The sequence below is a fragment of the Trachypithecus francoisi genome, unplaced genomic scaffold, assembly GCF_009764315.1.
Source record: "Trachypithecus francoisi isolate TF-2019V2 unplaced genomic scaffold, Tfra_2.0 Lachesis_group16, whole genome shotgun sequence".
Taxonomy (NCBI): domain Eukaryota; kingdom Metazoa; phylum Chordata; class Mammalia; order Primates; family Cercopithecidae; genus Trachypithecus; species Trachypithecus francoisi.
The window spans coordinates 63470250-64046965 of NW_022681461.1; the positions used below are offsets into that span (position 1 = coordinate 63470250).

A 576716-nucleotide genomic window follows, 5' to 3' on the forward strand; every position below is an offset into this window, starting at 1 on the left:
AGAAGGGAATCCGGACTTATTGTTTCACAGACACAAAGTTTCAGTTTGGGAAGATAAAAGAGTTCCGGAGACCCATAGTGGTGCTGGTTGTACAACAATGTGAGTGTACAGAATGCCACTGAAATGTACACTAAAATGGCAAATTTTGTTATGTATATTTTACCACAACAAAAAAAGTGATAGAAGAAAAAGCAATCAGGCTGGACTTGGTGGCTCACGCTTGTAATCTCAGCACTTTGGGAGGTTGAGGCAGGTGGATCATCTGAGGTCAGGAGTGCGAGACCAGCCTGGCTAAGATGGTGAGACCCCATCTCAACTAAAAATACAAAAATTAGCTGGGCATGGTGGCCGGCTCCTGCAATCCCAGCTACTCAGGAGGCTGAGGCTGGAGAATCCCTTGAACTCGAGAGGCAGAGGCTGCAGTGAGCAGAGATCGCACCATTGCATCCCAGCCTGGGCGACGAGAGTGAAACTCTGTAACAACAACAACAACAACAACAACAAACAAAAAACAACAACAACAAAAGAAAGAAAGAAAGAAAGAAAGAAAAGAAAGAAAGAAAGAAAGAAAGAAAGAAAAAGAAAGAAAGAAAGAAAGAAAGAAAAGAGAAAGCAGTCAGGTTGGACGCGGTGGTTCCGCTTGTAATCCTAGCACTTTGGGAGGCCGAGGCTGGCGGATCACCCGAGGTCAGGAGTTTGAGAACAGCCTGGGCAACATGGCAAAACTACGTTTCTGCGAGAAACACAAAACCTAGCCCGGCATGGTGGTGCGTTCGTGTAGTCCCAGCTACTCGAGGAGGTTGGGGTGGAAGGATCGCTTGAGCTCTGGAAGTTGAGGCTGCTGCAGTGAGCCGAAATCGCGCCACTGCACTCCAGCCTGGGCGACAGAGCGAGACCCTGTCTAAAAAAAGAAAGAAAGAAAGAAAGAAAGAAAGAAAGAAAGAAAAGAAAACGAAAAAATCGTTAATATCCTTAACTCGAGTGGGAATCTGTAGGGGGCTTACCCAAGCCCATGGCTTCCCCATCCCATCGGGAGCTCCCTGAGAACAGGGAAAAGTGTCTCCCCTCTTATCTGCGGGCGCTCAAAGGACCAGCAGAGGGTTTCTTCAGTGGATCACTCTCTGCTCACCTAGGGCCTGGGCTGGTCACATCCATCGCACTGAGGAGGTTCCCATTCATCGCACTGAGAAGGGTCCCATTGGGGGGCTCCTTCTCCGTCCTATTGAGAGTTATACCAGCGATTGGCGGGGACTGAGCCTCCTGCTTGAGGTAGCTGTTTTTACTCCCAGTCCCCAGGCTCAGGAGCCCCATGCGCACTCAATCTGCTCTCCCGCTTCTCCTCGCCACTCCGAGTTCTGCGGCCCAGAAGTCCAGCTCATCCGCGGGGTGGGCGGGTCCTGGCGGCTGTTTGCCCTCTTCCAACATGGCGGCCGCTGCCTCTGTGACTGGCAGGGTCACGTGGGCAGCCTCGCCTATGAGGTCGCCGGGGCTCTGCCGGCGATTGTCCCTTCCCGGACACCGTCTCGAGGCGGTGACTGCTGCTGTCAACCCGAGCCTGAGCGATCATGGCAACGGGCTCGGGCGGGGACAGTGTGGCAGCTGCGGCAGCGGCGGCAGTTTGGTGGCGGGCTGGGGCGGCGGAGCGGCGGCGGCGGCACTGGCACTGGCGCCAGCCCTGAGCGCCATGCGGCGGGGCAGCTCCGAGAGCGAGCTGGCGGCCCGGTGGGAGGCGGAGGCGGTGGCTGCGGCCAAAGCGGCGGCCAAAGCTGAGGCCGAGGCCACAGCGGAGACGGTGGCGGAACAGGTCCGCGTGGACGCAGGCGCGGCCGGGGAACCGGAGCGCAAGGCAGGGGAGGAGCAGCCCAAGGCCCCGGCCCCGGCCCCGGCGCAGCCCAACGCGGCTGAGGAGGGGGACACCCAGGTGCTTCAGCGGCCGCCGCCCACGCTGCCCCCGTCCAAGCCGAAGCCGGTGCAGGGCCTCTGCCCGCACGTGAAGTCCCGGGGCAAGGGCCGAAGCTGCAAGCGGAGCTCAGGCCACGGTCCCGGCGAGAACGGCTCCCAGCGTCCGGTCACCGTGGACAGCTCCAAGGCCAGGACCTCCTTGGATGCCCTGAAGATCAGCATCCGCCAGCTCAAGTGGAAGGAGGTGAGGCCCGGCCCGGCCGCGTAGGCACAGTGGGGTGGACAGGACAACCTCGGATGTCTCGGCACGGCCCAGGTCAGGTGGGCGGGCGAGGCTGAGCTCCTGCGGTGCACCACGCTCGGGCCTGCTTGTCAGCCGCAAACCGCTCATCCTTCAAGGCCTACCCCCCAAAATCACTTCCTCCAAGAGGGCTCCCCGGACCCCTCCAGGTCACGTTAGCCACTCACTCCTCTGGCTCCCGTGCAGCTCTTTATATGTCTCAGCCATCAGCATTTGCCTCTGCTTGTAGATAATGTGTATGTCTGTCTCCTCCACCAGCTTGTAAGCCCCTGGGGCCTCGGACCTGCTCTCTCACTTCTTCATTGAAGTTATATTTGTTTAGCACTTGCTGTGTGACTCTTGGGCAGAGGAACAGTTTTTATTTTGGAGGCAGACAGGCCTAGGGTCTCACTACACTCTGCTACTTAGCTGTGTGACCTTGAGTAAGTGGCTTCACCTCTTCAGCCTATTACCTTCTCTGTAAAGTGAGGCCAATTTTACTTATCTCATCATCTTGTTAGCATTAGAAGACTCACTGCTTAAGTGTTTTATAGCACAAGTCTGCAATAAATGGTAACTTATGTTACCACTCTCTCCTTTCTCTCTTCTTCCACCATCATCACCACCACCAGCACTACCACTGTCATCATCGTCAGTGTAGGCACCGTATTTTATATTCCAGGCTTGGCATACAGCAGGTGTCAGTAAGCGGTAAATCAAAGGGTGAATGAAAACATGAGTTATCATCCCTGAGCCCATTTTAGACTGGCAGGGGATGGGATGAAGCACCAGTGACTATAGAGGTGTCTATTGCAGTTGGCTGAGTGGATAAAGCCATTTGACTTTATTTGCAGCATATAGGGTATTTAATGTGCTTTCAGGAGTGTCAGGAGTTTGGTTAAGGATAGCTGAGTGTGGACACAGCAAGTGGTGACAGGGATCTGCTGCAGGTAACAGAGGACTCCGGTACTTAGTCCTGTGCCTTGGCTATGGTAATGGTTTGGTATGGTAATGGTTTCATTAAGTTGGAACATACAGAGAGATGGCCGCAGAAAGGATTGATGTAGTCAGAGGGTTGATGTCCCAGTAGGAAAAAGTGCATTTGGTTTGGAGGGAAGTCAAGGATCAGGCAGAACCACCTTCCATATGGACAGGGGTTAGCCACTGGGGAAGTCTGACTCCAAGTGTCTGGGCCCCCAGCCTTGGGGCTTGGGATTCAGAGGGGAAATTTCATGCTGGGGAAACGGGAAAAACAAGGGCAGGCTCTCAGTTCTAAAGTATCTTGGTTTCTAGGCAGGGTCCCAAGTCCAGGCCAGAGATATGAGGGCTAGAAAAGGTACAACTGGACAACTTCTCAGTGCCGTGGTCTTAATGAAGGGAGAATCCAGCAAATAAAACCAGGCTATGGAGTCAGGCTAGGCAGATTGGCCCAAGTGGGGCCTCCACTTAGCTTATCCCTGTGTGAGAGAGAGACATGAAGCAGGCCAGATCTTGTTTGCTAGGAGAGATGGGGCCAGATGGACTCATACATCCCGGCCCAGGTTCATTCACTCATTCTGTAAATGTCCACTGTGGAGGTGTCAAGTTCTTTGCTGGGACCTGGGAATCAAACATATTTAAGGTGTGACCCTTGCGCCCAAGGACTTTACAGTTCAATAGGGAATAAAACACAAGTAAAGGAATAATTGTGGTCATTAGAGGGCCATTGCTGCTGCATCCTGAAATGCTCCTTTTTCATTTATTTGCATGGCTTACTCTTGTCAGTTCTTTAGGTGATACCTTTCCCATCAGTCTCCAGACCTTGGTATTTTTTTTTTTCCATAGTACTAAACTTTACCTGGCATTATATTATGTATTGCTGTTTATTGTCTGTTTCCCTCACTAGAATGTAAGCTCCATGAGGGCAGGGGCTTTGTTTTGTTTATTGCTGTACCCGCAGGTGCTTGGCACATAGAAGTTGCTCAATAAATATTTGTTGAATGAATGAATACATTATGTGATGAGTGTTTCTGTGTGAAAGTAGAAATGCTGCAGGAGGTAGAGAGGGGCACCCAGGAAGGGCTTTCTGGAGGAGATGAACCAGAGCTGAGTCCTGAGTGCTGAAGATGAACTGGAGTTATTTAGGGGCCATAGACTTTAGATCTCTGGTTGCAGGAGTGGTGTGGGCAAAGCAGAGGACCTTTCAGGACTTTCAGTATGGCTGGATCATAGTGTGGGAGGTGGAATGGTGAGAGATGGGGCTACAGAAATGAGCAGGGATCAGATCATGTGCCTTGCGATGAGATTTGGACCTGTTTGGGGGAGGAAGGCTATGTGAGCCATTAACAGAATTTTAACGTTCTTCCATTTATCAGGGCAAGTCAGTTAAACCCTTCAGGCCTCAGTTTGCTTATCTGTAAAGTAGGGGCGGGCAGAGCTAGTTCAGTGGTTTCCAGTCTCTCTACTTTGGTAGCTGCATAATGGTGACGTTGATCTACGTGAGACTGTTGCACTGGTCAACCCCAGGGGGTAGGCTTTTTCCAGGGCACTACCTGTAACTGCTTCTTCCACCTCTAACCCTTCCTTTTTTTCCCACTCAGAGAGCACATATAGGTGGCATAGAGGTGGAGATGTTGATTCTAGTATATTTTTTTTTTTTTTTTTTTTTTTTGAGACGGAGTCTTGCAGTCGCCCAGGCTGGAGTGCAGTGGCCGGATCTCAGCTCACTGCAAGCTCCGCCTTCCGGGTTCACGCCATTCTCCTGCCTCAGCCTCCCGAGTAGCTGGGACTACAGGCGCCCGCCAACTCGCCCGGCTAGTTTTTTTTTCTATTTTTTAGTAGAGACGGGGTTTCGCCGTGTTAGCCAGGATGGTCTCGATCTCCTGACCTTGCGATCCACCCATCTCGGCCTCCCAAAGTGCTGGGATTACAGGCTTGAGCCACCGTGCCCGGCCTATTGATTCTAGTATATTTTAAAACATAATTCACTGAGTGTGGTGGCTCATGCCTATAATTCCAGCTACTTGGGAGGCTGAGGTGGGAGGATCACTTGAGTCCAGGAGCTCAAGGATGCAGTGAGCCATGATTGTGCCACTGAATGACAGAGCAAGACCCTGTCTCTAAAAAGAAAACTGAAAATTAAAAAAGCATAATTCACTTGCAACAATTAGCCTACTGTTAGGCTTGTGATTATTATTATCACCCTTCCTCATTAGTGCATGAAGTACTGAGGGCAGGGGTGGTATCTGACTTATGTCCCTAATGTACAGCACATTCTAGGTGCTCAATAAATATTCATCGAATGAATTATGGAATATTTGCAACAGAGCTTACATCACATCTCGACACCCTAGAGTGTGGAGGTTGAAAAGTGCCAGAGTAGCTAAACTTTAAAGTTACTTCCTGCTTTAAACTATGATTATAGTATTCTTAGTACCTCCTACAAAGTTGACTGCGTGAAAAGTAACATATATATATATATATATCCCTGGTACTAACAAAGTGCAAATACATGACCTTTCCTCTGCCTGCCTTTCCCCATCTGTTATAAGGTGATATTGGATGAGATCATCTTGAACTCCCAGCGCTGACATTCTAGGAGCAAGAACTCCTACTGGGGGCTGTGGTGCAAGGGTGTGAGCAACAGTACCTCTTGCATGCCATGCAGTGTTGCTGTGGGGTTGGAGAGTACTCAGGTGGCTGGCTTTGGTGGGAGTGGATGGGTAGCCCAGGTAAGAAATAAGAATACCAACCAGAATGAAAGCTGTCTCCTTTTATGGGTGCGTAGTGGAGGGCTATATATCACTGTCCACTTCAGCAGTGTAGGACTGAGCCAGCATGTGAATTAGGAAGTTTGCTCAGTGGCATGGCACACAATCTCCCTTCCTTTTTCACTTTTTTTTTTTTTTTTTTTAGACAGGGTGTCCTTCTGTCACCCAGGCTGGAGTGCAGTGGTGCGATCTTGGCTCACTGCAATCTCACTGCAACCTCCGCCTCCCAGGTTCAAGCAGTTCTCCTGCCTCAGCCTCCAGAGTAGCTGAGATTACAGGCACATGTCACCATTCCTGGCTGATTTTTGTATTTTTAATAGAATGGGGTTTCACCATGATGGCCAGACTGGTCTTGAACTCCTGACCTCAAGTGATCCACCTGCCTCGGCCTCTCAAAGTGCTGGGATTACAGGCATGAGCCACCACCCTGGCTCTTTTTTCACTTTTCTTTATTCCACATATATTTAACAACAACAACAACAACAACATGATAATAAATCTTTATCTAGCTCTTACTCTGTTCCAGGTGCGTTTTAAGTGCGCTACATATATACAATTATTTGATTCTCTCAACAACTCAGTAAAGTAAGTGCCTTATTGTGTCCATTCTACAGATGAAAAAATTGAAGTACACAGAGGTTAACTTACTCGAGGCCACACAGCTAGCAAGGGACAGAGCTAGCATTTGAAATAGGCATTCCATTTGAAACCAGGCTTCAATTCTGTGCTCTCTATTGGTAAACACTGGGCTGGCGGTCGCAGATGTAGATGTGAACAGGATACACTCCTTGACCTCCAGGAGCTCCTGGTGTAGGAGGAAGGATAAATGCAAACAGACAGTTACAGTTTGGTCTGGGAGGTGAGTGAGTCAAGGACGTTCCATACAGAGTAGAAACAACAAGGCAGGCAGTATGGACCAGGTTTTATATGCAGGATGGGGTGATGGCAGCTTAGGGAGCATGTGGGGGAGTAGAGAGCGATGAAGAAGGAGCCAGATCACAGAGCATGTTGAAGGCCATGCCAAGAAGCTTGCGCTTCTGACTGAATTTGATCACAGATTGCTTGCCATATATAGACCCAGTCTCCCTTGCCTACTCTCCTTCAGTCCCAAGTGAACCATGCCAGCCCTCAGATGATTCAGTTTGCAGTCATACCCGTTCTGGCCAGGTCTAATTTAACTGTGTCCACAATGTTAAATTTGTTTCTGAAGGGGAAGAATCACAGATGTTAGCTCTGTAAACTTATAGACAAGACTGGGGTTACTCTCAAGTAGCAAAATCATGTCTACAGAGTCATCAATGAAGTTGCACCATGAAAGAAAGGCATGATTTCTGGTTCATAGCAGATGCTCAATGTTTATGGATTTGTATGGTCTTCTTCCTGTCCTGTGAAGACTCCCCATCCCCCGTGGATTCTTCTGTCATTTTGCTACCCTGGTTAAAAAACAGCTTAGAGGAAAGACACCATAGAGAGTAGATGCCACGTTTGTTGCCAGCTGCCCTCCGTGGAGATGTAGGTATGTACACACTGTGCGTATGTATGCAGTGGTGCCATGGTCGCCAGCTAATGTGAATGAGGTCTCTGAGGGATTTCACAGCAGGACCTTTGTTGATGATGGTTTGAATAAGCCCCTGTCCTGAGATCTGTTTCAGTATAAAGTCTTTGTTTCAGAGACTCCAAATCAGGCATTGTTCCCTGAAATTTATCCAGCCTTTCTTTAGAACAAGTATACACTTACTATATCATCCTACTTACAATTTGTATAATATTAGTTACTGTTTATTAAATATGGGTTATGTACAAGGCATTGTACTGTTTTATGCTCATGAAAAATTGTATTGAGAGGCTGAGGCATGAGAATTGCTTGAACCCGGGAGGTGAAGGTTGCAGTGAGCTGAGATTGCGCCACTGCACTTCAGCCGGGGTGACAGAGTGAGACTGTGTCTCAAAAAAAAAAATTGTACTGAGTATTTACTATGCATTATTTAATCCTTGCAACAACCCTCTAAAATAGACTGCATTATCATCTTCAACTTACAGATGAGGGAACTGAGGCTTAGAGAGGGGCTGGTACAGGGCCAGCACATGGCCACATGATAACCAGTGGCAGAGCCATCCAGGGCCTGAACTTGTAGCCAGTTTTCAATCATATACCTTCTTCTTTGCTAATCCTTTGCTAAAAACCATTGGGCAAGGAGTTATTCTATTATCATCAGTATCATCATTACTATTCTTAAGTAACAACAGAAGAAACTGAGGTGGGCACAGCAAGTAAATGAGAAAGCCAGGGTTCAAACAATAGTCTTTTTTTGTTCCATAACCCACTTTCAAGTGTTTTATGATTCTCCACTTCTTAACCTTCCCATTCCTCATTTGACCATAACTCAAGTGACCTTGGAGTTGGTCAGAATCAGGAGAGCAATAATGCAAATAGGACTTAAAATAAAACACACTGAAATATATCCTGCCTGGCAGAGGGAGCATTTGGTGCCTGCGCCTTCCAAATCCTGTCTTGCTGCTGCCCACAGGGGAGATGTGATTCCTGTGCCATTTGACTAGCCGGGTTGCCTTCCTCCTCTGTGGAATGTGAGGCTGCTATTTGAATCTTTCTGTCTCAGATTCCTTCTGGAAGAAGGTAGAGTATAAAATGAAATATTGGGTAGCCTAATCTTTCCTCCATTTCTATTTTCAATGATCACCATTGCGGCTTACTGCCCATTTTTTAAAAAATAGCACCATATTTAAAAACACTGTATGCCCTACTCCATCAGATGTTCTCCTTTCACAGATATGTTATTTTAATGTCTAATCTATTGGAATTTTTCCTTTGCAATTAAACTTGTCATAACGTAAAAATCACAATTCACTACCACTGTTATTTGAACAATACAATCCAGGTAATAGCTTCATGAATCCATACCAACTCCTTAAACAATCCTTTAAAAGACAATAAATTCAAGGGGCTCACATTCAAGCTCTATAACTCCTATAAATTAAAATCATGTTCGTGTGTTTTTAAGCAGGTATTGTAATGGTTAGGCTGTTTTCTGTGTTATGAAACATACAGTATTTGTGCCACAATTTTGGTAGTATTTTGGATGGTTTTGTATCAGCAGAAGTTTAAGGCAAAAATTCAATCATACGTTTTATTTTTTATTTAAATCTGTTCTTGAACATATTGTGAAAGTAATCGACCACTGTTTAAATGCCTTCTCTCAAGGGGAAGTGTTGTGTTTTGTAGTTGGCATGGGCTTTGAAATCAGACAGATGTGGGTTAAAATTCTTGCCTCTGATTGCTTGTGTGACTAAACTCTGTACTAAATACAGAACCTCTCTGAGACTCAGTTTCTTCAGTTGTAGCAATGGGCTAGTGCTATCTATCTCACATAATTTTTGTGAGAGTAAATGAAGGAATGTATGTAAATGTCCTTAACCCAATGCTTGGCACACTGTAGGTATTCAGTTAGTGTTGATTCTTTTCTTTCTATCATGTAATTGCAGGCATTGGTTATTTGATCTATTTTTTCTTAAACGGGGGGAAGATTAAATATAAAATGTAGTCCATATATGTAGGTTACTGGTTAGTCAGAGCAGGTATGACCAGCTAATCTGACTCATCTAATAGATATTTTGAAATCTACTTTGTGCCAGGCTGTATTTGGGATCTTGGGGATACAGCAGATGACACAGCCACTCACAGATGGCTGCAGTGTAAGGGACAGTTGCATTTTGGGTGAATGTCAACTTGATATAGTGTAGGTTTAAGATGTTAAAAATAACACTGATTTCATGTTTTTGTTCTTTTTAAATCAATTATACTTTTAAAGTTTCCTGAGTCTAACTGAATGTTTTTAAGTCTCCATTCTGGACCTGGTGCCTATCTCATACTTTGGTTTTTGTTTGTTTGTTTGTTTGAGATGGAATCTTGCTCTGTTGCCCAGGTTGGAGTGCAGTGGGGCGATCTCGGCTCACTGCAACCTCTGCCTCCTGGGTTCAAGCGATTCTCCTGCCTCAGCCTCCTGAGTAGCTGGGACTACAGGCGCCTGCCACCATGCCCGGCTAATTTTTGTATTTTTGGTAGAGATGGGGTTTCACTATGTTGGCCAGGCTGGTCTTGAACTCCTGACCTCAGATGATCTGCCCGCCTTGGCCTCCCAAAATGGTGGGATTACAGGTGTGAGCCACCTTGCCTGGCCTGTCTCATACCTTGGTATGTTAATTATATTCATCACCACGGGAAACTCATTTTAGCCGTTGGAGTGACATCAGTATCTTGACTTTGGGTTTCACAGGGAAAACAGATGTTATTCTACATGAACGTACCCACCAGCTATGTGGAAAAGATATACATTTCCTGGGTCACATAGTGGCTCTGTGCCCCTGACAAGTTGCTTTACCTCATCTCTAAGACTGAGTGTGAAATACTAGCTAGCTGTTGTGAGGATGAAGTCAGAACATCTTGAAAGTGCCTGGCACTTTAAAGTAAGAATACATGTTGGTATGGCTTTCCCTCTGGTGAATCTCTATGACATCTTAATTAAATTTTGTAACAGAAAAATGGGTGGTGTGAACAGGCAGATCAGCTTGCCATCCTCTAATTAGGTTTGAACCCCTCCTTTCCTTGTGGTTGCTCCTCTAAAGCCGAGTCATGTCCCTGAGATTCCTCCACAGAGGTTATTGTTTTGCTGGAGAGAATGATTAGCTTTCTCTATTCCAGGTGGACTTGGATCTCTCCTTCCTCCTCATATCAAATTGTGCATTGCCAGCTGTTGCCACTGCCATTTGCATACATGTTTGTTTCCCTAGGTGTTTCTGAACCATTATCTAGTAATTTTTATAAATGCTTTATAAGTCATAGCAGGCATTTCTGGTGGCTTCCTTCCCTCTCCCACATGCTTCTTTGTCATCTGAATAAAACCTTCGCACCCTTAATGAAGCTGGGAGAATAGGCAGTTTATCTCCTATGTAGTCTTCCCTGGGTATAGCTTTGCTTTTCAAATAAGTTCCTCAGTACATCTGCCTAGAACTCTGATGAAGGCCAGTTTTCCTATTTTGTTCCTTATACTCACTGGGAGATTCTGTTTCTCATTGTGTCAGAACTGTGGGTTATTGGAATTTTAAAAAGCAACAGTGGACCATTTTTTTGGACATCTTAGATTATGTATAAATAACTTTATTCCAATTCCAGAAACAATATGTGCTTATAAAAATTTATACAGTTCCCAAGCATATAAAATAAAAACTGAAGCAAACCACCTACCCCATCCTCCTCCCTTTCCCTCTTTCCCTCTAATGCTATTTCTGAGAGGTGACACCAGAATCCCAATATGTATCTTTACAGACTTTTTTCTTTTTTTTCGAGATGGAATCTTGCTCTGTTGCCTAGGCTGGAGTGCAGTGACGCAATCTTGGCTCACTGCAACCTCTGCCTCCCGGGTTCAAGCAATTTTTCTGCCTCAGTCTCCCAAGTAGCTGGGATTACAGGCACATGCCACTACACCTGGCTAATTTTTGTATTTTTAGTAGAGACAGGGTTTCACCATGTTAACCAGGCTGGTCTCGAACGCCTGACCTTGTGATCTGCATGTCTTGGCCTCTCAAAGTGCTGAGATTACAGGTGTGAGCCACTGTGCCTGGCCCAGATTTTTTTTCTTATTCTTGTATGCATCAGGATGGCTATATTGTGCTATAGTAAAAACCACAAAATAGCAGTGGCTTAATACAACCAAAGTTTATTTCTTGCCCATGCTATGGGTTCAATGGGGGCTGGTGGTGTTGGGGAGCAGGGGTCTCTCATCATCTTGGTTATTGAGATCGTGGTCTCCCATTATGACACCTGCTTCCATGAGTCACTGAGGGACGGAAGAGCATGTGGTAGTGAATTTGCACTGGTTTTTAAAACGTCTACCCAGAAGTGATGCATCACTTCGGCTCACATTTGATTCGCTGAAGCAAGTTACATGGCCGTGGCTAACCTCAGAGGGATGGGGAATGCGTGGTCCCACCATGAGGGTGTAAAGAGGAGAATCAGGCTATTTGGTAAACTATGCTAATTACCACCATGATATCATATGTAGAGATACAAATATGCTTTATATAAATATAAATATACACATATTTTTTCTTTCTAGAGAGGGTCTTGCTCCGTCACCCAGGCTGGAGTATAGTGGCGCAATCTTGGCTCACTGCAACCTCTGCCTCCTGGGCTCAAACTATCCTCCCACATCAGTTCCCCTTGCCCCCCAGGAGCTGGGACTACAGGTGCACACCATGCCCAGCTAATTTTTTATATTTTTTATATTTTTATAATGTAGAGACAGCATTGTGCTATGTTGCCCAAGCTAGTCTCCTGGGCTCAAGTGATTATCCTGCCTCGGCCTCCCAAGGTGCTGGGATTACAGGTGTGAGCCACTGTACCTAGCAGATATTTCATTTTTTAAAATGCTGCAGTGATACCATGTATATAGTGTTTGTCAACTGCTTTTTTATCAGTACCTCATATACATCTTTCTCTGTTAATATACATAGATTCATTTCATTTTAACAACCTAATAGTCAATTTTATGGATGTACCACAATTTATTGATGGATGTTGTTTCTGTGTGTTTTCTTTGCTATTACAAAGAGTGGTGCAATAAACATCACTCTTCAGACAATTTTTTTTTTTTTTTGAGATGGAGTCTCACTCTGTCACCCAGGCTGGAGTGCAGTGGCATTATCTTGGCTCACTGCAACCTCTGCCTCCCAGATTCAAGCGATTCTCATGCCTCAGCCTCCAGAGTAGCTGGGATTACAGGCGTGTGCCACTACGTCTAGCTAATTTTTGTATTTTTAGTAAAGACGGGGTTTCACCATGTTGGCTAAGCTGCTCTTGAACTCTTGACCTCAAGTGATCTGCTTCCCTTGGCCTCCCAAAGTGTTGGGATTCCAGGTGTGAGCCACTGCACCTGGCCTTTTCAGACATTTTAAGTATGTATATGTGCAAATACTTCTGGAGAATAAATTCCTAGGAATTGTTGGGTCAAAGGGCATATGTACTTTATGTTTTGACTGTTACTATCAAATTGCCCTCAGCAGGGTTTGAGACTGCGTGTTTTTGCATATCTGCTTCAATACTCTATACTATTCATCTTGTGTATCTTTGTCAGACTGACAAGTAAGAATGTGTTCTTTTAATTTACATTTCTCCGATTGTCAACAAGGTTAAACTTAGTTGCATAAGTTAGTTTGTCATTTGTCTTACTTCATCTATGAAATGACTGAATCTATTTTTTGTTCATTTTATCTTTTGGGTTGTTTTGTTTGTGTTTTTTCTTATTGGTTTGTAAATATTACGGTTACTTTTTATCTCATATGCATTGTAAATATTTCCCACTATTGGTTATTTAAATGTCTACCAAATAATCATTTGCCTTGCATGATCTACATTACAAGTAAAAAATTTCTTCTTCTCATTCACTAAAAACAGTCCTTAATTACTTTTGACTTGTTAGCTTCAGAAGGCAGAAGAAACACGTAATTCTACCTTCAGGTGCTATGAAATACCTAGTGAATTAAGAGGTTGTGTGGAGAGCCTTAGAGTTTTACATGTCCCTGGAACTGGATATTTTGTATGAAAGTTTCACATAGATTTATCTAACATGACTTTGACTTTGTGTAGTAAGTATGGTAGATTTCATTATTTCTGTTGTACAGATGTCCCTGCGTCTATAGATTTGGGTTTGAATCCCCACCACGTATTAGTTCTGTCACATGGGGCATCATGGTACTTAGGGGGTTGTTCCATGTTAATCATATATGTGACATGTATGGTGATGTCAGTACGCAATCAGTGTTTGTTCTCTTTCAACTCTTCCACCCTTCAGAGGTGTCAAGAGGCGCACAGCTTAGATCTAGAGGCTGGCTCTCCTGGCTTGTAGGCCAGGTCTTATTCTAGTGGACTGTATTGCTCCTCTGAAGAGAGTGTGAGTTCCTGGCCCCTTTAGAAATAAGACCATCAGAAGTTAGTGTTTACATAAGTCCTTCAGTGCAGGACTGGGCTTTGAGCCTGGATGTTAGTTTTATTTAAAAAGCACATTTCTCACTTATATAAATAATCCTTGTACATTACTTAAAAATTTGGAAAAAAATATTTTTAAAACATTTATAGTCCTATAATTGAGACGCAATGACTGCTTTCATGTTGAAGCATTTCTTTCCATTATTTCTTCTGGGCATATATATTTTTTGTTTTACAAATCTGATACAATTTTATTATATCATTAACATTAATGCCCACGTTATAATTTAAACACTTTTCGTTGCCATACAACTTTTTATCAGTGTCATTTTAATTGCTGTAAAATATTTAATTCAGTGGGATGTATTTCATTATTTACTTTCCTGGCATTAAATGTTTAGATTGAACCCTTTATTAAAAATTATTCAAGAATGTGCTTCCTTCCTATATTTCATATTATTTTCTTTTTCTTTTTTTTGTCTTTAGAGACAAGGTTTCACTCTGTTGCCGAGGCTGGAGTACAGCGGCATGAACATAGCTCATTGCATCCTTGAACTCCTGGCCTCAAGTGATCCTTCCATCCCAGCCTCCAAACTAGCTAGGACTAAAGGTGTGCACCCCCATGTCCAGCTAATTTATGTACTTTTTTTTTTTTTTGTAGAGATTGGTTCTCCATATGTTGCCCAGGCTGGTCTTGAACTCTTGGCCTTAATGATCCTCTGTCTTCAGCCTCCCAGATTGCTAGGATAACAGGTGTGCATCACTGCACCCAGCATATGTGGTATTATTTTCTTAAGATAACTTTCCAAAAATGAAATAATTAGACCACAGGGAATATGCATTTTAAGGCTTTTGGAATATATGGCCAAATTGCTTTTCAAAATAGTTTTAGCAATTTATGCTCAACTCTGTGAGGGTTCCTATAAATACTTACTTTTGAAGAATATAATGACAAATACTGGAGAAGAGAGTGAAACAAACGAATCTTCTCCAACCTGTGGGTCCTGTCTTCCCCAAATACTTAATTCTAATAATCAGTGCATAGTTCAAAGCAGGGCATTTTGCTATGGCTATTTTGGTGTGGCCACTAGGCCTAATTTGAAACAGCCATATCAAAATGTAAACTCACTCTTTTTAATTTTCAAATAATGTATTCAGTAGACATGCTTGGCTTTCTCTTTATCCTTGACCTTCTTTTTTTATTTTTTAAATAAATAAAAAGAGGTGGTATCTCACTATGTTGCCCAGGCTAGTCGTGAGTGCCTAGCCTCAAGTGATCCTTCCACCTCGGCCTCCCAAAGTGCTGGGATTCTAGGCATGAGCCACTGCACCTGGCTCATCCTTGACCTTCTCATTACTTCTAGCTCCTTATGTCATCCCTGATTTTCTACCCAGAGATAAAGCTTAAGTGTTTCACATACTTTGGAAGTTTTATTGCTAAAAGTTTTGATAGGTGATTCCTTCCTTCCTTCCTTCCCTCCCTCCCTCCCTCCCTCCCTTCCTCCCTTCCTTCCTTCCTTCCTTCCTTTTTTTTTTTGAGACAGAGTCTCGCTCTGTCACCCAGGCTGGAGTGCAGTGGCGTGATCTCTGCTCACTGCAACCTCCGCCTCTCGGATTCATGCTATTCTCCTCCCTCAGCCTCCTGAGTAGCTGGGACCACAGGCGCCTGCCACCACACCTGGCTAATTTTTTGTGTTTTTAGTAGAGATAGGGTTTCACTGTGTCAGCAAGGATGGTCTTGATCTCCTGACCTTGTGATCCGCCTGCCTTGGCCTCCCAAAGTGCTGGGATTACAGGCGTGAGCCACTGCACCCAGCCAGTTTTGATAGGTGATTTCTTAGGTTTTTGTCAAAATGTCTCTGGTGTTAAAGAAAAAGAGGGGGAAGGGGTTATATTAAGAGCTGCATTAAAATGTCATTGCCATCATTAGCTATTAGGGAAATGAAAATCAAAACCACAGTGAAATACCACTTCATACCTATTGGGTTATTTATAATAAATAAGACAGATAGTACATGTTGGCGTGGAAGTGGAGAAATTGGAACCCTCATACACTCTTGGTGGGACTGTAAAATGGTGCAGCCATTTTGAAAAAGTTTGGCAGTTCCTCAAATGTTAAACATCCTAGCAGTTCACTCCTGATATATACCCAAGAGAAACCCATGAGAAACGAAAACATATGGGCACGTAACAACTTGTACACTAATGTTCATAGTAGCATTATTCACAATAGCCAGAAAGTGGAAACAATCTAAATGTCCATCAATTGGTGGATAAATAAAATGTGGTATATCCAAGCAGCGGAATATTATTCAGCCATAACGAGGAATGAAGTACTGACACATCCTACAACTTGGATGAACCTTGGAAACATTATCCTAAGTTAAAGAAGCCAGGCACAAAGACCACATATTGTGTGATTTCATTTGTATGAAGTATTCAGAACAGGGAAATCTGTAGAGACAGAAAATAAATTAGTGGTTGCCTAGAGCTAGAGGTGGGAGAGAAGTTTGGTGGGGGAGGCGGGGAGTGGTTGCTAGTGGCTACAAGGTTTCTTTTTGGGGTGATAAAAATGTTCTAAAATTGATTGTAGTGTTGGTGGCACAACTATGAGTATATTAAAAACCATTAAATTGTACACTTTAAATGGGTCGATTGTATGGTATGTGAAAGATATTTCAATAAAGCTGTTAAAAATGCCATATGCTTATCCAGTTCTCATCATTGAACAGTACTTGTTTCCTAGGTAGTAATTGGCAGTATGCATTAGGGACTGAAGTTCTGTGCCGCCTGTTAATTTTGCATTGCAAATATTGCCCATTACAGGTACACTGGCTCCTTGGATACCTGTAGCTACTGCAATCCTGTTCTGGTTGCATAAGGTAGTATGCAACATGGTTGAAGCTGTAACAGCACTCTAAACTTTCTTCATAAGAATGAGTTTTGCTTTTTTCGGGGAAATTTTGAATATTTTCCTGAAGAACAAAGTTCAGACTCCTAATGAAGGCTCCATATGATGCTTTTCACAACCCAAGATGCATTATATCATGGTGGTTGAGAGCATGAGCTTTAGACTGATAGGGGTTTGAAACAACTCACTGTGTAACTTTTGGCATATTGTACTCTGAGACTCAGTTTCTTTATCTGTAAAATGGGCATAATACAACCATACTTCATGGAATTATTTATTGCCAGCATAAAAAGCTATAATCATGTAAAGTGCCAGGTACATAATGAAGACTCAGTTGAATATTTAAAAAAATTAACACTCGGCCGGGCGCGGTGGCCCAAGCCTGTAATCCCAGCACTTTGGGAGGCCGAGACGGGCGGATCACGAGGTCAGGAGATCGAGACCATCCTGGCTAATACGGTGAAACCCCGTCTCTACTAAAATACAAAAAACTAGCCGGCGAGGTGGCGGGCGCCTGTAGTCCCAGCTACTTGGGAGGCTGAGGCAGGAGAATGGCGGAAACCCAGGAGGCGGAGCTTGCAGTGAGCTGAGATCTGGCCACTGCACTCCAGTCCGGGCGACAGAGCGAGACTCCGCCTCAAAAAAAAAAAAAAAAAAAAAAAAAAAAATTAACACTCGGCTCCAACCTTCTCTAGGCTTATTTCTCATATTTCCTGCCTTGAACTTTATGCCCTACTGACACCACACTGCATGTGGTTTGCTTGAGCCTTCATGCTGTGCTATTCCTCTTGACCTTTGTTCATGTTTTTCCTTCTCTGAATGCTCCCTTCCTTTGTTTGGCTACCTTTTACATATCCTTCAAGAATTAAGTTTTAGCTCATCTTTTCCATAAATCTTCCCTGACTCCCACACACATGCCCCAGGCTAGGCTTAGTCCCCTTCCTTGAGTCATTTAGAATATTTTATATGTATCTCAATTTGATTAGTTTTTTCAAAGAAGCAACTTTTGACTTTATTGATCATCTCCATTGTATCTTTTTTTCTATTTCATGGCTTGCTGCCCTTTATTACTTCTTCTCTTCTACTTTTTGAGGTTTGTTTCGTTGTTCTTTCTCCAACATTAAGTTGACTGCTTTGCTAATAAAAGCACTCAAGACTACAAATTTGCCTCTAACTACTGCTTTAGCTACACCTACGAGTTTTATTATGCAGTATTTAAAAAATCACTTTGTAGTCCTATGCATTTTACAATTTCATGAAGATTTCTTCCTTGACCCATAGGTTATTTAGATTTGTGTTTCAAAAACATTTCCAAGCACATAAGTTTATTTCTACTTATCTTTTTGTTATTAATTTCTAACTTAATTTCATTGTGGTTAGAGGATGTTCTTTCTTTCCTTCCTCCCTCCTCCCACCCTTTTTTTTTTTGCTTTATGGCCTAACACATGGTCAGTTTTTGCAAATGATGTTCCATGTATGCTTGAAAACAATGTGCATTCTCTAGTTATTGAAAGCAATATTTTACATATGTATGTTAAATTAACTTGTGAATTGCATTATATAAATTTTATAGCCCTGATTTTTGTCCAACATTTTACATATGTGTGTTAGATTAACTTGTGAATTTTATTATATAAATTTTATAGCCCTGATTTTTATCTGACCTATTAAGAGTTATGTTAAAAATTTCTTCGGTAATTGTGGATTTCATATCTTTTGTAATCAATTTTTTTTCTCGTTCATTTTCTCCCTGCACTAGTCTGGAAGTTACATATTCTATTTTTGTTCTTCTGTTGATTACCCTAGAAAATTTAATGTGTGTGTATAATTTCACAAAGCCTGAGGTTAGTGTCTTTATTCTCTTTTAACAACACAAGGATCTTTAGTATGCTTTTTCATTTTGGCCACATCACTTCTGACATATATGCGTTTGTTGTCCAATATTTTAGTCCTATCTTATTTTATTCTTTTTTGGACTTCACAAATTAGACATTATGGGTATTTTATATAGTCTCAGTGTCCTTTTGATTTACCCATATTTGCCATTTTCTTTGTTTGCTCTTCTATTTTGCAACCCAGACCTACTTTCTGGGATCATTTCCTTTCTCTTAAAAGTAATTTTTTAAAAAGTTCCTTTAGTGAGATACTATGTTGTAATAAACTCAGTTTTTATTTGTCCAAAATTACCTTCATTTCCTCCTCATTCTTGAAAAATAGTGTTGCTGTGCATACTATTCTAAGTTGATAGTTATAGAGTTTCAGTGCTTTGAAAATATGCCACTGGTTTTTCATTTCCACTTTTGCTGTTGAGAAGTCAGTTGTCAGTCTGATTTTTTCTTCTGCTAGTAAAATGTCTCTTTCTGGCTGCTTTTAAAATCCCTTTGTCTTAGATGTCTTCGCGGTCAGACATTTCTAGGTGAGGATTTCTTTTGACTTATTCTTCTTGGGATTTGTTGGGATTCTTGTCTCTGAGGTTTGGTATCTTATCAATTATGGAAATACTGTCTCTCATCTACTCTTTCTCTTCTCTCTTTGGAATTCTGATTTAGATGTTAAGCTTTTTTTTGATGGTAATCTTATGTTCTTTGGAACTTTACTTGCTGATCATTCTTTGAGGCTTAGGTTTCAAGTTAGAATCTTCCTTTTATACAGATGCCTCAGGGGGCTCTACTACCCATAACACTTAAACCTACATTTTTTGGTGTTAGACTTTTTTTTGGTTATAGGTGTAGGATGAATTCTAACTCCATAGTTGGATAGGAATGTATCATGGTTAGACATTCTGAGCAGAGACTTATTCCTTTTATTTCCCCTTTCCTGAGGCAAGGCCAAAGTAGAGAAGGTTTTCTTCCAGTTTCACCCACTGAGGATGTGGCTTTTCAGAGGGCCTGGCTTGGTATGGGAGTTTCCAGTCTGATTCTTGCCTTGCCAGCAGACACTCAGGGGCCAGACCACATGCAGAGGCCAGACCACTGCCAACATGTACAGAGAGAAAGATAACTACACTTTTAAAAAGACCACTCTGGTTGCCTTATGGAGAATGGGTTACAGAGGGCTTGAAGAGTGGAGGCAGAGAGGCAAGTTAGGATGCTATTATAAACCTCAGGAGAGAGGTGTTGCCCCCGGGACAGACAGAATGGTGGTGGATGGGGAAGGTTATTGATTAAGATGGTCTGTCTCTTACCATAGACCGTAATATACACAGCCTCAGGGTGAGTATCATCACAAAGATGTCTTTTTCATTTCTGAGTCCTTCCAATGCCTGACACAGAGAAGGCATTCACAGATGCTGATTGAATTGAACTGTGGAATCAATAATGGTTCTGGAGCTGGGTTTTTTTTTTTTTTTTTCCTACCTTCTAAATGACTATTTTCCTTAAAGGGAAATGACATGAAGGGATTCCAGGCAGTGAACTCATGCCTGTCTCTGGCATTGCGAAGCCCAAGCCAGAAATAGAGAGCCAGCTGTTTGTAAGCCCAAAAGCCTTAGGTTTTGGAAGGGTTTACTTTCCATGATAACATAGCTTTCTTTAGCCTGTGCACTTGTTCCTTACTTAAGGAGTCTCAGGCTCTGCTTAAGATTACTTACACAAAACCTTACCATCTTACTGGATTTGTATTAGAAATTACTAAACTTTATGACTCTCTAGGCAGGTTGCAAAGATGTTCCTCTAATGATACATTACAGCTATGAAAACTTCTTCCTCCTAAGGCGTTCTTTTTGGAAAAAATGCTCTGTGTTTAGAGAATGAAGGGAGAGGCAAGTGGTTCCTGCTGTGTGACCATTTAATAAGCTTTAGCTGGTCACTAAGAACTGTTGTTCTAAGAATGTATGCAACATTTTTCCATTAAATGTACAGAGGTATTTCTAGAAGGTATGGTAAAATAAAGCATATATATGCAATTTTAAGTTTTGAGGCCTGGAAGTTCTTTATTATTCATCCAACAAATATGTGTTGAATGTCTACTGTGGCCCAAGGCCTGTGCAAGGCATGGGTGATCATTATCAGACACTATCCCTGTCATCCCTACTCTCCCATCATGTTCTTTTGTGTGAATTAGGAAAAGGCACCCATTCTAAGGAAAGAATATTAAATTCATCAATATGGTACTTACATATCAATAGCAAATTTGTTACAATGGATTATTAATGATAAATGAACATTAGTTATTAAATAATATTTATATAGTATAATGAAGTATTGTTGATTTCAACTTGAAATTCAGAAATATTCTGGCACAGTAAGCAAACAGCAGATTATTGAATTACAATATGAATGTGAATCTTCCAATTTAATCAGTACATTGATACCAATGAGGGATTTAAAAAAAAATTTAAAGGGACTCATCAATCATCTATCAGATGTCAAAGCAGATCCCTATTTAGAAACACAAACTGTTTTAGATATGATTAGATCAACAAGGTCTTTTTTTTTTTTTTAGAGACGAGGGTCTCTTGCTATCTTGCCCAGGCTGGAGGGCAGTGGCACAATATCAAATTCTTGGACTCAAACCATCCTCCTACCTCAGCCTTCCAAGTAGTTGGGACTAGGCACATGCCAACAAACCCAGCTTTTTGTTTTTGTAGAGACGAAAGTCTTATTGTATTGCTCAGGTTGCTCAAACTCCTGGCCTCAAGAAATCCTCCTGCCTCAGCCTCCCAAAGTGCTGGGATTATAGGTGTGAGCCACCATGCCCAGCACATGGTCTCTTGATTATTGAATTTGCTAAAGGGGAACAAGACATACTGGCTTATTAAAATAAGATACATCTGCCATTGCCAGAAAATTCTTGTCATAAATAAAAAAATGACCCAAATATAAAATCATCTGATGTTAGTTTACAAAGCCAAAGTATTTCTCAATTCCCAGTTTAAATCAACAAGTACCTTCGTGATGACAGTGTGTATTATACAATAACTTATATTTGTTATCATGAATAATCCTTTTGTTATACGGTTTATAATTATAAAAATATTCCAAATGTTAAAGATGTTTACCTGTGAACAGCATCATGGCACTTTGTTTTGTTTTTTTTTTTTAATTGAGATGGAGCCTCACTCTGTCACCCAGGCTATAGTGCAGTGGCACGATCTCGGCTCACTGCAACCTCCGACTCCCAGGTTCAAGCAATTCTCCTGCCTCAGCTTCCCAACTTGCTCGTTTTATAGGTGCATACCACCACACTTGGCTAATTTTTTGTATATTTGGTAAAGATGGGATCTCACCATGCTGGCCAAGCTGGTCTCAAACTCCTGACCTCAAATGATCCACCTGCCTCAGCCTCCCAAAGTGCCGGGATTACAGGTGTAAGCCTCTGCACCTGGCCAGCATCATGGCACTCTTGTTCGTGACTTAAAAAGCCACACATGGTGGCCTTGGATGCCCTGTGCTGGGGGAAGCAGATGTAGCTGATGAGTCCACTGTGGGCTGCCAAGAGCCCTATTGGAAGTATATACAACTATGGTGGGTGACAGAGGAAGGTAAGATGAGGTCAGCCTGGAGGTAGAGAAAGGATTGTGTGAATGAGAGGCTTCTAGGCGAGTAAGGTCCATGGCCTTTTTGACATATTTTGGCTATAAGTAGCCTTTACACCTTCTTTCCTGGTTCTGGCTACTTTCTGGATACATGAGATAGCTGTGTTCCAGATTGGTGAGGTGTTTCTATCTTTAGATAGACTATCTGATCTTCTTTCTGCCTGCCCACAACTTCCTCTGTCTTCAGGTCTCAGCTTAAATCTCACTTTCTCTAAGAAGCCTTCCGGGCTCCTTCCTTCCTCACCTTGGGTCGATGCTCTTGTTTTGTGCTCCCTCAGACCCCATCATAGCATGAATCAACTTTATTGTGGTTATTGCTTGTTTGATTTTCTTTCTTTCTCACCGGATTTTATTTTATTTTATTTCATTTTCTGAGATGGAGTCTCACTTTGTTGTCCAGGCTGGAGTGCAGTGGCGCAATCTTGGCTCACTGCAACAACTCGCTCCCAGGTTCAAGCGATTCTCGTACCTCAGCCTCCTGAGTAGCTGGGATTACAGGTGCATGCCACCATGCCTGGATAATTTTTTGTACTGTAGTAGAGATGGGGTTTCACCATGTTGCTCAGGGTGGACTCAAACTCCTGATCTCAAGTGATCTACCTATCTCAGCTTCTCAAAGTGCTGGGATTACAGGTGTGAGCCACCACCCTGGGCCACCCACCAGATTTTAAATTCAACTAGTGCAAGGGCCACATCTGTCTTGTTCATTATTATTATTATTGGATCCTCATACTGCACAGTGCTGATATACGATATAATCAGATTTTGATAAATATTGGCTGAAGTAATTTTCTCATTCATTCCTTAAACATTTTCTAAGCCCTTACTTTGTGCCATGGACCCTGCCAAGCACTGGGCAAACAAAGAAATGAAACCCTGTGTGTCCTTTCCCCGGAGAGCTCCCTCTCTGCTTATTACCATCCGGTGTTACAGGGAAGGAGGAGGGGAGGGGCGGCTGGCTTAGGTTCAGGGTCAGAGAGGTTCTCCTCTAGGAGGGGCCTCTGAGCTAGATCTGAGGGATGAGGGGTGAGCAAGGTAGCAGGGGGCAGAGGCTCAGCATGGATGGTGGCATGGTGGCAAGCAAGTACACTGGGTGTTTAGGAGACTGCAAACTTTTTTTTTTTTTTTGAGACAGAGTCTTGCTCTGTCGTCCAGGCTGGAGTGCAGTGGCATGATCTCGGCTCACTGAAACCTCCACCTCCCGGGTTCAAGCAATTCTCCTGCTTCAGCCTCCCGAGTAGCTGGGATTACAGGTGTGCGCCATCATACCCTGCTAATTTTTGTATTTTTAGTAGAGACGAGGTTTCACCATGTTGACCAGGCTGGTCTCGAACACCTGACCTTAAATGATCCACCCCCCCCCCCCCCTCAGCCTCCCAAAGTGCTGGGATTACAGGTGTGAGCCACGGCACCTGGCTGACTGCTAACATTTTACTCCGGCTGGATCACAGGATGTAGGAGGAGAGTGAAGGGAGTGGATCAGAGAGGTATGCAGGAGCCAAGTCATACAGAACTGAGCTGCAAGCGGAGAACTCTAGGGACCCATTGGAAGGTGTCTGTTTTCAACTTTTAGAGACTGGGTTTTGCTATATTGCCCAGGCTGGCCTCGAACTCTTGGGCTCAAGTGATCCTCCTGCCTCAGCTTTCTGAGTGGCTGGGATTATAGGTGCACACCATCATGCAGGCCTGCACTGGGAGGTTTTAAACAGGGGTGTGTGTGTGTGTATGTGTGTGTGTGTGTGTGTGTGTGAAAAATCTGATTTGTATATTAGAAAGACTCCTCTGGCTATGGTGTGGAGTATATTTAGGGGTTGTGGTGGTGAGCTGGAAGTGGGGACGCCCTCCTTGAGGGCAGATAGCATTGCTTCCTCCTCAGTCTCTAACATCTGGCTAGTGGCTGGTGCCCAGTAAGCACTGAAGTGATGCTGTGTGATGGAGTCAATCTGCAGAGACAGCAAGGTAGGACTCAAAAGTCCTCATTGCAGAATGGCAGCAGAATCACTGCTGTCACTTTGAGTGTCCCGCAACCCTCTGAGTGAGTAGGGGAATAGCATTAGTTCTACTTTTCAGGCCAGGTAACTGAGTCCTGGCCTGATCAGAGGACATGTACCTGGTCACACAGTCTTTGTGGGTGGCAGGTCAAGCACATTCTCCTCTGTCCTGTGCTGCACCCAGAAACTGGGCTGGGGGGTAGCAGCAGTGCTGGGGAGAGTGAGGCTTGCTGGTGTCTCTCCTCTCTAGGGACCACCCTCCTCCTTTCTGATGAGGGAGGGGCCCAAAGAGGCATCTCCAGGCTTCCAGCCACAGAAGCCCATCTCACATGTCCCCTCCAGGCAATGGTGCTCCCTTTCTTGCATCTCCTTCCAGGCAGAGAGAGACGGAGACCCAGGGGGCAGCTGAAAGCTGTCTTCACCAAAGCAGCGGGGAGAGATTTGTGTGTGGCTCGCATTCTCATCGCCTGGGTATCACGCTGCTATTTAATAAAGGCCTCATTGCTTGAAGGGCCATTAAGTAACCAATGATATATTTCAACCTCACTGAGGAGGAAGAACGCAGAGTTAAATCAAATTCAGACTGTGTGGAAATAAAATCCTAAAGAGACTATTCATATGCACGCCCTCTGCGAAGGGGAAGGGAATAAGCCATGGGGTCCACTCTAAGCCAGGCACTGGATAGTTGCGTTTGCATTAGTTTTCTTGCTTAAAACATTCCAGCAATGCTGGTGAGCAGAGACTGTGCTGTTGGTTTTGTAGGTGAGGAAATGGAGTGTCTGAGACACCAGCCAGTTATAGGTAGAACTATCCTCTTAGCCCTTGGTCTCTGATCACACGGTGCCTGCTCCTCCCATGATGCCATGCTGTCCTCCTGGGGAGCATGTCTTCTCCATGGTTGCTTTGTGTACCAAGGCTGAATGGTAAGGAGGTCAGCAGCCTGTGCCCATGTAGACCATATGCTGCCTAAAGGTAGGAACCCCTCTGTCTGCCCCCACACCCTGGCATGATGTTGCACACACAGCTGGATGAAGGCTGGTAGGTTCTTCCTGCACTGAGGAGGGGAGTGCTGGCCTTTGCCACCCTCTCATCCCATTCCTTTTGTCTGTCGTTCCGTCTCCTTCACTCCTCTGTCCCCTCAGAGACACTTGTCCAGCCCTACTGGAAGATTGTTTTGAGTCCATCCCGAGACCTTTGCTGGGTAGTAATGAGCAGGCAGATGAATCAGGTTGTGATTCTTCCTTGGGGTGTCACATTTAAAAGGAGACTCTGGATGACAACTTTGTCTGCAAGGGCCAAGGGGACAAGGTACCTTAGGTGGGATGAGGGCCGTGGAGGTGATGTTCTCACATTCAGTTTTTACTCATGTCCTGGAAAAGCACCTCAAGCCCTCCCTAGCTGGCCTCACCCCTGCCAGGCTTGCCGCTGCCCCCACCCCCTGTTGTGCTGTGGCCTAATAGCCCGAGGTAGTTGTGCCACCAACCTTTGCTCACACAGAGCTCTTGGCCTGGAATCGCTTTTGTTACCCTGACTCCCTGCTGGCTGAATCGGAGCCCCTTTCAAGATCCAGCTCAGTTATGAGCTCCATCCTGAAGCCTCACCTGCCCTGCGAAGGAGCCACTTCTTCCTGTCTTGTCAGAGCCCTTGGTGTGTGTCCCTCCCTCTGTAGGTTGCTTTTCATGGGGGTAATGATTTGCTTAAGAGCCGTGTCTCTCACTGAACCCTAAGACGTTTGAGGACAGAGATAGTGTTCTGGTGTGTGTGTGATTCTCTATGCCTGGCCTACAGTAGGTGCTCAGGAAGGGACTGTGACCCAGGAGAATGTGAGAATGTATAAGGTGGGGCCTTCGATGCCATGATGAGCAGGAGCAAGTCCAGTCCTATTACTCTCCTCTCTCTGTCCTTTGGCCTCCTTCCAGGAAAGGCGGCTTTTGTGTGGGGGTCATGCTGCTGGGTCTTCTCCGGGGCTGTCCAGCAGGGGTTTTCACCTACCCTCACCTGGGAGAGTGACCAGACCCTCCTCCCCCAGAGTCCCATCCCTTCCGGCCTTTCTTTTGTTGTTGTTGTTGTTTTGAGATGGAGTCTTGTCTCACTCTGTTGCCCAGGCTGGAGTGCAGTGGCGCGATCCTGCTCACTACAACCTCCACCGCCTGGGTTCAAGCAACTCTCCTACCTCAGCTTCCTGAGTAGGTGGGACTACAGGCATGCTCTACCATGCCCGGCTAATTTTTGTATTTTTAGTAGAGATGAAGTTTTGCCATGTTGGCCAGGCTAGTCTCAAACTCCTGACCTCAGGTGATCTGCCTGCCTCAGCCTCCCAAAGTGTTAGGATTACAGGTGTGAGCCACCGCGCCCAGCCCCTTCCAGCCTTTGTTGTCTTCTGTCCTGAACCTCTGGCTGACTAGCAGTGAACAAATGAAAACTGGCCACACTTCCTTTGCTTTGAAATGTCTCTGGCCTAGCCTGAGGAGGTAGGGCTTAAGTACTTGGGGAGTCTCCCACTGCACCGGTAGCGACCATCCTACTCATTTCTGTATTCCCAGCCCCTTGGAACAGTGCCTGACTCACAGGAGTTGCTCAATGATGATTTGTTGAACACAAAGGGATTTTACATTTCTTGGTCTCTGTTTTCTTTGTTCACTGTGTGTATTCACTTGAGTAGGATAAACAGTTGTAAAGAGTAGGCCCAAATATGTAAGGTCTCAACATCTGGAAGTCTATTTCTTACTCTTGGGATATACGCCACTTTTACCTTGGCAGGGTCATCATTCAGGGGCCCAAGATTCATTCATCTGTGGCTCTGTCCTTCCCTGGGGCTTCTGCATCACCCACACCCAGGCAGCAAAAGGGGACAAAGCATGGAGGAGCACCTACAGGAGGTTTTTATAAGTGATCCCAGGAAGTGGTGCATGTCACTTCTGTCCCCATCCCACTGGCTGGAACCCAGGCACCTGGTCACACCCAAGTGCCAGAGAGACTGGGAAATGTAGCCCAGTGTTGTGTCCAGGAATAAGAGGAAATGGATTTCAGTGAACACCCCCCCATTATCTGCCACAGTGCAGTGTAGAAAAAGTGCAGGATTTGGAGTCGGCCAGAATCACCTTCAAATCCAGGCTCTGCTTCTTACTAGCTGAGTGCATTTGGGTGAGTGATTTAACTTCTTTGAGCCTTAGTTTCCTCAGCTGAGTGATGGGGGATAATAACCCCCACCTTAGAGGAGGATTGAGAGATAATGTCGGGACAGTCCCAATGGTATATAATCGGTATCCAACAATGTAACTATTACTATTAATACTATATGGATTTTTATCTTTATTATTACTGTATATCCCAGTTTTATTGATTAACAATTTAATAACATGCACATGATAACAAATTTACATAGTAGAACAGTACATCCCACCTATAGTTCCCTTCCTCAAAGGCAAACCACCTTGAGCAGTTTTCTTGGTATGTTTCCAGAGATATACATATCTAGGTATATATTGTATAAATAGCCCTTTTTATATACCTAATGTTTTAATATAATCCACTCGATTCTGCACCTTTTACATAATTTAGTAATTTAACTGAGCTATTGTTTTGTATCATTATATATTGATTTACTGCATCCTCTTTCATGGCTACCTTATATTCTGTAATACAAATGTACCATCATTTACTTAATTAATGCCCTATTGATACACCCTTGGCTACTTACAGGGTGTTACCACTGTATGTAAAGCTGCAATGACCATATCCTTGCATATACATTTTTGTGTACTTGTGTAAGACTATCTGTAGGATAAAATCTAGGAATGACACCATGCATTTAATTCTCTTCAAAACTAAGGTTTAAAATTTGGAATGTTTTCACTCTGGTAACTGTTGTGGAGTGAAAGAATTAGGACTTGAGATTTGGCTTGTCATAAGAAGTGGGAAATTAAGTACATTGTTTACATTTAAAACTTTTTGCTCAGGGTGAGCATGGTGGCTCACACCTGTAATCTCAGCACTTTGGGAGGCAGAGGCAGATGGATCATGTGAGGTCAGGAGTTCGAGACCAGCCTGACCAACATGGTGAAACCCTATCTCTACTAAAAATACAAAAATTAGCAGGACATAGTGGCGGGCGCCTGTAGTTCCAGCTACCCAGGAGACTGAGGCAGGAGATCTTGGCTGCAGTGAGCCGAGATCACGCCATTGCACTCCAGCCTGGGTGACAGAATGAGACTCTGTCTCAAATAAATTAATAAATATAACATCTTTTGCTCACATAGACTTTTGTATCCTCATGGTGCCTTGGATTCAGATTCTGCAGCAGTAATATTGGCAGATTTATAAACCAATGCAAACCTACTCTTAGTGAGTTTATCTTCCCACATGAATGTCTACCAGCTTTCCAAAGCCCACACCTGTCAAAGAAGTCAGATTCACCGTAATACAAACAAAGTGCATCTTTTGTTTTTGTTTTGAGTGGTAGAGAAGCAAACACATTTGGGGACTTTTCTGTGTTAGGGAGTTTTTATAGGTTATTTTATTAATTCTTGCAAATCCTTTGAGGTGCAATTATTATTCCTGTTTTCCATACAAAGAAAGGGATAGGTTCACAAAGGTTGAGTGACTTGCCCAAGGCATGCAGAACCAGGATTTGAACTCAAGTCTTGATATCATTATGATATGGTCCGGCTCTGTGTCCCCACCCAAATCTCATCTTCAATTGTAATCCCCATAGTCCCCATGTGTCAAGGGAGAGACCAGGTGAAGGTAACTGAATCATGGTGGAAGTTTCTCCCATGCTGTTCTCATGATAGTGAGTGAATTCTCATGAGATCTGATGGTTTTATAAGGGCTCTTCCCCTTTCGCTCGGTACTTCTCCTTCCTGCCGCCTTGTGAAGAAGGTGCCTTGCTTCCCCTTCCGTCATGATTTTAAGTTTCCTGAGGCCTCCCCAGCCATGCTGAACTGTGAGTCAAACCTCTTTCCTTTGTAAATTACTCAGTCTGGGGCAGTTCTTGATAGCAGTATGAAAACAGACCATGCTACTCTGGATTTAATTAGGGGATTCAGCAGAACATTCCTGGATATCAAATAAGTTTTACCTACTGTGTAGATATTTGCTGATTTGCAGTGCTTCTGAGAGATTATGTGGCCTCTCTAAGCTTAGTGGAGAAAGGGAGTCATGTCTGCTATGGTCCCAAGCTTGGTTTTTTTTTTTTTTTTTTTTTAATTTTTTTTTTATTATACTTTAAGTTCTAGGGTACATGTGCATAACGTTTATATCATGTATAACTCCCCAATGCAATCCCTCCCTCCTCCCCCTCCCCCTGATAGGCCCCAGTGTGTGATGTTCCCCTTCCCGAGTCCAAGTGATCTCATTGTTCAGTTCCCACCTATGAGTAAGAACATGCGGTGTTTGGTTTCTCTTCTTGTGATAGTTTGCTAAGAATGATGGTTTCCAGCTGCATCCATGTCCCTACAAAGGACGCAAACTCATCCTTTTTATGGCTGCATAGTATTCCATGGTGTATATGTGCCACATTTTCTTAATCCAGTCTGTCACAGATGGACATTTGGGTTGATTCCAAGTCTTTGCTATTGTGAATAGTGCCGCAATAAACATACGTGTGCATGTGTCTTTGTAGTAGAGTAATTTATAATCCTTTGGGTATATACCCAGTAGTGGGATGGCTGGGTCATATGGTACATCTAGTTCTAGATCCTTGAGGAATCGCCATACTGTTTTCCATAATGGTTGAACTAGTTTACAATCTCACCAACAGTGTAAAAGTGTTCCTGTTTCTCCACATCCTCTCCAACATCTATTGTTTCCTGACTTCTTAATGATTGCCATTCTAACTGGTGTGAGATGGTATCTCATTGTGGTTTTGATTTGCATTTCTCTGATGGCGAGTGATGACGAGCATTTTTTCATGTGTCTGTTGGCTGTATGGATGTCTTCTTTTGAGAAATGTCTGTTCATATCCTTTCCCCACTTTTTGATGGGGTTGTTTGTTTTTTTCTTGTATATTTGTTTGAGTTCTTTGTAGATTCTGGATATTAGCCCTTGTCAGATGAGTAGGTTGCAAAACTTTTCTCCCATTCTGTAGGTTGCCTGTTCACTCTGATGGTAGTTTCTTTTGCTGTGCAAAAGCTCTTTAGTTTAATTAGATCCCATGTGTCAATTTTTCTTTTGCTGCCGTTGCTTTTGGTGTTTTAGACATGAAGTCCTTGCCCATGCCTATGTCCTGAATGGTACTACCTAGATTTTCTTCTAGGGTTTTTATGGTATTAGGTCTAACATTTAAGTCTCTAATCCATCTTGAATTAATTTTCGTATAAGGGGTAAGGAAAGGATCCAGTTTCAGCTTTCTGCTTATGGCTAGCCAATTTTCCCAGCACCATTTATTAAATAGGGAATCCTTTCCCCATTTCCTGTTTTTGTCAGGTTTGTCAAAGATCAGATGGCTGTAGATGTGTGGTATTATTTCTGAGGACTCTGTTCTGTTCCATTGGTCTATTTCTCTGTTGTGGTACCAGTACCATGCTGTTTTGGTTACTGTAGCCTTGTAGTATAGTTTGAAGTCAGGTAGCGTGACGCCTCCAGCTTTGTCCTTTTGACCTAGGATTGTCTTGGCAATGCGGGCTCTTTTTTGGTTCCATATGAACTTTAAAGCAGTTTTTTCCAATTCTGTGAAGAAACTCATTGGTAGCTTGATGGGGATGGCATTGAATCTATAAATAACCTTGGGCAGTATGGCCATTTTCACGATATTGATTCTTCCTATCCATGAGCATGGTATGTTCTTCCATTTGTTTGTGTCCTCTTTGATTTCACTGAGCAGTGGTTTGTAGTTCTCCTTGAAGAGTTCCTTTACATCCCTTGTAAGCTGGATTCCTAGGTATTTGATTCTCTTTGAAGCAATTGTGAATGGAAGTTGATTCCTGATTTGGCTCTCTGCTTGTCTGTTACTGGTGTATAAGAATGCTTGTGATTTTTGCACATTAATTTTGTATCCTGAGACTTTGCTGAAGTTGCTTATCAGCTTAAGGAGATTTTGGGCTGAGACGATGGGGTTTTCTAAATATACAATCATGTCATCTGCAAACAGGGACAATTTGACTTCTTCTTTTCCTAACTGGATGCCTTGATTTCTTTCTCTTGCCTGATTGCCCTAGCCAGAACTTCCAACACTATGTTGAATAGGAGTGGTGAGAGAGGGCATCCCTGTCTTGTGCCAGTTTTCAAAGGGAATTTTTCCAGTTTTTGCCCATTCAGTATGATATTAGCTGTGGGTTGGTCGTAAATAGCTCTTATTATTTTGAGGTACGTTCCATCAATACCGAATTTATTGAGCGTTTTTAGCATAAAGGGCTGTTGAATTTTGTCAAAAGCCTTTTCTGCATCTATTGAGATAATCATGTGGTTCTTGTCTTTGGTTCTGTTTATATGCTGGATTACGTTTATTGATTTGCGAATGTTGAACCAGCCTTGCATCCCAGGGATGAAGCCCACTTGATCATGGTGGATAAGCTTTTTGATGTGCTGCTGAATCCGGTTTGCCAGTATTTTATTGAGAATTTTTGCATCGATGTTCATCAGGGATATTGGTCTAAAATTCTCTTTTTTGTTGTGTCTCTGCCAGGCTTTGGTATCAGGATGATGTTGGCCTCATAAAATGAGTTAGGGAGGATTCCCTCTTTTTCTATTGATTGGAATAGTTTCAGAAGGAATGGTACCAGCTCCTCCTTGTACCTCTGGTAGAATTCAGCTGTGAATCCATCTGGTCCTGGACTTTTTTTGGTTGGTAGGCTATTAATTGTTGCCTCAATTTCAGAGCCTGCTATTGGTCTATTCAGGGATTCAACTTCTTCCTGGTTCAGTCTTGGGAGAGTGTAAGTGTCCAGGAAATTATCCATTTCTTCTAGATTTTCTAGTTGATTTGCGTAGAGGCATTTATAGTATTCTCTGATGGTAGTTTGTATTTCTGTGGGGTCAGTGGTGATATCCCCTTTATCATTTTTTATTGCGTCTATTTGATTCCTCTCTCTTTTCTTCTTTATTAGTCTTGCTAGCGGTCTGTCAATTTTGTTGATCTTTTCAAAAAACCAACTCCTGGATTCATTGATTTTTTGGAGGGTTTTTGTGACTCTATCTCCTTCAGTTCTGCTCTGATCTTAGTTATTCTTGCCTTCTGCTAGCTTTTGAATGTGTTTGCTCTTGCCTCTCTAGTTCTTTTAATTGTGATGTTAGAGTGTCAATTTTAGATCTTTCCTGCTTTCTCTTGTGGGCATTTAGTGCTATAAATTTCCCTCTACACACTGCTTTAAATGTGTCCCAGAGATTCTGGTATGTTGTATCTTTGTTCTCATTGGTTTCAAAGAACATCTTTATTTCTGCTTTCATTTCGTTATGTACCCAGTAGTCATTCAGGAGCAGGTTGTTCAGTTCCATGTAGTTGAGCGGTTTTGATTGAGTTTCTTAGTCCTGAGTTCTAGTTTGATTGCACTGTGGTCTGAGAGACAGTTTGTTATAATTTCTGTTCTTGTACATTTGCTGAGGAGTGCTTTACTTCCAATTATGTGGTCAATTTTGGAATAAGTGTCATGTGGTGCTGAGAAGAATGTATATTCTGTTGATTTGGGGTGGAGAGTTCTATAGATGTCTATTAGGTCCGCTTGGTGCAGAGATGAGTTCAATTCCTGGATATCCTTGTTAACTTTCTGTCTCGTTGATCTGTCTAATGTTGACAGTGGAGTGTTGAAATCTCCCATTATTATTGTATGGGAGTCTAAGTCTCTTTGTAGGTCTCTAAGGACTTGCTTTATGAATCTGGGTGCTCCTGTATTGGGTGCATATATATTTAGGAGAGTTAGCTCTTCCTGTTGAATTGATCCCTTACCATTATGTAATGGCCTTGTTTGTCTCTTTTGATCTTTGATGGTTTAAAGTCTGTTTTATCAGAGACTAGGATTGCAACCCCTGCTTTTTTTTGTTCTCCATTTGCTTGGTAGATCTTCCTCCATCCCTTTATTTTGAGCCTATGTATGTCTCTGCATGTGAGATGGGTCTCCTGAATACAGCAGACTGATGGGTCTTGACTCTTGATCCAGTTTGCCAGTCTGTGTCTTTTAATTGGAGCATTTAGTCCATTGACATTTAAGGTTAATATTGTTATGTGTGAACTTGATCCTGTCATTATGATATTAACTGGTTATTTTGCTCATTAGTTGATGCAGTTTCTTCCTAGCCTCGATGGTCTTTACATTTTGGCATGTTTTTGCAATGGCTGGTACCGGTTGTTCCTTTCCATGTTTAGGGCTTCCTTCAGGGTCTCTTGTAAGGCAGGCCTGGTGGTGACAAAATCTCTAAGCATTTGCTTATCTGTAAAGGATTTTATTTCTCCTTCACTGATGAAACTTAGTTTGGCTGGATATGAAATTCTGGGTTGAAAATTCTTTTCTTTAAGAACGTTGAATATTGGCCCCCACTCTCTTCTGGCTTGTAGAGTTTCTGCCGAGAGATCTGCTGTTAGTCTGATGGGCTTCCCTTTGTGGGTAACCCGACCTTTCTCTCTGGCTGCCCTTAAGATTTTTTCCTTCATTTCAACGTTGGTGAATCTGGCAATTATGTGTCTTGGAGTTGCTCTTCTGGAGGAGTATCTTTGTGGCGTTCTCTGTATTTCCTGAATTTGAATGTTGGCCTGCCCTACTAGGTTGGGGAAGTTCTCCTGGATGATATCCTGAAGAGTGTTTTCCAACTTGGTTCCATTTTCCCCCTCACTTTCAGGCACCCCAATCAGACGTAGATTTGGTCTTTTTACATAATCCCATACTTCTTGCAGGCTTTGTTCATTTCTTTTTCTTCTTTTTTTTTTGGTTTCTCTTCTCGCTTCATTTCATTCATTTGATCCTCAATCGCTGATACTCTTTCTTCTAGTTGATCGAGTCGGTTACTGAAGCTTGTGCATTTGTCACGTATTTCTCGTGTCATGGTTTTCATCTCTGTCATTTCGTTTATGATCTTCTCTGCATTAATTAGTCTAGCTGTCAATTCTTCCACTCTTTTTTCAAGATTTTTAGTTTCTTTGCACTGGGTACGTAATTCCTCCTTTAGCTCTGAGAAGTTTGATGGGCTGAAGCCTTCTTCTCTCATCTCGTCAAAGTCATTCTCTGACCAGCTTTGATCCGTTGCTGGCGATGGGCTGCGCTCCTTTGCAGGGGGAGATGCGCTCTTATTTTTTGAATTTCCAGCTTTTCTGCCCTGCTTCTTCCCCATCTTTGTGGTTTTATCTGTCTCTGGTCTTTGATGATGGTTACGTACTGATGGGGTTTTTGTATAGGTGTCCTTCCTGTTTGGTAGTTTTCCGTCTGACAGTCAGAAGGACTGTCTGTTGGTCTGTTGGAGATTGCTTGAGGTCCACTCCAGACCCTGTTTGCCTGGGTATCAGCAGCAGAGGTTGCCGAAGATAGAATATTGCTGAACAGCGAGTGTACCTGTCTGATTCTTCCTTTGGAAGTTTCCTCTCAGGGATGACTCCACCCTGTGAGGTGTGGGGTGTCAGACTGCCCCTAGTGGGGGATGTCTCCCAGCTAGGCTACTCAGGGGTCAGGGACCCACCTGAGCAGGCAGTCTGTCCGTTCTCGGATCTCAACCTCCGCGTTGGGAGATCCACGGCTCTCCCCAAAGCTGTCAGACAGAGTCGTTCGCCTCTGCACCGGCCCCCACTGCTTCCGGTATTGGACCTCAGCTGTGGGCTGTCCCCAGAGGTGGAGTCTACAGAGACAGGCAGGTTTCCTTGAGCTGCTGTGAGCTCCACCCAGTTGGAGCTTCCCAGCGGCTTTGTTTACCTACTTAAGCCTCAGCAATGGCGGGCGCCCCTCCCCCAGCCTCGCTGCTGCCTTGCGGATAGATCGCCGCAGACTGCTGTGTTAGCAGTGAGGGAGGCTCCGTGAGCGTGGGACCCTCCCGGCCAGGTGTGGGATATATTCTCCTGGTGTGCCTGTTTCCTTAAAGCGCAGTATTGGGGTGGGAGTTACCCGATTTTCCAGGTGTTGTGTGTCTCAGTTCCCCTGGCTAGGAAAACGGATTTCCTTCCCCCTTGCGCTTCCAGGCGAGGCGATGCCTCGCCCTGCTTCAGCTCACGCTGGTCAGGCTGCAGCAGCTGACCAGCACCGATTGTCCGGCACTCCCTAGAGAGATGACCCCAGTACCTCAGTTGAAAATGCAGAAATCACCGGTCTTCTGTGTCACTCGCGCTGGGAGTTGGAGACTGGAGCTGTTCCTATTCGGCCATCTTGCTCCGCCCCCCACCAAGCTTGGTTTTTAACATGCTTAGTCCTAAAGTCATGGATCCAGCAATTCCCCGGTGACTAGTCCTATCTTTATGGTCAGCTCTGCTGGTTTCCATCTTTCCATGGTCTCCAACCCTTAGTTCTAAGGCAAGATTGCTGTCTCTATGACCCTGGACTCTGGCTCGTGATTTTTTTTTTGTCCTTCCTTGTTGTCTCCCACCCCACCCCCTGCACCTTTAATCAAAATTCTCTTCTTGTATCTTCTGTCTCTTAGTAAAGGGAAATCTTTTAAAGCACTGTTTAAATTGGATGACATTATTATTACTAAGGTGACCTACAAACCGTACCACCGCCACCACCACCACTACCACTACCACCGCCACCACCACCACACCACCGCCACCGCCGCCACCGCCGCCACCGCCGCCACCACCACTACCACTACCACCGCCACCACCACCACCGCCACCACCACCGCTCTGCTCCCCAGTCCACCAGCCTTTGAACTGGTGTCACTTCAATCTGTAGTCTTAAAGACCTCAACATTTTGGAACCTGGATTCAGTTCTCACAGCTCCCAGGAAATCTATTATCTAAGAACAAAATTAGCACATTAACACTCCCCCTCCTTCTAGTCCACCCCCATTTAAGAACGTCCTATCCAGAGAACCAAACTGTAATTCAATCCACTCTACACTGGGAAGGGCCTGTTTTTCTACAATATATCTTAGAATCAGTACTTTGTGCCTGTGAATGTCTCTTTTTAAGATTTAATATGTGTTTATTAACTGCTGATTGCATATCAGTACAGTCCCTCTCTTGCTGGGCTGTAAATTCACTCTTGTTTTATTATTCATTAACAAGCATTTGTTAATGACCTGATAGTGTCAGGCCACCCTCTCCATTGTCTCACCCATTCCTCAGAATAAGTCTACGATGGAGGTCATCATTAGCCCCATGTGCAGTTGGGGAAAATGCAGCTTAGAGAGGTTCATTAACTTATCTATGTTTGTCTAGTAAGTGGTAGATCTGGGATTTGAACCCAGGTTTTTTGGATTCTAAATCCGTAACCTCTGCCAGCTGAAAGCCAAGGCTTGTAGTTTCTTATTATCTTGCTGCTTCCGTGAGTCTATTCAAGTCCTTAATTAGTGATGACTTGAAATTAATAGTGTGTTACTGAGCCTCCTGGTGTGGGAATCAGTTTTGTTTTGACAGAAAGTCATATAACGTATACTAAGAAGACATTACTTAATCCAGAAAGAGAGACTGTAAAAGCCCATAGGAAATCCCGAAGAAAGGAGGGGCAGCATTTTTATTTGAGTGGCTGGCTGATTGATCTCTAGAGGTTTTTATTTTTTACCCATTCCTTTTCTTCTTGCAAGGCTAAATTACTTTGACGAACTCTACCCAGTTCTTAAAATTGGCCAGGAGACTGCAGTTAAGTAAACTATTGTTTTGGGTTTTAGGTTTCCTGAAGCCATAACTTAGCATCTCCCAAACTTGTCAGATCCTAAGAATCACCTGGGGCATTTGTTAAAATTTGATTTCCCAGTAGGGGTGGGACCTAGGGACTATTTTTTTATTTTTTAGCAAACCCTCTTAGGCAATTCTTCTGATCAACTAGTTTGGGAGACACTGAGTGTCACCACTGGGAATTTGGTCCCCTTTGTGGACCATCATCTTTAGAATTGAAGCACCGAGGCTCACATTATATTACAGTGGAGGGAACATGAATTCTGGAGTCAGAAAGCACAGGTCTCAGAACCCCAAGCTGCCCCCTTATAAATTGGGTTAATCTTGGACACATAACTGAGTGTTCTAATCTTAAGACCTCTGTGTGCCATTTCCTCTGCCTAGAAAGAAAAATTTGTTCTCCTTTCTCTCCCCACCTCTTCCCTCCTCCTTTGTCTTCTTACTCTTCAGCTTTTGGGAAAGCATTCCTTGATTCCTCCCAAGCTGGGTCACTCATAATTATTTTTGTAATGAGTTCTTGTGTCTATCATCCCCCACTAGACTCTAAGCTCCACAAAAGCAGAAACCGTGGCTCTAATGTTTATTATTGCACACCCAACACCTAGCACAGTGTAATGTGAATGATTCAGAGTCTAATTTGTATCATCTATAAAATGGATAAATGCTATTGGTCAACAGGGGTATAGGGAGATTACATGACTCAGCGTGAGAGCAACCGTTACACAATAGGCATCTAATAAATGGTAGTTTTTGCCTTCTTTTGAGGAACTCATTTATGATTATTATGCTGAATAGAATAGATTATAACCAAGGCTTTAAGGGTCTTTACTTGACCCACTATCCTAAAAAACTTCCAATATTCTTAACATTTTAGAATTTAGCTTTCTTTTCCTCCCCGCCTCAAGTCAAAGTAATGTTTTTCACTGTCTTTTAACTTTGTTCTGGTGACCCATTTTGAGGTCTTTAATAATTTTACTTGATTTCCTGTGGATAGCATATCTTTAAGATTTCTTTATTCAGTTTGGTGCTGAGAAGGAAAATGATATAATGGTAGATTAAACTTAATATTTTAAAAAGATTATGGATGGCAGAATGGATTTCAAAGATAGCTTTATGGAATCTCTTTTCCTGGAATTCTTTAGAAGACAATAAGAACATTGATGTGTGAATAGTCTCTCTAATCCATTATGAAATCCAGGCTGATATTAAGTGAACTAAATTCATAATTTTCTTGTTTCCTAACACTTAGGAATATCTTTCAGATATATGACTGCCTTTTAAATTTAAAGGGTATGAGAAAGACTTGCTGTTAATAGATTCTTCCTTCTGTACATTGGCAAAGGAGGCTGCCCCATTGCTAGGGTGACCAGCTGTCCTGGTTTGCCCAGGCCTGAGGGGGTTCCTAAGACACTGGACTTCAGTTTTAAAACCAGGACAGTCCTGGGCAAACTGGGATGAATTGATTGGCCATCCTATTCTTGGAGAAAGAATTGGAGCAACAGTGAGTTAAGCATTAGCATGCTTTTCTGTTGTTTTATGAAAAAAACAGGAACCATAAGAAGTTAAAATTGCCTTTAAGAAATTCTGTGAAAGTTTTTGAAAATCAATTTTGCTTTTAAAGCCACTAAACGAAATACAGGTGATCTTAAATAAATGTAATGGCTTTTGTACCATTTTTGAACTCAATGATAGTGATTTCAAAATAAATAGTATTGTATTTTAAAATGCAATCCTATCTTTTCTGTACCTGAATGGCTGCAGCTAGTGACCTGTTTTCTAGCATTGATGTCATTTTCACTGATATGTTTCGAATGGTTCATGTTTGAAGTATTTTCTTCCAGTTAAAAATCAACAATAGATCTGATGTTATCATATATGGATCTTAAAATAGGTCGACTTTGAAGTAAGGGTCTTAACTCACATTAAGTTGTATATTATTTAAATCTCACAAGGTAAAATTTAAAATTATTTTAATATGTATTTATGCCTATTTTATTCCCCAAAATTATGTAAAATGGCTTTCAAAAAGACACACATTATTATACGTTTTTGGTTTCTTAACATTCAGGTAAAAAACTTAGGGCAAAGGAGCAATTAAGATGATATAATAAGATAAACTCAGGCCAGGTGCCATGGCCGAAGCTTGTTATCCCACCACTTTGGGAGGTCAAGGTGAGAGCATCTCTTGAGCCCAGGAGTTCAAAACCAGCCTGGGCAAGATAGCAGGATTCTGTCTCTAAAAAAACAAACAAAATTAGCCAGGCGTGGTGGCATGTATTAGGGAGGCTCAGGTGGGAGGATTGCTTGAGCTTGGGAGGTCAAGGCTACAGCAAACAGTAATGGAGCCACTGCACTCCAGCATGACTGTTAGAGTGAGACTCCATCTCTTAAAAAAAAAAATCTGAGGAAAGTTAATATCTAGAAATGCATAATATATCATGCCTGTAATCCCAGCACTTTGGGAGGCTGAGGCAGGTGGATCACCTGTGGTCAGGAGTTTGAAACCAGCCTGGCCAAGATGGTGAAACCCCATCTCTACCGAAATTACAAAAATTAGCCAGGCGTGGTGGTGGGTGCCTATAAACCCACCTACTTGGGAGGCTGAGGCAGGAGAATTGCTTGAACCCAGGAAATGGAGGTTGCAGTGAGCCAAGATCATGCCACTGCACTGCACTCCAGCCTGGGTGATAGAGCAAGACTCCGTCTCAAAAAAAAAAAAAAAAAAAAAAAGCATAATATAAAGGTCTTGCAGTTTTTATAATGGGACACAGATTTGGTTTGGAGCTTTCTGGTTACCAAGGAAAGACAGAAGTGTACCAAGTGGTAAGTCATATCTATCAGATCAAATAGAAGATGTTGAAGAGAAGCTTGGCTTTTCCTAGCACTGACACTGGGAGAAACTCCCCCAGAGGGCTTCATAAAGGAGCCCCTGCGTGATGTGGTGAATAGCGTCCTCCAACAGCCTCCTCTAATCAGTGCAGTGTCACAGTTTTGTATGAGATCGAGCCCCTCAGTGCACTCTGAGGTATAACAACAAAGTGCCCATGAGATTGGCTACTATATTTAATACATTGGGATGTTCCTGGGATGTGCCCTATTGGGCTGTGCCTCAGAGTCCCCTGGTGAGCATTTTAACATTCAGATTCCTAGTTCCCTGACAGGATTACCTGACAGAGAACCACCTATTTAGAATTTTCAAAAGAAATTCAAAGAGGAAACCCAAATGTCTAATAAACGCTTGAAAAAAATAATTTGGCCAGATGTGGTGGCTCACACCTGTAATCCCAGCACTTTGGGAGGCCTAGGCGGGCGGATCACGAGGTCAGGAGTTCAAGACCAGCCTGGCTAACATGGTGAAACCCCGTATCTACTAAAAATACAAAAATTAGCTGGACGTGGTGGTGGGTGCCTGTAGTCCCAGCTACTCAGGAGGCTGAGGCAAGAGAATCGCTTGAACCCAGGAGGCAGAGGTTGCAGTGAGCCAAGATTGCGCCACTGCACTCCAGCCTGGGCGGCAGAGTGAGACTCCATCTCAAAAAAAGAAAAAAAAAAAAAAGGAAAAAAAAATTTAGTCTCACTAGTCTAATCATGCAAATTAAATGCAAGAAATGCATCTAAGAAATGCAAATTAAAATAACAATGAGATACTATTTCACATTCATCAAAGATTGGCAAAAATACTTAGCAATATTTAGTGGTGTTAAAAATATATCTACTCTTCGACCCCAAAAATTCCACTTCTAGAGAAATTGTTGTCCATGTGCTCAATGAGATACAATAAGGATGCTTATTGCAGTATTCTGTGTAATGGAAACATTGGAAAGCACTGAAGTTCCATCACTAGTGGGATGCATGCATCAATTTATGTATAGGGGTTGAATTGTGCCCCCCTGACAAAAAAAAGATATGTCCAAGCCCTAACCGGTATCTGTGAATATGACCTTATTTGGAAATAGTCTTTGTGGATGTAATTAAGGATCTTGGGGTGAGTTGATCCTCGTTTTAGGGTGGGTCCTAAATCCAATGACAAGTGTCTTTATAAGAGACAGAAAAGGAGAAGACAGACATATGGAGAGGAGGGTCATGTGAAGACGGTGGCAGGGATTGGAGTGATGTATGAACAAGGCAAGCGATGCCAAGGGTTGCTGGCATCCACCAGAAGCCAGGAAGAGGCATGGAGTGGATCCTCCCTTGGAGTCTTCAGAGGAAGTCAACCCTGCTGACATCTTGATCCTGGATGTCTGATCTTCAGAGCTGTGAGAGAATAACTTTCTGTTTTAAGCCACCAAGTTCATGGTAATTTGTTATGGCAGGCTTAGGAAACTAATACACTGATCTTCTCCCACACCCCAGGGATACCTGGAAGAGGGCATAGTTATACAGTTCTTCTTCAACAAGAAAATGGACCCATGGAGCTAATAATCTCCCACAGTAGTTGAAACAGTCTTGCTCTGATGTGAGGCTGAAAGAGCCGTTGGAGACCATGTAGTCCAACTTCTCCCCCCATTTTCCAGATGAGGATACCCAGAAAGAGGAAGTGGTTTGCCCGAGACCTGGAACTAATGGGTTTGAATCCAACCGGCAAAACTTGGATTCAAACCAAGATCTGATTCCTGTGTTCTTCCCACTTCAGTCAAGGCGCTGGCACTAGCTTGTGTCTGGTCCTTTCGGATCTATGTGGCAGCATGGACCAGAGGAAGGAGCTCATGTGTTGGAACTGGAAGGCTTGAGTTAATGTCTTGTCTTTCCCATCCTCTACCAGCATGGCAGGGAGCAGGTTATGTAACTTCTCTAATCCTTATATTCCTCTTCTGAGCAGTGAAGCTAACCTTTTCTCCTAGAGCACTGGGATTTCTGGATGGTGAGGCACATATAAGATACTACTTGTGAAAAGGTATTTATTACATTGTGAATCACTATACAAATAATAGCTATCATCATTGTCATCTAGTCTAGCCTCAGATCAAGAAAGTGAAAACTCAGCAAGTGTGGTGGGAAGAATTCTAAGGTGACCTTGAATGATACTCTCCCTTGTATAATCCTCTTCCCTTTGAGTGTGGGTGGACCCTATGTCTATGATGAGACATCGCCCCTGTGACCATGTTACATTGTAGGGCAAAAGGGAGATATCCCTGGGGCTGATCTAATCAGGCCAGCCCTTTAAAGGAAAAGAGTTTTCTCTGGCTGGTTGCAGAAGAGGAAGTCTGAGAGATGCATTCCAGCCAGTCAGGAAGAAAGCAGATACCCATATTATCAATTACCTATGGGGGTCACTATGACAAGGAGCCATGGGGCAGTCTCTAGTTGCTGAGTGTGGTCCCTGGCTGACAGCTAGAAGGAAAATAAGGTTCTCAGTCCCTCTGCTGCAAGGAGATGAATTCCACCAACAACCAGTGAGCACAGATGATGACCCTGAGCCCAGATGAGTGTCATAACCCTGGCAAAACCTTAATTTGAACCTGGGGATAACTGGAGCAGGGAACAGAGAAACCAGTTACACCATGGTGGATTCCTGACCTAAAGGACTGTGAACTAATAAATAGGTGTCTTCAGGCACCACGTTTGTATTAATTTTTTTGTGCAGCAATATAAAGCTAATACAGGTTACACATTTTTTTTTTCTGGATCACAGAGCATTAAGTGCACATGTGTACATGTCTGTGTATCCCTCTAAGAAACTTCGAGTTTCTCTAGGGCTAGAGCTGTATCTCATTCATCTCTAGAGTCATTTTGGCTGGGTTTGTTCCTGGCTCTGCCACTTATGAGTTGAAAACTGAGGCAAGTTACTTTACGTCTCTGTGCCTCAGTTTCCTCATCTGTTAAATGGGTATGATGATAGCACTTACCTCTAGGGTTGTTAGGAGTTTTAAGTAACTTAATACATTGAAAGTGCTTAGAGCCATGCCTGGCACATGGTAAATGCTCAGCAAACATGGCGATAGTGGTTTTATTTTATATCCCAGCCCTTAGCCCAGTAGCTAGCACGTGATAGGCATTCGATTAATGTTTGTCAAGTGGATGAATTAGTTAATTACGACTAGAATCTCAGTTTCCTGAGTCTTAATCCCACAATGTTTCTTTTAATCATTATTTGCAACAGGATACAGGCTTTTCCAAAGCTAAGTTGACTGGCTCGGTTTCTTCAAGGTGCACCAAGAAAGCATCAGATTTATCACAGCATGGAAATGCAGAGGTGTTTAAGCTGGTCCCAGAGTGCTTAAGGACCTGCATGCTGTGGATGCTGACTGAAAGCCGTACGTGGCCTATCTCTGCCTTAATAGACCATGCCAGCTGATCAGGGTGACACACACTTAATGCAATTGCCTCATTATCTGGTCATCAGGGAAATGCCAGCTGTCATTACCAACTGAGCTGGGCCATCAATCAGTTTGTTCTGAGTTCATTAAGTAAATTAAAAGGTATTGCTTAAATACTTAATAGAGGAATAACAGCTCTCATCTCAAGGAGCCAGTGAAAGCACTGGATTTGGCCACAGCTGTTAGCTGTGTTGAGCTGTGAAAAATGAGATTTGGAACTTATAGCTCAACATCAGAAACAAAAGGAGGCTCCAAAATTTGATAAAGATGCCCATACGTGCTAGCCCCCTCTCCCATCACTTTTGGGCAGTTATTGCTGATGATACCTTTTAAAATTCTAAACAGCAGAGTGGACTCTCTCTTGCAGCCGGGAGCTGGCCCATCCCTCTTGAAACTGGACCACACTGTGGTCATATATTTCCTTTCCCCTGTGGTGAAGTGGACATGAACATTATTGTTAAATCCTTGCCTGGAGGAATGAAGGACCAAATCTGAACATGACCACTGTAGGCTTGAGCAGTTTCACATTAAAATTGGTCCTGAGGCTTATGGATTCTGGCTCCACTGAGCTCCCTGTCTGTTGCAAAGCCCTGTGGGCAGGCTTTCCTTCCTCCACATGGAGCTACATGCCATTAATTCCTCTAGCATCTGTTTCGTGCCTACTCCCTCCCAGGCACTGGGCTAGGCACCATGAAGGTGTTCCTGCCTCGAGGAAACTTATGATCCTGCTCCTCACGATCCTGTGCCCACACCACCTTCCTGGCTTCTAGACTTGGCAAATTCCACCTCACCTTTGACGTTTCTTCCAAACCACATTTTTCCTTCCAGCAGAATAACTCATGCTTCTGCTTCATGCTCCTGTAGCCCTTTGGCCCTCATCTCCTAGAGCCTGGGTGAATTTGCATTATCATTTGTTTACAAGTCCATCCTGAAGACAGGGACTGAGCCTTACTCTTTTCTGAACCCCCCAAGTGCCTGACATTGAGTTGATACATAATAAAGTTTGCTTGAATGAAAGACTAAGTTCGTAAAAGGGCATAACTATTCTTATGTAAGGTGTGTAGGAGGGTGGAGGTGGGGATGGAGCCAGAGAATAAATGTGGTTTTTAAATATCTCTTTTACCACCAGAGGGAGAGGTGTGTTTATAAATATCTCTTCATGTGAGCCTTTAGGTTCTGTGGTCTCAAGGCCAAAGAGAAGCTCAGGGCCTTTCCAAGTGACTTCTCAAATTTTTAAGATGTTTTTACTTCAATTAAAAGTAGATATGATTGGCCGGGCGCAGTGGCCAGCACATCTGTAATCCCAGCACTTTGGGAGGCTGAGGCAGGCAGATCACTTGAGGCCAGGAGTTCACTGCAACATGGTGAAACCCTGTCTCTACCAAAAATATGAAAATTAGCCAGGTGAGGTGGTGGGTGCCTGTAATCCCAGCTACTCACTAGGAAGGCTGAGGCAGGAAAATTGCTTGAATCCAGGAGCCAGAGGTTGCAGTGAGCTGAGATTGTGCCAGTGTACTCCAGCATGGGTGACAGAGCGAGATTCAGTAAAAAAAAAAAAAAAAAAAAAGAAAGAGTGGATTTGAGCTTGAATTGTGTCACCTTACAGTAGATCACTTTCTGTTTTTCCCTGGAATACTTTGTCATTCATTGTTCTTTCTTACTGGAGGTTTAGGAGTGGTAGTGGGAATTTATTCACAGATTCAAATCTATAGGCAGTAAAATGCCATCCTCCCTGAACACCTTTAATACAATAGTGGGGTTTAATGCAATATTTGTTCTTGGCGCCCACTATCTAGGGCAGCTGAAGGAAGTCTCCTTCCCTTCCCACCTCTGGCCTTTGCTTTTTCTCAGTAATCACTCCAAGAACACATCCACCCATTCAGCACTTCTTTCCTCTATGATTCCTCTATGAAGCAGGCACGTGCCCTTCTTGCCTTGGGTTTTCTCTACTCCCATTCCTGAATTTCCAATTCCTGTGGGATACCTCCGTTTGATGTCCTGTTGTCCCCTCTAGCTCAGTTCTTCTAAAAGTTAATTTTTTCTTCCGTTTATACTCCCATTCCCAACACTATTGCATTAGCGGTTCTGTTGGGCACTGATATCAGGAGGTGAGGCTTCACATAGGCATAGGCGCCCAGGTGGAAGATGCAGTGCTTTGAGTGGGAATGCTGTGGCAGTCTGTTCAGCACTCTGGAGAGCTCCTAGGTGGGGCCAGGTCCCTTCTCCCAAGAATGGGCCTGGGAACTCAGTACACACCCCATCATCACCGCAGTTCTATGATAGTTAGGGAACCTCGTCCATTTCTTCTAGGCTCAGTTCTGTGGGACCTAAGGATTTAATGGGGCTGGGTTCTAGTCCTTGTTCTACGACTTACTGGATGCAGTACCAGAGGGTTAAATAAATCGGTATTTAATTGCTCTGAGTTTAGGTTTTTCACATAGGTAAAGTGAAAATAATACATGCACCTATTTCATAGTGTTGTTGTGAGGGTGAACTGAGATAGCACGTGTAATATACACAGCACATAAATAGTAGCCACCGTTTTCATTATTATGGAAATTATCAGTACAATATTAATTTTTACTACTATGTGATTGTATGACTTGAGGCTCTTGTGGCAGTGGCACATCTCTGGGAGTTTCCAGCTGGCTTTTGGGATCAGGAGGAGCAAATGAATTTGGAGTGGGGCAGAGCTCATTCACCTTTAGTTAGTCCTCTAGGAGACCTCTTCTGTCTCCCTTGGGTACATTATTTTGGCAGCACTGGATACATCGTGCTCAGCACAAGTCATTGTTGATTGCTGGAAAAGAAGAGCAGCCCCTTGTAGATTTGCAGAGTGGGAAATATCCTGCATGTGGCAAATGGGGAAATAGGCTTGAAGAGGTCTGTGAATGCCTGAGGCAGCCCCACGAGCCAGTGGCCACACACAGGACCAGCTCCTTGGGCTCCTGGCTGCTCTCTGCTCAGTCTTTGCCCATGCAGTTTGCTTCCTCCCTCCCCAGTCTTTTGGTAACTTCCCTTTTATTCATCAAGGGTCAGTTCAAATGGCTTCTACCTCTCCGAGATTTGGTTGCTCCTTCTGTGAAATGGGGATATGATGGCTATTTAAAAGGTGGTGTGGAGCTCTGAATGGAAATTTGACAGCATAGGTAAAAAGCTTGGCTTAGATGGTGACTGCAGGCATTATTTGTCTGACTTGTCCACTGGTTCATTCATCCTCCTATGTTGCCCTGTGATGATTAATACTGAGTGTCAACTTGATTGGATTGAAGGGTGCAAAGTATTGATTCTGGGTGTGTCTGTGAATGTGTCACCAAAGGAGATTAACATTTGAGTCAGTGGGCTGGAAAAGGCAGACCAACCCTTAATCTGGGTGGGCACCATCTAATCAGCTGCCAGCACAGCTAGAATATAAAGCAGGCAGAAAGATGTGAAAAGCCTGGACTGGCTTAGCCTCCCAGTCCACATCTTTCTCCCATGCTGGATACTTCCTGCCTTTGTTTTTTTTTTTTTTTTTTTTTGAGACAGAGTCTTGCTCTGTGCCCCAGGCTGGAGTGCAGTGGCGCGATCTTGGCTCACCGCAAGCTCCGCCCCCCTGGGTTCACATCATTCTCCTGCCTCAGCCTCCCGAGTAGCTGGGACTACAGGTGCCCGCCACCATGCCCGGCTAATTTTCTTGTATTTTTAGTAGAAACGGGGTTTCGCCATGTTAGCCAGGATGGTCTCGATCTCCTGACCTCATGATCCGCCCGCCTCGGCCTCCCGAAGTGCTGGGATTACAGGCTTGAGCCACCGCGCCCGGCAACTTGCTTCCTGCCTTTGAACATCGGATTCCAAGTTCTTCAGCTTTGGGACTTGGACTGGCTTCCTTGCTCTTCAGCTTGCAGGTAGACTATTATGGGACCTTGTGATCGTGTGAGTTAATACTTAATAAACTCCCCTTTATATATGTGTATCTATCCTATTAGTCCTGTCTTTCTAGAGAACCCTGACTAATACATCCCCCCTTCAGCTTTGCCTCTCACCACTAACCCTCTGCTCCTATGTGTGGAATTTCTGAGCATCCCCGGAGCATACTACCTGGCTCAAAGGCATGGCTTGCTTATGTGTTGGATAAATGAATTTATGGACCGGCAACACCACGGTGCCTTTTGACCAATGCTCTGGTGGGACTTGTTATTGGGGAAAGTACTGAATTGGACTGGGTTCCTGGGTAACTGGGGAAAAGCCGCCCAAGAAGAGTCAGGTGTGACTTTGGATAAAGTTGTCTGATATCCTGGGTGAGAGGTAAGTGTTGCTGAAATGGAAACCTGATTTGCATTGTTTCCGTTTCAGTTAATAAACCATTTAAAGTTTTGATGTGGAAGAGTCTAGGTAATTTGAGGCCTAGTGGTAAATTGATATAATTTACCAACTGTGAGGAAGTAGAGAACTGGGAGATTACTGTTGATAATTTACAGGGTATAATGGAGTTAATTTATAATTTATAATTGATATTGGAGCTCTTTTCCATGGACTGAATTATGATGGAATGGAGTGAGAGTCATTTAAAGAGATTATTTTGTTGTTTGTGTCACCCTCATGAATTGGAAAGTAGAAAAAGAACACAGAGCTAAATTGGTATCTAATCTTTTCAGAGCTATTTGCTAAATAAACTGGAATTTTAATTAAAACTGTAAGCCAAGAGGTAATTGCTTTAGAAGTTTGTGAAGTTTTTTCTTTTTCTCTTGCCTAATAATATAATTACTACTAATAAAGATTCTTTATGGGTGGGAAATTAGACAGCAGAATAAATAACTGGAGGAGATTGCTATGGTACGCTGAAATTATGAAAGGGGCAAGGTTATCTTCCCTTCCTACTAATGGGGATTTTTCCTCCCCATTGTTAAATTGTTTGGTAATAATTTTGATCTCATTAAAAGTATTGCAATCACAAACAGAAGCAAGGTGGACGATGGGCCTCACTGTGGCTCTTCCAGCTTTCATTCATATGAATCAATGATAATGAATGGATTTAATAAAAAATACAACATGCTTTGGTGATTAACTCAGTGAAGGATGAATGGCACACTTACCCAGGGTATCATATTTGCAATAATGAAGAAGAAGTGAACAGGAAAAGGAAACTTCATAGATCACAAGAATTGCTACTTTCCAGTAAAAGGTTGTTAATTACTTATCCTCTTGCTATATTTATTGGCTCTATTAGAGGATGAGTAATTATTGTGTTCCTGGGAAACCCACTGGAGCCAGACGGCGCCTTTATTACATTGGAAGGCTCTTCAGGGTGCTAGTTATCTGTGTGGGAGCTCTCCCTTCAGATTCCCGAATGACTAGGAACCTGGCGGAGGTGAGACAGGAATGTAGCCCACGAGCAGAAGGGAAGGGGCCTGTGAAGTGTGTGAACTGTCAGAGCAGTCCTTGCACATGGAGCCATGACTGCCCTTACTTCCCCACACCTGCCCCCAGCCCTGTTCCCTGCACATACTTTTTTCTGGCCCCCGTCACAACCCATGCTCCCTCCCCTTTCTCCCAGCCTAGGTCGGCTTCCTCATGGTCTTGGCTGCTCTCAGTCTTTCTCCACTCCTCATCCTCTCTCCATCCTCCCCTGGTCTGACATAGCCCTGCTTGGGCACTGGGCACTTTGCACATAGCCCTGATTGGGCACTTCCTCCGCCTGCAGAGTCAAGCTGCAGCTCCACAGCTTGCCCTGTGAGCCCACTGTGATCTGTGTGGGCTGCGTGGACCTCTCCAGCTTTGGCTGTTCCCTTGTCCCCCCAGGCTCCAGGCACGTGGGACATCTCTGCTATCCCAGACTCCCTCATTCATATGCACTGATCCCTCTGCCTGATTTCCCTTCGTCTCTTCCTTTGCGAAGGCCTACTTTATGCCCCACTCCAGTGGCCCCTCCTTGGTTAAGCTTTTTCTCATTTAGACCAGAAGCCACTGCCCCTCCCTCTGGGCTCTCACACCGCACTTTGGCATGTGGAATGCATTTGCAGATCTGTCCACACATCTGCCTCTACCCCGACCTGGCTCCTGGATCCCTGGTGGACCAGAGCCATGCTTCATGGACTGTTTTTCCTGAGGTGGGTTTGTGGAGGGCCAGCTTCTGCTTTCTCTGCCAACGGGCATGTCTGGGGACACTTCCTCTCTGCCTTTCTCACCAAGGGACTTAATTAGATGAACAATCCAGGAGGCTTGCTCTCAATATTCTCTAATTGGACTAATTTGGCTCCTACTGTCTACCAGGCCGTTCACAAACAGACTTTCACCTATGCAGTTGTTTTCATCTTTACAACATCCCCTGTGAGGGAGGCTCTGCTACTCATCTTTCTCAGACGATGAAACCAAGGCCCTTAATAGTTGGCAGGGCTGAGATTTGAATGCAAGTCCCTGATTTGAATCCAAGTCCCTGAACTCAAGGGAAGGAGCCTTTCTGCACGTGTCGGCTTTCTCCAGAGGTTACATGCCTACCCATGAAGACCCATGAGGCTTTAATACCATGATTGTACCATGTGCACATTGTACCATGTGCACTTTGCTAGTCCTGCAAAACACCCCCATCTCCTAGCTCTTTTGGGTAGCAGAAAGATGGATGAAGGAGGAGTTTTTAAAAATCTTATCAGTCAGTAAGTATGAGGTGAAAAATGATAAGAAAGAATGGAAGAGAAGAAGGAAACCAGCATTTTTTGAACACCTAGTATGCATCAAGCATTGTGTGCCAGGCCCTGTGCTAGGTGGTTCAAACATATTATTAATCCTTGTAATAACCCAATCAAGTTGATGTTACTGTTCCCGTCGAGGAAACAGGCTTGGAGTTGCTCCCACAGGGAGGCTTCCCCACCAGCCCCTTCCAAAGACACTGCAGCTGGGAAGCTGTCTGGTCCCTCACCGGCATGAGGAAACCTTTTCTCACCAGCCCCATTTTCTGTAGGCAAGAGTGAGCCTGGAATTTTCCTGAGCCCCTCAGTTGGGGTAGAATTTCTCCTCTGTCTGGGGAGCAATGCTGTTCACTGTGATGTGAGCAGCAAGGCAGAGAAATGAGCGGGCCTCCCTCTTTCAGCCTGAAAGGGACATGCCTTCTTTGGATGTGCTCACATTTGGCAGATAGAACTGTGTTCCATCTGGTCACACCCTTCAGGATTTCATCAATTTCCACCAGTATTTTCTTTCTTTCTTTCTTTCTTTCTTTTTTTTTTTTTTTTTTTTGAGGCGGAGTTTCACTCTTGTTGCCCAGGCTGGAGTGCAATGGCACGATCTCGGCTCACCGCAACCTCCGCCTCCCAGATTCAAGCAATTCTCCTGCCTCAGCCTCCCTAGTAGCTGGGATTATAGGCATGTGCCACCAGGCCCAGCTAATTTTGTATTTTTAGTAAAGACGGGGTTTCTCCATGTTGGTCAGCCTGGTCTCAAACTCCCAACCTCAGGTGATCCCCCCGCCTCGGCCTCCCAAAGTGCTGGGATTACAGGCATGAGCCACTGCACCCGGCCTTCCACCAGTATTTTCTTAGTCGGCTTGTTTTCTTGATTGAGGAAGAGTGATAGATTTTTTGTGTTTTTTTGGTCCACTCTTGAAGGGCAGTTGCTTAGTCCTTTCTTTGTCTTAGTTGGCCTCTTCTGGACTTTTCTGTGCTATGTTTTTTCTTTTACAATTTTTATTGTTATGGATTCTTTCTAATTTGGTCTTGAGGTCTCTCTGTTGAGTGTGGCCACAAGCCCAGATAGCCAGTCTCTAGGAGAGCCCTGACCAAGGGGATGGTTAGGTTTGGGTGTGTGTTAGATGAGACAACATGATAAGGAGGTGAAACGGAAGAAATTTATTACTCAGAGGATCCAGAGAGGTTAGGGGCATTGACTGGGGACCATCTGGAAGTCTGGAGGGGACAGAGAGCGCAACCAGTGAATGGGAAGTGAGAGTGAGTGAGTGAGCAAGAGAGAGAGACACACAGAGAGAGAGAGAGAGAAAGAGAAGAGAGACAGAGAGACTCTAGTGTTGGTGATTAGGTTTTGTTGTGGTCAGCAGCTGTGGGTGCGCTGGGTTTTGGGTCCGAAGGATGAGCAACAAACAGACAGTATCACCAACAACGACATGGAAAGGAAAGTTTTAACTAGGCCAAAGGCGATGTGGTATGACTGTGTTTCAAATAACTTATGCCAGGCCACAAAATGAATGCCAAGGCAGAAACTGCAGGGTATATTAAAGAAATTTATGACATCTTCTTTGAAGTGTTTGTCACAACTCTCTGCTCTATGTGCTCATTCCATCCATCCATCCATCCATCCATCCATTCATCCATTCCCCTTAGTCGAATTGAAGGAGTGCAATCTTTGGAGATAAACCAACATGGCTTCAAATTCTGGGTTTGTCACTTATTAGCAATGCGATTATATTTCTTTTTTTTTTTTTTTTTTTTTTTGAGGCAGAGTCTCGCTCTGTTGCCCGGACTGGAGTGCGGTGGCGGGATCTCAGCTCACTGCAAGCTCCGCCTCCCGGGTTTACGCCATTCTCCTGCCTCAGCCTCCTGAAGAGCTGGGACTACAGGCGCCCGCCACCTCGCCCGGCTAGTTTTTGTATTTTTTTTAGTAGAGACGGGGTTTCACCGTGTTAGCCAGGATGGTCTAGATCTCCTGACCTCGTGATCTGCCCGTCTTGGCCTCCCAAAGTGCTGGGATTACAGGCTTGAGCCACCGCGCCCGGTCGCGATTATATTTCTTTATCTGCAAAATGGAGGCATTTATGTAAGATACCAGGCACATTGTTAAGTACTCAATAGTAATTATTATATTCATTATATTATAAGGATATATTTATCTTAAATTCCTTCATTCTCAGAACGTGTTCTATCTCTGGGATCTTGCTCTAAAACTGAAATGGTGCATTCATTATCTATTGTGATGTAACAAATTTCCCCAAAACTTAGCAGCTTAAAACAGAAACATCCATGATCTTACACCTTTCTGAGGGTTAGGAATCTGAATGTGACTTATCTGGGTGGTTCTAGCTTAGGCTTTTTCATGAGGCTACAATCAAGCTGTTGGGCAGGGCCGCAGACCCTGAGTACTTGACTGGGGCTGACGGATCCACTTCCAAGCTCACCCACATGGCTGATGGCAGGTGACTTTGATTGCTTACCACATGGGCATCTCCCTAGGCATTCCCAAAGCAAGGGGGAGTGGGGAGACTAAGGCAGATGCCATAGTCTTTTTATAAAAAATATCCTAAATATCAGAAGCGATGGCTTATCACTTCTGCTATATGCCATTGGTCATCTAGACCAAGCCTGTGACAATGTGGGAGAGGACACACAGGAAATGAATTCCAGGAGGCAGGGATCACTGGGGACCATCTTTGAGGCTGCAGACCACAGGTAGGGGAGAGGGTAGAAAGAAGAATAAAATGTCTCTCCCCTGAAGCATCCTGTCAGGTGAGGGAGGCAGTCGTGTAAACATAAATGCCCCGTGGGGCAGTGACTATATTACTGGCACCAACAGAATGCCAGGGGAACATTGGAGAGAACTCTGTTAACCTGCCTGAAGGCATCATGGAAGGTTTCCCAAGTGCAGGCACACCGCAGTGTCCTTACTCAAGAGCTGTCCTAATGACACGCGATATTTGGTTGGCGTCTTTTTAAATTGAAGTTACTTGTTGAGGTGATTTCCTTGGACGTTAAAAATAATAACCTGTCTCATGTAACAGCAATGTACTGTTTACAGAGTGCTTTCCCATGTGTTATCACAGTCCACATAACAGCCCTGGGAGGTGGACAGGTTTCATTACTATTGTTTTTCTCAGTTGTGGCTGAGCTGCGGAAGCTTAAAAGGGCAAAGTCACTGTCAGAGTCTCTAAACAGGGTGTGGTGGGTTGGGCTTGAGCCGGGGTCTTGCTGGTCCATGCTTGGTGCTTTAGCCACCTCACCTTCCCTGTGTTTCCTTTGAGTACTTTGGACCCCTCATCTTAGAGCAACCATTTGGACCATTTCCCCACTACAGATGCATTGCCCGCAGACTTGCTCATATCAAAGCTTATTTGCCACCTTTATCCTCAGTCACTTGAAATGCTTTCTGTTCATAGAGAAGCTTTATGAAGAAAATCATTCACAAAGTACAGAAATGTGAACTGTGCTTTCATCAGCATTCACTGTGAAATTTCATTTTGCAAAATCCCCAGGGGGATTTGAACTTTCTATTTGGGCCATTAGAAGAGGGACCCGAACATCATCAATTCCTTAAACACAGATTTGCTCAAAGAACATTTAACAGATTCAGTTCTCATTTGAATGTGACTATTTTGCAAGTTTGTTTTTAGTTCTTTTGGTAAAGTGGGAAAAGATTTCGGGTCCATCCAAGTGTATACTCTGGGGGAGGAACTTTCTTTGTGACAAAGATGGTAGCATGTAGGGTGAAGGTAGGTTAGTTACAGTTATTCATCTGTGACTAGTAAATAAGACTATAGCAATCTCCAAAAAGACATCTTCAGTGCTGAAGTGCATGGGCCTTGAAACTGCGCACACCTGGATTTGATCCTGCCTCTGTCCTTACTATAATACCTCTGTGACCTTGGGAAAGTTATTTACTCTTCTAGCGCTTGGTGCCCTCATTTGCAAATAGGGTTAATAGTAGCACCTATATCATAACCTTTATCATAGGGTTAATAGCACCTTTATCATGTTTGTGGATTAAATAAGGTCATACATGTAAAGTGTTTAACACATAGACATAGGAATAAGCATTACCTAAATGCTAATGTTAGTGGTGATGATGATGACATGTATTTGAGTGACTGCTCTTTGTGAGTTCATTCATTCATGAAACATTACTGCAGGCATTGCTAACACTGGTATCTGAGAACAACTAGGGGCTGTAGGGAGTCTTTGAATCTCCTAAGCTCACGTGGAATGTTTTGTGCATGTGTGTGCTTTTTTTTTTTTTTTTTCTGGCACAAATCTCAAAGGGATTTATGACCTCAGAAAGGTTAAAAACAAAGCCTACAGGGTGCTGAAGACTTGGTGTTAGGGATACACTGATGAGCATGGGGCTCTCCTTGTGCTTAAAGAGTTTGCAAAGAGGCCAGGCGGACAGATGTGCAGACAAGATGTTGCAAAATGACCTGTGATGGGTGTAGTGACAGAGGTCACAAAGAGAGCTGAGAGATCATCATCATGGAGGGGGAGTGGATGGGCAAGCCCAGTCAGAAGATCCCAGGCGGAAGGAATGCCATGAAGAAATCCAGGCCACCAAACAATAAAGTGCTGTATCCTTAAAGGGTCGAAGGCAGTCACAGTGGCAGTGCAAGTGCCCAAGAGTTAAGTGACCCAACTTGAGGTGGGCAGGTTGGCAGAGGGGAGTCTGTGAAGTGTCTTTCAGATGAGGCTTGAGGCTTAGCCTTGATCCTGTGGTCGGTCCCTGGGGAGGCATTGAAGCGTTGTAAGCAAAGGAGCGATATGGTCAGAGCTGTGTTTAAAAATAAAAATCTGGGCTGGGCTCAGTGCCTCACATCTATAATCCCAGCACTTTGGAAAGCCAAGACGGGAAAACTGCTTGAGGCCAGGAGTTTGAGACCAGCCTGGGCAACACGGCGCAACTCTGACTCTACAAAAAGTAAAAGATATAGTCAGGTGCTGTGCCATGTGCTTATAGTTCCAGCTACTAGGGAGGCTGAGGCAGGAGGATCACTTGAGGCTGGGAGTTTGAAGCTGCAGTGAGCTATGATCACACCACTGCACTCCAGCCTGTCTGACAGAGTGAGACCCCATCTCTGAAAAAAATAAAAATAAAAATAATGAAAATAAAAGTCTCTCATCCTGCTGTGTGTCAGGTAGACTAAAGAGGAGACCGTGGAGGAAGGGAGGTAGGGGAGGAGGCTGGTGAGAGATGAGACCCTGAACTAAGGCAGAGGCAGTGGGGATTCAGGAAGGAGAGAAAATTAAAAATAAGCTAGGAGATCAACCAGAGGGCTTGCTGCCCAGTGGATGTTGAGGAGGGAGAAGGTGACATGGGTGATTCTCAGGATTATGGCTTCTAATTTTCCTGTGGGCCTGGGACCTGCCAGATACCTGGTTACACTCCACTGGAGACCTGAGACAAGCATATCAAATTGTTCCTAGCCCTGGAAATGCATAGTGTTAATGAGGGAGATAAGGATTACACATGAAATAACTAAATAACAGCACAGGCACATCCTAAGCATGGTGAGAGAATCAGGAAGGTAATGGTGTGAACTGGAGTGGTTCCAAAGCTCTCTGTGGCGTTATATCAAATGAGCAGTTTTTAATGTTCATCTTGTCTGACCTCTCAGCTTCCCACCACTCCTTTAGTCTTGAAACACTTTTCCCTTGCTTTTACAACACGTAGTCTCTCTCTCTGTGGTCTCTCTTTCCTGGTTGGCTCGCTGGGTTCATTCTTTTCTGGGGACAGGGGCGGGTGGCGGGGGTGGTGGGGGCGTGCTCCAGCACAGGGTGCAGCCCTACCTGAAATGCCCCCTGCTGAAGTCTCATCTCCACCACTTCCCTCTTGTCCTCTCTGCTGCAGCCACCCTGACCCTCCTTCAGGCTTTGCATTGTGTCAATGACAGTCCTACTTCTCTGCTTTTACACATTTATTTTCTGTCTGAACGCCCTTCCTCTCTCATCTCCTAGTCAACTCCCATTCTTCCTTCCAATCTCAGCTCAAATTGTCCATCCTCAGGAAAAGGTTGGCCATTTGATTTATTGACCAAACTGGGATACATTTGAAAGTGCAAGGGGTGTTATAAACAATAACACCAGGACAACAGGCATACGCTGGAAGCTTCCTGGACAAATGGACACCCCTGACATGGGATGACCTTCTCAGGCTCCCCAGATGTGATTGGGTCCCCCTGTGCCCTCCTTGCTCTCTGGTATTCCTTCCACAGCCCCTACCATGGTTTATAGTGATAACTTTGAGCACCATCTGGCTCATCGCCTTCTCCCCAGTGGACTGTATACTCCACGAAGGCAGACATGTCCTGTTGTGTTGTTGGCTCCTGAGACCCTTTGCTGCATAGGAGGTACTTAATCAACACCTAATGAGTACCTGAATCAATGATGGAACTCAGATTGTATTGTTCTGTGGCATGTACTAGGCACTTCCATTTCCATATCTTGGTTGGTTCTCCTCGCTATCTTCCCACGTTTCCTCATCTCCATCTCCTGAGGATAGAGGCTTGATTACGATCTCACAGTGAGTGCCAGAGACAAGTCTAGGACGACTCTCAGGTCTTCTGATCCCAAATCCAGTGCTTTTTCCAAAAGTGTCTGAGGAAGAGAAAAGGAAAGATGTCTACCAGATTTAGAACCCAGGTAACTGCGAGGATGGTCAGGATGGAAAAAGATGGAGAATGGGGATCTGAGAACCATTTGTCAGTTTTCAATGCTCCATGACAATCTGAACAGCATTCTATGCTGCAGACAGCTCAGAGTAGAGCCACAAATGGCCCCTCAGCCGCAGAGGGTGTATTAGTCTGTTCTTGCTATAAAGAGGTACCTGAGACTGGGTCATTGATAAGGAAAAGAGGTTTAATTGGCTCGTGGTTCACAGGTTGTACAGGAAGAATGGCTGGGGAGGCCTCAGAAACTTACACTCATGGCAGAAGGCAAAGAGGAAGGAGGCATCTTACGTGGAGAGAAAGGGGGAGGTGCTACACACTTTTAAACAACCAGATCTTGTGAGAATTCACTGTCACGAGAACTGCAAGAGGGAAGTCTGTCCCCATGAACTAATCACCTCCCACCACGCTTCTTCTCCAACACTGGGGATTGCAAGTCGACATGAAATGTGGGCAGGGACACAAATTCAAACTGTATCAGGGGGCTTAAGCAGATGGTGTTTTGTTTTTATTGTGGTAAAACATACATGATATAAAATTTACCATTTTAACCATTTTTAGGTGTACAGTTCAGTGGCTTTAAGTATAATCACATTGCTGTCCAACCATCACTGTCATGCATCTCCAGAACTTTCTCATCTTCCCAAACTGAAACTCTGTACCCATTAAACACTAACTCCCTATTTCTGTTCCCTTCAGCCCCTGGCAACCACCATCCTACTTTCTGCCTCTATGAATTTGACCACTCTAGGTGCCTCAGATAAGTAGAATCTTATGATATTTGTCTTTTTGTGTCTGGCTCATTCACTTAGCATCACATCTTCAAGGTACATCCATGTTGTAGCAGAATTTCCTTCTTTTATGAGGCTGGATAATTCTCTATTGTATTTATATACCATATTGTGTTTGTTTCTTCATCCACTAATGGACACACCTGGGCTTTTTCTATATTTTGGCTATTGTGAATAATGCGCCTATGATTGTTGTATATAAATATCTGTTTGAGTTTCTGCTTTCATTTCTTTTCCTTTTTTTGAGATGGAGCCTCATTCTGTCACCCAAGCTGGAGTGCAGTGGTATGATCTCGGCTCACTGCAAACTCTGCCTCCTGGGTTCAAATGATTCTCTTGCCTCAGCCTCCCAAGTAACTGGGATTACAGGCGCACCACAACGCCCGGCTAATTTTTGTATTTGTAGTAGAGACGGGGTTTCGCCGTGTTGGCCAGGCTGATCTTGAACCCCCGACCTCACGTGATCTGTCCACCTCAGCCTCCCAAAGTGCTGGGATTACAGGGGTGAGGAACTGCACCCAGCCTGCTTTCATTTCTTTTGGGGGATACACCCAGAACTGGAATTGCTAGATCAATCAGCCAGTAATTTTTTTTTAACTACAGCAGCTTTCTATATTCTTAATGCACAAGGGTTCCAATTTCTCTGTATACTTGTCAACGCTTATTTCCCATTTTTTTTCTTTTTTAGATAGGATCTCTCTTTATCATCTAGGCTGGAGAGCAGTGGTGCAATCATAGTTCTCTATAGCCTCAAACACCTGGGCTCAAGCAATCCTCCCACTTCAGCCTCCCGAGTAGTTGGGACTACAGGCATGCCACCATGCCCAGCTAATTTTTTGGGTATTTTGTTGCTGTTGTTTGTTAGATGGGGGCCCTGCTATGTTGCTCAGGCTAGTCTTGAATTCCTCCCATTTCAGCCTCCCAATGTGCTGTGATTACAGGTGTGTGCCGCCTCACCCAGCCTGTTTTTGATAATAGTTATCCTAATGGGTATGAAGCAGTTTCTTATGATTTTGATTTGCAATTTTTAAAATAATGATGTTAAATATGTTTTCATCTGCTCATTGCCATTAGTATATCTTAGGAGAAATGTCTATTCAGGACTTTTGTCCATTTTGTAAGTGTTTTTTCATTGTTTGAGTTGTAGGAGTTTAAAAATATATTCTGAATATTGATCATTCTGAATATGATCAAATATATGATTTTCACATATTTTCTGCCATTCTGTGGGTTACCTTTTCACTCTGTTCATAGTGTTTTTTGATGCAAAAAAGTTTTTAATTTTAATCTTTGATTTACCTATTTTGTTTTTTGTTGGCTGTGCTTACGTTGTCGTATCCAAGAAATCATTGCCAAATTCAGTGTTATGAAGCTTTTCTCCTATATTTTCTGTATTTCTAGTGTTATGAAGCTTTTCTCCTATATCTTCTGTATTTCTGGTGTTAAGCTTTTCTCCTATATTTTCTGTATTCTAGTGTTAATGAAGCTTTTCTCCTGTATTTTCAATATTTCTAGTGCTATGAAGCTTTTCTCCTATATTTTCTATATTTCTAGTGTTATGAAGTTTTTCTCCTATATTTTCTATATTTCTAGTGTTAATGAAGCTTTTCTCCTATATTTTCAATATTTCTAGTGTTATGAAGCTTTTCTCCTATATTTTCTATATTTCTAGTGTTATGAAGGTTTTCTCCTATATTTTCTTCTAGAGGATTTAATAGTTTTGGCTCATATGTTTAGGCCTTTGATCTGTTTTGGGTTAATTTTTGTATACAGTATAAGGTAAAGGTCCAACTTCATTCCTTTTGCATGTGGATATTCAGTTTTCCCAGCACCGCTTGTTGAAAAGACTGCCCTTTCCCTATTGAATAGTCTTGTCATCCTTGTTGAGAATCATTTGATCACACCTGAGAGACTTTATTTCTGAGCTATCCTATCCCACTGGGCCTCTATATCTGTCTTTATGCCAGTACCACATTGATCTTTTTTTCATTTGTTTTTGTTTTCATTTTTAAAGCATTTTTGGTTCACACAGCAAAATTGAGCATACGGTGCAGAGATTTTCCATATACCTTTTCCCCCACCTGCATTCACAGCCTCCCCCACCATCAAAATCCTGAATCAGAGTGGTGTATTTTTTACAACTGATGGAACTACATTGACATGTCATCATCACCCAAAGTCCATAGTTTACATTACTGTTCACTCTTGGTGCTATTCTATGGGTTTTGAAAAATGTATAATGACATGTATCTGCCATTGTAGTATCATACAGAGTATTTTCACTACTCTAAAATCCTTTGTACTTCATCTATTCATCTTTTCCTCCCGTCTGGCCCCTGGCATATACTGATCTTTTTACTGTCTGTAGTTTTGCCTTTTCCAAAATGTAATTTAGTTGGAATCATACAGCATGTAGCTTTTTCAGATTGGCTTATTCCATTTAGTAATATGCATTTAAGATTCCTCCATATCTTTTGTGGCTTGACAACTCATTTCTTTTTAGCACTGAAAAATATTTCATTGTTTGGATATACTGTAGTTTATTTATCCACTCACCTACAGAAGGACTCACCTACTGAAGGATGTCTCAGCTGCTTCCAAGTTTTGGCAGTTATGAATACAGCTGCTATAAACATTCATGTGCAGATTTTTGTGTGGATATAAGTTTTTCAACCCATTTGGGTAAATACCAAGGATAACTAATTGCTGGATTATATAATAAGAGTATGTTTCATTTTGTAAGAAACGCCAAATTGCCTTCTAAAGTGGCTTTACCATTTTGCATTTCCACCAGAAAGGAATGAGGGTTCCTGTTGCTCGACGTCCTTGCCAGCATTTGTTGTTTCAGTGTTTTGGACTTTGGCCATTCTAATAGGTGTCTGGTGGTATCTCATTGTTATTGTATACACTATTTGATTACCATAACTTTGCTACAGGTTTTGACATCAGGAAATGTGAGACCTTCAGGCTGGGCGCAGTGGCTCATGCCTTTAATCCCAGCACTTGGGGAGGCCGAGGCAGGTGGATGACCTGAGGTCAGGAGTTCGAGACCAGCCTGGCCAACATGGTGAAACCCAGCCTCTACTAAAAATACAAAAAATAGCTGGGTGTGCTGGTGGGTTCCTGTAATCCCAGCCACTCGGGGGCTGAGGCGGAAGAATCGCTTGATCTGGGAGGCAGAGGTTGCAGTGAGCTGAGATTGCGCCACTACACTCCAGCCTGGGTGACAGAAGACTCTGTCTCAAAAAAAAAAAAAAAAAAAAAAGGAAGTGTGAGAACTCTACTTGGTTCTTTTTTTTTTTCGAGATTGTTTTGGCTATTTGGGGTCCCTTGTAGTTCCATATGAATTGTAGGGTGGATTTTTTTATTTTGAAAAAAAGTTATTGGGATTTTGATAGAGATTGCATTGCATCTGTAGATCATTTTGGGTGGTATTGACATCTTAACAATATTAACTCTTCCAGTCTATGAGCATACGATATCTTTCTATTTATTTGTATTAATATCTTCTTTAATTTCTTTTACAAATATTTTATAGTTTTCAGTGTACAAGTCTTTCACCTTTTTGGTTAATTCCTAAGTATTTTATTCTTTTTGATGCTATTATACATGGAATTCTGTAAAAAATATCCTTTTTGGATTGTTCATTATCATGTATGAAGACACAGTTGATTTTTATGTGTTGATTTTGTATCCTGCAACTTTGCTGAATTTGTTTATTACTTTTAATATTTTTCTGTGGAATCATTAGAGTTTTCTACATATGGGATCATGTCATCAACGTACAGATAATTTTGCTTTTTGTTTTCTAATGTGGATACCTTTTATTTCTTTCTCTTGCCTATTCTGGCTAGAATTTATAATACTATGTTGATGTTAAATAGAAGTGGGCATCTTTATCTTACTCCTGATCATGGAGGAAAAACTTTAAAGCTTTTAGTATTTTACCATTGAGTATAATGTTAGCTGTGTAAGCGGTAAGCGGGCAGTTTTTAAAGGAGCTTAAAAAGAAGTAGGATTATGAAATACTAGGACTTATTTAAAATTATGTCCCCCATATTTCTAGCACATAGTCTGACATATAATAATTACTGAGTGAATGGACATGTTTTTAAAAATGGTGGTTTGTCAAAACCGAATGAGCTAAAGGTGACTCTAAATGGAGGATCTGTTTGGTGTTTATGAGGGTGGTAAGGATTGAAGAGTGATGAAAAAGGAGATAAGAGTCATTGGGTTGCCCGCTGACAGAGTGTTGGTTCCTCATGGTGGGCAACAAAGCCACTTTACCCTTTGCTTGAGTAACCTGCTTAATTCTGGTTATTTTCTCCTTCTCTATATTAGCACTTAACAACTAGAAGAAAATAACATATGTTGTATTTCTTTGTATTTGTGAGTACTGAATTAATAACTTACAGCCTATTGCATAAAAAGAAAATGAGCAAAATGCTATAAATTATAGATGGAAGGTGTTAATATGAGTAGAGTGTACAACATATGCCTCACTGTGCACAGCTTTGAAAGAATGTGACTGATTTAAGTGACTTGAGTCTGGCTTCATTTCAATGTGGAATGGATGGAAAGCATTGAGTCACCACCATTTCATTAGTAAGGCTATGTTCTTCCATCGGACCTTGGGTCCCCAACTTGAAGTAGGTAAAAATTCTGATTACCTGTAGTCCTAGAATGGGAAAATAAAAAGATTTTTATTTAATGTGTTAGCATTCCTATTCGCGTGCACTCTTAACAAGCAAATTCTGAATATGAACTAACATGGCCTCCCTTTTCTCCTTTAACAAGGTAATCTGAGTTACAGATTTAAAAAATAGGTTCATTAAATGCAGAGCTTGTTGATAACTTTGAGAAGCAGCAGGATGTAGTGGAAAGAACAGGCACTTTTGTCTCCGTGAGAGATTTTCTGGCTGCAAATAATTGAAACTCTATAGCTTGTGCCAACAGGATTTTAGAAGACCAAAAAGGTATTCTCAGAATACAAGGCTGTCTTACAGGCTCATGCGGGTCTGAGGCCATTCAGTCTGTGTTTCTAGGATTATGTGGTCTCAACTCTGCCTTCCCTCCCATTCCTGCTCCTTTCTTGTCTCTCAGCAGACTGGCTGTCTCTGCTCCTGTGCACATAGCCAAGCACAGCTGCCCTGCCCTGGCTTTTTATCCCTGCCAGTTCAAGGGCCAGCAGAGGCTGCCTGGCATCTCTGATTTCCAGATTCCTAGAAGAGAGAATCTGGTTATCTCATCTTGAGTCAGATGACCACTCCTTTGTGGTCATTTGTTTATTTATTAATTCAGGAAGTCTTTATGAGTTTCAGGAACTGTTTTAGGCATTGGCATTCATCTTACCTTCATGGAGAGAGAGAGAGAGAGAGAGAGACAGACTGTGTGTGTGTGTGTGTTTGTGTGTGTGTGTGTGAGAGAGAGAGACAGAGAGACTGTGTGTGTGTGTGTGGTGTGTGTGAGAGAGAGAGAGAGAGAGGGGAAGAGGGACTCTGAAAGCTTATTCTTTTGGGCTCGGTTAAGGGTTGTAATTTTCAGAGGAAGGGACGTATGGGCTTGGAATTTGGATAGACCCAGACTCAAATCCTGGTTCTTCCCCTTACCAGCTCTGTGTGGCCCTTGGGCATGTTAAATTACCTCTGTCAGCCCCAAGTTTTGAATCAGCAAAATGGGAGTAATCCTTTATAGGGTAGTTATAAGGATTAAGGTGAAATGGTGCCAGGAGTGTAGTATTTGCTACATGTAATCAGAGCTCTACCACTTGGAACAAGTTTTTAAACCTGTCTGAATCTGTTTCCTCATCTGTAAAATGGGAAAGAATATCACTTACCTCATATGCGTATTAGAAGGATTAAACCATAGTAAGTGCACCAGGGTGCCGGGAATTTGTACGTAACGGATACTCAGTGTGGTCACTGCTCTTCTTATTCTTATTGTGAGTCACATTTTTTCTCTTCTAGTTCCCATTTGGCCGGCGCTTGCCTTGTGATATCTACTGGCACGGAGTTTCATTTCACGACAATGACATATTCTCCGGTCAAGTGAACAAGTTTCCAGGTATTTGCTGTTATTGTTGACATTTAAAAATGTTTCTAGGGCCAAATCTCAGGTACACTTTTCTACAAAAACATGACAGTTATTTTTGAGATCAAACTTGGGGACTCTTAATTGGGAATTGCTGTGTTCACTAGCCATTAAGGATTTAAGGATTGGAGACAGACTTTTAAAGGTTCAAAGGCAGGCTTTCTTGGTCTAATTCTACTGGTGGAAGAACATGGTTTCCACTTTTTGGGTTATACATATAATGTGGGGTTCTAATGAGAGGAATATATTCTGAAAATGAAAAAATAATAGAACATTTCACTCTTGCAGGAAACAAAAGTACCAAAATTCTAGGCATATGTCATTGAAATGGGGTATCAGCTTCCCTTTTCTTTAAGTATTATATTTGGAGGTATCATTTTTAAAACCAAATATACAGTCTCCATACTAAGTACTACAGGCTGCAGACAGCCTCTGCCTTTTGCCTAATGACATTATCTCAGCAAGACATCCTACAAGGAGAAATCTTAGTGCTAGAAAGGCATCATAGCCAGCACTAAGATATCCTCCCTCACTCCACTACCAACCTCCCAATACAACTTTTTTGTTTTGCATTTTAATCTCTACCACTTTTTTGAGATGGAGTCTCGCTCTATCGCCCAGGCTGGAGAGCGGTGGCATGATCTTGGCTCACTGCAACCTCGGCCTCCCAGGTTCAAGCAATTCTCCTGCCTCAGCCTCCCGAGTAGCTGGGATTATAGGCCTGCACCACCACACCCGGCTAATTTTGTATTTTTAGTAGAGACAGGGTTTTGCTATGTCATGTTGGCCAGGCTGGTCTCAAACTCCTGACCTCAAGTGATCCACCTGCCTCAGCCTCCCAAAGTGCTGGGATTACAAGCGTGAGCCACTCTACCGGGTCCCTTCATTATTTTTGATGGCTGAATGAAGAGGATATTTAAGATGGTAGGACAGCTTAGGGAGAAGGAGCACTGGATTAAGCTGGGTATGATGCAGTCAAAGGGCCTTCCACTTATTTTTTTAAATGTTAATATATTCCACAGACTATATTATAATGTCATAATAAATAATTTCTAAAAAGAACATCACCCAGAATCCCATGTCTCATTTAACAAAATAGCGATGTGAATATTTCTATATTTCCTCCCAAACCTGAAGCATGTTTACTCATCCTTTTTGCATGGTTGCAGTCCTAGTGTAGCAGCCTAAATATAAGGTGTTTTCTCTTAGTATTTTATCAATTTTACCTATTTTAAAGGGAGAATTAGTTTACTCTTTCCTTGACGTTCTATCCCACGTCTTTAAGAAAACACAGTGCAGAAAACACAATAGCCGTACGTTATACACTGGGTGGTAGTTATGCCACATCCACTAGGGGTTTTCACCTAAGCATGCAGTCTTACAAGTTCACTATCACAGACCACACTTGGCTCAGATTCACTTAGAAGGATATAGGGCAGGAAACACAGCTTGCTGGCCAGTCAGTGTCAAGCATTTCTCTTCAGTGGACTGTTTGCAGGAGTTCCAGGGACTAGTCTCTGGCTCCTCAAGTGAAAGCTCAGGTGCAAATGGACTAGATCCACATTGGCGGATATGAGTCTTTCTTGGCTTAGATGCCCCACAGGAGCCAGTATCTCTTAGAACTGCTCCATAGTATGGCTTCTAAGTTCCCAGCAAGGGTCATATTAAGTTATAAGAATCATCGCACTCAGAAAAGCTTGGAGCTATGGCTTTCTACTAGATATTTATGCAATTTACCAAATCAGGGATCATTTTAACCATATGCTTTGTGCCTAGTAATTCAGCTAACATTCTGCCTTCATTATTTTCTAGGGGAACCGAGATAGAAAGTTAACCCAAGGTCAAATTTATCCTTAGAGAAGGAGAAAGGGTTTTGTTACAGAACAAGAATGATTGTTGCAGCCAGAGTTCTTGCCCAACAGTTTAATGGGATAGCTATTATTTTTTGCGTCTTGCTGCTCAGAGATGGATGCTTTGTGATGCCATTTAAAGGACTTATTAGGATGTTGGAGGAATACAGTTTGGAAGAGAAAACGCTTTAAATGAGGACAGAGTTCCTAAGACATGAATCATCAAATGAGGCTTCATTTACATTTTCCCCATTTTCTCATGCCTCACCTAGTGTCTGAGATTAGGAAAGAAGTAGCTATAGATCTACATTCGGAATACAAATTGGAAATATAGAATGAAGTACCCCCCAAGGATTAGTTTCATTAAAGGTGCTAGAATGATATTCATTCCAAAGAAGCAAGTTTGCCCCATCCCGTATTCCACATGTCAGTGATTGGAACATAGACTTTTCCACTTTACTAACAGAAATTAATTAGTTCTAATGACAAAGCAGGCTCTTGAACCTGTAGGCAGAGGAACAGTGCTGCCATACCCTCTGCCCTGTGAAAGGTAGTAATCCTCAGCAGAGGGGTGATTCCAGAACAGTCTGTCCTCTGATACCAGTTTGTGTCCAAGCTTATCTTCTGTCTCTCATATATCCCATAACTCTAAAATGCACTTTCTATGCCTTGTATATTACTTAGGGTAAGTTCTAGTGGATATCCCAGGCAAGTATAAACACTGTATGTGCTGGGTCAACTGAGAATGGATATATACACATGGAAGTGATTAATTTTCTTTGTGTCAGCACATTGGATTTTAGTCACTTTTCTATGGGTAATTTCCTGGTTCAAAATACATTATTATATTTTGGCTGATGAATTAAGACTTTCTATGAAAATAATCTGATTTAGAAACGTCTAAAGAAAGTAGATTATTAGATATGTCTACTTTCTTTAGACGTATCTAAATCAGACATGTCAGATTAGACATATCAGATTTAGCTCTAAGAAAGTCCAAAACTGTCCATTCTCAGCTTCTGAGCAGGTCTTTTGCTGAGTTTCAGGGTCTGAGATGTATGGCATCACATGGCAGGTGGTATCTGAGAGCCCACCTGAGAAGGGGGCTTTCTGCTGGAGAGGAAGGGAGCTTCAGTGAGGAACATGTGGGGACAGCCATCTATCAAGTATTGGTCTGGGCTCTGGAGCTACAAAGACACAGAGAAAGGCATGTAAAGAGAGAAGAAAAATGCAGCCTAAGGGCTATGCTGGAGGAAGCTGGAATGCTGTGGAGGTCTGGAGCAAGGGCAGGCAACCTAACCCAGATTTTCCCTCGGAGCAGCAGGGTGAGAGATCCTGGAGAAGAGGACTGGCGTGGAAACTGAGCCTCCAGGATGGATGGGCCCGATCCCCATGCCAAACAAGGGAGCAGAGTTGGTGCAAAGACAGAATGCCTTGAGCATATTGTTCATTCAGCAAAGGGCAAGGGGCTCACCATGGTTAGAGGGCATCAGGTGAGCGGGGTAGGGGAGGGGTGATGAGCAGGAACCCAAGTATAGCATTGTTAGAGACTGAAAGTCATGGGGAGCCACTGAGGAATTTTTAAGCCAGACAGTGACACGGGTCAGCTTGCATGTTAGCAAGATCAGCCAGAGGGACACATTAGAAATGGGTGAGACGGCTGAGAGAAGAAACAGAGATGTAGCTAAGAGTCTGCTACAACATCCACCCAAGAGATGAATGAATCAGTGGCAATGGGAATAGAATAGGATGGATCTGAAAGTATTTATTTGTTGTTTGGTGGTTCTGATGTGTTTTTGCCAAGAGTTATTGTTATAAATAATATTTTGGTTGAATAGTGCTCCAAGTATAGCTCAGTTTTGATTTGTTTTGTTTTATGTTAACTGGGTTAAGCAGGGCTGCATGGGCAGACCTGAGATTGAACTGTTATGCTCTCAGTTAACTTGAATGGGATGAGACCCACCAGGCCTTGAGACTCCAGCGTAGCAGACGGAAGCACCAGGCCTGCCTCAGAAGGAGGGGCAGGAGGTAAGCCCTTGGTGTCAGAAACTCCCACCTGAATTAGGAAGTTTTCCCAATTGATAGGGGAACTGCCCTCATAGGGACATCTAGGGAGAGACCTTATTGAGAAACCTAGGTAGACAGTCAACCTCAAAAGGAGCTGTTAGGTAGCAGGACCCCAGACACTGGGCTAAAGTCACCGACAGGAGGAATCCAGCCCTTGCGGAGTGGGCTTGAGGGGAACAGAGGAGAGGCTAGAGAGAGGAGGGGCATTGGAGAGAACAAAGAAAAGGCCTCAACTCTGTGCATTGCTAAGGCAGCCGCTCAGGCTCCAAGAGCAAAAGATAAGGTCACCAACATTTGGAGACTAGCAATAGAGCACCGGAAAAATGGGTAAAATTCTTCTTATTTGATTGGAATACAAAGTCTAGGTCAGACTTTTAGCAGAAGGGAGCTGGGGGTTAGACCTAGAGCTTCTATCTCAGATCGGAATTGGTCCTAGAGCCCAGGGAGGGGACATAAGTGACAAGGGGTCAGGTGCTGCAACTGCTTAGGGAAACGGGACAGGGCCTGGAGCCAGTAGGGCCTGAAGTCAGCAGAGCTGGCTATGACCTCCCTTCTCACAGATTTTCTCTGGGAACATGTGTCCTGGATCAGCTAGAAACCCTGCTGTGCTTGTCAGGATCATAATGAGAGAAAATGCCACTCCCACACCTGTCTCTGAGCCACCTCCAGAGGTGGAGATGCCAGCAGCTTCCATGTGGGTTCTAGTGAGGGGCCAGAAACTGCCTGGTGGCACTGGATAGTAGCACAGCTTAGATATGGAGGAGCAAAGGTTTGGTGCTAAGTGGAATGAGAGAGGTCTACACCAGTGCCTTCTGGAGACAGGCATTCAGGCAGGGTCTGAGTGAAGCTGCCTCCGGCCTGCAGGCAGGAAGTGCCTGGCTTCCAGGGGTGCTTCTTAAGTTGGCCATTTTCAGTAGAAAACTGCCTGGAGACACAAAGGTAAACTTGGAAACACCTATTAGCTGGTGTGGGGCCTGATGATGCACATTACAGAAGGAGCCATTGCTGATATTAAATGAATATTGACTGAATTTGCTGGACATAGCTTTTCACAAAACTTTTCTGGAGCACCCAGACTGCCCTCATGTACACACAGCCCTCTGGGTTATGTGAGCCCTTCTGACCTGCTGAGGGATTTTGGAAAGAGAACCTTCCCCCAGCACAACGACTTTAAAGTGCAGAAAATACCACAACAATATTTGGTCAGGAGGCATCCTCTACGTGGAGTAAGGTGCTGTATTACAGTTAGTTATGAAGGCTTTCAGTTCAATACGGTAACTAAAATGTAAGTCAACCTCAAGCAAAAGGATTCCAAAAAAGTTGAAGTTTTGCTTTGTTTACTTTGTGGTCAGCTCTTGTGTTTATAATGCAATTATTCTAATTTTGTGGGGGAATAAAAGGAAATAGCTGTGATTTTCCAGACTCCCTTCTTGGGAAGCTCAGAACAGTGTCCTCAGTGAGTTTTCTTGACTATTGAACAATTCATGTTAGAGAACAGTTTATTAGTGCTTTTTAAGCTCCTTTATTTCTTACTTAATCCTTCCCTATATCCTTCTAAACAACAACTAAGACCTGGACACTGACATCTTGAAGCTGGGATCTTTAGATTTATTGCACTTTTTAATATGCTGACGGAAGCAAGAAGGTGGTTCTTAAAACTTTCCTTCCCAGATGTTTACCCTTTACTTTCTGAACGTGGGAATTTAGAGGAACCTCATTCATTCTGACTGCCCATTTGGAATGTGTGATAATTTGGGCATGCCAAGCTGACATGGAACTTTGTATTTTCTATTAAAAATAATTTTGCTAAGCACATTTCTGGTGTCAGTAATGGAACTGTTTGGTCTCTTTCAGGGTAAAGGACATTTTTAGCCTCCATTTTTGGCAGTGATATTTGTCTTAAGAAATAAACATGATAGCCGGGTGTGGTGGGCACGTGTGTAATCCCAGCACTTTGGGAGACTGAGGCAGGTGGATCACCTGAGGTCAGGAGTTTGAGACCAACCTGGCCAACATGGTGAAACCCCTTCTCTACTAAAAATACAAAAATTTGCTGGGCGTGGTGGCATGCACCTGTAATCCCAGCTACTCAGGAGGCTGAGGCAGGAGAATTGCTTGAAGAACCCAGGAGGCAGAGGTTGCAGTGAGCAGAGATCGTGCCATTGCACTCCAGCCTAGGCAACAAGAGCGAAACTCTGCCTAAAAAGAAAAAGAAAAAGAAATAAGGATGATGCCGGGCATAGTGGCTTACGCCTGTAATTCCAGGGCTTTGGGAGGCCAAGGCGTGTGGATGGCTTGAGCCTAGAAGTTCAAGACTAGACTGGGCAATAGTGAGACCCTGTCTCTACAAAAACAAAAGCAATACAAAAATTAGCCAGGCCTGGTGGCACACACCTGTAGTCCCAGCTACTTGGGAGGCTGAAGTGGGAGGATCACTTGAGCCTGGGAGGCAGAGGTTGCAGTGAGCTGAGATCATGCCACTGCACTTCAGCCTGGGCATTAGAGCAAGACTGTGTTTCCAAAAAAGAAAAAGAAAAAGAAAATGAAAAAAAAGAAAAAAGAATGAAACATGCTAAAATTGATAATAATTTTTACCTATTTGCTTAAAATTTGCTATAATATATAGTACTCAGTTTCTTCTCTTGTCAGAGTTACTAGTGATGTTACACGAAAAAAAAATCCACCATTCTTTTCATGTTTTATAACAGTGAGACATTTTAATTCCCTCTGGGCAAATTAATGAGATAGGATCAATGTCAGTGTTAGTCCTTATAACTGAGGAACTCCTACAGATTGCATCTTTTCCCTTAAAGTATAAATCATGGTATTCTTTTTATTTCCTGTCCTTCATTCAAGGAGACAGATTTTATGCTGAAAGATGTGTGTTTTCCTATTTCATGCCTTTAATACTCATGAAACAGTAAAAGAAAGAAACTTAATTAAGCCTCTCATAATGTAACTGGAGTCCACTAGATAATATTCTCTAGGTGCAAGATGGAAGGAATCCCAGAAGCATTGTAAGGTGGCCCCAGATTAAAGAAGGTATTAAATTTTAAGTGCAAGATATAAATAGTTCCCTATTCATTACCTAAGGGGATGACAAAGAATAAACTAGGTGAAAACTCATTCCTTCAAACTGATGCTTCATTTTTATAAAGAGAAAAGAGCACCCATCCATTACCTCAGGTTTTTCGTTAACTCAGTAGTTCTTTCCAAACCATGAGTCACCGCTGTGGGAAACAACTCAGACCTTTTCTAAAAATCGTGCCTGAAAAAGAGAATATGTCGGGTGGGTGGTTTTAAAAGTCCCAAATAATGGCTGTTTTATAGCTAGTAGCCCACTGTTGTTAAAACCTCACAGCGTCTCTTCTCCCCAGGCATGACGGAGATGGTGCGTAAAATTACTCTGAGCAGAGCAGTGAGAACCATGCAGAATCTCTTTCCTGAGGAGTACAACTTCTACCCTCGCTCATGGATTCTGCCTGACGAGTTCCAGCTCTTTGTTGCTCAGGTAGATGGCACTCCGTCCCCATGACCCCTGAATTATATTATGGTTGCAACTGTGTCCTGGGTCCTGTGTGCTGGGAGCTGGGGCAGGGGGTCCCAGGAAGCTGAGACTAAGGGAGCGTCTTAACAGTACACAGTAGGTGTTGGCAGCTATTAAAACAGCTTGCAGAGTTGAACGAATAGGGTGACAGGTAGGTAAATTGAAGAAACTGGTCTTGACACAAGGAGACAGATATCAGAGCTGGATCATGGTGTCAGGATGCTGGAGAGCCAGGGAGCTGGAGCCAGAGCAGGAGGTTGGGCCCCCAAGTAGAATGGGGCCACTGGGGGAATCCTAGAGCCGTGGCTTCCCCAGCTTCCTGTGGCCTGAGATGTGGGAGGTCAGGCTCTGTTTAAAGGCCAGGGAGCAGGTCTGACAAACTCATGGGGAACCTTTTAAGTGTTTTGCTTTAAACTTGTTCCAGAATCACTTGTCAAGTGACCCATTCCATCTCGAAGCACTATGTTTGTGCATGTAATACCCTGGAGCCCTCACCACTGATTGTGAAGTGGAATCAGTAGGGAAGTGGAACTCAGAACTGCCATTTTTGTTAGCCTTTTGACAGTTTCATTTAGGATCCTTTGAAAGCCTTTGTGTGCAAGTTTCACAGTCTGGTCCATAACTCTGGGGTAACTATACAACCAATGCCTGTCTAATTGTGATAAGGCTAACACCATTTACAGGTCCTGCTATGTTCCAGGCTTTGTGCTAGAAGTTTAACATATTTTACTTATTTTTATTTTTATTTTTGTGTTTTTGAGATGGAGTGTTGCTGTGTTGCCAGAGTGCAGTGGTGCGATCTTGGCTTACTGTAGCCTCTGCCTCCTGGTTCAAGCCATTCTCCTGCCTCAGCCTTCTGAGTAGCTGGGACTACAGGCGTGTGCCACCACACCGGCTACTTTTTTTTTTTTTTGTATTTTTAGTAGAGATGGTGTTTCACCACATTGGCCAGGCTGGTCTCGAACTCCTGACCTCAAGTGATCCACCCGCCTTGGCCTCCCAAAGTGTTGGGATTACAGGCATGAGCCACCACGCCCAGCCCACATTATTTCTTTTAATCTTCACAGCAATCTTGTGAGGCTGGTTTTATTATTATCCCTATTTTATGGATGAGGAAACTGAGGCTTTGAAAAATTTAGCAACTTGCTTGAGAAATAGGATTTAAAACCTAGAGCTATTTCCAAGTCATATGCTTTCTATAGTCTATTTTATTGCCTCTGTATTGTTTTGGTTTTAATATTGAATTATAAAACTTGTAATAAAATTATACTTTACTAAACACAAAAACAGCTCGAAGTGATAATTTTTAAAGGACGTTTTCTGTGAGATGGTGGTCACATGAGTTTATATACATTGCTTAAAATTCATGGAACTATTAACGTAAAATGGGTGCATTTTATTATATGCAAACTATGCTTCAATAAAGTTAATTTTAAAAGATAACTCTCAGCTATTCCTCATAATTACCCCCCAATGTCTGTCTTCTGTGGCTCTGCTCATGCTGTTGTTGCTATGTGGAATACCTTTCCTTCCCATCTTTACAGCTCTGCATCCAACTACAGTCATTAGTCACTTGACGGGCACACATTCTGAGAAAAGTGTCATTGGGTGATTTCATCATTGTGCCAACACCATAGAGTGCACTTACACAAACCTAGATGGTGTAGGCTCTTACACATCCAGGCTATCCAGTATAGCCTATTGCTCCTAGGATACACCTGTATAGCATGGTACCGTACTTAATACTGGTAAGTCTTTTTTGTATCTAAACATAGAAAGGGGAAAATACTGTATAAAAGTTAAAAAATGGTACACCTATGTAGTACACTTCCCATGAATGGAGCTTACAGGACTAGAAGTTTCTCTGGGTGAGTCTGTGAAGGGATGGTAAGGGAATGTGAAGGCCTAGGACATTATACTACTGTAGACTTCAGAAACACTGTACACTTAGGCTACACTAAATCTATTTTTAAAAAATTTTCTTCGATAAGAAATTAGCCTTAGCTTACTGTAACTTTTTACTTTCTAAGCTTTTTAATTTTTAAAAACCTTTTAGACTCTTTTGTAATAACACAGCTTAAAACACAAACATACTGTACAGTTATACAAAAAAATTTTCTTTTTATTCTTATTCCATAAGCATTTTTCTATGTTTAACTTTTGAAATTATTTTTACTTTTAAAATTTTTTGTTAAAAAACCAAGACACAAACACATACATTTGCCTAGGCCTACACAGGGTCAGGATCATCAATATCACTGTCTTCCACCTCCACATCTTATCCCACTGGAAGGTCTTCAAGGGTCAGTAACATGCATGGGGCTGTCATCTCCTATGATAACAGTGCTTTCTTCTGGAATACCTCCTGAAGAACCTGCCTGAGGCTATCCTACAGTCAACTTTTTTTTTTTTTAGAAGTAGAAGGAGTACACTCTAAAATAACAATAAAAAGTATACTATAGTAAATACAGAAGCCAATAACATAGTAGTTTATTATCAAGTATTATGTACTGTGTATAATTGTATTATACTACACTTTTATACAACTGGCAGCGCAGTAGGTTTGTTGACACCTGCAGCACCACAAATATGAGTAATGTGCCGTGCTACAAATCTAAGATCACTGATTTTTAAATCTTAAAGCAAATTTCCTTCTAGGCACTGCTATGGATACATCTCAGGAATTTTTGTGTATTACATTTTCATTATAATTCAGTTGAAAATATTATCTAATTTCTCTTGGGATTTCTCCTCTGCCCATGGGTTATATAGAAATGTGTTGTTTACTTTTTAAGTCATTTGGGGACTTTCCAAGTATTTTTTGTATTGATTTCTAATTTAATTTTGTTGACAGTAGAGAGTATATTCTGTATTATCTCAGTCTCTTTAAATTTATTGAGAGTTTTCTTATGGCTTATATATTGTCCATCTTGATGAGTGTTTCATGGCACTTGGAAATAATACGTATTCTGGGGTTGTTGATGTAGCATCTTGTAAGTGTCAATTAGGTCAAGTTGCTATTGGTGGTATTCACATCTCTTTTACTGCTTTACTACTTACTTGTTCTATCAGTTACTAAGTTAGTGTTGACATTTCCAGCTTTAATTTTGGATTGTCTGCTTTTCCTTTTAGTTCTGTCAGTGTTTTCTTCATGCGTTTTGAAGCTCCATTATTAGCTTGATGATTTGACTCCTTTATCAGTAACTTGTCCTGAAGTCTATTTTGTTTGATATTAATTTAGCACCTCTAGTTTTCTTTGGCTTAGTATTTGCGTGGTATATCTTTTACCATTATTTTACTTTTAACCTATCTGCATTTTTAAAGAGTGCTTCTTGTTGACAGCATGAAATTGGTGTGGTCTTTTATTCAGTTTGACAGTCTCTGCCTTTTGATTTGTGTGTTTAGTCTAGTTAATCTTAATATGTAATGCTAACTTGGATTCAAGTCTGTCGTCTTACTATATCTTTTCTATTTATTCTGTTGGACTAATTCAATATTTTTAGTATTTTATTTTATCTCTTTTTTAGGCTTCTTAGCTATACATCTTTTCAAAATCTTTTTGGTTTTCATCCTAGCCCTGGTATCTAGGGTTTACAATGCATCTTTAACTTACCACATTAGCCTTTGAGTATTACATACTTCAAGTAAAATATTAGCACCTTACAGCAGTATAGTTCCATTCCCGCCCTCATCCTTTGTGCTATCGTCATCTGTTTTACTTCTAACAGTGTTATAAACCACACAATACATTGTTATTATTTTTGCTCTGAAAAGTCAATTATCCTATAAGGAAACTAAAAAATGGGTACATTTGTCTTTTATACTCACTCATGTATTTACTATTTCCCCGCATTCTTCATTCCTTTGAATGGGTCTGGGATTCCATTTGGTATTATTTTCCTTTGGCCTCAATAATTTGCTTCAACACATTTCTTGCAGTGCAGGTCTGCTGGTGACAAATTCCCTCAGCTTTCATTTGTCTGAAAATGTCTTTATTTTGCCTTCAGTTTTTAAACTGCTTTGAAATAATTTAAAACTTAACAAAAAAGTTGCAAAAATAGGACAGAGAGAGACCCCAAATTCTTCATCTAACTTCTTTTAATGTTAACATCTTACGCAGTAACTGAAACTGGGAAATTAACATTGATATAGTATGAAATAACCTACACTCTTCATTTGCATTTTGCCTGTTGTCCTGCTAATGTCCTTTTTCTGGTATAGGATTCACTCCATGATCCCTCATTGTATTTAGTTTTCATTTCTCCCCAGTCTTCTCTAGGTTGTAACAGTTCCCTGGTCTTTGTCTTTTGTGACCTTGACTCTTTTGAAGAATACTGGTGATATAGTTTGGATCTGTGTCCCCACCCAAATCTCATGTTGAATTGTAATTCCCCAGTGTTGGAGGTGGGGCCTGGTAGGAGGTGATTGGATCATGAGGACAGATTTCCCCCCTTGGTGTTGCGTAATGATAGAGTTCTCATGACATCTGGTTGTTTAAAAGTGTGTAGCACCTCCCTCCTCTCTTTCTTGCTCCTGCTCCAGCCACCTAAGACTTGCCTGCTTTCCCTTTGCCTTCTGCCACGATTGAGAGTTTCCTGAGGCCTCCCCAGAAGCCAAGCAGGTGCCAGCATCATGCTTCCTGTACAGCCTGTGGAACTGTGAGCCAATTAAACCTCTTTTCTTTATAAATTACCCAGTCTTAGGTATTTCTTTATAGCAGTGTGAGAATAGTCTAATACAACTGGCTAGTTGTCTGTTTTTTTTGTTGTTGTTGTTTGTTTTTAGAACGAACTTACATTTGGATTTGTCTGGTTTTTCTCATGTTAGATTCAGTTTAGAAATTTTTGGCAAGAACACCATGAAAGTGATGTTGTTAGGTACATGATGTCAAGATGTCTTATCCCTGGTGATGTTAACTTTGATCACTTAAAGTACTGTCTGCTAGATTTCTCCACTATAAAGTTACTATTTTTCCCTTTTTAATTAGTGTCTAGTAAGGAGATATTTTGAGACTCTGCAGAGAGCCTAGTTGTCTTATACTTTTTAACAGACAGCTTTGTTGAGATATAATTGACATAGAATAAACTACAGATATTTAGAATGGCTTTTCGTATTTGTAAAAAGCCATGAAATCATCGCCACAATCAAGATAATGAACATATGCATCACGCTGAAATGTTTCCTTGTGTCCCCTGGTAATCCTTCCATCCTTCCCTTCTTTTATTTATTTATTTATTTTTTTGAGACGGAGTCTTGCTCTGTCGCCCAGGCTGGAGTGCGGTGGCATGATCTTGGCTCACTACAACCTCCACCTCCCAGGTTCAAGCGATTCTCCTGCCTCAGCTTCCTGAGTAGCAGAGATTACAGGTATGTGCCACCATGCCCAGCTAATTTTTGTATTTTTATTAGAGACGGGGTTTCACCATGTTGGCCAGGCTGTTCTCGAACTCCTGACCTCAAGTGATCCGCCTGCCTCGGGCTCCCAAATGGTTGGGATTATAGACGTGAGCCACAGTGCCCAGCCCCTCCTTCCCTTCTTCCCTCTTTTCCTCTTCTCCTATCATCAGGCAACAGTGGATCCACTTTCTGTCAAGATAACTTTGCACTTTGTAGAATTTTATGTAAATGGAATTATATAACAAGCACTCCTTTTTGGGGGGAGGTCTGGCTTCTTTCAGTTATTTTGAGATTCATCCATATTTGTAGTATGTATCAATACTTCATTGCCGAGGAGTATTCTAGTGAATGTTTATACCACAGTTTGCTTAGACCTTCACCTGCTGCTGGACATTTGGGTTGATTCCAGTTTTCTGGCTGTGACAAATACACTATGCACACCTGTGTGTAAGTCTTTGCATGGACATGTTTTCATTCCTCTTGGGTGAATGCTTAAAAATGGAATTGCTGGCCGGGTGCGGTGGCTCAAGCCTGTAATCCCAGCACTTTGGGAGGCCGAGACGGGCGGATCACGAGGTCAGGAGATCAAGACCATCCTGGCTAACATGGTGAAACCCCGTCTCTACTAAAAATACAAAAAATTACCGGGCGAGGTGGCGGGCGCCTGTAGTCCCAGCTACTCGGGAGGCTGAGGCAGGAGAATGGCGTGAACCCGGGAGGCGGAGCTTGCAGTGAGCTGAGATCCGGCCACTGCACTCCAGCCCGGGCGACAGAGCGAGACGCCATCTCAAAAAAAAAATAAAAATAGGGGCGGAGCAAGATGGCCGAATAGGAACAGCTCCAGTCTCCAACTCCCAGCGCGAGTGACACAGAAGACTGGTGATTTCTGCATTTTCAACTGAGGTACTGGGGTCATCTCTCTAGGGAGTGCCGGACAATCGGTGCGGGTCAGCTGCTGCAGCCTGACCAGCGTGAGCTGAAGCAGGGCGAGGCATCGCCTCACCTGGAAGCGCAAGGGGGAAGGGAATCCCTTTTCCTAGCCAGGGGAACTGAGACACTCAACACCTGGAAAATCGGGTAACTCCCACCCCAATACTGCGCTTTAAGGAAACAGGCACACCAGGAGAATATCCCACACCTGGCCGGGAGGGTCACCGCCCACGGAGCCTCCCTCACTGCTAACACAGCCGTCTGCGGCGATCTATCCGCAAGGCAGCAGCGAGGCTGGGGGAGGGGCGCCCGCCATTGCTGAGGCTTAAGTAGTAAACAAAGCCGCTGGGAAGCTCGAACTGGGTGGAGCTCACAGCAGCTCAAGGAAGCCTGCCTGTCTCTGTAGACTCTACCTCTGTGGACAGCGCACAGCTGCAGTCCATTAGGGGAAAGGGGGGGGCGGTGCAGACGCGAACGACTCTGTCTGACAGCTTTGGGGAGAGCCGTGGATCTCCTAACGCGGAGGTTGAGATCTGAGAATGGACAGACTGCCTGCTCAGGTGGGTCCCTGACCCCTGAGTAGCCTAGCTGGGAGACATCCCCCACTAGGGGCAGTCTGACACCCCACACCTCACAGAGTGGCGTCACCCCGAGAGGAAACTTCCAAAGAAAGAATCAGACAGGTACACTTGCTGTTCAGCAATATTCTATCTTCGGCAACCTCTGCTGCTGATACCCAGGCAAACAGGGTCTGGAGTGGACCTCAAGCAATTTCCAACAGACCAACAGACAGTCCTTCTGACTGTCAGACGGAAAACTATCAAACAGGAAGGACACCTATACCAAAACCCCATCAGTACGTCACCATCATCAAAGTCCAGAGACAGATAAAACCACAAAGATGGGGAAGAAGCAGCAGGCAGAAAAGCTGGAAATTCAAAAAATAAGAGCGCATCTCCCCCTGCAAAGGAGCGCAGCCCATCGCCAGCAACGGATCAAAGCTGGTCAGAGAATGACTTTGACGAGATGAGAGAAGAAGGCTTCAGTCCATCAAACCTCTCAGAGCTAAAGGAGGAATTACGTACCCAGTGCAAAGAAACTAAAAATCTTGAAAAAAAAGTGGAAGAATTGACAGCTAGACTAATTAATGCAGAGAAGATCATAAACGAAATGACAGAGATGAAAACCATGACACGAGAATACGTGACAAATGCACAAGCTTCAGTAACCGACTCGATCAACTGGAAGAAAGAGTATCAGCGATTGAGGATCAAATGAATGAAATGAAGCGAGAAGAGAAAACCAAAAGAAAAAAAGAAGAAAAAGAAATGAACAAAGCCTGCAAGAAGTATGGGATTATGTAAAAAGACCAAATCTACGTCTGATTGGGGTGCCTGAAAGTGAGGGGGAAAATGGAACCAAGTTGGAAAACACTCTTCAGGATATCATCCAGGAGAACTCCCCAACCTAGTAGGGCAGGCCAACATTCAAATTCAGGAAATACAGAGAACGCCACAAAGATACTCCTCCAGAAGAGCAACTCCAAGACACATCATTGCCAGATTCACCAAAGTTGAAATGAAGGAAAAAATCTTAAGGGCAGCCAGAGAGAAGGTCGGGTTACCCACAAAGGGAAGCCCATCAGAATAACAGCAGACCTCTCGGCAGAAACTCTACAAGCCAGAAGAGAGTGGGGGCCAATATTCAACGTTCTTAAAGAAAAGAATTTTCAACCCAGAATTTCATATCCAGCCAAACTAAGCTTCATCAGTGAAGGAGAAATAAAATCCTTTACAGATAAGCAAATGCTTAGAGATTTTGTCACCACCAGGCCTGCCTTACAAGAGACCCTGAAGGAAGCCCTAAACATGGAAGGAACAACCGGTACCAGCCATTGCAAAAACATGCCAAAATGTAAAGACCATGGAGGCTAGGAAGAAACTGCATCAACTAACGAGCAAAATAACCAGTATATATCATAATGACAGGATCAAGTTCACACATAACAATATTAACCTTAAATGTTAATGGACTAAATGCTCCAATTAAAAGACACAGACTGGCAAACTGGATCAAGAGTCAAGACCCATCAGTCTGCTGTATTCAGGAGACCCACTCACATGCAGAGACATACATAGGCTCAAAATAAAGGGATGGAGGAAGATCTACCAAGCAAATGGAGAACAAAAAAAAGCAGGGGTTGCAATCCTAGTCTCTGATAAAACAGACTTTAAACCATCAAAGATCAAAAGAGACAAAGAAGGCCATTACATCATGGTAAAGGGATCAATTCAACAGGAAGAGCTAACTCTCCTAAATATATATGCCCCAATACAGGAGCACCCAGATTCATAAAGCAAGTCCTTAGAGACCTACAAAGAGACTTAGACTCCCATACAATAATAATGGGAGACTTCAACACTCCACTGTCAACATTAGACAGATCAACGAGACAGAAAGTTAACAAGGATATCCAGGAATTGAACTCATCTCTGCACCAAGCGGACCTAATAGACATCTATAGAACTCTCCACCCCAAAGCAACAGAATATACATTCTTCTCAGCACCACATCGCACTTATTCCAAAATTGACCACATAATTGGAAGTAAAGCACTCCTCAGCAAATGTACAAGAACAGAAATTATAACAAACTGTCTCTCAGACCACAGTGCAATCAAACTAGAACTCAGGACTAAGAAACTCAATCAAAACCGCTCAACTACATGGAAACTGAACAACCTGCTCCTGAATGACTACTGGGTACATAACGAAATGAAAGCAGAAATAAAGATGTTCTTTGAAACCAATGAGAACAAAGATACAACATACCAGAATCTCTGGGACACATTTAAAGCAGTGTGTAGAGGGAAATTTATAGCACTAAATGCCCACAAGAGAAAGCAGGAGAGATCTAAAATTGACACTCTAACATCACAATTAAAAGAACTAGAGAGGCAACAGCAAACACATTCAAAAGCTAGCAGAAGGCAAGAAATAACTAAGATCAGAGCAGAACTGAAGGAGATAGAGACACAAAAACCCTCCAAAAAATCAATGAATCCAGGAGTTGGTTTTTTGAAAAATAACAAAATTGACAGACAGCTAGCTAGACTAATAAAGAAGAAAAGAGAGAGGAGTCAAATAGACGCAATAAAAAATGATAAAGGGGATATCACCACCGACCCCACAGAAATACAAACAACCATCAGAGAATACTATAAATGCCTCTATGCAAATCAACTAGAAAATCTAGAAGAAATGGATAATTTTCTGGACACTTACACTCTCCCAAGACTAAACCAGGAAGAAGTTGAATCCCTGAATAGACCAATAGCAGGCTCTGAAATTGAGGCAACAATTAATAGCCTACCCACCAAAAAAAGTCCAGGACCAGATGGATTCACAGCTGAATTCTACCAGAGGTACAAGGAGGAGCTGGTACCATTCCTTCTGAAACTATTTCAATCAATAGAAAAAGAGGAATCCTCCCTAACTCTTTTTATGAGGCCAACATCATCCTGATACCAAAGCCTGGCAGAGACACAACAAAAAAAGAGAATTTTAGACCAATATCCCTGATGAACATCGATGCAAAAATCCTCAATAAAATACTGGCAAACCGGATTCAGCAGCACATCAAAAAGCTTATCCACCATGATCAAGTGGGCTTCATCCCTGGGATGCAAGGCTGGTTCAACATTCGCAAATCAATAAACGTAATCCAGCATATAAACAGAACCAAAGACAAGAACCACATAATTATCTCAATAGATGCAGAAAAGGCTTTTGACAAAATTCAACAGCCCTTTATGCTAAAAACGCTCAATAAATTTGGTATTGATGGAACGTACCTCAAAATAATAAGAGCTATTTATGACAAACCACAGCTAATATCATACTGAATGGGCAAAAACTGGAAAAATTCCCTTTGAAAACTGGCACAAGACAGGGATACCCTCTCTCACCACTCCTATTCAACATAGTGTTGGAAGTTCTGGCTAGGGCAATCAGGCAAGAGAAAGAAATCAAGGGTATCCAGTTAGGAAAAGAAGAAGTCAAATTGTCCCTGTTTGCAGATGACATGATTGTATATTTAGAAAACCCCATCGTCTCAGCCCAAAATCTCCTTAAGCTGATAAGCAACTTCAGCAAAGTCTCAGGATACAAAATTAATGTGCAAAAATCACAAGCATTCTTATACACCAGTAACAGACAAGCAGAGAGCCAAATCAGGAATGAACTTCCATTCACAATTGCTTCAAAGAGAATCAAATACCTAGGAATCCAGCTTACAAGGGATGTAAAGGACCTCTTCAAGGAGAACTACAAACCACTGCTCAGTGAAATCAAAGAGGACACAAATGGAAGAACATACCATGCTCATGGATAGGAAGAATCAATATCGTGAAAATGGCCATTACTGCCCAAGATGATTTATAGATTCAATGCCATCCCCATCAAGCTACCAATGACTTTCTTCACAGAATTGGAAAAAACTGCTTTAAAGTTCATATGGAACCAAAAAAGAGCCCTCATTGCCAAGACAATCCTAGGTCAAAAGGACAAAGCTGGAGGCGTCACGCTACCTGACTTCAAACTATACTACAAGGCTACAGTAACCAAAACAGCATGGTACTGGTACCACAACAGAGATATAGACCAATGGAACAGAACAGAGAGTCCTCAGAAATAATACCACACATCTACAGCCATCTGATCTTTGACAAACCTGAGAGAAACAAGAAATGGGGAAAGGATTCCCTATTTAATAAATGGTGCTGGGAAAATTGGCTAGCCATAAGTAGAAAGCTGAAACTGGATCCTTTCCTTACCCCTTATACGAAAATTAATTCAAGATGGATTAGAGACTTAAATGTTAGACCTAATACCATAAAAACCCTAGAAGAAAATCTAGGTAGTACCATTCAGGACATAGGCATGGGCAAGGACTTCATGTCTAAAACACCAAAAGCAACGGCAGCAAAAGCAAAAATTGACACATGGGATCTAATTAAACTAAAGAGCTTTTGCACAGCTAAAGAAACTACCATCAGAGTGAACAGGCAACCTACAGAATGGGAAAAATTTTTGCAACCTACTCATCTGACAAAGGGCTAATATCCAGAATCTACAAAGAACTCAAACAAATATACAAGAAAAAAACAAACAACCCCATCAAAAAGTGGGCAAAGGATATGAACAGACATTTCTCAAAAGAAGACATCCATACAGCCAACAGACACATGAAAAAATGCTCATCATCACTGGCCATCAGAGAAATGCAAATCAAAACACAATGTGATACCATCTCACACCAGTTAGAATGGCAATCATTAAGAAGTCAGGAAACAACAGGTGTTGGAGAGGATGTGGAGAAATAGGAACACTTTTACACTGTTGGTGGGATTGTAAACTAGTTCAACCATTATGGAAAACAGTATGGCGATTCCTCAAGGATCTAGAACTAGATGTACCATATGACAGCCATCCCACTACTGGGTATATACCCAAAGGATTATAAATTACTCTACTACAAAGACACATGCACACGTATGTTTATTGCGGCACTATTCACAATAGCAAAGACTTGGAATCAACCCAAATGTCCATCTGTGACAGACTGGATTAAGAAAATGTGGCACATATACACCATGGAATACTATGCAGCCATAAAAAAGGATGAGTTTGCGTCCTTTGTAGGGACATGGATGCAGCTGGAAACCATCATTCTTAGCAAACTATCATAAGAAGAGAAAACCAAACACCGCATGTTCTCACTCATAGGTGGGAACTGAACAATGAGATCACTTGGACTCGGGAAGGGGAACATCACACACTGGGGCCTATCATGGGGAGGGGGGAGGAGGGAGGGATTGCATTGGGGAGTTATACATGATATAAACGTCATGCACATGTACCCTAGAACTTAAAGTATAATAAAAAAAAAAAATAAAATAAAATAAAAATAAAAAATAAAAAAATAAAAATAGAATTGCTGGATCATACAGTAGGTGTACATTTAATTTTAAAGAAAGTATTTATTGTCTTCCAAAGTAGTTGTGTCATTTTATAGTCCCGTCCACAATGTATGAACATTCCAGTTCCTCCATATCTTTGCCAGAATTTGGTAATGGTCAGTCTATTTATTTATTTACTTAAGACAGGGTCTCGCTCTGTCACCCAGGATGGAGTGCAGTGACCTGATTACAGCTCACTGCAACCTCCGTCTCCCAGGCTCAAGCGATCTTCCCAAGTAGGTGGAACTACAGGCACAGGCCACCACACCTGGCTAATTTTTGTATGTTTTTTAAAGACCGGATTTCACCATGTTGCCCAGGCTGGTCTTGAACTCCTGAGCTCAAGTGATCTGCCTGCCTTGGCCTGCAAAAGTGCTGGGATTACAGGCATGAGCCGTTGCTCCTGGCTCTCACCGAGTGGGGCCAGTGGTCAGTCTTTTTAATTTTAGCCATTCTAATAGGTATGTAGTGGCCTGTCATCAGTTGTATTTTGCACTTCCTAAAGACTAAAGACTTCCTAAGCCTTCTTTTCATGTGCTTGTTTGCCATCCAGATATATTTTTTGATGAAATATCTGTACACATTTTGCCTATTTTTTTAAATTGGATTGTTTATTTTTATTATTGAGCTTTGAGAGTTTTTATATATTTTGAATACAGGTGTTTATGAGATACACCAATTGTAAATATTTCCTTCCAGTCTGTGCCTTGTCTTTTTTATTTTTTAATTTTTAATATTTGTGTCTACATAGTAGGTACATATACTTATGGGGTACGTGAGATGTCTTCTCATTCCCTTCTTATCTTTTGAAGAGCAAGTTTTCAATTTCAACAAAGTCCAATTTATCAGTTTTTTCTTTTATAGATCATGCTTTTTGTGTCATATATAGGAATTTGTATCTAATCCAAGCTCAAAAGATGTTCTCCTATGTTTTTGTCTAAAAGTTCTACAGTTTTACCTTTCAAATTTAGTCTGTGATTCATTTTGAGTTAATTTTTGTCTGTGGTGTAAGGTATGGACTGAAGTTCACTTTTTTGCATATGAATATCCAGTTGTTCCAGAAACATTTGATCAAAACACTAATCTTTCTCTTCCAAATTGCGTTTTCACCAGTGTCAAAAACAGTTATCCAAATATGTTTAGGTATATTTCTGAATTCTCTATTCTATGTCATTGATTTATTTGTCTCTCTTTCTGCCAAAACCTCACTGTTTTGATATAGCTTTATAATAAGCCTTGAAATCAGGTAATGTAAGCTCTCCAACTTTGTTCATCTTTTTCAAAGTTGTTTTGGCTATTGTAGTCCTTTGATCAGCCATATGAAATATAGAATCAGCTTGTCATTGTCTATAAAAAAGCCCACTGGGATTTTGAATGGAATTGTGTTGAATCTATGTATCACTTTGAGTAGAATCAACATCTTAACAATGAGTCTTCTGACCCATCGACATAGTGTATCTTTCCTTTTTTTTTTTTTTTTTTTGAGACGGAGTCTCACTGTCTCCCAGGCTATAGTGCAGTGGCGCAATCTTGGCTCACTGCCACCTCCACCTCCCAGGTTCCAGCGATTCTCCCGCCTCAGCCTCTGGAGTAGCTGGGACTACAGGCGCCCGCCACCACGCCCGGCTAATTTTTTGTATTTTTAGTAGAGATGAGGTTTCACCATGTTGGTCAGGATGGTCTCGATCTCCTGACCTCATGATCCGCCCGCCTCAGCCTCCCAAAGTGCTGGGATTACAGGCGTGAGCCACCATGTCCGACCTCTACTTAACTTTTTGAACATATGGAATACATTATTATCACTCCCTTAATGTCACTGTCTCCTAATTCTAACTCTGTCCATTCTGAGTTGGTTTTGATTTTTCTCTTCATTGTGGCCCATATCACGATGTTTTTTTCATGTCTGGTAGTTTTACACTGGGTAACAGATATAGTGAATCTTACCTTATTTGGATGTTGGATATTTCTGTATTCCTGCACATATTCTTGAACTTTGTTGTAGGATCCAGTTAAGTTACTCGGAAATAGATTTCAGGTCTATTTCAAGATTTTCAAGATTTGTTAGGCAGGACTGGAGTGGTACTCAGTCTAAGGCTTACTATTCCTCACTACTCAAGCAAGAATCTTATGCGTGCTCTACCCAGTGCTCCATGAATCATGATGTTTTCTAGTCTGGCTGGTGAGAAAGACACTACTCCTGGCTCTGTGTGGACACCAGGCACTGCTACCTCTGCTTTTTTGGGGGTGTTTTTCAGGTAGTTTGGCCTTGGATAGTTTCCTCACATGCATGCTGATCTGTACCCAGCAAAACATTTAAGGGAGACACTCCAGAGTTCTCTGTACAAAAGTGTCCTTCCCAATACTCTGTCCTGAGAACTCTGGCTATCTCAGTCTTCCCTGACTCACAGTTCCATTTTCTCAACTCAGAGCGTCCACTGGGCTTCACCAAGGTCCTACTGCCCCCACATTCTGCACTGCAGCCTGGAATCTTTCTTAATAAGTAATCTGGGGCAATCCTAGGGTTCACATCATTCAATTCCTGTCTCTCAGGAATCACTGTCCTTTGTTGCCTCATATCCAGGTCTTCAAAACTGTTGTTTAACATATTTTGTCTACTTTTTGGTTGCTTGAGCGATGTGGGGCAAGAGTCAATCAAGTTTCTGTTATTACAGTTTGGCTGAAAGTGGAAGTTCTCTAAAAGAATGAATACATAACAATAACAATAGCAACATTTGCTGAGTGTTTTTATCTAGATTACTGTTTTGGGAAGTTTGGGCTGCTATAATGGAATATCATACACTGGATGACTTAAATAACAAACATTTCTTTTTCACAGTTTCGGAGACTGGAAATCCAAGATCAGCATACCAGCATGGTTGGGTTCTGGTGAGGGCCCTCTTCCTGGTTTATAGCTGGTCACCTTCTCATTGTATGCCTGCCTGGTAGAGAGAAAGAGGACTAGCTGCCTTCCTCCTCTTATAAGGAGACTAGTCCCATCCTGTGGGGTTCACCTCCGTGCTCTAATTACCCTCCAAAGAGCCTATCTCTTAAAACCATCCCCTGGGGGGTTAGGGTTTCAATATGTGAACTCAGAGGTGGGGAGGGAACACAAGCATATAGTCCATAACAATTACCTAATATAAAATTCTTCTGTTATTCATAGGAGAGGAAACTGAGGTACAGAGTGGTTAAGTCATTTGGCCGGGGTAACAGTTTGGAAGACTGGCTGCAGTGCCAATACTTTTCCCTTCTGTGTAATAATGTGGGAGGATATTTGAATAGATGTGTGTATAAGGTACAGAAATGTTCCAGAGAAAAGGAGTAAAACTTTGCTGGTGATGGGGAGCAGGGATGGACAGGGCTGAGGGCAAATGGAATAGAGGGAGAGAGAAAGCTTCCTGGTAGAGGTGACACCGGACCTGATTTTGTATAATGAGTTTAACTGGCAGACCAGCCACAGAAGAGCATTCTACCTAGAAACAATAGCTTGTGCAAAGGTATGAAGTCATGAAATAGTATTGCATTTTGGAATGATGAGCAGTTTGGAGTCACTAAAGTTTAAGAGAAAAGGATTTAGGGCAGGCATGGTGGCTCACACCTTGTATTAGTTCATTTTCATGCTGCTGATAAAGACATACCTGGGACTGGGTAATTTATGAAGAAGAAGAGGTTTAATGGACTCACAGTTCCACATGGCTGGGGAGGCCTCACAATCATGGCAGAAGGCAAAAAGCACGTCTTGACAGGCAAGAGAGAATATGAGAACCCAGTGAAAAGGGAAACCCCTTATAAAACAGTCAGATCTTGTGAGACTTCTTCACTACCACGAGAACAGTATGGGAGAAACCGGCCCCATGATTCAATTATCTCCCACTGGGGCCCTCCCACAACACATGGGAATTATGGGAGCTATAATTCAAGATAAGATTTGGGTGGGGACACAGCCAAACCGTATCATGCCTGTAATCCCAGCGCTCTGGGAGGCTGAGGCGGGCAGATTGCTTGAGTCCAGGAGTTCGAGACCAGCCTGGGCAACATGACGAAACCCTGTCTCTACTAAAAATATGAACGATTTACAGGTATGGTGGTGTGTGTCTATAGTCCCACCTACTCGGGAGGCTGAGGTGGGAGAATCACCTGAGCCTGGGAGGTCGAGGCTACAGTGGGCCAAGATTATGCCACTGCATTCTAGTCTGGGCAAACAGTGAGACCTTGTCTCAAAAAAATAATAAAAATAAATGAAAAAGATCTGGCCCTAGATGAGGTGTGAGAAGGACAGGGTGGATCACAGAGGGTCTTGAATGCCAGGGTAAAGCACTTATCAAGGGAAAGCCATGCAGGGGTTTTAAGTGGAGAGGCGGGAGGTATATTATCAGGTTTTAGTATTAGAAAGGCGGTCTGTTGAAGAGGATAGCGTAGATTGGGAGGGAAGAGAAATGAGACCTGTTAGAAAGGCTGTTCTATTCATCTAGGCAGAAGAGATGCTTAAGGTTGTATGGAGACACTCAGGCAGGAATCTTAGGCAGAGAAGGATCAGAGGTAAGGAATATTTGGAAGTTGGCATCAATGGGATTTGTAGACTGATAGAACTGAGAGTAAGGAAGAAGGCAGACTTGGTGCTTTCAGGAGTCTGCTGAGTCACTAATTGCCGAGATGGGAAACCCAAGAGGAGGACGGGGTTAGTGGAGAAGAAGGAAAGTTAATTCCTTGGAGATGGCAAGTGTTTGTTGCTCAAGTATTGATGCCTGATTTTAGCTGTTCAGGGAGACTCTTTCCTCAGCAGTAAAACAGGGAGGCTGAGTTAGGTAACTGCTCTGGTCTTCCCGCTTTAGTGTTCTAAGCCCTGAAGTTTCAAAGCCCATTTGATTGATGCTGAAAGTCCTCAGGACTGGATAGTTCTCTAATATGAAGGAGGATTTCTTTGTCCACATAATGGAATCAATTTAAAAACTGCTGGTTTAGGGCCTAGTACATACAGAATAAGACTCTAAAAACCCCACAGTAGTCGTTTGCTGGAGCTCCCTGACACCGTCATCTGTTCCTTACAGGATCTTGGTTCCCTCTCCTCGACTCAGTCCCATTTCTTCACCTCTTGAATGTGAAAGCGATTCTAGCCTTAGAGCAAGTGAGCATCCAGTGAGTCTGTGATGATGAAATGCAAGGAATACAGGGTCTCCTGCTTCTGAAGCAAAGCATCACATTTTATCACGTGATGATGAAATGCTTTATTAGCTGCAAACCTGATTTTTTAAGAATGTGGCAATTAGCCAGGCATGGTGGCGGGTGCCTGTAGTCCCAGCTACTCGGGAGGCTGAGGCAGGAGAATGGCGTGAACCCGGGAGGCAGAGCTTGTAGTGAGCCGAGATCGCGCCACCGCACTCCAGCCTGGGCGACAGAGGGAGACTCCGTCTCAAAAAAAAAAAATTAAATTAAGAAAAAGAATGTGGCATTGTTATTTTAGTAGCTCCTTTGTTTTAATACAATGCATTGAAAGTAAAAATTCAAATAATATAGGCATGTGTAAAGTAAAAAGTGGAAAAAAGTCCCCACTCTTCAGAAATTGCTTTTGTTTAGTGTGTATCCTTTCAACCTTTTCCTGTGTATAAACAAATATAGCTATAACACACAGAGCTGTTTTTTCTTTAAAAATGCTTTTTTTCTAGGCTGGGCACGGTGGCTCACACCTGTAATCCCAGCACTTTGGGAGGCCAAGGCGGGCGGATCACGAGGTCAGGAGATTGAGACCATCCTGGCTAACATGGTGAAACCCCGTCTCTACTAAAAATACAAAAAAAAAAAAAAAAAAAAAACCCAGGCATGGTGGCGGGCACCTGTAGTCCCAGCTACTCGGGAGGCTGCGGCAGGACAATGGCGTGAACCCGGGAGGTGGAGCTTGCAGTGAGCTGAGATTGCGCCACAGCACTCCAGCCTGGGCGACACAGCGAGACTCCGTCTCAAAAAAATAAAATAAAATAAAATAAAAAAATAAATAAAATGCTTTTTTTCTTTAAAAACATGGGATTATACTATCCATTCTTTTCTTTAGCCTTCATTTTCTCCCATTGAATGTGCACAGGACATCTTGCCATGCCAGTGCTGCATAGATGCATTATGACTTTAAAAATCATCACCCTATTGGCTGGGCGTGGTGGCTCACACCTGTAATCCCAGCACTTTGGAAGGCCAAGACAGGCAGATCACGAGGTCAGGAGTTCGAGACCAGCCTAGCCAACATGGTGGAACTTCTTCTCTACTAAAAATACAAAAATTAGCCAGGGGTGGTGGCGGGCATCCGTAATCCCAGCTACCTGGGAGGCTGAGGCAGGAGGATCCCTTGAAACAGGAAAGCAGAGGTTGCAGTGAGCCGAGATCACACCTCTGCACTCCAGTCTGGGCAAACAAGAGCAAAACTCCATCTCAAAAAAAAAAAAAAAAAAAGCCTCACCTGTTGTTGATGAACATTTAGATATTCTTATATTTTTTGGTTCAACAAACGATGCTGAAGGGAATATCCTCACATAGGTATCTTTATACACCTGTGCCAGCATCTCCTTTGGATAGATATCTCAAAGTGGAATTGACATACTAAATAATATAATGCATTGACATTTTTGACAGGTGAAAGCCAAACAGAGGATTTTATTAGAGGTAGTGCACTTAATCCTGAGGGTAAAACAGTGTCCTGACAGTGCCTCGGAAGTGAGGTCTCAGAGGTGTGTGTGTGCAGGGGCTTTGCTTTGTGATTCCTGGCAACAACAGGAGGAAATGTGAGTTTCTGTAAAACAACTGAAAACCTGACACTTTGTAGGTTATTTCTTACATTAATTAGGATTAAGTTTATTTCATTAAAGAAAGAGGAAGACCCACATTACCCTGCTCTTCATTTGCAAAACTGGTACTCAAATGTGATCAGCAGGTGGCACCAGGCAGAAGCGAGTGGGATTCTCAGTGAAAATTTTTGTGAAGAGTTGACGCGGATGCAGGCTTTCTTTCCAATTTTAGCAGATGGCCAATAAAAAAATTCCTTAGAGTTTATTTTGCATATGGTCTTCCATCTGGGTATTTGAGAAAAGTACAGTTTTGTTATCAAAACAGTATTTATTATGGTGAAAGAGTTTGTATTTCTCAGAAGAATTTTTCACTGAATATAGCCAAAAACCTGTTCAATAATGTTTTGCAGTTTCTTGGAGGGAAGCAGCAAGCATGAGATTCTTCCATTTTCCTCTCCGGTTACCACCCCAAGTTAGCGTTTATTGATTCAACTCCTCAAGACTGAATGAAGTGCATTATTTGCAAAAACCCCCAGAGAACAATGTCCTCCACTGGGTTTAGGAACCAGGAAAATGTGGCATTATAAGTAGGTCAGAGTCAAGGCAGAAAGAAAACTTGCAGTGTGAAGTGTATATTCTTCGTCCTGATTCCACATGTATCGAATAACCTTCCAGTAAATCGATTACTCGCATCATTTTTCTTCCTGTAGACAATGTGCTGATTTGACTGACTTTGGGTATCCCAATGGCTTATCAAGAAGATGCAGTTTAAACTCCTGCACATGCCTTATAGAGCCCTTGCCAACCTCGGCAGCTACACTTGTCCCCATTTCTGAACTCTTCCTCCTGGGTCCTTCCATAGTCAACCTTTTATTAGATATTCAATGGCATCAAGACCTCACTTACCTCTGACTGCCTTTCTTTTTGCCTGGAGCACCCGTCTTCTTTCTTTTCACCCCACTCCCACTTCCAGGCTGCTGCTTTTTACCTGACAATTTTGTTAACTTTTCAGATTCCTGCTTAGCTTTAACTTTCTCTATAAAGCCTGCTCTGCCCCCGACGTCTGGAGCAAGTTCTCAACAGCACCTTGTTGTTTTTCTTTTCATGGTACTTATGCTAGTTACACTGTCTAGTGACTACCTGTTTAATTACCTTTCCCTCCTACTGTAAGTTCCACAAGGGCAGTGACCAGATGGGTCTCATTCATCATTACCTCTCCAGCACCTGTCACAGTGCCTGGCATACAGTAGGAACTCAAATATATTTGCCAAATTGAGTTGCAAATTAATATGCATATGCTGTGGTTTACTTTTTTTTTTGTCTCTTGTGAGTTTAGTCACCAAAGGTTAGCCTCTTTGAGGCCAGGGGTATCTGCAGGACCCAGCCTGTCACTTCACAAGAGAGTGGGCCAGGCTTGGAGCATGAAAAACTTACCAAAGTGATGCCGTCCAGTGGGAACGCCGGGTGGTCACCAGCCAGCCTTTCTCTGGTGATGACCCAACCTTCAGCCCCACACATTGCCCTCACACATCTGCAGCAAGCCTGGGGAGTGACATGGAGAATGCAGTGTCTCCTGCTTCTGAAGCACGGCATCCCTGGAGGCCGATGCAGTGGCCTTGGGTTCTGGTGTATAACTAGTAAAAGAGTAAAGACAGAAGTGAAGGGACTCCAGCTGTCAGAAGAAGGCAGATGATTCAAAGTGGTTGGCAGGGACTCCGCAGGAGCCATGGTTTCACCTCCCCATCTGCTTCCAGTGTTGTTTCCTTTGTTGCCAAAAATAGAACTTCACCTCCCGCTTGGATGTATCATGCTGCTCTTGTGCCCCTTGCTTAACAGTTCAATGTGTTAACTGGGAAAACAATTATCATCTGAAACTCAGGATGCTGCTCCTCTCTGGAAAGTATATTTTCCTTTCTGGAAAACATACTTAGATCCTATTGATCAGGAAGTCCTTTTAAACAGCCCAAGTGATGACTGGCATCTGTGTTGTGCTTGCAGTTTACAAAGTGATTTTTATATACATGACCTCTTTTATCTTCACTCCATTTGGGAAGGTATCATGATCTCCAATTTACAAATGAGGAAATAAAGGATCAGAATCACAGGTGCTTGCTCCCGGTTATACAACTGCTGGTGTACTCAGATATTCTTACGTGGTTTAGTGCAATCATTTCCTAAGGCCTACTAAGTGCCAAGTGCTATGGATACAAAATAAGTTAGAAATCCCCTTGCCCTCAGGATTTCTGGTAGAGGAGGGTGATCTTTCATTCATTCAGTTCATTCGGTGCCTGTGTTTATATGCATTTATAGGCTCTACATCCCATCATCTTTCCACTATATCATGTTCTTATTCATCATCTTATAGATGAGGAAGCTGAGATTCAGAGGGTTGAGTAACTTGTCCACAGTCCCATGGACTATAGGTTCATGTAGCCGGGACTAAGACCCACATCTTCTGACTCTGTCACAATTTCCTTTACTATGAACAAATATTTACTAAGTGCCCTCTATATGTCCAGCGCTGGCAGACTGGGGAGACAGACAAAACATATAGTCTCAGCTTCCAATGAAGCATCCTGCTTAGCAGAGGAGACGGATGGTCCAAGCTGGGATGTAATTAAACACAGGCACTATGGAAACCAGCATAACATGGAGTGGGGAAGGTGGGAAGGTGGAGAAGTCAGGAAAAGTTCCCATGAAGTCATTTCAAGTGAAATGGAACACTGAACTGGAGTCAGGAGACCTAGGTTCAAGTCTTTTTATTTTATTTAATTTTTGTTGTTTTGAGACAGTCTTGCTGTGTCTCCCAGGCTGGAGTGCAGTGGTGTGATCTTGGTGCACTGCAACCTCTGCCTCCCGGGTTCAAGCAATTCTTCTGCCTCAGCCTCCTGAGTAGCTGAGATTACAGGCCTGCGCCACCATGCCCAGCCGATTTTTGTATTTTTAGTAGAGACAGGGTTTTGCCATATTGGCCAGGCTGGTCTTGAACTCCTGGCCTTAAGTGATCTGCCTGCCTCTGCCTCCCAAAGTACTGGGATTACAGGCCTGAGCCACATGCCTGGCCATAGGTTCAAGTCATGACTCCACCTCTTCACTGACTGTGAGACCCTGGCCAAGTCATCTAGCCTTCCCCCACCTGCCAAGGCTTCTTCAGTGCCTCTTCTGCAAAAGGAGGAGATTGTAGATTTTCGCTAAGATCCCTTTCTTCTAATTGTTTGTGATTCTGTGGGTTTGGCTTTCCTGGACTTTCATAAAACTCTTCACTGGAGTTAAAATTCTGCACAAATTTCTGCTGCCAAGGTTTCAGTTAGAGCTCAAAGGGCTTTATGTAATCCATCACCTTCTTGCTAATGCTGGGGTCAGTGTAGTCTGGGGCTCAGCATCACAGCCAGTAATGAAGGCTACAGTACAGCTGCCTCTGTGGGGCTGGCTGTGGCAACCCCCAGGCAATGGCAATTCCTTTACCTCTGCTCCACCCCCCAGGTGAGGCACTGAAGCTGTATCTGCACATTCCTTGCCCAGTATCCCTGTGGTGTGATTGGTTGAGACTAGCAGATATTGGCTAAGCCAAGGCATCCTTCCTGTTGGCTCCTTCTGAAGGCCATTCAGAAAGATTCATATCTATGAAGGTTCTCACACTTCTTGGCTGTTGCCCTTGCCCCCATTTCTTCTGCTGGGAGACCCTTCCTGCTCTTCTCCACTGCACAAACCTTTGCTACGTATCCTTTTTCAGAGGTGATGTCTCCAAATCTGTGAAGGCCCTTTCTGATACTTCCTCCCCTACTCCACCTCCTATACCCCTGCTGCCTTGACTGTGGGACAGTTGACCACTCTGTCCTCTGATCCCAATCCTGTACTCTCTCAATTATAGGACCCTAAAATACACTATTTGCAGTGTTCCAGGCTGAGAGACAGTGAGGCAAGGGTTTGGGGTCAGAAATCCTCTCAATCCTAGGTTGAAATCCTTTCTTCATTACTTCCTAAGTGTATCCCTTGGTAAGTTAATTACTCCGAGCCTCAGTTTCCTCATCTGTAGCATCAGAGGTTTGCTAGGAGAATCACACTGTATCCCCTCACTAAGTGAACATTTACTTATCTTCTTTCCCTGTTAAACGGGGTCCCTTGAGGAACTAGAATCTGGTCAGATTTATTTCTGCTCCCTAGTGCCCAACAAAAGGGGACCTTCAGGTGTATGTGTGAAATGAATGAATATTAAAAAAGGATTTGCAGTTTCAAATGGAAATCGAAGATGGAGCTAAGAATTGTCAGACAAAGCATTCTGGGTCTTTCTGGCTTTTTGAAAATGTGGAAATGAATGTATTTTAATTTTTAATAAAAATATGATCTTGAGATGAATTATCTCATTATGTGATGATAGATCACTTAGGAGAAGAAACGAGCTAAGACTTCTTTTTGACTGAAATTGTGTCCCTGTTTGGCTTAACTTGGTGTGTGTGTGTGTGAGTGTATTTCTTCCCCCTGCCGGAGACGGTCCTGTGCAATAACACTTCTAATGCTAGGAGCTTATTGTTTAATTTTCTAAACTTCAATTTGCTCCCAAATACATTTAATGCCTCAAATCACAACTATTACAAATTTGCTAGCTTGCTGTACTGATTTACTATGTGGAATTTTGAGATGAATATGATCATTAGAGGGCCACGGCTTTAATGTACTTTTTTTTCTCTCTCTCTAATGACAAGCTTTTAAAAAGAAAAAGTAGGAGAAGTAAACATTTTTCTGGGAGAGACTATTTTAAAGGTCAAGAAAACCTTGCTTCCCGAAAGGAAGTTAAAGGTCATCTTTCATTCCTCAGTTTTTGTCCTTTCATTTCATTTTGCAAAAGTTCTTAGTGATGTCGCTTGAGTCACTTAACTTGAGATGTCTAATTTTCTACGAGAAAATAGTAGAGCCAGTCTTGACTTCAAGTGCCATGCCCAAGCTTAGGTAGTCCTCTCTGGGTACTTAGCAGGTACTAAGAACCGTTAGGTGACAGATCTTGCTTTGAATCATATTTTTATGACACTGAAAGCCATATTTTTAACTATCCTGTAAACTGCAACTCTGATTTTGAGGACATTTTGACAGATTTCAGTTCTACAGAGAATTATCTTGGAAATAACATATTAAATGTAAACAGATGTGATATGGAATATTCAAATACCCATGGAAAGCTGTCCCTCCATTGGATACGTTTGTGAATACAGCTAACAATACTCTATGTGAATGCTGGTTTTTATAGCAGCGTAACTAAAGGTTAGATGTCCATCCACGTGCAGAGGATGGCAAATTTCCTGTAAAAGCCAGAGAGTAACTCTTCAGTTTTGTGGGTCATAGAGTCTCTGTCATAATTACTCAGCTCTGCTGTTGGAGTGTGAAAGCAGACATAGATCATCCATACGTAAATGAGAAAACTTTCTTTACAAAACAGGCACTAGTATACTTGAACCATGCTCCAAAGTTTGCCCGCCCCTGAGATAGAGGGCTAAAATCATCTCACTTCATTGAGGAGGCTCTAAAAGGGTGCTACAATTGCAGCAAGAAAAAATAGATGTATTTTCATTTTAAGCAATACCTGAATCTCATTTTTATGAAGGGAGAGAGCCGACATAGTTTTCATTTTCACTTAATACAACTTTCATTGCGTGTCAGTTGTATTAAATGATGATTAAGAAGAAAGGGACTTATGTTAATTGATAAAGATAATTTGTAAGGAAGAATGTCTGAACTGTCAGATTAACTAAACATTAGAAGGCACTTCAGAGGCAGTATTAGTACATGAAATAATGTTAAGAAAAATATAGTAAAGCTCAATACTAGTACACCTATACAGGTTTAATGACCACCTGCGATACAGTTTATCTTGGAGAAATACAAAGGCAAAGAGGAAAGTGGAAAAAAAGAAATATTAGAGAATTAAATTATTTAGTTTATGGGAAATTATATGATTATTTATTAAAATTACTTATATATAGTAGCCATCTCTAGAGATAGCAAAGAAGAAAATAGATCAGCCTTTATGGACTGGATTTAGATTTTGAACTATCTGAAATCATGGAATGGATTCATATAACCTCTTGAAATTAATACATCTCTATTATTCTATAGTTTTATGAAGCAGACACTAAAATGACTATATATATGTGTGTATACAAAGTCATATATATTTTAACCTTTTATTTAAAGTCATATATATACACACAATATTCATTCTTCTCTGGATAGTATATAGTATTATATATGTGTATATATATGTTCTTTGTGTATATCTACTTATATATAGTGTTTATATAGTAAATGTGTTTACACATTATGGTATATGTAGTACATACATATATAATATGTCTACACATGTATACTATACAGAGAATAGAGAACAATAAGTAATGTACAGATAAATATTTATGCATCATTCATTTTATTAAATTTTCACATCAAAAAAGTTGGTGAAGTTAACAGTGAGTAGATATTAACAATTTTTAAAATTTTAATAAATTTGCATTTTTATTGTTTACTTAATAAAATTATCATTTTATTATGTTAAAATAAATATTTAATTGACAAATAAAAATGTATGTATATATCATGTACGACGTGTTGTTTTGAAATATGTGTACATTATGGAATGGCTAAATTGAGCTAATTAACATGCAGATTACCTCACATATATATCATTTTTGTTTATGGTGAGAACACTTAATATCTACTCTCTTAGTAGCAATTTTCAAGAATACAGGCTGGGCGCGGTGGCTCAAGCCTGTAATCCCAGCACTTTGGGAGGCCGAGACGGGTGGATCATGAGGTCAGGAGATCGAGACCATCCTGGCTAACACGGTGAAACCCCGTCTCTAATAAAAAATACAAAAATCTAGCCGGGCGAGGTGGCGGGCGCCTGTAGTCCCAGCTACTCGGGAGGCTGAGGCAGGACAATGGCGGAGGCAGGAGAATGGCGAAAACCCGGGAGGCAGAGCTTGCAGTGAGCTGAGATCCGGCCACTGCACTCCCGCCCAGGCGACAGAGCGAGACTCCGTCTCAAAAAAAAAAAAAAAAAAAGAATACAATACATCGTTATTAACTATACTCACCATGTTGTAAAATAGATCTCTTGAACTTATTCCTGTAATCTAACTGAAATTTTGTATCCTTTGACAAATAGCTCCCCAATGGCCCATAGCTCCCCAATGGCCCCGACACCTCTAGGCCCTGGTAACCGTAATTCTGTTCTCTACTTCTATGTGTTCAACTTGTTTAGATTTCACAGATAAGTGAGATCATGCAGCGTTTGTCTTCCTGTGCCTGGCTTATTTCACTTAACGTCCTTCAGATTCATCCATGTTGTTGCAAATTACAGGATTTCCTTCTTTCTTAGGGCTGAACTATATTCCATCGTGTAAACATGCCACATTTTCTTGATTCATTCACCCGCGATGGACACAGGTTGATTCCATATCTTGGCTATTGCAAATCATGCTGCAATAAGCATGGAGTGTGGATCTCTCTTCGACATATTGGTTTCATTTCCTTTGGATAAAAACCCAGTAGGATTTCTGCATCATGATGGGTAGTTCTATTTTTAATTTTTTGTTTTCCATAATGGCTGTACTAATTTACATTCCCACCAACAGTGTGCAAAGGTTCCCTTTTCACCACATCATCTCCAACATGGTGTCTTTTTGATAATAGCTGTTCCAACAGGTGTGAAGTGACAGCTCATTGGGTTATTAATTTGCAGTTCTCTGATGATTAGTGGTTCTGAGCATTTTTTCATATCCCATTGGCCATTTGTATGTTTTCTTTTGACAAGTGTCTATTCAGATCCTTTACCCATTCTTTAATAGGGTTGTTTGTTTTCTTACTACTAAGTTGAATATCTTATATATTTTGGATATTAACCCTTTATCAGATGTCTGGTTTGCAAATATTTTCTCCCATTCCATAGGTTGTCTCTTTATTTGGTCGACTGTTTCCTATTCAGATTTTGACAATTATCCTAATGATGTATAGCAAAAGAAAGTCCCGGATCGTGCATCACATTTGGTCATTGTGTCTTTTTAGTCTCCTTCAATCTGGAAGAATTTCTTAGTCTCTCTTTGTGTTTCATGACATTGGCATTTTTGATGAGCACAGGCTATTTAGTACACTGCCCCTCAATTTGGGTTTGTCTGGGGTTTCCTCATTATTAGATCCAGGATACACATTTCTGGCAGGAGTACCACAGAAGCAACATTGTGTTTTTCTCATGGGTATCATATCTGGAGGCACATGATATCCATGTGTCTTATTACTGGTAATGTCAACTTTAATCATTTGGCTAAGGTGGTGTCTGCCAGATTTTCATGGAAAAGTTGCTATTTTCCCCTTTCTAATTAGTAGGTATCTTGTGGGAAGATACTTTAAGACCACGTAATGTCCTGTTACTCCTCAGACTTTCACCCCCAAGTCTTCACCTCTGCTAACGATTCTTGCCTGAATCAGTTATTATTGTGATGTGGCCAAATAGTGATTATCTACCTCCATCCTCCCTTCTGCATTTGTTCATTTCTTAGCTGAGTTTCTACTGCAAGGGAGAGCTTTGCCTTCTGATTTTCTGAACTATCTATGTATATGTGCATGCCTGTTAGTGTACATTCATGGATTCTTATTTTGTTCTGTGGGTTATAATATTTTACCATCATTATCTATTTTGATCCTCAAATTTATTTGAGATTTGACCATGGAGGCCTGAATCCTCCCCTCCCCCCCTTTTTTTTTTGAGACGGAGTTTTACTCTTGTTGCCCAGACTGTAGTGCAGCAGCATGATCCCAGCTCACTGCAACCTCTGCCTCCTGGGTTCAAGTGATTCTCCTGCTGTCAGCCACCACGCCTGGCTATATTTTTTGAATTTTTAGTAGAGACAGGGTCATTTTCTGAGCACCCTTTTACTTCTGCCACAAGAAGATGTTCCAGGCTTTTCTTATATTTTTCCTGCCCTGCCCTGGAGTCAGCTAATTCTCCAAGAAAGCCTGGTTTCTTTTCATGGGTGCCAGGTGTGCGTATTGCTACAGGGGTGTCATTCCAGTTCCCTCTCCCCTACTTTTAATCCAAATTATCCGTGATGTTGTGTTTAGTATCCTGAAATTAAATATAAGCAACCTATACATGTAGTTAAAATAAAAACAACCCCACCCTAAATGCTTGCTAAAGCAGAAAAATAAGGAAAAGTTCTTTTTTTGAGAGAGCATCTCACTCTGCCACCCAGGCTAGAGTGCAATGGCTCGATCTTGGCTCACTGCAGCCTCCACCTCCCAGGTTCAAGCAACTCTCATGCCTTAGCCTCCCAAGTAGCTGGAATTACAGGCATGTGCCACCATGCCTGACTAATTTTTGTATTTTTAGTAAAGATGAGGTTTCATCATGATGGCCAGGCTGGTCTTGAACCTCCTGGCCTCAATAATCTGCCCGCCGTGGCCTCCCAAAGTGCTGGGATTACAGGTGTTAGCCACCACATGTGGCCAGAAAAACTCTTTATAATGAAATACTATACAATTCAATAAGTAAATACTTTGGCACGTTATACTCTATGACATAACGAAGTGGTCAGATGCTACCACTACCTTTAATGAATAAGTTTAGATACAAGAAAAGTGAGACAATATTTGATTAGTTATTATAGTCTCTTTAATATTTCTTCATATTTAACATTTTAAACTATTTTCCTATATAATCACTGGGTGTTGTATGAGTGACTTAAATACCGTCAGCCACAATATCATTAGTGATATGTTTCTGAAATATCAACTAGACTAAAAAAAAATCCAGAAAAAAAGCAAAGTGTAATTTCTCTCTTTACATGATTCTTTTTTTCAGATAGAGTCTTACTCTGTTACCCAGGCTGGAGAGCGCAGTGGTGCGATCTTAGCTCACTGCACTCTCTGCCTCCTGGGATCAAGCAATTCTCCTGCTTCAGTCTCCCGAATTGTTGGGATTACAGGCACCCGCCACCACGCCCGGCTAATTTTTGTATTTCAGTAGAGACGGGGTTTCACCATGTTGGCGAGGCTGGTCTCGAATTCCTGACCTCAAGTGATCCACCCGCCTTGGCCTCCTAAAGTGCTGGGATTACAGGCGTGAGCCACCGTGCCTGGCCCTTATTTACATGATTTTTTTTTTTTTTTTTGAGACGGTGTCTTGCTCTGTTGCCCAGGCTGGAGTGCAGTGGCCGGATCTCAGCTCACTGCAAGCTCTGCCTCCCGGGTTCCCGCCATTCTCCTGTCTCAGCCTCCCGAGTAGCTGGGACTACAGGCGCCCGCCACCTCGCCCGGCTAGGTTTTTGTATTTTTTATTAGAGACGGGGTTTCACCGTGTTAGCCAGGATGGTCTCGATCTCCTGACCTCGTGATCCGCCCGTCTCAGCCTCCCAAGATTCTTATATTCTTGGAATATTATGATACTCAGTTTGAACCCTGTAAAAACACTTTATATGTAACAGGGAGTTGGAGTCTAGGCTGTCTTCATGTTATATACAGATAGATTATTCACCCTTGTTAAGGTGTGGCAGAACTGCCCAGCTCATGGCTGTCTGTGTGGCACTCCAGGCCTCTGCCCAGTAATACCTTCCATGCATTGTGACAATGAAAAACACCCCTGGAAATTTCCAAAACCCTCCCTAGGTGGCAGTACCAGCCTCGCTGAGTTACATGAATGGATCCTTATGGAGTAGAAGTGTTCTCATCTCTCTTCCTTAAAAAACACGCTGTTATGTTGCTGGAGGGCATTTGATTTTTGACACAGTCCAGAATTATGTTTAACGCTATGGGTTTGCCTGATTCCCACTTTACTTTCTGAATCAGAATGGACCTGGTCTGTCTCCCTGCCTGGCTGGGGAAATGGCCTGAGTTCATCGCCAGGGTAGCTAGAACTTGCGTGCAGAGAGGGCACCAGCAGGAAGGTTTGTGACCTCTCAGCACAATGCCACCCTGCAGGCAACCTTATCATAACCCTTGTTCTTCAGAGAGTGTGTAGGATCTTGGAAGCCCTAAGCAGAATTCTCAATGGGGTTATCATACGGATGCCTCCATTGTACAGGTAAGGAAACTGAGACCCAGAGAGGGAAAGAGACTTGGCTGAATCACATAGCAAGTCAGACACTAATTAGGCTTTGAGTTGAAGTCAGTACCAACAAATAACTGAATCTTAGGGGTTGGAAAGGACCTGAGAGACCATCCAGGCCACTGCCCCGCTGGATGAATCCCCTCCACACCCAGACAGATGGTCAGGCTCCAGCCTGTACTTGATCATCTTCAGAAATGGGCAGTTTACTATTTCTCAGTGTACTTTGTCACATGATGGGACTGCTCTAACTTTTAAAATATTCCTGGCCGGGCACAGTGGCTCAAGCCTGTAATCCCAGCACTTTGGGAGGCTGAAACGGGCGGATCACAAGGTCAGGAGATCGAGACCGTCCTGGCTAACACGGTGAAAGCCCGTCTCTACTAAAAAATACAAAAAACTAGCTGGGCGAGGTGGCCAGCGCCTGTAGTCCCAGCTACTCGGGAGGCTGAGGCATGAGAATGGCGTGAACCCGAAAGGCGGAACTTGCAGTGAGCTGAGATCCGGCCACTGCACTCCAGTTTGGGCGACAGAGCGAGACTCCGTCTCAAAAAAAATAAATAAATAAAAATAAAAATAAAATAAAATAAAATATTCCTGAGTTGACACATTTCTCTCTGTGTCTCATCCTCCTTTCCATCCTCTCTGGGTGCAGTTTGGCCCTCTTGATCCCATGGGACATGTATGTTACCTATACCCCCTATGACAACCCTTTAGAAATGCCAAAATTGTATCCATGTCTCCTGGGCTTTTTTCAGTCTCTGGCATTCTACTTGGCACTGAGATTATTGTGATGAACCAACCAGATGTGGTTCTTGTCTTTTTGGAGCTTTTATTACAGTAGGAAGACAAAGACTACACAAGTGTGAGCAGGTGTACTGAGGCTCACTGCCCCATGGCCTCCACCAATGTGGTGTCATGGGCCCTGGGGCTGGCCAAACTGCGTTTGATTCCATCCATGGTGACATGCGTGGCCTCGCAGTACTGCTTTCAGTCTATCAAACTCAAATAATCACGATCTCATAAGGGTGTTGGAAAGATGAGCAAGAGAGAGTATTAATAAGAATGCTGTATTGGGAGACCGAGGTGGGTGGATCACCTGAGATCAGGAGCTCGAGACCAGCCTGACCAACATGGTGAAACACTGTCTCTACTAAAAAAATACAAAATTAGCTGGGCATGGTGGTGCATGCCTGTAATCCCAGCTACTTGGGAGGCTGAGGCAGGAGAAGTGCTTGAACTTGGGAGGCGTAGGTTGAAGTGAGATGAGATTGCACCATTGCACTCTGTTACCCAGGCTGGAGAGTGCAGTGGTGCGATCTCAGCTCACTGCAGCCTCTGCCTCCTGGGATCAAGCAGTTCTCCTGCTTCAGTCTCCCGAGTTGTTGGGATTACAGGCACCTGCCACCATGCCCAGCTAATTTTCGTATTTTCAGTAGAGACAGGGTTTCACCATATTGGCCTGGCTGGTCTCGAAATACTGTACAATGCCAGGCACTCCAGCCTAGACAATAAGAGTGAAACCCAGTCTCAAAAAAAAAAAAAAAAAAAAAAAAATGCTGTAAAGCGTTCAGCATCCTGATGCTCAATGCACATTAGTTTCTTTCTCTTTCTTTTTCCTTCCCCCAGTCTGACATGTTTGGAGCATCTTCCAGAAAGGGCTTAAAGCTCAGAACAAAATGATTTATCAGAGGAAAATCAGCCAGATTTATCTCTGCTGCTCTTGAATTTCACCCTTTGGTTAGATAACCATGAGGTACTTTATATTTTTATTTTATTAATTTTTTGAGACAGAGTCTCACTCTGTCACCCAGGCTAGAGTGCAATGGCGTGGTCCCAGCTCACTGCAACCTCCGCCTCCCGGGTTCAAGTAATTCTGCCGCCTCAGCCTCCAGAGTAGTTGGGACTACAGGTGTGTGCCACCACACCCGGCTGATTTTTGTATTTTTATATTTTTAGTAGAGACAGGGTTTCACTATGTTGGCCAGGCTGGTCTCAAACTCCTGACCTCATTATCCACCTGCCTTGGCCTCCCAAAGTGCTGGGATTACAGGTGTGAGCCACCAGGGCTGGCCAGGATACTTTAAACATTGTACAGGCAAAACACAAAAAAGGAATGTATGCAGCCAGGCCCGGTGGCTCACACCTCTAATCCCAGCACTTTGGGAGGTTGAGGTGGGTGGATCACGAGGTCAGGAGTTCGAGACCAGCCTGACCAGCATAGTGAAACCCCATCTCTACTAAAAATACAAAAATGTTAGCCAGGCATGGTGGCGGGTGTCTGTAATCTCAGCTACTCAGGAGGCTGAGGAAGGAGAATCGCTTGAACCTGGGAGGCAGAGGTTGCAGTGAGCTGAGATTGCACCACTACACTACAGCCTGGGTGACAGTGCGAGACTCCATCTCAAAAAAAAAAAAAAAAAAAAGGAACATATGCATATTTTGATTAAAGTTGAAGGCAAAAAAGTAAAAGATCTCACAGATTAATTGCTAAAGTGTTATAATATATATTGACTAATGTCACCATTGACTAACATTGCCATATCACCATATCTTATATATTGACATTGTAATCAGTCCACATTATTCATCTGAATATGTATGAGTGCCTATTGGTGTTCCCCAAGTACATTATGATTTTAAAAGCAATCCCTGACCATGCAAGTCTGGGAAGTGCTGGACCAGAGAGGTTTTATGATCATCTCTATGTGACAGATGAAGCTGATGCTGTCAAGTAACACATGCCTTGCTATTTCTTATACATATTTCTTCTGTGGCTGTTTAGCTCATGGTATTCTATCTTGACATCCTGAAACAGCTGTCCTGTTCAGACTGTAGCATAGCTGTTCTGTCTTTGTGGGTCATAGGTGAGGTTACCCTAAGCAGGGTGGACTTTCCAATGTCCAGTGAGTTGGCAGGGACATTCGACAGACTGGGGATCTCCTTTTTTTTTTTAAGACAGAGTCTTGCTCTGTCACCAGGCTGGAGTGCGGTGGTGCACTCTTGGCTCACTGCAACCTCCACCTCGCGGGTTCAAGAGATTCTCCTGCCTCAGCCTCCCAAGTAGCTGGGACTACAGGCGTGCACCACCATGCCCAGCTAATTTTTGTATTTTTAGTAGAGATGGGGTTTCACCATGTTGGCCAGGATGGTCTCGATCTCTTGACCTCGTGATCCACCCATCTCAGCCTCCCAAAGTGCTGGGATTACAGGCGTGAGCCACCACACCCAGCCACTGGGGATCTCTCTCTCTCTCTCTTTTTTTTTTTTATTATACTTTAAGTTCTAGGGTACATGTGCACAATGTGCAGGTTTGTTATATATGTATACTTGTGCCATGTTGGTGTGCTGCACCCATTAACTCGTCAGCACCCATCAAATTTACGTCAGGTATAACTCCCAATGCAATCCCTCCCTCCTCCCCCCTCCCCATAATAGGCCCCGGTGTGTGATGTTCCCCTTCCCGAGTCCAAGTGATCTCATTGTTCAATTCCTACCTATGAGTGAGAACATGCGGTGTTTGGTTTTCTGTTCTTGCGATAATTTGCTGAGAATGATGGTTTCAGCTGCATCCATGTCCCTAGAAAGGACATAAACTCATCCTTTTTTATGGCTGCATAGTATTCCATGGTGTATATGTGCCACATTTTCCTAATCCGGTCTGTCACTGATGGACATTTGGGTTGATGCTGAGCCTCCAGGGAATCTGGATGTTTTCCCAGGGGATGGGAAAACATTGCCTCTGCCATCTAAGGGCAAACTAAAGAACTCTGTCATGCTGAGGTGAGAGTATCTTGTAAACACAATTATCAGTGCTCTTCTCTGTGTTTATTTCCCTTCTCCTCTCCTTGAGTCATCAATAAAGTCTCAAAAGCTATGTCTATGGCTGCGGGGGCCTAAGGAAAGAGTTGGAGCCCAGGTGTTGTCCAGAGCATTAAAGGGCATCAAAACTTCCCTCCCTGTCCTAAGACCATTGTGGCTATGGTAGCCGCTAGCGAGATATCCCCAAAGGGAAAGTAAATTTGGGAGAGCAGTTGGGGCATCTGCTTCCCCAAAGAGAGGCTGCTGTCAGTGTCCCTCTCTGATTTATTAAGGAAGCAGAGAGGTTTCCTTTCAAATGACCACCCAGGTGAAGTGACAGACTGGAGATCAGGAAGCGGGTGCCGGCCTAACATTTCCTGGGAGCCCATGAGAGGGAGCTTAGCCCAAGGTCCTGTTGTCCCGTGGCTACCTGATGCCATTGAAATGAAAGTGGGGGAAACAGGCAGTGTTGATTTAAGGAATCCTGGCTTCTGTAGCGGCCCCCCAGTGGCACAGTAGGAGTTCCTTTGTACAAATCAGCTCAACTTGGCTTCCAACCATCACGCTCATTTAGAACACCCTGGAGTTTGAGGGTGATCACAGGCATGAACAAGTAATTCCTTACATGTCAACACCTTCATGCTTCTCCTTGAAATTTAAACCAGCAGTTGAAATCCAGAGGCTTGCAGGAGATCCGGTTCCCACTCTCATGGTATAAATGATCAGGCTGAGTGTCCCGTTCCTGGGTGGGCACTTGGCCGCCCCAACCAGGCTCTCTGAGTGGCTGCGTGTGTGTTTAAAACTATCCTCTTGGTTGTGTCAGTTTCTCGCCAGTTCTCTTTAGAGGTCAGAGCTGTTGCCCAGAAGCACCAGCTCTGTACTGCTGTCTCCGTCCACCCTGGGCTTGTGAACCTGATCCAAGTACAGGCTGTGCTGCTGGGACTCAGGGCGAGTGTCCATCTTGGCGGCCTTGACCCCTGAAGTAGGCTTAGCTTCCTTGTCCCACCCCCTGCTTTTTGGCTTACCACCTCCTGTGTGACCTGCAGGTCACCTGGCTTCGCTCAGTCTCGGATCCTTATTTGTAACATTATTAAGAACAGTGTTGCAGCTAGATGCAGTGGCTCATGCCTGTAATCCCAGCACTTTGGAAGGCCAAGGTGGGTGGATCACCTGAGGTCAGAAGTTCGAGATCAACCTGTCCAACATGGGGAAACCCTGTCTCTACCACAAATACAAAAATTGACCAGATGTGTTGGCGCGCTCCTGTAATCCCAGCTACTCAGGAGGCTGAGGCAGGAGAATCACTTGAACCTGGGAGGCCGCAGTTGCAGTGAGCCGAGATCGCACCATTGCACTCCAGCCTGGGTGACAGAGTGAGACTCGGTCTCAAGAAAACAAAAAACAGCGTTTCACACTCATACACACAAACAAGATACTGAAGAACAAAACAAAACCTAAAAAAGAAAAAAATATATATATCAGTAGATTTCTCATGGCTTAGCTGTGGAGATCAAGTGAAATAACTATTGTAAGGCGCCTCATAGGTGCTCATAAATGGTAGTTGTTACTGTTATGTATTATTATTAATAACATTTTAAAGTGTTACCAGAAAGGGTTCCTGATCCAGACTCCAAGAGAGGGTTCTTGTATCTCGTGCAAGAAAGAATTCAGGGCAAGTCCGTAAAGTGGAAGCAAGTTTATTAAGAAAGTAGACAAATAAAAGAATGGCTACTCCATAGAACAGCCCCAAAGGCAGCTGGTTGCCCATTTTATGGTTCTTGATTACATGCTAAACAAAGGGTAGATTATTCGTGCCTCCCCTTTTTAGACCATATAGTGTAACTTCCTGACGTTGCCATGGTATTTGTAAACTGTCGTGGCATGGTGGGAGTGTCGCAGTGAGGAGGACCAGAGATCACTCTTGTTGCCATCTTGATTTTAGTGGGTTTCAGCTGGCTTCTTGACAGCAAGCTGTTTTATCAGAAAGGTCTTTTTTTTTTTTTTTTTGAGACTGAGTCTCGCTCTGTTGCCCAGGCTGGGGTGCAGTGGTGCGATCTCGGCTCACTGCAAGCTCTGCCTCCCGGGTTCACGCCATTCTCCTGCCTCAGCCTCCTGAGTAGCTGGGACTACCACGTCCGGCTAATTTTTTTGTATTTTTAGCAGAGACGGGATTTCACCATGTTAGCCAGGATGGTCCCGATCTCCTGACCTCGTGATCCACCTGCCTCAGCCTCCCAAAGTGCTGGGATTACAGGCGTGAGCCACTGTGCCCAGTCATCACCAAGGTCTTTATGACCTGTATCTGTGCTGACCTCCTGTCTCATCCTGTGACTTAGAATGCCTCACCTTCTGGGAATGCAACAAAGTAGGTTTTAGCCTCGTTCTACCCAGATCCTATTTAAGATGGAGTTGCTCTGGTTCAAACGCCTCTGATAAAAGTATTAAGATGTGTTAATACTCTAAGTAATGTATTTAGGGCTGTGAGCATTCCTCTAGGAACTGATATACGGACCTGAAGATGATATGATTTACCAGAAAAAGTGTGGCCTTTGGAAATTTGAACACGCACCCATGTTCAGATCCTGGCTCCCCAGGGTATAAAATGTGTGATTGGGGAAATAAATTACCCTGTAAATCTCACTTTCCTTGCCTGCGATGGGAGGGCAGGTTGGTAATAATAATAGTATTAGGTTGAATCACATGCAAATGTGTGTGTGCGTGTGTGTGTAGCTGGGTTTGACTTATAAAAATTTCATGTGGCTCACTCTTTAATCCCTATCTCACAGGGTTGCTTATTAGAATGGAAAATAATGTATGGGAAGTGCCCAGCACAGAGCTTTTACTGCAGTCAGGTCACCTAGGAAGCTATTGCAGCAATTCAGGTGAGAAATGCTGAGACGATTAAGGGACTGTAAGACGTGTTCAGATACAGAAATGTCAATTTGGTGATTGGGTGGGGGTGAGTGATGAGGGAGAAGGTGATCTCAGATCTCTAGCTTGGGAGTACGGATGGATGGTGGTAATGTTTACTGTTAGAGGGAACACAGGAGGGGTAGAGTTGAGAGAAAAGACAATGAGCTTAGTTTTGGATGTGTCAAATTTGACATATCTAATTGTATGAGTCTGGAGCCTAAGAGAGGTACGCTCCAGAGATAGAGAGTGGGGAGTTATCTGCTTTTGAGGTATACTTTAACTGAAGTCCAGGAAGTGATTGGCATCACCCAGGATTAGCGTTTCAAGAAATGTCACCTGTGATCCTGGATACAACATGACAGCATTAAACCAAATGAGACAGAGGCGGGTTCGCATAAGCATTTGCTGAGTCCGCCTCCATTAAGGCTCTTCCAGTGCTAGCTGGGGACATAGTGGGCAAGAGAATCGACGGATGAGGGAAGTACTGCCCCTGCCTTCAAGGAGTAAGCAGCGTAGTTAACTCTGCCACTTTTTTGTAGGGTCTTGGAATATGGAGAGAAACCTCTAGTTACAAAGCCTAGAAATGAAAATTCTGGGTCAGGTACAATGGCTCATGCCCATAATCCCAGCACTTTGGGAGGGTGAGGCAGGAGGACTGCTTGAGCCCAGGAGTTTGAGACCAGCCTGGGCAACATAGCAAGACCCCGTCTCTGCAAAAACAGTAGACAAACAAATACATAAGTCAATGAAAATGCTATTACCTGTCTTGTAGGATTAGATCTCATGTATACATATTGACGTGCCTAGTGCACTGCCTAGCACTGATCAATACTGCAATTGCTCAATACTGCTAGTTTAGCCAAAAGAGCACTGGAAGGGAGGGCACCTTGTTTGAGTGTTGCAAAATAAGACATTGATATTCTTGCATTAAAAAAAATTTAGGCTGGGCGCAGTGGCTCACATCTGTAATCCCAGCACTTTGGGAGGTTGAGGCGGGTGGATCACTTGAGGTCAGGAGTTTGAGACCAGCCTGACCAACATAGTGAAACCCCATCTCTACTGAAATACAAAAATTAGCCGGGTGTGGTGGCGGGTGCCTGTAATCCCAGCTACTTGGGAGGCTGAGGCACGAGAATCGCTTGAACCCGGGAGGCAGAGGTTGCGGTGAGCCAAGATTGCGCTATTGCACTCCAGCCTGGGTGACAGAGCGAGATTTTGTCTCAAAAAGTAAATAAATAAATAAATAAATAATAAAAAGTTTAGTGTGTAAATTATGGTGGACCGCAAGGGACATAGGACTGTGGTGTGGGGAAGGAGGAAAAGCTGGGCCCAGTGATCTGAAGCGCCTGTGACTATAACCAGTCGTATACACTTGGAAGTGAGCTGAAGATTATTTAGCTAGTTCATTAGCAGGAAATCCTCACTATTGGAAAAACGATTTTAGCTGCAAGGGGAGCTTACTCAGCAGCGGAGTGTTATGTTCCAGGCGGGCTCAGCTGTGATGCCTTCCGGGCTCTCAGTAGGAGACTTGGGGAAGGAGAATGAGGCTGTGGGCCAGGGAGATGAGGCAGGCTGTGGGCTGGACTCTGATGGGGTGGCCCCCAGGAGTTGGGAAATGAGAGGCTGACACCCAGGTGGACCCAGGAAACAGCCAAGTCTCAGGAGACGGGTCCCAGCCACCCATGGGCGAGCACTGGAGGAGAGGATAGGCAGACACTGAGACTCTGGCCAAGTAGGTTGGGATGAGCCTCACCTAGGAATCTGATCACTTAGGAGGATGATCAGGAAACCAAGGCAGCCTAATACAGATAAAATGAAATGCTAAAAATAGTACTGTGAGAGGGAGTAAGTAGCTTGACCAAGGTCCTACAGCTAGGAAGGGGCTGAGCTGAGATCTGAACCCAGGGCAGCCTGCCTCCGAAGCCCACGTCCTCTCTGCAGCTGCTGCTCGCAGACATCCAGTACGTGGACTCGGAGGAGGTAAAGGGGAGCTGCAGTCTGAGGACCCCCATGTGCGCCAGGGTCACCCAGGGCCCTTAGGAAGCTAGGCTTTAGGCCAAGCAAGCTGGGCTTAGAACCCACGTGGTAGGGGAATTAGGTGGGACTGGACAGAGGCTGGCTGGAACTGCACTGTGGGGAAGGAGCGGGGAGGCCAGGCAGGGCTAACTCACCAGGCTGTGTCCTCACTCCCCTCAGCTCCAGCAGTTAGGGGCAGGGTGTGAGAAGGGACCCGAGAGGAAGATAGACAGTCTCATAGTGTGACTGGGACCTTCCTATTAAACAGGTTTCAGTGCCCCAGGCGTGTTCTAGGGAGGTTTTTGGTTGCTCACAGAAGGCTGCTGTTCTCCAAAAGCAGGGTCCGTTAAGTTGCACTGGCAGCAGGCTGGCATTGGGGTAAAGCAGGTGGAGAGGCTGTTCCTTGCCCCTTGAGTTTTCTGAGCAGAAGCACCAGCTGCCTTGAGCAGCCATGTGATGCTGTGTCCACCTCCACAGTGAACTTGAGAACATCTTCAAGGAAAGGGCAGTGTGGCCTGGAACTGACCTAGCTAGATGACTGTAGATTTCTCACTGGACGCTCTGGGCCTCCATTTCCTCATTCTCCATAGAGTGGAGAGTTGGCGATTACATAAAGTAATATCTTTGCAGAGCATCAAAATTTATAATAGCAGCAAACAAATGTATTCAGAACAAGAATGAGAGAGAGTACTTACTCCAAGTTTTCTTCTGAAAGATTTCTTCAGATGCCTGAATTAATTATGATAGAATCAGCTTAGGGTTGGATATCAGAAGATTTAATGTATTATTTAGGTTGGTGCAAAAGAAATCGTGGTTTGCACCTACTTTCAATGGCAAAACTTCTATTACTTTTGCACCAACCTAATAGTTCTGGTTCTGCTACTAGCTGTGTGGCCTTGGGCAAGTCTCCTTGCCCCTTGGCCTCAGTTTCTTTGTTTATAGTGTGTGTGTGTGTGCTCGCATGTGTGTACTCGTGTATGCATGTGTGTGCATATGTGTGTGTCTCTGTGTGTGTGTAGTGATGATTCCTTCCTGGGCCTCAAAGGGCTGGTCATGAAAATATGGGGAAGCTCAGTATGGAGAAGGACTTTGGGAAGGAAAAGATGTTTGTATAGAGGGTTGCAGGCCAGGAAATGATTCTTAGAGGGAACTTCCCAAGGGACCATAGATGATGGGCGGGGCTTTACAGGCAAAGAAGGGGCAGGAGGCCGGTGGAGGTCCAGGGAAAGCCGGTGTAAAGGCATCGAGGTGAGAGAGAGGACAGGAGGGAAGGGCAGGAAGCAAGACTGCCAGGGTGCGTTGGTGCTGTCTGCCAAGAAAGGGAGGATCATCCAAGCCATGTGAGGAGTGCACGCAAGGGGTCAGCCCCAACTCCTTGGGGTTAATTGATGCCATCGCTCCAGTAAACTCAGGGTAATCATCAGTGATAAGCCGAACAGGGTTGCTTTCTTTGCTGCTTAGATTTTCTTAACTGGAACTCTTCAAAAGCCAGGGAGTGGTGAAAATGTTTGACCGCACAGTGGCAGGCACTACTTCTCATGGGCCCGTGGTTTCCGCACTCACCACGGAGCTGAGAGGTCTGTTCGGATACCTGTGCTCCGGTTCAAGGTATGCCCCATCTGAGTTTAGAGTCTGAGTCTCATCTCTGTCAGACAGCAGCTCTTATTCTTTCTAAGCCTGGAAGGGTTGTGGTATCAGAATTAATCATCTGTAGGAGATAACGGACAACCTGGCCTGGTTCCGATGAACAGTAAAGGGCTTATGGAATATTATAAAGTCCTAAATTAGCTCTGTCTGGAGTCATGCAAATAATACTCATTTGATGAAGTGAATTCCTCCTCTCCTTGTGCCCACTTTCCTTCAATAAGACCTGCTCCTCTCCCTGTAGTCCCTAAATCTGTACCATCACCCCTCCCCAAATTGCTAAAGCCCCAAACCGTGAGCTCACCCATGACCCTTTCGTCTCTCCCTTTTCACATCCATCCAGTCACCATGTGCCCTGATTCTACCTCTTCTCTCAGCTCCCTATTTCAACCCCACTGTCCCTGCCCCAGCGCAGGCCTCCAGAATTTTGATAGCCTCGGGACCTTCCTAAAGCTGGCTTTATTCCTTCCAAACTATCTTCTTTCTGGGTGCTCTGGCGATGTGTGGATGCATGTACCTCATCAGTTGAAACTCCATCCTTCGCCTGCAGATCGAGTATAAATGCAAGATGTTTTGGGATCTGTTCTGCCCATTCCAGCCTCTGGCTCCCAGGTGCCCTCTTCTTCCTCTCCATCCTATCTCTGCGTAATCTGGCCCATTGTGAGGGCCTCGGCCATCCTCAGGGGCCTGATGACCCCAGATCGCTCTCCCAAGCTCCAGATACATTTCCCAGGGACCACAAACCTCTCCAGGTGTGCACCCTCCAGGGTCCTCTGCCCAGCTGATCATCTTCCCACTGCCTCCCCCAGCCTTTCCTCCTCCCCTTGTATTCCCTGTGACTACCTAGACATAGAGGAATTATCCTTTATGTTCCTGTCTCCCTCTCCCATTCACCCAGTTTTGTTGATTTTAGCTCCAAAATATTTCCCAAACCTCTCTCCTTCCCTCTGACTCCACTGCAGCCTCAGTTTGCGCTTTTCTTCTCTGCCCCAGACCATCCACCCACTTGGGTACATTTTCTATGTGGTAGCCTGAGGCATCTTCACGTAGTACACATCTAATTAAGTTGCTTTCTTCTCAAAACCTTTCAGGGAGTCCCCATCATTTTAGGACATTGCTCAAACTCCCTAAACCAACATTCGAGGGCCTTCCCTATGAGGCCTTACCTCCTAGCCAGGCCCGATCTTCCTCCATCCCCTTTCTTCTCATACATCCTTCATTTATTCTGGCATGGGCTCTGGAATCTGCCTGCCTGGGTTCAAATCCTGGCTTTGTGACCTATTGGCTGTGTAATCTTTGACAAGTTACTTGACATCTCTGGGCCTCCCTCTCCCTATCTGTAAAATAGGATTGTCATGAGGATTAAGTGAGATAATACCTCCAAAGTGCTTAGAACAGTGCCTGACCCATAGGAAGCCCTCAGCAAGTGTATGCTAATGCTATTACTATTATTGGCGGTGGTAGTGGTATCTGGCCCCTGCCTATCTCACTAGTGGGATTTCCATTGCACACCCCCTCCACCTCCTTTGTTCTCCAGCCATCAGAATTATCTGCAGTTTCCCCGAAGTGTCCTGCCTGTTCCTGCATTCATAACCCCCCACTGAAGCAGCACATCATCTGCCCGAGTCCTTCCTTTCTGCCTCACTGCTCTTTCTCCCATTCTGCCCCAACAGGCCATTCTTGCCCTTTCCATCTGGCCCTAGGTAACCTCACTGCAGACTGCCTTCCATCTTAACTGGACTCAGAAATTGCCTTGAACATTGAGGTAGGAATTTGCCCTGGCTCATGTCCCTGAGGCTGGCAGGGGCTGGCCCTGCCTCCTGTCTGGCATGCACTGTGTGACATTGATTTTGTCTACCAGAGGCTTGTTTTTGCCTGAGATCTGTAGCGTGTGCCTGTGACATCAAAGGTCTGAGTTGCTAAGATTGAATGCAAATCCACCTGAGTAACAAAGGAGTGCCCTAACTGGTTTTGACTTCCCCGGTATTGCAGACACAGTATTTCTTCAGAAATTGGCCTCTTACCTGCCCCTCATTGCTAATAATGTTTTGTGGCTTGATATTCTAGTTGCTGAATTTCTCCCTCCAAACATTTTAGCTTGCTTCCTCCAAATGCCCTGCTGATTTCCTCAAATGCCTCATAAATCTCAGATCCAAATCTCCTCTTATAGATCATCGCAATTTACTGATCCAAACAGCACATTGGGAACTCTCTGGCGTGATGAATGCCACTTGTGTGTTTATAACGCAGCCTTCAACTGTGGTGATGTCAAGATAAATCACGGTTCAGCACTTGCTTGCTGGCGGAAGCCAGGGACCTTAGTCTGACCCCTTTATTTTATAGGTGACTACAACAAAGCCCAGAAAGTTAGGTGACTTTCTTGAGGTCACACAGTCAGAAACAATTGAAAATCTAACATCCAGATTTTTTTGTTTTTCACTGTAGTACTATTTCTAACTTACCAAAAGCTGTGGCTTAAAAAAATTAAAAATTAATTTTAAAATTTTGGTAAAGTATACCCAAGATTTACCAGATTAACCATTTTTAAATGTATATGGTATGTACGTTAAGTGTACAGTGGCATTAAGTACATTCACATTTTTGTGCAGCCATCATCCATCTCCAGAACTTTTTTCATGTTGCAAAACTGAAACTCTATACCCATTAATCATTAACTCTCCATTCTCTCCCACCCCAGCCCTGGAAAACACCATTGTAATTTCTGCCTCTGTGAATATGACTGCTCTAGGTACCTCATATAAGTGCACTCTTACAGTATTTTTCTTTTTGAGTCTAGTTGATTTCACTTAGCATAGTAACCTCAGGATACATCCATTTTGTTCCATGTGTGAGTTTCATTTGTAGTGGTGTTTCTTTAAGACCATTTTAATATCTTAGTGGAGTATTACTGCTCAGTCGTGTTGGAATTTTGAACGGGGTGACTTTCCCAGTAGCGTTTTCTAAATGTCCACTAGGGGGCAGTAAAAACCACATAAATTTTTCAATAGGCCAGAGGAGTGCCAGGCAATTAGGCCACTACCTCCTCTGTGTATCTCTTTCAGCCATCCGTGTATACAGTTACAAGGCAATAGATTTCAGGTCCAACAGCGGGTTTAGATAAAACTAGAGATACCATCAGTTGTAGCATAAGTGCAAGTCTTCCTCACACTCCAGCCAACACCAGTGCAGAATACTTCTTTCAATATGTTGGTTTCAGGTGGTATTTTTATTTAATTCACTTAATCCAGTGATTCTCAGGCAGAGTGCTTGTCAGAATCACCTGCGGTGATTTTTCCAAAATACACATGCCCAGGTCTCATCTCAGATTGATTAAGTCAGAATTGCTGAGGCCGGGGCCCAGGTATATCGATGAGATTTTCATTCTGGTCCATGACTTCTTTTTAAGAGCCAACGTGTTACTTTTTAACTTTAATAGCTGCTGGGAAAGGGTCATTCTTGAATAAACCTCAGAGGAGAGCGAATATGAATTCTGAAAAATGTTTCTCTTTTTACGGTAGCAGTGGTGGAAGGGTCTGGTGGCTATGGGAACCACGTTCTGAACAATTGTGAGGGTTTCCTATAGATCACACCTGGGCTTTAACCAGCAAGGAACCCAGACAGAATATGTGAAACTGGGGCAGTCTGGCCAACTTAGGATCTACAGATATAGTTCCTGGATGGCCATACTCAGGGCCAAAATCTTTTAGGGTGAGGCCACAGCACAGACCTCAGTACTGTCTGATACATTAGGAGGATCTTTCCTACAGTAAGAAGAGGAACAAGAGATCTTCAGTTTTATCTTAGAGGTAAAACTTGAGGTGGGGTCAGGAGACCTCAGTTCTCATCCTGACCATATGAGTTGTGGGACCCAAGGGAAGTCATGTCACCACTCTGAGCCTCAGTTTCCCCCTTGACTTTTGAGAGTACTGGGTGATGTTGATCTCTGAGGATTCTTCTAGTTCTAAAAAATTCAATGATTCTATGAGTATTAATAATCTTGATTTGTATGGCACTATTCTGGCAAAGAGCAGAAGAAGTATTCAGGAATCCAATGAGTGACGGAGACTATTGACCAGGTAGTTTAATTTATTTAAGGCATACACATGGAATTCAAAGGAGAAAATATTGCTCTGGATAATATATTGAACTGTTAGTGTCTTTGGCATAGCAAAAGCTTTCCAGAGGGAAAAATTTCCTATCAGTGCAAACTTGACATTTTTCACTTCCTGATCCATAACTACCATTTGTCCAGCACACTTATATTTACTGTAAAGGGTCAAGTGTACGAATGCTTTGGTTGAATATTAAATAACTACATAAACGTCAGGGTCACAGTTGCAAGAAAGCCTCAGTGGAAGGCCCTGGGAGGCTTGCATTGATCTCTTGTGAAGTTCCATTCTCGGATCCTGCTGACAAGGGGAAACAATTGATGTGGACCATTGTTAAGGCTTTAAGTGTTTCTCCATTGTTAAAGATCTTTTACAAGCCTGGAAAAACTGATAGTGCCCAAGGAATTGGCAAAAGCTTCATTTAGAAATATAGGCTGGCCAAAGAGATAAGCACAAGCCAGAGTGCAGATGTCCTGGGTTGGGCTTACACAGCAAAGGCGGAGGGCTGAAAGGAGTCCCTCAGTGGGGCACCCACCAACTCAGCCTGCCAGGCACTCCCCTCAGATTTCAGAGGGGAACTTTCACACCAGAAGCTGCAGAGAGCGTGGCTCCTCTTTCAAATCCACCCTTACATTTCCTCCAGCTTCTCTCTGCTTGTGAAAACCTCCTCTCCTGCCATTTTAGTCCATCCACTCTCCATAGCTGCAGGAAGCACCTCACTAGCATCCGGGGTAATGGAGCGAGGATGAATTATGCAGATCCACAGGTCCAGACCGACTATCTGGACCGGTCTAGTGCCCGGACAGTTAATTATGTGAGTGTTCCACTGACCTGGAGCTGGGAGGAGAGCAGACACTGTGGACGACGGGATCTGGTTTCAAAAAGATCTCAACAGACGGAAGGATTGGTCAGGTCTACTAGATGAGCTTTAGAAGGGATGTAAACGTAAAACAAACATTTCCTGTGCACTAGCTCAGCTCCGTGTTTGGTATTGCACTTGGCCCTTTGTACGTTTTAGTTTATTTCTCCTTACATGACCCAGTGAAGGTAGATGTCTATATCCCCATTTTTAAAGTGAGGAAACCAAGACATGGTAGGATAGAGGAAGGTCCAAGGGCTTCAGTCATCAATCTAGATTCCGATCCCAATTCTGCCCCTGAGTTAGCTGGCAAGTCACTTCATCTTCTAAAAAGAGTGACAGCCAGGCTTTGAACTTTTTTTTTTTTTTTTTTTTTTGAGACAGAGTCTTGCTCTGTCGCCCAGGCTGGAGTGCAGTGGCCGGATCTCAGCTCACTGCAAGCTCCGCCTCCTGGGTTTATGCCATTCTCCTGCCTCAGCCTCCTGAGTAGCTGGGACTACAGGCGCCCACCACCTCGCCGGGCTAGTTTTTTGTATTTTTTTTAGTAGAGATGGGGTTTCACCGTGTTCACCAGGATGGTCTCGATCTCCTGACCTCATGATCCGCCCATCTCAGCCTCCCAAAGTGCTGGGATTACAGGCTTGAGCCACCATGCCCAGCCTGAACTGTCTTTTATTTCTCAGGTTCGAGATGCTTAGTCTCTTGCATTTATGAATGCATTTAATCCTCAAAACAACCTTACTCCTACTTCACAGATGGAAATGGTGTAGATAACTTAAGTCACTTGTCCAAGGCTGCAGGGTAAGGAGCAGGGCCAGTGTCTGAGCCCAGGCCATCTGACTCCAACACCCATGGCCTTAGCATCTGCTGTGCCCTCTCTGTTCCCGACATAAAAAGGCACAACCATATTTTCTGTGAGGGTTAGATGAGCTAATTAGGTAATCACCTGATATAGTGCCTGGCATTTCACAGGTGCTCATAAATAATATTAGCTCACCATCATTATCATTCTCAGCCCTATTTTTAGTCATATGACCTGTTCAAAGTGTAGCTAATAACGTGGCAAAGCAGGATTTGAACCCAGGTCTTGTGACTGCCAATCCACTACACTCGCCACCTCGCTCTGGAGCACAAGACTGGGGACAATCCTGATGTCACTATCTCAGTACCTTGTGCAGTGTAGTCTCCACGGAAGATGCTCAGTCCCTGCTCAGATCAGCAGGGATCATCTTGTCACTCATTCACCACACATTTGCTAAGGCCCCGCTCTGTGTTAGGGATCCAGAGGGAAAAGAATATAATGTCTGCCATCCTTTTCTCCCCCTCCAGGTTCGAATGGTGAAAGACGATGACCCCTCCTGGAAGCCCACTTTTATCGTGAAACCTGATGGTGGTTGTCAGGGTGACGGAATCTACCTCATTAAAGACCCCAGTGACATCCGCCTGGCAGGGACCCTCCAGAGCAGGCCGGCGGTGGTCCAGGAGTACATCTGCAAACCTCTCCTTATCGACAAGCTCAAGTTTGATATTCGTCTGTATGTCTTACTCAAGTCCTTAGACCCCTTAGAGATTTATATAGCCAAAGACGGACTCTCTAGGTTTTGTACTGAGCCATATCAGGAGCCCACCTCCAAAAACCTGCACCACATCTTTATGCACTTAACCAACTATTCACTGAACATCCACAGCGGCAACTTCATCCATTCGGACAGTGCTAGCACCGGCAGCAAAAGGACTTTTTCCAGCATCCTTTGTAGACTGTCTTCCAAAGGCGTTGACATCAAGAAGGTCTGGTCTGACATCATCTCCCTGGTGATTAAGACGGTCATCGCGCTGACTCCAGAGCTCAAAGTCTTCTACCAGTCAGACATCCCCACGGGGAGGCCGGGCCCCACGTGCTTCCAGGTAACCACTGCCAGTTCCCAGCCTGCGTTTCCAGCCTTAACCGGCCTCAAGAGGGCTCTCTGGCTTCGTGTGGGATGAGTGATCGGGTTGGGATGGCCAGAGGAGGGGACAGGGTTGGTGGTGCTGTGGGCTTGGGTGTTAAACCTGGGCCCAACTTCCAGCTTTCTGTTTGCTCGCCGTGTGATTTGGGGCAAGCTACTTCCTTTCTGTTACCTGTAAAATGAAATGAAGAATACCTACCTTAAAAGAATTAAATGAGATAACGTATGTAAAGCAGAGTTTTACATCCATTCATTTACTCATTCATTCATTCACTTGCTTATTCAACAGCTTTTGCCATACGCTTAGAAGGGGTCCGGCATTGTCCTGGGTTCTATTGAGACAGTAAGTCAGGGCCCTGCTTGCTGATGCATAGAGTCTGTTGTGAGAGACGTATAATTTAAAAAGCAGTTATTATGAAGGGTTGTAAGTGCTAGAGTAGAAAAGGAAACATCTGAGGTGCTGAGATAGTGAGGCCACGTAACATTCTCTGGGCGGGAGTGGCGTGGTCAGAGAAGGCTTCCCAGAAGACATAGCTGTCGAACTGGAACCTGGAGCGAGAGTTAGATGAAGCAGGAGAAACTGGGTAGGGGTGGGGGAGGCAAAGGGTTCCAGGTAGAAACGTGCTGAAGCCAGAGAGGTGAGTGGGAAGCAGGAGGCACTGGAAGAGGTTGAGTATGGTTGCCGGGTGGGGTTTAAGGCAGAGATGTAGGGAGAGATGAGGAAAGGTGAGGTGGGAGAGGAAGGTAGGGGCTGTGTCGAGAGCCTTGATATTGCCGGGGGTGGAGGGTGCAGTCCTTGGAGAATTTTAAGCAGGGGAGGATGCACTCAGATTTGCATGTTACAAAGAACAGTGTGTCTACAGGGTAAAGAACACACTGAGACAAGACCAGAAGTTGGGAGGTCCCTAGGAGACAGTTGCTTTCACACAAGCAGGAGAGGACACTGGTTTGGACTGGGAAGGTTGTGGTGCAGATAGGGGGAATAGACAGATCTGGGTGACAGGGAAGGAACTAGAGGGGCTCAGTTTGGTGACTGGATGAGGCTGGAGAGAGAGGAGAGAGGGTGGCAGTGAGGGCAGGGAGGAAACGAGGCTGATGTACAGGTGGCTTGGGTACTTGCATGGATGGATAGAGGCCCCTGAAAGAGGACCGGGCTGTTGGGGGAAGGTTGGGAGTTGGACTTAAAGTGCCTATGCGACATCCAAGTGGAGAGATTGAGGGAACAATTGGATATTTGGAGCTTGGAGTTCAGGAGACAGAGGTCTGGGTTGGGGACAGAGATGGGAACTCATCAGCAAATGGTGACCAAAGAGGGTGATGAGAGGACTGAGAAGACACCTGTGGGCATCATCATTTCACTAAGGGACAGGCAGGGGAGGGGGAGGGAGCCAGGAAAGGAGGCCAAGAAGCAGCGTCTTGAGATAGAATAAATATCAGGAGGGAAGGAGCCCGAGTGGCAAGGAGGAGGTGCTCGGGGAAGCAGGCAGGGATAGCACGTCAAATGCTGCTGAGATGCTGGGCAAGACCAGCCCTGAAACTGTCCACTCCACTCATAAGGAGTTGACTGGAGAATTGTCTTCAGCAGAGTGATGGAGCCAGGGCCAGAGTCTGGTGGACTCAGCCAGAGTGTGGGAGGGAAGGAAATGAGGAATGAGGCTGAAACATTCTTACAGGCCATTCAGCTGTGACAGTGCGGGGTGGGCAGACATGGTGTCCATACACTCCATAGGTACACACTTTCCTGCCCCCAGATCAATCAGTGAGGGGAGGAGAAGAGAAGAGGAGGAACCTCTGGCACCCTCTCCATCTAATCCTTAAAGTCATTTTGTAGCACTCGATATATATGAAAAAAGAATACATGGAACATACTTGTAAGCCATGAAGCCAAACAACAAAATGATTATCTCAAACCCTCCTCCCAACCCAAGATCTCCAACCAGTGTGTTTCACCCCCATACCATGTCCCTGCCCAGCTCTGGGATAGACATTACCCTGAATTTTATGTTTATTATTTCCTTGCTTTTGAAAATACTTTTATTAGGTGTGAATGTATCCCTAAACAATATATTGTTTTGTTTTGCTTGTTTTTGAGTTTTATAAAAATGCTATTATAAAGTATGGAGTCTTCTGCAACATTCTTTTCCACTACACATAAGGTTTCAAAGGTCCACCCATGCTGGTGGGGGTCGTGGATACTGTCTCATCTGCACTGTTGTAGATTCCATTGTGAATATGCACAATTTATTATCAGTTCTTCTGTTGAGGAACATTTGGGTTATTTCCAGTCTACAGCAGGCAGGTGACAGGTCTCTTGGGACAAGAAGTGAGAAGGGAGGGAGTGGGGCAGTGTCTCTAGTGGTTGGGGCATTCGTTCAACAACAGAAGAGGAGGCTGGTCCCAAAGTGCAGCCCCAAACCCACAGAGGACACCCCAGGGGCTGGGCGCCAGTCAGCAGGATTTCCAGGCAGGCTAGAGGGGAATTTTTGGAGGGGAATTCAGGCCATGATCAGTACCAGGAAGGGGTAATTGCCATCCAGAAATTTGTCCCGAGAAACTGGACCCCTGGCCTTTGGTTCCCAGGGAGAATGGACAGCTCAGCCATCAGGTAGGAGGCTTAAAACATTAGAAAGGAGAAAAGGGCAGAAATTAGAGGTAGGACCAGAGGAAACAAGTCCCGACCTAAGCCATCAAAAAGTTAGGGTCAAGGAGATAAGTTGCAACGTGGACATGTCCAGGGGTCATCCCGGGGGACCATGCGGTCAGATCTGTTTGACAATGACAGCTATTCCAGGAGTATCATGTGGGCCCGGCATGCAGGGCCAAGCCGCAGAGCCCTGGTTTGGACCGAGTGGCAGGGTGGAGGGCAAGGCTGGTTGTTTTGCTGCTTGTCTTGCTGTGGACAGGCACATGGGTTAGCCATCAGTAGGGCCCAAGCTGTGGGGAGCTGGTGGAGGGGGCAGACAGGGAGGGAGCCACTGGTTTGGACAGATCATGTCTGCAAATGGAACCACAGCCTTGGGACTGTTTACCACTGCTTGACCACACTAAATGCTTCCAGGCCTGGGTGAGAGGAGGAGCACAGGGGGAGGCCAGGCTCAAGGAAGCGCTCTTCCTCTTTCCAGCTGTGCGGGCTTGGGCATGTTTCTTCACCACTCTGAGCCTCTGCTTCTTTCTCTGTAAATCACCTACGCTCACTTCCCTGCCTGCCTTTTGTGAAGTAATGTGGGTGACAACACTTCGACCGGGTATAAGGTATTAGATATTTGGAATTTGTCTTACCATACATTTCAGATTCCGAGTCATTAAGGGAGAAAATTGTATCCTTTTCTCCTTGGAGCCCTCTTTTACTTTATTCTTATCACTTGTAAGAACACTTTTCAGTTTGGGTCTCACATACCTGAGCTGACTTGGAACCTAGAGATTTAGGGACCTGGTTAGGTTCTGCCATTGACTTGCTGTGTGTTCTTGTGTATAAGTCACTTAACTTCTCTGCGCCTCATCTTCCTTGTCTGCCTCACCGGGTTGTTGTCAAATTCCAATATGATAAAGATTATGAATGGCTTTTCAAGCTGTAATGTTCTGTGCAGATAGAACACATGACTTCTTTGCCATACAGCCCCTCTGGCTTGTTGCCTAGGCTTGACCCAGATTGCAGCATTCCAGAACATAAACTCTAGCCAAAGAAATTACATTTATCTTAAACATATGACGGTGACCCCTTTCCAGTCATAGCCACAATAACGACTTGGGAAATTGTGATGGCCCAGAGCAGTTGTGGGCACTGCTCAGGCTGTGGGCAGGTTTCCTGTAATCTGCTGCTAAGGAACGTGGCTTCCCTGTCATTCCCAGCCTGTCCCCTGTCATTGCCTAGGTAACTCCCAGCAACATATCCTCATGTCAGTCTTCTTGAGGGCACCAGTGTGACTCTGGCTTGTACAGCAAGATCTGTCTCAGTGTAGATGAATCATATGGCAGAAATAACACACACAGAGGAAAGGCTTCCAGCTCAGCTTTCAAGAACGTTCTTTCCCAGTTCCATTGCTTGGTCTGTATCTTCTTCTAGATCCCTGTATCTAATTCTCTCCTTGATCCTTTCCCTTAGATGCCTGAAGGAGATGCTGTTCCTAAATCCTAAGATGTTTCTCCTCTTTATTCTTTGTTCTTTTTGACCTCCTCCTTACCCTTCAGACCAGTTACCCCAAGGGAAGAAGGCCAAGGAACAATGCAGCAAGCGGTCAAGGGCTTGGATTTGGTTTTTAGACGGCCTGGGTTTGAGCTAACCCTGGCATCTGTAGCTGGTCTTCTTGGCAAGTTAACAATTCTTAGCCTCAACTTCCTTATCTGCAGTTAGAGACCATATTTGTACCTCCCTCTCAGAATTATTGTAAGTGCAAATAAGAGCAAACTAGGAAGAATATTTAGCACAGCACCTAGCACATAGGAAGCACTTAATAAATGACAGTTTTTACAATTATTCCATTGTTTGTTATCTGTAACCACAACATCTCTCAAATTTGTCTATGACGAAGTGCCTTAAAATTATAAGAAACCATGAAATATTCACATTTTAAACTTAACGGGAACACGAGTGTTCCAAGGAGCATAGTTTGAAAACCATTTCCCTAGCCTGGCATTTGTCACCCCCGACCCCGGCCCCAATCTAGCTTCCCTGTACCCTCCCTGAGCCCTGCAGTCTTGAAAAACAGATCCAATTGCTGTCTTGGACATAATTTGTGCTTTCCTATTGCTGCCCTTTGGTTCTCTTCTGTCTTGGCTGACCTGGCACGCTCTCTCCCATTCTTGCTGTTTCTTGAACTTCAATACCTTCTAAGGTGCTATTCAAGCCCCATCTCCTAGATAAAGCTTTCCTCCAAAAACCACTTCTGATATTTCAGCTTCTTCTTCCTTTGGACTTTAACACATTCCTGAGCACCCACTGAGAAAAGCCCTGAGCTAGTATGGGCGTGTGGTTATGGATAAGATAAGGTCCCTGCTCTGAGGGGGTGCACAGTGTAGTGGGGAGAGCTGACTCATGAGAACTCCAGTCCCTTGTAAAAAATGCTATGAGAGGGTCCATGTGGGATGCTGGGAGAGCCCAGAAAAGGGAGTCGTTAACTTTGCCTAACCCTGTCAGGGAAGGCTTCCCCAAGGAGGAGATACTTAAACTGGAGCATAAAGCATGAATAAGGGTTTGCCAAGCGGCATATGATAAAAGCATACACTCCCAATTTTTCTCCTATGTCCCTGGCTGCTGCTTCTCAGCCTCTTCTTCTGGACCTGTCAGTGTTGGAGAGTCTCAGGGCTCCATCCTTGGAAAGGTGTCCACCTATTGACATTCATTCCTAAATGATCCCACGTAGCCTCCATGGCTTTAAGCACCAGCTCTGCGCTATTGGTGCCTACAGCTGTATTTCCAGTCCTGACCTTTCCTTGAGCTCCAGACTGGTATATCCCAGTGCCCACTTTAATTTTCTACTTGGATAGTTAATAGCCATCAAACGCTGAACATGTCCAAAGTCAAGCTCTTGACTTCCCTCCCAAACCTACTCTCTATCATCTTTACTGTTTCAGTAAACGAGTGCCATTCAGTCAGTCACTCAGTCCAAAAGCCTGAGACATCCTTCTTTTTTCTGTTTCCCTCCTTCATACATCCAATCCATAAGCAACTCTTACAAATATCCTTTAAAATATTCCCAAATGCAACCACTTCTAACCAACTCCACTGTTGCCATCCCAGTCTAGGCAGCCATCACCTCACACTTGAATGGCTGCCATAGCTACCTTTGCTGCCTATAGCCTATTTTTCTCACTGTAGCCAAGGAGATGCTTTGAAACGCAAGCTGGATTCAGTTACTTTCCTCACTGAAACCCTCCCAATGGCTTTTTCATTGCACTTACAATCCTGGCTCCTTCTCATGGTCTACAAGATGCAGCACCATCTGCCCCATGTCTATCTGACCTCATCTTCTGCCCCTCTCCCTCTCGCTCACTCATTGCTGTTCTTCAGAAGTGGCCTTTGTTCTTGCTGTTCCCTCTGCCTGGACTACTCTTCCCCAGCTATTCAAACATGACTTATTCTTTTTATTTTTTTGAGATGGAGTTTCACTCTTGTTGACCAAGGCTGGAGTGCAATGGCACCATCTCAGCTCACTGTAACCTCCGCTTCCTGGGTTCAAGCGATTCTCCTCCCTCAGCCTCCCAAGTAGCTGGGATTACAGCTACCTGCCACCATGCCCAGCTAATTTTTTAAAATATTAGTAGAGACAGGGTTTCACCATGTTGGTGAGGCTGGTCTCGAACTCCTGACCTCAGGTGATCCACCCACCTCGGCCTCCCAAAGTGCTGGGATTACAGGTGTGAGCCATCCTGCCCAGCCCAAAAATGACTTATTCTCTCACTTTATTCAGCCCCTGTCCATATGTCACCTCCCTGAGACTTTTGCTTCTGGTGATGAGGGAGTAACAAAGACTAAATGTAACCTTCTGCAAACAACTAGACTATCAGAAATATATATGAATACGTACATGAAAGAAGCATTTTCAGACTTTGGACCACAGATAGCTCAGCACTGTGATCTCTGAGAAAAGGGGGAAGAAACCAAGGTGAGTCTTATGGTTGCCTGAGCTTTTCGTCTGGGGGCAATTTTTGGAATATGGACACAGAGGAGGTGAACCTAAACAGCGTCCAGTGACCTCACTGAGTTGAGGAGATGAAGATTGAAGTTTGGGAAGGCTAAGGTGGCTGGAAGTTGTGGGGCAGAATTATAGAAAGGAAGGAGCTAAGCAGGAAAAGAGCTCCAGAAAGCTGCATGGGATCTCAGTGGGTCTCTGCTGAGTCCTAGGCTGTGCATGCATGCAGGGTTAATCCACAAAACTGGACAAAGAATAATTGGGGGACTGATAAGCTGAACCATTTCCAGGTCTCACACAGGACAGGGAGGCATTCGAGCACTGAAAAGTCAGAGTGAAGAGTCTTTGGTGATGGCTGGGAGCATGCAATGGAGTCTCCAAAGAAGTTCTGCCTTAATGGGGAGGGTTAAATCTTCCCTAGGATGAAGGTTACTCTAGATCCATCCTATTCACCATAAGCAAAAGGCTTTGAAGGCATCAGGCTGATTTGCAAATAACTGACTGCCAAAACAAAGCCCAGCACTTTAAAAGGAAGACAAAGTCCAGACTCTCAGCATTTAAATATCACAATGTCCAGCATTCAATTATAAAAAATCTCTAAACATTCCACAAAACAGGAAAAGGTAACCTTTACCAATGGGGGAATCATTTAAGAGAAACAGATCCAAAAATATCAGAAATGATGAAACTAGCAGGAAAAGGATACTAAAACAGCTGTTATAACTATATACAGAAATTTTAAGGAACATATGAGCTTAGTGAAGAGAGAAATGGAAGCTAGTGAAAAGAGCCAAATGAAACTTCTATAACAGAAAATATAATCTCTGAGGTGAAAATATCACTGGATGTGATTAACAGCAAATTAGACGCTGAAGTAGAAATCATCAGTGAACTTGAAGACATAGCAATAGAATGTGTCCAAAAATAGAGAAAAATGACAAGGAAAAAAAGAACAGACTCTCAGTGGACTATGATCCAACATCAGGTGGTCTAACGTGTGTAATTGAAGTCCCAGGGCAGAAGAGAGAGGGAATATTAAAAACTTTTGAAGAAATAATGGCCAAAATTTTCCAAATTTGAAAAAAAACTATCAACCCACAATCTAAGAAGCTCAAGACATTCCAAGTAAAACACACACACACACTCCTCCCCACATTGTAATCACACTATTGGAAAATCAGTAATGATCAGAAAATCTTAAAAGCAGTCAGAAAGAAAAGATACGCTATGTTCAGAAGAACAAAGAATAACCACAACGTTCTCATCAGAAACTGTTCTGGCCAGAGACAATGGAATGACAAGTGTCTCCTCTTTAGCAAGGCCCCCTGGCCCTCCTGGGTGGATCACCAAATGCTCCCCTCCACCCACTGTATCACACTCTGTGCTCTTACCTCGCTCTCATTATTGACTTGCTTGTGGTATCTCTTCCCTCTAAAACGTAAGCTACAAGGGGGTAGGAGTTTTGTCTTATCACTGCTTTATGCTCAGTGCCAAGAACAGTGCCTGGTATCTAGTAGTGCCCAATAAATAATTGACAAAGTAAGTAATGCCTTCAGGCAGAAAAGTATGAGGGCAGAGAGCAGTAAAGCGTCCTTGAACTACTAATGTTTCAGCACAATGAGAGCCCAAGATGTGTAGTAGTAGCAAGTGGGAGGAGATAAAGCTGGAGTGTTGACAGATGTCAGGCCATAGAGCAATTTGTAGGACATGCTGTGGGACTTGGGCTTCATTTTGTAGACAGGGATTTTAGGCAGAGGAGTGTTAATAGTCTATTTGCACTTTAGAAAAATGGCTCTGGCAGCCCCTTGTGTCAGATGAATTAGAGGGGCGAGTTTGAGAGCAGAGGAAAGGCGAGAGATGGCACAGACTTGCAGAGAGTAGAAGCAGAGGGAATGGGCCATGTCTGGAAAGTTTTTTAGGAGGTAGAGTATGCAGGTGTTAGTGACCAGCTGGTTGTAAGGGATAAAGAGGAAAGTTTTCACTTGTGTGATTGGGTGGATAAGGAATACAGAAAGCAAAGGAGATTTTAGAAAAATACGGTGTATTTGTTACCTATTGCTGTGTAGCAAATTACCCCAAATCTTAGGAGCTTAAAACAACAAATATCCACTGTCTTGCAGTATATGTGGGTCAGGAATTTATGCTTAGCTGACAGCTTTTGGCTCAAAGTCTCTCGCAAGGCTGCAACCCATATGTTGGCCAGGACTGCAGTCACCTCAGAACTTCACCGGGGAAAGCTCCTTCTCCAAGCCCACTCCCATGGCTGTTGGCAGGTCTCAGGTACCCCCTGACTGTTGGCTGGAGAAATCAGTACCTTGTCACCTGGGCCTCTCCATGGGACAGCTCACGACAATGTGGCAACTGGCCTCCCTCGGAGTGAGTCAGCAAGATAGTGAGAGAAAGCACCCAAAGATAGAAGCCACAGTCTTTTTATAACCCAATATTAGAGAAGACATTTCATCATTTCTGCCCTATTCTATCTGTTAGAAACAATTCACTGGGTGAGGTCACACCCCAGTGTGTGTGAGGGGGAATTACACAAAAGGAATGAATACCAGGAGGTAGGGATCATTGGGACCATCTTAGAAAGAGTTGATGACAGAGTGCATTTGGATACGCTGAATTTGTGGACTCTAGGACCTCCCAGTTGGGGATACTCTGGATGCAGATGGAAGTGTAGGTGTGGGGCTCAGGAACGAACCCCTGTTGTTGGGCTGTAGTTTGGAGCCTTCACATAAATTTATAATTAATGGCTCAGCAATCTCCCCAACTTGATTTGAAGCTTCTAGAGGTCATGAATGAAGGACAGATACCTTTAAACTCCCCAGGGAGCCCCTCAAGTAGGAAGTTCTCAACACATAGTTGCTGATTGAATTATTTGGGGAGGCAGAATATCACATGGTTGAAAAGCTCTCTCTCCGTTTGACAATCCCTGCTCTGTTAGAGGGACTTGGAAAGAGGCTTTCCCCTTTCTAAGCTGCATGTTCCTTGTCTGCACAAAGTGGATTTTTTTTAAAAAAAGAAAGTACAGCTTTTTTTTTCCTGGGAACCCCAGTATATCACATTGGTAAAAGGTAAAATTTGATCTGATCGGTTGGCCTCCCCCTTGCGACCCCAGAAAAGAATCCCAGTTTGAAAACCACTGGACCAAGTAAATACCTGATTTTCTGCCAACTGGGACATTCTGTGATTTTATGACAGGATAACTCTACATCTCTCCCAGTTATGTGATTCTGTTTATTAAGATTCATTGATGCTACATATTTTATTGGACTTTTGAAAAGAAAATCATGCATATTTCCTTGAACTTATGAAAAAATGTCATAAAGCTGACTCTCATTAAGCACTTTCTATGTATCAAGCACTGTGCAAAAAATATTATATTGCATTATCTTTATTTAATCTTTTCTCCCCTACTGGAGTCTAAGACTTTGTTTAGATCACTGTTGTATTTCCAGCAGCTAGAATAGTTCTTGGGACATAGAAAGCATTAAATAAATATCTTCTGGGCTGGACGCGGTGGCTCATGCATGTAATCCCAGAAATTTGGGAGGACAAGGCGGTTGGATCACCTGAGGCCAGGAGTTTGAGACTAGCCTGGCCAACATGGTGAAACCCATCTCTACTAAAAATATAAAAATTAGCTTGGCGTGGTGGCACGTGCCTGTAATCCCAGTTACTCGGGAGGCTGAGGCAGAAGAATCACTTGAACCTGGGAGGCGGAGGTTGCAGTGAGCTGACATGGTGCCGTTGCACTCCAGCCTGGGCAACAAGAGAGAAACTCTGTCTCAAAATAATTTAATTAATTAATTAATTAAATTAAAAATAAAGACTTTCTGAATGGATGAACTAAGGTAAATAAGTACTATTCATAGTTCCATTTTATGGATGAGGAAACTTGGGCTTAGAGCTGCTAAGTAACTTGCCTGTAGTCACACAAGTTAAAGGCAGAATTAAAATATGAAATGAGCCCCTCTTGACTGCAAAGCACACTAATGCCATTTCTTTTTGGTGGAATTGGCAGGAAACTGGAAAGAGATAGCATATATTGAGTACCTTCTATATGATGAGCATAGGCCTAAGTATTGCTTTTCACTGCCATTATCAACAACTCTGACAGATGCTATTGTTATCCTCATTTCTCAAATGAGATCATGGAGGCTCAGAGTGGCTAGGCACCTTACCTAGAGTCATCGAGCTAGTGTAAGGGACTGAGTTGGGATTGGAGCCCAGGTCTTTCTGACTCCAAAGCATTCCTGTACAAGATCCAGCATATTCAAAAACATGCACTCAAGTTTAGGTTCTGGAAAATATCATGCCACTGGTGGGTGGAGATCAATAGGCCTGATGAGGCTTTACCACCCCTGCTCCAGCTCCCAGCATTCCCAGCTTTACATTCATGAAACCACTGGGCATTGAACTGGGAAGAGTCCACCAGGCTGAGAAAGTACAAAATATACCAAAAAATAAGAGTTGATGACTAAGGATGATAAACGTCGTCACCACAGCCTGCTGCTCTCTGTAGCCTCATCAACATCACATGTCTCAGACCAGGTCTGAAGTTAGACTGATGATGTCACCAGAGTCTCTAAAAGGGCTCATCACTCACATCCACTTGTCATGTATTATTAAGCAGATCTATAATACATGTAACATTTTCTACTGAATTTCCATTTCTTTCTTTTCATGACCAAGGAAAGAAAAATAGAGTGAGGATGACTTTTCCCAACTTTTCATCCTTATTGCCCTTCACTGAAAAATAACTTCATCTTGAATCACCTCCCAAAAATGGTCATTCAGGCTCTAATTTCATTAATAAGGATGGAACTACAGTTTAATAATTATCATTTAACTAATGCATATTCTATATAGACAAGTAAATGAATTTCCTTCATCTTTCCTCCTTAAATCCACAGAGAAGGGGAGTCTACAACCCTATCTTTTTCTTTTTTCTCTTTATTCTCCACATTACTTTTTGAGACTTGGGGTTCTATTAATTATGTTAGAAATTTTCTGCATTATCACTTCTGTAGTGATAACGAGAGTCCTCCGGAGAATCGAAAGTCCTTGTCGTCTAAATCAGAATCTCATTAGGGGCAACGATCTCAAGGATGAGCAAAAGTTATCCAGATGAAGAGTTTTTTTAGGCAGAGAACAAAATGCTCATGAGTGGCTGGCCCTGATTGTAGGGCCTGTAAGGAATGGAAAGAAACCTGAGTGACTGGAAGACAAAGCTTCACCGAAGGCAGAGTGCTGGATGTAAGAGCAGGTGTGAAGCAAACGATGTTGGAGAACTCCAACTGTGCAGGGCCCTATGCTTAGAAGGGCTCTGAGCTTGATTTAACATGCTGTGTTGTCACATCCCTATTGTGAAACTGTTCGTCCTTTTTGAATGGAGGGCCCTGCATTTTCATGTTGCACTAGGCCACATAAATTGTGTAGTCAGTCCTGCTTGGTGTGAAAGCCAGCTCTGTCATTGATTAACTAGCTAGGCGGTCTCTGGGAAATCCACTGGCCTTCCTGAGATTCAGTTTCGGCTTCTGTAAAGTGGAGCACACAATCCTTTCTTCAAATACACTGTCATGAGGATTCAATGAGACTATGAATAATCAGTGCTTTGTATAGTAATGGGTGCCTGGTAGGTGCCTAATCAATATCCCGTTCTTTTTTTTTTTTTTTTTTTTTTTTTTTTTTTTTTTTTATTTTTTTTTATGTTTTTATTTTTTTATTTTTTATTATACTTTAAGTTCTAGGGTACATGTGCATAACGTTTATATCATGTATAACTCCCCAATGCAATCCCTCCCTCCTCCCCCCTCCCATGATAGGCCCCAGTGTGTGATGTTCCCCTTCCGAGTCCAAGTGATCTCATTGTTCAGTTCCCACCTATGAGTGAGAACATGCGGTGTTTGGTTTCTCTTCTTGTGATAGTTTGCTAAGAATGATGGTTTCCAGCTGCATCCATGTCCCTACAAAGGACGCAAACTCATCCTTTTGATGGCTGCATAGTATTCCATGGTGTATATGTGCCACATTTTCTTAATCCAGTCTGTCACAGATGGACATTTGGGTTGATTCCAAGTCTTTGCTATTGTGAATAGTGCCGCAATAAACATACGTGTGCATGTGTCTTTGTAGTAGAGTAATTTATAATCCTTTGGGTATATACCCAGTAGTGGGATGGCTGGGTCATATGGTACATCTAGTTCTAGATCCTTGAGGAATCGCCATACTGTTTTCCATTGGTTGAACTAGTTTACAATCCCACCAACAGTGTAAAAGTGTTCCTATTTCTCCACATCCTCTCCAACACTATTGTTTCCTGACTTCTTAATGATTGCCATTCTAACTGGTGTGAGATGGTATCTCATTGTGGTTTTGATTTGCATTTCTCTGATGGCGAGTGATGATGAGCATTTTTCATGTGTCTGTTGGCTGTATGGATGTCTTCTTTTGAGAAATGTCTGTTCATATCCTTTGCCCACTTTTTGATGGGGTTGTTGTTTTTTTCTTGTATATTTGTTTGAGTTCTTTGTAGATTCTGGATATTAGCCCTTTGTCAGATGAGTAGGTTGCAAAAATTTTCTCCCATTCTGTAGGTTGCCTGTTCACTCTGATGGTAGTTTCTTTTGCTGTGCAAAAGCTCTTTAGTTTAATGAGATCCCATTTGTCAATTTTGGCTTTTGCTGCCGTTGCTTTTGGTGTTTTAGACATGAAGTCCTTGCCCATGCCTATGTCCTGAATGGTACTACCTAGATTTTCTTCTAGGGTTTTTATGGTATTAGGTCTAACATTTAAGTCTCTAATCCATCTTGAATTAATTTTCGTATAAGGGGTAAGGAAAGGATCCAGTTTCAGCTTTCTACTTGTGGCTAGCCAATTTTCCCAGCACCATTTATTAAATAGGGAATCCTTTCCCCATTTCTTGTTTTTGTCAGGTTTGTCAAAGATCAGATGGCTGTAGATGTGTGGTATTATTTCTGAGGACTCTGTTCTGTTCCATTGGTCTATATCTCTGTTGTGGTACCAGTACCATGCTGTTTTGGTTACTGTAGCCTTGTAGTATAGTTTGAAGTCAGGTAGCGTGACGCCTCCAGCTTTGTCCTTTTGACTTAGGATTGTCTTGGCAATGCGGGCTCTTTTTTGGTTCCATATGAACTTTAAAGCAGTTTTTTCCAATTCTGTGAAGAAGTCATTGGTAGCTTGATGGGGATGGCATTGAATCTATAAATAACCTTGGGCAGTATGGCCATTTTCACGATATTGATTCTTCCTATCCATGAGCATGGTATGTTCTTCCATTTGTTTGTGTCCTCTTTGATTTCACTGAGCAGTGGTTTGTAGTTCTCCTTGAAGAGGTCCTTACATCCCTTGTAAGCTGGATTCCTAGGTATTTTATTCTCTTTGAAGCAATTGTGAATGGAAGTTCATTCCTGATTTGGCTCTCTGCTTGTCTGTTACTGGTGTATAAGAATGCCTGTGATTTTTGCACATTAATTTTTTATCCTGAGACTTGCTGAAGTTGCTTATCAGCTTAAGGAGATTTTGGGCTGAGACGATGGGGTTTTCTAAATATACAATCATGTCATCTGCACACAGGGACAATTTGACTTCTTCTTCTCCTAATTGGATACCCTTGATTTCTTTCTCTTGCCTGATTGCCCTAGCCAGAACTTCCAACACTATGTTGAATAGGAGTGGTGAGAGAGGGCATCCCTGTCTTGTGCCAGTTTTCAAAGGGAATTTTTCCAGTTTTTGCCCATTCAGTATGATATGCTGTGGGTTTGTCATAAATAGCTCTTATTATTTTGAGGTACGTTCCATCAATACCGATTTATTGAGCGTTTTTAGCATAAAGGGCTGTTGAATTTTGTCAAAAGCCTTTTCTGCATCTATTGAGATAATCATGTGGTTCTTGTCTTTGGTTCTGTTTATATGCTGGATTACGTTTATTGATTTGCGAATGTTGAACCAGCCTTGCATCCCAGGGATGAAGCCCACTTGATCATGGTGGATAAGCTTTTTGATGTGCTGCTGAATCCGGTTTGCCAGTATTTTATTGAGAATTTTTGCATCGATGTTCATCAGGGATATTGGTCTAAAATTCTCTTTTTTTGTTGTGTCTCTCTGCCAGCTTTGGTATCAGGATGATGTTGGCCTCATAAAATGAGTTAGGGAGGATTCCTCTTTTTCTATTGATTGGAATAGTTTCAGAAGGAATGGTACCAGCTCCTCCTTGTACCTCTGGTAGAATTCAGCTGTGAATCCATCTGGTCCTGGACTTTTTTTCGGGGGTAGGCTATTATTGTTGCCTCAATTTCAGAGCCTGTTATTGGTCTATTCAGGGATTCAACTTCTTCCTGGTTCAGTCTTGGAGAGTGTAAGTGTCCAGGAAATTATCCATTTCTTCTAGATTTTCTAGTCGATTTGCGTAGAGGCATTTATAGTATTCTCTGATGGTTGTTTGTATTTCTGTGGGGTCGGTGGTGATATCCCCTTTATCATTTTTTATTGCGTCTATTTGATTCCTCTCTCTTTTCTTCTTTATTAGTCTTGCTAGCGGTCTGTCAATTTTGTTGATCTTTTCAAAAAACCAACTCCTGGATTCATTGATTTTTTGGAGGGTTTTTGTGACTCTATCTCCTTCAGTTCTGCTCTGATCTTAGTTATTTCTTGCTTCTGCTAGCTTTTGAATGTGTTTGCTCTTGCCTCTCTAGTTCTTTTATTGTGATGTTAAAGTGTCAATTTTAGATCTTTCCTGCTTTCTCTTGTGGGCATTTAGTGCTATAAATTTCCCTCTACACACTGCTTTAAATGTGTCCCAGAGATTCTGGTATGTTGTATCTTTGTTCTCATTGGTTTCAAAGAACATCTTTATTTCTGCTTTCATTTCGTTATGTACCCAGTAGTCATTCAGGAGCAGGTTGTTCAGTTTCCATGTAGTTGAGCGGTTTTGATTGAGTTTCTTAGTCCTGAGTTCTAGTTTGATTGCACTGTGGTCTGAGAGACAGTTTGTTATAATTTCTGTTCTTGTACATTTGCTGAGGAGTGCTTTACTTCCAATTATGTGGTCAATTTTGGAATAAGTGCGATGTGGTGCTGAGAAGAATGTATATTCTGTTGATTTGGGGTGGAGAGTTCTATAGATGTCTATTAGGTCCGCTTGGTGCAGAGATGAGTTCAATTCCTGGATATCCTTGTTAACTTTCTGTCTCGTTGATCTGTCTAATGTTGACAGTGGAGTGTTGAAATCTCCCATTATTATTGTATGGGAGTCTAAGTCTCTTTGTAGTCTCTAAGGACTTGCTTTATGAATCTGGTGCTCCTGTATTGGGTGCATATATATTTAGGAGAGTTAGCTCTTCCTGTTGAATTGATCCCTTTACCATTATGTAATGGCCTTCTTTGTCTCTTTTGATCTTTGATGGTTTAAAGTCTGTTTTATCAGAGACTAGGATTGCAACCCCTGCTTTTTTTTGTTCTCCATTTGCTTGGTAGATCTTTCTCATCCCTTTATTTTGAGCCTATGTATGTCTGCATGTGAGATGGGTCTCCTGAATACAGCAGACTGATGGGTCTTGACTCTTTATCCAGTTTGCCAGTCTGTGTCTTTAATTGGAGCATTTAGTCCATTGACATTTAAGGTTAATATTGTTATGTGTGAACTTGATCCTGTCATTATGATATTAACTGGTTATTTTGCTCATTAGTTGATGCAGTTTCTTCCTAGCCTCGATGGTCTTTACATTTTGGCATGTTTTTGCAATGGCTGGTACCGGTTGTTCCTTTCCATGTTTAGGCTTCCTTCAGGGTCTCTTGTAAGGCAGGCCTGGTGGTGACAAAATCTCTAAGCATTTGCTTATCTGTAAAGGATTTTATTTCTCCTTCACTGATGAAACTTAGTTTGGCTGGATATGAAATTCTGGTTTGAAAATTCTTTTCTTTAAGAACGTTGAATATTGGGCCCCACTCTCTTCTGGCTTGTAGAGTTTCTGCCGAGAGGTCTGCTGTTAGTCTGATGGGCTTCCCTTTGTGGGTAACCCGACCTTTCTCTCTGGCTGCCCTTAGATTTTTTCCTTCATTTCAACTTTGGTGAATCTGGCAATTATGTGTCTTGGAGTTGCTCTTCTGGAGGAGTATCTTTGTGGCGTTCTCTGTATTTCCTGAATTTGAATGTTGGCCTGCCCTAGGTTGGGGGGAGTTCTCCCGATGATATCCTGAAGAGTGTTTTCCAACTTGGTTCCATTTTCCCCCTCACTTTCAGGCACCCCAATCAGACGTAGATTTGGTCTTTTTACATAATCCCATACTTCTTGCAGGCTTTGTTCATTTCTTTTTCTTCTTTTTTCTTTTGGTTCTCTTCTCGCTTCATTTCATTCATTTGATCCTCAATCGTGATACTCTTTCTTCCAGTTGATCGAGTCGGTTACTGAAGCTTGTGCATTTGTCACGTATTTCTCGTGTCATGGTTTTCATCTCTGTCATTTCGTTTATGATCTTCTCTGCATTAATTAATCTAGCTGTCAATTCTTCCACTTTTTTTTCAAGATTTTTAGTTTCTTTGCGCTGGGTACGTAATTCCTCTCCTTTAGCTCTGAGAAGTTTGATGGACTGAAGCCTTCTTCTCTCATCTCGTCAAAGTCATTCTCTGACCAGCTTTGATCCATTGCTGGCGATGGGCTGCGCTCCTTTGCAGGGGGAGATGCGCTCTATTTTTTGAATTTCCAGCTTTTCTGCCCTGCTTTTCCCCATCTTTGTGGTTTTATCTGTCCTCTGGTCTTTGATGATGTGACGTACTGATGGGGTTTTGGTATAGGTGTCCTTCCTGTTTGATAGTTTTCCGTCTGACAGTCAGAAGGACTGTCTGTTGGTCTGCTGGAGATTGCTTGAGGTCCACTCCAGACCTGTTTGCCTGGGTATCAGCAGCAGAGGTTGCCAAAGATAGAATATTGCTGAGCAGCGAGTGTACCTGTCTGATTCTTCTTTGGAAGTTTCCTCTCAGGGATGACTCCACCCTGTGAGGTGTGGGGTGTCAGACTGCCCCTAGTGGGGGATGTCTCCCAGCTAGGCTACTCAGGGGTCAGGGACCCACCTGAGCAGGCAGTCTGTCCGTTCTCGGATCTCAACCTCCGCGTTGGGAGATCCACGGCTCTCCCCAAAGCTGTCAGACAGAGTCGTTCGCCTCTGCACCGTCCCCGCTGCTTTCCCTATTGGACCTCAGCTGTGGCTGTCCCCAGAGGTGGAGTCTACAGAGACAGGCAGGTTTCCTTGAGCTGCTGTGAGCTCCACCCAGTTCGAGCTTCCCAGCGGCTTTGTTTACCTACTTAAGCCTCAGCAATGGAGGGCGCCCTCCCCCAGCCTCGCTGCTGCCTTGCGGATAGATCCCCGCAGACGCTGTGTTAGCAGTGAGGGAGGCTCCGTGGGCGTGGGACCCTCCCGGCCAGGTGTGGGATATATTCTCCTGGTGTGCCTGTTTCCTTAAAGCGCAGTATTGGGGTGGAGTTACGCGATTTTCCAGGTGTTATGTGTCTCAGTTCCCCTGGCTAGGAAAACGGATTTCCTTCCCCCTTGCGCTTCCAGGTGAGGCGATGCCTCGCCCTGCTTCAGCTCACGCTGGTCAGGCGCAGCAGCTGACCAGCACACGATTGTCCGGCACTCCCTAGAGAGATGACCCCATACCTCAGTTGAAAATGCAGAAATCACCGGTCTTCTGTGTTACTCGCGCTGGGAGTTGGAGACTGGAGCTGTTCCTATTCGGCCATCTTGCTCCGCCCCCCTCTATTCCCGTCTTCTTAACTAAGAGAGTGTATCTGAATCACCTGGGGAATTTGCTTTTTTTCAAAATACATTAACCTGGGTTCTGCTCTGAGCACTTCTGACTCTGTGGGGATGTGGTGGGGTTTTTTTGTTTGTTTGTTTTTTGAGAGAGTCTTGCTCTGTCACCCAGGTTGGAGTGCAGTGGCACCATCTTGGCTCACTGCAACCTCCACCTCCTGGGTTCAAGCAATTCTCCTGCTTCAGCCTTCCATGTAGCTGGGACTGCAGGTTCACGCCACGACACCCAGCTAATTTTTGTATTTTTAGTAGAAACGGTGTTTTGCCATGTTGGCGAGGCTGGTTCAAACTCCTGACCTCAGGTGATCTGCCTGCCTCGGTCTCCCAAAGTGCTGGGATTACAGGCATGAGCCACCAAGCCCGGCCGATGTGGTGGTTTTGAACGAGGTCTTTATATGACACTGATGTATACCTCAGGTTTCCAAAAGCAGCCTTAGATTCTCAGAGAGCTAGCTAAGAAGGCAGAGAGAAGCAGAAGAAAAGGCAAAGGGAGAAATCGATGGACTACTATTCATCCTCAACATAATAAAAAACCTGTTAAAGAAGAAAGAGGTCATCAACTTAACAGCCCTTCAGATGACAAAGATAGTGCTGAAATGCACTGTGGGAACTCATCCCATTATCAAGGTTCCTATAAAATTTTCTGCTGCCCATTTGGTCTGACAAGTACCCCCAGAGGAAGAGGGGCTGTGGACAAGAGAAGCCAGGGTCAAGGCCAAGGTTGGGGACTGAATTTGAACTTATTTTCAACTTAATGACCCTAATACCGTACTCAATAGAGACAGTAATTCTGAATTGTGTTTATCCTGCCCAGATTTTAGGCTTTGACATTCTTCTAATGAAAAATCTGAAGCCTATACTACTTGAAGTAAATGCAAATCCCAGTATGAGAATCGAACATGAGCATGAAGTAAGTATTTTGAGCATCTCATTGACTATGTTGCCATATAGCTGAATATTCCTACCCTCATGTTGCTCACTTAACAAAACAAGATGGAACATTCTCACATTTTCATAGCCAAATTCTATTCAAGTCAAATAATTTCAGTTTTGTTGCGTTCTGAATATAGACTATTAATACAAGACCTCTCTGACCTATGGTCACTTCCCAGCATGCCGTTTTTCCAATTTTTAAGGTTTGGAAACTTAGAAGCAGCTGAGCCTTCCCATCAGTTTTGACATGAACTAATTAGTTAGCCTCAGGAGATGAACTAATTGAAACTCTATGAATATGATTTAGTCATGTTGACATACTTGAATCACTAAGATAAATAGTACATTTAGCAGTGGTTATATTTTTCTCCCTCTCCCCCAAAAAATTCATTAAAAAAACTGGAAGGAAATACAGCAGATATCAATATTGGGTTTAGGGGGATTATTTGGATTATTTTACTTTTCTTAACCCCTTTCTATATTTCTTAATTTTCTGCAGTGAGTATGTATAATTCTGATAATTAGAAGAACATGGTGCTATTTTTCCTCTTCATGTATTTGGTTAATTTATAAAAGGAAATTGACATTCTTAAGGTAGTATAAAGGAAGTCTTTAAAAATTTTCTTCTATAGATTAGCATAAGCAAAATTTACCAGCATAACCCCTGGAGCTAGCTGGATAGCCACTTGGCACTGAATCACGGTCTCCACTGTGACACAGAATCCTTACCCATTCAAGCTTTCTCCAGGGGTGTTTGAAAATGTCCCCAGCCTCGTTGATGAAGAAGTGAAAGTGGCTGTGATCAGAGACACTCTGCGCCTCATGGACCCACTTAAGAAGAAAAGGGAGAACCAGTAAGTACTTTTTTATGTTGTTCATTTCTATCAACTCTGCCTTCTAACTCTGCTTCATATCCTAAGCAGGTAAGTTCTTGGAACCTGCTACCATTGTGAGTGAGATTTACATCTTAAACAATTCTAATAAAATATCTTCATTTTATAAATATCAGCCCCCAAGCAACCAGTGACTCAAATTGGGAGTAATCTGACAAATGGGCTTTTGTAGATGAATTTGTGAGTGTTATCCAAATCTGGAGGATCTCTTCTAAGAAGCCGTCTCCCTCAAGGTTAGGCTGCCCACTTGCCCACCATTGTGCGCCTAGTGCTTCTCTGAAATCCTCAAGCACAGAAAGAGTACAATAAAATGCACGAGAAGAGGGCCACAGGTAACTAGGACATGGTAAGAGTTGCTTCCTTTTTATTTTCTTCATGTTTACACTCTTGCAGTATAAACTTTCAGTTTCAAAATTGGCAAAGCCAAGTTAATGACAGTTCTGTGATATTTACAACACTTGTAATTCTGCTTCATCCCCACCCACTCAGTGGTACCTTACATTGCATTGTTGGTGGATATATGTGCTCCGCCCTCCCTCCATGGAATCACCCCGGAAGTGAATGATATTTCACCTGAGTATGTTGTTCTGTTTTTACCAAATTCCAGGCTCTCATAAAGTAGGGATTGAGTACATATCACTGTGTCAGTGTTTCAGGAAGAAAAATCAAAGGCATCTCAAATAGCACTTCTCATATCCCTAGACTAATCAGATTAACCCTAATGTACGCAGACAAATAAAGCACTTGTCAGTAATTGTTCAAGACTGGGAGGAATGCAGACTTCCCTAAGCAAGTGGTGTTTTGTGGGTTCCTCTACCAAGGTTTCTCACCACCTGGGCTCAAGCCCAAATATCACTCTATGGTCGTGCTGCTCACGCTTGGCTGCACGTTAGAACCCTCTGGGCAGCTTTCAGAAATACCAATACTAGAGTTTCCACTTCTAGAGGTGCTGATTTTAATTGGCCTGGGTGGAAGGCCTGGCCACAGAAAGTTTCTAGGTTCCCTAGGTGATTCTGCTGTGCAGCCAAGGCTGAGGGCCACTGCCCTGCAGAAAATATTACCCTGAAGAAGTATTGGTCACAGTCTGAGTCAGGCTGGATGGCGCCTGTCCGGCTGAGCCGTCTGAGTTCTTCTCCAGAGTGTTCTTGAGAACACTGTGAGGCACAGATTGCCGTTGTTGGCAAGACTCGGCTGAGAATGTTTACCTGTAGTTTGTATGGGCCAATCCCACCAGGTGTGGCTTCTTCCACCGATCAGTGCTTCAAAGCTGTCCTCTCAGCAGCTCAGACCCGATGGCAGCCAAATAATGTGTTCACCAGTATGTATGTGTCTGCAGCTGCTTTCTTTAGCCATCTCAAAGGAAAAGCAATGGATTAATTGCAATTTGGTCAAAATTACTGCAATAAAACTCATTCCTCAAAAATCTATTCTCTAATAGTTACTGGACTCACCAGCAGATACTAGGTTCTGAGAAATCGTATAGTACTGTAAGGAAATTTGGGTAGTAATGTATGCCAGTATGGCATAGCAGTACAGTTTTTTTAGGATGACTTTGACACAACAGTGTTCTTCTTTTTTTTTTATTTTTCTTTTTTATACTTTAAGTTCTGGGATACATGTGCAGAACATGTAGGTTTGTTACATAGGTATACATGTGCCATGGTGGTTTGCTGCGCCTATCAACCCATCGTCTACGTTAGATATTTCTCCTAATGCTATCCCTCCCCTAGTTCCCACCCCACAACAGGCCTCAGTGTCTGGTGTTCCCCTCCCTGTGCTCATGTATTCTTATTGTTCAACTTGCACTTATGAGTGAGAACATGCGGTGTTTGGTTTTCTGTTCTTGTGATAGTTTGCTAAGAATGATGGTTTCCAACTTCATCCATGTCCCCGCAAAAGATATGAACTCATCCTTTTTTATGGCTGCATAGTATTCCATGGAGTATATATGCCACATTTTCTTTATCCAATGTATCATTGATGGGCATTTGGGTTGGTTCCAAGTCTTTGCTATTGTGAACAGTGCTGCAATAAACATATGTGTGCATATGTCTTTATAGTAGAATTATTTATAATCCTTTGGGTATATACCCAGTAATGGGATTGCTGGGCCAAATGGTATTTCTGGTTCTAGATCCTTGAGGAATCACCACACTGTCTTCCACAATGGTTGAACTAATTTACACTCCTACCAACAGGGTAAAAGCGTTCCTATTTCTCCACATTCTCTCCAGCATCTGTTGTTTCCTGACTTTTTAATGATCGCCATTCTAACTGGCGTGAGATGGTATCTCATTGTGGTTTTGATTTGTATTTCTCTGATGACCAGTGATGATGAGCTTTTTTTCATATCTTTGCTGGCCGCATAAATGTCTTCTTTTAAGAAGTGTCTGTTCATATCCTTCGCTCACTTTTTGAGACACATCAGCATTCTTATTCCTTTATTGGGAACAAGAAGTTCAAAAGTCGTTGTATGGCCTGAGTCTTTTTAAGCTCTGCCACCTAAACATGAAGGGATAGAAGCGTTCTACTATATTTTCATTAAATGACATTGAAACAAAATTAGTTTTTCTTGTTCTAGTTGCTTTTCTTTACCTACACCAATTAATTCACAGGAGCTGCATTCTATGTGATCTATATGAGCTGCAGGCCTAAAATTTAATAATAGTGGAGCATAGGACCATTGAGAAGGATAGGAAAGGCATTTTACAACTTATCAAATCATAAATAGCAGCACCTCATTTTTAATTTAAAAAGCATTGACTTTTTTATTGGTAGCCAGGAACAGTTAGAAGTTGAACCTGACTTTTATTCTAATATAAAACCCTTTCATCTCATCCTCTTCTTACCTATAATGTAAAGATATATGATAATAGCCCAATGCCATTTACTGATTTTTTTCTTAATTTCACCTTTTTTTTTTTTTAACTCAGCAAGGATTATCCCTGAAAGTACTTTGTAATCCATAAAGTGTGTTTACATGTAAGGGATTATGATCATTTTGATAAATGTACCATGCGGAGGAAAAGGCTGAAATTATTCTCAACTCCTTTGTGTAGAAATGTTTCAGAATAAGTTGAAAAATTACCCTATTTATACCACACAGTGTCGTAGTGTTGAATCCTGTGTCTAAATCTGAGACTATGTCACTCCAACTGCATAAAATGATGTTATGTAGACTTCCAGGCTAGAAGCTACCTTTAGAAGCTAGGGTTTCTAGTGTTTGCACAGAATCTGACCTATTTTTTTGAAAAAAAAAAAAATGGAATCTCAGCCTTTCCCTTCAACTCTTTAGCAAAAGAGGGTCCGAAGTGTCTGTCCGTCATTAGTTATTTCTTGAGAACAGTTTGTCAGCAAGACCGCTGAGGCAGGTCTTCACTTCCTCACACAGACTAAAGATAAAAAGTAGATACCCCAAACTCCTCATCTCCCCAGACTGCTCTGGACAGGTGAAGAGGAATCCTCAGAAGGAGCCCCAGACCGGTGTCCATGCATCACGCGTCTCCTCGACCTCGGGGTCTTGTAGCCTGGGGTCAATTTCTTGGTGGGACTGAAAGCAATCCTCAGGCAGTCTACCAGGGGAAGAACTTGACTCTGCTGACATCCACCTTGGCACAGTCGAGAGTACCTTCTATGGAGCTGAAAAACCAGAGGTTCCAATCCTAACTCTGTCACTAACTGGTGGTGAGTCCTTGGAGATGTTGCATAGCTGTTTTGAGCCTCAGTATCCTTTTCTATAAAATGGGGATAATGATGTTCAAATAAACAATGAGAGGCTGGGCACAGTGGCTCACACCTGTAACCCAGCACTTTGGGAGGCCGAGGCAGGTGGATTACTTGAGGTCGGGAGTTCAAGACCAGCCTAGTCAACATGGTGAAACCCCATCTCTACTAAAAATACAAAAATCAGCCGGGCATGGTGGTGCATGCCTATAATCCCAGCTACTTGAGAGACTGAGGCACAAGAATCGCTTGAACCCAGGAGGTGGAGGTTGCAGTGAGCCAAGATCGTGCCACTACACTCCAGCCTGGGTGACAGAGTGAGACTGTGTCTCAAAAAATAAATAAAAATAAAAATAAATAAGAAAAACTTTTAATGTATAGTAGGTGCTTGATAATGCTGAGTTTACCACTCAACAGCAGATCATGAGGTCAGGAGTTCGAGACCAGCCTGGCCAATACAGTGAAACCCTGTCTCTACTAAAAAAAAAAAAAAAAAAAAAATTAATCAGGCATGGTGGCGCATGCCTATACTCCCACCTACTCGGAGGCTGAGGCAGAAGAATCACTTGAACCCGGGAGGCAGAGGTTGCAGTGAGCCGAGATCATACCACTGCACTCCAGCCTGGCAGCAGAGCGAGACTCCGTCCTAAAAAAAAAAAAAGAAAAGAAAAGAAAGAAAGTATCTACTGGACATGAAAGAAAAAAACAATGCTTAGTTATTATTCTCTTTCCTGGTATACTTAAAGTAAATTTTTTAGTTTAAAATCAATGATGTATCCTAAAAATGAAGATGCTTGATGACTGTGGACTAGAATCGACACTGGAGCTGGTTACCAATGGAAGGTTCTGTTTCCAGGTAGCAAGATGTCACTGGCTGATATTTATTTCATGTGTTAGGAGAAATTACCTTTGGCTCCTGAAGGAGGAGAACATCTGTCATATGTGAACTATTTTGGCTAAGGTAGCATTTTGTAATATCTAGTGACTTAATTGATTTTCTTACGAGGGTTCTGTGGAGGCTCTGTAGGGACATGGGAAGCAGGAAGCTTATGGGGTGGGATTCTGGAAACATTATATAAATGGAGGTAAAATTCACATATGATACAATGAACCATTTAAAAGCACACAATTCAGTGGCATTTAGTATGTTCACAAAGCTGTGCAACCATCACCACTAGCTCCACAGTGTTTTGCCACTCCAAAAGGAAACCATCAATCACTCTCCATTCTCCCTCCCCCCAGTTCCTGGCAACCAACAGTCTTCTTTCTGCCTCTGTGGATTTAGCTGTTCTGGATATTTCATCTGAATGGAATAATACCCTATGCAGTCTTTTGTGATGGGCTTCTTTCACTTAGTATAATATTTTTGAAATTCACCCTTGTGGCATTTGTCAGTACTTCATTCCTTTTTACAGCTGAATAATATTCCATGAGACGGATAGACCACATTTAGTATTCATTTGTCAGTTGATGGACATTTGGGTGGATGCCATCTCTTTTTCAACCAGAGGGATGCTACAATGATCTATTTCATATGTTGGCACTCTACATTAGATTTCTTTTGAAGAGAGGGGATCTCTTCTGCTATGAGAAGTTTTTAGAACCCCTGTTTTCATCCAGCCTCCTCATTTATTGCTAAAAGCACAGATCTTAGAACTCATCATGCTGGTCAGTTCCCTGGTTCAGGAATCTCCCTCTGAAGCCGGGTGCAGTGGCTCACGCCTGTAATCCCAGCACTTTGGGAGGTCGAGGCAGGTGGATCACGATGTCAGCAGTTCAAGACCAGCTTGGCCAACATAGTGAAACACCGTGTCTACTAAAAAATACAAAAGTTAGCTGGGCCTGATGGCGGGTGCCTGTAATCCCAGCTACTTGGGAGGCTGAGGCAAGAGAATTGCTTGAACCCGGGAGGCAGAGGTTGCAGTCAACCAAGATCAAGCCACTGCACTCCAGCCTGAGTGACAGAGCAAGACTCCGTCTCAAAAAAAAAGAAAGAAAAAAGAAAAAAAGAATCTCCCTCTGAAGCATCACTGACAGAGGAGCGGCATGTGTCCTGGCAAGACAACAGGGTTGGTATCAGTCAGGCCTGGGATAATGTCCTTAATCCCTGATCATTGCACCCTGAGCTTGGTGGTCAAGTCACTTTGGTCTGATCATGTCTGTAAAATGGGAATCCAGGTACCTCCTTGGCTGGATTGTCATGGTCATGATACGAAATGACACGTGTGAGAAAGCCCCATGGGATCTGAGAGCATTAGACAACAGCTAGTTCTTAGAGTCACAGTCAATCACGCTTTCCTTTAAAATCATGCTGATGGTGACAAATAAGTCATCAGCTCTTGAGGCAAGCTGTTTGAGTTGTGGACATAATGGTTCTGCCCCCCTGAATCATACACGGGGAAGCTATGCTGGAGGGAGGTACAAAACTTGCCCCAAGACCCAAAGCTAGTGAGAAATAGACTGGAAACTGGGCCCTGGGTCTGACTCCTACACCAGTGTTCACTTGGCCATGAGGCTGTATTGGTCTCCAGTTTCCATTTTCACATTCAAAGCTTAATTTTGAAGGTACATGAAAAAAGTAAGAATAATCAATGGAAAATTTTCCCTTTCACTCAAGGTATTTGGGCAGCCTAAGTCTTTCTTTTTAAAACTTCTGTCAGAGGCAGAAGTAAATAAATTGCAATCTCAATTATTTTTAAAACAATGTGCTTATTCCATCAATTGATTAATTTTTGGCTCCCGAGGGACCCATTTTACTAGTATTGGGCTCCTCTTCCTGAACATAGATATTTCAGGGAACTGGACTCCTTTCTCAAGAATCATAACCATTCAGGACCCCAGTGTAATATAAATGAAGACAGAGACAGGCTTGGAGAAATTGGAGGGGGTTTTATTGATATCACGATGCCACACAATGCCTGGGAGCTGGGTTATAGACTGCGTTCCTCTTATTCAAAGGTATATATTTGGAACATGACTTACATAAGGCCCAGAAGCCCCTTTTTCTGCAGTAACATTTCACAGTCCTCTCCCCGTTTCATTACTTCCTATCACCATAACAACCAGGTTTGCTGTAAAGAGAGGGAGTCAGTCTGCCAAGCAGCTGTAGTTCTAATTTGGAAGTATTTGTCCACTAAAGGTTTTATTGGGCGCTCAGGCTTTACTTCTTACCTTGACTCCAAGCACATCTCTTGGGCCCTGTGCCATATTTAGTACCAATAGATGAATCCCCAAATCTGGTAGATTCTATGTAGAATCTAGAATAAAGTTGAAACATTCTCAGAGAACAGAAAACAAGGAATCTCCCAGTGGACTCTGTTTTGTGGCTGGGTCTTGTTGTACAACCAAGGAATGTGGCTTTGTTCAATCCTGGAGAAGATTAGCGAAACATTAATCAGAAATTCTCCAGGCCCAGAACCCTGTCCCTTAAATTGGTAGCACCTCTTATTGAAGTCCCCTCAAAAATAAGGAAGAGGGGTTCTTAACTATCTAGGATAAGCATGCTGTTGTAAGTATAGAACATGATCTTTCTGACTGGAGAATGGATTCTTCCAGAAGAATCATCCACTATCCTGCTGAATGGCCTGTTCATGTATGCACTCCTGACCTTTGGTTGAAATTCTGGGCTCAATTGATTCCTGAGGTGATATGATTTGGCTCTGTGTCCCTACCCAAATCTCATCTCAAATTGTAATCCCCACAAGACCTGGTGGGAGGTGATTGGATCATGGGGATGGTTTCTCCCATGCTGTTCTTGTGGTAGCAAGTGAGTTCTTGTATGTGCACATCAAAGCACAGCACTTTTTTCTTAACCTTGTTTATGACACAGAGACATTTGTTCACATGTTCTCCTGCTGACCCTCTCCCCACTATTACCCTATTGTCCGGCCACATCCCCCTCGCCAAGATAGTAAAGATAATGATCAATAAATACTGAAGGAACTCAGAGACCGGTGCCGGCGCAAGTCTGTATACTGAGCGCCGGTCCCCTAGGCCCACTTTTCTTTCTCTATACTTTGTCTCTGTGTCTCTTTCTTTTCTCAAGTCTCTTGTTCCACCTGACAAGAAACGCCCACAAGTGTGGAGGGGCTGGCCCCCTTCAAGTTCTCATGAGATCTGGTGGTTTAAAAGTGTGTGGCAGCAACCCTTTCTCTCTCTCTCTTTCCTGCCACCTTGTGAAGAAGGTCCTTGCTTCCCCTTTGCCTTCCGCCATGATTGTACGTTTCCTGAGGCCTCCCAGTCATACTTCCTGTTACGCCTGCAGAACTCTGAGTCAGTTAAACCTCTTCGTCATAAATTACCCAGTCTCAGGTAGTTCTTTGTAGCAGTGTGAAAACAGACTAATACATGAGGGTTCAATCAGGAACCCTGACCCTGCAGACCAGCACACATTGACCCCAAGCAACTTTGAAGATTTTACATAAAAAAAAAATCTGGGTCACAGACAAATGAATATTTGCATACTTATTTGCATTTCATTTGCACCATGTGTGGATTAGAGAAACAGATATTTATTTATTTCAAGTGTTTACTGACCACTTACTGTGTGTCGGGGAAAACTGCAGAAGAGAATTAGATCGCCAGCCAGTAGGGGCGGCAAGACCCACACATCAGTATCTGTAAGGTGGAATGTGCTAAGTACTGAAAGCATAAAGACAAATTGCCAAGAGAGGAAAGTGTGGGGAGAGATTATTTCCTGATGGAAAGAACTTTTAAAAACTGACAAGGAGGTGGCACTTGAGCTGAGGTTTAAAGCGTGAGTAGGATTTGAAATATGAAAATGAGGGGAAGGAGGTCCCTGGTGAAGGAAACAAAGGCACAAGGCTCTGTTGGGGGAGCCCTGAGGAGTTCAGGTAGGCAGGAGGGATGGGTGCATGGAGTGGATTAGGAGAGAGGAAGGTGGGAGCTAGGTGGAAACTCAAAGCCAGAGGTTTATGGCCTTGAATGTCAAGAAATTTGAGGCCAGGCACGGTGGCTCAAGCCTGTAATCCCAGCACTTTGGGATGCCTAGGCAGTAGATCACGTGGAGTCTGGAGTTCAAGGCCAGCCTGGCCAACATGGTGAAACCCCATCTCTACTAAAAATATAAAAATTAGCCAGGTATGGTGGCATGTCCCTATAATCCCAGCTACTCGGAGGCTAAGGCAGGAGAATTGCTTGAACCCAGGAGGCAGAGGTTGCAGTAGCTGAGATCGCACCACTGCACTCCAGCCTAGGCAACAGAGGGAGACTCAGTCTCAAAAAAAAAAAAAAAGGAAAATAATTTGAGCTTTTTTTTTGTAGTTTTTTTTCCCTCTCCTCTAATGAATGTGTCACAGTCTTTATTCTTAGTCCCTGGCACAGTATTCAAAACCTTTTTTTTTTTTTTTCCAACTTTTATTTCAGGGTCAGGGCGTCCATGAGCAGGTTTGCTGTGGAGTGGTTTTTCTATCTGGAATGCACGAAGTCTTGAAGGGTATCTGTGATTTTGTGTATGTGTGTATTTTTTTTTCTGGAGCAAAGGCAAGAAGTTTCATCATATTTTCAAAAAGTGAAGAACTGAACTGTCATCCTATTATCATTGGAGGCTATAAAAAGCCACAACAACTTGTCTGAGGTTCCTAGCTTCAAGATACATTGTGTTCCCCGTACCTTGAAAGGTCTCAGGTTTCAGATGATAGCAAATGAGAAAAAATGTGCATACATTTTCAAGTGTGAGCAGGCAGGAGATGACTAATGATAAGTGCATTATTTTATGTGCAAGAAGTAAAACCAGACAACTCTCTTCCATTTGAAAATGTTTAAGCATTAAGTCAGAAGTAACCAGCAAAAGCCTTATTTGTGGGAAGTCTGTTGAGAGGGAACCATTTCCAAGATGTATGGGGAAGAATTTCCTGAGCTGATGTGAGAGTGTCATTCCAGAGGACCATTAGACAGAAGCCGAGCCCCTCTGCCGGCAGGTAGGCACGCTCTCCCTCTTGCCATGCGTGGAGCAGATGGGAAACTAGACGAGCATATGGCCAGTCAGTCATCATTACGGGGAAATGGCAGTGCTGAATTCTTTGTGGACCCTTCCAGAGTTATTCCAGGTAGTGATGAGATAGCAAATGTGTTTGGAAATTTCCTTAGGAGTTGCACCAGTGAGCCTTAAATGTTTGTGTGCTTTTAGAATCAGCAGTTGTTAGCCCAGAGCACAGCGCATCCTGGGCTTAGGAGACCAAGGTTTTAGTATCAGCTCTACCTTGGTCTCAGAAAAGTCACTTAGACCTTCTTGAGTTCAATTTCTTCATTAGAAAAAAAAAAAAGGAATAATAGTTTCTGCTCTGCGTGGTTCACAAGGGAGTGTTTCTTGAGTGCTGGTTGTGTATAGCATGGTAGTAAATGTTCACATGTAGTCCCAGCTGGTCCTCACACAGGATCTGCAGTAGGGGCTATGACTATTTCTATTTTATAGATGAGGACATTGAGGCTTGGAGAGGTTGAATGGTATGGCCAAGTCCACCTGCTTATGAGAGATAGACTGAGATTTAAAGGCAGGTCTGTCCAGCTCTTGCCCTGCAAAAGAACAGACGTGCAGGTATTTAGCACATGAAAGAGATGGGTGCCTGCAAGGTGTTAGCATTCCCTGGTGGGGTTCATGCCTATCCAAGGCCTGTTCTCTCTTTGTAAACTTTGGGGCAGGGTCTCATATCTCTATCTCCAGGGCCAGGGGCAGAACCCAAGCAGGTGCTTATGGGTGAGGAAGGTCTGTGGTCAGTGAGGCGGTGACTTTATGTTCAATAATGTTCACAACCAGAATGAATATAATGTAAGCCAATGTACAAAGAAGAGTGACTTAAAGCAGAATCTCACCTAAGACAAGAGAGACCATCCAAGACAGAAAATTCCCCGTGTGCAGTTATGTGTCCCAGACCGGAGAACAGGCTGAAGTTTCGTAAGAAGACCTGGTGAGCCAAGGACTAGGTTGAGTCATATGAAATCGCCGATAGTAGACAATTTCTGGAATACAAGAATGGCAATGTCATATGGTTCAACCAGTTGGCTGGGAATGGTCAAGACAAGCTTCTTAAAGAAAGTAAAGAAGTTGGGGCTTGCATTAGCTTGGGCTTGGATAAGTAAGAACATACAAGTAGACTTGGGAGAGGAAGTATGGAGGCAGGAAGCAGGTGATAGGGTCAGGTGGAGGTGGGGAGGCACCAGTGGTGGGTCAGGACCACCCATCATAGTTCCAAAAGGGCATTTTGGGGTGGAGAAGACAGATGCTGCTTCCCTGCTGCCCGTTTATTATTAAAATGTTGTCCTCATTGTAAAAGTAATGTGTGTTTATTGTAGAAAAATTGAGAAGTACTGAAAAGTGCATAGCATGACATCTCCCTCAAAGTCAGCCACCCGGAGCTAACCCGATTAACTTTTTACTTAATAAAAATAGTATAATCTTCTCCTTTCATTTATAGTTGAAGCCATACTGTCTGTGTAATTTTGGTATGCTGTTTTTGTTTTTCTCCTTTTTTTGTGTGATGGAGTCTCACTCTGTCGCCCAAGCTGGAGTGCAGTGGTGCGATCTCAGCTCACTGCAACCTCTGCCTCCCAGGTTGGAGTGATTCTCCTGCCTCAGCCTCCCAAGTAGCTGGGATCACAGGCACCCACCAACACGCCTGGCTAATTTTTGTATTTTTAGTAGAGACAGGGTTTCACTATGTTGACCAGGCTGGTCTCAAACTCCTGACCTCAGGCAATCCACCCGCCTCGGCCTCCCAAGGTTCTGGAGTTACAGGCGTGAGCCACAGAGCCTGGCCTATTTTTCTCCCTTTTATAAGGCAGTAGTTGCCCCTTTCTCATTCACAACTCTTCTTGAACATCATTTTCATCAATGACTGGACCAGAGTTTGCCTCCCTATTGGGGAATGTTCAGTTTATTTCTAGCATCTATGCTTAAAGCTCTGTGCAATGAGAATGGTGTCTTAGGGTAGAGAGAGTCCCTGGGGCAGCAGGAAAGGAGATCTACTCTGGTTTTCAATGTACAGTAGAAGAGCGGAGTGGTTGAGGGTTGGGGCCCTGGAGTGAGACTCTTGGGCGTAAATTTGGCTCTGCCATTTATCACCATAAATAGGGCAGAGATTCCCACTCTCTGTACTTTGTTTTTTTTTTTCATCCGTAAAAGGGCGTTTTCAGTTGGATGTTTTTAAACCTACAAAGCAATGAGAAGTTCTTAATTTGGAGAGAAAGAATATGTTGCTTATTCCTAAGAAAGTATTTGACATGGAAAATATCCAATCTGAATGTAGTTAAATAAATTGAACAATATATGTAACCTGAAAGGTTTTCTTTTTTTTTTTTTCTTCAGGAAAAAAGTGTGGAGGAAGAGGTGGTAAAGTGGGAAGAGTGCTACAGCAGTGCCAGGTTCATCTTCAACTGTGAGGATGGACTTGATTTTCTTCTAATGATCTGTTAGATTATCAGAAATGGAAGATCAAAATGAAAGCCAGTTTCAGTCATCATTTGAAAATCCTTGGTTACACACCAAGTGTTTGGCAGTGTTCTCTAGCTGCTTTCCTTCCTTTTCTTTTAAGCAATTTCCATTTCTTCCTCCACTTTAAGCAGCCTAAGAGGCCTTTGCAACCCTCATCACAGAGGCTAATGAGAGAGGTGGAAGAGGGTGGAATTTGAGCATTTCAGAGCAGGAGGATCCACCCCCAGGCTCACCCTCTCTGGGCATGCATCTCATGAGTGAGAGTCAGCAGCCTTCTGGGTCTAGCGGTGGCTTTCCTGGATATGCAATTCCTGTCTAGGGGGATGCCTTTATTTACTTAGAGAGGATTATTTTCTTCCTCCAGACTGTGCCATGCCTCTGCAGCACCGTAGACCAGTCCTGAGAAACTGCTAACGTGTTAATGAATACAAGTATGCATGCGTGCATGAATGAGTGCTGAGGGCTTGCTACATGTACGTCCTGTGCTAGAGGCTGGATCAGTGATGCCTGTAGCCTCTGTGAGGTACAGGAGGCAGCAGGAGCACCAATAGCCAGGTGAGCTAGGCCTGGGCATGAGGAGATGTGGGGCAGGAAGGAGGCAGTGAGGGAGACCTAAGCTGAGGAAACAAGTCCTGGTGAGGGCTGCAAGGCAGGAGAGGACATGGGGCTCTCAAAGCACTGACAGCTCCAGAACATTCATAACTGTATTCACAAATTCATGAAAGCTCCAAGCTGGAATCACCCTAATGTCCCCCAACAGAAGACAGAAGAATGCACTCATTATGGATATTCCCTTACTGGAATACTATACATCAATGAAAACATGTGAATTATAGCTTCGTACACGGATATTGATGTACAGCAAAAGAACCAAGTCATACAAGAACATCTACAGTACAATTCCATGAAATAAAATTTGTAACAGGCAAAACTAAACTTTGTTTTATAGAGGTGTAACTCTAAGTAGTCAAATATGAACAAAAGTGAGAAACAAAGATCAGAGGGTTTAAGGTGGTTGCTTCTGGGCAGGGATGGGCAGGGAGAGGTGTGATCTGAGAGGGTCACAGGTGGAGGCTGAGATGTGGCTATGGTCTATTTCTTAACCCAGGTGGTTGCTGCATAGGTTTTAGAATTATTCTTTAAATGTATGTGTCTGTGTTATAGATGCTTGTATATGTGTGATATTTGAAAATTTTACAGAAAAAAATAAGTCCAATGTATAATACGGATCACAGTGAGCAAGCAGGGACAGTGTCAAGAGATGGGGCCAGAGCTGCAGGGCCTAATCAATGAGTCAGGCCAAGCATTTGGCTTTTCCTCCTAAAAGCAATGGACAGATTTTAAAAGCAGGCTGACACGATGAGGTGTGTATTTTAAAACCATCGCCTTGACTGTAGCATGAAAGCCAAATTGAGGTGAGGCAAGGGTGGCTGTGGGACAGTTATGAGTTTTGGGGGATGTCGGTCGTGTGGGTTAGGTGGCAGGAGTAGGAATGGAGAGAAATGTTTGTATCAAGACGTTTTTAGGAGAATGAATGGACAGGACTTGGTGATGGATTGGATCTGAGATGTGAGTGTGAAGGAAGAACCAAGAAAGGGGCTCTGCTAACGTGTGAATGAATACTCACGCATGCGTGCATGAATGAGTGCTGAGGACTTGCTACATGTACGTCCTGTGCTAGAGGCTGGATCGGTGATGCCTGTAGCTTCTGTTCAGCAACTGGGTGGCTATTGGTACCAGTAATGGAGGTGCCACAACGTGGGAGAAGAACAGCTTTGTGAGGGCCTGATGGAGGGTTGTGACACTTCCAGGGATATTACCTAATAGGTAGTTGGATACATGGGCCAGGGGCTCATGAGGGGGTGTGGCCCATTACAAGAATAATTGCTCCACAGAGTAGACAGGGATGGTTTGGTCCCCAAGTGCGGACTAGACACTGTACACCAAGTGATTTTGGTGGCAACTGTGGTGAAGTGTGGTGAACCCAGGACAGGAGGTCTGGGTTCCGATCCTGACTCTCACTCCTCTTTTTGGCACATTCTTAACCCTATTGCACTTCAGCATGCTCACGGAGCTTGGCCCTGCCTGCTGGCTCAGTTGCTGGGCACAGAAACATCCTGTCTTCACGGTGCCCTTTGCATATTACCTCTGTTGTCTTAATTCACTTTTAGGCTTTTGGAGTTGTGCAAGTGCCTTGGGGGCCTTAAGAAGCGCTGGACCCCATTGTAAGCAGTGCGCATGCCTGACGGGGGAGTGATTGAGGACTATTGAGTGGAGCAGGCAGTGAGGGTTTCCCTAGAGCACCTGCTTCTCCGGGCTTCCCTAGCGAGCCTCCTCTGCGCGTTGTCATTACAGTCACCATCACCCCACACACCTGTGCAGGGCTTGGCAGTTTATAGAGTCATTTCAAACCGATTATCCTAAATGATATTTGCCCGACCATGCAAAGTAGGCAGGAAATGAGTCGTTCTTCCCATTTCACAGGCAAGGAAACCAAGACTCAAACAACATGGCATTTCACAAGCTTTAGGCTTTAAGACTGTATGTGTTGGAGGGTAGGTTGCTGGTCATGGAAACGGTTACCTGTGTCCAAATCTAGCTGAAGCCTCAGCTAGGCTCTGTTTCTATACACCATGACCTCTGTGAGGTGCTGGAGGAGAGAAACTCTGGAATCTGTCCTCAGAGGCCTGATTTGGAGTGGGGACTGAAAATCCTCTGCTGGGAGGAAATGGTGGAGGTGCTAAGGGTGTTTGGCTTAGAGAAAAAAGACCCCAGGAGATGAGATAGCATTTCCATTTTTACTTGAAGGTGGTTATGTGCGAAAGGGGATGAAGTCTCTTCAGGCATCAATAAGGCAGAGCAAAGACCCATGACTGGAATTTGCAGAGGGATTTAAGCTCAAAGAAAGAAAGAAAACAACAACAGCAAATGACTTACTTGGCCTGACATGATAAGGGTTGACTGAAAGGAGTAGCAAGTTCCATGTAGTTAGAAGTAATCAACCCAAGGCTAAATAGCCATTCAGTTCTTAGTTGTGCTACCTTGGGCAAGCTGCTTAACCTCTCGGAGTCCAGGTCTCCTTATCTAGACAGTGAGCATGCTGTTCCTACATTGCAGATTGGTTGTGAGGACCAAATAAGGCACTGAAGCAGATCTCTGGGGACATTCATTCCGCAAGTAGCTATTGAGTTCCTACTAGGTACATGACATACGCAATCTGACTTAATTTTCATGGAAGGCTGGCCCCTCACATTTTTGAGGCCCAAGAAAGAAAACAAATTGAAGCCTCAGCCTCCTTCTAGCCCTTCCTTCTCTTCCCACTCCTGACTCCATCCACCACTGCAAGGAGTTGGGTAGACCCTACAGTTCACACATCTCAGCTCTGTTCACAACGACCCCCACCCCCAACTGGCTATTCCTGGCCATTCTTCAGGTCTAGGGAGAAGGCCCCAGAAGCACCATTTGTCCTTGAGAGGATGGACTCCAGCCATCTAGGAGGGGAATTCTGGGTTCCTGGTTCCCAGAGGAGGGAGGGCATGGGCTCCATGTGAACATGCCTCCTTGGCCTCAAGGACTCCTTGCCCCTTGGGAAGGAGGCTACCAGAGTTGGACTGGAGAAGGACCCTCTCAAATGCAGGGCACAAGGCAGGGGCCCACTCGCCAGGATATAAGCGCAGTATTTTTTGTTAACTCAGTAAGTGGTGGTGCTTAGTTACAGTTACCTGGGTTTGCTCAGCCTGGAGCCATTCTGGAGCTCTGACAGGCTCAGAGTGGGGAACAAAGCCAGGAAAGCAGAGGAGGGAAGACGGGGCGGGGATGATGTGGGCTATCAGGACAGGGCCAGCAGCTCAAATGATCAAGTCTGTAGGGACAGATTGACTAAGTTTCCTTTTGGATCAGGGTTCTTCCTCCCGTGGTGGTGGGGGGCCTCTATGGGCAGGCTGTTTCTGGAAAAGTCCCTGGGCAGTGGTAGAAGGCGCCCCCTGATTCTGACTGGCTAGTCCGTTTGAGGAAGACCTGAGGCTACAAGCTGCTGCCCAGGGGGTGGGGTTGGGGTGGGAGAAAGTGGCAAGGACCAGGCCTTAGCCATGGAGTTGAGGATAGAATCACAGCTCTATTAGAAGAGCCAGCTGGGCCAACATGCAGCGGGGAGGGCACAGCGGGGTGTCAGATTCTGGCTTGAGTCAGCAAGGCCACTCCCAGACACCCCTTCTTCTGGGGCTTGGAGTCAGCTAACTACTCCCTGCTGAGGTCAGCAAGGCTGGAGGACCGGATGGGGCAGATCCACTGGATGCAGAACCTTGGAGCCTGCAGCTGAGTAGGACGAGAAGAGGAGCTGGGTGGTTCCCAAACGTTAGTGGGCACCAGAATCACCTGGTGGGTTTGTTAAATCCCGAACTGCTGAGCTCTACTCCCAGAGTTTCTGATTAATTTGCATTTCTGACATGTTTCCAGGTAAAACAGATGCTGCTGGTCCAGGTACAACACTTTGAGAACTACTTGCCTGCCAGCCCCTGGCCTTGTGTCTGTCCCAGGCCACCTGAACACCCTGAGAAGCAGCCCTTCATTCCTGCTAGGGTTTGGCATAGTGCTCTCAGCAGGGCAGCCACTAGGCCCCATCCTAATGCACAGTGATGGAGGATGCCCCTGGCAAGGGAGGCCATTGGAAACAGAGCCTGCCAGTAATACAGGGAACAAGACACCCAGTTTAATACAGCTCTACTCGTAGGTGTCACATATATTGCTTGTGACCACAGAACTGAAGAAGCAAAACAGAGCCACTTTTTAAATTCATGTTTTTAGGAGTGTTTCCTTTCCCTGCCTTTCTGTGCGGGTTTCTTAAAACAAGTGCAATATTAAATGATTGTAAAATCTAACCTTTAGGGAACAATCAAACCGTCTTAGAACAATTCTTCTAACGAGGGAGAAAGTTGAAGATTCCACGCCCCCCTGCTCCCCGTTTCATTCTCTTCTAGCTGGTTTTCAGGCAAAGTCCTAGGTGCATTTTCAATTTGGTCTCAGCTTTTCTCGCAGCAGAACAAGTGGTGGGGAAAACGTTTTCTCCAGGCAGCAGCAACATTTCTGTCTTATTTGTTTGGTTTTGCACTGTAACACGGCATCTTGTGGGGGCTGCTAATTTGAACTTAGGTCCTTCTAGGAATGCATCATTCATGATCAGTAAGCATATCAGGATGCAGATTTTAACCACTTAATTATTGAATGTGGAAATGCTTCCTTGCTTCATAAATATTTTAAAATGGAGCAATAGACAAATTATGCTTCACTCCCAAATTTCATTGTGGTTCTGAAACACTTCATATTTAAGCATTATCTGATTACCCTGAGGCTGTGAGCTCTACTATCCCTCAGAACATTTGGTAGCAGAGTTACCTTGTTCCAGACCATAGAGAAGTCCAAGGCCTTTATCAGAAACAGGTCATCTTTGCACCATGTAGTTTGTCCTTGGATCTATAAATGTCTTTGCTGGAAATGGAAGTCAAATCAATACTTTTATAAATGGGGATGTAGCCTTGTGCAGTGGAAAAGGTAAAGGGCTGTAGGGTCTGGTGGGCCTGGGTTTGACTCTAGACTTTTTCTTTTGCTCCCTGTGAAATCTGGGGCAGTTATTTAACTACTCAAAGCATCCGTTTCTTCATCTGTAAAATGTGAATCACATAATAGCTACCTAACAAGATTATCGTGATCATTAAATGAATTATAGTTCTTAACTGCACAGCATACTACCTGAGCATGGGAAGCATTTAATGAGTGGTACTAAATTTATATTATAATTTTCCTTATTGTTCCAATCATAAAAAGTCCCTATCACAATGTTGAGCCTATTGCCATTTAACAAATTAGTTTTATTATTACTATTGTTAGCATCATCACCAGTTTTACACATGGATGTATATTAAAATACACAGTTTTCTACCACACAAACTATATGCATTTTATTTTTTAAGATGGGAATTTATATAAGTAAATGGACAGCATAATGAAGTTCAGGAAGATTGAAGTAAACCAATGGTGCTCATATTAAACAGTTTAATTAAGATAATTCCTGATGCAAAACATTTGTTCAATTTGCACCTCACATTGAAAATGGGCTCCATAGATTTTCATGAACTTCTCTTTGATGTGGAAAGGAGACTCTGACCACGTAGGGGACCTGGCTGGGAGTCAAGGTCTTGGGCTGAGTGTCTGCCCCGTGGCTGCACTCTGAACTTGACCGAGAGCCAGTCCCCACGCTTCCCTTGCCTGAGGTCTGTTTATCTCTAGAGACTGCTATTGTGCAAAAATGCTACCATTCTGTAAATTCATGTGATTTATTATCCTTAAAAAGAGAGATGCAAAACATTAAAAGGAAGATTTCATCCTTTAAAAACGCTTAGACTCTGCAAATTTTACCAGTTGTTTTTAAAACAACGAGTATTAGGTGCCAGCTAGTTGAGGGCAGCTTAATTGGAAGCTGTGTTTATCATCAGGAGTGTGTGTGTGTGTGTGTGCTTGCACTGAATGTGTTCTTAATAGTCTCACCATCTAGCTTCTTGCTTCCACAAAGAAAGGTTTGCTTCTCCCTTGCATTCAGAAGAAACACTCTAGTTTTGGTTATGAACACTAATTACTTTGAAGAAGAGAAATAGGATTGTGTTTCTAAAAATAGTTCTGGATACAGAAGGCCATTTTTTGATTTTGTTAGAATCTGCGTGCTTCACAAGAGTGATATTACAAGGTTTCACATTTATTCTCAGCCCGGGTTCATCGCTAGCATCTTTGGTGAACCCGTGCTTGTAATCAGGGGACAGAAAGGGGCTTGTCTCCATGTTCAGCTATTGTTCAGTGTCTTCCGTAGTTTGAATCTCAGCACCCTTCTACCACCTGTTTGTTTTTGAGAGATCATTCCTTTGGTTCATAGGCCTGTTGACTCGGCCTATGATAACACAATAGTGAATACGTGATATCCATGGAGTGAACAGACAAGTGTCACTGCAGCTGATGCATTGTAAGAAAAGGAAGCAATACTAGTGTTGGGAGACCCAGGTTCTAGCCCCGGCCCTGCCACTGACGTGGTTCTTTCTCACGTACAGTGGGGCTGGGGCTGTGTTGGATCTTGTGGACGCAAAGGTAGTTCAGAGAAACTCCCTCGGCTAGCTCTGTCATCTGGGCTTTCTCTCTTCAGCAAGGGCTTGGGCTTGACTACTGAGGACTTTTTTGGCCCTAACATTCTGTTAACTCAATTATTGATAATAATAGTAGTAAGCCTCAGGCAGGTTATATAGGTGGCTGTTTTGATAGAACTCCAGCAACAGGTAAATCTCTGGATGAGTTCCAAATTATAGATGGCTCCAAAAAGCATGCTTAGATTGTGAGTTTTTTTGTACCCCATGCAAGGTTCGTTGGGTTTTTTGGTTGCTTTGTTTATTATTTTGTGGATTTTTGTGGGGAGGGGTTGGTCTCTATAAACTGGTTCTTGGTTCTTTCTTGGTAGTTGGGAAATGCTTTGGTTAATTTTTTTTTTTTTTTTTTTTTTTGAGGCAGAATCTTGCTCTGTTGCCCAGGCTGGGGTACATTGGAGCGATCTCAGCTCACTGCAAACCTCTGCCTCCTGGGTTCAAGTAACTCTTATGCCTCAGCCTCCTGAGTAGCTGGGACTACAGGCACGCACCACCATGCCCAGCTAATTTGTGTGTTTTTTGGTAGAAATGGGGTTTCACCATGTTGCCAGGCTGGTCTCGAACTCCTGGCTTCAAGTGATCCTCCTGCCTCTGTCTCCCAAAGTGCTGGGATTACATACGTAAGCCACAGTGCCTGGATGCTTTGGTTAATTTTCTACTCTGGGCTCTTATTGACATTTGACCCATTCATAGTACCCCAGGCAAAGATCTCTAAATTGGTGGAGCATGGCTTCTTCTTAAATTATGATGTGCTCATCTGAGGTTGTGTTTTCTCCTTTAGTTTGTTTTACATTTGAGTTATTTTTGGTGGTATCACACCAGTCCTCCATTTTCCTCCTCCTTAAACTATATGTACTAATCTGAATTAAAGGAATTACATTCATATAGCATAATAATGTATGGGGCTATTTATCACACATCTGCCAACATTTCAGCTCTTTTCTTAGGAAATAGCTTTATCTGTAAAATGAAGATCATAATCATTAGAATCTTTGAAGGAAGGCCAATAAATATTCCTCTCTTCCACTTAGGTTCTGAATTACTTGAGAATAAGAGAAAAGAATAAAGAGGATAAGGGCCAAAATATCACCTTCATTATGAAAAAGGTGCTGCTGGGGAATGTGTCAGGTCTGTGGGCAAATGAGCTTCCTGAGGCTGAATCCAGAGCTCGACTCAGGCAGGCAGCAGCTCCTGCTGCAACCCCAGGCAGGTTTATGGGAACCAGAGCCAGGCTCTGGAGGGCAGCAGGAATGAGCTCCATTAGGAAGGAAAGGGAGGGGCTGAGCACATTTACCAGTTTCTCCAAACTCACCAATCAAACAAGGTATTGTATCTCCCCAGGGGAACAGAGTGTGTGGGGCAGGAGAGACCAGAAACGTTGTGCCAGAGGTGTTCCTCTCATGCTGAAAGAACTATCAAGGGTATGGAAGAAGTGCCTCCTCCCCAAACAGAAGCTGAGTAACAAGCTGAAAGAATAAGCTTTGGAGCCTTGCAGACCCAGGTTCAAATCCTAGTCCCTCCACCTTTTTTGTTTGTTTGTTTTTTGAGATGGAGTCTCGCTCTGTTGCCAGGCTGGAGTGCAGTGGTGCGATCTCGGCTCACTACAACCTCTGTCTCCCAGGTTCAAGCGATTCTCCTGCCTCAGCCTCCCAAGTAGCTGGGACTACAGACATGTGCCACCACACCCGGCTAGTTTTTGTAATTTTTAGTAGAGACTGGGTTTCACCGTGTTGGCCAGGATGGTCTCGATCTCTTGGCCTCGTGATCTGCCCAGCTTGGCCTCCCAAAGTGCTGGGATTACAGGTGTGAGCCACTGCGCCCGGCCCTAGTCCTTCACTTTTGGGCTGTGTTGTTGGGCTGCATTCCCAGACAGCAAAGGCATTCTGAGTCACAGGAGGAGACAGGAGATGGGCACAAAATACAGGTCATAACCACCTTGCTGATAAAACAGGTTGCAGTAAAGAAGCCAGCTAAAACCCACCAAAACCAAGATGGCAACAAGAATGACCTCTGGTCGTCCTCACTGCTACACTCCCACCAGCGCCATGACAGTTTACAAATGCCATGGCAACATCAGGAAGTTACCCTATATGGTCTGAAAAGGGGAGGCATGAATAATCCACCCCTTGTTTAGCATATCATCAAGAAATAACCATAAAAATGGGCAACTAGTGGCCCTCGGGGCTGCTCTGTCTATGGAGTAACCACTCTTTTATTCCTCTACTTTCTTAGTAAACTCACTTTCACTTTACTCAGACTTGCCCTGAATTTTTTCTTGCAGGAGGTTCAAAAAACCTCTCTTGGGGTCTGGATCAGGACCTCTTTCCGGTAACAGTGTGATTCCAGAGGAATTCTTCCACTTTGTTAAACCTCGCCTGTAAAATAGAGATAATAATTAGTCACTGTGAAAATTAAGTGAGAGAATGTATTAAAAATGCTGGGCCCATGATAAATGCTCCATAAATTATAGAAGGTCAAATGAGATAAAGACAAATATACAAATATCCCTTGTAAATTATGCAAGTTTATGTAAATATAAATAAAATTTATTATTTATGGTGGTGGTTTTAATGCAATGCTGAATTCCACTTGCTATACAGTACGGTCAGTGCGCTGTCTTTAGGCTTATTTAAATTGACTGGGAATACCTGGTGGTTTGTTACGCATCTCTTTTCTGTCAGCTCTTACAAAAAGATCCACAAGCCAGGAGGAAAGAAGAAATTAAATTAATGAGAAACTTGCAGGCATCCGAATGACCATCCTTCTGATTCCAGCTTTTTTTGTAGCTTCTCCTGGAAGCTGTCATGTAATTCTGTAGTGGCCATTAGAAAGTCTTCACTCCATTTAATTTATGCTGAGAAATCGTTAGTGGGAATTTGACATAGGCCCGGAGTGTTCACGAGCTGATGTTCCGCTATCAGGCTTTAAGGGACAGCTTTGTGTGCCAGAGGCAGCCCTGGCAGTGAGTGTGCCCAGAAAGAAGATGGAGCAGGGAGCTGTGGCTTTACTCTGCAGCCTCCTTGTCCCCTTGTCATCATCATCAACATCACATTTATCGAGGGTTACTGTGGTCAAGCACTTTCGGGTTTAATTTTTACCATAACCCTATAAGGTATTATTGTCCTCATTTTACTCCAGGTCATGGACAGAGTCATGATTTGAGCCAGGTTCGGTTCATCCCAGAGCCTGTGTCATTAGGAGCCCAGGTGACAAGCTCCTCAAAGCCCGGAGGGAGGCTCGGTCAGGCCCTTGCAGCTTTCCTGTCATTGGCATTCGGTAACAACCAGCAGCCCTGCTTTTCTTGGCAGTGATTATTGGTGATGTCTCACCCTAGACCACATTTTTTGATACGGTTCATTTCTCTCTCTTGCCCAGTGAGCTCTTGAGTGTCCCCGGGAGAAACCAGGTTCTCTGAAGGACCCCCATGGCACCCGCTGGCCTCAGGTCAGCCTCTACCTTGCTCTGGTCAGAGAAACCACCCTTGACACCAGTCTTTGGGATACGAATAAGTTGGAGTTTCATTCAGTTCTGAAAAAAATCTATGAATCTTTGCCCTTTGTCAGGCCTTGGGGCAGGGGTTAATTTAATAATAGCACGTATGTCATTTGGTTGGGGTACTCAATGGAAGGTGCCTAAACAGTGCCTGGGATGTGGTGGGCGCTTAGGGAGAGGGGCTGTGCTGTGATTATGGCTACAGACCAGCCCACGGCCTCAGGGAGCTCACTGCCTGCGAAGCATGACACACAGAGGGAAGATCCCAACATCATTTGGGGAGTGCGGTGATATGGGGTGCAGAGTGCCTAGGAGGGTCATAACCGAATCTTGGGTGAAGAGTCATTGGAAGACTCCCAGGAAAAGGTAACCTCCACCAAGCCAGGGAGTTTGAGTAGAGGCTGGATGGATGTGGACAGAGCAAGCTGGGGAGGGATTAGTAGTTGTGTCAGAACGGGAAGGACTGAAGACCCAGACATGTTGCCTGGTGCAGAGAAGACTTGAGGAAGACTATCTTAAAGTTTCTCTGAGGACAGGGAGAGGAACATTTATTCAGTATGGCTCTGGAGGGAAAGAAGAGCTAAGAATAATGAGATAGAATTTAGCAGAAGGCAGATTTTTTTAATGAATATTTGTGAAAACTTTCTCATAATCAAGGTTTTCTAAAAGTGGAACAGGTCTGCCACTGGGCAGACTGATGGGCCCAAGCAGAGCCGGGTGACGCAGATGGTAGAAGAGAGAGAGCCGAGCTTTGGCGTCAGACACCTAGATTTGAATCCAACTTTTGCACTGGCTATGTGGTCCCAGGCCGGTCACTTGACTCATCTGAATCTGCATTTCTTGCAAGAACCCGATTACAAGTGTGAAAATGCTTTCTAAACCATAAGACATCACACAAAATGTTGGTTATTATGCTTGTTGTCATTTCACGGTGGTTACTGGTGAATGTGTCTTAGTCATCCAACTAATTTGTGTTGGATTCCATCTAAGACAATGAGTTTATCCTAGAGGTTTTAGCTTAGTGCCATCATATAATAGTAAATGTTTGTTGAATAAATTAATTAATGAATCAATGATTCCCCCCCGGGCCCCCAAATCAGCCCTGAAGCTTGAACGTGGGTCTTATCCCAAGTCTGGTACATAATAGACTCCAACTTAAAATGTATTGGTGGTTGGATGAGGGAGGGATTAACTATGTTAATTGCTATTAACTAATGTGATAGTCTTTGGGTTTAGCACTTTTACTAATATCTCATTTAATCATAGACACAATCTTGTGAGATGGCCCCATCTCGCAAGAGTGAGTGGCAGTGTCTGACTCAGAATTACAATGGTGACACAAACATTGTGTGAGAGGCTGGCCCAGCTGGCCTGAGGGTTATTCTCACCTCCAAGATCCCACATTTCTGGGGCAGCCATGCCTTGGTAAGAAATGCTGAGCCCTATGACTAGGGAGGACACATTCCCATTTCGGTCCCTTTGTGCCCAAAGCTTACATCAGGTCATGTTCTTGCTCCTGTACCATGTTGTGTCTGCACTCACTTCATGCAGTGGGAACTCAGAAAATAGCACCTTACTGACTCCTGAGTAGCCATGCAGTTTCACCCGTTCAGAAATGGTCTAACCCACTCTGCAGCCCACATGCTTGGCAGCTAGAGTTAGGACCACAGCTTTTGAAGCCCCAGATCCTGAATTCCAGCCTGGTTCTGCCACTCCCTGGCTCTGTGACCTTGAGCAAGTTGCTCTTCAAACCTCAGTTTCTGTATCTGTAAACTGGGACCATACCTACCTCATCCAATTATTATGAGGATCGATGTTAAATTCTTGTTTAGTCCTGTGCCTGGCATATGGAAGGGCTCAGAGAGTGGTGTGTAATCACTATCATCAAGTGACTGGCAGAGTTCCCAGAGGTGGTAGGTATTACTTGAGGGACAGTAGCTACCTACAAATCATTTCTATAATTTGCTAATTACAGAAACATATGTAAGAAACATTTTCTCTGTCACTGTGATATTGAAGTGTCACTGTGATATTGAAGTGGTTAGTTTTTTGGTAACCACTGAATACCTGAAGACTAGAGTTCAAGTCAGTGACAATTCCCTGTCTGCCAGAAGCATTTCCATTTCTCAGGAGAGCAGCCCCAGGATCATTGCTCTGGTTCCGGTCCTGCCCTGCCATGTTCCCATTGTGTTAACTTAGGAAATGCCTTCAGCTATCTACACCTCTATGTTCTCCTCTTAAAATAGGAATGATTGGAGCCACTTCATAGGGTTATTAAGGGGATGCAATGAGCTAATGTAGCTAAGGGCCTGGAATAGGGCTTGACATGTAATACTTATTCAGTAAGTGTCAATTCTAGTGCCAGGTCTGAGAGTGTCTAGCTCAGTGCCTAGTTGCAGAGTAGATAGTCAGTAAACGGTAGTTTTCTTTATTCCTTTTCAATTTATGATCTCCTTCCATCCTCCAAAAGCACTGTACCAGTATAACCAGGCTTTGTAGCTATCGAGCCCTGCTGTTAGAGGAACCATGCTGAGGAGAGAAATGTCACAGTTCTTTGTTCGGTGGGGACCACTTAAAGCTGAGCTCCGCGGGGGTACTGGAGATCCTGGGGGGTGAGTAACTTCTGTTAGTCTCTCTTATTATTCTGTAATAGGAGGCTCCCATCCAGCATTCCAATATTGAAACTCCACATATCAAGGTATCTGAGGCAAAGATGGGCTGCCAGGTGGTTTGTTTCAGAGAGCATTTTCTATTATGCTCCCTGTGGCTGAGATAGGGAGCACCTCCAGGGACCTTGTTCCACACTTGTATTTTCCTTTTTCACTGACACTAAGTGACTTTAAGTCAAATGCACCCAACCCATATTAGCATGCAGAATACATCTGTACAGATGTAGCATCTTGATAAAAATTACAGGTGTATATTTTTCACACACTTGAGGTTTATCTCTCTAAACTCAAAAAGCTCTTTCAATTTTAACTATTTGGAGTTGAAACTTTCCTAAAATGCATGCTACAGCTGCATCCTGAAATTGAAGTAACATAACTTGATATTTTTTTTTTCTTGGTGCCTTAGAATTAAGAGGTGTGCTGGAAAACTGGTTTCAAAAAACAAAACAAAACACCTCCTGCTGGGTAGTGTTTGTCTATTTCCATGGTGTAAATATTCCCACCACAACTAATTTCAGACTATCAGTGGTTTTTAACGACCAGCTCAAAAGACTCCTGAATATTTATGGACAGCTTGAGCTCAGCTCTGCAGGGAAGCAACGTAGCACTGTTGAAAGGACATGGTTGTTAGACCTGGACACACCTGGTTTTAGTCCTCATTTTTCTGCTTAAGAGCTGGGCTGCCTGGGACAGGATCTTTAACCTGAGTTTCTTTATATAAACTGAGCTAAACATGACCACACCATAAGTGACAGTGAGGACCAGAGAAGGCGGTAGAGGTCAGGGGTCTCAAGTGCTGTCAGGGCCAAGCAGGTGATCTAATGAATGTGGTAGGCTGAGTGCAGACCCTGGAAAATCCCAGAAACAGTGGTTCTCAAACTCAGCTGCAGATTGGAACCAATGGGGAACTTCTCTACCTGGGCTCCACGTCAGACCAATTAAAGCAGAATTTCTGGGGGTGGAGCCTGAGCATGGTTTTAAAAAAATTAAAAGAACACTCTTTCCCCCAGTGATTCAAATGTGCATAACACGTTTGAAGACCACTGGTCCTGACGGACACTTGTGGGTAGCGAGCATGCCTATCACCTCCAAAATAAGTCAGCAACTTGGCACACAGCAGGGGTTACAGGATAGCCTTCCCAGCCTGTTGTACTGTGTGGTAACCTGGTAATTGTTCTTTGCACAAGAACTTTTTTATCTTCCTAAATCTTGAAGGCTGGCCCCAGGTCTGATTCCCATGGTTAAAGCCCCTGTCTCTGTAAGCCCCATCTGCTTTGCCTAGTGGGCCATGAGCTGTGGCAAAACCAGAGGGCTGTGTGTGTGTTTTGTGCCTGTGTGGATCTTAAGTGGAAACTGATGAGGTCATGCCAGGGGAAGGGGGCCCAAGAGCAAAGGATTCTGGGATTCTACCCACCGTTCTCTCCCTACCCTATTCCCCAGCTCCTGTCAGCTTGTTGAGATCCCCAAGCATGCCATGCTTTTTGATGCCTCTATGCCTTTGCACATCTCACCCCCTGGCCCAGGGCACCCTCTGTGTCCACTCTGGCACTAAGTTATTATATTGTCATTATTAGTTTACATGTTTGTCTTAATTCAACAAATACTTATTTAGCGCCTATTATGAACCCAGCAGAAGGAATGCTGGATTTATGGTTTAAACATCCTGTGAGCTCTTCAAGGCTCAGAATCACATCGGATGCATTCGTGCCCTTGGCATTTGGCATGGGGCCTGGCACATAGAGTTTTCATAGAGTTTTTATTATATTTTCGAAAGATGGAAGGAAAGATGGGAGGATGGGAGGCAATTCTATCTTACCTCCATGTTCAGGACTGTGACTTAGAGGGATACGTTTATGAAAGAGTGACTTTCCAGGTAAGTGGAGTGTGTTTGTAATTTCCAGAAATTTCACAGGGAGATTCAGTTCCCATGGCAGGACTCATCCATGGTTGTTAAATTGTGGATCACTTTCTTTAAGGGACATAGACATTGACTTTTAAAATAAATTTTCTCTCCAATACTGTCCTAAATGGAATCATTAAGCGTAGGGTGAGTTTGGAAAATATTTTAAGTAGTTTGGTATAGATGGAAGGGGTAGTGTACGAAGCAGAGGGAATGAGTTTGGGAGGATTGGCAGGGATTTGGATTATAAAGGACCTTGAATGCCAGGCTAAGAAGCTTTAGATCTGCCCTGTGGGCAGAGAGGAGGACCCCGTGGACACTTTAGAGGAGGAGTGGCAGAGGCACGCCCAGTGGGTGGGTAAGAACATCATTGTGGTCGGCTCCTTGAACAGATCAGATCAAATCACTCTTCCTTCTGAGCAATCTCTCAATCTTCGTTCCTGCCCTTGCCATTTGCATAATTTACTTTTAATTATTGCTTTCATTATTTTCACAGCCCATCCTGGCAGGAATAATCTGATGCAGGGTGGAATTAAACTGATGGCACCTCAGCAAACCTCCTTTGTTCATATTATTAACCCATGTATTTTTCAGAGAAGATTTTATTAAAAGAGATCACCTGGGGTTTGCTCCTAGCTGTATGTTCTGGAGACGGCACAGCCAGCAACTGTCCCTTGCACCTGACTCCTCTCTGTGGGTACAGTTTTAAAAGCAGGTGTCATTCAGAGCTTAGGGAGCACCAGTTTCTAATTAGTTGCTTGTTAAACCACCGGCCTCCAGATTGGGCTACTAAAATTACTAGTTTATTTAGTGAAGAAACACTAATGGTATTTTTTTAACCCTGAAAACAAGCATTTCCAGTTCTTCGCTGATGCCACATTTTTCTGAGATGAATGTTATTGTTACACATTACTGTTACTATTTATGGTGCCTGGATCTGTGTGGGTTCTTTGCAAAGGTTATTATCTTGTCGATTTCTCACGGGATTTTGCAAATACTGCTTTTCCAGAAGAGGAAACCTGGTCTCAGAGAACTGAGTCACTGCCTAATGTCACATAGCCAGTGTGGGCTAGGCTGGGATTCAGCCCAGGACTGGCCCATGTCCTTGTTCTTTTCAATAGCTTCTTCACTGTCATTTGCTTATTGCTTTCCATTTGCCAATGGACCATGCTTTATGACATAGTAATTTGTATTTTTGTTTAAAAGCATCTGGAAAATAATAAAAATAATTTGAAAATATAGCTTAAGTGTATTATGTATTAAACAAAACACCACTACTGTCAATTCACTTAAAGGAATTCAATATTTTCTTTTCTTTTTTTTGAGATGGAGTCTCACTCTGTCACCCAGGCTGGAGTGCAGTGGTGCGATCTCGGCTCACTGCAACCTCCGCCCCCTGGGTTCAAGTGATTCCCCTGCCTCAGCTTCCCGAGTAGCTGGGACTACAGGCGCCTGCCACCAGATCCAGCTAATTTTTGTGTTTTTAGTGGAGGCGGGGTTTCACCATGTTTGCTGGGCTGGTCTCAAACTCCTGACCTCAAATGATCTGCCCGCCTCGGCCTCCCAAAGTGCTGAGATTACAGATGCGAGCCACCGCACCAGGCCCGGAACTCAATATTTTCTTGCTATACTAGTGAAATCTCAAATTCTAAGATTACCCCAAGGGCAAAAGTTTAGTCCTTCAATGATTATTCATGGTGCAACCAGCCTTCCTATGCTATATTTATCATTTTGTTAATTTAGTCATAGTCTATTCTTCCTTCCAGGAAAATGCAATTGTGTAGAATCACTTTCGATCAGGGATTTGTAAACGTCACATTAATCTGGATTTTGACTCTCTCACTGTTAGCTATTCATAATACAAGGATTGAGTTTTCTTTGATCAGGCATGAAGAAAGAAATGGGCAGGCTTATAAAATCATTCATTCATTTATTCAACAAGCATTTTCTGAGCACCTCCTGTGTGGGGTGCACTGGGGATAGAGCTGTGAGGCTAACCTAGATGGTCTGCTCCCAGGAAGCCCGGATTTCAAAGGAGGTAGGTAGGCATCACACCAGTATACAGACAAAGAAAACAAGTGCAATGAGGCCAGTAAGTGCGATGATGGGGACAGTGATGGGAGCAATGAGACATCATGTTTTTCTTGAGGTGCTCACTGGAGAGTGGAGAGACAGATGCTTAAACAAAATAGATACAAGCTCTGGCTTCTAGACACCTGCAGGTGTAACATTTACTATTTTGATCATTCTTGAGCAACCCCATGAAGATCTGAGAAATGTAGCAGTTTGTCATTTTGCTGAGGTCTAAATGATCTTCCACTGTTAAAGAAAAGGTTTTGTCCCTCGGTAAAATAAGTTAGGTGTTAACAAGTAGGCGAGGTAAGTGTTTGGGGGAAGTGGCGAGTCTTTCCTGCATGCACGGACTCACACATCCACATAGATCTTATTTCGGTTATTAATGCAACAAACCTTTATCTTGCTGTCTGTTATGATCTGTATGCCTAAGAAGAGCTAGGCTACTCATGCCTGTTTCTGAGAAGGGAGAAAAAGATACATAAATAATTATAATACAGTTGGCCCTTGACCGTCACCAGGCTCAGGTCCAGAACCTTTGGAAATCCTTAAATTGACAACTGTTATGCACGTATTCACTGGTCAGCTGTGCTCATTCACTAGTTAAGTGACTTGTTAATTCAAACCTGCCTCCGGGAGGAGGTGAGTCAAGGTCACGCAAAGGCGTTTAGCACTGTCATCTCATTTCACGACTGTATGATTAGGATAATTATCTTCATTCACACCGCACATGCCATGTGATCTTCAGGACTACCAGCGCCAAGGTTCTACTGTACGCCATCCCCAGTCTGATATGCCAGCATGAAAGGGCATGGGAACAGCAAACAGCTCCCTTGCTTGGGGGCACTTTGTCGCACCTTCTTGAATGAGGGGATGTTAGAGCTTGGTTGTTGCAGAATGAGAGAAGCTCATCAGACAGAGAAAGGGAAAATCATTGGGCAGTGAGAACCAAATTTGCAAAGTCAGGAAAGCGTGAAAGCACTGGCTATATTCAGGCAAAAAAAAAAGAAAAAAGAAAAAGAAAAAAAAGAGAGAGAGATTAGAAACGTGAGGAGGGAGGGAGTAGTAGGAAATTAATTTTGGCACATTGGAACCAGACTGCGAGAGCTTGAATGTCAGGCTCAGCGATCAGACTAGATTCCATGGCAGTGGGGAAAATAGGGTGTTTTTAACTAGACAGCGACATCCCTGTTTATTCATTCAACACTCTACAAACATGTATTCAGCCATCACTGTGTACCGGGCACTTTTCTAGGAGCTGGGGTTACAGGGTTACAGTAGAGGAAAGATGCTCATTGCGAGGTCCCCACTTTCAAACAGCTTACATTTCAACAGCGGGAGACAGACAATACACAAGTGAGCAAATAAGTCAACAATGAAGGGCTAAGATGATGTGTTAGTGCCTGGGAAACTATTTGAGAATGGATGATCAGAAGTGGCCTGTGAAGGTGACATTGGAGTTGAGACTGAGTGTTAGAGAGGAGGCTGTCATGCAAGGAGCTGAGGGAAAATCTGTCAGGCACCAGGAACAGCTGGCACAGAGACCCTAAAGCAGGGTGAGTCTGGTGTATTTAAAGTTCACCAGACACAAAGGTAACATGGCTGAGGTGGTGGGCAAGAATAGGAATGATAGATGATGCTGGGGGCTGACTTGCAGAGGCTGGAGTAGGAGTATAGATTTGATTCTAGGGTCAAGTTGACATGAGTTGATTGGTGACATGGGCTGCTTTTTGGCTACTCTGTGGACTGCATGGGAGAAGGGCAGGTTATTCTTGCCCTTCCTGGTTATTTTGGGACCTGCAGGAGGCATGGTGATGGTTTGAACAATCTCTGCAGAAGTGGGGAAAGAGGAAAGAGGGCAGGGTCAGAGTGTTTGGAGGCAGGGGCGGCATGATTCCTGCTGGGTACAATAAGGGAGAAGAGGGAGAGAGAGATCAAGGATACTCTTGGGATTTTGGCCTGAGTGACTGGGTAGAGGTAGGGAACACAGAGGAGTACTGATCTGTGCCACACAAATATCCTTGGGGGACAGTCCCAAGGATAAGCAGGGTCAGGGAGAACTAGAAGGCTTCAGGGCCATTTGGCAGATGAGAAGCGTGCCCTCTGAACAAAAGCACTGGGCAGGGGAACTGGGAAGGGAATTGACCAGAGAGACCGTCATTCCTGCCTCTACTCAGCAGGCGGGAGAAATCAGTGGGATCTGATGAGCTAAGAAGTTGAGAAACTCAAGAATGACGGGGTTGAGAATGAAACAATGAATTTACATGAGAAATGCAACAGGAAGAATAGATTCCAGGGGAAGAGAGGAAGTCCAGTTTTAGACAGGTCAACTTTAAGACACATGTCAATGCTCAGCAAATGTCGGCTGTTGTCATCACTGTTGTCACCATCATCACTGATTTCATAGCCATCAGCCTGTCAGTGGTAGTTGAGGTCATAACGGAAGGTGAATCCGCCAGTGGAAAGCCCAAGAGAGGAGGGTAAAGGAGGAAAGCAGCTCCCACCTCCACTTCATTTAGAAGCCAGTGCAAAAGGCATTTTTCAGCACTCAGGGCTCACTTTGGTGATGAACATGGATTGACTTGAAAGTGTCTTAAAATTGACTGCAATTTTAGAAGGTAAAGAGTAAGCCTTTGGTTATATCTAGCAATCCTGAGGTCTTCCTTACATGAAAGTTCTTACAGACACTCTGGGTAAGATGAAGACAGGCACAACACAGTTAAAACGTTTTCATGGAGAAAAATGGATGTGAACGGCAGAATCTTAAATGCATTAGTTTTCGACATTGTGAAATTAATTGGCTCCCAAATATAGCCGGCTTCTGCCTTAATTAGAGTTCTCAGGAGCCTCCAGCTTTCCTGCTACCTTTGGCCAATGTTTCTGGGTTTGATGGTGAATAAAGACCTCTTTGTTTAATTAGAGTTGAAGCATGCTTTAAGAAGTTAGTAATCTAATTAAAATTATATTTCCAGTTTCTATGAAATAGAAGGGAGGTCAGCAAATGTCCTATGGAGCCTGGTGTCTACCGCGCAGTGAGCTAGAGACAGAGTTTCGGAGTAGAGTAAGAAATGGTCCCTGCCCTCAGGCCGCTCAGGGTCTGCAGCTGGAAGATAGACAGGGCAGCAGTGATGTCAACACAAGGTGCTAGGAGAGCTCAGATGGGAAAGTGTCACCTTACTCTGCTCAGAGAAGGTGACAGCTGAGGGAGGCCTTGAAGGACACCAGGAAGAAAAGGGCAGAATACCAATCTGAACAGAAGGCCGGTTAGGAGAACTTCATCCTGGTCCAGGGGAGCCAAGGAGACCTGAACCACAGCACCGATCCTGGGGACAGCTGTGAGAAGTGTTTTACATCTCCCGTGGTGACTGATTGGGTGTGGGCGAGTGAAGGAGGAGGATAAATCAAGAGAGAGAAAGTCAGCCGGGCATGATGACTCACGCCTGTAATCTCAGGACTTTGGGAGGCCGAGTTGGGCAGATCACAAGGTCAGCAGTTCGAGACATAGTGAAAACCCATCTCCACTAAAAATACAAAACTTAGCGGGTCACGGTGGCGTGCACCTGTAGTCCCAGCTACTCCGGAGGCTAAGGCAGGAGAATCGCTTGAACCCAGGAGGCGGAGGTTGTGGTGAGTCGAGGTTGCGCCACTGCACTCCAGCCTGGGCAACAGAGCAAGATTCCATCTCAAAAAAAGAGAGAGAGAGAGAGAGAGAGAGAGAGAGAGAAAGTTATAAATCACAGATGGTTAGAAATCCAAGGGAGGGAGAGAGAGAGTTTTAGAGGTGGAGGGTGAGGGAAGAGCCTGCAGGCTTCCCATCATTTCACCTAATTTAGAAAAGAGGATTTGTGACTATGAATCAAACAAGATTCAAAAAATATAACACAGCTATTACAAGCCCTTTGCTTGTAAGCTGAGCCTTGAGAGACTGGATAAATGTTTGACCTGTGCCATTGTTGGAATATCTGAGAATAAGCTGGGTTGTCACGTTCCAGTCAGGAAGGAAGGCGAGCCAGTCCTCTCAGAACGCTGGAGGAGGAAAGGCATTTGTCGTTTCTCGGCAGTCACCTTTTCAGGTAGTACAAGAGACTCACTCACCTCTCATCCTCACCAGCCCTCCCCCAGTCTCTTTCCCTGCTCCCCTCTGCCTTCTGCTGCCTTCATCCTCTCCTTGCTCAGCAAATGCACCACAAGCAGCTGAAACCTGGACAGCTGAAATGCTCTTCAGAGCTGTCACTGCATCCCTGAGGTGCCTGACCTGCCGTCCACAGGCTGGGCTGGGTGCAGGAAGCGGGGTATGATGAGCACCCGCGATTATCTCAGTGCTGGGGTCTGAAGTTTTGGTTTGTTCTTGCTTTCATAAAATTTAAAAAATAGTATTATGAAACATTTTAAACTTTCAGAAAACAATATAATGAATATGTATGCACTCTCCACCAAGATTCTGCAGATATGAACCGTTTTGCCTTATCTACTTTGGATCTCTCACTCTTTTGCTTTTTTTAAAAATAAATCATTTACTGATATGACATCCTTCTCCCCCTACCCCCAGAGAATCACTATGTTCTTTTACTTTTACTACATAGGTATATTTATCAACAAAGTGACTATTTAAAGTGTCCCTTTTTGTATAAACAATACAATATCATTTTATATAAATGATACAATCCGTATCTCCTTTGGCAACCAGCCTTTTTGCTTAACGTTATCTTTCTGATATTTATCCAATATGATATGTCTGGATCTATGTTGGATCCACATTTATTTTAACTGCTGTATAATATTTCCTTTAATAAACCTCAATATTATAAATAAACTGGGATTATAATATTTAATATTTCCCTCAATAAACCCCAGTTTTATTATAAGCAAAAACTAGAGTTTATTAAAGGAAATATTATACAGCAGTCCCTCCTCATTAGGTTACTCTTACTAAGGAAAAGTCAAGTTGTTCTTCATTCCTGCTATTACAAGCACAGCTGTGGTCAAGGTACTTACATGTGTCTCTAATTCACATGTGTGAGTTCCTCTGGGGTCAACACCTAGAGTGGAAATAGGCATCTTCCATTTTATTGGTCATTTTTCTCACATCGGACTTTATCTCTTCGGTTTGCTGCCTTATCCCTTGCACCTAGAACAGTGCCTTGTAAATACTCAATAAATATCTGTTAAAAGAATGGATACTGACAAATTACTCCCCAGAGTGACTGTACGAACCTACACTCCCACCAGTTTATATGAGCATTTCCATTGCCAACATTCTTGCCAACACTTGGTTATGAAACTTATTAATCTTTGCCAATCTGAGGCATGTCAAATGGTGTCATATTGCTTTAATTTGCATTCTTGTGATCATTAATGAGGTTTACAGCCTTTTCATAGATTTATTGGCCATTTAGATTTCTTTTTCTATGAATTATCTGTTCATATTTTTTGCCATTTCTGTTTTCCTAGAGCAGATATGCTCTAAGAAAATTTGTAGAAATTTCTTATTTGTAGAAATGCTGTATTTATCTTGGATTAAAAACTCTTTGATGATTTTGTGAGTTATACATATGGTCTCTTGGGCTATAATTGTCTTTTAACCTGTTTTAATTTGCCTTTTGATAAATAGAAGTTTTCAATTTTATATGGTCTTATTTTTTGTTTGCGAAGAATGATGGTTTTATTCCCTTTTTAATCCTTATACCGTTTATTTCTTTTTTTACATCTCATTTCCCTAATTGTGGGAATTAGGAGTGTGGACATGCTTGTCATGTTCCTGATTTTTTTTTTTTTTTTTTTTTTGAGATAAAGTCTCGCTCTGTTGCCCAGACTGGAGTGTGGTGATGCAATCTCAGCTCACTGCAACCTCTGCCTCCAGGGTTCAATTGATTCTCCTGCCTCAGCCTCCTGAGTAGCTGGGACTACAGGTGCCCATCACCATGCCCGGCTAATTTTTTGTATTTTTAGTAGAGACGGTTTCACCATGTTGGCCAGGATGGTCTCGATCTCTTGACCTCGTGATCCACCCTCCTCGGCCTCCCAAAGTCTGGGATTACAGGTATGAGCCACTGCGCCTGGCCGTTCCTGATTTTAAAGAAAATCTTTCTTACGTTTTAGTGTTGAGTATGATGTCAGCTGTGGGGTTTGGTAGGCATCTTTTATCAGGTTATTTTATACCATCCTTGCAATCCTAGGATAAACCTTGGTAATTATATATTATTTTTCATGCTTTACTGGGTTTATTTCTAGATATTCTCTTTGGTTCTTTTCTTAGATTTATTTTTTTCTTTCTTAATCATTTCTTCCCTGAGGGTTTGATGTTCTTTCTTTTAAATTTAAGTTACTTTGAATATTCTTATTTCAGGATTTTTTGGTTTGCCTGGTCTTTTTCTAGGGAGAGACATATCTTAATACTTTTCACAGAGGCTCTTTATTTTGTTTTCTTTGATTTCCATAGCCATCGAATCACCAAACATTTATTAAGCAGCTACTATATGCCAATAGAGGAGGATGGTGGGGAAAGGGGGAATCTCTGGACTCCAAGAACTCATTGTTTGGTGAATACGATTAGTGCTTTCTGTCTGCAAAACCCTTGCACAGCAAAGCAATCAGAGGGAGTTGCCAGGAGCCCCGGTTTTGGAATCAGATGAATTTGGATGCAAATTCTGGCCCCATCAATTATTAATTATGTCACTGTAAGCAAGTTAGTAAGTTACTTCATTATTGTAAGCCCCAGTTAACCGCTTCTCTTAAAGCAGGATAGTAACAGGATCTATCTTATAGACTGCATTTGAATATATGTGATATAAAATGTTTAGCACAGTATCTGGCACACAACGAAAGTCAACCAAAAATAGCTGTCGTTATTCATGTCCATTTTTCCATTTGATCCTCACAATTGCTTTACGAGATAGATTATTGTTACCACTTGACAGATGTTGTCATACAAGCATGTGGGAAAATTTAGTAAATGTTGTAAAAATGTTAGGTTTTATTAATATATATAAAAAGGCTTTGATAAATGTAAAACACCATGCAAAGGGAAAGAAATGTCATTTTCTGGGATGGTTTAAACCAAAATCCTTGTCTGCATTTAGTGGTGTCATTACAGAAATTCGAAATGATGTCAAAGACCTGGAGAAACAGCCTAGCACATCTTATACGGAGGGAGCAGAGAAAGGGTTGCAAATGGCATTTAACAATAGTGTTTAGGTGTTATAGTTACATTTTAAAAGCCCATATAATGATGTAGTCAAATGTTTCATAACTATTTGCATATAGCCCCGATTTTATTTTAAAATGTATGGTTTATGTGCATACAATATATTGAAAGGAAACACACCAAATATTAATCATGATGATCTCTGACCTGTAAGATTATAATTTTAGCTTTTTTTCATTAAACTTTTCTGTGCAATCCAAGTTTCCAGCATGAGCTTGCTCTGGCAAGGAAAGGAGGGAGTCAAGGCCTTCCAGTTATACCTGTATGAGGATAGGTTGACGTCAAGTCCCAGAGGACTCAGTCCCAGTAGGACCCCTAGTTACAGGCACACACTGGAGCTGGTGGGGGGCTTTAAAACAGAATTTCTGGGTCCTGAAGGGCAGAAGAGGAGTGAAGTCTTGTCTCTTCTCTTTCTGCAATCCAGCTTGATATAAATGCTCTTAATTGGCCTAATAACAGTGGCTCACACCTATAATCCCAACACTTTGGGAGACCAAGGTGGGGAGGATCACTTGAACCTGGGACATCGAGGCTGCAGTGAGCTGTGATCGAGCCACTGCACTCTGGCCTGGGAAACAGTGAGACCCTGTCTCCAATAAAAAATAAAAAATTTAAAAAAAAAAGAAAGAAAAAAGAGGTCTTAATTATATGGACTCTTGTCATTAATGATTGAATTTGTTTGATCATTTCAGCTTGTCCTAAGAACTGGCCGAGATTCTCTTCTCACACTCCACCACTGTGAGTCTTCCTCTCTCCTTCCTCTCATCTACCATTCTCCAAGCAGGGAGATCTAACTGAGTTGGCCAAACCACCCTTCGTGTAGAGTATTTCCTTTTGACAGTCATTAATAGCTCACTTTCAGCCAGTCACTAAGAGACTGGGTTATGCAGGTTACTACCTAAGGCTGCTTTTCCCAGAAGGGGCCAGGAGAGGGTCAGGGTACCTGGAGACCTGTGGGGTTGTGCTCAGTCCAGGCCTGGGCAGCTGGCATTCACCGAGCAAGGCTCTGTGCTCTGTACACGACACACATCATTTCCCTGAGCTCTTCTCCCAGTTCATCCAGGTACCTGAGCCAGGACCCGTGGAGGTTTCCATGAATTCTCAAAGAGCCCTCTTGAGTTCAACTCCTAAAGATCTCTCAATTTTGTAATTATCTCCATCTTTACCACTTTTGTCCAGTCGCCTTCTCAAGTTTGGAGAACTCTAAGAATCTCCTAACTTATTTTCTCCTCATCCACTCTTAACCTCCGTCCGTTTCATTCTCCTTACAGCAGCCAGAGTGATCTTTTCAAAACTAAAATCTAATTGGATTAAGTTCCTGCTAAAAACACTTCAGTGGCTTTTCATTTCCCCACAGGAGAAAGATAAAATTTAAAAAAAATTTTAAATGCCTGACAAGGCCTTGTCTGATCTATACTAGACTAACTGTTCTATAAGTGGGGTCCTTGAACATTCAAGGTTCCCCAATATCTTGTCAGGATATCTATGGAGTCAAAACTATTGTCATCATAATAATGATAAGGCATCCCTTGCCTTGTCGTTGTATTGACTTTTGCAGTGATGGTGTAAAAGCCGTGATGAGTAAAACTGCTGGCTGCTTATTACTACTTAAGACAGGAGGCTGGGTGTGGTGGCTCATGCCTGTAATCCCAGCACTTTGGGAGGCTGAGGTGAGTGGATCATGAGGTCAGGAGTTCAAGATCAGCCTGGGCAACATGGTGAAACCCCGTCTCTACTAAAAATACAAAAAAACCAAAAAATTAGCCGGGCGTGGTGGTGCATGCCTGTAATCCCAGCTACTCAGGAGGCTGAGGCAGAAGAATTGCTTGAACCCGGAGGCAGAGGTTGCAGTGAGCCGAGATTGCGCCATTGCACTCTAGCCTGGGTGACAGAGCTAGACTTCATCTCAAAAAAAAAAAAAAAAAAAAAGCGGGGCACTGAGGTGGACTAGCAGTCATTATTCATCACTGCCACGTACTTCAAAGTTTAAAACAAACAAACAAAATGCCAGATTCACTTAAGAAGTTCCTTGATGAAACAGTAAAAAATCTTTTTTTAAATTAAATCTCAGCCCTCGAACATGCTTCTTTTTAATTTTCTGGATGATAAAATGGCAAGTAGGCTAAAGCACTTCTGCTGCCCACTGAAGCACAGTAAGGCTCTAGTGATTGTTTGGGTTGCAAGCTGAATGAGCCCCTTTTATCTTGAAACAATCAGAATGTTTTTCGTGGAAAGAACAATTGGCAGACAAACTATAAGTTGTTCAGGTTTGTCCATTTGCAGACATGTGCCTGAAACTAAAATAAGTGAGCTTTTCACTTTGAGGAAAACAGTTAACAACATTTGCACCAATGATAAAATTTTAACTTTTAAGCAAAAACTGGAATCTCTGAAAACTTGTATCTGCCACCATGAGCTTGACAGCTTCACAATATTTAAAGACTTTTCTGTTGAGGTCACTTGGTGATATTAATGAATGTGATTTTCTGATGTCGTATAATGAAATGTGCAACATTTGGAAGAGCTATATAAACCAGTATTTTCCAAGTGTCTCAGGTACGATGTTATATAATTTGGCAGGGGTAAAAGATCCAAAGCACAAGATGAACCAATGGATTTATTTATTTATTTTTATTTTATTTTTTTGAGACCGAGTTTTGCTTTTGTTGCCCAGGCTGGGGTGCAATGGTGCAAATCTTGGCTCACCACAACCTCCACCTCCCAGGTTCAAGCAGTTCTCCTGCTTCAGCCTCCCAAGCAGCTGGGATTACATGTAGGCATGCGCCACCATGCCCGGCTAATTTTGTATTTTTAGTAGAGACAGGGTTTCTCCATGTTGGTCAGGCTGGTCTCGAACTCCCGACCTCAGGTGATTCGCCAGTCTCGGCCTCCCAAAGTGCTGGGATTACAGGTGTGAGCCACGGCGCCTGGCTGGACCAATGGATTTAAATGTAACAGAGTATGAAAAGTTTATTGACTTGGTTTCAGCTTCCATATTGCAACTAACCTTTAAGAAAGCATTGCTTGACCAGATTTGATCATGCCTGATTTTCTTCATGTACTTCACTCCCCAGCATATCACAGCAGACCAAATGTAGAAACCAACATGAAAATCCAACTATCTCTTATTAAGCCAGACATTAAAGACATTTGCAAAAAATGTAAAGCAGTGTTCTTTTTTACACTTTTGTTGTTGTTTTGGAAAAATAATTTCCCACAGAAATATGTTATTTGCATTAACACATAATGGATTTATTATTGTTGTTTTTAAATGAGTATTTTTCCTGCCTTCATTTCTATTTTGGAAATCGATAGATAATGGGAGTATAAATGACTCCTAAGACCAAAACCTTTGAACACCACTGATCTTCACACTAGACAGAGGTCCGAATTTCTAACCCATCTCACATCACTCCTAATATTCCCAAAACTCCCTCAAGCTACCGTGTTTCCATTACTCCATCAGTTACTCCAGCCTGATTCCCTGCTGCCCCAAGGCCTTGGCACACGTAGTTTCTTCTGCTGAGAACACATTTGCTCCCCATTCTCCACTACTCTGTAATTCACCTCTCCTCACTCTTACCATCACAGCCCGGGAGAGTGTTCTCTTTCCCTGCATCTCTGGTACCCACTCGTATTTTCTCGCTTCCATAGGCTCCATGTTAATATATATCACACATGTTCTCTACCTTCAGATTTAAATTCTCATTGTGTCCCTCCTTGATCATTTCCCCTTTGTACCTATTTTACAAGTTTCACCTCCTCCACTGTCCACTGTGTTATATTAATCACCACTTGTCTGATACAAGAGAGAGGAAAAACTAACTGACACTTTCAATGCTTAGGGAGCCAGTTGATCAATCTTTTCCGTATCATACATTTTTAAGAGGGTTCTCACATACCTCTTTGCAGGCTCGGATGTAATTTAGTCTGTGGTTTTTTTCCTGCTCAGGAAGAAAAGCATCTGCATTTTGTCATTAATGAGGCCAATTTTCCTGTCTCTTGTAGTTGGAAATTGCTGAGATGTGTGCTTATTTTTTGCATCTGCCAAACTTGCCGTTTTAATGGTGCATCATCTTTTCTCTGACTCCATCCTCTTGAAGTATAAACTCAGACCTTACCGATTCACAGGATCACTAGGAATTGGCTTTATTATTTGAATTTTTCTTTGAAAAAAAAAAGTGGGTTATCTAGATCTATCAGCCTGCCGTACTACTATGATAGGTTTGACAAGATTTTCTTTGTGAACTGTTAAGAAAGGCTTTGTAATAGCATGGGCTTCCATGCTGTCAGCTGAGGAGGTGGGGAATGGCGCTTCCACTGGCTGCTAATGATTCTGGACGAGGCTGTTTTCCTCCCTGGATCTAGTTTTCCTATTTGTGAAGTGAATGGGCTGGATGTTTGCGAAAACTCATCCTATTCTAAGACTGTAATCCAAACACATCCTGAGAACCTGCTATGTACTCAGGCAGTGCCTGGTACTGAGGAGGGGTGCAGATGCAGGAGAAAACACAGCCTAAGAATATAGTGTTCTTAGAAACAAAATATTTAAATCTACCAGAACCTCAGGTACAATACAGAATATTCATTTTATATATATAATATACATGTATGTGTGTATGTGTGTGTGTGTGCATATATATATGTATATAGTAAATGTCGTCCAACCTAGGTCAGGCTTCTTGCTACATCCTGGGGTGTGGCAGAGGCAAAGGAGAAGAGTGTGTAAAGGTCAACCCTCAAGAACTCATAGGCTCGTAATGGACATAAATAGAATATGCAGCCCAAAGCTTGCTATGTAGGACATTGGATGCAGGTAAGATAGAACAATGTCCCCTGAGGCTATGGGGCAGAAGGGGTCAGGTTGGGAATGGTGACAACATCTGCTAGAAGAACCTGGGGAGGCCTTCCTGAAAGAGATCCTCTATTATCAAGTCTGAAGTATGAGGTCCAATGCTAAGCACTGCAAGAATTCAGAGAGGAGAGAAATCAGTGTGCTGACGTCATTGAGAAAGGCATGAAGGAGGATGGGGAGAGAGGAGCCACAGTTGGCATCAATGCTTCTCTGCTGAGAGTGCAGAGGGACCAGTGGCTTCCTCTGGAAAGCAGGCAGGCGACCCAGGGTGTCAGGAGGCTAGTCTGTTGGGACAGGGCCCTCAGAGAGCCCTCTAGTGTTCCGCAGGCCCTGTTCCCAGCATGCTCTGAGGCATTTAAATTAGTTCATGGGCATTTTAGTTCCATCTGAAATGGAGCTTGAATATTTCTTTCTTTTCTTTTCTTTTCTTTTCTTTTTTGTTTTAGTAGAAATGGGGTTTCACCGTGTTGGTCAGGCTGGTCTCGAACGCCTGACCTCAAGTGATCCACCCGCCTCGGCTTCCCAAAGTGCTGGGATTATAGGTATGAGCCACCATGCCTGGCCTTGTGAATATTTCTTATAGTCCAGAAAGGCAGGGGTGAGACGGTGTGGGAGAAAGAAACTGGAGAACATATTACTTCTGCTCCAACAAGAAGTCTAGTCACGGCGCAGCTAATTTTAACCTTGCAGCCACTTAGCTTCCTCCGTCTTCTAACTGAGAGAGGTCTGCATGCCCACAAGGGGCTCTGAGGACGTAGGGTGGCCTGGTGACATTAGCATGTGCTTTCTGCCCCAAGCACGTTAGATCATTACCCAGTGCTTCGTGTTTCACAAATGGAACAGGTGCCACTCAGGCAATTTCCCAGTGAATGGATGAGCCAGGTGGAGCAGGAAGATAGCTGGCCTGACTGAGCAGGGAGAGCTCATACTAATCATTAGGTCTTTGAACCTTGCCATGTTACCAGTTAATGGTAGAATAAAGTGAAACCAGTAATTAGATGGATTCCAAGCCACTGGCTGTGCTTCCCGCTTGAGCACATCCCATCTCCTCACTATGTACAGCCAGCCGAGTACAAATTCAGTTACCAGGAAGGAGGGCAGTGTGAGACTGTGATACCTACAACCTTAATAACTACCGTTGACTAAAAACCTTCATAAGTAGGCCCTTATTAAGTGCCAAACCCTGTGCGAGGAAATTTGCATTAAAACACGTGTCCTCACAACTGCCCTGTGAGGCGTGGACAGTGTATCAACTCCATGTTAGAAATGCAAAGGTCCACATGTAAAATGGTGCAGTGACCACCAGGACCACCTGATGGCGTGGCAGACCTGGGACAGCAGCCACCTAGGGAGTTAGGAGCTCTGGTTCTTCTCATCCTTGGCCCAGGACGCTACCATTGCCGGCTGGCTGGCTGGCCCCAGGTGAGCCATTTCTTCTGTCTGCAGCAGGTAATTTGGGAGGATGAGCATTCTTGGGTGCTGATTGCTATGGGATTGAGTTTAATTCTTCACCAGCCTTTAGACTTGGTCATGTGATGGCGTGTCTTAAGATGTGGGTCACGGTTGCAGTATTTGTGTAACTGAGAAAATGAACCAATTTGTATCTATACTTTCCCCAGGCAAATGATTTGGGGCTACTCCCTTAAGGCTTCAAACTATTTGAGTAAAAGAGCTCAAATAGAGGCCAAGTGCTTTGAAGAATTGAAGGCCTTTTTCTCTCCCCTGGAGCCCAGTTACTGATACTGCATGTTTTACCCCATAATTTACAAATCATAGCAACATGGTATGGCAGGGAGTCTTTTTCCAATGCAGCCAGGAACCTGGCCCAGTTCTCTTTTGCCACTTACCTACTGCCTGGTCAGACTTAGTTTTCCTGGACATCAGTTTCCTCAGTTGATGGAAGTCGATTGGGTCATCTTTAAGGAACTCTTCTAGCTCTCAAATTTTGGGAGAGTCTTTGGGCAATGCAATATTTCCCTTAAGTGAATTCTTTTCAAATGACAGGCATTTGTTCCATTAATCACCAAAATTTAATTGTAGCCACTTAAAATTTGAAATCTTTTAAAATGCTTACACTTATTTGTCTTCTTAGCAGCAGTTAATTTTAATTATTGGCGAGTTAGGTTCTTCCTTCCAAGCATCAAAGCATAGGACCTTATAGCTAAGAGGAACTGTGACTCACCCCTTATTCTACAAACACCCAAAGGAGCAAAGTGGCCTGTCTGGGGTCACACAACTGGAAAGGGGCAGAGGGCCAGTCCTTGGAATCTGCCTCGTGCCTCCCTGTCAAGTGTGCTTTCTTCTTGTCTATTGTGTTATAACAACTTTTTTTCTTAAGGCCTTGCCTTGTATCATCTCAGCACTCAGCACAGGACCCTTGCACAGAGTGAGCACAAAAAACTACAAGGAACAAGTGAATGAGCTTGTGACCTCTGCAAATGGCCTCAGCGTGCTCTGTTTGTGTCTAATTTTAATGTCATGGCCACCCTTCCCCATCCCGTTTTTCTTTTCTTTTCTTTTCTTTTTTTTTTTTTGAGATGAGACTCTCACTCTGTTGCGCAGACTGGAGTGCAGTGGTGCAATCTCCACTCACTGCAAGCTCCACCTCCTGGGTTCACGCCATTCTCCTGCCTCAGCCTCCCGGTAGCTGGGACTACAGGTGCCTGCCACCATGCCCAGCTAATTTTTTGTATTTTTAGTAGAGACAGGGTTACACAGTGTTAGCCAGGATGATCTCGATCTCCTGACCTCGTGATCTGCCCACCTCAGCCTCCCAAAGTGCTGGGATTACAGGCGTGAGCCACCGCACCCAGCCAAAATGTGTAACTTTCATGGAAAGTTTCTGTGGTTTGGGGGCCTTTGGAGCTCTCTTCATATTTGAAGACCATGTTTTGATGGTTGATGTTGTCTGAAACTGCATGTTCTACGTAAAATCACAAAGGTTGTCTCTGGTAGGCTAAAGATTATTTTTTATTCAAATGAGAAGAGAGTATTCATTTTACACTATTGTGGCAAATGTATGTTGTGTGTGTACATAAAATTTTATAAAAGTTTTAAAAATAATTTATCATGACTGTAAATGAATAGTATTTTTACAAACCCAAAGGGGGTGTGGTAGCTCACACTTGTAGTCTCAGCTACTTGGGAGGCTGAGGTGGGAGGATCACTTGAACCCAGGAGTTTGAGACCAGCCTGGAAAACATAGCAAGACCCCATTTCATTTTAAAAACAAAACAGGCCGGGTATGGTGTCTCAAGCCTATAATCCTAGCACTTTGGGAGACTGAGGCGGGCAGATCATGAGGTCAGGAGATCGAGACCATCCTGGCCAATGTGGTGAAACCCTGTCTCTACTAAAATACAAAAAATTAGCCAAGTGTGGTCGTACGTGCCTGTAATCCCAGCTACTCGGGAGGCTGAGGCAGGGGAATCGCTTGAACCCAGGAGGCGGAGATTGCAGTGAGCCAAGATCGCGCCACTGTACTCTAGCCTGGCAAAAAAGCAAGATTCCATCTAAAAAAAAAAAAAATCCAAAACAAACAAAAAAACTCAAAGGGGCAGGAAGAAAAGGGGCAGATGGTGGATATGTGTTTTACCTTGATTATGGTGATGGTTTCATGGTTATGTGTACATGTTCAGACCCATCAGATTGTATACACTAAATAGGTGCAGTTTTTAACATAACAATTATATCCCAATGAAGTCGTTGAAATAAATTAATGAATAGAAGTGACATCACATTTTCTAGAAGTAGTACCTCTTACCAAGGAGGAGCTGATTGACAGGTGGTTCTGAAACAGAATCCTTGATTTTACTGAATCACAGGCATGGCCACGTGTCCTGTAGCCCTCTCTGGTACTGCCCCTCCCATGTTTCTCTATCATCTACTCAGATACTTTATGACTGTGGCTCCTGCAGCACCTGCATTGAAACCACCCGGCTGCATATTCTGTAATATCCAAGGCTCGAGGTTGGGAATAGCATCTTAACAAGCTCCTATGCTGACTTCTTAAGCACACCAACATTTGAGATTTATTGGCCTCTAAGGTAAGATCCAAACCCAATAACATGCGATGTACAAGATCCTTCATGACTAGGTCCTTCCACCTTACTAAAACCATCTGCCCCCATCTCCTGCCTCCCAGTGATCTGTGCTATGATACTGAATACACGGAAATTGATAACCCAGCACTCCAGCAGCTCTTCATGCTATTCAGAGCACTCCTTAGGCCCTTCTTTGCCTCACTAACTCCTAGTCCCCTGTCACCATCCTGGCCAGAACGATATCCCCCCAGAAGTCTTCTCTGCCTTCTCCCACCTTCAAAAAAAGTGCTACCTTCTGTGCTCTTATGATATTTACTATTTTATTTCAAAATGATCAGTTTACATATTTCTTTTCACCTTCCTGGGGGCAAGGAAAATATGTTATCATATATCTCTAGATTCCTTTACCTGAGAGTGCTTGACACTTAGCAGGACTGACTGATCCAAAAAGCTGGATCATCGTTCAGGGAGAGGCTGTTTATAGAGGATCATGGTGCTGATTTTGTTGAACAAAAATAGTAACCATGAAGATCAAATTCCCAGGGAAAACTGAAAAGCTTAGAGAGAGGATAATGGTTATAAAAATATTTCTCTATCCATCTATCTATCTACATAGATACAGACAGAACATGTGCAATGTGTCAGATGCTGTGCTGAGAGCATTGTAAGCTCTCCTTCAATTCATTTTTACAACTGCTACTATTATTTTGTCCATTTGACAGGTGAGGAGAGAAGCATAGAGACATGAAGTAATGCTATGCTATGTTTGGAGGAACCAAATGTTTGCGATTCTCCAAATACATATGTTGAAATCCTAACTCCATCGGCCAATCCCGCCATGTGATGGTCTTAGGAGTTAGGGCCTTTGGGAGGTGATTAGGTCATGAGGGTGGAACCTCATGAATGGGATTCATGCCTTTATAAAAGGGGCCCCAGAGCGCTCCCTCACCCTGTTTCCACCATGCGAGACATGAGAAGTCGGCTCTCTGCATTCGCAAGAGGACCCTTTCAGAACCAACCATGTCGGCCCTGTGAGCTCGGACTTCCAGCCTCCAAACTGTGGGAAATACATTTCTGTTGTTTCTGTGCCACCCCAGCTATGATTTTCTGTTATAACAGCCAGAGCGGGTGAAGACAAGCAGTGTGCCAAAATACAGCTGAATTGCTTGGATCCAAAGCCAGGCCTGGCTTGTGCCAAAGCTCCTGCTCCAGCCTCGAGGAGGAAGAACCACTCAGAGTGACACAGGAGAGAGGAGATGGCCTTGTTGATGGAGGCTTGGCCCTGAAGCCCCGCTCTGCCCCTAAGCAGCTCCGAGACTGGGCACAAGCTGCTGTCCTCCCCAGCCTCGGGCTCCTCATCTATGTGACAGGGCCAGGAAGAGCACCACCTCCAGGGCTGCACCGTCTTCAGCCCAGCGCCTGGCACCCAGCCACTGTGCCCATCTTTGCGTTGTTCTGAGAATGAAAGGGATTAGTGAATGTGAATGACTCCTTAGTAAGCCTTGTGGCAGTGAACACAAGAAGTAGGGAGTTATTTTTGGATTCTAAACAAAGCCTGGGTCAGCAGGGACCCGGGGACCTGGAGGGAGAGCGTGTGGATAACAGCGAGAGTTTTAGAGTGCATGGCAATCCTTTGCCCTGACCCCTGGCATGCTGGAAATGGTCTGTGGGCAGCACAGGGCCCCCCAGGGCCACTTCTGGCTGTGCACCCCAGCCCTGGGCCCCTCTGAAGCAGAGACTGCTCACATCTGAATCACTATGGCTCCTTTCTGGCAGACACGTGTGAAGACAAACTTCAAAGTGTATGTCAGGATCCTCTTCTGCCTCCAAAGATTAAAAAACCCCTCGAGAGACTCAATAACCTCAGAGCCTTCACACGGGTAAACTGGTATCTTTTTGAGAGGAACACAAAACCTGGAAGACATTGATATGGCAGGATTTTCAGAGCTCCCGTGGCACAAGAAAAGTGGGAAGGAAAGATGAATGCTTTATGTTCTAAAGAGCGGGCCTGTGCCTTTCATCCTGAGATTAGAGGCCTGGATGCCAGGCTCTCACCCCTGAATGGGTGATGTTCTTAAACAAAGGGTGAGGGTGGAGGAGGGGAGCAGAGCACTGCCATTCATTCATTCACTCCACAAACCCATCCTAAGTGCCATTCCAGGCTCCAGACTAGGCTCTGGGCACAGAGAGACTCAGAGACCAGCCCCTGCTGCTGACATGCAGTCCAGCCGGGAGACAGCTGTGGGATTCTGTGGAGAGCCTTGGCGTGGGAACCTAACGGAAACCTACGGAGGAGGCCTCTCACCCTTACTGGGAGGGTCTGGAGGGCTTTGCTGAGGAGGGAACCCATGAATTTGAAGAATGAGTAAATGCTCATTTGAGGAAGAGGAGAGAGGACCTCCCAGGCAGAAGGGACATGAGCAAAGGCCTGGAGCCATGAACAGGCCTGATGTGTCCAGAAAACAGAGGGGAGCATGGTCCCGGGGTGGGGTGGGCGGGCGCAGCTGGAAGGCTGGTAAGGTGGATGGAAGCCAGGTAGAGGGAGGCCTCGCCCACCCTATCTGGGAACCAACCCAGCCTGGGTGCCTGGGATTCATCTGCTGGGCTCTGAGGGACCCACAAGAGGTGTTAGTAGCACCTGAGTGACATTTGGTCACTTTCTCTGGGTTCTTATTTCGACTTTTCTCTAAGCTTAGGAGAAAAGCACACATCCTGTTTGTCAGGTTCTCCAGTACTTTGGTCTTTCCTTCAGAAATGTCACGGTGGAAGATTGGAACTGCAATTCTGCCGGTGACATTAGAGAGCTCTAAACAGAGCCTTTCAGAGGAGAAATGAAGCCTGTGTCTGCTTCTTCCTCTCCCGCAGCTGAGCCTGTTCTCCTCGCCATCAGGAGAGAAAATTCTCATAATAAGATGATATTGTTGGATTAAAACAGGTCAAAAAGAAACAAAATCAATATTTTGCAATTTGTTTTATTATATAGAGCCCCTGGACTTCACTTGCAGACATTTTGGCTCACTTCCAGCCCCTTGTGATGAATGAGTATTTCAGGGAGAGTTAAGACGTCTCTCACAAGCTGGAGGAAATCTCTGGAACGAATTTGAGATGATAGAAGTAGCTGGGCTTGACGATTTTTGCTCAGGTTAAAAAAAGGGGGGAGGGGCTTGTTATCCCCTCAGGTATTTCTGCAGGAAATTGCTTGGGCCTGTTTTTTTTCTTTCCTCTTTCTGGAAGTACCCAGTTTCACTGTGACCCCTGCCTTTTCATCAGGGCACTCCCAAAGCTCGTCTCTCCACCCGTCATCTTCTCCTCCATCCTCCAGCTTCTTTTCTTTATCTCCAGAACTCTCATCTGCTCCTTCCTCCATCTTGCTTGGCCAAGTCTTTTTCATTTTCCTCTGAAAGGATTGTTCTCAATATCTCCTAACCCTCTTCAGCTACGTTGTGATGAGAACAAACCAAGTAACAAATAGCATTAGGCAGCATCCAGAACTCAGGAAATGGGAGCCAGCCAGGGCTGTGGCCCTTGCCTCTTTTCTCTGCTCCCCCTGCTGTTAAGGGATCACTGCCACAGTGCTGGGGATGTAGCACTCAAATGGGAAGGAAACATCCTAGCCTCACATCCAACGGTGTCACTACACGCCGAGCACCTACAGTGGGCCATGCACTGTACTGAGTACTGAAAGCATGAGAGAGGCAGAGGTTAACTCCACTTGAGGATGTCTGTGAAGGCTTTCCAGAAAGCCAGTTACTTCTCGTGTTAGTCCGTTTTCATGCTGCTGATAAAGGCATACCCGAGACTGGGTAATTTGTAAAGAAAAAGAGGTTTCATGGAATCACAGTTCCACGTGGCTGGGAGGCCTCACAATCTTGGTGGAAGGCACGTCTTACATGGCAGCAGGCAAGAGAGAATGAGAGCCAAGCAAAAGGGTTTTCTCCTTAACAAGTCTCATAAGATCTCATGAGACTTATTCACTACCACAAGAAGAGTATGGGGGAAATGGTCCCCATGATTCAATTATCTCCCACTGGGTCCCTCCCACAACACGTGGAAATTATGGGAGCTACAACTCAAGATGAAATTTGGGTGGGGACACAGCCAAACCGTATCACTTCTCTAGCACAAAAGCAAATGCAGTTAAAAATAAAAGGAATTATTTCAATTGAGGATGAAAACCAGAGTATCACTTTCCTGGCAGCTAAAGAGAGGCAGTGTGATGTTGGAAGGAAAGCTCAAGCTTGAGCCAGACAGACCAAAGTTGGAACCTTCATAACTTCTGTCAGCCTCTATGAGCAGAGCAAGCTACTTACTCTCACCAAACCCCGGCTTCTTTACCTGTAAAATGAGGTACATTAAAAGATGAATATGATTTTTAAAGCGCCTAGAACAATGCCTGGTTCAGAGGATGTCTTTGTAAGCACTGATTTCACCTGATTCTAAAGGGGTCTTTTTGCAGTTTTGGAACAAACAACAGTAAGGTATTTTCAAAAATTACAATGGTTATGCTAAAAACAAAATTGAAAAAATTGGAAAAAAAAATACTCCAACCCTAACTTCTACCAGCAATTTTAAGCTCTTCTAGACCCTGTCCACCTGCAGATGTAGCTTTAATGTTTTCTTGTAATGTACAATCCATTCAAGTTCTACCAGCTTACTTTTCCCAACATTGCTATGCAGTCCTCATAATCATCTTAGTGAACAGAGAACATCCTAGGGTGCAGTTGTACCATAATTTATCCCCATAATCGGACACATAGGTGGTACTGAATTTTGTTCTTCTTTAAATAAAACCCAGCTCTGGAATCACAGGGCCAAAGGGAATGAATATCTCTGAAGATCTTGATGCAAAGTCCCATTTTGCTTTAATCCAAAGGGTGAGTTATAATTGTTGCCTTTGCCACCTTTAATTCCCGTGTGTGCCCCTTCATCTGCAGAGCGTTAGGTGTTGACATTATAAGTGCTAACTTAGGATGTGTAAGGTGGTTTTGAAATGTGCATGTCTTTGGTTGCTAATGAGGGTGGACGTGTTTCCATATAACTGTTTGTATTTACTATTTATGTTTCATTTCATAGTACTGGGAAATTATCTGCTTATATCCCTTGTCCACTTAACCTTCGGGATTTTGGGGTTTGATATACACATGTGCACACACACACGCATACTCAGAATAGATATTGACCCTTTGCCCTAATAAAAGCTTATTTGGACATGACTAGGTTACGGGGCCTGCTTGGGGCTCTAACGTACTCTCTCATTATCATGGTGACAGCAGGGGCTACTATAGGATTTCCAGAATTGGTGTCATTTCTTCCAAGTGAGAAAATAACTCCATTCTAGGCTTTGTGAGTCTTACACTTGTGGTTAGCAAATGCGATCTTTCTACTAATTCCAGGGGCACTGGAGTGTCACCAGGTATTTTGTGTCTCCTTTTGCCCAAGGTCAGCTTGCTCCCAAGGTAGTTATCAGTCTAATGTAGCATTTCACAAACTTGAGCACTCCCGGACCCCAAGAATTCCTTCAGAGACTCTAATGAGAAATGCAACATTAAAAATTCAACATTGACCCCTGAGGTGATGACTTGGCACCAGGGCCACAGATTACAAGTATAGATGCACACAGAGAAAGGGAAATAATGGGACAACAACATACTTACATTAAATCTTTTAAAAAGAGTATCAAGGCCGGGCGCAGTGGCTCAAGCCTGTAATCCCAGCATTTTGGGAGGCCGAGACGGGCGGATCACGAGGTCAGGAGATCGAGACCATCCTGGCTAACACGGTGAAACCCCGTCTCTACTAAAAAAAATACAAAAAACTAGCCGGGCGAGGTGGCGGGCGCCTGTAGTCCCAGCTACTCGGGAGGCTGAGGCAGGAGAATGGCGTAAACCTGGGAGGCGGAGCCTGCAGTGAGCTGAGATCCGGCCACTGCACTCCAGCCTGGGCGACAGAGCGAGACTCCGTCTCAAAAAAAAAAAAAAAAAAAAAAGTATCAACATGAAAACAGACAAGGGCAACATTCTTATGGTCTGAAGAAGTTTCCTAGGGATTATCAGTAAATGGTTCAGGGTAGAGACAGAGTTGTCCCTCCTCGGCTGGTTCACCTTAATGGGTTCGTCCTGAAATTTCCCCTGGACTGAGGAGTTGAAGTTGAAGAACAGCAGCAGCAGCAGCTGGCGGTTAGAAAGTGCTGACCAGTTGCCAGGTTGTGTGCTAAGCTCCTTGAAGATGTTATCTCATGATCCTTGAAGCACAGGTGAGAAGTTCACAGTTTGTGACTGTGTCAGGCTTCCCGGGTTCCTCCGCGGACTGGGAGAAGAGTTCTTCAGGGCAGACCATCAGCTTCTCTTTTCCATTTCCCAGCTCTTCTTCCTTCTACCTGAGGAGGCCTCTGTGAACTTCCAAAGCTTAGGATTACTTCTCTTTATCTAGCCCAAGGCTTCCTCGCAGGCCCCTCTACCCTTCTTCACCATCTGCTTTGCTTCCATTCTCTATTTTCAATCCCCTATTCCCTCTTTGTCTAACTATCCCCAATTGGAGTGACTCATAACTTGTGATTACTAAAGCTGAAATCCTCAAGGTGATGAGAAAGTACACAGAAATAAATCAGCAGGTGCCAGAATTTCTCCTAAGGGAGACTCAGCACTGGGGAGGGATTACTGAGGCTTAATTTACACAACAGCTGTGCTTCTAAAAGGGTGTGTAAATCAGTCCAGGCATAATTGAAAGGCACCAGAAAAAAAAAATTGTTACTTAGAGGAATCCTATGGCGAGCTTTTTTTGTAAAACAAATCTCATGATTCTTGGGAGTTGTGCTCTGCTGTCCCCTCTTCTTTGAAGCTCTGTTCACCCCTTGCCTCCACTGGATTAATTGCTCCTTAATCTAACCACCCTCAGGTCATTACTTGTGCCTCTGCCTACTGGCCTTGTGATATGAATACTTCTTGGCACAAAACAGGTGTGAAACTCATGTTTGTCGAGTCAAGGAAAGAAGGAACTAGCTAGTAAAACCAGTGAATTAGACTCAATTCCCTGAAGGACAGATGTGTGATCTGTTGGACGTCTTTTGCATACCACCAGTGAGGGTTTTCCACCGGTGTCTTCCTCTCTGATTGGTCAGTAAATATTTGAATGAATGAATGACTAAAACTAAATTCACCTCTCTTAATTTATCCTTGGGTAAATCCATCTGTTAACAAAGATTAAGTTTATGAATTAACTTTAAGATTGTTAGAAACTTGTTGGCAGAACTCAAAGTAACTCAAAAGCCCGAGGATGTATTATTCCAGGCTGTTGTGCATTAGCTAGATGCTCTCTCTTCTTGCCTTCCCCAGGCAAAGCGGTCCTAGGCCCTCTGTAGTGGGTAAGGATGCTCCCCCCTCTTTGTGAACAATTCCTCCCCTGCAAGGGAGGCTGCTCATCTGAATGATGTTCACGAGACTGAAATGATCATGGCCATATTGGGTGGTATAAACTCAGGGGATACAGTCTTATTCACTTGTCCTTGTGTTAGAGCAGACATAGAACAGTTTCCAGAGGTGAATCTTGGCCTTGCCCATAGATCCTACCTTGACCCACTCCTGAAGAGAAGGGGTGGCCATCTCTTCAGGTACAAAGCTCATTAGGTACCTCAGCTTCAGAAAAGGATGCCACCCCTATCTTTGGTTTAACTGTCAAAGAAAATACACTAGGTCTAAATTTGCAAGATGGGCTATTTGCTTCCTGGTGATTTGCTGCCTAGTGATGTCCTTCATCGTTTACCAGAGAGATATGGAGCTCATCTGGTTTAGATCATTGGCTCAAGCCAAACCATCAGAGGGCTTTGCTTCTTGATACCATTGTTCCAGCTGCCTTTCCTGGCTCTGCTTTTGTGCTCCCCTGCAATAGGAGATATTACCAGAAACACTGAATTTATCTTTTTTTTTTTTTTTTTTTTAACAGAGTCTCACTGTGTCACCAGGCTGGAGTGCAGTGGTCCAGTCTCGGCTCACTGCAGACTCAACGTCCCAGCCTCAGGTGATTCTCCCACCTTAGCCTCCTGAGTAGCTGGGACTATAGGCATGTACCACCACACCCTGCAAATGTTTTGTCTTTTTTTTAAGAGACGGGGTTTTGCCGTGTTGCCCAGGCTGGTCTTGAATGCCTGAATTCAAGCAATCTGCCCGCCTCAGCCTCCCAAAGTGCTGGAGTGCTAGGATTACAGGCATGAGCCACCACACCCAACCTAAAAAACATTGATTTTAAATTTACTATCATGTGTGCAAAGAACTTCAAACAGTGCTTGGCGGAAAGTTAAACAGATTAAAGTGTTAGCTATTATTGTTGTTAACATTGTCATCCCTTTTAGTGTTAATATTAGGATATTTCCTCTTTTTTTTTTTTTTTTTTCAGAGATGACGGTCTCACTATGTTGTCCAGGCTGTTTTGAACTCCTGGCCTCAAGCAATCCTTCCCAAGGTGCTGGAATTACAAGCATGAGCCACTGTACCTGGCCTAGGATATTCTTGTGGACCTCATGCTCTGTATTACTCACTGTGTCCCTGCAGGGGAAATTTCTCTCGGGCCTCACTTTCAGGATAAGCTGGACTTCTCCTGAGCAACTAAGTGTCTTCAGTATTATGACATCTGTGGACAAAGCGAATCTTTGAACTGTTCTCTTTCCTTCTTTCCTTTGGCTACCAGGAAGCCTGAAGCCATATTTATGCCCTCACTCTCAGGACCCCCGCAACAACTGTGCAGGCCCTTGAAGTGTTATGCCTCTTCCTGTTTGTCTTTAACCTTCTCTTTTTATTCTACCCTTGCTCTTCCTTTCCTCCTATTTCCATGTTCATTTTAAGGCATTTTGTCTATGTCTGTCTATCTCTGTAAGCCACTTCACATCCTTTTTAAAACCAGTATGTATGTGTTTCTTTTTAAAATCAATACTCTCAAGTATTTGAAAGGGATGAAACTCCTGAGGTCATGTTGCCATCTTTAAAGTTATTTAATAATGATTTTATTAAAATATAGAAAAATGGACCCTCTGAACTGTATAATTAAATGAGCCCTCATTATCCCCATCATTTAGCCTAGCTTCTGATCTTGGAAAATGTGTAAGTTGGACATTTACCTTTTTGTTGACACATTCTATTCATAGTGCGTAATTCATGACAGCACTGCTCGGTGTATTGTCATAGAATGAACACACTGTGGTAACCCAATCAAGGGCAAGAACTAGAACATTACCAGGACCCCAGAAGCCCCACACATACACTCTCCACTATCCCCACAGGTAACCATCATACTGGTTTCTAACCTCATCTGTTACCTTGGCATGTTTTTGAACTTTACATATTAATGCTGCCATACAGTATATACTCTTTTGTATCTGGCTTCCCTCACTGAAAACTTGTTAGTGACATTCATCTGTGTTGTTGGGTTTAGCAGAAGTTCATTCATTTTCATTGTTGTGTGGAATTACATCTTGTAAATATTCCCACAATTTATTTCTACATTCTGTGATTGATGACATGGGTTATTTCCAGTGTTTGGTTATTATTTCATGTTCTTTGTGGTAGCAAGATGGGTCAGAGAAGAAATGAAGTGAAATGAATGAATGCATGCATTTTAAAATTTATCTCTAATGATGCCTCGCCACTCCTAAGTGCCTTGGCCCTGGAGTCCCTGGAGCCAGATCCCTCCCCAATCTGAACTCCTTAGACAGCCCCTACCTTGTCCTTAATGCCATCTGCCCTAGATCCAGCTTAGGTGACACCATTTAAATAAGCATTACACATCTCCTGTGGGAATGGCATCATTTTGGAGTCTGGGGGTGCATTAGGCATGACAACAGACGGCAGTTGCTACCCTCTTGGGACACATGTTCCAGTGGCATCAAAATCTCCCCACCTTCACTCTGACATTTCCCATCACTCTGTGACTTCTGGTTTCTCTGGTCAGTGCTCTGCCCTGTAGCAGCCTCTCCGTTAGGCCTCACAGAGTCTCACTCTGCGCATTCATGGCCCAGCCCTCAGCCAAAGATGTGGAGAGTCTCCCCAACCCATCCACAGATTTATTCCTCTATAGTAACCTGCTCCATGAATTCCAGCAGCTCAGCAAGTCTGATACACCCCACATCTCTGGTCCATGGTCTGTAACGTGTCCACAGGCTGAAGGCTAGGTAAACCGAGGCCTACCTCATGTTTCCCTTTTTGCAAGGCTCACAAGCCTGCACTGCCAGTTGTTCAGTGCTTGAAAACACTGTCCTCAAAAAAAAAAAAAAATGCCTAGTTTTTATAGTCATTTAGGGCAAGAGTATAAGTTTGCTATCATTCTCCCATGGCCTAAAGTGGAATCGTATGCTTTTATTTTTAAAGACCCCATTTTATTCCATTATATGGGCTTAACTTAGTTCTAGTGGATTTTTAAGTGAAATTTATTTCCTATGGAGCAATGAGAGATTTAAATGTAAGATTTAGAGATTATACTCACAATGTATGCTTGCTTCACTCGGTGCTGTCAGCTTCCTTCCTTCCTTCCTTCCTTCCTTTCTTCCTTCCTTCCTTTCTTCTTTTCTTTCCTTCCCTTCCTTCCCTCCTCTTCCCTCCCTCCCTTCCTCCTTCTTTCCTTCCTTCCCTTTCTGTCTCTTTCTTTTCTCTTCTCTTTTCTTTCTCTTTCTTTCTTCTTTTCTTTCTTTCTTTCTTTCTTTCTTTCTCTCTTTCTCTCTTTCTCTCTTTCTCTCTTTCTTTTTCTTTCTTTTTCTTTATTTCAACTGGATCTTGCTCTGTCACCCAGGCAGGCTAAAGTGCAGTGGCACAATCATAGCTCACTACAACCTTGAATTCCGGGGCTCAAGCAATCCTCAGGCCTCAGCCTTCTAAGTAATTAGGAAAACAGGTATGCACTACCTGTCTAATTTTTTTCATTTTTTTTTTTATAGAGATAGGGTCTTGCTATATTGCCTAGGTGGTCTCGAACTCCTGGCCTCAAGCAATCCTCCTGCCTCGGCCTCTCAAAAGCACTGGGATTATAGGCATAAGCCACCATGCCCAACCGCTCTCTACTTTTATTATGGTAAAATATACATAACATCATATCGCATTAACCAGAATTGGGTTAAAGTCCTAAACGTAAACCAATATTGTCAAGGGGGATAGGCCCACCATGACTGGCTTAGACCAGTCAGAATATACCCCCGGCAGGGCCTTGGGCTGGGGTCAGCCTCTCCTGAAGCATGTGGCCTTTAGGAAGAGCATGGCTACCTAAACAGAATGTAAATATGTTAGGAAAAGGGACGGGGTCTTGGGTGGGCCTTTAATTGTGCCTGCAACAGCTCCCCAGCCCTCAAATACGTAGGCAGCTGGGTTCCAAGTAAGAGACATTTACCTGGGGAGAAATTAGTTTTGTCTGAATAAAGTAATAAGAATCTTAACTGGAGATCAAGTTTCATAATAAAATTTTCAACCCTCTGACTGTCATCAACTACAAATCAAACTCTAATGTAGGTAGCTGTCCTCGAGTCTTACATGTGCTCATGATTCCTTCAAGTTGGATACCATCATTCCGTCATTTCTGATCATCTTTTAAAGGCCAACTCAGAAAGTGCTTCGTCTGAGAGCCTTCCCAGAACTCCAGAATCAAAATGAAATTTTCCTTTTTCTGTATTCTCTTTTATTCTGCTTTGCACAAATCGCCACTGTGTATCAAGGCTTTTTTTTTTCTTTATTGCTTTGTTTTTAAAATTATAAAAATAGTAATACATCTTCCTTGTAAATAATTCAAACAATTTCTAAAGTCTATAGATTGAAAGGCAAATCTTCCCTCAGCTTAACCCCAGCCTCACTTCCCAGCGACAACCACTAGAAACAATTTGCTTTCGATCCTTCTAACCCTTCTTAGTGATACTGAAACCTGTAAAGAGAGGCAAATTTGTCATGTTGTAGTAATTTTTATAAAAACAGGATCACACTATGTGTGATTCATGCATATGACATTCTATGACTTGCTGTTTTCACTTATCAGTACAGTAAGGACATCTTTCCATGTCAGTGGATACAGATCTGGACATCATTGTTTCTATGGCCTGTGTGCTATACCAGTTTGGAGCATTTTCATTCTTTCTATAATTAATCCTCTGATGATGAGAACTGAAGTTATTTCTACTTTTTCACATTTCAAACAACGTTGCCAGGAACCCCCTTAGTGTGTGTGTGTGTGTTTGTGTGTGTGTGTATGTATGTGTGTGTGAGTGCGTGTCTTTGTCTATACATGCCAATATTTCTTCAGGATGGACCCTTAGAAATAAAATTACTGGGCCAGGCGCGGTGGCTCAAGCCTGTAATCCCAGCACTTTGGGAGGCCGAGACGGGCAGATCACGAGGTCAGGAGATCGAGACCATCCTGGCTAACACGGTGAAACCCCATCTCTACTAAAAAATACAAAAAACTAGCCAGGCGAGGTGGCGGGCGCCTGTAGTCCCAGCTACTTGGGAGGCTGAGGCAGGAGAATGGCATAAACCCGGGACGCGGAGCTTGCAGTGAGCTGAGATCCAGCCACTGCACTCCAGCCTGGGCGACAGAGCGAGACTCCATCTCAAAAAAATAAAATAAAATAAAATTACTGGGTCAAGAAATAGGTGATTTTAAATTTTGATAGCCACTGCCAAATTTTCTGAGAATGTTTGGGGGCCAACTGCTGCTTGTATAAGATAAGTAATTTCCAGATGTCTAGACTTTATAAGCCAATAAAATGTAAAAGAAAAAGAAGCCCAAATTGTGAAGATAACATAAAGTAGCCAACATTTTATTTTTCTCTGTAAGGATACTTTAAAAAATCAAGTACTAATTATTAGGCTGGAAGCATGTGAAAATAGCAACTTTTTTGTTCTTTTACACACCCAAACAGTTCATTTATTCAACAAAGATATATTGAGCTGGGAAATACTAGGTAGGCAAAGATATTTAAAAATAACACAAAAGTTTCTGATTCAAGAAAGAAACTTTTAGTATTTTAGGAAGGCCAGGCATCTATCTAAGCAATTAGAATACAATGTGATGGGTATCAGAATAAGCAAACATGAGATGTATCAGGAAGTCAGAAGAAAGCGGAATTAACTTTGGGAGGTGTCCTGTCTCCTGGCAAATGTGCACATGTTCTTGTGACAGCGGTATACAAGCACAGCACAAGTACATGCACTCCAAAGTGGCACTTTTGTATGTCAAAATAGCCCAATGTCTGCTATTTCATATGGTTTAATGTAGTCCTATGAGCATGATTTCATGAAAGAATGATACATACATTCACACAATCACACATGCATGCACATGCACATACACACACCTTTGTTTACTTTTTTCATCTTACTATGATGGGTAAATACCCAGTTTTATGTCCACTGACATGGAATCCTTGGCCAGCTCCCCCTCCCACCACCACTGCCAGTGACTGTCTGTTCTGTAAGGAGAGAGGTTTCTGTCACAGAAAGAGCAACAGGAGGCGGAGGAAATCGAGATGAAATGGCATGTGTTCCTGACCTAGGTCCCTAGCACTGGTTGTGAGCCCTGTGAAGAATGGGTTAGAGGCAGAGCTGATGGGTCTGCGTGAGAGGACCTGGGCCACACTTGGCATAAGCAGGACCCCAGGAGCACAGTGACACAGGTTCCTGACTCTAGTCCTCTCTCCTTCTCCATGGGATCTGGCTCCATTCCCAGGTAGCCTGGGGAGCAGGAAGAGCCAGCCCTCTTGCTGTAGCACAGTGCTCCCAAGTAGCGCTCCCCAGCAGCGTGTGTGCAGGGGAAACGGGCCATCTGTGAGTCCACAGGAGTACAGGCAGGAGTGGGCCAATGAGGATGGAGGGGGTCACGTGAGGATGAAGGGGGCCGCATGACAGAGGAGTGGGCTGCGTGAGGATGTGCTGGGTGCTCTCAAGGCTCTTCATGGAGACACCCGGGAAGGCCCGAGTGATCCATGTGATAGCAGGGCAGCAGCACTGTCTCTTTTACTGGCCAGCTTGGGGGCTGCTGAGATAAATAACATCTGGGCTTACCATTTCATTCGAAGGCTCTGCCTACAGGTTTTAAGCTCCTTGAAACCGTGGACTGTATCTTCATCAAGTTTCATTCCATGCCCTGGCTCAACCCAGGCCTCCCAGGTAATAGGTGCTCAGTTCACTTCCTTGTGATAGTATAGGCCCTATGCCTGGAGATGGCAAACTTTCCCTGTAAAAGCTTGATAGAAACTAGCTTAGGCTTTGCCTGCCAGGCCTTCTCTGCCACGTCTATTCAGTTCTACTGTTGCTGCGTGACATTGGCTGTAGACAATATATTAACAAATAGCTGTGCCTATGTTTCAGTAAAACTTTATTGACACAAGCAGATGGCAAGTTGGTTTGACCCAAGGACCATGGCTTGTCAATTCCTGCCTATACTATGGGGGAAAGAGCAAGAGCAGGCTGTCTTAAGATCAAATCCTAGCTTCTGAGCTGTGTCACCTGGTAAGCAACTTCACCTCTTTGAGCCTTAGTTTCTCCCAGCAGAAAGTGGGGATGGTAATTGCTACCTTCAGAATTATTGTGAGAGTTAAACGAAATAGTGAATAAAGGGCATCTAGCAGAGCCTTGGTCTGTAGATGTCAGAGGGGCTCAAGAACTGCTAGTTTTCACTGAATGTGAATGCCGGATCCCACCTCACAACCCACCTTCCTTTCTGCAGCCGTGTCCGGGGAATACCATGAAAAAGCATGAGGCAGGATTTTAAGGGCTGACAGAATGAAATGCATGAGACATTGATTTGATTTCAATACAAGCACTGGGCAGAGACATAATGTCCCTGGTCTTCCTTACATGTAGCCTTCAGGTGTCAGTTCAGTAGCATCCTGGTTTTATTACATTCATCACAAGCAGCTTAAAGCTTCCAAAAACACAGTCCTAGACAGATGTTGAGCCTGTCTAGGGATTAGAAATATCCTTTTCCATTAAGCATAAATTAACTTAATCACCAGGTATAAAAGATAAGCAACATAAACAGCATTCCCTGAAGCTTTCATTAAAATTAAAATTCTACTTAAAATTTAGCTTGTATTTTCTAGGACTTGAACCCCTTCAAAGAGATAATATCGGCTGTAAATTTTCACACTGACAGAGTGGCAGAGATGACTGTGCTAGGGACAGTGATGTACTATGTAATTTAACTGTGCCTCCTGGTCTTCTTTTGGCCAACGGACAGATCCGTACATTTTAAAGAAATAATTAGTGTCAGTAAGATTTGGTCTTTGACCATTTTCAGAAGCAGTCAGATGATTAAAAAAAAAAAGACTCTAAGTCAAGATTACTAAGGGCAAAGTGCTTAAAGTCTTGTCATCCAGATTAATGCTATGGAAAATGCTCTTATGATAAAATAAACAAAAAGGGAGTCATGGATAAGAAATCATCAGGAGACTTCTAAACCCAAACCTTCTTGCTTCCCCTTGTCTAGGGTGGAGCAGGGTGAGTGGAGAATGAGTATAGCAGCCAGAGTTCACTGAAGTCTTTACCAAACTTTGCAGGAGAAATTACCTTGAAGGCAATTCAGCAGAGTCACTGTGGGTTTGTGGAAAGAATGTTGAAATCAGATGAGCCTGGCTTTGAATTCTAGTGCTTTTTTTTTTTTTTTTTTTCTTGACTCTGATCTTGGCCAAGTCTCATGATTTCTCTAAATCTCAGGTTCCTCATATGTAAAATGAGGAAACTAATGCCTTTCCGCAGGATCTTTATGGGGCTTAGAGATCACCCACTTAGAGGGTGCCTCAAACTCATCACATTCTAAGTGCTTACTAAATGCTTGATATCATGCATGTGTTGAATATCTGCCCTGTGCCAGATTCTGGACTAGCCACTGAGGATCTAGAAAGTCACAAAAGACAGCCCCCACTCTCAAGATGCTCCCAGATCCAATAGTGTATTGAGACAGACACAATTTAGGGTGACAAGTTCAACAGTGGATATGTATGCAAGGTATAGAAGGGACTCAGGCAAGGGAGTGGTGTCCTCTGTGCTAAGTTTTAGTGACACACGACACCCACATGGACTGTAGGGCAGAGACAGGCATTCTGCGCAGAAGGGAGAGCTTATGTGAAGGCAGAGAGAGACACAGAGAGCATTTCCTATTTTGGGGATCATAAGCAGTGTGGTATTGCTGGACAGGGAGGAGGAGCAGGGGAATGGTAAGGGTGGAGGATCTCCTGATGTGCTTGTGTATCCTTGGGACCTGGGTTTGAAGTGTTCTGGATGATTCCTCAGGTTGACCACAGAGACCTGACAGGCAGTACATGGTCTCCAGACCAGAAGGCGTCTCTTCCAAAAGGGAATTCCACCGTTACCTTTAACAGAGCTGCACATTTGAGATGGATCTAACAGTACAGTAGATGAGCAGCCCAGGCACCTGGGTCGTAGGCCCTGCTCTGTCTACCTGCCTAAAAACTCATGTAAGTTCCCTGGGAGCAGGATCACTGTGTCTAATTCAGCTTGGAGTGCCTGGGCTGGGGCTTCTTACATAATAGAAGCTTGCAAATATTTGCTAATGCTTCGGTGCCCTATCCATACAGTGAGGTAACCACCCGCATGCTGCTTCCCTCAAAGGGCTATTATTTTTTTAAAAATTAATTTGTTTATTATACTTCAAGTTCTGGGATACATGTGCAGAAGGTGCAGGTTTGTTACATAGGTATACACGTGCCATGGTGGTTTGCTGTACCCATCAACCCCTCATCCACATTAGGTATTTCTCCTAATGCTATCCGTCCCCTAGCTCCCCACCCCCCACAGGCCCGGGTGTGTGATGTTCCCCTCCCTGTGTCCATGTGTTCTCATTGTTCAACTCCCACTTATGAAGGAGAATATGTGGTGTTTGTTTTTCTGTTCCTGTGTTAGTTTGCTGAGAATGATGGTTTCCAGCTTCATCCATGTCCCTGCAAAGGACATGAACTCATTCTTTTTTATGGCTGAATAGTATTCCATGGTGTATATGTGCCACATTTTCTTTATCCAGTCTTTCATTGATGGGTATTTGGGTTGGTTTCAAGTCTTTGCTATTGTGACTAGTGCTGCAATAAACATACATGTGCATGTGTCTTTATAGTAGAATTATTTATAATCTTCAGGATATATATCCAGTAATGGGATTGCTGAGTCAATTTTTTTTTCTCCTGAGATGGAGCCTCTGTTTCCCAGGCTGGAGTGCAGTGGCGCAATCTCGGGTTACTACAACCTCCACATCCTGGGTTCAAGCGATTCTCCAGCCTCAGCCTCCAGAGTAGCTGGGATTACAGATGCCAACTACCATGCCCGGCTAATTTTTTGTATTTTCAGTAGAGACAATTTTGCCATGTTGGCCAGGCTGGTCTCGAACTCCTGACCTCAAGTGATCTGCCCACCTCAACCTCCCAAAGTGCTGGGATTATAGACATGAGCCACTGCACCTGGACACTTACAGGGCTATTCTGAGAACCAGGGGCATAACAGGGATGGAAGAACTTTGTAAAGTCTCAGAGTTTATTCAAATATAGTATGTGATCACCATTATTATTGTTAAAAAGAGTCACATACCGATTAGAACCTATACCAATGTTGAAAAACCAGTTTGCCCACGCATTAAAAAAATATCTTTATGACTATTCCTGGCTCTCTTTTTTAACAAAACTCAGGATTTACACTTTAAAAATACAAACAAATGCAAACCACCTAGTTAAATTTGGTTACTTGCCTTTTTGTTATTGCAAAGTTGACTTATTAATCAAAACAATGATTATACTTGAGATGATCAAAGATTTCCAGGCTCTTTCCTATGTTATCTTAACAATGTTCATTTACAGGAAAGAATTTTTTTTGAAATTGCACTTGCCCAAAAAGCATTTCCTAAAAAAGAGACATATTTTCCTAAACATTTTTGATTGTCTTGACAGCTCAAATGTCACTTTCCCTACAAACCCACAACCCTTTGTTTTAATGATGAATGTGTTCTAAAGAAAACCACTGCTGGAAAGGGCTAAAATTGGTGTTTGATTTCGCTGTAATGATGCATCACTGTTTTCCAAACTGTTACCCTCAGCTGACGGAGGAAACTGTGAAGGAACTGGAAAGTTTCTAAAGCATTCACAAAATACAGGGACATTTTCTCCAGTAGCCAAATGTTAAAGAGCTGTTATGAGGAACAGTACTTGAAATGAAGCCATGCTGCTCCCTGCAGAAAAGTAGCATACTTTGGCCCAAGTAATAACAAAATGATATCAGAAGTACCTCATGAGAGAAAGAGTATAAGAGACTTACCAAGGTCATTTGCAAAATCCAAATAGATGGGTCAGGGTCATTTGCAAAAACCCAAATAGATTAATTTTCCCCAGGACACCTACTGCTGCTCTTCTCCCTTGTGTCTGCAAAGCGAGGGAGACCACAGCTCTAGCTCTGGTTTTGCGCTTGAACGCTGTATTGTGTAAGCAAATTAGTTATCCCCTTCTGGGCCTCAGTTTCCTTTTCTTTATTTTGAAATGATAATTTCTGCCCTACATACCTTACATTATTGCCTTGAGGATCCAGTGAGGTTATAGGTGAAAACCGCATCTTAGACTCCATCCACATTATTTGAGTTCCAAAATGGTGCCCTTTCCTTCCACACTCCCTTGTGTCTTCCTTTGCAGTTTCCTTTGCAGGCATTCCTCCTTTCCCAGGCATTCCTCTCTTCTGATCTGCCACCTACTCAGCTCTACCCAAGTCTTTCACCTCTAGGCCCCAACACCATCGCCTCATGGAAGACTTAGAAACCTGCCCAGAGTGCTCCATGGGAGCTGAGTGCCCCATTCCCTGTGTCCAGCCCTCACTTTAAGCTTGCCTCGCACTAAGTGAGCTGTCTGTGTGCACGATGCCTCCACCAGATGTAACATCTTCCATGGATACATCTGCTTGTTCTGTTTTGTGTCTCTAGTTCCCAGCACAATGCCTGGAATGTAGGTACTCCATTGCCACAGACCCTGGTGGACTAAACAAAGGAGGACGAACGTGGGAATAAAGACAAAGACAAAAGAGTATATTTGGCAAAAGGGGTCAGGGGGCTGCTTGCTTCTAGTGAACAAGGGCCCTGAGCTTCTAGAGCCCTTCTTATTTATTGAGTAAAGGAAATAGGGAGTAGGGGGTGATTGTCGGTCAGCTGCTTGATTTAGTGCGGTCCTGCATGACTGCTTTCTTAGAGCAGTAGGTTCCAGATGTTCCAGTAGATAACCTCAAGAAGCACGGCACCAGGGAGTGATTGCCCTCAGCATACCTTCTGGCAGCAGGTGCAGATGTGAGTTTGCCCACATCCTGAGTTCATGATCAACAGTTTGCTGTTTGATCATTTAGCCTCCAGTGGAACTGCTGAGTTGATCACAACCCTTAGGCTTTTGGCTCTCAGCACTCAATTATGATTGGAAGAATGAATGAGCAAATGAAAGAATGGATCAATAAGTTGACTGTTATGGGTTGGATGGTATAATGAATGAACATATGAACACACGAAGGGATGGATAAATAAGTTGACTAACTGTTCTGGGTTGAATGGAAGAGTGAATGAACACACAAGCAAATGAAGGAATGGTTGACTAAGCTGACTAACTGTTATGGGCTGAATCGTGTCCTCTGACAAACTCATATGTTGAAATCTTAACCCCCAGTAACTCAGAATGTGACCTTATTTGAAGATAGGGTATTTACAGAGGTGATCAAGTTAAAATGAAGTCAACAGAATAGGCCCTGGTTATCTTAGAAAGTCCTTACAAGGAGAGGAAATTTGGACACAGACGCACAGAGAGAGAAGACGAAGTGAAGACTCAGGGAAAAGACAGCCATCTACCAGCCAGGAAGAGAGGCCTGAAACAATAGCTCCTGGAAGACAAGCAGCACATCTGCGTGTCTGTTCTCGTAATAGATGCTCCAGTGACTTGAATCAACAACTGGATGGACAAACAAATGAAGAGATGAGTAGAGAAGACCGCTGCTGAATCGAAAAATGACTTTATTAGTTACTTGAATATTTTATGAATTCCCAGCGCAGCACTGTCAAAATGGGAGATGGATTTCTGTTCATTGCTCATGAAACACCAGCTTGTGGCAGGATCTTTCACAAAAGTATTCTGCTTGGTGAGCCAGGCTGGCAGCCTTCTAACCTGGAGACGTTAAAGCCTGAATGAGCCATGTTACGATGCTGCCTTGGCCCCAGTCCTAAGTCCTAACTGACTCACTGTCCCCTGACTTACACGCTTTAGAAGAAGAGAGAACAAAAGGATCTGATGAAATGTCAGAACTGGGAGGAAACTAGGGTCATGTGTTCCAGACTGCTCATTTTACAGATGGGAAAACTGAGATTGTTTCAGGGGAATGGGATTCCCTTGGTCTTACAGCAAGTTTGGAATGGATCTGGGACCAGAATCTGAGTCACCGGATGCTTCTTGCTCAGTCTTCTACCCACCAGAAGAAGGTGTCTTCCCCTTTTTCTTATGCATTCCACATTCCTTATGTTTGGGTGCTAGACATCTGTGTCAAACCCACATAGCCTTCTTTGTTCTCCTACTCCTTCTCTTCTTCTCTAGGAGATAGCTATAATCACCCCCATTTTACAGATGAGAATACTGAGCCCCAGAAAGGCTAAGTAACTTATCAAGGCTACAAGATGAATGTCCAGCAGAACGAGGATTTTATCTTGGCCATGTCACTCCAAAACTTTTTACCATGCAACGCTTTTTCTTAATTAATCTTTATCCTTAAGCCTTAGCTATTTTTCCCCAATTATGTGTAACATAGTTTTAAGTATCCACTTGGTTAGATATAATACATTTTTCATGGCAAGCCACCGCAGATGTGACAGTCCCCCAAGAAATTTGTAGTAGGAGTTAGTGGCTTTCAAAGGCCTTACTTGTCCTTGGAAGGTTGCTACCAAATGGAAATGAGTGAGCAGATAATCTAGACATGGCGGATAGCAGGAGTGACACATAGTGATTGCCTGAAAGAATCTGAAATGATTTTTAGATAATGGACTTAAAGGTGGTGCTCTCTGATTAGTGGAAATCCAGACTCTATCTCTCATCCTGTCTGGATTTGCATTGCTTATTTTCCTTCATCCATGGACAACTTTTTTAATAGGATCATTGAAATCGCTCTCTTTTTTTTTTTTTTTTTTTTTTTAGACAGAGTTTTGCTCTTGTTTCCCAGGCTGGAGTACTGGAGATGGATTTCACTCACTGCAACCTCCACCTCCAGAGTTTAAGTGATTCTCCTGCCTCAGCCTCCCAAGTAGCTGGGATTACAGGCATGTGCCATCACACCTGGCTAGTTTTTGTATTTTTAGTAGAGAAGGGGTTTCACCATGTTGGCCAGGCTGATCTTGAACCCCTGACCTCAGATGATCCTCCCACCCTGGCCTCCCAATTTGTGTCTCTAGTTCCCAGCACAATGCCTGGAATGTAGGTACTTGATTGCCACGAACCCTGGTGGACTGAATAAAGAGGACAAACATGGGAATAAAGACAAAGACAAAAGAGTATATTTGGGAAAAGGGGTCAGGAGGCTCCTTGCTTCTAGTGAACAAGGGCCCTGAGCTTCTAAAACCCTTCTTATTTACTGAGTAAAGGAAATAGGGAGTAGGGGGTGGTTGTTTGTCAGCTGCTTGAAATGCTGGAAATACAGATGTGAGCCACCGTGCCCGGCCAAAATCTCTGTATTTTACTGTGGTGGTGGTCTCCAGGAGCTTTAGGAAGGCAGACAGAGCTTTTTACTCCTCTCTGGACCCCATCACCTGGCACAATACCTGCTCCAAGGTATACCACAAATATCTATGAAATAGTCAATGAACTTTTCATTTTGGAACCACTGAAATTTTAAAAGTAATACTCTCTTCTGATTATTGCTCATGTATGGCCTCTGGGCTGGCATTGAGCCTCCTTCCCCTTTCCCTTTTCCCTTTCCAACCTGTCCTACACATAGGATTTCCAGCAAAGCACAATCCACATGTTTCCTAGCAGATTAAAAAAAAAAAAATCCTCCTCATGTTTGTGTGTGCCTGTTTTGCACTGGTCTCTGTGCTAAGTCTAAGGAAACACACTAGGTTTCACCTTCCAGGAGCACCCATCCTAATGGGAGGCTTGAACAAATAACTCAGATAGGATAAAGACCAAGACAAGTGTTAAATGAGGCACTGGTGATGAGCAGGGCAGAGAAGAAAGAGTGATTAATTCTGCCTGGAGGGATCAGGGGAGGGTTCATGGAGAAGACAGATATTTTTTTTAAAAAAATTATTACATAAATGGATTCTGAGCAGCTGACATCCCAAGTTCCCATGCTACACAAGAAACTCAGAAATAGAGTTCACTGTTTCTAATTCTGGCTGTTTAGGCTGCTGACTCAGATTCAGATTCATAGCTTTGAGGAGAAGAGTCTAAAAAATAATTAGAGATACAAATCTCCATGACAATTTCCTGTTATTAGGAAAGTGATTAAAGGTCATTTGAAAATATTGCCTAATCTCATTACTTCCAGTTTCCCATAGTCCTGTGTGAAATATTTTTAAGCCCATATTTGTGTTGAAATTAATAGAAAAAGTATCACCCTATTTTATTGTGATCTCAGTAGTTAACTTCATGGCAAACAAAAGATTATAGATGAAAAAGCTTTGAATTGGTTACTATGAATTTATTCTTTAACAACTCACAAGGTCATAGACTAAAGTCAGATTGTATATCAAGGGTCTTAAAATGTTAATACTTGTTGACTCAGAAATTTCACTTCTAAGAATTTGCACCAAAGATATAATCCAAAATTATGAGAAGGATTTTTTTGCATAAATAAGTTCATCCAAGCAGTGACAAATTGGAAACAATGTAAATATGGGTTAGCTTGAGGGGCAGTCATTCTGTCATTAAAGATGATGTCTATAAGTAAACTGGATGATATGGCAAAAATCCTTATGATAAAATGTTAAATGGCCAGGTGCAGTGGCTCATGCCTGTAATCCTAGCATTTTGGGAGGCCAAAACAGGCGGATTGTCTGAGCTCAGGAGTTCAAGGCCAGCCTGGGCAATATGGTGAAACCTTGTATCTACTAAAAATACAAAAAATTAGCCAGGCGTGGTGGTATGTGCCTGCAATCCCAGCTACTTAGGAGGCTGAGGCACGAGAATAGTTTGAACCCTGGAGATGGAGGTTGTAGTGAGCCGAGTTTGTGCCATTGCACTCCAGCCTGGGTGACGGAGCAAGACTTTATCTCAAAAAAAAAAAAAAATTAAATGTAAAAACAGGTTTTAAAATCGCATGTATAGTGTGACTTCGGCTATGTGAAAATATTGTGTACATCTAAGAGGAGTGGAAAGGGATTTATCAAAATACTAAAAGTGATAATTTCTGGATAGCGAGATTACATATAAGACTTTTGTTCTCTTGCCTATATATTTCTATATTTTTCATGTGTTCTACAGAGAGATATAATATTACAATATTAGAACCAGTGATATTAGAGAGAACCCCTACAATTGGACTCAACACTAGTCAGCAAAGTACAGCATAGGCCAGCACATTCTGAGGGTCTAGGGAACAATCCAGAAAGTTGAGCTTTTCAAAGTGAAAGAACATAACAAAACAAACTTGGATTTGTTTGTGTCTGTATCTCTGGGTCCAAAATGGCAGAAGGAGCATTGACGTCCATACATGAGTCAACACTGGCAACTAGACGCTGGTGGCCTCATGGTTTCATGAGCTCAGGTTATTCACGGCTGGACCCAGATAGCACGAAGGTGTGTGGGGACTAACACCTGCTGCCCTGGTAGAAAAAGGAAACAAGGGCATGGCAGGGGCCAGTCAAATGGGCAGGGATCCTGGTCAGGTTGTCTCCTAGTGGGAAACAAGGTACCAACCAGGGACAAGGGCAGAAGCCCAGTTGGAGGAAATTGACATGGCTCTACGAGGATGGGGTTGGTAGCTACCAGAGCCTGAGCTTTCCAGACTTAAGTCAGAAAGAACACCACCAGGGCAAAGGCGATTGTTGGGCCTGGACTGGCTCAAGGCTCCAACAGGGCTGAGTCTGCTGGTGTGGCTCTAAATGGGCCGCACATTAAACATGTAAGAATGTATCAGGCTGGGCGCGGTGGCTCACGCCTGTAATTCCACTACTTTGGGAGGCCGAGGCGGGCAAATCACAAGGTCAAGAGATTGAGACCAGCCTGGCCAATATGGTGAAACCCCATCTCTACTAAAAATACAAAAGCTGGCTGGGCATGGTGGTGGGTGCCTGTAGTCCCAGCTACTCAGGAGGCTAAGGCAGGAGAATGGCTTGAACCCGGGAGGCGGAGGTTGCAGTGAGCCAAGATCATGCCACTGTACTCCAGCCTGGTAATAGAGTGAGACTCAGTCTCAAAAAAAAAAAAAAAAAAAAAAATGTATCAAAGCCACACCGTTGCAGATGTCCCCTGGATGATCATTATGAAATATAGAAATAGTTTTAATTGTTAGTATTTTCTCCAAACAGAAAATGCCGTTTCCCAAGATAACTCTGTCATGAATATGGGAATTAAAGCGATTTATGTTTCATGGACGGACTCAGCCTGGGCGTTAAGCTGAATTGGCCTGTATATTTAACCTACGTTGTATTTGGTATCCCTGAGCTCGGCTGGAAAACCCTGCAAACCCCAAGCTATAAAATGACAAGATAAATGTCACTCCATTCAAAGCACAGAAGAAAAGATACACCTCAATATTCTCTTTCAATACTTTACATTTACCTAATCCTGGTAATTGTACCATCTGATTTGGTTTTACTGACAGATTCATGAAGTATAGACATGGCAGAACCAGAAAGGTTGGTGACTGCCTTATACCAGCCACTGGGTGCCTATGGGATATATGTGTGTGTAAAATTAGTGTTTAAAACATTTTATAAAAAATAATGTGTATAAAAATAAATATATGTAATCTCATATTCATATGTTACATGTATATATTTATATAAAATCTCACCTAATCTTAACTACAACCTTACAAGGGAGGTATTACCCTCATTTTAACTATAAGAAAACAGAAGATCTGAAGAGTTAAGTGACTTGCCGAAGTCACACAGCATCTCAGTGACAGAGTTGGGATTTGAACCCAGTTTTGAGTTTAAAGCAGGTGCTGCTTTTACCAGTGCCATTCAGCTTTGCCATACATATGATAGGTACTTTCCAGCCAAGCCCTGGGGACTGCCAAAGATTTAGCTAAGTGTTCTTCCCATGCCCTCAGGATTTCTGTGGTCTAAAAAACCCAAGAGCAAAAAGCAGCACAGCAGGTTGGAAAGAGCGGGACTCAGGCTCCAATCCTGACTCTCCTATTTGTTGTGTGATGCTGGGCAAGCTCATCTCTTTAATTTTTAGTTTTCCTCTCTATAAAATAGGGAGACTGTTGCACTGCAGGAGTGGTATGAAGATTAGAGGATCTATGTGAAATACATTGCAGTTTCAGGTACATTGCAGGCCTCTGACAGTTGGCCCATTGTGACTATTACCTTTGGACCGAGGCCATCAGACAATGTGTCTGAACTTCTGGATAAGGAAATGTGGTTACAGCAGTCATAGGAAAGCCCCCAAGCAGCTGGGCTCATTTGAGATAAGAGTCCCAGGGGTAGATGATATAGTCTATAATGTAGAACCTGCAGATATCCCCGTCTGATAACCTGTGACTCTGTGAGAGAGAGAAAACGCTTGCTGAAAGTCAGAGCAGAAAAGGCTCTAGAATTTCCCAACACAATGACGAACTAGAAGTCCACAGAGAATGGCATGGCTGACCATTCCTGTGGCCACTGACCATTCCTGTGGCCCTGGGTCTGCTGTTCAACTCCCATCTGTGTCAGAAAAGAAGCATCTGGACTCCACTAAAAACACACAAATGGAGGCTTGCTGATGACTCACTCAAACTCACAGTACAGACACGAAAAAGGAGAGTGAGATAAACCCGTCAACATCCCATTAAGGACCTTTAAAACAAAAACTCCGTAGAAACTCCAGGCTAAACAGATCAAGCATTAACCCAGCTGCACACAATTAAAGACATACTAAGCCTAGAGTGGGACACGGGGAATTGAAACAGTCTGTGAGAAACATCTTTTTCTCCAAGGTTCCTAACTACTGTAGTTTAGCTAATGCTTAGAGGGAAACGCCTCACACAGAACAATGGAAAAAGTAAGAACTCAGGAGTCAGGCAGACTTTTATTCAAAACCACCTCCATCATGGCACACCTGTGCACTCCGGTAACTTAAAAGGATGTTCTTAAAGAATAGTGAAGTCCAGAGAAATATGTTCATCATAGTTTGGGTGGAGGAAAAAGCTTTCAAAATAACAAATACTGAGGATCTATTTTATACAGATAAGGAAGGATAGGCACCAAAATGTTAACTGGTTGCTTCTGGGCTGTAGGATGAGAAATGGTTTTTATTTTCATCTTGATTGTCCATGGTTTTATTTTTTCTTTATAGAGGATATATATTATTTTTATAAAGAGAGAAAAGCAATGAAAGTAATTTTTGTGTAATCACACAATAGATCTTCTGTGTCTAACAATATTACAGACTAGATAGCTGAAGAAACTCCATCAGTACATGCTGGCCAAAACATAAATAAATAAAATATTAAAAAACGAATGTAGGAATGTGCTGACAGGAAAGTACGAAAAATTATCAGAAGCCAGAAGCACTGAGAAAACACAAAGCAATGAGGAAACACAGCTTCAGAGGGGGTGAGCAGGTGTTGAAACTGGGGTTTCCGTGAAAGCATCTGACAATCCCTTGTGGCCTAGACCTTGGGCCCACAAGGAGACAAGAAACAAAGTCTAGAGACCCAACAATCGGGGAAATTAGATTGGAAACTCCCACATAAAACCAGGACCACTGAAAGATCACATTCTCAGTGAGTGAACCAGGAAAAACCCATCCCGCAGGGCAATATAGGGATACTTGCCAGTGTTGGCCTTGGCTCTCAGGGAGGGAAAGACAGTGTCTTCTTTAAGAGCCGTAAGCCCAATCTCACAAGAGTTTGGAGCTGGAATTCACATTATCTGTGTGACTTGAAAAACAGAATACTTATAATTTAGTTTAAAGCTGTTCTAAGTTGTTAGTGTTCCCAGACACATGACAGAAGCAAACACAGTTCTTCTCCGATAAAATGCACTTTAAGGCTGGGACTGTAAGAATTCCTACCAATGAAGATCCAAAGGGTAGCCTTAGCCAGAGCAATCAGGCAAGAGAAAAAAGGAAAAGACATCCAAATAGGCAAAGAAGAAGTCAAACTATTTCTCTCCACTGATGATGTAATTCTATACCTAGAAAACCCTAAAGACTCTGCTGAAAGGCTACTAAGAACTGATAAACGATTTTAGTAAAGTTTCAGGATACTAAATCCGTGTACAAAAATCAGTAGTATTGTCTATATACCAATAATGTCCTGGCTGAGAGTCAAATCAAGAGCATGATCCCATTTACAATAGCCACAAAGAGGATGAAATACCCAGCAGGGTGTGGTGGCTCACTCCTGTAACCCCAGCACTTTGGGAGACTAAGGTGGGAGGAACTCATGAGCCCAGGAGTTCAAGGCCAGCCTGGGCAATATGAAGACCCCCATCTGTATACACCTGTAGTCTCAGCTAGTCAGGAGGCTGAGGTGGGAGGATCACTTGAGTCCAGGAGGTTGAGGCTGCAGTGAGCCATGATAGTACCACTGCCCTCCAATCTGGGCAACAGAGTGAGACCCTGTCTCAAAAATAAATAAACAAATAAAAATAGAATAGGAACTCAGTGGGTTTAATGGCAGATTAGACTCACTTGAAAATAAATTAGAGACCTGATAGACAACTGAAAGATACATTTGAAGAAATCACCCAGAATTTAGCATAAACAAATAATAAGATGGAAAACACAATGGAAGAATTTTAAGAATGGAGGATAGACTAAGAAGGTCATACATTCAATGGGAGTTCCAGAAGGAGATAATAGAAAGAATGCAGAGAGTTGGTATTCAAAGAAGTTAAAGCTGAGAATTTTCCAATGAGAATAGAAACGAAAAACATCAATGATCAGATACAGGAAGCCCACTGAATTTCAAACAAAATAAAAAGAAATCCATGGGTAGATATATTGTGAAACTGCTAAATACCAACGACAAAGAAAAGATCATAAAAGCTGCCAGAGATACAAGGCAGATTATATGCTAAAACACAGTGGTAATTAGAGTGACAGCTGACTTCACAACAGTAACAATGCAATTCAGAAGTCAGTGAAATCTGTTTGAGTGCTCAGAGAAAATAACTGAAGACTTAGAATTATGTACTCTATGAACCTGTCTTTCAAGAGAAGAGGCAAAATAAAGACCCTTGAGTACTAGGACAAACAGACCCTCACTAAAGGCAAGGTGCTCTAGTTAAATGCTAAATTTAGGTCCAGAGGCCATTAGGACTATCAGGAGACACCCTTGTGTGATGTGGAGAGTGTAATAAACACAGGCATTGGAGAGGCTGTCCTGGTTTCAAATCTCACTTACTAAGCATAAGTACTTTTTGAGCCATTCTTGTCACTCATTGGCTACTGTTTCTTCCTCCATAAAGGAGGGGAAATAGTGTCTATTGCATAGGGTTATTGACAGAGTTAAATAAGATACAACATAAATCTCCTAAGAGACATTTAGAAGGGTAGTTTTTAAATGCATTCATTCAACATGTGTTTACTAAGCATATGATATGCGTGTGGCACTGCCTTTAGTAACTGAGAATGTAACAGAGAATGAAACAGACAAAAACCCAAATCTCATGGAGCTTACATTCTAGTGGTGGTGGGATAGAAGGAGGGAGAAAATGGAGGAAAAAATTAATTAAAATGTAGAGTGGGCCTGGCAAGGTGTCTCATGCTTGTAATCTCAGCACTTTGGGAGACCGAGACAGGAGGATTGCTTGAGGCCAGGAGTTCAAGACCAGCCCAGGCAACATAGTGAGACCCTGTCTCTACAAAAAATATAAATAAATTAGCTGGGCATGGTGGTGCGCCTGTATTCCCAACCACTTGGGAGGCTGAGGCAGGAGGATCTTTTGAGCCCAGGCATTCAAGGCTGAAGTGAGCTTTAATTGTGCCACTGTATTTCAGCCTGGGCTGGATCTCACCACATTCCTCAGCTGCACATGTGGATGTGTTGAGTGAAGTCTAAACCATATATGTGGCTATAGTATTAGCTACTCAGGAGGCTGAGGCAAGAGGATTGCTTGATCCCAGAGGTTTGAGGCTACACTGCTGGGGATGGCCAGAGTGACCTACTCCCATTAAGTGCCATGCCCAGGCAGCCCACCATGCCTGGCCCATCGGTGGACACATGGCCATCAAGCACTTGACCTTGGGTTGCTCCGTGATGGGAGGGATAAGACCCTGCATTCCCAGAGCCCCCACGCTGGCAGCCACTTCGCCTTCCAGGCCTGGCCCTGCCCCACCCTCTCAGGCCTGTCATTCCCTTGGGCCTATGGTTTCCTGCCCTGGCTCCCTGTTCCACTTCAGCCACCTCTGCTATCCCCATTGCAGCCAGTGGGGTTACCCCATCTGCCTGAAGCCCCCACATCCCCTTTTCAGGGCCAAAGAGGCAGCAGCAGTGCCTCCTGGCCCCTCACTTGATAACAAGGTTCCCCGGCCTCGTTTTTTCTCAAGCACCATCTCTCCCTTTCTAGCTTCCCAGCTCTTCTGTCTGTGGGGGTGGGAGTGGTGACAGCAGATTTTAAGAATGGGAGAATGGAGCCGGGCATGGTGGCTCATGCCTGTAATCCCAGCACTTTGGCAGGCTGAGGCAGGTCACTTGAGGTCAGGAGCTCAAGAGCAGCCTGGCCAACATGGTGAAATCCCGTCTCTACTTAAACAAACAAACAAAAAAGCCAGGTGTGGTGGCAGGTGCCTGTAGTCCCAGCTACTTGGGAGGCTGAGGCATGAGAATTGCTTGAACCAGGGAGGCAGAGATTACAGTGAGCTGAGATTGCATCACTGCACTCCAGCCTGGGTGACAGATCAAGGCTCCATCTAAAAAAAAAAAAAAAAAAAAGGAATAATAGAAGAAAAAGAGGGAAGGGAGGGAGAGGAGAAAAGAGAAGGAAGAAAAAGGAAAAACATTCATTTGATGGGGAGAAATGCAGTGAAATGAGGGAAAACACAGCAGCAGAGGCTGTGCCCGGTACAGTCAGGACCAAAGGAAAACTGAGTGCCCAGGGATGCATCAGAGTGGAGACATGGGCAGAGAAAGCTTCCCTGAGGAGGCGGCCTTAAGGGCTCTCCTGCAATTGAGAACACCTTCCAGGGGCAGCTGGAGACTTCGTGTGTGTGTGTGTGTGTGTGTGTGTCTGGAGGGAAACGCCTGGGAAGGTGGGCTTGTGGGATGTAGGGGTAGCCAAGAGGCAACATTCAGCAGGGACTTGCAGAGTGGGCTGGAAGCCTGGTGGGAAGGGAAAATTAGATCAATCTGGAGTCATCGCAGAGGTGATGGTCGGAGCACTGATGAGGCTGAGTATCTGGAGAGAAGAGAGAGAAAAATGAGCCGAAGACAGGACCTAAAGAATGACCGCAGTCCCCAGAAGAGGCAACAGCAAAGAGCGGCTCGGCTTGCTCAGGTTTGAGCCTCAGTTCTACCGCATGCTAGCTGTGTGATCTCAAGTGAGGTACTTAACCTCTCCGGGCCTCAGTGTCCTGCCTCGCAGTCTTGTTATGAAGTCTAAAAGCACCCAGTGGATATCAGCTGTGGAAAACCAATACGGTTTTATTTTTTCATAACTGGAAAAAAACTACTGCAAGCACATAGCCTCTGTGTGGGGGTGAGCCATGCCTTCCCTCACAAAGGTCCCCGTTTTGATCTTTTCCTGTGTGGGCATGGCTAGCTGGCTGACATTCTTAGTCATTCAGGTTTCCTTAATAAGTCTATTCACTGCTAGACTGTTAGGTCAAACGCAAATTAATGTGGCCTGAATCAAATTTGTGGAATAGGTGATTGGTTGACATTGACTTTACAGAGCCGGTTTGGGAAGTGGTCATAAGGAAAAGACCTACAGCTGACTCAAGGCCGTGGTCTGTAGTGCGCGGTTGGTTCGTGCCTCAGATCCCTGCACGTGTTTTTCTTTTGGTGTGGGATGGATGACACCCACAAACAGAGCCCCATTCCCAGGCTAGCCAGAGCAACGTTTCCGAAATGATCTCACCTGGAACGCCTGTTTCTCTTGCAGCGGGTGGAGGAGGTGCTTCCTCCTGCCTCAGGGCCGGGGTCTGCATGGTCATCCCTGCCACTGCCCCCGCACCCCGCCAGGACCACGCACTGAAGTTCAGGTACCTGCAGATGGCCTCCTGCACGCCCATCTGTGCAACCTCGGACCTAGAAGCGTGAGTCCGGACTCATGTCCCGACCCGGGAGAAGTGTGAGTTCTGAATCATGTCCCGACTTCCAGGAGAAAAAGGGCCTTGGAGTGGGGACATGAGAGGGAAGAGGTAGGAGAGAAAGTGACACCGAAGAGGTTGGGCACCAAGACTGTGTGTGAGATGGGAGAGCTGAGGGCAGCGGCAGGGGCTGTGGAACTGACCTCCAGGCGTGTCAAGAGGAAGGTGACTAAAAGTGAAGGGCTGAGGGGTGGGTTCCTGGCCCACAGTTGGGAACTCTAGGCTAAAGCCACCTAGCCCTGGAAAGGGGAGTCCGTGGTGGGCACCATAAGGAATGTGTCTATTCTTTCCAGATACCTGCTGCACTGGACCAAGGTGGAAGCATTCCCAGCATTCCACATCTTGGGTGGGAGCCAGAGGCAGAATTCAACAACTCCTGGTTATTCAGTTAGAGATAACAGAACCTGTAGATGGCGGAGCACACACAACCAAACGGACACATGCAGATACAATGAAACACAGTCACACAAACCTACACAACCACACATTCACACACACAACGACACATACATACACACACAAGACACCCACCACAGATACACACAAATACCCACACCCACACGTCCACACACAGACACACCCACACCCACAAATCCACACAAACGGACACACAGATACAATGACACAGTCACACAAACCCACCCACACACAACCACACATCCACAAACACAAAACACACCCACACATCCACACAGACACATTCACAAACACACACCCACACATCCACATACACAGACACTCCCAAACACACGAAACACACACAGACGCACACTCACACCCACACCCACACATCCACACACACACCCACACAGACACACACCCCCACACATCCACAAAACACACCCACACAGCCACAGAGACACACAAATACACCCACATACACACACTCACAACATACCCACAAACACACAAAACACCCACACATCCACATCCACACCCACACATCCACACACACACACACACACAGACGAACACACACATAAATCACACAGTCATACAAACCCATACAACCACATTCACACACACACACAAAACGCCCACACACACACACAAAACATCCACACACAGACACACAAAACACATCCACATACCACACACAGACACACTCACAAATACAAACACACTCACACACACACACATCCACACACACATACAGACACAAAAACACATCCACAAACACACACCCACACATCCACACACACACAAAAACACCCACACACAAAACACACCCACACAAACACACACAAAACACATAAAACACCCACACATCCACACACAAACACAAAACACCCCACACACAAACGCACAAAACCCTCACACAGACACAAACACAAAACACACCCACACATCCACACAGACACATTCACAAACACACACCCACACATCCACATACACAGACACTCCCAAACACACGAAACACACACAGACGCACACTCACACCCACACCCACACATCCACACACACACCCACACAGACACACACCCCCACACATCCACAAAACACACCCACACAGCCACAGAGACACACAAATACACCCACATACACACACTCACAACATACCCACAAACACACAAAACACCCACACATCCACATCCACACCCACACATCCACACACACACACACACACAGACGAACACACACATAAATCACACAGTCATACAAACCCATACAACCACATTCACACACACACACAAAAACACCCACACATCCACACACAAAACACACCCACACATCCACACACACACAAAACACATCCACATACCACACACAGACACACTCACAAATACAAACACACTCACACACACACACATCCACACACACATACAGACACAAAAACACATCCACAAACACACACCCACACATCCACACACACACAAAAACACCCACACACAAAACACACCCACACAAACACACACAAACACATAAAACACCCACACATCCACACACAAACACAAAACACCCCCACACACAAACGCACAAAACCCTCACACAGACACAAACACACAAAACACACCCACACATCCACAAACACTCACAAACACAAAACACATCCACACATCCACACTCACAAACACACAAAACACATCTACACATCCACACACACTCACAAACACACAAAACACATCCACACATCCACAGACACACAAACACCCACACATTCACACACATGCACACCCCCACACATACACAGACACACAAACACACACAACCACACACGGATGCACACAGATACAATCATACATAGTCACACACACACAACCACACTTACACACAGACACACACAAACACACGGTTGCACACAGACACAATCACCCACAGTCACACAAACCCACACATTCACACAGGCACAACCACACATACATACACACAGACACAAGCACACATGACCACATGTTCACACAGACATACAACCACACACAGTCACACAAACAACCCACACAGACACACACACATATGCACAACCGAACACAGACACACAGTTACACACAGCCACACACAGTCACAGTCATATACACACACAAAACTACACACAACCACACACAGTAACACTCATACAACCACACATTCACACAACCACACAAACGTGCACACACACACCACACAGTCACACAAAGACACAATCATATAACCACACACAACACACAAATGCACACAGTCACACAAACACAACTGTGTGCACACAGTCACACACACAAACACACACACAAACATAGCTCACACAGACACACACACACAAATGAGGTTCATTGTGAACATTATCTGCAGCAAAGCAAAACGTTCCAGACATCTTTTCAAGATGAAAGAGAGAAGGATTCTGAAAACTCTGTAGGGAGTGAAGTGTGGCAGCTCATTGTTACTACATTTAAGACATGTAAGATAAAGATACATCTTTATTTAGTCCTCTGTCTTTATCGTTTCATTTAAACGAGTATAGGACTTGGCTAAAAAGGCTTTAATCAGTTTTTCCTGTCGTTGGTCCTACCTCCCCTGACCCCCGCTGACTTTTCTTCTCAACTATGAATTCTCCCATGTTAACGTTTTCAGGAATTGGACCTTGAGGGTCCAATTTTTTAACCTTTTTTTTAAAAAATTATACTTTAAGTTCTGGGATACACGTGCAGAAGGTGCAGGTTTGTTACATAGGTATACACGTGCCATGGTTGTTTGCTGCACCTGTCAACCCATCATCTACATTAGGTATTTCTCCTAATGCTATCTCTCCCCTAGTCCCCACCCCACTACAGGCCCTGGTGTGTGATGTTCCCCTCCCTGTGTCCATGTGTTCTCATTGTTCAACTCCCACTTATGAGTGAGGACATGTGGTGTTTGGTTTTCTGCTCCTGTGTTTGCTGAGAATGATGGTTTCCAGCTTCATCCATATCTCTGCGAAGGACATGAACTCTTTTTTATGGCTGAATAGTATTCCATGGTGTATATGTGCCAGATTTTCTTTATCCAGTCTATCATTGATGGGAATTTGGGTTGGTTCCAAGTCTTTGCTATTGTGACTAGTGCTGCAATAAACATACGTGTGCATGTATCTTTATAGTAGAATGATTTATAATCCTTTGGGTATGTATCCAGTAGTGAGATTGCTGGGTCAGATGGTATTTCTGGTTCCAGATCCCTGAGGAATCACCACACTGTCTTCCACAATGGTTGAACAACTAATTTACACTCCCATCAACAGTGTAAAAGCGTTTCTATTTCTCCAGAAAGGTTTCTGTGTCTCCATCTCAGCACTTCCTACATCCTTGTGTAAGTCTCTTCTTTTAGGGGTCTTCTGCACCAGGCTGTAAGCTCCTTGCAGGCAGGGACACTATCTTATTTATTTTATAGACCCTGTGCCCAGTGCTTGGCATAGAGGAGAGAGATGTCACATGTTTATCTGCTTGGTACCAACATGAAGACACTTAGTACCCAAGGCTTTACTCAAACATTTGGTGAAACATGGAATCCAGGTGCTCATTGCTTCCTCCCCACAGGTGTGGCTCAAGGTGGCCCAGCCCTTAGAGCTTTGGAGGCCATCCTGCAGCTGCTCTGCCAATAATGCTTATATTTTTCTCATGCAAAACGGCTTGCAAAAAAATAGTTCATTGTGCTTTCTGATTTCAGTTTTCCAGATATCTGTATGCACAGAAAACACAGATTCCCTCTGGTTTCTGACAGAATGTCTCCATCTAAGCTTAAGCTTTCAAAGCTTTTCATCCTTGGATATTGCCCATTGAGTAGATGTAGATGGGATAATCTTTGTCTCCCTTACCTACATCTCTCAGTGGGATGTGGTCCAGCAGATACAGGCAGAGGAATGGGATAGCAGAAGTAGAGGTAATTAAACTATCCCCAGTTCTTCCTTGCTAAGTGGGAACGTGGCAGAGTGGGGAAAAGGACATGTTTTGATAACAGAAAGACTTGACATGAGTCCCTGTCCTGCCATAAACCTGCTGTGGGACACTGGGCAAATTACTCCTCTTCTCTGAGCCTCAGGTTTCTCATCTGTAAAATGGGGATAATAGTACCCAACTCAGAGGATTGTTGTAGAAGTTAGAGGTAATTTTTTTGTAAAAGTATGGTCACAACTATGTTAGATCTCACATGGCCCCCCTCACACACACACATATGCATGCGTGGAGAAGGCTAGAGAGACAGACAGAGAAGAAATTGTGGAAATAAAACACCAACATGTTAACAATGGTCATAGGTATGTGGTGGAATAAACTGATTTTTTCCCCCTTTGTCTGCTTTTTGGTATATTTAACTATTTTTTTATGCCAACATATATTGACTTTATAATTAGGAAAATAGGAAATAAACTTGAAGGCATAAAATAGGAAAAAAGAAATAATATGCATTAAGTATCAGGCATAAGTTGGCACTCGGTAAATCATAGCTATTTTTACTAGTTAGTTATTATGCCTAATAATAATAATTAGAACTAATGATTTCCTCTGGGACCAGAGGTTGTGAATTAGTCTGTAGGTGGTGGCTGATGACTCAGAGCTCCCTTCCCAGTGAGGAGGAGTTCTGGGTTCACTTCCAACTGGGGCCACCCCTCACGGCCTTCCTGATCCTTCGGCAACCCCTGTGAGTGTCAGACCTGACACTGCTCCCACAGCGGCCTCCTTCCCCTCTCAAAGCAGTCCAGCAGCGGAACTCCCAGTGGCCACAACAAAGGGGACCTCACTTCCGGGCAGGCAGAGGTATTTTCCAGGGAGGAGCTTCTCTTCCATGGAGAATGTGGCGGGACATTGCCATCCCTCTGTGGATGGCACATCATTCATTCAGGGTGACAGTAAGAGTAAAATTTCTTCTGTTTGAGTTGCAGAAGAGGTTCTTGATATGGTTTGGCTCTGTGTCCCTATCCAAATCTCATTTTGAATTGTAGCTCCCATAATTCCCACATGTTGTGGAAGGGACCCAGTGGGAGACAGTTGAATCATGGGGGCGGTTTCCCCCAGACAGTTCTTGTGGTAGTGAACAAGTCTCACGAAATCTGATGGTTTTATTGGGGGGTCCCCTTTCACTTGGCTCTCCTCTCTTGCTGCTGCCACTTAAGTAGTGCCTTTTGCCTTCCGCCATGATTGTGAGTCATCCCCAGCCACGTGGAACTGTGAGTCCGTTAAACCTATTTTTCCTCTATCTTAGGTATGTTTTTATCAGAAGCATGAAAATGAACTAATAGTTTCCCAGTAAGAGTTTCCAATGTCTAAAATGAACTTGATGCTGCTGATTGGAAGATTTTATATATATACATATATGTATGTGTGTATATATATATGTGAAGGTAGAAGGAGACATTTTTAACTTTCATAATAGATAGATATTATCACTACATATATAGTTTATATATAGGTTTGTATATATCTTATATTTTTTAGATATATATTTATATATAAAATCTATAGATAGGTTTTATATTATATTATAATATAATTTTATATGTAAATATATAACCTATCTATAGGTTTTATAGTGATATTATCTCATATATAACTCACGAATATAGCTCATATATATACTCATATATGTATAGCTCATATATATAACTCATATATGTATAGCTCATATATATGTATAGCTCATATATATATAGCTCATATATATAGCTCATATATATATATAGCTCATATATATATATATATATATATATATATATAGTGATGATAATGGTCAGGATTTAGCCCAGGTGAGAATTTTAGACTAAACCCTTAAATCCTTTAGGGTCCAACAGGTTCAACCAGAGAGAATTGAAATTGTGCAAAAAGGAAAGGGAAGGTGAAATTCCTAGCTGACTGAGTGACTGTGAGCAAGTTAGACAACCTCTCTGAACCTGTATCCTCAGGTGTAAAATGAGGGATCAGCACAGTTGGTCCTTGAAATCCCTGGAAGTCTCAGTTCCGTGACACGATAATTATAGATACAGTCAGTTCTGAGAAGAAAGTGAACTTGGACGTTTTCTGTGCTCAGTGGGCATGCTGCCAAATGTGATGGATAAGACAGGAAGGGACAGGAATTCTTTCTGGGGCCAACACTTACCAGCGTGGCCCCAGAGATGTCAAATTATGGAAGGACTTCAGCTGGTGGCTTCTAAACAAAGGCAGCAGATCTTCCTAAATCGTTGTGATCTCGCTGTTGCATCAGAGGCTAGCACTGCACTGCTAGGTGTTAAATGCCTGCCCTGTGCCAGGCACGGTGGCAGATGTTGTACATATCGTATGTAATCTCTGATCCTTGGGCAACCCTGCAGGACTGACATTGCCATTTTTTGAGGTTGAAGCAGTGGAGACTCACGAGGTTGCTCGTGTTTTTCAGTAGATGCTGTCTGTGCAGCTATGATGTGCTCAGTGAATGGCGCTGAGAATCCCAGTGTGAGCGAGGTCTTCCTGCCCTGGTGGAGCTGGCAGTTTAGAACAGCTAGAGATGAGTTCAAGGACGATTGTAATACATCATGAAAGGGGCTTCAAAAGGGGTTAAAAACAGGGTGTCATGGGAGCCTAGTGAAGGGGGTCCCACAAGCCAGCAGAAGGGTGGGGCAAGGCGGAAGGAATGACGTTCCAGGCAGAGGCCAGGTTTGTGCAAAGGCTTACGGTCTTTGTCTATCAGACAGCAGGAGGACTTGGCAGGCAGGGCAGTGTGACTGGAGCTTAAATAGGACTGTGGTCTGAGATGGGGCCAGAGAGGGACCCAAAGTCAAAGCATGGAAGGGCTTGACCAGGCCAGAGAGTTTAGACTTCACCCTGCAGGCAGAGAGGAGCCAGTCATTCATGCATTTGTGCACCCAGCCACTGTTTATTGAGCATTTACTTAGGACCAGGATGGAAGAGTCAGCAGTGCACAAAACTGTCAACAATCCCTGCCTTTGTGAACTGCCATTATTTATGGGGGGTGGAGGATGAGAGAACGGGAGATGGAAAATATACAAAATAAATGAGTAAAATCTATACTGTGATGATTGGGGATGGGCGCTATGAAGAAAATTAAGCAGGGAGAGCTCTGGAGGGCTGGGAAGAGTGTGGGCTGCACTCGTAAGCAGAGTGGTCAGGGGAGGCCTGCCTGAGAAGGGCACACTTGGACACACACTTGAAGGAAATGAGGGAGTGAGCCAGGGACAGGCTTGGGTTTTGGCTATGACATGAAGGACATGTTGGAAGCGGAGGTTGCGAGCCAGGAAACTGGTGAAGAGGCTGTTGAAGTTCAGGTGACCCATGATGAGGTGACAAGTGATAGCAGAGATGTGTGTGAACTGCAGTGACAGGAGGGATAGGACTTGGCTGGCTCTTTGCTTGTGAGGGGAGAGGGAGAATGAATCTCTTCTCTCTGGTTTCTGGCCGAGATGCTGGATGGATGGGGAATCCCTCCTCTGAGTCAAGAACAAAGCTGGAGGCTCAGAATTGGAGTAGAAAAATGACTAACTGAAAGTAACTTGCCCATGTACACCTTGTTCATAGCAGCATTATTCACAATGTCCATGAATGAATGAAAGAATAAACAGACTCCGCCTTTAAAAGGAAGGATATTCTGACATGTGCTACAGCATGGATGAACCCTTAGGACATTATGTTAAGTGAAATAAGCCAGATACACAGAAGGACAAACACTGTATGAGTCCACTTTCCCCCATCCCCAAGATGGAGTCTTGCTCTGTTGCCCAGGCTGGAGTGCAGTGGTGCAATCTTGGCTCACTACAACCTCTACCTCCCCAGTTCAAGCGATTCTCCTGCCTCAGCCTCCGGAGTAGCTGGGATTACAGGCAAACGTCCACATGCCCTGCTAGTTTTTGTATTTTAGTAGACAGGGTGTTTCACATGTTGGCCAGGCTGGTCTCCAACTCCTGACCTCGTGATCCACCCATCTCGGCCTCCCAAAGTGCTGGGATTACAAGGCATGAGCGACTGCGCCCGGCCATGATTCCACTTGTAAGAGGCACCGAGAGTAGTCAAATTCATAGAGTCAGAAAATAGAGTGGTGGTTGCTGGGGATGATGTGGGGGAGTTGAGAGTTATTGTTTGATAGGGAAAGAGTTTCAGTGGAGAAAGATGAGAAAAGTTCCGGAGATGGAAGGTAATGATGGTTGCACAGCAATGAATGTACATGATGCTGCTGAATTACACACTTGAAATAGTTAAAATGGTAAGTTGTATGTTATATATATTTTTCCAAAAATTAAAAAAGTATTCCAAGTAATTTGCCCAAAATCACATAGTGAGCAAATCCAGCCCAACTCCAGAGCTCCTTGTGCACCTCCAGCGTCTTATTCTGAGCTCTCTCTGTCTCTCACTACTCTCTCCCTGTCTTCTAGGCTGGCTTTGATTACTTGGTAAAATTACTTAAATTCTCTGGGCCTATTTTTCCCCTGTCTGTAAAGTAGAGATACCTCATAGGGTTGTTGTGAGAATTAAATGAATCCATGCACCTAACTTGCCTGCCACAGAGTAAACTCACGATATATTAGTTACTGTTACTATTCTAATGTCAGAACAACCCAATCCAGGTAAAACAGCACAGACCTGGGCTAAAATCCATGCTCTAGCACTTGGGAGCTATGTGTCCTTGGGCAAAGCACTGAACCGGCTTAAGTCTCAGTTTCTACCTATTATCAGGAGCTATCTGGGCTGATAGTTCCTGCCTGGCAGGGTTGAGAGCAGGACTAAATCAGACCTGTGTCCGAGGCCCCCAGTCCAGTGCCTGCCTGTCAGCTACAACCTCCAGTCCATAGTGGCTGTTACTGTGTGGACACAGGATCACAGTTATGCAAGGAAAAATTCACATAGTGACATGAAATCTTTTTCTACTTCCATGCCATTTTATAAGCAGAAATAGCACCTCCCTGCTCGTAGTTGAGGTATTTGAAGATCCTGAAGCCATACCTTTGTGCAGGCTTCAGTAATGTGTCTGATTTATTTGTTTTACAAAGCCAAGTCTTAGTAACATTGACTGATTCTCTGCTCCAGGCCTGGCCCCATGCTGTTGCTAGAGAGTCAGAAATGAGTCAGACACAGCCCCTGTCTGCAAAGAAGTGATACTGGCCCAAAGAGGAGCCAAAGACGTTGTCACAGCAAACTACACTAAGAGTGCAGAAACCTGGATTCTTTCCTGAGCCCTAAAACCTAAGTGCCAGGAAACCTTGAACAAGCCACACCTCCCATATCCAGAACTTGTCTACATGCAGAATGAGGACCTTGAACTTGCTGGTCTCTATGGCTTGAAACTTTTTCCTCTTCAAATGTGTTGACTCCTTTGCTCTGTGCTCTCTGGGAGCAGTCTGCAGGGCACAGGATAATTAGGGGAGGTTGTACCAGAACCACTGTCTTCCGAGCTATATAGACTTGGCCTTGGAACCTTCTCGGTCAGCCAGGATGGGCTTAACCCTGTGGCATCCTGGGATCCCAGCAGCAGTCTGGTGAGGAAGAAGAGGGGGATAGAGCCAGGAACTGGAGGGGGGACCCCGGCCAAGGCTGCAGGCCAGTGTCCCACCTGGGTGAGCAAAGAGGGATTAAGAGTGGAGGCTCTAATAGCCAAGGCAGCCTCGGGCTAACTGGGCTCCCGGGGCCAGGAAGCTGACTCACTCCAGACCCCCACTAGGCCTGGGGGCCCCCAAGCAGTTCAGGCCTGACTCCCAAGCAGCACACCAGACACTAGATGTATTCCAGGCTTGATCTGTGTGCCAAGGGAAGGAGCTCACATCCCACTCCTCCCCTGGGAGGAAGACAGGGGACAGCTTGCTGTGGGAGAGGCACTTTCTTCATGGGGGATCTTGAAGCATTTGCTTCATTGGCCCAAGTTTCCCCTCACCTGTGGAAAAGTGTCCCAGCTCTCCTCACTGTGGTCGGCCTTCTGGCCGTCTCTCTATCTCATGCCAAGGCATGGTCTGCTCATCTCACATGGGACGCAGCACTAGTGCTTTCTTATCTCAGGCTGGAATTGAGTCAAAGCCGGCAAAGCTGAACTGAGATCCTGGGATCATTGGTATGTGCACTGGCATTGCGATTCCCAGTCAAATTCTCCGTAGCCAACCCAAGTCGATTAACGCGGGGAAGAGAAATTGCAGGTTATCATTCAGCCACCACTGCCATCCATATGCATGAAGCCTGGGGACCTGACTCCCTTGCAGAATGAAGCATAACCTTTAGAGGGACCAATTTCAGAGAAATCACCACCACTACCTCCACCCACTCTCACCGCCTCCCTGCAAGCCAGAAGGAGTGATGCTTTAGCTCTGTGGCAGCAAAGGAAGCTGCTTGGGCTGCTCACATGCCATGTATGTTCTCACAGAGTTTGATGGGCTTCTGCCACTTAAGAAATTGGTCACATATAGAGATATTCAGCTTCAGTGAACATGTCATGGCTGTATATAGGAAAAACATACTATTATCTCTAGAGCTTACCTGAAACAACAGGCTTGTTCCTGAAACAGATGTTTTGTGAAACCCACCGTGACATGCTCATCATCTTGGACTGGAGATGGGCCAGCACTTAGTTACCAGCCTCTCAAGGACACCAACATCTCTGCTGGCTGCCCGTTCATCCCACGCAGCTGGGCTCAGAGGAGACACTGCCTGTGGCTCCTTCTTCTGGCTCGTGGGTTCTGAAGTTAAACATTTTACAAGCTTGAGAATGTAGACAGAGGCAGTCAGCCAGGTGTGCCTTGGGAAAGATGTTCCCAGGATATTGACTCAGAATGTTTTAGTGCTGTTCAGCTAGCGTCTACTGAGGGCCTACTGTGCACCAGGCACTATTCTAGTTGCTTCCAGTTACATGATCTCACAGTAACCCCCAAGGGTACTCAGGTCGGACATAAGGACACTGGACTCTTACATCAGTTTTCTAGGGCTGCCTAATAAGTTACCTCAAACTGCGTGACTTAGAACAACAGAAATATCTTCTCTCACAGTACTAGAGGCCAGAAGTCTGAGAGCAGGGTGTCCGCAGGGCCATGTCCCCACCAAAGCTCTAGAGGAGAATCCTTCCTTGTCTCTTCCAGCATTTGGTAGCTCTTGGCTAGGTAGCATGACGCCAGCCTCTGCCCTCGGCTTCCCATGGCCTTCTCCTCTGTGTATATCTGCATCAAATCTCCCTCTGCCTCTCTGCTATAAGAACATCTGTCCCTAGATTTAGGGCCCTCTCTAAATCCAGAATGATCTTGGGATCCTTAATTACATCTGCAAAGACTTTTTCCTAAAAAAGGTCACATTCACAGGTTTCAGGGGTTAGGACTTGGATATATTTTCTGGGGGACAGTATTCAGCCCACTGCAGCCTTCCAGCTGTTATCTAATGGTTTCCCCAAAGTCACACATGGAGAAGGGGTCTCAGTAGGGCATGGAACCCAGGCTGGTCAGCTCCAAACTAAGACATGCTATGGGGCTTTGATCAGGTGGCACTCATCAGGTGCTGCAAGGCAGGCCCTGGTGTCAGTGCTGAGATACAAACATGAAGTGATGGGCCCTGTTCTTAAGAAAGTTATAGGCTGGGCACGGTGGCTCATGCCTATAATCCCAGCACTTTGGGAGTCCAAGGCAGAAGGTTTGCTTGAGCCCAGGAGTTAGAGGCCATCTTGGACAATATAGAGAAACTCTGTCTGTACTAAAGATACCAAAACTAGCCAGGAGTGGTGAACTGTGCCTTTAGTCCCAGCTACTTGAGAGGCTGAGGCAAGAGGATTGCTTGAGGCCAGGAGTTTGAGGCTGCCGTGAGTCATAATCACACCATTGCACTCCAGCATGTGCAACAGAGTGAAATCCTGTCTCAAAGAAAGAAAAGAAAGAAAGAAAAAGTTGTGGTTGGGTGGGAAGGAGCTATGCATGTTGGTTCAGAGTGAGAGTTTTGAGTCAAGCCAATCCAGAATCATAAGCTGGATTTGCCACTTCTAAGCTGGATGACCTTGGGCAAATTATGCCATTTTTCTGTGTCTCATTGGGAAACAGTCTCTTATGGAAACAGGGAATCATATGAAGAGGAATCCTAACCTCAAAGGGTTGTGGTGAGAATCAAATGAGAGGATGTGCTTAGCACACAGGTGTCCAAGCAGCGAGAGTCCCGGCATCCTGACCCCACAGCCTTTGTGGTTAACCACTGCTCACTGCTTTCCACCTGCTAGGATGCCCCAGAATATTTGAATCAGAGCCTCCAAATGGAAAAGGGACCATGGAAGACTTCTGTACAAGTCCCCAGAAACCAGGCTGAGGAAGAGGGAGAATCCGAAGCTGATTTCAGGGTTTTGAGCTTGGCTCACTGCGGAGATGAAGTTGCCAGTAACAACATGGAAATAGCAAGAAGCAGGTTCAAGGGGATGTATTATCTTCATCCCGGAACATTGGACTGGTGAGATGCAAGTGGGCTCTCTGGATGGATTTTTCTGGCAGGCGTTGGACTTCCAGAAAATGATTCTTCAAAGCTACACAAAGACTAAGACTGTGGGAAATAATTGATCCCATTTTGGCAAATTCAAGTGTTGTCCTGGGTGAAGACTTCTAGGGGCAGACAGCAAACTAGAAAACAGAAAACAGAAGTGGGTACTCATGGGTTTGTGGTCATGGCACTCAGTTTTCTTGCCTGCAGAGTGGGTGCCTTGCTTTGTTCTTCCCAAGCTGCTGTTGAGGCTGCATTAGGTCAGGAATGGGAAATTTCCCTGTAGACTGTGCCCTGAGCTGTGGCGAGAGGCAGCAGACAGTAGTGTCAACCCCAGTCTCCCAAATGCTGGCAGGACAGGAGAGGTACAAGTGAAGCGCCCCCTGTCTTTGTGTCATAGCTGAGGAGTAATTGTTCCCTCTTCTGGTTTGAACTGGCCTTTTGAATAGACTCTAAATGTGTTCATAATCGCCAAAGGAACGACACAATAAAAACTGGAATTTCTCCATTCCCTGGCAAGGGGTGTGCATTTGCCAGTGGCTTTCTTTTTTTTTTTTTTGTAAAAGCGGATGTTTTTGTATTTCTCTCCTGAGCATTGTGGAGTGTTTCTGTTACCCCTCATCCCTGGACCACCACCTCCCACACATCCCCCTTGCTCTCTCCCTCTCCCGTGTGTCTGTTTGGCAGGACGGGGTAGGTCAGTAGATGTTGCCATGACAACTGAGAAAGAGACAGTTCTGACTTCAGCTCCATGCTTGTTAGTAGGGAAACTAAGAGTCGCTTTTGTTTTCTTTCTTGGGGGTTGGGATGGCCACCACATTCCTGTTGGCATGGAAACCTTTGGCTCCCACCGGGTGAGTTGGTCAAGTGGGGTAATAATTGATTTGAATGGGCCTTGGGAGAGGCTACTGTGAAGAGGCAGGAACGGGGTGGGGGGGGGGGCGGGTCTGGCCATTGTGTCGCCATAAACAGCCTGCTCCTTAGGGCTGTCCTCCTGGGAGGTGGGAGGGATGGGGATAGCAGCCTCTAGACCCCAGTCTCTGCATCTGCAAATCTCTGGGATTTTTAAGCCATCTTGTATCAAGGACCAGTGATGTGTCTGGCGTTCTTCCAGGTTCTTTATATTTGGTATTCCACTTCGTGCTCACTAAAGCCCTGTGGGTTTGGTGCTGTCACCACTTTGCAAATGAGGAAACTGATGCTCAGTGAGGTTAAGTACCTTCCCCAAGGTCAGTCAGCCAGGAAGTGGCAGTGTCAGAGCCGAAGCCCAGGCCTGCGTGAATCATCCTCCCTGCAACTCTCGCCACACTATTGGCTGCCTTAACCTTGCGCTTGAACTTACAGTCTCTCTAGAGTCTCCAGAGCCATCAGGGAGGCATCATCAAAAAAATGTACCTTGATAACTAAACATTTAGTACTTCTGTGAGAAACACCACTGCAAACTGTCTGGATGTCTGCTTGGGGAATTGTGCAGTGACATGAGAAATTAAATACTTTAATGGATTTTGACAACAACTCTATGTTCAGGGAATTCAAATTGCATAAAGTAAAAAGTTAGACTTTCTCGCTGGACCTGACTGCTAATAGGCATGCCTAATTTATTAGTCGGATTAAATAAAATCTAATCTTGATAGGACCAAAGTTCTTTCAAGAAAGAATGTAATGGGTCGAAGGAGGCCGCAAAATCTTCCTGGAGGAGGTAGGGCTTGAGTTCACTCAACATCCCTGGCTGCAGAGTTGGTACTCAATAAATATATGTCAAAGGAGTCATATTACAGCTACCATTTCTTTTGTACTTACGATGTTCCAACCAGGGTGCCAGCTCCTTGTTTATGCCACCCCATCAAGTCCCTCAACACTTCTGGAGGGTGGATTCTGTCATCCATATCCATTTTGTGGAAGAGAAGCAGAGGCTGAGTATTGATGCCCCTTTCCTAAGGCCACACAATTGGTAAGGGCTAGATACAGAATGACCGTTATTCTCATCACCATAAATTATTAATGTGGCATTTTTACCCTAAAGATGGGTTTATAGATCCATAAGCTGAAAAATGACACCCTAAAGGTCACCCTGCCCATTTTCTTGTCTTCAGGCAAAATTACCCCAAATTCCTCATGTTCTCTGTCTTAAAGAATACTTTACTTACACAGTCATGTATCAGCATGTCTTTTCTGTATCACCTATTAGATGTACAGTACTGCCAGAGGAACAAAAATGGATTCTATTTCTGGCAAACTCATAGTCTATCAGGAAAAAGAAGCCACAAACTTAAATGACTGTGATATAAATTTAGAAAATGATAAATTCCACAATGAAGTACTGTGGGAATCAGAAAGAGAGTATTTCTGAGTGGGAAGGATCCAGGAAGGCCGTGGGCTGGTGTCTAGCGTGAGCTTGGAAGGATGAGCAGGATTTGGACCTGGTTGTCGTGAAGGGGTGGGCAGGACAGAGGCATCCCAGACACAGAGAAGTGGCACCAGGCGCAGGCCATTGCGTTTGTGAATAAGATCGCCCAGAAAGACTGTGGGCAGGGAGCAGGTCAAGGACAGGGGCTTAGAGGACCACCTACCACTAAGGGTCCTAAAGGAGGGAAAACAGAGGATGGAAAAACACCACAGAGAGTGCATGGGTGCGGGAGCCAGGAAATGAGAGGTTCAGGAAGACAGTGGTTAGCTGCTTCGAATGCTGTAAACAAGCAAGACTGGAGAAAGATTAAGAAGATCAGTGGCAATTAGTGTCCGGAGCCATGAGGCCCGGAATTAGCCGACCTCTGTTGCTTGATCTCCGCAAAGCGGAGACAAGACGGCACATTTCCGGGTTCTTTATTACAAACCTTTCCCGCGCGCGCCTAAACCCGTCCCGCGCGGGCCTAAACTCTTCCCGCGCGCGCCTAAACCTTTCCCGCGCGGGCCTAAACTCTTCCCGCGCGCGCCTAAACCTTTCCCGCGCGCGCGCAAACATTAAGAAGATCAGTGGCAATTAGGAGGTGCATGGTCACCCTTGAGAGAACAGTACGTGGGCAGTGGAGGCAGAAGCCAGTGTGCTCCTGCTGCAGCCAGGAGGGGACCATGCACATGGAAAGACTTCCTCTAGGTCACGCTCTGCCAGGCCAAGGCACTGACTACAGTCTCCTAGGGGTGGACCAGCAGTGAGCCCCCTTGGCCTAGCCTCCCTGGAAGCCTAGGGTCTTAAGCATCAGACAGGTCCTGGTTACCAGTTGATACTGTTTAGGAGGCACGTGACTCTGAGTGTTGAGTTTAACCTGAGTTTGCTTTGTTTGTTCAGTCACAGCAGCTAACACCAAGTGCTTGCCACATTCCAGGTATTGCTCTGAATGGATTAGCCCATTTAATTCTCACGACAATGCTGGGACATAGGGAGAATTATTATCCCTGTTATACAGATAAAGACATCAAGGCACAAGCAGGATAAAAGACTTTTCAAAGATTACCAGCTAGTTGGGAACAGGAACAGGATTCCAACCCACACATTCTGTCTCTGGAGGTGCATCTTAATATCTCATCTTAAGGTCTCTGTGTGGCTTAACCAGGGTAATTAATGCCTGTTAGAGTCTCTGGTCCAAAGGAGGGGCTCACTAAGAGTGACTCCCTTTTTCCCCTGACCAAATACAAATGCAAGGTCAGGACACCCTTGTCTGAGAAAGGTCTGTGAGATCAGCCTCATAAGGTCTCATTCACATCAGTGCAAATCTCATGCAGAATGGCACTTAAAAATAGCTTTGGAAAGTGGGATACAAATGTCATGAGCTCCTGGCATGATGCTGAGTGAAGCTGGTTTTGTGTTCAACACCTGTACTGCAGGAATTGACCCATGCACCAGCTTGGGTAAGTGGGGAGAGCCCTCAAGGCAAATCAGTCAGTGATGAGTGAAATTAACAAAGTGTGCAGATTTCATCTGCAGTCTGAAGGGGGAGTATCTGACCTGGGATATGCCTACAGAATTACTGAATAAGGGTTCATCGGGTGCTCAGTGTATAGAAGAGAATTAGGATTACCATAGAAAATGAATTGGGTTTAGATGAAATTGAATGCCAAAAAGAAATTACAGTCTAGGCAAAGAATAACTTTTACACATGGTTTCCCCCCACTTATTGTCTGTATTCACATAGCCCTATACTTTGGTGCAGAACTGTGTTTAAACACTAAAATGCTTTGTGTTGCAGATAGGCACTGAGTATGTAATTAAAAGGATCCCTTCATTAGCAGAGATGTACAATGAAAGCTCAAGTTGGCCTTTTCTGCTAATTTTGGAGGTGGTAAAACAGAGGCTAATACAACCGCTGATTACAGTTGTCATAAAGACAGTCTCTTGCTGTTGCCATTAGGAAATTTTTGTTCTCCCCGAGTAGAGACAGGCTTTTCCCAGGGACTATGAGAGAACAAGAAAAAAAAAAGATTCATGCTAGCAACCAGAAGTCGAGGGGTGTGGAAATGCAGGGGTAGTGCAGGGGTTTAGCATGTGGGCTGTGGAGACAGACCACCCAGGTTCCAATCCCAGCCTCATTGCTTAGGCCACTGACTTAACCTTCCCACGCTTCAGCGTCCTCAGGTGTAAACTCACGTTAGTAACTGTGACTAACTAATTGGATTGTGGTGAGAGTTCACTAAAATAATGACTGTATTCATTGTCAGATATTTTTAAGCACCTACTGTATACCGGGAGCTGTGCTGGGGCTGTAGATATAGTCATAAACCAGGCAGTAATGGTGCCTGCCCGTCTGGAAACTTTCCATCTAGAAAAGACATAGGCATTAAGCAGACAGTTATGCAAATAGCCATTGGAGTGTGACAACTACTCTGAAGAAAAAATAATGCATACTGTGGGCTTAGCATTGTGCAAGATACAGATTGAGTTCTCAACAAATTTCTTGATGATGATGATGATGAAGTACTAAGTCAGGGAGGTTATAGAGAAAGGAATGGTTGATTCTATCTCCAAAAGCCATGGAAAGCATTTTGGGAAAGGTGAGAGAGAATCTTAAATTTGAAAGGTGAGTGTTTTTCAAGTGGATCATTTGTAAAAGGAGGGAGGGATGTGGATGTGGAGGATGAGGGAGGCAGCAACCAGGCTGTGCAGACCTCAAATGCTCGCTCAGGCCTGGGGACCTTGTTCACCGTGCCTTGGCCAGTTGGTGCAGGCAGGGCTTATACTTTGAAAGATTGTTCTCTGGGTTCCAGAGAAAAGCTAAGCATCAGCCAATTCATCTACGGAAAGACAGTGGCCAACTGTTCAGTAGGTTTAAAGGGGACTCTGAAGTCCTTCAGGCAAAAGGCATTCTCCTCCCTTTCTGCCAAGGCGGCTAGAAGAGTCTGAGCTTTTCATTCAGAATTTTGGCCACTCTGGCATTTATGCTCAATAGCTGTGTCATTTTCTTTTCTTCTTTTTCTTTCTTTTTTCTTTTCTTTTTCTTTGTTTAAACACAGGGTCTTGCTCCATCTCCCAGGCTGGGGTGCAGTGGCACAGCTGGCGGCTCACTGCAGCCTTGTTTCCCAGGTTCAAGCAATCCTCCCACCTCAGCCTCCCAAATAGTTAGGACCACAGGTGCATACTGCCAGAGCTGGCTAATTTTAATTTTTTTGTAGAAGTGGGGTCTCACTCTGTCACCCAGGCTGGTCTAGATTCAGGGCTTCCAGCAGTTCTCCCACCTCAGCCTCCCAAAGTGCTAGGATTACAGGCATGAGCCACTTAACTCTCCCTTCTTCTTTACTCTTTTTTTATCTCAAAGGCTCTGGATGGGAAGTCCGGGGGCCTTAGCCTGCCTTTGCCACCCCTGTGGGATGCCTCACCTCAAGCCAGAGACTTGGCCCCACTCCCTATGTATTTCAGAAGGGAAATGAAACATGATCATTGCTAGTGCCTCTTCTAACTCCAAAATCTGACTTTTTCCGTACTTGGGCAGCAGCAAAGTTCTCTCTAATGCATTAACTTCATCCTCAATAGAGAAGGAGGGTGTCAGAGCAGGTGCAGTTAGCTCCCCAGACAGGCCTGAGAAAATGAGGCACACGTGGAGCATTTGTTAGGTGGTCCTGGGCAGCCTGGAGTGAGAGCTTCCCAAGGAAGAGCAGCTGAGGAGCAGAAGGTCAATCTAGTGTTTGGTTACATGGGGTAGGGAGTGAGGCAGAAACCCCATATTCTCCTGAGTTCCTAGGGGTGAGTACCAGTCCCTCTAACTGAGGGATGGTGACTAGACAATGGGTACCTTGAGATGATGACACTCGTGAGAGAAAGATGTCAGCAGTTATAATCCAAGTGGCAAACAGGTATTGAGATGCTGTGTCCATCTTCTCTGCTAATCCTAACATCAGCCCTATAGGTTAGGTGCCATTATTATTCCCATTTTATATTAGAGGAAACTAAAGCTTTGAGGTTATATGACTTGCCCAAGGTCACATAGCTTGTGAGTGGCACAGCTGGGATTTCAACCATGCCCTGATCTGCCCCCAAAGCCGGAATTCCAGACCCTCTGCATCACCAGGCCCACAGCCCAGGGAGGAGGAGCCGACTGGAGCACCCCTCCTTGGCCTGTGTGCACAAAATGTTTCACTGCCTCTAACCGTGCTGCAGGCCCAGTGGGCAAGAGGGATGATGACAAAGACACGCGCTCCATGCTCAGGGCCAGCAGGGCAGAGAGCCCTGTTGGAAAAGAAGCTTATTGGGAGGTCTTTGTAAAATGAGCTGTCAGCTCCTTCATCCGTAAAATGAGAGGGCTGGGCCCAGTGACCCCAAAAGGCCTTTCCAGCTCTGAAATAGCATGAGTTCTGGGTCTGTGGGAGCCAGGGCATTAGAGTAAGTCCTTATGCTTGTCCTTCAGTTAATGCATTGCCTGGCCCTGCAGGAAAATGCTCCTGCAGCAACCCCAGGCCTGGCAGCTCTGGGAATTCATCCCCGGGCAGGGAGAGATCTAGTCTGCTGTTATCCCCATGGGGTCCTTTGTTAATTCATATAGTTGACAAACATTACAAACATTACATGTCAGCAATTCGTGGGAGCCTGGAATGTAAAGTAACAGATTGACTTGTTTGGCAAATAAAATGAAGCAGCCAGATGAGCACTGGTGCCCTCCTGAGAAGTCACATTGAAGACAGTTATAAGACCCCCAAGCAGATTCTTCTTGATGTTTTGTGGAAAGCCTGTTTTGAGTCCTAAACAATGTGGCCGTTTTGTGCTAGGCGTAGGCTCCATCCTCCTGCTTAAGCCTCACACCACCCCATAAAGCCAAAGACTTCTCTCCATTGCAAGGGAGGGGAAAATAAGATCAGTGAAGCTGTGTAACTACATCAAGTGAGCATGATGGCGTGGAAAGCGCCTGGGCTTTGAGGTCAAAGCTGAGCCACCTTAGGAAAGTAGGTTAACCTCTCTGAAGCTCCCTTTTCTCATCAGTGAAATGGGACCATTTGTAATACCTAATTCAAAGGATTCTTGCTAGGGTCAAAGGAGATGTTACAAATAACTGGCCTGACTCTTGAGGTCCTCAATGCCTGACAGCTCCTCGTGTATGGAGGCCGCATGACGCAGTGGTTAGAAACAAGGATGCTGGAGCCTGCCTGTCTGGGTTTCTGCCCCAGATTCACAACATATTGGTTTGTATCCTTGTGCCTTGGTTTCCTCACCTGTAAAATGGGGATCATATTAATAATAACACCTGCTTCGTAGGATTTTATCAAGATTAAATTTTTTAAAATTGCAGTTCCTGGCATATAGTATGTGCAATTAATATCATTGCTATTGTGTTTCATTGTGTTTTGATGTTTTGTCACTGTTAATGATATGTTACAGAGGAAAGTCATCAAGTGAGGTGGAAGTGGCCTGGCCATGGTTTGTGGGGGAGGAAGGGTCGTTGCGTGAAGGGGAACAGGTGGGAATAGGCTCAGCATGGGTCTAGGTCTTAGAGGGACTTGGATGGCAGACAGAGCTCTCTCGTTAAGTCCTTTCCTTGTCACTGTGGAAGCCCACACCTCACCTGTTTTAGAGTCTGTCACCTTCCCTTCAAGTCGCCTAGCATCACCCATCAGGCAAATGGGGCTTCTGTGATAGCAGGGATTTATCAAGCGACAGAGCTGGGCTATACAGTAAAGTTTATTTTTAGTGACTTCATCCTCCAGTTCTTTAAATTAGCTGCAGGGCTAATTTGAGGGACTTCTTTGGTGCATGGTTAGCATTTTCTGCAGGAATGCCAACATGATACATGTGCATTTGGAATCTGCTAGTGACTGAGGGGACTCGCCTTGGCCGAACAGCAGGGAAGGGGACCTGTTTATGTCCCTTTGCCATGCGGCACCACTGCCACAAGGCTACCTGGGAACGTGATCCAGGGTGTTCTCTCCCCTTTTGTCCCACATGTTCAAGCAGTAGTTGCTAAATCTGTGTGTCTAAAGCTCCCTGTCTCTATGCCCATTACAACTGCCCTAGTTCAGGTCTCATTTTCTTTCACCTAGACCAGTGATTCTTAGACTTTAGCCTGCATCAGAATCACCCACAGGGCTTGCTAAAACAGATTGCCTAGCCCACTCAGAGTTTCTGAGTCAGTAGGTCTGGGGTGAGATCCAAGAATGTGCATTTCTATCAAGTTATCAGGAGGCACTGATATTGCTGGGCTGGGGACTGCACTTTCAGAATCGTTGACCTAGACTGTCCCAGTAGCTTTCTAATACCATCCACCCTTCCCCTCTCAATTCAGAATGCATAGTGCTAACAGATGTGTTCATCTCCACCACGATGTTAATCTTGCCATTCCTTTCCTCAAAATCCACCACATTCTTCTCATTCCCTACACTACTATGTTCAAGCACCTTTCTCTCACATTCAGGGTCCTGTATGACCTAGACCCATGCTGGCTCGCTCATCATCACACTGCCAAGTCACTGTTTATATATGGGTCTTGTCTTCCCTCACTTGGTCACATGCTTCTGGGTGACAGGGACTGTGTCCATGTGTCCACCTCACTCTTATATCCGAGGCCCCTGGGCATGTGAGTGCTTGGAACCTGTTTCACGGATGAATAAATTATTGAAGGAATGCTTAACTAGACATGGAAATTAAGCAACTTTTCGGCAACTAGAATTTGACCTTGCTAGACCTACTTCTCTGCTTTGTTAATTTCTGGAACGATATACCGCTTATACATAAGAAGAAAAGTCTCTGATTTGATTTAAATCAAATTATCACAAAAGCTATATAGTGAACTAAGCATGGGGTGTGTCGTGAGACAGTCCCAAGTATAAATCCTGATTTCACTACTGATTGGGTGAGCTTGGGCAAGTATTCAACCTCTCTGGGCCTGTTTCCTAATCTGTAAAATGGGAATCGTTTCCACCTACACTGTAGAATTGTTGTGAGAAACAAATGAAATAATATAGGTAAGTTGCTTGGAGCAGTATTTGACATGTGGTAGGCCCTTGATAAATGGTGATTTTTAACAGTTAACTTTCCAGGCAAAATAGAGATAGGTAGTCTTTCACAAGTTTCAGTGAAAAAGAATTCCATTTTATTTGAAAAATGCTAATAGATAAAACATTCCAGAACTCTTTGACCTATTTTGATGAATCAAGGATATACCAAATTCATTTTTAAAAATTATCCCAAAGGACTAGTCAACATGATTTATATTTTCTTTACCAGTCACTTTTATTTCATAAGCTTGACATTTCCATTAAAATGCTATTAAGTAAAAACAGGATCTTACATATTTGTGATGGCTTGGATCTCAATGTGATAATTGGAATTATCTCCAGCAAAGATTCCATTTCTCATTGTTTTATTTCCTCTTACATATCAGCTATATCTTTAGTGCCTTCTTCCAGCTGAGTAAAACCACCTCCCTCTGAATTTGTGGTTGAGTCCATGAAAATGATATCTCTGACTTTGAAGACTCTTTTCATCATGAGGTTATTAATTGGGATTCAGGAATGATGGGAAATGGTGGTCATCCACTAAATACAGCAACCCTTGAAAGAAATTTGAAAGGCTATTGCTAGAAGAAAAAACAGACTCATTCTGCAAGGCTCTGGAGGCAGAATGGGAGGCAGGAATTGGACCCTGGAGAAAGACATTCGCTGGTTACCATTGGGAACAGCTTTCCAGTCTGAGGTGTCCTAGAGGTGGTGGGGTTCCCATCACCAGGGCAACCCCAGCTAAGCCCACGATCCTGGATGATGTGCTGATCAAATGACCGGCTGGTGTTAATGTCCTTATCTATCTGGGTTTAAATTTCTTCTCTAGAATCATTTCAAAAATGTTCTGGAACTAGATAGTGGTGACAGTTACACAATAATGTGAATGCCTGAAACACTACTGAATTGTCCACTTGAAAATGGTTAAAATGGTGAGCTTTATGTTTATTATTGTACTACGATAAAATAATAAATGACATCATTAGACAGAGTGATCTCCAAAGCCACTTCTAGCTATAAGATTTTATGCTTCCTTGCTAACAAGGTGAAACCCCGTCTCTACTAAAAATACAGAGAAAAAAAATTAGCCAGATGTGGTGGCATGCACCTGTAGTCCCAGCTATTTGGGAAGCTGAGGCAAGGAGAATCGCTTGAACCTGGGAGGCAGAGGTTGCAGTGAGCTGAGATCATGCCACTGCACTCCAGCCTGGGTGACAGTGTGAGACTCCGTCTCAAAAAAAAAAAGACTTTATGCTTCTGAGAGGGAGTACGTCACTCAGGGGACTGATCACTGACTCTATTTAGTCAATTGACAGACCATGTGACACTAGATCTCTAACTGAGGGGGAATGGTTAATTAATACAGAATATTTCATGTCACAAGAAATTATACTCATGAAAACACTTAATACCATGGGAAGATACTTACAATGTAGGATATAAAAAGAAGGATTTGGAATACACGTAATGCAATCCCAACTTCATACATATAGATAAGAAATCAAAATGTTAATAGTGTTGATCTCAAATTTGTAGAATTACAAATGATTTTGATTCCTTTATACAAAAGAATGTCTACAAAGAACATGACTTAGTATTATAATCTTTAAAAAACTCTTTAAAATAAAAAATCAATAATTCCACGTAGGATTTGTAACCCACAATGTGAATTACGATGTGTATTTGAATAATGGGGTGGTGGGTCAGAAAGAGTGGCTCACACCTATAATCCCAGGACATTGGGAGGCTAGCCAAGGCAGGAGGATCACTTGAGGCCAGGAGTTCAAGACTAGCCTGGTCAATGTAGTTAGACCTTATCTCTACAAAAAAACGTAAAAATTAGCCAGACTGTCCAGGCACGGTGGCTCATGCCTGTAATCCCAGCACTTTGGGAGACTGAGGCGGGTGGATCACTTGAGGTCAGGAGTTCAAGACCAACCTGGCCAACATGGCAAAACCCCATCTCTACTGAAAATACAAAAATTAGCCAGGCATGGTGGCACACGTCTGTAATCTCAGCTAATCAGAAGGCTGAGACAAGAGAATCACTTGAACCCAGGAGGCAGAGGTCGCAGTAGTAGTGAGCCAAGATCACGCCACTACTCCAGCCTGGTTGACAGAGCAAGACTCTGTCTCAAAAAAAAAAAAAAAAAAGCCAGGCTAGTGGTGGTACACACCTGTAGTTCTAGCTACTCAGGAAGCTGAGGCAAGATTGTTTGAGCCCGGGTGCCTAGGCTCAGCCTAGGCTACAGTGAGCTGTGGTTGTACCACTGCACTCCAGCCTGGGTGACAGAGTGAGCCCCTATCTCTAAAAAAATAAAAAAAGAAGAAGAAGAAGGACTGGGCATGGTGGCTCATGCCTGTAATCCCACCACTTTGGAAGGCCGAGGCCAAGGCAGGTGGATTGCTTGGGGTCAGGAGTTCAAGACCAGCCTGACCAACATGGTGAAATCCCGTCTCTACTAAAAATATAAAAAAAAATTAGCTGGGCATGCTGGCACACACCTGTAATCCCAGCTACTTGGGACGCTGAGGCAGGAGAATGGCTTGAAGCAAAAGAAAAAGGAGAAGAATTACAGTAGTAAAATAGAAATAGCAGTGGATCAGTGGCTTATTAGAACTGACTTATAATTCCAGTTCAGCTAGACGATACAGGTGCAACACCTTACCAAGCCTCAGTTTCTTCTTCTGGAACAGGGGCATAGTCATAACTGCACAGAGTGGAGTGAAGAGCAGATGGCCGCCTAACTGTGGACGGTTCTGCCCACTGAGGAGTCCTCTGAGCTATTTTCATTGTTATTGAGTGTATTCCAACTGTACATTTCCGAATCTTTCCTTGAATAAAAACTTACTGAGTGCTTATAAAGTCATTGATTGCCACTTACCCAGTAATTTAAGGGCTAATTTCCGATAAGAGCATCGCCTTTTTTCTCATCTTTCTTCCTATAACCTTAATGGGAAAACGTTTCATTTCATCTGAAAAGCAACCACCTGATATTTACTGTCTTAAGTTCAAGGTGATGATGACAAAATCATTTTAGCTGGAGGAAAATTGCAGTCCTTTGGGCACATTTGCCTGTCCCAAAGAGTCAGGACTCTCCTCTTTGTGGGAGGAAGCATTTCTTTCCTTAAAACCCTCCACACTGTTGAAGTTGAAAAGAGATTTAAAGAGATTTTCCCTTCGTACTTTTCTGCTTCTGCCCTCTCTGCCTGTCCTTGCTTTGAGACCAGCATCAAGACCCACTAAGGAGAAACCAGGAATAGGCCTTCCAGGACTTTTTATTCATACAAGGGAGTTTTTCCCAGAGGCTGGCTCCTTGGACTTGGATGAAGGGAGGACCGTTTGTGTAGGGCTATCACGCACATTGTTTCGCTGTTGAATTTAAAAGTGCTTACAAGTTACAAAACATTGTAACTTTAATATTTTGAGGCTTATGTTGCAAACTTTTTCAGTTCAACAGATTCAATGAGACTTTCTCAAACACCAAGTATGTTTCAGGTCCTATAGAAATAGGAGTGACATTTCTATATGAAACAGATGTAGGCGTTCAATGAGCTTGCAAAATGGTGAGAGAGCCTGGCATGTAAACCAACGCAGTGCAGGCATGACAAAGCAAACAAGGAAGCACATCCAAGGAATGGGGGTGAGGCATGAGAGAGAGGGACCCGTGTGGTCAAGAAGCCATCTCAGCTGGTTTTGAAAGTGGAACAGAAGTGTGCCAGGCAGCCAGGGCCAGAGGAAAGCAGGCACAAAGACACCCAGATGGCCCAACCTGAGCACTGATGGTGTGCATGCTTGGAAATGAAAGCACTGGGCATGAGGTCATTTAATAAAGAGTAGAGAATAGGCCTTGGTACCATTAATAGCACCACGTCTCAGTACCACGAGATACCGTCCTAATTTTCTTGGATCAGTTAGTCAACCAGGCAGCAGGTTCTGTCTCAGGAATGAACACAGCAGGTGGCAGAGGGTTACACCTGGCCCCAGATCCCAACAGGATAGGACGCAGGAGTGGGAACTGAGCTGCAGTTGCAGAGAGGGCCCTTGAGTGTGGAAGGGAACTGGGTGTCCAGGGAGCATGGAGTCTCTGGTTCCAGGGTAGGCCAATGAGTGGCATGTTGGGAGGAACAGCACACAAGGCTTGGGCTGGAACAGTGTGCCTGGCTGGGGGGGAAGATTGGAAATGAGGAGGCCCAAGAAGAGCTCGGGAAGGGCCTCAAGTGCCAGAAAGAGCAGTACAGACTCGGCAGTCCTCAGTGGTTTTAGCAAGTAAGTGACTCAGCCAGGGTGGCCTAAAAAGAGGTGACTTAGGTGCCAGTTTGGAGGATGGATCTATGGATGGGCAAGGCCAGAGGCAGGAGGGCCTTTGCTACAGTCCAGGCAAGGGCACAGCAGCAGGGGTTGGCTTCAGGACTAAGGAGGCATAACTAGCCGAGGAGGAGTCGGCGTTTATTCTGTGCTTTCCTGTTGGGTAACTGGCAGATGGTTGTGACATTCAAGGAGATGGGGAACGTAGATTTGGGGCGAGGGGGAATAATATGTAGGTCTAAGATGAGAAGAACATTCTGAGCTAGAGGTGGATATTTAAGAGTTATTAGCTGCTAGTTTTCTTGAACATCAAAATAATTTCTGAATAAAATATCCAGACTAAGGAATCACTACACTGTAATCATTTTTTGTATGAATTCCAAATTTTTAAAAAACAGTTAAGCCAGAAATATAATTGTTTCTATTCCTAGAATTCGGTAGCTGATGCATCTTTGCAAATTGTTCGTTGAACTGTGTTCTGGCTTCTTGCCAGTCCTCAATAAGATTTTTGTATTTCTTAATTATTCAATTACTACCCGTAAGTAAGAGTTTGAAATCAAACCTAGACTGCTACATAATAAAGTATTCTCTTGAATCACAAGTACAGTAAAGGAAGGTTTTCATACTGGGAAACCAGGATGGTGGAAGGAGGAAGCACACATTTCTAGCCCTGGCTCTGCCTTGGTTTCACGTCCTGGCTTTGCTATGTGCTGGCTATGTGAGCTTGGGCAGGTCACTTCTCTATGGTTAGTCTTGCTGTATGTAAAATAAAAATACTGATAATGCTGCCGCCTGAGGAGGCTGTAAATCTCAAGTAAAGGAGAAACAGCAAGGGATAGTGTTATATCATTAATTCTTTGTGTGCTTCAGGTCTCAGCAGCTTGAAAAACCGTTCTCTGGAAAGGAAGATGCTTTGGACGGCGAGCTGACGAGTGCTCCAGACTGCAACGCCAACCCCGAAGCCCACCTGCCTTCCATTTGCCTCAAGCAGGTGTTCCCCAAGTACGCAAAGCAGTTCAACTACCTGCGCCTGGTGGACAGGATGGCAAATTTGTTTATCCGATTCCTGGGCATCAAGGGGACAATGAAGTTGGGGCCAACAGGCTTTCGTACCTTCATAAGGTCAGTGAGAACAGCCTCCTCTGGCTTGGGCTTTGAGCCGGGTGGAGTCCAGTCTCACATCTGGCGGGTCAGGTCTCTCTGACTGCGCTTGGGAGAATCTGTGGTGCTGGGTCAGTACTCTATTTGAGCATAGATTAGCCTAGTGGCTGGTACATGGTAGACTCTCATTTGTTGAGTGAATTAATGAATATGATGGATGTGACAGCATTCGCAACCTTATGTTCATGATTAAAAAACAACTCTGTGCCTACCTTGAGCTGAGTCCTGAAAATGCATACTAATAATCGCCCCTTGGAGTCAGGCAGACCTTGCGCTTCTTAAACCGGGCTTCTCCCAGTGGTGCATGGCTGTGTGCCTGGCGTTCGTGAAGCCACAACAGAGAAGCAAGGCACATCTTTCCAAAGTGTTAATTTCAGGAGGGAAAAGTTAAATAATTCAGCTGATAAATATTTTAATGCATTTGTTCTAATATAAAAATAACACGGCTATATTTTAGAGTATAATGCAAAATTTGCATGAATTTTCAAGATAAAACATGAGATAAAGAAATTATATCTTTGCTGCAGCCTGCATAGTAAGCAATTGCCACTTGGTTTCCAGAGAGTACACATTAATTTCCTTCTACCCTGTGGGGACACTTTGGGGCAATACAGCAGCATTTACTAACTTCTAGGGCAAGTTACCCTAAGGCAAGGCAAAGAGCACCCCTAAACCTCAATACTTCCATCCTGTAAAATGAGGATAAAGCTGCCTGTGCCCTACAATAGTGTGTGTAAGATTAGTTGAGATTGCACAGAAACATCTAGCAAGTGGTAAGTGATCAATAAATGTCAGTTTCTTCTTACAAGGTTAAAAGAATTCCATGAAATTATATGTATATTTATATATAATTTATATATATATATATATATATATGGTCCTACACAGAGTCTCGATCAAAGAAGGTTCCCACTTAGTATGTGTTAATCTAATAACTCTAGATCCCTTTAACAAATATGAATGGGTGACAATGTGGAAATGTTCCTTAGCAATTAATTGTATCCTATACACCTCCTGGAGTATGTCTGCGAGCACTCAATATGGCTGTTGTTTTTCCCATCACTGATTTTAATATTTTTGTCTTGCACCTCAAAGTCACACTTTTCACAGCTTTATTCACTAAAATAATTAGAAGTTTTGAGTGGGAAACCACTTTTGTCAAAGACTTGTCTCCAAAGAAGTTTTATAAATTCTGACTCTAGCCCTCTGCTATTCCTGACAGGAGGATGGTACACAAAAGTATTGGCAGGAATTTTGCCGTTTCAGTACACCTGAAGTAGTATTTTTGCAAGATGACTTTGAGAAGGGCTTTGTGTTAGTTTCATGGGGTAGGGCAGGTGTGGGAGGGAAGCCCAGTGGAAAGAGGACAGGCTTTGGGATCAGACGGATCTGGCTTCAGAGCCAAGCACATTACTTAACAGCTGTGTGGCTTTGGGCAAATTCCTTATCTTCTCTGCACTCAGTTCTCTCATCTGCAAAATGGGAACAATCATCCCTGCCTTGCAGGATTGTTGTGAGGTTGGGATAATATATCATAGAGCAGCTGGCCTGATGCCTAGTTCATGGGAGCTGCTTGTTCAGTGGGAGTCTTGTGGTTATTATTTCCATCAGGCAGTGGGAATTTTCAAAAAAGTCAATAGGCACTTATTATTTACACTGAAAAGACTGCCTGACATGATACTCTGGGACTCATTTAGGAATTACATTTGGCTTTCAGTAATAGGTAACCACCTACAAATGGCTTAAATAGTAACTTTCTTCCATATAACAGGAACTTTTGCAGTGGGGGTTCTAGAGCTGGTTAATGACTCCACAATATGATCCATGTTCCACTTTCTGTCTTTTTGCTCATCCATCCTAAGTGTGTACTTCCACTTCGGGGTTGTCTTATGGTCACAGGAGGGCTGCTGAAAATCCAGTCATCATGGTTGAATTCCAGACAGAAAGGGGAAGAAGGGGAGGAAGAAAAAAGGCCTCCACAGATTAATTAGATCCCTTCAAAAGCTTTCCTGGAAGCTGTTTTCAGTGACTTCCACTTCTATCTTACTGGCTACCACCGTCTGCATAGGAAGCTGGGAAATAGAATTATTCTAATTGTGCATAGTGCTATCCCATTATAGTGAAAAAGAGAAGAAAGAGAACAGATAGGTAGGCAGGCTCTGCCCCTTTGTGATTCCTGGACCTTGTAACATAAGGAAACAGCTTAGTGACAGAGGCCCCAGGTCATGAGTGCACTTATGGGCACTGTGGAAGTATTTGGGGCCCTGTAGAATGATGACATTGAGGAAGTTGGGGTGCTTCTCTCAGCATAAGATGTCTGTGGGCACAGATCTTTGGAGCAATGGCAGAAGCTTTCTTGGCCCTCCCCAGCCTTTGCACCATCACACAGAAAACTCAATTCAAGGTCAGAGAGCATGAAGAAATGGCTTGGCTTCGTGTGGATGACATCTTGGGAGTTGCAGGGAACACTGGTCCTGTGAGATCTGTTCTAGCTCAATATTATGCTATAAAGGATTATGTCTGGTTTAACCTAACAACTGTTACTGAGCATCTGGTAGCCATGGGACATTCAAAGGCAAATAATGGGACCCTGCCTGCCCTCAAAGGACTGTCAGTCTAATAGCATGCAATGAACACATCATTAAAGGCAATGTTTTGGCAGAGTCATGGGGCGGTGGCTCATGGACTCCCCAGCAGGGTGGCATTCAGAGTGCTACAAGTACAGAATTGGGGAGGCTTCCTCTACCTGGTGGAATCAAGGCAGGCTCCCGAAAGGAGGCAGGGTTTGGACTGGTAGAGGCAAGATTTTTCCAGGCAGCAGGGAGAGCCTGAGAATGGATGGCATGTATAGCCCAAATTTAGAAGTTAGGTTTATCATCTAGGCTAAATTGCTGGTAGAAACAGAAATGCTTCCTTTTTACTCCTAATAAAGTCCTACCCAAACAGAAGAGGGGGAGATTTGAAAAATTGCTTATGGTAAGAATCACCATCTCACTTGCCTACAGGTTCCGCAGGAAGCATCAACTATCACAGAGGGCTGGGTAGACAAGGTCGGGGAGGGAGGGCAGGCTATGGCAAGCTGGAGAGCACATCCCATACCTAAAGGAGGGCTGCTGCTGGGCTGATATCACCAGAGCTTTTTATTTTTCAATCCTAAATATCTACATAAAATCTCAATACACATCTACAAATGTTGGCAATTTGAAAAATAATTTTAAACACTGTGGATTCAATGAAAGCATGACTGCCCATAGATACCATCGGTGGGTGACCTCTGGTATGAGAGGAAGGAGGTGCCTATTAAGAGGACTGCTATGCCTCTTGAAAAGAAAGCAGAATTGAGAATGGTTCTAACCAAGAAGATTCCTAAAATGCTCTCAGATTGGAACCAGGCGAGGTAAAAAATATAGCCACAAATCTGTCTCTACGTGATAGGCTTTATGATTTTTCACCCTTTTGCTCTCCATAATTAAGGGCATTTGCATGAAAACCCAGGTTTTGCCACATTAGAGACTATTAGGTCCTGCAGCCATCATTCCCAATCAGTGGCCAAGCTCGTTAGGGAGCCATGGTGGCCGTGACACTGAGAACCACTTCTTCAAGTGGGGACTGGGCAGCCAGTGCTCAGGGACTCAGACTGAGCTCCTCTCCTTCCTCCCTCCCTTCCCAACAAATGTCTGTAGTAATTAATAATGCAGGAAGAATTGGAGAAAGCATTGCACAACCATTAATAGGTTTTTCTTTTGCTTTTCTTTTTTTTTTTTTTTTTTTTTGAGACAGAGTCTTGCTCTGTTGCCCAGGCTGCAGTGGTGCAATCTCAGCTCACTACATCCTCCACTTCCCAGGTTCAAGTAATTCTCCTATCTCAGCCTCCTGAGTAGCTGGGACTACAGGCATGCACCACCATACCTGGCTAATTTTTGTATTTTTAGTAGAGATGGGGTTTCACCATATTGGTCAGGCTGGTCTTGAACTTCTGACCTCAGGTGATCCACCCGCCTCAGCCTCCCAAAGTGCTGGGATTACAGGCGTGAGCCACACACCTGGCCAGATTTTTCTTTTTCAATTGTACCAGAAAATCCTAACAGCAACCTAATCATAAAAGATGATATTCTCTGCCTTTAGATTTCTCTGAATATGTTCAGTCTTGCCGGCTAAATTTAACAGCATGCATTTTCTCTTGCTAACAACCCTTCTCTCTCTCTGTTCCACTTTGGTTTAAATTTTGCTTCATTATGAATTAATAATATTTATGCCATATGTTAAATCAAACCAAGTGTCCTTCTCAGGAGCACTTTGAAAAAGACATATTCGCTGGCGAGATATACACTCCTCTCAGCGCTCCCACGCAAATGGCAGAAGTTGAACTTGCTTTTCATCTGTTCTACCCACTCTCTCTCTCTAAGCTCCTTGAAGAGAACTAGAGGGAAGAAAATAATAAACACTCCAATTGAATTTATTTCCAGTGTCCATCTCTCATAATGTGCTGCATAGATCAGCAGTTTTCGGAGTGAATTATGCTAATGCCAGTCTGGCCATATTCTATTTTTCTTTTTCACTAAGAAATGAGAAATAATGAACTGTTCTTCTCTCGTCTAGACTTAACTCTCTCTAACCAGCTTTTCATGTCGCTTCCTCAGGAGGCACATAATAGTAGCACACATTACTATGAATTAAGTGCCTCTTTTCTTCTTTCTTTCTTAGCATTTTATTTTATAATAATTGCTGGGGTGTGAAGCCACCTTTTTCCCTGAGAAATAGACAGTATCTGATTGATTTTTCAGTTTGATGGCTATCTTACAGGAAGATGCATTTTTGTCATTCTTCTTCCATTGGATTACTGATTTGGGGGGCATCTATGTAATTCACAAATGAAAATTTTTACAAATGTGTCCCACATCAGACTTGGACATCAATTTGCATATGCTGCATTTTTCATGATGGCAGCCCAGAAATTAAGCAGTTTGCCAAAACCAGGTTTATTTCTAGGAAATGCAGCAGCTTCTCTGTACCGCGAGCATTTGCTTCATGTGAGGTTCTCCCACTGGGTGGCTTCTGATCCTGGGCTTCCTTCTAGGTTTTTCTTCCTTTACCCTTTCCCCTTCCATTCCCTTTTATCATAAGATGATATTAACATGCTTCATAATGGATAGCTGTGGGGGACTGTATTCTCTCAGAGGCAACATGGTGTGTTAGAATGTTCTAGAATAGGAGTGTAAGGGGCCTTGCTTCCCCCTCTGTCATTAACTCCTCAGTGACTTTGCTAATCTCCTCTGCTTCTGTGACCATCCCTTTCCAGCAATATTGCACGTCTTGGATATCAATGGCCTTTCAAAGCCATACCTTTTAAACTGGAGTTGTCTTCTTGCCCCCCTAGATGTTTAGGTAGTGTGGTTTTTAAAAAATAAATATTGATCATTTGTTAGCTTTCACATTATAGAATCCTCTCCAGAAAACAAAAACAAAAACAAACAAAAAAAAAAACTTCTTTTCTGCACAGAGAAGGATGAACACAAAAGAAATTCTATAAATAGGATTTTATGGAGTGGAAAAAGTTGGTTCCTAAATTTCCCATGAGATGTCAGTAGTTGTTAAGAGGAAATGAGAATGATCGTTTCAAATCTTTCTACATTTGGACTCCTAATGAACTTAAATGATTTGTGATTCTCTCCCATCATATGTGCCCAAATTCCTTTGATTCTGGGGGAAAAAAACACACACACACACACAGACTATTTCTTCAAACTGGTTCTACATCAGAGAGGAAGGATGCGAACTGCCATTTGCCACTTCCCCATGCATGCCAGGCACTGAGCTAGTCCTTAAAAGATCCTTGTATATGGCCGGGCGCAGTGGCTCAAGCCTGTAATCCCAGCACTTTGGGAGGCCGAGACGGGCGGATCACAAGGTCAGGAGATCGAGATCATCCTGGCTAATACGGTGAAACCCCGTCTCTACTAAAAAATACAAAAAACTAGCCGGGCGAGGTGGCGGGCGCCTGTAGTCCCAGCTACTCCGGAGGCTGAGGCAGGAGAATGGCGTAAACCCGGGAGGCGGAGCTTGCAGTGAGCTGAGATCCGGCCACTGCACTCCAGCCTGGGCGATAGAGCGAGACTCTGTCTCAAAAAAAAAAAAAAAAAAAAGATCCTTGTATGGTGAACAGTCTTTTTCTCACTGTACAAATTGAAATTTGCTAATGTAGATGCAGAGAGCTTCCATGACTTGCACAAGGTTACACAGCAAAGCCAAGATTCAAACTCGTGTGCATTTGACTCCAAAGCTCATCTTTTCCATGTACATTTCTAACCTATCCTTTCCTAGAAACTTTTCTGGCTTCTCATGGTACCCTATTTCTTGGACTTTTCTTCCACTGAAGAATTTATCCTTTCACTCATTAGTCATTTGAGGAACTGCATCCCCAGGCATAAGGGAAAACTGTTCTCAATGATTAAGAGCCACATTTTTACTCCAGACTCTAAGATCAGGTACAGTCTCTGAGAGCGGTATCCAAGGCCCATTCAGCTCTTCCTTGCTGTCCAAGCCCAGAATACTGCCTACACAGAGAGGGCACAAATAAATTCTCATTGAGTGGATAGATAGATGAAAAATTCATTCCAAAGTCTTGATATCTTGACTGTTGGAGTCATTCATTTCCTGTTTGAGTTTGTTGAGAATGTTTGGTAACCACAGGGCAAATCCAAGCACCCTGGTTGTCTTAGCCCCAGCCCCATATCCCAAAGCTTCCAACAGGAGTGCTTTAGAGACTCCAACCCTAATGGTCCCTGGCCTGAGACCTGGTTTCTTGATTCCTGAATCCCTCCTGCAGCCCTGGACTGGGCCACCTCCCCACAGCTCCCAAGCCCACTACTCTTATCTTCCAAGGAAGGGCTAGATGTGAATTCCAACTGTGTGACCTTGGGCAAGTCATGTCCCATCTCTTGAGCCTCAGTATATGCTTCATTGAAATGGGACTAGGAATACCACCCTCAAAGAATGGTTAAAATCCAGACAGCTAATGAGCAAGAAAAGCCCTAGCATACAGATGGTGCCCAAGAAATGCCTACAGAATCAAGATTCTAGATTCTTTTAAGGCATTTGCATTTCCTGCCTACCGCAGCCAGCATGGATCCCTCCTCTGTCCCAGTAGCAGATGTTGCAATCAACTGTATTCGTAGGCATCACTAGGGAGGAAGAGTTACCTTGGAAAGGGAATAAACAGAGAATTTCTGTTTTAAATTACAGCTCCTGCTAAAGGTTTGACACTTCTATTTTCTACCTGTCAGAAAAAAAATAACTATATACCACTGGTGAGTGTGGTTTCCCCTTTAATACTCCATTAACCCACAGAGCAAGCCAGGCAGTGCTCCTGTCTTGTGGAAGAGCAGGTAGCCCAGAGGACACTGATATGATAATTAGAGGACACTGTGGCTGTTCCTAATGAAGCTTTGTAAATTAGCAATGCAGGCTGTTAGAATACCCTGGGAGAGACTGCATCATCGTCCCCCACAGAACTCAGTAGATAGCTGTCTTGGTGACAAGTGACGTGAAAACCTCTGCGTCCATTGACATGTGGTTACTGGGGCTCAATAACTGTGTGCTGATGTGCTTTGAAGTCTGCCACCGTGACTTGTGATTGAAATACAGAGCAGGAGCCCAGGAGGAAGCAGGATGTGCATTGATGGCCTGGGAAATATAGGCGGGAAGAAAGGAAGGGAGGAGGGAGGAAGGGGGAAAGAAAGTGTGCTGGCATACAAGAAGCACCAGGCTTGTCTGGGCACCATGCGGGGCACATGCCCAGCCACCGTCATTAGGGGTGTACTTGGGTTTGGAGAGGGGACTCTGATGCCCAACCCTGCTTGCCAATCAACCCCTCCCCTGTCCAGTCCCTAACAGAGCTGTTCACACAAGGGATAATGACAAATGGGAAATCAAAGAGCCACTTCATCATTAGCTGAGGCAGTGGATGTGGGTTTGTTTGAAAAGTTGAAAGCAGCATTGAATGTAGTTCAGCCAACCTGACAGCTGGCGCGGAGGCCTAGCTTTCAAGATTCCCTGGACAAATCCAGCCTGCCTTGGGACAAGCCTCCCAGCAAAATCCTGTCCAGGGCAGGGGTGCACCTGAACAAGCCAAGGGCTGCTTCCAGTCTGAACAGAGAGCCCAAGCCTTGTACACAGACATTCAGACTGGTGCACTCCATTTCTCCAGAATGGGCAGGGTCACTCCCTTGGCTCCAGGCAGCCTCTGGGATGAGATGACTCTAGATCTAGAAGAAGAAAAGCGAAAAGGGGGAGAGAGTTGGGGAAGGGAACTCACAATTGCTGTGGGCCTACCAGGTGACAGGCACCATGCTGGGTTCTTGGCATGTACTCACAACCATGTGGGCAGGTATTATTACCTTCATTTTAGAGCCCAAGAAATAAAAGCACGGAAGGTTTAAGTAAATTCCCCACAGTCACACAGCTAGAAAAGGTTCCAGTCAGGATTTGAATCCTAATCTGTCTGATGCCTAAATCTAAATCATACTCTTTTCAGCATACCAGACTACCCTCCACTCCACATTTCCATACAAAAAAAAAAAAAAGGCTGGGGAGGGGTAGGAGGATTCTAAACACCCCTGCTGCGGTGTGGACAGGGAGCACCAATGCTGACATCAGACTGAAAACCTGGTTACTGTGGCCTCCCTGCACCTAAACAAGTGGAGCATCCGAAGCTCAGAGGCCCGCCCCCCGCAATCCTCCTGTCAATTCCAGGTGACTCCCCTAAAGTCAGGAACGAGGAACCTCCCCGGCAATGCTGTATCAGCCCACACAGAGCAGCGAGGACCCAGCCTGTGCTGTTCTGCTGTATAAATCTGGGGCTTAGTGTGGCTGATTAGGGGCTTATGTAGAATCTTCAGGTGGCAGATTAAGATGGGTAAAGGACAGAAGCCTTGAGCCCTTGTCCGTAGATTTGTCCTCAGGGACTCATCTGGTGAGCATTTTCAGTGGGAAATTGCTTCTGGACAGTGGTGATGGCTTCAGCCTGTACTGGTGACATGCTGTCATCCCTGGGTCATCTGAGCATGACACCGTCAGCTACCTGGACACTGGCAGGAGAGGGCAGCGCTGAGGGCCCAGCTTCCCTTCCTCTTTCTGGAGACTGAGAGATAGGACACGTGCATGGGGACATTTCTTGACATGTGGAGTTCATTCCCTTTTGGAGCAGACAGGGACCCACATTGCTGTGTAAGGTCAGGCTGACACACAATGACTGTAATAAAGACCGAGACTCAGGAAGGTGAAATGTTTTAACCAGGGCCATGCAGCCTCCAAGTGGCAGAGCCAGGCTACAACTCAAGACTTGCTGTCCTGGCCAGGCACAGTGGTTCACGCCTGTAATACCAGCATTTTGGGGTCAGGACTTCGAGACCAGCCTAGCCAACATGGCAAAAACCTGTCTCTACTAAAAATACAAAAATTAGCCGGGCGTGGTGGTAGGCACCTGTAATCCCAGCTACTCGGGAGACAGAGGTAGGGAGAACTGCTTGAACCCAGGAGGCAGAGGTTACAGTGAGCTGAGATTACACTACTGTACTCCAGCCTGGGTGACAGAACAAGACTCTGTCTCAAAAAAAAAAAAAAAAAAAGACTTGCTTTCCTAAAGTTCTTGCTCTTTCCAGCCCGTTAGACCCCTAACTAACCAAATGGCTGAACTTACAGGAACCCAAGGATCTAACTCACTTACATCACTGCCTTCTCTTCTACTGCTCCGTGCTGGTCACCCTGCAGCAGTTCCAGCTGTGGTTAGGGAGGATATTCCAGACCCAGAGCACAATCCAAACAAAGACAATGTCAGTTAGTTCAGGGTGCTAGAACAAAAATGCCACAGTCTGGGTGGCTTAAACAACAAACATTTATCTCTCATGCTTCTGGGGGCTGGGAAGACCAAGATCAAAGTGCTGGTAGATCCAGTGTCTGGTGAGGACCCTCTTCCTGGTTTGCAGACGGCCGCCTTCTTCTGTGTTCACATGGTGGAGAGTAGAGAGGAGGCAAGCTCTCTAGTGTCTCTTCCTAGAAGGCACTATTCCCTTTCTCAAGGGCTCCACCCTCACGACCTAATCACCTGTCAGAGGCCCCACCTCCTAATACCATCACCTTGGAGGGATAGGATTTCAACCTATGGATTTGGGGAGGACAAACATTCAGTCCCTGACAGGAGTGGAGGAAACATATACTGGACAGGTTTCAAGCTGGCAGTGACATGTCACTTCCCATTGTTGGCAGGAACTGCAAACTCAGCAGCAGCAGCCTGTCCATGGCCGCCATGGACATCCTCTACATTGACATCACACGGAGGTGGAACTCCATGACCCTGGATCAGCGGGACTCAGGTACCTGACAAATGCCTCTGCCATGGCCTGTGGGGGTCCTGACAGGCGTGGGTGGCATATTTTCTGTTCCTTCTTGTCAAAGGTTCAGATGGGGGAAGAAGATGATGCCATCAGATCTAGACATCATCCAGGGATTGAGCTGAATTTAAATCCTGGAGCATTGTCTGCCACCAAATTCTCATGCCACCGTTAGCATTCTTTGCCTTTGCTGAAGGCTCAGATTCCATCCATACTGGGAACACTCAGTTATTCATTCATTTATTCACCCCTCACACACATTTCCTGAGCATGTGCTGGGCCCAGCCTTGGGTGGGCTGGAGGATATAGTGCTTGGTTCTTGTCCTGAAAGAATTCACTGTAGTACTGGGAGGCAGATGAGAAAATGATGCTGGGTAGTAGGATGCCTGGCTGAGGGGGAGAGAAGCTCAAAGAAGCTATCCGGGAACCCAGCGGAGGAACTCCTCATCCAGGGAGGGCCAAGGAAGACTTCAGGAGAAGGGTGTATGGGATCAGCTGGTGAACAGGGCTGGGACAGACACTCTGGCAGGGCTATTACCTGGCCTTGGCATGGACACAGGAGAGGCTGTTGAGCTTAGATCATACCAAGTAGCCCAGATGGGCTAGAGCAAAAAGGGATGTGAGAAGGGGTAGAGATGGGGTTAGGGGAGCTGTTAAAGCCTTGAATGCCACACAAGAAATTTTGATCTTGATCCTCTAGGTTCTGTGGTGAAGGGTTCTGTGAGAAGAACCCACCTTCAGGTGGATGAGTTTCCTATCTTTTTCCTCACAGAGGGTGTTTCTCTCTTTCTCTCTCTCTTTTGTTTTTTTGTTTGTTTGTTTGTTTGTTTTTGAGACGAAGTCTCACTCTGTTGCCCAGGCTGGAGTGGCATGATCTCAACTCACTGCAGCCTCCGCCTCCCAGGTTCAAGCAATTATCCTGCCTCCGCCTCCCAAGTATCTGGGATTACAGGTGCGAGTCACCACACCCGGCTAATTTTGTATTTTTTGTAGTAGAGATGGGGTTTTACCATGTTGGCCAGGCTGGTCTCGAACTCCTGAGCTCAAGTGATCCGCCTACCTTGGCCTCCCAAAGTGCTGAGATTACAGGCGTGAGCCACTGCGCCCAGTCCAGAGGGTGTTTTTCTAAAAAGTTATAATACCATAACTGATATTTCTACAGCTCATCACAAAACTTCAAGGTCCTTTCATGCATATTCCTCATTAAATGCCCCAGTGAACCAGTGCAGTAGGCATTATGAGTCTCATTTCACAGACAAGTAAACTGCAGCTCAGGTGACAGAGATCACACTGGACCTGTGAGCCCATAGCACCCTGGCACCCATGCCACCCCCTCTTCTGGCTGCCTCCCTCCAAAAGGGACGCACAGAAGGGAGGCACCGGGTCATGAGGAGTGGGGCAGCTTGCTCCTGTGAGTCTGTGGAGAGGACCTGAAGTCAGGTTGGGAGATCCAGATTAGATTTGATTATGCCATTTCCTGCCCGTGTCAGCTTGAAAAGTCATTCCAACTCCTCATCTCCAGTTCCTCATCTGTAAAATGGCACCAAAAATCCCTGCTCTCCAGGGTTGCTCTGAGGTCTTTGGAGTCCTTGCTGATGGTGCAAGCCAGTTTATCTTATTACTGGACACCCCTTGGGAAGAATCCTGGGGGCCGTCTGCCTGGCAGCTGCTGCACCCCTAGGCAATCCTGCCCTATACCCATGCGTGCCAGAAACTTCCCAACCACAGAGGCGCAGCCCGTCCTTCCTGCAGGGCACCGGTGCTCAGGCATCATTTGCCGCTTGGCTTCGTGTTTAGTAATGATGCTCCCGGCTGCCAGTTCTCGGCCAATTCTTATATGCCAAGCACTCCACAGGCACTTTACATGTGCAGCACCGGCTAGAATTCTCCTAGAGGTGGATATGATTATCTCCATTGTGCAGAGGAGGAAACTGAGGCCCAGAGAGGCATGGCTAGTGGATAAGGTTCAAACACCAATCCACCCAGGCCTCTTTCGGGTTGCCTTCTCCTAGTAACTGTCCTAGAGTGAGATGACCACCAAGCTCCCTACAGCTCTCTTTTCTTTAAGTCAAAAGCAAAACCCAGGAAATAGCAGCAGTCATTGAATCAACAAGGTGAGTGCCTCTGTCGCATCTCTGCAGTTGCCAGCTCCCTTCCAGCTCTCCCTGGCAACCAGGAGAGGCGTGAGATGGAGCGTCTTCGGGAGAAGTAGGCAGATTAATTATCATTCCGAGGACTGAGAGTGCTCATGTGACAATCGAGCGGCGGCACTTTCTGCTGACACCTTCAGAAAGCAAAGAAGCGTTTGCTCTGTGAGCTGAATGTGGGGAGTCATCCAGGATCCCACGGAGGGGGCCAGATGAGGGGGTGGGGGTGGCAGTGGAATTATTAAATATTGAAATTGATCAGGAGTAGCAGCAGGAAGCTATTTATCATGTTTTGTTGCCGCAAACTAGCATTACCATCTGGCCCATTGTTAATTCTGAGTAGTTTTTCATGTTTTGTTTGCCTTTTAAATTGCTCCCGGTAAGCGGAATCCACAGGGGCTGTCCGCAATTCAAGCTCCGGTGAGGTTTTCTGGGGTCTGCCAGGGTCTCTGTATTCTGCTGACCAAGCTATGGAAATGAGAAAAATTCTTATTTTTAGCACATACTGATAAGCAAATTCAGGGTTGGGATCTCCCAGGCCTTTCGCCAGACCTCTCAGCCCCTGACTAGGTGGAGTAGTCATCACCAGTAGTAACAGCACTTTTGAGATTATTTCATTTGTGCATATATCACTGCAAATTCTTGCCAGGCCTTCAAGGTGGGCAACAGCATCCCCTTTTACAGATGAGCACCCTAAGGTTCCAAGAGCAAAAGTGACTTGTCTAAACTCCCACAGCCAGGGAGTAGCAAAGGAAGGCAAGATTTGCACTCAGGCCTCCTACCTCCTCGCCCAGGGTGCTCTCCCCCCATCCAGGGCTACACAAGCAGTGCTTGTTCACTTAAGTGATACAGAGGGTTGGGGCTCGTGAGGCAGGAGTCAGAGGGGACGGCAGCAGCAGGAGGATAAAAGTCAACTCACAGGGCCTGCTGGGAGGACAGAACTGGAGCAGAGAGGGTGCCTCTCCAACCTCCTGTCTTCCTTTCCTCCATCCTCTGAGTTTTCATCACTCCTGGAAGGAAATAACAGGGCCTGGGGGTCTAGAAAGTGGGCCTGGGCATGAAAGCCATGCATGGGAAGCCTTCTGTGCCCATGGTCTCAGTAGCCACTGCTGGTGCCAGCCAGGACCCAGTTCTTGCCTCCTTCTCAAGGCTGGTCCGAGCCCCTGATTCTCAAGGAGAGGGGCATCTGGGGACAGCCACCTTCTTAGGACCATTCAGGAAGCTACTGAGTAGCAAAAGGAGAAGTCTGTGGTTGAGTGGTTGTTCTTCCTTTTGCCAAGTGTCAGCAGAAAGACCAGAGGGTCTTCTTTTCTTCCCTCCATGGTGTGGAGCCGAGGGGTTTGAGGCCCTCAGATCCAGTTAGGTACTGGCTGGAGGTGTGGGTGCCGTGCTGAGGGAGATGGCTTTCCCCATCCCACAGCTGCTGGGGGCTAAAAAGAAAGAAGCCTGTGAAGAATGATAGAGCCTGGGTTCTCTTGCTCAGGGAACATGTACTCATTCATTCATTCATCCACTCAACTAACAGCTACTGAACGTGCTACCAGGCATTGTGCCCTGCAGGGATATAAAGATAAATTATGTACAGATCCTAGTCTCTTAAGGAAAAAAAGAGACCATTTACTGAACATTTATATGGGACAGAAATAAAAAATGCTTGCTATGAATTACCTCATTTACTTCTAGCACCATCCTGTGAGATAAGCATTGTTATTCCCATTCAACAGATGAAAAACCTGAGCCTGAAAGAGGTGAAATTACACAGACATGTCAAGTATTACAGTGGGGGCCAGTAGCAGTGGCTCATGCCTGTAATCCCAGCACTTTGGGAGGCTGAGATGGGAGGACTACTTGAGGCTAGGAGTTCAAGACCAACCTGGGCAACATAGCAAGATCCCATCTCTATAAAAAACTTAAAAATTCACCAGGCATGATGGCACTTGCCTATAGTCCCAGCTACTTGGGAAGCTGAGGCAGGAGGATTGCTTGCACCCAAGAGTTCAAGGCTGCAGTGAGCTACAATTGTGCCACTGCACTCCAGCCTGGGTGACAGAGATGCTGCATCTAAAAAAAATGTTACAGTGGGGACCCTAGTATTTGAATAAAAATCAGTCTACTGCCCTTTCCATTATACCCAGTGTCTCTCAGTCACAAGTGAATATGACATACAGTTGACAATTGCTGTTGTCATACAGTATACGACCAGAGTTATCATGGGGGGAAGCAACAGAGGAGGGTTGCTGTGAGGGTTAAGAGAGAATGCATACAAGGCATGTAGCATGCTGTGACCCAGAAAAGCCACCCACTGTGCATTCTGCATCCTCGAGGGCTTAGCACATGGCCTAGAACATGCAAAGCACCTCTCCAAGTGCCCAGTGAGTGTTTGATGAGCAGACGAATGCAAAAATAAAAGATGCCCTGCATCCTCAAAGCAGGGAGTCCCGAGTGTGAGAACCGTGGCTCAGAGTAGAGGTGGTCTTTTTGCCAGAGTCGCCCTCCCCTCCTCTGAATGCCCAGTTGGACTGGATCATCACCCATACCCAGTGCCTGCTGTGTCAAAGTGCTAAAGCATCTTCCCCTCTCCTGAAGCCAACCAGACCTTCCTTCTGCCATTATAAGACTTTGGTACACACCGAAGGGGTTAACCAGATCCCTGATGCTTGAGATCTTTATGAACAAAAACAACCTGCAAAAGGGAACCTTGCTATTGAAATGGAGAAGAAAAAATGGTGCTTAAAATAATTAGGAAAAAAATCAAAACTAGTGAGAAAAAGCATGCACATGATGAAATCGAAACCTCAAATAATCAGTTTAAATAAGTTTGCTTTTGATTGTTTGTTTTGTGTTTTATTAGACCTCAGGTGCATAGAATTAGATTAACCATCACCCTTGGTTCATGAGACCCTTCCATCATGATCCACACGTAGCCTACTTTTATTTAGTTAGCTTTTAAAATTAGCTATTTTTAGTAATGGAATAAGTATCTGCAAACTCACCACGCAAAACAAAAGCTAGGATTTGACAGTGACCTACATCTAATATGTGGCTCTCCTCACCTAAGGAACCCCCCAGCTGCACCCTGGGTTCATCATTCCCGAAATGGGCTCACCTTCACCTCTGTCAGAATGTCAATGACTCTTCAAGAGCTTGATGGAATTTAGTAACATGTAGCTTACGCTCTCCAGGATGCCAATGTAATTGTCATTAAAAAGGAAAAAGATAAGGATTTTAATTTTCACTTCTAGAATTTCCAGCAAGACACAGAACTCTAAATGAGGATGTTATCAGCAAAACTGGGATGTCATAGCCCTCAACTAGCCCTCTCATTGCCCAGAATCATATAAAGAAACAAATTTGTCGGGGAAGACGCATTTATTTCATGTAAATTGCACTCAGGAGCTCCCTCTTATCACGGAGACTTCGCCCTCAACTCTTTCCAGAGTGGAATTTCACATCTCCGTGGTAAGGGACGAGGACAGCATCAAGATTCGGCAATTAAAGGCAAAATCACTGGTGTCAGCTGTGAGAGACAAACATTTTACTTGCAAAGGTAACATTTGAGCTGGGCAAACAAGTGTCCTGTCCATCTAACAAAAGACCAACATCTGGAGGCTTCTGAACTTTGTTTACTTCAAAGCCAGATGTTTTTGCTATTTTAAGATATAAGCTAAGGGTCCCTCTCAGTAACTGAAGGGAACATGAGAGCAAAGGAAGAAAAAACTGACTATGGTGTCTTCCCCACCTCCCCTTCCCATGAGAGCTCAAACACCACACACCCCTTGCTTGGAAAGGGAAATCTAAGAATGGCATTGTTTAATATCTGACATATGCTGAGTGCTCTTTGACCAAAATAAGAAATATTTCTTCCACTGCTTGGTGAGCTACATGCCTGCCTCCGGGGGCTGCCTTGGTTTGACTTGCTGTATACCCAAAGCCACAGGCTCCAGAATCAGACAAACTGGGCTTTCAATCTGCGCTTGGTCACTTGCTAGCTAACCTCAGGCAAGTTAGGTAACTTCCTCCAAGCTTCAAGTTCATCATGTGTAAAGTGGAGATAATAATGGTGCCTGCCTCCTGGAAACATTGGGATGGATGAAATGAAACAAAACACAGAAAACGCTCAGGGCCATGGCTGCCTGTGGAAAATGCTCAGGAAGCAGGGCTGCCCCTAGTGTGATCCCATTGCTCCTACTGCACTACTTTCTCGGGAAGTGCTTCCGGGGCACCCCTGCCAGCTGCTCTGCAGGTGTTGGGGACAGAGATGGGAAGAAGGGCCTGCCTCACAGCCAGATGAGAGAGTCGGGATGTGGCCACAACAGCCTCTTCCTTTGTGGCCAGCAGAGTGCCAGGCCCTTCTCATCCCACCCTGGCGACAATGGGGACAGTGAGGCTGGGGAAGGCAGAGGAAATGTGGTGGTAGCCTCAGCCATGGCTGTGGGAAGCGGGAACCCTGCCCGCTCCCATCACTTACAGTCACTGGTCTCACAATTCCAACCCCAGGGGAGAACATTGGCACATTTCAGGGCCTTGAGAGATGGACCCCTGTCCACTCTACATCCTCACTCATCACTAGCCTCACACTCACTCCAGCCAGAATGGCCGGCCCCCTCAGGCCCCCACCTCTGCAGGAACCCACTCTCCTTGCTCACCACCGCCCAGGCCCCCTTCCTCACAGAGCCTCCTGCAGTGCTCAGGCTGGGCCCAGCACCATCTCACCTGCTCCACAGCACCCAGCGCTGCCCTTGACCACAGCACACATCAAGTACTGTGAGAGAACCTGGACGTCTGCCCCTGACATGAGGCCAACATCCAGGAAACAGAGCTGTTCCCGCCTGCATGAGGCCAAGCATTGAGCCTGGCATCCAGCAGGTACCCCGCGAACACGTGTCCCATGGGCCAGGGCTCAGCCGCAGCAACCCACCAATCCCATGGGTGTCTGAGCCTCATGACCATCTCTCAGCGAAATCTCTCAGTCACCGACTGCAAGTCATCTGACGCCTCTGCTCACATCGGCTGGAGTAAGCCCAGGCTGAAATGTATTTGGTTAACGATGAACAGAAATATTGAAGAGTATTTTTATTTGGAATGTTGAGCGCAGTCTCCCTTATACATAAACATGGCTTGCCCCCTCCCCCTGAAATACAGGAAGCTGTGGATAAGTAGGCCAGTTTCACGCAGCGCCTCTTGCGAGGTGTCTGGCACGAATGATGTTCTTCAGCCTTGAAATTATCTCGCAGTCAGATGGGCTTCTCTGGATGTGTGCCCTACACACTTACAAAATAGTTGGCATCAGAATCATTTTTAATAAAAGCAAGTGAGCCAGCAGAGATGCCAGCTCAACCTCCGCCTCCCTCATCCAGACCCTGATCTCTGAGGCCTGCTAAAGCCACTTCTGCACCGGTAGTGCCACCAGGCGAGCTGCGGTCACACCCGCCACCCCTTTGTCAGGCGAGTGCCTGCCCTTCCTCATCCTCAGTCACCTTGAGGGTGGAGATGCCCATCGTCTGGCCCCACCCCCAAAAAACAAAGTGGGGAAAGCTGAATTCTTTTCAATGTAGGCCTCCCCTCTCCCTGCACTTGTTGCTCACCATCCCCAGATCTTGCAGAAATAGCAGCCGCAGGATCCAGTGTTGTGCAGAAAGCTGGCAGCTGAGTTAGACAGGCTGGGTTTCAATACGCTGCTACCTGCCATCGGGAAGCCCTGAGAGAGGGCACTGCACCTCTGGGAGCCTCAGTGTCCTTTGAAACAGGACAATGACATCTACCTTGGGGCACTGTCAGAATTTAGTGATAAAGCATGCACCTGGCCCAAACAGTTGCTTTTTCTGTGTCTAACCACCACTATCCTTCCTGGTGGGTGTGTGTGTGTGTTACAGACTACAAACCTTTTTCAAAGTCACCTGTCCACACAATGCACACACTCCCAGTGAGCTCTACCACCACCCTGTATACAGAGGAGGAAACCAAGGCTCAGAGGGCTAGAAACAGCTCCACAGGCAGGCAGGGGCAGAACAGAGCCAGCCCTGAGTCTCAGTCCTGGTCCGCCTTGTGCAGTGACAACGGTCACAGGCACATGAAGATGTAAGCCCCGTCCCGGTCCTCAAATGCTCCCAGGCCCGAGAATTGGGCAGAGCTGTGTTTAGTAGGACAGTCTGGCCCCTGGTCTTGGCCAAGCCTGGTGTTAACAACAACAGTGTATCCAGGGAGCTCTCGGGCTGTGAGGGCTTCCCCGCCCTCACCCCTCTCATCTGTTCCTCCCACGGCCTGGAGCAGTCAGTAAAATGTTTGTACACACTTTACTGTTGCAAAACACAGCACTCAGTGCTCCCAACTGCCCTGAGGGGAGGAATTTCTCTTATCCTAGATTTAGAGCTGTGATAATAAGGATGGGACAGGTTAGGGGCCACCTCCAATAGCCCCTGCAGTGCTCAGGCCGAGACTCAGGTCTCCTGACTGTATCTTCTCCAGCAGGTTCTCTCCTAACGTGACTGCCAGCGATTGACACCAACACCAGCTACATTTATCAAGCACCTAACACAGGCCAGGTGCTGTAAAAGCCTTTTTTAAAAAATTAATAGGCTTAATATTTTTAGAACATATCGTTATAGAAAAAATTGAGCAGATAGTACAGAATTCCCATGTAGTCCCCCATCCCCATGCACACAGTTTCCTTATAACACCATCTTGCATGGTTGTGCTGTTATAATTAATGGAAAAACCTTGGTATATTATGATTGACTCAAGTCTGTAGTTTGCATTAGGATTCACTCTTTGTGTTGTACAGTTCTGTGGGATTTGACAAATGCATAATGTCATGTAGCCACCATTATAGTGTCATACAGAATAGTTTCACTGCCCTAAAACTTCCCTGTGCTCCCCCTGTTCAGCTCTCCCCCTGTGAGCCCCCTGATCTTTTTACTCTCTATAGTTTAGCCTTTTTCAGAAAGTCATATTGTTGGAATCATAGAGTATCTAGCCTTTTCAGACTGGCTCTTTTCACTTAACAATGTGCATTTAAGGTTTCTCCATGTTTTTTTATGGCTTGCCAGCTCGTTTCTTTTTACCTCTGAATAATAGTCCATTGAATGGATATGCCACAGTTTGTTCATCTATTCACTTACTGAGATACAGCTTGGTTGCTTCCAGTTTTTGGCAGTTATGATTAAAGCTACTGTAAACATTCGTGCACGGGTTTGTGTGGACATAAGTTTGTAACACGACTGGGCAAATACCCAAGGATGTGATGATTGGATCGTACGGTGCAATGGTTAATTTCAGGTGTCTACTTGAGTGGAGTAAGGGATACCTAGAGAATTGGTAAACCATTAGTTCTGGGTGTGTCTGTGAGAGCGTTTCCATAGGAGATTGGTGTGTGAGCTGGTGAACTGGATGGGGAAGATTCACTCTCAATGTGAGTGGGCACCGTCCAATCAGCTGGGCGCCCAAATAGAACAACAACAAAAAAGGCCAAGATGACTCTCTCTCTCTTTCTCTCTCTCTCTTTCCCCCCACCTCTCCACTCCTCCCGCTCCGCCACTCTCTTCTGGAGCTGGGACACTCTTCTTCTCCTGTCCTGGGCATCAGAACTCCAAGTTCTCTGGTCTTTGGACTCTAGGACTTACACCAGGTCCTCCCCTCACCCCCAATCTCCCACCCCAGCTTCTTAGGCCTTAGGCCTGGGACTGAGAGCTGCACCATTAGCATCCCTGGTTCTGGGGCCATTAGACTTGGACTGAGCCACACCACTGACTTCCTAGGATCTCCACTTTAAAGATGGTCTGTTGTGGCCGGGCGCGGTGGCTCAAGCCTGTAATCCCAGCACTTTGGGAGGCCGAGACGGGCGGATCACGAGGTCAGGAGATCAAGACCATCCTGCCTAACACGGTGAAACCCCGTCTCTACTAAAAAATACAAAAAAAAAACGAGCCGGGCGAGGTGGCGGGCGCCTGTAGTCCCAGCTACTCGGGAGGCTGAGGCAGGAGAATGGCATAAACCCGGGAGGCGGAGCTTGCAGTGAGCTGAGATCCGGCCACTGCACTCCAGCCCGGGCGACAGAGCGAGACTCCGTCTCAAAAAAAAAAAAAAAATAAAGATGGTCTGTTGTATGTGGGACTTCTCAGCCCTGAGCCAATTCCCCTAATAAATCCCCTTCCACATATCCATATCTATTAATATCTATATCTATCTCTGTATCTATATCTATCTATATCTATTTATCTCTCGCTATATATATATATGCAGTGAGTCTTCCATATCCATGCATCCCACATGTGCAGATTTAAATCAACCATGGATTGATAGTATTTTTAAGGAAAATAAAAAATAATATAACAATTTTAAAAATACAAATAAAAAATACAGTGTAACAGTTATATAACATTTACATTGTTTTAGGTATTGTAAGTAATCTAGAGATAATTTGAAGTATGCAGCAGGATGTGCATAGGTTATATGCAAATACTACACCATTTTATATAAGGAACTTGAGCATCCGCAGAATTTGGTATTGGTGGGGTTACCTGGAACCAATCTCCTGTGGATGCTGAGGGATGCCAAACTGCCTTTCAAAGTAGTAGTACCATTTTGCATTCCTACAAGTAATGGATGAGAGTTCCTTTTGCCCCACATCCTTGTCAACACTTAGTATACTCAGTTTTTTGGATTTAGCCATTTTGATAGGTATATAGTGCCACCTCATTGTTTTACTTTGCAATTCCCTAAAGACATTTGATGTTGAGTATCTTTTCACATGCTTATTTGCCATCTGTATAACTTCTTTGGTGAGGTGTCTGTTCAGATCTTTTGCCCATGTTTCAATTGAGTTACTTTTTATTGTTGAGTTTTAAGAATTCTTTGTATATTTTGGAGACAAGTTCTTTATCAGATATATATTTTGCAAATACTTTTCTCCCAGTCTGTGGCTTATCTCATTTTCTTAACAATGTCTTTTCAGGAGAAGTTTTTAATTTTAATGAAGTTCAACTTAACAATTTTTTTCCTTCATGCCTCTTGCTCCTGGTATTGTGTCTAAAATTTTATAGCCAAACCCAAGGTCATCTAGATTTTCTCCCATATTATCATCTGGAAATTTTATAGTTTTGTATTTTACACTTAGGTCTGTGATCCATTTTGAGTTCATTTTTGTGAAAGGTGTAAGGTCTGTGTTTAGATCCTCTTATTTATTTATTTTGCTTGTTGATGCACAATTATGCCAGCACAGTTGTTGAAAAGACTAACCTCCCTACATTGAATTGCATTTACTCCTTTGTCAAAGATCAGTTGACTATATTGATAGGGGCCTACCAGGACTCCCTCTTCTGTTCCATTGGTCTAGTTACCTATTATTTTGTTAATGCCATACTGTTTTGATTACTGGAGCTTTATAGTAAATTTTGGAGTTGGGTAGTGTCAGTCTCTGACTTTGTTGTTCTTCTTCTTCAGTGTTATGTTTGCTATGCTGGTCTTTTGTCCTTTCATATAAATTTTAGAATTAGTTTGTCAATATCCACAAAATAACTTGCTGGGATTTTCATTTGGATTGTGTCGAATCCATAGATCAAGTCAGAAAGAACAATAGTGATCTTTCTATTCATGAACATGAAGTAGTTCTTCATTTATTTAGATCTTCTTTTATTTCTTTCATCTAAGTTTTATTGTTTTCCTCATATAGATCTTGCACATATTCTCTTAGATTTATACCTAAATATTTTATTCTATTTTGGTGCTAATGTAAATGGTGTTATATTTTTAATTTCAAATTCCAATTGTTCATTGCTAATGTATTAAAAAATTGACTTTCCTATAATAACCTTATATTCTTTAACCATACTATAGTCATGTGTTACTTCAGGAGGTTTCCTTGTCAATTCATTGGGATTTTCTACATTGACAATCCATTGAACAAAGATAATTTTATTTCTTCCTTCCAAATCTCTATACCTTTCATTTCCTTTTCTTGTCTTACTGCATTAACTATGACTTCCAGTCCAATGTTGGACAGGAGTGGTGAGGGGGGGCTTTTTCTTCCTGATGTTAAGAGGAAAGCATCTAGTTTCTTTCCATTAAACTGTAATAGTTTTTGTAGATATTGCTTTATCAAGCTGAGAAAGTAATTGCATTGGTCATGGTGTATGATTCCTTTTTTTTTTTTTTCTTTTTTTTTTTTTTCCTTAGTGATAGGGCCTTGCTCTGCTGCCCAGGCTGGAGTGCAGTGGCACAGTCTTGGCTCACTGCAGCCTCAAAGTCCTGGGCTTAAATGATCCTTCTGCCTTAGCCTCCTGAGTGGCTAGGGCTACAGTCGTGTGCCCTCACACCTGGCTAATTTATTTTTTAAAATTTTTTGTAGAGACTGGGTCTCACAGGATTGCCCAGGCTGGTCTTGAACTCCTGGACTCAAGCAATCCTCCTACTTTGGCCTCTTAAAGTGTTGGAATTATTTGATGCCCAGCCTATGATTCAATTTGCTGATATTTTATTGAGGGTTTTTGCGTCTATGCTCAAGAGGAATACTGGCATGCAGTTTTTCTTTCTGGTAATGTCATTATCTGGTTTAGGTATTAGGGTAATGCTGGCCTCACAGAATGAGTTAGGAAGTGTTTTCTCTGCTTCTGTATTCTGGAAGACATTGTAGAGAATTTGTATGATTTCTTTCTTAAACATTTGTTAGAACTCACCAATGAACCTAGCTGGCATGGTGCTTTCTTTTTTGAAAAGTTATTGATTATTCATCTAATTTCTTTAACAGATAAAGGCCTATTCAGATTATCTGTTTATTCTCTTATGAGTTTTCTTAAATTGTTTCTTTCAAGGAACAGATCTATTTCATCTAATCAAATTTGTAGACATAGACTTGTTTGTAATATTTCTTTATTTTCCTTTTAATATCCATGAGATCAGTAGTGATAGTGATGATCCCTCTTTCATTTCTGATATTAATAATTTGTAATACTAATTAGTAATCTAAAAGCCTTTTCTCTTTCTCTGTTGTTGCTGTTTTTGGTTAGCTAGGCTAAAGATTTATCAATTTTATTGATCTTTTCAAAGAACCAGCTTTTGGTTTTATAGATTTTCTCTGTTGATTTCTTCCTATTTTTAATTCATTAATTTGTGTTCTGATTTTTATTATTTCTTTCTTTCTGTTTATTTTGGATTAAATTTGCTTTTTTCCTGGTTTCCTAAAATGGAAGCTTAGATTATTGATTTTAGATCTTTCTTCTTGTCTAATTTATTGCTATAAATTGTTCTTCTAAGCACTAATATCACTGGATCCCACAAATTTCAATAAGTTATATTTTAATCTTTGCCTAGTTTAAAATATTTTAAAATTTCTCTTGAGATTTTTTTGGATCTATATGTTGTTTGGATATGTGCTACTTATTCTCCAAATATCTGGGGACTTCTCAACCATATTTCTGTTATTGATTTTTAGTTTCATTCTATTGTGGCCTGAGAGAATACTTTGTATGATTTCTATTCTTTTGAATTTATTAAAAACGTGTGTTTTATGGTCTAGGATATAGTCTGTCTTGGTGAATATTTCATTTGAACTGAGAAGAATGTATATTCTACTCCTATTGGATAAAGTATTGTATACATGTCAATTAGACATAGTTGATTGATGGTGCTGCTATGTTCAACTGTACCCTTACCAATTTTCTGCCTGCTGGATCTGTCAATTACTGATAGAGGGGTGTTGAAGTCTCCAACTATGATAGTAGATTCATCTATTTTTCTTTGCGGTTCTATCAGTTTTGTCTCACATATTTTGACACTCTGTTGTTAGGTGCATACATGTTAAGGATTATTATGTCTCCTTGGAGAATTGTCCCCTTTATCATTATTACTCACCTTCATCCCTGATAATTTTCCCTGTTCTGCAGTCTGCTTTGTTTGAAATTACTATAGCTACTGTAACTTTCTTTTAGTTAGGGTTATCATGATATATCTTTCTCCAACCCTTTACATTTTTATCTATTTTTTGTTTGTTTTTACATTTAAAATGTGTTTCTTATTATCTTTAAGCTGCTTTTCAGTTGGGTCTTGTTTTTGAATCCTCTCAACAGTCTCTGTCCTTTAATTTATTTAAACCATTCACATTTAAAGTACTTATCGATATAGTTGGATTGATACCTATCATGTTTGTAACAGCTTGCTATTCATTGACTTGTTCTTTGTTTCTGTTTTTACTTCTCTTCTCTGCCTTTTCTGGTTTTAATAGAGAATTTTGTATAATTCCATTTTATCTCTTCTTTTAGCATAGCAATTATACTTCTTTTTAAAAATAGTCATTATCCTAGAGTTTGCAATCAGTTTCCAGCTAATGAGTCTGTTTTCAAATAGCACTATACCACTTCACAGATAGTGCAGATACCTTATAATAGAGAACTTCCGATTTCTCTTTTCCATGCTTTATAACATTGCTGTCATTCATTTCACTTATCCCCAAGCTATCATCACCCAATACATTGTTGCTATTATTACTTTGAACAATTATCTATTAGATCAATTAAAATTAGAAAAAACATTTTGTTTTATCTTCTATTATTTATTCTCTAATGCTCTTCCTTTCTTTATGTAGATCTGAGTCTCTGGCCTATATCATTTTTCTTCTCTCTGAAATTTTTTTTTAACATTTCTTACAAAGCAAGTCTACTGGCAACAGATCCCTTCAGTTTTTGTTTGTCTGAGAATGTATTTCTCCTTCATTTCTGAAGGATAATTTCACTGCATACAGAATTCTAGGTTGGTGGGGTTTCTTTTTTCAATACTTTCAGTATTTCACTTCATTCTCTTCTTGCTTGCATGGTTTTAGGTGAGACGGCTGGTATAATTCTTGTCCTTAAGGCATTATATATACCTTACCTAAGGCATATATTCCTTACCTGTATATTACCTATACAGGTATTATTTTTCCTCTCTGGCTTCTTTCAAGGTTTTCTCTTTGTCTCTGGTTTTCTACAGTTTAAATATGATATTCCCTAGGTGTAGATTTTTGTTATTTCTGTGAGCTTTCTGGATCTGTGGTTTTGATGTCTGTCTGTAATTTTTGAAATTCTCAGATATTATGACTTCAAATCTGTCTTCTGCTCTTTTCATTTTTCTCTTTCTGATATTCTCATAACATATATTTTGTACTTTTGGTCATTGTCCCACTGTTCCTGGATATTCTCCTTTTTTTCAGTATTCTTTTTCTTTAATTCATTGTTTCAATTTAGGACATTCCTGCTGACATATCTTCAAGGTCACTGATTCTTTCTTTGACTGTATCCAATCTGCTGATGGGCCCATTGAGAGCCTTCTTCATTTCTGTTATAATGTTTTTTATTTCTAGCATTTATTTTGGATTCTTAGAGTTTCCATCTTCTCCTTACACCTTCCAACTGTTCTTGAATATTGCATACTTTTTCCGTTAGAGACTTTAACATATTAATCATTATTTTGTATTCTCCATTGGATAATTCTAACATCTGTGTCACACCTGAGTTTGTTTCTCATGCTTGCTTTATATCTTCACACTGTGTATTTTCCTGCCTTTTATGGTCTTATAATGTTTTGTTGAAGGCCAGACATGAAGTACCTGATAATAAGAACCAAGGAATCAGGCTTTCAGTGTGAGGTTTTATATTTATCTTGCTAGGAGCTGGGCTGTGTTTATTTACTGTAGTCAGAGGTGCCAGAAGCTTTGGTTTCCTCCAATTTTTTTTTTTTTCTCCCTCCCTATTGCCTTTGGATTTCCTTAAAAACTCCTTAAATGGAATCTTTTTCTTGGATCTGTCTCAGTTGTAATCCAATGTTATTACACTGGAGTGAACCCTGTTGATGTGGTGATAAGGTGCTGGATAGAGAAACATTTCACAATCTTTTTTTTTTTTTTTTTTTTTTTTTTGAGACGGAGTCTCGCTCTGCCGCCCAGGCTGGAGTGCAGTGGCCGGATCTCAGCTCACTGCAAGCTCCGCCTCCCCGGTTCACGCCATTCTCCTGCCTCAGCCTCCCGAGTAGCTGGGACTACAGGCGCCCGCCATGTCGCCCGGCTAGTTTTTTTGTATTTTTAGTAGAGACGGGGTTTCACCATGTTAGCCAGGATGGTCTTGATCTTCTGACCTCGTGATCCGCCCGTCTCGGCCTCCCAAAGTGCTGGGATTACAGGCACATTTCACAATCTTAAGATTAAATCTGTTCCTAGTGGGCTTGAGTCCATGGGCTGTGACTTTCAGAAGTGCTTCTTAGCCCCTTTTTTCTCCCTTTATGGGTGAAAGCTAGAAAGTCTAGAAAAGCTAGAGTTACCTAATTGCCCTTCCCCTAGGTCAGATCAGCCTCTACTAAAGTAGTTTCTGGCTGGATATAATGACTTACACTAAGTAGTCCCAGCACCTTGGAAGGGTGAAGCAGGAAGATCAGGTGAGTTTAGGAGTTCGAGACCAGCTTACGCAACACAGTGAGACCCCTGTCTCTACAAAAAATTTTAAAAATAGCCAGGTGTGGTGTCACATGCCTGTAGTCCCAGCTACTTGGGAGGCTGAGGTAGGAGGATGGCTTCAGCCCAGGAGGTTGAGGCTGCAGTGAGCTGTGGTTGCACCACTGCACTCCAACCTGGGTGACAGAGGAAGACCCTGTCTCTAATAATAATAATAATAATAAGCAAAAAATAAATAAATAATAAATAGCTTCCTCCATTAACAGGCCTTTGTTATGGAGAGTGCTCTAGGCATATTCGAAAATAGTTACCTCCCCCACCCCTTTCTGAAGCATGAGAAGATTGTCTCCAATCTTTTTCTTGAGAACCTGGTGGGGCTTCTGGAGCCCCACCCCCAAAAAAAGTGGGAGACCCCCTAAGACTGGCCCCCAGGCGTTTTTAACTCAATCTAGTTAAAGGTTGAGCCTCACACTGTCTCTAGCAACTCATCAATTACCAATGAAATGTTCTTATCAGCTCCTGGCTCCAGCAGCTTCTGCTCCTGGTAAGCTGAACTCAGCTCTGATTCTCTACATTCACAGGTCTCAATGGTTTTTAGGGTGGTGGCTTGCCCTGTGACCTCAATACTCATGGATCTTAGAAGTCATTGATTTTTCAATTTGTTCAGCTTTTTTGCTTGTTGTGAAGATGGGAGTGATGACTTCTCTCTCTTTTTTTTTTTTTTTTTTTTTAATAAAGATGGGGGTCTCACTATGTTGCCGAGGCTGGTCTTGAACTCCTGTGCTCAAGGGATCCTCCAGCCTCAGCCCCCAGAGTGCTGGGATTACAGGTATATGTCACTGTGCCCAGCCAGGAACAATGACTTCTAAGCTCTTTATGCGTCAGAGCTGAAACTAAAAGTCCTCTGTTAACATTTTGCACATCTCCCACCAATCCTGAGATTTAAGCTCTGTACTCCAGGTTACAGAGAAGAAAGCTAAGGCTCAGAGAGGTCAAGTAATGTGTCCAGGGTCACCTAGCTCATGAGTGGTAGAGCCATAATTCTTTGTCTTTAGATTCTCATGGTCTTTGAGAAACTGTAGCAATGACCAACATTCCAGAAGTATTTACCTTTCAGAGATTCTCCAGGGAAATCTGGGCTTACTCATTTAACCCAAGAGAGCAGAGAGAATCTCAGAAACCATCTGATCAGTTCTTTGTCATCAAGAAGATGCCCAGGTTACCCAAGACAGAGACTCATCTGGCCCATAGGAGCCACTTTCAGAATTCATGGGTAACATTTCCTGCATATTCATCTTACTGATGTGGAATCATAGTGTTTAAAAGTAGAAGGGGACCAGGCACACAGTAGCTCATGCCGGTAATCCCAGTACTTTGGGAGGCCAAGGCAGGAGGATCACTTGAGCCCAGGAGTTTGTGACCAGCTTGGGCAACATAGTGAGACCCCGTCTCTACACACACATACACAGAGTTACGAAAAAGTAGCCAGGCAAGGTGGCATGCACCTGTAATCCCAACTACTCGGGATGCTGGGGCGGGAGGATTGCTTGAGTCCAGGAGCTCGAAGCTGCAGTGAGCTATGATTGCATCACTGCACTCCAGTCCTCCAGCCTGGGTGACAGAGAGAGACCATGTGATGTTTTTTAAAAAAGGAGAAGGAGCCTTAAAGATCATCTCTTTCAACCCCCTTGTTTTACACATGAGGGACTCTGAGACCCTAGCAAAGTATTGGAAGAAGCACCTACTATCCATTGGCTTTCTACATCCCCAGCCTGCTCTTTTTCCAGATCTTTTTCGGAGTAAGTTAGACACATTCCTTTTTGAGATAGTCCACAAATATGTGATGAAATCTACCCTGTCCTTTGCCCCCTGGGAGGTGGAAGAAGGCAGGCACATGCTCTCGGGGTGCTCTGCATCTCACAGGAAGAATTGAGACACTTCCAGTGGTAGGCATCCATGTCTTCCCTGAAGTCTAGAGAGATCAGTGGTTCTCAACTGGGGACAATTTTGACTCCCAGGGGGACATTTGGCCATGACTCGAGACATTTTTAGTTGTCATACTGGGGGAAGGGAGTTGCTATACTGGCATCTAGTGGGTGAAGCCCAGGGCTGCTGCTCCACAACCTGAAATGCACAGGACAGACCCCCACAACAAAGAATGGTCTGGCCCAATGTTAATAGTAGCCGCTTTTCCCCTTCGGCCTCCTGGGGCTGCTATAACAGTCCTTCGTGCCCCACCACAGCCACACCATGCAGCTGCCACCTGACTCAGGGCAAAGATATGTCCTCAGCCCGGGAGGGCCCAAGCAGCCTCTAGAGAAAGGGAGCTCACCTCATCTGTTCCGCGAGACCTTACATGACTGAGCGCGTTCTTCTTGGTAGCAGGTGGGAGTCTCTGCCCACACTTCCCCACTGATCACATCTGCGAAGGGAGGAGGAAGCCTTACATAAGCGCAGCCTCAGAGAACCTTCTGTCATTTTGGCAACACAGGGCCTGGGGAAGCCCCTCCCTTCCAAAATCTCATGGGGAGCACAGTTCTGTTCTGAATGGGCCCCGGAGGATTTGCCTGCTACCTGCAGGATACAGGTACATCTGAGCTCTTTAGCCTTTGAGATTAGCCTTGCCAGCCTCATCTCCATCCTCCACAACCGCAGCCCCCATTCCCGCCACACTCTTCGCCCACACGCCCTGTGCTGCTTGGAGCCAGCCAATGTGCTTCCATTGTGGGGCCTCTGCTCATGGTGTCTCCTTCCTGTAACATCCCTCCCTGCCTTGATTGCCTGCACAAGGCCCACGGGTGAGATGCTCGTCTGTGAAGCTTCCGGATCCTTCTCCCTGCCCTCCCTGCCAAACAGCTATGCTCTCTTCTTGCTCTGTTGATTCCAGGCACACCTCTCCAGCCATCATAGCTCGCTGGATCAGAAGTATTTGCAAGTGTCTGTATCCCCTCTCCACCTGCCCCCTGTGGATGCCAAGTGCCTCATGCCAGTGCCTGATTCAGGCCCAGGGTCCAACACAAGGAATGCTTATTGAATAAGCAAGCAAGTGAGTGAACAACAAGGTAGACTGGGTTTCACTAGGCTCCTTACTCTCAGAGTGACTACTTCCAGGACGTCATGGTTCCCTATTGGTCACCTGGTATCTGGACACAGGCCATGTGGCCTCAACTCTGCCTCCTCATTGAAACTGTATAATCGACTGGGCATGGTGGCTCATGCCTGTAATCCCAGCACTTTGGGAGGCTAAGGCAGGCAGATCACTTAAGGTCAGGAGTTCAAGACCAACCTGGGCAACGTGGTGAAACCCCATCTCTACTAAAGATACGAAAAGTAGCCATGCCTGGTGGCAATTGCCTGTAATCCCAGCTACCTTGACGTCTGAGGCAGGAGAATCGCTTGAACCTGGTAGGTAGAGGTTGTAGTGAGCTGAGATCATGCCACTACACTCCCTCCAGCCTGGGTGACAAAGTGAGACCCTGTTTCAAAAAATAAAAAGGAAACTGTATGATCTTGAACAAGTCACTTGCCCCCTCCAGCCTGTGCACCTGTCCGTAGCCAGCTGTCACGTCGCAGCGCGCTGCGTTCCATGCATCCGAGGATACAAGGATACGTAGTGGTCCCGAGTTGAGGAGGTAATAGATCCCAACCGAGTTCAGGACTCTCCCTAATTCTCCATTTGTGGTTGCCCTAACTGGCCCCCAGATAGCACTGCTCCTAGGCATGAATACAATGAAAGAAACATTTTCGCGCACTAATAAAATTACCTTCTCTAAAGAAGGCAATTTGCATGTTAATGTTTTGGGTGATTCGGTGCAGCTCCAGTGCCCTCCAGGCTGCAATTTCTCTCTGACAAAGTGACAAAAATAAACTCCCGCATAAAAGAGCATTTCTCTTCTCATTTGTGCTCTAACGTGACATTCTTAATGTGAATCAAGTTGAAACCCACTGCTCGGTCTTATTTTTGACACTGATCTGCCTCCTGTCACCACTCCAAATGGCAGGCCAGCTTTGAAGAGCTCCTCAGAGGGGTATCACCTTGAGGACAGGGCTCGGTCCACTTGGTGAGTGGGCACTGCTCTGCCCCGCCCAAGGCTGAGGCTGGGGTCTTCTGGAGATTCCAGAAGGCCTTGCCAGTTAACTCTTGGATAGCTGAGGGGATGGTGAAGAGGGTTGCTGTTGGTGGCTGAGTTAGGGCCAATTTGCCCATCTTTGGATAGAATGGGAATTCTGAGCCGTGGCCCTCCATGAGAATACTCTTTATTCTGCCAGGCTTGGCACCTCTCATGACTTAAAGACAATCAAGAAAGAAGACCATGTTTCCAGTGTCTCTTCCATGTGCCAGACACAGGCCCAGCCCCTTATGTCTGTTTTCTATTACTGAGCCCCCCAGAGCCGGGCAGGATAGAGAGAAACTGAGGCTCCCAGATGGGCAGTGAGTAAGCCAAGATCACCCCGCAATGTGTAAGAGGCCAACCCTGGATTTGAACTTAGGCATATTTGATATCAAGCCTGGATTTTTTCTACCCTAAGTGGATCACTTAATGTTCAATGAGCAGCCCCCACATGCCATGCACCGGGGGTGATAGGGACGTGCAGGGACGAACAGAACACCCAAGCTCTGGCACTGCTGACATCCAGCAGCCAAGGCAGACATTAAACCCGGGAATGCAGAAATTGCATGTATTTAGACGTTGTGATGCGTTCTGTGAAATAAGTTTTAATGAGGAGGACAGAGAGGACCTCATTTATATTAACAGGTGGATCAGAGAGATGTGTCAGTGAAGGTAATGCTGAGATGGAAGCTTCACCAGGTGGGACTCAGAGTGTTCCAGGCAGAGGCCAGGGACTGGCCCCAAGGTGGGAATGCGTGGAGCAGGGTCTGGGAAATGAAGGCCCACAGGGTGATGGGAATGGGGGCATGGGCTCCAGAGGTGGCTGGAGGGCTCGATCCCTCAGAGCAGGGCAAGGAAGGTGGACAGGGCAAGAAATGTTGTTGTTGAAGAGTTTAAAGTGGGGGAATGTGTGGTTTGGTCTTTTCTTTTCTTTTTCTTTTTTTGAGACAGAATCTCACTCTGTCACCCAGTCTGGAGTGCAGTGGCCTGATCTCAGCTCACTGCAACCTCTGCCTCCCGGGTTCAAGCGATTCTTCTGCCTCAGCCTCCTGAGTAGCTGGGACTACAGGCACGTGCCACCACACCCCACTAATTTTTGTATTTTTAGTAGAGACAGGGTTTCACCATGTTGGCCAGGCTGGTCTTGAACTTCTGACCTCAGGTGATCCGCCCACCTCAGCCTCCCAAAGTGCTGGGATTACAGGTATGAGCCACTGCACCTGGCCCTGATTTGTGTTTCTAAAAGGTCATTCTGGATGCTGTATTGGAAGGGGCAATGGTGGAAGCAGGGAGACCAGCGAGGAGGCTGTGGGGGCGTCAGGGGACGACAGCTGCTCAGGTGGGTGAGGGCAGGAGAGCACAGGTTTATGGTCCTAGGGATGTGGAGGTGTTGAGAGAAGGTGAGAGAAGTCTCAAAAATGACCTCAGGCTTCTGTCTTGAACAAGTAGGTGGGTGGAGAGACCATTTATTAAAATGGGCGAGACTCAAGGAAAAACAGAATTGGGAAGGGAAGACCAAGAGATTCATTTTTAACAGGCTAATGCATTATCCCAGCGGCAAAAAAGAAGACTGGCCTGGAGATAATGATTTGGAGGGCATGGATTCATTGGAGGCATTTCAACCTGGGGAATGAATGACAGGAAGAGAGAGCCAGAGAAAGGCCCTGTGGGTTCCACAGCAAGGAAAAGCAGACAGAAGCCAGCAAGAGAGAGGGAGCAAGAAGCAGGAGAGCGAGATGAAACAGACGTGGGAAGACTGTGTCTCTAGGAGGGAGGCTTGCACATGGTCACATGCTATGGAGAGAGAGCCGAGAGGAGCTCAGAGCTGAGATGGGAGTGGAAGGCACCCAGGCATTTGGCATGAGCCCTCTAGGAGGAGAGACAGGGAGTGAACATCCTCTCTTGAGCTGGAAGGGAGGTTGTGGAGGTAGTGCCACCTCAAGAGGGACCAGCAGTCTGACTGAGGAGGGAGCAGAGACAGAGAGAACAGTGACAGGAAGGCAGGCTCTTCAACCACACAAGATCCCAGGGCTGTTTGATGGCAGATGGTGGCATTCAGGAGCAGGGGAGAAGCTGACAAGCTGGGAGCATTAATCAGGACCAACTCTAGACAAACTCCCTTTCCTTCCCTCATCCCTCACCCCCACCACCTCAAGGCCCACCTGCCAGGCCGCCCACAGCACCAGCTCTGTTCCCTAACACCCTAAAAAAGCCCTTTCAAAGCACCAGTACTACTAGTTGCTCTCCTCAGAAAGATCTTCCTCCCCAGTGCTGATCCTTGAAGATCCCAACCCCAAGTTAATTTGGCAAGAGCTATCAAAACATACTAGTACAAATAATACATACTACTTGACCCGTAAGTTCCGCTGGAAGATGATCGCTCATTCAAGCATGTACTGCTATATACACAAAGATGTTCATTGTTGCATTATTTGCAATATCAAAAGAAGAAGAAAGGAGAAAAACAGCCTAAGTGTCCATTAGTAGGGGAAGGATTTTAGAAACTCATGGTGCATCTATGTATATGGAATTCTATACAGTCTATAAACAACAGGGTAGATCTATATATGCTGATATGGAGACGTGTCAAGGCACGGTAAAAATTGTGTAAGTGCAGTACGGTACCTATACTGTGATCCTATTTGTGTACAGAATTATATGGATATGGATATTGATGCACACAGCAGTGCACATATTTCATTTTCATGCATATATGCCAGAAATTGCAAACAGCATTCATTTCCAGCGCACAGGAATCAGAGGTCGCAGGGCAGAGGAGGGAAACAGGACCTTCACTTTCCACTATCTGTGCATTGCCTCTTTCTGAATTTTCTCACCTTGTGCACCACGGGCACTCTGTAACCTATCCTGCCTATCCAGGCAATGACTTGCTTCTTCCTTTGTGTTCTCACACCCCCATCTCACGTTGGGTCATCCTACTCTCTCCCTGCTTCTCCCTGCCCTGCATCAGAGGATGCTTGTTCATCTCCAAATCCACACAATGAGGGGCCAGCAAGGGCTGGCGGAACTGAGTGGCCATGGTTGCGGCCTTCTGAATCCTCAGATCCTCATAGAGAAAGGCTGTGGTGGTGGAAGAAGAGGTTGATTTGCTCTGTGTAAAAGTGGAGTGTAGTGGGGAGGTTTTGCACATTTCAGCTCCCAGGCTGAGAGCAGAGAGCACATGGCAGTAAGAAGGGACCTCCTGGGGCAGTGATGAGCTCCCCATCACTGGAAGCAACCAAGTGGGGGGTGATGGATGGCTGTTGTTAGCAATGTCAGGAAGGGCAACCCGTGCCCTTCAGAATCTCACAGGGCAACTGCAGAAAGCCACAGAGACAGGACCAGAAATCATGCTTTATCTGCCCTGGTTTGAATCTCCACTACCAGCCCCAGCCTGGAGGACTGAGTGAATGGCTAGGTCTGCCCACACTCAACTAACACACAGAACCCAAGACAAATGCAAAGCTTTGCCATATCACTAAACAAAGGCAAACAACCACAGAAAATCAGAGGCCATAAAAGCATCTACCACCCAGATTTTGTTCTGAGGATTAAACAAAAGGTGCCCATAAAGTGCTCACCACAGTGCCTGATGGATATTAAGCACGTGTTGTATACAGGCCACTCTTAGTAATTCCTCTTATCATTCTGGGTGGTGGTGTTACTCTGCAAGGGTGTGGATTGTGTTATCTCTGAAGTCCTTTTTAAGCGAGAGATTTTGACCACTTGCTGAGGAATGAGTGCTGAGCCTCAGAAGGTTCTATAGGAGCCATTAATCTCAACAGAAACGTCTGCAATAGCATGAAGTAGTTGCAGGAAGCAGTGACCAGAACTGTGGCCCTGTCTTCCCAGATGGTGACTAAGGAACTTATGTTCCTGTCGTGGTGGAATCAGGGGTGACGTTGGATGGGACTGGACTGAGACCTCTGGGCCACTCTGCCATAGCCAGCAGTATGACCTGTGATTAATGAAATGATGGAAGAGTTGCTTTCACCTTTGATTATGTTTGTTATTTGGGTGCTGCTGGCTTCTGGGGGTAATGATTTTCCTGCAAGGTCTATTTATGGTTCAGTCCTGACACATTAATTTCTCCATCCGGCCAAGGACAAAGGTGATAGTGACTTACTGTTGCTGTAATGCTTAATACAATGACTGCGCATGTGCAGCTTCTGTTCCTGAGATGGTGGGGTGGGCGGTGGCAGCAGCAAGGCTTTTCTCCTTGAGATTTCATGTGGGTTGGGGGAGAACTGGTAGGGAGCAGCACCACCGCTTACCACTCTCCAGCAGTGTGACCTTGGGCAGATGGAGTGTGACCTTGGGCAGGTGCTTGGGTCTCCCTGAGCTCAGCACTTTCTCTAACAATGTGTGTATTGGCAGTCCAACCTCTTAGGGTGGCAGTGGGACATGGTAATGCTGAGTGGGAATCCTGGTGGGCAGAATGTCCTCAATAAACGTGGACATTCCACTTCTTAAAATATTCGGAAGTCTCCATCACTTCCAATACTTGTGGAATCCTCAGGGATCACCCCATCCAGCCCCTCACTTTACAGAGGGGAAGCAAGTGAGGCCCATTGAGGAAAAGTGACCAGCTCAAAGCCACACAGTGCACAGGGGCAGAGACCATGGAGATCCCAGGCCCCTTCACTCAGATTCCTGGCCTCATGGAACTCAGTCCAGCAGGGTGACAAGAAATTGGCCAACTTCAGTAAGAGAAAATGAAACCAATATTGTGATAGCATTCCAGGCCAGTGAGGTGAGAGAGCGGACTTCCAAGTGGGAATATGATGGGAAACACTTGTGCCGCTGTGTTTTTTTTTTTTTTTTTTCTTTCTCTGCGACAGAGTCTCACTCTGTCTCCCAGGCTGGAGTGCGGAGGCAGTCTCAACTCACTGCAACCTCCCTATCCTGGGTTCAAGCAATTCTCCTGCCTCAGCCTCCTGAGTAGCTAGGATTACAGCTGTGCGCCACCATGCCCGGCTAATTTTTGTATTTTTAGTAGAGATGGAGTTTCACCGTGTTGGCCAGACTGGTCTCGAACTTCTGACCTCATGATCCGCCTGCTTCACCCTCCCAAAGTGCTGGGATTACAGGCATGAGCCACTGTGCCCGGCCTGTCCCACTGTTTTTTAAGCACTGTATTGCTTTTTCTATGTGGTACGTTGTGGGGGGGACAAAAAAAGGGCACTCAGGGCAGATATTACTATCCCCACTTTATAGATGCAGAAACTGAGACCCAGAAAAGTGAAATGCCTTGACAGCCAGTAAGTGGCAGAGCTGGCACCCGGACCAGCTCATCTGAGTCTCTGTCCTTATTCATGCAGCCGAATGCCATCTCACTGTGAGATGCCCAGGTTTGATCCACCACATGTGGAGTCCTTCGAGATCCCAGCCCCAGGCCTAGAGAGACTGTGGTCAAGTCTGGGGGAACCGTGCAGCAGCAGACAGGGAGCTAGGCTGCAAGATGCCCTAAGAATGGAGAGAAAGCTGAGATTCCTGTGATGAACTGCCCTGGAGTTTGTGCAGCCTTCACAGATAGCTCTTCTGGGGGCCATTTCACTGCACAGATAGGAAGCACTAAGCTAATTCTAGTCAAGATCATTCAGCTTTATTTCCTACCAATGATTGCAAACAGCAAACTTGTATACTTTTACATTTAGAATTGTACGATGAGACAGAAACATCTAGTGTAGGTGAGTAATAAGAAAGAGATTTAAAGGTTGGGGAGAGAGAAGGGCTTGGCAAGTGGCTGTTTAAAGCACACCAATCCCAGGAAACAGAATTACTAGCAAGGAAGCTCAGGTATTTTTGAGAGGAAGAAAATACCTCATATTCTGTCTGGGATAACATCCCTGGCTGTCGACAATGATTTGGATTTAATTATATCATATATTCAAATGTACTCTGTAAACTGTAAAATAATACATAAATGTCAGATGTTAAGAAAGCGTAACGCAGAAAAAAGAGCGTGGGCTTGAAAGTCAGCTAGGCATGTAAATGCTGCCTCGCCCACCTAGACCATGACCTTGACAAGCCACTTAGCCTCTCTGGGCCTGTGTTCCTCAACTGTAAATGAAGAATACGTGTAAACATATCTTCTTCCCACCATTACCCTGAGAAGTAGATGAGAAAAATGGATATTCTTTGTAAACTGTAAACTGGAAAGTGTTATGAAGACCTAAGATAGGATTCTTGTTCCCATCTTTAAGCTGGGGAATAGATGATGAGATTATTGGTGAGCAGCTCCCAGTGTTTTCATAAAGCCCTGAGGGCAAGATTGCCTTCCCAGGAGTGGAGAGCAGGGGGCTTTGGCCTAGAAGGAGCTGGTGGGCCATCCTCACCCAGCCTATTGACAGAATGAGGCCATCATCTGTCAGGGGCCACCTCTCAATATCCAAGTGGCAGTCTCAGATGAGAGATGTGCGGCTGGCTGCAACTGGAGTGTTTCGAAGGCTGCCTTCTCCAGCAACATCCGTCAACCCAAATGAAGTGTAGAAAAATACTCAACAGCTTATCTTGTGGTGTGCAGGGCAGGTAGGGAAAGCCTGTTTGCAAAGACCAACGAATATAACTGTACCTTCTTGTTGACATCCAGCAGAGATAGATGAGGCTGCATCCCTCATTCACTGCAAGGCCAGTATTGCTTCTGTTCTAAATGACTGGAATTAACACTTGGTCAAATCTTTGACCCACCTTGGCCTCTCAAAGTGTTAGGATTACAGACATGAGCCACCGCACCTGGCCAAATCTTCAAAAACTCTCGAAGCAGCAGTGGAGTAAGGAGGTTAAAGAGCATGGTGGTTGGGGTCTGCCACCTACCAGCCATGTGATTCTGGCAAGTCTCTTGAATGTAAAATGGATTGTCAATACCCGCTTCATAAGGTTTTTGTCTGAGTAAATTAAATAATGTGAAGGCACCCCATAGCCCAGGGCCTTCCATATAATGAGGGCTAAATATGAATGATTACTGTTTACTTTCATTACTTTTACTGTAACAGGACATTAAGGCAATGTTACCAAAAAGATCCTTTCAACTCCCAATCCAAGCTGTGAGGGGTTTTCTGAGTGCTGGTGAAGGAGCAGGGAAGAAGTGTAGGGTTGCTTATATTTTTTTCTAAATGGCTCAGGTAAATTCAGAGACTTGAGTAGTAGTAGGAGAGTGTCCCCAAGAGCTAGGTGCACCTCAGCAGAACTGAGGATTTGAGGGTGGTATGAACCAAATTGTATCTCCCACAAAATTTACATATTGAAATCCTAACTGTCCTCCATGTGGCTGTATTTGGAGATGGGGCCTCTAAGGAAGTAATTAAGGTTAAATGAGGTCGTAAGTGTGAGTCCCTTATTGAATAGGATTAGCATCCTGATAAGAAGAGACACCAGAGAACCCAATCTGCCTCTCTGCCATGTGAGGACACGGCAAGAAGGTGGCCGTCTGCAAACCAGGAAGAGAGCCCTTACCAGAACATGACCGCGCTGGCACCCTAATCTCAGACTTCCGGCCTCCAGGACTGTGAAAGTAAATTTCTGTTGTTGAAGCCACCCAAGCTATGGTATTTTGCAGCCCAAGCAGACTAAGACCAGGAGCAGAGAGTGAGCTGTGGGATTTCAGAGGAGAAAGCTTGTTCTGTGTCCCCAAAGACCCTTGATCACCCACAGCAGAACCAGCCCAATACTAGGTTTCTCAAAGACCATTCTCTTTTTTTTTTTTTTTTTTGAGACGGAGTCTCTCTCTGTTGCCCAGGCTGGAGTAGACTGGCGCGATCTTGGCTCACTGCAACCTCCGCCTCCCAGGTTCAAGCGATTCTCCTGGCTCAGCCTCCCAAGTAGCTGGGATTACAGGCACCTGCCACCACATCTGGCTAATTTTTTGTGTGTTTAGTAGAGACAGGGTTTCACTATGTTGGCCAGGCTAGCCTAGAATGCCCAACCTCGTGATCCACCCACTTCAGCCTCCCAAAGTGCTGGGATTACAGGTATGAGCCACTGGGCCTGGCCAGACCATTCTCTTAACTTCTTCGCTCCACTGCCTCCCATAGAGCCCTTCAAGAGATGGCTAAGTTGGCATGTTCATTCCATTTCCTGATTACTCACTGGGGCAGAAGCCCCAATGCTGCTGTTACAAATGCAGTTTCTGGGGCCTCACTGCCAACAGACAGAACCCCCAGGGAGAGGGAACAGGAAGCTGCATTTCTGGCAAGGTCCCTAGATGATTTTATGTATAAAATGTTTGAAAACCATTGACCTTGAGAGGGAGGCCAGTCTCCTTGGTCTGAGGTGTCAGAGGCCCTCCTGCATGAGATTCCTGGCTTGCCCTCACACCCACATCCAACCGTGGGCGAACCTCAGATGGCACTGGCACTACCCTCGGACCATATCCAGGATCTAATCATCCCTCACCACCTCCACCAGTACCATACTGGTCCAAGCCACCCCATCAGCTCTCTGGGACTGGTGCAGTTGCCCCTGAATGGATCTCTTTGTTCTCATATGTGCCCCTACCACTGGGTTTCAGCACAGCTTCCACAGTGACATGTCACTTCAGGACTCCCCAGTGACCTCCCATCTTCTTCAGTTGGAAATCCAAAGTCCTGCCATGGTCTACAGGGCCCCCTGTGGCCTGGACTCCTGGAACCTTCCAGGTCTCCTCTATCACAGCCCAGACAGGGAAGGGAGATGGCATGGAGAATGTTCTCTCCCGCTTAGTGGGCAAGCAGTGATGCTGGAAGAATCCGGGGCTGTGCGGTTTCTCAGAAAGGACTTAATGCACGATTGGAACGATTCCATGGCTTTTCAGCTCCATCATTAGTCTTTTAAAAATAACTGGTTGGGTTTGCTCTCAATCAAAGTGTCTTTAAAATGTAGACATTTTTAGCCCAAAGTCAAGCTTCTCTCAGTTTGGGGGCAGGTCCTTTTGCAAATAAGCCCCGCTTTGCAGATGGGCCTTCCGAGTGAAGTTTATACAGACTGGACTGTGCAGTGGGGAGCAGGGAGGGGAAGGAGCGGGGTTCAGCATCACCTGGGATCTTGTGAGAGATGCAAACTCCCAGGCCCCACCTCAGCCCTCCGAATCAGAAACTGTGGGGCTGGACCCTCCATCTGTATTTTAACAAGCCCTCTGGGGGGTTCAAAAGTTCAAGAGCCTCTGGTCTGGATCATTGCGCTTTCATAAGTCTGTAAATCTTCTAAGAGAAGGGTTTCCATGGGTCTCTTTTTTCTTCACCCCTTGGCTTACCTCAGTGTCCTCAGCTATAAAGTGGGCATAATAACACCTGCATCACACAACTGTTACAAGAGTCACAGTCTATTCAGTGGATTAAGTGCATCTTTATTGATGCTCACTGTGTGCCAGGCTATGCTGGGCTCTGGGAATGTAGAGAAGAGGGGGACATGGTCCCCACCGGCAGGAGCAGAGTCTCATTAGAGAGACAGCCATATACCCATGGATTTATCCTAATATATGATGAGAAACAAGAAGAAGCACCGTGAAGGGTGATTAATTCCACCTGGGGATGGTCAAGGACAGATTCCCAGAACCAGTGACCTCAGAGGCTAGGTTGGGGGTATTTTTTAAATTGTGTGTGTGTGTGTGTGTGTGTGTGTGTGTACTTGAATAATTATCAACAATGAGCATGGATTTATCTTATTTGGAAAATTCAGAAAAGAATGAAGATATTAAAATATCCTATAAGTCTAGCACTGCCTTCCCCCATGCCCCATGGTACTATAAATAAGTTTGCAATGAATACCATTGTATACATTGTTTTCCTTTGGAAGGAATATTTTCTTAGGGTAAATTCCTAGGATTTGTGAACACTGTGTTCAATGATATAAACACAACATTTATTTTTTATTTTTTTCCTCCTTACCTCCCTAATAAACATTTGAATGGCTCTTAAAACTTTCACCAAGTTGCTTTTCAAAAGTCTATAGCAATTTCACCACTACCTCCCATGATGAGTATTTAATACTTTTGTTAGTTTACTTGGTGAGCAATAGCCCCTGTGGCTTGGATGGGGCCAGATGCCTTCTCTCTTATTTGCTGATATATGTGAATAGCCCATTCATGTGCTTTGTCCATTTGGGTATTCTATGAGATTTTCTTTTTAAAAATTTTTTAGAAGACAGGGTCTTGGCTGGGCCCGGTGGCTCACGCTTGTAATCCCAGCACTTTGGGAGGCCAAGGTGGGTGGATTGCTTGAGGTCAGGAGTTTGAGACCAGCCTGGCCAATGTGGTGAAACCCTATCTCTGCTAAAATACAAAAAAATTAGCTGGGCATGGTGGTGGGCACCTGTAATCCCAGCTACTAAGGAGGCTGAGGCAGGAGAATTGCTTGAACCCAGGAGGCAGAGTTTGAGCCAAGATCATGCCACTATACTCCAGCCTGGGCGACAGAGCGAGATCCCGTCTCCAAAAAAATAAAAAAAGACAGGGTCTTGTCTGTTGCCCAGGCTGGAGTGCTGTGATGTGATCATAGCTCACTTCAGCCTCAAGTTCCTGGGCTCAAGCAATCCTCCTGCCTCAGCCTCCCAGTGTGCTGGGATTATAAGGTTAAGCCCTCTTACCCAGCCTCTGTAAGGATTTAGGTATTTTTAACATGAAATCAATTACTAAACCAACCTTACATTTATTAAAAACAAAAACAACCACCTGCTCTCGGCCCAGCCAACCACCCCCAGCACATCTCTGCCTGTCAGAGCCCTCCTCATTCTGCAAGGCCCCACTGTCGTGCCCACTTCCCTATAAGCCTCCACTGACGCCCCCAACCCCTAGATCCTCCAAGGTGTTGGATTCCGTGTTTCCTGCAGATTCTACCATTTCCATCCTCAGGCACCCTTGGCAGGGATGCTTCAGAGCGTTTCTGGGAATAAGGTCAAGAAGCAGCGGTGCACAAGGCTTGGGTCCAAATCCCAGCCCTGGCAAAAGTAACCCTGGTATAAAACCATATACATACATATATACATATATATACATACACATATAGATGTATGTATATGGTTTTACATATATATACACCCATATACATATATTAACCCATATATATATGGGTTTTACCTGTATATATAACCCATATATATATATGGGTTACTGGTTATATATATATACACATATATATTCTACTTTGATAAAAAGTTAAGTAGAATATATGTGCAAAAACTTTGCATTGTATTTTTTTTCAAAGTAATACATGTACCTGACTTCAAATTCAAATAGTAGTAAGGGGTTCATAATTAAAAGCATCTCCCCCACATCATCTCTTTCCACACACTAGAATTTCCCACTGCAGATGTTTAAATTATATCCATGTTTACTGTAGAAAATCACAAAATGCAGACAAGCAGAAAGAAAGCCAAGCCAGTTTAGTGAGATCCCACTTCTTGTTTTAGAGTATCTTCTAGATGATGTTGCCATGCCTTTTTTTTTTTTCCCAATTGGTCCTCATTGTATGTTTTCTATGCGTTATAGCTCTAATCACATTCTACCACCAACTAAGGGAACAAAACTGATATTTGTTGAGTAAAGAAGTGCAGTGAGTGGCTAGATCCTTGCCATTCAAAGTGTGGCATCAGCACCATCAGGAAGCTTGCTAGAAATTCAGTGCCTTGGGCCCGACCCCAGGATTCTCATTTGAACAAGCTGGTGATTGGAGTATGCATTACAGCTGGGAAGGGCTTTGCAGAGCAGAGTTACTCAAAGTTGTAACCCATAGACTGTCAACAGTCCTGGACAAGAGGCCTGAGCCAGAATGTAGACAGCACGCTGCTTCCTTTATAGAGGAAGACGTGCTATTATACTAAATACTGTCAACAGAACTAAACAATGTGATTGATGAGGACCGTGATTAACGTTCTGGCCCAAGCTCCTTATCTTGTCAGGGACCAGGGACACACAGTTCGTGGGCTTGGCACTGTCAGCCTGCCACACTTTGAGTGGCGCTGTTTAGATCACACAGTTGGGAAGTAGAGAGCTGGGACTGGGTTTCTCTGGCTTTAGATCCTAATCTTCTCAGTCTGTGTATATCTGACCCTCCCACCCGACTGTCTCACACACCCACAGATGCACATACTTGCACGGGCACATGCCCAGCCTATGAGAGCCTTGGCCCAGAGTTGGTGATTAGGAAACATCTGCCTCTTGAGTCAGACCAAGGCTCCCGCTCCCCTGTGTCTTTGCCCATCCCAGGCTGCTGTTTACATTAAAAGTAACCCTGGTGTAAAACCCATTTTAACAACTCCTTCTATCAGGATCAAACAGAGCAGCGGCCTTGTAGGATGTCTGGAGTCAAGAGAACCCAGGAGGGAGACAAAACACAACTTCTTTGCTCAGCTCAGGTTCCCAAGGCAAAAATAGCTCTGGGATCCCAGGGTCTGTATGTGACCCAGGATCTACAAACCCTCGGCCAGCCTTCTGTCCCCAGTGCCAGAAGCAGGTAAATAATGCACAGTCACCAGGAAGGCGTGGATTTCAGAGTCAACACCAGCCTAATCTAAAATGCCACGTGGTGTTCAGTTCAGCCTTACTGTCACCTTTCCCAGGGAGCTCAGGGACTCCTATAGGTTTAGATCCCAGGGTCCCAGTTTTACTTGGACATTGGGAAGACTCAGACCCTTTCAGGCAGTTGAAACTTTTAACTGAGTTTTTAACAACTTAGTTAAAATACTTGGGAGTCAGTTTGAATTTCCAGGCCACTCTTCCCTGGCTGTGTGACCTTAGAGAAGTTACTTAACTTCTCTATCAGTTTTTTTTTATTTGTTTTTTTGTTTGTTTGTTTGTTTGTTTTTTGCTTTTTTTTTAAGACGGAGTCTCGCTCTGTCACCAGGCTGGAGTGCAGTGGCGTGATCTTGGCTCAGTGCAACCTCCAACTTCCTGGTTCAAGCGTTTCCCCTGCCTCAGCCTCCTGAGTAGCTGGGATTACAGGCACGCACCACTGCACCCAGCTAGTTTTGGTATTTTTAGTAGAGATGAGGTTTCACCATATTGGCCAGGATGATCTCGATCTCCTGACCTCATGATCTGCCCACCTCAGCCTCCCAAAGTGCTAGGATTACAGGCATGAGCCACCACACCCGGCCATCAGTTTCTTGATTTGTAAGATGGGGCACAGTAATATTGACCTCATAAAGGTATTGTGAGAATTAGTGGCAGTGTCGGTAAAGCACCTAGTGTCAATGCACCCATTCATCCACTCACTCATTCATCTATATTGAGCACCTCTGGGCAGCACAGGAAGCTCACAGTCCAGAGAGGAGGATGGAGACCACACAAACAGACAGACACAGAGCAAGCCACAGCCGGTGCTGCAAAGAGAAGTGCAGGAATCCTGTACCAGGGGCCAGGTCTAAACTGGAGATCAGGGAAGGTTTTACTGAATGAGTGATTTTGAGCTCAGGTCTCAAAGGTAAGTAGATGCTTATAAGACAAAGCCAGGGTAGAACATTCCAGGGGTGTTGTAGGGATGACTATTTATTCTTTCCAGAATACAATTTGGGCCAGAGAAATGACAGTTGGGTTTATTTCACTTTTGGGGGTAAAATTTGCAGACAGCAAAATGCATGAGCCTTAAGGCACAATTTGAGTGCATTTTGACAAATGCACACACCCATGCACACACCCATGTAACCAGCATCTCTATTATCAGATAGAATTTTGCTGTCAAACCAGGTTTATCTTCATATCTTCATAACCTTGTTCCCTGATTATAAAAGTTAAGAAGCTGGGGGTTTTTTTATTTTTGTTTTCTGAGATGGAGTCTCGGTCTGTCACCCAGGCTGGAGTACAGTGGCACGATCTCAGCTCGCTGCAACCGCTGCCTCCCAGGTTCAAATGATTCTCCTGCCTTAGCCTCCTGAGTAGCTGGGATTATAGGCATGTGCCACCATGCCCGGTTAAATTTTGTACTTTTAGTAGAGATGGGGTTTCTCCATGTTGACCAGGCTGGTCTCGAACTCCTGACCTCAAGTGATCCACGCACCTTGGCCTCCCAAAGTGCTGGGATTATAGGCGTGAGCCACTGTGCCCGGCCAGGAGCTGGGTTTTAATGGGGGCATTTCATTGTGGACATTTTACAAGACTTTGAGCTAGGTTTAAATCTTATATAACTTTCCCCAGGTCTCTCCATGTCTCTGAGACTCAACTTCCTCATCTGTAAAATAGGGTTAATCGAACTTACTTCACAGGGCTGTGTGAGGGATTGGGTCTGCACATAGCCGTAAAATGCCCAGCTAGTGCCTGGTGGGCATGGCGGGCCTGGTGGGCACTCTGTGAGTTAGCCCTGTTAGGAGTTTCTGGAACGGAGACGGTGGTGGGGAGCAGGGCTAGCTCTTGCTGACACCCTTGTGGCTGGAGATGGGCCTTCCCAGGGCAGCACAGGGCAGCTGTGTGCACCCCCTCATCCAGTCTCTTTGTTCACAGGGATGTGTCTGCAGGCCTTCGTAGAAGCTTTCTTTGTCCTGGCTCAGAGGAAGTTCAAGATGCTGCCACTTCACGAGCAGGTGGCCTCGCTGATCGACCTTTGCGAGTACCACCTGTCCCTGCTGGATGAAAAGCGCCTGGTGTGTGGCCGGGGCGTCCCGTCGGGGGGCCGGCCCCCGCACCGTGGCACTCCCCAGGAGCCCTCCCCATCGGCCCAGCCAGCAGGGGACAACCCCCCACCCCGCACCAGCTGCGCCAATAAGCTCTCCCTTCCCCGACATACCCTGTCCTGAGGGCCACTCTGTCCTCCCGAAGATGGAAGACCAGAGCGGCTTTCAGGGCTGGAGAGCCCCAGGCATTCTGCCTGCAGAGGAATGGCAGGCAGGCTGCCGAGGGGCCCGGCTGAGGTCCCCACGAACTGTCTCTGTGTGTGTCTGAGCTGTGCTTCACCAGGCTGGCTGGTTCTCATCTGCCTTCCTCCTCGCACCTCCTGGTGATACACCCTGTTTTCGAGTCATCAGTGGACATGTGACATCTAAAACGTGACAGATGGCACCTTCTATTCTGGGCTCACAGGAAGCACCAACTGGGGCAAATCTGTTGTGTTTGGGGCACAGGACACAGTCGGTCCCAAGGCCCGGAGCTGTGGAGAGGAAGCCGAGTGTTGGGATCTGCTGCCGGGGCCTCCGCGTGGCCACCGGGAAAAGCCTGAGAACATCGTGTTTATTTCCTGCCTCCCGTTCTGAGAGAAGGAAGTGGAAATATCAAGTAGGCGTCTGCAAATCTCCCATCCCAGGCATGTGCTACATGGGTGTAGTGAACAGATTAACCTCATTTAGTTCGTTAGCTTTGCCTGTTGCTGCAATGTTTGGTTTGTTATTAATTAAGAAATAATTAATTAAGAAGTAACTAAGACTCCTGGAGCCTCAGAGCTGGCAGGAGCCTTGGAGGTCATTTTGTTTGATTTTGTTTGACTGTGACCCCAAAGCAGGAATCCCATCTTTAGCCTCACTGACCAGATGGTCTGAGTGGACCCCTGCATAGGTGGGGTGCTGGTCACGTGGCCAGTGTGTCCACAACAAGCACTGCCAGGGGTCCCTGCATGCCCAGCACTGTGCTGGGAGCCCTGGGTGAGGGAAGAAAATCAGACATGGATAAGAACCAGAGCAAGAGGACATACACTAGTATGTCAGACCTGGTGCCAGGGACAGGGGAGCTCGTGCTTTCTCTTGCATGGGACCCTTTCCTTGTCTCCATCTGTATCCCCAGGTAGCCCCCCTCTCAGAGGAAACGCCTCAGAGGCAGCGGAACGTGGCATTTTGGAAACAGCCTTGGGCATGTCAAGATCCAGGGCCCGTTGAAGACAGGCAGACAGGACTTGGCAAAGCCACGCTCTCCAGAGTGTGGTTGGATTTGAGGTTAATGTGGCCCTTTCCTGGGGGATCCCTTTAAAGGATGCTGAGAGGCCCTGGGAAGAGCCAGTCATCATGCTCCAAGTGAGGTGGAGAAAAGTCTTTGAGGCACTAGTACTGTGCCTGGTGTGGTGCACAGTAGGACTCAGAAAATGCTGGTAGTGCATGGCAAGGGAGAGGGTCCTGGGAGGCAGAGGTGCATCCCAAACAAACTCCTGAGACTTTCTCCTCCTTCCTTCCAACATCCTGTCCAAACTGATAAGAGCAGTTGACCTGGTTCATAACAGGTACTCAAAAGCATCTGTGGAAACAAGTTACTTGAATCCGCCTTCCCCAGAATATTTTTAAACCCAAAGACAAGGTTGTTAATCCAAGATGTCTCCAATTGTTGGCAAGCGATTTCAGAGCAGGGGCTGCTCTGTTCATCCTTGCCTGGCGCTCCTTCTTGCCAGGAGCTCATCCTCTCAAGGAGGAAAACCTGTTTCCCCCGCGGTGTGGCTTCCGTGCAGCGCCCCTTCTCTGCTGCTAGCAGAGCCCAAAGGCCGCTGCCCTTCCCCAGCCGAGAGGGGCCGTGGAACTGAGCCCTGCAGAGCCCAGTCGGGGGTGTTCAGTGACAGGAGACTTGTGCAATGACTTTATTTTCCCTAGCAGAAGGCAGGACAAGTGGGAAGGTAGCACAGGCAGGATGTGCCTCCTGAAGTGTGTCGAGTGTCCTCTACGTGAGGTGCTGTGGAGGTGTCGTTGGCTTAGTTCCCCAGGTACTAGGGCAGGTCCGTAACGCTGCTCCCCTTTCAGAGGAGGAAAGGAAGGCCCAGGAGGCCACGCAGTCAGGACTTGGTCCAGGTGTGTCTGTCTTCGGCTGCTTGTCCCTGGGTGAGCATGAACTCAGCTCCAAGTAGAGACCCCGCAGCTGTACTCCGCTCGGGGCTGCCTGGGGTCCGTCACCGTCTGGTGGCATGGGACAAGGTAATCAGGGCTCCTAAATGGTCCAGTGTGAGAAACAATGTTTGAAGCCCCCATGCAGCTCTCCCAGTCCCTTTTGGCAGAACAAATGGATTTCCCAGAGAAAGACCAGAGTAACCACGTCTGGGCACACTTGTCATCAGCTGGGAGCCACCAAAAGTCTTAACAAAGCTCTCGTGTGACACCATTTCTTGAAATTGGTCTTCAGAAAGTACTCGCTTGCCAAATTGGAGTGCAATGTTCAGGTCTAAAACCAACCAAGCACGTTGAATATTTTGAAAAATAAAATCAAGAGGTTGAATTCCAGCCACCTTGTCTGGGGTGATATGAAAACATCAGCTCTCCTGATGAGGGCTTCTCCCACCCCTGCCATCATCTGGAGGCGGGCTGCTCTGCCCACCATGGCCCCTTTATCCCCGGGAACAGCCCCTTCCTCTGCAGACAAGGCCCTGATAGCCCCACCCACCCGCAGGGCACGGAGCCTCCCTGGTGATTGTTAGGGAAACGAGGCTGTGGTTTTATGAGAGGCCAGTTGTGACAGATTGCCCCTTTTCAGTTCAACCAGAGGCTGCTCCATTATCAGAATGAGTGATAGCTGACTCACCCTGCCTCCTCCGTTCCTAATAAGAAGCCCCACTGTGTTTACCCCTTTGGTAATCGGCCACTCGTTTTATTGGATGTAATTGAAGCAATAGCAAAAGCAGATGGTTTCTTCCTCCGAGAGGACAGGAAGCAGAGCCGGCAGTCCGGCCGGCCCAGAGGCACATAGCTGGGCACCCCTGTGCTTTGCTGCAGGATAAGTTCCGTCCCTGGAAGGGCCCTCAGGATCCATCTCCAGTGTCTTCTCCCTACCCCTCTCCTGCCCCATCCCCCTCCTACCGATTCTGTCTCTCCCCACCCTCAATGCACACAGTCCAGCCACACAGATCCTCTCCCTAGTCCACTGGCTGAGTTCCTGTAAGAGCTGGCCACTTTGGGGGCTTGGAATGAACGGGTAAGAAGATCAGGTTCAGCCTGTGCTCAGTTTGGGGGTTCACATCCAAGTATGACAAGTTAGTGGGACCAATCTGGGGAGGGAAGCATGAAGTGAACAGGGCAGACCCACAGAACGGGGCTCACCCACCATTTCTTTGGGTGTGCCCCTGGGCAGCCTCCTTGCTCCTGCCATGCTGACCCTACCTGCTCCCTTCCTTCCAACCTCCTAGGGGCACAGGCTCAGCGTTTCTGTTGTTAGGGGCAGGAGCTTTGTCCTCACGGCCTGGCCAAAATGGAGTCTGCAATAGGTGCTTATAAAGACCCGCTGGATTCAGTGCAGCTGTTAGCAAGTGCTGGTCCCAACAGACCCCTCCCCATGGGCAGAGGCAGGGCCTCCAGGAGAGAGGAGCATCCATCCCTGAAACGAACCACTTGGATTCCTCTTACTTCTCCTCCCGGCTTCTGTCCACTCCCCTGAACTCAGACATGGTCTCTCGCCTGGGCTTCCACTGCCTCCATGCCTCTTACCCCTCCACCCTACCCTCCATCCCCATCAATCTGGAAGGAACTTGGAGAGCCACAGAGCTGATGTCCAGTCACCTATTGAAAGCAGCCCTCATTGGCACCCTTCCTTTCTTTCCATCCTAAGGCCCACACCTGTCACCCGCACCGCTGCAGCCTCCCTGAGCCCCTGTCCGACCCCTGCTCCCAGGACTGTATCTGTTGTCATGAGACAGGAGGAGGATGTGCTATTTCCCACCACCCTTGTCTTGCTGGCCCCTCTGCTTGAGATGGCTTTCCTCTGCCCAGTGGCAAACAGAGTTTCAGTTCAGTTCCAGTGTCCCCGCTGCAATCCCCCAAACAGAGTGAGTGGCTTCTTCCTTTTACTTCCAAGAACTGGAAAGTTCCTGTATTGGCGCGTGCACTGTGGGACCACAGCATTGGTTCCCACCCAGCTGTGAGTTCCTGCAGGGTCAGGCATGTGCTGGGTCCATGTTGGCACAGAGCAGGGGCCAGCAGGTGCTTGCTGTGAATAGGAACGTTTAGCAGACCCCGGGAGAGGAGACAGTGTTATCACGCTTGTTCTCCGCTTCGCCTGCGGGTGCCTTTAAGAAGCACAGACTTGTAAACCTTGCCAAGCTGATCTGCTGAACATCTCTACATCCCCGGCTGCCTTGTTGGCTCCCTGGGACACGGCAGCTGCCCTGTGTCCATCTGACTCTAGGTGTCTCTCCACGGCCTTTGTGGCCAGGCCTGGGCTGCGTACCCATGGGCACCCCCTCTCATTCAATCTCAGAGACAGGACGCCAGGCTGGACGGTCCTCACTAACACCCCTCCAGCCAGCTAGCCAGCCTCCTTTCAACTCTGCATTGCCCTGAGTTGGTGTGGGGTTGTTGAGCTACCAGCAGGTCTTCCTGACTTGCATGTAGGTAGTCAGGCGGATGGAGTGGGAGGATAGGGGCACAGACAGTTGAAATGGTGTTCCATGCCTTTCTAGACCCCAGGCCCTTTCCTACGTGTTTTTATCAGCACATGCTCAATCCTTCCCAGTTTACAAAGCACTTCTAGATCCATTCAATCCCACGAAGAATGAGGATCACTGGGCACTCTGTTTTCCCAGGGGCGGGGAACTGGCTTCCAGGAGGCTTAGTGACTGACCGAGGTCTCGAGGTCTCGAAGTCTCGTGCTGGTGAAGTGCAGAGCCAGGATCCGCCTGAGGCCCCCAGCTGGCTCCAGATCCCACACTCCTTCCTCGGTACTTCCTCGGTTCTGCACGGTGCCTCAACACTCCCCAAAACATCCAATTTTGCCGGTGTGGAAACCCACGTCCCACAGAGGCTGGGTGTTTGCTCCACTCAGTTCTGGGGACTTAGCTTAAGGCTCTCTGATCTGTTCTCTTCCTGCCGAGCACCCCAGGAAGGTTCTGTGGGTACACCCCAAGGGCTCCAGGTCTCCTAGCCACTTAATGAGAGTGGCCAGTCCTGTCTCACTTGATCTCTGGGTGCATAAGACGAGATCACAGAAAATATCATCAGTGTGAAAGTGTTTTGTAAAACCAAGGCGCTGCCCAAACGTAGCGTTATCTTCAGCCTGGCTACTGGCTTCCTACAAAGTGAAGGGATGAAGGTAAAACTCTTTCTTGAATAATGTTATCCATCAAGACAGACAAAACCACACCGGTCAGCTCCTCCTGCCCTCCCCATCCCACCTCCCCTTCATTCCCACATGTTTAAAGACATTCGTAGGCTGAGAAATGATTCCTGCTGCTCCTCTGACACCCGGAATGTGCCTTGTGATTGGCAGAGTGTCCCTCCAGAATAGCTTAATTTTTTCCCATTTCTTGACTAATGTCCTCTACTCCTTGGCCCTATAATTGAGAATTGGGCTTGCAATGGCCAGCACAGGAGTATCTTCCCTGAAAGCTCAGAAATGATGGCTCTCCCGGTAGGGAGCTGGCATTCCCCGTGGCCGAGAGCACCGTCCTCCTCACACGGAGGGATCATTCACCACCGTGTGTATTAACCTGAAATCCACCTCGCCTTGATGGATATTTTTGCCAGTCTCCCATTTGGTTTGATGAATGTGAGAGAAATTTTCCCATATGGCATATGAATTTCTCCCTCACAAAATAAGTCTAAATTTTTTTCTGTTCCCGGAGATGAAGGAGCTCAGCAGAATAGGCCACATCTTCAATTACCTTTATCTCTAGTAGCCCAATGTGTTGATTTTTATATAACTGGGAAAACCACATAGCATAATGCTTACACACACACACACACACACACACACACACACACACCACACACTGAGTACCTATAAGCTTTGGTAGAAAATGGCAAAATTACAATGTTTTTCTCATTTCTGGTGATTGGCTTCCGAGTGTTATTTAGAGAGCGGAGTGGAAAGGGCTCTTTGCAGCCCTGCAGTAGTGTCTTGGGCTTACCAAGAGGCTCACAGGAAACATTGCCTCCAACATGAAGGTGTCTGCTAAGATTCCAACCAGGACCCCGTCTTGGGCCCCAGAACACTGTCTTCTCCCCGAGGCCTCTGGCAGACCACAGGGATATTTTCCCTTCAGAATCTCTTGCATCAGAATGGGGAAAGTGAGGGCCAACAATCCCAGAGGAGGCCGTGAACTGTTCTGGAAAGCGAGGGCTTTGCAGTCAGACCTTCATATGAACTTTGTTCTGTCTGTCGCACGCTCCCTAAATGACCATGGGCCAGTGACTTTACCTCTCTGATCCCTGCTCCTTGCCTAGATAGTGGGGATCACGTCATAATGTATGTAAAGAGCCGGGTGTGGGACTTGGCACCTGGAAAGTGTCTTAATACGTGTCTGTTGAGAAAAGGAAGGGTCTCGATGTGTGGAAATAAGACGGATGCCAGGAAATACGTCTGACCACCTCCACGCCCCTGACAGCGGAGGCTCCTGGAGGTCTGGTGAAAGACCTCATATACTCCAGCCCTGCCGGCTCTGTGCTGAGCTCTGCCTTTAAGAGACTGCAGCTCCTGCCTCTTAAAAGCCTTTAAAAATTCTTTATTAAATTTTCATGGCGCATAAAGTCAAGGTTCTGTTACATGGCCTCAGTTGTCTTGGCAACTTCGTAAAACGCAATAATAAAACGAAGCTGAGTGTTGCTAAACACAGGCTCATTGTATAAACGACTGCGAAGTATTGACAGTTTGTTCTGCACGATAATTTTTGACAGCAAATCCACCGGGGTAGACAATGCTTGTTCACTTGGGGTCAGTTGTGAGAAAAGGACACCTTTTAAATTTTTTTCTCCCTTAATGCTTAATATTTGCCTAGGAAGCTAAATATTGCCTCAAGGAAACTGAGATCCTGGGGGAGGCAGAGGGAGGGGTTTGGAAAATCTTTCAACCCTTGATCTGCTAGGGACAGTCTCCCATAGGGAGGGAGGGATCTGTCCCTAGAGTTTGGTCAGAGACTCTGGCTGCCCTGGGAGAGAGGATAGCCCCTTGCAGCTTCCCGTGTGCAAGGGGAGCCACAGTGTTCAACTCGGGCTAGACCAGTGAGCATTGCATGTTTCACCCTCACGGGAAAAGCTAAAGGCAGGTGCCTCCCTAGAGAACTAAACCATTCACCCTGCACCAAAGAGGTGATTCCTGGGGCTGCTGGTCCAGCTGGCAGCTCTGTCCCTGGAATGGAGACCCCGCCTCCTCCTATCACCCCTCCTCCCCTTCTACCCTTGGGGTGCAGCATATATCTGCTTTGAATATTTCAGAATATTTGGCAAGTGGAAAGCAGATGGCCTTGAGTTAAAAACAAAGTGAGACCCCAGCTCCCTGGAAATCCCCTCACCCATTGGCATCAGAGAAATGTTCATGTCACATGCTCCCCCCCACCACGCCCAGGAAGGCCACTTAGGTAGGCCCTGTTCCCACGGGTAACCCCTGTAGTCCTCTGGATCCCAGTTCACCTTTTAATGACCCATTCAGATTCTGCTCATTCCTCAGATGTACCAACACCTCGGTCCTAGGCTCCTGTGTCACAGGTCATGGCTCTGCAGTGTGGCAGAGCTGTCATGCCACTCTCTGCTGGAGAAACCCGGGTTTGCCTGCCCATGGCCCTGCAGCCTGGAGGGGAGGCAGCTAGGGCAGTGTGAGAGCTTAGGGCTGGCTTGGGCCAGGCATGTCTTTGGAGGACTGTGGAGGCCATAAGGAACCCTTTCACACTGCTGCCTGCCCCACAGGATCCCCTCAGGGCTCAGGCCCCACCTCTGTCTTTAACCCAGACAACTGCAGCTTTCCCATTCTGACTTGATGGGCTTTACAATAAGGGTGTATCCGCAGCTGCTGATGCCTGCCTTTCAATATTACGCATGAGGCAAGGGAAGCCCAGAGAGGGGAGGGGTCTTGCCCCCAATACCCAGCAAGTTAGGACATGAGTTAAGGCCTCTTCAATGAAGGAACTGGTTTTGTCCTGTGTGATCAGAGGGATGGGGCGGAAGCCAGCACCACCCTCAGCCCATCACCTCGCCAAATACCTACAGAAGGGAACCCAGAGAGCCTCTGGCCCAGGGGTTTTCAAGCTAGATCCCACGGAATCTTAGGGCAGCTCAGCTAGCTGTTTTATAATATATTGGGGTTGCATGTAAGAAAAAAAGCTTAAAATGCCATCATTCCTTCTAATTTTTTACTTGTGGGGTAAATTCCAGGTTTTCACTAAGCTGGGGGCCCAGGAGAAGTAACTCATCCAAGGTCACCTGAGCCCAGCTGGGACCCCAGGCCCTGCCCTGGAGGATGTGTGTGTCATGCTGGCACCGGTGCTCAGGTGCTGGGCTGGCTCACACTGGGCCCAGGGAGGAGCTGGGACCCCCTCCTCCGCCGGAGATTGGCTTGGTGTCTTAATCCATTTGTGCTGCTATAACGAAGTACCGTAGACTGGGCGGCGGATAAACAACAGAAATTTTATTTATCCCAGTTCTGGAGCCTGTGAGTCCAAGATCACAGTTCCTGCATGGTTGGGTCCTGGCGAGGGTTCTCTTCCAGGTTTGCAGACCGGTTGTATCCTTACATGGTAGGAAGAGAGTGACAGAGATCTCTAGGGTCTCTTCCCAGGGCACTATTCCTGTTCACAAGGGCTCCACCCTCATGACCTAGTCACTTCCCAAGGCCCCACTTCCCTAAACGGAGCTAGGATTTCATCACATGAATTTAGGAGGGACACAGACATCTAGTCCATCGCCTGGCCTCTCTCGCCCCTGGTAGAACGGTTGGTGGAAGCCTCTGCGGCCGGCCCTGGGCTCACCTGTCACTGGGCGCTAATCATCAGATGCCCAGGGTGGATGACAGGATCCACTGAAGAATTTCCCGTCATAGCTCCTCACCCACCACTTAAATAAACCTGCTTTGAGCTATTTTCAGAGCCAGCGGCAGAGGAGGAGGGGTGGCATCAGTGGGTCACTGGATCCGTCGCCAGCTGTGCTGGGAGGAGACTGACTCCAGACATTGACAGGTCAGAAACCTGAGGGCATGTCCCAGAGAGGCCAGCTACAAGCCGCCATTTCTTTGAAGCCACTTGTTTTAGCTTTAAAAGTCCTGTAAATATTGCATTCTGCTCTATATGACATCCGCATATTAGCCAGGCTAGGTTAGACTACCCTGAAAAGATAACAAACCCACGGAGCTCCGTGGCTTAACACAGCGGAGGTTTACTTCGTGCGAAATCAAAGGTTCATGTGGGTCTGCTGGCTCTCAGGATGGCTCTCCACAGAGAGGCGCTGGTCTCTTTCTCCTCAACCACGCCTCCCAGTTGCTTCTGGCAAGATGAGGGGGCAGGAGGGGTCCTCAGGGGATGCTGTTCAGGCAGGGGCTGACTCCACCTCCTCCCACAAGCCCTTGGCCAGAACGCAGTCCCGCGGCCCGGATGGAAGTGCTGGGACAGTGGGACATGCGCCCTTCCTGGGCACCCAAGCAGACAAAAATAAAATGGGATTTGGTGAACGCATAGTGTTGTTTTTGCCACAATTCCTATTTGTTTCAACAGAATAACGTTTTCCTCCCCTTCAATCTTCACAAAAAATGGCTGCGCCAAGGAAATGACCATGGTTCTCTCCGGGCCGCACACAGCGCCCCCGCCCCCATCGCCTTCTTTCGGTTGAGTTGGAGCAGATGGAGGTCACGTGGATCTCCTGACTCCAGAGCCACAGGGGAGCTAGGGGAATCTTGTGCCTCCCCACCAAGAAAGCCAATCCTAGGCTCTGTGGCCTGGGTACCGCTCAGCTCCAAGCTCCACGGGCAGTTTCCCCATCACCTGGAAAACTGAGTCCAAAGCCGGCTGACATTTTCCCCTGAGGAGGTAGGGGCTGGAGGTCCCGGAAAGAGTGCCGACCCTTCCCAGGCCGGAGCAGAGCACTGAGACCACGCTCCAGGGGCCATCTGGCCTAGAGAGGGGGCTCTAGCTAAGCCCTCTCCAGTTACCCTGCGTTGATGAGCCAGGCTCCCCTGGCTCCCTGCTGAGGAGGGCAGGCCTTGCGCAAAGCTAAGGATTCACAGGCAGTGAACCCTGTGACATCGGGCTTCTCCTGTAGCTGCTGAAAGTTGTGTCACAATTAACATAGTGGGGGTGGGGACATGTAAAGCACATTCTCAATTCATGGCTAGGGTCTCACACACACAAGGCCGAGACCCATGCAGGGCACATTATGGCGTTAGTTCATTTAATCTGAGAAACAGGCTCGGGTGGTTACTCCTGTTATCGCCTTGCTTTACAGTAGAGGAAGCTGAGGTTCAAAGCTGACGTGCAGTGACGTGCGCGAGGTGGTGCAGGTTGTCCGTGCCCGGGCGGGTTTTGGATTCTGGCCTCACAGAGCCCGCTCTCCAAACAGCTGTGCTGTGCGGTGGTGTTGAAGGCCCTCTTACAGCAGCAGGCGGCTCTGCAGAGGGGATGGGCTCCGGACACATGTGGAAGTGGAGGTTCTGGGAGAGACCTCGAATAGCAACCTGTCTGCAAAGCCTTTGAACTCAAAGTCCTGGAAGAAACATCCTAACTCAGTGAGGTTCACACAGCAGGCAGGACTTAGGGTTGCCCAAGAGGATCCAACCTTTGAGAGCTGTTGTGCTTGGCAGCAAGGTAACAGCAGAAGGGACATAGGGAGCAACATTGAGATCACTGAGACAGCCTCCTTCTCTGGGGTAAATGGACCAGGCAGTGAGCGAGGGGAGGCTGGTGGAGAAAAAGGTGACCATGTGCTGAGGACCAACTTTGTCCCAGGCACCAGCGTCACCCCAGCCATCATGGCAAGGCAGGTGGAATTGCCCCCCTTATACAGCTGAGGAAACAGGTTTGGAGAAGTTAGGCGTCTTGCCCGAGGCCGCAGAAGGCCACCCTGCCCAGGTCACATGGCCACCATAGAAGCTCTGAGCCCAGAGCAGGTACAGAGCCCCACAGACTGGAGAAAGAAGCAGCTGGCCACATGACTGCAGGTCAGAAAGTCCCTTGGCTTCAACCACCTGTGGCCACTGACTTGTGAGCAAATGACATCCAGAGGGGCCACCCCAAAGCCTGGACTCCCAACCCCATGGTCAGGAGAGAGGCTGCCAGGGCAGCGCCAGGCTTCAGCTCAGTCCAGAAAGGCCACTCTTATTAGCTCTTTCTCTACACTCATAGGCTGCATTCGACCTGGTGCCTGATAGGTGGGGAGGGGACAAAAGTCTCATTAAAAGAGGGGCCTTCAGTGCGGGGCAAAGAGCTCTCTGCTTCAGGGCCAGCCAGAAAATGTTCACTCTTTTTCCATATTCTTTTTGTTTTTTAAATATTGAGACGGGGTCTCACCATATTGCCCAGGCTGTTCTCGAACTCCTGGGCTCAAGTGATCCTCCTGCCCCGGCCTCCCAAAGTACTGGGATTACAGGTGTAAGCCACCGCGCCTGGTTGGGGTCTCCATTTTATACTGGTGTCATGGCATGCCATTATACGATGCACTCTAGTTATGTATAATATTGTAGTTTACTTAAATGGTCCCCATTGTTTCTAGTTTTCTGTTATTACAAAAAAAGTGTTGCAAGACTCTTCTGATACATGCATTTATGTGCATGTACGATGTGTCCTAGAACTGGAATCACTGGGTTAAAGGGTACATGCATTTTAAGCTGCAATCAATATTGCTGCTATATTGTCCTCCAAATAAGTTGGACCACCTTTAGGCCCCACCAGATGTATGAGAGGAGCCAGTGCTCTGTACTTCCCGCCCTCCCCAACACACTGTATTGTGAGAATGCCAACTTCCACCTGTTGATAATTAAAAAACATGGCAGCATCTCATCACAGATTGAATTTTCCTTCCTTCCTTCCTTCCTTCCTTCCTTCCTTCCTTCCTTCCTTCCTCTTTCTTTCCTCCTTCCTTCCTTCCTTCCTTCTTTCCTTCCTTCCTTCCTTTCTTTCTTTCAGATGGAGTCTCTCTCTGTCACCCAGGCTGGAGTGTAGTGCCACGATCTCGGCTCACTGCAACCTCCGCCTCCCGACTTCAGGTGATTCTCCTGCCTCAGCCTCCCCAGTACCTGGGACTACAGGTACATGCCAGGCTGCCCGGCTAACTTTTTTTGTACTTTTAGTAGAGACAGGGTTTCACCGTGTTGGCCAGGATGGTCTCGATCTGACCTCGTGATCCACCCGCCTCAGCCTCCCAAAGTGCTGGGATTACAGCTGTGAGCCACCGCGCCCAGCCTGAATTTTCATTTCTTATATTATGAATGCAGTTGAGCCTCTTTCTTCACCCATTCTTCTACTGGTCCTTTTCTTGTTGATTTGTAGCATCTTTGCAGATGAAAAGAATTAGCCTTTTGCCATAGTTTTGAAAAGTATGTATTCTACATGGGCCATTTTCCGGCAGCCAACTGTCTCTCCGCCTGCAGCCCGTTCTCCACAGGCTGCCCGAGTGGCCTTTCTGGGATGCCAAACTGATCGTGTCACCCCCATGCAGATAGAAAACAGCTTCCTGTCGCCAGGGTTCAGCTCGACTCCTCACCTGATTTTGGGGGTCTTTTCTATTTGGGGCCCAGCCTCCTCCCTCCCCCACCAACAGGGCCAACCTCCCTCCCCCACCAACAGGACCACCACGTGCAGCCATGAAGCCTGCACTCTGCACAGAGGACAGGGACTCACGGATAACCTGAGTGGCGCCCCCTGCAGGGACCCACTGGGCAGCCCTGCCCAGCTCTTGTGAACTCCCTCATGGCTCCTCACTCTTTTTGCCACTCCCCAAATGCCCCTTGCTCTGTCACCTGGCCAGCACTGCATCCGGGTCCTTCTTCTGCCCCTAATGCCCCTCCCCATGTGGGCCTGTTGGTGCACACCGCCTCCGCTCTTGCAGATGGCTCCCTCACCCCTTGGTGTGTCTCTTTAAGCCACTTCATGGTGACTCTCTACCAGGTACACCCCAGGCAGGGCTGTGCCCCCTCATATCTGGATCCCACCCCAGCCAGGGCCTGGCACAGAAGGGGCCCTCAGGACCTGAATGTAGGAGGAACGAGGGAGGGAGGGACCGAAGGCCCCACTGATGGCCAAGCTCAGCCAGCACAGCAGAGCAGGGAGGGCCTCAGCCTAATTTACAGTCATGCATTTACCCAATAGGCTGCTCTTTCATATAAATATCCATTAAACACTTTGTAAAATGCACATTTGAAAAAAGGCAGCTGACCTGCCCTTCGCAGGTAATTATGGTGCTTCTCTTAAGTCTGCAGTGGAGACCTTTTTATTTGGAAGGTCTAGCGTGCTTTCCAGATTATCAATTGAGGCGTTTCTCTGCCTGCAGGTTCTCTGCCTGCCCCTGACCCCCCACAGAGGGGCATCCTAGGAGGACCCTGGTGGGCACCAACACCACTGCCATCAGGATCTCCCAAGGGCTCAGGGCCCCAGGGCCCTGGTGTGGGCACAAGCAGATGTGGCCCTTGCCTGCCCAGAGCCAAAGGGCCAGGGAAACGTGCTGATGGACAGGCAGGGCTCAACTACCAGCAGAGGGTAGAGCCAGAACCCGGGGCAGGGGGAGGCTGGCTGGAGAAGGGCCAGGCCCCACAGGCCCCGTTGCAAATTTTCTCTTTGCCATTGTAGAGTGCACAGAGGATGACACCATTGGGTTTGTGTTTTTAAAGATAACCAAGCTTACAATTTGGATGGGGCAAGAGTGTACATGGAGGGGTGGGCTGGGAGCAGGTGCAGAGGTCCAGGCAGGAGGGCTGGCAGCTCCAACTTAGCATGGCCCTGGAGATGAAGGGCACACACTCAAGGGGTTTTAAGCAGGCCAGGTTGACAATACTTCTCACGGCGGCTGTTCAATTGCCATCTCACCTCCCTGCTGGATTGAAACTCCTGGAGGGCAGTGCCTAGTCCTTCTGGTGGAAGTTGCATCAAAGCATCTAGAAAATGGCTCAGCACACAAAAGGTGGAGTGTTCTGGGAATGAATGAATGACAAGTGAGAGCGAATAATGGATGGATGGATGGACGGATGGATGATGGATGGATGGATTTAACAGATGGGGAAACTGATGCTGTGGGTGGGGTATGGGGAGGTGAATCGCCTAGGTGGGACATCATGTTCCCAGTGCGTGGCAGACCCAGCAGTAGGGCCAGGAGGGAGGCCCTGGGGTGGTGTGGAATCCCTGGCTCCTCCGCCCTTGCTCACGCACACCTGTTTTCATAACTTGTCATTACCCCACACACCCACAGGCAGGAGCACTGTCCCAATAAATAAATCTGGGCCACTTTTCAGCATCGTTTAACGTCCCCGGGAAGGCTGGGTCACGTGGCGTCCAGCCGCAGCCCATTAGCTGACAGGCTGAAGCATATCATATTGAATTCCACGGCCTGCAGAGCCCGCAAGCCCCCGTGCTGCTCTGAAATCTGTGCGGATTTCTCAGAAAGCAATTGTGCTGCTTATTTCCTATAATGAGCATGTTGCCCCCTCCCCTTGCCAGGACTATTTTTCCAAACCTCCAGGGAGACAGGAGTGGAAGGATCTTGAGCTTGCTCCCTGCTGCAGTTTGAGAGGTGCCGGGCGCTGTGGGCTGCACTTGGGTGCAACTTGCAGAGAGATGATCTCAAGGCATTGCACTGTCTTCCAGCCTCTACCCGTCCTCTGCCCTGTGTCTCCCTACCTCCCTGCCCCTGTCCTCATGTCCCCTGTCCCTTGCCCCACCATGTTGCCCCCTGCTATGGCAGGGCTATAGATGGGACAGTCAGGAGGGACTCAACCCCAGAAGCCCACAGCCTGGCCACATTGCAGCTGACTCTGCTGCACCTCCTGGAAGCCACAGGCCTTGGCTTCTGCCTCCTGCAGGTGACACACCACACCTACCACGCCTCTTCACAAACTTAAATGGGACACATGCCCACGCCGGTATACAAACCACACGTTGACAGAACCACACACAGAAACATGTCCATAGATACCCACTCGCATCCCAATGAGGTGAGGCTATGCCTACCCACACCAACTCACAGCACCTTAATCACAGCTAGCATACCTGGTACACATCCACACACACACATCCATACACACATCCCCTCACACGCATCCACACATACACTCAGACACACACACACAAACACCCCCACACAAGCACACATCCACACACACATCCACACACATATCCACACACACCCTCACACACATACACACATACACTCAGACACACACAAACACCCCCACACAAGCACACATCCACACACACATCCACACACATATCCACACACACCCTCACATCCACACATACACTCAGACATATACACACCCTCACACACATCCACATGTACACTCACATCCACACACCCACACACAAGCGAATATACATACAAAGAGCACACACATATACACACATCCACACACACACCCTCACACATATCCACACACACACACCCTCATATCCACATGTACATTTATACACATATACACACATCCACATACCCACACATACACAGAGCGCACACACACACATCTACATATACACACATCCACAGACCCACACACACACACAAGCACACACACATAAGCACACACATCCACACACACATCCACACATGCATTCATACATATATACACATCCACATAGCCACACACACAGAGCACATACACATCCACACAAACACCCACACACAAGCACACATACACACACAAGCACACACATCCACATGTACACACATATCCACACACACCCTCACACACATCCACACGTACACGGACATCCACACACCCACACACAAAGAGCACACACATACACACAAACACCCACACACAAGCACACCAACACACAAGCACACACACATACAAGCACACACACATCCACACACATCCCCCTCACACATGTACACACACTCATACATATATACGCACAAATCCACACACGCACACATCCACACACATAAACACCCACACACACACATACATTCATACACATGCACATACATCCACACACATTTCTACATGCATTTTGAATTTCCAAGAGGCAGGTAAGCTTTTTTTCAATGCAAAGCTTTTTATGCTTATTTTATTCTATTACAATTTTATATGTAATTCAATCTACTTTTGGCATCTCATCTTTTCTCTTTATTTCTAATTGACACAATAGTTAATAATGTTTATACAGTCTGATATTTCCATACATGTATAATGTAATAATCAAATCAGGGTAATTTACACAGCCATCATCTCCAACATTTATCATTCCTTTGTGTTGAGAACACACAAAATCCTCTCTTCTAGCTATTTGAAAATATAGAATAAATACTTTTAACTGTAGTCACCCTTCAGTGAATACTAGAACTCATTCCTCCTATCTAGCTGTAATTTTGTATTTGTCAACCATCCTCTCCCTATCCTCCCTTCCTCCTCCCCTGCCCAGGCTCTGGTTACCACTATTCAACTTTCTATCTCTATGATATCAATTTATTTAGCTTCCACATATGAGTGAGAACACACATTACTACCATTTGTCTTTCTGTGTCTGGTTTATTTCACTTAATGTAACTTCCTCCAGGTGCATCTGTGTTGCCAAAAATTGTAAGATTTCATTTTTTTATGACTGAATAGTGTTTCATTGTATATATGTATGTGTATGTGTGTGTATATATATATGCGTGTGTGTGTATATATGATATTTTCTTTAGCCATTCATCTGTTGATGAAATTTCCAAGCAGCAGATAAGCTCTCTTTCTTAATTCCCACTTTCATTGCTCTGTGGTTAAGAAATATGACCTTTCCTTTATTGAGCCTACCACAGGCCAAGCATCATGTTAGGTGATAATTATACTAGGTTGAATAAAACTTCAGCCCCACAGCCTAATAACAGAGAGCATAAATAAATATACATTTACAATCCCAGGAATACAAGGATGGTTCAACATGTGTAAATCAATGTAATATATTGTATCTCCAGAATGAAGGATAAAAACCATATAATCATTTCAATTGATGCTGAGAAAGCATTTAATAAATTCAACATCCTTTCATCATAAAAACCCTCAAAAAAACTGGGAAAATACTCCAACACAATAGAAGTCATATATGACAGACCCACAGCTAGTATCATACTGAATGAGGAAAAACTGAAAGCCTTTCCTCTAAGATCTAGAACAAGACAAGGATGCCCACTGTCACCACTGTTATTCAACATAGTACTGTAAGTCCTAGCCAGAGCAATAAGACAAGAGAAAGAAATAAAGAGCATTCAAACTGGAAAGGAAAAAGTCACATTATCCTTGTTTACAGATTATATGATTGTATATTTGCAAAAAAACTAAGCAGTTCAAAAAACCATTAGAACTGATAAATTCAGTAACATTGCAGGATCCAAAATCAACATACAAAAATAAGTAGTATTTCTGTATGTCAACAGAACAGTCTCATAAAGAACTCAAGAAAGCAATCCCATTTACAATAGCTACAAATGAAATAAAATACCACCAGTAATCAGATTTACAATAGCTACAAATCCAATAAAATACCATCAGAGAAATGCAAATCAAAACTGCAATGAGCTATCATCTCACCTCAGTTTAAATGGCCTTTATCCAAAAGACAGGCAATAACAAATGCTGGCAAGGATGTGGAGAGAAAAGGGAACCCTCATACACTGTTGGTAGGAATGTAAATTAATACAACCAGTATGGAGAACAGGAAGGAGGGTCCTCAAAACGCTAGAAGTAGAACTATCGTATGATCCAGCAATCCCACTGGTGGGTACATACCCAAAAGAAAGGAAACTGGTATATCGAAGCAGTATCTGCCCTCCCATGTTTATTGCAACATGGCAATTCACAATAGCCAGGATTTGGAATCTATCTAAGTGCCCATCAGCAGATGAATGAATAAAGAAAATGTGGTACATACACACAATGGAGTACTACTCAGCCATAAAAAAGAATGAGATCCTGTCATTTGCAACAACATAGATGGAACTGGAGGTCATCATGTTAAATGAGATAAGCTAGGCATGGAAAGACAAACTTTGCATGTTCTCACTCACTTGTGGGAGCTAAGAGTTCAGTTACCAGAGGCTGGGAAGGGTGGTGAGGGTGAGGGTGGAGGGGGAAAGTGGGGATAATTAATGGGTACAAAAATATAGTTAGAAAGAATGAATAAGACCTAATATTTGATAGCATAACAGGGTGACCACAGTCGACAGTAATTTATTGTACATTTAAAAATAACTAGGCCCGGTGCAATGACTCATGCCTGTAATCCTAGCATTTTGGGAGGCCGAGGCGGGACGAATCACCTGAGGTCAGGAGTTCGAGATCAACCTGGCCAACATGGTGAAACCCCGTCTCTACTAAAAATACAAAAATTAGCCGGGCATGATGGCAAGTGCCTGTACTCCTAGCTACTCAGGAGGCTGAGGCAGAAGAATCTCTGGAAGCTGGGAGGCAAAAGCTGCAGTGAGCCGATATCACGCCACTGCACTCCTGGGTGACACAGCAGGATTCCATCTTAAAAAAAAAATTAAGAGTATAATTGGAATGTTTGTAACACATTATTTAATGAGAAATGCTTGAAGCGATAGATACCCACCACCCCCTCAAAAAAATTTGCAATCTGATGTGACATGTAGTGGCAGAGGGAACCCCAGCCCCTACATGTTCTTTAACAAATCTCATGTATTTTTCTCTTTAGGTTGATTCCTTTGGTGTTTCTATTACCTAAACATTGCTGGACAAAAATTATAGGTATTTGTTATTTTTATTTGCTTTTCTTGAATTATTATCATGAATGAGCATATTCCCATTGATTTATTGTCCCTTTAATTTCCAGTTATTTCTCTTTTGCCTTATTCTTGGATACTTCAAGCCGATGTTCTAGAATGGATCACTGCTTTGACTTTTCAGCACATGCATTCTGTTGTCCACCATCAGCAATGACATTCTTTCCTTCCAAGTTTTTGTTTTCAGCCTGCTCCTTTCTCCTAGCAGCACACTCCTGTTTATTGATGAAACATCGCTTGAACCACTCCAGGATTTATTTAAGACCCATTAAGAGGGTTCTGCATCTCCGACATGATCTGATGGGGAGCAAAGCAAGACTCACCATTGCTCTGTGTTGCAGGTTAGCGGGCTCATCTATTCCTGTAGGGTGCCCTGCTTGGTGCAGAGAGCAGGGAGCAGCCCCACCTCTCCCTCCTGCAGGTTGCTTTCTCCTCCTCTGATGAGCATTTGCAGGTTCTTCCTGATTTGCCTGATGCAGGAGCTTGCTTCCCGGGGGTGGATATTAAACTTCAGATTCCACGGAATCGGAGGTACAGATGCAAACCCATGATTTGTAGAATGTGTATATGCACGTTTGTGTGCACATGGATGTGTATATGTACATATATGCATTTATTTCCTAGCTCTGTCTGCTGACAAGGTCAAGAGGAAAGGCCATTCTACTAGCTCTCAGATCTTGGTTCTTAATGTCATTCCCCAGGGTTTCTCAGAGAAATGACTAATTCAAGAGCTGGGGCAGGGTAGGTACATTGTGAGCCTGGGACATTTTGTTACACCAGAAAGCAAGGAACGGTCAAAAGCACTTTGGGGGAAATGTCAGCAGCTAAAAGGGGCTGCTGGTGGCAACATCTAGGACTATTTGAGCACCAAAATAATAAAGTAATGAAATATAAACCCTTAAAAATGGAAATATCTGAGTTTATACCAATAGTAAATAGATTTATCAGTACATGGGGGAGAAGGAGGACCTATGCTGACGAGAGAATTCTGAGAGTCAGCCAGTGAAATGGAGGGATTGCTAGAGTTGGAAAATCATCTTTGCAACCATCTCATTAAAGATGGGATCAATTAAGAATCATTCATGGTTGCTAAATCTAGGGGAACATTCTGATGAGGAACAGAATGTTTTCATGGTCTCAAAGTGTCTCCCCACAGACTGCTTATTAGTTGCAAAGAAGACCAAAAAACTCCAGTAATTATACAGTGAAGAAATTGGACAACGCCTTGATCGAGTGATCAAAATTAACATCACCAAGGAAGGACAGATTGCTGTCTTGTGCCTCCAGATGTGCTCCTCTGAAGACTCAGTACGCTCTATGCAGGATTTTGGCTAAGAATGAAGAACCAAAAACTAGTCCCAAGGAAACATCAGTCAAATGCCTTTCTATTTTTGAAAAAGGTGGGTGTGCTTGGTCGTATTCTTCCCAAATGTCAATGCCATAAAAGATCACAAAAGGCTATGAAAATGTTCCAGATTAAAAGAGGCTAAAGAGACATGACAGCTAACTGCAACCCCTGCCCTTAGGCTGCCTCCTGTACTAGAGGAGAAAATTACTGAAAAAGGACATTATTGGTTTGACTCAGAAAATTGGAATGTGAATGTTAGGAGTAGATAAAAATATATGCTAATGTTAAATTGACTGAAGTAGATTACATAAGAGAATACTCCTAATCTTAGTAAAAATATACTACTGAAGTGTTTAGGTTAGTGTTTAGCCCCTTTAGGGCTATGATGTATGTAACTTAACTTCAAGCAGGCGAGAAAATAAATTGTGTGTATGTGTGTGCATGTGTGTGTGGAAAGAGACAGACTAAGAATGATAAAGCAAAGGGGGTGAAAATATTAATTAATAGGAGATTATAGGTAAAAGGCACATGGTATTCCTGGTACCATTGATTTTAGCAACTTAGCTGTAAGTTAGAAATGATTTCCAAAACAAAGGCTTTTTAAACATTTCTAGGCTAGATAGCTGGGCGCGGTGGCTCAAGCCTGTAATCCCAGCACTTTGGGAGGCCTAGGTGGGCGGATCACGAGGTCAGGAGATCGAGACCATCCTGGCTAACATGGTGAAACCCTGCCTCTACTAAAAAAAAAATACACACAAAAAAATTAGCCAGGCGTGGTGGCGGGCACTTGTAGTCCCAGCTACTCGAGAGGCTGAGGCAGGAGAATGGCATGAACCCGGGAGGTGGCGCTCTCAGTGAGCTGAGATGGTGCCACTGCACTCTAGCCTGGGTGACAGAGCAAGACTCCGTCTCAAAAAAAAGAAAAAGAAAAAGAGGGGGCAGAGCAAGATGGCCGAATAGGAACAGCTCCAGTCTCCAACTCCCGGTGCGAGCGACACAGAAGACCGGTGATTTCTGCATTTTCAACTGAGGTACTGGGGTCATCTCACTGGGGAGTGGCGGACAATCGGTGCTGGTCAGCTGCTGCAGCCCGACCAGCGAGAGCTGAAGCAGGGCAAGGCATTGCCTCACCTGGGAAGCGCAAGGGGGAAGGGAATCCCTTTTCCTAGCCAGGCGAACTGAGACACACAACACCTGGAAAATCGGGTAATTCCCACCCCAATACTGCGCTTTACACAAACGGCACACCAGGAGATTATACCCACACCTGGCTGGGAGGGTCCCACGGCCACGGAGCCTCCCTCATTGCTAGCACAGCAGTCTGCAATCTAACCGCAAGGCAGCAGCGAGACTGGGGGAGGGGCGCCCGCCATTGCTGAGGCTTAAGTAGGTAAACAAAGCCGCTGGGAAGCTCGAAGTGGGTGGAGCTCAGAGCAGCTCAAGGAAACCTGCCTGTCTCTGTAGACTCCACCTCTGGAGACAGGGCACAGCTAAACAACAAAAGGGGAAGCAGCAGAGGCCTGTGCAGACGCGAACGACTCTGTCTGACAGCTTTGAAGAGAGCAGTGGATCTCCCAACACTGAGGTTGAGATCTGAGAACAGACAGACTGCCTGCTCAAGTGGGTCCCTGACCCCTGAGTAGCCTAACTGGGAGACATCCCCCACTAGGGGCAGTCTGACACCCCACACCTCACAGGGTGGAGTACACCCCTGAGAGGAAGCTTCCAAAGTAAGAATCAGACAGGTACACTCACTGTTCAGCAATATTCTATCTTCTGCAACCTCTGCTGCTGATACCCAGGCAAACAGGGTCTGGAGTGGACCTCAAGCAATCTCCAACAGACCTACAGCTGAGGGTCCTGGCTATTAGAAGGAAAACTATCAAACAGGAAGAACACCTATACCAAAACCCCATCAGTACGTCACCATCATCAAAGACCAGAGGCAGATAAAACCATGAAGATGCGGAAGAAGCAGGGCAGAAAAGCTGGAAATTCAAGAAATAAGAGCGCATCTCCCCCTGCAAAGGAGTGCAGCTCATCGCCAGCAAGGGATCAAAGCTGGTCAGAGAATGACTTTGACGAAATGAGAGAAGAAGGCTTCAGTCCATCAAACTTCTCAGAGCTAAAGGAGGAATTACGTACCCAGCGCAAAGAAACTAAAAATCTTGAAAAAGAGTGGAAGAATTGATAGCTAGAATAATTAATGCAGAGAAGGTCATAAATGAAATGACAGAGATGAAAACCATGACACGAGAAATATGTGACAAATCCACAAGCTTCAGTAACCGACTTGATCAACTGGAAGAAAGAGTATCAGCGATTGAGGATCAAATGAATGAAATGCAGTGAGAAGAGAAATCAAAAGAAAAAAGAAAAAGAAATGAATAAAGCCTGCAAGAAGTATGGGATTATGTAAAAAGACCAAATCTACGTCTGATTGGGGTGCCTGAAAGTGAGGGGGAAAATGGAACCAACTTGGAAAACACTCTTCAGGATATCATCCAGGAGAACTTCCCCAACCTAGTAGGGCAGGCCAACATTCAAATTCAGGAAATACAGAGAACACCACAAAGTTACTCCTCGAGAAGAGCAACTCCAAGACACATAATTGCCAGATTCACCAAAGTTGAAATGAAGGAAAAAATCTTAGGGCAGCCAGAGAGAAAGGTCGGGTTACCCACAAAGGGAAGCCCATCGGACTAACAGCAGACCTCTCGGCAGAAACTCTACAAGCCAGAAGAGAGTGGGGGCCAATATTCAACATTCTTAAAGAAAAGAATTTTCAACCCAGAATTTCATATCCAGCCAAACTAAGTTTCATCAGTGAAGGAGAAATAAAATCCTTTACAGATAAGCAAATGCTTAGAGATTTTGTCACCACCAGGCCTGCCTTACAAGAGACCCTGAAGGAAGCCCTAAACATGGAAAGGAACAACCGGTACCAGCCATTGCAAAAACATGCCAAAATGTAAAGACCATCGAGGCTAGGAAGAAACTGCATCAACTAACGAGCAAAAAAACCAGTTAATATCATAATGGCAGGATCAAGTTCACACATAACAATATTAACCTTAATGTTAATGGACTAAATGCTCCAATTAAAAGACACAGACTAGCCAACTGGATAAAGAGTCAAGACCCATCAGTCTGCTGTATTCAGGAGACCCATCTCACATGCAGAGACATACATAGGCTCAAAATAAGGGATGGAGGAAGATCTACCAAGCAAATGGAGAACAAAAAAAAAGCAGGGGTTGCAATCCTAGTCTCTGATAAAATAGACTTTAAACCATCAAAGATCAAAAGAGACAAAGAAGGCCATTACATAATGGTAAAGGGATCAATTCAACAGGAAGAGCTAACTATCCTAATATATATGCACCCAATACAGGAGCACCCAAATTCATAAAGCAAGTCCTTAGAGACTTACAAAGAGACTTAGACTCCCATACAATAATAATGGGAGACTTCAACACTCCACTGTCAACATTAGACAGATCAACGAGACAGAAAGTTAACAAGGATATCCAGGAATTGAACTCATCTCTGCACCAAGCGGACCTAATAGACATCTGTAGAACTCTCCACCCCAAATCAACAGAATATACATTCTTCTCAGCACCACATCGCACTTATTCCAAAATTGACCACATAATTGGAAGTAAAGCACTCCTTAGCAAATGTAAAAGAACAGAAATTATAACAACTGTCTCTCAGACCACAGTGCAATCAAATTAGAACTCAGGACTAAGAAACTCAATCAAAACCGCTCAACTACATGGAAACTGAACAACCTGCTCCTGAATGACTACTGGGTACATAACGAAATGAAGGCAGAAATAAAGATGTTCTTTGAAACCAATGAGAACAAAGATACAACATACCAGAATCTCTGGGACACATTTAAAGCAGTGTTTAGAGGGAAATTTAGAGCACTAAATGCCCACAAGAGAAAGCTGGAAAGATCTAAAATTGACACTCTAACATCACAATTAAAAGAACTGGAGAAGCAAGAGCAAACACATTCAAAAGCTAGCAGAAGGCAAGAAATAACTAAGATCAGAGCAGAACTGAAGGAGATAGAGACACAAAAAACCCTCCAAAAATCAATGAATCCAGGAGTTGGTTTCTTGAAAAAATCAACAAAATTGACAGACCGCTAGCAAGACTAATAAAAAAGAAAAGAGAGAAGAATCAAGTAGACGCAATAAAAAATGATAAAGGGGATATCACCACGGACCCCACAGAAATACAAACTACCATCAGAGAATACTATAAACACCTCTATGCAAATCAACTAGAAAATCTAGAAGAAATGGATAATTTCCTGGACACTTACACGCTCCCAAGACTAAACCAGGAAGAAGTTGAATCCCTGAATACAATAGCAGGCTCTGAAATTGAGGCAATAATTAATAGCCTACCAACCAAAAAAAGTCCAGGACCAGATGGATTCACAGCTGAATTCTACCAGAGGTACAAAGAGGAGCTGGTACCATTCCTTCTGAAACTATTCCAATCAATAGAAAAAGAGGGAACCTCTGTAACTCATTTTATGAGGCCAACATCATCCTGATACCAAAGCCTGGCAGAGACACAACAAAAAAAGAAAATTTTAGACCAATATCCCTGATGAACATCGATGCAAAAATCCTCAATAAAATACTGGCAAACCGGATTCAGCAGCACATCCAAAAGCTTATCCACCATGATCAAGTGGGCTTCATCGCTGGGATGCAAGGCTGGTTCAACATTCGCAAATCAATAAACGTAATCCAGCATATAAACAGAACCAAAGACAAGAACCACATGATTATCTCAATAGATGCAGAAAAGGCTTTTGACAAAATTCAACAGCACTTCATGCTAAAAACGCTCAATAAATTCGGTATTGATGGAACGTACCTCAAAATAATAAGAGCTATTTATGACAAACCCACAGCCAATATCATACTGAATGGGCAAAAACTGGAAAAATTCCCTTTGAAAACTGGCACAAGACAGGGATGCCCTCTCTCACCACTCCTATTCAACATAGTGTTGGAAGTTCTGGCTAGGGCAATCAGGCAAGAGAAAGAAATCAAGGGTATTCAGTTAGGAAAAGAAGAAGTCAAATTGTCCCTGTTTGCAGATGACATGATTGTATATTTAGAAAACCCCATTGTCTCAGCCCAAAATCTCCTTAAGCTGATAAGCAACTTCAGCAAAGTCTCAGGATACAAAATTAATGTGCAAAAATCACAAGCATTCTTATACACCAGTAACAGACAAGCAGAGAGCCAAATCAGGAATGAACTTCCATTCACAATTGCTTCAAAGAGAATAAAATACCTAGGAATCCAACTTACAAGGGATGTAAAGGATCTCTTCAAGGAGAACAACAAACCACTGCTCGGTGAAATAAAAGAGGACACTAACAAATGGAAGAACATACTATGCTCATGGATAGGAAGAATGAATATCATGAAAATGGCCATACTGCCCAAGGTAATTTATAGATTCAATGCCATCCCCATCAAGCTACCAATGAGTTTCTTCACAGAACTGGAAAAAACGGCTTTAAAGTTCATATGGAACCAAAAAAGAGCCCGCATTGCCAAGACAATTCTAAGTCAAAAGAACAAAGCTGGAGGCATCACGCTACCTGACTTCAAACTATACCACAAGGCCACAGTAACCAAAACAGTATGGTACTGGTACCAAAACAGAGATATAGACCAATGGAACAGAACAGAGTCCTCAGAAATAATACCACACATCTACAGCCATCTGATCTTTGACAAACCTGAGAGAAACAAGAAATGTGGAAAGGACTCCCTATTTAATAAATGGTGCTGGGAAAATTGGCTAGCCATAAGTAGAAAGCTGAAACTGGATCCTTTCCTTACTCCTTATACGAAAATTAATTCAAGATGGATTAGAGACTTAAATGTTAGACCTAATACCATAAACACCCTAGAAGAAAACTTAGGTAGTACCATTCAGGACATAGGCATGGGCAAGGACTTCATGTCTAAAACACCAAAAGCAACGGCAGCAAAAGCCAAAATTGACAAATGGGATATGATTAAACTAAAGAGCTTCTGCACAGCAAAAGAAACTACCATCAGAGTGAACAGGCAGCCTACAGAATGGGAGAAAATTTTTGCAATCTACTCATCTGACAAAGGGCTAATATCCAGAATCTACAAAGAACTCAAACAAATTTACAAGAAAAAAACAAACAACCCTATCAAAAAGTGGGCAAAGGATATGAACGGACATTTCTCAAAAGAAGACATTCATACAGCCAACAGACACATGAAAAAATGCTCATCATCACTCGCCATCAGAGAAATGCAAATCAAAACCACAATGAGATACCATCTCACACCAGTTAGAATGGCAATCATTAAAAAGTCAGGAAACAACAGGTGCTGGAGAGGATGTGGAGAAATAGGAACATTTTACACTGTTGGTGGGATTGTAAACTAGTTCAACCATTATGGAAAACAGTATGGCAATTCCTCAAGGATCTAGAACTAGATGTACCATATGACCCAGCCATCCCACTACTGGGTATATACCCAAAGGATTATAAATCATGCTGCTATAAAGGCACGTGCACACCTATGTTTATTGCAGCACTATTCACGATAGCAAAGACTTGGAATCAACCCAAATGTCCATCTGTGACAGACTGGATTAAGAAAATGTGGCACATATACACCATGGAATATTATGCAGCCATCAAAAAGGATGAGTTTGCGTCCTTTGTAGGGACATAGATGCAGCTGGAAACCATCATTCTTAGCAAACTATCACAAGAACAGAAAACCAAACACCGCATGTTCTCACTCATAGGTGGGAACTGAACAATGAGATCACTTGGACTCGGGAAGGGGAACATCACACACCGGGGCCTATCATGGGGAAGGGGGAGGGGGGAGGGATTGCATTGGGAGTTATACCTGATATAAATGATGAATTGAGGGGTGCTGACAAGTTGATGGGTGCAGCACACCAACATGGCACAAGTATACATATGTAACAAACCTGCACATTATGCACATGTACCCTAGAACTTAAAGTATAATTTAAAAAAAAAAAAAAAAGAAAGAAAAAAGAAAAAGGAAAAAAAAAATTATAGGCTGGGTGCAATCCCAGCACTTTGGGAAGCCAAGGTGGGTAGATCACTTGAGCCCAGGAGTTCCAGACTGACCTGGGCAACATGGTGAAACCCTGTCTCTACCAAAAATCAGACAAATTAGCTGGGCATGGTGGTGCATGCCTGTAATCCCAGCTACTTGCGAGGCTGAGGTGAGAGGACTCCTTGAGCCCGGGAGGCAGAGGTTCTAGTAAGCCAAGATCGTGCCACTGTATTCCAGCCCAGGCAACAGAGCGAGACCCTTTCTCAAAATCAATAAGTAAATAAAATAAAATAGGCGAAGAGGATGACTGGATGTCCGACATCCACCACTTGCCTTTCATAGCCTTTGAGCTGCTCTCTAACTCTGCAAGTCATGAAAAACTGGTCCTGGTGCTTGTGATTCTCATCCAGAGGAATGCAAACAACAGGATTCTATTCTTTTTTCCTGGCTGAATACTATTCCATTGTGTATATGTGCCACATTCTCTTTATCCAAAATTAAAAAAAAATTTAAAAAATGCAAATAAGTGGTATTTGGTGGAATGCACTTGATTATTGCCCCGAGGAGAGACCTATTTTGCATCTATTTGTAAATTTGTTTCAATATTTGTGATTGCCTATGTAAGTGTGGTTCTTTGAATTCTCCTTTGAATTGGTTTTGACAACTGACTGGTTCCCTCATCAATTAATGAGTTAAAAATACTAAATATATGTTCATTTTATATTTGCATGAGAGCTAAGCTTTCTTGTTTTAAAAATGTATTCTTTAGCACAAGCATTTGTTATTTTTATCACTGAGGGTCATATCTAGGAACATTTTAAAAAGTAAAAGTAGGTAGGGCACTGTGGCTCATCCCAGCACTTTGGGAGGCCGAGGCAGGCGGATCACCTGAGGTCAGGAGTTCAAGACCAGCCTGGCCAACATGGCAAAACCCCATCTCTATTAAAAATACAAAAATTAGCCAGGTGTGGTGACACATGCCTCTAGTCCCAGCTACTTGGGAGGCTGAGGCAAGAGAATCACTTGAAGCTGGGAGGCAGAGGTTGCAATGAACTGAGATTGTGCCACTGCACCCCAGCCTGGGCAACAGAGCAAGACTCCATCTCAAAAAAAAATTAATATAAATAAATAAATAAATAAATAAACAAACATTCCTGAGACTCTTCAGGGTCCCTAATTCAGAATTCCAGGGGGGGGTCCCCCTATCTACTGACTCCATAGTTTGAACCCCCTCCTGCCAGTCCATGATGGACATGAAGCCAAACTTCACACATCAGCAAAGGCTGGACACCACCAAGTGTAGGCCCCCAGGGACCCCATTCCAGGCTTCCTCAGGGATTCTGCACCTCAGATGAGTGGCTCCTCTGATCCCCTCATCTCCACTGTACCAGTGGTAGGCAGGAAGGGCATGGACAAAGACTACCATCCCCTGGGGAAGAGACTCTTTCTGTTTCTGACTGGCTGGGCCTCTCAGAGGACAGGAATCCTAGACTAATTTGTTTTCTGGATGTTTTAAGGATATATAAAAACAAAGAAATGCTAAGAGAGTTATAAAAAATAACCATAAATTCTGAACACTTACGTTGAATACATAACATGAATGTTTTAATATAAATTAAGTAAACTGTTGTATAGCATAATTTCACTATTCATCAGGTAATAAGATCAGGGTCTGGATGCATTGTGGGGTGTGCACTGGAGACAGGCTCTCCATGTTGGCCAGGGGTCTAGTGACCATCTAGACTGTGTGTGCACCCTCAATGGGTTGTCCAGATTTGCGGTCCCCTGTCCACCCACCTCTCCTGGTAGCCATCACCAGCCCACCCCTACCCTCTGCAGTCTCACTAACAGGCACCAACTGGTATCTGGGGAAGCAATCTCAATTTTGTATATTTATTGTGTATTCAGCCACTTTACCTAAAAGGGGCCATTTTTCTGTTGGAAAAGTCTAGGAAGACAATTCCATCTTTTGCCTCTCTTTCCCAATAACCATAATTAATTTCTTGCCTTTTGGCATTGAAATGTGGCAGAGACCTGCATCCAAGTCTTGTTTCTTGCCTCATTGAGAATGTCTCTTATGTTTTGCTCTTATGTTGAATATGATGTTGAATATAAATGTTGGCTTGAGATAATCTTTTTCAACGTGTTTTTATTACAAAAGCAACAGTATGTTAATGAAAAAAATTAAGCAGAGAGGAAATAAAGTCGTTTATTATCTCATTATCCCTAGATCAATGTCTTATTATCACTTTGATATGTATCTTAATAAGGTACATATCAGATATATAGCTTATGATATTTATTTGTGATTTAGATTATAAGATATATATCAAAGTGTTTTGTGATTTTATTAGAAAATTATTATTAATCTTATAGGTCACACATTTTATTTATTTATTTATTTTATTTTATTTTTTTGAGACGAAGTCTCGCTCTGTCACCCAGGCTGGAGTGCAGTGGCCGGATCTCAGCTCACTGCAAGCTCCACCTCCCGGGTTTATGCCATTCTCCTGCCTCAGCCTCCCGAGTAGCTGGGACTACAGGCGCCCGCCACCTGGCCTGGCTAGTTTTTTTGTATTTTTTTTTTTAGTAGAGATGGTGTTTCACCGTGTTAGCCAGGATGGTCTCGATCTCCTGACTTCGTGATCTGCCCGTCTCGGCCTCCCAAAGTGCTGGGATTACAGGCTTGAGCCACCGCGCCCAGCCACACACATATTATTTATGTGTCAATAACTGTGCTAAGTAGAGGGTTGAAAAGTATTATTTCCAAATCCTTACAGAAGACCTCTCTATGATAGATACTGTTATCCCCATTTTACAGAAGAGAAAACTGAGACTTAGAGGCTTTCCCAATTTGCCTAGGACTCTATGGCTAATCAACAGCCATTAAGACTCAACATCCACATCCCCTTTCTCCCCAAGCTCAAGCTCTTACCGACACTCTACTCTCTCCTAATCCAGACCCGATTTTGCAAATATAGGTTAAAAACTAAACTAGAATCCTCCTGCAAATATAATTCTGTTATCAGCTTTTACACTTAACATATTAGCATCTTTCAATGTCATTTATTATTCTTCTACAAATTTAATGGCTGCATAGTGTTTCATTATATGGGTATGTTTTATTTATTTTTAAACAACTCCATATCAAAATGAGAAGCAAAAACCGGTTGTAAAATATTCAAGCAATACTAAAGAATATAAAGTAGAAAATGTGAGTCCTCCTTCCCTATCCTGCTGAGCCCCACGACCCAGAGGAAATTGCCCTGAAGGGGGTGATGCATCTGCGTCCACATCGTTCTTCTGTGTAATTTATTATATGTAATGTAATTTGTGTCTTTTTCCTTAAAGGAATGGGACATATTGATCTACTGCTTGCTTTTCACCCACAATGTATCATGAACATTGTTCCAGACCTATAAATACTTTTTAATGTGCAAGAATCAAGAAGTCACGCTTGGCTTTTGGCTGGAGCAATGGGGAGGAGAGTGGATCAGTGTTTTGGGGTTGGTTTGGATTGGAAGGCAAGAGGAGCAACAGGTTCAGGGGTCAGAAAAGTTAAGGGCTCCATTTCAGACATAACAAGTTTGATGCCTGTGAACTATCCAAGTGGGCATTCAGCCCTGTGAACCTGCAGCTTGGGGCGTGGTGGGGCTGGGTATAGAAATGGAGGAGTCAACAGAGAATGGATGGTATGTAAATCCACAGCAAAGGTTCCCTGCTGCCTTTAGTAAGGGCATATGTTTTCAACTCCCTCTAGTCTGCACCCCTCCTTGATGTCTCCCGACACTGGGTCTGGGTGTCATCTCAAGCAGGGCTGCTTCAGTCACTCATTTCCTGCCAGGCCACCAAGGCTTTGGGGTTTGTGACTATGGCATGTTGTCAAGGAGTATTAAGAAAAAAAGCAACCCCAAAGTTGGAACTAAGGCAAGAGGAAGGCAGGCTGTCATTCTAGCATCCTACTGTGAGATATATATATATATATATATATATATTTTTTTTTTTTTGCGATGGGGTCTCTCTCTGTCACCCAGGCTGGAGTGCAGTGCAGTGGCATGATCTCATTGCAACTTTTGCCTCCCAGGTCCAAGTGATTCTTGTTCCTCAGCCTCCTGAGGAGCTAGGACTACAGGTGTGCACCACCACACCCGGCTAATTTTTGCACTTTTAGTAGAGAAAGGGTTTTGCCATGTTGGCCAGGCTGGTCTCAAACTCCTGACCTTAGGTGATCCACCTGCCTCGGCCTCCCAAAGTGCTGGGATTACAGGCGTGAGCCACTGTGTCCTGCTAGTTGTGGATTTTTTTTTAAGGCTCATCGCCTCCCTGCATTGCCTCTGTTTCCTTTTACAGGCTGGTTGAGTTGGCCTCTTCTTTTTACACTGCAAGCTTTCCTCAGTGGTCTGGGGAGTCCTCAACTGTCTGTGTTCTTCGTGTGTATGTGTGTGTGTGTGTGTGTGTGTGTGTGTGTGCAGGGCATGTTGACTGGTGGGTGCCACCATGGGATGCTCAGACGGTGACTCAGGTGGGGGAAATACCTGGGAGCTGGTTTTTCCAAAGAATGTTCCCAACAGCTCCCTGGGAGCTGGACACATGGCCCTGGGCACTTCGGGAGCAGTGATGGGGCTGCCGGGGATGGAGAGGAACATTATTGCTGGCAGCCCCACCCTCACAGAGCCCTCTGCTTTGCCTTGAGTCCCCAGGTCCAGAGTATACCTGGCTCCATTTCTTCAGAGACTAAATGTCCAGTCCCTTGCAAGGAGATGAGTGGGAAAGAGTAGTTTCCTGGCTGTGCAGAGGAGAGAGAGGAGGCTGGGCTCTGATCCCCATGTTTCTGGCCTAGTGTACCTCCCCCTGACTCCTCCCCTGCCCCCCACCTGGAAACACACAGGGGGACCTCCCACTGCTGAGCCTCTGGGGGTTCCTTGGGACCTGATAAGCTCATTTCCGGTTGGTTTCTCCCTCTGCTCTGCTAAATTTGCCTTCACTCCTTCCTTCCTTCATCCCCTTCCATCTGCCAAAGTTTTCCAAATTCTCGTCTCCCAAATTAATTTTGTCCTTATAGAGGATAACCCTTCTATTTCTTTTCTGTCAGTATAGTGGTTTGCGGAGGAAAGGAGAGAAATGCATGTGGTCAACATAGCAATACTTCTGGTTCAATTAGAAGACAAATTTCTTTTTGAATCTATTGATTCAATATTTATTTTTTAAAACTTATTGATGGTAGTTTTAAAAAATTCAACATTTATTACCAATCTCTGGGTTTTGGGTCTTTGTTTTTGCTTCAAGACACAGAATGTAGCCCGAATTTGTTCTCTGGGTAACTTTCTAAGGTTTTCTTCATACCTCAGTGCACAGTCAGCTTCGGGTAGTGTTCCAAATTATAATTGAAAAAAGGGTGTGCTCTCTCTAGGATAAGAGCTTGATGCATCCCAGGTTACTAAACCTTATTAATTATTAAAATCCTCTTAGTTCTTATTTTTTTGCCTCCTTGATCTGTAATAAACTAATACTAGTAGTATGTTAGTCTCAAATGCAGTTGTTTCTGTCAATGTCTTCCTTTGCATTTCCAGCAGTTTGCTTTCTAGTTAATGCTGTTTTATCCACAAATAGAAGTTCATGCCTTTTGTGTCTTCATTATAAATTCCTGCTATCGGAAACAACTCAGAAAGTCAAATATGGCATTTTCTCTCTTATAAGTGGAAGCAAAATAATGCGTACACATGGAGTGTGAAATGGTAAGCACTGGAGCCTCAGAAGGGTGGAGAGGTTGAAGGGGGATGGGTAATGAGAAATTACTTAATGGGCAAATGTACACTATTTGGGTGATGGATACACTAAAAGTCCAACTTCTGTCTATGCAATATATCCATGCAACAAAATTGCACCTGTACCCCTTACATTTATACAAGTATAAAAGTAAAATAAATGCCTCCTATCAACATCAAATGATTTATTTGTCCCATTCATTGCTGTCTCCTTGAGTTCTGTGTCCTTTATGAGCATCTCCCCAGCAGAGGGATGGCGGTCCCTGAGCCCAGGGACGGGACAGCAGTGCAGAAGCAATGGGGCGGTGGAGGAGCAGGAGGTCAAAGTCAGGTTTTGAGGGGCGAGGGGAGAATGAGGGTTGAGGCTGTGGAGATGGCAGGCCGCTGCAGGCAGTATACATTTAAGAAGCTTGGCTGAAGGAGAGAAAAGCAGACAGCCTAGAGCAAGTGGAGACCTAGCACTTTAAAATGTTGTGGGAGAGCGGGGTGTGGGCGGGGCAGGCTGGAGGTTGAGGCCACGGAGGCAGCAAAAGGCAGGGATGCAGGAACTGGCAAGGGGCGGCCTTGGGAAGAAACAGATTGCCTTCTCTCCTGCCGCTGCTGAGGGGTGGGGTAGCTATGCTGGTGGTCGGCCTGGGGAGACGGGGTGGGGGAGGGTCCCCCAGTGTGGGAGGAGGCAGGGCTCAGAGAAGGGCCAGTTGGCTGGCTAGGAGATCTGAAAAGAGGTACAAGTTTGGATTAACTGGGGTGGAGAATGAGAGGAAGGCCTAGCTGAGAATGGAGACGGGAATGGACCCACAGGGCAGTCAGAACTGGGGTGTTTTTCAGTTTTCTCCTGCAGTGCTTGGTGGCCTGGAGATTACAGCTGTTGGGTGGACCCAGGGCCGAAGTGGTCAAGGAATACTGTCAAGAGAGGGACTGAGGAGGGAGCCCACAGGGTCTAGGCTTGGTGGGGGAAGGCAGAGAGAACACACGGACTGGCGAGAAAAGGGGCCAGTCTACAGACCGGTGCTGATGTGGGGGATGAGCAGAGGTGGCTTGGCAGCTGTGCCCACTGTGAGCAGCATGCACGACACTTTCCTAGGAGGTCAGAGGTGACAGCAGCCCAGGGTGGGCCCCAGGAGTGGCTGGCTCAAGCGGAGGGAAGGGGTCCTCACAGGAGACTAGAGATGGACAGCCTGAGAAGCCAGGGTGCTGGAGGGTGGGAGGTGAGACACAGGGGCCACTGGCGAGGGTGACGGTACAGCCCAGCTCCAGTGTGTGGCTCTGCTGTACTTGCTTCCAGCTGGCTGCAGGGGCAAGAACAGGGACAGGCCCGAGGCTTCACTCTGGGGCCCAATCCCTGAATAAAGCCAGAGGCACCTGTCTAGGTGACAGACCCGGAGCTCCATCTGACTTTCTGACCAGAAGTATCCTTGCCCCCAGCAGAAGTTCGGCCCAGGCAGTGTCTGCTTCTGAGGGGTCTGGGCTAGGGCTGGGACTAGGACCTGTCCCTTGGAGCATCTGGAGTTACTGTGTGAAAGACCAGATCCTGATATGCTGAAGATGCAGGGCAGGACTCAGGGCTGCAAGGTTCTCTGTATAGGTGCAGCTGAAGGGGCTTGGGAGGCTGGTTACTTCCCAACAAGGGCCTGGGTTCAGCCTCTCAGGTGGGTCCGTGTTGGGAGGGCCTGAGTCTGACTTTCAAGGTGTTGAAAGCTTGGAAATGTTTAGTTCAGCCCTGCCACGACTTGCTGGGACCTGGGCCAACCTCTTCTCCCTGGTCTCTTCCCTCCCAGAGCCAGATGTCAGTGGATGAGAAAGCATTTAAATGCAGGGCCTGGCAAGAGCCAGTGTGTGCTGCACTGAAGGTGCTGGGGCTGCCCTATCTCCCAGGAGGTGGTGGGGCCAGCGAAGACTTTTCTTCCAAACATGTCAGAGTCAAGGGAGAGCCTTTAAGAGGAGGACAACTGCTCTACTCCCTGGTGCAGACACCCCCCAACTCAGAGGAGGAGGGGCAATCCCAGATCACCCAGTGAGCCAAGCTGGCCAGACCACCACCACTGGCTTTAGGGGTATCCCTTGCCCATGACTGCCACCAGAGTGAACCAGATGCTGGGGTCCCCTTGATAAAGGACAGTGTCCACTCCGGACTCAGGGTCACCCCTGTAACATCACACAGCTGAATGGAAACACGAGTCAGGCTTAAAATAGCTAAATAAATCTTTAATATTTCTAATTGCAAATGTACAGAAATTGCACAGCCACACAGAGTCTTAGAACACCAACAGCTTCCTCTGTACATTATTACATAGTTAAAAGTCGCAGCTGGAGGGAGGAGCTCCAGCCCAAACTCCAATGTTTGCATTTTTTCCTTTTCACATACTTACAAAAGAGGGGAGCTGGGACGCGGTGTGGGGGCTGGGGGGCTTTGTGGCTGAGTGTGTAGAAAAGAGGGGCTGTTTCCCTGGACAGTCTGGCTCCCGCAGTTGTGCGGGGCACAAGGGGAGGTGTACTTGGGGCAGATGCTCTGGGGGACCGGGGCGTGTGGAGCTGTAGCCTCGGTCCTCCACACCCCCACTCTCTGGGCAGTTGGAAAGAGTCCTCACTGACATGAGGTTTGGCAGTTTCCATCACCCAGAACATGGAAGTTAAGCAAAAAAGTCAGGCCTCTGTGCTAGCGGGGAGGGCGTGGCTTTCTCCAGTAGAGGCTGAGTCTTAGTGACCAGGGGACCCCGGGGCTGTGTTTTTCCCGAGCAGGGACTGTCCTTCCCTCCAGGGCCTCTGGCAATCCCATCCCTGGCTGCAGGCAGGGCCCAGCTCCCGGGAACTCAGGTTCTCTGTGGCCCAGGCAGGAGCCCCTGTTGACTGGCCCAGTGAAAGCACCCCAGCAGCTGCTACCCAGACAGCAGCTGCAAAGCCAACACATAAATGCCACAGGTAGGGAAATCAACCCCTGCAGACCACAAGCCTCTTCCTCCTGCCCAATACTGTTCTCTAGATTCAGAAATAAAATAAAACCCTTGGGAGAGCAGCAGTCCCGGCCAGCCCTCGGCAGCACCAGGACCAAAGGATATGTACAACCATTAGGTGAGATAGTTACATTACAGTCAAACACCAAGAACATTTACAAAATCGGCAGACTTGCAATTAAGATAAAAATCTGTGAAGAGTCTGTACACTTTTACAGTTTTTGCACTAGGTAAATAAGGCTCTCGGCCTGAGAGCTCACCCACCCCTGCAAGGGCAGCTGGCACCGGCCACAGCGGGTGGCCTCCGAGCCCGCCTGTCCAGGCCCTGGGAGCCTCCCTGTATTGCTAAGGAGGCTCTGTCCGAGGTCACTCTACGAGGCAGCGGTGGGAGGGGGCTGGGGAGAGGAGGGCAGGGCTCACTGGGCAGTGGGAGGATGAGACTGGAGCCAGGCCCTGCCTGTGTGGTCACCCTGGTCTCAGGCACGAAGGCGCACCGGTGGGGACAAGACAGAGGAGTGGGGCAGGAAGGGGTGGGGGCAGGGCCTCTGCTCCTGCCTCCCATCTTCCTGTGGTCTGTGACCCCTGGTGGCCCAGCCCTCCCTCCACCAGCATCTGTCTCTAGCCTAACTGAATTGTAGGTTACATCTAAGAGCCCCTTCCCAGAGCAGCTGCTGTCACCTGTCCCCGAGCTCAGGTGGATGCAGTATGGCTCTGGGCCACCCCTCCAGCACATCCACCCTTCCGGTGGGGCCTCTGTGGCACATTCCAGCTGCACGGGCAGCGGGGTGGTTCCTGCAGCTCACCCTGCCTTGGTTCTGCTGGCAAAGGCCCCACTTCCACCCTTGTTACCCAGGGCCCTTGCTCGGAATCTGCAGGGGCTGGGAACAGACGGGCCAAGAGAGACCCAAGCTCCTGCTCATCTGTCTTGAAAGTGGGGGAGGGGCAGATAAGCTACGGAACAGCCTAGAGCTGAGGAAAACCTGCCCCAGCTGTGGGGTGCGCACCTCCCCTGTATGCAGCGCCTGGGTCCTTGGCCGGGGGCCGGGAAGGGTGAGGAGGAGGCCGGCCGCACACACGGGGCTGGGTGCAGGCTGCTGCTGTCTTGGAGAGGGAGCAAGTCTAACATCCTCCAGGGCCGCTATTTCCCATGCAGTGCGCACGCTCAACTTAAAAGGCCCCTGTGTTCCAGCAAGCGAGCAAGCGGGCTTTTGTTTCTAATGCATACTGTGAAAGGAAAAAAAATCACAGTTATCCACCTTCTCAGGGCCTGCAGGCGTTAGAATCTTTTTTTAAACCATCACTCAGAGGAAGGATCACCTTTTCTCTCAGGGTGAGCACCAGGTGGCACTCCCTACAGGGCCACTGTGCCCTGGGTGTGCTGGGCCCCAGGAGAAGGCAGATACAGTGCTCAGAGCCATCTGGCCAGATCCACCCAGATCTTTGGCTTCTGGGAGCCCTAGAGCATCAGCCTGGGCCTGTGTGGGAAGTGTGGGAAGCTGTGGGTCCTCCCCACAGGGATAAGAGCTCACAAGAAAAAGCCATGGCCCTCACTGGGTCTATCTGGCAATACAACTAAGGCAGTGAAGAAGGTGGCAGGTGGCGCTCTGGGGACAGGTTCAGAGGGGGTGGGTGGGTAGGAATCCTCAGTTCCTCACAGCCAGGAAGGTCCCAATAGGCCGCATGCAGTGGCAGGTGCTTCGGATGGAGACAGGCAGGGGACACTGACCTCCTGCCCTGTGTCCTCCTATCTTCCTGCCTGCCAACCAATCCACCAAGTGCCAGGTCCCACAGGACAGGGCTTGGCTGCCAGGGAGTCTTGGGCCCCCCAAGGAGGCGAGGGGAAGCCACAGGTGTAGGCCCCTAGCCCTTGAATCCCCCCTCCAAGAAGCCCCCTCCCTGGCACGGATGTGGGGAACATGCACTCGGCCAGATCCAGGAGGACAAGGACACGCCACATTCAGGAACCAACAGACATGTTTTTGGCAGGCCCCCTGCCCCGCCAGGCTGTCCCCACTCCCCAGCGTGCAGTCTCTTCTGCCCGCACCCCACAGGGAGCGGCTGGTGACCTCGCCTCACGCTGCTTCAGTCTCTGGCGGCTCCCTCTGCGGCCACCTCCTGGACAGCGGCGAGGAGGGGAGACTCGGTCCCCTGACACCTGCGCTGGGGCTGCAACCGTGGGTGCCTCCCCAGGCCGAAACCCTGCCCTTGGCCACCATAGTCCCCCTCTCCTTGGGTAGCTTCCTCCCTCCTCAGGCAGGTTAACAATTGCTGCTGTTTCTGAACTCGCCGTTCTCAGTAATCTGCAATTTGGTGGGGTTGGTGGGGGAGATGCCGTTACGGGCTTGCATGCTGTACCTCTCTTTCAGCTGGGTCAGGGCGCTCATGAGGCGGGCATTGGCGGCATCCAGCGAGGCAATGCGCTTCTCCTGTGGACAATGGGGGTGTGAGTGGGGGTCATGGGACAGGCTCCTTAGGGGCCTCCTTAGGGCCATGTGTACTTACGACAAGCACTGGGATAGTGGGGAATGGGGTGGCCTGGAGATGAGGGGGGCAGGCAGGCTCCAGGCTGCGAGCAGTTGGCAAGAGAAGACGGGCAGAGGCCTCTGCAGCATCATGGACACAGCCTTGCTGCCTGCTTATCATCCCAAATGGAGCAGCTCTGGTGCTATCTATGGGTTGCCTAAGGCCCCTGGGGCTGGCACCCTTGCTCACATATGTCTGCGTGACACACCAGAGGTCACAGCTCCTGGTCTATGCAGTTTACAGTCTGAGCAAGGCCCAGCCTACTCCTGGGCGAGTAAAAGAAAGCGGTGCAGCCCTGAGTAAAGGAGGCTGGAGCCAGACAGCCTTTCATGTTTCCCCTCAATGCAGCCTGGATGCCACAGCTGTGGACAAGAGTCCCTCTGCTCCCTCTGACCAGTCTGCCATCACTCCTAACCCCACCTCCCTCCTGGTAGCTTCCACTCTTTGCTCAGCAGTCCTGGTAAAAGACAATACCCACCAAGAGCCCCGGCAGGGGAGGAGCTGTCTCTCTCCTTTCACAGCCTGTCCCAGTGAGCTTGTGGCCCACTAAGACCACAGGTCTGACTTCTCAGGGCAGAGATTCTGGTTTCTTATTCCCCTCAGTGTCTGCAGTGAGGTATGACTGAGGATGGAGAGGCTAAAGTCACCCCCTCCTAATCCCAGGCCCTTTAACTCTTGTGGCTGACCAAAGTGCCAGAGCCCCCACCTGGGCATCAATGATCTTCTGTTTGGAGTCCACAGCTGCTTGCATCTCTGCATGGTCCTTCTTCAGTTCTTCCTCCACGGACATCAACCTATAGCCAGAGACAGGGACAGTCAGGCTGGCCCAGGAGGCAGCAGAGGTGGGGAGGGTGTGGGAACAAGCCCATCAACCCCACGCAGAGCAGGGACACACTAGGAGACCCCTCCTTGGGTCACAGACTTGCCTCCCATACTTGCCTGGGACAGAGGCCTTCCAGCCAACTCCCAGCAACTGACACTGCTGGGCCTCCTTCCTCACCTCCACATCCCACACTTGCTGCTCCTAAAGCCCCAGAGGCCCCTAGGCTGCCCCCTTCCCGATGTTCTTCTAGGAGCCAAGATGGGTGTTAGATCTTCAAAACCCCTAGAACTAGGCAGGTGGTGGAATGATGAAGGCCCTGAAAAGCTCTAGAACTTTTTCCGCCCTGCCCCTGCCATCTTCACAAAGTTGTGCAGACTCTGCACTGGGCACTCGAGGTACCAAGATGAATGAACTCTAGTCCTTTTCCTCAAGGAATTCACAGGGCAGGAGGCATGAGTAACTAACTACACCCTGCATGGAGCAGCTGCTCTAGTGGAAAGCTCAGGTCCCTGGAACAAAGAGCAGAAAGCAGTGACCTTTCCTGGAGGGTGGGCTGGGAGGTGGCACATCGGTAGGAGACACCTGAAGGACCGGTGTGCAGGTAGGACAATGAGCAGAGGCTGGGGGACACCACCGGCAGAAGCTCCGTGGGCAGGAGGCTGGCTCTGTCCTGCTGCTCCCTCCCTGGGCGCCCCCTGGCCCCACCTGGCTGGCTCCTGAGACACTCTCACTGCTGGGCACCCCCACCTTCCCATTCTCCTTTGGCTTTGGGATTCCACACTCTCTGGGTCTGCCTGTCTCAGACGCCTTGTCCTGTCTGCCCCTGGACATGGGGGTGCCACAGGGCTTTGGCCTCAGCATCCCTTCTCCTTGCTCCGCACACTCTTCTCAGATGAGCCCTCCACTCCCAAGGCTTCTCTCCATCCCTGCCCTCTTGACTCCTCCAGCCCAGAGCAGCCACCGCACCCTGGGCAAGCCCTTGGCCCACTTACAGCAGACACACAGGGAGCCACAGTGCTGGGGCCGGTTCTACACGGGACTGTAATGGGGGCAGCAGGGCAGCAGTTCAGGAAGCACTAACCAGGAGGAGTGGTGGCAGGGGGGGACCCTTGGGGCAGGTTCCCCAGTACAGGAAGGTACCACTCTGAGGAAAGCTTGTGCTGGGGGTGGGGTGTGGGGAGGGTATTAGTTTTGTTAAGGAAAATTAGATTGGAAGGAGACTGTATTTACCCTCGTCTTAAAAACAAATAGGGCCAGGAACATTGGCTCACGCCTATAATCTCAGCACTTTGGGAGGCCAAGGAGGGTGGATCACTTGAGGATAGGAGTTCAAGACCAGCCTGGGTAACATGGCGAGACCCCATCTCTTTATTAAAAATCAAACAAACAAACCAGACATCTGGACATAATACAGGCAGTGCAGTACAACAATTTCTAGGAGAACAGAAACCAACAAGGTGAACCCAGTGAACGGCCTGGAAGCAGAGGGAAGGCAGAGTCAGCAGCCTCACTGAGCTGAGGAGACAGGCAGGTCAGGAAGGTCAAAGTGTGGGACTTGCAGGGCAGACAGCTAGAGAGGAGCAAGAGGCAGAGAGAAACTCCACACAGCTCCCAAGTGGGGGTTCCCCTTGTGTCTCTGACTGAATAATATCTGCATGCAGATGAGAAAATTACCAGGCTAGGCAAGAACCATCGGAAAGGAGAACACAAAACAATCCCAGAAGCAGTTCATGTTGTACCAGCAAGAGTGGAGTGACGCACTAACACTGGGAATCACAGAGGACCGTGGAAGGAAACCCCCTCAGCAGCAGGGCCACGTTAGGTCGAGACTAAAGGCTCTGCAGGACGCAGCCTAACAAAACTTAAAAGGAAACCCCGAGAGGATTGAACAGATTCCAAGTAACCTCACTGTCTCCCAGAACAAAGCCCCCAGAAAGGATTTAAAGGGACACAAAAACATTCAGCACCTAACTGTAAGATTCATAATGCCTGGCATCCAACCAAAAATTAGTATACAGAGAGAAGCAGAAAAACTCGTAAGCAGGCGGAAAATAAATCAGTAAAAACAGACTCAGATGTCACAGATGATAGAATTAGATAAGGACATGAAAACAACAAGGTATTATAAATACATTCTACATGTTTCAGAAAATAGAAGTAAAAGCACAATGAGAATTAAAACTGATGGAATGTAAAGCAAAATGGAAATTCTAAGAGGTGAAAAATATAATTATCTGCAGTGAAAAAATACTGGATCAGATTAATAGCAGGTTACACACTGAAGAAAAAATAATTAGCAAACTTGAAGACATAGTCATAGAAACTATCAAAGACAAAAAACAGAAAAAAAATGAAGAAGATAACACAGCATCAGTGAGATACGGGACAATATGAGTCAGCCTAATGCACGTGTGCTAGGAATCCCCGAGAAAGAAATGCGGGGAGGTGGGACTGCAGACATACAACCCAAGACCCAAGAAACTAGAAGAAAACCACACCAATGAACATCACAATCAAACTACTGACAACCAGTGATTTAAAAAAAAAGAAAAAAGTATCTTACAAATAGCCAGGGAAAACAGATACATAAAGTACAGAGGAACAAAGACAATGACAGACTCCCTGTCATTACAGCCTCAGGGTGAGGGCCAAATCCAGACCATTGCCTGTTTTTGTAAACAGCCATCTCACATAAATAGTTCTGCTATAACAGCAGAGCTGAACAGTTGCAATAGAGCCATATGGCCTACAAAGCCTAAAATACTTTTGATCTGCTCCTTTGTAGAAAGTTTGCCAATCCCTGCCCTAGAGCAAAAAAGAGATATAGCTAATAAGTCGATAGGAGACAAAATGGAATCATAAAAAAATACTCAGTCCAAAAGAAGGCAGGAAAAAAAGAATAGATGGTAAAAATAGGAAACAAAGCAACAGATTTAAATATATCAATAATTACACTAAATGTAAATGGTCAAAACAATCCAATTAAAAGGCAGAAACATTTAGACAAAAGCAAGACCCAACAGTATGGTGCCTGTAAAACAAACTCACTTCATATATATAGATGGGTGTTATGCTCTGAACGTTTGTGTCACCCTCTAAATTCATATGTTGACACCTAACCCCCAAGGTGATTTCGTAATAGGTAGGGTTTTTGAGAGGTGATTACATCATATGGGCTTTGCTTTCAAAAATGGGATTAGTGCTTTTATATTATACAAGAAGCCCAAGGGAGCTTGTTCACACCCCCGACAATGTGAGAACATAGCAACAGGGCACTATAATATGAAGCAGAGAGTCCTCATTATATCCTGAATCTGCTGGCATTTTGATGTTAGACTTCAGAAATGGGGACAATACATTTTCTGTTGTTTATAAATTACCCAGTCTAAGGTATCTTGTTATAGCAGCCTGAATGGACTAAGACAATGAGTTAAAGGCATGAGGATGAAAAAAGCTATACCATACTAACACAAATCAAAAGGAAGTTGGGGTGGCTACATTAATAGCAGACAAGGCAGATTTCATAGCAAAGAATATTCCAAGGGATAAAGAAGGTGATTTTATAATGACAGAGGTTAATTCAACAATAGTACATAAATAGCCTAAATGTGTATGCACCTAAGAATAGTTTCAGTGTATATAAAGGAAACACCAGTTGGAACGAAGGGAGAAATAGAAAAGCCAGTAAGGATATGGAATACTTGAACACTATCTACCTAATTGGCACTTACATTAAGGAGGAAATATTCCAGGATTGGTTAGTAGAAACGAATGTGCTAAGCAAGTCTCTGAATTCAGAACATGATCAGACAATACAAACAATGTGGAGAAGGCATTTCTCCACATTTGAAAAGCATTTCCATTCTTGGAAACACACACAAGGTGAGCTAAGAACAGAGCTGGAGATCAAGTGAACAGCAGGTTTCTAATCACCCTGGTTTCACTCATGTTAACTATTTTATAATGAACAAAACTACAAGTAAATGAAGCAAACAACAGTCAGGAACAGAGAAACAGGTGTTCTAAATAGGAGGAATCCAGGAAGGCCTTATGCCATGGACAAAGCATGGAGTGTGGAGGCCTTCCTGGCTCTTGCACACCTGCTTGGTCTGTCCGGCTGATGGGGTCTTAGACCAGGCCAATGCAAACAAGACACACTGTCTGTCCTCCCGTGCTTGGTATTAGAAGGAAGTAAACTCCATGACTGGGACCCTGGGGTTGACTGCACTCCCTGCCTGACACCAAGGTAGGGATGCCCTACCCACAGGCAGAGACAGAGATGGAGGCGTCACCATGGGGCCTGACATAAGCCTTCAAAAAGATGAGAGTCAGCATTAAAACTTGCTGTTCCTCCAAAGCCCTTTCCCAGATAACCCAGGCTTAAAACTCAGGATATCAGACTGGCACCACCCCCCCCCCAACCCAAACCACTCAACAGTTCCCAGCTCAGTAACTGGCACCCTGATACGCCCACACCCAGACACTCTTGGTAGGAATCTGGGGGCTATGCTGTGTCTTCCACCTTCACCTACTGTACGTAACTGATACTCATTCCCACTTTTCTTACCCTGTATTGGGTCCTCACTGTCTTTCCTGGCAACCCCCAATCCAGCTTCTCAGCATCCCTGAGAGTGCTAAGATGGCATGGCTCCATGTAGGGGCTCAGGCCCATCGGGAGCCAGCTGTCACTGGTCCAGCCTCATCACCAGCTTTGCATTCTGCGTGGGCTGCCCACCGTCTAGGCCACCTTCTACCTCCAGGCCTGTGCTCACGCTGCTCCCACTGCCACTCTCTTCCCTCCTCTCCACACTCAGCTCATCCTTTGAGGAGGCTCTCCCACCAGGGGCCTCCTTGAAGGCAGCGATGGCTTCCCTGCCTGTGCCTGTGGCCGGGCCAGACGGGTGTGGGCCCCACCTGCTGATGATGCCCTTCATCTGGATGTCCTTGTCCTCTTGCTGCCGCCGCAGCCGCTCCTCGCCCTCCTCCAGCCGTGCCTGGTACTCCAGCACCAGCTTCTGCGTCGTCTCCTCCTGGCACTTGAACAGGGTCTCATACTCCTCCAGCTTCTTGGTGGAGATTCGCAGCTTGTCCTGCAGCACCGCCAGGTCCTACCAGGAGAGCAGCATCCACAGGCACAGCACCCAGGACACAGAGAGCACAGCTTTGTCAGCCCGAGTGGGAGGAAGGGTAGGAGGAGCCCCACTTGGAAGGGCCCAGTGACTGTGACCTGCCCACTTCACATAGCAAAGAGATGCCCAAGGAGCCCAGCTGGTGGGGGCTGCAGCCAGATGTGTGCCTGTACCCCACCAGGGGGTCTCCACTCCAAGCTCCCAGCTTGACCTGTATGGCTACGGCGGGGATGAAGACTCAAACCCAAATCCCAGGAGTAAGGGTGTAACTAGGGCTTTGAACTTTTTATGACAAAGGTTAAAGAACCCTTGGATATACGAAGGACGTGTGACAGCACCCTGAGAGGTGGGAGCTCTGCAGGAGGGGAAACTGAGGCCCAGACAAGGAGACCATGTCACATGAAGAGCGACTGACTAGCAGGGTAAGATCCCAGCTTCCCAGCCTCTGTTTGAATCTAAAGCCAGAGGGTGGCAGTGGCATGAGGAAATAGAGAGAGAATTGAAAGGCAGATGGTCCAGGCTTTGGATCTGCCTCAGTCCAGCATAGACCCCAACCATCAGGGAGGAACAGGGATGTGGACGAGGCTGGGAAGCGGCGTGGCTGCACAGCGGAGCCAGGTGCTCTGCGCTGAGTGAGGAAAGGCCAACACCAGGATTGAGAGGGGCCAGACGCCATGAGGACACAGGGATGCAAAGAGCCTGGAGTGAGGCCAGGCCTCCTCGCTCCCCAGCCAAACTCTGGCTCTGGGAGCACTGTGTCCCCTGTCCCCTGGTCCCCTTCACGTAACTATGGTGAAAGCAGGTGGATGTAGTGGACCGGGGATGGTGGTGGCAGCAGGATGCAGCATGGAGATGGGCCTCGCCTGAGGCCAGGGAGAAGTTCTGCCATTCTGACCCCAATACCCTTGCTCAAGAGGCTGCCACAGGCTTTCCTGGGGCCCCGAGGGGCGCGAGCATCCAGAGGGGAGTGGAGAAGCGCCTGCCGATCTGGGGCCTGCGCTGGTTCCTCCGTCTACATGGACTGCAGCTGGCAGTAGGAGACAAAAACTACCCCCTGATCCAGAGCAGCTGCCACAGCTGGAGGACTTGGGAGACCAACAAAGCATCTCCCTGCCCCAGCAGATGCTAGATGTGTGTGGCAGAGTGAGATTTTGATTTTTAGAATAGGTTCTTTTCCCAGGAGTGAGGAAGAAAACATCTCAATGGTAGCCTGACCCCACCCCCGACGCTGGTAACTGTTGTTTCTTTCCCAGGCCCTGGTGGAGACCAGAGTGGCAAAGAGCCAGGCCGTGGGCAGGCACAAGCCTCGGAGGCCAGGCTGGGGTGGCTCTCCCAGTCATCCTGGGGACCCATGCCTCTGCCTCCTCAGGTATTAGGCTCCCTCAGGGGGGCTCTATATGTCTCTTGGGCACCCTCAGCCCCTCAGCCCCTCAACCCCCAGGTCCTCAGGAAGCTCAGCTGCCTCCGTTGCCCCAGGCTAAGGAGCCTCCCCAGAGGTCCCAGGAGTCTGTATCTAAGACAATTCCCTGGTGATTCCAATCTGTAGATGGGAAGCCTCAGGTCTAAGCTGCTAATCCATTCCTCTTGTTACTTTTCTTCCAGACCCCACTGACTGCTATCCTCACAGGGAACAAGGGCTCAGAGGGGACGAGCCCTTCACAAGGACACAAGCACCCACTGCTGGGGGACCTGGAGGAGAGACTCCTACCAGCTGCTCCCGGGAGGCAGCCCCGCCCTGCCCCGAGCTGCCAGGGTCCAGCTTTACCTTTTCTGCTTGGCTGAGCTCGTCCTTACTCCTTAGCCTATCCCTGTGGGGGGGGTCTGGGCCCAGGCCCTCGTCTTCTAACAACTGCGCGTTCATGGTCAAGAGCCAAGCGGCTGTGCGGTCCAGGGCATTGGGGCTCACGGGTGAAGGGCCCTACAACGAAACACAGCTGTGAGGGGCTGGAGAGAGGCGGAGGGCAAGCAGGAGGGACATTAGTGGCCCAGGTGAGCCACAAGGACAAGCAGCTCTGGGACATGGTGGGGAGGGAAGGATCCTCCAGCTAACTGAGCACCTACAGAGGCAGTCCCCACCCAGGAACTCTGTCTCTCAGACAGTAGCCGATGCCAGAGCCAACAGGTGTCAGGTGGCCTCCTGAGCACCACCCTCTGCTGCCAAGGGGACAGAGAGTGACCCTGCCACTGGGGGCACCGGGGCAGGCTGAGCTGAGAGGAGGACAGGACCAGGCTGGGCTGTCAGCCCAAGGCACCTCCACTCCAGACACCGCCTGCAGCCTTTGGGTGACAGGGCCATCCATGCTCCAGGTAGTTGTGCCTGGAGGCTCTGTCCAGCCTGTGAAAACATTTTGGGAGGGGAGTGTGGGGCCAGAGTAGGGCAGGATGACTCCTACTTTGGGTGGGGGCTTCGACAGGCTTGGAACTGAAGATGAATGCACTCTTTCTCTCTGACCCCAGCCTGCCCCTAGGGGCACTGACAGAGGGGCCTGGAGTTCCCCAAGGCTGCAGTGTCCCTGGTTCACAGGATTCAGGAAGAAGCCAGGGGGAGGGGGTGGTGGTGCATGTGGCAGGCTGGTGGGATGGGATGGCAGCTGGGTGCGGGGGAGGTGAAATGACCGAGAGGAGGAGCATGGTATGGGGTATGACAGCCCAGCTGGGCCCAAGTGCCCAGCCCTGCCCTCTGACTAGTGGCACTGACCTGCTTGTGCACTGACCGTGGCTTCAGTTCTGGGCTGTCCCCCTTGGAGGAAGAGGACTGCTGCCTCAGGCGGGTACTGGGGCCTGCCCAATCAGGTGAGGCCGACGCCAGGGTTCCGCTTGAGGGTCTTGGGTACTGCAGGGTGCCCAACAGGTTGGGGGGCGTCCGGCCGCGGGGGGCAGGAGGTGGCGGCGGGGGTGGGGGCGGAGGCTGGTCGATCCTCCTCTGGGGGCCAGCACTGTTCTGCCGTGGCACCGTGGGCTGCCCGCCTTTTTCAGTCAGTGACATCTGTCGCCGTGCCAGCTCACCGGGCCGCCGAGCCAGCTCCTCCGCGGCAGTGCTGAAACTTCCCAGCTTGGCAGCGGCCGCCAATTCCTCGCTGTTGCTGTGTGAGCTCAGGGAGCTGTGGCCCTCAGAGCCTGAGTCGCCAAGGCCGCGGGGTGACAGCGGCAGGCCAGCCGCCATCTGGTACACAGGGTTCTGGAAGGAGAGCGGTGCCAACAGCTGGGGCCGGCCTGGCGCGCCCTCGGAGGTGCCTGGTGTGGTTGGTGTCTGGCCTGCCCGCCGCACCGTGGCCAGCCCTGCCAGGCTCACTGGGGTTGCCCGGGCTGGCCACCCGGCCACCAGCTGAGCTGCAGGGGCCTGCCCATCTGTGGGGAGGACATCGGGGCCCGCTGGGGAGCCTGCCTCCCCATCCAGCGCACGGGCATCCTGGAGGTCCACCATGGAGAGGCTCTTGCCACCGTTGGCCATCTGAAGATCAGGCTCGTTGGCTTCCGAGTAACTCGAGCTGCGGGCAGGTGAGGGCTGGACCCCGGAGGACCTTGTGACAAAAAACAAGTCCTTGTTTTCGGGGGTTGGAGACGGTAACCGGGTGAAATCTATCAGACTGCAGGGAGACAAGCACACACAGGGAAAGAAGGGGAAAAGAAGAACTGTGAGTGCAGCCAAGGCGGGTCCAAACCGACAGCACCCACCAACCTGCTGGGGCCTGGCAGCCCAAGCCAGCGCTGGGGAGATGGATGCGCTCAGGTAACAGGAGTGGGAGAATCCGGGGACCAGAGGCTGAGGCGGCTGCTCCTGCACAGAACCTCTTCTTTAGGGGCCAGCACTGCACATTTCAGGCCGCGCTGCCTGGAAGACCCCTTCCCTGTTCAGCTGCATCTTGGGACAATGGGTACTGGGGCCTGGCTTGCTCTGGAAAACTCCTCCTTAGCTAAGCCCTAAGCCACAACTCAGTGGCTCTCTGCTATCCACGGATCCTGCATTGAGAACTCCAACTTCAGAGTCACTGGGTTCCCTCTGCCTCTTCCCTCTTGTTCCTAATCAGACTGGTAACTGAAGTGGGGGCCCGGTGAAACCTCCTCTTGCCCAGCCTCCTGCTGCCGCTCCCTTGTTTGACTGGCAGGCGGGGGCTGGAGTTCCTGGCAAAAACAAGGAATGAGAGCAGGCTCCATGGAGAGCATGACTCAGTGGGAGGGCTGCACTTGCCCTGGCCTCCTCCTCACTCTACGCTTTTCTCTGGCCTCTCCCTGGCCCCTCCCCAGAAGCTAGCTCCTTTAGAAGAAAGCACAACTGTGGTGGGGGCCGGGGGGGCTTTGGAAAGAAGAATGTGGGTGGGGGGAACTGAAGGCAGCAAGGACTTGGGGGGGTTGATATGGCTTGGAATGAGGAATGGGTTGGCTTAGCCTCAGATGGCAAGGAAGTGCCACTCCCTGAGATGGGCAGCAGAAGCCACTCGGGGCTGCAATGCTCATGGGCCTGGGAGAGCTGGCTAGAGCAGCAGATGAGCCAGGAAAGATGGAGAGCAGTGGGAACCTGGCTGCCCAGGCCACACACCAGGTCAGTCTTTTCACAACTCACGGGCCCGGCTGCCCCTCAGCCTCTCAAGGGCTGTCCACCACACCCCCCACTTCAAACTCTTGGCCCGTGACTCTGCTTGGTTTCACTTGGCACATTCACCGAACAGGTCCAATGCAAGACTCAGCGGACCTGCATCTCTGACCCCTCCTGGGCTCCCTTAACTCCAGGTTCTTGATCTCAGCAGGTTCTTGATCTCAGCACCCTCCCCTGCTTAAAAGCCTGCCTTGCCACTGCCTCAGGGAGACCATACTCCCAACTCTGCTGCTGCAGCCACGGCCTCACATGCTGGGGTAAGAGGGATCCCCGGTGGGAGAGGGGAGAGTAGCGGTGGAGCAGAAATGCTTCAACATGAACTGAAAGAAATGTCCCTATTTTGACTTAAACAAGAATGTTTTACCTTCCAATCTGCCTTGTGTGTGTCTTATTTAGGCAAAGCAGACCCCAGGACTGGGTCTCAGCAACACTTTATGTTTTCTGGGGTTCCCAGCCTCCAAGCCTGGCAGAGCCACCGAACTCCTATTGAAAACACCCCCAGCTAAACACCACTTCTGAAGATTCTGACTCAGGCTCAGGAAATACCAGGAACATGTGTATTTTTAACAAATATCAGGCGATCTGGAAATGCTGGGGGTTATTTGGGACCAGTAATTATTCTTTGACACATCATGTCTTTGCTTGTGCTTGTCCCTCTACCTAGAATCCCTTTTCCACCAATGGAAATGATACTTTTCTTAGAACATTAAAAAAGAAAAGAAAAGAAAAGAAAAAAACTATAGCATCATCTCCTCTAGGAAGGCTTCCCTGATTATTCCCAAATGGAATAGAACCTGTACAACTCAAGTCTTGCCAGGTTTGTTTTATAAACACTATGTAGGCATTCTCTTTCCCCATCTGAGATTACAGGTGGGCTGTGCCTAGTCTGCACACACACCCACCACACCCAACATGCCTGGCAGCTCTTACCCGGAAAGATCATTCTCGATCACCATCTTCTGCAGCCCAGCTGAGATGCTGCTGCTGCCAGAGCCCGGTGTGGAGGCCAGGTCGTTGGTCCCTGGCAGCTGCCCACTACCTGGGGTGCTCAGCGCTGTGTGGACATCCCTCAGGATCCGAGGCAGGGGTCCCAGTTTGGACACTATGCTCTGCAAAGGCACAGCAAGAGGCAGGCGTGACCTCCTGGGACCACACAGGTAGGCTATATGTGCTGCAGCCACTGTGGCTGAAAACCACTGCGGAGCCTGTCAGAAGTGCAGATCCCCACCTGCCGCCAGTCAGAGCTGCTGGGTCTGGGACGGGGGTGAGCCCAGGAATCGGTAAATCTATGTTTTTAACCAGCTCCCAGATATTTCTGGGGCAGGAGTAGGAGGCCCACAGGGGGAGATGCTGACCTAGTGCAAGCCTCTCCTTCAGTTTGCCCTGCCCTGATGCCTCCGCAGAGAGGAAAGCACACATGGAATCCCAGCGTTTCGATACCTCCACCTCTCCATCCAGAGGCTTCTGTGACAGCCCCTCTCACATCACCTACTCCATGGGATAGGCTGGGGCCTGACCCACTTTGGCACCTGAGCACCAGTGGAGATGGTCCAGGCACCCCCAGGTGCTGGTCAGGCAGAAGGCAGAGCCTGAACCCATCTGAATCTTGCTGGCACGCTTTAGAGGACTTGAGGGGCAGAGGATTCTAGGCTATGGGGACACTGCCTTCACCTGTTTATGCACAAGCTTCCACAGAGGTCTCTGTGAGAAAACAAAGTGTGAAAACTCATGCAGGCAATAGAGCACACAATTGAGAGGCAAACAGTTGTGTTTCAAATCCCTGTTGCACCCTATCACTGGTGTGACAATACCAATCACCTTCCATTCTTCCTGCCTGGTTGTGCAGATACGTGGACAGCACAGGGGGAAGGTAAGTGGTGGCAGTGACAGTGACTGGTGTTGGCTGCAGTGCAGGGACTGGAACCGGTGGAAAGGAGGGTCTCGACCCTCATTTCCATTTCTCCCTCCTGTGTCTCTCACAGCCAAAGGCAAGTGGATACAAATGAGCAAAAACGATGGCCTCTGATTGCAACAGCACCTATTTCTAGTGAAAAGTCAGGACTAACCTAAGTGTCCATCAACAGGGCACTGGTGAAATAAACAGCATTCATATGATGCAGTCATTATAAAGCCCCTGGCAGTGGTGCAGATTGCACTGACAAGCAAAGAGGCCCAAAATAGAGTGGTAAGAAATGCACACAGCAGCATACACAGTACGTTCTTGCTTTAAAACAAACTGAAAAAGGGAAAGAGCTCTATGTGTGTGCGCCTGCATGTTTGTGCGTGCTTACACATGCACAGATCGCGTCCAGGAGGCTGCATACCAGTGCTCTGAGCGGTCACCTCTAGGGAATGGGACCAGGAGGCATGAAGGGCCTTCCAGGCCAGTTTCAGCACCTTACAAAAGTAAGGTGGTCCCTTGGAGCCCTAGAAAGCAACAGATATTTGGGAAGAAGTTCCTGGTAGACCCAGCCCTTAAGTCCAAGAACTAACTGCTCACTATGTGGGCTGAGGCTGGGGGTCAGTGAAGTCTCAGGCTAGGGAGGGCTCACTTCAGGTGACTGCAGCAGTGTCAGAGGTGTCTAGGGAGTAACCTTGTCAACAGATGGTCAAGGGCCATCCTAGAAAGGTTTCCGACTTCCTGGTGGACAAGTGGAGGTACAGGGTCTTGAGTCATCTTCTTCATACAGGTGAATTCACGATCCAATTTTATTTCTCACATGCTCTGGCAGGCAGCACAGAGGCGCTTGTCCACTAAAGGCTGAGTGCATGCGGAACACCCCAGCCCTAGTACCCAGAGTGGGGCTGCCTTGGCAGATACTGCCCAGTGAACACAGCATTTGCCCATAGAGAAAATGGGGCCCACAGATCCCCAGTGTGTTCTGACAGGACCTGGCCTGGAGCCCCGGGCTCCTGGTATGCAGTTAGCTCCTGATCATGCCACATGGGCGAATTCTCTGCCCTCCATGGTTACTCTGGAAGGGGGAACACTAAAAGCCTGATGGTAGCTTTTGGCCCCACCTCCGCCCCACAGCCACAGGCACCTGCTCCAGCTGGCTGATGGCCTCCCAGAGCAGTGAGTGCAGGCTGGAGAGCTCACGGCCCAAGTCGATGTAGCCCTCGAAGCCAGCTGTGTTGGAGAGGGTCTCGGGGTTGGAGATCTCCAGCAGGAAGCGCTGCATGTTGGTCCACTCATGCTCTAGGAACTGGTTCATGAAGGACATGTACTCCTCCTTGCTGCCGAATCTGGACAGAGGGTAGCTGGGTGAGCACTCTGGGCCCAGGCAGGCCCTGCCCAGGAACTCCCTCCACTGGGACACCACCACCCGCTTTCCCCAGTGGCCGGCTCCCACCCCACTCACTCCCCAAGTCAGCTGAATATGCTTTGGCCCAGGTCACCAGGGCCCTCCTTGCTCATGGTAACAGTGACCCTTTTCTGAACCTTTTATCTCAGGACCTGGAATGTTCTGTGTCCCCCATACACTGCCTGTTAACAGTGTCCTTCCACTTTTCCTCCAAGTTTCACTGTCCTGGTATGCAGATGATGCTCAATCCATGCTCAACCCAGGTCTCCCAATGAGCTTTCAGACATGTATTAATATATCCGCAGGCACCTCCCCCGGGAGTCCCTCCTACTTAGCCTGGCCACACCTGAAGTCATCACCATCACCCAAACCCATGCCTTCCTCCTGAGTTCCCTACCCTAAGTGGAGACCCCACTACCCATACAGATACCTGAGCCAGAACCTCTGGCAGTTGTCAACTCCTCCCTCTTCCTCGTTCCCAAATGGCATGGCCTGCTGATTTTGCCTTCTAATAACCCCTAACCTTGTCCCTTGCAGCCACTGCCTCCTGTACCCCCTCCTCTCCCTGCCAATTTTCTGCCATTGTTGCTGGAACCACAGCTACACTCTCCTTTCAGGTCTTCTGGCTACCATCCAGCTCCCTGCAACCCATCTGCCCACCGCTGTCAGGGTGAGCTTTTCAGGGTCCAGAACAGAGGAAGGCCATCCTCTCTCTTGTTTAAAACTCTCTGGTGGCTCCCACAGCCCTGTCTGGACTTCAGGTCCTTGCTGTCCTCTTAGGTCTCACTGCCAGCTTCTCCTGACCTGGCACAGCACATGGCCCTCCCTGGGATGTCTGGCCTCTGCTCCTCTTCCTTGAGATAATGAACGCCTCACCCTGACATGCAGTTGGGGGATCTTGTCACCCTGGAGGCTTTCCTGTCTCCTCTCCCAACAAGCTGAGCGCCTTTCTAAGAGGCTCATGTGTGTCTGTCACTGCTCTCCTGCTTATTCCACACATCTCCCTGGCTGAAGTACTGAGCGCTACCAGGGCTGATTCATCTTGGTACCGTCAGAGCCCAGCACACAGATAGCCCCAGGATGGGGCTCAATCCACGCTTTGAGAATGAACAACAGTGAGATGACCGAGCCCTTCTACTTCTGCCCGCTTGCTCTAAGGATGCAGCCGAAAACACCAATAGTGCTTTATCAGCAAAGAAAGACATCCTGACAGCAGGACACCAGGACAGTGGTGCCCAACCCGAGTGTCCAAGCACAGGGAATGGGTTAAGGAAATATGGGCCGGTTCCCCTTGGAGGAATATTAGTAATTTATTTCAAAACAGGGCTTAATGAATGCTAAAGGATATGTGAGAATCCTTATAATAATACATTAATTCAAAAAAGCAGAAGGAAAAAAAAAAGTCTCATGTTGCCACCTTTAAAAATCAAGAAACATACCAAAATGACATATACCTTGAGATGAAGGATAGAGTGTGGAGATTTTATTTTTTAAAAAGTGGGAAGGAGAAGGACTGAGGATTACAGGGACAAAACCAGGGCCTATTTATGGTCTCTGCCCAGCTTGGGGGCAGAAACACCCCCAGGGCTTGCCCTGTGGATGTCAGCCCTGCCCACTCTGCCTGGGGAGGGAGGAGGCACTCACTTGGCAAAGTTGGCCAGGTTCTGGGTGACCTTGGCGATGAGGGTGAGGGTGCGGGCAGTGCGGTCATCGGGGTACTCCTGCAGCAGGTTGAAGAGTGAGGGCGACATGATGGCTGGGCAGAGGAAGCGCAGGAAGAGGGAGGCGCTGATGAGCCGCTCACTGATGTCCGGCCGGCCACGGCTGCTGCACTCCTGCCTCCACGAGGCAAACACCTCTTTCAACTCCCGTGGGAAGACGCTGTGCGGGGACAAACAAGGGTGGGCTTGGCCATCAGGCAGGGGCCCAGGACAGCAGGAACCCGCATTCCAACCGTGGCTCTACCCCACCAGCTGCGTGAGGTCAGCCCCGCTGTCTGAGTTCGGAGGACACAGCTGTCTGGGGAGAGCAGTCAGTACAGGGCGACTGAAGCAAGTACCCAGGCAGTAGGAGTGGGGAGACCAGGTTCCCATCGGGCAGTGGGTTCTCAGTGAAGGGCCAGGCCGGTGGGATGGGAGGAGGCCTGAGGAGCTGGCTCTCCATCCTAACCGGAATTAACTGCCAAGGGCCAGTGCTGAACCGCCTATCCAGCTTCTGGTCTGGGCCCTCCCCACCTCTTCCCCAGTCTCTACTTCATTTTTCAACCCCAACAGCAGGCATCTGGGTCTAGGGGGAAGTGAGGAAAACAGGAATAGACCACTATTCCTTGGATTCCCATCACTGGCTTTGAGACTCATTTCCTTTGCTTGAATGATGTCATAGGAATCTGGGATTTCCTACAAGCTCAGAAAGATCAACGAGATGGGACTACCCCTGAACACAGTGGGAGAACACAGCTCTCCATTCTCTAGATGGGGAGGGAAAGGGAGGTAGTGACTGCCCCAGGGTGATGGAGCGAGTGGGCAGAGCTGGCCCTAGACAATGGGGCTCCTGGTTCTACTGGGCATCTTGGCCTGCCGTGGTCAGGCCCACCTGGCCAACTTTTAAGTGGTTTTCCTATTTTTTTTTCCCTAAAAGATACATCTCCCAGCCTGGGGCAGGCCAGGCCCCAGTGGTCCCTGAACTCAGCCTACACTTGGCCCTGCCATGACCTCAGGGTGATGTGACCAAGGCCCTAACCCTCCTGGAAGAATTCGGTTTTCTCTCCCTTAAACTGAGAACGAGACCTGCCCTGCCAAGCTCACAGAGCCATCGCAGGGCTAAAACCCCAAGGCTATAATAGGCTTGAAGAACTTGAAATTTCTTCCCCCACAGGCCCAGCAGCCTGCTCAGCACACTCTCCCACAATGCATGCTGGCTGACCCATCAAGGGCACGCCTAGCAGGGAATGAAGGTGAGCCACCTTTAGCCGTGGCTCTCACAGTGCCTGGCACAGAACTGGACGGGGGCAGGTGCTGAGTGGTGACATCTATCAATGGCCTTGTCCAGAATGGAGAGGTGCCTCTGACAAATGCCAGAAAGAGGAAATGGAAAATCACAGTCCACAAATGTTTTCCCTGAGTCACATGCCCAGCCCCCCTGGGAAGAGGGGGGAAAGCATGGCCTAGCTGGGAATGGGAAGTGTGTTCCCAGAGTTCAAGGCCCTATAGTTGCTCTCCACCCCAAGCCCAAGGGTGTGGAAAGCTGCGCATTTGTGGCCCATCTTGAGGTGCCCATTTGGCCCAGGTAAGCACCTTGTATAGCCCATGGGCTAAGGCCCTGGGTGCCCACTCTCCTGGCTTTGCCCATTCCCCCCGCCTTTTCTTGTCCTTGGGAAGCAGCAAACACTTCCCTGGCCCTCCTGTGTGCCCAGTCCTGAGCTGGTGGGCTCACCTTCCCCCAGGGTGCCCCAGCATTTGGAGGAAATGTTTCAGGCACAGGCACAACCCTATCCTGATGGGATCAGGGCTGCGACAGAGTGTACCCAGGTGTGTGGCCTTGCAGCAGGAAAGGCAGGAGTGTATGCAGGTCAAGGTGCAGGTGAGTGAGAGGCACACGTAACAAGGAGTGAGATACGGCCAGGGAGGGAGTGGTGTCAGAAGAGGCTGCGGATGGAGGCTTGGGTGGGTGGGGGCTGTAAGCCCTGAGCTGGAGGGGAACACAGGTTAAACCTGGGCAGCTCCTCTGGGGTGAAAATGAACCCATTGCTTGGACTGACAGCAAGGCCCTCCCGGACAGTCCCATGTGCCACCACAGGAGGAGGCTGTACTCGGCACCAGACTGGCTGGCCACCACACACATATACCACAGGTGCAAGCCGGTGGCCGTGAAGTCGGCCTTACCGCAAGTTTCTCCGGGACTGAATCTGGCCCTGCTGAGGGGCCTGTCTGAGCAGCCCACCACTGCATGCCCTGCTGCTTTCCAGGGATGGCAGAGCCTGCAGACCCCGCTGTACTTCAGTCTAGTCCTTTCTCTTTATTCTCTAGTCCTAGCAAGAGGCCTGCCTGGTGCTCAGGCCCCCAATGTGCCCCTGCTGGACCCCATCACAAGACTGTGACATGAGCACCTTAGCTCCCAGGGACAGGTGAGGAGCCTCAGATGAAGCCATCCACCCACCCCAACTGGGTGCCCGCACAGGGCCTGTCAGTCTCACTCCCGCTGCAGCCCAAGCACCCACAACAGCCACCAGCACATGAAGGGTGCTCTCTTATCACCAGAAACGGTGGATTGGTGTGTCCAGGTTCTTTCCACCACAAAGCCACAGCAATGTGCTAAATGCTGCCTCACCTGAGAGCTCAAAAGGCACTAGGCCAGGGGACTGGCAAGTCAGTACAACTCAGGGGCCAGGCAGCACCGGGCACACTGCAGGTGCCAGACACTGAAGGATAGGGAAGGTGACAGGGTGGGAGGCCTGGGCACTGCACTGACCAGTAGGAGTTGATGATCTTGCAGAAGGCCAGCTCACAGCACATCTTGAGGTTGCCCTGGTGCTCTGGGAGGTCAGCGGCTGAGCACTTGCTGGGATCCACCTCGCAGTTCTCATCTGACTCGTACAGTGCTTTGATGAACTCACCTATGGCCAAGTGGGCAGGGAGTGGGGAGTGAGGACCTGGCCGGCCCTGCCCACCCTCTGCCCTGCTGCTGGCCCACTTCCTACCTAGGGCGTCCTGCAGGTACTTCTGGCCCACTAGCTTGAGGTACTCCTCGATGGCCTTGGTGGCCAGTGTGTTCTCCCGGAAGATGAGGTGCTCGTTGTCCCCGCAGCGGTCCACCTCTGACATCACCAGGTCTGTCAGGAAGTCCTGAGGAGGCAGGAGGTAGGGAAAGCAGGACCTGAGCTGGCCTGGCATGGAGGCTCCTAGGATTCCAGACCTAGCCAGAGAAGCCCTGGCATTTTGAGGCCGCTCCATCACCAAGATGCAGGGGTCCCCGGGAGGAATAGTGTGCCCACCTTTAGGGGCTGCTGGGGAGTGTGGGCAGGGCAGGGGCCCCCAGCCAAGGTAGGAGCCTAGAACTGGTGACAGTAGAGCTGGGTCTACGGATGGAGGCAGCCTGAACAAGTGCATGCCACATGGAGCCACAATCCCCCACTACCAGAGAGAATGGACTCATTTCCATGTATAGCCCTGATCAGGCCTGGCCTGGTGACCACAGCAGGACTCGCCTCTCCCCACAGCATCAGTGCCAAAGAGGACAAGTGAGGCTGCCCTTTCTCATGGTAAAAATGGTCACCAGTGTCCACCTGTGACTCGGGTGGGAGCTCCCACACCGGACACAGATGCCTTCTGTGCAGTCCCACTGCCCGGGGAGGTCATGAGCCACCATGCTCAGGCAGGTGAGAGCAGGAACTGATGTGCAATTGGCTGGAGAGGGAAGGTGGAGGCGCCACTGCCCACCTGGCAATCCGGGGTAGCAGCCCCTGGCCCATCAGGTCCCACACAAAGTGTTGTGGGAAAACCCCAGCACAGAAGCCCGAACCCACACCTTCCCCCCACTCTAGCAACCATGCGGATACTAACTCTCTCCCTCAGGAGTCCCCCACCTCCTTGTACTTACAACCAACCTGTGGCTTGGGGGAGGGGAAGAGGATAAGAAAAACTGTCAGAGTTTCAAGGGAGGGTGACAGTCAGGGCAGGGGGCCACCTAGCACAGAGCCTGCAAGGCACCCAGGAGGGATAGACCCAGGCATCTGTGCTCAAGAAATTCCTCACTCCGACGTGCTCGAGTGGGGTCCTTTAAAACAGAACTGAGATCTAGACACAGGAACTCAGGCTGCACAGCAGAGGCACAGAGAGACAGCAGGTGCCAAGGGGAAGCTGTCAGTGGCTTCCTGGGGATCATGTGGCCTGAGGACCCCTTCCTGACCAACAGGCGACCTCCAGGGTTGCATTCTCTGAATACATTGAAGCAGGGGTCAGAGCTGCATCTCCCCTGGGGCTCCCGCTCAGGACCACAGCCTTCCTGAACTCCTGCAATGAGAGTCGGGCCCCAGTAAGGGGGAAACCAATGCACACACAGCAGGAAAATGACTTGTCCATAGCCACACAGTCACCTGGGGCCAGATTTGGTCCAAGTCCTTTGCTTTCCAGACCCCATTACTCCTCCAGTCGTGGAGAGGGAAGAGGGGCTAGTTCCCAAGTATTCCAGAGCTGGGGGCTCAGGTGCCTGTCACCCCAGTAGCACAAGTTACTTTCCATCTTTCTATCTACTCCTCCGCAACCCCACTGAGGGCCTCTGGGGCTGGCTGAGGCCCTGGCTTCATCTCCCTCCACAGTGAGCACCTGGACGCACCTATCATCTCAGGCTGCTTCAGGGAGGAATCCACTTCCCAGAACAGGCCAGCCCCAGCCCAGCCCTGGGGACCAGGTACTGAAACATCAGACACAACTGCAGAAAAGGCTCCAGCCTCTGCAGCTCTCCTCACTCCCTCTCTGGTGCCCACGGGTCCTTGATTCATTCCATTTCCCAGCATACATCTCCTGTGTTGACCAGCCCATTAAGGATGGGGCAGCCAGAGCTGGCCCAAGGTGCAGCCTAGCCAGTCAAGTCTGAAGGCTGGAGGAGAAGGTGAGGGAGGAGGTAGTCGAGCACTATAGAGGAAAACTGCTCCCCATCGCAGGTCCATGGGGAGGAGGTCCCCGCCCCAGCCCTGCACTTGCAGCACACAGCAAGTCCAAGAGGGAGGGGTGCTGCAGAGGGTTCCCACTGCAGAGGCTGCTGAGGCTTCCAGCCATGGCCTCCCCTTCCAGAGCCTCTAGGAACAGGTGAGAGGGTGAGGGACCTCCACGAGTCTTGTGCCCTGGACTCTGCCCTGGGGTACCTGGGGCATGGCTCCCAACTGTGCCTCCCTGACCTAGGGCTAAGAGCCTAGGACCTTGACACAGGGCGCCCCTCAGCCACCTGTCACTTGGCTCACAACATGCCACTGTCCAGAGGGCAGAGGCCCTAGTCCTTAGCCCAGCACCAGGGTCCATCCACGCTGCAGAGGCCTCAAGTCTAGCCCATTTCCCACCCTCTCTGGGCAGCTTCCTGAATGGCAGGTGGCAAATGTAAAGAAAGAAGGTTGCCTTCAAGGCCCACAGACTATGCTCTACTGCCTTCCTAGGGGCATCCTGGTCCAGGAGCCCATTTGTCCCCAAACCAGGTAGGCGGGGCTGAGGCATGGCTTGCATGGTGGGCTGCTGGGCCCATCTTCGGGAGCGGAAGGTGAAAGGGGTTATGGGGATGGACACTGGGCACCTCTGGCCCTGAACTACGGCTTGCCTGGGTGGGTCTCAGATTCCCACTTCTGTGAGGCTCTGGGGTGGGGCCAGCTAACCCTCAAATGGTACAATTTTGACTGCGTCTACCTGTGTGAGAATCTGTGTGTCTGGATGAGAGTGTGGGGTGAGGTGGAGCTGTGATGGAGACTCATCTGTGCATCCTGCTGGGGAGGTCTGCCGAACTCCATACCCCACAGGGGATGTGTGTTTGGCTCACTGGGGCTGGTGGCGTTGTGGGACCCGTATGCTGGGACAGCCAGCCACCCGTCCTGTTCCCCTGGAGCCTCAGGGGGTCAGTCCTCTGCAGTAGCGGTAGAAGGCACCTCAACCCAAGCCCACTCCCTCACTACCAGCTGCAATCCCATCCGCTGGTTCCACACAGGCCTCAGTGATCAGCTCCAGCCACAGAGCGGGAGTACAAAATGCCCAGCCCACAACAGAACTCCTGGGTTTAGGGAACCTATCTGGTAGTGACTGGTGCCTCCAAGGCCTTTGTTAGGCCTGAAATGTATGGATGTGGGGAAGGGCAGGTAACCCAGCACTGTCGCCCAGCCTGTGTCAGGAGCTGAGGGGCCTGCACGCACCTTCACCTTGCCCGTGCTCTGCAGGATGTGCACCAGGGCAGATGCCATCTCCTCCTTGGTCTTGGCACTGAGGATGGGCTCGAGGGCTGCACACAGCCCCAGGTAGTGGTTGGTGATGTGCTCAGCGAACTCTTTGTACATCTCCATGGGCAGGATGGTGATGGTTTGGTAGCGCGCCTTGATGCGGATCATGGGCCCAGGACCCTTGCCACCCTTGGGGTTGGGCGTCACCACCGGGTACCACTTCTCCACGAACTGCCGCCCGGCCACCGAGGCAGCGGGCAGGCTCACCAGGCCCAGGTAACTGTTGCGCTCCTTCTTCTTCTTCTTGTCGGTCTCCCGGTACAGGTGGACAGTGACTGTGCGCAGGGGCGGCAGGTTGTGGAACTCGAAGTGCTCGCCCCAGAAAACATTGTCCGTCTTGAGCTTGCCCGTGGTGCGGGCGTAGAGCACATCATCCAGGCACAGCTCACACAGGTACTTCTTCTTGGCTGGCAGGTCCTTGGCCTCAATCACCCACAGCTTCAGGATGTGTTCCACACGCCGGCTGTTGTCCTGTATGTGCACGGGAGTCCGGGGTGGTCAGCTGGGGGTGCCACATGTAACCCCCAACTAGCCCAGAGCCTGAGAGAGCCTCAGACCCAGGAGGAGCTCTGAAGGTGGAGGCGGCAGTGGGTGCCTAGACCCTGAGTCAGGATGAGGTGGGGCTGATGGACAAGGGCTGGATCTCTGGTCGACCTCACATAAGCTCACTCACCTTGGGTAAGTGACTTAACTGGAGCCTTGGGTTGCTTGTGTATAAAACAGGACTAAGGTAAACCCCCATCTCATAGAGAGCGAGACTGAGAGAGGCCAGCACAACGCCTGGCACATCACAGGCTATGCCATTATTAACTCTTCCTTAATTTGCTGGTCTGTACTGTAACTTAAGAGATGGCTATGGTGACTAGGACTTGGTCAGGCCCTCAAGTCGGCTAGGGAGACAGATACAGAAGCAGGGATTACAGTGGGGGCTCCCAGAACCTCACGGGGGAGCCCAGGGGCAATGGGAACACAGAGGACACCAGCCTGGGAGAGGGGTCCTCACCTGGAGGAGGGGCAAACACCTAAGCTGGAATGGGAAGATGAGCAGAAGTCGGCCAGGGGCTGGGAAGTAGGGACAAGGGATCCCAGCAGAAGGACCCCAGGGTCCAGCACTCATTTCCCCAGCCCAGACTCAATGTGTAGTTTAGAAAACAGAGGCACACAGCACCTGTCTCAACCTGGCAAACTCAAACATCTCTTTCAGAGTCCACCAATATTGTCCACTTGGGTCCTGCCTCCATGCAGGCTGACCGCCCCCAATCCCAGCCCACATCACAGAGATCGTCTCTCTTGCTTCCTCATATCTGAGCCTACCTTCAGTCCCCCATGCTTTGGTGAGAGGGGTGCAGGCTTACCTTGTTGGGGTGCACTGCTCGCCGCAGGTTCTCCATCCACTTATCCCGCTCAGCTGCAGAACGGCAGGAAAAGCACTTGCTTCCTGATGACGTCGTCACCTGTGGGGAGCAGGCAAGACAGTGTTACGAGGGAAGGGACCACAGCAAGGGCAAGCAGTGATGGAAGACGACCTTGGAGGCTCAGGGCACTCTGGCCATCAGGTCTGCATCACAGCTACAGGAAGCAGCCAGGACAAGGCTCACATGACCCTTCTACTTCATGTTTTGCAGGTGGTACACTGAGACCCACTGTCCCAGGGCAAGTCAGCAGCCATAGAGTGGCCTTGTCCTGCACCAGTGGGCTCCTCACTCGTCCCTCAGTGCCCTCTGTCCAATAGGAAAACATCTTCCTACGTCTAACCTCCTTCTCCCTGAGATGGAAAGAGGGAAGGAACGAAGACCTCGCCCAGGTCAGAGGGCAATGCTTAACCCGAGCGTACTTTCCCTCAAGGTGGAACCACAAGAACCAAGGAGACAACCAAAGGTAGGTACCAGAATCCCCTCAGTCCTCAGCTGACAACTCTGAGGGTTCTCTTCCATCAAGCAACAGTGACAACAATGGTAATATAAGTCTGGTATTTTTTATGCCAGACCAGAGATGTGCCAGGCCCTAGGGTCCCCGGTCCCTGACCCTTCTCCTCCCCTCCCTGTCTGACTCTCACTCCTCCTCTGGTCCAGCTTAGACATCTACTCCAGGTAAGGGAGCCAGTAAGGGCAATTCCTGCTATGTGTTCCCACTGCCCCCAGCAGCAGACCCAGGGCTCCGCAGGGGAAGCACGCTCTTCACTCGGCATTTGAGGGCCTGCACCTTCCACAGCAACCCCTGCTGTGAACCAGCACACAGGGCCATCTTCACCCTATCCATGGCAAGGATGTCAGAGCCCAGATCAAGCCCGGCTTGGTCAGGAGTCCTGAACCAGAAACGGTCCCTAGTGGATACAGGGTATGGGGCAGGTGCCAGGCACCACTCTGTTTTTTCCCCCAGGCTGGGGGTGCCAGGAGATTGTCACACTAGTCCCCAAGTGGCTGCTTTTCATTACCAGGCTCATTCCTCTAACAGAGAGCTCTCCTAGTTATGCATGATTATTGGGGGTAGGAATCTTCCCAGAAACTGGTAGGAAGCAATATTAGTAACTGGAGAAGCAATTAGGAACTCCCAGGAACACCTGCAACAATAGTAACCCTGCTCCCGGCTTGGTCTCAGTCTTGCTGTGTGACCTCTGATGTCTTCGTGCCTCCTCTGGGCCTCAGATCCCCCATTTCCTATGAGGGACTAGACAGGTCATCCCCAGGTGGGTCACTGGCTCTCTGCATTCAAACCTCAGGTCGCAGAATGCCAGGAAAGGAAAGATTTGGGCTCTCATTGTTCACAAGCGGGAAACAGGCCCGGACAAGAGGAGACTCTGCTATCCACACTGCATTTGGGATGTGAGCAGGCTCTAAGACATGGGCTCTGGTGCTTAAGAAATTCAGGCTTTTCCCCTACTCCCTGTCACCCACTGGGGGCCCCAGCAGCTTCATGCTAGCATGGAGAACAGGTGCTGGCCCATTTCCAGAGGGCCCAGAGAGTAGGAAGGACAGCCCCTGCCCCAGCTCCACCTGGTGTCTTAGGAGCTGAAAGCTATCGGTAAATACGAGCCACTGTCCCCAAGACCCTGGCCCCTGCTGAGGCCACAGCAGACTGGACTCCAGGAGGATGTGGAGGAGACCAGACAGGCCAGGAGAGGATGGGGTGTCCAACCCAAGCCCTGCGATGGGACCCACCTCGAAGCAGTAGTCCTGGCCAAGGATGCTGCTGTGCACGGGTTTGATGACCACCTCTTCCTCCATGCTGAGGTCCAGCGCCTCCACTGCACTGCTGGGGCTGAGCAGGGACTCGTGGGAGCGAGACTCCTTCAGCCTTGGCATCAGATGGGACCTGGGGTGGCAGTAGGTGTGTCAGGCTGGGCCCCCGCAGCCCAGGTCAAGCTGGTTGCCACGTCCCACCCATCTGCCCCGGCCCTGTCCCTTCCAGCAGGCAGCCACTCCTCTCCACTCTTTCTCCTTTCTGTCTTAAGACATATTTGGGGGCAGAGCTGTCACAGAGACCGGTGGGAACCTCCTCCCCACTGCAGGAGTCTGGCTGGGGGCTCAGCCTCTCAGAGAGCTAGAAGGTGAGATCAGGGGGTCACTCCAGGGTTAATATTAGCAAGTGAGCCTGCGGGGTAAGGGCCAGCTTGGCTCCTGCGCAGTCTCAGAGACCCAAGGAAAGCCCACCTGACCCAGGCAGCTGTTTGCAGTTCTGGGCCCTTTCCCATCTCCCCTCTTTTGCACTGGTCCCTGTCCAAGACTGAGCAGTCACTCTGTCCCAACATTTATCCAGTATACCACTGCCAACAGCCCTTCCTCATACACTGTCCCATACGACCAGCCCCACACAAGCGAGAGCCACAGGGACCCTGCTGCTCCCATATTACAGATGAGGACAACAAGGCGAGGCGAGGCAAGGCGAGTCTTGAAGCAGAAGGGATGCAGTAGTCTCTGCCTAGTACCCGAGACACACACTCCATCGGGGTCCACATACTCAGGGCCCGGGTCAGTAGCTCCGACACAGGCACAAAGAGCACAAGGCTGATGCCACCTGGCACCCAAATGCAGACCAGAACTGGGCCCACTGCTCCCCTGCTGTGTGGCCCTGGGGAAATCGTTCCCCTCTGAGCCTGTTTCCTCAGTGCATCACATGGAAAGCACCACAGGCGATACCTGCTCCAGGGCTAGGTAAAATCTCTCCAAAGTCAGCAGCACAGAGCAGTGTCCTCCTACAGCCCCCAGTCCCCATGGTGGGGTAGAGAAGCGGGAGGATAGGCTGGGCCTGCTAAGACCACCTTCGGTGCAGAAGCTGAGCCCTGCTTGTGTCCAGGGCTCAAACCCTGGGGTTGGTGAAAAACCTACTCCAGGCTTAGCCCACACGGACCTCCTACCCCCAACGCCCTATGCCCTTTGGCTCCTGGCTCCAATGGTCCAAGTGCTCAGTCCATCATTCTCTCCCTGCCTCGCCAAACCAAGACCCCTACCTTGGGACATGCTGAGACTTGGCCCCTGACCTTGAGGGGCTCGCAGCGTGGCAGAGCCATCAGACACTTCCCTGTAGGGTGCATACCCTGTATACTCATTTCTGTAACTGCCCTGGGTCAGTGGGCTGAGGCCTACTCAGTGGGCACTCGAGAACCCAGAGGTGAGCAGGAAGAGCCCTGCTCAGAGGGACACAGGCTGACAGTGGCCACCCTTCCACCCCAAGCTCCACATCTCCATGACAACGGCCCTCTGAGCATAAGAGCCCTCCCTAACATGGAGTCCCATGCTAGATGCCATAAGGAGTCAGAGTTGAGGGAATCCCAAGCCTTAGATACCCCACAGAGGCCAGCCCATGAGCCCCAGTCAACTGGCTCCCTTTGACTCTCCACGCCCAGCATGAAGCTGGCCTCTGAAAGCAGAGGGAATGGGCAGAGCCAGAGGAAAACTGTGAGACAAGTTCAAGACAGGGGGAATCCTCCCCAACTCCTATGACGACTCCCACCTGGGGCTTCCTGTTGTGGCCTGAGCACGTGGGCAAGCCCAGCATATGCCTCTACTCCTCTGGGGCGCTCTCCCTGCGAGGCCCAGTTCACAAAGGGGCACTGTGGCCTACCCGCCACACCACACCGCCACACCACTGTCTTGGAACAGGCCTCTTCTCCTGATAATCCCTCAAGGCCTTGCTCGAGCAGCCTGGCCTCCCCCCCATCATGGCAATGACCAATGCTGTGGGTGGGCCTGCCCTCCCTGGGCTGAGATTCCACCTGAGCCACCCACCTCCGAGGGCGGACTCCAGGCCTCCCTCCCACATGGGGCTTCATACCTCAGTGGAAGAGATGCTCTGCCTGACAGTAGGGAAGTCACCCTGGCTGGGAACGGCTGGGACCCACAGCCCCACAGGCCTGACGTCTGGAACCCAAAACCCAGCCCACAGTTTGGGATTGGGCTGCTTTCTGGCCCAGCTTGGAAAATCTCTGCCAGGTAATGATGCTGGGAGCTAGGGAGGGTGCGGTAGGGGCCCAGGAAGTACAGAGCGGGGAGCTGGTGAGCTGAAGCCGCCTCCTGCCTGGGGCGCATGGATGAGCTGGCTGTGAAGAGGAAAGGCGAGGCATGCTTCAGCAGGCTGGACCTGCCCAGGGAAATCCAAGGAGACCCTGGTCCTGCAACCCCAGGAGCCCAGCAGGCCCAGGCCAGACCCCAAAACAGCCAGATCCTGGAGTCTGTGGTTGCAGAGCCCTCCTCTTCCTTCCCCACCATCCTGTCCCACAAGCATGCTCTGGCTGACCTGGAAAGGATCCTGGCAGAAGAGGGGGCTGGGGGGAAGCTCAAGGCCCTTAAGACACCTTGGACTGGCCCAGCCTACCTGAGCAGCCCTGACCCTCCCCACTTCCCTGGGGGCTTCTCCACGAGGTGGGATGTAGAGCAGAGGCTGCATCCATCCCTGCAGCCCAAGCTCTCTGGGGGGAAGAGGAATAGGGGCAGGGCAGGCCCAGGGAGGCCCAAGTGGTTCCCACAAAGTCTCCCAGGCTACTCCTTCCTGGATAGTACAGCAAGCCGGTGGCAGAGGCGGGGCCAGTGGACCCGTACCTCTCTCACTCACGTTCCTATGCATTTCCTTCCTGACCAGCCTGGAGTCTACAGGCCCTGACACACAGTATCCTCGGTCCCTCCCTCATCTGGGCCCAGAGGGAGCTGGTCTGCTGTGACCCTGCCAGGGTGTGCCCATGGTGGTAGATGATAAGATGAGGGGGCTCAGGAAGGAAAAATGGCCATTTGGTCACTTCCTGAACCCAGCAGGACCAATTCAAGGCCCAAGAACCGCCTCTCTGGGAAGCCAGCCTTGTCCTGTGTCTGCAGCAGTGCCTGGCCACTTCATAGCCCCATCAGCCACCCAAGGCAGGCTTTTCCCCTCCCCTGGCTTCATCCCATGCTGGCACTGTTGGGCCACTTCCTTTTTCACCTCCAGCCTCTGCCCTGCCAGGCTAGGGAAGCAGCGCATCAGAGACAGGCAGAAGATGGGTCGTAAAGACTGCCCAGGCTCCAAGGGGGCAGGGGTAGGCACAGCCTCCCTACCTGGGATACTCAGGTGAAAGGAGGTGAGCAGGCACTGGTCTCTACCTTGCTCCCATTCTACTCCCAGGAAGGGATGCTTGTAGGAACCCACCTCTAGTCAGCACAGGGTGAGCGCCCTGTTGGTCACCTGCACATCCCTTTTTTCATATTTCAACTGCACACAGCTCTGCCAGGAGTATTCATCTACCCATTTTACAGAAAGGTATGACAGGGTCAGAGAGGAGCAGTTACTTGAGCCGTGCAAGGCCCCCTGCTGGGATGGGAACCAGGTCAGTCCAGGAGTCATGCCCACAGCTACCCTATGTGGTGTGGTATCTGGGGGCTGATGCCCCTGTATTCAGGGCTTCTGCCGTCCCCCAGCCCTGGGTCCAGTCCCTCTCTGCTGCCCAAGGCTGGGGGTGGAAGAGAAGGTGGCCCAATTGCATGGCCCACGGTATCCTCCCGACCTTGTGCCCAGCTCAGTCTCATGATGTCTTTCCCCTCTGACCTCCTGTGGTCTCTGGAGGCTAGAGCTTTGGTCCCCTAGGTGAGGTGGCACCAAGGAGGGCAAAAGGCCTTCACATGGGGATTCTACCCCTGCAAACCACTTCCATGGCCCAGGTCTGAGCTACTTCTTACAACAACTCTGCCAGAATGTTGCATGTCTACTACATACAGAAGCAGGTCTCAAACCAGGGCGTGGGCTGCACACTGCCTGCCTCTCACCAGGGCAGAGCTGGCATCCCCAGACCAGGCTTACTCTGGGCCATGCGTCACATGAACCACCGCACAAGTCACCTCACAGAATCTCCACGAGCCCAAGAGGCAGATGTTGACCTCACCCCGCTTTACAGGGGAGAAACTGAGGCCTGCCACAGAGGGCAAGAGATGTACCCAGCATCCCATCTTTGTTCTAGTGTTGCTGCCACACCCAAACCTTTTGGGTCCATTTCCTCATCTGAAAAAGAAGGAAGGAGGCTTGCTTCACCCAGAAAACACTGGCAGCCAGCACACACTGAAAGTGCTGTGAAGACAACGCCTTCAGGGGGAGGTATTTCCCAGTCCTTTGAGTTGTGGGGGTGAAGGGATCCCCTCTTGAGACCACACGGGATTCAATGCCAGCCCCAGAACTTGGCACTCCGAGCCACTGGCTGGCATCTACCTGCCTGCCCCACCTGACCAGGCCCACTCTCGCAACGGCCCAGGAAGCGGGAGTTTCAGGCAGGGCCCCAGGCATATGCTGTCCTTCCCCTTTTCTATCCAACCTTCAACACCTAGCTTCAGTGCCCCTTCTTCCCTGAAGCCTTCCTGGACTCCCTGGGCAGACAGCCATATCCAGGCTGTGCTGGGAAAGTCAGAACTGTCTCCTTGTCAGGCAGGGGGTTCCTGGTGGGTAGGGTTGGGTCTGGCTTGCTCCAAGGTCCAGAGCCTTAGAGTTCCTGGACCAATACCCCAATACACCAGCAGCCAAGGTCAGCTAAGCTCAGAGGGAACGGGAGGTCAGGGGGAAAAGGACAGTCCTCCCTCAGCCTGCAAACCCTGGTGACGTGGTTGTTCCCTTGGAGGAGGGACAAAGAAGGCCTGAGGGTGGGTTGTCAGGGCAGCTGCCTGTTCAAGGCCAAGTCCCAAGAGCAGCATTCCAATGTTCATTCCAGAGTCTCCAGGAAATGCCCCTGCCCTCGCTCTGTCCAATTATGGGCCGCTTCCCCCATCTCTCTCAAGGTTAGGAGGCTCATCCTACCCTCTGTGGCTACACCCTGCCCCCTACGGCTCCAGCCCTGAGACCCTTCTAAACATGGCAGATCACTAGCCCCATGACAGCGCTCCAGGGACCAGAAGCCCTTTACCTGTCCTCCATGGCGTGGAATCCTTACTGCTCCCAGGAAGGAGGTGGCACCATGACACCCAGGTCACACACGGGACAGCCAAGGCCACGGCTAGGGTGACCTGCCCTGGACTCCACTGCTACAGAGGAGCTTGGCCAGGGCATGGGAGGGCAGAGGGGAATGGGAGTTCCACTGGCTTTCTCCTGTCTAGACCACAGCAGCACCCACCACCGGACAAGCCACTCCACCTGGCAGGGCCTCACGCCTGTCCCTCCTCTCTCGCCTCATGGCCTGTAAGATAATCAAGTCCCAGATGCCTCAAGCTGGTGTCCCAGCCCTCCTGAAAGGCCCCTTGCACTACACCCTGGCCAAGTGACCTGGACTCTCCCCACCAGCTACTTCCTGACAAAGCTGCATACCCTTACCCTCCAGGCATCCATGTCCAAGCAGTCTCCTGAGCCTGTCCATTCTGCCTCTCCGTCCACTTCTTTGCCAAACAAAGTCCTTCCTCAGTTTTCAAGGGACAGCCCAATGTCACCACCACAAAGTGGTCTCTGGTCTCTCCAGACAGACAGCTCATACTATGCTACCTAAGCCCGCTCAGGGCCACAATCTCCCACCTGTCCCACTTAATTCTCGTTGACAATCCTGTCAGGACTAAAAAGGTGCACCTAGAAAGTTGAGGCGACCTGCCCAAGATCACATGCATAGCAAGTGGCTGAGTCAAAAGCGAACCCAGTTCAGCGGAGTCCAAGACCAACTGCACCAGCCTTGGCTCGGCCTTTCCATCGTCCAGGGGTGGCCCACAGCAGCTGGGCAGCGGGGAAGGTCCACGGCAGCCGGGCGGGGGGGACAGGCCCACGGCAGCCGGGCGGGGGGGACAGGCCCACGGCAGCCGGGCGGGGGGGAAACGTCCACGGCAGCCGGGCGGGGGGAAAGGTCCACAGCAGCTAACCCACTAGCTGTGACCCACTCACTCCAGGTCGGGAAGGAAGGATACAGGGGGATACAGGGATGGGGCAGCCCCTGCCCAGGGCCCAGGAAACGTGGGCACAAGGCACGGGGAGCTGCAGTGGGAGACAGCGCCAGGGCCCAACAGCAGTTCATTGTGAGGGCTGGCGGCAGAACAACAGCGACACTGTCTTGGCTCCTGGGGCCTAGGCTTATCTGATAGCCTTCCAGCCAACCCACAAGCTGTTTTTCAACTCTGATCCTTTTTCTCTTAAAAGGTCGGTGACACAGAAGCTCAGCAAACTCATTCCAAGGAGGAAAAGGACCCCAAACCAAAACTTAACAGTAATTACAAATCCCTACTTGGCACAGCAAGGGTGTTCCCAGCTATTGGGTGGGGGGAATTGAGAGTGGGATTGTTTGGCCGGAAAAGTAAGGGGCTCAGGATCACCCTCCAAATCTCAAAAGCTCAGAGGGAGCTGCCCTGTGTGGCCCCAAAGGGCAAGACTGGGACCAGGAGAGGCCACTTCCAGCTCTGTCACAACTGTCCTTGAATGGGCCAGGCTCGTCTGGTTTTAGAGAGAGTGGGATCCCTGTCTCTGAAAGTGTGCAAGCAGGAGCTGGGAGGCCCCTTTAAGACATGTTGCATGGTTAGGGCTGCCAGGGTAATGGGCTAGGCAGTACACACAGGCAGGCAGTGAAGTGGGCCGTGGGATTAAACATACACACACACACACACACACACACACACACACACGTACACAAGTGAATGCTACAAAAATGCACCTGTAGCTGCAAGCAGGCAGGAGGACAGAGGGCCTAGTGTCAAGGGTGCCTGGCTGTAGAGCAAACCTAGTCTCTATTCCTTATGAAACATACAACCTTGGACACTTTAAGTCATTTGACTCTCTAGGACTCAGTTTCCCCATCCATAGTGAGGATAATGACACGCCTTCCTCACGGGTTGCTCTAAGGATCAAACGAGACCATGCAGGTGAGAGGCACAGGAGGGCAGGGGTGTCAGTGACTCCCATCCATTGCCCGTAACTGTTCATGCCTCCTTGGTCTGTTCCATTCGCCCACCTCATTGCCAGCCACAATGTCAGGAGCTGGAGACACAGCCATGAACAACACTGGTGAACAACGCACATGCTGCTATCAAGGCTGACACTTCTGGGTCATACTTTTGACAATTTGGAGTGACAAGATATGGACTTCCCAGGCTGTTTCCTGTTCCCATCCCCTGACGACTCAAATTCTTTACATTCTCCATGCCTCAGTTTTCCCCATCTGCAAAATGGGGATCAATCATATCTGCCCAAATGCTCTGGGATGCCTCAAATTTCTTTAAAAGCCCTTACTTTCCTGAGGCGAAATGAAAGGAGAAGAAAGTGTGCCTAGCAGTGGGCAGTAGACCCCCATGAGGGGGCCCTTTTGGCCCCTCTGCCTGTGACTCCCAAGCACAGCCATCCCCAGCCCCAGTCTCCAGCCCACCAGCCTGTGTGGTCCCAAGCCACTGTCCACTACCCCAACCAGGTCTGGAAGGAAGAGAAATCCCAGACAAGGTTTGTCTCCACAGAGTTGGTGCCCAACTGAAGGCTGGCAGGACCTGATGGTTCTGCAGTCAGGACTTCAACAGACTCTCTAGGCCCGATCAGGTCAGAACATGCCAATTATACTTCTGCCTGTCATAGCCAGGCAGGTCCAGGGGCTGTGCTAGAAATCTCTGCCCACGCTGGAAGGAGAAAGAGTCTGGACATGGTCAGAATGAATGCACTGACCTGCTGGGAATCAAGCGGCAGGACATAAACAGGGCAGCACCCTGCCTGGCATGTCCAGCAGAGCTCTCTCCCCAAGCCCAGGTTTGCCCCGCTGGTCTGGGAACCAGCTGCTCAGAAGGCCAGTGCTCACTCCTGACCCAGCTAGGATCCCAGGGGAGAGGAGAGGAATGTAGCCGCCTGGTGGCTCCCAGGCCCCTGGGGAGACACAGCCTGTCCTAAAAAGGCAGAGAGGTTGGCTGCCCTGCCTGGGAAGTCTTCCAGGGATGACAGGGACCAGAGGCGTGGTCCCTCTCAGCCCAGGGTTCCCTCAGGCCAAGGTAAGGGGCAGGTCCTAGCAGTCACCAAGACCTAGCTGTGACGCCCCCATACACACAGAGAGACCTGGGCTGGGAGACAGGGAGGCACCTGGCCTTCTGCCCTCACCCCTGGGAGCCTGTGCTTCCTCCCACATCACAGGGCTGAGCTGGCAGAGGAGGGTCCACACTCGGCAACCGAAACAGGAGGACGGGGCAGCTCATTGCTTGCTGTGAGGCCTAGTGTCCTGTGGTGCCCAATACAGGCTGACTGAATGAATGACACTGTGGCAGCCTGGACCTAACAGGCACTTACTAAGCACCTACTATGTGCCAGCTGCAGGTATTCTTACCAAAGTACACACATCATCTCATGGCCTTCTCCCAACAACTCTGCACAAAAGGCAGCACTGACCCAGAAGAAAGGGAGAACAGGTATTCAAGCTCAGGTCCCATGAGCCCTGGCTCATGGGGCAACTTTTCCTGTACCCAGACAGTTAATCCAAAAGGTTCACTGGAAGCTTTAGGACGTTCTCTAAAGAGGAAACTGAGACTTGGAGAGAGGGAGTGGCTTGGCTAGGTCACATGGTCCAGAAGTGACAGCTGGGGTTCTAACGGCCTGGTCAGGAGTGCGGGACACTCCTGGCACCGACCGCACAGTGGGTCAGGCCTGGAGGCCAGGCCTCCAATCAGCCCAGCACCCCAGCAAGCGCCTGTTCCTCTCCCTGCAGGAGTCTTTGGTCTCTATCCCAGCTGTATCTAAGGTCTATCACAGACCCTAAACGAGTTTCCTCCCCTTTCTAGGTGCCATTTCCTCACATGCTGACCTACTTCAGAGAAAGCCACAAAAACCCTATGTCAACTCCCTAGAACATAAGGGACCATAAAGTATCACAACTGCTACCAACACTGCCACCATCACCTGTAGTAACATAATAGTAACATCTCACTGCTGCCTGGGGTGACTTGGGCCAAAGTTTAGGAGACCAGGGATTCCAGAGGGCGCTGGTACTGGCTCCAGAACGAGAGGCAGCCTTCAGCATTCTCTCCCCGTATAAACTGTGCAGTCCTAAAAAACATTCAGGAACACATTTACCTTTCCACGTCTTATTTCTTTTTTTATTGTTTGGCGGGGCGGCGGGGCGGCACAGAGAGAGAAGAAACAAAAAACTTTCTATCTAATCCCCCAAGTCATCCTGCAGCCTGAATAATTTCGGGTTTTAATCAATAGCTGTCAGACTTGTCAAATTACTTTGGGGACTGCAAAGCAGTTTTTAAACATTCATAAACCTCAGTAGAACAGCGAAGTGCCCTGAAGTTTAAAAGAAGAGCATCCAAGGAACACTCATTGACGAGGGTGAGTGGTGGGCAAATTGAAAGTGAGCTGCGGGCTAGCTGCCCCTGCCCCTCTTGCTTCTGAGCAGGGACAACCCTCCAGCCCTCCTTGGCCTATAGGAAAAACTACCAGGCTTGGCCTGGCCGCTCAGAAAGTTTAGGGAGGGTAATGGTCCCCCTACCCCCAGCATCAGGAAAAGAGCTCAACTCCCCTGCACAGCACCTGGGGCTCCAACCCCAGGCACAACTGCAGCAATCCTGAAGCTCCCAAGCTCTAGAGCCCACCACAAAAGTGCTAGCCCGCTGCCCTCCCCCAGTCTCTCCACTGAGGACCACTCCTGAGAATGTTTCAAGGCCCTGACCCTGGCGTTCCCTCTCCTTGAGCTCAGTCTGTGTCTGGCTCCTCCTCACATGTGCACACACCCATGCATCACAGCCTGAGTAGGACTGGTTTCTAACTGGTGCCTGCACCCCACCTGGGACCATAAATACTTCCAACAGCCACTCAGGACCCTGGGGATGCAAGACCCAAGTGGAAAATGATCATGAAACAAAAGAATAAATGAGCTGAAAAGTGAGGATTTCCATTCTCCAGGAGGTGCTTCCCCTCTGGCTTATCTAATTCCTCCCAGCTCTCCACATCCAGGAAGTCCTCCTTAGCTCATGCTGGGCCCCTACAGAATGCGGGGGCAGAGGCAGCATCTTCTTCCATCTCATTTCCTCCACCCAAGACCTGGGCGCCATGCCACGTTACTTCCTGGGACCATGTGGGTCATTCATGTTGGGGTGATCTAGGGATGGCCTCCATCCCTCATCCTTGAGGGCCAGGTTTCCTGCCTCAACCAAGGACCAGCCATTTGTCCACAGAGCCCCAGCTCCTGGCATTATGCTGGCTGAAGGTGGTAAGTAGGCATGGTTCCTTAAAAACACACACACAAGACTCTGTGACTTTGGTCAAATTAATTAACCTGTGTGCCTCAGTTTTCTCATCTGGAACACAGGGACACCACCACCTTTGGCTGTAGGGCTCACCTGACCTGCAGCGAGCTTTCCATACACAGCCCCAGTAATCAGCCCTGGCTGCCCCCATGGCCATCCAGGCTGGGCTGAGACTGCCTTCCAGGGGCATTCTGTCCCTTCCTGCACGCCCTTCCTGCCAGCACTTCTCTGGATGCTCCTGGCTTCTTCCCGGGCCCAGGACATTTCCAAGATCTGTCTTTCATTCTGCCCAGCAGATCCTTCCTGACTCTCCCCACAGCTGAGCTCTCAAAAAGCCTCTCTGCCAACTGACCCCAGACCACCTCACCTGCTCTACCCCCTCACTTCGAGAGCAAGCTCCAGAGTACAGGCAGTTTTAAACAGGAATCTGAAAGACCCCCATTTAAGAAGAGATGGACAAATCTATGAACAAATGTTGGCACTCTAGACTCCAGCCCCAGTGGTCACTCCAGCTCAGCTATTTCTTCAATTTCAGCCACCACTTGGGACAGAGGCTCCCTCCTTCTTAGCAGCCTGAGCTCAGAGAGACACAAGAGGTGAAGTTGTGAAAGGAAGCAGCACTGGGCCAAAGGACTGTGCACCTCGGATGGGCCTCTCCTGCACCTTAGCTTCCTCCCATGTCAAATGGGTTGCCCTTGCCTCCTGGCAGAGTTTGGGAAGATACATCATGCTAAGGCACCCCACCCCATCCCAATCCTCGGCAGAGTTGATCCAGCCACCAGCACAGCCACTGAACGCCTCAACTACATCAGCAGGAGCATATGGGGCTATGGGCCTAGGGATGTCAGCTGCTCATTCCTCCCAAAGCCTGAGGTCTAGAAGTCTGCGTGGGGCACCAGAGCAGCTGCTTCTCAGACTGTAACTAGCAGGAGATAGCCAGGAGTGTTCAGCAGCAGCAAGACAGCAGGAAAGTGGCTGTCAGTAAGCCACAGGGTTCCACGCCACTGGCACGGGCAGAAACTCAGAGAAACCATGTCAAAGAAAACCAGGAGTGTGGCTGTCGAGTTCCTCCTGCTGCTAGTGACCATGCACCAAAGCCACCGGTGGGTCTCAAGTATCTGCTCAACCACCACACCACAGTGAGCCCACAAACCTGGGAAGGGCACAAAGGGCACTGGTCTGCACCTCTGACCCTCACACAGCTAACTGCAGCAAAGAGTGAGGCTCTGACACCTCCAGGGGCTTCCCAAGACCAGTGTGTCAGACTTCACGTTCTGCCCCTTTCCCCCACATTCCACACTGGCTGACTCCAGGCTAAGCTAGCCCTGTCATTTGCCACCTGACCCACAGGATTCCAACCAATAAAGCAACATATTTAAAATCTAGCTTTCCAAGGTACGTTTCCAGGTCCCAACCCAGCCATGCCAGCCCTGCTTGGCCCTATCTGGCTCATCATGCTAAACTGCATGCCTCTGCTCAAGGGGTTGCACTCCAGCAGCCTATGCCCAGCTCAAAGGCCACCACCTCCACGAAGCCTCCCCCAGAACTGACAACTCCCTCCAGGGTTTGCGCCTATGCACACACCCTCTGCTCTGAAGCAGAGGCTCAGAGAGGTCAAGCAGCTTGCCTAAGGTCATGATTCACAGGCACAAGGGAGGAGCAGGACACCTGGCACTTGGGCTCTAACTCCAAATTCTCTTCACTGCCCATCAATGCCTCAGGTTTTCACCAAACCTACAAAAATCCTATGACCAAATGCACCAACTTTTAAGGAACTACAAGAACCCTGGGTCACCAGAAATGTACTGAGCCCTGCCTTTGTCACCTCCTGGGTGGCTGTCTGTAAAACAGTGAGGACACCTACTGGCAGGCAGTCTCACATGCCCCCAGCTGTGGTAATAAAGGTGGTTCAGACCAACCTGCACTGAGACTTGGCTGTAACAAGCCCAGTCCTTCCCTTGACTTTTCCAGAAATGGGTACTTGCCCAGTAAAGACGCTACCACACCAAAGTGATGTGGCGTCTGACAACTGTTTCAAATATTCAAGCAGAGCCAAAACACACTCCTGGCCCAGACACAGTCTTCCCAGTCTCCCACCCGCCTCCACCCCACCCAGCAGGCCTGGGCCCCATGGACTAGGGAGTGGAAGCAGGAAGGGAGAAGAAAAAAGAAAGTTCTGCTGAGGAGCTGGGGCGGAGATACCATGGCCCCCAAGCCCCAGTGCAGCCCCACCCAGCCAGCCAAGGGTTCGGCCACTCAGAGCAAAGGCCAAGCTCCTCAGCTCAGAAAACTTGTCAGCAGTCCCTGGCATTTCCCGGTTCTCAACGGAGCACACCATAGGGGCCACCGCGCCTGGCGGACGAAGCGACTCACACTGGGCTTCCTCTCATTTTAAAAACTAAAAACAGCAACAGTGCTCCTCTTGGTGTACCGCTTTTTCGCAGGGCCACCCTAACCACTTCTACATTCTGGGCCGGCAGTGGATGTCTGCGTAGAGGGGGAGAGATGGCATCCCAGGGTGCTCCGGAGACCCTCCTGGGACCAGCTCCTGTGACAGTCGCTCACTGAGGGTGTCTGCTGCCACCCAGCTCATTCAGGTCTCCCCAGGCCCTGAGACTGCCTCCCTCCCGGCTTTCCCAGCCTCCCTAGTTCTAAGCTCCACTCAAGCCACTCACCATTCCTCAGCACGGCCACCAGGCTCGGGAAGCTGAGTGGCCGGGTGAGCCTTCCCACTGTCCGCTGCTCCTGGCTGGCCCCGGCCAGCCCAGACCCGCCCTGCTCCCAGACACGCCACTCCAGCCCTGTCCGCTGGGACTAATCATGGCTAGTTCAACAAAGGCTATGTTCCAACTCTCTGTAATGTGCTTTTAAAGGGCCAGTGTCCTACTTGGGCCTGCTGGGGTCTTAAAGGTACAGGTCCCCTTTTCCTGTACAGGAAACAGGAAAGCAGAAAAAAAAAAAAAAATTCCAAAACTCATGATCAGGTTAGAGGCCCTCGGCTTCTGAGGAAGATTTTAGACACAATAAACAATAGAAAAAATTCAAATTCCACGAAGGTCCCAAAGAACTCAAAAACAAAACAAGGAAGCTAAACCTCAAGAATAAGAGATGGGATAGTGGCCCTCTTTGGGCACTATGTGCTGGGCACAGCACTAGGTGCTTTATGGCCCAGTCTCACTTATTCCTCACCACTCCACAGACAGGCATTACCATTGCCCCATCTTTCAGATGAGGAAGCTGAGGGTGCAGGGACTCCCCAGTTCGCCAGGACTTCACGCAAGTCAGTGGCAATGCTGGGCCACACCCCGTGAGGTCCATCATAGCCAGAGTATTCCTCCCACCTGCTCCTTCCACGAGGCCCTGACTGCTCCCTCCCACCTGGACCACAGGCCCCAGCTGCTCCACATCCTCCAGTGTCTCTCCTTCATGAGGAAGAAAGAAGGGGGCGAGATGAGGAGTCTCACCTGTCACAGGTGCCCCACCACCAGGCTTTCAGTTTGAGCCTCAGAACCCTGTGAGGTCGGGTCTATCTTTTCCTCCATCTTCCAGATGAGAAGACTGGAAATCATAGCTTCTGACACAACACAAAAGGAGAGGAACACTAGGGGAAGGTGAAAGCAGAGAAAAGCGGGGAGTCAGAGGGAGGATGCAGGGAAGAAAAGGCAAATGCAGGGAACCAAGGCAGATGGGGGCAACCGTCCTTCCAAGCCCAGGACTCAGGCAAGCTGGCTGAGGCCCTTCCACTGTCCACAGGAATGGGGCTTCTCCTGGGGCAAGGGTGGGCAGGGCCTGCCTAGTCACTGGAATAGGAGTGGGCTGGGGAGAGGAAGGGAAGAGAGACTTGACTGTCTGGGTCTCAGCACTTGGTCTGCGGTACCCTCAGAGAAGCGTGGGCCATTCTGGCACCTGGAGTGGCTGGGCCCACAGTAGGTTGTGTGTGGCTATCTTCTTTTTTTGAGACGGAGTTTCACACTTGTTGCCCAGGCTGGAGTGCAACCATGCAATCTCAGCTCACTGCAACCTCTGCCTCCCAGGTTCAGGTGATTCTCCTGCCTCAGCCTCCCAAGTAGCTGGGATTACAGGCATGGGCCACCACACCTGGCTAATTTTGTATTTTTTTTTTAGTAGAGACTGATCACCATGTTGGTCAGGCTGGTTTCAAACTCCTGACCTCAGGTGATCCACCCACCTTGGCCTCCCCCAAAGTGCTGGGATTAAAGGTGTGAGCCACCATGCCCTGCCCAGTGTGGCTATCTTCGGTCAGAAAAGCCAAGGCCGGGAGGCTTCTTTAGGCCCAACTCCACAGGGGCCGAGTCATTCAAAGATGTAGAGCCCTCACTCTGTTTCTACGATGCCTGGAAGTCAAATAAGTTTCAGGACGTGCAGCCTGATGGTAAAGAAGATGAGCTCTGAAGCCAGGCTGTGTTCAAACCTGGACTCTGCCACTTGTAACCTGTGTGGTCTTGGACAGGTTAAGTCACCTCTCTGGGCCTCTCTCAGTTTCCTCCTCTGGAAAATGGACATAATAGCATTTACCTCATAGGATTGCTGAGAGGATACAGAACAAAGGCCTGCTTTCAGCTGGGGTGAAGGAAGCAGCCCCAGGATAGCTGGAGACACAAATAGGAAACTAGCCTCTTGGGCAGTAACTGTGGCCGAGTCATCTCTTTCTCTCAGCCTGTTTCTGACCCTCAGTGATTTCCAGGCAGGACTCCCCCCCCCTCATCTGCTACCTCCCAGATCCCTGCTCCGTCCCACAAGAAGACAAGGACAGAAGGCGAGAAACACTGAGAAAGGCTGGGCTGTGGCCCAAATCCTTTGAGGCCTGAAAACAGCCTGCCTCGGCTGCCCAGGCCCAGCCTAAGCAAGTCTGCTGGGTAGGAGGGGCAGAGCAAGAGGGAAGCGGGAACCCAAAGCCACACAGGCTGTCAGGAGGTAGCATAAGCACAAGGCTTCACCTCTCCAGTGGGGCCCCGTCTCCAGACCTCTCTGGGTTTGTCTTCCACTGCTCACATGTGGTCATGGCATGTGATCCTGCTGAGCTCACCTTACCTATGGGGAGTTCTGCATCAGCCATAGGGCCACCCTACATGCCTGCTGCAGAAACAGCCTCCACAGAAGCTAGAGGTTTTGCCGAAAGCATCCCCAAGACTTGACAAGGTTCAAGGCTCATCCTATCTTCCTGGAGGCGAATGCATCCGGTGTGCATGTGGGGAGAGGAGTGGGTGTCCAGCATCAGAGGAAACAGGTGGGTGGGAGGCAGGAGGAATGCCTTGGAGCCCTGGCAGAACATCTGGCCACTATTCCTGAGAGGCAATAGGAGACCTGGGTGCCTTAACCTCCCCGCTTACGGTATACCTCACCCCCAGGATTAGTCAGTAAGGAGAGGCCCGATGTGGGGGTTTAGCAGGCCCAGGCTGCAATTCTGGTCGTGTCATTTAGCAACTGTGGAACACTGGACAAGTCCTTTTACTTTCCTGAGTCTCAGTTTCCTCATGTATAAAATGAGGTAATACACTATTCCCTGCAGATAACAGATGTAAAAACACTGGTTAACCAGGAAAAGCATTTAACAAAGCAATTGGGAACCCAAAACTCAAATATCTCAGTGCCATTCATTCAACAGACACTGAAACCCACCAAGGGTCCAGCAGACATTAGGTTATCTCCAGCTACGTGTGCCAACCTTGCACCCTCAAGCCGATGCATTCTAAACCCTCCCTAGAGCCAGCAAAGTCCTGGGGCAGGGTGGTTGGGGGTGAGGGTTAGCGTTCCTGGCCACCAAAATATTGTGAAAAAAATCTCAAACTTCTCCAGAAGCCAAACACATAAAGGAGCCTTCCAGAGAAATGCCCTTGGTGTAAAGGAAGTCTAGCTCTGCTCTGGGAAAGATACTTGAGGTAAAGCAGGCTCCAGGATACTCTGCGTGGACCCACAGAGACTGGGGTAAGGAAAGGGATTGACGGGGGGAACCAGGGTCAACAGACTCAGTGTTAAGTCCAAAAAAGTGACACGGCACAGTCAGTGAGCTTTCCAGAGTAGGTGGAGAGGGCTTAGGGAGCTGGGAAAGATCACTGTCGGGGGGCCTATTGGCGCTCCTGAATCAGAATCTCCAGGCTGAGATCCCCTGGGTCAGCTGGTGGTAAACCCACGCCGTGGACAGAGAATACTCAGGCCCCTCCCCGACCCTCCCCTCCTCAGCAGCCTGGGCTGGCTGGGTCCTCACGCACTTCTCTGCTCACTGCTGCCCCCGCCACCTTCTCAACTCCTTTTCCTATTCAACACATCTGTCTGTTCCGACCCCACTGGGTCTCCTTGAGGACACCAAAGGCCTTCATGTTGCCAAAGTTAACCAGTTTCTGTGCCTTACTATCCCCTGAACCCAGGCCACCGTGCTCCAGGTTTCCTCTGTTCTCACAGGCTGCTAGTACCTCACCTCCTTTCCTCTGGGTGCTGGAGCTCCTCAGGCCTGTTTCAGAGACACTCTTCCTTAGCACAACACTTTCCTTTGGTGATTGTATCCACTCCCATAGCTCTAAATACCTTCAGCATGCTCATGACTCCAAAGTGTATTCCCAGCCCTCCCCTCCTCTAAGCTCCGGACCCATGCGTCTCCATGCCGGCCTGACAGCGCCTCCGGGACATCTCACGGAACTTCACATCTGAAATGTCCAGCGTGGAGCCTCAGTAGCAAAGCCAGGAGCCCTTCCTTTCCCTGGCCTTCAGAATCCAATCCAACACAAATCCTCCTGCTACCTCCTCTGAAATCCTACATCCCTGTTTACTCCTCTCCATCTTCCCCAGGCAGCCTGTTGTCCAGGCAGCCTCCCAAACCACTGAGCTTCCCCCTACCCTTACCCCTACCAGGGGTCAGAGGGACCCTTCAGAAATGCGTATCAGATTACTGAACTCCTCACCTTAAAAGCCTTCAATTATTCCCCACTGCACTGAATAAATGTGAACTGCTCCCCAGGTGAAAGACGTTGGCAATCATGACCTACCTACTCTCTGACCTCATCCAGCAACACCCAACACCCCCCACCACACACACCAAAGTCTCTGTTTCCTGCTCAAGGGCTGTACTTACTGCTCCCTAGGCTAAGAGTTCTTGCTCCAGCACACTCAAACAGCAAATTGGTGGGCTTCTGGCATCTTCTGCAACTCAATCCTTCCCTGACTGCTCCATCTACACAGGTCCCGCCCTGCCACCGTTACTCCCCGGTGGAACACTTGGCTTGTTTCCTTCATAGCATCTTGCTCATGCAGCTAGCAAATATTTAAGTGCAAACGATGTGCCAAGCACTATTTAGGCACTGGGAAGACAGGTGCTGAACAAAGCAGACAGAAATCCCTGACTCACATTTCAGTAGGGGAACTTCACTCGATCGGGAATCACTTTTTTTCTCTGCTTACTTATCTGCCTCTCCTGTCACAAGGTAAGCTGTGTGTAGCCAAGGTCTATGTGTTGTATTTCTGTGTCTTAAGAGAGGGTCTGACACGGTGCAAGAGCTCAGTAAGTCCTGATGAAATCAAGATGCAAAAACAAAGACTAGGGCAGCCAAAGAACCAAACCCCAAACCCTGAGAGACATACATGAAATCAAGAGCCAGGTCTTGAATGCCTCCCATGGCGTCTCTCCCTACCCCTGGGGGCCTCAGGTGGGAAGGAAAGCTTCTGTGACACCCCAGCCTTCTGGGGTCAGACAGAGGCACAGGTGGCAGTTTCGTTTAACTGCTGGGGAACAGGTGGATGACTGCAGGCCTGAGAAGTTAGGAAGGCTTCTTGAAGAGGCTAGATCTGAACAAGGCCAACCCACACCTCCCTCCCAGATCTAGGGAGGAGGAAAACAAATTTGTGTTTTAGGGCTCTGATATTCTTTGCTCTAGCAGAAAAGAAGAAAAAAAAAACCTTTACTTTTTATTAGTGTATGGATCAATAAAAGTTTTAGAAGTAAAGCTTCTCTCCTGCAATACTAACAGCGAGAGAGAGAGAGACAGACATGGATTGTTAAATCTGTCTTGGAGAGGCAGGGCTGGGAGAGTGCGAGGGCACAGGGGCACCGGCAGTTTTCCCCTCACCTGCGCTGGGAACTTCTGGCTAAAGGCCCTCATTAGCCCCACAGCCTAGGGTCAAGGCCCATTCCTCACAGCCCATCTAACCAAATGCTGGTTCCCTGAGCCTAGGTCAACAGCCAGGCTGCTGGATGCCCACCTTTCAGGTGCCCCACAACCTTGCCTGCTTGGCCTTCTCTGAGCTGCGCCCTAAAGCTTCTCCCCAGCCCACCTCCCCACCTAAAGGCTGGAAGCTCCAGGAGGGCAGGGCTTGCTTCCCTGGAGGGGCCAGTTTAGCAACCCCAGTCCCCACCTTCACTCTTCCTCCCATGTCCGAGGGAGTCCCCCATTCAGTCCCCCAAGCCTTGCACTTTCACAGCACACCAACAAGCCCTGTCCACTGAGGACTCAGTTCTGGGACCAGCCCTTGTTGGAGAAACAGCTCCTCACCCTCCAGCCCAACCCACTCCCATCCAAAGCCTGTCTGACCCCATACCTGGCTGGAGACCCACCCACTGGGGAGGAAGTTTCCTTGTGGTGTCTGTCCTCCCTCCCACAGAACTTCAAACAGACCTTTGTGGTGGGAGCGCAGGCCTCTCTGCTGACCTGGTTCTGGGCACTTGCAACCCCTGAGGCTCTGGAGCCAGATCTGGCTTCCAAAGATGGCCAGGTCTCCAGTGAGCAGCCCCTCCGGCCCGGCCCAGGATCTTGCCGAAGTTGTCACTAAGAAGTCCAAGGCCACAGAGGCCCATTCCCAAGGGTGGTGCTCACCCAGGCACCTCTTCTGGACAGATTAGGAGGACTCTCGGCCGGGCCGGCATCTAAGAGGTGAGCCTAGGAGGGCTTGCCCTTCCCGAAAGGCACGTGCTGAACCTGTGTCTTCCAAGCTGAAATTTCAAACATGACTTAAACAAACACAGTGATGACAACATCTAAAGGTTTCCGTGTCCTTCAGGAAACAAGTGGAAAATTACAGTCTTCCATACAGGTAACCACACGGCACAACCTCCAGGTCCAAGAAGACGAGAAATACTCCTGAACGCAAACTATGGCTTCCAGCCACCGCAAGTCTCCTTCCAAGGGCCTCTGGGCAGGGTGCAGGCCTGAGCACAGAGCTCTGGGTCAGGAAAGAGGGAGGAGCCGTCCCAACAGGCTCCTCCCCTAAAATGCTGACTCCACCCAAGGTCATCTCCTGCCCCAAGCCCCGCCTCTGGGCCTTTGTATTTGCCATTCCGTGGGCAAGGCTGGTTCCTCCTTTTGGTCTCAGACCCAAAGTCCCGTCCCAGGAAGAGGCCTTCCCTGATCTCTTAGCTAAAGGGGCAACTACCATCTCCCAAGTTACCACCCTGCTTCATTTTCTCCACAGAACTACCCTTAAGCCATCTTGTTTGTTTCTTTTACCCACCATGAAAATGTACAGTCCACGAGAACAGGGACCTGCACGCCAAGATAAGCCCAGCACACCTCGAACCAGAGCCTGGCACAAAGTAGGCACTCTACACATGTACTGAATGAATGCATTTTTCAAGCTGGTCTGAGCCAGGTCAGCCAGAGCGGTGGAAGGCAGGAGCAGGGGAACCAAAAGATTTGGGGGCGCGCCAAGGTAACCTCACCCGAGCACCGCTGGCAGAGCAATCTGGACTAATGTCGGGCTGCGCCACGCCCCAAACCCTGTCCAGCCCGGAAGCGGCCACCTAGCCCCAGCCCGGGCCCGCCCACCGACCCCACAGCAGCAGGCCCAGCCCTTTCGAGGCCCAGCAGCGGGTGACATTCCGCGGCCAGCTGCCCCCAGCTGCAGGAACTTCCCGCTAGCGACCCACCGCTGCGCATCGGGCACGCGGGGAGCGGGGGACGGACGCGCAGGCCCTGGTGCGCAGGTTCGGGGCCCTCTGCCTTGCAACCCCTTCCCTACCTTCGTGAGAGTCTGGGTCCCCACCGGCCCTGCCAGTCCCTCACTCGCCCGCGGCCTGGCTCCCGCGGCGCATTCCAGTTCGGTCCCGCTGGCCCTACCCTGGATTCGTTGGGCTTAGACCAGCACAGCCCAGAGACCCAACCAAGGCAAAGACTCTCCCTTCCCCACATTTCCATTCAAACATTTTAACAGGTGAACACAACTGAGGTCCAGACAAGGCCAGGGGTTTGCCTACCATGATCCCCTAACCTGACTCCCCACCCCAACTTGGGACTAGACTGCCTAAGATGGGAAGGGCACTGGGTTCCCAGGAAGCAGTCCCGGGTTTTCTCTTCTGGAAAGCACCTGGCTAGTCCAGCAGGACAGAAGGGAAAGGTCGAGTGCAGCCAAGGAGGAGACAGGCTAGTGAGCTGTGTAAGCTGCCCAGGTTCCTGAGTGCGCCCAGAAGCCTGTGGGCAGACAAACCCCTGCCCCACCTGCTGGCCTGGAGATTCATCCTTGGGTCACTTACCAGGCCCTCACCGAAACAAAAACCCCTAGGGGAAGGGCACACCCAGCCAACCAGGTATTTTTGCCTGGGGTCACCCTTTTGCCCACCCCACTAGAGAAGCCACTGCAATGGTATCCACTTACTGAGTCTCTACCACATGCAGGGTATCATACCGTCACACCTCCTTCCCTTACAGCCACCAGCTAGAGATGCTAATCCAGCTGAGGCCAGGAACCCGAGGCTGCACAGCCTCCTGATGTAAATATGAACAGAAGCCAGTGGAAGAACAAGAGCCACCCCCTGGAGTCCTACCTAGGTCCTGCCCAGCTCCTCCCATCCTCCACCCTAAGGCATCACAGACCCCAGGTCAGTCCTTGGCAGTTGCAGCCTGCTCCGGTGTTTCAGCAAACAACTACTGAGCTCCTACTAAGCTGCAGGCTATGTCAGGCACCTACTGTGTACAGGCAGGCAGGGTACCGTCTGGGGTTACTGCAGGACTGGTGAAGAGGTTTTACTGTGACCCCAGCAGCAGCCCCCAGCCTGAAAGGTCCCTGACTCATTCCATCCCCTACTGGGCCCTAGGCTCCAGGCTCAGCTCTGCTGTGCACACAGGCCAGGCGATCCAACACCACCTGTCTGCCCACATTTGCATCAGTCCACACCTCCAAAGCCCAAAGAGCTATCCAGCTCCCCCTACTGCCTAAAAGGCTGCCAACCAGAAGAACACTTAGAGTGTGTCCTGTCCCCTTCCTTCTGAGTTTTCCCTCAGAGCTGTCATCTGTTTATCCAATGTCTTAATAAAATTTCCTAGCAGGGGAAAGGTGAAGATAGAGTCTCAGAGAGGTCCTGCGGCCAGAGAAGCCCACTTTGGCTCCAGAGCAGCCAAGCCAACAAGGAAGGCGAAAGCAGAGTGTATCCTCTGAGCATCACCGCCCTCCAGGGTGCTGGCTACAAGCCAGGTCTGCTCCCACTGATTTCATAATCATGGCAACAAACAGGCAAGGCAGATACTGCGAACACTTTATAGATGAAATCAAGTCTGGAATAGCTAAGTCATTTGCTCAAGTTCACCCAACTACATCTGAAAGTGTGCCTCACGCCTAGACAACTGTTTTTGCACCTTTTACTAGTCCCCTCTTGTTTCCCTCCTTAATCTGAATACTCCTTCCTCCTGGAAGCCCTCCTAGATTTCCCTCAGGCAAGAAGCCATCCCCTGATGATTCATCCACACTGTTATAATATCTTGTTATAAGAAAACAGGGCCCTATAACAGGGCCTTTGCCTCTGCATGACAGTTCTCACAGGAAGAAGTCACGCGCTAACAAGAAATGAGCCTGCATCTGAGGGTCAGCATATGTCCATCTCCAGTGGGTCTCCTACCCTCATTAGCCGTCTGCTGTCACTTTCTCTGTGCCCTCCTTCCTAGTCCCTGCTCAGAGGTCTGCATCACCGCTTGCAGGCTCCTTTCAGCAACATCTTTAGTAACACATAAAAGTACAGAGTACACAGTGACCATTCCTGGCCATGTGTAGTTGGGGGAATTTCAGAGGCTGCCCTGATCCAGTCACTCCTGGTTTCAGCATCTCCCGCGGCCAAAGAAGCAGCCCAGAGCCTTGGGCCTCGCCCATCAGTAGGTCCTACCTGTCCCTGCACACTCCTCACCTTTATACATGATCCTTATCACGGGGAATAGTCACAAGGCCTGCCTCCTTTTTTACCCTTCCGCGTGCACGCCCTGCCTTTCCCACAGTCACACCCTTGCTTCCATGAGGTTCTCCTCCTGCCCCCATTTCTAATTTTCATTCACCTTTCAAGGCCCAGCTCAACTGCCCCCACCTGAGGGAAGCCTTCCCAGTGGCCGCAGGCACAGGAAAGTGCACAATCTCTCCCTCTCTCTGCCTGAATTCCTGGTCTGACTCCCCTCTCCTGGCTACTGCTGCCTACCCTGCCAGGCCTTCCTTGGGGTCTGTTCATCTCTGGTTCTCAGGGCCTAGGGGACTCCATACATGAGTGATGGAGAAACACACACTGCAGGCAGTCTTCTCCAAAGAGCTCAGGATGCTCCTATCTTACCTTCTTTCAGATCTGAAGATGTCCTCAGCAACTGTGCTAGGCTCTCTGGGGAAGTCTGGGACCCTTCCCCCTCAAAAAGCTTTCCATTTCTTTGAGTGACAAGAGTTTGGGCCACGACTGTCAAGGAATACCTCCAGGCAACACCTGTACATCCCGTGGGGAGAGATGTATAAATTCTGGGAGAGGAAACATCTCTTCTTTCTAGAGGCTGAGCAGACGACAGAGGCTCTTTCTAAAGGAGAGTGCTGCTAAAACCCACCAACTGCCTCAGGATCCGTCTGTAGGACAAAAACAGGTACAAGGCCAGAGAGGGATGCCCGCCCTGTAGCAAAGTCAGCCCAGGGCCTGGCTGTTCATGAACAAGGGCTTTTGAAGAGACCACAGTTGTACCACAAAGTACAAGAGACCACAAGGGCTTCTGAAGGGACCAGTTGTACTTTGCTGAACGTGAGAAAACAAACTTGGTATTAGATTGAGGGCCAACTCAGGAAGTAGTTTCAGTACACCAGCTGTTAATTTATGTGAGCACATCTATACTTGTGTGGCTTTATCATCACCAACAAATAGCAAATGTGTCCTGGCACCTGCTATGTGTTTTACAGACATTATCTCCTTTAATTCTCCAAAGAGCCATAAGCTGTGGGTATCCATGCTACCTTTTAGTAAAAATGAAGCAGAAGCACAGAAAGCTTGGAAAAGTTGCCCAAGCTCACAGTGCTAGTTACTGGTGGGAGCTGGGATTCTAGGACCCTCAACAATCTGGCCCAGACTGTCCCTCGGGTCTGAGTTACCAGTGTTCAACACTTCAGAGCCTCTGCTCGCTGTTCCTGCCCCTCAAGCTCCCCACTCACCTAGTTTTGAGCTGTGTGGGTGGTGAATTTACATCGTCAGCCCACAGCCTCCCCACTCCCTTCCTCCTCACCACCTATTCAGTTCCCCTAGCTCAGACCCCCTTCTCCCTCCAGACCAGCCAGCTGGACTCCCGCCGTCTGGCTACCTCTGCCCCACTACCAGCCCGGTCACATCATCTCCACCTGCCAGGCCCCCAACCAGTGTCTTATGGCGATGACTTCGGCTGGCAGAGAATCCTGGAACCTTTTCCCCCACAGTGATGTTGACACATGTTCACTCCAAAAATGTAATGTTTCCATCAAAACATTTAGTGGGAGTAAGTTCCCACCCATGCGACGTCTCTAAAAAATATAGAGTAAATTTACTCGAACAAGTAGTGAGACATGGTCAGCATTTTTCTTTTTTTTTTTCTTTTTTTTTTTTGAGACGGAGTCTCGCTCTGTGGCCCAGGCAGGAGTGCAGTGGCCGGATCTCAGCTCACTGCAAGCTCCGCCTCCCAGGTTTACGCCATTCTCCTGCCTCAGCCTCCCGAGTAGCTGGGACTACAGGCGCCCGCTACCTCGCCCAGCTAGTTTTTTGTATTTTTTTTTTTTTTTTAGTAGAGACGGGGTTTCACCGTGTTAGCCAGGCTGGTCTCGATCTCCTGACCTCGTGATCCGCCCGTCTCAGCCTCCCAAAGTGCTGGGATTACAGGCTTGAGCCACCGCGCCCGGCCGGTCAGCATTTTTCTTTCTTGGTTGTCACAGTGCCAAGTGCTAGGCAACACCCAGCACAGTGTGCCAGGGGTTGAATGCTACCAAGAGGCAACGGAAAGAGGATGGTTACAGTTTATGAGCCTGTGACTGCTGGTTCTGCTGTACAAGATGCCGGGATCAACCTGGGCAGTGCCCTCAGCCCTGGCCCCCAGAGAGTCCAGTGCCACTAGCTGGGCTCCCACCAGAGCCATTTCTGTGTCGGTGGCTAGGTCATTTGCTGCTTAGTCCCCAAGTCCTGCTCCCACCCCACCAGAGTAGGGCCCAGCCATCACCATACCATGTCTACACTAGGTCCAATACCTATGTTCACATGCACGCTTCCTGAAAGGTCAGGGAACTCAAGTCTCCCTAAACACTCCCCAATCCTGAGGCCAGCAATAATATTGTGGGGTAATGCAGGGAGATCCTGCTGTACACCCAGACCCCATGGCTGCCAAAAGAAGAGATCTAATGCCAGGTACTGCAACCCGGGTGCCTGGAGGTCAGTGGTTGTGGGTAGGTTCCAACCAGCCCCAGCCCCAGCAATCTGAGATTACTGTGAAGCCAGAACAGTCCATTCTTGGGGCAAGTCCAGCCCTCTGCAGCAAGAAGCTGGAGAAGACGAGGAGAGGCCCATTGGCCACCACTCTGTTCCCACTTCCCCATGTAACCAGACAGCAATTCTATAACAAGACAGCATTTATAACCACTATGCCTCACTCCCTTAGATATTCCCTACTTCAAGGATGGCAGAGGGGCAGCCTCTGCTTTGGTTTCCTCCCAATGTTTCTCTAGACTCCATTCCGTACAGCCATCTGGCACAATGCTGCCATGTGTGGTATTAACCTCCTCGCCATGACATGTGCCAGAGGGAGAGATCAATGTTCCCATTTTACAGATGTGAAAACGTGCGCACCAGGATTAAACAACCAGTACAAGGCCACCCGGCTGGGAAGGGAGTGTCACCAGGAACCAAACAGGTGAACAAGGTCTGTCCTCAGGAAACTGGTAGTTTAGTAGAGAAGGGAAGGTACACAAATATTAAGACCAAACAAAAAACATATATAACAGGCTGTGGGCCCAGAAAATATGGTGAAATGTGTCCAGGGCAGGGCCTGGCCCAATACGGGGCCTAGAGAGACTGCAGGAGCATTTCCAGTTTGGGAGCAGGGAATCAGGAAAGGTATCTGGAGAGGAGGATGTCCAAGCATATCGTTCTTCAGAGATCTGTGTCCCCACCAACTTCTGTGCCTGGCACATGGTGCCCATTTCTCATTGCCAGGAGGGTTAACCCTGGGCAGGCTGCTGGCATATACACTGCAACCCATCTACAACCGGACAGCCCGGCCCTGTGAGGTATGTCAAATTATGCCTCCTTTACACAGGTGGGATCAGAGGAGCAAGGCAGTCAGGTTCTTTGCTCCCAGTCACACAGCTAGAAAGGCAATTGTGTTTGACTCTAAGGTCTGCCTCTCCAACAAGCACTTCATTTCTCTAAGCCTTGGTTTCTTCATCTGCAGAAACTCTGCTGCAGACGTACCTCCCCTACAGACGGGTGTTGGACATTAAATGTCTAATACCTGAAGCCTAGGTCCCTGGAGGTGGTGACCACAGCCCGGACCTACACTGGCCCAGGGACCCTGCTCCTGCAGCCTGTTGGGTGAAAAAGGAGAGGGTGATAGGTTCCATTCACTGGCTCCTCTCTTTCTAAGCCAAGCTTGCCAAGGAATGGCTACCAATATGGAGCTATAATTGGTGAGCCTAGCAGTGCAAGGCCCAGCAACAGACCCGGTGGGTGATGCTGTTTCAGGAAAACAGCTGAGCACAGCAAATATAGCCGCTGACCCAATTCAGTTCCATTCTGTCTTCGAGAAAATAATTGAGTTTAAATGAATAGGTTTCCCATGTCCCCTCCGGCCTTGGGAAGGGTGGAAAGGGAGAGGAGGGAGATAGGAACAGTTCTTCAGGCTTACTGTTGTTTATTTTTGAGTCATTAGGCCTGTGAAAAGTTTCTTTCTTTCCTCGGCGGCCCGTGGGGGTTTGACATGGCTGGGAGGCAGCAAGGTGGAGTGAGAACCACACAGGGTGGAGATGAGGATGGAGGTTCAAGTCCTGACCTTACCAACAGCTTTTTGGAGTGGTCCAGCCGGTCTCCTCTGGGCCCCAGGCTCCTTATCTGTAGAAGAGGAACACTACAACCCCACACACACCCACACACCTCCCAGGGTTGCTGAGAGGAGGCTTCCAGGGAGAAAAGGAGTCTGAGGTGAACTGAAGAAACCAATTCTTTGCTCTATAGGAATGTAGGCCTCTAAGGCCACATCTGTTTTAAAAGAAGCCAGAAATCTAGATTTTCAGGTGAATAGTTAAGGTAAATGTTTTAGTATTGGTAACTGATTTTAAACCAACAAAACAATAAAACCTTTCTACCCCATCGGGTCAAACGAAACCTGTCTGTGGGATACATCTGGCCACCAGCCATCCATATACTACCTCTGATGTAATGACAACGTATGTAAAGCAATTAATGACGTGCTAGAGTCCTCCCACCTGTTTACTGACTTATAATTTCTTTGATGCAGAGGCCAGGCCTACCCCACTTGATAGCAGAGGTGAGGGGCACCCTCCTCCTCAAGGCTGGACTCCTTCAAAACTTCAGAGGAGAACATGGAGGGGCTGCTGCCCCCCCATCCCTTACTGCAGGAAGGCAGGTGGGTATGCTGGGGCTGGTTTTGTCCTAAAAGTTAAGGGGACCTGGGCTCACCTCCTGCCCAGCCCCAAATTCTCTCCTAGGGTCTCAGCTTCCTCTTCAGCAAAATGGGGATTTCTGAGAGGACCAAATGAGAAACAGAAGACTTAGAGATAAAGGGTGAGAACACATGTCAAGTGTCCCCAGAGGAGTAGTGCCACCTGGTGGAAAGAGCCTGTGAGCTGGCATTTCCTCCTTGGCTCTTGGCTGTGTGAGCCCAGGAAGGTTACCTAACCTCTCTGTACTTCAATTTCATCCTCTGTACACAAGAGATAAGAATCTTTGGGATACAGAGGTGTTGTGAAGATTAAATGAGCTGATGACTGTCAAGTACCTGGGAGGAAGCCTGGCACAGAGCAAAGGACTAAAAAATGACAGGCACTGTTACTATTGTTGTTATCTTTAGTGAAAAGCATGCCAGAGAATTATGATTGGGTGATTACAATAATGTAACGCAACCAGGCAAACTTGTTGTTAACAGATGAGGCCACCCATAATTAGCACAATTATTACATATGCAAATGATGCTGCTTAAATACTGGAATAGGGTGTTCTTTGAAGTGTGTTTAAATAACCCTTTCCCCTGGCTATCCCCCCTCCCCAAATCTCATTTACACTATCAATATCATTAGCAAACATTTTCTTCATAAAGCAAGATAGAATTCCACACTAGTGCATGTTGAAATCAAGGAGCCCCTTCCCAGCCCATCTGGAGTCATTCTAGAGCTCCTGGGCCAGCTGCAGTCCTCCCCACCCTCACTGGCTCCTCTGAAGTTGGGCACTAATGCCCCTCTCTGATACAAGGAGCTCTGGAGCGTTGGGGATGTGTTCTTGGCATGGAGCAGGCCCTGTATCTAAGAGGATCTCAGTAACATTAATATGACCCGTGAGTTCCCTATTGACAGGCATATCACAATGCCTACCTCACATCTGAGGAAACCCAGTTTTTGAGTTAAGGAACAGGCCCAAATTCACACAACTAGCAAGTTGCAGTGGAATGGGACTCAAACTTGGACCAGACTCCTCCCTCTGGGGTCTGCTGTTCTCACTATGGCCTGAAACTGGAGTTCACAGAGACCTCTCTAACTGATGAGCCCACAGGGTAAGTTACTCCAAAACTTATCACAGCATGCCTCTTAGAACCAGGGGCATCAACAGACTGACCTGGGTTTTGAGTTGAAGAAACTGAGATTCAGAGAAGTACCATAAGTTGTCCACGGTCCCACAGGAAGAAAGGAGAACAAGGGCCTAGAACCCAGGGCCTCGCACCCTGGGATCGCTGCTTTTGCACTCAGATCTTTCAAAACAACTCCCTAATATTCTCCCCAGTGATAGTTGGGTTGATACTTTAACCATCCCCTGTATGCCCCGAGCCCAAAAAAGACCCAGGCAGACAACAGGTACTTATGAAATGTTTGCTGAACTGGACTGTTTTCTTATTAAAAAAAAGACAACACTGAGCAGCTGGAACAGTTAAAGCATGCAAAGGATGATGGGTGGTGGCTCAGGGACAAGGGAGAAGGCAGAGAGCTCTGTGTGGGAGAAGGAGATGGAGGTGGGAGAGCCTGGCTACCCTCAGCTTGGGAAGGCTCCCTTCAAAGCATTTCCCAGCTGGATGCCTGCCCAAGAGAGAGGCAAGCAGCTGATTCTCGGCTGTGAGGAAAAAGGAAATACACAAGTGTTAACAGATACATTAGCTCCTCACCTGCCCCGGCAATGGGGGCCCCCAACATTCCTTTTCTCATCATTTCTTTGGGCCCAGAAAGACGAAGTCATAAAGTGGTGGAGAGGAGGGCCCAGTCTCTTTCTTGCTCCACCAATCAAGCTCTTCTGCTGGGCCCCCCATCACACCTCCTCACTCCCCTGATCCCTGGCTTTCTGAATCCTAAGGGAGCCTTGGCAATTATGGTGAAGACAGTTGACCTCACCCTTGCCACACCCCCACTGCCATGCTAAGGCATGCTGGCACCTCTATGTGTAGGCACTCTTCTAAGCCTCCCTCTTAAAACACATGTTAATCCTCACAAGTATCCTAGGAAATGGTTACACTTTTTGTCCCCATCAGACAGAGAGGGAAACTAAAATTCATGACAGAGCAAGTCACCTGCTGGAGGCCACAATGCTGGGAAGCAGATGCACCGCAGCCAGAGCAGCTCAGGAGCCTCAACTGTTACATCAGTGTCTCTGCTCCAAGGTGGGGCCCAAGGGATCCCCAGATGGGGAATGGAGGTGAGGGGGTAATGAGCATCCAGGCCAAGAGCAGGACACAAGTTATCACCCCTTAGAGCGCTTTATCCTGCTGGCACTCATTCAACTGTCCCCCTGCCTCCAGGCAAAGCTATACATAAGCCTGCAGTAAGTGCAGCAAAATATTTTTGAGACCACCCCACATCCCTACTCCTCTCCACCTCCTGTCCCTAGCCCACCAGCTTTCCAGGGTGGGGACCTGAGCTCCTAGCAGTTGGTTGAGCTCGGCTGGCCTTGGCACCAGTTCCTGAAGTACAGTATGAGGGAGTAGGGTGGGGAAAGAGATCCTTCCCCTTGAAGATAAAGGGGAATACAGGGCTGAGCCCTCAGCCGCCAGCTTCTTCCTCCCATCCCAGACACGTTCTGTAGAAAAAACCCAACTAAGTTTCTCCTCTCTCCTTTTATACTCTCACAAAGCAGAACACTTCCAACATCAGATGTGGTACGGGTGGGAGGGGTGGTCCCCACACACCAAGCAGGCGATCAGTTGGGCAGCAGACACCAGCCAGATGTCTTCTAATTTTGTTCTGTTCTGACACCATCTACCTGGAGATAGTACCGGATCCACAGGTTGAGGACTCAGTCCCCAAGACTATCCCCCCATCCTTCAGATGCCAATTGCAAGCCCCGCGTTGGTTTACCAGTGCTTCCTACCGACTGGCTGTAAACTGGGTTTCCCATAACCCTCTCTTTGGGTTTGATCAATTTGTTGCAACAGCTCACAGAACTCAGGGAAACATTTACTTCTGTTTGCCGGTTTATTATAAAGGGATACAGATGAAAAGACGCACAGGTAGAGGTACGTGGGCAGGGGCCTGGAGCTTCCAAGCCCTCCCTAGGCACCCTCCAGAAACCTCCAAGCATTCAGCTATCTGAAAGCTCCCCAAGTCTTGTCCTTTTGGGTTTTTATAAATCTTCATTTCATAGGCATGATTGATTAAAGCACTGGCCATTGGTGACTAACTTACCCTTCAGCCTCTCTCCCTGCCCCAGGGGCTATGGGGTGGGCTGAAAGTTCCAACCCTTCAATCCTGCCTTGGTCTTTTCTGTGACCCCTTTCTGAAGCCACCTAGGGGCTGCCAGCTATCAGTCAACTCATTAGCATATAAGTAGACGTCACTTTAGAGAATCTAAGGATTTCAGGAGTTGTGTGTCAAGAAATCAAATACTGTATATATTTCCCAATGTCATACCCTTCCATATCTACCCTTACACACGGCCAAGGACTTGCTTCTAAAATCACTGATCTATCTAGGTCCCATCTCTTCTTAAACTCCTTCCCAGCTACCTTCAGGATCAAGTCCACACCCCGCTGCCTTCCTGCTACCTTCCCCTCTATTCTTTGCACTCTCCAGGCCCAACACACAGCTGCCCCATGCCCGCGCCCAGTGATACCCAACTATCTGGCGTGCCCACAGCCCTTTCCCTCCCTCAAGGGAACCTTCACCCTCACCCTGTGGCGCAACCAACTCAGTGGTGCCTTCCTTGAGCCCTGGTGGAGTCCTCACTCCCTTCTCTGTTCAAGCACAGACCCTCTAAGGTGAGGTCTGTTGACCCATTTGCATTCTCAGCCAGCAGGAGCCCCTGAGAGCAGGGATTGGTGTGACTGTCCCCTGCCCCCTGTCCCCTGCCCACAGCAGAACATACACAGAGGAAGCACACAGGAAACAATGGCTGGAATCTGCTGCATTGGGTACCCCAGGGTCAAAGAGGCCAAATCTAAGGGTGACCCTGGGCAGTGGAGTCTCCTGGAGACAGACCTGACCATAAGCACCTGAGCCAGGTCAGACCAGGACCCGCCAACTGGCTCTCCTAACCTGGCTCGTTAGGGGAATATGGACACTGCCAGGCCCAATCTTTCCATGGATGCCTGACAATGGCTGTGTCGAGAATCACAGGAGATGAAGTCATCGCTCCCAGAAATAGGCTGATTAAGAAGACGTGACGGTAACGCGAACAACAAGGCTGGACACACACACACACATACACACATGCACACACACATACTCACTCACCATGTGTTTCTCCACCCTGGGAAGCTGGGCCAGGCCTGAGCTCCTCTGGGAAACAGAAATCGTGCCAGGAACCAGAGCCAGCACAAGAAGCCTGGAGGCAGCTGGTCTTTGGGAGTGGCTGGTGCTGGGGGGTGCTCTCCTCAGAGACTGTCTTGCAAGGGTTCCCTGTCCTAACCCTCACTGAAGTCCCCGACCTGCCCCTCGCCCTCTCAGACCCCCATGGTTCACCCCCTCCTTGGCCTCACCCCTCAACCCCCAGGGTAAAATCCTACCCACCTTTTTGGGCCCCCTCCCATTCTTGTCCATCCTAGATTCTGAGATGGTGGGACCGTCTACTGGCTGAGACAGGGTTCAGAAGCCACAGACACTGGGTTAAAATCCTGGTTCTGTCCCACTGCAGCTGTATGACCTTGGGCTAGTAAATCCACCTCTTCTCTGAGCCTAGTTTCCCCATCTGTAAAATGTAGACAGCAATGTGTCCACATTATGGGGTACAATTAAATGTTTGTTCATTTACCAACTTTCTGTCAGGCCCTACTGTAGGTGCCAGAGACACATCAGGGTACAAGACATAAATGTTCTATTCGCATGTGGCATGCAGTCTAGTGTGGGAAAAGTACACGATGTATGTAATAACATCAAATGAATTCAAGAGCTGGGGACAAATGCAGAGCTGGGTCCAGAATGGAGGGTGGAAGGGGGCTGTGTTTGACAGGGTGGTTGGGTTAACACTTGAATGAAGTGGGGGAGCAAGCCACACAGGTATCTGGACAAAGAATGTTCCAAGAAGACAGGAAGAGGGAACAAGGCCACAGATGTATACTGGAGCTCTCCTGGGGCAGGGAATGGGGAGGGGTGGGGGAAGTGCAACTGGAAAGGCGGTCAGGTGCTGCCCACTCAGGGTCCACAGGAAGGAACCTGAGTCATAACAAGTGAGTCCTGGGCAGAGAACGGACTGAAAGGGGAGCAAGGGTGAATATGGAGAGACAAGTCTAGGGCTTAGTGCAGGGTCCAGTGAGGAGCCGTGACGGCAGGACACACAGCACACAGCGAGGGTGTGTCATCTCAAGCGCCAGCACAAGGGAATCCTCAGTAAACAATCCCCCGTGTTGTCCCTGTCACTATCCTCGTTACCATCAACATCCTCATCATCCCCAACATGGGCCCAGGCTCTGCTGCTCCCAAGGCGGAAAGACTGTCAGGCAGACCCGCAGAGAAGCCCTGGGAAGTGGGCAGGGCTCCCTGCCCCATTTGACTGATGATGAAGTACCTTGATCAAGGTCCCCCAGCCGCAATGGGCAGCGCCAAGGTGCCTTAAGCCAGTGCCCCACCTCCAGTGGGCTCCCCAGCCTAAGCAGACAAATCTTCACCATGCGCCCTCCTCTCCGCCCTGCCCCCGGGCCCAATCTTCAACCAGCTCTGTGTCTTCATCCACAAAGGGCCTCTATGGAGAAAACACTGTACTCTAAATGAAACAACAGCTCCAAGTGTCTGCATTGCACAGGTGTCAGTTCTTTCCCACCCAGTGCCTTGCTTGCTGAGCAGGAGGTGCTGCAAGCCCCATCAGGTGAAACCAGGGTGGGGAGACTTCCTCTCAATCTTAGCTTACAACCCACTTCCTCCAGGGCTCCCCTGAGCCCAGGCCACACTCCTCCCTGGACCTGGCTCCTGGCTGTCCCCTGTTCTGAGCAGCAGGGAGAACCGTAGGTAGAGACAGTCTCATCACAGGTGGCAGGCACCTCTCCCACCCGTGACTGGGAGCTCCTCCAGGGAGGCAGGGACTGCAGCTGATTCCTGTCTCTGTCCCCAGGGCCAGGCACAGGTGAGCAAGAAGAGAAATAACTCAATCCCGAGGGTCCCTTGGGGGAGCCCTGTGTGCACTCAAAGCCCTCGGCCAGCCAGCCTGCTTGTTGCCTCCCTCTCTGTTGGCTGAGGCAGCCCATGGCCTGAGTCTGTGTGGCACTGCTGGGAAAAGACCATGCCCTCTTCCTTCCACAGCCACAAACTCAGTCTATGGAGGGCCACCCAGCCCCATTGCTATGGGACTAAAGGCTGTGGGTGCTGGGAGAGAGGGCTCTGGGCCGTGGCAGCTAGGCTCCCTCAGCCCTTCTGCAGGCCAAGGAAGCAGGAGTATGCTGGGGGGCCTGTTCCAGGCACAGGGACGTAGATAAGATCATTTCATTGGCCACAGAAAAGTCTGCAGAAAAAGTCCCCGACCAACAGTCCACCGTGGCTTTTGGTGGGGTAAGAGATTCCATGGTGGCAGTGGCATAGAAGTTTTGTTACTTTTTGCTTACTTAGTGCCTGGAATTTGGTATTCTATACTTGCAATTTTTTTAACTTATCTTGTTTTGAGACATAGTCTCATTACATTGCCCAGGCTAGACTTGAACTCCTGGGCTCAAAAGATCCTCCTGCCTCAGTCTCCCAGGTAGGCCTATAGTCATAACTTCCCTTTTTCTGTTTCTTCCCCCTGTCTGCCACTCCCTCCATGATTCACACGAGTTTCTTCTTCAGACCCACTGGCTGTCTGTGTGGCTGTCTACTCCACCAGTCGGTGGGGGCCCTGGGCTTCAGTCACCTCTCTGGCCAAAGACCCTACATACAGCAGGGGCTCAATGAAAGTTTCCTGGGCAAATCTCTGGGACAATCTGAAGGACCATTTCTGCAGGTGATCATTTAGAAGAAACCCAAAGGTGGATCAAGGAGGGAGTGGCAGATAGGAGGAGAAACTGAGAAAAAGGGAGAAGTCATAACTGCAGGCCCCGAACAGGAAGACACCCAGACAGGCTTTGGCCAGAGCTGTTCAAACCCTCTGAAGAATGTAAGACCCCTGCAGGGGAGGAACAGGAAGAGGAGGAGGAGGAGGAGGGAACAGCCCCTTTCAAGGGTTTAGGTGTTCCTGCGAAGGCCCTCCTGGCCCAGCCCAGAACCTGAAGGAGCTGCTGGCCCGCAGGAGAGCAAACGCAAATGGCAGGGGAGGTCACATGCACGTGTGGACACTGGAGAGATCGAAAGCCCCCATTCCATAGCTTTCCTAGAGATCAGGATCATGTGTCCTGGAGGTTTCTCTTAAATACTCATGACCCTTCTTCCCTGAGCTCTTGCCTGGCCAAAGCCTCATTTATGTGACGTTGGGTAAACACTGCTGGAGGGGTGGACACAGCTGGAGGCTCTCAGGGCAGCCTGGGTCAGGCCTGCAGCGTATCTGCACGTCCAGGGCATGCAAGGCTTTCATGACTGGGCGGGGCCCCATCAGTTCCGCCCATGGCTTCCCAGTCCCCGACTGCCCTAAAAATGCTCAGGCAGATTCCCACCACCACTCCTCTGTCCAGGTGCCCCCTCCCCAGGAAGGCCTTGCCTATTGCCCTCTGTCCATGTGGGTTTTATCCAACCTTTAAGATAAAGGTCTTTAACTAAAGAGTATGAGCTGTATTTGGTCAACATTCATGTTTTGTTTAGCCCACATAATGTTGACATTTTTAAGTTTTGAATCAAATGCCAACATTTAAAGATGTGAAATTTTAAAATGTCACAAAAAAACCTCTAGATTTTTGGCTTCTCTTATAAATCCAAAGGCCTGCCACCAAATGCCCAGTGCCATGGTGCAATGGCTGCTGCCCCCCTTAGCAGAACGTGTACTCTCCAGATGGCCACAGGTGCCACTACAGCGGTGGACTGTCACAGCAGGCAGGACATGGCAGGACCCACAACACATCAGACCCCCTCCCAGGATCCCACTCAGTGGCTGGCACACAGCAGGGACTTGCTTACTGTTTGTGGAATAAAGAATAAATACACAGTCCTTCACGGTGCCCAGGATTTCCTGAGTGCTATGCTGCTTCCCTGAGAGACTCCCACAGCAGAGATGGAACAATGCCCTTCACTCCCGGGGTCTTGGTCCCACAGCTGGGCACACCTGCAGCAAGACACTGGGGTGAGCCTTCAGGCTGCATCCAGATCTCCCCATTGTTATTTGATCTTTACATCTAAAGTTGTGCCACCTAGAGCCCAGTCAAAGTAACAGCAGTGATCCTGGCACCTTCCTGCCTTCTAAAAAAGGTGGCCGGATTCCTCCCCAGCCCATGGACAGTGATCCCCAGGACTTTTGTTAAACTGAAAAGGAGACATTTGGCAGCAATAACTCACAAAGCCAAGGTTTCCTCAATGCCCGCCTGCAGGAGGTCTGCCCCTCTTTGAAGCTAGTAACCAACTCTTCCCTTTTTCTTTCGAGTAAATGAAACCCCACAGGGTTTTCAAGGTCAGAGTCACATTGGCAGGAAGGGTTCTCTTTGTTCTCCCGCCTCTGACTTACCCCAGACACAGACAATTGTCCCCAACAACCAGGTCCTTGGTAGTGGAAGAGGAGGCCCCTGCTCCTGCAGGGTAGAGCCCTGAGGATGAGCCAGGTGCCTACTGCAGCCCCCAGGAGCCCTGCTTCCTGGGATATGGATTCTCTATTGGCCTGGCTTCCCTGCCAGCCAGGGTGCTCTCTCTCTCACTCACAGGGGTTGGAAAGAAACAGCTGTCAGCCTGCAGGGTGTGCTCATGGCCCAGGGAGCAGGAAGTGGGCAGTGGCTGGGCCTGGTTCTGCCCCTCCCTGTCTGACAGATGTGACCTAAGGCTACAGCCCTCCTCTCCCTGAGCTTCAGTTTCCTCGTTTGGAAAATGGGGAGATAAATACCTGATCTGAGACAATCAGACTCCTAAGGGGACTGGGAGGAGCTTTGTGCATCATAAAGTGCCATGCCAAAGTTAATTATTCCAGGGCCTGGCACAGTACCTGGCATGCGGTAGGTGCTCAATGTATCGTTCATGGTACAAACATTTACTGGGCACCTGTGCTGGGCCAGGCTGTATGCTAGGTGCCAGAGGCACCTGGGCCCAGTTCACAGGAGATCTGCCATTCAACGAGGCACACAGACAACTGCCACACCCTGAGAACTGCAAGGAAGTAAGGACCGAAATGCTATGGGACCCAGACACGGGGGCGAGGGGCTCAGGTCTTACAAGAGCCCCACCTTTTGGCTGCTGGGCAACAGAGGCCAGAGTTGGAGCTGCCCAGCTGTAGGCTGCCTGGCATTCTACCCATTTTACAACAGGGCCTAGTGGGAGAGAGTTGCCAGGCTTGGTGAACAATCCAGTTCACTGAAGGTGTCCATGTGCATCTGGACACATACCCAGGACCTAACAATGAACCTGTGTGGGCCATACACTCTCTTAATGGCCACCACACCTGCTTGGCAAGTAGACTACAGGGTCCCTGCCCTGAGAGGAGCTGCCACCCTATCCCAAACAGGTGGTGGACACCAGAGGACGTGAGAATCACGTTGCTGGTGGTTCACATTCTGTCTCTGCCTCTTACTAGCCCATGAGACCTTGGTCAAGCTACCAAACCTCTCTGCATCTGGTTTTCCCATCTCTAAAACAAGCACACCTCTCAGGTCACAGTAAGCACTAAGAGACGAAGCACCTGGCACAGAGGGATGCTTATCCTTGGGCCCTCCCTCCCCCAGTCTAATCTGGCACACACACAGGTCTGGGCCAAGCCTCTGACCAGCTCACCTTCTCTATCTCTGCCTCTTCTTAGTGCTGGCTCCTGCCCTTCCCAATGATTCCTCACCTTCCCTATGCTCCAGGCCCTTTCCCACCTCTCACTGCAGTCTCAATGACTGTTTCAGGAAGAGAGTAAGGTTTTCATCCTCTGAGCACTAGACTCATGGGGTTCCCTCTGCCTAAATGCCCTTCCCTGCTGTGGTTATGCGATGAACCTAAGCTCTTTCAAGTCTCAACTCCTGTCACTTCTTCTATGAAGTCCTCCCGAATTCCTTGAGAGATGGCCTGACTCCTCCCCCAACCCCCAGCAGAGAGGCACAGAAGCAGCAGGCCAGGGTCTCCAATTCCTTACGTGTCCTTGGGTACGTCCCCTCCTCATTCCTGGCCTCAGTTGCCCATCTGTAAAGGGATTACTATGACTTCTCATCCTAAGGCCCTGGGAATGGGCTTGGTCAGCTGCTCTACTTTTGGGGGAGTAAGAGGACCACAGCCAGGTTTGCCCGGAGGTTCTGGGGAGCTAGGAAGGAGCTGGATTCTTGCTTTGTTCTACCCGTGAGGGCAAGACATGTATATATCAAGAGATCCCATCCAGTGTCCTCATGAAGCCCCCCCTTGCTACCAGGTGGAGAGGACCCAAAAGTGAAGCACAGAAATCAGGCACAAAAGATGGGGAGCAAAGTGAAGGCCTTGAAGTCTGCCTGGGACTTGGGGTGGGGGAGCAGAGCCAGCTTTAAGGCTTTAAGCAGAAGAAGCTAGGATCTGAAAGATAGGTATGATCAAAGTAGGAATCACAGGGGAAAGAGAAGGCGGCATTCCAGAGAGGACACAACACGAGCCGGGGAACTCCATGACACAATCCTGGCTAACTCATCTCCTGCACTTGCTCTTCACCAGGTGCTGCTAAGCATTTAGCTGCAGATCCCATTTATTCCTCTTGACAATGCTATGAACTGATACTATCCCCCATTTTGCAGAGTTAGCTAAGTTCTCTAAAGTCACAGCTGACAAGTGGCAGAGCTGGAATTTCAACCCAGCATTTGCCTGCAGTGTTCTGTGGGTCAACAGAGGAGACCAAGGCCTGGTGGGTCAGGGGAGTGGGTGACACAGGGTAAGGACTCGAGTCTGGAGACTCCCAAGGGACTTGTTAAGACCTCGAAGTCGGGTTTTGTTGTCCCTGCAGATAGATCTTGAATGGCACCCAGCCCATCCCAGCGTATGTTGATGACATCCCTTGGGGGTGACCTCACCCACACATGGGGATGTGCAAGCAGAGTCCAAGGACCCCCACCCACGCCTCCTTTGCACCATCTGCCTGAATGCTGCCTGAGCTGCTGCGAGCAGCCAGCAAGTGAGTGAGTGAGCGAGCACCTTGGAGGGCGTGAGGGAGCTGGGAGAAGGCAGCCAGTCAGCAGCCGCGGCTGCCGGCAGCCACACAGACAGGCTGACGCAGAGCTGTTGCCAGGGCAGGCAGGAGAGTCTGCCTTCACAGGGAGAGGGACTGAGGATAGGTCACTCTCTCCTGGGCCACCAGCATGTCCATCCAGGGCCTCCCCACCAAGAGCCTGGCCATTCTGAAACCTCAACACATAAGGACAGCGGCCCCACAGGGAGACCACCAGCAAGGAAAGTCATTGAGACAGAAGGCATGGTCACACCTGACATGCCAGAAACAAGATTGTCACAACGCGGCCCAAACAGAGACCCTGGCTGGAGGCTAGAGGCTTCTGGGCCAGGAGTTTCAACAACCCAGGCTCAGCTTGCAGGACACTCATCACTGTGTGGTACCTGCCCTCCCCCTGTACCAGGAACAGCAGGGAGTCCAGGACTGGAGAGGGAGGGGAAGAGAAAAAGAAGGGGGAGGTGGTGCTCAAAGGAGAATGGTCCCAGGAAGGCAGGACCCTGACTGGACTCTCACCTGGGCCTCTTCTCAGTGCCCGGCACGTGGCTGCCATGTGGCAGGGTGAGGCACGGAAGCCAGAACTATGGGTAAGGAGGAGTAAACATGCCAGGAGGGGCAAGGGGGGCAGGTCAGGATGCCCAGGGCACTGCTAAGTGGTGTGCTGTCCATTTTGCACACGTACTAAGGTCAATTACACACGGTATGATAAACACATGTGTGTCACCCGAGTGAATCTACCCAGGGGTGGATTCTCAGGATCCACGTGCCAGGGGTAGCTACAGCAAACCCATTAAATAGTTTTCTGTAAAACTGCACCAAAAAGTATGCAGTGTTTCCTCTCATGTGTAGAAATGTACTTCTGCTAGTACAATGAGTGGCTTTTAGCTAGCTGGATAAAAAGGCCTTGTGGGCACTGCCATCCTGTCTGTACCTGCCCTAAGATTCAGGCTACGCAGCAGGCCAACTCTTAGGAAGTCACTCAGAGTCCAGAATTCTGCTTGCCCCAAAGTCCCACCACTTAGAAGATCCTGGCCCTTGAGTCGATGTGGAAGTTGGTAATTCGTACCATGAAGACTGTGTAGCATCACCTAGGGGTGAATCTATGGTACAAAGTGCTTCTCTGAGGAGTTCTCTGAGGGCAAGATCCCCCCGGGGCTGCCCCAGGCTCACAAGAGACCCCGGCCCATCTTCATGAGTGCTTGCTATGACACATACACGCACAAGGCCCAACTCCGTATGAGACTTGCCTTCACTGCAACAGTCTTCCTGGTAGATGCTAGGAGCAAAAGAGACAGAGTTCCAACTCACCACTCATCATTAGAGGCTACAGAAATTCACCAAATAACCTGACAACAGCAAAGCTGCCACTGTGACTTAGCGGGGAGAGAGACTGCAGGGTTGACCATGGTAAACGTGTGGCACTGAATTACCATACCTACCTTGGCCCAATAGCTCCCATCTTGGTCTTTGGCCAACCTGGGAAACTTGTTTCCCCATCACATGCCTGGGCCTCAGGAATGTGGCTCCTGGCCTCCAAGGAGGCAGGAGCAAGAGAAGAAAGTAGAGCTCTAGGTACCATCCAAAGGATGCCCACTGGTGTCTCCTGGCAGCACACTGGGGTGCTGGGACAGGGATGGATCCCCTCTATACTCTCAGGGCCAGTCCCTCAGGGCTCTGCTGTTTATGTGACGAACTAAGCAGAATTATTTTGGAAATGGAATCTGAGCAGGATAAACAGTTGGGCTCTGCAACCAGCCCACATAAACACTTAGCCTCTCGCCAGGAAGGGCTGCAGTTCATATTTCGCAAGGGACAGGGCACAGCCAGTCAGACCTGAGTTTGGGATGAAACTCAGCTTCCGGCCAATAGCAGCAGCAAAGCATCCCAGGCAGTTCCTGCCTCACCTGGGGTTCAGCTGAGCACCAGGCTCTGCCCTACAAGTGGCCCTAGGGGCACAGTGTGGCCTGGCTCCCCAAGCTGGCAGAAGACAGTGTTACATCCAGCCCAGGAAGATAAAAGCGTTCCCCACTACCACCATCCCTTGGAGGCCTGTGACCCTCTCAGAGAGGGGAGAATCCAGAGCTGCTAACTGGGGATCTCAATACTTGAGTGGGTCTCAGAATCACCTGAGGCTTATCAGGAATACAGATTCCAGAGCCCCCCTTAGACCTGTGACCCTGACCCTCCCAGGGTGGGACTCCGGAATCTTTTTACCAGGTTCTCATGGCACTGTGATGCTCAGCTACAACCAGGCAAAGTGGGATGCCTCTGGTGCTCCTTCATAATGCCCACAGGAAATGCCTGGACTCTCCTTATCTGCTGCTGCCATTCCTGAAACCTTGGGAAGTTTACAAGGACTCACAAGCACCATCCTTACAAGCACCTTCAGGTGACCATACCTCCACCCACCTCTGCAGACAACTGATAGGCCCCACCTGATGACAGGCCAGCTGGGATTAGAGGCAGAGAATAAACCGACCCATTTCATGGGGAGAGAAGTGTGTTATTTACAGAGCCTTTTGAAAGAGGAGTCATTAGTTGACTTGGCATTTTGATCATCAGAAAACTACCCAAGTCACGTTGTCATTAAAAGGAAGCAAAGAGCTGAGAAAGCAAAGAGGCCTGGCTGTGGCTGTTGAGGGTGCCCCTTTCTAGAGTCCTAGAACCCTCTGGCTCAGAAGGCTCTCAGGCAACCACCATGCAGCCCCCTGCCCTGCAGGAGCAAGGTCCTCAACCCTAGCTAAAGAGACACCCTCAGGGCAGCAAGTGCCAAGGCCAGCTCCCTGGAGCAGGGGGGCATGCCCCTTGGCATGGGTTCCCCATGTTTAAATCTGGACTCCGCCATTTAAGGGTTCTATGACCTCCGGCAAGTCTCTTAACCATCTTCAATCCTGGTTTCCTCACTTGTGAAATGAGAAATATCCATTTTTTAGGATGGTCGGAGGGTTAAGACCATACAAGTCCGCTGGCAGCCCCTCCTAGAAGACCCACTGGGTCTGCACGAGTTCTCCCACTGCCCAGAAGGTTCTTCCCTGAGAGCTCAGCTTACTCCTTTTGTCGTTGGGGAGGCCACTGCCACCACCCCCGCCAGATGAAACCCTTCAGATCTGGGCTCTCACTGCCTTCAGGACACATGCCTTAATTGCAATTACAGTTACCTGTAGGACAATTGCACTTCAGCCTGTGTCCTCCACTAGGGGAGGAGCTGGGGCTGGTTTTGCTCATTTGCATCCCCCAGCTTAGCACCATGCCTGGCACATAACGGGCTCTAACTGAAGAGTATCCTCTCCTTTGAGACCAGGCTGTCAGAGCACCTGTCCCATTGTTGGCTCCTGACTTCATCACTCAGCAACTCCTGAGTCCAGCCTCTATAATACTTGAATTGGTGCCCCACCCTAAAAGGGAGGCTCACAGGACCAATAGCTGCCTGCCTGTCTCCCTGCTGCTTGGGACTCGGCCTTGTGTGGCTCTCCAGATTTCACGTAGTAACACCTTCTCAGAGTTTCGGAAGCAAACCAAAGTCATTTGTCAACTATTTTCTCCCATTAATCTCACAATGCATTTGCTATTTTCCCTCCATAATGACTCATTTAGCAGCAACAGAGCAATTAGGCAGACCACAGAATATTGATTTTCTAAGTAGGAGAAATGTCAGCACAAACATCACTTCATGTCTGCCTTTGGCCATCTCTTGCTATATGATGAGGTGGACCCTGGGAAGACTGGGTTGGCTGTGCTGACAGGTTGTGGGATCTCAAACAGAAAAGCAAAAGCATGGTGTGTGAGAATGTGAGTATCTGTGTGTGATGACAGAATGATATGATCAAATTACCACGTAACACGATCCCACGTAGACCTCAAAACCCTGGGAGGTAGGCGTCACAATCTTGGTGCCCATTTAAAAATGAGGAGACAGAGGGTCAGAGATTAGGTGACTTGTCCCAGATCATGGAGGAAGTTGGGGCATCAGATCTGGACTGGGTACATGTGTCAGCAGAGCAGGATTCTGTTCATCAGAGAGCCCCCATGTGGCTTGCTTTGGGACCAGAATGGAACTGTCAGGTGTGGCAATGCAGTACCTTTCATGGTGTACGGTATAACCCAAGGAGATTTTTGAGATATAAAACAGTTGGCCTGAGTCCTGAAGTCACATCTCAGCCCTGGTGCAGCTTCTAAGCTCAGCTGCCGTGAACAAGCTCACCCCAGGCTCCCCTAGTCATCCACCAGCCTTGTCCAAGAACTCTCAGAAAGGCCTGGAGAAAGACAAGCCAGCTGGACCCCCCGTCCCACTCCTTCACCCCTGCACCACCACTACTGGCCCAAGTCGAGTGCATACCCAGTTCCTGGGGCACCTCAAATATCCTCACCCTATAACAAGAGGGCAGGAGAAGGAAAAGGGTGAGAGTTGGGAGTGGTGTGATAAGCAGGCATCTGGCGGTTTTAGGCCCCTATCTATGAATGGCTCTAAAGCCAGGCCCCACAGCTTGGAAACCCTGAAGGAAGGCTTCGCTCACTCCTGCCTCCACCCCCCAGACACTCCAAGCAAGCTAGGAAGGGTGCTGTCAGAGCAACAGGTCCGAAGGCCCCACCCCAGCCAACATACTGACATTTATCCAGGGAGCAAATGGTTTCTTGGTGGCCAAGAGGAAAGAGCTGAAAGCCCAGCTGGCAGATGTGGGTTTAAATATCAACTCTATGTGCCTGTGGGTGAGACAATTACCCTCTCTGGGCCTCAGTTACCGTATCTATAAAATGGAATAATCCCTGCCCTGCCACCTTCCCAGCTGGTGTGAGGGCCATGTGGGGAATGACAGGGTGCCCCATAAATGCTGGCTGGGGAAGCTCCTCAAAGGGGGACGTTTCCAAGAGTTGGCACTGTCCTCCAAGGGAAGGGACCGCTCCAGATGGAAAGAGCTCCCCATTGCTGGAGATGTGCCAACACTGGAGTGCCAGTGTGGATAGGAAGCAGAGCATCCTGTACCCCCTCCCAGGGGCTCAGACACACACTGGCACATTAAAGCCTCTAAGGAGCCATGCATCAAAGAAACTGTCTGACTTGGTTCACTGGACATTGCCCTGACCTGTTTGGACTGTGGAATTCCCTCATCCCAAGCACCCATTAACATCTGTAAGAATATGTTCAGTGGAACCCATTTAAGAAATACTCCTACAGAAGGTTTGGAGCAAGGCCTTTCAAGAGTACTCATGGCGTGGTGAGACTCTAGGACTTTCCTCAATATCAACTATATGTTGGGGGCAGGCCCACCCCTTACTCTCCTTTCTAGCATGATAGGGAGACAAGGCCATGTGTCAGAGGGAAAACTCACATCAATGAAACACCATCAGAAGGGATTTAGAAATCTCAAATAGGAATCACTCCCAGGCTACCTCCGACTTTAACAAGCCCAGAAACTGGGAGGGATTGAAGAAGGGCCCCAAGCAGAAATACCTCCCCCTCCCCTACTTGTCTGAAAATTGCCCTCATTGCTCTTACCCGCTGCATAAGCACTGATCCCTTTGGGCTGCCAGAAAAGAGGGCTAAGTCTCCAAAACAGCTGATCACACTTCAGAGAAAAAGGGTTAGTGGGACCACAGAAAGCAGAAAGAATAAGAATACTAAACCATCTGTGTGCTAGAAAACCCATGTGTGGATCCTGGAAGAAAGCACACACTACCCCCACCTGCCCTTTATCATGCTATGGGAGCCATATGGACACACCAGAGCTGGCCCCCAACCCAGGGCCCTCTCCTCTCTCTGGAGGCTCCATGTCAGGAAAGGCAGAGGAGTCCGGGAACCATCGGCTCCCCTGGAAGAGCTCTGGCAAACCCATCCATGGCAAACCCATCCATAATGGTGCAGGCTTTGCTCCCAGCAAGGACAGAGCTTTATTAATTATTCAGGGAACAGTGCAATTATGCAAATCTGTGGGCAGCCTCTGCCCGACCACTGCCTTCTGCAGAGGGAGTCTAGAGGGGAATGAGGAGGCCCAGAGCTCAAGCTGCCAGGTACACGGGAGCCACCCAGCCTGCAAAAAGGGGAATAAACCCCCACGCCCTAGGCCCAGGCTCGTCCCAGACAAACCACCTCCCCACAGAGTGCTCTCTGACCAGAGCCAGGCTCCATCCCACACACAGGAGAGCTGGTAGCTGCTTTGAGGAATGATATTGAGAACCTGGGATGCCTTTTTCCAAATACATATGACCCACTACCTGTTGCTGAGCCAGCAATGCCATCATTCAGGGCTTACTCCTGCAGATACTAACGGCAGGGAACACTTCCAGAGTTTCCTCCAGAACATGCTTCTGAGGAGACATAACACCTCAAAAGAATATTTACCAACTAATGTTCTGCAAAATGCAACTGCTCCACAGATGTTAACAGCTGCTCCTGGGATTGGGGGACAGGAAACCCTAGATTAAACAAAGCAAAACTGATTTGTTGATTGTAGGACCTTTCAGGGCCTTTAATCTCCTGGTTCACAAATGATTTCCCAAGAATGAGGAAGCAAAATTTGAGGATGGAAAACGCATTTGAGCACACAATCACCCCACTGAAGTAAAACATCAAATCTCACCTCCAAGAACCTCTGGAACTGAGTCTGAGAAACTCTGGACAGACTGCTCCCCAGTCCTGTTTGGACTATGGAATTCTCTCATCCCAGACACCCATTAACATCTCTCAGAACATGGTGTTCCATGGAACCCAGTTCGGGAAAACACTCCTGTGGGTGCTCTGAATAAGAAGCAGCAGAGGTACGAAAGACAACAAGGCCTTTCAAGTGCACCCCTGGCTTGCAGAGACTCTAAGACTTACTAAGTTCTCTGCCAGCTCCATTATTCCTTAATTCTGAAATTCTCTGGAGTAGGTTTCCCCTGTCCTCAAACAACCATCAAATTCGTGGACTTTATGATCGTAGGGCAACTGAACAAGACCACCTCAGGCAGGCTGGATGGGCTCCAGGCAGAATATCCGGCCCTAGCACTACCACCTCCCTTCGTCACGTCCAGTCCACAGAAGGCAGTGACACCAGGGCAGTGTGGCCTGCAGTACAATAGGCAACCCCCTTGGTGAGTCTGCTGTAGTACTGCCCAGGGTGGCTGGGGGTTTCAGTGCCAGCTTCACCCATCTTCCCACAGATCCTGAGCAGAGGCTGATGCGGGAGTCCCTGGCCACGATCATCATCACCCTGCTTGCCTTCACCCTCCTGGGTAGTGATGAAAGCCACCTCTATGTTCTGACCTTGGAGGAAGAGAAATGCTACGGAAGATCACTTAGCCTAGCCACAACCCCTTCTTCTACCTGCCCCACCTCACCCTGCATTATAAGTCAACAGATCCAAATGCAGCCACAGCTCATCAGCTCTGCCCAGATGAAAAGAGGTATGGGAGCCCAGAACCCTGGGGGAGCCACAGAAAAAGATGCTTGAGAATAAGTGATAAGTTGCAAACAAGAGGGGCAGTCACTGAGCCAAGCCTGCCCTCGCATCCTTATGACCCCATCTTAAGGCCTGCCTCCACCGCCACCCCTACCGCCTCAGGACTTGGACACCCACAGCAGCCCCCTGCAGAGCCCCTGGTGCCCTTGGGACACACTTCCAAACTGCCTGGTAGCAGCCATATTCTCTCACCCGTGGGAGACAGAAAAACATTCTAGAAAGACCTGGATGCAAATCCTGTCTATGCCACTCACCTGCTGTCCGACTCAGGGCAAGTGACTTTTACCTCTCAGAACCTCAAATTCTTCACCTATAAGATAGGGAGAGGGCAGTACTGTGGGGTGGCTAAAAACACTGATGTGGGAGCCAGACAGCTTGGGTTTAATCCCAGCTCTGCCATTTCCGGTCACACAACTCACGCCTCTTTGGCTGTGAACCAGGGACGGCAACAGTATATATCTCACGGGCTGCTGTGAGGGTGAAGCGAGTTCAACTCAGTGAAGTGCAGAGAGCAGGGCCTGGCGCATAAGATGTGCTCAGCCATGTCAGCTAATATACTATACAGGGCCCTGGCTGTGGATACAAAGAGATCTAGATTCCAAAGGCAACCTGAGGCTAATCCTGGCTACATGATTTTATACTCTGAGACCAGTTTTCTCACCTATAAAATGGGGGGAGGATAAAATGAGGGTAGTCAAGAAAATCAGAGATGATGCATATACAATGCATAATGCCTACCACACAGGCGCTTCTTAAGTGACCAAGTGGTTTATCAATCTCATCATTGACAGAATATGTAATGTGAAACAGAGCACATGAGCACAGGCCATGTGGAACGGTGCCTGACAGAGGCCTTACATAATGAAGCCAACCGCCTGGGTTTGAAACCCAGCTCTGCCACTTATGAGCTGTAGGACTTGAACAAGCTGCTCAGTCTCTCTGTGACTCTATTTTCTTCTCTGTAAAATGGGGACAGTAATAGCACCTATCCTTCAAAGTGCTACAGTAAGAATGAGCTGAACAAATGCACGAGAAAGCACCAGGCACAGAGCCTGGCGCATCCTGGGCCACTCAAGGGCAGTGGGTGGGGCTATCACAGCGTCAGAAGCAGTTTGCCATGAACGGAGCAGGATGAAAGGCATCTCCGTCCCACCCCGCTACGATGGCTCCATTCTCCAACAGCTCCAGGGGCTTCATGACCTGAATGCAGTAAACCAAAGCCCAGGAAAGACTGGGCCAGCCCTGTGCCAGGAATCCTGGGCCCCGAGACATTAGTTTCCATTTTTGTTTTTGCTTTACTGAAATAGAGAATCTGAAGCTGAGAGGGAAGCAGTTGGTGGAGCTGAGCCTTGGACCAGCTCTGGGAAACTGACTCAGGCACGCCTGCTATTAACCTCCACAGCAACTGGCGGTATGGGGGACGGGATTTTAGAGTAAGGCAGCCCTAAGTTCAGATTCCAGCTGCCCACCTCACAGGCCCAGATCCCCCATCACCTCCCACAACCCTAGCAGGTGCCGGGCCTCCTTAGTTGGGAGTGCAGCCCACCCCACGTGGCCTAGTCTCTCCAAAGACAGTCATTCTCTTCCCTGAGCCGAGACCTTCCAAGGGGTCTGGAAGACTTCCACTCTCAGGTGGGAGCCAAGAGTATCTGGTCCAGTCCTAAAATGCTGACTAGTCCTGTCCTGGGGAATTTGACTTGGCGGATCTTGAATTGCATTACTGCCGCTCGCTTGATCCTAAGCAAATGGGTACACCTCCCTGAACCTCAGTTTCCCCACCTGCAACCAGGAAGTTAGTGAGAACAGCGAGCCTTGGTGGCAAAGGTGGGATGAGCACTGGACCTGGCGTTAGGAGACAAGTTCCAGCTCCCCTTGCCTCTGCCCCTTCACCTCTCTGAGCCTCACCCACCTCAGCTGCAAAATGCAGATCAGTCACAAATGCCCTGACTGTTCCAAGCACCCTCAGGAGACCCAGGGCACTGGTGCGGAGGAGCTTTTCATAATGGGAGCCCAGTGTAAGCATCGAAGGGGGCTACTGATACTCCTCTGAGGAGGGAGAGGGTTTATTTCAAAAGGTGTCACAGCCTTAAGGAGAAAGAACATGACATGCTACTGGTGGGATCTTGACATCAACCAGGGAATGGACTTGCCTCGTTACTGGGTTTCCTCCAATGTGTGATTTTGGACCACTCATACATCGGGTTTCAGTTTCTACATCTGTGAAATGGGAAACAAAAAGCCCTCGTGCTATGAGAAATCACTAAGAGTATAGCACAGGAAGTGCTTAGGCAAGTCACCAGCACACAGCTGGGGCACAATGCCTGCCCCTCTGCAAAAGGAGCAAACTTTGGGGAAGCAAGACCACCCCACCCAGAGTCTAATTTAGAAGGTCTGGGGTGGTGTCCAAGAATCTGTATTTTATCAGGTGTCCTAGGCAATTCCTCGTCATACAGGTCCTCCTCTGCCCTGGGTTTCCAGTACAAGAGTAGAGATTTAGTCATAGCCACTTAGTTTCCTGATGAAATGTGGGGAAGTTGGAAAGAGGGAAAGGAAGCACAAAGGAGAGTAAGGAGCAGAGGGGGTGGGGCTGGGAACAATCTATTAATCAATCTCCTCCCCAGCCAGAAACGGTAATTGTTGAGGCTCACACATCCTTCACCTGTTAACAATCTGCAGCTGCAATACCACGTTCTGATTACGAATGTCAAAAAGGCAGAGCATGAAATTAACTTCCCCTTACTCAGTGGGCACAGGGAGACACTACACTAATTCACTGCCCTTGGTATGAAAACTCCCCATGACAATGTCAAATCAAATTAGGGCTCATGCTATCCTGGTGCCATCTCTATCTCTCCCCAGTGCACTCTTTTACAATCAGGCCCAGCCTGAAAACAAGGGCCCTGGCTTGCTCCAGAAAGGTCAGGGCGACAGGCAGGTGATGGTTACCTGGGACAGTAGGGAGAAGGGCTCCTCTGCTCCCCCGTGGTGGCTGCCCACTGAAAAGTGGAGATGGGATATCATTGTGCCAAGGAGTAACTCACTCAACAGAGCATCTGATGCAGTAGTGTACCACTAGCCCCACCTGAGAGATGGGAAAACTGAGGGGGGCGGCAGAAGGGTGGAGGTGGCAAAAACCTACTCAGGCTGCCTTTTGGGGAACCTCTAAAAAGTACAGTCTGAGGCTGCCCACTGGTCCATTTCTCTTAAAAAATTTAAGCACATTCAGTTATTCACTGGCCAACTCTAAATGCCTCTGGCACAGGGCACAAAGTGCTCTGTTAGTGCTTCCAAGCAGCCTATCGCCAAGGCAGTCATCAGCTGAGGTCTACAAGGGGATGACCCTACAGGTCGGCAGAACGAGGGCCCCCTAAGCCGACACAGGGAGGGGAGGAAGGGAGGTCTTATTCCTTGGCCTGCCCTCAAGATGGGGCCTGACCTCCAGCCTTGGAGTCACTTCTTACCTCTCCCCCAAGGAATTCTCAGGCAGGGTGCCAGGAACCTTTGTGGGTGGGGATGGACGTTTCCCTCTCCCTCCCATAGGTTTTCACCCCATTGCCCATGTGGCCCACAGGGGACATCTGCTGCACGCTGGTGGCTTCCACAAGGACGTGCATGTGTGCATGCCCAGGTGGCACGTGGCATGGCCTGTATACACAAGGGAGGACAGCCATATGCCCACTGAGGACAGAGATGCCCTCTATCTCAGGAGGGGATGGTAACACAGGCACACCCCAGCTGGGAGGGGAAACTTCCCTATCATTTCCATCACTATAATCTCCTGTGAGTTTCCAACCAGTCCTTTGAGATAGGTGGGTGGGCACAATCACTCCTCTTGATGGATGAGTGGAAGGAGGGGCAGAGAGGAACCATGGCTTGCCCATAGTCACAAATAGGCAGGGCCTGACCAAGAGCCCAAGGAAGGTGTATGCAAGCAAGCTCACACATGGGCCACAGAGAGCTCAGGGAGAAGCAGAGGGGAGGGAGTTGGGCCCTTGGTGGAGATTTGGCTGTGGGAAGCTGCCTGAGGCTCCCAGGCTCTGACTTGGGGGCAGCTTCCCTGCAGCAGTAGCCCAGAGGCCCCTGGAGGGGTGGGAAAGCAGAGTGGTCAGCGACTGTCCCTCCCATAGCCCAGGCGTTGGACATGTCACCTGGCTGCTCTGAGGTTGGTACAGCCCCACCTCAGCCCAGGCTTGCTATCCACACCTTCTCACCCCATCCCCAGGCAGATGCTGCCCTGGACACACCTCACAGATGGATGCACTGATGGCCAAGAGACTAGAACCACCAGAGGTTCTTTGTGCAAAGGGAGCTTTCACTCACCTACAGCCAATCACCACAAGGGAGCGGGCTGGCTGCTCAGAGCAGAGAGAAGCTAAGCACAACCTGCCACCCTGGAAGGAGTCACCAAGCCGGCTGGGGGAGCTGGATGCTTTTCCCTCTTGCCTTTTTGGTCTCTTATGATCTCCTCCAGTTTTGTTATGTGGCCTTCTAAAATAGCCATTAATTAGAGCCTGGTAATTAACTTTCTGGTTCAAGTAATATTTTGCAAAGGAATTGCATTAAAGAGTCGATTTGCATATTCTAATACAGGGCCTGGAAATAGGCAGGGCTACCTGGAGGTGAATGGAAGCAGTCCCATAGCACCCCTCAGGCCTGGCACCTGGGCCTGAGCTCTGCCTGGTAACTGAAGGTGAGAGGGGAGGCAAAGAGTTGCTGTCTGGGAAATTCTCCCCAAGAAGGTGGGGTACTTTTTCACACAATGGCCACCTCAGTGTCCATGCACCCAGACAGAAAGTGCACACATGCACACAGGGATGCACGTGAGTGCTCAGAGAACATACTACACACATGGGTACAACAGGGTATACGTACACAGACATGTACAAACAACTGCTAGATGTATACCCAAGAAGAAAACACACGATAATAACAATAGTAGACGACACTTATAATGAACACACAGATTGAATCATATATGTAATTGCCTGTATTTGGCCTCCAAAAAGAGCTACTTTATACAGTCTCACCCCATATGATGTGCCCCAGGCACTGTTCCAAATACTTCACCTGTATTAACTCAATTAAATGCACAGACATGTACAAGGACATTAACATATAATGTACACACCACTTCATGAGGACAGGTGCACACTTGCAACACATACAAAAAAGTACACATACATTTGCTTGTGCAAAGAAAAGCTTCTCCAGCCTTTCTTTGAGGTTTTGAAACCTCAGCCTTGCTGATCCCACTCTCACTAGCTAATTTCCACCGTTCCTAAAAATATTGCCCAGCTCGGATCTTGGGAAGGTACACGAGGGAGCTGCAGATCTAAAAGGAAGGCTATAAAAATGAGAAAGCAAAAAATAAATTGATTCTTCTATACGTCCAGGTCGTATTCTGTGGCTTTCCCCTTCCTCTCTCGAGATGAGACTCAGAATTATGTGCTCCTGTGCTGGTCAGCCCTGCCCCCAAAGGTGCCCATGGGGCTCAAGTACAATGCTGCAGTAGAGAGGGGATCTGGTTCTAATGCCTGGCTTCTGCATAGGCCCCATCTCCATGCCTTTGACTGTGTGCCTCAGTTTTCCTGGCCATAGAACAACCCTTTCACTGCCTACCTACCCTACAGGGCAGAAGACCTCTTAAAGTGCTGTGTAAATACAGGGCCTCCTTATGAATGACGGGATTAGGAATTAAACCTGATTTCCTTATGGAGAGGAAGGGAGGAGAGGACGAAAGAAGAAGGGAGGGTGAGGAGGAGGGGAGAGCCAGGTGAGCCTTCCTTGCAGGTAATTAATGAGTTCCCTGTCATATCTCTTGGAAGGCAGAGGCTCATTTAACATACAGGATCCACCTACATGGGACCTCTCCAAGCTGAGGAAGACCAAACAGGGAAACCAAGAATCCTGCAAAAGGCTTGTCAGAACACTCAGGCAAAGGACAGGAATAGACAAGTCTCAAAAGAAGCACTGCCACTGGCCATGAAACTCAGGAAACCACTATTCAATCACCAACAAGCAAATGAATGCAAATAATTTTAAAAATGCCCTTTTTCTGCCTATCCAAATGACAAAGACTGTTTTATTGATGACATCCAATGTTTTGAAGGGTGTGAAGAAACAGGTGAGCCCTCTCAAAAATCACTGGGGAGGGCTATGAATTATTACAGGTTTTCAGTGGGTGACATTTTTCTAAGAAAAACCTCAAACTATTCATATTTTTTGACCTAGTAATTCTGTTTCCTAAGACTTTATCCTTTGGGAAAAATCAGAAACGCAGGCAAAGATACATATTCAAGGATTTAAATCCCAGTGTCATTTTTAATCAAGAAAAACTAGACATAACCTAAATGCCTAAGTGATTAAAAACAAGTATGACCCAAACAGAAGATGGAACAATGAACTTTTAAAACTGATTATTAAAACATACATGAGAGCTTTGCTTTCCCAGGTGTAGGCAGGAATCCCTAGGAAAATGTCTTGTGCCCTAGGTAATAATGGCTGTTTCTTATGTTTAAGGCAATAGCGATCCTTCTTACAGCTCGATTCACCTTACCAGGCACAGCAACATCTATTATCTCTTGAACCTCAGGATGAGGCCACATGATTGCTGATTATTCCCACACTGTGGATGAGAAAACTGAGGCTTACCAAGATGAGGTGACTTAAACTTACCAATATTAACTGAAAACCTATGACATATTAATCTAACCTCTTTCACGCATTAATTAAATTTTAGAAACATTTAAGAAATGTGCAAGACCCAGTGTTAAATGCTAAGGAAACAGCACTGAACCGGACCATTTCTATGAAAAGTGTGCTAAATGTATTAATGTTAATGTCTTCAACGACATGATTATCATCATGCCCATTCTGCAGATGAGCAAACTGAGGCTCCGAAAGGTTATGTGACTTGCCCCAGGAATGCCTGGCTTCAAATCCAAAGATCACATGCATCCCACTACTCCTGGCAATTGTCTAAACTGCACTATCATCTTGACATCACCACACTAGACAGACTAGTCCAAAGAAAAAGGACCAGGCCCTCCCTGTCTATAGTAGGGGAGAGAACAAGGGCAAGAAACACCAGACATGGATGCCCAGCCCTGCCTGCACCTACTGTCAGCAACCAAAGCAGGAAAATAGACCCTAACTTCCATTTCCCCTGTTCCTCATCAACCTTCCTCACGCTCCCTCCTCCAGGGACTGTCTCACCACAAGGGGCAGAATTGATTCCTGCCTACTCAGGTCCAGGTGAGGGTCCCTGGAAGCTGCCATCCCCAACATCCAAGTACTGTATCTCCCTCCCTAGTCCCACATCATTTGGAATTCCACCATTAGCAACTTTCAGGTGTGGGAACGCCAGCCAGCACACACATACTCTGGAAGGGGGAATCGATCCCTAACTCCACACATAGCAGCCTTGCCTTCCTGCACCAGAGCTGCCTGCGTTTATGAGCTAAGCTCTGCACCAGGATGACTGGGAAGAGTCTGATGGGGGTACAGACGATTTAGAGTAACTACTGTGTACGTTTAGACAGGTAGCATGCCAAAGGAGACACATTCCCAGCAGGTGTGGAGGGCTAGAGTCACAAAGAAACAACATCAGGAAAGACAAGGAATGAGGAAAGCATAATATTGCCAGCTGACCCTCCTAGATCCTCAGTAACATTAATAAATAAATGAATGACTTGGAAATTATCCTCTGGGCTGGCAGAACCACATCCTCTATATCACTTTTACTAACATTAAAACAGCCCCGTAAATGAAGCGGCAGCATTTCCAGTCTGCAAAATGAAAATGCTTTTGCCAGCACACCTTTCACCTGGAAAGCGCTCCAAGTAGCATGTATTTCTGTTATCCAGGAGAAATGATCACCTGTCCTTGGTGCTTATTGCCAAAGCCTCCGAAGAAGAAATGAGTGTCTGAGAGACCCAGAGACTGTGGAGACCAGCTGGCAACCTCCCCTGAGGCTGTTTCAGAAGAGTAAGTCCGAAGGCTCAAGCTTGTCCTACAGCCCCCAACCCCCAGAGCCCAGCTGTGCCCACCAAGCCCTGCCTGGCCTGACCCCAGCCTCACAACCAGATAGCAACCCTTAATCCCAACCAGCCAGGTTTGGCATCCCCACCCCTGAAACCAACTCCCTTTCCAGGGAGCCAAAAAAATCCCAGCACAGAACCAACTGGTTTCCAACCTCCAGATGAGAGAATTCCAGCGCAAAAAAACCACCTCCCCAACACAGCAGCTTCTGGAGCACACAGACAACATTCAACAAAGCCTCTTCAGCAGCCATATAAACCAGATTCATCCAAAGTCAGAACTCAAGTGGCCACCCCAGAGTGCCCCGTGCCACTCATCTACATTGGAAGGCCATGGGGACCAGGGCTCCGGCTTGACCACCTAGAAGCCCCCACCCTCCCTCCCACTCCTGTCCCCACCCATTCACTGAGGCTAGCGTCTTGGCACTTACCCTCTCCCCAGCCAGAGGCATGGCAGCCAGTGGGGGTCCCATGGAGCCAGGACACAACTCTTCCTCGCTGCTAAGCCAAGCCAGAGGCAGCCCGTCCTGCCCTCCCAGCCTTCAACAGCACAACCACACCACATCAGAGCAGGGAGAGGTACCGCTCCACTCATCCAGGTTTGGCCATGAGCTGGAGGGGCGGGTGGGGTCACCATAGCTGTTTTTACTCACTGAACTCCAAATAGGATGACTCCAGGGACAGCCCCAGAGAAATTTCTGCCCATCCATCCCAGCAGCAGCCGACGAATCTATTCCTAAGCAAAGCAGCAAATCAGGAGACCCCAGTCCTGGGAAAGCCTATTTCAGCTCCAAGGCTGGGTAGAGGGATTTCAAACCCAGTCTTTCTGCCTGTCCATGGGAAATCTAGGCTCCCTTCCTGTGCCAGAGAAGCCACCAAGCCAGATTTTGTTTATAGAAAATTAAAAAGACAATTCCACACCGCTGCCAGTGACATTCTGCTCCAACCGCTACTGTTTCCTACCGTTTCCAGAAACAGGCTTGTAGTTTCACTCCCAACCCCCACTCTGTGCCCCTTCAGCATGTGGCAAGGCTGACCTGAGGCCAAGCAGGACAAGACCCACAGGAGGTCGTCTCGACCATGCCCTGACCTCTGGCTAGGGTGGCCAGCCAGCACTTGGCAGGGTACAGGCTTCCCGCTGTAAGGAGGTAAACATGACATGCATGCCGCCTGCTCCCGGGAGAGCAGACACTCTGAGGCCGGACTGCCTGCTCTCTCTCCTGTTCCCCGGACAACCACCACATGCACACAAAAGGGGGTACGTACACAAGCCCCCGCATGCGGGTGCAGAGAGTCCTGACCCCCGCCAAGGAAAGCGCAGAGAAGGGCATGTTCCTGGGGAAGAGAGCCGAAGGCAGGGGCCCGGCGGAGGGAGGAAGGCAGCAAACCGGGTGGCCTTCCGCCCAGACAATAACAAAGATGGGAAGCGAGATTTTCAAAAACGCAGTGACTGCACCCAGCGCTGAGCTCTGGCCTGGCTGCATCTTCCTGCCAGGGCACGCCTGGTCCCCTGGGGCACCAGAGCCATCAGAGAAAGGCTGAGGGTCCCGCCTCAGGCTGGGCTTGGCAGCTGGGGTAGGAAACCAGCTGCAGGCAGTGGTGAGGATGTACTGGAGAGCGCAGCTCTGGGCCAATGGAAATTAAAGGTCTAGCCATTCTACTGGGAGGTAGGAGTGCTACTCTCCAGGAAGATGCTAGGGGTCAAACAGTCTCTCAACCTTGGGCAGGAGTTGGTCTATAACTTGTACTCCTCTGCCTGCTAGAACCAAGGCGGGGGGGGGGGGGGGGGGGGGGGATATTTTCATGCTACCTATGCCTCCCCTACAGGGAGTGCCAACACGGACACAGCCCTACGAAGGCAGATGCCAATGGTCTGAGATGTTCGGGCTAAATGCTGAAAAGACTCCTCGGTGCCTGCCCGTACTTTCACCTCCACAGGCTGGGCAGGGACACGTTCTAACTGGCACCGGAATCCATCACCATGTCTGTGCCTAAGTGGAAAGGTGCCTGTGGCTGGCACCGCTCGAGGAGGACCTGGGCCCTGAGAGGCTGTGTCCGCCCAGTGCCCCCTGGAGGACAGGATGGCTTGCCCTTGCGAGCTAAAGCCCGCTCCCTTGCCAGCGTCTCCCCGGCAGGTTGAACCATCTCCTCCTCCTCCCTCTCCCCTTCTGCCCCACCAGCCACCTCCCCGCGGAATTTCCACACCTGCTCCCGGCTGGCCCAGGAGAAGGAAACAGAAAGCAGGAGACACCCCTGAGAGTGGAGAGGTGAGGGAGGGAGGGAAGCAGCTGCCTAGGCTGGAGAGGAGGCGGCCCTGGCTCCCCAGCCTCAGGCTGTGACCCCAGCTCAGGGCCTGGGCACTGCCCGCTCTGCTAGCCCCGGCCCCCAGCGGAGCACGCGCCCTACTTAGAGCAGATGTGCCCCCTAAGTGGCCCAGCCCCCTGCTCCTCCCCTCCAGATGTTCACCCTTCCCCTCACCACCAGCAGTGCCCGGTCTCGGCCAAACCTGGCCGAAAATGCCTTTTGTATCTGATACCCAGGGGCTCCTGAGGCAGGGGGATGGGTCCTGGGGGCGGAGGCGCCACTTCCGTCCCCGGTTCGGGCACCGCACGGCCCGGGAAACAATGCCCACCTCGGACAGGCGAGGCAGGACTTCCCCGCGAGGGCACTTCGCGCCTGGCCTCGCCCGGGGCTGCCGCAGGCACCCTCTGGTCTCCTCTCCTCACCCCGGAGGGAGGCGCAGGGTCCTCCCCTCGGGCCCCCCCAGTCCCGCCGAGGTGGCCCCACAAGTTCCCGGCAGGCGGCGTGGGGTCCCCTCCCCCATGTGGCTCGTCCCGGGCCGGGCTCCCGCTTTGTCCCCGCGCCCTCAGGGGCGCAGCGCGGGGCGGCGGCGCGGGGGGACCGGGCGGCGGCGGCAGGCTCACCTCTCATTGTCCGCTGCGGCGGCGGCGGCGCTCCGGAACCCCGGCAGGATGTGGCGGAAGCTGTGGTTGCGGTCCAGCTTGGGCTGGCTCTTGGTGCGCTTGATGGAGCCCTTGAGGCGGCGGCTGAGGAAGCCCTGCGCACGGGGCGACAAGAAGGGGAAGGGGAGGCGGGGTTAGCGCGGCGGCGGCGGGCCGGGACCCGCGCGGGACCCGCACCCTTGCTGGGCGGCGCCGCGCGGCCGTGGCGGGCCGGGCTCGGGCTCGGCCCCAGCAGCTCGCGGCCCGCGCCGCCCGCCCGCCGACCGAGCGCCGACGGCCCGGCCCGCGCAGCGCGGCCCAGCCCACCCCGCCCGCCACGTCGCCCCCGCCCCCTAAGCCGCTGTTGCCATGGCGACGTCGAGCCGAGCCGCGCCGACCGCGGCCGAGGCTGCCCGAGCCCCCCGGGCGTCGAGGCGAGGGGGAGTACCGGGACGAGGGGGCGGGGCTGCGGAGGGGCGGAGACCCTGGGGAACGCCAGGGCCGGCCGCCCCACTCACTTCCCCGCCGCCTCCAAGCTTGTCCTCCCTGAGCGAGGTCACACCCCCACCACCCACCAGGAGGAATCCACGCCCCCTACCCCGTCGGGGATTGACAAAGCACCTTCCTCCGCTGCGAGGTCGCTGCTCTCAGCCCCCGGTGGTACCCATGAGATCGGGCGCGTGGTCGGCTGAGGCGCCGGCTGGCCTGCGCCTGGCAGTGCCCTGGCCACCTAGACCCGGATCCCAGGCGACTTTCCCTCCCACAGCGGCAGTCGCTTGATGTCAGGGTGGGGCCCCTGCCTGGAACGGTTGTAGGTACCCCAGCAAGGACAACCATCTTGGGGAAGGGATCCTTAGCGCCCAGCTCAGGGAGGGGCCCGATGAGCTGAAGGGTTTGCTGAGTATCCCCATTAAAAGCTTCAAGATTTGGGGAACCTTATTCAGGCCATTTATCCACCTACCAGGTTGCACTGACTGAGAATAGAGCTTAATCCCCCACCTCCCCCATCCCAAGAGCTCCTGGTCTGATGGAAGAGACAGAGGAGACAGGCGTTCAATACACACAGGTCGAACCAATCTTCCCTTTACAGGTGACGGGATAGATGTGGGGGCCCCAGGGGACACAGCCTGGGTCCTGCCAGGCTTGGAACCTACAGGAAGCTTGAGGGAGAGGAAAACTGGAGGAGGTGGAGCCCTCTAAGGAGGGGGGGTTCTGGGGGCTCACCCACCTCAGTCTCAACTCCAGGTGGCAAGTGGGATATTAATTTAATTTGAGGTTAATGTACATAATCCAAATACCACATTCCATCCATCCCAAAATAAAGTGTCAGTTTGGCAGCCCTCTCTGTGTCCAAGAGGAGCAGTGGACGTTTGCCACAGGCCCTGGGCTGCATCTGTCCATCTTCAACATGAGAAGGTCAAACATGTGCTGTACAAGTCATCTCACATCACCCGCACGGACAGAAAATGACAGAAAAACATTCTCTGCAAATGAAGAGGCTTACTCAGACAGGTAAAATGACTCACCCAAGGACACCCGGCTTCTGGGCCTGGCTAATTCGAGAGCTTTCAAGCTTTCCCTTTTCCTATCTTTCTCCCTCTGCCTTTTCCTTCTTCCTCAGCCTTTCATATCCACAGGAGAACTACCCCTGTGGCCACCTGTTGGGATTCTGCACGTCCTTAGAGGCCCAGCTGAAATACTACCTCACCAGAAGGCCATCCCAGGCAATGGAGTCCAAATGCCCCTCACCTCTGAAGCCTGGAATTATCCATCAGGATATTCTAATCAGCTGCCACAAATATCTCTTAGGTATTAGGGGCTGCAGGAGGGATTCTTCCCCAGAGGCGTGACCCATAGACAAGGCAAGGCTTAATGCAGAGGGACCGCAAATGGTGGCAGGTCAGGGGAGCACTAGGCTCTCTGGGACACACGGCATGGAGGCAGAGGCCTGCACCTCTGCGTGAGCTCTGAGCTCTCCCAACCTCCACCTCTTGCCAGGTATAGGGGAGGGGGCTGCACCTGGCTAATTCGGATGGGTTCTCTTCTCCCAGGGGTTGTGGTCAAGCAAGTTATACCAATGGGCTTGTACTTTTTCTTGGTTTTTATTTTCTACACTGATGAAAATTTCACAGTTTTTGCAATCTTGAGGTACGAAGAACAAAGAAGCATGTTTCACAATTTATGTAGCTCATTCTGGAGCAATATTGATGGCTTTATCCTATTTCTGAGTTAAAAAAAAAAGTTTTCTCCCCTCTAGGAGGTTTGATGCACATGTGCTACTTCCTCTTCCCCACTCCACCCCCTGTGACTCTACTTAATGTTCCTCTGACAAGCAGCCTCCTCCTTAAAGCCTACTCAGAATGGTACCTCCCCCACCCAAACTGACAATGACCTTGGGGACTCCTAATACCCTGTCATATTCACTCTTTCACCTTAATGAGAGCCGTTCTGTGCTAGACACAGTAGCAAAGATAGCCATGAACATTATGGAGTGAGCAGTGTATGGATATTCAAGAGGTCAGGGAGCTCAGATCATGAGAAAAGAGATTCTTCCAGGGAACAGAGTGTTCCCACTGACCCACCCACACATCATATCACACATCCACCTAGAGACCTGTGTCCCCCAGATAACTCAGTTCAGGACCCTGCATATGACAGGCTTAACAAATACTCATCATCTTGGAAAGCCACTACCAAAAGGGGACTCAGATGCAAAGGCTGCATTACAGGGTGACTGGGGACCAGAGTAGGGAAGGGACTTCCCCAAGGTCACAAAGCAAGGTTAATCAAGGACCACGGACTCCAGTCCTCTGCTCTGCCCAGCCAGACAGCTTGTTGCTCTCCTTCATGGGGGTGGAGGGCCAAGGGCGTCCTCTCCCTCATCGCCAGATGAAGGGAGGCAAACCTTTTCTGCTGTCCCTTCAGAGGCAGCTCCTGGGACTTGATTTCTGGAGGCAGCTACAGCGTCAAACTTGGAAAGAGGGGCTGACTGGTCTTCAGATCAGAAACTCTTATTCTAGACCCAAGACAACCTTTAATTGAGGGGCAGTTGGCAAATCATTCAGTCAAACAGGGTTCTTGATACCCACTTTCCGGGACCGCAGTGGAGCCCGCTGACAGCCCAGTGGCTAAGAACCAAGTCAAACCCAGCTCCACACACCCCTCACTGCAAAAGAAGACAGTTAAGGCCCCTTGCCTCTCTGTGAAATGGATGCGGGGGCTGCAGTGAGGATTAAACTGGCAGATGAAAGCTGATAAAGCTGCCAGGCACGGTGGCTCACGCCTGTAATCCTAGCACTTTGGGAGGCAGAGGCAGGTGGATCACCTGAGGTCAGGAGTTCAAGACCAGCCTGGCCAAAATGGCAAAACCCCGTCTCTACTAAAAATACAAAAATTTGCCAGGTGTGGTGGCACGAGCGTGTAATCCCAGCTACTCGGGAGGCTGAGGCAGGAGAATCACGTGAACCCAGGAGGTGGAGGTTGCAGTGAGCCAAGATTGCATCACTGCACTTCAGTCTGGGTGACAAAACAAGATTCCATCTCGGGAAAAAAAAAAAAAGCTGATAAAGCTGTAGGCTCAGAGTGTAGCAGACAGTAAGTGCTCAACAAAAGCTACGTGGAATTCCCATATACATGTACAAGACTGTTAAAACACTCTGTTTGTAGTGACATGTATTGGGCCTAGTTCATCTGCAAGGATTACAGGTGGTCCCCATGATCACTCCCTTGCCCACTGACAGACTCTGACCCCCTAGCCACACCCCCTAAGGCCTGGCTGTATCCCACTTCTGCAGATGGCCCTGGACCACAGGAGCCCACCCTTGCTGACCATTCTCACTGGACAGCTCTAGCCTTCTCACATCGCTTGGCCTCAAATCTTCATTCAGACAAGCTGTGGGCCGATTACTGGCCCTCTCTGAGCCTCAGTGTCCCTATGTGTAAAATAAACTGATGATGATACCTACTTTATGGGACCCTGGGAAGGATGAAATGAAGTACGATGTTGCCAGAAAGGCAGTAACTATTAAGCAACTACACACAGTAGTAGGTTTATTGCAACCAATACTGATGTTGGCTGAGTACCACCACCTCTTTTTGCCCCAGTGGGTAAATGACCACCAAGGGTGGGAGACTGTCTGGGCTTTCCAGACAGGAGCCTGCGGGCTGTCCGGCAGGGGGGATGGAGACATGAATGAACATGCTTGCAAAATGATTCTGGAGCTACAGAATGTCATCCAAGTTTGGTAGTTTTGAACTCTTTTAAACAAGAACTTTTTTTTTTCCCTAAAGCAACCTCACAGAGACTCCCGACATCCAAAGTGCACGGGGCGGGCAGGGCTGCTCAGGTGGAGGCCTCAGCTTTCATTCACTGGAGCAAGGACTGATGTCTAAAGCTCAGCAAGCAGCTTACACAGTCCACGGGGACCCGAGGCTCCCTCCCCAGATGGGGCACTCTGCCTCTATTAAGGCAGCCCATGTCCCCGTCTACTTGTCAGGCAGCTGTGCTCAACGGCGCTGAGGTCAACTAAGGCCCCAGGGCTTTTGCACAAGGCTGCTGCCTGGTGCCACCTCCCCAGCTCATTCCCTGATGACTGGGCATGGATAGCTATGTAGCCCTCACCCCTCTCTGTGGATGGCCCACTGCCCATCTGGACATCCTTCCTATGCCAGCTGATCCTTTAGGCCCTAGGCTTCCATCATATCACTGACCAAAGCACAGGGCAGTTTGAGTGGGGGTCAGAGGCCTGGGGGTCTCTGGCTGGAAGGACCCAAGTTCTTAAGACGCTCTCCCACCCCAGTTCCTGCCACTTCACCACCATCCTGACATCTGGCCCACAACCCTGTTCCTTCTCCAGAAGGTCCTGAACGACTTTTTCAAAGGCCTTTCAGAATTCAAGATACGTGATTTCTTCATTTACTCATTTCAATGAATTCCACGTGATGATGATGATATATTACCAGCAATCAAGCTTCTGTTCTGACGAGTCACCCCCACCATAGGAGAGAACACCTAGGAGCGCCCAATGCCTCTTATCAGGAATCCCTGGGAGGATAAGGGCTTCAGAATTCAGGATGTTTTGGATTTCCGGGTGGGGAAATGGAAGCTCAGAGAAGTTAAGTCACCTGCTGAAAGTGACAGAGCTGGGACTATAACCAAGAGAGTTCTGGCCCCTGGGATGGGCAGCGTGGGGACTCCTCCATATAGGGAAACAGAATGGACAGCTCTGATCATCCTCCCCACGCTCAGCCCCAGGCACTGTACTAGGCCTCAGGGACCAAAGCCAAGGTGGGAGGGAAGAAAGGGAGACCCGCTCACACCCTAAGTGCAGAGCTGTCACACAGGGGCTCCCAGTGAATACCTGGAGGTTCCCCACACCCAGGAAGGAGAACCTTGCCCAGTGCTGTCCTTGTCTGTGCCTCACTCCCAGCCGAGGAGGCGGTCCCTAGGGAACCAGGGATCTGCATTTCAGTGCCGTCACCTAGACACCCGGGAGCCCCTTGTCACCAATGGTATCAAAGAAACTGCTTCTCACCTGAATACCAAGCACTAACTGAGCAACATGCCTAGCACAAAGTAGGTGCTCAATCAAGGGCAGGTTCCTTCCCCCAAGCCCAACATCTATTTGTCCTTGCATTCTTCCTCCAGGCCTGTCTTCATCACTCTCTCCCCTTTCAACAGATAGACCTGGGCTGCTGCAGATGGGCAGGCGGGCCTGGCAGAACTTTGTCACCCGTTGAGCCCTCAGCTGCCCACTGGGGAACCCCAAGACAGTACTCAGGATGGAGGCAGAACCCTGTGGGCCCTCCTCCGCCCAGGCCCAGCTCCTCCCATGGCTGTTTCTAAGGCCCATCCCCAAAGAGAGAGCCTTGGAGAAGGGAGACTATTTTTTTTTTTTTTTTTTTTTTTTTTTTTTTTTTGAGGCGGAGTCTCGCTCTGTCGCCCGGACTGGAGTGCAGTGGCGGATCTCAGCTCACTGCAAGCTCCGCCTCCCGGGTTTACGCCATTCAGGGAGACTATTTTGACAGGCATGTCTCTCAGTATCTTTCTGGGGCTTTGCCCGAATGCCAAAAGCACATCTAAATAAACCGGAAGGGGAGAAGATCCCATCCAGATTCTGCCACCTCTCTCAGCTCCAGGAGGGGAGAAACGCTGAGCGCACGGGCTGGCGGGCTGACCTGACACTGCAGCAGGCTGGTGGGGGCACTAGAAAAGGGCTGGGGGTAGTGGGAGTCCTGCTTCCAGAGTCACAGGGTGAGAGCCAGGAGGGCCCACAGAGGGCAGCCAGACTGGTGATACAGAGGAGAAATCTGAGGCCCGGATGGCAGTGGGACCTGCCCAGCATCACCAGTCGGGGCCATTAGAACCTGGGTCCCCTGCTCCTTGTTCAGTGCTCTTTGCATCTTCAGCATCCATGCTTCAAGAACCTCACAGGCTGCCCTCACTTCCTCTTTCTGGACCACAGTCTTCCCATCTGCAATACGAGGGGCTGGACTGGGTGATCACCAAGCTCCTTTCCAGCGCTGATATTTGATGATCCTATAAAGTCAGAGCAGCTGTCTGGCCCGCCCCAGGCTTGGCACCAACAGCATCAGGGAATTCTCTGGCTTTGCCTGAATTCTTCGGATGTGCCATTCCTCCTGCCCTCCCCTTCCCTGTTCCCGGGTCTCTACCCTCAGCAGGCTGCCCAGCTTCTCTGGCCTCCTCCCCTCAAGGGTATGCACCATCAAAGAGGGTCCCAGCTGGAGAATGACTCACTAATGGTGGAATGTCAGACACTGTGACAGGCAAAAGAGGGGAGGCATTGTAAACTGGGATTAAGTTAGCGCCTTCCTGGTGGCCACCTACTCACAGGCCACCCTATGCCCACAGAATCCTCCACGATCTCATACCAGTGAGATGGCCACATATGCCGCCTGGCGAAGGTAGCCAGACTACTTAAGTCATACAAAGAAAACCAATTCATAGGCCCTGAGAGCCTTCGGGGAAGCCCCAGGAAGGGGCTGGACCCTGACACTCCAAGGTCACTGTTATGTTAAAATATTGCCTGGAAAAACACACTTAAACATGTTCACTTAGAGAAATATACAGGGCCAGAAACATACACAAGTGCTAGGACAGGCATGCATACAAATACACACAGGAAAGGCATCCCCCAAAGAAATGCATGTGTAAGCATACAAGTACCCCGGTACCACCACACATACAGACACACACAAACACATACACATTGATCAGCACACACACAAATACACACATACACAGCCATGAAACGTACAAGCCAAAATACAAATACACTGAAACAAGCCCATAAATATACACATGTACTCAGCTATTATCAGGCACCCACAGAATTGTGCAGACACACAAACTAAACACACTGGCCCACATGTGCTCAAATTCACAACCAGGAAAGGAAGGGCAAGTGGCCCAGGAAGCTCCAGAGTTGGGAGCCCAGATCTCAGGACCAAGGCAAGAAAACAGCTCTTAACAGCTTCCAAGATAACCCCCTCTGCTTTTCTCGCAGGGCTTCACTTTCTGGCAGTCTTTGAGGACAACAACTTGTTTGCTCCTCTCACACTCAGAAAGCTTGTCTTTACAGCTCCCTGAACACGTGGCTTTTAGAGTTCTGTTCCCTGGCAAGAGCTGAAGGTCCCTGCCCTAAACATTTCTCCTTCTGCCCATTAGCACAGCTAAAATTCCACCGTTTGACACACCTCTTTAGGTCCTAAGGGTAATTCAATCTCTAAGAATCCCCAGGTAAAATGCAAATAATTTTCATACTTCCCCTGGAAGAGGGTGAGAGCAGGGGATTCCACCACTTAATGGCTATGGGGCCTTGGGCTCATGACTTAACCTTCTATGCCTGTGTCCTCTTCTGTAAAATGAGGACAAAGTGGTTGTGGAGATGCAATGAGATCATGCATGGAAGAAACTTAGCCCATTTCCCTGTATACAGTAAATACGAACTGCTGGCATTGCTGTCATGATCACTTTCATTTATCACTTCCTTTGACCACCAGAGACCAGCCCAGCCATTAGCCAGAAGGGCCTCGGCTGTTCCTCTTGCCTGGGAAGGAAGACCTTCCACACCATTAAGGTACCTCCTCAGTCTTTCCCTTAGAGGCGTCCCCCGATGTCCCCACCCTAGGCCAGGTCTCCCTGTAGACTTACCACAGTTGTAATTATGAGTGTGTTTGTTTAGTGCATCCCCACCCATACTGGACTGTAAAGCCTCCAGAGCAGGGGCCATGGCAACCTGGGTCTCCAGTGATGGATACCTGGCAGCTATCCTCTCAATATTTCCTGAATGAATCCACAAATATTTAATGATATAAAAGGAAACAGAGAAAGTGTTCTGCGGGGCTTTTTGAAAGGATTTCACGTGGAAGCAATCTGGGCAGACTTGCTAGAGGAGGCAGCTTTTGACAGCATTTTAGAAACACTGAAGGTGGGACAGCAGGTGGGACAGCAGGTGGGCTTGCGGAGATTAGCTGGGACAGGATAGCCACATACAGGCATTCCAGGCAGACTCACAGCATAAGCAGAGGTGTAGAGGTAGGACAGTGGGGAGTCTGGCTGCCCAGGGAGGCCCCTAGAGTTATCACAGGTCCCTCTAGCCTCCCAGTTACACACCACCACCTGAGCCTGGGCTTATAATCCCCTCCCCAGTGCAGAGGACACCCAAGTAAAGGGGAACCCTAAGGAACACTGAGAGTCTAACGGAGGAAAAAGAGGAGAGCCCAGATTTGAAGAGGGTGAAGGTGAAGTTGGGAGGGGAGCTGAGGATGTCAGCAGGGCCCTCCTGGTATCTGCCAGTGCCCAGCATTGGGCAGGCATCAGCGAACTGAAACCAGTTACGCATTCCCAAGATCTCAGCTTGGGATGTGACAACCCAGAGCGGCCAGGGAGTGACTCATTGTCCCATAAATCCTCCAGCTGGCACTTGCCTTAGCATAATAAGCCTGTCCCAGAGGTCTGGATGGCTACAAACACCTCATCACCTCTTTAAGCTCTCAGTCAGCCCTGGCCGTGGGATGGGGTGGGGAGTTGGACACCCAGGGCCACGTGGCTGCAAGGAAGCCGATTCCACCAGGCGGTTACACCCCTGCAGCAGGGTCTATACTTTCTCCGCCTGCCCCCATGCCCTATCATTGAGGTCCCAGCCAGTCCTCCCGGGGCCACTTGCTGACTTTAGTGCTCATTCCCCAGCAAAACTCCCCTATCCTGTGCTCTGTGCACTGCATGAATGGCAAGAAAACCACGTTTGGAGTCTACAACTCTGGGGTCAAAACCCAGCTCTGCTATTAATACTAATGAAGGCTCTTCCAACATGCTGCTGAGAATTAGTCAGATGTATTAGTAAGCCCTGACTAAGCTTCAGGCACTGTATTAGAGCTTCCCATGACTTCTCTTGTTTAATTCTCACAACCCAGTGTGCAGATGGGAGAACAGAAGTTCAGAAAGGGCAACTAATTTGCACAGCACCGCACAGCCAGGAAGCGGCAGAGCTGGGTTCAACACAGACAGGCTGCTCCAGAGCTAAAGCTCTCATGTAATCCCATTTTCGGACTGAGGCGCTGAGCCAGCACCTAAGCCGCTCTGTGACTCAGTTTCCCTGCTGTACAATGCAGGGATTAGTCTAGCTGATCTCTAAATTCTTTCCAGTTTGGGTGTGCCTCCCTGGTGACCCATTTGCAGGTGACAACACATGGGGGGAATCTTCTGGGGACAAAGGGGCACTAATTGTGGGACTTACAGACTTGCGCTGGGCCACAGGGAGCTTCAGTTGGGTAGGATCCCCCTGCACTTCCAGGCACCCAGCTGGCCCGGGTGGCCCCCAGGGCAGCAAGGCAGGAAAGAGGTGCTATCTTATTTCTCTCCCTGGACCAAGAATGGCCAAGGAAACAACAGGACCCCAGGGAGCTCCAGGCCTGAGGACCAGTAACCACTAGTGGGAGGGAGGGGCGGGGGAAACTCCATAAATCCACCCGAGTAAGCAGTGCTCTTAAAAGCCCTTTTCACTACAGAATACAAAATGCACCGTTTTGGGAGAGGATTTTATAGGCTATTTCTCCTTCTGGGTGATTTACCATCTGCGGGCCAAGGTTCACCTGGGAGTCCTGGCCTCAGAAGGCCCTTGGGTATGGGGTAGAGTATGGGGTGGAGTCAAGGTCAGTTTCTTTTTTTCTTTAAAGGTCATTTACTTTTTTTTTTTTTTTTTTTTTTAGACGGAGTTTCACTCTGCAACCCAGGCTGGAGTGCACTGATGCGATCTCGGCTCGCTGCAACCTCCAGCTTCCCGGGTTCAAGCTATTCTCCTGCCTCAGCCTCCATAGTAGCTGGGGTTACAGGCATGCGCCACCACGCCTGGCTAATTTTTTGTATTTTTAATAGAGATATGGTTTCACCATGTTGACCATGCTGGTCTAGAACTCCTGACTTCAGGTGATCCACCCGCCTCAACCTCCCAAAGTGCTGGGATTACAGGCGTGAGCCTGGCACTCTTCAAGGCAAGGGCTGGTGTCCTTGCTGGCCTCTGGTGGCCTGGGTCACTTGTCTTGACCTGTCTTCCCATGGCAGGGGGCCACTCTGACCTCAGACACACAGTGTGGGGGCTGGCAGAAGTGGAGAGATCACTGCCCACCTTCTTCCCTGCTCGCCCTGCAATTACTCCATTTAATTCGTTTACTCCCTGTCTCTCTCTGTCTCTTGCACCTTCATTCCACAAGCCCCTCATGAATCTGCCACAAGTGAGTCCTTGCTCCAGTGCTGGGAGTTCAGACAAATCAGAAACAGTCCCTGTCCTTGAGAAAGTGACCACCATCTGGTGGGAGAGACAGAAGTGATGGATCATGAAGTCACAGAGTCTGTGAGGGAGCGTGTACAGGTGGGGTGTTCTGCAGCCTGGACACAGCCCTCGATGGCGCTAGTGAGCTCTGGAGACAGAGAAATGGGGAGGAATTCTGGGTAGGAGGACCCGCCCACACAAAGGCATGGAAGCTGGGACAGCCTGGGGGACTTGAATGCCAGGCTGGGGAGCTGGATCCCCCACCCTGCTGGGAGCCATCTAAGGTGCTGGAGCAGGGGAGTAACAAGCTCAGCTCGTTTTAGACGTTCTTTAAGCAATTCCACAGGAGAAGTTACTCATCTCGATGCAGAGCCTTGTGTTGGAAACAGATGTCACTGCTGCCACCTCCACAGAGGGCCTCCTGGCTTTGGAAACAATTCCCGCCCGACAACTCAGATATAATTATGTCTGCAATCCCACCAAAATGCCACTTGATCCTTTCATTTTCGTAGCATGCGGAGGTGGGGAAATGAAGGCATCTGAGCCTCGCCCCTGACATGCAGCCCACCCCACCACCTCCCAGGAGAGGGGAGGACCTGCAGGGCCACAGAGCAGGATGGCAAGAGGAGAACAGTTCTCTCCTATCCCAGGGGTGTCTGACTCCTGGGGCCAGGCCTGCTCAAAGCAGGGGCAGGATAAGATAAGGCAGAGAGATGGGGAGGCCTGGGTCCAAATCTCAGCTCTGTCCCTGCAAGCTGTGTGGCCCAGGACAATGCACCTCCCCTCTCTGGGTTTCAACATCCTCAACTGTAAGATGGAGAGAAAAACAGCACTGGCTAGCAAAGACTGGGCTGCGTGCTGTGGGCTGGGCGCTGTGAGAACTTCAAGATCCAGGCCCGTGAGCGAAGCCATCCTAGCTAGCTCTTCACTCCCCATCTGCCTTGATTTTGTCACCTTCTGAGAGTGAGATTTGTGTTATCTGAGCCTTGGGTTGTAAGGATTAAATGAGATAATACTTAGAAAGTGCTCAGCACAGGGCCTGACCCAGAGTACTGTGCAGAACAGGATTCAAAATCCCCCATCGTAAAGATAGCAGAGGTGGTAGAGTTGGGATTCGAACCCAGGCCAGTGGGACTTGGAGTGCAAGCTCTGACCACTACCACGCCTCTCCCACAATGCCCGCCTTACCTCCTCTCAAAGCAGTGGTAGGTGGAACAGGTGCCTATAACCCATCAAAGGGTGGCAGTGACTGGTGTCTGTCGGTCCCAGCCTGGTGACCACAGTGCAGCAGCCCTGCCTGACAGATCACATACTGGTCCACCTCACCCTGTGCCCTTCCTCTTGGTGGACAGCTGTCTCGGCCCCAGACCTTGTTCCATCCAGTGTCCCTGACCAGGGTCCCCTTTCAGAACCCCTGGCTTTCTGGTCAACCCAGGCCCAGCTGGCACAGCCAGTCATGCCAGGCCCGGCCACTGACGGGTGCTCCCAGATCTAAGCTGCTCCCAGCCCCCAGCAGTGGGCTCTACAGCTTGTTTAGCACAGTGGGCTGCCTCCCTGTGGCCCCGGACACACAAACCCCTGGGAGTTCAACACTCACTGGGAGGAGCCACCCAGAAGTCCACTTGCTACCCTCTGCTGCCCCCAACTGGCGGGAAACCGCCCTGCGCAGACACCTCCATCTCCATCTGAACTCACCACCTGACAACTTGGTCTCTGGTCCCCGAGGAACCCCTCCAGCCCCTCTCCACCTTCTACTGCCAGGGCTGAGCCCTAGAAGTTCAGTCAGGGGTGATGTTGCTTTGGGGCTGTGATAGAGGGGCATGGAAGGGGGAGGGGTCTGCCCAGTTACCTGGGGCTCAGGTGGAAGTGCACCCCACACACAAGCAAGGGGAACAGGTGTGAACAATGGGGAATGTTCCCTTGTGCCAGGCACTGAGCCCTCACAGCCGCCCTGTGGGGAGGGGTTCCTGCCCGTTTTCAGACAGGGAAAGAGAGTGGGGCAACTTGCCTGAGCCATCCCATACAAGGGAGCAGTAGCCAAGATTTTAATCCCGCTCCATCCCTGGGTTTGGGGGACTATCCCTGGGAGAGGCCAGCACTGTACCCCCAGGACCCTGAGTAGGTGTGAAGAGAGGAAGAAAGGCCCCCACAGAGCATTCTACCTGCCAGTTACTGAACCTGGCAGGAATTGGTGTGGTGGCCTTTACACCTTAATGGGAACCAGTTCATCTGATTCTGTGCTGCCCAACAGGCTTAAGTGCAGGGCTGGGGAAATGAAGTTTGCAGGGATGGCCTACGGATGCATTTGGAAGACCCCAGGGCAGGAAGAGGAGGGGGTACTGAGACTGGCTTGTTCCCTTCACTTCCATCCTTCCCACTCACACTGCCCAAGCCAAGCTGGCACTTGCCAGGATAAGGCAGGAGATTCCAGGGATCCTTGAAGTGGACTCTTCCCTCTACTCCTGCACAAGGGCATTCTGAGCACAGATGTTTGGGAGTGGGAACAGGCTCCTGAGAACTTACTTAAGAAAAGCAATTTGCTTGTCCCCCCAACCCCATGCTGGATCCCCACCCAGTCTTGCTCTCTGCCCACTGAAGGAGCTCCAGACTCTCCTAGCCTGTTCAAGTATGCTGCACTCCATGTCTGCTCTGGCCTACTCTGGCCCACCTCACCTCCCTTGATGAGGACCTCATACTCCTGTTAATATGGCCTTAGATCCCATCTGCTCTGTTCACTGCCATGGATCTCTTGTCGCTTCCATTCCAGCCACTTCCTCACATTTCAGCCCTCAAACTGCTCTCATTTCCTGCTGTCATTTGCCCATGCTGTTTCCCATGTCCTGGCCTTTGCCTGGAATGTCCTTTCCCCTTCATCTGCCTGGAAATTATTTCACCAAGTCCCGGCTGACCCTTCTGTATTTCTGCAGGTAGCAACTACGTTTTCATCCTCTTTGTGTCCTCAGTGACCGGCATAGGCCCTGACACATAATTGGTAGTGATGACAAATGTATCGCAAGAAAGAATAAAGAAAGGCAAAAGGAGAGAAGAAAGTAAGTTTGTTCACACCGCAGCAAGACTCACGGACCAGAGCTAGGCTCCCACCCCTGCCACCCACCAGCTGTAGACCTGCTGGGGCCAGGCCCTTCTCCTCCCTGAGCCTGGGTTCCACAACTGTAAAACGGAGCTAATGAAACCACCTTCCTGTGTATTAATGGGGTGGGGAGACAGCCTCCCAACCCTACCAATACTGCAGCAGTCCCACCTCTGTCCCAGGCCTCAGTCTGGCCTGGTATTGGACTCAGGAGACTCCAAGACCCCCTGTCCCTAGACTCCTGCCCCGAAGACCATCCCTGCCCCACCCTGGCCACCCTGGACAACTCCTGAGGCCCACCTTCCAACACTCCTTCTGCAGAAAAGGGGGATGCCCCCCGCGGAAGGCAGACACAGACCAAAATGACAGTAATACCTTTTGGGTTTGAATAGCTTAATACCAATCAGGCTCCATGAAGGTCAGAGATGGAGGGGGTGAGGGTGGAGGGGGTGAGGGATGGAGGGGGTGAGGGCGGAGGGGGTGGAGGGGTGGAGGGGGCAGGGTTTGCTCTCCCACCACCCCGCCCATCTGCTGAATACACACCGGGTGCTGGGTCAGGAGACTGACTCACAGAGCGGAACTAAGAAAATTCCTCATAATTCAAGGAGAAAGCTGGGGCGTCCATGGTGGGACCCCACCCAGGAGTCCAGCACTACCGCCCTGTTACAGCCAGGGCTGCATGGCTGACATCCCTCCGCTGGTTGATCGGCCACAAACATAAATATGTCCCAAGTGAATGACCATCTGAGATGGACCCACAGCAGCCTGGGCCAGTGGAGGGAGCCCCAGCAAGTATCCTGGGCAAGCCGCTCCTCTGCAGGCCTCAGTTTCCCCATATAACCTGGGACAGATCTGGATCATCTCATCTGTGAGCCTGGCTGGCTTTTCTGTTCCCCATCCCAACAGCCACTTGGAGCCTCCGTAGCTTGGAAGGGGCACAAATGGGGGGTAGCGAGGCCAACTCTGCAGGGAGCAGAGAATGCCCCCTCCTGGACCTCAAGTCATGCGTTCCTCCTTCAGGCAGCCCCCAGCCCAAACTTCGGGTGCCTCTGCAGCTGGGGCTGGGGCCTGGCGGCCAGGAGGGGGCAGTGTGCAGATGAGCAGGAGGGAGCTGTCGGGGGCTCCAAAGGCAGTTGGACCAAAGAACACCCATTCCCCCCAGGAAATGTGATAGGTGCTGGGAGAAGGGCTCAGCTCAGATGGGGTGGCTGATGTCCAGGTGCCGGGAGGAGAGGACAGGAAGGAGTAAGGGGTGAGGACCACTGGATGCGGGGGAGAAGGACAGAGACCTGGGCTCAACCCCAGGCCCTACCCTAGACATGCTGTGTGACCTCAGGAAAGGACCCTCCCTTCTATGATTCTCAGTCCCTCCTGTGTATGGGGAAGGGTTGAACCAGTTAATTTCCAACAGCCTTTCCATGGTGACATAGGCGGGATGATCACCCACTAGCTGCATGTTTGTGTTCACATGCCTGTTTCTTGTGTTTGTGTGACAGAAAGACAGTTGAAACATGGGAAGGGTGCGGGGATGCTACAGGAGTGAGAAAGAGGGGTGAGCAGCTGGGAAACCTGAGGTCCACAGCCCAGAGGTCTACTGCTACCTCCACTCACAGCCATCATCCACTGTGGTTCTTGTGTCCTGCAGGAGAAAGTCCAAAGGCTTTAGCTCACCCACCAAGGTCTCTCACTCTTCTCTCCAGGCCCTGAACCCATCCAGCACTCTAATCACACAGGGTCATTAGCTTGTTTCTATTCACTTCACTAACTGAAATAATCTTCTCCCTTGGTTCCTGATGAACTCCTATATACCCCTCAAAGCCCAGCCCCAAAAGTCTCTCCTCTAAGAATTCCTTGTCTTTTCTGGCCAGAGATAACTGCTCCTTGTTCTGTCACAGGGTGTGCACAACCAAGCACCCAATAAAAGTGAGTTGTTGAAAGAAACCAAAGACCTGCTTCTAGAAGCATCCGCAATCAACCCAATATTGAGTCTATCTGCAGTTTCTGCCAGCCCCCTGGGCCTTCCCCTCCCTGACACTTCTCCTTCTCCATCTCGCAAAAAATATCCCTGAGACCTAATTTCAGCTAAACCTTCAAACATGAGTCTCCACTTTCAACTTCCCGAGGAGGAATCAATTGGCTGTCAAGTTTCCCAGAGCCTCTGCCACCTCCCACACCCCGGGTCTGCCAGCCATCCTCAAGGTTGATGGGAGGGGTGGGGGCAGAGGAAGGAGGGAGGGAGGAAGGAGAGAGGGAGGAAGGACCCAGCCTGCAACAGGGAAGGTTGGGGCCGGGGAAGGGGTCAGGCTGAGGAGCTAGTGGGGAGACCAGGAAGAGTCATCAGTTCTTTGCCTCCCAAATCAAACCACAGCTCCTCTGCCATGGAGTGGCAGGAGAGACAGAACAGCACACTGTTGCTGCTAAGGAGCCCAGGGCCTGGGGAAGCTGGGTGGGCACATGCAAAGCCCCCAGACCCAGCCTGACCATTGGTCTATGTGGATCCAGCACCCCAGCATGCTGCCTGCCACCCTTCCCTCCTTCCCTTCCAGGAGATGCTACTGGCACAGAGCAGACAGATCTGGGTTTGAATCTCAGGAATCTGAGAGCTGATGGCCACAGACGCACAGGAAGCCTCTCTAGTCATCTACTCCCAGGCCCCTTCTCCCATCCTCATTCAGGGCCCCCTATAACCTGCAGGGCACATGCCAGCCTTGTAGCACTGTGTGGTCCTGCAGAGTCACTCCCCTACCCTCCAACTCTCCCTAAAGGAGGGAGGGAGTTGTTGCAGGTGGGCAGAAAAGTTCCATTCCTGGCCAAGCCACAAAGCTGGTATGAGGCTGTGCAGGGCCTGAAACCCGGGTCAGGGAACTCTCTAGAGCCCATTATCTTAGCTACTGCACCAGAACATTTAAGCACCTATTTATGCCCAAACTGTACGCTACCTTACAAGGTCTATCCCCCACATTTCACAAAATGGGGAACTGAGGCTCTCCCAGGGTCACAAGGTCTTCAAGAGGCATGGGCGGGACTAGAACTGAGCCTTCAATGTCCTGCAGAGTGGCTGCAGGTCCTTGGCTGACTCACAAAATGATGAGGGGTGGCATGTGAGGGTGTAAACAACCCAGGCTCCTGAACCGCTGTCAGCTGGGTGGTGACCTCTGACAAGCCCTTCCCAGGCCTCAGTTTCCATGAAGAAGGTGGACAGAATGAGCCTTGTAGACCTTACATACACCCTGACTCATTGATTCTCCCAAAGAAGCACCCCTGTAAGAAATGCTGACATCCCACCATCTGGGTTTGAAATGGCAGTGAAGGTGGCAGTTATTCCAGTACATCCTGTAGCATCTCCCCTGCCTCCCTGAGGCAAAACCATGTTTCCCGCATTCCCTCAAGGGTCTACACAGAGCAAAAGTCAGCTGAGCACGTGGGGACGTAGCTTTTGGGAGCCTGTAAGTGAACAAGTGTGTGCTACGGGCTAGGGGAGGGAGGCGGGTGCTTCTGGCCCTGCACAGGGTCTGTGTGAGGGTCTGTCGCCAAGGCCCAGGCCAGGCTCACCTCTGACCTTCCCCCAAACACCCTGTCCTCTGCCTGTACTCCAACCCTCCTAGATCTTTACTGATGTTTTACAGCCAAAAATGGAAACCCGATTCAGATGGTAATGATGGATTTCATCCATGAAGCACCCAGCATGGGTCAGACCTGGGCGACCACATTCACCAAGTCCACAGTCCAAGCAAAGTCTGTCATTCCACATTTTACTGTCAAGAACACAAGGCTCGGAGAGGCTGAGTGGCTACTGAGATCGCATGGGTCATGGAAGAGCTGGGATTTGAACCCAGATCCCCACCTCTGAGTTCTCCAGTGCCCCCGCCAGCTCCCAGCACCCAGCCCAGAAAAGAATCTCTAATCACACCCCTTAAAGACCAACGTGCACAGAAAAGGACACAAAACATAAATGTCTGGCAGTCCTGACTCAGCAGCTGAGTGACACCAGCTAAAGAATTTCACCTCTGAACCTCAGTTTCCTCACCTGTGAAATGGGCACACTAATAGTGCCTCCCCTAGAGGGTTGCCATGAGAAGTGGGCAAAGCAACCACCTTGAACATGCTCTCCATACTGCAGACCCTAACAGGGCAGGTGGGACTGTGAGTTGAGTCCCAAGTAGCTTGAGGTTCCCCAGGCTGGCTCTGACTCTGACTGAAGGTGGTTTCTACCCTGAGAGACAAAGCAGAGACACCACTACAGGGAAAACACCAGTCCTAGCTGTCAACTGGAGCTGCAAATTATAACAACTTTAAGGTGTGATCATACCCCTATTAGAGCAACTCAGGAAAGGGAAACAGGCAGAAAAATAATGCTGATGGGGTTCTGGGAGGGTGTGGGGCAATGGATCCTCCTCCCAGCCTGAGGATGGGTGTGCTTCATGCCCTGGGGTCAGAGAGACCTGGGTTTGAATCTTGGTTCCGCCACTTAGTAGCAGTTGGAGCTTGGACAGCAAGTGACTTTCTCTCTCGGAACCTGTTTTCTCACCTGGGAAATGAGGTAACCAATGTTTCCGCTGTAGGTCTGTCTCCTGGATGAAGAAAGGTCAGGTAGGCTGGGAGTGGTGGCTCACACTTGTAATCCCAGCACTTTGGGAGGCCAAGGTGGGAGGATCACCTGAGGTCAGGAGTTCGAGACCAGCCTGGCCAACACAGCGAAACCCCATCTCTACTAAAAAATACAAAAATAGCTGGGTGTGGTGGCATACTCCTGTAATCCCAGCTACTCGGGGGGCTGAGGTAGGAGAACGGCCTGAACCCAGGAGGCAGAGGTTGCAGTGAGCCAAGATCACACCACTGCACTCCAGCCTAGGCGACAGAGTAAGATTCTGTCTCAAAAAAAAAACAAAAACAAACAAACAAAAACAAAACAAAACAAAAAAACAGATCAGGGATGTAGGACAGTGAGCCCAGTGCCTGGCACACAGTAGGCACTTCATCAACGGAGGTGGCTACTATTACTAATTATTATTAGTAATCGTTCCCTTAAAGGCCCACCCTGCCTGCTGTGGCCCCAGGGATCCAGAGATATCAGAACTTGGCCTTCGCTCCAGCTGATAGGAGTGGGGGTCACCCTGGCCCCAGCTCCAGGTGCTCCCTGCAGGCTGGAGACCAGCTTCCTGGGACCCCCTGGCCAAACCCAGGGCCACGACCCTGAATCCTCTCAGCGCAGGCTTCCTCCTCATTGCCCACAGGCTCAACCCCCAGCTGGGGACTCAGAATCACCTCCTGAGGGAAGCTTGTCAAAATGCAGATTGCCAGGCCCTGCCCTGGCCCAATGGACTGAAATCTTTTTTTTTTTTTGAGACGGAGTCTAGCTCTGTCGCCCAGGCTGGAGTGCAGTGGCCGGATCTCAGCTCACTGCAAGCTCCGCCTCCCGGGTTTACGCCATTCTCCTGCCTCAGCCTCCCAAGTAGCTGGGACTACAGGCGCCCGCCACCTCGCCCGGCTAGTTTTTTGTATTTTTTTTTAGTAGAGAAGGGGTTTCACCGTATTAGCCAGGATGGTCTCGATCTCCTGACCTCGTGATCCGCCCGTCTCGGCCTCCCAAAGTGCTGGGATTACAGGCTTGAGCCACTGCGCCCGGCCAGACTGAAATCTTAAAGAAGGACAATAAGCTAGTTTTTAAGGCGTTGTTATAACATATCGACAGTGGGGAGAATCAGTGGCCCTGGGGAAAGCCCCATCCTTTTGGCCTGGTACTGGAGGTTCCATGTGACCTCCACTCAGCCAGGCTTCCCAGTCTCACCCACCCTGTCCTCCAGATCCCCTCAACTCCAGCTCCACCAAGCATTTCTGCATGCTACAAGCACATCAGCCGCTGACCTTATGAGCTCACATTCTCATGCTGACACTAAGTACTAGGAAAGAGAAGAGCAGGCTGCTGTGATGGGGAAAACCAAGAGGGCTTCCTGGAGGTAGTTTGGTCAGCAGCTGATATCTAAGCTGATGCCCAAGGGATGAGGAGCCAGCCCTATGGCAAACAGAGGAAATTTCTAGGGTGCCTCCATACCTTTGCAACTGCTGTTCCCCCTCTCTGGAAGTCTCTTTCCCTCTCTGTCCTTGCCTAGCCATTTTCTATGGATCCTTCAAGATGCAGCTCAAAAGCCAGCTCCCATGGGACCCCCTCGGGAATTGCCAGTCATTTCCAGCTCCCCTGGATCCCCTATATGATGCTATCCAGTGACAGCCAGGCCTGCACACTCTCTGTTCTCGCCACCGAGAACCCTCTTTCCTCTGCTCGCACACAGCAGGCATGACAGAAAAACTGATGAGCGAATGAATGGATGAACAACCCATCCAACGTCCACCTGCCCTACAGACCTGAGCTCCCTGGAGAAAGGAATGTGTCTATGTCATCACTGCATTTCTGGTGCCTGGCACAGCCCTAGAGAGAAGTACACACAGTAATGCTCCTGAATGGGGGAGCGAAGGGACCCAAAAATCTGCTGTGTGTGTGTGTGTGTGTATATACACACAGCAATGCAGAAGGGCGTGACCAGTCAGACGTTAAGGGTCACTGGGGTCTGTTACATAAAGCTGTTTAAGTTTGTAATTTTTAAAGTCTGTGTGCTGGTGGGGAGGACTCAGTTCAATAGCTACGATATATATTCTGTGTTTTGTCGGTTCTAAGCCATCGTCAATTGTAAGATACAGCATCATTTTATGTACCGCCAAGAAATATTTAAATTATGGTATGCCATGAGAGGTGTTAAAATACATGGAAACAAAAACAGTGTATCTTTTCAGGGTTGCAGAAGCACAGTGTGTGTGCGCCCTCAAGGGTACATTTATCCAAACTAAAAAGAGCCTCTTCTCTTCCTGGGCCAGCTCAGCGCTGGGTCCCATAGCCTTCGGTGCTATCTGTCCTCCACCTTCCCCCTCCCTCTCAGGATGGGACCCCCCATGTGGCCCCTGGGGCCAGGGCTGAGCCACGGAGATGGGAGCAGCTGAGGGATCGGATACCTAGAGCAAGGGAGGCCGGATGCTCTCCGGGTCCATGAGGCTCCAGGAAGGGGGGCCGCGGGGTCGCAGAGCAGCACCCCGGGTGAGGTGGTGATGGTGGTGGCAGTGGCGGTGGTGGTGACGCAGAGATAGTTACCGTAACCCGGAACGGCGTGGCAGCCGAGGGCTCCATGCTGGGGCTCTTTTCGGAGAGGCTGCCGGGCAGGCTGCGCCGAGAGCCCGGCCTTTCTTGAGGCGACTCTGCCAACAGAGGAGAAGAGAGAGGTTGAACAAGAACAGCCAAGGCCACACAGCTAGGGCCTCCTGCCACTCCCATCCCAGGCAGGACAACAGACAAACCAGCCCCTAGAAAATGATCCAGGCACTATGGAAAAGCCTGGCCGTTTCTCCAAAAATTAAAAATACAAGTGCCACATGACCCAGCAATTCCACTCCTGGGTATAACCCAAAATAACTGAAAACAAGTACTCAAATACCTGTATGCAAATGTCCACAGCAGCCAAATGATGGAATCCCAAGTGTCCATCAGCAGAAGAATGGACACACATGGTATTGACATGCAAGGGAACACCATTCTGCTCTAAAAAGGAATGAAGTTCTGATGCAAGCTGTAAAATGGTGGGACCTTGAAAACATTACGTGGAGTAACCCAAAAGGACATATTTTGTATTATCCCATTTATATGAAATATCTAGAAGAGGCCAATTTGTAGAGACAGAAAGTAGATTTGAAGTTAGCAGAGGCTGAAGAGAGAGGGGATCAGGAGTTATGGCTTAATGGTACAGAGTTTCTGTGACAGGTGATGAAGAGTTTTAGGAATTGGATAGTGGTGATGGTTGCAGAACATTACAAATGGATTTCATGCCACTGAATTGTACACTTAAAACTAGTTAAAATTATGACTTTTATGTTTTATATATTTTATCATACTTTTTTAAAAAGGGGAAAAAAAGGCCTGGCGCTGTGGCTCACTCCTATAATCCCAGCACTTTGGGAGGTCGAGGAGGGAGGATCACCTGAGGTCAGGAGTTTGAGACCAGCCTGGCCAACATGGTGAAACCCCGTCTCTACTAAAAATACAAAAATTAGCCAGGTGTGGTGTCATGCACCTGTAATCCCAGCTACTCGGGAGGCTGAGGTGGGAGAATCACTTGAACCTGGGAGGCGAAAGTTGCAGTGACCTGAAATCACACCACTGCACTCCAGCCTGGGCAACAGAGTGAGACTCTGTCTCAAAAAAAAAAAAAAAAGCGGGGGAAAGGTTCCCCTAAACCCCCACTCCTTGTGATGTAGTGGGCTCCCTGTCACTGGAGGCATACAAGCAGACAGATAACAGCCATCTCCTGGGATGCCACACTTGGGGAGCTTGATGACTTCTCAAGTTTTCTGTTTGTTTTACAGACAAGGTCTCACTCTTTCGCTCAGGCTGGAGTGCAGTGATGCAATCATAGCTCACCCAGCCTAGAACTCCTAGGCTCAAGTAATCCTACTGCCTCAGCCTCCTACCAAGTAGCTGGGACCACAGGTGCACCCCACCACACCTACCTAATTTTTTAAAAAAAGTTGTAGAGATGGGGTCTTCCTTTGTTGCCCAAAGCTGGTCTCAAACTCCTGGCCTCAAGCAATCCTCCCACCTTGGCCTCCCAAAGTGCTGGGATTACAGGGCTCAGTCACTGTGTCAGACCCCATGTTTTTTCAAACATGAGAATCTGTGACTTCTGGCTTCCAGTTCAGACCTTATTTTCTAGAGGCTGTAAACTTGGGAGGCCTACAGAGGCCAGCAGGAAATCCAGAATCCAGGAAAGCAGCCAGCCACTCGGCACTAACTGGTTAACTGCTACATCACAAGGAGGGGCTCCGGGTAGCCATCGCTTCCATGGTTCAACAGAGGCTGATAATCTGGGTTTTTCAAAATATGAAGTATTCTGATTCTTAAATGGTGACAGCTCATTGAAAACTTTTAGCCACGGCCTGAGCACACCTACACAAAACCTCCTGAGTCTGTCCAACCTGCCAACATGGCCACTTTCCTCACTGGTTTCCCCACAACAGTGTGGCACCAGCTGCCTCTTTGCCATTGCTCCAGAGGTGGCCCCCAACAGAGGACTCTCTTCCTACTACCCTTCCCCAGCCTGGTCCATCCTGCAGTCCCTGGAGAAGGTCCTGGGTGACCCCCTCTACCTCCAGCTCTTGCCTCCCTTTTGGCTCCTATAGCAATAACTAGATCTGAGTCTCCTATCAACGCTCTCATTTGCAGTATGTGTGCGTGTGTGAGTGTGTGTGTATGTGTGTGTCTGCATAACTCCTAACGCCCACGCCTAAGCTGGCTGCCTCTCCACCTCCCAGCACCCTGCATGGAGCCTGGTGCGTGGGGGGTGCCTGGGAAAGACCTGTTGACTTGCAAGGGAGAAAAAGGACAGGGCAGAGGTTTCCCTGGTAGGTGTGAACACACAGGGGTGTGGAATGAGACAGGAATGCCCAGACAAACACACTTGCATGTTTATATTCATGCAGATTCTCCAGTGTGTACACTCCCAGACCCACCCCACGTACACGTTGAGCAGGGGATGTGTGCACACGCCCAGGCCAGATGACATGGGGTTCACACAAGGAGCAGGCTTTCCAGAAGGCAGAACAGGATGCTGGGGCGCTGTGTGTTTTCCAGGTCATTCCCTCCACACAGTCACATGGACAGGAGTCCACAGAAGCACAGGCTCCATCCTGAGCCCTGGCCCATGGCCAAGAAGGCAAAGCCATCCTGAGACTGGTTCAGGCCTGCTGACCTCCAGGCAGGCCTGGGGCAGGCATTGACACTGGGTCCAGACCATCCAGCCCCAGGCGTCTCTTCCAGAAAAGCTGCCTTCCCACATGGCTCATCCTCAGCCTGGCGCCATCCGTCTCTTAAGGCCCTTGCTGTTCCTGCATGGTGCTTCCTACTTAGAACTTTCCTTGGACCTCCTCCTCCACAATCTCTCTAGTCACACTCAAGGGATAACAACTCTTTCTGGAGGTTTTGCTAGGAAAATTCTTCCCATGCTTTCCTGTGCGCCTTCATCTCTCACCCCTTCGCACCACCCAACTGGAGCACCCTCCTGTGCTCTGTGACAGCACATGCCACCTCCCTCTGGGAGGCTGTCACCCATAACCTATGTCCTACCTGCTACACTCAGCCAAGCTGCCAATGACTAGAGCAGAAGCTAGGCTCAGGGTGCAGTCACTAGCCCAAGGCCACAGGGCTACTGAGCACCAGAGCAAGAATGAGGGTCCAGTGTGTCTGGACAGAGTCCATGGCTCCTTCAGCCCTGAGTGCCGTGGGTCCTAACACCCAGCCAACATATAGGAGGTACTCAGGACTTAGTCTCAGGAGGCAAACCTTAGCCAGAGGCAGACCCCTGGGTTCAGCCACCTCTCTAGGGAAAGTGGTAGAAGTGGGAGATGGGCAATGCCAGGCACAGTCAGGACCCTGAGCCCGAGTGCTTCTAATGCCCTCAACACCCTCAGAAAGAAGGGACTCCTCACCCTGGTACCCAAAGTCATTCTACCTTACACAACTCTCTGGCTTTTCTTGCTAACCCTCTTCGCTGTACCTGCCACGATGTGGGAATGTCCCACCTCCACACCTTTACCCATGCTCTCCCCTCTCCCTAAAATTATCTTCCCTGGAATGGCTTCCTGTGGGAACTGTCATCCTTTGAGCTCTGGGGCAATGCTGGGGGCGCCCAGATCACTTTAGGCAGAATGACTCACAACCCTGCACATCAGTCAGCCTTGCAGACTTGCTACTTGGCGTCTCGGCAGGAAGATGGGTTGTCTGTTTCCCACTCCACCCAGAGCCAGGCACCCTGCAGTGCTCAAAGTTCCTCCATCAAACCAACAAACACGGGGTACCCACTGCAGTTATGGAACCTGGCTGGCAGAGTCAGGCTGCCCCACAGGGGTCTTGGGATCACCAGGACAACAGGAGCTGGAGCTTCCAGGAACTACCCTCCCTCACCTGAAACACACACACACACACACACCCCTGGCCACAGCTTTACACTTTCCTGGGTAGGTGGGCCCTCACCACTGTAGGCAAGAGGCACATGGAGTCCCCTGGTAGAACACCGGGTGCCCAGTGAGGATGTCTTTCCACTGAGACCAACACCGATGCCCAGAATCCTACCTCTTGCCTCCTGGGTCTGAGCAGGAAGCTCTCAGAGGTTGCTTGGTCCAACCTCCCATTTGATAGATGATGAAGCTAAGACCAGAAGGAAAGAAATGTGTGCATGATCCCCTCAACAACAGGTCTATAGAAAAGAGTGCTTCTGGCCGGGCGCGCTGGCTCACGCCTGTAATCCCAGCACTTTGGGAGGCCAAGGCGGGTGGATCACAAGGTAAGGAGATCGAGACCATCCTGGCTAACACTGTGAAACCCCATCTCTACTGAAAATACAAAAAAATTAGCCGGGCATGATGGCGGGCGCCTGTAGTCCCAGCTACTCGGGAGGCTGAGGCAGGAGAATGGCATGAACCTGGGAGGTGGAGCTTGCAGTGAGCCAAGATCGCACCACTGCACTCCAGCCTGGCAGACAGAGCAAGACTCCGTCTCAAAAAAAAAAAGAAAAAGAAAAAAGAAAAGAAAAGAGTGCTCCCAAAATAGTCTGAAACTTCCATTCAGAAGCCCTGGCTACACCCCTCCACCTGAGAAGATAGGAAGGCAAGCAAGGAGCCCAGGGGGCTGGAGGATAGGGGCCCACTCTCCCTCCTGCACAGGGTGGCTGGCTCTCCCCCCTGACCTCCCCACTCTCCCAGCCCACACCCAGGGCAAGGTCTGCACTCCACAGAAAGCTGGAGGGGAACCTGGAGCACCTTCTCAGGTGTCTCCTGTGTGGCCCCTGGTTCCATTCTCCACCTCTCTGCACACTGCCTTCTACTCCAGGGCACTGGCCTGTATAGACTCTATTATTTGAGCTTCTAGACCCTCAGCTTCCATGTGGTTTGGCCAAAGAGGAGCCCTGGCAAGAGATGAAGGGAGGGAGGAGAGTCGTCTGCATTGCCTGCCTCCTCCACGGAAGGTCCAGCCACCATCAGGATGACCCTCTCTTCTGGACCTTTTCCTCCCAGCAACCATGCTCTCCCCTCCTCCGCAGGGCCTCAGGGAAGCAGCCCCTGCTGTCCCTAGCTTTGGGGTCCTGTACTGCCCCTGTGGTTCCCGAGGCCTGCCCACACCTTCATAAGCAGCCCCTCTATTAAACGCTCCTCTAATCACCATAGTCTGAGGCACCACCTGCTTTTCTCCAAACCCCGAACTGATCCGCCAGGTGGGAGCTCAACTGCCTGGGAGTCACTCATGGAGCTGATGGGACCTCCTTTATCCATAGATGGGGAAACCAGGCCCTGAGAGGAGCTGTGATGTGCCCGTGGTCACACTGAACATGGAGGGCAGAGTCTGGGCCAGGCCAGGCTCTCTCCTGACCTGACACCCCAAACACCTTCCCCAAGGAGCCAGCCGCCTGCCATAAGCTCTAAACACAAAGTTAATAAACACATGGATCGCTGGGTTTCTCAATGTTTTTTCATTGTCACTCTCCCTTAAAAGTCTTCTTAGACACTTTTTTCCTAATTTCCCCTCCATAAAATTTTAATATCACAGACATACAGTATCTTTTATGTACTAAATGTGTATACTGGGCTTTGTACAGAAAGGTTTTTTTTTTCTTCATCTTCCAGTCCAAGAACCAACTTTTTGCCCACTTGGGGGCAATCTCACCTCCGCTGAGAATGCATGTTCTGGACCCTTTCAGATGTAATCCCACAGGACAACCTGGGCAGCTCTATAGTGAGTCCACTTTCCAGATGGGGAAACTAAGTTCCTAGAAGCAAAAGTGACTTCCTCTAAAAGTCTTCCAGGGAAGAAGCAAGAGTATATGCTGAGAGTTCCTTAAACTGCCCCCAAACCCACACTTCCAGCCCCAGAGAAGGTGGAGGGGACATGGAGCATGGGGTCGGGTGAGGAGCCAAGCTGACACCAGGAGCCGGGATTCAACCCTCACTCTGCTGTGTGACTCCATGGCTGCTCCTTTCCCTCTCTGAGCTGATTTCATCAATCCAATGAGTCAGGGAGTAAGAGCAATGGTCATCTCCAGTCCTTGGCACCAAGTAAAAACACACACACCCTCTATTTTAAACAGGAAAAGAAGGCAGGGAATGACCCTGAGTCCTACTTCTGGACCCTGGGAATTCAGCCTCAGGGTCCTAGGCCCCAGCATGCTGCCTTTGGCCTTTGATTTTGTAGAAAATCTTTTCTAATTTGGGCAAACAGACACTGGGAGGCCTGGCCTCATGGTCCCATAGGTCTAGCACCACAGCTGGTGCCAGTAGAAACCCACAGAGGTTAAGTGAATCTGTTAAGATCACACAGCATGAAGGCGGCATTCCTAGGGCTAAATCATGGGAAGGGAGACCCAGCCCATCTCTTAAGAGCCCGCCCCAGACCTCTGAGCATGATCCAGGAGTCTTTCCTCCTCGGCCCAGACTCATTGTGTGACTTCTGTGTGACCTCTCAGTCACCTAGTCTGCAAAATTAGGCATAGGACCAGCTGATCCTGGATCCCCTTTCCACTAGGAGGTTGAAAGGGTCTCCATTTTACCAGGCTGTCTTCCTATTCTTGGAAGCCACAGCCGGAGAAATGCATTTTAACCTTCATGTGTTTGCAAAAAATAAATAAAATCAGTTTCATTCAAATGCTGCTGGCTTGGTTACCATGGATACCACCTAATCATGAAGGATGACTGTTACTTGTTCCCATGGAAACATGGCGGCCTGAGGAACATCCTGTAATTTCAGACAAGACACCAAATTTCAGTTGTCGGGTTGCACTGCCCAGATCTTAATGCTTAAAAGCAGGTAGAGGCAGCAACCTCTAATGCTAGCGTCAGGAGAAAAGAAGTTGGCAAGAGTGTAGAACGAGGAGGTGTTGGACAGGGGTGTCCCTGTGTCCTCCGCAGTGATCGGGAAAATGCAAATTAAAACTCTCAGATGCCATTTCATACCTTTTGGAAAGGTCCTAGGCCAGTCCATAATTTAAAAGAAATTAATTAAAAGAAATGAAAAATAAACCAGCCTAGAAATTAAAAAGAACTGTGACTCCAAATGTTGGCAGAGATGCACATTACACTTTCATCACTGCTGGTGGAGTGAAAAGGGCTTGAAGAACAATTACACAATAGCCAGTAGAAACCGACAACACACATGTGCTAGGGCCAGAACCTTCCTTCCTACACATCCAGTCTAGAAAACTGCTTCATCCTGCACACGTAGAGATCTGCACAAAGATACTGACCCCAGCATTCTCTGTAGCAGAGAAAAGTTAGAAGTAATCTAAATGTCCACCAATAGGGGAACAGTCATTCAGTAGAACATCACACAGCAAGGAAGGGGGGGACAGTATTCACATGGAACACAATGGCACTACAAAGGGCCTAGAGCTATAGCGATCAACATGAATAAAACTCAGAAATATGATGTTCAGTAAAAAAATCAGTTGCAAAAGGAAACAATGTGTAATCCATTTATACACCTTTTTTTTTTAACAAGAATGTTCATAGCAGCTTTATTTTTAATAGCCCCCAAACTGGAAACAACCAAACCTCCTTCTATAGGTGAATGGTTAAACTGTGCTGAATCCAGGATGAGAAAGGCAGAATGATGGTCCCCCAAAGAAGTCCACACTCTAATTCCTAGAACCTGTGAATGTTGCCTTACGTGGCAAAAGGAACTTGGCAGATGTGGTTGAGGTTAAGGATTTTGAGATGGGAGATTATCCTGAATTATCCAGGTGAGAATAATCTAATGATATGACTTTGTTGTTGTTGTTTTGAGATGTATTCTAGGTCGGTTGCCCAGGCTAGAGTGCAGTGCTGCAATCTCAGCTCACTGCAACCTTCACCTCCCAGGTTCAAGCAATTCTCCTGCCTCAGTCTCCTGATAGCTGGGATTACAGGCATGCACCACCATGCCTGGCTAATTTTTGTATTTTTGGTTTCTTTTCTTTCTTTTTTTTTTTTTTTTTTTTGAGACAGAGTCTCGCTTTGTTGCCAGGCTGGAGTGGAGTGGCATGATCTCAGCTCACTGCAACCACCACCTCCCGGGTTCAAGCGATTCTCCTGCCTCAGCATCCCGAGTAGCTGGGACTACAGGTGTCCGCCACCATGCCCAGCTAATTTTTGTATTTTTAGTAGAGACGGGGTTTCATCATGTTGGCCAGGATGGTCTCGATCTCTTGACCTCGTGATCCTCCTACCTCAGCCTCCCAAAGTGCTTGGATTACAGGCCTGAGCCACTGCGCCCGGCCTAATTTTTGTATTTTTAGTAGAGACAGGGTTTCACCATATTGGCTAGGCTGGCCCTGAACTCCTGACGTCAGTGATCCACCAGCCTCAGTCTACCAAAGTGCTTGGATTACAGGCGTGACCCACCGTGCCTGGCCAAATGATATGCATTCTTAAATGTGGAAGAGGGAAGCAAGAAGGTGAATCAGAGAAATGTGATTAGGAAAGAGGCAGGAGAAACTCTAAGCCTGAGAGGAATTCCATCTGCTGTTGCCAGCTTTGACATAGACAGAGGTGGTCACAAGCCAAGGAATGTGGGTGGCCTCGATCTAGAAACTGGGAACAGCCCTCAGTTGATAGCCAGCAAGAAAACAGAAACCTTAGTCTTACAACCACTTGGAATTGAATTCCCCTAGCAAGGAATTAGCAATAAAATGGGTTTTTCCCTAGAGCCTTTGGAAAAGAATGCAGCCTACTGACACCTTGATTTTGGTCTGGCAAAACCCATGCCAGAGTTCTGACTTACAGTGCTGTAAGATTAAAAACCTGTGTTGTTTAAGCCACTAAGTTTTAACTCGTTACAGCAGTCATAGAAAACGAATACACACACTATGGAACACTACTTAGCCCTAAAAAAGAAACTATTGACACCTTGGATGGATCTCCTGGGCATTATGCTGAGCGAGGAAAGCCAGTATCAAAAGGTTACATAGTGTATGATTCCATGTACACGGCACTCTCAAAGGAATAAAGCAATAGAGATGGAAAACGGATTAGCGGTTGCCAGGCGTTAGGGATGGTGGGGTTAGGGCAGGCAGGTGGATGTGATGTTAAAGGGGCCGCACGAGCGAAGTCTTTGTGGTGGATGATGACTGCAGTGGTGGTTACTCAAATCTACATACATGATGAAATGGCAGAGAACTATACGTATGCATGGTACCAATGTCCATGAAAGATCTGAAATAAAAGCCCCTGACATCAGGAAACTGGCTTGGCACGCACGGCTATCCCATGTTATTCTCCACTTAGACATAATCACACAAGATACAACCTCGGACAAGGTTACTCTGAGGCTGTGATAAAGTGAGACAAAACAAGGTCACTTCATAATTTTTAAGTAACCCATAAAGACAAGGTCACGGTGCCACCCACAAAATACCGACCATCACCCTCTCTTGGCTGAAATCAGTGACTGCTGCTGCTTCACCAATCATAGCTTTAGCCCCCAACGCTAGTCTCCTCTTCCTAGTGATAGGACTCAAGCTGCGCAATTACAGACTTGCTTCTGCCTTCTGACAGCAGATGCGATTCATCTAGTGTGAAACCTACTCCCTTCAACCTCCCCCAAATCACCCAACCAAAACCCAAATCCTACACTAGGTTCTTCCTAACACACTCCTAACACCTAACACATCTCTTACCAAGATGCCCCATGGTGTGTGCTCTCCCTCACTGCAATGAGTAATAAATGCAACTTACTCAGCTAGAGGTGTGTTCTCGGTGGGTCTTTGGCTAGAAGGAACTGCAGGTGGAGGATCTGTCCTATAGTTATGTAAGATGCAACCATTAGAGAAAACTGGGTTCTTGGGACTTCTCCATACTGGTTTTGCAATTGCTTGTAAATCTATAATTATTTCAAAATAAAAAGTAAGGCTGGCTGGGCGCGGTAGCTCACGTCTGTAATCCCGGCACTTTGGGAGGCCAAGGCGGGCAGATTGCTTGAGGACAGGAGGTCGAGATCAGCCTAGCCAACACTCAGCCTGGCCAACATGGCAAAACCATGTCTCTACTAAAAATACAAAAATTAGCTGGGCCTGATGGTGAATGCCTGTAAACCTAGCTACTTGGGAGGCTGAGGCACGAGAATTGCTTGAGAGGTGGAGGTTGCAGTGAGCCAAGATCACACCACTGAACTCCAGCCTGGGTGACAAAGCAAGACACTGTCTCCAAAAAAAAAAAAAAAAGTAAGGCTTTCTATGTGATTAATATGATGTTTTACTTTGTTTACATGTGCATGCACTTACATAGAAAAATATCATATTACACAATAGCCAGAAATTTGTTATCAGACATTCTCTTTGGAGAAGGGGATGGGCTATGAATGGAAACAGATGACTGTACCATTTCCTGAATGAAAAATAATTAAGACTTCCAAAAACTAATAGTAAAATTAAAATATAAATCGGTGATATGACTCAGCACAAACTGCACTCACTGAATGCATCTGAAGGGAAAAGAATAGAAGGAAGAGAAAAAACAAGATCAGAAAACAAAACAAATTAAAACCAACAACAGCCTGGGCGTGGTGGCTCACACCTGTAATCCCAGCACTTTAGGAGGCCGAGGGAGGAAGGCTGCTTGAGGCCAGGAGTTCAAAACCAGCCCGGGTAACACAGCGAGACCACCATCTCTAAGAAAAGTTAAAAATTTAGCCAGGTGTGGTAATGCATGCGTGTCATCCTAACCGCTTGGGAGGCTGAGGCAGGAGAATCGCTTGAACCCGGGAGGCGGGAGGTTGCAGTGAGCGGAGATCACACCATTGCACTACAGCCTGGCGACAGAGCAAGACACCGTCTCAAAAAAAAATAATAATAATAAATAAAATAAAAATCAACAACAGCTCAAATGGTGATATGATTTGGCTCTGTGTCCCCACTCAAATGTCATCTTGAATTGTACTCCCATAATTCCCACATGTTGTGGGAGGAACCCAGTGGGAGATAATTTAGATCATGGGGGCGGTTTCCCCATACTGTTCTGGAGGTGGTGAATAAGTCTCATGAGGTCTGATGGGTTTATCAGGGGTTTCCGGTTTTGCATCTTTCTCATTTTCTCTTGCCACCACCATGTAAGAAGTACCTTTCACCTCCTGCCATGATTCTGAGTCCTCTCCAGCCATGTGGAACTGTAAATTCAATTACACCTCTTTTTCTTCCCAGTCTCAGGTATGTCTTTATTAGCAGTGTGAAAACAGACTAATACAAATGGCCAGTTAGAAAAAAGTGGATCTGGCTGGGCATGGTGGCTCACGCCTGTAATCCTAACACTTTGAGAGGCTGAGGTGGGCGGATCACTTGAGGTCAGGAGTTCAAGACCAGCCTGGCCAACATGGCAAAACTGCATCTGTATTAAAACAACAACAACAACAACAACAACAACAAAAAAACGAAAAATTAGCTGGGTGTGGTGACATACACCTGTAATCCCAACTACTCAGAAGGCTGAGGCAGGAGAATAATTTGAACCTGGGAAGCAGAGGTTGCAGTAAGTCGAGACCCTGTCACTGCTCTCCAGCCTGGGCAACAAGAGTGAAACTCCATCCAAAAAAAAGAAAAAGAAAAAAAAAAAAAAAGGAAGAAAGAAAAAGTGGATCAGAGAAGTCCAAACATCAGGAATCAGGAACATACCTGTGGGTGGGGAAACAGTTCGCAAGTGGAAAGTGAACTGGCTAGTGTTCCCCAAGGGAGGGGCCAGGTGAACTGAGCAGGAAGCCAAAGGTAAAAAACACCATGGAGGCCAGGCGTGGTGCTCACGCCTATAATCCCAGCACTTTGGGAGGCCGAGGTAAATAGATCATTTGAGGTCAGGAGTTCGAGACCAGCCTGGCCAACACGGGCTCTACTAAAAAGACAAAAAGTTAGTTGGGCATGGTGGCGCACACCTGTAATCCCAGCTACTCAGGAGGCTGAGGCAGGAAAATTGCTTGAACCAGGGACGCAGAGGTTGCGGTGAGCCAAGATGGCACCACTACACTCCAGCCTGGGTGACAGAGCGAGACTCTGTCTCAAAAACAAACAAAAAACACCATGCAACAAGTCATGGAATCTTTAGATTGTTAGAACTTTCCAGACAAACAGCTGTCCAGCTTATGCCTCTGTGTACATCTCTTTTGAGAGTGCGTGTGTGTGTGTGTGTGTGGATGTGTGTGTTTGTTGGGGCTGGGGATGGGGGATGAAGCCAGATAAAGAATTTGCTGAAATAATGCATTGATAAATTGGCAGCTCTCCTGGCTCCCACTGCACACTTTTTCTTTCTTTTTTTTTAAATTTTACTTTTAGTTCTGGGACACATGTGCAGTACGTGCAGATTTGTTACATAGGTATATATGTGCCACGGTGGTTTGCTGCACCCATCAACCTGTCATCTAGGTTTTAAGCCCTGCATGCATTAGGTATTGGTCCTCATGTTCTCCCTCCCCTTAGCCCCCCATCCCACAACAGGCCCTGGTGTGTGATGTTCCCCTTGCTGTGTCCATGTGTTCTCATTGTTCAACTCCCACTTATGATTGAGAACATGCCACTGCACACCTTTTCTAGCTCAGCCTTTAGGCACCCCTCTCTGGGACAGGGAGGAAAGGTGTTGCTTGGAGGTTACTCAACCTTACCCACCTGTGCTATGCAGAATAATGGCCCCCAAAGAACCATGTGTCCTAATCCCTAGAACCTATGATATGTCACCATATATGGCAAAAAGGGACTTTGCAGATGTAATTAAATTAAGGAGATGAGGAGATTATCTTAGATTACCTGGGTGGGCCTAAAATAATCAAAAGGGTCTTTACAAGAAGGAGATAGGCAGGTCAGAGAAAGCGATGTGATGATGGAAGCAGACGTGGGAGTGACACGGGGCTATGAGACAAGGAACCAGGTAACTTCCAGAGGCTGGCAAAAGCAAGGAAATGGATTCTTCCCCAGAGCCTCAAGAAGGAGTGCAGCCCTCCTGACACCTTGCTTTTAGCCCAGCTAAAATGATTTCAGACTTCTGTCCCCCAGAACTGTAAGATAATAACTTTCTGCTGCTTCAAGTTACAAGTTTCTGGTAATTTGTTACAGCAGTCACAGGCACTAATACATCCATGGATCCAGGCACAACATATTCTAGTTACATTAAAGTAAAAATAGAGGGATAGAGGTTCAGATCACCGGCTGATTCAGGACTGTGGACTTTCAAGGGCTCCCATCTCTCCTCTTTCAAATCTACAACTGCCTTAATGAAAGAGAAGAGCTTCCTTTTAGAAATATCACACTTATTCCCATATAAGGTAAGCTTTATTCTTTCTCCATAATGCACTTGTTATCAAAAGACATATGTGATAGAGCTTGAAAACCACAAAAATATAGGGTACCTTGGTTGCTTATTTCATAATACAGCTTGGAGATGTTTTCACATCTGTACACACATTATCCTTTCATACAGTCACTCCACACTCTGTGTATTTTAGCTTTAGTATAGGTACTAATTGCATCAATAATACTTCTTTAGGATATATAAGTTCTAATTATAGCACTCCAGAGGGAACTATGATTATCAAAACCTAAATATCCACATGTATTATTAAATTCATCTTATTTTTCATTTTATTCATTAACTGTAAACTATTTTCCCCCAAAATTTCCACCTTAGTAATGTCCTGCACTTTTGTTCTTTTCTTTATTTATTTTCACTAGAGACGGGGGGGGGGTCTCACTATGTTGGCCAGGGTGGCCTCCGACTCCTGGCCTCTGGCAATCCTCCCTCCAGCCTTGGCCTCCCAAAGTGCTGGGATTACAAGCATGAGCCACCATGTCCAACCCATGTTTATTTGAAATCTATATTATTAAATTAGGACAACATGACTATATGAAATAATAGGCTTATTTTTTCTAACAAATACAAACAGGCATAAAGTTTTAAGTATGTACGTATTGGTTTTTCCACATAATTTTGAAACTTTCTTTACCTTTCTGTATATGGCAACTTGGAAGTCAATTTTTAACTTATCTCCAAAGTTCTAATTTAATGACTTGATACTAAAACAAAACTGAATTTCAGTCTTCTGTGTAATTTTTAGCCTCCAGAACAGTTGACTCAGACTGTGTATCAGATCCTGTAAGGGACATGAGGTTATAATTTGGGAAAGCTACAGAGAAGATCATTTTATGTTCTAGAATAGATTATGATTTTATGTTCTAGCATAGATGATTTTATGTTCTACAATAGCCCTAGGAAGTTAGCAGGAAAGGGAACTGATATAAACCTGAAGCTTATGCTGCCTGCTACGCCATGAATCATAGAGTCCTTTGTCTCTGACCCAGGTGTCTCATATCTTCCGCCGTGTTAAACTTGTTAGCTGCAAGTAGAGTAAAATCTCAGCTGCTTCAGTGATTAGCCAAGAGCACCAAAATATACTTAATAAATTTAACACATAACAGGCTAATAACTCAGAAACTCCGCTGAGAGACACTAAGAATCTAAATAAAGAGATATACTACATTCAAGGGTTGGAAGACTCACTATTGCTTAGTTGGCATTTCTCCGCAAACTGATCCATAGAGTCAACGTAATCCCAATCAAAATCCAAAATAAAAATTTTGAGGACACTGACAAGATGAATTTTAAGTTTAGATGGCAAACCAAAGGACCCAGACAGCCAAACAAACTTGAGAAAGAAGAAACAGGTTGGGAGACTATATTACCTAGTCTCAAGAAGTACTTTGGTCTTGAAATATAGCTAATGTACAAAACAGTGTAGTATTAGCATAAGGGTAGACATATAGATCAATGGAACAGAATAGAGTCTAGAAATAGACCCATACATACATGGGGCAATTGATTTTCAAAAACAGTGCTGAGGTAAATTGATGCTCGAAAAGATATGTTTTTCAACAAATAGTTCTAAAACAACTAGCTGTCTCTAAGTCATATAAATGGATCACAAGGAAATGTGGAGAAACAGATCTAAGAGAGATAATGACTGTGCCATGTATTTGTATTTTTATCTTAAAATTGACTCCTGAATTAAGAAACATCAGCTCCCCTTTAATCTGAGGAAACTGAAGTTCAAAACATGACCTCACAGCTATGAAACATTGAAAACAGGATTCAAGCCCGGATATCTCTGAATCTAAGGGTTTCCCTAACATGGGGAAAGAATGGCACTATGCAGAGATGAGTGAGAAGACAGTGGTCCCAAGTCACTCAGGAAGCTGAGTTCGTGCCCAGCCCTTGGCCTCTCTCTATGTCCCCAGGGCCCAGCTCAGTCCCAGCTACCCGGCAGAAAAAGATGAGGGATGTTGATTTCACATTTTGTTTTCAAGATGTTGAGTTTGGAGGCGGTACAGGTACAGTGTCCCAAGGCCATGGAACTGTGATAGCCTGCTGTCTCCTTAAGGGAACTGGGATCCGAGTTCCAATGGTCCCTAAGCTCAGAAGGTGGTTCAGAGTCAGAGGACGTTGTCCACTGCTGCTGGGGGATGCCGTCTGGTGGGAGAGGGACATGGGGACAACTGTGGAGGGCTCAGCATCCAGGCCACCGTTCAAGCCCAGAGGATCCTCAACATAGAGCACTCAGGCGCAGGGCACAGCAGCTCCTCAGAGGGGACCTGTTTGGCTTGGAGCTGGTACCCCAGAAGTGGGGCAGAGGAGCTAATGAGACGCATCCTTCCCAGTTACATCCCAGGATGCTGGGTAGGGCCCTTCCGCAAGGACAGTGCAAGGGTTTGCTCGCTCACTGGCCTCTGGTTGGCCCTAGTATAGCCTAGCATAAATCCTACAAGGTTTTCAGCATCTGTCGACCTCCCCAGCTTTTCCTTTTGCTTCTCTACTTAAGCCCCCTAACAATTGCTTTTGACAGTCCATGCTTCCTATTCCTTATCTCCAGACACGCCTCACTTCCAAAGAATTCTCAGCCTTCCAAAAATCTCTGGATTTCCTGAACACTCCAAGGATGAATTCACTGGCCCAAAGTCTTCTCTCAATCCTGAGTTTCTTTTTCCTTCTTTACTTTCTGAGGATTTCTAGTAATTTGAGTCAGCAGTGTCACTTTCCCCATTTTTTATTCTGGAGTTTTCTTCCCACGATTCTTTTCTCTGCAGCTGCAGGGCCTATTCCAGGGCTGGCAGAGAGCTGGCATTTATTCCATGCTGCTGGAGTTCAGGAAACTAACGAGGTCTCAGGGTGTCCATATGTGTTTGCTCCTCTCTGCCATGTGCAATTTCACCATATCCATTTTTAAACACACAATGCAATTCGACACACTTGGAAGCATACACATAGGCTTCAATGTAAAAGCAGAAAGCACATGTAGGCAGGATACCCACCACCTTTAGGTGGCCAGTTATCCCTGGAGAGAGAGTAGGTGGCTTTAGCTGTATCTCGGGCATCATCAAACTTTCCATAAAAGGCCAGATAGAAATATTTCAGGCTTACACGTCCATATGGTCTCTGTCTCAGCTATTCAACTCTGCCATTGTAGCGTGAAAGCAGCTATAGACAATACATAAATGAATGAACATGGCTGTGTTCCAATAAAACTTTATTTATGGGCATTGAAATTTGAATTTCATATAATTCCCTATGTTCTTCTTCTTCTGACTTTTCGTTCCAACCTTTAAAAATGTAAAAACTATTCTTGGCTCACAAGTCATACAGAAACAGATGAGGGGCTGGGTTTGGCCAGTAGACCACACTGTGCCGATTCCTGGACCTGAATCATTTCTATTTCTAAGAAAGACAGAAAAGAGAAGAGAGGCAGGTATGGCAATGTTAAGGTTTGTTCAACCTGAGAGGTGACTGTCTGCAATATTATTTTCTATGCTTTTCTCTACTACTTTCATGTATTTTAGAATTTTTAAAAACTTAGAGAAAAGAAGGGGAAGGGCTGGAAATAACCCCTCAATGATCCCAGAGCTTATTGGTGGGTGCCAGATTAAAGGTGATTTTTATTTTTCTTCTGTTCTGTAATAGATATTTACTGTTTTCTGTAATCTTAGGAGTTGGGTGTTTTGTTGTTTTTTGTTTTGTTTTTTTTTTCCGAAACAGGGTCTCACTCTGTTGCCCAGGGTGGAGTGCAGTGGTGCAATCATAGATCATCATAGCTTGGAATTCCCGGGCCCAGGCAACCTTCCAACCTCAACCTTTTAAGTAGATAACATCACAGGCCCATGCCACCACAACTGGCTAATTTTAACATTTTTTGTAGAGATGGCGTCTCACTATGTTGCCCAGGCTGATTTCAAACTTCTGGCCTCAAGTGATCTTCCCGCCTTGGCCTCCCAAAGTGCTGGGATTACAGGCATAAACCATGGTTCCTGGCCATAAACATTATTATTATTGTTGTTGTTGTTGTTGTTTAATATAGATGGAGGGGTTTGGCCCAGACTGGTGGTCTGTCTCCTGGGGACCTTCCATAACTTAAGAGCCTCTTCCAGAATGTCCCCCGACACACAGGAGCCGGAGCACTCCCTGTGCTAGTAAAACTGGCCCGTGCCACTGCAGACGGCATTGCCAAAGTGGGGGGAGGGGAGGGGGACCACAGCCTGGGTTCTCTGAAGCTCAGGGTCCCAGGAGAGTTCAGAGGCTGCTGCTGATGGGGAGAGACACTCATCCCACCCTGTTTGCTGCTAAACCTACAATTGTGAACAGATTTCTAGATACCAAGTGGAACCATGACTGTATTGACAGTTAATGGGAAATCCAAGCTTTCCTTGCACCTCCATTTCCACCAAACTTCTCCAATGCTGTCCTATTCTGCACCCCACACCTGCTCTCCCCCAAATAATCGATCCCCTGCAGCCTCCAGCACCTTTCTCGCCTTCTCCTGAAGCTGCTCCCTAAAGATCCCCCTTGCCCAGTCTGATGCCACAACCCCCGCAGCATCAGCATCCAAGGCAGGCCCATCAGCCATGTCCACAGCCTGCCGGGCCCCTACCCCACCCCAGCCCTCACTGACCCTCATCCTCCCCCTTCTTCACACCTTTCCAAGGGCTTTATCTCACCACCATCTCCCACTCCTCTCGCTGTAAGGACAACCCCTGGACTTCTCCTTTGTGGGCGTCAGCCTACCATCCTGTGGCAATTCCAGGAACTAGTTCAATGTTTATAAATAAAACCTATGAAGTAGCATAATACGAGGGTGGGCCACATAGAACCACTGACTTCTTTTCTTGCCAAATACAGATGTTTTTAAAAAATGAACACAATTTAGTATGGTGCATACTAGACATTTATGCATTACATAAAAGGAATGTTCTAACTTCAAAGAATCCAAAGACCATCATCTCAGAATAAAAAAGAGGCACCAAAATGGGTTACTGAAGTGAAATGGATGTTATGGGAAACTCGCTGTAATGCCCTTACAGTCCTCATTTTACCGCAGGCCAGGGAGAGATCATGGCAGGAGGCCAGCACTGGCCCTCGGATGGTGGCAGCCTCTCTCTTGTGTCAGCCCTTCCAAACTTCCCAGCTCCTCTCCACCAGCCCTCTGCCTTCCCCATCCTGCACCTGCTGGCCTCCTTCAAGACTCCCCAGGAAGCGGACTGGCCTCCCTGCTCCCTCTTCCCACTTTCTTCTCCCTGCACCATACCAGTCTAGCTTGTGGGTTGCTAAGAGTTCTTTTCCTAAATCACAGCTCTGGTAAGTATAGTGAGGGTTAAACATCCTGGACTCTGTCACTCAGTAGCTGGGTGATGCTGAGCAAGTCACTTAATCAATCTGAGCCTCAGTTTTCTCATCTACAAAATGGAGTTGATAACGCTACCTGGGAGAATGACGATTTAAGGCAGGATGCATGTAAAGGACTTAGGAGAACCCCTGGCACTGTGTAAGTGCTCAAGACATGGAGATCACTGTTATCATTCCTGCTATTTTCAAAGTCCTTCCTTTGATTCCCAGTGACCTGCCAGGGGCTATTCTCCCCTCTTTGCTCATCACTCAAGGCCCTGCCTACCTTTCCAGTCACACCATCTGCTAACCTTATGCTAAGACTACCTTCCCCTTGGCCTCTGAGCTCCCGAGGGCGGGGGCTGGCTATATCTGCCATGGCAGCCCCTGGCACACAGGTTGCACATACTAGGTGGCGCGCTAAAGCTCTGCTGCTCTGAACAAGTACCAGTGAGACCCATGGCAGCCTTTCAGGGGAGGGATGCCGAGAAACCACCAAGGTGGGTCCAATCCCCACTGGCATCACGTTTTCTTTCTAGATCAGCCCTAACTGATTTGCAAGCAACCCCTCAGACTTTGGGTGAACAGCTAATAATGACAATTCTTCCAGCCTATAATGACATCCTATGCTGTGTCATATCTATCTGTTACACGTGCTTCTGATCCCAGAGATGTTCAGTGACTTGTCTGCAGTCACACAGCATTTATGACCTAGTCAGGACTCTGTACACACTCCCAGGCCAAACTCTGCGTCCCCAGAATAGAGGTATACATGGATAGAAAACCAAGCTTATTCCAGATTACCAATTTATCGGTTTCCAATCTTCAAACCAAAGTCTATAAATCCCCATGCCAACCAGGAAGGAGTTATCTCCAACTGCCCAGCACCCTTGGGCCCCACTCTCTCCTCTTCTCCCTTCTCTCCCTCATCAGCCAGGGGCTTGGGCGAGGGAGGAAGAGCCTCATGGCTCCCACATCTCCCTCCCTGTGCTCTGCCTTGTTCATTTCACAGCTATGTCGGCACATCGCCTCCAAAGGCCAAGGAAAAAGAAACAGCATAGCCCAGATGCGGACAGTACTCTCCTATCTGTCACAGAGAAGAGAAGAGAGAAATAAAAGCTAACAAGACTTCCAAAAGCAAAATCCCCAAACCACCTCTCAGGTACCCAGCAGCTGGCAAAGTCAACACAGGAACCTGGCGAAGGGAGGAAAACCCATCCCCAATAAAACCCAGGCAGTTGTGGATCTGAGATTCGGAGACTGAGCACTGCCGCATTTCCAAGGGCGTGATGGGCGTCCTCGGTGGCACTTCTCTGCTAACGTACAGGTGGTCTGTCTAGACCGATGAACCAAGCCTGTCTTTGCTGAGTACTGAGTCTACCTTTTTTTCATTATTATTATTTGGAGGGCTATTGAGATTCCCCTTGCTTCCTTATTTATGCAACTGGGAAATCACAGCACAGAGAGCTGCTTCCAAACTGAAGGCCACATGGGCCAATTTCAGATGGATAATTAAATATTGAACAAACGCTGAAATGCCTCTACTGAATCGGGATGGCTAAAAATAGCCACCCCGCCACTCCTAGAGCGGGCACGCGATACATGGGCATCTCGGCTGCTCATCCTCAAACCCCTCCTCCCTGCAACTGCCAAGCGCAACCTTCCCGGGAAACAGCAGAGGAGGCGGAGGGAAATAGACTCCCCAAATACCTACTTAATGGAAAACAAAACTTCAGCTCCCAGCAAGCTCTGAATGTTCCTGACCAGGAAATACTCTCCCTTTCCTGACATTTAACCAAGTGGCCCCGAGAGGGAGGTGCAGGGGAAATATCACAGCCATTGCCTTTCTCTTTAAAATAGTCACAAGGCTTCATGTCATTTCTAAAGCAAAACACGTATGCAGCCTGGTAGGTGAACGTGTGTGTGTCAAGTTCAACAGTACACGGGAGTTGAATCGCCATTCTCTCCCCCAAGAACACCCAGTGAGGAGCCCGGGCACTTCAGTTTCCATATCTGGGCTCATCTTAGGGAAAGCAACCAACTATGCCAACACCAAAACAGGATACAAAGGGATCTGAGCTCCAGATCTGGATTTCTCATGAACGTCTTTAGGTAACCACGGGCAAGAGGTCTTGGCTCTGTGGGCCTCAGTTTCCCCAGTTGTCAAGGGGAACAGTTGGCTCCTGGTACTGGAACCACAAGTACCCATCTCTCCAACCTCCCCATTCAGCAGCTGGGCAAATAGGCTCCAAGCCCCTCCCTCTACCCCCAGGGCTTAGTAAGTATGGAATTAAATAGAAGGACAGAGATAGAAGAACTGAAACCTGAACCACTGAGATGAGGAGCATGACCTGGGTCCATTCCAGCCCTCTCTGAGTTGCAGCAACCGAGAAAGTTAGAGGGAGCCCTGGGGCTTCTGAGGCATGAGCTTTTGAGTCCAGTGGCCTGGGTTCAAACCAGTTATTTCACCACCCTGAGAGGAAAATGCAGGGGAAATATCACACCCAGAGCTTGGTTTCCTCACCTGGCAAAGGAACGTAACAACAATAACCCCTACCTGCTAGGAGGACTAGAGAGCTGAGATGAGACATGAGGTTATCAGGGGAAGCTCTTGGCATGGGGCCAGGCACACATTCAGCTTGCTGAAAGGGAGCTGTTCTCTTCCTGATTATTAAAGGTGATGAGGGTGGGTCAGGAAGGACAAAGGCAAGAGGCTGACATTCCAGCAGATTCACTGGGGCCTGTGGCCTCCTTCAAGGACCTAGAAAGTTCTGGGGATTAGGCCTCAGCTGTCTGCCAGACTCCAGGGAACTCACACCAGGGGACTCTGAACCCTCAGCACTAAGGGCTTTGGTGGAGAAACATGGCTGAGGCCCTGAGACCTGTCACATGCCCTAGAAAAGGGCATGGTTGGCAGGACATGAGTGACAGCAGGATCCAGGAGGCAGGGGCAGGCCAGGGAGGTCCCACCTGAGCTATCCCAGGCAGGTGGAGGAGGCAACCAGATGCCAACGGGGCCCTCCCCTGCCTCCTTCCCAAGCTTTGACCAAGATTGTGACAGACGATTGCCATGAACACCCAGTGGAGTCACTAGCTGTGAAGGGAGGTGGCCTTCTCAAAGTCAGGGCCTGACCTCAGAAAGGTCTGCCTGCCCATGGATATCGCAAAGTGAATCTGAGGACCTGGAGGTGGGCAGAGCTGGTCTCCACCATTTCTGAGCTGTGTGGCTTTGAGCAAGGCTTTCATTCTCTGGGCTACAGTTTCCTCACCTATGAAATGAGGATAATATCAGTATCCATCTCACAGTGTTGTTCTGAACACTGCATAAGGCAAGGCAAATTCAGAGTTGAGCTCATTGCCAGGCACAGAGCAGGCATGCAGCACACAGGAGCTCTAATAAAAATGAGCCATTTTTACCCACATTACGCGACCTGAGAGGGAGTGAGCTCCCCAATCCTTGAGGTATGTAAGGAAGAGGAGGTACTGGAAAGGCTAGGGCCAAGCCCCAAATGAGAGATTGTGTCTCAGCAGAAAAAGAAGAAGAAACGAGGCAGAAAAGGGCATAATGATGATTTCACGGGTCTCATCCAAGGTGGAGGCAGAGAGCTAGGCCTAGGGCCCTTGCAGGGAACATTTGAAAACTGGGAACCACAAACCCCCCCCAACTCAGGGCTATTCTCAGGCTCGCCCAACTCATGGAGTCCAAGCTGTTGCCCCAGAGGCCTCTTGCAGACCTTATCAAAGCCAGGGTCCTGGCCAGGTGCCATGGCTCATGCCTGAAATTCCAGCACTTTGGGAGGCCAAGGCAGGTGGATCACCTGAGGCTGGGAGTTCAAGACCAGCCTGACCAACATGGAGAAACCCCATTTCTCCTGAAAATACAAAATTAGCCAGGCGTGGTGGCGCATGCCTGTAATCCCAGCTACTCGGGAGGCTGAGGCAGGAGAATCGTTTGAACCCAGGAGGTGGAGGTTGCGGTGAGCCAAGATCGCACCATTGCACTCCAGCCTGGGCAACAAGAGTGAAACTCCATCTCAAAAAAAAAAAGCCAGGGTCCCCCAAGAAGTTACCCACCCCCAATGGTGGCACACAGGTCCTTACCTAACTATTCTCTTGGTTAGGAACCAGTTGTGTGAAACCATCCTCCTCCACCATGCAGGCAAGATATGAAGGCATGCAAGAGGGTTGCCTACAGGCACGGAGGAGGACCTGACCATCTCAAGAAAAAAACATCTGCAAAACCCCCAGCTCCCAACTAGGGCCTGGCAGGTGGCTGGACCCCTACAAAAACTCAGATGAAAACATGAATAACATAATCAAAACCCCTCATGGCTATGGGTATAGGCATTCCAAGGGGCAGCAGAGCAGGATTAACCCCCCTCAACAGATGGGGAAACTGAGGTCCTATGATGTGTCCAGTCATACAACCAGTTCGAGGCTGAGCTGGAAATAGAGTCCCTGCCTCCCACTAACCCCTGCTCTGTCTCCTAGAAAGAGCCCTGTGCCCTTGTGTACCCCAACAAGCTGGCCTCCCCTACAGACTGGGGGCTTGGCGAAGGCTGGGAGCACATGTGATTCATCTCCATGTGCCCCCGCACCCAAGCTGAAGCCCAGCACATAGTAAGTGCTTAAGAGGAGCTGGCTGGCTGAATGAAACGATCAGAACTTTATCCAGGGCTACAGGAAAATTTCTGTTTCTCCTAGCAGCCCTGGGGAAACAGGGGTCAGAGACAAAACTTTTCTTGGTGTGACTAGGTGGGGAGGCACCTTGCTTATGACACCCTTTTGGGGACAGGATCCCCCCAAATACATGGGGCATGCCCAGCCTTCAGGTAGAGTCAGGGATACAGTGGAAAATGGCAAATGGCCCTCGCCCTCTGAAGGTCACTGTTTCTAACCCACTTCCAGCTACCCTCCAGCTTCGTGCTCTACCCCCCACCACAGCAGGTCTCACTCTGCCTGTTCTTCAGATGGGGAAATGGAAGCCCAGAGAAGGGTAGAGCCTAAGCACCTTATTGGGTCAAACTAGGGAGACTGCAGACACTGTCCCTCACTCACAGCCCTACCAGGGACAAAGCCCTGCTCCCTTCCCCCAACCTGGCAGCTGCAGAACCCGGCAGCAACCAACTCTTCCTTGCACTTTTCTGTTTCTGAACAAATACACAGCCTGAGTTCTTGGTCATTTGCCTTCCATACTAGTGCCAGAGGCCAGAAAGGGTGTGGGGGCAAGAGTCTGATCCAGGCTGAGATGCTAGGCACCACCCATTCCTCTGAGGTCTGATACTACCATACGATGGGACCAAGCCCCCAGATGGATGGGGAGACTGAAGTTCAAGGTCAGAAGGGACTGGCTCAAAGGCCACGGGGTAGCTCCTTCAGCCTGAGTTTCTCCCTGGGTGGGGCCCTGCCCTCAGCAGGTGGTTGTGGCTCTGGGGCAGAGTCAGGTGTCTGAGGCTTTAGTGGAGAGAGGGCAATGGCTGCCCCAGCTGCCTCCCACCAAGGAGGACAGGGTGCCTCCAGCCTCCACCCCACACCCTGGCTGCAGCTCTAACTAACTCCTTATCACTCAATGCCTTTTTAAAAAAAAACAAAAAAAACAAAAACAAAAATATTGAGACAGGGTCTTGCTATGTTGCCCAGCCTGGTCTTGAACTCATGGGCTCAAGGATTCCTCCTGCCTTGGCTTCCCAAAGTTCAAAGCCCTTTATCAAATCCAAACTACTGTTGCCTGCCCTTCCCCACCCACCCACCCACCCAACCCTCTTCCCAATCCACCCTCCTCCCCAACCCCAGTAGGAACTCTATCCTCAACACCCCAGTCGTTTTCCTTCTCCCTGACTGCGCAGTCTGTTCATTCTGTCCAGAGAGAGGACAGTAGCTCACCCTCAGCTTCAGCCTTAGTCCCGGGCACTGTCTTCTGGCCCTCACATGACCCTGTCACTGCTAGCCCCACTGACAACACGAGGTCATTGAGGCTTGGAGAGGTAACTGGCTGAAGAATAGTTGTGTGCACAGCTGAGGCTTGAACCCAGATCTGACTCAATGACGCCCTCTGCCAAGGGAAATCCTATCCATTTTGTGAGATCCCATCCAAATGTCACCTCCTCTGTGAAGCTCTCCCTGATTTCCCCAGATATAACTTCTGTTCAGAGACAGTCTCCTCCCCACTCTCTGCAGGCTGTGAGCTCCTTTAAGGCTGGGACACAAAGCAGTGATCCTGTGTATGAGCTGGGGCTCAGGTGACAGCCCCTGACACATTGATTATCCCCTGCCCGGTCAGCTGAGCAGGAGTGGGACTCCTGTTACAGTCAGGGATGGAACTGGGCTGAGGTGAGAAGAGGGAAAGGTCACGCAGGGCATTTCTGAGGCAAGGGGGGGCGGGCGGAGGGGGTGAGGTGACGTGAGGTGGGTGCAGAAGGAGAGGCCCCGGGGTGGTCTAAACAGTACTGGGCATTTTCGCAGCTCCCATTTCTCAGTTTCTTCACTGAATCCTCCGCATATGGCAGGTCCATTTTACAACCAGGAAAACTAAACTCAGAAAGGGGAGAAATGACTTGCCCAAAGTCACAAAGCTTGAGCTCAGATTCCCAGTCTCCCAGACCAAGTCCAGGGGGAGGGAGTAAGTACAGAATTAATAGTATTAAGCCTTTCCCCAGATCTTAGAAAGTACAAAATTAAATTGAAGGACAGAGATAGAAGAACCAAAACCTGAACCACTGAGACAAACCCTTTCTCCAGGTCTTCAGTACTCCCCCCCTCCCCAAGGGAGTACTAAAGGCTTAGTACTGTTAATTCTGTACTTACTAAGACTTCAGGAAAGGCAAGAGCGGGGGGATCACAGGCTTTGAGAGACCCTTGAGGACTGAATTACCAGCATACACCTGTGCATACCCTTAACCTCAGCTTGAACCCTTCTGTGCACGGGGAACTCACCACTTCCTGAGGAAGCCCTGGACTGCACATCGCTGCTCAGTCCTGACTGTGGGAAAAGTCTTCCCCATTCTGGGGGAAGCAAATGAACACTGCCTACCTGCTTCATTTACCCTCACACTGACAAGAAAACTAAAGTTCAGAGGCAGCTCAGCCCAGGTCACACATCGGCAGCCTGCAGGGTGGGAATGTGGCCACTGCATGGCATTTGTTGGCACAGGGCCCGACTTCCCACTTTCAAGAAAACCTGATGGTGTCAACTCGGCCCAGGTCTCGGCTAAGGCGCCGTCTTTCTCCTCCCTTCCACCCCACGGGCACCCTCGGTGGGCCCGAACCTCTGCCCAGGACTCCAGCCTCCCCAGAGCCCCTTTGAAGGCCTCCTCCTCCCAGGGGGCTTCCCTCCCTCCCACTCAGCCAGGGAAGGAAGTCCTGGCCCCCACCCGCCCAAACACAGCCCCCTCGATCACAGGCATTTCCAGCCGAGGATCCTGTTACTGGAAAAAGAAAATGCTGCTCGCACCTCCCCCTCCGTCTCGTCCTGCCTCATGAGCTTGATGGAGAGAAACTTTGCAAAGGAGTTGGCGCCCACCCGCTCGAGGGGTCCCGGTTCCTTCCCTGAGGTCCACCCACTTGTCCCAGCACCCAAGAGTGGGGAGCCCCTTAAGTTCCCGGAAAGGGAAGAAAGAAGTCCACGGCCAGGGCTGGGAAGGCAAGGTGCGGGAAAGCCAAGATCCACCCTAGGTTACTTTATTGCTCGGCTGCTGAGTCAACTGAGGCACAGCGGGGTAGGAGGTCTGATCTGAGGTGCGGAGAAAGATTCCAGGCTCCCCTCTCCCTGCCTGTGGCTTAAGAGGAGACCCTAGAGCCTTGGGTTCCCCTGGAGAGAGGAGTACTAGGCAGAAGCTGGGGGAGTGGGGGGTCTGGCACTCAGGAAGGGGTGGATGAGAAAAACCCCCGGCAAATGGCTGGAAGGAGGATGCCGGTCCCTAGCATCCCAGGGCATCAGGTGGCTTAGTGGCCTTGGGAGGGTCTAGGGGTCAGGGGTCGGGGTGGCGCCTACCCCTGGCAGGCCGGGTCCGGCTGCGGGATCGGCTCCTCTGTCGCTGCAACCGGGGCCGCCTCAGCAGCCGGTAGTAGTAGGAGGACCTCCCGGTGCTCTTCCTGGCGCTGCCGCCCGCGGACATGCTGCCGCCCGCCGGGCACCGGGCCGGGCCTGGGCGCGCTCACACGGGCCCCATCGGCCGCTCCGGACCGCCCGGCGGGCGCCCCTGCGTTCTCCTGCGCTCGCCCGAGCGGCCGCCAAGGCCCAGGCTGCCCCACAAAGTCGCTCAAACTCCTCCTCCGCCTACTGCCCACTCCCGCTCCCAGAGCAGCCGGCCCCGCGGCGGGGGCTGGGGACCAGGAGGCCGGGCTGGCACCGGCCCGGAAAGTCAGTGCGGGAGAAATCCCGGCCTGGAGTCAGCGGGACGAGGCGGCCCGGAGTTTCCCCGGGACCCTAGATGGGTCCCCCCGAGGGTCCTGGCTCCTACCCCCGCGCCCGAGGGTTCGACCGTCGACCTGAGGGCACACCAGGCACCCAATCTCGCCAGCGCGGGTAGACGGTGCACACCTGCTTGTGCGCCCTCCGGAGCCCAGGGCAGGATGCACGCTTGGGGACCGTCACCTTCAATTAGTGTGCGTTCCTGCCCCAGGCTCGCTGGGCTGAGAAAGGACCCTGACTGCTCCGCAGGCCCGCGCCCAGCCAGGTTGAAAGACTTCCCTGTGATGCAGGATACTTGCCTCTTCTTTACATTTTAAAGGTTGTCCCGTCTGATACACATGTCATTTTTATATAATTAAAATTATGGTGTGTGTTTCAAGCACTCAAAGCACTGAAGGCGGGGCAGAATAATCCCTACCCTACTGTTGGGACCAGAAACTCAGGGAGGCATAAGGAAAGGTGCCAACTCCCTCTATTGCATTGGCTGAAAAGCTTTCTCCAAGTCACTCCTCAGCTCAAGAACCTTCCATGGCTCCCCAGAGCACAATGGCAATACGTCTAAACATCCTTCCTTGTTATTTGGACCCAAATAATCTTGCCCCAACCAAAGTCCCCTCCAGCCTCACCTCCGCTCTCCCTAATTCTCACTTCTCTTTGCTGTGCTGCCAGCAGGGACTGCCTTCTTGGCTATTTTCTCCACCTGATCAAAGTCCACCCTTTCAGGGCCCAGTTCCTTCATCCTTCCCTGACCATGGCCCACAGTGATCTCTCTCTCTCCCCGCCCCTTATCCCTTTAGCAACATTCGTCATTTAACTTATTAAGACACCTGCCTGAGCTGCATCCTTTGAAGTACAGAGGGGGAAACCGAGGCCTTGGCAAGGAGGTCTTGCCTCAGCCACATGGAAAGTGGCAGAGGCAAGTGGTCTCAGCCTGGGGCTCTCAACATTCAAACTTAGGGGTGGGGGGTGGGTGTGAGTCACCGCAGGTGCCTGAGGCCATCTTGGGGGTCTTCTTCCAGAACAGTGGGAGAAAAGTGGGTCCCTGGAGGGCACCGGGCCGTCTGGGCAGAAATCCAGGCCGGGTTTTGCACGTCACAGAGGAAGCCCCCTCCCTAGCCCTCTCAGCCAGCGGGGAGGGCCCCTAGCGGGGAGGGCCCCTAGTCCGAAGGAGCCCGTCTCACAGCTGGAAGCCAGGCGCCTTCCCTGACAGAGGGGGGGGAGGGGGACGGGGAGGGGCAGGAGGGGTGTTACTCCAGTCTGAGAAGTCCAGTTGCCCTGGTCCCCTCTTCCAATCCCATGGGGAAGATGGAAAACCAGGGTGCCCAAGAGGACACCCTTAGCCTCCCCTTCAGGTTAGGCCAGGGGTGCCCAATCTTTTGGCTTCCCTGGGCCACATTGGAAGAAGAATTGTCAGGCCACACATAAAATACACTCACACTAACCACAGCTGATGATAAAAACAAACAAACAAACAAAAAACACCTCATAATGTTTTAAGAACATTTATGAATTTATGTTGGGCAGCATTGAATGCCATCTTGGGCCACATGCAGCCTGTAGAGGTTGCAGGTTGGACAAGCTTGGAGGCATTGCCCTATCTCCTTTCCACAGCAGACATGGTGCAGAAATGTCTTTGAAAAGAAGCTCCTGGACAGAGCCCACACGCAGTCACTCAGTCCCCAGGCAAGCTGGGGACCTTCTTAGTATGCATCCTCCTCTGGCCAAACCGCCAGAACCCAGTTCAGCGCCTCCTCACACAGGTGGGGCTCCGAGCGCCACCTGTCCACACTTTGGCACTTCCAGGGGTGACTAACCTCCACAGCCAGGTCCACAGGTTCTGGGGGTGAGGGACTCCCACCCAGGAAGTCCTGCTTAGGGCCAGGGCAATGCTGCTGCTCCCAGGGCCTAAGTTCATCTGGCCCATTTTGTTTCCCAAAGCAGGAACCCTCTGATCAGCCAGGTACTAGTCCCCCCTGGAGCGGACGGGAGGCTCACAGTCAACTCACTGTTATCAGTGGTGTGGGCAAGTGGTCTTGGCCTGGGCCCTCAACAGGATGTCTGAGGAGTATGTGTGGAGGGGAGAGGGAGCAGTGACTTGGAACTCAGGACCTCATCTGTAAACACAGTTGGGCTCCAAAGGTCTGGCATGGTCTCCCCGCTTCAGCTTTTCTGTGTTCTTCTCTGTGCCTTAGTTTCCCTACCTACAGGGAGAAGCTATGGACCCCCAATCCATCTGCCTTGTGGAGGAAGGAGGGTCAGCTAGTGAAATGGAGGAAGCTTGTGCATTTCTGCCCTTGGGACGGGAATGGGCATCGCCAACCAGCCCAGCCGAGCATCTCCATGGGCCTGGGGCAGGTACCCACCGGGTACTGAGTGGGAAGGGGGCAGGGCCGGAGCTAGAAGAGAAAGGGCCCAAGCTCCGTGGCCCTCCTCCTGGCCCAGGACCAGAGCAGATAAAGGCTGCTCCCTGCACAGCTCAGCAAGGGACCTGGAATCAATCTTGCTGGGGAACTAGCCCCCCATCTGCTGCTCCCACCTCCCACCAGCGCCCCTGTGGTTTCCTCCCTCTGATCAGGAGAAGCCCACTTCCAGTGCCCATCACCACCATTACTACCACTGCTTCCTGTGACAGACCAATAGATCGGGCTTTCCAGCCCTGCCGATGTGAGAGCCTTAGTACCTACAGGGCTAAATGTCTGTCTGGTCTTATTCTCCTACTCCAGAGGGGCTCCTGAATAGGCCCAGCTCCCACCTCTCCCATGTACTGCTTTAGGGGGGACAGGGCTGCAGCCCCCAAATCACCCTCGCTCAGTGAACAGGCATATTTCTAGGTTTCCCTCGAGACACTCAGTTCAGTGGGTCTGGATGGGGCCTGGAAACATGCGTGTTTAGTGAGTAGGGGCATGGGTACTGGGGCTGGCTAAATCAGATCTGACTCAACCCCACCAACAGCACCTTCACCCTCCCCTCAAAAGCCTCCCCAGGCAAACTCTCAGAGACCCAGCTGTGCCGCAAAGCGATCATCTCCTGCTTGTACCCCAACCCATTCCAGAGCCCTTGGTCATCCTCCAAACACTGTTTCCTACCACCAGTCTTCGCCCTGTTGGTGGGACCTGGACGGCTGCCACAAAGCTCTTCCCTCTGCACCCACCTGGTGAATTCCTGCTTACCCTTCAGGACCCAGCTCAAGCATCCCCTCCTTTATTTTTATTTTTATATTTTAAATTTTTTATTTGCATAGGTTTTTGGGGAACAGTTGGTATTTGGTTACATGAGTAAGTTCTTTAGTGGTGATTTGTGAGATTTTGGTGCACCCATATCCCAAGCAGTATACACTAAACCCAGTTTGTAGTCTTTTATCCTTCACCCCCTTTCCACCCATTCCCCAAGTTCCCAAAGTCCACTGTGTCATTTTTCTGCCTTTGCATCCTCATAACTTAGCTCCCACTTATGAGTGAGAATATACAATGTTTGGTGTTCCTTTCCTGAGTTACTTCACTTAGAATAATATTCTCCAATTCTCATCCAGGTTGCGGGGAATGCCATTAATTCATTCCTTTTTATGGCAGAGTAGTATTCCATCATATATATATATACACATACATATATATATACACAGACATATATATGTATGTGTGTATATATATATGATGGAATAAATAAAGGTCTGGTCTTATTCTGCCACCTCCAGAGAGGCTCCTGGATAGGCCCAGCTCCCACCTCTCCCATGTGCTTCTTTAGGGGGAACAGGGCTACAGCCCCCAAATCACCCTCACTCAGTACCCTATAGGTACTGAGGCTCTCACATCAGCAGGGCTGGAAAGCTTAATCTGTATGTATATGTGTGTGTATATATATTTCATATATATTTTATATATTTTTATATATATTTCATATATATAATATATATTTCATATATATAATATATATATCGCAGTTTCTTTATCCACTCATTGATTGATGGGCATTTGAGTTGGTTCCACATTTTTGCAATTGCAAAATTGAAGCACCCCCTCCTTTAAAAAGTCTACTCTGACTCCAAGGACAGATACCCACCCCCAGCTCCTGGTATACCCCACTAGTCAGTTTGAATAATGGGGACACAGGAGGCTACTTGTGATGACCAGGGAGGGATGGACCCAAAAAATTCCCCTCTGGGCAGAAAACCATCAGCATCCCTGCTGGAAAAGCAGCAGTGGGTGGCATCAGGGCTGGGCTGAAAGTCCAGGTACATCATGGGCCAGGCCAGGGTTGGGTCAGCAGGGTCAGCAGGGTCACCAAATGCAGGGGAGGGAGGCTAGCCCAAGGCAGTCTTGAATCCCTCTGGGGTGTCAGGGTTGAAGTCAATGAGAAAAGATTAAAAAATTTTAAAAAAGAGTATTGCCAAAATTACCTTTGAAAAGCCTTAAACTGCCCATAAAGCATAGTTTTTCCTCCAGTCTTAAGACAGATCACCCATTTCTGCAGCTGAGCATAAAACAGAAGAGCACAGCCTTCATCGACAGGCCATTCTGTACAGGGGGGATGATAACAGCAACCACAACCAGTTGTCTTCAAACACCAGCCTCCCCCAGGAGAAGAGAGATGGTCATGCGTGGGGCACTACAGAAACCCAAGACTTCTTAACAGAGGAGGGTTACAAGTTTGACCTCGAGAGGTTTGAGGGTAGAGTTTAGGTTTAATCCTAATCATGGTAGCTGAACTGCATCTAGCGTGCACTATGTCCCAGGTCCTGTTCTTAGCATTTTACCCACATCATCTCATTTAATTTCAGAATAATCCTAAGAAGCAGATGGTTATTTCTTTCTCCAAAAGAAATGTCAAGAGGCAGAACGAGGGTAGGTGAGTTCCCTAAAGTCACAGGGCTTGCACTAGGAGGCAAGATTTGAACCCAGGGGGCTGAAAGGAGCAAAGATCATAAGGTTGAGCAGTACGGAATGCAGAGACAGGGGAGTGGAAACAGTCTGGAACTTTCTTTAACAGCTAGCTTTGTCAAGGGACAGGAGGAGGCTAGGGGCGACAGGAGTCCTGACAGGGGAAGCATCGGAGCCCACACCAGTCCCCACACAATGGGTGTCTGGAAGGCTCAGAGCTGTCAGGTTTCCTGTTGGGACAAGGGTGGGTGGTGGTGACCGGTGAAGTCCCCAGCCAGGCAGTCCTGCACACATCCGCCTCCAAGGACAGTGTCAACCTTTCAGTCTCTGGAGCTCTGGGCAGGGGTGGGGGTGGGGGAACAGGGGACACTCATGGTTAAGGTCATGGCCTCTGCCCCAGGAGGTGGCCTGTCTGGCAGGCAATGACGACTTCCTGCATCCACTGTTCATCCAGGAATAAGGCTAGGAGCAGGATCTTCACTAGGAAGAAGGGGGAGACTGGGGCCAGGTCACCCCATTCGAGGAAAAGCATAGACAAGCCCCATGAGGTCACGCTAAAGCACTCCAGGCTGGCCAGGCGACCACCGCTGCCACTGCCCCCCTAGACTTTCTCACAAAGGCCACCGATATATTTAATGACACGACATCCTTTGCAGAAAACGGTGCAGTCAGGGACAAGATGACCCCAGGCTTGGATGGCTCTGCCCCTCTCAACACAGGCGGAAGTTGGGGACCAGTCAAGCGTGGACATCTGAACACACACAGACAGAGCCTCAGGGAGTGTGAGTGCTTTTCCAATCAAGTCACCCAGGGCTGGGCCGAGGGCAGAGCCCTCGGGAGAGGCCAGGGCTCTAAGAGGGGGTCACCATGTGATATCTCTGGGTCTCAGGTTTCCACGTGTTAAATGGAGATGAGACAGCTCTGCTCAGCTCACCTCCAGATATTCCATCAGGATCTAAAAATCTCCCCATTCCCCAAACCGCCACCTACAGGTCCCCTCCAGTCCTCCGGAAGCCCAGAGAAGAGGACACGCACATCTCCCTCGTACATGTCGGCAGCCTGTCATAAAGCCCCGGAATGTCTGAGGTAGAAGGAATCTTGAGAGAAACTGATGAACTGGGGAAGCTGAGGCCCTCAAAATCAGCTGCTTGCCCAGAGGACCCTCCCTAACCCATGGCAAGCCAGGATCTGGCATCAACTCTGCAACCAACGAGGGTCTGGCTGACTCTCTCACCCCAGCACAGAGCAGTCAGGGTGGAGCAGTATCTCTCCCTGAAGATGGGAAAGTGAGGCCAAGGGAAGGAGTGACTCACCCAGGGTCACACATGGGGCTGGGGATTAGGGTGGGCTCCACCTTGGAACCTAAATACAGCCGCCAAGACCACCTCTCCCAGAATGCCTGCTGCCTTCTGCCCACAGGAGCCCTGGGCTTCCACTCCACACTGGCTGCCCTGAAGTTGAGGGCTCCAATCCTGTGGCCCAGGGGAGACTAATCCACTCTCCAGGCCCCAGCCCCAGCCCTCTTTCCTCACCCCAACCCTAGCAGCCAGCATTTCAGCCCAGATGGCCAAGCCTGGAGCCACTCTCTCTGTGTACTTCCTCTCCCTGCCCTGACCCAGAAACGCTGCCAAGCTCCAGGTGGGCCTCGGGCCCCAGTGAGGCCCACACTCCCTCCTTTCTCCCTGGCCCAGGCCTGGGGCTGAGGTTCCAGGTCTCTGGGCTTCCTCCTCCCTCTTCAGTATGGGCCCAGACAGCTCCGCACCCACTGGGGAACCAGAGGGGGTGGCATATGGTCCCAGTGTGAGGTCAGTGAGTCCCCTCCCTTCTCAAGCAGGCCTGCCTGGTCATCTGTGAACCATTTCGTAGCTGGCACTGGCCTAGGTTCCAGGGGAGGGCCTTACTCAACTCCTGCAGAGCCCACAGAGGAGGACAGCTGAATGGGCCCCGTAGTCAGCTCTTAGGAAGCCCCCATCCAGGTGGGGCATTTGGAGTGATGAGCCTTGCCCTCTTCGCTGTGTGACCCCATATCAGTGCCTCACCTCTCTGTGCCTCCATTTCCTAAGGTGTAAAGGGGTATACAAATGTTTTGTGAGGTTGTGGAAGAGTCAAATAATATAGTGGATCAAAGCCTTGTGTATAAACTGACAAGCAGCTTCCCCTCCTGGCTCTCTTCTTTTCTCTTTTTTTTTTTTTTTTTTTTTTGGAGACAGTCTTGCTCTTGTTGCCCAGGCTGAAGTGCAATGGCGCGATCATGGTTCACTGCAACCTCCGCCTCCCAGGTTCGAACAATTCTCCTGTCTCAGCCTCCTGAGTAACTGCGATTACAGGCATATGCCACCATGCCTGGCTAATTTTTTTTTTTTTTGGTTGAGACAGAGTCTTGCTCTGTCGCCCAGGCTGGAGTGCAGTGGCCCGATCTCTGCTCACTGCAAGCTCTGCCTCCCGGGTTTACGCCATTCTCCTGCCTCAGCCTCCCAAGTAGCTGGGACTACAGGCGCCCGCCACCTCGCCCGGCTAGTTTTTTGTATTTTTTTTTTTAGTAGAGACGGGGTTTCACTGTGTTAGCCAGGATGGTCTCGATCTCCTGACCTCGTGATCCGCCCGTCTCGGCCTCCCAAAGTGCTGGGATTACAGGCTTGAGCCACCGCGCCCGGCCTACCTGGCTAATTTTTGTAGAGACAGGGTTTCGCCATGTTGGCCAGACTGGTCTAGAACGCCTGACTTCAGGTGATCCACCTACCTCAGCCTCCCAAAGTGCTGGGATTACAGGTGAGAGCCACTGCGCCCAGCCTTTCTTTCCTTTCTTTTCTTTCTTTACTTCTTTCTCTTTCCTTCCTTCCCTCCTTTCTCCATCCTTCCTTCTTTGCTTCCTCTTTTTTTTTTTTTTTTTCTTTTTTTTGACAAGGCCTCTCTCTGTTGCCCAGGCTGAAATGCAGTGGTGGAATTATAGCTCACTGCAACCTCAAGTGCTTGGGCTCATGTGACCCTCCTGTCTCAGCCTACCGAGCAGCTAGGACTACAGGCATGTGTGCGCCACCATGCCTGGCTAATTTTTTAACTTTTTGGTAGATACAGGGTCTTGCCATGATGCTGAGACTGGTCTTGAACTCCTGGCCTTAAGTGATTCTCCCACCTTATTGTCCCAAAGCACTGGGATTATAGGTTTGAGCCACCATGCCTAGCCTTGGCTATTTCTTTTCTCACTAATTTGTGGATTCGTTGAGAGGACAGTCCAGAGCTGATCAGTATAGCTCCCAGTCCAGAGCAGGCTCTTAGCAACATTGGGAGAGATGATGGCAACATTCGAAAAAAGTGGCTGAGCCTATCTGACCTGGAGTCAGCACTGAGAGAATCTGGAAGAGGGAGAAGTCCTGGAAGACTGCCTGGAGGAGGAGACACTGGCATGGAGCTAGACGACTGAGTAGGAGTTGACTGGGTAGAGAGCAGAAGAGTATATTCTTGGAGGGAGAGACAGCATGAGAAAAGCCCCAGAGATGGAAATGAGCAAAGCATGTACTGGAGACAGTGGGTAGAATGGTGAGGCTGGAGCAGAGGATACAGTGGGGACTGGGGAGCAGGCTATGTGAGGGGTGAGATCAGGGAGAAGAGACAGGGAGATAGATCCAAGTTGGGGTGAGGCCCAGGCAGCTTCTCCAGAAGGGAAGAAGAGATGTGGTAAGGACAGAACTCTGGTGGGAGATCTGGGCTTGAGGCTTAGATTTGTCACTGTGTGGCTGTGCAACCTTGAATAAGTCACAGTGCCTCTCTGATCCTCCCTCTGCAACCATGAAAGAAGGGTCTGGCTCCTTACGGCAGGCTCATAGGTGTGGGGCTGGACTGGATGCCATTAACTACATTGGGAGCATTCAGAAACAGATTCCAGGGTGCCCCTCCCAGCATTCCTGAATCCAGATTTTGATGGGTAGGACCAAGGAATCTGTATTCTTAAAAGAGCTTTCTAGTGGTTTTCTTAGGGAGCCACTGGCTAAGATAGTTCTGGACTCAGCTTGATACCTTTTCAATCTCTGAATGTGCCAAACATGGTCCCTCCTTAGGGCCTTTGCATCTCTGGTTCCTGCTACCTCATTCCCACAAACCCTAGATCTTCAGATGGGCAGCCCCTTCCTGTCATTCAGGCTTCAGCTCAAATGTCACACCCTCAGAGACCTTCCCTAGACATCTTATCTCAATTGCCTTTGCCCCAGTCTCTCCATGATATCCCATGGCCCTGTTTTATTTTCTTCCACTTATCACTTCCTGAAACTATCTAATCTGTGTATTCAGATGTTCATTAATTTGTCTCCCCAAACTTTAATGAGGACAGGATCCCTGTGAGTCCAGTTCACAGCCATATGCCCAGTGCATAGAATAGCACTCAATAAATGTGTGATGAACGAGGTGAATGAAGGGAGCTGGGCTCAAAGTTCCTGATCTGTTTTTTTTTTTTTTTTTTTTAAGAAAATAAGCTGTGGTTCCAGCACTTTGGAAAGCCAAGAGAGGAAGATCACTTGAGCCCAGGAGTTTGAGACCAGCCCTGGCAACATAGTGAGACCCTGTCTGTACAAAAAAAAAAAAAAGCCAGGTGCGGTGGATCACGCCTATAATTGCAGCACTTTGGGAGGCCGAGGCAGGTGGATCACCTGAGGTCGGGAGTTCAAGACCAGCCTGGCTAGCAATGGTGAAATCCCATCTGGAAGCTGAGGCACGAGAATTGCTTGAGCCCGGGAAGCAGAGGTTGCAGTGAGCTGAGATTGCACCACTGCCCTCCAGCCTGGGCGACAGAGTGAGACTGTCTCAATAATAATAATTTAAAAAATTAGCCAGGCATGGTGGTGTGTGCCTGTAGTCCCAGTTACTCGGGAGGCTGAGGTGAGGGGATTGCTTGAGCCAGGAAGGTTGAGGCTACAGTGAGCTATGATTGTGTCACTCTACTCCAGCATGGGCATCAAAGGAAGACCCTGTCAAAAAAAAAAAAAAAAGAAAGAAAGAAAGAGAGAGAGAGGAAGGAAGGAAGGAAGGAAGGAAGGAAGGAAGGAAGGAAGGAAGGAAGGAAGGCAGGCAGGCAGGCAGGAAGGCAGGCAGGCTGGCTGTGGGACCAGGAACAACTGATCTACCTCTTGGAGCCTGGTGTGACACATGGATGGCAGGCTGGAAAGTTTATTTTTGAGTGGCAGCTGATAATGGTCAGGAGGCCAGGGTACAAATCCTGACCGTGAAGGAGCTGGCACAGAGTTTGCACTCGGTGACTAAATGAATGGATGAATAAATGCCTTCACTTTGCTATGTGCCTTTGAACAAGGCTCCTCTGGCTCACAGCCCCAGCCTTCCCTCCTACAAAATGGGGTTGGCCTGGGTAGGTGTTCAAGGCCATTGGGTATTGACACTCAGAGCCTCTGTGTCCAGTCTGGAACATAAATGGGAGCCACAGCTGCTGTTAGAGGAGAGGCAAGCACTGCCGGAGCCATGGTTCTCACATTTACTGGCCCTTCCTGAGGATCCCACCTAGCCCATAGCTGGCATCCTAAGGCCATGTAGGTGGGAATTACATGGTGCTTCTGCCATCCTCATTCCTCACATCCCCTTGGGAGTGAGAACAGTCCTGCCCCCATCCTGGGAAGAGCATTTTGTCTAGAAATTCTACCAGGGAAACGAGGAAGGGTTGGGCCCCTATAATTTCTGCACCTGCTCAAACAGGAAGTAGCAGAAAGTTTGGGGCCAAGAAAAACAAGTTCAATGTCATCCTGGAAATCAGCATCCCCCGTAGCTAGGGACTCACCCCATCCCAGGAGGAGCTCTCTTGGCAATTAATGATTAACATAGACAGATGGAGTATGAAGAGGGGATGGCCCAGGACCCACCCTTTAGCCTGTCACCAAAGGCTTAAGAGGAAGCAAAATTCACCTAGTCTTGTCTGGCATACCTTTGGTGACAGGGAGCTCACTACCAAACCAGCCCGCCATTGCCCTGAGAAAGTATGAAAGTGAAGCTGCCTTCCCACAACTGGGAACTGCAGAAGGCCTCAAGAGATCTAGTGGTCAGGCCACTCTCAAGTCAGAGATCAAGAAGCTCAGGACTGGCCCCACCCCACACCGTAGGCCTGCCCACAGGTTCCCAGCAACTGAGGAAACTGTAGCAGGCAAAGTAAGGAAGGGCCAGTTGGGGAGTTGGGGTTGGAGTTTAGCCTGCAGCCCAACCCCTAGTCCCTCCTGACTCTGATGCTGGACTTGGGGAGGGGCCAACCTCTGACTGATCCTCATTTAAAAGCCCAGAGGATATGGTGTGGGGGAGGCGGGGAGGCCTGAATTCACCCCAATCCCACTGAGAGTCCTGGGGAGGCAGCCTGAGTGACAGAGGCTCTGTCCTCTTCCCCTGCAGCCTCTGCCCCTGGGAAGCCGTAAGGAAGTTTCCCAATGTTCTGGGCCTGCTTTCTCTGACGTCGCATTTCTTGTGTCCTCCTGGTGCTCCCTCTCTCATTGTCGCCCCCCGACACAGGCTCCCATGCACGAACAGGCCCGCCTTCCCACCCAAGCCCATACCTGCCTCTCCCCAACGGTGGGCTCTTTGTAGATCCCGGCTGCCCAGCCCAGGCCCACACAGCAGCGGAGAGCCCTCAGCAGGTGCTGATCCGCACTGCCCCCTGCTGGGCTATGGAGCCCTAGGATAAAGTCCCCCTTGCCCCAGGCATCACCCAGGACTCCCAGGGATCCTGGGGTTATGCCCAGGGTGGACCCCTGAGTGGCATGGCATAGGGTTCCAGTCTCCTAGGCAACTTGGGCCAGCCTACCCCATGCCTTCTGGGCCCCTGTTCTCCTGGTACAAAGAAGGGGATGCCCAGAACTTCAGATCTCGGACTTTAAGACGCTTCAGTCCCCTGGGATGTGGGTCAAAGTGCAGACACTTGGGCCTACCCGGCAGAGTCTAGGTTAGCCAGTCTGGGGAACAGCCCAGGAGTCTGCATTTTTCATCAGCGGGCAGTGGGCCCACAGGTGATTCCAAAGCAGGTCATCTGTGGGCCGCACCGAGCCTCACTCGCCCACCTGTTGCTCTCTCTCAGGCTTTGAGACCACAGCCCCCAATAAAGATCTAAATCTGCTTTGTCCAAACTGCAGCCTGTTCCTTTTTTTCAGCACCCCATGTCCTGCAGGCAGGGAGGGGTTATAAACCTCATGGTACAGATGGGCAAACTGAGGCCCAAAATGGAGAACACCCAGTTTGCACAGTCCCTGACCCACAGTGAAGCCCCTAGCTTCCACCTCCCTCTGCAGGCTCCCCATGTGGTCTGGATTCTGGGGCCCAGCAGGTCATCTAGGGCCAGGCAGCAGCCGTGACTGGCACCCTTTGTCCTGGTCCCTGTGTCCTCTGACCTCAGCAGGTCCTGGGCTGATTAAAATATCCCCTTACAGCTCTGATAGGCATGGTATCCCCTTACAGGGCAGAGAGGGACACGGTCCCATCTGAGGCAATACAGCTAGCTTGCTGCTGTGCTCTGACCACCCTCGGGAGCTGCACACTGCTAGCACAGGGAGATTAGAGGACTTTGGCCTGAAGGGTTTGTGGAGACCTGCTAGGAGAAAGCAAAGCTCAGAGAGGGGAGAGTTGCCCAAGGTCACTCAGTGCATACTTATTAATCCCAATTCAATGTTTCCCCTTTGTCAGACAGTGTCAATTCAGTGAGTCCTTCTAATGACCCAAAGCAGTGAATCCTGTTACTCTCCCATTTTACAGGCACAAGAGTTGATTAGCGGCAGAGACAGGATTCAATCCCACACAGCCTTGACTCTAGTCCTAGCCTAGAGTAGTGGTCAGTGGATATGGCCCCAGCCCTACTCCTATCTCCCCTCTTACCACACCCTACTCCTATCCCTTCCCCAGTCACCCTGGACCCCAGCCCTCCACTGCTTCTTTCGTTTGTGTCTTAGCTCCCATGATTCCCATCTCCTAGGATACAGGACATGGGCTGACTTTGTAGACTCGGAGCCTGCTCTGTGAAATGGGCTCTTTTGAGCTCCAAATTCCAGCTTGAGGCTGTCCACCTCATCACCTTCCCTGACATCTCCCAGAACCAGGGCATCGCCATTGCTACCTTTGGGGACCTCCATCCCCCCAAACTGTCCCCCCAAATCCTCCGCTGCCTCTTCAGTGTGGTTCTCCATAAAACAGCCAGAGTGAAATCTGAAACACAGCCCCTGCCCTGGCCGCCCTGGCCCTACTGGCCTTTGGCCACTCTTTCTGGCTCATCTCCCCTGCCACAGCTCTCTTGAGCCACCTGGCTGACTCCCATTCACTCTTCCTTTCCAGAAAAACCACCACTCCCCTCTCCCAATTCACCGCCTCCTCCACAGCCCTCCTGCAACACTCTCCCTGAACTCCATGCACCTTTCCTCCAGGGAGTCCACTGCTTTATGCAATGCCATACAGGCCTCCCTCAGTATCCCAGGGGTATTGGATCCAGGATACCAAAATCCAATCAGATACCAAAATCCAAGTCCCTGACATTAAAATATAGCATATGCATACCCTCCTGTATATTTTAAATCATCTCTAGATTACTTATAACTAATACAACGTAAATGCTATGGAGATCATTGTATTGTTTAGGTAATGATGACACGAAAGAGTCTCTACATGTCCAGTACAGATGCAATTTTTTTCTATCTTCAATCCTCGGTTGGTTGAATCCACAGATGCAGAACCCGTAGATTCGGAGGGCCGACTGCATATTTTTTGATGATTCATCTCACATCTGTCTCTCCTGGCACACTGCTCTCCCTGAGGGTCATAACCCAGTGCCCAGCTTGGCACTGTCACACAGCAGCTGCCAATGGGGGGGGGTGTCACCGTTGAGTACATAGGAAGTGTGCACATCAGAGCCCCTCGGACCCCTGGGCCTCGTGCATCGTGAACCTGCCAGGCTCACAGCAAAACACGGTCAAATGCCTTCCGCCCCCACCCCAAACAAGTCACTGCTCAGGACTTCTTAATTTTCCTCCCCACAGGTTGCAGGGCTTCTCATTCTGTGATTTATAGCCCATCAAATAAATTCCCCTATTATCTTTCACATGCAGCGCTCAGCCTCTCTGCCATTTAATAATATATTTGGCTCGCTGGGCCTCTCCCAGGAGAAATCTAAGGCTTGGCTGCAATTCGGGGGCAGGCAACGTGGAATTCCAAGGGCTCATTTCAGAACCAAACCTTCAGCAGGTCTGAGCCTCCTACTCAGGGGCTAACTGGGCAGGGTCCCAATCCCTCTCCCCTCCCTTCCTCCAACAGAGAGACCATTGGCTGAGTGAGACGTCTCAACGTCCACTGGAGCTCTAGTGCCCTGTTTTAGAGCAGGAGAGACCCTGCTTCTTCCCCTACTAGACTCGGTGGTTTACTCCACAGCCATGATCTCAATCTACCTTTCCAATTCCCCGAGCAACGCAGGAACCCATTGGAACCGTTTCACAGACGAAGTAGCTTCTCTGAAATATATGGAGGTTGCCCCAGCCCTGCACATTCCACGGGTGCATGCTAGGTTCAGATGCAGCCAGCAGAGAGTTCAAGGGTATCCTCTGTGCCAGGCACTGCACCCAGTGCTTGACTTGAATCGTCTCATTGCATCCTCACAAAAGCCTTCAGAGAGAAAAGGTGCTATTATGCCCATTTTACAGATGGGGAAATTAAGCCTCAGAGACAACAAATTTCCCTAGGCTCCTCCAGGAAGCAAAGAGCAGCTCCCTGGGGGAAAGTCTTACTGGAATGAAGCATGAGAAGGGAGAAGGGGCAGGAGGTTACAGAGAACTCATAGCTTCATGCAGAGCCCTGCATTACAAAACAAAGTGTCTAGAAGGAAAGGAGAGCTCAAGGCTTTAGGATCTGACAGTCCAGGGCATAAATCCTACCCCTGGGGGTTCTCAGTTCTGTGACCTAGGGCAAGTTCCCTAATCTTTCTGGGTCCAAACTCCCTACTCTGTAGAATCTGAATACTATCCTCCCAGAACTGTCACAAGACTTGAATGAGACTGCACTCAGGAAGCTGCCTGGTAAACTGCCCAGTCCTGCGCCATGTCATTTTGGCTTGTTAGAACAGAGGAATCAAGACATGGTGTAAAGACATGCAAAGACTCCTCCAGACAGACATGGGACTGGCAGCTCAGAACCATGTGGGGATCTGGGCAGAAGACGAGGGCTCCTCCTCAGCCCCACGTACCCACAGGCCAAGCTGCTTACCTCACTCTTACCTTACTCAGGAGGTGGTACCAGCCACCTCCTGCCCAGGCTGGGGAGAAACAAGACGGCCCTCCTGCTCCCGAGAGCACAGGTCCCAGCGTTGCTCAGCTGGGGAGGGCGGCAAGGACTGGGTGTAGGGGCATTCCAGGCTAGCCCAGGCCAGGCCTCCCGCCTCTCCTCCCACCCAGCCACCAGGTCTGCTTCCCTCCTCCCTCCTGCTCCTGAAAGTTTCTGCTTCCACTTTATAGTTTCCGTGGCAACCACTTCTCTTCCTTTGATTGTTTCCTTCTTCTCAGTCACTTTGCCATCTTATGCTAAAAGGAGAATAAAAGCAGGCCAGAGCAGGAGGTCTGGCCAGGAGGAAGAGGATGGAGAGTGACAGGGCCAGGGGTGGGGGGGTGACCTCTTCAGTGCAGCCCTGGTTCCACCCTCAAAAGACATCTGAGGCTGGGCACTGTGGCTCACGCCTGTAATCCTAGCACTTTGGGAGGCCGAGGCAGGTGGATTGCCTGAGCTCAGGAGCTCGAAACCAGCCTGGGCAACATGGTGAAACCCCGTCTCTACTAAAAAAAAAAAAATACAAAAAATTAGCTGGGCACGGTGGCACATACCTGTAGTCCCAGCTACTCAGGAGGCTGAGACACAAGAATCACTTAAACCTGGGAGGCAGAGGTTGCAGTGAGCCAAGATCGCAAGACTGCACTCCAGCCTGGGGGGACAGAGCAAGACTCCATCTCCCCATGATCCCTCAAAAAAAGACCTCTGAACAGGAGACTGTCCCTTGGGAAGGTCCTCCACAGCAGGGTCCCTCAAATGTGACTCTCCTGGGTAGACTGCCTGCCAGGCCCTACAGGGGGTGCCCACGGCTGCATCTTTAAGGCTCTGCGCGGGGCTGGGCCTAAGCCTGCTCACCACTGTCTTGTATTCACCCAGCGTGCTTTGTGTTTGAATGGCCTCCACCCTCAAGCCCCACCCTCTCTAGCTCTGGATATCCTTTACTACCCACGGCCTCGCTCCCATCTCAGTGCGCCTCCTTCCTGTGATTGCCCTGGTGCATCCTAACCTCTCTCTCTCAGGTGGCCTTCTTCCCTGCAGACAGGCCATGTTGGCAGCAAAGCCAGTGCCTCCTTCACTCCATTTCCATGCCCAGGCCCCTGCACGGGGCTAAGCACACAGTAGGTCCATAGGAGGTGGCCCTGAACCTACAGCCAGAGAGACCAGGGCTCCAGTTTCAGCTCTACCACTAGCTAACTGTGAGCCCTTCACAGATTTACTCTAGAACTTGGTGCTCCTGGTGGTAAAATAAGGATGGAATTAACTTCCTCACAGGATGTTGGAGACTGAAATGAGTTCAGGGGGGTCTGAAAGAGCCTGGAAATTTTCGAAGTGCTGTATGAAGTCCGAGGTTATTTTTAGGCACTGAATTGGTGCTGTCCACTGAACGGCCCCAGGGTCTCCTTGACCCCACACATGGCTCTCTTTCTCCACCTGCTGACCTCCTGAGGCACTGACCGGTCACACAGAGGCCTGGCCTCTCCAGCCCCGTCCACGCCATAGTCACCCTCTGCCAAGCTTCCCCTTCACACACACACACATACACGCGTGCACACACACACATATGCAGGTCTGAGGCTGGGTGGGCTGCACTGACACACAGGGCCCCATGGCATCAGGCATCAAACCTGCCTGGTGTTGGCTGTTCTGGCTGAGGGGGCTAGGGGTACACAGTCACAAGTCAGCAGGGAGCAGCCAAGCCCATGGGGTGAGGGTGGGAGTAGAAGAGCAGCTTCCTCCCAGCCTAGCCACAGGTAGTGGCTGGGGCACTTGCAGGACCGATGGAGCAGTTCACTGCCTTCTCCTATTGCCACCATCTGCTTCCTTTAGAGGCTGGACCACCAAGGACGGGGGTCTGGGTAGGCTACCCAGTTACATCTCCTGGAATTGCTCTCCCCAGAGAAAGGTGTTCCTCTTCCACACTCCCACGAGGGCCTCCCCGCTTCCTCTTTGGCGCTGACAGTGAACTCCATCCCCACTGCCCACCCATTCTCAGACCTGCGCATCACCCCTTCCAAACTGCGCACCGAGGCTGCACCTGCCCAGGCTTGTGCTGGAGTGAGGCTGCTTTCTAGGCACAAGGGGACGCCTGGGGCCACATTGGCTCAGGGTGGGGCTCCTGTGTACACTGGGGGTGGCCATTTCACCCTGCTCCAAAGACCTGCAGGATTGAAGGACTTTGAGCAGATTCAGAAAAAAATGAAGACTTGTGAAATGTCAGAACCAACAGAGTAAAGGGAGGGTCCGCTGTGGTCGGCTGGGGCCTCTGCCTCCTCCACCTCTCCTCTTTCTGGCCCTACTCCTGTCTTAAAAGCACAGGATTCCCACATTGTCACTGGGAAGCCAGGCCATTCAGCTTCCACCCCGGGGTGCATAGGAGTTAGCATGTGAAAACCAATGCAAGCCATGGTATGATCCCTGGAGAACCCTTCAAGAACTGTGTCCCTCTGTGTCCTAAGAGGGCTCTGACACAGTCCCTGTCCTCAGATAGCTGACAGTCTGGTGGGACACATAGGCTTCCACAGAGACTCTCAAGGGCCCAAGGCAGAGGAAGCACAAGGGAGGAAGCAACTAATTTTGACTGACAGGGCAGGGAGAAATCAAGGAAAGCTTCACAGAGGAGGTGGCATCTGGGCCAAGCCTTTGAATAGGACTCCAAGAGGCTGAGGGTGTTGAGGAAGGGAGCAGCAGCCCCAGACCCATGGCAGAGACCTAACTTGACCTCCCTTATCCAAATGCCAAAGACCATGGTGAAGGTTTGGGCCTGGAGGATGCTGTCCTGACATCCCCTTAACTGAGCCTTAAATCTCCCACAGTGGTCCAGAATGAGGCACATCCAGGCTAGCTCCTGTGGCCAAACCCTGGGGCAATGTCTGTCCTGGTCACTGTTGTCTCTAGGCAATGGTCTGAGAGCACCAAGGGGGACAGAGCCTGCCAGGTCTTAAAAGCCTAATGAAAAGAGTCTCCTCGAGTTCCCGGAGCAGCCCATTCCAGGATTTCACACCACCCCACAGTCAGCCAGGAAGTTCTTCCCCCTATCTAACCTACATCTCTCTTGCTGAAACGTACACCCACCTTGCTTTGGAGACACAGGAATAACAAAGCACAGACGCTGAACAGCCTCACCAGGCACTCTGCAGCAGAGGTGGTTTGGCGGGGGGGGTGTCAGTGGGCAAAGACACAATCCCCTGCTCTGACAAGAGAGAACAAGGCCCTCTTTGTGCACATGATTAATTTATAGGCCTGGGGAGGGTCAAGCGGGAATGTCCTCTCTCTGGGCCTCGAAGGCTTCCCTGACCCAATTTAGAAGCTGCGTTTATTGTATTGTTCATGTCAAACCTTGCCGATGAGGTCTCTATTCCCAGCGTGCTCATGAATTGTCTGGGAGTTTAATAGTGTACAATCTGAGAACAATTTATTAAGAAGATTAAATCCCCCAAATATGCTTCCACATGCTCTACAAAATAGCAAATTTATTCTCCGGCATCAGTGGGCTCCCACTGCCCAGAGCAGCTGGAACCCCTCAACCTGGGAGAGAGGGAAGCTGAGCAGGGTTGGGGAGCCCCCTGAAAGGGTCGGGGGGAAATGCACGTGGCACTCCAGGACCCCAAGTATCAGCCCCAGCATGAGCAGGGCCCAGAGGTGAAGCTACTCCTGCAAAATCCCACGTTCGAAGCCCCCACCTTTGTCACGCCACCTCGCCCACGGCCTCCCTCTTCAGGGAGGCTCCAGTGCTCACTCACAGCGGGACGCTGGTCTAGACACTTCCTGCTCTGAGACTTAGAAGCCCAAGTGGAGCTCCCAGCATCACTCTCTGAGGCCTGTCTCATTCACTGCACCTTCCTGACCCTGGGAACTCCTGGAGGAAAAGAACAGGGTTAGACAGCACGAGGTGTTGGAATGAGATGGAGTTTGTATTTGACCCTTCCTGGGGGGTGGGAGTCTATACTGGAGGGGTCAGAGGAGGTCTTGCTAAGGGAAAGCTGGGTAGAGGAGGTGAGGGCAGGGGAGGAGGTGTCCCTGCCCCAGCCCTTAGGGTCAGCAGGGAAGAGATCACCTGGAGAACTGGTCTGTGCTCAGATACCAGCTGCAGAGACCCAGGCTTTGGGGCTGATCTGAAACTTCAGGCTTGGCCTCATTTGTCCCTGCATCTCCTCCAGTCCACTGGGTCACCAGAACCCATCTGTTTTATCACCGGTAATAAACACAACTATAGCCATGGCGTGTCCAGGGCTTACTCTGTGCCAGGCACTGTGCTGAGCTTTAAATGCCTTGTCACATTTTAAGCTTGAAGCAACTCTGCGAGACAGGTGCTGCTATCACCGTGCGTCTTATATGAGCAAATAAATTCGCAAGCGTAACAAATACGCCTGAGGCCACACAGCTAGTAACACACAGAGGCCAGGATTCAAACCCAGGTGGTCAGTCCCAGCCCCAGAGATCTGAGCCTCCTGACCTTCCACCTCATTCCATAGCTGGGATGGCCCCTGTCTGTCCCCACGAGGACCCTGGGCTCAGTTCAGCCCTCCACATTCCCCATCAGACAACTGCAAGGTCTCAACGATGGCCACCCAGCCTCTTGCCCATCCTCTCCCATCGTCTTTCCACACGACAACTAGGGGGTCTGTCCTCGAACCCAAACCTGCCCTGCTCCCTGCTGAAAGCCCTGCCACAGCTCCCTGGGCCAACAGCAGAGTGCAAGCTGCTTCTTTTTTTTTTTTTTTTTTTGAGACGGAGTCTCACTCTCTCACCAGGCTGGAGTGCAGTGGCACGATCTTGGCTCACTGCAACCTCCACCTCCCGGGTTCAAGACATTCTCCTGCCTCAGCCTCCCAAGTAGCTGGGGCTATAGGCACGCGCCACCACGCCCAGCTGATTGTGGTATTTTTAGTAGAGACAGGGTTTCACCATGTTGGCCAGGATGGTCTCGATCTCTTGACCTCGTGATCCACCTGCCTCGGCCTCCTAAAGTGCTAGGATTACAGGCGTGAGCCACCGTGTCCGGCCGCAAGCTTCTTTGCCTTGCATTCAGGACTTCCAGCCCCACCTCCCTGTGGTCTCTCTCCCGTACCCTCTAGTTGAACCCTGCTCTTCCCTGGGCACCATTCATGCCCCAGCCTTCTGGTCTCCATTTCTTTGCTTAGTCTGGTCCCTCTCGGCCTGACCTGCTTTCCCCGTCTCTTAAATCAAAATTTTCAAGGCCCAAATCCAATGCCACCTCCTCCACGAAGCCTTCCCAGGATGGCCAATCAGGTCCCAGTGGTGGAAGTGACTTCTCTCTCCTCCAAACTCCTGACAGTGCAGAGAACTGTTTAGCTGTTTGTGTGCCTTGCCCCCTCCCGCAACCAGGCCAGGAGCTCCTGGAGGGCAAGGTCCTCTCTCACCAGGAGCTGCTGTCCCCCAAAGGCCAGCACAGAGCTGGGTACAAAGAGCAGCCTTGCCCAGTGCAGACTTCAGTCCATTCGACGGTCGGACACCTCATCCCTGTCAGTGTGGGGTAGTCCCCAGACTGTGAGGGCCCCTCCCTGGGCCTCAGCAGGAGTCCTTTACCTTTCTTTGGTGCCATGGGCCCTTTGGGCTCTGGTAAGGTCTAAGGATCCCCTCTCAGAAAAGTGTTTTTAAATACATAACAGGCCAGGTGCGGTGGCTCATGCTTGTAATCCCAGCACTTTGGGAGGCCAAGCCGAGTGGATCACCCGAGGTCAGGAGCTCAAGGCCAGCCTGGCCAACATGGTGAAACCCTGTCTCTACTAAAAACACCAACATTAGCTGGGTGCAGTGGTGCACACCTGTAATGCCAGCGACTTGGGAGGCTGAGGCAGGAGAATTGCTTGAACCCGGAAGGCGGAGGTTGCAGTGAGCCAAGATCACATCACTGTACTCCAGCCTGGGCAACAGAGCAAGACTCCATTCAAAAATATATATAAAAATTAAAAATTAATAAATAAAAGTACAAAAGTAAGCTGGGTGTGGTGGCACATGCCTGGTTATAAAAAAAAAATTATTTTTTTGAGATAGAGTCTCGCTCTGTTGGCTAGGCTGGAGTACAGTGGCACAGTCTTGGCTCACTATAACCTCCACCTCCCGGGTTCAAGCAATTCTCCTGCCTCAGCCTCCCAAGTAGCTGGGCTTACAGGTGCCTGCCACCACCCCTGGCTAATTTTTTGTGTTTTTAGTAGAGACAGGGTTTCACCATGTTGGCCATGCCGGTCTCGAACTCCTGACCTCCTGATCTACCTGCCTCCACATATTTTTAATGCTATAGCAATATAGGTGCTTCTTTATTAATGCCTTAGAGAACAAGATCTGGGGCTAATAACTACTGTAATTTTGAAGTATGGTGAACAAAAATGTTATTTTAGGATAACCATGTCAGCTGGGGATCTCATGTCCTATTCTCATGTCCACGATAATAGGACATGAGAATTTCTGCAATTCCTATGATTTCTGCAACATCATAGAATGGCTAATGCCATTGTGGTTGATCATCTACATTTATAATTGCAGGAATTATCATTTGTAATTGTAATTAGTGGTTATTGAAAATAACACTGAGATTCTTTTTTTCCTATTCCAGTTCTTGGACACTCTGGATTCCATCCTAAGACTCACTGGGTCCCGGAAGCCCTGGTTAAGAAGCCCTGGCTGAGGGGGTGGTTTAAGGGAAAAGAGGAGGATTTGTCTCGGAACCCAAATTCTGGCCTCTAGCTGGCTGCCAAGGCTCTGACTTTCTCCAGTCCTGCATCTCCATCCGCCTGCCTCAGTCACATCACAGAGGAACCCAGCCTGTGCCCACAGCCTGGTTGTCCCAGCTTATCTGAAGCCCCTCAGTGGGGTGAGCTTAGCAGAAGCCTCCAGAGAATGACTCCCTGGAGCCATTGTGCCCCAGACAGCCCAGCTTGGGGCTTCAGGGGCTCTGGCCGCCTCCCAGGCACTTATTTTATGTCCTGAAAGAGCAAAGCTGACAGGTAATAAATGGCTGAGGAGGGCTGGAGTGGGCTCTGACTGCCTGCCCGGCGCCTGCCCAGCCAGCCCACCATACCCACCACCGCCCTCTCAGGGGGATGAGAACACCATTAATTACCCAGGAAGAAAGGGCGCCATGAGGACGCGTCCAATGCTGCTTGGGGACATCATCTCTGGACACATTTTCTGAGAGAAGCATCTAGCCTGAAGCTTAGCTGTCGCCCCTACGGCCCTCTGCCATCAGCCAGCCAGGCTTTCCTCCTCCCCGGGTGCCCCAGGGCGCCTTCCAACCTAGGTCCTGCCTTCAAAGCCTCTTCACCTGTCCAGTATCCCTGAGGGATTGCTTTTTGCAGATGGGGCCCCGAGGTGGGCCCCTGGGGTGGGACCCAAGGGCGGAAGGGAGTCTATCCCATCATTTCTGTCGCCTTCGCCAGCACTTTGAGTCCATCACTGAGTCCGGGGGATTCTACTAGGGAAGTAGCTCTGGCCTCACCCAGATACCAAGGCCAGTTCCATCACTCCAGGCCCAAGTGATTGGGTCACCTTCAGGTGTGACCACACCTGTCACCTTTTGCAGGTTGGTGCCAACCATTCTTCAAACAGGAGCTCAAGCAACCATCCCACTTGCCCTGTGAAGAAGAAACTGTTATCATCACATTTTACAGACCAGGAAACCGAGGCTCAGAGAGGGTAAGTGACTGGCACAGCTGGTAACAACAGAGTCAGGGTTTGAGCCCAGTCTGCCCAGCTCCAAAGCTCCCCTTTAGTAGCTTTCTCGACATCAAGTGGTCATCCTGCAACCACAGGTAGCCAAAGAGTCCCTCTAAAGAAAGTTTGCCAGGCCCTCTGCATGCCCCTTTCCCTCCCTGCCCCTGCCCAGGGGCTCCCTTGGAGCCCAGAGACCCTGCCTCTTCATTCTAAAACCCCCACTGGGCCCAGTCCCACCTCTTCCGGGAAGCCTTCCCTGATTGCCCACACTCTGCAGATTCAAAAGTCTTCCAGTGCCTCCCACCCTTAGCAGAAGCTGTCAGCACTGGCCACCAGCAGCACCTAAGTTCTTTCCTTATCATCTCCAAGCACCACACCCATAGCCAGGTCCAGGTGCCCTACAGGGTCTCTTTTAGGCCTGGAGGAAGATTTTGCTAGAATAAGATAAATGGGTCACCCCATGGCTTGTGCCAACCTTCCACCAGAGGCAGAGTCTGTTCACACCTGGGCAGGGGGCATCTGCCTCAGAATCGCTAGGAAGGGGGGGGGCCACCTAATCCAGTCTGATAGGATGACTAAGGGGGGGCTAGGAATCACATCACAGCCACTCTCTGAGCTAGAAGAAGCCCTGAGCCAGCATCTCCACCCAGCTCCAGGAACAGTCAGCAGATTCACTGCACCCTCATGGAGCTTGAGAAAACTCAGAGAAGGGCCAGGGCCAAGGTCAAGGCCAAGGCAAGAACCACAACCTCTGCTCCAGGTGCATGGCAGGAATAACATCAGTGTCGTTTATAGCAATGATCACTTTCCTAATAAATGTGTTTCCTGCAGACAGAGGGATGCTGGCACCCGAGCCTGATGAGGCCCACAGAGGATGTTCCCTGAAGCAGAACCTCCACAGAGGGGTGGCTGAGTCAACCTCATACTGCAGATAATTCTATGCAGCAGATAGAAACAGTGAGATGGAATTCCACAGCTGAACTAGAAAAATGGGTCCAAATATCTTACTGAACAAAAGAAGCAAGTTGCAGAACGATACGTGACTTCAAAAAAGAAATTTAAACAGAATCATATTATGCTATGGATATATACATGTGCATGAAAGTGCAAGGCAGCACTGAGAAAAACGCCCTCCAAATGCCTGCCACGCATTGGCTAGGCTTTGCTGCCAGGGGCCCACCACAACTCTGCCCCAGCCCTAGCCCAGCCCCACTCTTGATACACAGGAAGATCATGACCCACCAATTCTCACATCCTGCTGCCAGGAGAGTACACAGCCACAATCTTTGCAGAGGGTGAGTGGGCAACATGGATCAAAAGTTAAAAATCCATAAACGTGCATTTTAAACTCATACATTCTCCTTCTACATGCTATCCCTCAGATGAATTCTCACAAGCGTGTAAGAACAGATGTACAAGGATGTTTAAGCACTCCTGTTTAAAGCAGAAAAAAAAAAAATGCACCAAAACTGTAAACAACGTCTGTGTCCGTCACCGGGGGCCTGGTTGAATAAATTATAGTATCTCCTGAAATGGAATCCTGTGTGACCGTTCTGCAGCACGAGGTGGAAATGTGTGTACTGACACCGTGGACCTCGAGGTGAAGATGCACGGGATACTTCAGATATGTGGGATGATCTCCTGGGTGGATAGACTCTTTTTTTTTTTTTTTTTTTTTGAGACAGAGTCTCGCTCTGTTGCCCAGGCTGGAGTGCAGTGGCATGATCTCAGCTCACTGCAGCCTCTGCCTCCCAGGTTCATACCATTCTCCTGCCTCAGCCTCCTGAGTAGCTAGGACTACAGGTGCCCGCCACCATGCCCGGCTAATTTTTTGTATTTTTAGTAGAGACAGCGTTTCACCGTGTTCACCAGGATGGTCTCGATCTCCTGACCTTGTGATCCGACTCCCTCGGCCTCCCAAAGTGCTGGGATTACAGGCGTGAGCCACTGCGCCCGGCCAGTAGATTCTTACATATACTTCTGTGTGTGTGTGTGTGTGTGTTGTGTGTGTGTGTGTGTGTGTGTGTGTTGAGTGAGGGTCAAGAAAAAAGGCTTAGTTTTCAGTCTATAATGTTTGATTTTATTTTTAGTAAACAAAATCATGACATGCCATTTCTATAGACTAAGAACCAGATTTTGGTGCGGGATGTTAATGGTGGGGGGGAGACTGTGCTTGTGCAGGGGCAGAGAGTAGATGGGATCTCGTACTTTCTGCTCAATTTTGCTGTGAACCTAAAACTGATCTAAAAAATAAAGACTATTTTTTAAAAAATAGATCAAAAGTCTTTAGAAATTCAAAACACAAGAGAACTTTTCCTCCAAGTCAGTGCTTCTCCAGGTTGAATCTCCCTGTGCCTTCATCATTCTTGAGCAAGTGCCACTCTCCGAAAGCTCAAACCAGGGTGTGCTGTCAAGGTTTCTCTTCTGGCTGGGCACAGTGGCTCACACCTGTAATCCCAGCACTTTGGGAGGCTGAGGCAGGCAGATCACCTGAGATCAGGAGTTCGAGACTAGCCTAGCCAACATGGTGAAACCCTGTCTCTACTAAAACTCAAAAATTATCTGGGCATGGTGGCAGGTGCCTGTAATCCCAGCTACTCAGGCGGCTGAGGCAGGAGAATCACTTGAACCCAGGAGGTGGAGGTTGCAGTAAACCGAGATCCCACCACTGAACTCCAGGCTGGGCAACAGAGCGAAACTCCATCTCAAAAAAAAAAAAAAAAAGGTTTCCCTTCTGAAGTTTTGCCTATACCATCTCGTCTGCCCAGAGTGCCTCACACCTTCATTTTTACCAATACAAATATCCTTCTCCATGAAAGCCCATTTTGGATGCCCTTGCCCCCTGAAGCACAGGCTCTCTGAGGACAGCCTGTGTCCTGAATATATCTCTGCAGCCACCAGGGATGCCCAGTGCCAGGCACAAGGCAAGAGCTCATTAAATGTGTGCCAAGTCACTGGATGCCCTCCTCTGAACACATTAACATTTCTGAAAGCCCCAAGCACTGTCTAGACATCTCGCTGGGGCCACTCATCTTGCCATGAATCATAACTCTGCCTGCCCTTGTTAACAGGGAGCTCCTCAGAGAGGGCTCCCAGGACCCACATTGCACATGTGCCCCAGCCCTATAGCTCACTCGGCTCAGGAATCACAAACGCAAATGCCAGTGGGAGCCAGGAGGGAAAGGAAAGGAGAGAAGCAGGCCTGGCCAGGCTAAACGGGTAACACAATCCAGGCCACATTGTCCTATTAGAATGTGAGCCCACAATGGCCAGAGGATCAAGTTTACAAGAAGCTACCAGATTTGGATGTAAAATCCTGACTGTTCAATGGAGACAACTAGATCACATATTAAAATAAACACACACCATACAAGTCATAGCAAAATACAAGTCATCACAGACTGGCCCAGACTCCCTGCCTATGGTGCCTCAGGAAGCAATAGTTCAGAATTGACATCACTGGAAAAAAAAAAAAAAGCAAAAAGCCCTCCTGATCCTGCCATCCCATCAGCCCAAACTCCAAAACCTACTCACTGCAGAGCCCAAACCTCACTGCCAAAGGGAGATTCGAAGCCCAACTACTGACCAGGCGTGGTGGCTTACGCCTATAATCCTAGCACTCTGGGAGGCTGAGGCATGTAGATCACTTGAGGTCAGAGGTTTGAGACCAGCCTGGCTAACATAGCAAAACCCTGTCTCTACTAAAAAAATTTAAATTTAAATTTAAAAAAATAAAAGAGTTCACCAGGTATGATGGTGCGCACCTGTAGTCTCAGCTACTAAGGAGGCTGAGGCACAAGAATCGCTTAAACCTGGGAGGTGGAGGCGCAGTGAGATGAGATCACACCACTGCACTCCAGCCTGGGCAACAGAGTGACTCTGTCTCAAAAAAAAAAAAAAAAAAAAAAGCCCAGCCACTTTGGTAGCATCTGTGTTGGCTCTGCAGCTCCCAGTTGTGTGACAGGTGAATGACTTCACCTCTCTGAGCCTCTCTCTCTCTGAGCCTCTACTTCCTCCTCTGTAATATATGGGGGAAAAACAATAACTTCCTATGGATGTTATGTGGACTCATCACGGAGGAGCTGACTGCCAAAGCAGGACCCCTCCCTCCCCATCTCAGCCCCTCATCCATGTCTTGGATGGGGCAGGGAATGCAAGTGCTTAGCCTCCGAGATCCTGGCCCAGGAAGGCCTGTTTATAGCAGCATGCTCCTCTCGCAGCCCCCTAAATCCCCACAACAGAAATGAATACTTATTGAAACTTATGTGCATGGCACCATGTTAAATGCTTCACGTAAGTTCCTGTCTTTTAACTTTCTCCGCAATTCCAGAAGGTAGGTACAGTTGTGTGTGTGTTGCATAATGATGGAGATATGTTCTGAGAAATGCATCGTTAGGTGATTTTGTTGTGTGAACATCATAGAGTATACTTGCACAAACCTAGATGGTGTAGCCTACTACATGCCTAGGCTATATGGTGGGTTGCCTGCTGCTCCCAGGATACAAACCAGTACAGAATGTTACTGTACTGAATACTGTAGGCGATTGTAATACAATTGTAAATATTCATGTATGTAAACGTAGAAAAATACAGTAAAAATATGGTATTAAATCTTATGGGACCACGAACATATATGCAGTCTGTCCTTGACTGAAATATCATTATGTGGCACATGACTGTATTTTTACCTCCCCGTTTTACAGATGAGCAAACTGAGCCTCAGAGAAGTGATCTGACTTGTGCAAGGCTGGTTTGTAAGTATCACAGGCTGGATTTGGCCGTAGGCTATTTCAGCAATCTCAGTCACCACTCCAGCCTGCTCCTCAGGTGCCTGCCTTCCTCCTTGCCACACACCTCTGTGATTCCTACAAGCTGCCAGGTGCTAACCTGGTCAGTCCTGGAGACACCAGGAATAACACCAGCTCCTGCCTCTGGGCAGCCCCGCTGGGTCTGTGGCACAGACAACCATAGACTCTGCCTGGAAAAGTTGCTTCATGGAGAAGTTGACACCTGAGCCAGGGCCAACAGGTGCACAGGTAGGTAGTGAGCTGGTGGCACCAGGAGTGAACCCAAGGTACCTCCAAGCCTGAAGGCTGAAGGGTGGGAACTGCAGTCCAGACAGAACCAACTTGGCTGGGCCCAAGGCAAGTGAGAGAACAAATGGATGGTTTCTCTCATGAGAAAATGTACAAACATGGAGGCAAAGGAAGGAGAGAAGCAGATCACAGATGTGAAGGAAACTCAAAACCTTAACCCGCCTGGCCAATATGGCAAAATTCCATCTCTACTAAAAACACAAAAATTAGCCAGGCATGGTGGCATGCACCTGTAATCCCAGCTACTAAAATGCTGAGGCAGGAGAATCACTTGAACCCAGGAGGCGGAGGTGGCAGTGAGCTGAGATCATGCCACTGCACTCCAGCCTGGGCAACAGAGCAAGACTCCATCTCGAAAACAAAACAAAACAACCTTAACCCTGGCCAGGCATGGTGGCTCAAGCTTGTAATCCCAGTACTTTGGGAGGCCAGGTGGGTAGACCACTTGAGGCCCAGCAGTTCAAGACCAGCCTGGGCAACATAGCCAGACCCCCATCTGTACAAAAAATACCAAAATTCGCCAGGTGTGATGGTGCATGCTTGCAGTCCCAGCTACTCTGGAGTCCCAGCTACTCTGGAGGCTGAGGTGGGAGGATCACTTGAACCCAGGAGGTCAAGGTTGCAGTGAGCAATGAACATGCCATTGCACTCCAGCCTGGGCAAGAGGGCAAGACCCTATTCCCCCCACCAAAAGAACAACAACAACAAAACTGAACTCTTAAACCTGAAAGCTTAAAAGCCCTGCCTCAAAGAGGAGGCCTCTCAAGCTAGGTAAAGTTCCCACTGGCCCTGCACCACCCCTGGATGTTAAATCTGGTGGGGCTGCCACCTGGGTCTAGGGTAGGGACTAGCCATATGGTATCACAGTGAGGACCCTGGCTTGGCAATCTGGGGCTGACCTCAGGCATGTCAAGCCAATGTCATCTGCAAAACTGAGGTGAAAAAGAGAGCAAAATTACTCTCTTAAGCAAGCATCTCACTTGCTTAAGAGAGATGGTGCGGCCCAGTGCGGTGGCTCACGCCTGTAATCCCAGCACTTGGGAGGCCGAGGCGGGTGGATCACAAGGTCAGGAGATTGAAATCATCCTGGCTAACACGGTGAAACCCTGTCTCTATTAAAAAAAAAATACAAAAAAATTAGCCGGGCGTGGCGGCGGGCGCCTGTAGTCCCAGCTACTCAGGAGGCTAAGGCAGAAGAATGGCGTGAATCCGGGAGGTGGAGCTTGCAGTGAGCCAAGATCGTGCCACTGCACTCCAGCTTGGGCGACAGAGCGCAACTCCGTCTCAAAAAAAAAAAAAAAAAAAAAAAGAGAGAGATGGCGCAAGGCTCAGATTCGGCAGATAGGACCCAGGGCGCCCCAAGTGCACGGCCCCAGGCACCCACATGCTCATTCTCAGGAATGCCTCCACCCTTGACTCTTAAGGCTATGGGCATTAAACAAGGGAATCGAAGTAAGTCAAAGCCCGGTGGCCCTGGCAATGGCACTATTCCCATCCCCCTTGCCCATATACCCCACAGTACTTGTCACTCCCTCGGCCAAACCTGCCCCAAGCTGGCTGTGAAATAATCTCCTCCAAGGGGTCAGGTGATCATTTGCTCTCCTCCCTCCTGGGGGTAGGGGGTAGGGTGATGGTGGTATTTTTCAGCTATTAACAATTGACATCTGTTAATTATTAGTTTGTGTACTTCTGTTTTGCTTTTACGCACACCATTGCTCAATCCACCCGGCAGCCCTAGCCCTGAGAAGCGGAAATCTTACCTCCTGACAGAGAGATAGGGAAGCAGAGCCCGGACACGAGGGCAGTGGAGGGCTCCCGGCCATGGAGCCCAGCGTATCTGACAAAACCCACATAACCTCCGAGACAGTGAGTCACAAGGAATAGAATTCTGCCCTGTGTCAGGTATCAGACGTTCCCATCCTGGCCTCCTCAAAGCCCACACTTCTGGAGGCAGCCATCTTGCCCCTGAGAGGTGGTTTTCCTAGAAGGCAAGATCCCTATCTTGTAGACCCCAGAGATTTCCAGGCTGCAAAGAGCATTGCTTCTATGGAAGGAGCCAAGGGGAGGGTAAGAAACACGAACAGGGCCGGGCATGGTGGCTCACGCCTGTAATCTCAACACTTTGGGAGGCCGAGGCAGGCAGATCATGAGGTCAGGAGATCGAGACCATCCTCGTCAACATGGTGAAATTCTGTCTCTACTAAAAATACAAAAAATTAGCCAGGTGTGGTGGCGGGTGCCTATAGTCCCAGCTACTCGGGAGGCTGAGGCAGGAGAATCGTTTGAGCCTGGGAGGCAGAGGTTGCAGTGAGCTGAGATTGCACCACTGCACTCCAGCTTGGGTGACAGACCAAGACTTGGTCTCAAAAAAAAAGAAGAAGAAAAAAAAAAAGAAACACAAACAGGGCCGAGCATGGTGGCTCACATCTGTAATCCCAACACTTTGAGAGGCCAAGGCAGGCAGATCACTTGAGGTCTGGAGTTCAAGACCAACCTGACCAGTATGGTGAAACCCCATGTCTACTAAAAATACAAAAAAAAAAAAAATAGCCAGGCGTGGTGGCGGGTGCCTGTAGTCCCAGCTACTTGGGAGGCTGAGGCAGGACAATTGCTTAAACCCGGGAGGTGTAGGTTGCAGTGAGCCAAGATTGCGCCATTACACTCTAGCCTGGGTAACGGAATGAGATTGGTCTCAAAAAAAAAAAAAAAAACCGCCATGCTATTCTGATGGGAAACAGGGGACTGGACTGCACGAGGACCTGCATCCCTTGTAGGCTTTGTGAATGTGATCAGATCCACAGGCAGGTACGGGGCTGAGGGGAAGGCACACCAGGCAGGGGAACTTTGAGAAACACAGGTAAGGCAGTCGAACAGGTAGAGGCCATGGAGAGGGCTCAGCCAGCTGAGCTCCTGGGCACATAGGAAGGAACTGTTGGCAAGGGGGGTCCTAGTGGAATTTGGCAGAAGGGCCCTGAAAACTGAGCTGAGAAGTCTGGATTATACCTCAGGGAAAACAGGGAGTCCCTCAAGGTCCTTGAGCAGGGGAGGGACCCCTCAGACCAAGGTCCAGAGGCTCCCCCTGGGGGCAGCGTGGAGGAAACAGGAAGCCACACCAGAAGGGGCTGTGGCTGGGCTGTCCCCTAATGGGTAGTGAGGGCAGGGATGGGGTGCGGGAGATGGTGCCCAAGGGGAACCACCAGTCTTGCAGGTAGGAAAAAGGGAAGAGAAGGAGGGAAACACGTGGGTGTGGTCCCCTGTCCCAGGGGCTGGCCAGTGTGGTCTTCTCCTCAAAGAGGAAAGTTGGGGCCTAGCAGAGCAGGTGAACGAGAGAGAGTAAGTGGTTGTTAGGGAAAAGGAAGGGCCTTTCATGTTGGACCAGTTGGTGTGCTTTTAGAGCAGCCAGTGAAAAGCACTTCTCTCCATCTGGAGCTCAGGAGAGGTTTACAGTCTGTGTTGGGAGTATCCCAGGTTCAGGGGTTGTTAATGCCCTGGGCTTGTGTGGGGCTCCCAGGTGAGAGCTGGTAAGTGAGAAGAGGGGGGTACCCAGGCTAGGACCTCAGAGGGTCAGGCGGTGTCAACAGAGAAATCTCAGTAGAGAAATATCTGAGACACCAGAAGAGCACAGTGTCTGGGAAGGCAAGAGAGGGCAGCGGGAGGGGCAGGACCCCCCCAGGGTGGCTGGCCAAGGCTCCAAGCAATAACATAATATCAAAGTTTACATATATTGAGCTCCTTTTACATGCCAGGTCTTTAACCAGGGACCTGATAGGTATTAGCTACCTCACTGATACTTCCAAGAACCTACTGGGGTTAGCACTGTTACCCATTTGACAGATGGGAATGTCAGCAAAGAGCAGCTCAGTTACTCAGCAGGTCAAGCCTCATCCTAAATCCATTCGGATTCCAGAGCTCACACACATCTTTAACTACTGTATGTGGAGCAGGGGGCTGGTTGGCGTTTGTAGACCGGTCAGTGGCTGGCATTTTTAGTGCTGAAGGAGCTGCTAGAAGCCAGAAGGTAAACAGGTGGAAGCAGACAGCCACACCTCTAGCTGGGAAGGGTGGGAGGGCAGGGGAGCCTGGCCAGAGCTCCAGCAACTTCCTCCAGCAGCTGGCCCAGGCAGCAGGAGTCGGAGCCGCCCATTTGAGCGGCTGGATCCGGAAGGCTGCAGCAGGGGGTCAGAGTCGGGAAGAACCTTTAGTTCTTGTTCTGCCTTCAGGATCCAAACTTGGAAAACAATGACCACTAAAAGTGATTCAATGATGACAATTTTTGACTGTTGCTAAGTTTAGCACTCTGGGTGGGGCAGCCACCACGTCTTACAATGCACATACTTTGGCTTCCACCACCAACCCAATGTTGTATCCCAGTTTAACTCCATTTCTACTTCCACCCAAATGGGGTTCTCTTCTTAGGGCCCTGTCATGGGAGAAAAAACAAAGAATAACTTCCTACCCAAGGAGGTCTTAGCGATGAATGAGATCCCTATTTAGTATCCCATTAGTACCTAATACCTAAGCTATTAATAGAAACGGCAATACTTACTCCAAAGGAATGAATCACTAATGGTGGAATTTCAGACACCAGAGGTGGTTTACAAGTGCTCCCGGAAATCATTACTGGGATCACAACATACTCCACCCAAGTGTAAGGACATTTTCAAGTCTTACCAAGGCCCTGCTAGGAAAATATCTTAAGAGCTACCTCCTTTTCCAACGTCCCCTCTTTCAGAAGTTTGACATATAATCCAGGATAAATTTCTCTCAATCTGCCCCAAAACTGTGCCTGATACATGGTAGGCACTGAATAAATACATGTTGACACCGTAAGCGCAGGCAGGGGCCATGCAGCTCACTTGTCACAGTTAAAGGATATGAAGGCCAGGCACAGTGGCTCACGCCTGTAATCCTAGTACTTTGGGAGGCAGAGACGGGAGGATCACTCAAGGCCAGGAGTTCAAGACCAGCCTAGGCAACATGATAAAACCCCATCTCTACAAAAATTACAAAAATTAGCAGGGCGTGGTGGCACATACCTGTAGTCCCAGCTACTCAGGAGGCTGAGGCATGATAATTGCTTGAACCTGGGAGACTGAGGTTGCAGTGAGCTGAGATCGCGCCACTGCACTCCAGCCTGGGCGACAGAGCCTGGCCAGGGCTCCAGCAACTTCCTCCAGCAGCTGGCCCAGGCAGCAGGAGTCGAAGCCGCCCATTTGAGCGGCTGGATCCGGAAGGCTGCAGCAGGGGGTCAGAGCCGGGAAGAACCTTTAGTTCTTGTTCTGCCTTCAGGATCCAAACTTGGAAAACTTGTCTCAAAACAAAGAACATGAAGCTCTCCCTGGAGCCATCAGAGTGCCTAGAGCCACAGCTTCCAACAATCACCCTTCATCATGGCCTCCACATTATAATTTATCTGTCGGTCCTTAGGATGGAATCACAGCCGGTCAGAAAGGGCTCCCAACCACATATATTTGGCTCTTTAAAGTTTGGGGAAATCTTGCAACATCATTTAGGTTCAATCCAATTGTTTTCAACTCTTAGAAGTACTTCTATAACACCAAAATTGGGACCAGATTAGGGATGCCATACACACAGCCCCTGCTCCATCACCCCCACCACCAAGGCAAAGGCACAAATCATTAAACCGATTATGATGCTCTTTTTTGCTGAACCAAGATGTGGTTTCAGAATCTTTCTCAATGCACAGGGCTTGCTCTGTTTAGTTATAGGAGCTGATGTGCACCTGGATGTCACGCTTCCAGTGTGAATTCCTTTTGGGAGGAAAAAATGTTTCTACAAAAATCCATTGAATTTGGCCAAACACGGTGACTCACGCCTGTAATCCTAGCACCCTGGAAGGACTGCCTGAGGTCAGGAGTTCGAGACCAGCCTGGCCAACATGGCGAAACCCCGTCTCTACCAAAAATACAAAAATTAGCCAGACATTATGATGGACGCCTATAATCCCAGCTACTCAGGAGGCTGAGGCAGGAGAATTGCTTAAACCTGGGAGGTGGAGGTTGCAGCAAGCTGAGATTGTGCCACCGCACTCCAGCCTGGACAACAGAGCAAGACTCTGTCTTAAAAAAAAAAAAATCCATTGAATTTACCATTCATGATATACAGTTTATGTGTTTGTGAGGCTTTTGTTATTTTTGCCTCTGTCTGCTCCCTCCTCCTTCTGGCGCCAGCACCCCAGTTTCCCTTGGGGACTCCCCTTTCCCCATTCCCAGCTCAGTGGAGAAACTGAACCCAGAACTTGGGGGAAATGGGAAGAGAGACAGACAGATAATCCCATCCTAATTCATTTGGGCCTCCTTGGGTTTTTAGATAGGTGAGCCCATAAAATCGCTTTCACTCTGGCCAGCTTGAGGGTGGCCTTCTGTCTTATACCTAAAGCGCCCTGGCTGACCTCATGCAAGCACTGAGCTGGCCACAAAAGGTGATCCCAATGTGACAAAGGGTCCCTGTCCTTCAGGGGCTTCTCGGTCTAGCAGGCGATTAAACATAGACTCAAGTAACCAGTCATGGAGCTGAGAATCCAGCTAAGAGCTACGATGGAACCAGAGAAACCAGCCTCCCTCCCACATGAGTATGCACCCCGCTCCTCCACTGGGCATCTGATGAGCTCCCGACCCCCCATTCAGGCTCACAGGAATCCTGGACCAGCTATCAGGAGACTGGGTATGAGGCCTTACCCCACTGTTAACTCACGGTGTGAACCAATCACCCTGGGCCTCGATTTCCTTATCTATAAAATAGGAATGAAAACGCCAGGTAACACCAGGCCGAAGGCCATGAAATAGAGCTTCAGTGTCCAGACCTCATGGGGAGGGTGGTCACTATGACAAAGGACAGGCTGCCTCTGGGACTGGACCCAAACCAGTGCCCCACAGGTTCCTTTCCCTTGGGTGAGGTGCAGAGAAGAAAGAGAGACTCCACGGAAACTGCTGTATTGGGCTGTCCTTCCCATAGAACCCTTGAGGTGAGAGAGCCTGAGGAAGCTTCTAGTCCAAGCTCTTCCTCCCACATCCAGAACATTCACTCATTTGAAATTGGGGCATTAGCTAGGAGGGCATTTCTAGGAGGAAATTTACCCGCTACTTCTTCCCACCCTTTTTTTTTTTTTTGAGATGGAGTCTTGCTCTGTTGCTCAGGCTGGAGTGCAGTGGCCCAATCTTGGCTCACTGCAACCTCTACCTCCTGGGTTCAAGCCATTCTCCCACCTCAGATTCCTGAGTAGCTGGGACTACAGGTGTGCGCCACTATGCCCGGCTAATTTTTGTGCTTTTAATAGAGATGGGGTTTTGCCATGTTGGCCAGGCTGGTCTCGACCTCCTGACCTCAGGTGATCCGCTTACGTCAGCCTCCCAAAGTGCTGGGATTACAGGCATGAGCCACCATGCCTGGCCCCCCACTCCCTTTTTATTCACTGAGCAGATAAACCTCTCCAGTCACCCACGCCCCTCACACTGAGGTCCACCCTTCATGATCTTCTCTGTCTCCCCATTAAGCCAGGTGCCCTGGTCAGCGCTCTCTTCCCAGGGGACAGCAGTGCCTGGGGCAGCAGGGCCAGGAGCCAGTACCTCAGTCTGCCCAGCAGAAAGGTCAAGCCAGTTGGGAGCCACTGCTCTCTTTAAAGGATCTCCAAGGAGTTTCTGCCACCTCCCAGGCCCCCTGGCAGACCAAAGGGTGAGGGTCAGGGCCAGGGTCAGGCCAAGGCTGGTACTCAGGACTGACCTGCCTGTGGCGAAGGGTGACCAAGCCCATCAGACCTGACAACTTGCCTTTCAACTCCTTACTTCCCTTCAGCAAACCTGCCCCAGTTCCACAGTCAGGAGCACTCCCATGCAACCCACACACCTTCCATATAAGTGGGGAAAAATTCAAAGCTAAAAAATACATTCTCTTTAGTCACTGTTCCATCCCTGTCACCAACCACCACCAGCAGAGCCGCTAGCCGCCAACGCCTTTAAAAACGCCTTTGTGGGTATCCCCCTGCCTCGGCACCCACACCCTCTCCTAAGAAACGTTCAGAAGCTCTAAATTACCAAAATCAATTACTCCAAGAGGGAGCTCAGGCAGACAGGCACTAGAATAAAGACGGTAGATAATTCCCCCCGTCAGGTAATTGCTCCCCAGAGAATTTCAGATAAAAAAGAGAACTCCAAAAGGAGCATTTTCCCCCAGAAAGGCAAGAGAAGGCTGTGCCTCGATAAACAGGAGGCTCTTCTCTTCCCTGCAGCCTTCCCGCCTCTCCCTCACCTACATCCTGCAGAAGGCAACCACAGTAGGGCCACAGGAATCCCCACGGATCAGGGTGGGAGGCAAGTGGGGTCAAATTCTGGCCAAGGTTACAGTGAGCTGAGACTGTGCCATTGCACTCTAGCCTGGGCAACAAGACTCTGTCTCAAAAAAAAAAAAAAGAGGAAGTTATTTGAGAGCAGATCCTTGGCTGCCATGTCCTACACTAAGGCAGTTAAGGTTGAGGGGCCATAGGAAATTTCATGGACAGCACAGTGCTTGAGGTAAGTTCTGAAAGGAAAAGAGGCCAGGCACGGTGGCTCACGCCTGTAATCCCAGCACTTTGGGTGGCCGAGGCTCGTGGATCACCTGAGGTCAAGAGTTCAAGACCACCCTGGCCAACATGACGAAACCCTGTCTCTACTGAAAATACAAAAATTAGCTGGGCACGGTGGCACACCCCTATAGTCCCAGCTACTCAGAAGGCTGAGGCAGGAGAACCACTTGAACCCGGGAGGCAGAAGTTGCAGTGAGCCAAGATCACACCACTGCACTCCAGCCTGGACAATAGAGCAAGACTCCATCTCAAAAAAAAAAAAAGAAAAGAAAAGAAAGAAAGAAAAAGAAAGGATTCTATGGGCAGAGACCAAGTAGGGAATGTTCCAAATAGTAGAAACTGCATAACAGAAGTGCAGAGGTGGGGCCAGATGTGGTGGCTCACGCCTATAATCCCAGTACTTTGGGAAGCCAAGGCAGGTGGATCACGAGATCAGGAGTTTGAGACCAGCATGGCCAACACAGTGAAACCCCATCTCTACTGAAAATACAAAAATTAGCCGGGCGTGGTGGCACATGCCTGTAATCCCAGCTACTTGGGAGGCTGAGACAGGAGAACTGCTTGAACCTGGGAGGCAGAGGTTGCAGTGAGCCGAGACCATGCCATTGCACTCCAGTCTGGGCAACAGAGTGAGACTCCATCTCAAAAAAAAAAAAAAAAAGAAAAAGAAAGAAAAAAAAGAAGTGCAGAGGTGGGAGAGTCCTGGACGCACTGAGTCCTGGTTATCATCTTGCAAGAAGGAGGTCAAGGCTAGAAAGGTAGGATGGGAAGGGTCTTTGGGTAAAGAACATGATGAGGATCCGTGAGTTACAAGTAATGGCTTACTTACCAGTGCTTATCATGTGCCAGGCATTGTGTGAAGCAAAACTCTTACAACATAGACCTATGAAGCCAGTTATCTTGTATCCCTTGTTTTAGAACCCAGGGAAAGTTAAGCGGCCGCAATTAATTCCTGTAGCTACTAAATGGCAGGACAGGGATCTGAAGTCCCCCAACACATCAGTTTCAACCCCATGTCTTTATCCAAACTGCTTCCCCACCCTGGAGCCACAAGGGACAGGGCAAAAGCCAACACTTATCAACACTGTCAAGGTGTGGAGAAGAGCCACTGATTTCTTGCCATCTGAAGCCTTCTCCTTGTGCCTTGATTTTTAATTTGTATGCCATTGGACAGCACTTCTCCAATAAGCACATAGGTCATTTGTTCTGAATATTTAAAGGGAGTCTTTTCAACTATCCCTCCGCGAATTTTCGAGTTGCCCAAACACCAAAAACCACACGTGGTCAAAGCATCAACACCCTCAACAAGATTTATGTTCCAAGCACGTGGCTGCTACTTGATTTATGGGGCCGGTGGAGCTGATCTAAGAGGAAGTGAACCTCTCAGGGGAAGGAGACATCATCATCATCAAATATCTCAATAATCATCTCAATCACAGTAAAGAAGGCACCGGGCCACTTCCTGCCCTAGCACTGGAAAGGAAGTGAAATTATTTGCTGTAATTCAATTTGGTAATTAACTAAACAATGCAAAGAGAAATTCCAGCAAGGATATAAATACTTTAAAAATCCCTGCATTAGTTGGTGAGGAGGATGTCAACAACAAACAGGAACTCCGGAGAAGGCAAGAGGAGAGGGCGGTCAGGTCGGGGTGAGGTGGGTCCCAGGCTAAAAACAACAGTGGCCAAGGTGGTTTCTAATTACAGGCACCACCTCATGCCAGCTCTGTGCTAAGCACTTTACACACGTTACCTCAGTTACCTCACCGAAGCCTCAAAACGCTGAGGAGCCGAGGCAGCTGGAGAAGGAAGGACCTGCCTGAGGGCACACAGTGGGAAGTGACAGACAACTCTTATCCCAAACCCGCATCTTCTCCTTCCACATCTCTCTGCTTCCTGTCCAAAAGCATGACCTAGATAAACAGGGCTCTAGGAATAGCCAGGACAAATGGGGAAACTGAGGCAGGATTTGACATCCTCCCCTCCCCCACCTCCCCAAGTGTCCTAACTGCCAAGCTTGGGGGCTGCCAGCTGACCTGCCTGCAAGACTCCGATGGAGAACCGGGTAAGCTCGTGAAAAGTGATTTTGCAATCCTGTTTGCAGAAACCTGAGCAATTGTCCTCCTGGGCCTGGCTCTAGCCTTTCTTCCTCTGAGAAACCCCCTAGACCTCTCACCTCCCCCCACCAACACATACACACAACACACAAACACACACACACTGCTGTCTACACCAACTTCACCAATTTGTGGCTTCCCCAAAGGCTGAGCAGGCTCTCTCTCTAAGGGGGACCTCAGCGGTTCTCAGGAGGGAGGGAGGAGCAGCAGCTGAGACTTGTTGGAGTTCCACCCTGCCCCACCTTAACCCAGCATGCCTGCTTCAACAAACACTCACCCCGGTGACTTACACAGCAGAAACAGGCTCACAGGGGAAAATACCATGCAAAAGATAAATTTTAAGCACCTTAAAGAAATCTTTTTCTCTATTATCCCCTTTCTCTATTCATCAAAGCAGCTTCCTTAAAAACCCATGTTCAGACACCTTTTTTTTTTGACTGATTTGAGACCCTGTGTATCTCCAAGAGAAAAATCATTTACATTAAAAATAATAATTTTTTTTCAAGGCAGGGTCTCATTCTGTCACCAAAGTGGGAGTGCAGTGGCACGATCACGGCTCCAGCTCACTGCAGCCTCAACCTCCTGGACTTAAGCAATCCTCCCACCTCAGCCTCAAGAGTAGCTGGGACTACAGGCACACACCACCAGTCCCAGGTATTTATTACTATTTTTTTTTTTTGTAGAGGTAGGGTTTTCCTATGTTTCCTAGACTGACTCTTTAATTCAGACCTTCCCCTACCCAGAACTACCTTCACCAAAGGCAGTAAGTTCTGGAAAGGGGTATGGCCAGAGGATCCCAAGACTGCTGCAAAGTGCATTAAGAAGACCATCAGTAATAATAATGCAAATAATAAGTAATAGCAAAACTGTAGCATTTATTAAATGTTTATGATGTGTAGACACTGTTCTGTGTTCTTTCTCTGCATGTATAATTTTAATCTAGGCCGGGCGCAGTGGCTCATGCCTATAATCCCAGCAATTTGGGAGACCGAGGCAGGTGGATCACTTGAGGCCAGGAGTTCAAGACCACCCTGGCAAACATGGTGAAACCCCGTGTCTACTAAAAATACAAAAATCAGATGGGTGTGGTGACACACACCTGTAATCACAACTACTCAGGAGGTTGAGGTGGGAAAATTTCTTGAACCCAGGAGGCAGAGATTGCAGTGAGTCAAGATCGCACCACTGCATTCCAGCCTGGCCAACAGAGTGAGACCCTGTCTCAAAAAAAATGTTTTTTAATTAATCTAATAACAGCCCTAAAAAATAGGCATTATTATCCCCAATTTATAGTTAAGAATACTGAGGATCAGAGAAATAAGATAACTTTGTCCAAGGTCAAACAGCTGGTAGGTAGAGCAGCCAGAACTCAAAGCCAGGTCTGTGTGATGAACCTTAGACCACACACACCTCCTTATCCTGTCTGCTGTACTTAGCTTCCTTGGGGTGGGAACGAATTACTTGGTGCTTTCCCTAGCTCCTACCCCAAGCCCAGGATTCAGTGGCCATCAACAGATTTCTGTTCCAAATCTGAATCAAAACGCTATGGTCAAGTTCGGGCACGATGGCTCACACCTGTAATCCCAGCACTTTGGGAGGCTGAGGCAGGCCTCAGGAGTTGAGGTCAGGAGTTCGAGACCAGCCTGGCCAACATGGCAAAATCTAGTCTTTACCAAATATTACAACAATTAGCCAGGCGTGGTGGCAGGCGCCTATAATCCCAGCTACTTGGGAGGCTCAGGCAGGAGAATTGCTTGAACTCAGGAAGCAGAGGTTCCAGTGAGCCAAGATTGCACCACTCATTCCAGCATGGGTGATGGAGTGAGACTGTTTCAAAAACAAACAAACAAACAAACAAACAACCTTATGGTTACTCCGCTCAAAATGAAGTCCCTTAGCAAGCCCCTGCCTTGAAGGTACCTTCTAGGGGAGGATGGGAAAGGAATTACAATCAACATCCAAAAGCCAGTGACCTATAGGGGGTGGAAAGAGATGGGCCCAGGACTGGCGGTCCATGAAATCATGTCTTCAAATGTGCCCTTCCTCTCATGGAGCCTGGATACTGCTGTACCTGCCCTCTTCTGTGCCCCTCTCTGACTATTCTTGGACAGTGGGAAGATGGCGAATGATATCAGTGTAGAAGACCCTTCATTCATCACCTTCCCACCCCTCACCTGCTTAATTACACCTGCTTTCTCCATACTTACACTTCCACAATCCCTCAGGAGGTAGCCCTGCAGCTAGAGGGCAGGGGAGCAGAGTGCCTGACACCATAGGCTTTGGAGTTGGGAAGACCTGTATTCAAACCCTGGCTCTGCCCTTCCCAGCTGGGTGACCTTAGGCAAGTCACTCCTCCTCTCTGGGACTCAGTTTCCTCATCTGCAAAACAGAGATGAAAACAGGACTTCATGGGTCTACTGTGAGAACTAAATGGGCTGATGCTTGGAAAGCCTTAAGCTGAGTGATTGACCATGGAAAGCACTCGGAAAGTGTGAGCTGCTAGATATTATCATTATAGCCCAGAGAGGTCACGCACCATGCTCAGGGTCACACAGCCAATGTGAGGCAGAGCAAATGCTAACACCAGGTTCTGGGTCTGGGCCAGGCTCCTTCCTGACACAGAGCCACTGTCCTGGGAAGCTGTGAGATGGCATAGTACAAGTGCTTATCATGCCCCAGCAGCTTCCCCAAGCCCACAGTTCATGAGCCAAGTACAAAGTCCCAACCAACAGGTTTGTTTTCCTTACACACACACACACACAAAATCAAGTGCATCAGAGTGAAAGTTCCCAAACCTTGGCATCCTCCCCTTATCCAGAGGTGAGTAGTGATCTCATCCCTGTGACTAAGCCACACTGACGCCAGGAGCCCTCTCTGGGAACCTGCAGGCTTGGTGTTGCTGGCTCCCAGGCCTAGGAGGAGCCAAGGCTGCAAAACTGTGATTCTCGCAGAGCTGGGAATTCTTGGTTCTTGGGGCTGAGAAGCAGAGTGGCTCTGAGAAGTGGGTGATGTTGAAGCCAAGGACCAAGATAGCCCTGGAGATCCAGGTTTGAATCCCAGCTCTGCCAGGAACTTGTCATGAAGTTTTAGGCAAACCCAGGCCTCTATCCCCCTAATTCTAAAATGGATGGATTGCACCAGAAGATTTCCAATGGTCTGTCCAGCTCAGATCTTTCTTAGCTCTTATCCTGCCCACCAGGGGCCTTGGCCTAGCTAGGGAAGGAGCAAAGAAGGTACAAGTTAGAGGGCCATGGGACACTAAAACGTGCAGAAAAGGCCAGTGTTGCTGAAACAATTGGTGCAGGCTCCCTGGAGAAGTTGGGAGCCGAAAGGGGGTCCCAAAGCAGGAGGAGTGGAACTGGAAAGAAGAGAAAAATGATCCTGGTGGTCTGGGAGCTTGTCAGTGGCAGGGGGTCAGATGCACCAGACATCCTGTAAAAGTTTCAATGAGTCAGGTCAGGAGAGAGGAAGAGCCTTCCTCCAGTACTTCAGCCACTACCTCCTCCCTCTCACTTAATTCCTCCCACCATGGGAAAGACAGACAGATGGACAACCAGGAGCACCTAGATTAAAAACTAGAAGACTGGGCGCAGTGGCTCACACCTGTAATCACAGCACTTTGGGAGATCGAGGCAGATGGATCACCTGGGGTCAGGAGTTCAAGACCAGCCCGGCCAACATGGCAAAACCCCATCTCTACTAAAAATACAAAGAAATTAGCCAGGCATGGTGGCACACACCTGTAGTCCCAGCTACTAGGGAGGCTAAGACAGGAGACTCGCTTGAACTCGGGAGGCAGAGGTTGCAGTGAGCTGAGATCACGCCACTGCACTCTAGCCTGGGCAACAGAGTGAGATGCCGTCTCAAAACCAACCAAACAAACAAACAAACAAAAACTAGAAAAAGCCAAGAAACCTAGTTACAGACTTTGCCCCAGAGTGGGCTCCTCCCAAAACCAAAAGGCAGCAGAAAATGGGGTGCTCCCCACAGCACGATGCAAGTTTCCATAAAGAGAGGTCAGGATGGACAGGTGTCTTCTGAGAGTTTAAAAAATATATATTCTGTCAAACACCATAAAGTAATACCTATAGCAAAGTCAGCACATCATTGCAATGCATGGTTGTTACAGCAGGAAGCTACTGTGCTCTGTAATCCTCAATGGCTCCCTATTGCCTACAGCTTTACGTTCACTATCCTTATCATGGCATTCTAGGTCCTCGATTTGGGGTCCTGATGGTACTTTTCTGCTTTATTCCCATCACTACCTTACCCCCCCAACTCCTGCTCCAACCCAGTTACAGTCCTCAGCTGCTCCCCAAGCCCATCCTGAGCCTTTGCTCCCTGGGACTTCGATTCATTCTTAGTCTCCCTGCCATCCTTGCTGCTTTGCTTAAAAATCTACACCTATTGTTTCCACCAACCCCCTTCCCTCCTGGAGCCTGTTGACTCTCATCTGGCTTCTCCTAAGAATATAAAACACAGACCCCAGGGGCTGGGGATCAGACAGGTTCTGCCACTGAATTTGGGGTACAGTCTCAAGTGAGAAACTGGGTGCACACCTCCACATGCTCGTTTATAAAGCGGGCAGCGCAACCTCTCCCCACGTCAAAGGCTGCCGAGCCACTCAAGTGAGATAATGGAGCCATAGGGCTCTGCACAGCGTCAAGTGTGACACGAACTCAAGGGATTAGGGTGTCTATTTTTAACTCCCCACATCCTGGCTGAAAAACAAATCTCACACACACCCTGCAGATCCCTATCAGAGGGGCTGACAGAGCCTTTTGGGAATTCTCTCCTCCCGGAAGCAGCACCAGCTTTGACGGCGTTCCCTCTGCCGGGAAAGGCTCTGAGGACCCTGCTCCGGCCAGGGCCTGCTTCCATTATGTCTGGCTGGGTCCTGCTGCCCCCGGCAAACAGCCATTGTCTGGTGGACTCAGTTGTCACACATTCTACAGCCAGTGATAGTCAGACAAGGTCACCAAAGATGCTGAGAAGAGTCCCTCATTCATCTGCTTATTTATTTACTTATTCACATTCCCTCCCCTCCTCTCTTAAAAGGTGGGTCTTGCTCTAGGGTCACCCAGAGGGGAAAACCATGAGGCACCTGTGCTAGGATGCTCTGTCTAGGGACAGGGGTGGGGCAGAAACAGACAAACTGATAAGGCAACAGTAAGTAGGACAGGAAGTAACAAAGGAACGATGAAGTGGTGACTCATGTCTGTAATCTCAGCACTTTGGGAGGCCGAAGTGGAAGGATTGCTTAAGTGGGAGGATTGCTTGAGGCCAGGAGTTCACCAGCCTGGACAGTACAGCAAGACCCCATCTCTACAAAAAATTTTAAAAAAAATAGCTAGCCATGGTGGTGCTTGCCTGCAGTACCAGCTACTTGGGAGACTGAGATGGGAAGATTGCTTCAGCCCAGGAGTTCAAGCTACAGTGAGCCATGATTGTGGCACTGCACTCCAGCCTAGGTGACAGAGCAAGACCCCATCTCAAAAAAAATAAGAAAAACCCAAAGGAATGATAGGAGTATCTGAACATAAAACCAGCCTATCACCAATCTCTCTCCTCTCCCTCCAGTATCCTAACATCCATCAGACCTCACTCCAAGATGAGTCTTTACTAGGTATCAGCCCCTGTCACCTACAAGGCGAGGGGGCTTCCTACTTCAGGACAGAGATCTCTGACCTGGTCACCTGGCCCCTCTGCACAGGTGTTCGCTACATTCTTAAGAACACTGCCGGCCAGGCGTGGTGGCTCATGCCTGTAATCCCAGCACTTTGGAAGGCCCAGGCAGGTGGATCACTTAAGGTCAGGAGTTTGAGACCAGCCTGACCAATATGGTGAAACCCCGTCTCTACTAAAAATATGAAAATCAGCCAGGCGTGGTGGCATGCACCTGTAGTCCCAACTACTCAGGAGGCTGAGACAGGAGAACTGCTTGAACCCAGGAGGCAGAGGTTGCAGTGAGCTGAGATCGTGCTACTGCACTCCAGCCTGGGCAACAGAGCGACACTCCATCTTTTTTTTTTTTTTTTTTTTTTTTTTTTTTTTTGAGACGGAGTCTCGCAGTCGCCCAGGCTGGAGTGCAGTGGCCGGATCTCAGCTCACTGCAAGCTCCGCCTCCCGGGTTTACGCCATTCTCCTGCCTCAGCCTCCCGAGTAGCTGGGACTACAGGCGCCCGCCAACTCGCCCGCTAGTTTTTTCTATTTTTTTTTTAGTAGAGACGGGGTTTCGCCGTGTTAGCCAGGATGGTCTCGATCTCCTGACCTCGCGATCCACCCGTCTCGGCCTCCCAAAGTGCTGGGATTACAGGCTTGAGCCACCGCGCCCGGCCGCGACACTCCATCTTAAGAAAAAAAAAAAAAGAAGAAGAAGGATGCTGCCATTCTTCCTGGTCCCACCTCCCTCACCCCCTACTGCCTGAGTTCACGCTTATCCAATGATAGTAACAGGGAAAGTGATCCCAACACAAGAATGTCAAAGAAAAAAAAATCCTTACTCTGAATTGGGAGCTGTCAATAAGGACAGCCTGCTTCCAGCACCCACTCTGAGCCCTGCCCGTGAGCACTGGACCTGGAGTGAGGGGAGTCAGGGAAGTCCTGAGCTGGGTCCCTCCAGCCATGGGAGCTGAGCTGTGTTTCCTCAGAGCCTTGGTTTCCTCAGCAGAAAGTTACAGAGGGACTGGGAGGGGACCCTCTGAAGAAAGCACCTTGCACACCAGAAAGTGTGGTATCAATGCTTTGTGTTTTAGCACACTTTTTTTTTTTTTTTTTTTTGAGACAGAGTTTCACTCTGTCACCCAGGCTGGAGTGTAGTGGTGCCATCTCAGCTCACTGCAACCTCTGCCTCCTGGGTTCAAGCAATTCTCCTGCCTCAGCCTCCTGAGTAGCTGGGATTACAGGCATGCACCACCACACCTGGCTAATTTTTTTTTTTTTTTTTTTTTTTTTTTTGAGACAGAGTTTCACTCTGTCACCCAGGCTGGAGTGCAGTGGTGCCATCTCAGCTCACTGCAACCTCTGCCTCCTGGGTTCAAGCAATTCTCCTGCCTCAGCCTCCTGAGTAGCTGGGATTACAGGCATGCACCACCACACCTGGCTAATTTTTTTTTTTTTTTTTTTTTTGAGACGGAGTCTGGCTCTGTCGCCCAGGCTGGAGTGCAGTGGCCGGATCTCAGCTCACTGCAAGCTCCGCCTCCCGGGTTTACGCCATTCTCCTGCCTCAGCCTCCCAAGCTGCTGGGACTACAGGCACCCGCCACCTCGCCCGGCTAGTTTTTTGTGTTTTTTTAGTAGAGACGGGGTTTCACCTCGTTAGTCAGGATGGTCTTGATCTCCTGACCTCGTGATCCGCCCGTCTCAGCCTCCCAAAGTGCTGGGATTATAGGCGTGAGCCACCGCGCCCGGCCTCACCTGGCTAATTTCTTTTTTTTTTTTTCCTTTTTTGTATTTTTATTAAAGACAGGGTTTCACAATGTTGGCCAGGCTGGTCTTGAACTCCTGACCTCAGGTGACCTGCCGCCTTGGCTTCCTAAAGTGCTGGGATCACAGGCGTGAGCTAGCACACCCAGCGTTCATATGTATTCTTGGTCCTCATTTTTTTCTCTCCCTTTTGGCCTCTGAGGCTCAACAGTCCCCTCTGAACTCAGGGACAGACGTTTCTGTGAACTTTCTGGCCACAAATAATGGTGCAACCCTAGAAAAGCCATGTGACTCCTCGATGTCCATGTCTGTGGGGACCATGTCTGTGGGCCCCCAACACAATCCCAATGACCCCCACAGGCCCTTCACAAGTACTTTATAAACACTCTTAAGAATTCTAAAGAAGCTGGGTATGGTGGCTCATGCATACCATCCCAGCACTTTGGGAGGTCAAGGTGGGAGGATTGCTTGAGCCTAGGAGTTCAAGACCTGCCTGGGCAATATAGTGAGACCTCATCTCTACAAGAAGAACAATTTTTAAATTAGCCAGGCATGACGGCACGCGCCTGTAGTCCCAGATACTCTAGGGAGGCTAAGATGGGAGGATCACTTGAGCCCAGGAGGTGGAGGTTGCAGTCAGCCAAGATCACGCCACTGCACTCCAGCCTGAGTGACAAAGTGAGATCCTGTCTTCAAAAACCAATAATAATTCTAAAGAACAGGTGAATTTGGCTATTCTCATTTGCGACCTGAAATTCAGCCTGTAGTTGGGGACGGACACTGACAGGTGGCTTTCCCCAACCTGCTTCTAGGCCCATCCCACTTGATGCCACACAACCAGAATAAAGTTTTTTTTTTAAGAAGCAGATCAATAACAATCCAAATGATAGGGCTGGGCATGGTAGCTCATGCCTGTAATCCCAACACTTTGGGAGCCTGAGGTGGGTCGATCACTTAAGCTCAGGAGTTCGAGACCAGCTTGGGCAACATGAGGAAACCCTGTCTCTACAAAGAATACAAAAATTAGCTGGGCATGGTGGCAAGCACCTGTAGTCCCAACTACTCGAGAGGCTGAGGTGGGAGAATCGTTTGAGCATGGAAGGCGGAGGTTGCAGTGAGTCAAGATCATGCCACTGCACTCCAGCCTGGGCAACAGAAGTAGACCCTGTCTCAAAAAAAAGAAAAGAAAGAAAGAAAGAAAGAAAGAAAGAAAAGAAAGAAAGAAGAAAGAAAGAAAGAAAGAAGGGAGGGAGGGAGGGAGGGAGGGAAAAGAAAAGAAAAGAAAAAAGAAAAGAAAAGAAAGAAAGAAAGAAAGAAAGAGAAAGAGAGAAAGAAAGAGAGAGAAAGAAAGAAAGAAAGAAAGAAAGAAAGAAAGAAAGAAAGAAAGAAAGAAAGAAAAGAAAGAAAGAAAGAAAGGAAAGAAAGGGAAAGGAAGGGAAAGGAAGGGAAAGGAAGGGAAAGGAAGGGAAAGGAAGGGAAAGGAAGGAAAGGAAAGAAAAAGGAAAAAGAAAGAAAGAAAGAAAAGAACAATCCAAACGAAGCAGATAAGTCCTCTGCAAACCATAGACATCTCTCCATCTGTTGCTTGTCACTTGCTAGAGCCAGCCCTGCCCAGAGCCGACTGTGAGGCTCCCCATTTGACTGTGTTGAGGAGCGGGGTGCAGGCACAGCAGTTGGAGCAGGAGTGGAAAAATCATGCCTGATTCAAAGCTAGTCCAACTCTACAAAGTTTTCCAGGCATTCACTAGGGCACTTACTAGAGCAATTTCTTTTTTTTTTTTTTTTTTTTTTGTTGTTGAGACGGAGTCTCGCTCTGTCGCCCAGGCTGGAGTGCAGTGGCCGGATCTCAGCTCACTGCAAGCTCCGCCTCCCGGGTTTATGCCATTCTCTCGCCTCAGCCTCCCAAGTAGCTGGGACTACAGGCGCCCGCCATCTCGCCCGGCTAATTTTTTGTATTTTTTTTTTAGTAGAGACGGGGTTTCACCGTGTTAGCCAGGATGGTCTCGATCTCCTGACCTCGTGATCCGCCCGTCTCGGCCTCCCAAAGTGCTGGGATTACAGGCTTGAGCCACCGCGCCCGGCATACTCTGGTTTCTCTTCAGATCATATAAATCTTTCGCCTTTTACTAGAGCAATTTCTAGAGCCCAGAGCCCATCACAGGGGACAGGCAAGCAGACAACGCCAGTCAAAGCAGGGCAGTTAGTAAGAAAGAGCTGCAAGCCAGGACCTCAGTGGGGAACGGCTCACGCTTAGAGGGGCAATGAGACCAAATGGAGGTGAAATTGGTGCTACAGCCAGAGGGGCAGGAAGAATTTGGGCAGTAAGCAGTGGCAGAGAGAAAAGGGCATTCTGGAAGTCACAGGCAAAGTCCAGGCAACATAAAACCTGAAGAGCAGAGAAAGAAGAGGCAGGGAGGAAAACTGGAGCCAGCCATGGGGCTGTTTGCCAGGCCAGGGAGCTTGGCTTTGATCTCGTGGTTAACAGGAAGCCACTCACATGACAGTAAGTGGCCAGCAAAGGCTGTGGTTACCAAGGGCTACTTCAGGAAGCTGTGTTGCTGGAGGCTCACCTGGGATGGGAAACAGGCAGCTGGACCCCCTCAGCCAGCTGCTTGCTCCAGGGAGAGGTTAGAATCGTTCAGGTCAGATTCAGGAAAGGCTGATTCCGGAAGCCCAGAGGAGAGATATGTGATGGCTTGGAAGGGAGACAAGGTCCTTATGTGTCCCCCTTGTCTCCTGGTCAAGACTACTCAGGGCTGAGAGGGGCTGCAGTGGGGTAGGCCCTAGTGCCCCCACACTCCCCCTTGGCTCCTGCCCTTGACTCCCCGTCATTCCCACCGTCACCTTCTTGCAAGGATCAGGGTGCAAAATACTGTGTAATTCTAAGGTAAGTGACCTCCCTCTCCCCTGGGCTTCCTCTACTACCTGTCCCACACTGGACTGCCCCTAGGTGTCCCGGCCCCACTGGCCACCATTCCCATAAGAGCCTTTCTGGCCCCTTTCGTAGTAATTCCCATGGAGCACTCTGCCCTCCAGCCCAACTCAACCCTTCACCCATGCCCTGAGCCCATAACCTCTCCCTAGAAATGCAGAGAGGAAATGTAGACAGAGTCCAACTTGTGAATGTCAAGGTGGGAAAGAACCTCAGAGATCTGGCCAAAAAGCCCCACCTCCAGTCCCTTTACAGAAGAGAAACCTAACGTTTTAAGAGATGACCAGCGCTGCCCAGGATCACACAGCCGGATCATGGCCCAGGTCTTCAAGCTTCCAGGTGAGGGCTCTGGCACCAAAGCCACAACCAGGTAGGGCAGAAAAATAGTGAGGCATGAAATAGACTGCAAAAAAGGCCAGAGTGCCTTATTGTCAAGGCACCTGGATTCAGGTCCTGACTCTTATCACCATGCCATCCTCTGCCCACATACACACATTGGGGATTGGAAATGTCACTGCAGTTTCCTGGACTCCAGTGACCTCTTTCACAAAATGGATGTTTAATAATTTTGTGCTTTCAGCAGGATCAAACAGGTCCAAGGCAGAACAAGCACCCTGTCTACAGCACAGCTGGTAGGCCAGAATTGTGACACAGTGGGGGTCTATGTGATTCCTTACCCTGTATCTCCTGAGTCAACCCAGGCCAGGCAGCCTCACATTTGCCCCAGACATTTCCCCAGAGCTGCCCAATGGCCCACAGAGCAATCCTCCAAGGGAAGGGATGGAGATAAAAAACACAGATGGGCACACAACAGAACCACCCCACTCCTCTCCCCCCGAGATGCAGACCCAACACCTTCTCCTAGAGGGCCAGAGGCCACCATAGGAGGATGGAGGAAGAAGGTGTAGAGGGGAGGGAGAGGTTTCTGCCAACCTCTCCAGGGTCCCCAGCACTGTGGGTGAAAAACCTGAGCAGAGGCTGGGTACGGTGGCTTACAACTACAATCCCAGCACTTTGGGAGGCTGAGGCAGGAGCATCAGGAACTCAGGAGATCGAGACCATCCTGAGCAACATAGCAAGACTTCATCTCTACTAAAAATTAAAAAATTAGCAAAGCATGGTAGCATGTGCCTGTAGTCCCAGCTACTAAGGAGGCTGAGGTGGGAGGATCACTGGAGCACAGGAGTTTGAGACCTCAGTGAGCTATGATAGTACCACTACACTCCAGCCTGGGCGACAGAGTGAGTCCCTGTCTCCAAAATAAAATAACCTGAGCACGAGGGCCTCATCTAAGGCACACCAATCCTAGAAAGCAGAGGCCAGTGATCTTGGGGGTGCCACAGGTCTGCCTGCAAGCACATCCACTTGTGGCAGGAGAAGCTTTGCCAGGGCTCCCATCAGCCAAGGGCCTGCTCCATTCCACCCACCAGTGGATGGAAGAGCATGCCCATCTTAACTTGGGAGAAAGCCCTAGAAAGGAAAAGTGACCAGCTCCAGAGAGTGAAGCCAAGAATAATTTCAGATATGTTGAAACCTATATTCCACATCCTCTTCCTAAGAGTACCTTAGTGCTATGGCCCTCAAACTGTGACCTGCAGGAAAATGGCCTGGGCCGGGTGGAGGGGGGGGTGGGGGGTGGGGGGTGGTTTAAAGTGCAGATCCGAGGGCCTGGAGTAGAGATGAGGAATCTGCATTTTAACAGGTGCTCCAGGTGCTTGTAATAAAAGCATTGTTGTCACACACTAGTCCCAGGTACACAGTCATGCACGTGCACATGCATGTGGGCACACACATACACACACACACACAGAGGCACGTATGCAAGCAAAGGTCAAAAGCGAAGCACGTGCTCTAAAGACAGATACAGATGCTGAGTTTGGTGCACAGCCCAGCCAGCCCCTTGCCAGTTGTAGGATCTTGGGTAAGTCCCTTAACCTCTCTAAACCTGTTTCTTATATGCAAAATGAAGATAAGAAAATAATCAGCCTCATGGGTTTGTTTTATGGGTGCAAGAAAATAATATATGTTAAGTCCTCAGGGCAAGGTCTGACATATAATAAACACTCAATAAATAGTGCTATGATCATTACCAACCTCAGTGCCTGTGTGTTGAATACTGAAGGGACGGAACAGAATGCCAGGCACCAGGGAACCACAGTGAATAATTGAGACAGTAAGAGATGCCCCAAGGGTTGTTCCAGAACCAGTGGATAGAAGTCATAGAGACACAGATTTCTGTCCCAAACAGGAAGAATGTTGCTCAATCATGAAACCAAGAGTTTCCCAATCATGAAACCAACTGTCTAGTGAATTCACTGTTACTATAGGACCCTAGCAAAAAAAGACTAGATGTTCACCAAGTGGGGACACAGCACCAGGGAAGGAAGAATGGGGGGATGGGGGGCAAGGTGATCTCTTGAAGGTGACTTTGAGCCAGGTTCTGCAGGTCAGCCCTTTTCCCCATCATGCTGGTTATTTAGTTCATTCGCTCTTCCTTGCCATTTACAATAGTTACCTCCAGGTGTCTAAAAGGGGGTGGGGAAAGGGGGAGAGACCAGGATAGACAGAAGCCTTGTACATTCTGAATAGTTCATTGCAGGGATAAGAACATGTGAGGCTGTTTAAATCCAAGCCTACAAATCCACTGAAATTGTGGGTGTGTGCACTGTGCACTTTTCTCAAAAGGACTAATTAAGAGGAGCTGGTCCTTACCAACTTTCTAGAAGAGGGGAAACTGAGGCACAAGGATGCTGGCTCTCTCAGACAGCAAGAGGGCACAAGCTCCAGGATATAGATTGGCTGCACAAGACGGCTGTCCTATGAGCCAGGCGCCTTCGACGACTCACCTTGAAAAAGCCTCCCTATATCCCCCTTGGACAGGACCCTTGAGCTCTGAGAGGTTAGGAAACCTGCCCACAGATACACAGCTAGTGAGCTGCAGGGGTCGATGTTGGAACCCAGGTTCCCTGGGCTCAAGAGGTAGGTGTTTGGTTCCATTTTTTTACTCTTAGGTGTTCTGTCTTGGGTCAATAAAACACGGAAAGGAGTTAACATTAAGAAGGAATAATGTTAAAGATTGGTCCTTATTGGTGACAAGCTACCTACTCACCCATTCACAATCAAAATTAAGGTAAAATTTCCCTCCTTAACAGCAGAAGGGGCCAGAGGGAGAGGAGTTTCCATATGGCTCACACCAGATAGCTCAAGAGTGGACCATCCAGAGACCAGAACACCCTGCAGTCATTCCCACCAGGCTGAGCATTGGAACCAGGTGGCGTTGGTCCCTGCTGAGCCCAAGGTGTTTTCACGGAAGATGGGGTCCAGAGCAGCCCAGGAAACGGAAAAGAGACCTCACTTCAACCACCCAGCCCTGTCAATCGCCTCCCTGATAATTTAGGATTGGCTAGGATTGAACAAAAATACCCAAAACTTGGGTGCCCCAGGGGGTGCCTGGCTCTGGGTGGAGAGGTTTGGTTGGTTGCCCCATCACCAATCCCCAGGGTGAGCTGAGGAAGGTCCCAAGTTTGGCAGAGCGCTGGAAGCCTTGGGGATCGGTAGGCTGGCACCCCCCATCCCCAACTCACGCCGCCCGCGGGCCCCAGCTGGGGACGCCTTCCTCGCAATCGCCTATGTTGTACTCTCCCAAGAAAACAGCGCCAGCCCTGGGTCCCGGGGGTCGAGATCTGGGCAGGGCACACAGGAAAGTTTAAAGGGTCAATGTATCGCGCAGATTTCCCTGCGGGAGAGGGGACTGTAGGGTAAAAGCGGGGTAAATACAGCAAAGTCGCCACCCCATTCCTCAGTCCCCTACCCCAACACCTCGCATCGGAGCCCCCGGATCCTCCCGAACCCGGGATGCTGCTCGGTTCCCGGCAAACCACCCGGGCCCCCTCCACCTGAGCCGCGGCCACCAGCTTTTACCTCTACGCGCGGGCAGGGCCGCTGGGCGCTGCCATCCCAAAGGCTCCGGAGCCCGAGCGGCCCAGGGCCAGGGTTGCGAAGCGGCGGAGTCGCGAAGTCGCCGGGCGGCTGCAGGAAAGTTTCCGTCGCGCCAGCTGGGCCGAGTGGAGCTGGGCGGGCGGAGTAGGCGGCTGGCCAGGCAGGAGCGCGCTCCGGCGGGCTCCGCGCCTCCCCCGGCGCCGCCGCTCTCCGGCTCCCGGGCTCCCGCGGCCACCCGGCCTGCCCAGCCCTGCCAATCGCAGGCCCAGCCGCCCACGGCTCCGCCCGCAGGCCGGGGACCCAGAGAGGGCGGGGAGCGGAGGGGCGGGGGCGCACCTGTTTGGTCAATCGACCCCCCCGCCCCGCCACCGCCCCGCCCAGGCCGGACTGGGCAGAGCCGAGGCCCTCAGCTCAGAGCACACACTCCCCAGCCAGTGGTGGCCCAAGATGCCGACCGGACCACACGCCCCCTCCCCTCCCGGAGTCCGCAGGCCTCCAGGAGTCCAGAGATAATCTCTGCTTCCGTTTCGGTGCTATGAGGGTACGGGACCGAGGAGTGGGCCGCGACTTTGCTTTACTTATCCCTCTTCCACCCTACAGCTCCCCTTCCCGCTAGAATCTTCCCTCATCCGCTGACCACTTAAAACTTTTCTGTGCACCCTGCGTGGATCTCCAACTTCAGGAGCCGAGGACTGATGGGGGAAACTAAAGCTTTGGAAGGGGACAGTGCGGGATGTCACAGGGAAGGCACCCTAGCACTCCCACCAACAGAAACTCCTGAGGACTCTGGCTGGCTGGAGGGAATTTCCCGCGAACGTCTGCGACCCGCTTCAGCAAGTCCCCAAACTTCTCTTCGGGTCACAACAAATATTAAAGCGTGACTATAATATTGACCCATTTCCCAGATAGGCACACTGAGGCCAGAGCAGGGCAAACACTTTTCGGACCGTGGTGGCGAGGGACAGCGACGTTTTCCAGCTAAAGGTGGGTTTGCTGAGAGCTCCTGCCTCCTTTTCCCAGCCCTATGTGGATGCCTGTGTTCGTTCTCACCTTGCCCCCAGCCGCGGATCTGGGGCCGAGGAGGAGAAACAGGCCCCGGGCAAGTGCACGGGTAGGGCGAGAGCGCGCCGGCAGGCGCCCGGCCTTACCTCCGCAGCAGAGCGTGTCGTCGCAGAGCTCGCAGGCCGGAGGCCCCAGCAGGGGCAGGGAGGCCCAGGCTAGGGGGCGGAAGGAGGCACCGCCAGCTCCCATCCCTGAAGGCCTCGGCAGTGCCTCGGCCAGCGGGCCTGCTACCCTCCGCGGCACCTGTGGGGCCAGCGCGGTGCCTGCGGCCTCCGCCTCCGGAGTCGTTTGGCGGCCAGGCCCGGGGTGAGGGGTGCGCAGGGCTCCCGGGCTCCTCAAGCTGTCCCGGCTCGGAATCTCACCGCGGCGCGCAGGTCGAGCTGGGCAGGGCGCTATTTTTAGCGAGAGCTGCTCTCCCAGTCGGACAGACAGAACAAGTTAATTCGGCCGCTGGGGACGGGCCTGCACGGTGAACTCCCCGAACGGCAGCCGCAGCTCTGCTGAAAGCTGATCCTTCGCATTCCTGCCTCTCGAGGCGGGAGGGCGGGAGGACGCCTGTAATTCCAGGGGGAAGCCAGCGTCCTCTCCGAAGACAGCGCCTGGGCCCAACTGCACGCCCAAAATGGGGCTCTTTAAATTGGCTCTGAAACCTGGCGGGACTTGATGCTGATCCCAAGCCGCAGACGATGTCCCATAAAATGTCCATCTACTGTCTCACCCTTCTCACCGGTCTCCAGTACTGAGAAGAGCCTCCTAGAAATGAAGTCTCAGCCCCAGCACCCGCCAGAAGCTGGCACAGCCATCACTCAGGAGCTACTTGTTGAATGAAGGCAGGAAGCAGTGAAATCCGATACTCTGAAGTCAGTAGAAGTCTTCAAAGCATATGCGATGGATGCACAGGGTGGTTTTGAAATCTGATAGAACCCCTAATCCAACATTTTCAGGCTGTGCGATCTTGGCAAATCATCTCACCTCTGTGCCTCAGTTTTATCTTCTGCAAAAAGGGAGTTTTAGAACTCCAAGAGATAGTATGCAAGAAATCCTTTTGTAAACAAAAGGGTTATGTGAATGTTCATGTAAAACGTCATGAGAGAGCCGCAAAGTTGAACAAAAGTTTCAACTCTCAGGAAGTCACTAGCACTCTTCTAATTCGAGAGAGGAGGTGCTAAGGACCCCAAAATGTACAATCACAGCATCTGGTATTAGCCTAAGGATAGATAAATTGGCCAGTGGACTAGAATAGAGGCTGCAAAAATAGACCCATACAGGTATGGAAACTTGATATGTAGCCGAGATGGCCCCGCAGGTCAGTGGGAGAAGGGTAGACTTTTCTATAAAGGGTGCTAGATCGATCTAATGTCCGTATTAGAAAAAGATTAGCTGAATCCCCACATCACACCATGCATAAAATTTCAGTTCCAGGTGTACTGAAAACTTACACACACACAAAACTCATAATAGTCAAGGATGTCTTAAAGAAGACCTCAAAAGCATAAATCATCAAGAAAAAACATCAATACATTTAATTAAAATTAAAAACTTCTGTTTATAAAAAGATACTTGCAACATGATATCCAAAATATGCAAAGGCTTTCTACAAACCAATTTGCAAAAGAGACAATGGGAGATTGGGCAAAATATATGAACAGGCAGTCCACAGAAAAAGAAACATGAATGGCCAATAAACATAGGCAAAGATGGTCAGTCTCACTAGTAATCAGAGAAATAGTAAACAAAACCACAGCAAAGTGCCACTTCACACCTGTCAGATGGGCGCAAAAACAAAGAAGTGGGACAGCAAGAACATGGAGTCTGGAGAACTGTCCCATGCTGCAGGCAGGAGGGGAAATGGGTACAGCTACTCTGGGAAACAATTTGGCAGCATCTAGAAATGTTGAAGTGCACATACCCCAGTGACACAGAGCCTTGACATGGAGACCCTCTTGCTCATTGCAACAATGATAATACTAGTAAGTAATTTGGAACAGCCTCCATTCCTATCAGAGGAAGAATGCATAAACAAATTGCGGGGTAGTCAGCAACATTCTATACTGCAGCAAAAATGAACGATTAGAAATTCATTATGAATCTCAAATCTCAAACGAGGGGAGGAAGAACATGTTGCAAAAGATCAAATTTGTATAATATCATTCATATAGTTTTGTTTTGTCTTGAGATGGAGGCTTGCTCTGTCACCCAGGATGGAGTACAGTGGTGCCATCATAGCTCACTGTGGCCTCAAACTCCTGGGTTCAGGTCATACTCCTACCTCAGCCTTCTGAGTAGCTGGGACCGGTGGCACCACATGCAGCTAGACTTTTTTTGTTTGTTCGTTTTTTTATTTTTTTGAGACGGAGTTTCACCGTTATTGCTCAGGCTGGAGTGCAGTGGTGCAACCTTAGCTCACCGCAACGTCTGCCTCCCAGGTTCAAGCGATTCTCCTGTCTCAGTCTCTCTTTTTTTTTTTTTTTCTCAGTCTCTCAAGTAGCTGGGATTACAGGCATGCACCACCACGCCCAGCTAATTTTGTATTATTTTGTATTTTTTAGTAGAGATGGGGTTTCTCCATGTTGGTCAGGCTGGTCTCGAACTCCCAACCTCAGGTGATCCACTCGCCTCAGGCTCCCAAAGTGCTGGGATTACAGGCATGAGTCACCGTGCATGGCCTAATTTTTTTTTTTTTTTTTTTTTGAGACGGAGACTCGCTCTGTCACCCAGGCTGGAGTGCAGTGGCAAGATCTCAGCTCACTGCAAGCTCCGCCTCCCAGGTTCACACCATTCTCCTGCCTCAGCCTCCCGAGTAGCTGGGACTACAGGCTCCTGCCACCACGCCTGGCTAATTTTTTTGTATTTTTAGTAGAGACAGGGTTACAACATGTTAGCCAGGATGGTCTCAATCTCCTGACCTCATGATCCGCCCACCTCAGCCTCCCAAAGTGCTGGGATTACAGGCGTGAACCACTGCGCCCGGCCCTAATTTTTTTATCTGTAGAGAGGTGGGCCTTTCTATGCTGACCAGGCTGGTCTCAAACTCCTGGGCTCAAGCGGTCCTCCCGTCCCAGCCTCCCAAACAAAGTGTTGAGATTAAAGGCGTGAGCCACTGTGCCTACCCTGGCTTCAAGTGATATTCCTGTAATTCCACAAACTATGTGACCGGTGGCATGAACCACCGTGCCCAGCCTTCATATAGATTCTTTAAACATGAAAAACAGAATACCATATATTCCATAGGAATGCACAGATATGGTAAAAGTATAAAGACATTTAGAGGAATGATAAATACACCATTCTGCAGTTTTACCTCCGGAGAAAGGGAGATGTTTGATAGGAGGGGGCTTCACACATTCACACGTCTTACTAAGTTTTCCTTCTTTCTTTCTTTTCTTTGTTTCTTTTCTTTCTTTTTTTTTTTTTTTTTTTAAGACAGCATCTCACTCTTTCAACTTACTCTTTCACTCTTTCAACCAGGCCGGAGTGCATGATGTGATGATACCTCACTGCAACCTCAACCTCCCAGGATCAAGGGATTCTCCCACCTCAGCATCCTGAGTAGCTGGGACTATAGGCACACACCACCATGATGGGCTAATTTTGTTTGTTTGTTTGTTGTAGAGATAAGGTCTCACTATTTTGCCCAGACTGGTCTCAAACTCCTGGGCGCAAGCGATCCTCCTGCTTTGGCCTCCTAAAGTGCTGGGACTACAGGTGTGAGCCACTGTGCTCATCCTAGGTTTTATTTCTTGACCAGGATAGGAGACACACAGTGTTTGTCTTATTCTTCATCACTTTTTTTTTTAAGGTGCAGAGCAGTCATGGTGGGGGGCCACATAAAACCCAGTCCTACTCTGAACTTCAATTTCCTTATGTTAATAACATGGTGATCCTTTCTGGGAAAAACCTAGCACAAAGCCTGGCTCATGAGGAAGTGCTCAGTAAATCTTAAGAACATGAATAGCCCAGTCTGCAGTCTTCACTGGGGTCCTTCACACCCTAGTCCCAGTCAGCTGAGACTGCCGCCACCCAAGCACCAGCAAACAACCAGGTCTCCCAAGTCCCCCAAGCTCTACCATGCCCCAGGGATTTGCACACACTGTTTACTCTTCCTAGAATGCCTGTCCTCCCTATCTCTACCCAGTCAGTGCCTACTTCTCTTATTATAATGCAGCTCAGGCATTCCAGCCCATGGGAAGCAGAGGGTTCCCACCATACCCACCCACTCCACCATCTATATTTATCACATTGTAGATTGTTGCGCCTAGCTGTGGGTCTCTCTCCTGGAGCAGACTGTGAGCTCTTCCAAGTCACAAACCTTGCAGCCCCACTACCTGCATGGGGCCTGGCCTCAGGAAGGTTTATTGAATGAAGAAAAGGACTGAGGGACCCAAAGACTCAGAAACCAAAAGGGATCATTCCAAACTGTCAAAAGGAAAAAGCAACCCACCACCTGCTGGACTAACTGTTTGGTCTTCATTGAGTGTTCTTGACGGGAATGTGAACTTCAAAGTCAAAGAGTGCCTATAATCCCAGCACTTTGGGAGGCCGAGGCAGGTAGATCTCCTGAGGTCAGGAGTTCAAGACCAGCCTGGCCAACGTGGTGAAACCCCATCTCTACTAAAATACAAAAATTAGCTGGACATGATGGTGCACACCTGTAATCCCAGCTACTTGGGAGACTGAGACAGGAGAATCGCTTGAACCTGGGAGGGGAAGGTTGCAGTGAGCCAAGATCGTGCCATTTACACTCCAGCCTGGGTGACAGAGCAAGACTCCATCTCCAAAAAAAAAGAGTGCTGCATTCATATCCAGGTAGACCCGCTTGCCAGCTGTGTGACCTAGAGTATGCTACTACATCCCTCTGAGCCTGTTGCTGGGTTTACATAGCCAACATTGACTAGAGATTATCACAAGGGGTTATTACAAAGATTCAGTGAGATCATAGTGGCAAAATGTGTGGCTTCGTTCTTGGTACAGGTAGCAATTATATGACTACGGTCAAGAGGAAAATGTTTGCAGGGGAGGATGGAAGGAACTTGATCAGGTTACCGTGAAAGTGGGAGGGCTGGGCATGGCGGCTCACATCTGTAAATCCAGCACTTTGAGAGGCTGAGGCGGGCAGATCACCTGAGGTCAGGAGTTTAAGACCAGCCTGGTTAAAATAGTGAAACCCCATCTCTACTAAATATACAAAAATTAGCTGGTGTGGTGGTGCATGCCTGTAGTCCCAGCTACTCGGGAGGCTGAGGCAGGAGAATCGCTTGAACCTGGAAGGTGGAGGTTGCAGTGAGCCAAGATTACATCTCTGCACTCCAGCCTGGGCAACAGAGTAAGACTCTGTCTCAAAAAAAAAAAAAAAGAAAAGAAAAGAAAAGAAAAGAAAAAAGAAGAGAAAAGAAAACTAATAAAGAAAGAAAGAAAGTGGGCAGCAGATCAAAAATTCCAGGGGGCCGAGCACAGTGACTCATGTCTGTAATCCTAGCACTTTGGGAGGTCAAGACAGGAGGATCACTTGAGTCCAAGAGTTCAAGACCAGCCTAGGCAACATGTTAAGACCCCATATCTACAAAAAAATAAAATGAAAAGACAATTAGCCGGGCATGGTGGCATGCATCTGTGATCCTAGCTTCTTGGGAGGCTGAGTTGGTAGAATCACCTGAGCCCAGGGGGTCAAGGTTGTAGTGAGCCATGTCACGCCATTGCACTCTAGCCTGGACAACAAAGTGAGACTCTGTCTCAAAAAATGCAACAACAACAACAATAAAATTCCAAGAGGAGCCAAGCACAGTGGTGAGCATGCCTATAGTCCCAACTACTTGGAAGGCTGAGGCAGGACGATCCCTTGAGCCTAGGAGTTTGATGCTGCAATAAGTTACAATCATGCCATTGCACTCCAGCCTGGGCAGCAGACGAGACTCTGTCTCAATTATTTAAAAAATTCAGGGGTGTTCTCCAGTTCTGAACAAAAACACACCCATGGAGGCTGGCCCAGGAGATGAGAAGGTCAAAAACATGCGTGAAGTTAGTGCTTCTGGTGCTCTTTCCTCCTGTTCTTTGTCCTACCCCCTGGGTGAGGTGCTGTACAACACTTCAGAACTATAGACCCTCCTCTCTGTCTCCCCATCCGCTCTGGCTCCCTCCAATCTGTTCTCACATGTAGCCCGGGGATTCCAATCTGGACCCGTCTTTGCCTTGCCAGCTTCCATCTGTAGGGGCGACAGAGCCTGCAGCACCTTCCCCAAGGGATGCGTCTGAAGTGATTTACCAAACGCATCGTCTGCACTATATCTGCAAAATCCACATGTGTCCACTTGTCGAGTTCTTCCATCAAGGCAACATACAGGATAGCAAATTGCTTATGGTTCAGGCTCTGGACGACGAATTGGCTAATGTTACATGTTGTACAAGCAAACAAATGTATAAAGTTGACAGGGCTATATGGTCACTGGAAAAGAACAACGTATACTTCAAGGGTTGCAATGAGATTTTCTGAGCTAATGTGCCAATCCTCTTTGGTTCAGATCTCTCTGAACAATGTAATATTATCCTGGTGACATGGACATTAGCCACTGGGGCACTTTGTCCCGTGCAAACGGCCATGCCAGGCAGGAAGCTGACCCAGCTTAAGATCTGCCATCTTTCTCTTTTTTTTTTTTTTTTTTTTGAGACAGAGTCTTGCTCTGTCACCTAGGCTGGAGTGCAGTGGTGCAATCTTGGCTCACTGCAGCCTCCGCCTCCTGGGTTCAAGTGATTCTCCTGCCTCAGCTTCCCAAGTAACTGGGGCTACAGGCACGCACCACCATGCCCAGATAATTTTTGTGTTCAGTAGAGACGGGGTTTCACCATGTTGGCCATGCTGGTCTCAAACTCCTGATCTCAAGTGATCTGCCTACCTCAGCAGATCTAGGATTATAGAAGTGAGCCACTGGCACCTGGCCAGATCTGCAATCTTTCCTAATGGCTCTCAGGAAGGTCACCAATGACCTCCTTGTTGGTAACACCATAGGATACATTTCCAACTCCATCTCACCTGATCTCTTGGCAATACTTAACCCCACAGAAGCTTCTGTTCCCTTCCATCTTACCATACTCTCCCAGTTTGTCCCTTAGTTCCTTGGTCACTTCTCCTTCTTGGCTACCTCATCTGACTCCACTGGGCTATAAAAGTTGGAGTTGGACACGGTCTGAGTCCCTCTTTATTTTTTGAGACTCTCTCCACAGGCAAACTGAACTATACCCAGGCCGTGGCTTCAACCACTGTCCTTAGGCAGACGATTCCCAAATGTTTATCTCCAGCCCAGTCCAGACACTGTGCTCTCTTGCCTGGACTTCACTAAGAACTGAGCCGGTTCCCTGCATCCACCTGGCCCCTCTCCATGTGGGTCCCCATCTACTAGCTCTCTTCATCAGGTTTTCAAAACACAGATCTGATCATATCACCCTCACTTCTGTTCAAAGCTTTCAATGATTTCTTGTTGCCATCATGTGCCTCCCAGATCCTGAGTAGTCAGGTCCTACCCACCTCCCCAGCCTCATTTCTTTTTTGGGTGGGAGGGAACAGGGTCTCACTATGTTGCCCAAGGCTAGAATGCAGTCGCACGATCTCAGATCACTGCAACCTCCACCTCCTGGCTTTAAGTGACTCTTGTGACTCGCCTCCTGAGTAGCTGGAATTACAGGCATGCATCACTGCAACCAACTAATTTTTGTATTTTGGGTAGAGACAGGATTTCACTATGTTGGCCTTGGCCAGGCTGGTATTGAACTCCTGGCCTCAAGTGATCCACCCGCCTCAGCCTCTCAAAGTGCTGGGATTACAGGTGTGAGCTACCTTGCCTGGCCCCAGCCTCATTTCTTGCCATCTGTCCCCTCCCTCTCTGCCTTCAGCCACTCCAGCCAACTTCCAGATCCTCAAATATGCAACCCTTCCTCCCACGACACAGCCTTTGCATACCAGGTTCCCCTCTTCAGAACACGTTTTTCCCTTCCTTGGCCCAGTTAACTTCTCCCAGTGGAAGCCTAATGTCATTTCCTCAGGTAAGGCTTCCCTGGCCTCCCACATGACACACCCATGGCTCAAGTCCCTTTCCTTCAAGGTGTTCGTTGCAGTTGGTGATGGCACCTTCATCGTGTGGTCACTGAGTGGATGTGCCATGCTCCCGGGCTGGCATGCCTGGCTTTCCTCATCTCCTCCTACCCTCAGCAAGGGCACGCAGTAGGTGCTCAATGAATGTTTGTTGAATATTCATGGAGGTGGGCAAGGATGTCTGCTTGCCCACCTCCATCAATAGGCTCTGTTTATCATTGTTGGACACTTGCTAGAAGTGTCTACATTTCTGCCCATTGCTGTGAATGTAAGTTTGAGTGTTTTGCCAGATGCTCTCTCATTTAATTCTTACAACTGCCTCTGAAAAGGCTCTAGTATCTATTCCCATTTGACAGATAAGGAAACTAAGGCTCAGAGTTTAAGTAACTTGCACAAGATCACACAGCATGTAGATGACAGAGCCTGTTCTCAAACCCCATCTATTTGATTCCAGATCCTGGGTTTTGTAACCATAACACCCTTTTCACAGATAAGCTGGGGGTGGTGGGTCCTTACCTGATGATGGAAGTGAAACTCAAAACCACAGTGACTGAAGCATCATAGGATGAAGACCCAGGCCCACAAGACCCTGGAGCAGGGATGGCGTGAATGAGAGGGGAGGAGTGGGAAGGAGGGGCCAGGAGGAGAGAGCATCTCCGATTTGTGTTGGGGGTGGGGGCATGACAGTCACGGAGCATAAACAGTAGAAATGCACAGACCTCACTTCTGCCTCTGAGGCATTGAGGATTCAGTACCCAGAGAGAATGAGATGATGTCAGATACCATGCATGGAGGAAGGACTGGGTGATACTGAACAGGAAAACAGCTGTTTCCAGCGAAGACCTGTTCTGAGGGGGCACATCCTTGTCCGAGTCTAATCATTCTCAGATGCTTCGATTCCACCTCCACAGTTTCTCTCATACCCCAGGAAGGGAAGAGAAGGGAGCAGGACTGGGCAGAAGGAGGAACTGAGCTTCCACGCAGTCAAGGCAAGCCTGAGCCCACCCTATACCTGGAGCTGGGATGGCCCTTCAGAGTCATCCTGAGCAGTGCCAAGCTCTTATGACCCTGGGTTGGTTAGTCACTGGATGCAGGACACCCCAGGAAGGAGGTGTCGCCTCCAGGGAGATGGCTGTCTTCAGCAGAGGCAACCCCCAAAGAGCTAAGTACTGAGGGACTACTTCTAGCAGCCTCCCCATACCTAGGGGAGTAAGACCTTCACTCCTGAAGAGGAGATCCCAGGTGCACACCCTACCCTGCACCAAACCCAAGGCATTCCCCTCCAGGAACCATCCAATCTCTTATCTTCCTTCTGACCTAACCCTTCCTGTCCTCCCTTCCCTGCCTCCTACTCACTCCTCAGATTTTCGTAAAACTCAAGAGTTGGCTCTATCCCTCCCCTGGGGTGATATGATTGGGTCTGTGCTTTGAAAACCTGATGAGGACAACTAGTAGATGGGGATCCACATGGAAAGGGGCCAGTAAGGTCACCCAATAGCTCCCTTAAGGTCTCTCAGTAGCCCCCTAAAGGCCAAGCTCCTGTGCATGGCATGTAGGGCCCCTCATGGAGCAGCCCTGCCTCTTCTCCTGCCCCCTCTCACGGCTGCTCCCCTCACTTGAGGCTCCAATATATTTGACTGCAATTCCCCGAGCATGCTGGCTGTTTCATGGTGCCATGCTTTTTCAGGGCTGTTTCCTCTTTGCCTGGCTAACTTTTCTTTCTTGCTTCCTTAAAGACACACTCAGGTCATCTCCTTGGAAGCCTTTCCTAGAGCCATTCCTGCCCCGCTCCCAAGGCTGCTAGCAGAGCCCCATAGCTGCCTCCTCTGTCTTAGCCATTACCAGCAGTGCTTAGCAGCATATGGGAGTGTCCTGCTTGGGGACAACCTGATGACATTGTTACCTGTCTCTTCCCCCTGCATCTGTGTCTCCAGCACCTAGCCCAGAGCCTGGCACGGAAGGAACCCAATGACACTGACTTAGGCATGTGGAGAATCCACGGACAACCACCTCCCCAGAGGTGACACCTCCTTCCTGGGGTGTCCTACATCCAGTGACTGATCAACCCAGGGTCATAAAAGCTCGGCACTGCTCAGGATGACTCTGAAGGGCCATCCCAGCTCCAGGTGTAGGGTGGGCTGAGGCTTGCACTGACTGTATGGAAGCTCAATTCCTTCTTCTGCCCAGTCCTGCTCCCTTCCCTTCCCTTCCCTTCCCTCCCCTCCCCTCCCCTCCCCTCCCCTCCCTTCCCTTCCCTTCCCTTCCCTTCTCTTCCACAGGTGTTGAGCCTGAGAGCAGTCCCTGATGGATCTCCTATGCATGAATACCTCTCAGAGTCTGCTCCTGGGGAACCCCACTGGGGATAAGGAGGACCGGAAACACTTGCTAGGTGCCCAGCTGGTGGGAATGACCCAGCAGAATGTCTGATTTGGGGGCTTCCAGTGAGAGACGTGTACAGTACTCAAGGGATCACGCAAGGTCGCAGGAGGGATGGACAGGCCGTCTCGTCTTGAGACAGAAGCAGAAGCTGGAAGCAACTTGGGGTGGGGAGGAGGTCAGGAAATAGAGGGACTCACAGACTTGACATTTTTTCCCCTGTGCAGCCAGAAGTAAGGTTGGCTGCTGAGGGGATGGGTAGATAGTAAAACAATTACCTATGAAAGTAATCACCGTAGTGCATGATAATTATTGCCACAGCTGTGGTAAGGCGTGCAGGGCTTCAATGCATGGGTAGGAGTTTACCAGGCTGTGTGCCCTCAGGGGAAAGTCATCATGGGCAGAGAACCCAGCTGGGCACTGATGTGAGGAGATGGGGGTAGAATTGCCAGATGAAATACAAGATGGCAGGTGAACGTAAATTGTATATAAACAATCAATTTTTTCTTTTTAGTATAAGTATATCCTGTGCAATATTTGGGACACACTTATACTGAAAAAACTATCCATTTTTTATCCCCTTCTGGCCCCGTCCCTGCAAGGAGCCTTATCTAACAGTGGGTCCCCCACACTTCCGCCCAGGTATTCTCAGGTTCCTTTTTATTCCTCCTTTACTCAACCACCTCTGGTGGCTCCCCATTGTCCAAACCGTCAATTGGTCATTTGAGGCCCTCTGTTTCTTTCTGGACCTTCAGCTACCCTCTAAACCCCATTCTTTTTTTTTTTTTTTTTTTTTCCTTTTTGAGACAGGATCTCACTCTGGTTGCCCAGACTGGAGTACAGTGGTGAGAACTCAGCTCACTACAACCTCAACCTCCCAGGCTCAAGTGATTCTCTCACTTCAGCCTCCCAAATAGCTGGGACTATAGGCATGCGCCACAATGCCTGGCTAATTTTTGTCTTTTCAGTAGAGTCAGGATTTCATCATGTTGGTCAGGCTGGTCTTGAACTCCTGGGCTCAAGCAATCTGCCTGCCTCGGCCTCCCAGAGTGCTGGGATTACAGGCATGAGCGACCGTGCCTGGCCTCAACCCCATTCTTGCACCTCTACTTTAATCCCCTGCCTCCGGGCTGTTTCCTCTGCCTACTCTGCACTCTCCCAAATCCACTCTTCCAGGAAGTCTCCTAGATCTAGATTGCCTGTGGGTGGATAGAAGTAGTCATTTCCACTGATTAGCAGCAGTAGCACTATTTCGCTTCTCTGAGCCTTCATTTCCTTGTCTCTAAAATGGGCACAATACTGTCTCTCTCATCAGGTTACTGAGGGGACAGGAGACTGTTTAGAAAGCATCAAGTACACCCTTGAATGCTGGCACCCTCCCTGACTGTGTCTAGATCACTGCCTGGCACCCAGTGGGCACAGAGGCATGTTTGCTGAATCAAATCAACTCAGAGTTCCTGAGCTTTTACAGTTTTTAACTTGCTTCTTGGAATTACCATATCCAACAGTGGAACTTGGACAAACTCAGTTTCCTGTATTAAGATGATCTTAAAAGGGATGCTTAATGAGGCCACCGTAATTTTTTGTTTTTGCTTTGTCACCCAGGCTGGAGTGCAGTGGTGCAATTGTGGCTCACTACAGCCTCCACCTCAAGCAATCCTCCCACCTCAGCCCCCCAAGTAGCTGGGACTGAAGGTATACACCACCTTGCCTGGCTAAATTTTGTATTTTTTTTTTTGTAAAGAAGGGAGTCTTGCTATGCTGCCCAAGCTGGTCTCGAACTCCTGGGCTCAAGTAATCTGCCTGCCTCAGCCTCCCAAAGTGCCAGGCCACTGCAATTCAGGCTGCATAACAGATTTCTCCCTTGTAGACAGGGGCCAAACCAGCTCCCTGCAAAGGGCCCATTTTGGACCCAAACATGGTGCCCAGTCTCTCCAGCTAGAAGCAGGTAATATCTGCCACTCATGTGTCTGTCTTAAGCCCTCCCAATCCCAGACCACAAAGGATGATTTCTTATAACTATTACCATAATTACCCAACTGCAACACTATAGAGAAGCGATTCGATGAGCCTGTGATTTTCGCAGTTTCTTGTCTCAAATAAGTCACCTGAAGTTCATCTGCCATCAGGATTCATGGCTGTGTTCGGTAATCGTAGGGAATTATTTTGCTAATAACAGAGGTATCTTGATCTAATTTAGTTTTAATGCCAGGAGGTGCCCTCCCAAAATAATCAGCTGCAGGGCAATTCCAATTTCCAGGTTTGTTACACGTTCTGGATAGAAGATTCAATTCAAGGAGGCTGAAGTTACTTCTTTATCACTCAAAGTCATCTACAGGCGACATGGTATCCTACCTCTACGTGTGTGCAGAAGAATGTAGGGAGAGGCCCAGCGACAGCAAGCCAGGGTGGGCTCCCAGCCAGAGGAATGGCTGGAAGACACTGATGGGTTAGGACTGTGTCAAGTTAGATCCATAACTAGGGTTCCTGGAAGAACCCTAATTTTTCTTACACCCATTCATTAACCCTTTCTATTAAAACAAACAAACAAACGAAAAAAACCCTAACCCTCAACCAGGCTGGAGTCCAGTGGCACGATCTCAGCTCACTGCAACCTTTGCTTCCCGGGCCCATGCGATCCTCCAGCCTCAGTTTCCTGAGTGGCTGAGACATCAGGTATGCACCACATGCCTGGCTAATTTTTGCATTTTTTGTAGAGACGGGGAGCTTGCTGCCCTGGCTGGTCTCGAACTCCTGAGCTCAAAGCAATCTGTCTGCCTTGGCCTCCCAAAGTGCTGGGATTATAGGCATGAGTCACCGCTCCCAGCCAATTAATTATCTGCATTATTTTATTCCATTTCGACCATCTCTCCCTGGCAAAACCTAATCTTTACAGTTATTAATAGAGTCTAAATAATGATAACAAACCCTCGTGCAGCTCTGTTTTAAGTGCTTTAATCCATATCAACTCATTACATCCTGTGAGGGAGGTGAATGCTACTGTTATCCTCATTTTGCAGATGAGGTTAAGAAACTTGCCTCAAATCACATATCTAGTGAGGGGCAGAACTGGGATTTGAACCTTTCCCAAGTTCCTATGCAAGGAAGAATCCTGAACCCACCAGGAATTGTTCAGCCTCGACTCTGTGCTCTCATTGACCCCTCGACATTCTGGGACAGAGGTGTTGTTAGCCACATTTTACTGAGGAAGAAACTGAGTCTCAAGAGGTCATTGATTTGGCCAAGGTCAATGCAGTGAGTAGAGAAATGGAGGAGTTGGGACTTGAACTCTGAGATTCTGATTCTAAACCTAGTGCTGCTGGGCACAGTGGCACGCGCCTGTAGTCCAAGCTACTCAGCAGGCTGAGGCAGGAGGACAGCTGGAGGCCAGGAGTTGAAGGCTGCAGTTGGCTAGGATCGCACCTGTGAGTAGCTACTGCACTCCAGCTGGGGAAATGCAGAAAGACCCCACCTCCAAAAATAAGTAAAAATAAATAAAAATAAACCTAGGGCTGCCTTGTCCAAAGCTGGGAAATTTATGACGTGTTTTTGAATGGCTTTGCCAGCAGGCTAGCTATCATTAATTAACTAAGTGCATGGTGATTGTCCTCCCACAAACCCCTCTCCAGCCACTCTGTGCCCCGCTTCCCACTTTGGTCCTCTTTTCTATTTCCCATCCCTTGCTCCAGAAACCAAGTGTCCTTTGTTGCTATTCCCTGTTACCCAACAAAACCTACTTTCAGATTCCTGATCTTTCCCTCATATGTTTATACTTTCAGCAGAGGGCTGTGTGGTCCAGCAGGAGGGGCCAGGAGCTAGAGGTAGCTCTGTCACTCTGTCCTCCCTGGGCACTTAGGATGAAACCTATTTGTCTCTAGGCCTTGTCTTCCAATCTTTACAAGGGAAAGAGGTTAGACCAGTGTTCTTTAAACTACTTGAGCCACGGAACTCTCATTTTATTTATTTATTTATTATTTATTTAGAGACAGGGTCTTGCTCTATTGCCCTGTCTAGAGTGCAGTGGTATGACCACATTATAATTCACTGCAGCCTCAAATTCCTGGGTTCAAGTCACCCAGAACCCTCATTTAAATGAAAATGTTCAGGCAAGCCCAACATTTGTATTACTATTATTATTATTATTGTTATTGTTATTATTTTGAGGCTGGGCATGGTGGCTTATACCTGTAATCTATCTCAAAAAAGACTTCATTTATTTGTTTGTTTTGAAGCAGAGTCTCACTCTGTGGCCCAGGCTGGAGTGCAGTGGCACGATGTCAGCTCACTGCAACCTCTGCAGGACCAGGTTCAAGCGATTATGCTGCCTCAGCCTCCCCAGTAGCTGGGATTACAGGCATGCACCACTATGCCTGGCTATTTTTTGTATTTTTAGTAGAGACGGGGTTTCACCATGTTGGCCAGGCTGGTCTCAAACTCTTGACCTTGTGATCCACCCGCCTCGGCCTCCCAAAGCGCTGGGATTACAGGCATGAACCACCACACCCAGCATCAATGTTTATATTGTATCAGATGCCAGTGAGCTGCTCTAGTCCAAGTTGGGTTCAAGGAAGGAAGTGTCTCCTACATGCCAACTTCTTTTTTTTTTTTTTTTTTTTTTTGAGACGGAGTCTCGCTCTGTCACCCAGGCTGGAGTGCTGTGGCCGGATCTCAGCTCACTGCAAGCTCCGCCTCCCGGGTTCACGCCATTCTCCTGCCTCAGCCTCCCGGGTAGCTGGGACTACAGGCGCCGCCACGTCGTCCGGCTAGTTTTTTTTTTGTATTTTTTAGTAGAGATGGGGTTTCACCGTGTTAGCCAGGATGGTCTCGATCTCCTGACCTCGTGATCCGCCTGTCTCGGCCTCCCAAAGTGCTGGGATTACAGGCTTGAGCCACCGCGCCCGGCCCATGCCAACTTCTGAGCTTCTCCTTGGACATGATGGGAAAACCACTGGCCTAAACAGAGCCTACAGGCTCTTGGGGCTCTTAGAGACAGGAATCTGGGATCCACGGATGGCAGGTGATGCCCAAAGTGCTATGTGGGCAGCTAAATGCCCACCTGGGACCCCCCCACCCATCCCCCCACCACCTGTCCTGCCTTGTTGGCTAAACTGTAGAGGGGCCTGCCAGCAAAGCCAGCCTGTGCCCAGGACCCTGCCTCTGGGGCACTGAGCTGTCCAGGGGTCTTGCCACAGAGAAACGGTATCTGTTCTGATGCTCAGGGTGTGCGGTCTGTTTGTTCTGGCACGTTCCTCAGTGGCCAGAAGAGTTGGCTACTCTCCTACCCCTGTTACCCTTTTGTTTTCTTTCTTGGCCTCTCCCTTTTCTTTTTTGTTTTTTAAACAGAGTCTCACACAGTTGCCCAGGCTGGAGTGCAGCAGTGTGATCTCAGCTCACTACAAACTCCACCTCCCATGTTCAAGCAATTCTCTTGCCTCAGCCTCCCAAGTCGCTGGAACACTACAGACACATGCCACCATGCTCAACGAATTTTTTTTGTATTTTGTTTAAAGACGGGCTTTCACCATGTTGGCCAGGCTGGTCTTGAACTGCTGACCTCAAGTGATCCACCCACCTTGGCCTCCCAAAGTGTTGGGATAAGGGATGAGCCACCGCAGCTGGCCAGCTTCTCCCTTTTCTAAAAATATGTTTTGTTTTGTTCTGTTTTCATTGCTCCTTCCCCTTCCCCTTCATCTTTCAACAAATGCTGGCTGATTCCTGGTCTCAAGCTTTCTGTCCCAAGCCTAAGGCTACAGGGGAATGAGACAAACATGAGGGCTGCCCCCAGGGCAGAGCCTTCACCTGGAGACAGCTGCGTCCTGCAGTGACTGTGGCCCCCACTGCACGAAGAACTCAGTCACAGGGCTGGGAAGGCTTCTGGAGGCAGTGGTGAGCAAAGGGGCACCAGCAGGTGAGCAGGAGTTTGTCCCGTTTGTGGGGTGGGAATGAATGCAGGTAGGGAGGAGTTAGGTGTTTCTGGCTCAGAAGAGAGGCATGGAAACCACGGAGACTTAGCCAGCCCAAGCGTTTGAGGAGCTGTCAACCGCTAGATTTGGCTGAAGCATAAAGTGGTCATTGGGGGGCTATCAGGAGTGGGACATGGTAAGTTGCCCAGGGCGCCAGTGGCCAGGGGTCCGGAGAGGCTGTTCCAGAGCTGGGAATAGATCCTGAGGACCACCGGGGCGCCAGTGGAGGTTTGCATCAGGGGATGTGGGGCCAGAACTGTATTGTAGAAGTGCACCTGGCTGCCCACAGTTGGGGGTGGGGAGACAGTGAAAAAGGGGCTTCCCTTCCCTTCTCACCCCCCACAGCCTGCACCCTCCTCTGAATGCTCTGAGCAGCCCTGGTTCCCTCTGAGACTCAGCATGGGGACAGAAGGAAGGGGGCTTTGGGCTGCCGGCTGCTCATCCCTCCCTGGCCTGGCCCCCACCTCAAGGCAGTCCCTGACCTCTTCACACCCAGGACCACAAGTCAGGAAAAGTTCAAAGCTTGCTCTCCCCCAGCTGGGATGTTTTGATTTCTGGGCCCTCTGAAAATGGCCCGTTTGTGCTGAGATGCTCAGGCAGATTAGCTTCCAACCCCCTTTCAGCCCTTTCTATCTGAATCCTGGCTCTGACAAGCCCCTTCCCCAGCCCTGCAGCCCCTCTTGGCCCCAGATGACTGTCCTCACTTCCCCCCACGGCCCCCCACCGTGGTGAAGGAGGGGGAGGTCCTATCCCCAAACACAAGCTCTTTTGTTCCAACTGGCAGCTTGGCCCTCAGCCCTGCACCCGCTGCTGGTGGGGTTTCCTAGCACTTAATGAGCCCGGGGTCAGCTGAAGGATGGGGAGTTGGCATTGAGGGGCTGGGGACAGGGGCTGGAGCACAGGCGATTTCTGGTTGCAGCTTTGGACCTGTCCCTCCTCTGCCCAAATCTCTCCCATGGTTCCTGCCTACTCTACTGGGACTGCTGAGGTGAGCAGAGATCCCAGGCTCCTTGCAGCTCTCACATAGCCTCTCCTGCTCCAGGGAGAGCCCTGGAGCAGGACTAGGTATGTGGGCTGCTCAATGCAGACTCAGAGCAGGGATGCACACAGTGGGAAGCACGCAGGCTTTGAAGCCAGCAGGACCAGAGTTCAAATCCTGACTCTGCCACTTCCTGGTAGTACGACCAGGGGCAAATCACAAATCTCTGTGTGCCTCAGTTTCCTCCCCGTAAAATGGGGCTACATTTTCCAACCAGAGTTCTGTGAGTTCCAGCACAAAATGCTCATGCACTTTCCCTTCCCTTTCTCTTGTTCCTTAAGAGTCTGGTTGGCTCCCCTCCTGAAGGTACAAGGTACAAAGAAGATAGGCAGAGCTGTCTTCCTCCTCCTCCCCCTCAAGTTGAGCATGCACTGGGCTGCCAAGGACAGTGAGGGATGGAGACCTTTAATGCCACTAGACAGGGAACTGGAGGCTGAGCAGGCCTGGGGTCGGGGTAGCCAGTCCAGGAACCCACTGTCCGCTTGGCTCTGGGTCTTCTTGGCCCCCCTCCTTGGGCTAGGCTTCTCCTGCTGGGATTGTGAGCTCCCAGAGGTGGGCAGCCACCCAGCCTCACCTGAGCTGGCTCAGGGGTGGTTTGGGTCTTAGGAATTCCAGGGAGACGCAGCACAACCCTGCTCCTCCCTGCCTGAAACTATTCAGGGCTCCTCCAGGTGCAAGATCCCCAATCTCCTGATCCGGCATTTGAGGCCACTACCCCAGCCCGGCCGACCTCTCCAGGCCTGCCCACCTGGATTTTGGGGGACAGCCTCACTGAATCACTCAAAGTTCTTAGATGGGCTGCCGGACGCGGTGGCTCACGCCTGTAATCCCAGCACTTTGGGAGGCAAGGTCAGGAGATCGAGACTACCCTGGCTAACACGGTGAAACTCTGTCTCTACTAAAAATACACAAAAATTAGCCGGACATGGTGGCGGGCGCCTGTAGTCCCAGATACTCGGGAGGTTAAGGCAGGAGAATGGTGTGAACTCGGGAGGCAGAGCTTGCAGTGAGCCAAGATCACGCCACGGGACTCCAGCCTGGGCAACAGAGGGTGACTCTGTCTCAAAATAAATAAATAAATAAATAAAAGTTCTTAGATGGGCTGCTCTGTAGTTCTCAACTCCAGGCCTTTCCTCTGTGGTTCCCTCTGCCTGTTCACTACCTCCATCCACCAGGCCAAACTCTGGTGTTTTGTTTTGCTTTGTTTTTAGAGATGGGCTCTCCCTGTGTTGCCCAGGCTGGTCTCCTAGCCTCAAGTGATCCTCCTCCTTTGGCCTCTTAAAAGTGCTAGAATAGCAGGCACGAGCCACTGTACCTGGCCTTAGGTCTCTGGTTATCTTTAAGGTCAGCATCTTCTCCTTCCCACCTACCCCCAGAGGCCTCCCCACCATGGGATGTCACTGTAGCCTTGAGTGCCTATTCTAAGCGATTCCTTAAGGCAGAGACCCACCCTCATGCTTTCCTGAGTGCATGCTTCCCCTCTAGCACCCAGCATGGAGCTGGCACAGAGAAGGCACAAATTAAAAGAAGTGAACCCTGGCAGTGAACAAAGACCAGGACTCCAACAGTCCTCCTCCAATTCCAGCAGCTGCCCTTTAGAGTCAACTGGTGGCGCAAGGGAGGAGGGAAAAAAGAAGGAAGGTTGTAGACATTCCAATATCCAGGCCCCTTCTAGACTACACTGAATCCAAATCTCTAGGGTAAGACTGGGCATCGTTCCTACCCAGAATGATCCTGAGGCATATCAAGGATTAGAACTTTCTGGAAGATTCAGGTCTCCCTCCCCCCACCCAGGTGCAGTGGGCAAAGTGAGGCCAAGTCCTGTGGGAGGCTTTGAGTGCTCCTTAATACCCCACTGTGTGTTGCATTGATTGGAGAAGCGCTTTATAGCTTGCAAAGTACTTTCACTTGCATCGCGTCATTCATTCATTCATTATTCATTGAACAAATATGCAGCAGAAAGAGCCGGGGCCACAGAGATGAAGCTCCAAGATGTGTGGCAGAGACAGGTGCGTGGACTGACAGATTGATGAACAAGGCCATAAGGTGTGACAGGGCTGCCCCCAGAGCCCTTAGCAGAACCGGTCAGGGGCACAGAGGAGGAGGGTATTGAGCCTATGTTAGGGAGGTCCCCTGCTCTGGGTGGTACTGGCAAGGCAGAAGGTCCAGGTAGGGGCCGGCAGGGGTATGAGGACACACAGATGTGAGAAGGGATGGTGGGGACTGCAGAGGGCCTGGCCTGGGCACCTGGTGGCTTAGCTGGGAGCCTGCAGGAACAACCGAGAAGGGATGAAGAGAGAGGTGAGAGGAATCCCAGGAGAGGAGATGGTGGGGTCCTCGTTGCGGGGGTGGGTTGGTGAGAGATTCAAGCAATGGCAAACACAAATGATTATAACAACAGCTGAGATCAACTGAGGCCTCATTCTCTGCTAGAACTGTTCTCATAATTTTTAAAATAAGCATGAACACTGTTACTCCTCTCAGTAACCTGTGAGAGGAGTACCAGGTTAACTATCCCATCTCACATGTAGGAAAACTGAGATTCAGAGAACATCATTTCCCCTGGTAAGGGGCAGAGATCTGATGGTGTGGGGCTCCAGGCACCCTGCCCTGACCTACCCGCCACCAGAGCCTCCGCCGAGAGGACTGTAAAATGATGCCCCAGGAGAAAGCCCTGGATTCTGCAGTTGGTATTCCATTGGTGGGCCCGGTCAGAGCAGCTTTGAGGCAGGGAGTGGTGTTGAGTTGCACGATGCCAGTGGGGAAGCAGAGATCAAAAGAATATGGGCTGGTAATCCCAGCTACTCAAGAGGCTGAGACAGGAGAATAGCTTGAACCTGGGAGGCGGAGGTTGCAGTGAGCCAAGATCGTGCCTCTACACTCCAGCCTGGGTGACAGAGCAAGACTTCGTCTCAAAAAAAAAAAGAAAGAAGAAGGACATGGGCCAGAGAGGATGAGGCAGTGAGGATGAGATGGGAGAGACTTGGGCTCTTTTCAGGGCTGGAGAAAGGGCCAGCAAGGGGGTCCTCATACAGGTAGGAGGGTGGGCAGGAGATGTAGAGCCCAGGGAGCAAGGTTGACCTCAGCTGGGGAATTGACAGAAGGAGAGGAGAACTGAAGCAAAAATCCCCTGGAGCTTGGAAGGGCCCCGGAGAAGCTGTCGGGGGCTTGAGCCTCACTTCTCTCTTGCTGCCGGGCACAGTAGGCCCTCGGCCAAGTCTGTGTGGACCCCATTCTGCTGGGGAGGGGAAGGTTTGCAGGAGTCACTAGGGGGAGAGGAGGGGAAGCGGGGAGCAGGGGGAGCCCAGTAGGAGGGAGAAAGAGAGACAGAGGCAGAGATAGAGATATATAGAGATGACTGAGACAGAAAGACAGAGAGACAGGAACAGAGACAGAGAGACAGAAAGACAGAGACAAAACGAGACAGAGATAGACCTAGAGAGAGTCTCTGAAAGGACTGCCCAACCCCTCCCTGCTGTCAGGGACCAAGTCTGAAAGAAGAGGCTCAGAAGGGGTTGGGGGACAGCCACCCCTACCCCACCCACCACAGAACTGGCAAATGAGAGACTAAAGGGTCTTCTGAGCAGGGCACCCACCCCCCAGATTCCCTGGTGCCTTGGCTTCAGGGCCACAGAGTCAGCTTAGCTTCTCAGCCAAGGACAGGCCTTCCCAGGAGGGAGGGATCTTCACCTCTACCCCCGCCTGGGGGCAGGAGAATCCCGACCTGGGACAGTCCCTGAGGACCCCTGAGTGACGCTCTGACCTCGGGCTGCAGGGTCTAGAGTCTGGTGCCTGCTCCCTCTGCTGAAGCACCTGCCCTACTGACCTCTGGCTGCCGTATGGCTCCCTCGGGCTGTGGTTTGAGGTCCCTGAACTCCACCACCACCTAAGAGCTGTGTCCTCCATTTTCCATGCCTAAACCCCATAACACCCCACCATCAGCAAAGGGCTGTGTGAGGCCATTTGTCACAGAGACAGCATGGGAAGAGAGAGAGAGGGTCTTGGGCAGAGCTGCAGGTGGCACAGGCACCCCCAGCCATGTCAGTTCTTGCAGTCCCTGGTGCTGGCTTTTCTGGGGCACAGACCAACTCCTTCTGGTGCAGTGTCTGTAGAACCCCAGAGCGGGAGTGTGGGCCCCACGCTCTCACGTGCTCACTCACGGGCTCCTGAGGAGACAGCCTGCCGAGACAGAGGCCCACTGGCAGGCACACCGTGGAGCTCCTGCACTCACACACGCCTGCCCGTGTGGGCACACACAGAGGCGCCCTGGGAATGTAGGTCACCGGCTGGAATGCTTCCAGCCTGGGGTGCTGGTGATCCGGCCGTCCAGCACATGCTTCCAGATTGGACAGAAATCCACCCCCTTCCACCCGCCTCTTTCCCCGCTCTCCCGAGACAATCTGACCCAAAGCTCCTCAGGCTTGTGTTTTCTTTCCTCCAGAATCCCACTGGCTGGGGCTCCATCCAGGGGAGGGGGCAGGGCTCCTTGTCCATGCAGCTTGTTCTCTGTGTCTGTCCCTGTGCTGGGCGATGCGGAGTCTACAAGACATGGAGGGATGTGGCTCCCACTTTGAAGAGGACATCTCTAAGGCAGAGTCCAAGAGATGTCCTCAGACCAGAGGTGAGTAATGGTCAAGGGGAGAACAGAGCACTGCTTTGTCAGGGCCAGGCTGGCTTCCTGGGGAGGTGACAGGACCCTGATTGGGCAGTTGAATAAGGGCTTCTGCAAGCCTGGGAAAGGGAGTGGTTCTGACACACACCGGGAAGGCCCCAGCGGCTTCCCTCCCTCCCCTCTGGAATCCAGGCCTCTCTCAAAGGTGACTGTCACCAACTCCTCTAGAGACAGCCACTGGAGGGCCCTGCAGGCCCTTCAGACACAGCAAGCCCAGAACATCGTTCCCCCTTCCACCCCAGAATCTGCCCTTCCACCCAGGTTCCCCTGTCAGTGTGGACACCAACATCTCCTGCCACACAGGCCAGAGATCAGGGTTATCCTGACTTCTTTCTTTACCCGCCCTGCCTCCCCTCCAAGTTTTCACTGTGGCTCACCAAGCAGCTCACAGCTCAGAGATGCAAATGGACTTTACTCATCAAAGTGCAGTGGGGTAGCAGAAAACCCAGGGTGCCTAGGCAGCCCAAATAAGCTAGTCAGGGAAGGCTTCCTGGAGGAGGTGACCTGAGCTGAGACTTCAGAATGGGCAGGATGGACCAGGTTGGAGGGGTAGTAGGGAAGGCTAAGATGAAAGAGTGTTTTAGGCAGGGGTAACAGCAAGTACAAAGGTGAGGGAGAAAGGGAGGCATATTCAAGGCAGAAATTAATTCATGATGGTGAGAGTGGCAAGAAAGAGGGGTGTGGCTTGGAGATGAGAGCAGAAGTGTATCTGCAGGGTCAGACCATGAACTGCGTTAAGCCCTGTTAATGAGTTTGCATTTTATCCTGCTGCAGTGGTGGGCCTTGTAAAGTTTTTTGAATGCCTATGTGTGGTCCCTTCTGGCTATGCATGAAGGATGAGTTGGGGGGACAGGTAGAGATGGAGAGCCCCAGGAAGAGGCAAAGCAGCTGTGCAGGTGTCCAAGGTGCGGCCTGGCCTGAAGTGGGGGCTAGGAGATGGAGAGTCGGAGTGGATCTCTGGACCTCTTAGGAGGTAGCATGGACCATAAGCGGGCCTGGTTTCATCTTCTCTGACCTCCATCTTCCCATGATGTAACAGGGAATGGGCACGAGGACCTTGGGAGAAACTTCCCCTGGGGTCTCCCCATGCCTTGGCCATTTACTATTTGTTCCAGCCTCCCTGGGCTTCCAGAGGTGAGAGCTTGGGAGGAATCCCAGCTGGCAGGACCACAGCTCTGGCTTGGGAAGACCCAGGGTGGGCTCAGCGGCTCAGGGCATTCTACCCAGCAGAAGGAATGGACTGGACAGTGGGAGCAGAGGGCTGTACTCTGGATATCCTGCAGTCAGCCTTGGGAGGCAGTGAGGGGAAACTGGGGACACACTGGGCCTGATGCATGGGGTCCACCTGCCTCTTTGGAATAGGGAGGGCTGCGGCAGCCATCCAGCAACCTGAGCATGAGTCAGGCCCTGTTACTTGAAAGACTGATACTCAAGCGAGTGTGTCAGTTTCTTCCTCTATAAAACGGGAATTGAACAATATGCCAAGAAACACATTTGGTGGTAGGAAAGCTTAGGGGACCCGGATCATGCTACTGATTGACTTAAAGATCTGCGACTCTGCACCAGGTCCCTTGGTGGAGGAGCCAGCCTGAGGCAGTGGCTGTCCAGGACCACAGAAGGAAGGATTTATCCTGCTTAGTCCTCAAGAGAGGAGCCCTGCGTGGTGGCTGCTGTGGTCCCCATCCCTCTGAGGCTCTGAGAATCAACAGGCCTGGCTCACAGGTCACATGGAGGCACAGCAGATAGAAGCCCAGGCCTGAGGGTGTTAAGTGCAGTTCAGGAGGGGCTCTCCAGGAGCCTATGGGAAGTGAAATGTCCGCGTCCTATGCACACAGGCGCTCCCTCCCTTTCCCTGTCCCTCTCTCTGGGGACACCAACTCTTCTCTCTTGAGCTTTATCCTGGCTCTTCCCCGCCCAGCTCCAGGCACAGGGGCTCCCTCCTCACCCGCCACCCCTTGCTGCAGCCTCAGCCCCTGACCTTGTTATGAGGCCAGCTGCTCAGGCTTGTGTGCGGAAATGACGGGAGCCTCTCCCGAGCTGGCCTCTTTGTTCTTTATTGTCTGTTCTTCCTGATTGAGCCTCTTCCCAGAGTCTCAGGGCAAGGGGAGGGGGCATGTGGCTCTACCACTCATCCACCTGCCCAGCTGGGCAAGTTCAGAAGCCCCCCGCATGGCTGGCCAGCAGAACTGAGGCTCCCCTGAGCATGGGAATGGGCCCTGGATTGGGGACCAGGAGACCCAGGGCGGGTGGTGGGAGCAGCCCAAAGTGGAGAAAGCGCACAGGAGTCTGGGAGTCCTGGGTTTGAATTACAAGTGTTCCTCAGTTGCTGTGTGGCAGGGCCCTTCTAAGCCTGGATTGTCTCATCTGAGCTGTGGGGTTGTTCCTTCCTCTGTGAGGAGTCAATGGAGACTATTTAGCAGGGAGCCAGGCACACAGTAAATGCTCATAAACAGGACCCCAGCTCTGCCTCCTTGGCCTAATTTTTTCACTTATAGAAGGGCTCCAGGTATGAATGTGGCATCTCTTCCTTGATTTTTCTGAGACCCAGGCAGCCTGGTCTAGGACAGAGCCCTTGAACTAGATGGAAGGAATCTAGATTCTGGCATCCCTTCCCCATTCCAGACAGGCTAGGCTGGTGTCAGTTTCACAGATGGGGTAACGGAGGCTCAACAAGAGCCCAGGTCTTTGGCTGGCACCTGTTGAGTGAGACGAGTGGCAGAGCCAGGAGGAGGCCTCAGAGGAAGGGCAGGCCTAAGCAGGAGAAGCGAGATGATGAATGGGAGGCCAGTGGCCGGACACATAGCTGTTATTTTTTACGATTATTATCTATCTGTCACCAGTTGAAGCTAATCCCTTTGCCTCTCAAAGGAAGGCCCAAGGAGTCAGAGTCATGACGTCAGGCCCCCTGATGACATCAGGCTATTGTGGCCTCAAATTGTCCTCTCTTCAGACTGTCACAGGCCCACAGCTGAGTCTGCCTCTCGCCTTGCCCAGCCAAGCTGACATGGCTCCTGCCACATCTGAGCTGCTTCAGTGAACGTTCCCCAGGAAAGAGAATTTTCCACTGACACAGAGAGGGGCCTCCAGGTGGCAGCTTTGGCACACAATGGCTCTCAGGACTGCAGCAAAATAAAGACATCAGGCTTTGTAGCTGGAGCGAGCTGGGTTCGAATCAGTGCACTCACTATGTGATCAGGGCCAGTCATGTAACCTCCCTAGGCCTCAATTTTCTCATCTGGAAAATGAGGCTAACAGCAACCCATCAAGTGTATCACAAGGATTCAGAAGACAATGTAGGCCAGATGCGGTGGCTCACACCTGTAATCCCAGCACTTTGGGAGGCTGAGGTGGGCAGATCACCTGAGGTCAGGAGTTCGAGACCAGCCTGGCTTGCATGGCAAAACCCCATCTCTACAAAAATAGAAAAATTAGCTGTGCATGGTGTTGCATGCCCGTAGTCCCAGCTACTCAGGAGGCTGAGGCAGGAGAACCTCTTGAACCCAGGAGGTGGAGGTTGCAGTGAGCCGAGATCATGCCACAGTACTCTAACCTGGGCAACAGAGTGAGACTCTATCTCAAAAATAAAACAAAACAAAACAAAACAAAAAAATGCTGGGCACGGTGGCTCACTCCTGTAATCCTAGCACTTTGGGAGGCCAAGGCGGGTGGATCACTTGAGGTCAGGAGTTTGAGACCAGCCTGACCAACATGGCAAAACCCCGCCTCTACCAAAAAAATCAAAATTAGCCGGGCTTGGTGATGCATGCCTGTAATCCCAGCTACTTGGGAGGCTGAGGCAGGAGAATCGCTTAAACCTAGGAGGCAGAGGTTGCAGTAAGCCGAGATTGTGCCATTGCACTCCAGCCTGGGCAACAAGAGCGAAACTCCGTCTCTAAAACAAACAAACAAACAAAAACAGAAGACAGTGTAGATAAAGTGCCTTCAGATCCTGGCATGGAGTAGGTGCTTACCAAATGGTACTGGTTATTACAGCAGCAGCACTTGGAAGTTTTCAAGCTCACATCCACCTGCTTCTCTGCTGGGATCTCCCAACAACCCTGGGGTAGATGCCCATGCTGGTTGTCATCAGGAAGAAACAGAAAGTTCTGAGCTGTTGAGCTGCCTGCTCCACCTCCATGATATCCAAAGCAACCATCCCCTTCTGGAGGGTTTATCCCAGCGGGCTGTCTGAGCCCAATCCCCTCCTGTACGAGTCACAGACTCCCCCTGACAGGTGTCCAACCTCACACTCTTTTGCCTCCTTACCCCTCCAGAGCTCCAAGACCACCAGGAAAACAGGCAAGACAAGGGTGAGTCTGCCCATTTGTCAGATGAGGAAGCTGAGGCTAAGTCAGGGCAGGGACTTTGTCCAGGCCACCCAATAACAGAGAGAGCTGGGATGAGATGCAGGCCTGCTCTCTTGGGGCATGGGGCCCAGCGCCCTCAGCTGACAGCTAAGGAACCAGAAGTCCGGAGTCGGGGAGGATGCCTAAGGATGCGGAGCAAGTTAAGGGCAGGATCCAGCTCGTGCTACTCATTAATTCACTCACTCTCGCTCACTTATTCATTCATTCATTCACTCATCCACTGAGTATGTATCGAGCGCCTTCTCAGGACCAGTGCTGTGCAACACCCTGGGAACCCAGTGGCGGACAAGATACAGCTCCTGCCCTCAGGGGCCTTATAGTCTCAGGTGGGAGTCAGGCCGGTGAGCAGGCAATGAAAATACACCCTGGCGGAGGAAGCACCAGGAGCTGTCGGCAGGGTACAGGTAGGAGGTGGTACCCATGAAGTGGGAGAAATAGCAGGACTCCAAGAGAACCTGGAGAAAGTATATTTTGCAGGGCAGAGCTTTTTCTTTTATGCTGGCCACTGCCAGGCCTCCTTCTTGCCCCCTTCTTTGGAAATCACAAGGCAGACAGAAAGGACATGCTTCTCTGAGCTGGACTTTTCACATAGCTCCAAGGGGCTGGCACCAGAGGGGAACAGTCACATCTTGTCTGGCCGTCACCCCAATTTACACCTGGGGAAACTAAGGCCAATCACAAGGGCTCTGCAGGGGTTAGTGCTGAGTTTCCAAGCTCTCCTCTTCTCCTCACCTTCCTGCCTCTGACTGTCCTGTAAGAAACCTCTGCACCTGTGTCTGCTCCTCTCTGCAGCCGTGTCTGAGCCCTTCTTGGCCTTGCTCTAAGGGGCTCCCAGTGCCAGACCACCCAATAGGGCTCTGCTCAGTCCTGCCTGCTAAGAGGCTGAGGCCTCCAGAACTTCAGTGCCAGTGGCTGCAGATTCCCCACCATGCCATGGCCAAACCCTTTCAGCCTCTGAACACCTGATAGATGCAATCGGAGCTGGGATCTTCACCAGAAGGGCGCTTTGCTCAGCTTGAAGCAGGGAGAGGTGTCCAGAGCCTCACCCCCAGCTTTGCAGTTCCCAACCCTTCCCCATACCCATCAATGTTCCCTAGCCCCCTAAAGGAGCTCAGCTTGCCAACCCCTGACTGAGATTGTAAGTATCAGAGAATGTGCCGAAGCATCATCAGTCTCCATGCCTTTTCACCCACTGTTCCTTCTGCCCTGGATTGCCTTTCCTCGCCTCTTTGCCTGCACCAACTGCATTTGTTCACTCACTCATTCAACAAGCATTTGTTGGATGCTTACTCCTGACAGGTGGAGAACTATGCTCTGGGGATCCAGAGAGCTTAGAGACTCAAGGGAGACACAGGTGAAACATATCAGCATGCAATAATGTGTAGTGCACATATGAACACGTCCGTAAAGGAAAAGTAGGGCTATGAAAGTGAGTCTTATTTGATGCATTGGGGGAACATAGTTTAAGGAGGGCTTCTCTGAGGAGGTGACTTTTTAGTTGATACTGGGAAGAGGAGGAGGAGTTAGCTTAGGAAAGAGAAAGAGGAAGGGTGCCCAAAGGCCCTGAGGGGAGACTCAGCTTGGGGACCTGAGGAAGGTCAGATCCAATGGCTGGAAGCGAGGGAGTGAGGGGTGAGGGAGAAAGAGTTTAATCATGAAGGAGCAGAGAAGGCAGGCTCTGGCGAAGGGACCCTGTGGGCAACAGCAGGAAAGAGAGCCCCAGGAGAAGGCACCAGCTGGAGAGAATGGGAGGAAGCTCCGAGAGCACCCTGTCCCAGAAGCCAGGCCAGCACTGGCTCATGCCTGTAATCCCAGCACTTTGGGAGGCCGAGGTGGGCAGATTGCGAGATCCCAGGAGTTTGAGACCAGCCTGGGCAACATGGGCAAACCCTGTCTCTACAAAGACTACAAAAATTAGCCAGGCATGGTGGTGCATGCCTATAGTCCAGCTACTCTGAAGGCTGAAGCAGGAGGATTGCTTACACCCAGGAGGTCGAAGCTGCAGTAAGCTGTGATCATGCCACTGCACTCCAGCCTCGGTGACAGGGAGAGACCCTGTCTCAATAAAAAAGGAGGGTGTGGTGGACTGAACATGCGTATCCCTCCTACCCTCAAGTCATATGTTGAACTCCCAATGTGGCTCTGTCTGGAAATGGGGCCTCTAATGAGCAATTAAGGTTAAATGAGGTCATAAGGATGGGTCCCTACTAGGATTAGTGTCCTTACAAGAAAAGACAAAAGGATCCCAGCACTTTGGGAGGCTGAGGCAGGTGGATCACTTGAGCTCAGGAGTTTGAGACCAGCCTGGGCAACATGGCGAAAACCTGTCTCTACCAAAAATACAAAAAATTAGCTGGGCATGGTGATGTGCACCTGTGGTCCTAGCTACTCGGGAGGCTGAGGTGGGAGGATGGATTGAGCCTGGGAAGTGGAGGTTGCAGCTGAGCCGAGATTGCACCACTGCACTCCAGCCTGGGTGACAGAATAAGACCCCATTTCAAAAAGAAAAGAAAAAAGAGAGAGAGAGAGAGAGAGAGAAGGGCTGACTGCTTTGGCTCACGCCTATAATCCCAGCACTTGGGACCCTGAGGCATTGGGATTGCTTGAGCCCAAGAGTTCTAGACCAGCCTGGGCAACATAGCAAGACCCCATCTCCACACCAAAAAAAAGTTTTTTTAATTAGTAGGGTGTGGTGGCATGCATCTGTAGTCACAGCTACTCAGGAGGCTAAGACAGAAGGATCCCTTGAGCCTAGGAGTTCAAGGCTACAGTGACATTTGACCACATCATTGCAAAATGTTGTTATTATTTTTGAGACCGAGTCTTGCTCTCTGTTGCCCAGGCTGGAGTGCAGCGGCGTGATCTTGGCTCACTGTAGCTTATGCCTCTTGAGCTCAAGTGGTTCTCATGCCTCAGCCTCCCGAGTAGCTGAGATTACAGGCATGCACCACCACGCCTGGTTAATTTTTTGTATTTTTAGTAGAGATGGGGTTTCACCGTGTTGGCCAGGCTGGTCTCACACTCCTGACTTCAAGTGATCCTCCTGCCTCAGCCTCCCAAAGTGCTGGGATTTCAGGCGTGAGCCATTGCGCCCAGGCTTCTGCTTTAATTTCTGTGTCTGAAAATTTTGTTGTGTGAGTCACTTTGTCTATTTTGTTACAGCAGCCTGAGCTGACCAATATAGAGGGAATCATTGACTTCTTTGGTGGAGGAGTCACCTCTGCCAGGAAGTCTTTCTGGAATCCAAGTATGGGGTTAGGGCTTCCACGTGCCTTGACTTCCCCCATCAGAGCACCTGCCTCTCTCTCAGATTAGCCTAGGAATGTCACAAGGTTTGATTTGTTCTTGAACCCCAAAGCCCAGTCCAGAACCTGAAAGTAATTGTTAAATGAACGAATGTAGAACCAGGGCTCAGACTGGGGAAGTGACTCACTGAGACCGCAGTTTTCCTGTGCTGCCCGGACCCAGGATGGCCTCCTTCAGCTCTGGACCCCTGAGACTGGCTGGGTGGGAGACCTTGGCTGGAAAAGCCAGACCCCTCTCCAGCTGGGCCGGGGACTTCTCCCAGAGACAGCCTGGGCTCCACTCCATGCCTGCCCATCCCTTTCCTAAGGCCCCCTCTGTCCCTTTCCTCTTCCTCTTGAATCCCTTACCTCCCTGCCTGGCCAGCTTCCAGGAGATCAGCAACCGGCCTCGTGACAGGCCAGGACAAGGAGTTGATTGTGCACAGGATCTTTCCATGAGGGTGGAGGCAGCCTCAGTTTCCAGCCTTGCCCAGCCCAGAGGCTGCTACTAGCAAATCTGGAGGACAGCAAGTGGGGGCTGTAGGTTCCTGAGATATCCCTGGCTGGGGCTGGTCCTCCCCACTCCCTCGCCTGCCTCTTCAAAGGTCAATGCCCTCCCTAGGGGAGCATTCATACATCCAATGAGCCAATACCCATCCCTATGCCATGCTTCCAGTGAATAGCTCTGGAGGCAGGCAGGCCTGTCCCACACCCTCAGGCTGTCTGCCCCTAGCCTCCCCAAGGACCACATCACTCTGAATTTAGTCTGGGATTGTTTGTCTGTCTCCCATTCCATACTGGGAGCTCTTCCAGGCCAACGGCTGCTCTCCCTAATTTTTCCCACTCTCCTCCCTTTCTCTTCTCATCCTTCCATTCACTAAGCACCAATTATTTGTTAGGACTGAGTTCCTCATTCCTACACACTCCTGACCCTGACACGGGGTTTGGCACACGGAGGTCACTCTGCATGCATCAACTGCCCCCCACCACCGAGTGCCCAAAGATGCCAGGTCTGTGGGCTAGGCCTTGGCAAGCTTCCCTGAGGGCTGCAGCTCCAAACGTGGCAAAGGGCCCCTCTCCTTGGAAAGGGCTGAGCTCCTGCAGGAGGAAGGAAATTTGGCCTTGGATCTGTGCCAGGCAGCCAGGCCTGGATGTGGTCGGGGAATGTCCAGAGAAACAAGAACTTGGTTTTCTTAGTAAAACTGTGTTCTCAGGAGGACCTGAGCCCCTGGAAGGCTGACCTGACCCAAGCTGGGATGAGGTCACCCTGCAATTACCACCTCTTCCAAGGCCAACAGGCCTTCTCCCTGCTGAGTCCTAAAACCTGCTGCCCCACCCCCCTCCCCATGCCCAGCCTTGGTCCCTCCGCCACACTTTTGCACTCCTGCATCCCTCCTTGATTGTCCAGAGACAGCCAGGCTGTGCTGGGCATCCCAGCCAAAAGTGAGCTCTCTGGCCAGGCTGAGCAGTGCAGGAGCTGAGTTACTGCATCCCTGAAGCCCCAGGCCCGCAGAAACCGCCACAAAGGAACCCTTCCGAGTCTTATAAATCCCTGTTCCGTATTCTGCATGGTCTCTGTCCCAAGCAACTTTTCCCCAATAATGTATGCAGGGCTTCCAGTGGTCTGGGCAGCTGCACAGGGGCAGCTCCCCGGTGGCAGCCACTGGGGCCCTGTCACACGGGGAGTGCTTTCAGCATGAGCCCCGGCCTTTAATTACAAGGTATGTTCCTGTTGCCTCTTCCATCTATATTTATCTGCAGGATCGCACTAATTGAATTCCCCACAGCACAGGGCAGGCCTGGCGAACAGCGAGGCAGGCAGACAGGCAGGGGGGCTGCAAAACTTCCTTCGTTTCCTTCTTGGCCAAGAGCAAAACAGAAGCAGCTGAGAAACTCTCTCTCCCTCCCCTGGACCTTGTCAATGCCTGGAGTCTGAGGGGCTGCCCACTCCAGGGACCCTCCAGCCCTGAGCCTCATAACCCAAGGCACCCATGCCCACCCATGGGTCCCAAGATCAGACAGTGCCCAGATGCCTGACCGCCTCCCCGCTTCAACTCAGATTCCTATAGCAGAGAACAGTCCGTTGAGCAGAGAGGCTGAAACCCCCAACTCTGCACTTTGCCGGCACCGTCTTACCGTAGGAGTCGTCTTGGTCCAGGAGGGAATCGGGCTCCATGGCATGTGGGCCCCCAGCCCCTGGCCCCACCTGATTTATGAACCGAGGTTGTCTCCATGAGCGTCTGGGTTCCTCCTTTTGTATTCCATCTGGCGGCTTTTCCAACTAGATGACTGGGTATTCCTGCAAGCAGGCCCCTTTCCAGCCCTCGCCTTCATACAGTACATTTAAAGTAGCAGTAACCTCTTTTTCCTCCCCCCGCAGCCTGACTGGAAACATTAGAAGGGACTGAGGCAGTGAGATGTCTAAAATAGGAAGACGCCGGGACGGTTGGCCTGGCTGCCCGTGATGCTGGCTGCCGGGATCTGGCCCGGCTGTGCAGATGGAAAAGCTAAGAGGTGAGGCTGAGATGGGCTTAGCATCTGGAAGCCGCCTCTGGGGCCCAGGGGGTTTGCAGGATGCAGGGAGCCCAGCCCTCCAGGGGAGGGGTTGGGGGGTCTGCTCTGTTTACCCCCAGTGCCCAAACCCCAGGGGCTTCTCCCAGGCCCTGCTGGAACCTCCCACTCAAATCTGTTCTACAGACATTTCCCGCAGTGTGGGGGATGCAGAAATTGACTCATCCATCCATTCAGTTAGTCACTAAATATTTTTTGAGCATCTAGTCGGCACCAGACACTGTGCCCGGTGCTGAGTTTGCAGCAGGGAGCGAGGCACAGTGCCTGGCTTCTTGGAGCTCACAGGAAAACAGGTCATTGCAGCGCAGTGTGTGGTGCAAGAGCTGCAGGAACACACAGAAGGGGCACCTCACCAGGATGGAAGAGGTGGTCAGGGAAGGCTTCCTGGAGGAATGGGCACGTAAGCTGGGGCCTAAAGGATGAGCAGGAGTTAGCCAGGTACAGAAGGAGAGAGTGACCTGTGTAATAGCCCTGAGGTGAAAGGGTGCATGGGGCATTCAGTGTCCCCCTAATAAGTTCTAGGTGGTTGGTGAGAGATGGGATCGGGGAGCCAGGGAGAGAGGCAGGAATGGGTTGGATTCCCTGTCCAGGGTTGGACAAGGCCTTTGGGAATGGCTCCAGGCCTGCCCAGAGAAGGGTCCATTAGAATGACATGATCCGGACTGTCCTCTGGGAAGGCCTCCCTGGTGACCTTGTAAAAGAGGGGAAGCCGCCAAGCCACCAGGGCAGAGGGAGATGCAGGCTCCACAGCCACAGCTGTAGGATCCCTGGGTGCTATTTATTAAGCAGACACCAAAGGTGGGCACGGTTTTGCGTATTGCCCACATTGTCTCATACACTCCTTACTCTGGTCCCTTCCAGGAGAAACTCTGGTTCTCCTATTTTACAGATGAGGACAATGCAGTTTAGAGAGGTGATGTGACTTGACCAAGGCCACAGTTGTGAGTGACCTCCAGGGCAGGCGTGGACCCCAGAGAAGGCATAGCCTTGGTGCTGGGATGGTAGAGAGGACAAAGATGCATCTCAATCAGTCTGCATTCAATCTGCATCTCCTGACCGGGCACGGTGGCTCACACCTGTAATCCCAGCACTTTGGGAGGCTAAGGCGGGTAGATCACCTGAGGTCAGGAGTTCAAGACCAGCCTGGCCAACATGGTGAAACCCCCATCTCTACTAAAAATACAAAACATTAGCCTAGGGTGGTGGTGTGTGCCTGTAATTCCAGCCACTTAGGAGGCTGAGGCAGGAGAATCACTTGAATCTGGGAGGTGGAGGTTGCAGTGAGCCAAGATCGTGCCAGTGTACTCCAGCCTGGGCGACAGAGTGAGACTCCATCTCAAAAACAAAGTCTGCATCTGCCTCTCCCACAAGCCCACCCAGACCACAGGGCAGTACCGTGGGCTTATGGGAGACAGCTTCATTTGGGCTCAATCAGGGAAGGCTGCCGAGAGGAGGAGGTGTTTCAACTGGGCAGAGAAAGAAGAGCAGAATTTGATGGGCCAAGCAGGAAAAAGTGAAGGAATTGCACAAGCAAAGGCATGGAGGCAGGAAGGTAACACACAATGGAAATGACAGGTGACTGGGAGGACGTCAGGGCTGATAAGCAGATTTGGGCTAGATCAAGAAAGGGCCTGGAGTGCCAGCCTGGGGGTGTGGGCGGGTTCCAGAGGGTGATACACAGCCCCAGCAGGCATTTGTTCCAGGGAAATGACCTCCTTCTCAATGGCTGCCTGTGAGCTCCTGCAAGCGGCTCCTTGCAGCCTTCTTAACGCTCTGCTCTGAAAGCAGGAGAAATCCTCTGTCCCCACAGCATGGCTAGAACACGAGAAGCCAAGCCTTGGTGACCTGGCTTTTGGAGACATGGCTCTGGTGCTGGGGTGGAGGAGACATTTAGAGAAGGGAGATACAAAGAGACAGGGAGTCAAGGCAGAAGGCTAACAGGAGGGTCCAGGCCAGGGATGGCAGGGAGGTAAGATCCCACCGGGCTTGCTGCCGGCCACCCACTGCTGCCCAGCGGCTCCCAGAGCAGCCAGTGGCTGCTGACGTGGTTGACCTGGCTACAGGGAGGCTCCTTCTGTCACTCGTCACCCCTCCTCCCCCACCTCGGATGACAGGGATTCCAGCTCCCAACTTCCCGCTGCCTTAATTATGGGGAGACTGGCCCTACCCAGGCTAGCTGCAGGCACCAGGCTCCCTAGCTCTAATCAGTGGGTAGGGCAGGCTGGGGGTTGAGGAGGCAGAAGGGGGAAATCAGGTCCTTGAACCACTAGCCAATAGATGGATTCAGGTACAGCTCTCCCTAGTCCTCCAAGGCCCCAGGGGATATGCGTGCCCATTTGTACATATGCACACGCGGTCTCTTTTCAGATAGAATGCAGTGGTTAGCAGGATGGGGCTGAAATTGACAACCTGGATTTACATCCAGGCTCTGCCACCAACTAGCTGGGTGCCACTGGGTGAGTTACTCAACTCTTGTGAGTCGCGTTGGCAGAATGGGGCTACTCAAGCCCTTACTTCAGAGGGTTATTGTGCAGACAAAAGGGGTAATGTGCATCAAAGCCTTAGGTCAGGTCTGGGTGTGTCTCAAGCACTCAGTAAAGGGCAATGCTCATCCTCATACAGATTTTATCATCTCCACAACCTAGTAAAGGAAGCGTGGGAGAACATGGGCCCATTTTACAGATGAGGAAACTGAGGCTCCAAAAGAAAGGACTCAACTTGAGGGTCTACGTGGAGGCTCAGGATGTACCCTCCACTTGGTTGGCTGTCATCCCAGAACCTGCTGAGAGCAGAAGTAAGTCTTAGTGGGAAGAAGATCTGGACCCCAGCTCTGGCGGTGCCTCCAGGCAGTGGTGTGACCTAGGGAGAGGGTCTTGCTTCCCTGGACCTCACTTTCTTCACCAGTCAAGGTACGGACTTTGATGACCCTGGCAGTTCCCACCTCCCAATCCATTTCCCTCTTGTTATGAATTAGACATGTTTAAGTGCAACCAGAACTCCTACCCTCCAGGGATTAATTGTATTGAACATCCGGCACTAGACTCTGCTTCCCTCCCTTTGTGATAACAGACACGTCTATTTAGTGGCTGCATAACATTCCACCCTTTGGCTGTGCCACAGCTGCTTTGAGCCAATCCCCTATTGCTGGACACCTAGGCTGCTGCCAGTTGTCTGATGACAAGCAACACTGCAAGGACTATCTTGACTGTACTGTGCCCATCTGTCTACTGATCTTAGAGGAAAACCCTAGACACCAAATTGCTGGGTCAAAAGGCGCCTGTGTTTGCAAAATTCCCAGCATGGTGGCAAAGGGCCTGCAAGTCCCCTCTGTTCTTTTATTCATTCCACCAGCCATTGTTGAGTCTGATTTTGTGCCTGGCCCTGTAGAAAGCCTGGGATGATGGGTATCCCTGCTCCTTTGAATTTCCACTCTAGCTGGGGGGAGACACACACTGTCTGGTAGAAAGGAGTGCTGTTCAGAGAATTAAATGGGGGCCGCACAACAGAGGGGGTGACATCCAAGCAGCAACCTGCCAGGCAAGCAGGAGCTAGCCATGCAGAGTTCAGGGGCTGAGCACCCAGGAGTGGGCAGAGCTGCTGCAAAGCCGGGGTGAGAGTGAGCTGGCTGAGCAGGAGGGTAGGAATGATGGCCAGCATGGCCAGGGCTGGGAACAGCTGGAAGAGTAGTCCAGGAGAAGAGGGGAAGGTCATAGAGGCCACCTCTCCAAGGACCTTGTGGGCCAGGGGATATGGGAGCCATTGCAGGTGGAAGCAGGACAGTGACATGGGAGGTTCCCTGGCTACAAAGGGAAAGTGACTGGAGGAGTGGCCAGAGAGGATGCAGGAGGCCAGTGGGACACTGCTGTCGTCTCTAAGGAGAAAGACCTCAGCTGGGGTGTTGGTAGCAAAGATGGGGCAAAGTAAACAGATTCAGGATACACATGGGGGCCGGGTGCAGTGGCTCACGCTTGTAATCCCAGCACTTTGGAAGGCCAAGGCAGGCGGATCACCTGAGGTCAGGAGTTCAAGACCAGCCTGGCCAACATGGTGAAACCCCATCTCTACTAAAAATACAAAAATTAGCTGGGCGTGGTGGTGGGCATCTATAATCCCAGCTACTTGGGAGGCTGAGGCAAGAGAATCACTTGAACCCAGGAAGCAGAGGTTGCAGTGAGCTGAGATTGCACCAATGCATTCCAACCTGGGTGACAAAGCGAGACGCCGTCTCAAAAAAAAAAAAAAAAAAAAGGCACAACCTGACAGATGTGGAGGAGGGGAAAAGAAACATGTCCAGGCAGACTCTGAGGCTCTTGGCCTGAGGAATTGGATTGGTCCATGGAGCTGGGAGAGGCTAGAAGGAAAGGGGTAGGGCTGGGCAGAGGGAGCTCTGCTGTGGTGATGTTGAGTTTGAGAAATGTAGACAGACATGTGGCGATGTCCGGCAAGTCACTACTGGCTGCGACATCAGGGCTCAGTGGAGTGGTGGGGACAGAGGGCATAGATCTGGGAGCCATAGCTCCCACCAACCCACTGCATGATTTTGCTCCAGCAGCAGCAGCAGGAATTCCCAGGTTCCAGACATGACCTGTCACTCCATGTAAAGGAAGGAGCTGAGGAGTCAACGGTGGCAGCTGGCCCCCCAAGTCTGGCTGCGTTGAGGGATGTCAGCAGGAGGGAGTGGGTAGACCAGGGTCCCTCAGTGGGCATCAGGGAGAGACAGCAGCATCTGGTGGTCAGGTTGTTCGTTGGCTGCCCTGTTGGGGAGGATGCGGCCAGTGAGGCTGGCACAGCGAGATGTGGCATTTGCCCCACTCTCCCCCTCTGCCCCTGACAAGCCCTGGGCTGGGTGGAGATGGGGGAGCCAGACACAAAGGAATGATTGAAACCAAAACCCAGGCGCCTAAAAGCTGTAAGAAGACAGGTCTAGGGTAAAGCAGCAGCATGAGAGAGGAGTGATCTGCTCAGCCGGATCCAGAAAGCCTTTGCAGAGGAAGGGCCAACCCAGTTGGACTATGAGGGATGAAGAGGAGCTCATCAGGCAAACTGGAGGAGGATGGGCATGTGGCACTACTATGTATCAAGGCATGCAAATGTGTGACAGCCTGGCTGTGTATGCTTTCAGGTTATTTTCCTGCTGTGAGTTCTGATTTTTGTTTTGTTTTGTTTTGTTGAGACAGAGTGTTGCTCTGTGCCCCAGGCTGGAGTGCAGTGGCGCAATTTCAGCTCACTGCAACCTTCGCCTCCCAGGCTCAAGCAATTCTCATTTCTCAGCCTCCCAAGTAGCTGGGATTACAGGCACACACCTCCGCACCTGGCTATTTTGTAGAGATGGGGTTGCACCATGTTGGCCAGGCTGATCTTGAACTCCTGGCCTCAAGGGATCTGCCTGCCTCAGCCTCCCAGAGTGCTGGGATTACAGATGTAAGCCAATGAGTAAGCCCCTGATTTTCTAGCTACATCCTGCTATTGAAGGCCAAATGGAGCCCATAGGGGGCCCAGAGTGTCTTATTCTTCCTGAGATTCTGAGCCAGGGTGGGGATTGACCTAAGGCTGGGGCACTTCCCTTGACCCAGCACCACCCATCTCCAGGACACAGACTCCAGCCATTTAGCCAGACCCACGTGGGCTGGAATCCAGCCTCAGCTCTGGCTCCAGTGCTCCCCGGCTGGTTTTCTCACCCTGAGGACAGGTAGCAGAGCTTATTGATTTGGAGCTCAGGATCTCACATCAGCCTGTCTGGGTCCAAATCCCAGCTTCCCATTTTCCAGCTGGATGACCCTGGTGATTTCACTCCTTAGTGCCTCAGTTTCCTCATGTGTAATTGAGGATAAAAATAGGCCATGCCTGGAGGGCCATTAGGAGAACTAATGAGTTAATTCAGGTAGAACTTAAATAGAACTTGGGGCCAGGAGCAGTGGCTTATGCCTATAATCCCAGCACTTTGGGAGGCTGAGGCGGCAGATCACCTGAGGTCGGGAGTTCAAGACCAGTCTGACCAATGTGGAGAAACCCCATCTCTACTAAAAATACAAAATTAGCCAGACATGGTGATGGGCGCCTGTAATCCCAGCTACTCGAGAGGCTGAGGCAGGAGAACCACTTGAACCCGGGAGGCCGAGGTTGCGGTGAGCTGAGATCACGCCATTGCACTCCAGCCTGGGTGACAAGAGTGAAACTACATCTCAAAAAAAAAAAAAAAAAAATAGAACCTGGACCAGAGGAGTGCTCAGTGAATCTAAAATCCATAGCCCATAGCACAGCCTGCCAGGCCTTGCAAAATCTGCCCACCACCTCATCTCCCCCTCCTTCCATCTCTCTCCCCTCTCTCCTTGTGTACCTCCCTCTCTCCTCCTTTCCACTCTCTCCTTTTCCTTTCCCCCTCTCCCTCTCCCCCATCCCCAACCACACGGCCTCCTGGTTTTTCTTTGCGCTGCATCTCACCTCAGGGCTTCCCTATTTCTTCTTCTTCTTCTTCTTTTTTTTTTTTTTTTTTTTTGATAGTGTGTTGCTCTGTCACCCAGGCTGGAGTGGTGCAGTGGGGCAATCTCAGCTCACTGCAACATCTACCTCCCAAGTTCAAGCGATTCTCCTGCCTCAGCTTCTTGAGTAGCTGGGATTACAGGTGTGCGCCGCCATGCCTGGCTAATTTTTGTATTTTTAGTAGAGACGGGTTTCACCATTTTAGCCAGGCTGGTCTGGAACTCCTGACCTCAGGTGATCTGCTCAACTCGGCCTCTCAAAATGCTGGGATTACAGGTCCCTATTTCTTCTGCTTGGAATAAGACCCCTCTCCCCCACGTTCAGGTCCTGGCCATATGCTGCCTCCTTTAGAGGTTCCCCTGATCACCCTCCCTAAGATATCATGAGCCCTGCATCCCTGCCCCTCCCATTGCTCTATCTGCCTCTGTCCCAGCTTCAGTTTTCTTCCTGGCCCTTCGGATCCCACTTGACATTATTTATATATTTATTTGTGTATCATTCTCCAGCCCCTGCCTTCATGGAAGCTCCAGGCTGTATCCCCAGCACCTAGAACAGTGCCTAGCACAGTGGACTCTCAATAAACATGTTTTGAATAAAATATTTGAATATTTGCCTGAGCGTGGTGGCTCATACCTGTAACCCTAACACGTTGGGAGGCTGAGGCAGGTGGATCGCTTGAACCTAGGAGCTCAAGACTAACCTGGGCAACATAGCAAAACCCCATCTCTACAAAAAATACAAAAATTTGCCAGGCTTAGTGGTATACACCTGCTGTCCCAGCTACTCAGGAGGCTGAGGTGGAAGGATCACTTGAGCCTGGGGTGTTGAGGCTGTAGTGAGCCATGACTGCACCATTGCACTCTCACCTGGGTGACAGAGCAAGACCCTGTCTCAAAAGAAAAAAAAAAAGTATTTGTGGAATGACTAAGCGTTGGCTGAATTATTATTTTTTCTCCCCACTCCCTCCTGCCTTGTATGCACTTCATCCAGGAGTCCTTATTGAGGTACCAGATTCCCTCTCTATCACCCAGGCTGGAGTGCAGTCTCGTGGTGGAGTGGCACAGTTTCAGCTCACTGTAACCTTCGCCTCCCAGGTTCAAGTGATTCTCTTGCCTCAGCCTCCCAAGTAGTTGGGATTATAGGTGCGGGCCACCACACCCAGCTAATTTTTGTATTTTTAGTAGAGACAAGGTTTCACCATGTCGGCCAAGCTGGTCTCAAATTCCTGACCTCAAGTGATCCGCCCGCCTTGGCCTCCCAAGTGCTGGGATTACAGGTGTGAGCCACTACGCCTGACTGTCCCTGCATCTTAATGCTTTTCTGGTTGGACTGGGTCCCTCCCCCTTCTCATTCAGGGCTGGTACCCGGGGACCCGAATGGGAGGAGGGAGAACAGAGAGTCTTGTACTCAGAGAGGCCTGGTACTCTCCATGCACCTCATATATCAACCTTTTAAAAAGGTTTTCTGAGCCCAATTTCACAGATGGGAAAACAGAGGCATTTAAGGGACCTAGAAGCAGCAGAGCTGGGGTTTGAATCCAAGTCTGCCTGACAGGAAGTCATTATTTGCCCCACATAAACACCCAGTTCCTCTTAGCCAAGGAGGGCAGAAGTGTGTCTGGGTGGGGGTGACAGGGAGGCATGGAGGTGGGAAGGGGCCTTCAAAGAGAAATGTCTGAGCCAGGCTTTGGTCTGCTCCCTGGTGGTCTCGCCTTACATCCCGGGCCCCTCCCACAGCTGTCCTTCTCCAACCCCCCCATTTAGGGAGGGGGAGGGCTCTGCTTTATTATTATTTTTTAAACTTTTCTTTTAGGTTTAGGTGTACACATGCAGATTTGTTATTTAGGGAAATTCATGTCACAGGGGTTTGTTGTACAGAGGCTTTCTTGACTCATCTAAAGGCCTTGAACCAAAGATTGGCACCACCTTAGGAGTTCTGAGCCAGCCCCAGGGGACAAGGGTGCATTGCTGGCGGCTGGGTCACCGGCTCCCCAGGGCCAGTGGGGGCCACAGCCAGCCAGCTGCCCCGTGTGTGTGCCTGCCGAGGGTCCTCGTGAGTTCCCACGTCCTCTCAGGGAATCCCAGCCATCCCAGGGAAACCCAGGCTCAGAGGAGGAAATGGCTAATCAGCCTCACAGAGGGAGGATGTGACAGGCACAACGCTTCTGGGGCTGGGTTAAAAATTCCAGTCCTCCGCTGTGGCTGTGGTGCGGCTAGGAAAGTTATATAACTTGGCACCTCCTCCCCCATCACACAGCTGATTCCAGGACCCAGACTCTCAGCCACAATGCCCTGTGGCCTCCTCCTAGTGCCACGCAAATGTGAGGTGGAATTATCATTAAACAACCTCAAACCTTTCCAGGAAAGGAGGCAAGCTATAAATAAATGCCTGGAGTTAGGGGATTTCCAGGGCTGAGTGGACGGAGATGATGGTCTGGGGTCCTCAAAGTTCCTGGAAATCATCAGTTTCATGATGAACTATGGGGCTGGACTTGAGATGTCTCGGCTGCTGGGTCCCACGGCCCTGCCTTGTGTTCCAGGAAGCTGTCCCCAGGATTCCCGTAGCAGGCACATAATTGCAGGAGGTCAAGACAGGGATGAGACACAGGCTTGTGTGGATGGAGTGGGATCTTCAGCAGCTGACAGGAATGGGGCTCTCCATCCCCTTTCCCAGCCCCCAGAGCTTGGCCTTGGTGAGGCACAAGGGCCTGGCCCTCATCCAAGAGAACCCCAGGCTTCCTGAGCTCTGGGTTGGAAGCAACTGGAGAGCTCATCCAGTAAACCCTCCAACAGAGCAGCAATCTCCTCCATGACACCTTGATCTAAACTCTGCTTGCTTACCTCTCAAAATGGGGAGCTCCCTACCTCCAGGCAATCCTGGTCCTAGGTTTTCCTTTTTGACTTTTTCTTTTTTTTTTTTTTTTTTTTTTTTTGAGATGGAGTCTTGCTCTGTTGCCAGGGCTGGAGTGCAGTGGCACGACCTCGGCTTACTTCAACCTCCACCTCCTGGGTTCAAGTGATTCTCCTGCCTCAGCCTCCTGAGTAGCTGGGACTATAGGCACACGCCACCACGCCCGGCTAATTTTTGTATTTTTAGTAGAGACGGGGTTTCACCATGTTGGCCAGGCTGGTCTTGAACTCCTGACATCAAGTGATCCACCTGCCTCGGCCTCCCAAAGTGCTGGGATTACAGAGGTGAGCCACTGCGCCCTGCTCTAGCTTTTCTTTTTTGTTTCCATTTGTACAAATGTATGAGGTACATGTGCAATTTTGTTATATGCGTAGATTGCCTAGTGGTCAAGTCAGGGATACTTACGTATCCATCATGTGAACAACACCCATTTTACTCAGTAACTAATCTGTCATCGTAGTTTTATTCTTTGTGGTCACAGGGAGTGGTTTTGCCCCGGGGAAGCCCCTGAGGTCATCAGAACTCCCCACATGAGCTCAGCTCTCTGCATTCCACCTGACCCCCCTCCCCAGCCACCCTTCCCCATGCTTCTTGGATAGTTTTCAGGTTTTTTCAGGTTTTGTGGTGAGTCAGGATAAACCTCAAGAAGCCTGGAAGCATTTCACCAACCCGGCAATGACAGCAGTTCATGCAATTCAGCAAACTTTCACCAGGGACTACGCCAAGTGCTGGAGACACAGAGATGAATCAGTCAGGCATTGCCCATGAGGCTGTCCACTCAGATGGGGATCGGGAGGGTGGGGAGGGACCAGAGGCATTGGCCAGGAGGGGACTGGATCAGCAAAGTGAGCCCACCTGGTGGAGGGAAGGGTTCGAAAGGATCCTTTAGGGTGGCTAATTTCCCAGTGATGGAGAGGGCATTTAGGCTAGGCAGACACAAGAGAAAAAAAGCCAGACAGGCCACAGAGCTACTGTTTGACCCCAAGCAAGGTATTACATGTCAGGGTTGGCAAACTTACTCTGTAAAGGGCCCAGTGGTATTTTAGATGCTGCGGGCCATGTAGTCATGGATGCAACTGCTCAACTCTGCCACTGTAGCTTAAAAGCAGCCATAGACAGTGTGTCAATGAATGAGCATGGCTGTTTACCAATAAAACTTTGTTGACACTGAAATTTGAATTTCCTGTCATTTTCTTGTGTCATAAAACAGTACAGTATTATTTTGACTTTTTTCCCCCCAACCATTTAAAAATGTGAAAACAGGCCCTGGGTGTTGGTTCCTGCCTGTAATCCCAGAGCTTTGGGAAGCTGAGGCAGGTGGATTGCTTGAGGCCAGGAGTTGAAGACCAGCCTAGATACAAAAATTAGCTGGGTGTGGTGATGTGTACCTGTAGTTCTGGCTACTCGGAAGGCTAAGGCAGGAGAATCACTTGAACCTGGGAGGCGGAGATTGCAGTGAGCCGAGATCACACCATTGCACTCTAGCCTGAGTTACAGAGTAAGACTCCATCTCCAAATAATGATAATAATACCAGCCTAGGCAAATAGTGAGACCCCATCTGTACCAAAAATAAAAAAGTGAGCCTCAGGTGTGGTGTGTGCTAGCTGAGGCAGGAGGATCCCTTGAACCCAAGATTTCGAGGTTACAGGAAGCTATGATTGTGCCACTGTATTCTAAGGCCTGGGTGACTCTGTCTCTTAAAAACAAAACAAACAAACAAACAAAAAAGCCAGCCTGGGCCATCTAATGAGACCCTGTCTCAACAAACAAAAAATTAGTTGGGCAGGTGTGGTGGCATGCACTTGTAGTCCCAGCTACTCAGGAGGCTGCTGAGGTGGGTGGATTTCTTTGGTCCGGGAAGTCAAGGCTGCAGTGAGCCATGATCACACCACCAAACTCCAGCCTGGGCAACAAAGTGAGCCACTGTATCAAGAAAAGAAAAAAAAATGGCTAGGCGCTTATCTGAGCACCTTAGGAGGCCGAGGCGGGCAGATACATTGAGCTCAAGAGGTTGAGACCAGCCTGGGCAACATAGCAAGACCCCTTCTCTACCAAAAATACAAAAATTAGTCGAGCAAAGTGATGTACACCTTTAGTCCCAGCTACTCAGGAGACTGAGGTGCAGGGAGGATTGCTTGAGCCTGGGAGGTCAAGGCTGCAGTGAGCTGAGATCACACCACTGCACTCTAGCCTGGGTGACAAAGTGAGACCCTGTCTCAAAAAAGAAAGAAAGAGAGAAAGAAAGAAGGAAAGGGTTGGGCATGGTGGCTCATGCCTGTAATCCCAGCACTTTGGGAGACTGAGGCAGGCAGATCACCTGAGGTCAGGAGTTTGAGATCAGCCTGGCCAATGTGGTGAAATCCTATCTCTACTAAAATACAAATATTAGCTGGGAGTGGTGGCACACACTTGTGATCCCAGCTACTAGGGAGGCTGAGGCAGGAGAATCGCTTGAACCTGGGAGGCAGATGTTGCAGTGAGCTGAGAGTATGCCATTGCACTCTAGGCTGGGCGACAAGAGCGAAACTCCATCTCAAAAAAAAAAAAAAAAGTATCTAGGCCAGTCAGTGGAAGTGTCCTTTCAAATCCTGCTCCCCATCCAGGGGTGACCTGATTAGGAGGTGGGTGAGTGTGAGTCCAGCCCCTTTCCAATGCACAGAGACATGTACACATGGGCACACACACACCCACAGGCTTCATTGTTCACACCACACGTAGCTCATTCCACACGATGATTCCATGACATGCTTCTGTCACTTAGCAACTCCCCCTGTGTCTTCCCATCTCAGCACCTGGATCCATCCTCTTTGATCTTTGTATTGGCCATCAAGCACCACGTGGCAGGCTGTGCTACCCTGCACCCAGGTGGTCCCCTACGATTGGGCATCCAGGCTGCTCCCTTCTCTAGGTGATTACCAGCCATGCTGCTGTGACCCTCCAACATGCAGTTCTAACTCTGTGCACTGTTGCTAGCCTTTTAGTCAAAAAGATTCTCTGAAGCAAAAATGCTGTGTTAAAGGGCACAAGAACTGAAGTTTTGGATCACTGTAGCATACTGTAGCAGTTTCCTGTCTTGCTGCCAGGAACAAGCATTGCAAACCCTCTGGAACCTGGGGAAGTCTTACGGAGTGGCCAGGAGCTGAGACCTCATGTCTCAGTTGCCCCTAGGAGACTCTGGGGCTCAGGCATCGCCAGGGTGCACAGACCTGTCTCTTCCTGCAAAGTTGGGCCAGGTACCTGTCTGAGTAGCAACCCTTAGGGATAGTTTATCCATCTATCCATCCATCCATCCATCCATCCATCCATCCATCCATTCATCCATCCATCCATCCACCTATGCTTTCAACAAGTATTTCCTGAGCCCTGATTAGGCTCAAGTACTTAGGCTATGGTGGTGAGTACAATCATGGGTCTGCCATTTTAATCTTCACTGTCTGGTGAAGGAGGCACTTGTTCATTCATTCAAATATTTATCTGGGTGTACTATATGTCAGGTACCATTCTAGATACTAAAAATACAGCAGGTAACACAGGAGAAAGAAATTCCTGCTCTCACAGGCTTATTTCTAGTGGAGGAGAGAGATAAGGAACATATAAACATAAGTCTAAGATGGGAAGTACCGGAGACCTGATTTGCATGCAGATTGTCCAGGGGAGACCTCCCTGAGTAGAGATCTGAGAGCAAAAAGGAAGGCGCTGTGCAGATATGATGGGGTGAGTGTCAAAGGGAGAGGGAACAGACAGTGCAAAGGCTGTGAGGCCAGCAGTGGTGGAAGAGCAGGTCAGCCCCCGAGGGTCTCGTAGGCAGGAAAGGGCTTGGCTGTTACTACAAGTGAGGTGGGGCCTGAGGGTGAACGTGGCCTCACTTCCAGGCCAGGCGCCAGTTGGGAATAGACTGCAGGGGGCCAGGGCTGAAGCAGTGATGGGGCCAGGAGACCACTGCATTTGCCTTAACCAGAGATCTTGGACCAGGTGGTCCAGGCGAGGTGACAAGAAGTGGTGGAGTTCTGGTGTACGTTGAAGGTGGTCATTGGCTTTCCTGACAGATTGGATGTGGGGTGAGAAAAAGGACTGAAAGATGACACCAAGTTTTTTGGCTTCCTGAACAGAAGGATGAGGGTCCCAGAAGAGGAGTCAGTGGAGGAAGGGGTTCGAGCCAAGAGCTTGATGTGAATTTGCTGGGCTGGAGGCGTCCATTAGACATTGAGTTGAGAGGTGAGGAGCAACCGGAGGACAGGTTCAGGCTGAAGGTAGAATTCAGGGGCTGTCGGCATGCAAATGGGATTGAAACCCAAGCATCTGAAGGCCGGCACAAAGGGAAGGAGAGTAGACAGAGGAGAGGAGAGTTCCCGGGGCCCAGTCCTGGGACACACCAACATTAGGGGCAGGAGATGAGGAAGAACTGGCCAAGAACCGAGTAGGAGCAGCCAGCCAACAGGAGGAGAACTCAGAGACAGCAGTGACCTGGAAGTCATGGGAGGAGGGCGTTCATCAAGGAGGGCATGGCCGGCTGGGTCAGGCAAGGCTGAGCAGCTGTGTGTGCTGAGGACCAAACGCTGACCCCAGATTTGGCAACAACGAGACAGATGACAGGCAACAGCAACACAGTGTGATGAGGGCAGAGACCAGGAAAGTCCAGGTGACCATGGGTGCCCCAAGGAGGGTCACCCAATCAGGGAGGGCTTCCTGGAAGAAGGGATGTCTAAGCAGAAACCTCAGGGATGCACACACATTCCCCAGATAAAAACGGGGAGGCCAGGCTGAGGGAACAGCCAGACAGAGGCCAGGAGCAGAAAGCAGGCTCAGCTCATTCGGGGAACTGAAAGTAGGTAAGCCTGGCTGTGATATGGGGCTCAGGAGGGCTCAGAGGTGGACAAAAGGTGTTATTCCCAGAACCCTGGAGAGATCAGCAAAGCAGACGGTGGGGTCCTCAATCAGAGACCAGACTTTGGTGATGGGTGGGTGATGGTAGAGGGAGGAAAACGGGCTGGTGGCTTGAGAGATGGTGGAGCCATTCCTGAGATGGGGAACCAAAAAGGGAAGCAATTTGAGGAAGATGAGAATTCAGATGACTTTAGGATGCTGGAGGATGTTTGAGGCGATGTCCATCATCAGCTGGGATGAAGGCTGGGCATCAAGTCTGGGAGGTGACCGCGTGCACAGGGAGGAGGCCAGACAGGGCTGGGTGAAGGGACAGACACGCTCACCTCTTTCTGGTGCCGCTTGAGGTCAGCCTGTGTCCAGCCACCCTCTGGGTGCTGGGGATGGGCCTGGCAACCACCAGTCATTGTGGTTTGTCTCTCCAGACAGCAGGAGTCCAAGGGAAGCCCAGTGGTTCTTTAGACAGGCTGTGGTAACTGTGCCTCGTCCCTGCCACCTCCACCTACCCACAGGCCACAGAGCGTCTTTGCACACCCCTCAAGCACCCGCCACCAGGAGCTGCATTGTTGCGAACATTCGCTCATGGCACAGCAATTTATGGAGCACCTGCTGAGTGCTGCATGGTCCTGGCCCTGAGAGAGCAGTAATGACTCAGGCAGACAGACCCCTGCCCTCCTGAGGCCACCGTCCAATGAGGGAGGCAGGCAATAAATCTATCATTAAAATCAAGTGTGAAGCCTGGGCGTGGTGGCTCATGCTTGTCATCCCAACACTTTGGGAGGCCAAAGCAGGAGGATCACTTGAGGTCAGGAGTTCGAGACAAGCCTGGCCAACATGGCGAAACCTCGTCTCTACTAAAAATACAAAAATTAGCCAGTGCGCCCCTGTAATCCCAGCTACTTGGGAGGCTGAGGCAGGAGAATCTCTTGAACCTGGGAGGTGGAGGTTGCAGTGAGCAGAGATCATGCCACTGCACTCCGGCTTAGGTGACAGAGCAAGACTCCATGTGATGTTGAGAAAGGGAAGCCTGGGGGACCTTTGAGGGCTGGGGTGGGGGGTGGCTTCCGGGAGGAGGCAGCATTTAAACTATAGGTCTGAAGGATGAGTCAGAGTTAGCCGAGAAGAAAAAGGAGTGAAAAGGTGTTTGAGTGAATGGGAATGGCATGTGCAAAGCTCAGAGCTAAGAAAGTGCCTGATAGGTGGAAGGGAATGAAGGGATTAGGTGAGATGGAGCACTGGGTGTTGGGGGTGGTAAAGAACCTCAGGAGTCAGACTTAGGGACTTGGACCTTCTCCTGAGGGCAATAGGGAGCCATGGAGTGTCTTGCTCAGACTTGCATGTGGGAGCATTCAGAGACAGAAACACCTAACCTCAGCCCAGAGGGACCCAGGCAAGACCCTTCTCCCTCCTCTGTAGTTCCCTTGACGGATGAGGTGGGTCAACACGGCTTGCACTACCCCAGGGACCCAAACCTAAGGACCTCTGGAGGCAGGCCCCAAGCCTGTCCTAACAAATGCCGTAAGAGCCCTCCAGGCCTGCTCTGGGAATCCAGTCTTGTCGCCGGGAGACACGAGCCCATTTGACTCCGGGCGGCGATGTGGGCTGGACGGCACCACTGCGTGAATAACGGCCCGGCAGTTGGCGCTGAGTGCTCCGGAGCTACCCACTGGGGCGACTGACTTGCTGCGAGCGAGCGCTCCGGATGCCACCTGGTAAGGCTGTTGGCGGGAAGCTGAAGAAATCAATCAGTTCCCGAAGACGCGCCGCCCCCTCCCTGCCGCGACGGTCCCCAGCCTTCGGACCTGGCGAGTCTGGGCCGTCCCCGCAGCGCCACCATGTGGGCGAGACGGGTCACGACGGCAGGGGGTCGGGGCGCTCAGCTGGAGGTGCTGGCGCTGGGGAGAGCTGAGGACACCTCGGGATCGGCAGGCGTTGGGGAAAAAAATATTTAATACACATGCCGTATATGAATCAGGTTGAAGTGGGACACTGTATGCCCACCATCCAATTTAAGAACATTTTAATTACTCTGAAGTTTCTTTTAAAAATATTTTTTTCCCTCCTTTCTCATCTTATTTTGAATTGATATGGGTTTTTTTGTTTGTTTGTTTTGGTGTTTTTTTTTTTTTTTTTTGACAGTCTTGCTCTGGCACCCAGACTAGAGTGCAGTGGTGCATTCTCGCTCACTGCAACCTCCGTCTCCCGGCAATTTTCGTGCCTCAGCCTCCTGAGTAGCTGGGATTACAGGCACCCACCATCATGCCCAGCTAGTTTTTGTATTTTGAATAGAGACAGGGTTTCACTCTGTTGACCAGGCTGGTCTTGAACTGCTGACCTCAAGCGATCTGCCTGCCTCGGCCTCCCAAAGTGCTGAGATTTCAGGCGTGAGCCACTGAGCCCAGACTTTTAAATTAATCCAGGTCATTGCTTTATTAATTTGTTAGTACTCCTTTCTTTTAGTGGTTATCCTAAAGATTATAATGCGTATCCTTGACTTATTAAAGTCTGCTACAGACGAACTCTCACTGCTCATAGGAAAATTCAGGAAGCTTAGACCACTTAAAACTCCATTTACCCCCTCCTGACTTGAATGCTATTGTCATCTGTTACCATCTGCTATTTGAATCCTTTATATATTTCAAACTCCACAAGATCTAATTACTATTGTTTTACACAGACAATATTTGTTTAGATTAACCAAATATTTTCTCCTCCATTGGCCTTCATTTCCTCCTAAATCTCCAAGTTTCCACCTGGGATCCATTTTCTCCCATATGAAAATCACCCTTTGCTAATTCTTTGATGGGGATGTGCTGATGACAAATTCTTTCCATTTTTATTTGTATGAAATGTCTCGGTTTCACTTGAATTAAAAATATTTTTTTCTTCTTCTTTTTATAAAATCAGATCTTCTAGAAGAGGCCACCTTTGTTTTTGAAGAGTATTTTTTGCTGGGTACGTTGGTGTAGGTTGGCAAGAGAAGGCAAGAAAGGAGAAAAAGTAACGGTGTAAGTGGACAAATAGAAAACAAACAGTAAGACCAGCAGCCTAGACCAGGCGCTGTGGTTTAGGCTTGTAATTTCAACACTTTGAGAGGCCGAGGCGGGTGGATCCCCTGAGGTCATGAGTTCAAGACCAGAGTGGCCAACATGGCGAAACCCCATCTCTACTAAAAATACAAAAATTAGCCAGGCGTGGTGGGCACAAGCCTGTAGTCCCAGCTACTTGGGAGGCTGAGGCAGGAGAATTGCTAGAATCTGGGAGGCAGAGGTTGCAGTGAGCCCAGATCACCACTGCACTCCAGCTTGGGTGACAGAGCAAGACCCCATCCCAAAAACAAAAACAAAAACAAAGGGGCAAATCAGACCTGCCCCTTAAAGTTGCTGGAGGGACAGCATGGGGCCAGACGTAGGGAAAAGCAGGTAGCGACTGGGGCAGAGAGGGGTGGGAATGGGTGTGGGCCTGTATGTGACAGGACACTCCCTGGGATCAGTTCTTCAGAGCTGGGAGCCCAGAGTTGAGGATGGGAGTGGAGAAGGGAGATGGGGTGGGAGTAAACTCTGGAGTTGGGCAGTCAGGGGAGCCTCAGCCATGGAGCTGAAGGAGCCCTGGAAGCCCTCCTTGCAGAGTATTGAGGGAGGAAAGCAGGGGGTTGCTAAGGAAACCATCCTACAACAACCCACTCCAATCAGAGCTCATTGAAGTTCCCAAATAAGAACTCTCCTCTCTTTCAGGGTGCAGCTTCCTACCCACATCTGCACCGCTGAGGGGGTGTGTGTATGTGCTGTTGTATTTGTGTGTTTGCTTTGTATGAGGGGTTTATGTGTTCTTGTGTGTCTGTGTGCGGCCCCTCTCACTGCATAACCACTTTACCCCACGGCCTTTCTCTGCTCAGGGCCTCACATATGCCCATTCCTCTGCTGGAAAACCCTTTCCCTCTCCTCCCCTTTGCCTGGTGCTCTTCTGCCCATTCATCAAGAGGAGGTAGAGCCCACACCTGTAATCCCAACACTTTAGGAGGCCAAGGCAGAAGGATCCCTTGAGCTCAGGAATTTGAGACCAGCTTGGGCAACATTGTGAGACCCTGTGTCTAAAAAAAAAAAAATTTACATTAGCCGGGTGTGGTGGCACTCACCTGTAATCTCAGCTACTCAGGAGTCTGAACTTGAGCCTGGGAGGTTGAGAATGCAGCGAGTAGTGATTGCTGGGTGACAGAGAGGGATCTTTCCTCAAAAATAAAAAACAAAGGAGGGGGAGGGGTCTTCTCCCCCAAAAGTCTTCCCTGACCTCCCCACATGTCTAGTGAGGGGCTCCGCTGGTTTTCTCACGCCTCTGCCCTGGGCTCCTTTCCCCCCCAGCACTGATCACGCATTGGGTGCTAATCTCTGGTTCTTGTGTCCATGAGCTCCTCAAGGGCAGGACAAGATCTTTTCTATAGGATTTCTATATCCCTGGCACCAGGCAGGGACCTGGCACAGAGAGAGGCTCACAGGATGCTTGTTGAATTAATGAATGAGGGAATAAGTTAATGACCACATGAACAGCCACTTCTTCAGAAGGGTTTGGGACACAGGCAGGTCTTCCTCGTTCCACCCAAAAAACCAAATTGTCATCGAAGCTGGCACGTCCCTTAGAGATGAATCCAGACGCCAGGCGCGGTGGCTCATGCCTGTAATCTCAGCACTTTGGGAGGCTGAAGCGGGTGGGTCACCTGAAGTCAAGAATTCAAGACCAGCCTAACCAACATACTGAAATCCCATCTCTACTAAAAATACAAAAATTAGCCGGGCATGGTGGCAGGCGCCTGTAATAACAGCTACTTGGGAGGCTGAGGGAGGAGAATCACTTGAACCCAGGAGGTTGCAATGAGCCGAGATCGCGCCAGTGCACTGCAGCCTGGGCGACAGAGTGAAACTCCGTCTCAATGAGAGAGAGAGAGAGAGAGAGAGAGAGAGAGAGAGAGGAATCCAGAATCCAGCAACATGGACCTCACCTGGGAGCTCATTAGAAATGCGGCTTCCCAGGCCCCACCCCAGACCCACTGCATCAGAATCTGCCTTTAAAAAAGATTCCCAGGTGATTCACATGCTCTTAAAAGGTGAGCAGCTCTGCTCCCGAGGGCCCCACTTCCCATTTTATAGACAAGGGGACTGAGGCCTGCGGAGGACCGGTGCCTGGGGAGGCCTGGGCAGGACCAGGACGTCAAGCTGGGCGGTCTCCCAGCAGCTCCGGTCCCCGCCCCGCGGGTCCACCTGCTTCCCGCCCCGCCTGACCTGTCCAGACCTTCCCCGCGGCCTCCTGAGGTCTTTGCAAGGAGCTCGCACTCCCCCTGGCGGGCGTAGAGAGGGACGGCCTGGGCTGAGCCGGCCGAGGAGGAGGCAGAGATGTGGCCTTAGGGACCTGGCAGGGGCAGGGGCGGAGAGGGCGGGCAGGCGGCCGGGGCGTCAGAGGTGGCTGGGGTAGCGCCCCTGCTTTGGAGAGGCTGCCTGAGCTCATCTTGGCTGCTCATCACTCTCCACCTGTGGAGTCCGGGGCCTCTGCTCGCCTCCTGCCAGGGGAGAGAGTAAGAATGGAGCCCACCTCACGGACCCCTCATGAGGATCCCATGAGGATGCGCCGACGTGAGGGGCCAGCGGGGTGGGAAAGCGGCCCGCCTGCAGAACACCCGGAGCGCCTCCGCCTCCATCCCAGGTGTGGGCGAAGCTGGCCTGGGCCCAGTCCAGCGCTGCGCCTCAGCCCCTCACCTCCCAACCATGGAAGAGGGGATTTCCAGAGCCCACAGCGGCCTTCCCCCTCGCACTGGGGGTCGCAGACCCACGGAGGAGGCTGTAGAAACTCCCACTCCTCGGCGGTGGTTGGGGGGAGGGTGCCCCCTCCCTGAGGCCCTGGGATCCCAGAGCCTCGATTCTGGAGGGGGGATGACTCTGGGGGGCAGGAAGTCGGAAAAGCATGTGCTCTGGAGTCAGACAGACTAGGTTCAAGTCTGGCCCAGTCACAGACAGGCGAGTGACCTCGCGGCTCCTGCCTCAGTTTCCTTGCTTGTGAAGGACCTTCCAGGACTGTTGCGACACTTATGTGAGGGCTGTTGAGCACCCTGCACATAGCAGGCCCTGTGGTCACTGTTGTAACTCACAGGGTATGGTAGGGACCAGAGGATGGGGTCAGTTGGGTGGTCAGTGGAAGACGCCCCCTCACACCAGGGCACTGCCACTCCCAAGTACAGGGGCGGGGTCTCTGGGTCCTTTCTGGACAAAGCTGTGATACCAGGGCAAAGGAGAGTGGGGGAAGGGACAGGTAAACGAATTGGAGCATAGTCTTTTTCTTTTCTTTTTTTTTTTTTTTTTGAGATGAGGTCTTGCTGTGTTGCCCAGGCTGGAGTGCAGTGGCGCCATCTCCGTTCACTGTAACTTCTGTCTCCTGAGAGTTCAAGCGATTTTCCTGCCTCAGCCTCCCGAGTAGCTGGGATTACAGGCACCTGCCAACATGCTCAGCTAATTTTTATGTTTTTAGTAGAGACAAGGTTTCGCCATGTTGGTCAGTCTGGTCTGGAACTCCTGGCCTCAAGTGATCTGCTGGCCTCAGCTTCCCAGTGCTGAGATTACAGGCGTGAGCCACCACACCTGGCTTTTTTTTTTTTTTTTTTTTTGACAGGCTCTTGCTCTGCCCCCCACACTGGAGTGTAGCAGCTCACCACAGTCCCAAACTCCTGGGATCCTATCATCCTCCCACCTCAGCCTCCCCAGTAGTAGGGAGTACAGGTGTGCACCACCATTCTCAGATAATTTTTACAAACATTTTGTAGAGACGGGGTGTCCCCATGTTGCCCAGACTGGTCTCTAACTGGCCTCAAGTGATCCTCCTGCCTCAGCCTCCAAAGTAGATGGGACCACAGGCAGGTGCCACCGTGTCTGGCTGAGGAACACAGGCTTGAGCCGGGCAGATTGAAAGCCTGAGATCCTCCTGCTGTCACCACTGGGCTGCTTTCCAAAGTGCTGGCTTTGAGGTCAGTGGCCACCTACCTGCCCAGGTGGAGTCTTACCCTGAAGCCATTCCGCTTCTGCTTCACCCACAGGCCGTTCAAAGTGCCCCCCAACCAAGTGACCCTAGGCCTCCTACCAGGGGCGAGCCCCTGCCCCAAGGACACCCTTACAGGTCTGTTAGTGACCTGAGTGGCTTGGCTAGGAAAAATGAGCTGAACCAAACCAATATCCTGCTGAGTTGTGGAACTGGGAAACCAAGAGAATTGAGCAGCAGGCCAGGTGACCAAGCACTCCGCCTCACCCAGGACTTTCCTGATTTTTAAACTGAAAGTCCTGCATCCCAGGAAATGGGGACAGTTGGTCACCTGAACAGCAAGAGCAAATGCCAAAAGTATATAAGCAGAGCCATCAAAACTCATCACAGCTACTGTACATAGCACTGCGGTTCCACGTGCCAGCCTCTGTGCTACATTCTCTTTTTTTAAAAGATGCTATACACACACACACACACACACACACACACACACATGTATGGTTAATATTGGATGTCAACTTGATTGGATTGAAGGATACGTAGATAGCTGATAAAGTATTGTTTCTGGGTGTGTCTGTGAGGGTGTTGTCAGGAGACTGACATCTGAGTCAGGGGACTGGGAGAAGACGACTCCCCTTCAATCTCAAAGCAGACGGAAGAAGGTGAGATACGCTGACTTGCTGAGTCTTCTGGCTTTCATCTTTCTCCCAGGCTGGATGCTTCCTGCCCTTGGACATGAGACTGCACGTTCTTCCGCCTTTGGACTCTGGGTGGGGCTTATAACACCAGTGGTTTGCTGGGGATTCTCGGACCTTTGGCCACAGACTGAAGGCTGCACTGTCGGCTTCCCTACTTTTGAAGCTTTCAGACTCAGAGTGAGCCACTACTGGCTTCCTTACTCCTCGGCTTGCAGGTGACCTATTGTGGGACTTCACCTTGTGATGGTGTGAGTCAATTCTTTCTAATAAACTCATATATAGATAGATAGATATAGATATATATACAGATATAGATATAGATATAGATATAGATATAGATATATACACACACACACGCAGACACACACACAGACACACATGTATCCTACTAGTTCTGTCTTTCTGGACAACCTTGATGAATTTATATGTGTGGTGTGTGTGTGTGTGTATACATATATAGAAAGATAAGAGACTGGCTGGGCACAGTGGTTCATTCCTGTAATCCCAGCACTTTGGGAGGCCAAGGCAGGGGGATCACTTGAGGTCAGGAGTTCAAGACCAGCCTGGCCAATATGGTGAAACCCTGTCTGTACCAAAAATATAAAAAATTAGCCAGATGTGGTGGCAGGCGCCTGTAGTCTCAGCTACTCGGGAGGCTGAGGCAGGAGAATCTCTTGAACCCAGGAGGCGGAAGCTGCAGTGAGCCAAGATCACACCACCACAGTCCAGCCTGGGTGACAGAACAAGACTCTGTCCCAAAAAAATAGGGCCAGGCTCAGTGGCTTACACCTGTAATCCCAGCACTTTGGGAGGCCGAGGCGAGCAGATCACAAGGTTAGGAGTTCAAGACCAGCCTGGCCAACATGGTGAAACCCTGTCTCTACTAAGAGTACAAAAATTAGCCAGGCGTTGTGATGTATTTGTGCCAATAGTCACGGCTGCTCGGGAGGCTGAGGCAGGAGAATTGCTTGAATCTGGGAGACAGAGTTTGCAGTGAGCTGAGATCGTGCCACTGCACTCCAGCCTGGACAACAGAGCAAGACTGCATCTCAAAAAAAAAAAAGAGAGAGAGAAAAGCATACAAATTTATTTCATATGAGTTTTATGTAAGTACTATGTAATACAGGAGCTTTCATAAAGAAATGAAGACCCAAAGAAGCCATTAAACCTGAATATTTGTATGCTAGGTTTTTTTATTTTTTGTTTTTGAGACAGAGTCTTGCTCTGTTGTCTGCTGGAGTGCAGTAGCTTGCTCATGGTTCACCACAGCCTTGAATTTCTGGGCTAGAGTGATCCTCCCATCTCAGCCTCCCGAGTGGCTGGGACTACAGGTGCATGCCACCACACTCAGCTAATTTTTGTGTTTTTGTAGAGATGGAGGTCTCACTGTGTTGCCCAGGCTGGTTTTATGGCAGGTTTGACGAAGAGCAGAAAGTCATGGAAGAATGGGATGGGACAAAGAGTTGAGTGTAATCAGCTGGGGGAAATTTACCGAGGCCTTTTCATTCAGATTCCTCTTGACATCCTTTTGTCTTCGAGTTTAGGAGTCTCCTTTCCTCTAGGCAGAGAGTGGGCACCTCTCACAAGTGGGTTTTATGACCTCATCAGGGGAAGGTCAGAAAGTCTTTCCTGCACATGCCATTTCTCAAGTTCCTTCAGCTTGAAATAGTCAATATACCAAGATGGGCCTGGCGCAGTGGCTTACGCCTGTGATCCCAGCACTTTGGGAGCCCGAGGCAGGCGGATCACAAGGTCAGAAGTTTGAGACCAATCTAGGCAACATGGTGAAACCCCGTTTCTACTAAAAATACAAAAAATTAGCTGGGCATGGTGGCGACCACCTGTAATCTCAGCTTCTTGGGAGGCTGAGGCAGGAGAATCACCTGAACCAGGGAGGTGGAGGTTGCAATGAGCTGAGATTGTGCCATTGCAATCCAGCCTGGGTGACAGAGCAAGAATGCTTCTCAAAAAAAAAAAAAAAAGCCAAGATGCCATATTGGGGGTATCCTGTCAATATTAGCACATTGTGTTTATCCATTCATCTGTTGGTAACCTTGAGTTGTTTCCACCTTCTCGCGGTTGTAACTAATGCTGCTATGAGTAATGATGTGCAGATACCTGTTTGAGTCCCTGCTTTCATTATTTTGGGTCTATAGCCAAGAGTGGAATTGCTGGATCATATGGTAATTCTATGTTTAACTTTTTGAGGAACCGCCAGACTGTTTTCCACAGCAGCTTCTGCTAAGTGTTCTTAATGCCTTATCTCATGAAGCTCTGGCAGCCACCACCCAGGAGGCTGGCCCTGTCCTTGGCCCACTTCACAGGGGATGACAATGAGATTCAGATGGATGAAGTGTCCCAAGTCCCTCAGCTAAGAAACACAGAGCCAGGGTTCAAAGCCAGATGGACTGACTCCATGAGCTTGTGTCACCTGGCCCTGGGGTGGGTTGAGTCTCCATATGGGCAGACTAGGAATTAGGAGGGGAAATACAAGGGGCCACCAAAGAAAGGAGAGAAGCAGAACGCCATAGCCCTGCAGGGCCCACCTCAGCCCCCCACCATCTCCCTAGCTCTGGTTTCTGGGAGCCCAGTGGTACTGGGCTTCCTGGATAGAAAGGATGGATATTTCTCTGCCTATTGGCCTCTCTTCTGGACGTCTATTTTCCCTAAGGAACTCCTAAAACCTTAGTCTAGGGGACTGAGTTGCCTAGAATTGAGTGGAGACACAGACCTAGCCAATCAGTGTAATTCTTTCCCCCTGGCTGTGGTGACTGGTTTAGAGCAGGGCTGGTACCTCATCTGGCTCAGTGAGACTTATGTCTGGCTGGGACCATGGTTAGAACTGATAAGAAGAGAAAAACTGCTCACTGGCAGCTGAGAGGATGGGGTTGAGTCAGAGGTTGAATGAGCAGGGAGGAGGCAGATGAGGAAAGCAAGATGGAGTGCTGGATCCAGCAGTACCTGAAGCCAGCATCAGCCAATACCTCCTCCTCTTCCTTCTTTTGCTTGAGGTTAGCTTGGGATTTTTGTCATTTGCATCCCAAGGAACCCTGATTTGGAGATTTTGGGGTGTTGAGAGAGTCTCTGCTCCCTGGCTGCCCTGCCTGTGCTTGTGCCATCCACTTCCCCTTCCATGAGCTGGTAGGAGCAGTCCTGTTCATTTCAACCACCTCAGCCAAACCAAAACAGACGGACCTCACCACAGCCTGGAAGGAATCCGGAGCCTGAGACAGTGACTCAGTGGTTACGGGGCTGAGACCCTCACCGGGGCCTGGCACAGTGGCCCGAGAGCAGGACCACCCAGGCAGGGTTACAGAGGCCTCCATTCCAGGGAGGAGCCCTGGAGGTAGTGATGCTAGAAGGCAGATGAATACAGCTCAGGGCTTAAGAGAAACACTCAGTTCCCAGGCTTCCACAGGGACCACAAACTCAAAGTACTCATAGAGCCCCATAAATCAGAAAATCAAATCCCTGTGAAGGGGAAACAACCCTCTTGACTGTTTTGTGTGTGTGTGTGTGTGTGTGGTGTGTGTGTGTGTGTTTGTTTTTTGTTTTTTGTTTTGACGAGATCTCACTCTGTCACTCAGGCTGGAGTGCAGTGGTGTGATCATGGCTTACTGCAGCCTTAACCTCCTGGGCTGAAGTGATCCTCCCACCTCAGCCTCCCAATTAGCTGGGAATACAGGTGTGTGCCACCACGCCTGCTAATTATTATTATTGCTGTTTTTGTAGAGATAGGGTCTGTGTCTTGGTAGTCTAAACATCTCCAGGGGTAGGGCTAGGCCAGCAGAGAGTGGGCCATGCAGCCCCCATGGTCTTGGTCTCCTTGGAAGCGGTGTACTGTCTTGGGATTGGTGTGATGGGAAGGCTGTCACCAAGGGCATTCTTCACCCTCGGCTCTGTCATCTTCCCCTGGAACCCTCCACTGGGCCCAGGGGCACCTTATTCCTATCTCAGTACCAGCATCCTGCTTCTCCTAAGCAATTGGTTTGTCGTCCTCCCTAGACTTTGGACATTGTGTAAGTGGACACATTTCCCTTTTCACACCACCTGCTAGGAAGCTTAGAGCCAATGTGTGGCAAAAGTATAGTGATGAGGGAATACAGCCCCTCACAGCAAAAGAACACCATGCCACATGGTCCAAAAGTTACAGGCTCAACCAACAGAAATATCCTTCATGTTTCACTCCTTCAGAATCATATTCCCTTTTTCCTCCAAAAGAATACTGTTCTTTCAAATGTGTATCTGAATCTTTTTTCACACAAATACCTTATTTTGTTTACTGAAACTCTCCCTGTTTGTTTTGTTTTGTGTTTTGAGAAATGTTCTCACTCCATTGCCCAGGCTGGAGTGCAGTGGCCTGGTCACAGCTCACTGCAGCCTTGACTTCCAGGTTCAAATGATCCTCCCGCCTCAGCCTTCTGAGTAGCTGGGACTACAGGCACACACCATTGCACCTAGCTAACTTTTTAATTTTTTGTAGAGACAAGGTCTCACTATGTTGCCTAGGCTGGTCTCAAGTTCCTGGGCTCAGGTGATTCTCCTGCCTCAGCCTCCCAAAGTGCTGGGATTATAGGAATGAGCCACTGCGCCCGGCCTCTCCTTGTTTTCAAGATGCATGTCTGAATCATTTTTCAAATCTGTGTTACAAGGGTCTCCCTCCCCTGTACATCTCAACATGAGCTCCAGAAGGAGGTGGTGAGTGTATGTATGTGTGTGCATGTGTGTGCGTGGAATCACTGATAAAGAGAACATGTAAAACTGATAGGCTGAGAACGAAGATGAGTTATCACCCAGTCATGGGTGGCTCACACCTGTAATCCCAGCTCTTTGGGAGGCTGAGGTGGGAGGATAGCTTGAGTCCAGGAATTTGAGACCAGCCTGGGCAACACAGTGAGACCCCTGTCTTTATAAAAAAAAAATTAAGAAGTTAGAAAAAAAAAATCCTGGCCGGGCATGGCGGCTCATGCCTATAATCCCAGCATGGAGGCCAAGGCGGGCAGATCACCTGAGGTCAGGAGTTCAAGACCGGCCTGGCCAACAAGGTGAAACCCTGTCTCTACTAAAAATACAAAAATTAGCTGGGTGTGGTGGTGTGTGCCTGTAATCCCAGCTACTTGGGAGGCTGAGGCAGGAGAATTGCTTGAACCTGGGAGGTGGAGGTTGCAGTGAGCAGAGATCAGGCCATTGCACTCCAGCCGGGGTGACAGAGTGAGACTCCGTCTCAAAAAAAAAAAAAAAAAAAAAAAAAATCCTGAGTCTGTGGTCTGTTTCCCCCACAGTAGATCCTTATGTTCTGCACTTTAACCTTGTTCCTGGATCCTCTGTGCTCCCACCCTTGTGCTACTTTCTTGTTTTCCCCCAACTCTTTTTTTCTGCTCTGGTTGTGTATTGCGCATCCTCAGAAGCTGCCTGAGGTCCTTTCTGCAGTGAGGCAGGGAGCAAACCAACCAATCAACCAACCAACCAGACCATGTACAACTGGATTGGTGGACGCTCTGGCCTGGGCCAGACAGGCTGAAGCCGTGATCAGGTCCTCGTCTTTTTCTTTCTTTCTTTTTTTTCTTTTTTTTGAGACAGTGTTTTGCTTTGTCACCCAGGCTGGAGTGCAATGGCACAATCTCAGCTCACTGCAAACTCTGCTTCCTGGGTTCAAATGATTCTCCTGCCTCAGCCTCCTGAATAGCTGGGATTACAGGCATGTGCCATCATGCCCAGCTAATTTTTGCATTTTTTGTAGAGACAGGGTTTCACCATGTTGGCCAGGCTGGTCTCAAACTCCTGACCTCAGGTGATCCGCCTGCCTTGGCCTGCCAAACTGCTGGGATTACAGGTGTGAGCCACCGCGCCCGGCCAGATCCTTGTCTTTCTAGGACCAGCCAGAAGGTGGCATTAGAGCAGCTCCCAAATGTCATGCAAGGGTCAGAGCCAGGGCAACCTCAGGTATGGATGGGATAGTGCTTGCAGATGGGCCTTGAGGACTATAGAGGGAGGATAGCAGGGCAGAAGAGAGCTAAGAAACAGCAGCAATCTACAGGCTGACACCATCCTCAGGCCTCCGGGACGAATTAATGTCAGACAGGCATTCTAGGTCAGTAGTAGCAGTGAATGAGAGAACAGATGGAATGTGCTCAGTGCCGGACATGGAGCTGCTCAGGAATTGTTGGGACTCTCCTTCCCCATGTTTCCCTGGAGGAGCGGATGGCTTTGCCCTTTAAAAGGTCAGTGCCAGGCCAGGTGCGGTGGCTCACGCCAGTAATGCCAGCACTTTGGGAGGCCAAGGCAGGCAGATCACCTGAGGTCGGGAGTTTGAGACCACCCTGACTAACATGGAGAAACCCTGTCTCTACTAAAAATACAAAATTAGCTGGGCATGGTGGCGCATGCCTGTAATCCCAGCTACTCAGGAGGCTGAGGCAGGAGAATTGCTTGAACCCGGGAGACGGAGGATGCGGTGAGCTGAGATGGCACCATTGCACTCCAGCCTGGGCAACAAGAGCGAAACTCCATCTCAGAAAAACAAAGTGCCAGCCGGGCGCGGTGGCTCAAGCCTGTAATCCCAGCACTTTGGGAGGCCGAGACGGGCGGATCACGAGTCAGGAGATCGAGACCATTCTGGCTAACACGGTGAAACCCCGTCTCTACTAAAAAATATAAAAAACTAGCCGGGCGAGGTGGCGGGCCCCTGTAGTCCCAGCTACTCGGGAGGCTGAGGCAGGAGAATAGCGTAAACCCGGGAGGCGGAGCTTGCAGTGAGCTGAGATCCGGCCACTGCACTCCAGCCCGGGGGACAGAGCAAGACTCCGTCTCAAAAAAAAAAAAAAAAGAAAAGAAAAACAAAGTGCCTGGGGCCCAACCCAGGTCCGGTCCATGCTGTTACCACCATATTTCCCACTTGGCATCATGAGCCCACCTTCTGCAGGACAGACCCCTGCGAGACAAGGCCGGTCTTTTCTCTTGCAGCTGCTTGTTCGGTGGTGAGATTCAGGGGGTGAGAAGAGATGGTAGGAATAGCTGCAGCTTGTCCCACTTTTCACTGTCCTTCTGGTTTTTCTTCTCCCAGAAGAGGAAGTCAGTGGGAGGGGCTCTTTGCTGGGAGCCCAGTTTGTCCCCAGCAGTGAGCCTCCGTGGAAAGAACTGCAGACAGAACCTGAAAACCTTATTTTGTGTCTGCTGCTGTGGTTGAAAGCTTGGACCTGGCCAGGTATGATGGCTAATGCCTGTAAGTCCAGCACTTTGGGAGGCCAGGGAGAAAGGATCGCTTGAGCCCAGAACAGACTGTGCAACATAGGGAGATCTGGACTTGACAAAACAAAAAAAATTTTTTTTGGCCGAGCGTAGCAGCTCATGCCTGTAATCCCAGCACTTTGGGAGGCCAAGGTGGGAGGATCATCTGAGGTCGGGAGTTCGAGACCAGCCTGGCCAGCATGATGAAACCCTGTCTCTGCTAAAAATTCAAAAATTAGCCAGGCGTGGTGGCAGGCGCCTGTAATCCCAGCTACTTGGGAAGCTGAGGCAGGAGAATCGCTTGAACCTGGGAGACAGAGGTTGCAGTGAGCTGAGATTGTGCCATTGCACTCCAGCCTGGGCAACAGAGCAAGACTCCACCTAAAAAATAATAATAATAATAATTATTATTATTCTATCTTTTGACCAGGCATAGTCGTGGCTCATGCCTGTAATCCCAGCACTTTGGGAGGCTGAGGTGGGCAGATCACAAGGTCAGGAGTTCAAGACCAGCCTGGCCAATATAGTAAAACCCTGTCTCTACTAAAAATACAAAAATTAGCCGGGCATGGTGGTGTGTGCCTGTAGTTCCAGCTACTTGGGAGGCTGAGGCAGAAGAATTACTTGAACCTGGGAGGTGGACTGAGATACGCCACTGCACTCCAGCCTGGGCAACAGAGCAAGACTCCATCTCAAAAAAAATTTTTTTTTAATTAGCCAGGCTTGGTGGTCCATGCTTGTAGTACTAGCTACTTGGGGGACTGAGATGGGAGGATTGCTTGGGCCCGGGAGGTCCTGGCTGCAGTGAACCATGATCACAACACTGCACTCCAGGCTGGGCAACAGAGTGAGACTCTCTCAAGGAAAATTTTTAAAAGAGAAAAGGAAACATGGTAGTTAACCACTAAGGAGATAAGGGAGGACTTGAAGGAATTTAAAAATAACAAAATAAAGTCTGGGTGCAGTGACTCACGCCTGTAATCCCAGCACTTTGGGAGGCTGAGGCGGGAGGATCACTTGAGGTCAGGAGTATGAGACCAGCCTGGCCAACATGGTGAAATGCTGTCTCTGCTAAAAAAAAAAAAAAAAAAAAAAAAAAAATTTACTTATTTCCAATCTTCCTTCCTCCCTTCCTTCCTTCCTTCCTTCCTTCCTTCCTTCCTTCCTTCTTCCTTCCTTCCTTCCTTTCTTTCTTTCTTTTCTTTCTTTTTTTGACTGAGTCTCGTTCTGTCACCCGGCTGGAGTGCAATGGCACGATCTTGACTCACTGCAATCTCTCCCTCCCTGGTTCAAGTGATTCTCCTGCCTCAGCCTTCTGAGTAGCTGGGATTACAAGTGACCGCCACCATGCCTGGCTAATTTTTGTGGGTTTTTTTTGATAGAGACGGGGTTTCGCCATGTTGGCCAGACTGGTCTCCAACTCCTGACCTCAAGTGATCTGCCTACTTCGGCCTCTCAAAGTGCTGGGATTACAGGCGTAAGCCACCACGCCCAGCCTTGTTTGGTTCTTTTTTTAGAAATTCTAGTTGTCTTAAAAAAAAAAAAAAAAGAAAGAAAGAAATTCTAGTTGTTTCTTAAAAAACACTAAGGTGAAAGGAACTTTCAAAAGGTGGTTGGAAGCTCGATTCTCACGGTCGGGTTCCACTGAAAGGTGATTGAAGCGTGTGTAGAGCTCTCATCATACCATCAGCAGAAAGTACATTCTTTGGAACTTAGTAGCTTAAAAGAAAAGTCCTCCAATCTCAGGCTGGGCACAGTGGCTCACGCCTATAATCCCAGCACTTTGGGAGACCAAGGTGGGCAGATTAGCTGAGGTTGAGAGTTCGAGACCAGCCTGACCAACACGGAGAAACCCCGTTTCTACTAAAAATGCAAAATTAGCTGGGCGTGGTGGTGCATGCCTGTAATCCCAGCCACTCAGGAGGCTGAGGCAGGGGAATCGCTTGAACCTGGGAGGCAGAGGTTGAGGTGAGCTGAGATTGTGCCATTGCACTCCAGCCTGGGCAACAAGAGTGAAACTCTGTCTCAAAAAGAAAAAAAGAAAAGAAAAGTTCTACAATCTGTTGCTTGGGGTAGGGCATGGAGGAGACACCCTGGGTTGTTGGCATTCTGGGAGCAGGCCGAGGAAAAAGGGCTGGAATCCTGCCACTCAGAATGTATGTCCCTAATCCCTGTTTGCTGTCCTGTTCTCTGTGGTGCCTGGTCTGAACAAGTCTGGGGTCTTTTGAGTTCAATTCCTCCAGGAAGAAACTGCTGTTTTTATGCCTGTGGGTTTAGTCATCTGGCTGCATGGGATAGGGAGAAGGCTTGGGAGACAATTCCTCCATGTTCAGACTTCCAGCTGCACCTGTTCCCTCCAAGACTTGGACCTCTCCGGGATGTTTCAGGACAAATTGGCCTTGGTGTCTCCTCCACGTGTACTTTGGGTCATAACCCCTAGTGACCTTGGTGCTTCTCTGTTAGCATGCCATCTTCCAAAGGTTGGGTGGAATCTTTATTTGGCAGATGCCTCCTCTCCCGGCTTCTTTGTCACTGCGGATCAGCTTATATTATTCCTTTATTGTCAGGTTAGTGGTGTCTGAGGAGGGAAAGGAGATGCAGCCTATGGCCAATCCACCATGTGTGAGTGGCTCATGGCCAGAGTAGATTTGCCTCCACTCTCTGCTCACCCTTCCAATCTGGCCTTTGCCCTCACCACTCCGCTGAAACTTCCCTCATCAGCTCCCCAGTAGCTGGATCTGATAGACTGTGTTTTTTCTCCTTATTATTTGATGTATTGGTAGCACTTGACACCATCAGGCTTGCTCTCCTTTCAATGCTCTCCTGTTTTATCTCCCGGGGGAATATTTTGTCCTGAGCACCCTTCATGCCTTTCTCCTACCTCTCTGGTCCCTGCCTCTGCTTCCAATGTGCTGGTTTCTCTTCCTTCTGCTTCCTCGAAACTATGACTATTCTCAGGGGTCTGTTCTGGTTCCCTTCCTTTCTTGCCCCGCACCCTCTCCCTGAGTGTGCTCATCTATTCCCACCGTTTCAGTTTCACTCCAAAAGCTGATCTTTTCCATATGTCAACCTCCAGCTCTGACCTCTCGCCTGAATTCCAGACCTACATCTCCAGCTGTCCCCAGACATCCCTTCTTGGATGGCCTCAGGCTGCTCAGATCCACATGACAGAAGCTGGACTCTGCTTCTCCTTCCTCCCAAACCTGCCTCTCCTGTACTTCTAGCTCAGAAGTGGTCACCACCAGCCGGGCATGGTGGCTGACACCTGTTATCCCAGCACTTTGGGAGGCCAAGTGAGGTCAGGAGTCCAAGACCAGCCT

General features: G+C 48.0%; 2 protein-coding genes and 1 long non-coding RNA gene across 17 annotated transcripts; 2 read left to right on the top strand and 1 right to left on the bottom strand.

The window, feature by feature from the left end:
* Positions 1-1241: 1241 nt before the first annotated feature.
* TTLL11 (tubulin tyrosine ligase like 11) lies at positions 1242-296131 on the top strand. The gene is made up of 9 exons (XM_033237570.1): positions 1242-2146; positions 63536-63632; positions 70954-71087; positions 118000-118575; positions 137895-137990; positions 138752-138867; positions 243360-243611; positions 253914-254020; positions 289115-296131. Exons 1-9 carry the CDS (start codon positions 1310-1312, stop codon positions 289405-289407), a joined length of 2508 nt encoding a protein of 835 aa, XP_033093461.1. The 5' UTR covers positions 1242-1309; the 3' UTR covers positions 289408-296131.
* A 28483-nt stretch (positions 296132-324614) lies between these two features.
* Positions 324615-544096, bottom strand: DAB2IP (DAB2 interacting protein). 15 transcript variants are annotated; one of them, XM_033237578.1, is made up of 17 exons: positions 543751-544096; positions 430867-430970; positions 409827-409960; positions 352883-353036; positions 351080-351178; positions 349641-350195; positions 346452-346596; positions 346223-346367; positions 343400-343636; positions 341495-341696; positions 339381-339559; positions 336555-337443; positions 335622-335774; positions 333642-333835; positions 328611-328698; positions 327737-327807; positions 324615-326605 (listed from the first exon to the last, which is right to left on the bottom strand). In XM_033237578.1, the coding sequence occupies exons 1-17, from the start codon at positions 543788-543790 to the stop codon at positions 326596-326598; spliced, it is 3399 nt and encodes a 1132-aa protein (XP_033093469.1). In that variant the 5' UTR covers positions 543791-544096; the 3' UTR covers positions 324615-326595. The 15 variants fall into 15 exon arrangements, with proteins under 15 accessions (XP_033093469.1, XP_033093468.1, XP_033093466.1 ...); XM_033237577.1 differs by lacking the exon at positions 543751-544096 and adding an exon at positions 457450-457755 and having other exon boundaries at positions 336555-337377; XM_033237575.1 differs by lacking the exon at positions 543751-544096 and adding an exon at positions 457450-457755.
* LOC117098731 lies at positions 409066-412014 on the top strand. The gene is made up of 4 exons (XR_004443564.1): positions 409066-409169; positions 410809-410910; positions 411169-411356; positions 411466-412014. It is a non-coding gene; the product is annotated as an uncharacterized LOC117098731 (long non-coding RNA).
* Positions 544097-576716: the final 32620 nt, after the last annotated feature.

Bases quoted from the DNA above. Each gene is read 5' to 3' on its own strand.
- DAB2IP (XM_033237571.1), bottom strand. From the start codon at position 457,573: ATGTCCGCGGGCGGCAGCGCCAGGAAGAGCACCGGGAGGTCCTCCTAC. The intron at 346,597-349,640 runs GTGCGTGCAGGC...CTGCCTCCTCAG, and splicing joins AGAGCACGGGCAAGGTGAAG to GACTTCCTGACAGACCTGGT. The intron at 327,808-328,610 runs GTGGGGGCTCTG...CATTGTCCACAG, and splicing joins AGAAGATCATTGATGCCCAG to GAGAAGCGCATTGCCTCGCT.
- TTLL11 (XM_033237570.1), top strand. From the start codon at position 1,310: ATGCGCACTCAATCTGCTCTCCCGCTTCTCCTCGCCACTCCGAGTTCT. The intron at 2,147-63,535 runs GTGAGGCCCGGC...TTTCTCTTCTAG, and splicing joins GCCAGCTCAAGTGGAAGGAG to TTCCCATTTGGCCGGCGCTT. The intron at 63,633-70,953 runs GTATTTGCTGTT...TCTTCTCCCCAG, and splicing joins TCAAGTGAACAAGTTTCCAG to GCATGACGGAGATGGTGCGT.